This window comes from Hetaerina americana, unplaced genomic scaffold (assembly GCF_022747635.1).
Source record: "Hetaerina americana unplaced genomic scaffold, ioHetAmer1.1.p SCAF_4, whole genome shotgun sequence".
In the NCBI taxonomy this organism is placed as follows: Eukaryota; Metazoa; Arthropoda; class Insecta; order Odonata; family Calopterygidae; genus Hetaerina; species Hetaerina americana.
Genome location: NW_027286985.1, coordinates 43,924,141 through 44,432,711, shown reverse-complemented (window position 1 = coordinate 44,432,711; position 508,571 = coordinate 43,924,141). Strand labels below are relative to the sequence as shown.

The 508,571-nt window shown below is 38.5% G+C and overlaps 1 protein-coding gene and 1 long non-coding RNA gene across 3 annotated transcripts; one reads left to right on the top strand and one right to left on the bottom strand.

Moving 5' to 3' along the window:
* Positions 1-93,535: 93,535 nt before the first annotated feature.
* On the top strand, positions 93,536-333,083 carry LOC139691942 (uncharacterized). Its single transcript, XR_011701701.1, has 3 exons — positions 93,536-95,891; positions 274,764-277,330; positions 333,074-333,083. It is a non-coding gene; the product is annotated as an uncharacterized lncRNA (long non-coding RNA).
* Positions 333,084-334,366: 1,283 nt separating this feature from the next.
* Positions 334,367-375,286, bottom strand: LOC139691941 (troponin C-like). Of its 2 annotated transcripts, XM_071589896.1 has the most exons (7): positions 375,107-375,286; positions 365,695-365,727; positions 363,408-363,438; positions 361,167-361,310; positions 338,454-338,570; positions 336,463-336,594; positions 334,367-334,626 (listed from the first exon to the last, which is right to left on the bottom strand). In XM_071589896.1, the coding sequence occupies exons 1-7, from the start codon at positions 375,107-375,109 to the stop codon at positions 334,598-334,600; spliced, it is 489 nt and encodes a 162-aa protein (XP_071445997.1). In that variant the 5' UTR covers positions 375,110-375,286; the 3' UTR covers positions 334,367-334,597. The 2 variants fall into 2 exon arrangements, with proteins under 2 accessions (XP_071445997.1, XP_071445998.1); XM_071589897.1 differs by lacking the exon at positions 365,695-365,727.
* Positions 375,287-508,571: the final 133,285 nt, after the last annotated feature.

The following is a 508,571-nucleotide window of genomic DNA, read 5'->3' as shown; positions in this document are numbered from 1 at the left end:
TTTTTCATACTTAAAAGCGTCCATAAACGTGCCGTCTAATGTAGACCAAGGAAGTGATTTTTTTTATTTTCATATTCGATAAAGTCAACCTGCTAGTCAATGCATTTCCACTTATGAGGGATAGAGGGATATAGCAGAGATTAATTAAAAAGTGAATAACTACATTTTGTAAATAAACCAGTTAAGATATATGCGTATATATGCATATGTATAAATATATATATGTATATATATATACATATATATATATATATATATATATATATATATATATATATGTATATATATATATATATCAATGATATATATATATATATATATATAACATTTATTAAGACATTTAGACACAGAAACACAAAGAAAGGACACTCACATAAGTAGTTTTGACGTTTCAACGGCAATGCTTCCGCTCATCGTCAGAATGCTTTTCTTGGGAGAAGAGCGGAGAGAATGTGTGGAGGGATGAGGGGAGGAGAGGTGAACGACGAATTGGAAATGGGCAAGGGAATCTGTAGGTGGCTATTAGATGGATTCAATGCCGCATACCTAGGTGCTCCAATCATTTAAACCTCCCAGGCTGAATCAAGCCCAACGAATCCATCCAATAGCATCCTACGCATACCCTCCCACCCCCTATCTGTTTCCTAGTCATCGCTTACCTCTCCTCCTCTGACCCCCTCATACATCCTCTTCGCTCTTTTCCCGCGAATGAAATACTGATGATGACGGCCGTGCCATCGAAACGAACGTCAACACTACATATTTGAGGGTTCTTTGTTTGTGTTTTTGCGTTTAAATGTGATTATTTTTATATATTTGTGCATCGCTGCGGAGTGTTCTTTCGAAGATATATATATATATATATATATGCATATATATACACATACAGAAAAATATGAATATACTAGCTGACCTGGCGAACTTTGTACCGCCTAATAATCAGTGAACAGTTTGGGTTTGGGTACACCAGTTATAAATCAAGAACGGCTGTACCGATTTTAATCATATTTGTTGTAATAATAAAAGGATAATAATTTAATAAAATTAAAAAAATTAGTAATACAATTGCTTGCTAGAATGGCATTTTCTTTATTCAATTTATACATATATACATTCGGGTTTATTGTCTTATGGATGGTTTAGCCATACTTGAAGATGCCACATAAAATTGACCATAAGAAAAACATGGGTATTCTAGATTCAGACCACAAACACTCTTTGAATGGCCTTGTGATTTGTTGATCGTCATCGCGAATGCAACACGAATGGGAAATTTAATTCGTTTAAACTCAAAAGGCATGTCTGTTGGGATTATGGGAATCCTCGGAATGAGAACTTCCTCATCTTTGAATTTTCCCTTGAGTATAGTCGCTTGAATCACATTGTTCATCAGTTTTTTTCACCAAACGCGTTCCATTTCATACTTTTGGTTGGTTTAGTTTGCAAAGTATCATGACCACCGAGCCAACCTTCAGCTGTAAATTGTACGTTGGTAAGCCAGGCACATCCAAGGAGTTAAAAATTCAGCTGGATAGTTGGTAACTTCGTCTTCGTTTATTACAAAGTCAATAGATTTGAATGAATGCACAGTACCAACGATTTGATTCTGAATAACGAACTTAAAGTAATCCACATCTTTGTTTTTAGCCACCAAAATTGCTCGCTCACTAAACCATTTATCATATTTGTGGTTGTCAATGATATTCGGGAAACTTTATTGATAAGATCACCTTTCCATGAAACGAAATCGCAAAAATTCTGAGGAAATGAAATCAATCCACTTGATTCGCCGACAGGAACACGGCCATTACCGATAGTCAGCATCAGCAGATGCATCGTTCAGCAATAACAACTCTCATATTTGTTCTCAGTTGTAGTTTCTTCACATAGCGCCACAGTTTTGATGATTTGAGGTGAGCGTTTATTTCATCGCCAGCTTTCGATCTTGGAATGACTGGCAGTGTTTGGCGGAAATCGCCAGAGAGTAAAACTATTACACAACCAAAGCATCTCGAGTCACTGCGCAGATCTTTCTATGTCCGGTCAAGTGCTTCCAATGCGCGTTTGTGCGCCATCGTGCAGTCGTCCCATATGATTTTAGATGCTACTAAAATTTTGGCCATTGCGGACTGTTTCATAATGTTACATGCCTCATATTTTGAATTTTGTAGGTTAAACGGCAACTTTAACGCTGAATGAGCCGTACGGCATCCTTTCAACAATGTGGCCACTATGCCAGAAGAAGCAACTACTACCGCAATGTCCGATCTCGTAAGAACAGTGTTCCAAAGCAATGATTTGAGGAATATCTTCTCATTTTCTACCAGGGGTATCCAGGAAAAATAAGCCATCATTTCCATCATCAATTTTCTTCATTAATGCATCATATACTTCCTTCTGTTGCGGGTTCCGTGGGGGTACATTGGTTTGAACTGATTGGTTTAATTCATGTCGCTCGTATTCACGTTCCAATTCTTGATTAAACGAGTCGTTCATTTCCCGATCTTGCATTCCTAACTTCAAGAATAAACTGCCGCACGTGAGGTAACACATGTCCTCAATCAACAGCCAAGCCTGGTTATGCATCTCCTCATTTACCTCAATATAGAGATTTCTTGAACTTACACGAATTCAATGTAAAATGTCTTCTGGCTTGTTATCCTTGTATTTTTTCCACAGATCACGTGGATTGGATGGGAAGCATGTCGAAAGGATGATAGCAAATAATATGCGTATCTGACTTGGAGATGCAGAAATAGTTCCTTCAGCCATTGTCGTGACGCAATAATTATCATTTTCAAGAAAATTGAGCTTTTGACATGCAGCAGAAAATGTTGGGCACACTAAACCATTAACAGTTCTTCGTGATTCGAACGATATTGGCCCTTGAACATTCACCAGTAACAGCATTCCTCATTCTTAGGATGAACTGTATAAATACGGCCAAGAGCATCAGTAGAGGCCACATCCGGATGACCAGGAGCCTCCCTTGCTTCCGACGTTGAAATTTCTTCGATGAAGCGATATTATACGATATTTTATGACACTTTGCGATACGATATTTTACGATACGATACTTTTACGGTATGTTAATGGTTATTCTGCTATTCTGGGTTGAGTCATATCGAAAAAAACAAACATCATTAATATCGGCACAACCGTTCCTGAGTTATAAATGATATATATATATATATATATATATATATATATATATATATATATATATATGTGTGTATATATATATATGTATATATATATATATATATGTGTATATATATATATATGTATATATATATATATATATATTTTTTTTTTTTTAGTAATCTACCGGTTAAGGTAGGTTTTTGGACTGACACAACTACCAAACAAACACCTTATCACTCCCAACAAAACACAAAATCAATCATCCTACTCTATATCAGGTCCCTCTTCATCTCTGAGTACTTCCTTCCTCCCTTCATCCCGTCCAACAACCCTATCCTGTTCCTTCCCTTTCCTCTTTTGCCCAACATTCTACCCTCTATCACAGTCTTCAACATCCCACTGCCAGTCAACACCCCCTTCATCCACTTTTCCTGCCTGCATAGGATTGCTCCCAACAAACCCCTCTCTTCGCCCACCATACCAAGTACTTCCTCATTTGTTTTCTTCTCTGTCCATTTCACCTTCTCCATTCTTCTCCACACCCACATTTCAAAAGCCTCCAGTCTACGTCTATCCTCCTGCTTCAATGACCACGTTTCCGCGCCGTACATAGCTACGCTCCATATCAAAGTTTTTACGAGTCTTTTCTTAACATCCTTACTCAAAGTCCCCGTCATCAACTCCCTCCTCCTCGTGAAAGCCTCTTTGCCTAGCGCAATTCTTCTCCTTACGTCCCTACTACTTTGACCGTGTTGGTCCAAAACACTACCGAGATACGTAAACTGTTCTACCTGCTCTAGCTTTTGCCCTCCTATTTTAATGTTAAGCTTGGCCTTTTTCTTTCTAGAAAATCGCATAACCTTTGTTTTATTAATATTGATTCTCATCCCATACCTGTCGCACTGAATTTCCAATTCACTAAGCAATGCTTGCAGCCCCTTGGCTGACTGACAAACTAAAGCTTGGTCATCAGCAAACCTAACTGATTTTACGACTTCCCCGCCCACTTTCATTCCTACCTCGAGTTCTTCCCATGCCTCTTTGATCATTTCTTCTGCGTACAGGTTGAACAGCAACGGTGATAATGGGCAACCCTGCCTTACACCCCTTCCTAACACTGCCCATCCTGACTCCCCGTTTCCCACCCTCACCTGGGCAGTCTGAGACATGTACAGATTGCGGATTAGCCTCCTTTCCCTCCAATCTATTCCTATTTTCTGCAATATACTCATTAGTTTTTCCCAATTTACTCTATCAAACGCTTTTTCGAAATCTACGAAACAGGCAAATACCTCCTGGTTGTGTTCTATATTCCTCTCGATTAATAATCTCATTACTGCAATGGCATCACGCGTACCTCTCCCCTTCCTAAACCCAAACTGATCATCCCCTAAGTAATCATTTGCCCTACTCTCTATCCTTTTGTTTATGATCCTGAGAACAACCTTAGCTGCGTGGGATATCAAACTAATTGTCCTATAGTCCTCACATGACGTGGCCTTTACCTTTTTCGGAATAGGAACTAAAACTGATCTCACAAAGTCTTCCGGCCAGATTCCCTCCTCATAAATACTACGGATCAGCCCATATAGCCTCTTCCTCCCACATTTTCCCAAGCATTTCAAAAGTTCCACGGGAATGTTATCTACCCCCACGGCCTTATTTAGTTTCATCTCCCTTAATGCCCTTTCTATCTCATTGTCTAGTATGCCTGGACCTAAGCTATCTTCCTCTACGTCATGTTCCTTTTCAATGTCTAACTTTGTTGGTCTAAGCTCTTTACTATACAGGTCTTCTACATATTCCTTCCATCTCTCTTGGATCTTTCCTGCGTCAACTATTACCTTACCGGCCTTATCTCTAACTGCTATCGTTGATCTCCCTTTCTTACTTCCCGATAAAGATTTAACTATGCTGTAAAGCGCACCGATTTCCCCCTTCCTCTGCAGACTTTCCATATTCTCGCACTGCGTCTTCCACCATGCTTCCTTTGCTTTATTTGTTGCCCGCCTCAATTTATTGTTCAATTCTTTGTACTTCATTTTGCCTAATTCTGTATTTATATTCTTCCATTTTCGCCGCTCATCCATTTTTGTAATCATCTCATCCGTGATCCATGGTTTACGAGTCCTTTTAGCGTTAACGGTTCCAATAGTGTCTTTTGCCGCTTTAGACAACCCTTTTTTGATACATTCCCATTTTTCTTCAATAGTACTTAGCTCTTTACCGTCCTCCATGATTTTCTCTACCGCCTGTTTGTATTCCTTTCTTTTCAACCCATTTAATGCTTCTACATTCCATTTTCTAACTCGCCGCCCCTGCCTTATCTTTTTAAAACGTACGCAACATTTCATAACAACTAAATTGTGGTCTGAGTCCGCATCCGCTCCCGGGAAGCTGTGGGAATTTATCACACTGTTCCTAAACCTGTGTCTAACCAGGATATAATCTAGCTGATATCTTCCCGAGTCACCTGGCATTTTCCATGTATACCTGCGTCTTTTGTGGTGTCTGAACCAAGTGTTGGTGATAACTAACCCCTGTCTCCTGCAGAACTCAACTGCTTTCTCCCCGCGGTCATTCCTCGTGCCTAAACCGTAGTCCCCCACCTCATCACCATCTCTTCCTTCGCCTACTGTCGCATTCCAATCCCCCATCACTATCAAATGTTTCCCTGCAGGAACACATGCAATCATGTCCTCTAACTGATCGTATATCCTATCGACCTCTTCTTCCTTATGGTTGCTCGGTGGCATGTATACCTGGATAATAACTAAGTTCGTCGGTTCTGCTTTTATCTCCACTAGTAGTATTCTATCCGTTACCTGCTCTATGTTGACTACGCTTCTTCCTACCTCTTCATTTAATACTATGGCGACCCCTCGTTGGCTCTCGTCCCCACCGCTGTATATTATTCTATACTTATCACTCCAGTAATCCCCGCTATCTTTCCATCTCACCTCGCATAGACCTAAAATATCTATATTTCCCCTTTCCATCTCTCGCTTAACATTCTCCAATTTCCCCGTCCTCATCATTGTCCTAACATTCCACGTTCCTATTCTAACTAATTTGGTCTTCTTCTCCTGCGTCTTCTGTCCTGCTGCTGCTGGTTTTCCCTTGCAAGGGTTTCGTGGGATGACGACCGCGGAAGCCTTGCCTCCCCCGCTGCCGGGCACGACACACGGCCGATTGGGCCGAGCCCCGTGGTTGCCAGGACTCAAAATATCTCTATTGTCCATCACATTGTTCTTGGGAATGATAATTGAGGTGGTTTCCCGTTGCCTTCCTCAATAGTGTTTTTAACGTGACACCATCACTTACTGGCCGCCCCACTGGGGTCAGACGCCATTGCAGCCGCCTCACTGAGGAACAGACGCTGCGTGGACTACCTTTCGTCTGGCTCCTAACCTTCGACCTATCTGGCATGGGTGACCCTACCAGGAGCAATTTTTATTACTCCCGCCAGTACAGCTCTAGGGGTCATCGGAACGCACAAGCCCTTCCACCACGTCAAGGTTGTAGTCCGGGGAGGGATATATATATATATATATATATATGTGTATATATATATATATATATATATATATATGTATGTATATATATATGTATGTATATATATATATATATATATATATATATGTGTGTATATATATATATATATATATATATATATATGTATGTATATATATATGTATATATATATATATATATACAGGGCAGGTTTTTCAATGAAAAAATAATGATTATGCATTCTGTGAATATGGAAAGGAAACCAAGATATATAATCTGCCGCAGATGGCAGCAAAAATATTGGGGGATTGAAATATTGGTCATTGAAGCTCATTTTGATACTGCGTATTGCTCCTTTTAAACTATTTTAGTCATTCTTTTCAGCAATTCCTCTCTTTATTTCATTTAGAAACTTTTGGGTGTGGAACGAGAGCAAATATGTTAATTAATTTTCCACTCTAAACCTAACTAAAAAAACCTCCACAACTTCTATTTTTCGCACCGATGAATGATGTGGAATAATTGTGCATTCAAGATACCCAAAAGGTTACGTAATACATAGCGATGTCAGAAAGATCTACCGATCATGTACTTCCAATGGCAACGCACCAACTTCTATCCCCCCCCCATACATCCCAGGCAACCTTCGAAAGGGCGTTACGAAACTTTTTCTCGAACGAGGCCGAGCGATAAGGCTCTTAAAATATTTTCCGTCACCGTAGTGCAGTGCATTAAGCCCTCGAGTTGAGGGGTTTACGTACGCAGAATCGGAATTCTCTGCTTCCACTCGCGGCTCTATACCCCGGCATCCATGCGAGGAATCGTAGAACGGCCTGCGAAAGCATTTAGTCGGGAGGAACAGGGACGGAAATTTGTGCATGTGTGTGGAAGATCATTGCATCACATTCGGCCGCTTTCCTCCATAAAGGAATCCCTCCCGTCTGGATTTATGCCGTTTGCGTTTTGTTTTCCGCGGCGCGGTCCCCGTCGACCCCTGTCCAGACCGTGACCCAAAATATCTTTCCATTGTTAGAGCACTACATTGCCCCGTGAGTTCGGGGAAACCTTGATGGATTTTTCGTATGTTTATGACTATATTAGGATTCAGAGATCCAAACGTAATCCTTTATACTTTTATATCACTTTCTATAGTTCGTAGAACGCATGGTAATGCAATGGAGAGTGCATTGAGTGAAATCAGAATATTTATAATTGTAATAGAGAGGGGATTATGGGCAACTGAAGTAGAGATCGGACAAGAACAGTCATGTTGGAGAGGGAAGAATGAAGTATGTGGAGTTGAATAATGGTTTGCCGCATTCAGTTAGGCTTTAACTGTAGCAGTCTCTTTGCTCATCACAAAATTTCCTTAAACTGGTAGAGCACTGTTAATAATGATTGCTTTCTATTCATCTGTTGTCATGTTGTTACTTTAAGAAGAACATTCCGAGTTGTGAGAGTTGCGAAGTTGCTTTGTGTGGTACATACGTTTAATTTGCTACCGAAAAACAATCATCAAACGGTTGACAATGGAAGGCAATTTGACTGGGAATGGAGTGATAAAGGAAGGCTTTGATGCGGCGGGATAGCAATGGTTATTCATTCGGAGGAAAAGGGACATGGTGCACTCTCTAATTTAAATGCAGAGATGAAGTAACTGAATTGGTGTAAATTGCATTTTCGAGGAGCAGGCCGCTTGGTAATAACTGTTTGGGTGAGAAGAGGAGTCTGTTGAACGGAGCATAGGTAGCATTTGCATCTTGAGTAGTTAGTACAAGGACAAAAAAGGGATTGAACGGTATTGGGCGAAGAGGATATCTAGAGTGTGGAGGGTTGTCAGTGTTAGGACGTTTCTGAGTCTCCCACTATTTGATAACATTGTGTGTATTACATAGGTTTTTATATGTAGGAGACATTGCTGTAAATGAGGTGGCAACAGTTGGAGAGTGTAAAGGATATTAGGGTCTTAAATTATAGGGCCCGAAGTAGAACTTCGCATAGTTATATTTTTCAGTAATAAAACTTTTCAATTACTCCAAAATTACCTATTTCTCTTCATCAGAGGAAATCCAGGTAAATGGCTGCATTGGTTTTCGCCAGCATTAATTCATTAGCATTATTTCTTTCAAAATTTGATATCCCATGAGAAATCAATGAATTAACATAAAATTTCCGTAGCTAAAATGTTATTAAGTCTAGCAACATTGGCTAAACTCTTGACTTGATACTATGTTCGGTTTTCAATTAATTCCGAAAAACGAATTCCATTAAAACTTATCATTTTTTTAATGAGAATTCAGGCCTCATATTTTGCTTGGATGGTATTTTTTCTATAAAACATGTATCTAATGAATTATCAATCAACATGCTGAATTGGTACCTTAGTAGTTAAGCTCAGATTTGCATGGAATAATATGACATATTAGTTGCATAGTTTTCATTCCAGTGATTTCATTTGCACTTGTTTGAAACTGGAATGAAAATCGGTTCGAAGTTGAACTCTCATAGAATCTAACAGTTTTGAATTATTAGGCGGTAAGTAACATTTATAGAGTACCATTAATAGGTTTGATGCACAGTGACAGTTAATTCTAACTTAGGCGCAGCTCATAACAAATTTATTATTTTCACGTTTTAAGGACCCTTGCTTCAGACGATGACAAGGTTTATTTAAAGATTATTTTTATAATAGATTTAACAGTAAAGTAAGGGATTCTTTCCGTATTTAATTATGGGGAAACGTCACGATATTGTAGAGATGATTGAAAATCGGATAACCCATTTTGTTCACGCCATTTTTAATTTACTAGTAATGCGAGCTAATAAATTATTCAAATACATATCCGGGTGGATGTTACATCAATGCTTTTTTGTTACTTTGAGATTAAAATATCGATTTTCAAATTGTTATACGTGACACGAGAGTTTTTGTCGCAACATTTTTCAGCTGGGAGGGTTTTCTCCGTCGTTAATTGCTCATCTTTTCACTCCATCTAAGAATAACGTCAGTATGTCTTTTTTGAACCTCATCAGTCTTCGCGAAACTGGTGGAATGCAAAGGAGAAAAGTTAGCAAAAAAAAGATATTTAGGAGACTTGACTGTTGATTTATTTAAACCCTTGGTCATGCATAAATTGACATACTTCCTGCACACTACGTTGTCATCGCGGAAAGTTGGTTATATGTTTCCTATCTTTTTCTAATTTTTGTTAACGAAACGTTCAAAGGAAAATATTTAAAATTCAGAAGAGGTCCATCCTTGTGAGGCTCACGGTTCAAACAGAGCATCACTAACATTTTTAACATCCCTAAGATGACATATGCTGAACATTCAGAAGCTAAACTATCCGGCAGTTGGCAATGTAGTCAGTAGAATAATTTTTTCCTTGATGTTAGAAATAAGCTATGGTTGGTTTGATTAGTAGTGTAGAATTGGTGAATAATGGATATAATAGAGGTGGAATATTTTGTTTTCTTTTTAAAATCACCACGTTAGGCAGAATATACCGTACCTGGCTCATAATTTTTCTTTTACATTTAATAAACCTTACAATTTCGGGATAAAAACTGTATTTTTTGGACAAATATATTTTAAGTAGAAGCGTGTTTACCGACTTTGTGGGCGCATTTAAGGGGGGGGGAGGTAGCCGATTTCAAAATCTGGGTACTGGCCCCTCTACATTATAATTTAGGAATTTTACACTCCTTGCAACCTAGTACTAGAGGTTAGCTCTTTTCCCAAACTATAGAGACTAACTCCAGTTTGATTACTGTGGTTATTTTTGATTGCCGGGAAAGTTTGCCATTTCATTCATTTGCCTTTCACCATTCATGCGCTTATCGTTGGAACTTTCTGTCATGGATTTTCATATCTATAAGGGTGTTGTGAATATCGCAGTTTCTCAACTACGGGTCGGGTATATGAGAGTAATATTCAATCAAACGTTCAATGTCTTGGGACGTTTTGAATCCCTAATCAAAACCTTACTCTAGGAAATATAGATAATTTTGTCCCAAAATTATTTAAAATATGTTCGGGAAAATATGATTTGTAGATTTAAATGTATATTTAAGTATTACATTTTTAAAAAATAGTACCCTGTGCATCGACACAACGATAACACGGCCTCCGCCGGTCGCAGTACTGAATGAAACTTACCTTCTTTAAGACTGACCCGCATATTCTTTCGAACTGTGTACCCAATGAAAATTTGAATTTTAGTGCAACACCCAATCAAAAAAGCACAAGGAGTAAGAATCAAAGGAATTCACAATGATGGGGTTACATTTGCATTGCATTTCAAAATCTGCTTCATTTCGAACGCCTAATGCGTCTCGCCAGTCAATCCGGATCGACTCCCTTTGTTGTAGCAAGAGATATAATTTACTGTTGCTCCTGGGTCAAGGTTAAAATCAAAACATCTGAACCAACGACTTATTCAAGGAAAAGTGCATCATTCCTCAAATTCTCGAGACGGAATGCGAAATCGTGACCTCGATGCTGTCACGCCGTCGCTTCACACACCCTGGAAAACCCTTCGTTGTCCCCGGACGCGGTGACTCACTTGCAAAAAAAAAATACTGGCTCCTTAAAACTTTTCGTCGAGCATGATCTGAGTGCTTAAGCATGTCGAATTTTCTTCAAGAGTTTACGTGCCGGGGGTTGGAGGAAGGAAATCGTGCAACGACGGGTAGGGAGAGAAATGAAGATGAGACGTTCAAAAAGAGAGTTCCATGGCGAGTTAAAAATTATATACAAATATTTTTTTTATACGCATACACACATACATAAACGCCGGAGCTACAAAGAGGAGGAAAGGAAGGGAATGGAAGAAAATGCTGAAGTGCGCGCATACATTCAAACACAGGCACACACACACACACACACTCAGACATATCCCTCTTCCGAGTTCCACTTGATACACGGCGATGGGCGAACTCATCGCTATTCTTCGGGAGCAGCGGAGGGAATGGCCATTGGTCTGGTGCCAATTTACAGGGTCGTCGTTTGTAGGGATGTAGGGAGGGAGGGAAAATGAAGCAGGAAGTAAGGGGAGACCTTAGGGATGTGTGTGGGAGGGGCTGGTACGGAGACCGTCACGTGAATTGAGGCCACGGTGAATGGTCCCGAGCAGTTTATAGGGCAGTTATCTTTCCGGGACCCCTGCCCTATCTCCCGCTCATCGAACGCATCGGCAATCTCTGGCAATAAATGCTCCCACCCATTATTTTATCTGGATGAATGCCCGAAATTAAAATCTTATATCTGACCAGAACTATTTCTCCCTTAAGAGAATTTTCTTAATGGCCTGGTTGAGGGTTGAACTGGAGGTAAGAAGGGATCCAATGTGACGGTCATGAAGACCATGGTCCACCAATAGGGGAATACATATTCCTTGCTTTCTCAAGTCTTACAAAAATGAGTGACTTTTTCATTCTATAAGATTTTAAACTTTCTTTGAAGGAGAAAAGGGTAATACAATTAATTTTTTTGCACATAAAATAAACCCTTCATTAAACTTTCTAGATCCATCATTGATGGAATTGTGTCTATCTAAAGGGGTGCTTCAAACTCTTCCCTGGGTAACCCCTGAAGTGAGTTCCAATGCATTAGAGCTAACACCATCTATGACTACAATTTGTATGCAACTATTCAAAAATTCTTTAATCCAGCCCCGGATATTTTATCTTCTATATGTTTCCAGTTTTGTGAATAGTTTACTATGAGGTACTTCTTCGGAAGTTTTTTTATAATCCGGAAAATCCTCGTCAACTGGAACATGGCACCCACCCGAACCTAAGACAGTAGTAGTAGTAGTATTTAGGGGTGGCGACCGAGAGCTGAAGTCATTTGCGCCATAGGGGATGGACAGGAAAGGATGAAGTGTGGAGAGAAACCCGGAGTTGGCACTAGCCTACTCTTAACGAAAGGCGCCAAGGGGTCCGCAGCTTAACGTCCAATCAGTGGAAGGCGTACTCACTCTAGGTGCCTTCCACAAAGCACCTCGAGTAGGGATCGAGATACCTATGAAAAATATTCAACACCGCCGGGATTGGAACCCGGGCCTTCTGGGTGGGATAAAGAGAATTTTGATAGGCAATGGGATGTTGAAGACTGTGATAGAGGGGAGAATTTTCGACAAGCGAGGAAGGAGCAGGATAGAGATTTTGGATGGAATGAAGGGGGAAGGAAGTATGCAGATTAGGAGAGGAGCCTAGTGTGAGGTAGTGGTGTTTTGTCAAGAAACAGGGGTATTGTCGCTGTACCGTTTGGTAGCTCATGTCCATCACAAACCTGTCTTAACTGGTAGATTACCCGTGGCGTTAATAATAAATATATTCCTTTGCTTATATAAACCACAAGCATTATAATCTACGCCAATGACGGCGAGGGGGGTGCCGTTAGGGTTCTCCCAATCCTAAGCCGAATGTCGTCAGAAATCAATTCATCGGAGTACAAGGCCTAGATCCTTTCCTTGTGCCCCCAATGGTCTGCGAGGAAATTTTCGCTGCCCAAAAAATACTAAACCTATGTGAAGCAAATGTTGCCCAAAGAGGCGTTACCGGGAATCGAACATGGGCCCTCTGGTAGTACAACGTTACCCCTCGAATCACGATTACCCCTACCCCTAACGCTCTACCCCTGGACTACCAAGTGCAGCTGTAGGAAAAAATATGCACACACACGCACGCACAAACATAATCACAAATATATGCATATATATATATATATATATATAAACCATAAACGCAGTAATCAACCCTAAGGTCGGTTTGAAAGGTGATAATAGAGTTTACCCTGTATTAAGCCCGACGGCGTGTGAAATTCACATATCAGGGTAGGGGGGCCAGCTCCTTTCCCTGTGCCCTGGGTTATGATTTCCCAGTAAGATCTGATACCCGAAAAATCACATAGCTTGGGTGGAGCTGCAGGTGCCCAGAGTGCCTTGCCTAGGAATCGAACCCGGGACCCTCCGGTCAGTAGTCCAACCCCCTGGATTGCCGCGACCCGCATATACACTTGTATATACTATATATCGTATATCCCGCCATATGGTGAACAAATATTAGTTCTTATGGAAATAGATACTCGTATAAGGAAAAGGGATAGGAACACATATTTCCCTCCCATGGTGGGTGAAACCGCCTCCTGACGCCTGCCTCTCTTGGTCAAAGAATTGGGGCGCTGGGTTAATATGAAAGACCCGCAAAGCTTAGTGTAAATTATGTTTTCTCCATAGCTGAAGGTTAGACAATCTGACCGGCAAGTGAAAAGATCCGGTTTTAAATTCCCGGTCAAGGAAAATTTTTGCGAAAGTGATTTCATCGATTCCGCCCTCCCCATCTCTCCCGTGTTCGTCTTTAAAATGTGTTCCTATCCCTTTTCCTTGCATCTTTTTTTATGTGAATGAATATATTTACATATATATATATAAATAATATAAAAATATATAATATATTATGTATATATGTATATATACATATATATATACATATATATATATATATATATATATATATATATATACATATATATATATACATATATATATATATACATATATATATATATATATATATATATATATATATATATATATATATTCATATATATAATATATTATATATATGACTTCGTTGAAGTAACACGGAAGTGTAGAATAAAAACCTTGGACAGCAGCAAACAATATTATATTGCATAAAAAGAACACAGACGTTATTTCTTCATAATTTTAACAAAATTTGGCTCCGTCTTCCTCAGAAGAAACAGTAGTACTGGCTGCGGGTAAAGGGGAATTGAGGAATGCGAGAGAAAGGGGAGGGGGGCGGGGGAAGGGGAGAACGGGAGGCAGGGGAGGGGTGAGAGAAAGGGTTGGGGCAGAGGAAAGGGAGAGGAGAGGCCAGAGGGGAGTGCTGTTAGGAAAGGAGTTTGAGGGAGGAGGTAGATTTAATGCATGATCGGGAAAGAAAACAATCTGCTCATCCACGCAGGCTGCAACATCCAAGACCCTGGTTTCAACTTACAAATTCGTAATCAAAACCCTGCAAGTCGAAACACAGGCCACGTACAACAAAATTCTTGCGGAAGAACAAAGCATTTTCCTTTCCGATATGAATCGCTTCGTGACAATTCAGACCATTCTCATTAGTGGATGACGAAGAGACCCGGATGATGCAGATAGGCCATGCAAAGCCATATGAATGCCATTTCTAGAGTTTTTAATGTATATATGTATATATATATATATATATATATATATATATATATATATATATATAACAATAATGGGCTGGCACAATATAACACAAATAGAATAGAATAGCAACATTTAAAAGGACACTCACTCAGATAATTATTCGAGCTTTCGGCCCTCTCAGAGGTCTTCTTCAAGAGAAACTGAATCTTCAAGAGAGTCTTTCTTGAAGAAGGCCTCTGAGAGGGCCGAAAGCTCGAACAATTATCCGTGTGAGTGTCCTTTTAAATGTTGCTATGCTATTCTATTTGTGTTATATTGTGTCAGCCCATTATTATATGTATATATATATATATATATATATATATATATATATATATATATATATATATATATATATATATATATATATATATACACAGTATGTACGATATACGATGTACGATGAGAGAGAGATTTATGTAGTGCCAATCTTGCCGAAAACACAAAAGGCGACATATTCATTAGAGCTGGTACGTTTTGCCATAACCTGAGTTCCTGATGATACGTTCTATAGGTAATAAGAGGAAATAAATCTCTCACCTTTTGATTCGACTGCTATAACATGACGTTTACTTCGTTAAAAAATATTGGCGCTAAATTTTTGATCGCGAAAGAAGTGGAAACTTTATTTGTGAGTCGACCTGTCATCTTTAATCTCATATGAATATTTATTTTCACACTAATCACCTTAATTGGAGGATGGGCGTCCATACAACTTTTTGAAAAAAGGAAATAAAATGCTCAAAATAACCTGGCCATCGTTCAGAGAGAGAGAGAATAGAGAGCACTGCGAGACATCATCTTGTTTGTTGTAGGTTACTCAGTTGAAATGATCTATAGGAGAAAAATTGAAAATTAGCTGTGCGGCAATTCCACCCCGTCGATCGTGATAAATTGCCAGCGTGAGCCTCCCAAAATAGCGAAATGTTTAACCTCTGTCAATTTTTATAGATTTACCATGTGAAGACTTAAAATAGCTTCGTACTAAATGTAATTTTAAGGATGCGTAATTATTTCGTCGACATTTGCTAGGTATTTACGTTTCTACAAAAGTATTAAGTGAACAATAGTGTTACCATTCCTTATGTAAAGAGGATTTTTGCTTATCGGTAACCGCATAGAGAAAAACTGATTTGAGGAATGTCGTGATAAAAAAGCAAATTTATGGAGTAATAAGCGCCCGGTTTTTTAAAATGTAGAATTTGAATCAAATCCTAGTCTTCTGGCTCCGCTCAAAATGACTCTGGCGAAGAATAAACTGGGAAAGGAAATAACAGAGTAATTTTTCATCATCTTGGCTCTTAGTTTAGACTCAAGAACATGTTAGGGAGTGGAGATGTGCGGTGTGAAGAAAGGGTTGATGGATGGTAGGATGTGCAGGAGAGGAAGGGATGACTTGGCGGAGGATGGAATGAGGTGCCAGAAGCAATGTGACAGCACATAGGAGGATGGAGACGAGGGAACCAGCTACCCAGTTCACCATAGTTATCAGGGGGGAGGAAAACCAGGCATGATGACATTATCTTACATTTATAGTTACTGAGGTGATTGAGTGAACTTTCGAATTAAAATCATTAATAACAAAGCCGAGCCTAAACTTTGGCAAGAGATGGACCATGAAAGGGGTTAAAATAATGTGTTAGCAAAGTACCATTATCGCTTTGCTGAAGTTTCAGTTTCCCGTAACCTGTATTGGGTCACCTACTATGGAGGCCTAAGCTTGTTGAAAACCGAATCGTATTACGGTGACATCATGCCCAAAAGTGTGTATGCTGTCATAGGAGCGAAAATGATTAAGGAGAGTTGTAAACGATAAGTCGTATTCTCATTTAATGACTAGAAGACACTTTGACAGCGATAGTTTTCTCGTCACTCCGAGTGGCCGGAATGAATGCCAGCTATTGAATACAAAGCATAAAAAAACATCTTCACCTTTCCGACACGGAGGATCACTACGGTAAGACTATTGGAAATTATGTTAACTACATGTAGATTGTGTGACACGGGAAATGGAAATGACTGGGTAAGACACACTATCCACTGCTTATCGTGCCAGAAATAAAGAAAGAGTTAACGGTCCCGTCGCTGTCGGAGTTACGAAGAATGTCAGACATTGCACTCCTTCCTCGTAAATGGGCGACATCCGGACTGAGGAAATAACGAGCAAGTCGTCGGTTGGATATTTCACTTAAAGTTTGTCATTTAAAGAGGGGCATACGTTCCCTGGCCACGGAGTTCTTTTCTGTCATCCTGGATGCGCCCCTGTATTTTTTCCCCCGTGCGTGTGTGTATGTATGTGCGCGCCTGCGCCCTTATGTGCATATTCTGTCTCACGTGAGCTGGTTTTGTGCACCGGAGAGATGGTGCGGGGGAAATAGATGAAATTTTTTTGTAGGACGTAGTGAAGAGGGACGGGTTTGGGGTTGGAGCTCTGAGGAGAAAGATGGAGAGGAAGCAAAGACATGGGTTTTGAGATCCGTGGTCTCTCGTGCCGGAGAAGCGGGTTTTGCTCAAGATTAATAGTCGTCGGGAAATTTCTTTTTGGGCGAGTGTGGAAGTAAGAGAACAAGAGGGGGAGGGAGAGAGGAGGAGGAGGATTTCCCGGGGAGGGGAGATGACGGGGAGGTGGATATGCGATGGAATGCTTAGGGTAAGGAGGTCAGCACCTTAAGCAACTTCGAAGCCTTGGGAAGTTATGGGTTCGCTGCTTTCCAGTTTTCAAACTTCCTTTAAGAGGAGTTGCATTTCATCTTCGTGGAGCTCATACTTTCGAGGATTCCATTAAAAATCTTCAACATTTCCGAAGTTTGAAAAGTATTTAATTTGAGATAAATATTAACTTCTCTGGAGATTAGGGTATTTCTTCATTTTTTCATTCCCTCCATTGTGGAAATTAAATAATATATTTAATGCTAGTGCATTAAGAATGAAGTTACAAAAGATTTATTTAAAGTTTTTAATCAAGGTTTTTTTAATATTTCTAACTGGTCGTTAATTTTGTCTGTAAAATTTATATAATAAGTGTAAAATATACCTCTGCATTTCATTTTTCTATTCTGTAACGTTGGTTAATTTTTTTTATTAAGCACAGTGGATATTTAATGGAGGTAGTTGTTCCTGTTTGAATTTATCTTTTAAGTGTTTTTTTCAATATATTTACCCTTTTAAATGAAAATGCAAAATCAAGGATTTACATAATTATTCTTCCGTAACCGAAATACGGTTGCGATGGTCTTCAATTATTTTCTGCTTCAATTCAAATTACTGTCCGGTCGAAGGCTCTCACGCCTCTCTTAAAGCATGTTAATGTTTCATGACGAGTCAAACCCATCCGTTTTCCTCTTACATTGAGTGTTCTCAAAGCTATCCATTGTCCTTAATTACAAGTTTCCATTCTTCACTTAGGCAAATCCTCAGAAATTCTCATCTCAAATTCTCAAAAATTCTCTTCGAAAATTCTCTTTTTCATTTAGGCTTTTAATAGACTTTCTCAACTGCCATTTTTCTGATATATGTCTTGTCATACTCTACATTGCTCTAATACTAGTTTCTTTTTGGAAGAGAAAAATTATCAGTTTTTGGGTTTCTTTTTAACTAAACTTACATTCCAATGATATCCTATTTCCTATTTTCATGTCCGTTAATATTTATTTCATCTCTATGGTGCCTTTTCTATAATTTGTTATTCTACTTCCCATTAAATATTTTTAATATTTCAAACGCTTTGCTCATTCTTCGTCATTATACCTGTGAAGATATGTTCTTGCTTTTATCAAAAAAAATACGCGCTAATGTTATTTTATATGCTCTCGTAAATATATCGTCTCAATATAATTATGGCTTAGCCAATATGAAAAAAGTATATTTTCCTATTGTTTTCATTCAGCAAAATATTATAAATTAATTATTGGTTCCCATAATGAGCACTTCTATTCAGATCAGATATTTTTACTTACAATTATTACCTGCTAGTATTGACTCGCGCCTGACCTATTGACTCGCGCAAAGATGAATTCCATAATTTTGAATAAATGAACTTTTTATACACAACGATAAAGTTGAACTAAATAATAAAAAGGTATTCATGTCTCTCATTAATTCTTTAACCACTATTGAATTCATTATTCTTTTCTATTTTGACTTTTCCATTTAGATTCCTTCGCCAAATTAAAGCACTGAATAAGTATCCTGAAAATCTCCAAATGGTTTCCTGACATCACAACAATGCCAAAAGAGTTCATGAAGTGGCTTTTCAGGTCGAGTATTTCGTATTCCATCTGTTCGGAGGCAGAATTTGGAGCCCAAACTACTTATTCTATCCGATCCGTCGTCCCTCATCCGCGTGTAACGAAGGTTCAAAATGCTCCAGGATGTAAAGCGAAATTATCGTAAGACGCCAGAATCATTGTTTACGAAGCCCGAATAAAGGATCTTTTTATAATATTTCTCCTCGTATTGAAACCTCATATTTTAATTGTGCATTCTGCATATTACGACTTTTTACGGCAACTTTATTACTGAATGTGCTCATCCTTTAAAAATATTTTAAAATTAGAATCTGTTCCATTGATCAATGCACTCATCAAATATTGTGCTGGACTACGTACGTTATTTTTTTCGTCCTATAGACTGAGCAATATGGATGTTGTACTAAAATAAAATTTTGAAATCATTCCATAAAATGAAAAAGATGTAATTGTGTGTACTTACGTACATGAGCATGTGTAATTGTGTGTACGTATGTATGTATAATAGAGCATCGGTCCGGAAATTAAATAGTTCGTGGTTTAAGTCACGCTCAAGGGAACCTTTTTTCCTCTTGTGATCCTAACCCTTCCTCCTTCCCCCATAAACCTTTTGTTTCTATTTTACTTGTGTTTCTATCCTTTCTCCTTTTGTCTATTTTCGTGTGCATATGTATGTGTTCGTTCAATATTTGGTAGATTTTCATGTTTGAATGTGTGTGCCTATGTATATATATATATATATATATATATATATATATATATATATATATATATATATATATATATATAATACACAGTAACACACAATATAGAAACACAAAAAAAGAAGAACACTCACACGTTATTTCTTGATATTTCGACGGAAACAATCCGTCTTCCTCTGAAGATATAGAAGTAATACTTCTATATCTTCAGTCGACAATATCAGTGAATGAGCAGCTTTCTGTCCCAATAATTATATATGCGCCAGTGCTTTGAATAAGGTGATGATATTATGCGACATTGTTTTTTGAACTTCAGCAATTTACTACCAATGCAGATAATTTTCCCTTGACATTACGGTTTTTTGAATTTTTAACGAGGATCGTCTTCTTAATAATATTGAATCCCTTATAAAATTTTCCATTCGATGCTATCTCATTGATGTTAAATGAACTTTTGCTAGCACTGAACCTGATCTCATCAAAAGCTACATCATTTGGCAAAGGAGAATTTAAGAGACCCACTAATTGACCTACACGCTGACCTAAGCGTAAATCTAAAGAAGCCCTACAGTGCGCGAATACCCTACCCGCTACAAACCCGGCGGCCTCAGACGTGTAGTGAACACCACACTCCTTCAGGGGGTTGACAAGTGAACATAAGATTTCTCTTTGTTAGTTTTTTTGGGAGTTAATAAAAACTAACGGTAAAGGTTTGTCGGTCTCTCGTACAAATATCTAGAAGAGTCTAACCATGGAGTATTAAAGATAATTTTCTATAATTTCTAAAAAACTTGGACTAAATTCGGTCACACTTTCTTGAAATTATAATTACAGCGATACGAGTTGTTAAACTAACGACGCAGCTCAATCAAATAACGGAATACATTAACGATTCCATTTCTACTGTTCGACGAATTAGTTTTGCTTCAATTATGTTTTTAGTAGCATTGTTAACTCAACGCCAAAGGAAGCTCATTTTCTGTTATTTAATTATTCCTAATCTCAACTGGAACACTTTTACCATCTCTTAATTTTCCCAAAGATCAGACATTAACTTTTTCTGTCAACATAATACCACCGCATATGGTGATGATTCGTAAAGGGAAGGAAAACACTTGGGTTAATAATATGCTGTTTTTTTCCAAAGCTTCGTTGCTCAAAAATACAGGGATTTAATATGATTTCCTCACTGCTCACTGCATTTACTATTTAAGTCTTATCTTAAAAACATATGTCTATGGTTTTCATTTGATCAATGGTGGCATTGTACAAAACAATGTCCTCTTATTCAAAATTTTATTTTTGTAATCATATTTATTACAGAAGATTTTTTGTGCAAAATGTCATATGCAGTCGCTGGTACCCTTAGGTTTCTGAAAGGCTAGATTGTATAATATCGTTGTTAAGCTTTTTGTGGCAAAACTGGCGGACAGAACTAGTCTAGAAGTGTGGTTATTCATAACTATAAACAAGGATATTTTATAAGTAATTTTGCATAGCCACTACAACCATTATTAATATTGAATTGCGTTTTATTCCTCTTACTTTCAATTGCTTATTTTCTTCCTCATTTTAGAGGAATGTACTGGAGGTCGTGTATTAGTCCATATATCTATGAAGTGTTTTAAAGAAGGTAGATAAATTATTAAAGGCATTTCATGAATAAGTGCGTTCGACAAGGAAGCTTTTACCAAGAGTTTGAACGGTTTGATGATGGGGAATCTGATTGAAAATTTACAGAAAAGACCAATGAAGCTGTGATATGGAGCGTGGTATGGTGCGGCTCATATCTTGGTTGTTGAGGTTACAGGATGGGTTGGAGGCTTATGAGATTTAGTTGTGAAATGAATGGAAAAATTGGATTGGGCGGAAAGAAAAACAAAAGAGGGAGTACTAGGGTTGGTAGGGGAGGACAGATGTTCGTAGAAGAAATTTAAAAAAGGACAGGATGGATACAGGGCGTATTGAGAGGAAATGGGATGTTGAAGCCAGGGGGATTGTCGGGTAAGCGAGATATGTTGAGGAAAAGAATGGATATTTGGGTTGGAATGAAAGGAAGTAGTTGGAAATATGCCGAGTTTACTGGTTTACTGTGAGTATTAAATGATTTATTTCCTCTTAGAATATTTATACCTTCGAGTACTCTTCTACGCATTTATCTTCGTACTCGTTAATCAGTATATCTTTTCAGGTTTTTAATGTAAGTGTCATACCTCCCTGTACGTACATGGAAACAAAAATATGTTGTGAAACGATGATATTTCTAAGTGTGAGAGAATATTTCGGAAACGTGAAATAATAAATTACGGTTTTTTCTGAGACCAGAATCCTCCAGCTCGAACTAAAGCGGCGAAAATACACTGCAAAAGGGGTGTCATTTATATTTTTTAACGAAAAAATCCCGGTGAAAATTCCTTTTCCCTACATATCATCATAAGTTAACTTAAGTTATGCCTCTTAATATCCAAATTATTTTATATGTTAGGATATCTTCAAACATTCATTAATATCTCTCTATAAGTTTTGAGTATTTAAAGATTTTATTCACATATACTTGCCACCAGATGTTTATTGTATAAATGTAGTGCACTCCTTCAAATAAAAATTTTTTGAAGACTTTTTTGTAAGGATTTCTTGAATCTGCAATGAACCACTTGTACTTTCTGAATGATATTTAAAAAGCAGGACATATACTACCTTGATCAAAAAGTTCCCGGAATAACCACCGTGTGGCGCTCCCATCGTTCCGATTTGAGTTCTGTTTTTTTTGTTAAATTGGTACATCTGTTGTTGATATTCCCTTTAAATCTTAGTGTCATAACTTGACATTTGCTAAAGTTACGGTCGGTTTTCGGTATGTCCATCAGTGCTTCCTGCGATTTTTCCGTTACTTCCTCTCGGCTGCTAAAACGCGTTCCCCGTAATGGTTTTTTAACTCGATTGAACAGAAAGAAGTCACAGGGAGCCAAATCAGGTGAATTCGGTGGCTGTTGGATGGTATTTGTTGCATTTTTCGTCAAAAAATTACGAATAATGATAGCACTGTGCGACGGTGCGTTATCATGGTGCAAAATCCACGAGTTTTCTGCCCACATTTCTGGTCTCTTTCGGCGAATTGCTTCACGCAAACGTCTCATAACGCCCAAATAATACTCTTTGTTTACTGTCTGGCCTTCTGGCAAAAATTCATGATGCACTACACCGTTGTAATCCATGAAAACCGTCAGCATTGCCTTCTTTTTTGACTGAAAACGACGTGGTTTTTTTGGTCTCGGCTCATTTGGTGAACGCCATTCACTTGCCTGATGTCTGGACTGCGTGTCGTACTCATAAACCCACGTCTCGTCTCCAGTAATGATCCTTTTGATGAATGTGGGATCGGATTCAGCCTCGCAAATCATGTCTTTTGCGACGTCAACACGGTCTCTTTTTTGCATGAAATTGAGGTATTTTGGCACCAACTTTGCTGCTACACGACGGAAACCCAAATCATTAACCACAATGTCTTGGGCGGATCCATAGGCAATGTTCAAGTCCTCCGCTATTTCTCTGATGGTTAATTTGCGGTTATTGACCAACATTTCTTTCACTTTATCAATTTTTTCACCGACTTTCGATGTCGATGGTCTGCCACTGCGTTCATCATCTTCGATTGACTCACGACCACTTCTGAACCGCTCGTGCCACTGGTAAACGACCGTTTTTTTTAGAGAATCGTTGCCGAAACACTTTTCCAACATTTCCAACGTCCGTGCGCCACTAAATCCGTTTTTTACGCAAAATTTAATACAAGTTCGTTGTTGCAAATTTAAATCCATTTCTGAAATTGTAAAAAATCGCCAACACACACAGAGATAGATGTACTCTTGGCTACGTAACTTTTGCAAATGTCAAGTTATGACACTAAGATTTAAAGGGAATATCAACAACAGATGTACCAATTTAACAAAAAAAACAGAACTCAAATCGGAACGATGGGAGCGCCACACGGTGGTTATTCCGGGAACTTTTATATCAAGGTAGTATATTTTCCTGAGAAATAGGGATTCGACACGTATTTATCAAAATGCATGGCTATTGCGAATAAATTAAATATTAATAAGCTTAAAATAAAGTTCAACTATGGAGGAAATAGGTTGGATAATTTAATTTTTCATTTGAATTCTACATCTCTCATAGATGTACAATACGTATACTATCATATTGAAATTTGTATTTTTATTTTTTACGTAAGAGCTTGGTATGAAACTGCGTGGTCTCGCTATTTTTACGTAGTATATCAAAACATTAAGTCTTATAGAATATATGCTAAGAAATTTTAGCGAAACTGTCCATGCAGAATAAGACAGGGAAACGTGGAAAACTGCTCTAAATGCATTGAATGGTGGAGCTTACACCAGACACGAGAAAACGGAGAAGTTCATTCTCTAAACAAGTATGGCAGGAAATGTTTTCATTGTCGAGTTGCGGTGTACATACATTTGCTTCGTGATCCATACGCTTTCATTAAAAAGGCAGTTTCATCGAGAAATGTGGTCCCCTTGACCCTTGAGCGACGATAGGTGCTTACAGTGGAAATGCGGCAACAGTAGTCTTTACACCCGATGCTTTATTGTACGAAGAGTTTTCACATCATATGCCCAAGGCTCATTGTCGTGACTAGCAGTACTCGAAACCCAATATAAATTTTCCATCCTTTAAAATGGAAGCAATACGAAACATGACCACCCAAAATGCGGCAAAGCGCTCTTTTTCTCAAGGTCCCGTGGGAACGGCTCCCCTTAAGAGCCAAGTGGAAACCCGAGCAGGCGGGTGAGATCTTTCGAGTTCCCCTTGGACATTCTTTTGTTCAAAGAGCAAAAATAAAAGAACGCAAAAGATGGGAGCACAAGTGGAAGCAAGTCGGCTTGGGATTGAAAGCGGAGGGAGCTTACGTGACGGAGTGTATCAGCAGCCCGGGCGGAAACGCCGACGAGATAAAAGGGAAAGGCGTGCAGGGAATCAGAAATGTATCACATCACGGGACTATTGGAGTCGGGGAACGAATCGGACGGGTTGAAACCTGGGCCGGTAGGACCGCAAAGGACGTGAGATATGACCGAGGAGATGGAGCGGTGAAACCGAACGATGTTCGTGCATTTGACGAAGAAAATCCACCCATGAAACTCTGAGCATTTTAAGAGCCTATCTTCTTCTCTTACTTTTTTTGCCTTTGTCACCAGAAACCATTAAGCAACTTGGAATTATAGGGTCACGTCACACACCACGTAAGCGTGATCGCAACCCTTTCTCTTAACAATAAAATGTTGAGGTATGTCAACACTTCATCAATGTCATGCTCTTTTTTCTGTAATCGGGAGCATTGAAAGAAGATATTTTTTCTGAAATGAGCTATTGTCACGCCTTGTACACTTGATGGCTCGGAAATATGAGATGATAATTTGTTCGGTTATAATCTTTTAATCGCCATGACTTTGTGGTAATTTCATAGAGCAACAGGACTCCTAGATTTGTTAGTCTTTGAATTATTTGTGAAACTTACTTTGTAAATCAAAGAATGTGCAAAAAAGTGTAACCTCATAATTTACATCAGGGTAAGAACTGTTGTCGGAGAAAAAGACCAAAATTATCATTAAAGAAGGGACTGTTTTCTTCCGGGAGGCAATGATTGGAAATGTTCATAGAGACCATCTCATTTCGTAGATCAGACGCCAACAGGTTCCGTTTATTTTCTAGTCTCATTTTTCATACCTGAGCCATTGGAAAGAGTTCTTTCCATAACTGTTGCTCAGGAAGTTACTTAAAGAGGTATATGAAGTGAAGCATGAGTGGAGAGTTGATGATTAAAATGTCACCTTAAGGCAAAGATAAATCGAATTGAGAAATCTAATGAAAGAATGCATTTAGAAAAGCTTGATAACAAGGAAATGAAAAGCGTAGGCTTTTAAATTAAGCAATGTGTGGAAGGCTTAATAAAATTGGATTTTCTATAGAAGGACTGGTGAGACCTAAGCCAATTATTATTGAATAGGGAGGATTGGAGGGATGAAGAAGTGAGGGAAGTGATGAAACTTCGGATGGAAATACTAATGAGTTTCTAATAACATGCTGCTGAGGGTTAGATTTGGGTCAAGGTAATTCATTTTTGAAGAGGGCTCTATCATTAAAATCGCACATAGATGCCATGCCAAAATAATAATACTTATTTTTTTAAGTTGAAGAGTCAATTGATGCTTATAGTTTCCTTGAGGAGAAAACGTGAGCTCAATTTTCAAAGTTCAGAAGACAGCCCTTTGAACTGGCCATTCATCTCCAAATATTTGTTTGTTGATTTTGTTTGCCGTCAATCATTCTACTCAGAACATATTATCTATTAATTAGCAACTTAATCACTTAAGATTTAACAGCGACCATTGTAGACGATGAAAATATCTTTAATTAATTCAGGTCCTTGGTTTAAAATTTTCAAGGTAAATTTTCAGACGTTCCCAAAATTTCTGATATGTAAAAAGATTAAGAGCTAAAGAAAATATCCTACATATTTTTAATAAAATATACAGAAGTGCTGAAATTGGCATTGAAGGCTCCGGAATTGTTTGAGGAATACTCACACTGACATTTTTTCTTAAATGAATTGGTAATTGTAAATAGCTCTTTAATTACGTAAAAGAATAGATTCAGCATTCGCTCTATCAGAGAGAAAGACTGTGTAAGGGTTGACCGCATTGGTGAAGGGTGACCACGGTGATATGTGAAAAAGAAATCTCTAAACGACAAATAAACAACGTAAAACAATATTTTTATTCTCATGAAAATAAGACTTTAAGTCCTAATTAAATAAGTCAACTCTGTCATATTATGATGAGAAAAATTTTTTAGAATATAATAGTTCATTTTTACCCTTGTCAGTTAACTTAAGTATCAAATAAATCAGTCTTTGCCTATCAAATTGTAGAAAATGAATAAAATTTTCACTTCAGCTTTACTCTTCTTTATTTAAATATCCCAATGCTTATCATTCGTTGCAACTGATCCGGCAGAAACTAGACGTGAAAAAATAAAGGCAGGCATTACCTAACCCAGCAAGATTTTCAATCGGCACTTTTACCTAGAATTGAGTATACACGCTTCCATAATTTTACACCAGATGTTATAGTAATTTCACCCTATTTCGCCGACTGCCGTGTGATTACGTATAGAGTAGTAATAAAACGTCACGAGTCTTTGCCTGAGCCTGCACGTACACGTTATTCGACGAATATAGCACGCCCCCTTGTACCACCATCTTCCCTTCTCCCAATTCTACCCCCTCTCCCGTTCTCTTCCACCGTTAAAACCGGGCCCTCATTTCAGTCCTCCCACCCGCACGAGCACAACTCATAGCTAAACCACCAATTTTCGATATCTGGGCCGGAGGAACTTTTGCCGGAGCTCTTCCTCCGTCCCTCCCGACCTTACCCTCCCGCGTCTTCCCGGCTCTTTGACTCCCCTCCGAGCGTTCGCGCCCTACTCGTCACCGCAGCCCCTCGACACCGCTCGGCGAGGGTGTGAGTGAGAGTGGGGGAGCGAGCAGACAAATGATGACGCGCTTGAGATCATAAAAGGAGGAGTAGGATGGATTTGTCGGCAAAGAGCAGACAATGTCGTCCCACATTGCGTATGGGGAAGACGCGCCGGCAAGGGGAGCACCCAAAAATATGTGCACACGTACGCCATATAATCAGCGCATTCACATATTTCCTTTCGGCTGCGGAGAGAGGGAAGAAGAGGAAGAAAGGCTTTGAGCCGCGTGATATAAAAGGGAATATGACCCGTTTCCCGCATGTCGCCCTCGCTATTTTTTTATTGTTTCTTTTATGTGTGTCCCAAGCTCTCGTGTTTTCCTCAACTTTTTGGGCGGATGTTTCGAGAGTTTTCCTCGGCGTGGCATGATCCCTTGCCAGAAATCCTTCCTCCGCCTCTTTCCTATTCTCCTTTCCCCCTACTCTTCCATCTCTCTCTTTCTCTCTCTTTATATCTCTCGTGCCCTTCTCATTCCGCCCGCTAAACATACTCTTTGTTTCTCGGTTTCCCGAGGTTTTTGGGATTTCATCGTTCCATTTTTTTCTCCTTCCCACCCGACATACGCCGCTGGAGTCTCGGCAGACCGCAATTTCACGTAGATACGAATGCTTGCTTTGTAATTCCATTTTTTGGGGAGGATGATGCGGTTTTCTCTTTCACGACCTCCCTTCTACTCTCTTTTGTTTCATTGGAAGGATTTTATTTCGTCATAATACGCCAACTGCTTGTAGAATAAATATATATATTTTTAACCGATTTTCGTGGCATAGCCCAAGAAACCTTTAAGGTATAGGGCCTGTGGTGAGTTTATCGCCGTATACTAGTGAAGGAACATGGAATGAAAGCATTCGTCTCAGTATCTTTCTCTTTTGTTCCACTCGTGGCTTCAGATTTTCTCGTCCACATGCTAGAGTTGTATTTCTATTTGTATTGGTTTTGCTGTAACATCCTTGAAATACTAGTTACGTTGCATTCGAGGATGTCTCCATGTTAGTAGGATTACTGAGCAAAAATATTTCTTCTCCGACCGCGGCGGAGAGAAGAAATTTGATTTCATCCTGTTGTAAATGCTAGTCATAAATTAATCATTGTTGCAAGTTGGATCATCTGAAATTATCAAGCACGCTTTTATTTTAGCGGATGTATCGAGAATGGATGCAATTTTCCCTGGCCCTTAAGTGAATTAGTATCCCAAAACTTTCATGAATAAGTGCTGATTTGGGAGAGGAGGCACGCTTTATTAAAGACCGTTATTTAGTGTGATTTATCGAGTAATGACTGCGATATAACCTATAAGACGCATAAAATCAACGGTAATAAGCTTCAGTTCTCGCATTTCAGAGATTTTAAAATTTCCAATTAACCCTTTTGGGTATTTTCACAAGTTATTGGTGTAATTAAAATGATAGAATTGAGTTTGTAATAATATCAGGATTTTTTTGAATACCAAAATCAACGTTGCTATTACGAAGGAATCTTTTTTTCTTTTATCAAAATGATAGGGATGATATTGCTTTTTGATAGGGATTATTGCTTTGTTTATTTGGTATTCAGACACAATCTCAAATATTTCAACCCGGTACTAAACAGTCTCCATTCTATCTCCAACATTCATCTATGCATCCATACCTCCTACGCCCCCTTCCAACATTTTTCAGATACTTAACTGCATTCTTCACTGTTCCATTAAAACAACCAACACTGTCTCCCTTCTCTTGTATTTTGCTTCTTTTTTGAAAAAATTAATGTAGTGTTTTTTCATGCGTCACGCCACTGTGCCTTTAGTGGCGCCAAAAACTAAAACAGTGTGCAGATATCCAATTAACTATTTATAATCAAGTAAATTAATAATCTATTTATTGCTCTATGAAATTAATGTTAAAAAAATGTGCTGTTTGCATTGCTCACTGCTCTAATTCAAGCCATTCAGTCGACCTAAACGCATTCGTCAAAGCAGTCGCTACTCAAATTCACGCATAGAGTCCGGTTATAATCCATGGAAAACTCGAGGAAGAAATTGATTAGATACGCAAGAATTTCAGTCTTCCATTTTATTCCTAAAAAAAAACTCCTGAGCGTAAATGCCACCTTAAATGCCGTCAATAAAAACAGATTCCATTTGAAAACATGTGTTTAGAATTTTCTAGTGAAGAGATGATAAATTCACCCATAAATATTCCTCCTAATTACGTAGTTATGAAATGAGCTCAAATACTTTGAAATGGAGTTTGAAGATTAAAGAAATCAATGAAACATTAATAAACTCGACGGTTGCTTTAATGGATGAGGGTAAAGCTACTCTCACTTCTAATTTAGTGAGAATAAAATGTTTTCCGGAATTTGCGTTTTTGAAGTATTTTTCTCGCATATTATTTGCCCATTATATCCGTTTAAAGAAGTGTCAAAGTTGGTTTTGTAAAAAATATGTAAGGAAAAATTTTGATGAATACAGATTTGGTGATAAAGTGTCACCTTTGAGACCTAGAAGAATTTCTTGGTTACCGAGGTCCTCGTAAATGAATAAGTGAGAGAGGCCTCCCGAAGCACGTGACGATGAGCGCAGCAGGTCTAAGGAACTTTTACGGTATGCGAGAGAAACTGATTCCCACCCGCTTCACTACAGATTCGCCGCGGGTCATCTCCGAGCACTCTCATCCCGACACCGTCCCTGGCTATGTGCTTGCGGCTGTGTGCCGTTCCCAGTGAAAGGGATGCTCCTGCATAGGAGTCGAGGGTCGAAAAGGTGATGAGAAGGGGCTTGATGTGGAATCGTTGGCTTAAAGGATGATTTGGTAAATGAAAGGGGTTGAGATTTGCGAAAGATCTGCTTAGTTCATCCATTGCCTGGAAAATTATCTTTGCTCAGGCAACTGCCCAAATTCTCCTTTTGTAATAAAAATATATGCTTAAAATAGTGCTAAATATTTTTGTTGCCCCGTTGGCATTAAATGAGTCACAAAGGTAGCAATCATTTTTCGGCCACTCAAGAAGTAATAAGTAGTTTATTGGTACAAGACAAGAAAACTGAAAGATGAGAGATTTTCATGAAGGAGATGACTGTGCATTGGTTGGAGAAAAGTTGGAGAAAGTAGAAGTTGGAGAAAGTAGAAGTTGGAGAAGTAAGTTGGAGAAAATAAAAAAATCGTGTAGTGTCTTGAACGAATTAAATCACATGAAAAAATTGTGAGAAAAAATTAATAAGTAATTTTATAATTGCAATTACGAGCAGTTATTATAATTATAAATAATAATCATAATAACTGCTCGTAACTTCCTTAACTTAGCACATAATTCTGAGTTAATTTATCAGAAGAGTATTATATTTTACTCAAGGGTTCAAAGTCTTGGTTTTTGAAGAGCAAGAATTAGGGAAAGGGTGGAGAAAGTAGACTGAGTAAAGTGGAAGAGAAACCATTTGTAGGCTGAGATGAAGTTTTTGAGAAATATTGTGTTCAACAAAGACAAGGAGTAAATGGAGCTGAAATTTAGAGGCATTTTGGAGATTAAATCTGTGGTTGAAGGGAGACTGCGAAGGTGTAAGTTTGAGAGAGATCTGTGCAGGGGACATTTGAAGATTAGGGGTGGTAAGAGGGATGTGGGCGTTTGTGTACTATTAGGATAGGTAGACAGTATAAAGATCTGCGGAAGGAAATACTATAAACGAATTCATTTTACGCAGTTCTCCTTTCAAACCTCATAACAATTCGTAAGATTTTTTAGACACAATCCGGAAATGTATTTTTATTTGCTAAAAAAAGTCATGATGAGAGAATTCAAATCGTTTCGGGTTTTCGGTAAGCCAAGAGATTATAGCAAACGGTAGGAGACTGAGATGTTTGAAACAATTTTTCTGAAAGATTGTATCCTTTGGTTTAATTTCAAGAATTTATTTCCTTTTTGAACTTTCGGCAATTTTGAAAGTTATGAGCTCTCTGACGAAGCAAAATATAAAGAAATGAAGGACTTCTTGAAAATTAATTTCTCTCTTTATTTTTCTATTGTATTCAAATTAGGGAAAGGGATTGATTTAGTTCACGATAGGGAAACAAAGCAGCACAAAAACTCTAAAATATCTGCATTATGAGTTTCAGAACGCCGAGCGTAATTGCGCGATTAAAGTTTCATTTGCATGAGCTATTTCTGGATGATTATGATTTGAAAATAAAACGTTCAATCGTTCTTCATTGCTACGAGGAGCAATAATGGCCAAAAACAGATTCTTTCTTTGATATTTAAACACATGAATTTATCAAGCAAAACAATATTAATAATGCATCTTTAAAACCACATAATTAGCAGAAAAATTATTCATTTAGAATGGTGGACCCTCTTTTATCTGGTCAATTCAGGTGTGGATCTCTCATTCGTCAAACAAATTTTCAGTGTTTTTCAGTATTTAAGTTGTGGTTTATTTGATACATATTATTAAAATGGAAAAATAAATACATTTGTAATAAAAAATGGAAAAATATTTCAATATCTGCATATATTATTTACGAATGATAATTGTAATTAAATTATTTGAATTTTCCCGCTGGTGAAACGGTGGGCATTAAAGCGTCGGCCTATTCAAGCAAAACCAGAAAAAATGACTTTAGTTCACATATCACAGAGAGCCCCTCCCATGGACTACAACCTTCACGTGGTAGAAGGGCTTGTGCGTTCCGATGACCCCTAGAGCTGTGTTGGTGGGAGCAATGATAATTACCCCTGGTAGGGTCACCCATGCCAGATAGGTCGAAGATTATAAGCAAACGAAAGGTAGTCCACGCAGCGTCTGTTCCTCAGTGAGACGGCTGCAAAAGCGTCTGACCCCAGTGTGGCGGCCATTGAGTGATGGTTTAAAGTTAAAAACCTTATTGAGAAAGGCAACGGGAAACCACCTCAATCATCAGAATATAATGATGAACATTATATATAATATGAGTCCTAGCACCTACAGGACTCGGCCATATGTCGTGCCTGGCAGTGGGAGAGGGAAGGCTTCCACGGTCGTCATCTCACGAAACCTTTACAAAGGAAAAACAACAGCATCAGGACAGAAGACGCAGAAGAGGAAGACCAAATTAGTTAGAATAGGAACATGGAATGTTAAGATAATATTGAGGAGAAGAACATTAGAGAATATTAAGCGAGAGATGGAAAGAGGAAATATAGATTGGAGGCTTTAGAAATGTGGTTTTGAAGAAAATGGTGAAGGTGAAATGGACCAAAAGGAAAACCAATGAGGAAGTACTAGGTATTTTGGGTGGGGAGAGGAGTTTTTGTTGGGAGAAATCTTAAGGAGGCAGGAAAAATGGATGAAGGGCATATTGATCGGCAGTGGGTTGTTGAAGAGTGTAATAGAGGGGAGAATGATCGGCGAATGAGGAAAGGGCAGGAATAGGATAGGGATGAAGGAGGGGTACAGAGATGAGAAGGACTTAATGAGGAGTAGGTTACTTGATTGTGTTTTTTTTTTTTTTTTAGGAGTCACAAAATATTTATTTCGTAGTTGTATCCATACAAAAACCTAACTTAACCGGTAGATTACCTGATAATAATAATAATTTCATAGCGGTGGCATATGGTAGAGCTTCTGTAAGACGTTGATTGATATTTTGTGTTAATAAGTGTAACTCAAAACTATGTTTCTATTGCGCATCGACATTTTTATGTATTCATTTTATTTTATATTGTCCGAATGCGTACGAAAATGCCCGGAATCATAATGAATTTTACTATGATATAATGCTCTCCTTTTTTAATACCATCGATTTATTATTTTATTCACGGGAGAGGAAGGCGAAAAGGAGGTGTCAAAGTGAACGCCGAGCAAGTTTCAACCATCGCTCACTCGATTTGAAGCGGAAAAAGGACCGTCGGAGGGAGCGATATATAGATAGATAGAAAGATAGATAGATGGATAAACGATTCAGGTGAAACTGAGACCATAAAATCTCTTCTTCCATTTAACTCCTCGTCAAATATATAAAAACAATAATAATAAGAGGAAATATGAAGTAATAGGAAAAAAGTATGGTACATTCATATGTTTAATAAAAGAAATAAGCACAAAATGTAATTTTGTAGGAAAAATCCAGGGAGTTCAAACATGATGGGTTGGGCAGAATTTGATAGGGGTTGAGGGACTGGCTGTATTTTGGCGGTAAACATTGAGAGGAGAAGGAATGGAGAGAAAAAGAGAGAGAGAGAGAACTGCGGAGGATATAAATGTGATTTCCTCCTTTAATCGCGAACGACAAGGAGTTGATGAAAAATTACCGGCTTCAGTTGAAGGAGAGGCGTGGGAAAGAGACGTCCCTGGGGGGGTTTGGAATAGATTGTGGGTGGGGGTGAATGAAAATAACGCCCCGAGCATGGCTCCGAGGAAGGAAGAGAAGGGAGGGAGGAAATACGTTCTCACGCGTCCTTATGAGCTCTTAATTCCTTCCCTCACCTTCTCGAAATGGATCACTCCATGCTCCTGGACTCTCTTTTCCTAATATTTTGATAATTAAAGTCTATCTATCAGCCATTTCCGTTGATATGATTCACTCTCTGTTCATGACACGAAACTCTGGAAATAAAAATGCTTCAATCCCAAAAAAATGTTCACGTATGGTTACATTCTGGTGGAATTCTATTAAAACTTTCTTGAGACAAATGGCCTTCCTTGGGTGGGAACCCATCCACGTGGCTACAGTAGGTGTGTCAATGATGTAATGCATATATCTAGCGCCGTTCCCTTTTTGACTAGATAAAGTAAAATAGATTTCATTATGAGTCATATCAGAAAATAAATCCATTTCACTAATTTCTGTACTAATTTTTACTGAAATATTTCTTCCGCCTTCACCAAACTTCGTTTTGATTTTCTGCTCCTAAGATTCCTGGTATGCTTTCTTTTGAGAGTCACCTTGTTGACATTCAATCTTGGTTTTCTCGGTCTTCTCTATACTTTTTAATTATTTTATATTGTTTTGTTACTCAGAATATCCTTATGCCTTGATGAGAAATGATTGACAGTTTTTATAATCCCTGCAGGGGAATTTTGATCAAACCAAAGGAACAATAGTTGTGTTGGTTTTGATTAGAAAAATCCTTTATCATGACCAATGATGACGGAATTATTATAACTACACAAACGGGGAAGCGTTTACATGTATGGGAGACTTTTTTTCCAATAATGATGTAGATTTGGTAAATCAATAAATACGCTGCCAAAATGTTTTTTAATGTGATTACCCGGAAATATATACCTTAGTCTTAAGCGTAAAGCGATGGAAACCTCGGCCTTTTCATTTTTCTATTTCTTTCCTTCTTTGTGAAAAAACCCTCCCACTACAATCTGTCAACAGAAAGTACTTGCATGAAAATACCTTTACCACACTCGTTTGAACGAATTTAAGTATGTGATCATAGCCACTGCTGTCTGCCCGCAAATGAAATAAAAATGCACCGTATTACATAGATCTCGTGTTTTTCCCGTTGGTAAAAAGGAACTAAAATATTAATCGGTCCAAGATTGTCTTTTTATAATAGCTCTATGACAAACGGGTCAACTTTGTGCATTTTCCCGACTCTGGGCTGTTTTTTGCAACCCTCTTATTCAATAGAAATCGTGAAAATCCGCCAATTGTGTTGACACATTAAGAAAGTTACAGGCAATGTGGAGAGTCTTGCTTAGGGATATAATTTAAAGTAATAAATAAATATCCCTCCCCTCTCAAATACATTTAAAATGCCTGCCTCTTGTAGATTATGTCTCGAAGGTTGAAAATATGGATTATCTTTAGTTTTGTTGACAATAGTGACATTTTTTTTTTGAAAAATGATAACTTTCGTTCCAATTTGTGAGTCTCTCGCCTAGCTAAGTACAAATTTTCCCAAATATTGCGGCAAATCACCATAAATATTTAGACAAAAATTTAAACGTCAAATATGCTTCAGAAATGAAGGCATTTATGCAATTTCCAAAAAATTCTTCCAGATATATGAACCTTTAAAAATATTAATTGTCTGCTTAACGTCCTTCAAGTTTCGGCAAATTTGACCTCTCAAACTGGAATTAATGTGACCAATCTTCCAATTATCAGACTGCTGACCTATTATTTCGTAAGCGAAAGATATCATCACTTATAAGTTAGCATGGGATTAATTGTACTTGAAATAATGGGTAATTTTTCGCAGAACCATTTCTGAGTCATAAATTAGAAAAGTGTCATCATTTTATCTTCGGAAATTCATGCCAAGTAGTATATCCTTAAATACCAGGAAAATTTCAAGTCAAATTGTCAATTAATAAAGTCAACGAATCGGTAAATAGCTCTTATTCATAAATAGAGAATGATTCCTAACCGAACTACGTTAATGACGCTGCGCAGCAAACGACAATATTTGATCAGTATGAATATTGATGTGAAAAATGCTCTGCCGTCTGATATTTAGGCAGGCGTCACAAGCGGCGTGTTCCGTTTACATTTTTTCTTCGATCGATGACTGTTATTTAATATATAGTTGGCCAACAAACCACGCCGACGTTCACTTTTTCATTTGTTTCATCCACATAAGTGGGGGCGTATAGATATTGGAAAAACCTTTGAGAAATAATTATTACACGAGGCAATTTATTCCAGTTGACTGACAGTCAGTCCACTGCGATTTAATAAAATACATCGCAGACATTCGGTGGAAGTTTAAAGCGAAAAAAGATTTTTTGTCGACGGCGATGATTTTTCAATAATTTTTACCAGTGCGTTCAACTGCAGTCTCTCGTCGGCATGGCAGAGCATGAAGGCTGGCGCTGAGAATAGGGAGTACTCACCGAAACTGTTTTGTTCCACAACTGGTATTATGCGATAATCGGTCTATATTTAAAAGCAGTGATAATTCATGACAAATAAATGCTCAGAACCTTTTCTTGAGTTTTTGTACCATTTCCAAAAGTGACGTTTTATACGGTATCCTAAAAATATCATTTTAAAAAGGTTTCCTAAATATTTAAACCTGATAACTGGACGGTTATTGATAGATAGAGGTCTTTATTTGGGCGAAATTGAGACCGAATGGTCTCTTCCTCCATTTGACCCATTGTCGTTTACATATCATATTAGGCATTGAACTTGTAGTTACATTCATACGTACACATAAATACATACAGACAGACATAAATTCATTTAGCACAGATTTGCACATCAAAAAGAAAAAATATAAATATATACATATAAGGTGAGGGTTGTAGGAAAAGCTTGAGAGAGCGTGACATTGCTCACCTAGATGACATGTAAGGAATGAGTCTATTCTTACAATTCGTAGTATTACTTCAATTGCTCATCCAAATTGAAGAACTTATATCAGATGTAATTTTCTACAATTTGGATTCCTAGTTACCCATGAATTTGGAAGGACACATATTATTTACTTACTACCGTTATAGCGAAAGTACATCATGAGAGATACATGTAAGAGATTCAGGTATCATCGAACGTTTAGCTGACGGAGTGAAATCTGAATAGGGTTGCAAACGAGCTAATGTTTGCTGCAGGCCAACTTCATTAAGAATTCACTCAAATATAAAATATTTTTATGCATATGTCAGGGTATCTGTGGCCTCTAAAAAATCACATATATTTTAATTTTCACTGTAAATACGAATGAATACTTAGGGTGTCTAATAGGAAACGACGCATAATAGGTCGTCATTCAGGCATAGTTTGCGGAACAATAAGAGTATTAAAACGTGATTTACGGTATTTTTCCTAAATAATACGAGCGTCTCTCTCGTAGCGTCACAGTCGCGTAAATATTTAACCAGTAATGGAACAAGAAATACAAAACTTATCTACTGCTTTGACAAAGCCTAATATCACTTTCTCTTTTTAGACTATTACCTCGTTAGGCAATTACCTTTATGAGATGGGAGGAAAGGAACAGCTGCAAAACGTTAACTCTTGCCTCTGGCAACAGAGAAAAGAAATGAAAATTTTGGGTCTATAGAGCTAAAAATCGGCTGTGAACGAGATTGTGCGAGGAAAGACGAGGAGGAGATTAAAGGCAGAAATTCAATTTTCCACTCTTCCGACAACGGGTGGAGGTAGAGACGAAGATGGATTGTGAGGAACCTTAAGAAGGGAGAACGGAATGTGCAGGGAAAGAGGGCAGATGAGCTAAGGGCGATGGAAAGTGTAGGTAAATCTTAAGAGCTTGGTGGGAGAAGGGTTTAAAAGGGCTCTCCAAGTTGAGCGATCACTGCAGTTTGGATTAGTCTCTTAACGGAGGTCGGTGACCCCGTTCTCCGCTCCGAGTCCCCCCCCCCAAATCCCCGTCCGCTAAAGTTTTAGACAGTAACAACTCAAAAAAGACTTAGTTTAATGAATGGTCTCTATTCCTGATTTTGATGTTCGTGACTGCAGACCAAAAACTTCGAGTCTTCATCTGTAGAGAGGAGCGGAGTTTTCAAAAGCGTAAATTGCTTTTTATTGAGCAAACTTTCGTTAATATCTCTCTACTTATTGTATCACCGAATAAATCTTATTAAATGTGATTTCATTGCATAAAACTAATTTGTAAACGTTCACTCCCTATTAAGTGTATTAATAGAGTTTACTGCCATTTTTAGTTAAATTGATATCTGCCATCCGATAACCGTAGTAGTAGTATTAAGGGGATGCGACCGAAAGCTGAGGTAATTTGCGCCATTAGGGATGGACAGGAAAGGATGAAGGGTGGAGAGTATTCTCCAACGAAGTACTTTTCACTCAAAGTAAAATGGAGTTAGTAAGTTCTCAGTAGTGTAAGTACAACTGTAAAATCTTTATCGCCAGGCCCAATGTGTTTCGCGGGTTTGAGTAAATAGGTATAAAAGTTAGAAGTCAGAGGGTGCGCATTTGTTTTCGTATTGCCTTTTTTTCTAAAACGAAATCTACTTTGTCGACATTGCCTGAGTATGTGCATATATTTACTGTCCTTGGGGATATACTTATAACTTTCTCAGTATATTCTAGCGTGCAGGGTGAAAGTATTTTATGTAAATGATCAACCTTGAGACTTCAGAAGGAAATAAATGCTTTAAGGGTCTATGAACATGCTTGGAATATTTGCTTGGTTTTTTTACGGTTTATTTGAGTACGATTGTGTATGGCACTTAACTTTGTGGGTACTAAAACTAAAGTATATTACTCTGAGTAAAGTAAGTTTATAAATTTTGTGGTGTCATAAACACTTTAATAAAAAGTGAAATTAATGTTTTCAATCAACAAAATGAAACTTTCTCTAGGATTTAAAGGAATCGACTCATGAAGTGAACTTTTGGGTAGCTTATCAGTGAATTTAAAAATTCAGAATATTTGTAGAAAATAAAACTTATATTTACTGCCTCGGACATATTAATTCCTTTCTTTGAAGGATTTTTGAAACAGCAGAAATTAGTTGAGCAAAAAAACGCCATTCGATAGCACATTCTCTTAAAATATCATTGATTGAAACTTTTAAGGTAAAGTTTTATAATGCCTAGTTAACTCCAATCCTTAGTCAATGTGAAAATTAACCTAACAGGAAGTTTCCAACAAATCCAATTTTTAACGAAATTATTTTGCTCATTTGAAAAAAGGTTAAAATTGCAACCGTAGCACTACCGTCTGTCAGTTATTAACAAGTTTGTTGAGCAGTTTTGAACTTAAATAATCGTCATAAAACTGATTCTAGTGTTTAACCAGTAAAACATTATTAAGCCTGGCCTCAATCCCATTCAATAGTTATAAGAGAAAATATATACGCGGACTATCTTGTATCTTCTCAGATGTCAGAAGGGAAGACAAAACTGTAGAAATTATAATTTGAACTAAACAGCGAAGGCAATGATATGGTAATCGTATAATTGACTACATTAGCAGAATTTGCCAGGAGTTACTTGATACTTTCCGTCATCACTGTAGTCCTAAGCAGTGTGATGATAAGATCACCAAATGATTATTTATTAATATATACTATTCCATGATAAAATAGTTTTTGCATGAAGAGCATCGTTGTCGATGTCAACCTTGATTGAGTAAATAAGTTGGTTGGTTGGCGTGATAACTTTGGGGAGTAAAGCGTTTTTCCACTGGACGGAGTGTTATTTACCTTTAACACATCTTACTTGAATCGCAGGAGACACAAGAACGCACGTGATAAATTTTACAGCCCGTAAGCAGATACTAGTACCTCTCTCATCTAAGGAAAAAACTTAGGGTTGACTATAGTCTTTAAACAGTAAGTTTCAGGTGAATAATCGTTTCAGTCAGATCATTAGATACACAAGGTGTGATCAAGAAAAGGCAGGACTGATTTTATAACTTGATTTTTTCGACGGATAAAGCTTAATCGAACTTGTCGCCCTCAAAGTACATGCCTTGGCTGACGACACACCCTTGCCAACGCTTCTTCCAGCTCTCGAACTCTGCCTCGTAAGCCGCCTTAGGGATCCTCTTCAGGTCCGCTGTACCATTAGTTATTTTGTCCGCATTAGTGTAGAATTGGCGTCCCTTTCAATGTTGATTTTAACTTTGGAAACAAAAAGAGGTTTTAAGGAAATCTGGGTCAGTATTGGCTCGATTCAGGAGTTCCTGACAAATTTCCACACGTTTTTGTCTCTGTTTATCAGTCAGCACCCGCGGGACGAATTTTGATGCGAAGCAATTCATGCCCAAAATGTCTGTCAAAAGTGTCTGACAGGATGCAAAACTAATGCTCACTTCCTCGGCTATCTCCCTAACAGTTAAACGGCGATTTGTCTGCCCCAAATTGTTCAACAAATTGACATGTCTGGGGTCTCTCGAAGTGGAAGGTTGCCCCGTTCGCGAATCTTCATCTTTCGAAGTTCTGTCTTATTGAAAATGACTGTACCAATATAAAACAATGGCTTTGACTCATAGCTTCATTAGCAAAGGCTCGCTAAATCATTCCAAATGTCTCCGTAGCACTTTTGCCAAGTTTGAAACAAAATTTCACGCACAAACGCTGTTCCTCTGGCTCCTTCATTGCTGCTGTTGCACGCGGCGACGAACAGGTTAAGACACGTACCGCTGCTGCTGCGTAACGGTTCGATGTAAACAAATGCAACACCTCTCGTTTTAGTCTTCAGATGTGTCGCTAGATGGTACACTGTGTCGTGTTTCGATCCGTCAAACGATTGGCACAGATTAAAATCAGTCCGGATTTTTAATGATCACACGTTGTAATTAATCTCGGCTAAATTGACGCACAAAATTTGATTACTTTTAATTCCAAAATGATACCATAGGCGTAACTTTCTGGAATATCACTGGAAATAAATGCATGAACTTGGTTATGATAAACAAGTATTTTTTATTTCATCATTACCTTTTGATTAGATGATTATTATATATTCAGGTATTTGTCTTATGTCACGGCGTGTTGTGTGGAAACGCGGGCGATGGTCAAATAAAATAATGACGGGTAATCATTAAATATTTAAATCTGATTTTAAATATTTGTATCTGATTTCAGTGGAAAAAAAATCAGGAGTTATGATTTACTGTATATTAATTAAAAATTTTACATTAAAAGCATTGGCAACAATTTTTGCCTGACGTGACTGTGCGTTGCAACGCTCGTACCTCGCGGGCTGCGTGGTGGAAGGTCTTACCTTCAACAAGCACCGATCACCTGCAAGTGTTCGCTCAGACTCGATGGTGTATTATTGGGCCCCTGTCGAGTGATTAGGTGGAAGTGCAAAATGCAGCGAAAGATTGAACAGCGGTGCGCCATCAAATTCGGTGTTTGACTGGGGAAATCGGGTACATAAACGTCGGGTATGATATGCTAAGTTTTTAATGATAAAACAATGTCAAAAACTTGAGTTTTGAAGTGACACAAGATCTTTAAAGATGGATGAAAAAGTGCGGAGGACAAGCCCGGCACTGGAAGTCCCTCTACGCCAAGAATCGACGACCTGTGACGTGTGTGTTAAGTGCTGGATTCAGACCGTGGGTTGAGTGTGCGCATGATCGCTGATCGTATTGGCGTTGGAAGAATGGCAGTGTACACCATTATCACTGCACATTTTTTCGATGCAAAACATCTGAGCTAAAATCGTACCGAAGGTCTTGACGGATGACCAAAAGCAGAGTCGAGTGTCTCCTTGTAAAGACTTCCTGCAACGCAACGCGTCGATTACCCAACCCACTTACGGTCCTGACTTGGCTCCAACAGACTATTTCGAATCCGCAAGAGTTAAATCCTCCCTCCCTCAAAGAACACCACCATTGGACCATAAGTGCCGTCAAAGAAGCTTGCACACATACCCTTAAGGACCTTACGGAATCCACAAACCCAGGAGCCTTCGAGTCGTGGAAAAAGTACTGGAAAAAATGTGTTGACGCTCAAGGAATGTATTTGGAAGAAAATTGAGGCATTGCAGCAATATCTGAAATAAATACATTTTTCCTATCTGAAACTTTTACCAATACTTTTTATACATCCTTGTTCAGTGATATTGGATATGTACGAGTGTTTGAAATTAAGCTGCTGAGAGTGGAACCGCATTTTATATTTAGATCTTGTAAATATTTTTCCTCCTCTCGCAAATCCCACAGTATGAATCAAGACGATTTAAAACAGTATTTTTTTCCGCATAACCTTCCGTTTCGGACCCTGGACTTTTACCTCGCTGTAGGGGCATGTTTATCTTTCATATAATCCCATTCACAAATCAAAACTTACTTCTCACCGCGGTAATTTTTGAAATGTGGCCATCAAATGTGTCCACGTCTACGGCTAGCGATTATATTTCAGGAGATATTAACCCATTTCACGTATCTTTAATTACCGAGGAGGAATAAATACTTGCTTGCCTTTGGCGTAGGATCTGACTGCACAACGCACTCGCGGACTTCACCGTCCAGGGTGGCATTTTAATGCGAGAAAGCTATGCACTAAGACTTCGGCAATCGTTAGCGTTCCACTTGATGGGCCATGAAAACTTCTCCCTCTCCCAGGGTTCCTTTCAGGGTACAGGGACCTTGTTCTAGATCATGCCAGCATGGCGCTACTGCCGATCGTGTGCGGTGGCGATCGCGTGAACTACCTTTAATTACAAATAACCTTCCCGTTGGCTCTGAGGCGCCAGGGAAATAATTTCGAAAGAAGTGAGAGGAGAGCGTCTGGGATAAGTGGTGGACGCGCATTAATGTCTTTACGACGCCATCATAAAAGTCAATGGAACAGTAACCAATTCCGAAGTGGTCCTTATTACAAACTGCCGACATCACCAATCAATGCTAAGATTTATGACACTGTCGCCATGAAAACGGAGAATGCTGTAGCGCCTCCTCTCACGGAAAGCTTTCTCATAAGCATCTTTATGACCATGAGCAGCAGAGAATATTATCGCGAGGATATCCACAGATTTAAGAGTAGGAATACTGAGATTTTGATTTTATTTGAAAGGCTCAAGTCTTCATGACAAAATTACATCTTAAGGCACGAGATTTTTCTTCCGTGGAAGTTGGAGGGCGCCCTCGAAGCTATTGGAAATGCTCTAATTCTTATGTAAGATTGTCGGGCTGTTATACTGAATTTAATAATTTGCCCCAATTTGAAAGAATAAAATCATGTGGTTGCGTTCATTTGAGAAAGGCACAGTTTTGTTAACGAGTAAGAAATTTTGTATCTAAAATTAGAAAATAAATATTGAATAAACAGCGGTTATAAAAAATCTCAGCATTAATTATGGTGAATTTTAAAGGGAAGGTATTTAAAATTATAACTATTCTTTTTGTGCCAACTGCGAATCGCAAAGTTATACCAGCAGTTTATTATTAAATTACGAAGGTAATCATTATATGGTCCGATCATTCATTCACATTGCAGCCATTCTTTATCATGTTCCGTCCATGATGGGAAAATATGTCAGTAAGGCTTATTCTAAAATGTGCACATATTTTGCAAAAATAATTTCGAGAGTGATCGTAAAATTCCAAATTGGCGTATTTCAAAAATTTTTTTTTGGTCTTGCTCTTAAATTAATGCTGAAATTATCTGATTGCAAAGTGAAGATGAGTATTTCATTATTACGCAAATTATTTTCATTTATCATTGTTTATATTTTGCCGAAAATGGTCAATCTGTAATGAACCATCATTGCAAGGAATTGTCATCATTACATTCTTAGATGCTTATGTGGATTAGATGGATTAGCAAAGCTTGATAATTACTGAACTCAATAAAAATATCAATTTTGGCCTAGTATTTTGGCGTACGGCATTATATTTATTTAAGAAAAATGCAAAATAGTTTTGTTGGAATTGGAGTAATAGCTCTTTTCAAGCTATGGTTTTTACATAAAGAAATAAATTGGGAACTTCTTATTTTTGGTCATGTCTGTCTATGTTCCAACAGTTCGGAACGAAACATATTTTTATGGCCTCTAACTAAGTTAAGAAGTGGTTAGTTTTCCTCTAGCAACAAAAAGAACAAGCAATAAGTGGGAGAAAAATAGTTTTCATGATATTCAGTGCTCTTCAAACTATTATAATCTCTTTAATGAAGAAATGACAAGTTATTTGTCGCCTACTGTTTAACTGGCGCTCAAATTAGGAATGTCGATAGATCGAATAACTTAATGGTGTTTAACCGTACTCTAAACCTCAAACATTTTTTTTCAGTAGAGTGCATTACCCTTATGTACTGATTTAATTTTTCTTTGACCGGAAAAAAAGGTTACCAAACTGGTTCACTTTTTAAAACTTTTTCAATGTATGGAAACCATGTTCCGATCATCAATAATTGCCTCCATTCTCATTATGATAACATATACTGGCGTTGAGTTTTCCATGAAACGATGTGTACGTTTCGTGCAAAAAAAAATGACCAACAGCTTTTTTGGGAACGCTTTGGCTATATCCCTTGGGATTTGATGGTGTACAAGACCCTACGATCGAAGGATTACAAACTTCATGTTTGCAAGAAGGGTTCATGATTTTTTAGTCGGTTTTTTGCATTGCAAATGCGGATTACCTCTGCTGCCAGTTTTAAATTAATCGTAAGTTTGTGAATATCTGTATTTTAGTGACCGGTAGAAATTGGTGCAAAAATTTAATTCTGAATATCGACAAGGTTAAAATATTCTTCAAACATTTTATTCTATGACATAAAACTACGTTTCAAGTCAACGTATTTTATGCTTATAAAAATACAATCGCACATCAATGAAGAAACTTGTTTATCAAATTATCTGCTCCCTAAAAACAATTTTGGATGGTATTACCAGATCAGGATAGTACTATATTCTGAATATTAAAGGTTGATACATTGCAAGTACATTATTGTATTTAGTATTATATTCCAATGGCCTACTTTAATTTTTTTAAATTAAGTGAAATTGTGATACAAATCCATCTGATCTAAACTAATCGGGGGGTGAACAATGAAAGGATATAATAATTTTCAACATCTAAGCAGACCAGGCCAGATTGACCAGATTCTTTGGTTTCTATCTTTTTCAAAGTTACAAATCTGGATTTTTATTTTTAATGCGTATTTTTGGCATGAAGTTTTTCTGAATTTTCATGCTCTTTTGCAAAACGATTTCCCTTGGGATGTTCGGAACCAAAAAAACATTAGGAATTACAATTAATTATTTTTTATCCGTTTATTTAAACTTCAACATCTTTCTATTCCAGGTGAAAGTTAGTTGAACTTTTATTTGTGTCGGTATTCCAATAAAACTGCACTTTTCTCTTTAGGTTGGTGTTTTTATGAGTTGGAATAAAAAGTTCTAAGCCATTTATGCAATTAGTAAGATGCCTTTCAATGCGAAGGGAAATATTCCTAAGAACGGAAGCCACTCTATGTTCTCACTTGTAGTTAATTCGGGTACCTGTCGATTCGGTTCTATTTACATCTTTCGGGTCGATTAAATTTTCCAGGGTTCATTAAAACGACTCTTTTATTGTATTCCACTCGCTTCTCATTTCTCTCCATAACTCTTTATCAAAGGAATCATTCTTAATATGTGTAGCAGTCAATGGATGCTCCTTCGTCTCTGCGACATGTGATATATGTATATATGAGCTCTGAATACCTTTGTCAGCGGCTCAATATTTTCTAACGTTAAGTTCAATCACCATTGTACTATTATGAATATAATGAGTAAGAAAACCATGTAATTTCGTTTTGATGATGCGTAAACTAAATTATCCTCGTACAGTTAGTTTTACACTTTCAATTTGATCACTATACGTTTGTTAAATGTTAGATCGCATTACTCCTAATTTGAATATTAGCTCTAATTCTTTCAATTAATTCAGAATGAGGGAACTCATGTGTTTTTTTGTGATTGTCAAATAGTTGCTGTCTGTAAAATGAAACCTCCGAAATGAAATCGATAGATTGCCCCTCATTAGTTGTTTCTAAGTAGAAGCATGTTTTGGACGCTTCCTAGAAGTCGAAAATAACTCATTTTCTAGAAGCTTTCGTTGTTTTTTACATTATTTTCTTCCCTAATTTTGTTATTCACACTTTATAAAAAAATTGTACGCCATTTCAGTATGTTCACTCTTCCTTTCTCCGTTAAGCTTACCTAACATTCTCCCGTCATTAGGGGCAGCTTTACATTCCGCTAACTCTTAATTCATTTTATGTTCTCTAGCTTGACAAATTTAGTTATTCTCATCCCCCAACATTTTTAAAATTTTCTTTTTTGCCCACGTATTTTTGCCAGCTTAATTTTCTTTACTGTTCTTCTTACCAATATCTCTAAATCTTCTTCTAATTTCTTTTATTATCTTGTCTTAAATACTAAATGGGACCATTACAGAGCAACAGCCCATATTAAAGTGCTTTTCTGTATTTTATTTCGAATAAATTAATATTCAAGTGTCTTATTTTAAAACTGTGCACTTGTGAAACTCTCAGTAAAGAATTGTTTAGAAAAAACTGGTTTTGCAGTGATAAGTAAGAAGAGGTGATTGGCATTGATGAGATTTTTTTGGCTAATCAATTATGGAAATATAAGACTGGCATGGGAAGACCATCAGCCGGCAATAGACTTAAAAGTGAATAAGTCAGTTGATTGATAGATAATAAATTTGTAGACAGTTAATTTGTAAAAAGTCATTTAATATTTTACGAGCATTCCATTAGAATCAAGTTTTCATAGCGCTTTGCAGGAGCAATATCTTCTATGACGCGAAGATTAATCATTATCAATCTAAAGAAATGGGATTTTCAATAAAGATTTATTCAATCAGGAGAGATATTTGAACAAAAAACTAGTGAACTTCCATTTGTGATGAAATCCTAATTAGGATGGTAGATCAGGAGGAACGCTTGGCATATTGATTTATGAATATATTTAGAGAAAAAGGAAATTATGTTGGGAACATCAGAAGAATAATTTGATGACAAATTAAGCATTTACAGGAAGGCAACTGATGACGAGTCCGCTATCTAACGGTATCTAAAGTTGTAAAGGAAATGAGTCTAAATTAGATACTAGGAAATGGGTTGTAGAGCTCTTTGGTTCTGATATTTGGACAAGAGGATAAATGTACGTGAGAGACTTTTTCGATGAAGGTATGACAAAGAATTAAGAAAATAAGGAGGATGGAAAGGAAGACTAACGGTAAAGGTGTGAAAGATGGTGGACAAAAAAAGATAGTTACTTGGGGAAAATAAAAAAAGTGGATGGATCAAGGATTAAAAGGCAGAGAAGTATTTAATTTTGTGGTAGAAAGGAAAATTCTGTATAATTTTGGTAGAGGATGGAAGAGAGTAGACTTTTTAAATAACATAAAGGCAGGTCAAAGTTTTGGAGAATTTGAGGAAAAAAATCACGTAGGTCAAAGAAAAGAAGCTCTCATGAGACGTAGAAGAGAACACTTAGGCATTAGACACCATTTCAAAACCTACCTAAAAAACTAAACCTAAAGACCGCTGATTGATTAATGCATGCCAATAGATTTGGTTGTTAAAAAAATATATTTAATTCCCGACAGGAAACAAGATTTAACAGACTAAAAATCTGAATGGCTTTCCTAACCATGACTTTTTCTGTTAGATCAGCTATTTTTACGACATATTGTAAGCTACGTGCCTATATTCAAACACATGGCGTTTAATGGAGTACATATTTTAAATATAAGATGAGAAAACACATCCACAGTTTATCTTAGCGATCAGAGACTATTTTCAACTCCAAACACTACGGAACTGCTAAAAAAATCCCTCTCCATAGAAATATAAAGCTCACCTGCCCATGCAGGTGCAATCCTGAAATGTGGAGAGAAGGTGTGATATTCAGGTAAAGCTATTTGTAGAGCCTGATAAACAAAATGCAAAACCCTCCGCTTCTACGGATAAAATGCGTTAGAGAGTTGCTGTTATTATTCTGGTCGCTTCTTCCTTATTTCTTCATTCCACCTTGCTTTAACTGCCACGGTGCGCGTCATCACCTCTTCCCTTTTCATTACCTTTCTACCTCAAAATCCAATGCTATTGCTCTCCCTCTCCCCTTCTTCACTCTTCGAATCCGTTTGCCTTTTCTCAAGCGAAAGCCATTTGAGCTTCTTACCGGGCGATTTGCCCTTTATACAAAAGGGCTTCGCTATCGAGGGATTACCCTATCTCTCCCTCGTCGTCATGCTACAACTCCCTCGCGCCACCCTCCCTTCCCTCGCCTCCCCTTCCCCCTCTCCATACCCTAACAAAATCCTTTTCAGCCATCCTGCAGCCTGGGAAACCCTCCTCTCCCACCCTGCAGCTTATCTCTCCAACCTCCCCGAGCTCATAAAGAGGGCTGTGAGGCCCACTGCCCGTGACCCAAGCCGAGGTCATCATTACTTCTCGCTAAAAACCGCCATTTTGGTCATCTTCCCCTGTTACTGCGCCTCGCCATTTCCTCCGTTTTGCTTGCATAAAGTGGCGGTGCTGTCTCCTCATTCTCCGCCATGCTCATCAAATGAACCCATGCTCTCCTTCACCTTCAATCAGTGTATATTTAGGCGCAAGGAATATCTTTGGTTTGATTCTGAATAATGATGCAACACTGTGTCAAATTATAAATATTCTGAGGGATAATTATTCTATTATCAATATTTGGTGCTAAATTGTAATAATAGGATAATTCTTTAAAATGAAACTAAAGATTACGAGTAGTTACTGAATAGATAGTTAACGTTATGGCAAAAAAATGGGGATCGATATGGTGCGGGGGCTAACGTACTGGCTTCCCACCCAGAGGGCCCGGGTTCAAATCCCGGCGGTGTTGAATATTTATGAGAGGTATCTCGATCCCTACTTGAGGTGCTTTGTGGAGGGCACTTTGAGTGAGTACGCCGTCCGTCGGATGGGACGTTAAGCTGTTGACCCCTTGGCGCCTTTCGTAAAGAGTAGGCTAATGCCGACGCCGGGTTTCTCTCCACCCTTCATCCTTTCCTGTCCATCCCCTATGGCGCAAATGACCTCAGCTGTCGGTCGCCTCCCCTAAATACTACTACTACCATGGCAAAAAAAATAAGTCGCAAAAGGGGCAAAAAAGTTAAAAGTCGCAAGGGCTTCAGCATTTGATCAAATTAAAATTATCAGAATAAAAAATAGTTTTTTGAGTGAAACCATGTTCTCTTTGGTCAGTTATCAATCTTTTTTTACATCCTATTTCTATATCTTCGTTCTTTTCGTATTCTGTTCTACGCTGCCCGGATACTTATCGCTGAAAGAATTCTATGTCACTCATAACTTTTCATTATCTGAACATCGTAGCAAACTCGTAACATTAGCATTATAAAATAATAATATGGTTTATTATATTGAACGGTATAATTTCCAATTTTTTTGTTTCCGATAATTTTTCTGACTGCTTTTCAGAGGACCTGCTATTCCTTTGGTGAATTTGATCTTTATTTAGTACTATTTACTCCAAATATTAAGCATGTTTATCCCAATTCAATTTAGTACTCCATCCCTTTAAAGACTTATCTTGTTTGAAATTGAATTTAAGATAAACGACATTTCATACTAATGAGCCATTCTGCAAAATAATCATCTGCGAAATCTAATCTCCATCAACACCACTCCATCTAGAAGCTTTGCAAGTTTTAGTCTCCGCTACCATGTACAAGTATTCTTACTTTTCAGTTGACAGGATTTTCGTCCAACAAACCACAGGTTTTTCGATCACGATAATTTTTATTGAACATAACGGTCACATTTGGTGACGGTTCGATGATCTTTTGTGTACGCATTCCTGTATGGGTAAATCCACGCGTCTAATGGATGCCATCTTGAAGGTTTTGTCTATCGTCGCCTCTCTGACCGTTAAGTAAGCTTTTTTATGTCAGACCTCTTCAACTTCATGTGCACTTTACCCCGTCCTAATTTAAGATAAGGGACTTTTAAGGTAGAGGCTTTCTCCAATGGCCCCACTTCGAAAGCCTCTTAGTAGGGAAATCTGCGACTCACGCCAACAGTAAAACCCTCCCAACCTTCCCTTGGCCCAGGAATGGCTTAAGCACTCACTCTCCACGCGATATCGCAGCTAATGCACCCACCCCATACAATATGACGTGTGAGAAAGCGAAATGGAATTATGAATTTCTCTGTGAACGAGAAGCTTGTATTACGCGTCTGGTTTCATTACCTGCCCTGGCGTAGAAAACTATTGATTGATTCTAAACTTGTTTCTGAGAACATAACATCTCCTGAACTAATATTTTTAAACTTTCAGAAGAGATTTTCAATGCTGAAATGTTTTTTGGAATTCCAAGTCTAATCAAGAAGCGATTTATGTGAAATACTATATCTCTTTACTCGTACGTCAGCGTATTTTTTTCTTCTTCCGATCGATCCTATAAATCCTGAATGTTGCACTTTACCCTAGATAATTGAGGAGCTTATTTAATTTTCTTTTCCTATTGATACGCGAACATGCATTCTGCCAAAATAAGTTAACAATTATCAATTGGCACGCTGCATAAAAAAGTTGAAATTATTCCATAGGTTCTTCATTTTTATCTACCTCAATAGATATATTCGGGCAAAATGCAACAGCCCTAAAATACATTTTCTTAGATTTATTTTCTCTACTTAGCTCAATTCTCTTACACCTTGGCTCTCATATATTTTTGCAAGGCGATGTTTCATTTTGTGTATTTCCTAATCGTCCCTTTTATAATCTTACTGCGGACATTATTTGACATTTTACTTCGTGAAAATATTTTTACTTAAGAAATACTTAACACGCTATCCGTGTAGTTTATCAAAGCTTCATAATTTATGTGCTCTATTATTGTCATGATATAAAGAAAAGGAAAAGATAACTAAAAAGGCTAATTTTTTAACATTATTAGACAAAAATGTAAAGTTTTTTATTCGCTGAATTCAGTTACTTCACATACCTCTCTGTTGAATAAATTAATTTTCAAATTAATGAATTCATGAACTATTTAATCTTTTAATCAAATATTCCGATCTTGGAATGGAAATCCTTATTTAATATCATACTAGTGAAATTCTTCTATTATGCATATTTATGAATTTTAACGCAGACATACAAGGACCAATTTTCCATAAAATAATTTTCTCTATTTTAATGGAAAAAATTTTGAGTTGATATTTCTGTTGCTTAATATCTACTACTGAAAATCTGAGGTTTTATTAAAGGCTATGAGATTTTTTTGATGTAATTCAGTTATTTAATATCGGTCTTTGACGTTTTAGCTCATTTGTTTTGCAGACGGTAAAACACTCCCAAGAAGTCTTGGCGTGACCTAAGAATATTATCTTTAAAGTATAACGGTGACTTTTGGATTACCTCCCGACCTTTTCGTAGATGTGCTGGCATGTTTATTATTGCAGTAATTTACGCATTCGCTCATTTGTAATCTAGTTTCATTTATTGTATATTATTCAGTTTAACTTGAAGGCTGCTGAATTAGAAGGAACTTACATCGCATGAAGCCATCCAATTTAAAAAAAATGTATTCCATGGTAAAAATTTGACGTGGCGATATAGGTTCTTATATGCGGTCTTTTTATATTTCTGCAAAGTTTGTTTTCCAACCAATAAACACTATCTCGAAATATTAAAATCTGCACAGAAAAGGTAATTATGCCTCCTACGAAGAATAAACTCTTAAGTTAATAACTTATTTCGGGCTAAGATAAAGAACGAAGGAAATTTTTTCAGTTACGGAGTGTACGGTTCAGCCATCTGATATTGTTTTACTTTATAAGCGGTCATGATGCCTTGTACTAAAAAAAACCGAGATTCTGCAGAAGTTTGTTATTTTTTATGCGAGAAATTTAGTTATTAAAGTTCGTACTTTGACATTTTAGCTAATTTTTTATTAAAATGAAAAAATATTTCCACCATTTTTCTGTGATATTTAACTTTAAAACCATTCTCGTGCATACAATATTTACATTTCTTTAAATGCATTGCCTCAAAAGACTTAGTAAAACGCATAAATACTAAGAATGAATATGAAAACGGAAGACAGGAGTTAATGAAATACTATCAAAGAAATGAGCACCCCTATTTTGCAAGAGACATTTTTATGCACGCCTCTACCCTCGAGGCAAGAGTTTTTAATTTTGTCACTTCCTAAAATCGAAATCAACGTATCATGTTTAACGGGTACACCACTAATTAAGATCTCTTCAATAGCATTAGAGTCTCGTTATTATTAACAAAAGCTTTTACAAAATAAAGTTTTATGTTTTGTTTTTTATGCGCAATACATGTCTTAAATACAGAAAGAATTAAATTTTCCTAAAATTAATATTTTGTAAAAATTGCTACTGCGAAGAAATTCTTAAGTAAGTTTTAGGTATCATATTAAGATTATGACATCCTTAAGGTACAACAGTGTTCAATAATGTAGATGATAAATTAATACTAGTAAATATGAAGTCAACTAGTACTACACATCATTTCATCAAAAGTACCTTCATCTTAAAGAAACAGCCTTGTCAAATAAAACTTACACTCGCAAAGCTATGCAAGACTTATTTCTTTTATTCATTGGAAAGATGTATGATGGTAAGCAAGGATATTATGAACGACTAAATCTGCAGTTTAAAACTACTTACCCATGTAAGGCCGAATTACTCCTGAATGCTAAAATTATTTCTAATAAATAATATGTTATTACTCTACATGTTTTCAAACCCATATTTTTGCCCTTTATGATGCTTTTTTTTTCTTTTCCAGGTAAGTCCAGTATTGGAGTGGCGGACAAGGAACGCAAACCATGGTTGGTAATGGCTTCCCGGTTTGGCGAGCCAGTGTGAGAGAAATTTCACTCACCTCTCAAAAGTAGGTACTACTGTTTATTTTTCCCTAGGGTGGAGGAAACCGCTACGTCTAAAGAGAAAAATTGCCGAATAATAATTAGCATAATAAGAATATTCTTTTATGTTGAAATACAATAATTTAAACTATTTAATGTAGATCTGTTATGCGGTTAGACATGACTCAAGGTCGCGTTAATATATTAGTGCATCTTTTAATAGGATTTGAATATAAAACTACTCTGCTAGAGAAAAGTAACGATTCATTTTTCCTAGGTTGTGGGAACACATTGTAGATTCGAGTGATATTTGGTACATGTCATTCATTTTAAAAAGGTATTCGAGGTATTAGTATCTAATATATTTTATAAGAATGTAATAATTTGCACATTATTTCGTGTAGTTTATTAGTGATAGAGTCGCATAAACACTGTGGTACATCTTGTATTACTAGAATATAATTTTATGGCATCACAAAAAACTTAATGGTAATACTTTATCTCCTAAAAATGGTAATTTTGAATAGTCATAAAAATGAGTAATTTTCAAGAAACGAAAGCCCATCCTCGTTGAAGCAGTGGTGCTATTTTCCGGAGACTATTTCATTTGCTGCGAAATTATTTAAATTTCCTTAGGAAGTCATGAGTATATTATGCTGATTCACTTTGTAAGATTCCAGGAGAGATGGTGCATATAATATTTTTTCCGATGGAGGTATGTGTTTGTACCATGAAACTTTTGCATATTCCCCACTGAGTGCCCCTTTTAGATTGGGGTTATCCCAAAAGCCTAATGACATGAATTACTTTTACAGCTATGCAATACTACAGTTCTTTATAATTAATTGTTCCACCAATTTTCAATTTCATTTGAAACACCAAATATATATTACGTCTTATGTATCGATTTGGGGATAAATATCTTCGCGACTACATTTTTGTAATTTTTGTGAGAGCATATCCTTCTGATTTAGGATATATTAGACAATTTAGGATATATTTGAAAATTCAGGATATATTGGACAATTTAGGATATATTAGACAATTTAGGATATATTAGACAATTTATGATATATTAGGCAATTTACGATATATTAGACAACGATACGAGACAACTACACTTACTCGCTATCTTAAAAATGGCACTTTATGCCGAAATCAGGTTACGTTGATCAAATTTAGTGTGGAAGTTCACCAAATGATGTTCATTCTTCAGTGACACGTGATACCGTTTCTAAAAGTGGTAGGACTCATTATTTCCAGATCAGTGGCCTTTGACGGCAAAAAAAAAGTCTCTTAAAACGCGGAGGTTACAGTCATAGCTTTTGAAAAATTACCCTCAAGAATGGTTCGTGGAAAACGCCTGCGACCGGCATTCGTGACCCGCGGCCGGAGAGTACGTATTTTCCGCTTCGAGCCGAAGGGACTTCGGGGCGCATGCTCCGTCCCTGTACACCGGCGCACGCGCCCCTGGCAACCACCGCAACAAGGGGGCCCAAGGTTTTGTTTTTTTTATCCTCCTACCGCACCCACCCACCTTAACGATTCGACTTGGGCCGGGCTAGATCATCACTTCCATTCCGCACCAACGCGACACTCGGGCCTCTCACCGTGAGCATTCTCCTGATCGGATCCACTCTCTTTCCTCTCGGCGAGAAAATGTAAATAAAAAACGGTTCAGTTTACAAAAACCATCCTCCTACGTTGAACTAGCTTTAAAAAAAACGGTTTATTTATGAACGCTCGAAAATTATGTTAATGTTTGAGTGCTCACGAATAATGTTGTTCACATTTTCGGAAGAATGGACTAATGGAATCCATTAGTACCACCCATGTTCCGTCGGTGGACGCTTCTGAAATTTACAAATACGTCAGGAAATCTCGAACCAACCCATTTCATTCACATTATGAAATGTTTTTCCATATTTTGATCATTAAAATAAATGTTTATTTAAGTGTCCCATGGAGTCTTCATTGTAGATGTAAGTGTCGTCGTGGATATCTTTATATTTACGAGTATAAGTATTTGGTCTGTAATCTTCTCGTGGAACCAGGAGCTGCGTCAAGCGCGGGGAATTGCCTGGGCTCAACTTCGCAATCAAACCTCATGCTTTTAAGCTTAGGTTATAACGGCACCGCGTGAAACAGAATTTCAAGTACTTAGATTGGCGGTTGACTACGGTGTCTTTCATTAAGATTGGGCACAAATGACAAATTCTTTCTTAGTATTTTGATACTCGATCCAAAAGTCAATACTCGGTTTCTTATGGCCCTCTGTCAGCGATTCTCATTATTCATTATGAGTTTTTTATTTAGGCTACATTTTTCTCACGTCGACATAATTCATGGAATCACTGGTGAATTAGCAACCTTGGATCGTGTTTTTCATAAGTTGAGACAAACCGAAACCGCTGACCTTTGTTGGTTAAACTGGTTTTAGCATTATAATTTGAGTAACATTTTTGAGTATTCTGCTTTGAGATTTTATTTTGAGTAACATGGTTGGAGTAAATATCCGGAGAAAATTATTTTGTAGGAATTGCTTTAAAATTCATGTTTTCCTTTTCTCCCGAGAAATTATCTACTTGAAGTTCGGCATGAAATGAAAAGATTTTACAAGGGTGGGAACCGAGTCATAAAATTTCGAACTTCCGCGCCCAAATGCATAATCTCCTATTGCGATCGGTAAATGTGTCGCCGAAAAACAACATTGCAATGTGTCGTCAGTAACACGCATATTTGACCGCCCATTGGAATGTCCGAGGAATCAAACCGTACCTATGGTTGGGATAGGGTACCAACTGAATGTGGTTAATTTTCTGCAAATTTCTTTGTCTTTGAGGTGAGGAGCGTCAAATCCAATATATTGCAGATCAGTGTGAAAGATACCCAAGATCCTTAAATCCCAGCGCTACTACGGTCAGCTTGAATGTTGGTTTGATATTAATGAAGTGTGTTCAGCCCTTAACTACCTCAGGTACGTTAAATTCTCACATCCAGGATAGGAAATTCATTATCTTTTCTTTCCAGCAGTATGTGCTGTATAAAAATATTCGAGGTCGCTTCCAAAGATGGTCGATGCCCGTTCGGCGTGAATTTTTCCTTGGCTCTGTCTCATTAGGCTTCGGTCAACATGTTTACTAATATCAATGGGCGGTATCTTTCGAATTTAAAGCTTGCTGCCTATCATTATTTCCCAAGACATGACCGAGGTCTTGATGGCCTGATTGCTGGAACCCTCCGAGAGGACTGGGAGGGAAATAGATGTATCTTTGGGTAGCAGTTGAGGAGGGAATGGGGTGGAAGTGTTCTGGTCATGTGGAAGAAGTTATTTGGGGTGGTATGCTCCCGTGCGAATCCACGGAGAGAGGAGGGAGAGTGGGAAAGGCGGGAGGTAAAAAAAGGATAGACCAGGAGTTCCTTAACATTTGCTCCGTGCGGTTTCGCGTGTCTTGCATTCATTACTCCGCCGGGAACTTTTGCCTCCTCCACCCCAACCAAGGGGTTTGATTTTCTTCGAGGGGTCGGAGGACGGGAGAGGGAGGGGCTGTGGTTCGGTGCGCTTGGGGCCAGAAAAGGTGGGAGTTCGGGATGGAGGGGGGATGAAGTTTTTATTCCTACTGTATCCCGCCCACATTATAACGCATGCTCTCTCGCAAGATTTTTCTCAATTTCGTGTCAAATCCATTTTTTCACGTTCGGGTGAAGGGTAAAATACGACGGGAGGAGCCTTTGTGCGGTCCCGTCGTCCTCCCGCGGGCGAGGTGTGGGTTGTTTGGGAGGGAGGACGCAGGTGGTGTGTTATTAATCGATCTGAGATTTGCGTGTCTTCCTACAATCCCCCACACGGTCAACGCACCCCCCTCCCTCCTCCCTAGACCTTCCTCTCCGTCCTTTCCTTCACCTTTGGGGAATGCCTCTTGAAAACCGGACGGGTGGGAGATTCGTTTATTCCCCAATATCCCCTCTCCCATTATTTTTTTGTACCCTTTAATGCCTTCCTTCCCCTGGAAAGAGGCGACCGAGTGGGCGTGGCAGTTGAATTCTGCATCCTTGCCCCTCCCCACGTATTTTTTCATCAAAAAAATGTTCGCTTAATTTTTTTGCTTCGTGGGAGGAACGTTTTTCTTTTCTTCTTCTTCCACTTCTGGGAGGTGGATTCGAAGGTCATCAACAGGCCGCGTAGACGGGCAACACCTGCATTGCCCGCCCCTCCCTAAGGGGGCTAAACGCTGCGGAAGTAAGTTGCAAGCGCTCGACGTCGACTTTTGGGTAAACGATGTCGTTGCGATGTTAAGACTCTTGCCGTGGATGGGTGGAGTTTAACGACCCTGGGTCGGCACAGGGGAACCTGTAAAGTGTTGATCCAGCCAATTTAATGGCGAAACTGGGCCGTTCCATAAGACATGCACGGAACGTGAATTACGCGAATATTTTTCAGCAGTTTGAAAAATTACTTGGGCTGTATACAGTGAATGCTTCTCGAATGGCTTAAGTCGCAATAATATGCTTGGGGTTCAGAATGTGTCCGTATTCCCTCACGTAATTCAAATGAGAATTGGGAATTATATCATAAATGACGTCGTTTTAATTATTTAGTAATATTTAAAATTAATTGATCAGGTTCGATTAACCACATTTAATTCCTATCATTAAAGTCTAGATTATCTTTTATCAGAGTTTTTTTACCATGCATTAGGCTTTTAGAATTTGTGGTCACGAAGTTTTTCGTATTCATTTCCATTCTACGTAATTCAGTACAAGTATCCGAACAATCACTCCCTTGTTTCTTAAGTTTCAAGTTGAATTCGAAATCAACATTGTAAACATCTTTTGATACATATTTACTTCCTATGGTTAATTATCGCAATTAAATTTCCACTGGTTGTGTTAGGACAGAAAACTTTTGATTCGACAAACCCGTCGATAATACGAAATGTGCTCCGACTATCACTAGGCTAGCCTTATCTCCTGTTACGTTAAAATTGTTACTTTATTTCATTCATTTTTACGATCACACAATTCTATATCAAGTACAGACGGCGTCATAAATCGATGTTTTTGAGAACATGCATATCGTTCATTACTTATTGGTCAGTATTATTGTGGGAATATACCCGCCATACTATCCCGGGGCATTTTCCGATTCAGTTTCAGCAATGACGTTTGGAGTGGGCAGTTATTAAAGAATACGATATGATGTTTAAAATATTAATAATGCCATATTATTCTAGACAACGGAAATATTTCATTATACGAAAGATAACTCTACACAATTATCTTTGCTTTTTACGATCTAATATTGTACCGTACTTCGGCTCAATCTAGAGCTCCAAAATCTTAATCAATATTGATGGTATTCCTAAAATAATTATTTTATTATTAAAGTTAGTATATTGAGATATGACACTTTTGATTAATAATACGTTAAATTAATTTAAATGTTATGAAACTCAAAGTGTGTGTTCGTATATTTTCTGGTGTTGCCACGTCTTTCAGTCAAATATAATGAGTCAATTATAATTTCGTATATTATGATAGAAGGGATTAGATAAGACATATTCGTACACTCTTAGTTATTAGGGAGACTACTTTATTTGAAATGAAACCAACTAACGAACCACAGGCGGGCCCATAGAAACACTCGAGGTTGCGTTAGATAGGGATAACTTACCACGAATAAATAATTAATCTGATCTGGATTAGGGACAAAATAGTATTTTTAGTACCCTCCAAGCCACTGCTAGAGTGTATGGTACGGGAATACAGACACAACAGATAAATTTTGAACGGAATATTCTACCCCCACCGCCGTCGGACAAAATTATTCTGATCCCTCATCGTTCGTGGAAAAAATAGAATCTTAAATTTATTTGTGCTACACATAATCTCTCCAATTTTATAGGCATGATCTCGCCTACCGTTGTACGAAGGGGGTAATTAGTACATTTTTAACATCATGTATTCACTAAAAAATAGCAACATGAGGAAACCATTGGACACTTAAACCAATGCATTTCAAGAAAAATTCCCATTTAGGATCTTAGCAGGTACGCATGTTCCAGTTTACTGTCGATTAATTGCGTTGAAAAAATAAGAGGAATAGTGAATGTTTGTAGTTTTTCAGATTTTTTTTAAACCTGATTTTTACTTTGTTTGACATCCCATTTTGCTTAAAAATCGCAAAAAGAGGTTTGTTTCCAAATGCTGTTTGATTAGTTCAGATATTGCCCTTTGTTTATTTCGGTCTCTGGAAAACTTAAAAAGATGCCAGCAGGAGCGCACTCTCTTACGGGGAAAGAAATTAGTTGACAATTTCATGGATCACAGAAAAAACTAGTTAAAAACTGTTTTAAATGTTTTGTCAATTATAAAAAAATTTAAAAGCCGGACGACCGGATGACTTATGCATGATATGGATGAAGAAATATTTTGAAACGTAAATGAAGTAATGTCACCTTGCCCATAAAAATGTGACAAGTTACATCATTTTTTAAACTCTCATCTTATAGGCGCAGTCATAAATTACGTGGCAGGCAGGCATTATCTATTACTCACTACTACGCATCGTCACACTTTCTTAGAAGGACCTGAAACCCAACTACTGCCATAACTTTGTATCTTGTTTTTCGAATTCGATTGCCTGCCTAGTCCAACCCGAGTGTACGTTAAAGCTTTCTTAAAGTATCAACCAACATGCATCTGCTTAAGATCCCTCATATGCGTAAGCGACCGATCCTTGTTGGCCCCTAGCCAGGTTTTCCGAATATAACAGTAGACTTCCGAAATCTAGGGTGGTAATTAAATTAAGGTTTGGAAAATGCGAAATAATTATGTATTCTTTGTTTAAAACAAGAGGGTTTTCACATGACACATAATTAGATAATTCGCCATTCTGATAAAAACAGTTCCTTAATCAAAGAGAGTGCTTAAGTACCGGCATTCACTCACAGAGGCAAGGCATATGTCAAGTGAACCTTGAGACTTTGTATTTCTATTAAGTTCATTATATTGCCTTCATTATAAAAAAAACTGATTTTATTTTGAAGACTTGGTCACAAGTACACGAGTTTTTCGTTAATGATGCCTAATTTATTCCCATTTATAGTCGAATTGTATCAAATGAAGGGCTTACGGAATTTTTACCAAATTATCTAAAGTGAACTTTAATAATTTGTATTCCATTACGCGTTATTCCAGTTTTCCTACTGCTGACAGAGGTTGAACAACTTTGACTAGCTGTAAATACCAATATTTAAATATTTTGTACTTTTCCTTAGACCTCATAGTCTGTGGAAAAGTGCAAAATCATTTAATATGGATATCACACAGTTCCACGAAATGAAGCCTAAAACCGTATAGCTGTATATACGTTGTTTTCACACAGTTTTATACCGTTTAATATACAATTATAAAAACTTTTTTTCTATTTGATAAACTTTTGGCTAAATAATTTTGCATTAACTCAAATGACAGTGTAGGTTACCATTTCATTTTTCCAGTTGCCAGCCCCTTGACATTGGTTACAGGGTTCATCCGGAAAATAAGTGTACTGAGCTCAGGAAAAAATATTTATTACACTTTTACATATCTTAGGCTAATATTCCTCAAAATAGGACCCTTGTGAGTCGATACACTTGTTCCAGCAGCGTTCCCATTCCTGGAACGCTCCCGCGAAGGCATCATCGGGAACCTCTCGAAGACACGTCGTCACGGCCTCTTTGACGGCGTCCAAAGTCCCGTATCGCGTTCCTTTCAAACTCCTCTTTATCTTCGGGAACAGAAAGAAGTCCGGTGGTGCCAAGTCCGGGCTGTAGGGCGGGTGTGGCAGCGTTGCCACGCCGTGCTTGGCCAAGAAGTCCGACACGACAAGCGCGGTGTGAGACGGCGCATTGTCGTGATGCAGCCGCCAGATGTTTTTGATCGCTGGCCGGACGCGGATGACTCGTTTCCGAAGCCTGTCGAGCACTTGGACGTAAAATGCAGCATTTACAGTTTGTCGTTCAGGTACAAATTCGTAGTGGACGACTCCCCTTTTGTCAAAAAAGACAATGAGCATCGCCTTGATCCGAGATTTGCTCATGCGAGCTTTCTTTTGACGGGGTGATGATGGGGTGTGCCACTCCGCACTTTGTCTCTTCGACTCCGGGTCGTACTCAAAGATCCACGTCTCGTCACCCGAAACAACTTTCTCTAAAAAATGTGGATCATTTTTGCAGTTATCCGCAAGTTGTGTCGCGATTTCCAAACGATTGAGTCTTTGATCATCACTGAGCACTTTCGGCACCAACTTTACACAAATTTTTCGCATCTGTAATTGCTCCCTAACAATCTCGTGCACTATTGTTTTTGGCACATTACACTGCTCTGCTATCATCCGAACACTAAGACGACGATCAGAGTTCAGTACAACGCGAACTTTTCGCACATTTTCGTCGGTGAGTGTCGTTGATGGGCGTCCAGGCCGTGGTTCGTCGTCGACCTCATCTCTGCCCTCCACGAACATCTTGTGCCACCGAAAGATCATGTTTTGGACATGGCTGACTCCCCGTAAGCCTGGTTAATCATACCGACAGTTTCGGTAGACGATTTCCCAAGCTTTACCGCAAATTTGATGGAATAACGCTGCTTCGGCATCGCGTTCCGTGACGTGGGTCGAGCGTGGAGGTTCGCGTTAACAGAGCTCCTCACTACACCACAGCTCAGAGCCGACTGCCTTTTTCAGCGTCGCTTGCCAACATACCCCCCTCCAATCGCAGCCCGTCAGAGCTGTGCCGGGCGCGCCTGGAGCGGCGCGCCCAGCCCAGGAGTCAGTACACTTATTTTCCGGACGAACCCTGTATGTACCGTTGTAGTGGGCAGACAAATTAATTTCAGACCACACCTTTCACATTCTAGGGATTGTTCCTGCAACTGAAGAATGTACCATATTACATTGGTTAAACGAAATATGAGACCAAAATTCACCCTTGGGATAGAAAAACTTTAAAATACCCTCATTTGCAGGACCGATATCTCTCATGAGTTACTGTATAACATAAGCAAGTCCGCTAACAAGGTTCAATACTTTGATTTATGGTCACACTCGCTCATGATACCTTTTTATCCACCTCCCTGAAACTCTTTATTATCAATTCATGAATTGAACAAATAATACATATAGTACATCAATGCACTAAATTCATCATATCAGGAGCGATAGACGTGAATCGGCATTTGAAGGGATTTTCTTGGAAATAACACAAAAGTCGCCAGTAATATGTAAGAGATATGTGCTTTTAAAGAGAGAAACTTTGTTTTCTCACAGATCAGTCTATTTTCATTCTGTAAATATTGAAAAAAATTAATATTCCGCTGTTTTTTAATGATAAAACGTTTATTTATCAGACTAAACTGATTAAATTTGAGTGGTAGTTATAAGCTACTGGGTTAATGTAGGTTTTTGATGCACCCCAGGTCTACCAAATGCTGTACCTTGAAGCCCAAATTACATGCCAAGAATAATAATAAATTAATAAGATCAAGCTATGCTGTTCGAAATTGTATCACTTTTGGGAAATACATCGGTGATATTATTTTTTTAAGAAAAACTGCCATTCTATTCAAAGAACTACTGTTGAGAATTCGGAATCATTTTTGTTTTAGACAAAATAGTTTTCTCTTCCTCAGCTGACTTCACACTTGGGCCCATTGCCAAACAAAATGCCTAGCGCTGGCAAATTGAGTGAATATTTACACTTAATTATCATCTTTGAATGAGTATAAATAAATTTATTTTTTCTTTGAAGTTTATAACCAATTATATTTTACACTTTAGGACCTAATGTCGTTAAATTTGCCACTAGTTTACTCCCGGCTGAATTAACTTAAATAAACTGGGTTTGTTTTGGCAAATGCGTCCATTCCTTTGCATAATGACCTATCATTAAGCGTCTTAATGCTTCCGTATTATGGAACTGAAGAGAGTGAATGCGAAAAAGTTTATACTCCTTCAGGAATCCTGTTTGATGGTTATTTTGTTTACCGCCGACAAATAAAATGTGCTAGGGAATTTAAATCTTGCAGTTTTATGCGAGGAAATGTCTTGGGTCTATTCCGTGTATACTCTCCGTGGGAACGATGGAATTGCTCCCTATAAAGAAAGGAAAAGAGGGAGAGAGAGGGCAAGAAAGACAACGCAACTGTCAAGTATGTCTTTTTTCCGGAAAGTTAAGTCGTGACTGAAAAAAACGCTGCGTACGACTTTGGCGAAAAATCACCCATAATTCCCCATGGGAGGAGCGTTATTTGCTATCGTGCGTGCGAAATACCATCCTATCATTTAGATAGGAAGTCTCACAAGTAAAACAAATCCCCCCCCTTCTTTCCTCACATTTATTCTCTCCGTTACAGAGGAGGTTAGAATGCCTCTTCTCTCTCCGCATTCCTACCCGCGCAGTGATGGACGGGAAGGGAACGTGATTTACTGTACCTGAGGCTCATATCTCAACCGGGCCTAGATCACTGGAGCCTGATCCCGCAACCCCTTATTTCGAAAGCAGGTGGCTGTCTCACCGCACACGCGCAGCAAGGGAATTACACCGAAAAAACGCAACGCGCACGAAGCGGGCGCGCTTCCCAGTGATTCATGCCCGTCAGGCGTGTGTCATTGGCCCAGGAGCTCCACGTGACACCTGGCCATATTGTGACGTATCCAAATGTGCAGAACTCCGCAGGTGAGACCGATAAGATGTTTGATTTCAGTTGTACTTGCAGCCATTCATCTCAGCCCCTTGGTTTATTCCTAGCCCTACCTTTCTTTCTCACTCGTCCCTACACTCACTCGAGCCTATTTTTGAGCCCATGGCAGTTCATCATTGACTTCATTCCAGGACTATATTTGATTGGTTCAATCTCTGTGATAATGCATTCCATTCCCTGCCCCGTTCGATCTCTCTAGTACTCCGGCATTCAATCTTATTTCGAAAGTTTTATTTCATTTTTTGGAGTACAGCGCCAACTTGTATCTCATTTGTTATTTTTAAGGATTGGGAAATTTTCAATAATCCTCACCGAGGCGTTTATTTCCTGAATTATATATTAATTGTTAATAAAGAGTTTTGATAACGTGATTAGAAAACGTTATCAGGGCAGGAGAACAAGTAAATCCTATATTACCGCTCAAATAATACAAGCATTTCAAATGTACGAGCATAAATATCGTACAAAACCAATCTTTGATTGGCAAGCAGCTTTTAATAACTGTATTTTTTCTTCTGATTGTGCTTATTTTCCTTTAATACACCAGCAGGGTTATATATATATATAATGTTATGTAATGGGTAACAAATAAAAAATCACTATTATTAAATGTAAAATACAATGTATCTTTCCACTGTCCTTTATTCACGTATTGGACTGCGACTTGATTAATGTGTACCTAATGATGACACATGAGCGTTGAAACTAGTTGTACGTGAATAAAGGACAGTGGAAATAAACATTTTATTCTTCATTAAATAAACATGAACTTCCACAAAGTTGAACAGGGAACAATTGAAAACAATCACTACTTTAGGTGCGAGACATAATAAGACAAACTAGAGATAGTATTTGAGTACTAGTTTTACTCGTTGAGTTGAAAGCTCCTTGAACTGTGCGTTCCCTATGTAAGGAGATAACATTTCTTCGAATTATAATTAAAGATTAATATGTTAAAATTTCAAATGAATCATTCAAAGATCAATGCACAATCAATGATTGAGTACATTTTTTAGAACCCTGAGATTCTACTTCGTCGTGTGCTTTCATAGTTACGCACAACTTATGCCATTCCTACGTCAGAGTAGGGATTCGGCCCCCGACGGAATGTTGAAACGTGTATGTATTGTATTAGTAAAACATCATGATAATGGCATATTTTATTATCAAAGCTAGTGCTAATGTGTTCTTTGATATGAAGGCATTTAATTAGAACTTATATTGCTTGCTTCCCGTAGGGATTTTCATAAAAATAAATACATAAACGTTTAAAGCTCAAGTAAGTGTTTATTTCTGGAGCGCAATCATAATAATAATAATCAACAATTTATATTGCTCTAGGAGCGAAGTCCCTTGGAGCAGAATACATGTTACATGAGGTTTTGAAACCAATGTAGTGAAACAGGTTTACATAATGCATATAATAAGGTGATTAAACCAGTCACAAAACATAATTTAACATCAGGCCGAAACATATAGTACAATACATACATACAAATACAAAGAACAATAGTTAAATATTTAGCTTGATAGAACAGTAATAATGTCATTTGGGTAGTGTGGTAGACAGATATTCAAACATATTCCTGTTGATTGGGATGTGTTCCTGGATAATTTTACTTTATTAGGCAAAGAGTTCCATAGTTTACAGGATGAAATACTGAATGACTTTTCATATATAGCCGTGCGGTATTTGGGAAGATGGAATGTTTTAATGTTTCTTTGGGAAGATGGAGTGTTTTAATGTTTTTGGAATCATGGAAGGATGTGACTTAACACTAAAATTTAAAAAATGCTGTCTGTCTAAAATCTGTTTTTTGTAGTTTACCAATTGATTTCTCTTGAAATTAAATTTAAAATACTTCACCTTTCCACATAAACCACTTTTATTACTACCTAGGTTTCATTATGGTACAACATTGGATGATATTATACCTTAACGAAACCTAGGTAGTAATAAAAGTGGTTTATGTGGAAAGGCGAAGTATTTTAAATTTAATTTCAGTATGAAGAATTTCCACCAAGTGACGCCAGAAACTGTTTCATTTAATTGATTTCTCTCCTCTTTTTTTGATTTGTTCAGTTCATAATTAAAGTAAGATAATGCCAACATGACATCCATAACTAGAGTTTTGTGCAGTGTTTGTATATTTTTTTCGGTTTCAGCGCGATCTGTCAGTTCTATACTTTCACCGGTGTTCTGCGTATTAAAGTAAATTCAGATTGCTTCGCTTTATATACCATTTCATTCTCTTTCCTAAATTACTTAAATATTAACTCAGTAGCAATAGATATATTAAGAGAGAGACCGTGAGAAAGAGCATTCACCCAGGTCCCTTTAAGGAATATTAACGGCATTTCATGGCAACTAAATGTGTCCGGTTCTTAATTGTTTCCACGGCATTGCGTGCTACGACGCCAAATGGTTCCACATCACATCTGGTCTCACATGAGTCACATTGCGTCCGAGATTTTTCTTCTCACAGTAGGCTTTTTTTCGTTCGCTTGGAATCGAATTTTTTGTTTAAATTCGGGAAAAAATATTCTGCAAAAATATTTCATGGATTGGTTTTGGAAGCGGAACCCCAGGAGCGGAGAGCGGGCTCCCTGTCACGGGTAGGACGTGTGCGGCAATCCTTGCTACAATCAGGGCCGCAGAAGGCCTCGGGACTCCCGATCCGCCCGGGCAGGCGTCTGCAGCCCCTGCTCTGCCCCCACCCACTCATCCCATCCCCGAGGGTCCAATCCACCGGAAAACGGCATCGGGAGAACAAAAGCGATGCGAGAGAAGACGAAGCAGACAGCCGGTGCGTGCGCGCGCGGTCTCTCCTCGGGCCCTCTCGTGAATTATTCCGGGGAGGAGAGTGATGCCTCGTGGTGGGGAGGATGAGTGAGGGGGAGGTGGAGAGCGGGGGTGCGAAACACCACCTCCCCACGGGAGGGAGAAGGATTGGGGAGAGTTTTAGTCGGCGGAGACGGCGATATTTTATTTATTTACGTCGTACCCTCGTGATTAGGCGTGCGGTTGGGGGTGAGAACAGAGTAAAAGAGAAAACGTAGTCTGAGGTAGTGGTTACAAGGAAGACGAACGACAGGTGGGTAATTTCTGTGGAGTTAGTATATGTAAGGGAACAGAAGGAGGGCTGGAAATAAAAAAAAACAAGAGTTGGAATTAGTCTACTCTGAATGACGGTCGTTCAGCGATTCATCTTTTAAATTCCCATGTAACGGAAGGACACTCAGCTCTACCTCTACCAGTCAGCCAATCCCACGGAAAAATACGGAATCCACTGGATTATAGTGTAAGTAATAGTTATTAGGGGTAGCGAACGAGAGCTGAGGTCATTTGCGCCGTTTGGGATACATGGGCATTTTGGTTGAAGGCAGAATGTTCAAGGAATAGGAGAAAGATGGAGGGAATCCTGGCGTCGAAATTGGCCTTCTCTGGACGGCAGGTGACAAGGAACCTTACACAATTTAACGTCGGGAGGCGTGGTTCAATTTCAGTGCTCTCTAGATGTCAAAGGTTTGGGGATACCACAGGAACAATCCCGCTCAATTCATAACAGCAAACTCTCGAGTATTATAAAACGAATGACCTTCTCGGCTTTCGTAGCGGTCACTGGCCACAGAGATTTAACTTTACTTTCATTCCGTGGTCGTTCTATGTTGTATCTTTCATTACTTCTACGTTCCCTCGTTTTTAATATTTTTTGATGGTTCAGCATTTGATTCCTCAAATATTATGTTTTCTATTCTAAACTATCGTTTTCCAAAGTACCCGGACCCATATCCAGACTGTAGTGAATGTCTCTTGTTATTCACCAATTATTTACTTTATGCATAAAATGTCTGAAGCGTAGTATTTCTGCAGTCCCATGAGTCGTTAAACTCCGACCCTCGAGGCACCTAGAGTTCAGTAGAGTATATTTACGCCAATGATCGATTTCTTTACAGTCTTCGTTCCCATCGTGAAATCCTGTCCTCCCCAAGGTTGAAATGCGGAAAGTAACATCAGTATCACAAATCACACCCATTGTATCAAGTTTTTGGTTAAAGCTAATGGTACTTTTACGTTTTATAACTACACATTCCGTTTTTCATCGCGTTTTCTGGTTTGATAACATTTTTTTCCACCCATCGTTAACCTAACCAAATGATTTTTGCCTACTTTAATTTAGATGCTAAAATTATGAGGATGAAGATAATTATTCTCTAACTTTAGTTGCACCATTAGGTAGTTCAAAAAAATAATTGCTACATTTATTTTGAAACACATAGCGATTGGAAACAAATTTTTATTTATGGGAAGAGAGACTTCTTTGAGATGTTTTCCAGTAGTGGAAAGTAAAAAATAAACATATCCACTGAAAAATTTGAAATATATTGAGCACATAAATTTACTTCTGGCTCTCGAGAAATAATTGAGAACCCACGCTTGATTGGCAGACAAAACCACTCGGAGTAAAATATGAGAGAGAGACGCGGGTACTTTTAAATTTAATATACTCGCTTTTCCATCACATAATTCGTCGGTGGAGCACAAGGAAGGTCGAACAACATCTGTGCTAGGTGGCTACATAATTTTTTCCCTACCTTTTCCTTCCAAGAGAACTAACTCCATGAAATAATTTGGAAATCCTCTGCATCCACGAAATAATTGAAATTTGGTCCCTTTAGGCCTCCCATTTAAGACTCATGCAGTGTCTCCGTGACGTGTCATGTTGATGCGCATGATTTTGCGAGCTCGGCCGTTGCGTATGGTTTTCGGAACTACACGAAAGTATATTCAAAGGTGAGATTTCCCGTGAGGTTTGAATATTTAAGTCAAAGTGTATTTAGTGTGTAGGAGAGTGAAGAAATGAATCGGGGACATTGGGTGTATTAAAACCACGTCCATGACTCAGAGCCCTTTCTTTCTCGCCTGAGAGTAGATTAGTTGACGAGTCAGATGGTCAGCGCCCGGCCCGAGGGACGTGGCGTTCTACGTGCGGTCCCCTTACCCACCCACCCAACCCGCCCTACCACCCTCACCCGCGACCCACCCCCGACTATCCCCCTCCGACGCCACTCCGTCCGAGCAAGTTTTCTCTTTTGTTTTTCCTGAATCCGCAGAGACCGCAAAACAGTCGGAAAGGGGTTTTTTTTAGGAGGAAGCGTTTGTTTGAGGGAGTGCCGGTTGGAAATTCCCTTGGAAATGAGATTTCTCTGTCGCAAGAGGAATTCCGTGGCGTTTGTACGAGGCTGTCCCCGTTTTAATGACTTTGCATCAAGGCGAATGACAAATGCAAGGCATTAGTACGTACTTCTCGGGAATCCGTTTTTCAGGTTTCCTCGACCAGGAGCTCGCGTTACAGCTGCACGAAAAGATTTCCGGTGAGAACGCTCCCCCTGAAGTGAATTTTTCTCAACTTTGCGTGAAAAAAAATGTTTCGCGCCTTTAAGAGAAGTTATGGAAAAAAGGGATGTAAATTTGAGGTTTGTACGGAAAATTAAAAAAGCAGAAGCACCGCCAATGGGGTGGGGGTGGGACGGAGGAAGCAAAGTGTAAAACAAATTCCTTGTAATTATTTTACGCCATCCACCATCTTCAAACCTCGGCAATTCTAAGATTGATTTCGCTGAATCTCTCAATTTAATTTATCTCTCTCTTTCTCTCTGGAACGTTTTCAGTATTTCTCTATCTCTAAGTCCTCCCACAACCACGCAATGCCGTGCCTTAACTCCTCATAAATATGTATCCTTTATCATCTTTCTATATTTGTTCTTTTAAATATCTTTTTCTGGGACAGTCACAAGCAGGCTGTCATGTCTCCAGCGTCCGCGGTACGTTCTTTGCTTTAACCTCGCTTCCTGTTCTTTTTCTCCTCGCTTCTAGTCGCCACCTCTCCGCCTTTCTCGTCGCGGGGCTCCTCCATCATTCATTAAAGTAGTCCATTTGTTCTCCATCGCTCTTCCTTCGGCAACGCATTTCCCATTCTTCCCATCTGTTCTCCATCATCTCCATCTCCATTTATGTCTTCAATTAGCCAAGTGTTCTTCCCACAAGCATGTATTTATGAACCTATCCTTCGGATTGGTCAATGTTTTTTGTTTTCTACGTAAGAAAAAGTGCACTGAAAAATATCGGTAAAACATTATCTTCCACAGTTCGCCAATGGAGGTACGTAAATGATTTCAAGATGAAAATATTGCTTTTACCTTGGTTATTGGTTTTTACGGAGGGATGTCACTTACATTTTATTTTCACCTACGGGCTTTAGAAAGATTGTTCATTACTGCCGGCATTACATGAAAAAAAATATATATGTATGTATGCTAATAAACATAATATTATAGAAGGCATATATGTGTGTATGTATATATATATATATATATATATATATATATATATATATATATATCAAATAAATATTTTGTGACTCCTTACAACACAGAATCCAGCATCCTACTCTGCATCAGGTCCCTCTTCATCTCTGAGTACTTTCTTCATCCCGTCCAATACCCCTATCCTGTTCCTTCCCTTTCCTCGTTTGCCTAGCATTCCCCCTCTATTGCCGTCTATGACATCCCAGTCTTCAACTTCCCGCTGCCGGTCAAAACCCCCTTAATCCACTTTTCCTGCCTCCATAGGATTTCTCCCAACAAACCCCTCTCTTCGCCCACCATACCAAGTGTTTCCTCATTTTTTGTCTTCTCTGTCCATTTCACCTTCTCCATTCTTCTCCACACCCACATTTCAAAAGCCACCAGCCTACGTCTATACTCCTGCTTCAATGACCACGTTTCCGAGCCTTACATAGCCACGCTCCATATCAAAGTTTTTAGGAGTCTTTTCTTAATATCCTTACCCAACGTCCCTGTCATCCTGTCATTAACTCCCTCCTTCTTGTGAAAACCTCTTTGTCTAGCGCAATTCTTCTCCTTTCGTCCCTACTCTTTTGACCGTATTGGTCCGAAACATTTCCGAGGAACGTAAACTGTTCTACCTGCTCTAGTTTTTGCCCTCCTATTTTAATGTTTAGCTTAGCCTTTTTCTTTCTAGAAAATCTCATAACCTTTGTTTTATTAATATTGATTCTCATCCCATAGCTGTCGCACTGAACTTCGCACAGAATTACCAATTCACTCAGCAATGCTTGCAACCCTTTGGCTGACTGACAAACTAAAGCTTGGTCATCAGCAATCCTATGATTTTACGAATTCCCCGCCAACATTCATTCCTACTTCCAGTTCTTCCAATCCCCGTTTAATCATTTCCTCCAAATATACGTTAAACAACAATGGTGATAATTGGCAACCCTGCCTTAAACCTCTTCCTAACACTTCCCATCCTGACTTCCCGTTCCCCACTCGCACCTGGCCAGTCTGAGACACATCAAGAGAGACACATCATTCATTATTCACATTTTCCATTTGATAATGGACTAAAGAGAGATGAGTTGAGTTATCGGGCACTCACCGGAGATCTGCGAAAGTTTTGCATCTTCTTATGGTTTTAGGTAAATGTCAGGTCCGCTAATATGAAAAAATTTGCTAATACGAGCACTGAGAGCGTTAATTAATCACTAAAACCCTAAGTTCCTCTCCGATGAGGAAAACCGTTCTACATGTGTAGCGTGGTCTCAATGATCTTTGTAGGTTATATTTTTCCTATGCATTATTATAATGCGGGCATGGAAAGCAAACATTATGAATTTGAGCTAAGCTGTTGACTTAACGGGTTCGAGCATCGTAGCTATGGCGGGGAACTGGGCATGTTGGTTGACCCAAAGGAACTCACCCACCCCGGAGGCTAATTTTTTACCTTCTGCAGGTTTGAATGGTTTCTCACACTTTGCTGTTTTTGTCACTCCGTGGATTGAACTCCAAGGAATTGCGATGGCAGAAAAATTATCCTTAGGATTCCTGTAAGTCAACGCGCCGCCATCTGCACCCGTACGACAATGATCGTGAGCTTTGGTCATAGTAGAAGGCGAATACTTGCTGTTAATTCCTTTTCCTGGAAGTATATCTTCTGAAATAAATTCAATAACTTATAAAATAAAGGAAATAATGAGAAAAAACAAAATGTGCACTTTTCTACAGATTTATTTGTAATGTACAACACGTTACTTCATCGAACCATGTTCAGGTACCTGAAGATGGTTTGATGAACTGAAACGCGTTGTACGTTACAAATAAATATGTGGAAAATTGCAAATTTCGTTTTCCTCCTAATGACGAACTTCCTCTGCATCTCACCTGAATATGTTAAATATGAAGGAAATAACGTTTCAAATACTCTTTGTCCATATTTGAATATTTTCTTCAGTGTCTCAACCTCCATCAATGCCATTTCAATTTTTTGCTAGTCATTACTATACTGTGGACCGTAAAAAGTTGTCTTATTGCCTATTTTATTTGAAACTTAGAATGAACCCCGAAAATTTTGAAGCCTAGACTCAACCTATGCTAAAAAAAACACCTTTGAGAATAACCAAATTTAATTGCAAAACGGTTGATATTATTTTCTTTGCAAAATATAAGGTACGTAATTTTCTTTATAGTACAGCATTTGACACATAAGCTGATGCATAGTGTGCGTCTCCGTCTTATTCAGCCTTTTTTAAATTGGTGCCTCTGTGAGGTGAGCTTACCACAGTCGACAAATACCATACCCTTGTGGAGGATGCATGTCATATGTGTTTGCAATTTATAAATAAAAAGAAACTCGCTTGGTGCAAGAGATATCAAAATCTACTGTTTTGATATCTCCAGTACGTAGCCTCAAAAATCCAAATAAGAGAAAAAATAATGGGGTTTCTGAGGCAGGGAAAAACATTTCATAATGGAACATATCAGCCATTTCTCGTATCTTAGGCAGCCTTTGTTAGCGGTTGTTTGGAGAAAAAAGTTAATAGTTCTTCTTTGACGCTTTTGATGGAAGCATTATTGCCATGATTTATTCACCTGGCATATATCGCAGAATTAAATATCTTTTGAATAACTACTTTAACTATGTAGTTCCACTAATATTGGGACGCATGTTTTAAATAAACCATAAAGTTTACAAGAATTTCTGAATGACAAATTCTGTTTAGATTAATACAAACATCAATGAAAATTTTCTGGAAGAAAATTAACCATCATGCAGACATCCAGGTTATGAATCTTTTAGGAATGCAAAGCGTTTCATGACGATTAATATTAAGAATCTTCTTAAAGGACTCTCCTGCTCTTAAACAAAATACAGTTTCTCAAAATGTAATTAAGGAAAATATATTTCGTAAACTACTAAATTGGACAGTAAAGAGAAATACATGTATACTGGAATCCCATTCTTTTCATCGAGATTTCATTTGCATAAAAACTCATTATTTTATGCTGTTCGCCCTTTGCTGTAAATGGCTACTTAATTTGCATACCAACGGTACCCTTTGGTTCAGCGACAAAGATGAGGAAAGGTCTAAAAATGACAATAGGCAGGGATAAATGCTACCGAAGAAATAAAGAGAAATACTTTTAAGCCTTTGTTGGTTATCTTATTCATTATGGAGTTTAATTTTTATTTAATTTAAGATTTTCCGGTGGCAAACAAAATTTTCCCTTCCGAAGGACTTGCTTACATTTATTGCAGTTTGGAATTACCTCCGACGTTCAAAGTGCGAGCTATTTTCCCATTCTCTTTGGGATGTTTGAGTTAGTTGAAGGCCTTTTCCCACCAGGAAACAGGATTGAAGTACTTTGCTTAGGATCTCTGAAGGTCAGGATAACTTTCTATGTAGACGTCTCACAAAAAGACTTAAAATTTATTCTTTTTGCTTTGAGAAAAATGTATTTTATTTTCTCTCCTAAGCACTGGCTATTTTCATGATACATAGTGATTGCTACGACAATTTGAGATTCAATGTGCATCAATCTTGGAGGACAAAGTCCAAAGTTTCAATTAAAAGTATTTACTCTCACTCTTCTATAGGCTTCTTTATCAAATTATGAAAGAAACTAATTAAATTATAGGATTATTAGCGTCTACTTTATGAATTTTAAGTGATTGATTAAGCCATATTAGAGATACATAGAAACCTTTGACATAGTTTTTGCAAATTAATTTAGTTGATGAGTTATAGAAATTCGTTTCGTCAAGAGGTGAATGTTTTCGCCTTAATATCAGATTACCTAAGATTCATTAATAACGATGATTACCAAAAAAATTTGGAAATCGTCATTATTCGTACAAAAACAGCTTCTTTTATGAGCTGCATTTACTTAACTAAGTTTACAAACTTTTATTTTTGTGTTTTTATATATTATTCAGTGAAATGCAATTTGATACCCATGAAGTTTGCTCTTCACATTATCTCACATGAAGGTTGTTTTTATCGCAAGAATTTTTGACAGTGATAAACGTGAACGCATTGCCAGAAAAGACGTTTGTATGGGTCCCACAGGACTTCTGGAAGGGGAGGAAAAAACTCAGACAATTTTGGAAAATCATATTTTAGCATAGCCGCAGAGGAGATGGTACGTGAATGCTCAATGAAGGTTGATCTGTTTCCTGGTAAGCACGGGTTTCTGGCTTCGGTGGTGCAGGATCGGATGGTATTTTTGGTTTCTTGAAATAGTAGTGGAAAATTGTTGGGGGATAGGAGGATTCTGGAATCTTCTTCATTTTAGCTATTCTATTTTGAAGTGAGAAAAATCTGAAGCATCGTATTTCTGGTATTATTTGGACCGCAACGTTAAATATTCCAAAACTCCAGCTGTATGGAAATGGTAAGGTTCTGCGGTAGAAAATGTCGGGCGAAAATTCTAGAAAATGATAACATGTATTTTACACGTTCTAATAAAAATATGCAGTTTTCCAATGCATACTCTCTCACTTCTTGTGTGTGATTTTTGTGAATTTTCACTCTTTCCATATTTGCTGGATTCTTGAAACTTACTGAACGATGCTTAATGCAGTTTGATAATACGTTCGCTATTCCTAGGGCAAAGAAAATGTGGAGGCGTTGATTACAAAAAATATAAATTCTTGTGTAACCCATATTTTTGTTGGAACTTAGATTTAAGCTATGAGAAAATGAATATTTAACCAAATTATACTGAGATAATGTTTTTTTACCTGAATTATTTTATTTTTTCAATTTTTTACTGAACAACATAAACCGGCAGCTTGTTGACTTTTGTTTTTCATTTTTATCTTTTAAAAAACACGTGGGACCCTTTTCTCTAAGTGAACAGTCGATTTACAAGACCTCAGAAAGTGGTTTTAAATTTCAAATCAAACTTTCAAATTGACATATTGTGTACTGTTGGCTATAAATTAACACCTGCAACATTTATTTCAATCATGAAGTACCTTGTATTAAAATAACTAGGACTTTTACCATGGCAGGTAACATGAGAAACGGTAAATCGATGTTTTTTTTTGCTTTTGTTGATAAATTTCTATGCATATAAGTTTGTTGGCATAGAGAAAAAGCAGCTAGACCTTTTCATCCTTCCTTCACCTAATGAACCTAAAACCTGAAAAAAACATTCGAGGGATTTCTTTTTTCACCACTAATTGCACAGATACATAGGCAGAAGTTATTTATTTTTTGTTAAGACAAGCATGTCAAATTTAAGAATCAGAATGACCTTTCCTCGACCTTAATGTTTTAATTTCTCCTCAAAATTGATGTTATTTTATTTTCTGAGTTAAAAATCATCGTCATAGATCATCCACCAGTTTATAGAATATAGTTTAAGTGTAAGGTTTGTCGAAAAACCCAATTCCACCGACTAAGTGGTAAAACGGATAGTTCCCCAGAAATTCTACGTTCTCGTTGTTGTTTTGCGGAGCATTCCTCGCTTATTTCGATATTATGTGCTGTATATTATTTATTGTCTAATACCTTAGCCTATTATTTAAATTTATTTCTTTTTACCAGCCATCATGTTAAAATCCAGTAATTTCAACAAAAATTATCATAAAATAACCTTTACGTAATACTGTCAACCACACGACGCGGGTCTTTGTAGGTACGTATTTAAATGTTTATAATTCTGACAATATTCTCTTCAATGAGTTGATGAAGAACTTGATTTCAAATAAGGCATTCTAACTGTTATCTAAAGGTTTTCAAACGGTTCCTAAAGATAACCATTTTCAACGCTTCAGGAGAATTTCCTTTTGTTTGAATTGCAAGATTTCCGTCTTTTCTTTTAGTTTTAACCTATATTGGCACTGTCAATTAAACCCATTTTCCGCCTTCTTATACTCTCGTTACCTAATTTTCCAGCTGTGTTACGAAGCTTCTCGTTAGAAACACCATATTTTTTCAATGTTTTTCTATCAACCGCCAATAATTTCTCTCTAATACAGTATTAAATATTCAGCGACATTTTTCGTATACCCTGTACCGATTCTCCATTCATTTTCAAAATTTTCCACCAAGTTATATTAAAAATTATCCCCTTTTCTATATTCAGTTTCAATTATCATCTCGTAAATTATTGCCTAATTCGTTAACTCTTTTGGCATCAACAAGTTTCATGTCTCACTCAAAGGCAATCATTTTAATTCCCTCCTTTGTTAATCCCTTTTAAAGAATAAAGAACCCAATAATTTGTGCTTTATCTCCACGTAAAATCTTTAGTTTGTTTTAATTTTACTGAAGTGTTTTTATGGGTTATTTATTAATTATATATTGATGTTTTATTGATGGTAATTGATTGAGCCATTATAAAAAGCCTATGTGCCATTTTATGTGGCCTTCGAATAAATAAAATTTAATTTTACCAGAACTGTTTGCTTTTCTATTGCTTTCTATAATTCCCAAATTTTTCTGAAACACTTATGTATCGCAAGAATTTTTCAGCTTTTCAAACTCAGTATGATTAGCTATAAAGTTTAAATGAATGTTCCCTCTTATTTAAAATCTTACACATGCAAGTGCAGAAAATCTCAAAATTGGAGAGTTGGCCATTATGCTGAAATTTTCTTACTTCGTCAAGTAGAGGCCAAATATATGATAATTAGATTAAATTTGCAGTCTGTGGTATCCATGTATAAATGGTTTAATTACCTTCAATAAACTTAAAAAATAATTAATTAAACACTGAATTCAATTGAAATACGTAAGTCATTTAAATTTCACATGTGATTTTCCCATTTTTACTTTTAGATATTTTGTCTATAAAAACAACAAACCGCATTCTTTTCATGCTCAAATGCTTTTCATCCATTTTTAACTGCATTATCAACAAATAAATTTGCGGAATTGAGGGGACCCATTTCATTTTTAAATCATGGGGTTGCCTTGAGCAATAAACTATATTTGCTATCATAATTTCCAATCACATTCCCTATTAATTGTTAATATACCGTATTTCAACGTTTTCTTTTCAATTTACGATCCGTTATCTATGTTTCTAGGAACACCGGATTTCGTTCCCGGGTGAACGTAATTTATACCTTCCCCTGGAAATAAACGCGAATAAAGGCTACGCCCATACCACTGCCATTCGTCGGGCAGACGCATGAGTTTCAGATTCGAGAGGACGGTGGGCATGACGCCTGTGCGCTCGGCAAAATAAATTCCACCTAAAGAGTTCACGAGAAAGTAAATAAATAGCCTAAAAGGGCTGTTAGTCAAAGTGATAGATGCGTAGGTGGGGACGCCGGCTGCGTAAAAGTGTTAATAGAGAGACCTTCCCCACCTTACACGAAGGTCGTTCAATATTGAATGACCAGTTGTCTGCTGTTCTCTCTCACTTCCACTTCTAGCTACCCCTCTCGCCACACCAATTTAACAGAACCGAAACCCTCAGAATTCCTCCCATCGCCCTAGCGTACAAGAAGGGAGTCGTATAAGGGTAAGGGGTGTGGTGAGTTTTATTGTTTAATTTCACCCTATTTTCCGTTGTCATCATTACAAATCCACGGGGCGTTTACGAATTCATTTCAACGCTCTTTCAATCTCTCTCTCTCTCCGGAGTGTGACGATAATAGGGAGGAATGAGGGCAAAGACTAAGCTCGGATGAGGAGGAAGGTTGGAGTAAGCTTTCAGGTGCATGAAGGCTGGAAAAGATTTAAAAGGTCTCGCACGCTCCAAATATCGCGCCAGATGTCACTGATGACATTAAGGCCCAATGACTGGGAGGATATTTCCTTTTTGTTCTTTGCAGGTGCTTACATTCACCTCGCTAGTGCAATCAATGTCAAGAATTGGATACGGGACCAAGGCAAACGGAATTTTCTTCATACTTGGAGTTCACTCTGTGACGTTGATTATTACAGTGCTGACAATGTTTTTACCATTTCAGCTTGGTGTGACGTGGGAGTAATATGGAAGGATATAAAAAGAAATTGTTCAGCGTGTTTGGAAATACTCGTAGTAACGCCGCATACCATTCCTACGGTTTACTTGAATGCATTATCTTATGAACTTCAAATATGGTATCAAGGTATGATAGGTGAATTTGAACAACCTAAAACTCGCACCTCGAGGGTGAAGCTGAGATGGTAAGAGGCATCACGGAATCGAAACTGGGCCCAACGTTTTACCTCTCGAATATCGCGCTCCCACGAAAATGTGTGTATGTGTGTATGTGTGTACACATGTGTATATATGTGTATATATATATATATATATATATATGTGTGTACACATATATATATATATATATATATGTATATATATACACATATATATACATATAGATATATATATGTATATATATATATATATATACACACATTCAAACACGAAATCCCGCCAAACGGCGAATAAATACTCATATATACAGATATATACAATACATATCTCTCAATATATATATATATATATATATATATATATATATATATAAATAGAGAGAGAGAGATACAGAGAGAGAGAGATGATTTCGTCGACGTAACAAGGAAGTGTTGAATAATAAATTGGACAGCAACAAACAATATAGAAAAACATAAAAAGATCACTCACACGTTAATCATTACTTCTATATCTTCCGGTGAAGACGGAGCAGAATTCCGTCGAAATGATCAAGAAATAACGTGTGAGTGATCTTTGTATGTGTTTCTATACTGTTTGTTGCTGTTCAATTTATTATATATATACATATAAATATAAATATAAATATATATATATATATATATATATATATATATATATATATACTATCAAATACATAGCATACTATCAAAGTGGAGGGGTAAAGTGTGGATTGATAACATTTGACAAGTAGATTTGATATTAGTCTCTATGTTAAATAGACCTAGGCACATAATATACGTATCTATATATATATATACACACACGAGGGTCATCCGGAAAGTAATATCCGTTCGTGCCGCATGAAGTGCTGACGACGCGAGTAGCCGCTGGACGAGGTCAGATAGCTTCAGTGGCTTGTCTGCCTTCTCTGAGCCAAGTTGCGTGACGCTAGCATTGCCTGTGTTGTTTCTGTGATTGTTTACAATGTTTAAAAAAATTGAGAACGACGCCAGTTGTGAAGTGAGGGCAGTGATTAAATTCCTCAATGCAAGAAACGTTCGCCCATGTGATATTCATCGCCAATTAAAGGAGGTGTATGGAGACAATGTAATGGACGAGTCGTCTGTTCGGCGGTGGTGTCGCAACTTCAACATGGGGAGGGGGAACACACACGACGATGAGCGTTCGGAGAGACCGTCTGTCATTACAGACCAACTGGTGAGCTCAGTTGACGAATTCGTGAGGAACGATCGGCGCGTCACAATTGATGACATCTGTGAGCATTTTCCCAATGTTTCTCGAACAATTGTTCATGAAATTGTTAAACACCATCTGCATTATGCAAAAATTTGTGCAAGATGGGTCCCTCGCGTATCTCAATGAGCTGGCGGCGAAGGACTATGCAGCAGGAATACAGAAACTTGTCACACGTTATGACAAATGCCTTAATTTGCTTGGAGATTATGTTGAGAAGTAGTTTAAAGTATCCTCTTTCAAATAAAATTTTTTATGTTTGTTAATATTTACTTGTCTCTCTTTATTTCACGAACGGGTACTACTTTCCGGATGACCCTCGTATGTATATATATATATAGATACGTATATTATGTGCCTAGGTCTATTTAACATAGAGACTAATATCAAATCTACTTGTCAAATGTTATCAATCCACACTTTACCCCTCCATTTTGATAGTATGCTTCCCATAAAACATGGGCTCTGAAATTTAAATGCTCTAAAACGAATTAAAATTGAATCATGTCTCTTATGATATATGTAAAAACCGATTTGACGGATATAGAGGTTTGGTTATGAAATGGAAGCAATTCTGGTTGCACTGAACCTTTAAATAGAAAATGGTTCTTACTTGTGCATTTCGGTGAACTTTCCCTGGCATGTTTAAATGTTATTTCATACACGGGTGAAACTAGATCCTCTTTTCATATTGATACTGAAAGCAAAATTAGTTAACTTGTAGCCACCCATGCGGGGGAAGAATTGAGCGGTGTTAGGGTACCTAAATATGCATTCAGGATTTTGAACAAATGGTATGCCAACGGATAATTACGCAATACCTCTTGCCGGAGAATAAAAATAAACAATGGTAGGTAAATCGTCGTGAAATGCCGCCTTTGAATTATTTGGGAAGCATACATTTTCCACATTCTTTTAGTTTCCCTCCACTTGGTTAACTCAGCTTTTAAAATCTTCAAATTATACATATCCGGTATAAACCAGTCAAATTTCAGTCTCAGTGTTCCAATTAGAGAGACGTTTTGGCTAATTATACGAGCAGAATGGAAAGAAAATAATATTATAAAATTTTACACGGCAATGGAGAGATGTTAATGCATGTAACAAACGGAGATGCAAGGAATGTTTTTTGTGTCGCGCGGGGGACCGGGTTGAGATGGGTGGGGAGGAGGGAGAGGAGGCGATGGAAAGGGGAGTGATGGGTGAAATGGGAGGGTGCAGTCGAAACGTGTCGGATTCCGAATACCCTTGGGTCCAATTAGTAATCCTTAACCCAGCAGGCACCAGCGACCTGGAAAATCCCTTCCGAGGTGGTGAGGGGAGCTGGCGAGGAGTGATATGGGAACAGCGTCGAAATATGGGGGAGCTTCGGGTGGAAAGTTTGGGTAAATTGATTCACTCCTTCTCAGATTCTTCTTTAAGTCCTCTAAGAATCAGTTTTAATCAGCGTTAAAAACCTCCTCTCCGTGGGAGCAAAATGAGTTGTTTCCCAAGAAGAAAGCTGACACGCGACAAAGGACCATGGATTTCGATGTTAAGAGGCGTGAAATCATGTTTCTAGCCTAATCCCATTCGATGAGTTCGGTCCAACCGAGGGAAATTTAATTCAAGCCATTGAAGAGATTCGACGATTTGGATCCCATTCGATTCGTTGGAATTTCTAATGATAAAATTAATAGTGCTGCCAGTGTGCTATCAGGGCCCTGGGAGATAAAGTGATTGAACACTTGGGTGAAAAACCAAGTTGATTCGCTCAAAAGATTCGCCTAATTATTCTCACCGTTCAGCAACTAAGTTTCATCTTAACTTAAAATAATTGAACTTATTCTGAATCAAAATAAATTGGTCACCATCATGAGCGATCATTGATTCGAGGATGGATTTGCAGCGAATCTCCAAACAGTCCTGTCACCAGCCTACCTCTTTATTAAATCACATCTCTTTGCACCGAAATATCCTAGCACCTGCTTCTCGCAATCCGTCCATGTCATCTATCCTCTTCTATTCGTTCCCTTCATTTTTTCGTATTTTCTGGGCTATTGTGCCTCAAGATGGGTCCAATCAAGTTTCCTCGTAAATTTCCTCCATAAACGTCTCTCTTCACACTCGCTTTGGAGTACTTTTTCATAAATTGCTGTCAATCCATTAGATTTCATAACTCTTCCTTAGAAACACAATTCCATCGCCTGCAATCTTCTTTTCTCCACTGCCAATATCATCCATGTCCCACATCCATAAAAAAATAGACTCTACAAAAATTTACTGCAATTTGTTTGCTAATGTCTAATCTAGTACTCTTTGCTAAATGAAATCCTTCTTCGCAATTCTTTTTTTGTTTACTATTCCTCAGAGATCTAACTTATTCCTTCGCAGCTGATTGGTTCGGTCTCCTTTTTCTGTGTGAAATGCGTGATAAAAACAACTCCTATGTCTACCATCTAGCTTTCGAATCCTAATCCGTTCCTTTAGTAATCTCTCCTTGTCATGCACCGTTAAGTAGATTGTTGTAAAGTATGCAACGTGCAGATGTAGATTTTTTCTCCAGGGGAATTTTCAATTTTTACCAAAACATTTTTCCCTTCCTCACGCAAATCCCCTGCGAACACCTTTTACTCTCTTAGCTCCCTCCCTATCTTTCCCTCGCCCGGCAATAAATTCCCGCCCTCCTCTCCGTCCACTTTCTTTCAACACCCCTTCCTTCGTGCGTATTATATCCCATTCCTGCGATATCGAGTTCTCCTAAACTCGAATCCGGGACTTTCATTTCACGGAAAGGCTTATTGTGCGACACTCGCATACCTTCTATGGCTGAGTTTATTCATTCCGGTTGCGTACCCCAATGCTCATAATGGTGGGTGTCGTTTTTTCACCAAAGAAAATGTTTCGTTTTGTTTTCGTGTACCCTTCCCATTCAAGCTCGTGAAAGAAGCCAACCGTGATGTTCTCTTTTCCCGAGTATCAAGGGTTGAAAGCAACTAATCCACTGCGGAATGAAGTTCGCAAAGCTCCTAGTAAAAACGTGAGAAGACACATTTTGAGATGAAATTTAAATTTAAGCAATCTCTCTGTAGGAAATCCCTCCTGTGTCGCTAACGGAAAAGTTACAATGGGAATAATTTTGAGCGCAAGTATAAAACCAGGTTTTGATATCAGTTTTTATTTATAGGGTAAACTACATGGTGCGTAAACTACCTGTACATATACCAGAAATTCCTAGTTCGTTGCAGTAATAAGATGTGTTGTACTGTGTACTTGGCTTTCATTTCGTAAAAAGTGCTGGGCATGAATTGTTGAGGTTCGTGCTCATTCATTTTTTTTAATTTGCCGTTCAGAGATTTGTTATTTTTCATTCAAAATGCACGATACTCTGTGGGCGTTCATCCCAAGTTCGACGATGTGCATCGTAAATCTACATGCGTTGTTGCTCGCGTGATTCACTCGCAACGACCTGCCCAACGGTTTAAAATTGAACCGAAATTTATGTTTTTCACCTTATAAAAAGTGTTTCGGGTAACCGGAGAACATTTTTTTTGTCTCTTGCACAGTCACTGCGTGCCTGAGCAAAAGTGTATTCTTCGTTTTTACCATAAATTTGAGGAGTGCGGAAAAGTAATGGAATAAGAAAAATCTCGCTCACGATAAAGGTTTTGCGATAAAACGTGGGAGTTTTCTTGGGCAAATTCAGCTGTGTCTCGGAAAATCAACGCCTCGTACTTCTGTCAGTTTTATTGCGGGAGAGTATTTCTCTCACATTTATCCTGGTTGTATAATTAGCCGACAAGCGGTACGGTTCAGTTTATTTAAAACCATTTGAGTGAAAGCGGGTGTCATACTACTCATCTCTAAAGCCCGTTTCGACTGATGCTAATCGATTCTTAGTCGCCGAAAATTCTTCATTTCATTCAACGCATTTTTTGATTGCGTGCAACGAACAGAAATGAAATTTAACCGGTGGTCAAACTTTCGAGTTAGGGATCAGTTCAACTTCAAACAAACGAAGAACCAGTCGAGGGAATTATAATGATCCTCAAATATCAGAAATGATTAATCATCACCAAAGAGATCCTATATTTTGAATCAATTGAAAGTTGGAGATAACGGGACTATTTATCTTTGCTTGTATCAAATTTGTATATTCACGAAGAAATTATGTTTTTTAAAATAATATATATATATATATATATATATATATATATATATATATATATATATATATATATATATATATATATATATATATATTACTTTCTCATTAAGTAATGATATGAAGTATTCAACTACGCGTACTTGGTACACAAAGAACAAACACGAAACAAATACCCAGATTCTTATTTATTTATTTTTGGCTGGTTACAACTTCATCATTCTGCTTCAGCATTTGGCTTTAGCCTTCTTACATCACTATGGGAATGCGGTTAACGAGAAAACGACAGAGGTCATGTCAGGAGTATTATGGAACATGAAGAAAGTATATGATACGTACAATGCAATTGGTTAGTAAGTTTGTGTAAGAGTGTGTAAGAAAAATTACTAAGTTTTAATTTTGAGGATCCTTTGTTATCCCAATTCTGTATACAAATGTATCCACGCTGAAAATACAGATAAAACCATCTACCTACTTGGTCAACTCGTATAAGGCGAAATAAATTAACGCGACAAGGTTGCGTCAAAACCACTAGTCTTCTCAATTTTAAAATTCAAAAGTTAACGTCAATTAATATTGTTTAAAATGTTAACTGGTTCTCCTGTTACTGTCTATGGAAAACCTATCTTTGCCAATCTTCTATTTTGACGTTTTTGTACATTTGAATTCCTTCCTAAACTTTAAATTATACATCCTCTTTAATTCTTTTAAACAAATCCTAATCAGTGACTATCGAAGTTCGCCTTTGACCTTCATCATCAAATTATTAATATGAGTCTACTAGGACCATCATAATTACTTATGTGAAAGGTGGAGAAAAACATTCCTGAAAATCGAACCCGTAAGTTCTGGGTTTAAAGTTTAGGACGTTAGCAACGCCAATTTAATACCAATGTCTTATTATGAGGGCACTTCACTATTACCTGTATCTCTGTGAATATCATTCGCTTGTGCAAAAATCACATTCAGCATGTACTGACAATCTTTTGTTATGCTGCGAATATTAATATTCCACGTGATAACAACAAGTATCCATACCAACGGATTCCAAGTCTCGTCTAAACTCCGAAACGCAGAAAGCCAGTGTCAGATTCCAACAATAGAGATTTGTGTTACTGATCCGGAGCCATTTATCCGTATTACACGTGATGTAACTCACATATTCTAGGAAGGAAGGAAACATTCAAAATTTGTAGTTGGAAATCGGAGATTAATTATTGGCAATTTATTCCGTGAGCCTCGTTTTCCGATCAGTGAACACTTAGACTATACGCCCACTATTCCACGAAGCGGGAAAATGAAGGGCAAAGGTCCTCGAAAATGATGCATGAAATTATATCCATTCCTGGAAATGGTCGCTTTGTCTTTCAAATCACCTTCTTCCCAAACGAGACTCCTAAGTTACCACATTTTTACGTAATCCGTAATCCTTTTTGATGCACTTTTTCACCTTCATTTTTCTTGCCCAGATAACTCGACTGCAATGGCTTGTTGCTTGTATAGAAAAGGTCATAGGAATTATATATTACTCCAACTTGAGTAATGTAATCATTTTACGGATCTTTTTGTCCCTGGAAAAGTGAATTCATTCCATTTCCAACGGCTTTCCTTTTCTGGTGTGTTTTCTGAGACCGCTCATTCAACTGCAAAAGACATTATCATTGTTTTTCATCTGCTTACCCAAGTAAATTTTTCTCTCCTTTTCGTTATGGCTATATTGATAACAAAAGGCAGCTTTCTGGTTGCTGTTCTAAGTAAACCTAGCCCATTACTTTAATTGGATTCGGTTTCTTATCAAGTAAAACACTGAAAGAACAAAAATCTCCAAGTCTACGACTTTTGAAAGCTTAAACCCGACCCAATGAGCATGGGAAAATCTTGGCGTTTCCACAGAATAGAAATTTTACTGTTGATTAGTTTCGCCACATTCAACTAGCCACCGTACCCCTTTTATCCTCTCCTATTCTGCTCTCCTGTCTCACATGAACACGCACCACAATCCTACCTCAATCCTCCGGCTAACCCCATCTCTTGGTGGTATGCATGTGTGTAACTTCTTGTGCAATCAGTCCAGATGATGCTCCAGTGCCGTGGAACGAGTCGGCAGTAAAAACCATTTCTTTGGAAAGAAAAAATTAATTTGATTCATTCTAGTTCATTACAATATAATTCCACAAATTATCGACCTCAACTATCTCTCAAAGCTAACCCGGTCCTTTGTTTAGTTTGAAGTTCAAATATTGCCAAAATATAATTGCATTATGTTCGGTGAACTCAAAAATGTGTAACAAAAATACGTACTTCTAATGTGACAATTTTTCCATTTCGGAATCATTTAAAAATATTTCCTCCTGGATCGTTCCTGAACCAGATTGATTGTGTCATTGACAATGATGGAGACGGCAAAAAGCCTAGAAATCCTATTAATCTCATAAGTCGTAGAATCTGCTAATACTTTTGGTTGACGATAGATAATTTTATTGCAGATTTCTTTTATCCCTGGCATATGCGTAATGTTTAGGAATACTAACGTGCCATTTCTTTTTTTAATTCCGATTCATTTATTGCGTAATGTTCATCGACAACCATTTCCTTGTACATTTACTCTGGTGAAAGAATATCATAACTTTGGCATGCATTTTGTACCTAAAGTTATTGCTGCGTCTAATATCTACTGCAATTTTATGCGGAAAAGTTGCGGACTCTTGAAATATTTAATGCTTGAGTCAATTGGCCTGGTAATTGTGATAGGACTCATCAGCTTAATGTACTTTAAATTATCGCCTCTGTTGGTATGATTCAAATAATAAATATTCTCCTCGAGTGAGCGGTCTTTTTGTAATCTTTGTTCATCAGGAGGTATTCAGTTCAAAGCTTTCATAACGATTGCGTGACGCACACAAACCGTCCGTAGTAATTTTTAACGGGTCGGACAGCTTTTCTTTGAAACCTGTATAATTCAAGCAATCATTCATTTCTTGGCGTGTCCCAAAAGCTATGAAACCGATGGCGATAATAACCGAATCATATGTGTAAGATGAAATGGGCTGCTGGGGCTAAGGGCGGTACCAATGGGTAAGAGGAAGAAAGGGACGCGAATAAGTGATGAGCAGTCTTGAATATTTTACAGGTGATACAAATGAGTGAGGTCAATTTCACGGGTCGAAATGCTCTTTAAACATAACTCATATCCTTAAAGTTACTCCAAGAGCGTTCGACAGGAAGCGTAAGGCAAAAGGTAGAGGCGTTCTTCCCTCTCACGATGTACGTAACAAAATGAGACTAACTCACTCAATCTTTCTGAATTCACAAAGACAAATTTGAAAACTTCTACCACAAATACATGATTTAATTTTGTGAATAGGCATGCTTATGCGTCGGTACTATTGTGCTTTTGTATTGTGCAAATATAATCACATCCCCGCCAAACGTCCTTGCAGTTGAATGCGAAGTATTTTGAAAATGTAGGTGAAAGAAATTAAACTTGAACCTTCATGTTGAACATCGGTTTGATAGCTTTGGGGCGCACATACAGTATTCTGTCCTACAAATATGAAATTTTTTACTTCAAAACCAGAGTATTCCTCATTTGTAAACATCAAAAAGGTAAGATATATATCAGCCAGGTTTTTAAGAGGTATTACTCGAAATCAAACTTGGACCTCTACCATAGGTAGCCGAACGCTCGAACGTAAGTTTAAACATCATTATTGCGGGAAGTCACGGAGTTAAATTCTCGTGTATTGCCAGCAAAAAGAAATGCCCTATCAATAAAAATCATTGCTCAATTTAATATTGTTTTTGTTGAGGATAAATTTTGTGAGGGGGAAATATTATGATTAATTATTTCATTCCTGGAGACTGTGTACCTCATTGTGTCGCACTTCTCAATTTCTTAGATATAGTATGATGTTTTATTTGGCCTCCTTTGATGCCGGTGGTAAACAAGTATCCTTTGTCTTCTAACAAACCTAAACCAGGCGGTAATTTTCTGAAGATGAAAGCAAAGCCAAATTATTCTGCCTTATCTTGTTTATACAACGAAGCAAAATTGTCTACGCAGAACTTCCCATCCTTGTTTCCCCAACATTCCTTTTAGTTTTACTTCTCGTACGATTCTTTGCAGGTTGTAACTCGTTTTTATACTGTATCTAATCCCTAAAACAACATTTATTCCGTTGGAACTCAAATGCATGCAGCGTATTTTAGAATGAACCCATATGAAATAAAAAACACGTATAAACAAGTTATTTCATGTATCCCGTCAAATATTTTGCATGCATATTTTAATCGAGAAATAAAATAATAATCGCTAATTTTTTTCACAATATTTAACTTCGTTGTTAACCATTGCCCTAAAAATCATCCCCATCGGGGTGAATCAGCCTTAATGGACATGCCTTCCGTGGGAAGTTTATAAATCCTCCAATGGGTGAAGGGCTTTAATAATTATCAATTCAATCGTAATTTTACACTAGTTGAATGATAACAATAGCCATGTTCTGATACTCTACCATAATTATATAACTAGTGGAAAATTGCACCAAAACACTCCTGAAACGACGCAATTCGTGGTGAAAAGATCTTCAAGGGTCATTTAAGGTTTTGTGTTCCTTTATTGATGATGTGTCATCATCCAGCATGTTTTGTGTGCTTGATCACTAAATTCCGGAAGTGGTAAAGCTGTATCGTTCAGCCCATTATCTCCGCAAGGAAGGTTTTTGCTATGAGCAATCAACGATTCATGACGCTCAATTTTTCGAATTATTTGTTCATTAGGCCCGGCTCATAAAATCCTGAATATTTAGGTACGAATTGCCGATGGAACGAACAGTTATAATAATGAAATTATGTGAAATTGAAAACTCATGCTTTTGTCACAACGTTTTTTAAAAGAAAAATCTTAAGTATCTATGTAAAATGAAAATACTCGACTGAAATGGTATTTCGATCGCTCAGTCATAACATGCCCCTCTTTCACGTTGATGTTCACCATGCCGACCGAAATATTGGTTTAGGAGTTCATTTCATTCAAAATAGATATTGAATGAGAATTTTTCTACTGAAACCTGAGCTTATACTAATGTCCGTCTTTAGCCCGCAGTTAGTTTCATTCAATTTAGATATTGAATTAGAATTTTTCTTCTGAAACCTGAGTTTACACCAATGTCCATCCTTAGCCCCCTTGAAAACATGTGAGTTTCTGATCGCTCTCATTTATTTGTAACCGACGCTACTGTGGATAAAGCAGGGGATTACATAATTTTCCCTTTGTAATTGACGGCCTAGGTGAAAGCAATATTATTTCTCAGTGTTTTTGTTACAAATATAGCTTCAACGTCGAATGATATGATTGATCCTTGTTTTGTTTTTTTCGGGCTCATTGCAGTCTTTTGCCGTCACTCCAAATGATGAAATCTGTCAAAGAACATATGAACAAAAAAATGAAAATCCAGTTCCGGTGCTTCCAAATTCTGTTATTGGCTTCACTCCTTTTCAAAATTACACTTGAAGATTCGTACTTAATGCATTACCTGTACTATAAATATTCAGAGAAAATGATTCCCGCATTGAGTATTTTACATACGTTTTCTACCAATGCAGAAAACAGCAACGTTAAACACTCTTTCGGTAACACAGCTTAAAATTTGTATTAACGAAATTTTTGAAATATTCATAGTAATTGGATAAAATATTTTTGATCGTTCACAAATCTGCATTTTCCTTTGCTTTATAGGATTTAGTCTAGTTCATTATCTACATCTCACGTTATTTATATTTTCCTAACTTACATCTTGCGCGATAAGTAGACGAGGACGTATACGTTTTGTAACGTATATTATATGGTATTAATTAACTTTGATGGTTTAAATAATTGCTCTTTGGTGTAGAAGCGTACATCATATAATTTAAATGCTCGAGTACGGGAACATCCAATTTACCATATACAATGGAGAGGCATTTAGGGCAGACATTAATACATGTATTTAGCTTTTACAAAAGAAGTCAGAAGTATACCTGGAATTACATACTCGATTTCACGAGTTACATATTTTTTCTAGCTTACAGCAGAATTTTTATGATGAAAAGTAATTATGTAGTTATTAAATGTTTTATTGGCTTTTCTACCAATGATATTACCTTTGTATTTAAAAATTTTAAAGCGCAGAAATGCTAGATAGCAACCTGAATTGTTATTCTAGTAATTTGGCTAAGATAAGAGTTACACACCTGGAATCATAACTTTCCAGAAGTGTTCCCTAGTGGTACTCGTAAGGAACATCGAACCAAATTCATCATTTATACATATCGTTCTCAATCAAATTTCCCTTCCGTCAAACGAGGATTCTGTGGGATCCCAGTACTGTTGGAGTACCTCTTTCAACACCTCTCCGTGTCGTTTGTGCGCGTTCTCTCATTTTCCCTGAACTTCCCTCTTTCCGTCCCCGTTGACCGAATTGTAATGCAAAGTCCCCGTCTCAGCACTGGGCTTCCTGCCAATCAATTCCATTTCCACCTCCTGTGCCCTTGATGCCAGTCTCCTAGTATATAGCATAGGCAACATGTTAGATATCCATAATTGTCTGGCAACATGAAACCAATTTAGGATGATGAGCTGAATAACTTTAGGGTGCGGTGATAATAGCTACAGATTTAAACCTTGATGGCCAGTAGGTGAATGAAAAATGGAGGGATTCAACTGAAACTTCCATTCACTATTTAGAGCAGGCTAAGTATTTACATTTTGAGGTACTTTAAGTCGAAACATTTTAGCAGAATAGTTTTTATAGAGGAATTGATGATCCCGATGGTAAATATTTTAGCCATGATGAATAATTCATTAGAAAGTTTACCTGTTCTAAGTACCTCTGCTTAAGTTTTCACCAATTTCCGAGAAGATAGCCTCAATAAGTTTGACATGAATTATGACTTCATCTGTATTTTAACGCTAATTTGTTTACTTGACATGAGTCCGAAAACAGCACATTTTAGCCTTTACATCGGATTACTATCAATGATAATAATGGTCACATTTACAAACACCCAAGCCCAAGGTGGAGGAAAACCCATCAAGTAGGAAATCAAACCAGCGACCCTTGGAATGGCAGACGAGGACGTTACCCCGCCGCCACTGGGGTCGGCAATACAATATAACTATCAATAACGTGAGCTCATTTAAATTGGTACTCGTCTCAATTGATTTAAAATAAATGTACTCTATCAATAAATATTTAGCGCTACATAGGTACGTAGTTACTTTCATTTTGAAACTACAATGTGTGATAATGATTCTCCCAGGCTAATTAAATACTCATTAAATGTAAAGGGAGTGATCTAAAAATTTAGGCAATGAAGAAGTACAGTGACACATTAAATCCTCATTTTTGCTGAACAGTGATCAAGGTCACTTTTAATTATTTTAAATTTCAACTTAAGAAAGGAAACCTTTAGAAAACTTATTGTATATAGTATAACTATAAGTAGGTTAAAAAGGCTTTTATATCAGAAATGTACCATTTCTACCCTTATTTTCACAGAATAATGTTGAGAACATGCTTTTTTGAATCAATTTTCTTCTTTTTAACTTCACTTCAACTTGGTAAAATATCTAGGAACTCACATTAAAAATTAATAATCCTGTAGTTAGAACAATAATCAAAAGTTATTTGTAATCACTTCTCAAATTCCTCTTATCCTGAATTTATTTCTAATTAATAGAAAAGAATGGACCATGTCACCATTAAACTATTTTATGACATAACAAAAAATAGGCAGTGATAATTTACTGGAAATCATACACCTATCAAAATAATATTCACCAGACCTAATTGCTCTGCTTAATGCTAAAAAGAATCTTTGTTTTTTTTATACTTTGGGCCAATTTAAAGGCTGTTTTTGCCATGTTATTACAAGAGTACCATGCTAATTTTAAACATTACGATGGCAAGAGCATTTGCATTGGATATTTTTAAATTTTCAAAGAGCGCATTGAAAAGAATAAGAAAATGTTTTTAACTTTCTCCTAATAATGGTGGCTAGACTATAATGAGCATAAAATTTGGGATTCGAAATCTCCATACGGATAAAAAAGTGTAATTAAAAGCAGTGTTAGATATAAGAAAATGAATCGTACGCCTAGTCTGGAATCATATGCGCGTTTTAACCTGAATAAAAGAAAAAAAATGTAAAGGCCTGCATGCGGAGACACTAGGTAATTGATAAGTGAATAAGCAAGAGATGCTAGCAGATGACAAACACTTCGGCAGCAACTCAGCTGTGGGAATCGGGGTGAGCATTAACTCATTGAAAGATAAGAAAACATTTTACAGAATAAAGGGAAATAGTGAGAACGTTGTAGACCTTAGAGAACAGATTGTGAGAATATATATTATACAAATATCGGCTGAGAATCAGGATGGAACTTGAATTATAGGAGAGTGAAAAAGTAAATTAGCTTTATACATAAATGGTGTTAATTAGAACTCAATATAGGAAGAAATAAGTAGATAAGATAAAGAGCCAGTGAGATTATATGGCTAATAGTATTATTCAATGGAAGAGAGAATTTTAGATAAGTGAATTTAGTTGAAGAGTATGCCAACGCGATTGGAAATTTGAGGCGGGGATTTTATGGTGTAAGGTTCCATCCATCAAAACCGTGTATTAATTTAATCAAAATTGTGCATAAAAAGCGAGAGTAACCATTTTAAGCGTTAAATTTGGCTATTATTTACATTAGATAAATTGCTACTTCAAATAGGCAATCATATAAAGATATAATATTTAATGAGATTGTAAATGAGGTTAGAGAAGTTACTATTGGAAAAACTGCGTAATACTCATATTTATATAAGTTCTAGGTGCATGGGATAGGGAGAAAAGGTCAATATGGGAAGGTATTGACTTTAAAAGAGAGAAGAGTTTTATTAGGTGAAGATAGAGCTCAGGGACTGATGGAATAAAGGAAAAAGGAAGTTTTCTTACTTAAAAAACATTTGCAAAAGTATGATATACATGTAGCATAAAAATTTCTCTGTTGATCTCGCACCCTTCACTTTCTCACATTCCAAAGCAATTAAAAAGTAGGAAAATGAAGTATGTTCCCCCTTTCTCAGTATGGAAATTCATATGCAACTGATTTAACTGCTGTAACAAGTGAATATTTTGCCTTGACTAACGCACAGTTGAAACAATCATTATGTGTTAAGTTATCGGTAGGTTTCTGAAGCAGACGTAAGTTCTTTTTAGTGCACACGTATGGGCTTAACATTTTATAGTATTTTAAGTTTTGTATTCACGGTTTATTTTCCGAAAGGAATCAAACTTTGACTTCCAAAAGACATATTTTAAATCTTATTGATAGCTGTAATATTTTTATATTAAGATGATTTATTCAAGGGGCAATAGTTTATTCTTGGATGACTTGACAGGTTCATGAAGATAGATAAATGGTTAATATCATTGCAATATTATTCTATATGGAAATTCAAAGGACAGCGTTTCCTCGCAAGCCAGAGAGAGAGAAGGAGTTCACATAGTTTCTGATTTAATCGAACGTAAGAGTCTTGATGAAACTCATGGAAAAGAGGTTTCAATTTAAAACCTACAAAACTCGTACGCATACACTGACTAACTAGGCATTGTGGCGTCTTAAACCCACTTTCGGCCACCAAAAGGCTTTAAAAACCGCCCGAAATATTTCTCCCCCCATTCCTCTCCGACAAGATTCCCACCTCACTCTTCCTCTTGCATATCTTCCCACTCTCCCCCCTAACCCTTACCCCAACCGTCTCCCTGGTCTTCTGAGAGGAAACCCCAACCCCTATTTTCCCAACCCCTCCGCACGACATTAATCCTCCCACCCACCCCCGACAGTAGTCCTGGACACTTTCCCACCGCTGCCTCCTCCACCATTCCCTCCCTCGCCTAGCGAACGGCGCCACCACACCCCCCGCTTTCCCTCCGGCGCAACTCCCCCCCACCAACCCCTCCATTTGCCGCGGCCACCACCACGCCCCTCTATCCCTTCCCGCCACGCCCCTCTCGCCGTTCCCCCACCCCACGCCAGCCTCATCCCTCTCTCCCTCCCACCCGTCGGCGGCCGGAGTGTGAGAGGGCGTGAGCGCCAGGGAAGGGGGGAGGGTGAGGGGGGAGAGAGACAGGCCGCGCGCGCCCCCTACGGGCGGAGAGCGGGGGAAACCGGGGCGGTAGTGCGGGTTGCAGCGGCCGAGGCGTCGCTACTCCTCCTGCGGTTCACACAGTCGGGACGACACCAGGCTGAAGGGAGGAAGAACGGAGAGAGAGGAGCGCGTGGCGTCCGGAGCGTGTCGAGAGTGTGTGTCATCCTTCCTGCCTGCCTGCCGCCTCAGCCGCGCCCCCCTGCCCGCCGCACACACACACCACTTCCAAATCCGTGTCTCTCTCTCTCTTTCTCTCTCTCACTTTGGTGGGGAGATACAAAATAGCGTTTTCACCGCCAAAACGTCGTGAGTCAAAGGGGGGAGGGTGCCGATCCCGGTGGATCCTCCTCCGCACGTTGTTTCCACCAGGGGGGGGAGGGACAACACACGCGTGTGCATTGAGTGTGTGATCGTGTGCTCTCTCCAGCGTTTCGGGGGGGGTGTCCTTGTGCTGTGGAGGAGATAAGGAACGAGGTGAGAGACAACAGCTCACCAAAAGAGGGGCACGATAAACTTTCCTACCTTTTCCTCCCTTTCTCCTTTTTCTCACTTACTTCTGCATAGAGGGACTCATCTCCGCCTTCGCCTGGGGGTCTCTCTTATCTCCCGTCCCCGCCCCCTCTTTCCTTCTCTTCTTCTTCTCCTCCCTCTCTCTCTCTCTCTTCTCCCCGTCTATTCTGTCGTCTGCCCATCTCTGTTCCTTCTTCCATCATCTCGACCATTCTCGGAGAATTCCTCTCTTATCTCTCGTCCTGTCGCTCCAGACTCCACCGTCTCTCACCCGAGTCGTTGCCCTCTTTGTCTCTCGCCTCCTCGGCTCTCCGCATTCCTTCGTCCGTCTAGTCGGCGCGATCTTCTCACTTTCGGAGAGTTATCTGTAGAGGGAGTGTGTGGAGGAAATTCGACCCGCGTTACATTGGCCGCCTGCTTTTCGAAGATTGCAACGACGCTGAAAGAGAGGAGGAACCCATTTAGATTCAAGAGTATTGCGGCTTGATCCGTAAATCCCGAGTCCAACGGTCTGGTCGATCTCCACCGAACCATCTGACGAGGAAGAAGTACACGCCCCCGAACAAATACGCATGTGCGCATGCCGAGTGACGGCAGATAATTGCATCGCGTGTAAACGGACAACTCAGCATAATCTTCTCCCCTGAAGAAAGACGTCCTCACTACTGCTGGAAAGGGAAGAGTATATTTACAGGGGATAAAATATATCCTCCCGTTCTCATCCACCCATTAAAGTTACCGGCGACACTTTTCACTCCGGATCAGCCCGTGCGTGCGGAGAGTTCTTTGCGGGATTATTCTCCACATTCACCACCTCATCTTTCAAGTCTTCTGGTCCCCGCAGACTATTGCGGAAGGATAAGACATATACAAATGTAAAGAGAGAAGCAAAGAAAACTACCATCAAGGGTCTCGTCTTCCGTCAAGAGCCTGGAGAGGTGAAGCACGCTTGCCGAAACGAGCTTTCGCGGGTGAAAGGGGAAGTAAGGAGTGGGACATCAAAAACGTTTCTCTCTTCCTCTCCCTCTCTCTCTCTCTCCAAATCTCTCTGTGTCACCCCGCCCCTGTATCCACTTCCGCTTCCAAATCTGCATCAACTTCTCTCTTCTTCCACTCCAACCACCCCTGATTCTCCTCGCGTTTCCTCAAATCCGTCGTCCCGCGAAAGAGGGGAAAAAAGGAAAAATAAAAAGGGATAGAGAAATATATCTAGAGAAAAATATACTAAATACAATACCTGTATGTTTAAATACATATAAATAAAGAAAGAGAGAGAGTGGAAGCGAATCGGGATCGTTCACGTCCGTAGCGCGAGTTGTGTGCAGTGGGCGCGCGCGTGCGTGCGTGTGTGTGTTCGTGCGCAAGTGTCTCAAGTTTTGCGTGAAGAGAGAGAGAGAGATATATATATATCGTTTCCACGTACATATCTGTTATCTCTTCATCCAGCCTATTTCTTTCTCTCTCCCATCTCCAACTCTCACGTCGTTTCGAGTCCAACGGCCATCGGCTGACTCGTTTACTTTCCCGCGTGACTGAATCCCTTTGCCCTCGCCGGCGCAGTTCTTTGTGTTCCCTCTCCCCTCAGTGATCGTGGGCCGTGTGCTTTCTATCCCTCCTACTCCTCAGACTTTTCTTCACTTGATGCAATTTGCCTGATTGGGGGATCGTCTCTCTATCTCCCTCTTTATCTCTGGAGAAAAAGGGATTCAAAAAGAAAAAAAAACACCAATCAGTTAACTTTGGTTTCATTTTTCCCTCCACCCCAACTAAGGAAAAAAAAGTTCAGAGAGACGTAACCTTTGCTTGGATATATGCACATGGACTGACTTGAAATACTTATTTGCACTGTGATTGTGTGTAATTTGAAGTTCAAAACTAATGTTTTCCCGAGACACTATTGTCTTAATATCTTAACCGGTGGGTATTTGAACGTTTTTCGTTTAAAAAAATTCGTTTGACGCACATAGAAAATGATTGCTTTTACAATAGTGGTCACAAGCCTAGTACAACCTTGCATTTACACTAATGAAATGCTTTGGTAGTTTTTTTTACGCTAAGTAGAACTTTTAATGTACTGCATATTGCCTTTATAGTTATTAATGCCTATGAATAGAAAGTTCAGCAAATATCATGCACGCATAGAAGAATAAAATCATTTTCAACTGAAGTGATTATTTAAATTTTTGAATGCCAATTTAGTATTAAATAGACCATTAATATATAGTTAGAGAATGAACGAAATAGGCCACCTAGATTGTAGATATAGTTCCTTTATTTTAGCAGTAACTCCTGTCATGAGTTTTGATTTGAATCATTTTCATAAATATCAAATTTGCTGTTATCCACCGTCGGACAAAGTTTCTATCGATAAATAGTTTCCATCGCAAATACGACAGGTGTAGTTGTAATTAGCTATTATCATTTATGGAAGATTTTCGAGTGATTGCCATCTTCAGCATTTTGTCTTATTGTACGAAATAATTATTCAGAAACTGGTAATTGACAAGACCTCCACAAGGTCTCGTAAGGTTGTCTTAGTTTTTTAAGCATCTTCTCGCTCAATCATCGCAACTGAAATATTACCTCCTTAAGAAGAATTGTGATTTAACCGTGGCCTAAATTTTCACAACTAGTTTTGTACATTAAAGTCCGACCTCCGTCGTGTTTTTGTTCAAAAGAGTGATTTCCAACCCTACTGAATGATGCAAATTTCATACGACGCAACCTAAATCTAATGAATTCACGCTTAGTCGGTTTGTGAAAAAAATTTGAGGAATTTTTTTGTCAATTTTAAATGGAGAAGACGCAATTTAATCTTCTAGCGACTGATTTCGTCATCAGCATCTTCTGGTCTTTCCAACTCCGAATCTAACTACATCTCTTCTGATAGCAGATAGGTTTAAATACTTCCTGGAATTCACAGGAAATCGATCGAACGAGATTAATGAGCATAATCACTTCCAGTTGATCGGAGAGGGAGGATGGAGGGAAAAGAGAGTTTTGGGGACGTTGGGACTAAGGGACAAGGGAGAACTAGGAGGAGGCCATTCTACGAGTTAAATAAAATCACGAGGATCTGTTGGCTGTGGAGGTAAGAGAGTGTTACGAACCTCAATAATGTTCCCCTGCTTGAGCAGTGGACGTACACTGCATACAAGAATAAACGTATCTCTGATAACTATTGGTGTATTAATAGGGAAATATGTATTTCCATATTAATATATATATATTATCGCCCGGATATTTGTCGGCGAACAACGAATTCCAACACACATCCCTGATTCGATATCTCGCACACGTATCAGGCGTATTTTTGAGCATTGATGTATTTGAGGCTTGCTTATCTCGATGAGATTGCCGTTTTGGTATTTGAATGGGTTAAACAGCGAGCGTTAATCAAAAAATTTACATTCGCCTTCCATACGGAGGTAGCAGCCATTCCAAAAGTATCACGACCTGCTTGAATTTCAAGTGCGGGGCATTGTAAAGGAGATATTGGGCAGTTTTAAAGCTCTTTGTGTTTGAAAATAGATAAACTCATCGAATGCATACTACACCCCTGCCTACCCATCCCTGCCCACTACTTTTTGTTGTTGATGTGTCTATTGCCCGAAAATAATCGCAACGAGCGTCTGAAATATTTTGTTCATGAGTAGATAATAACCCCTCCACCATTTTATTTCAAAAATAGTTGTTTCTGTAAAGTAATAACGAACGTTGCTGGCAATCAATACATTGAAAGTTTTCTTTTCGGCAATTATATGCGATTTTTTCGATTGATTGTGTTCGATTGAGGGATAATTGATGTTCATCAATCTTCTGGCAAGTTTCTTGATGCATAAATTAGAAGAGGCGATGGCGGATCAGCAAATTCACACTCGTGCCTTACATGTGTATTTGGAAATATGTTTAACAACTTACAATTTAAGGCACTCAAAATTAATCTGAAAATATATTAGACGCATTTTAAATTGAGAAAAAAGTAAAGTTTGAGGAAAAAATGCGTCAAATCACTGCGTGGTTTTGCGTGGCTATCATACTACTGTGATAAATATACTTGATTGAGAAAAAATGGGTCGTGGGAACTGAATGCGTTACTTTTTAAATAATTACATGAGTAATTGTTTAATCATAGTAATTAAACGGAATCCAGGATTTCTTCGCGCAGTAAAAATTATTATTTTCCCTGAAAAATGCAGTGTAGTTAGCCAAAAATATATCTTAGCATCACATGACAGCAAGATAATCAGCAAAACGAAAGTGCTAAAAAGTAATCTTATTTACAATTACCTTATACTTAGGAGTACTTAATGTTATTTATGTGGTGATTCTTAGGTTCATGATATAATTTTTCCGTAAATCGGTTAGGAAAGTTTTAACAAAACATAAATCAATATTGGTACATAATCTCTCGGTCATGCAAGGAAACTTTATAAAAACTTCAGATGATGGACGTATTAAACTGTCACTTCATTTTTTGGCAGTGGAGTGGTAGTTTTTGTAGAAAAGTGAATGTTATTTGCGAATATCAATATTTAACGTATTCAAAAGTGTCCTTGGAAATACAAACGCGTAACAATTGGAAAATAAATATATGCTATGAGTAATATATTTGCCATTCCATTAACTATGTGACTGGTTTTGATACAGAGTATCATCATCCTTTCCGTGAATGAAAGGATTCGCTATGACAAATTAAATCCTCTGGTCATTTTTCAATTTTGAGTACCAGAAGATACTCCGTATCGAAACCAGTCACAAAGAAATATTTGAAAATGTGACATAATATATTTTAGAAAAGTCAAGTGTTTCCTTTGCTACTTTGTTCCTTAAAGTAACGCCGTTTGCGCTTAAAAAAATGCGTGTACCAGTTTATGTTGTTTCTTCATTTCCTTCTTTTTATACTTATATTTTAGATTAATATTCCCTTAATGTGACGGCAGTAAATGTTTACATTCATTCACATGATTCAAATCATAATTACATCTAGTTTTTGGGATCTAATTTGTCGAAAATGTTTCTTTGTAGTTTGATTTTTGGTCTTGTCTTGTTGATTTAATGGGTATTTTACCCCTTGAACTTTTGCCCTCTATCGCCAAGTCCTTATTTCACTGCAGGCGTTCGTCAAAATTGCCTCTCATCCGGGGATTGGGACAAGGGTGATCAGCCGCGGTGGGGATCGTTCTCTTACGCCACCACACAAGTGGCCTTGTGAATAAGTCAATGAGACAGGATCGCTAGATCATGGGGTGACGTTACTGTGGAACGTCTCGGCGAGATTGTTCTTCGGTAGCTATAAAATGTGTCTCTTGAAAGTAGAGGAGCTGCGGAGGATGGAACCGATTGATATCCTCCAGTCACCCGAAGGTTCCACCGTCTTGAGGTTAGAGGGCAATAAATAGAGGGTGCGTGCCCAATTGAAGTAAGTGACCTGAGGGCAGACAGTAAAGGAAATCGGCTGACTGAATAAAAACGTGTTGAGACAATGGGAAGAGGTCCTCGTAAGGCACTGAAACAAGTTACTAATAAATCAGTGGGCCTCTCATTTGCTGCAATTGCGGAAGAAATCTGATTGAACCAGCAATTTATTGTCCCGGAATAGCCGGCATCCTTGATATACAGACTAACCTACAATAGGAATTGATTGATTCTCATTTTGAATGAACATAAAAATGGCATTTTTATTCCGTCTACAAAATTTTCCGTGATACAGATAAAGATATTTCTTTATCTATATATAGATATTTCTTTATCTAGGTATATAAGGTGAGTTGATTCTTGCGGAAATATTCTTATTAAGCTTTCTATTTGATGATGTCAGGGTATATAGAGGGATATTTGTGATTTAATTTCTAATTAAAAATTCTTTTTAACTTCTTTTTCAATCTTGATCGATTCATTTGGTAAGTTTACTTTCCTCTATTTCATATTATGCAATCCCCAACTTTTTTAATTGAAAAAATTCATTTGCTAGATAAGAAAAATTCAGGCATATTATTACTTCCAGCTATCTGCATTTTCTGTTTATTGCTGCAAGTTTTTAGTACATGTAATCTTCTGATTAAGCTAGGGTTTGAATTGACACAAGCACGAAACGGTACTTTTCTCTATAAGTATATGCTATTTTCTGTAGGTATTTTAATAAAGTATGGATATTTTGAACTATACAAAATTACTATCAATATGCATCCCTTATTATTGAGGCATCAGATATTTTAATAAAATATGTTTATAGATGGATCAAATCAAAGTATTTCTTAAGTTTTTGTAATAATAGTAATATGGGGAAAATGATGCACAGACATCATAGCAAATGGTCATATCGAGTAAATGTAACTTCAACCTCGTTCCAATTTTGAAATATTTATCTGAAAACTGATGAGATTACGAAATGAGCTTAGATATAACATCTTTTAATGCGGTGATTTTGTCAAAGATGCAATGATCTCTTCTATTAATTTATATATTTATAAATTAATTTATAAATTACCCAAATGTTAAAATACTCTATAAGTAATTACGCTGAGCACATTAAAAATGTATTTTAAAATACCTTGTTTGGGAGATCTCTATTTTTATTATGCACTTACCTCTCCATTCCTCTAAATTCCTCATAGGTATCGAACTGCCACATTTAAATTTCATCTCGTGTGAGAAGAAAATGCATTTACCATAATGATTTACTGCGTTTAACCAGGTAGTGAAGTAAATTCAGAAAAAAAACTGCAACTCTCTTTTGGAAAATTCATTGAAAATCAAATATCTCGGCTGCGAAAAATAAGTAATATTTTCCCATAAAAATGTATATTATTTTTATATAAAGATTTGAGATAAACGGTAAAAGAAAACATTATGTTCGCTAATGACAATGGTATGGTATAAGAGGCTCATCTGAGGTTTATAGAAGGCGGAAGAGAAATATCCCCCTTCATGTTTCCGCCAATTGATTGCAAGTGAGCGGATGCACGTGGTACCGGGAGGATGACCACCATCCATTCCACCCCCTCCCCGGCTTCCATACGGACTTTGCCGCGGCGCCTAGAGTTGTGTGCTCGCCAGGTGATCGGAGCGCATTCCGGATTATTCATGTGATTCGGTTAAGCGGGGCGAGACGCAACACGGGCGTTGATTTCGGTGGCGTGGTTGAATACCTCGGGATTTGAGCTAGTCTCAATCGACTGCGCCGCGGACGGGTTTCGCCATCTAACTCTTGGAGAATAATTTTTGAGGGAATCGAACGTATACTCGTCCAAACATATTAATATTTAACTTTTGCCTCCATTGCCGCAGTGCAACGCTTTCTGTAACTTTCATGAAGGGATAACATTTTCGAAAATCACCGAAAGTAGGAATATTATAATTTGATTATGCTGACCAATGTATCTTTGAAGCCCATCGCTGCAATTTGGAATGAAAAATTTGCTATCTTAAAATTAGAAAAACAGAGAAAGTTATTTTCAATGAATTATCAGTTATATGGTTTGAGTAAGAATAGCGTTAATTTTAAAATGATAACACATGAACTCGTCATAAAACGGAACTCTTTCACGTAATTCTCATCCGATTTTCATAGAACTTACGATTAATTTTGTGGTTCTTTCATGAAATGTAGTGATCGAATTGAAAGGTAATTTCTGAGACAAATAATATATAATATATAATGAAATCAATTTCAATTTTTTCGAAGCTGTTGACTTTATTTCTAACTCCCATCTTTGTTTGAGGCAGAAAATCCGTTATCGTAAGAAGGAAAGTGACTGAAAGATATATTTTGACCATTACCCATTTTTTACTCGCAACCCATTGTTAAATGGTGCCATTTAATCTCTTTTGCCTAAGCTATTAGATATTTTTCATCCTTTTCTTTGCCTAAGAGAATTGAATTTCATTTTACTCTTTTTCTCTAAATTTTAGCTCTAATTTCTGCCTCTCACGTAATAAAGACAATTCATCGCATTTGTTGAATTTCGAATTGCAAAACCTCTCTAGCTATTAGGTAGAGTATTAATAATGTTTGTCTGAATGTTTTCATGCCTTTAAGTATTTGAATTCATAGAAATATTGTCAAGTTTTGTTCCCTTATCATTAGTAGGTCATAAGCTTTGATTCGTATATATTGGAAAGAAGAACAGGATGTTGTAACGCCTTCTCGATAAAAATGCCGTTTTGCGTAAAACTATTTTCTTTTGCCCCATTTTGTTTAACTGTAGTTGATTTTCACGCAGCAAAGAAATTTATTTATACATTTTGGTCAATAATTATCGCAGCTGTGATTTAATTTAAGAAAGAATCATCTTTATTTGATATTTAATTGACCTTTACCTTATGAAGTTTTTATTGAAAGGGTTTGCTTAGGGTTAAATCAGATGATTCATGTAGAATGCTAAATGAGAATTTAAGTGTTGGAGTTGTATATTCTGATAATTATATTTATGTATTTTTAAGATTAAAATGTTGTTTTTCTGCAGTCATGTGATAATGATTGATCTTAACTTGAATTTTGTAATGAGAAGTTAGGTGCATTGATTTCAAAAGTGTTTGCTTGAAATAAATTCTGAATCTAAATTAAACTACATTCGTGGTTAGGAAATATTGCCATTGGAATATTGTAGAGATCGTACTTCTTAAGGTATTTGCAACTGGCGTGAACAAAGTTAATATTTTGGTTAAGTAATTAATATTATACCTTACAAGTGTGAGTAATATTATACCTTGCAAGTTTATATACTCTTTATTTTCATGTGGATTGTGTTAAACTTAATATGGTTATTGTCAGGTAAATATTAGTAAACTTATTGCATATATGATAACTTCTCCAATAGCCATGGTAGGCGTTACTTTATGCCGTATGCCTGATGCATTCAACATTTCACTTGCTGTAATTCCTACGTAAATACAAAATAGGGGTATTCATAATAGTTAACTCATTCCCAAAATCTGTACGTGCACAGGCAATAGTTATTAATTTATGAACTAATATAGTTCTGAAAAAGTAGAAGCTAAATATTTAGAATATCATGTCATATTAGAGGGTATAGCATGGTCGTATGAGATATCTTGCATCTTATTATTTGACAGAGTAATTCAGAAGTAGTTCAACGTATTTTTTAGTCTTGCATATAACATTTTACATTTTGTTTACGTTGCATATTGTATTTTCCTGTATATCTCTAATATTAATAGTTACTTATAGCTGTAGATTCCAAAACTCCATTTTATAATGGCGTAGTAGGTAACAATTACTAGTTTTCTTCTCTTTTTGAGATAATTGATTTCACGTATAAAAAAATGCGTTTGTAATGTACATATTTACAATAAAATAAATAAATAATGATTTCATAAAAATCAATTCTCATTTCATCATTGCTGAGAACTGTTTCCCAAAATTAGCCTTCCATTCCAGGCAACAGTACCTATTCGTTAAAAGATAAATTATTGAAATTATTTCAAGCAACCTTTATTTACTTTGCCTCATCATAAATATTTTGGACGTTATGATATAGATATATAGTTATAAGTTTGATTGATAATTATACAAATGATTGTCGCAATTTCTAGATTTTGCTTTGCAACCAATTAACCAAATAACTTAAAAGACTTTGTAGCCTCTCCGTCGCTTTATATGTAACTGGACGAAGTTCCTGAAAATGTTTTAAAATTATCTCTGACTTGGTAAGGGTTTCTCAATGTTCACTTGTCCAATGTCTTCTTAGCTTTATCCTCTGATTATAATGGGTATATATTAAGTAATTTGCATGTCAGTTTTGCGTGTTGGCGTTTTGAATAATGACTGCCAAGCCTTGAATATAGCTAGTCATCCTTCACGTAATCTATGCCTCACATCGGCTCACATAAATAATTAACAGTCAAAATCATCAAGGCATTTACAAGGAGATCAGAAAAGAGAAACTGAGAATATTTAAATGTTCAAATATGAATCTAGACCATTTAATTTCTGCTTTAGGTATTCATTTTGAGACTATTTCTATCTCTTCATAAGGGCTTTCGTTAATAGACAGAAAACAGGAATGACTACTTAGGGTACGGTAATAATTTTGGGAGAAAATAAAAGCCGGTGTGAGCCTACACTAGACATATTATGCGCTTGTAGGATGGTCTGTCAACCAATGATATATGTGTATCATAATATAGTGAAAAAATCTAACGTTCCTTTCGACAATCAGTTCACTACATGAAAACATCCTCTAAAATGTTTGTGATGGAGAGGGATCAAATTAGCTTTTAAAAATGCACTCACTAGACTCAATAGAGTCTTGAGATGTATTATCTTTCCTTCAATCCATTATCTTTCAATTTTAATAATTTGTTAAAATCGATTCCCATCACTGACATTTCTTGCCTTTAAAATTCGTTTTACAATCAATGGAAACACGAACTCATTGTAAGATAGGGAACCAAGATTTTCGGTGGGGAAACTTAATTATGTATATCCGTGCAGAAAACGCTGGAATTTCTTTTAAAGTGCTTGTAAATAATGTTGAATTTCAACACTAAATATACATTTTCATGATGTACTAATCCATATTATTCCTTGAGTAAACTTGTTTTTCTTCTGGAATTGCCATATAAATTATGGATAAATTGGCTTATCAGAGAGCATTTGAGATCAAAATCACATTTGTATCTCTGATTTTAAGAAAATTTAGTCACAGAGAAAGTGAAATAAATACTTATCATAAAGCCTGTTTATCATTGGGCATTTTTTCTGGTTCTTGAAATTCACAAACATACTGACAGAAGATATTTTTTCAACATAACACTCTGTAAAATCCTCAACTAAACACCATTATTAGATGTGCATGGGAATAACATTTAAAAAAACACATTCTGATAAACGGTACATCAAGTCTAGAAATGGACATTCATAATACATAATATTTTATTCGACTAAGAGTTTAAAATCCATAAAACCTGAAAACCCTTTTAAGTGCTGCAGGTATTGTACACGCTCAAGCCTTTTATCCACTTTTGTTCTCTGCTAGAAAATGTGTGTCGGTATTCAATCGGTTACTCATAACAGCTATTTTTCCTATAGCAGTATATTATTTATGAAGGGTAGGAATGTATATACTCGTATATATGTGTGCCTGTGTGTGATATCATATGGTGGTTGCCCTTCGCAACACGAAATTTGAGGCGACGGTCAGATTACAAAAGCTATTAATGCTGATAATTTTAATGTCGGTTAATATTGCAGAATGGTATGATATGATTCGAACCATTATTTTTATTTCCTGCTAAATTATCATATCAGTTCCTTCGCGTAATTTATCTTCTGGCTCTGGTCTTAAAATGTATGAAGTTATATTTCCTTTTAAAATTTCTCCTCAAATATGGACACTGTTGATATAGGTAATCATTATACTTACAAATTATTACAAAATGGAATAAATTCTGGTAAAAGGAAATATCACTTCATAAATTAAGATTATAAGGTAGTTATCGTAATAAAACAGCTTTGAATTCAATACATTGAAAGTAGAATCCACTTTTCCAGTCGAGTATATACTGTCCTCCTGCAACATGAGTACACCGTAAAAATATTAAACTTCAATATCTGCATTTTATCACCAATTTTCTTCCCTTTAAAGTGTACAACGTACTCAACGTAGGTGTGCGTTTGTGTGTACACACACACTTGATTACGGTACATACCCACACATATGTAATGGGTGTATGTACATATATGCGTGTATATATATATATATATATATATATATATATATATATATATATATATATATATATATATATACACGCACGCATATATGTACATGTATATATATATATACACACATATATGTACATACACACATAATATATATTATATATATTTATACATATGCATTCATACACACATATAGGTGTGTATGTGTTCGTCCTTTATATGTGCTCCTTTCCCTTTTCCTTATACCTATGTCATGTGAATGAGTATTTGTTCGCCGTTTGGCGGGAGTTCGAGCATGAATGTATGTATAAATAAATATATGTATTTATAAACATTGATTAAGATTTTTTAAACACAGAAACACAAAAAAAGGACACTCTTATATGCAGTTTTAATATTTCGACGGCACAGCCGTCATTACCAGATTCTGATGATGACAGCCGTGCCGTCGAAACATTAAAACTGTGAGAGTCTTTTTTTGTGTTTCTATGTTTTAAAAACTTCATCAATGTTTTCATATATTTGTGCGTCGCCGAAGAGCATCCTGTTTCACACATAGAACAGACTTGGATTTTATATAAATACACCTGCATATATATATAGGCGGATTCTGGAAGGCCCGTGGTTATGCGTACAAGTTCCTTTTACGGCACTTAGGGTTCCATGCTGGTGTTCTTTGAGGGAGGATTTCACTTATATGGATAGGAAATAGTCTCCTTGTGTCAATTTGGAACTGTAAGGGGGTTGTGCAATCGTCGCGATGCCGTTGTAGAATACCTTCCCATACAGACATGTGTCTCTGCTTTTGGTCGTCCGTCAACATCTTCGGGGCGAGTGTAGCGCAGATCTTTCGCATCGCCAAATTTTCAATAATAATGGTGTACACTTTCATCTTATCAATGTTAATACGATCGACAATCATGTACACACTTAACAGATGGTCTAAATTCAGAACTTCACGCATAAGTCAGGAAAACATTATCACCCAAACTTTTTATTAAAATCTTGTATGTGTCCATTCTAACTGTACGCGTATTCGTTTCATTACACAGTCGGAGTGCGCCTTTATCAGTTTTCAGATGATATTTTGCTGCCAGTGTTCAGGAAAGTGTGCGCCGCACATCGGTTTACCAAACCCCCAACCCTTGAAAATTCACGGAAAATGTTGCCATTCCCATGATACGGAAATGGTTTCCACGTCGCGCGCAGCCGTGTTTCGTGGAGCGGCGAGGCTATATTTTATTCCTCTCACTCCCTCCGATGATGCACTTCAACCGCATACCCGCGGAGGAACAAGCTGTCAGCAATCGCGACATGCTCAGCAAGCGTGCGACAATACGGGCTCCGGCAAGTTTCCGTCGGTAAGAACCCTCTTCGTTGGGTAGGAGGGAGGAATCAAGTTTAAAAACGCTTGACAAGCCGGAGTAACAAGCGAGTAGTCTCTCTCTCTCTTTATCTCTCATCGCCGGGTTCATATCACTGCTCGAATGGTATCCTTGTAAAGACGTTCGCGGGGAGTGAGGAGGAAACGTCCCAGGGAGAGGGACAGGGGAGCTCGATGGTGGTGGTGATGAGAGTGTGTGCGGACCTTCGGAATTTAATTTGCCACACGGGGTTTACGAGCACGAATCGGAATTGGATATGTTCGAATTCTTGGGATAGCAAGAGCGGCAGGACACACCCACCACGCCGGAGTAGAGCTGCACTCGTGAACGAAGAGTGGTGGTTTGGGGCGGGGGAGATAAGGACGAAATGGGACGGATGACTTTTGACGTCAGATCGGTGGTCATTTAATCTGGATGGAATGAGCATGCGTTCAGATCTTGCCACGTCACTCTAAAGTGGTCTAATTTACTACTTCATTTCAAAATACTTCATCGGATTATATGATGTTCCCGTTAGCAGTATCGTAGTCAGGTTTTCTAGGGAACCCTACAGAAAAAATTATCCCTCTACCTTCTTCTTCTTTGCTCAATTTGGTACTACCATAACACACAATTATCCGAATAAATTTTGAAAGAATTAGTTTATTTTCTGAAAGGTTGATTTTGAAAATGATACTGGGTTAAAAGACGAGTGGGCTGCTTCGTATACATTTTCGTATATATCACTTTTGATAAATACTTATATTTATTTTTTTTGGAATTGGAGAAGTCTTTCTTCTCGAGGCTCCTAAATACGCTGCTTCCCCCATTTTAACGGGTGTCAAACTCCCCAGTTATGCCGCCAGGACATAGTTTCGCCGTGGATGGAATGCTAGCATGTCGACGTAGGAATCCTGGGCTCATATATGAGTTTAGTGTATGGTCTGCTACGGATACGAAGGAGAGTCGGATGAAACATTTTTTGATCTCGTAATTTATAGAATATTACTCGTAGAGCTACACATAATTCCATGTAATTAAATAAACATTTCTCATGGCTTGTAATATAAATAATCTGGCTGTTCGAAAGAACGTGGATATCCCATACTTTTGCTGCAACTTCGGCGATGACGTGTGGTGTCATTACTCGGCAGGCGTGACTTGGTCAAGGAGATACTGTGACAGAATCATGGAAATCCCTTGCTCAAACGTAAGCATGATGGAATGACAGGCATTGATGCACATAATTTCACATACGATCTAGAATACCCTTGAAGAGACTGGAAGGAAATTTTTCAAATGGACAGGAATTTTTGCGAAATTATTTCCTTTAAAGTAGGTTAAAAATCGTGTTTTTTTCATTCAAAACTGATGTAAATACTTCAGAGACCTAAACGCAACCTTCAGCGTATAATGTATTTTTTTTATTATTTAACAATCCGGGGACAGCAGGAATTCAAAATTAGTTTAAGGCGCACAACTGATATTTATGTTCAACTTTATTGCAGCCAAAAATATTTATCGGGGGAGGGGAGATTTAATGTACCCCATGTCGCCTCCATCCTTGATCATGTCCCTTAAAAGAACGCTCTTCCTCTTTGGAGCACTTTGCAAGTGGAGCATTGAAGTTGCAATGTTACGCTATTATTGAGCTGAGTTGTTATGCATTCGTTCCGTCAAGTGTGCGCCTCACGTGTAACTATAAGTGTCCCTGTTTCTAACCAACAGCACATGTATTTTGAATTTTCAATGCACTTTTAAGATTTTCACTTGACTCTCCTCGGTAAAATCCATGCTGAATAAATTTTCCGGGAACTAGACCTTTCTAAGAATTCATCGTTGAAACTGGGATAGGAAACCAGTCAACTTGCCCCGAGTATGTAATTTTTTATGCAACACTTATTATAGCGTAAGTTTTGAGGCTTTAACATGAATGATCAAACCAAATTTCAGGGTCATCACTGCAGTTTCATTAAGTGAATGGTTTAACTCGACCCTCGAGGTACTGTAAAAGTTATTTGCGGCTAGTATTTTCCCACCGAGGTTTCTTTGATATTCAAACCGGGATCAAATTTTGAGGTGGACAAAAGGATGAAAGTCATGGCACTTGGAGAACATTTTGGTAGTTCAAGAAACATCACATAACTGTAAAACAATAGCAAATTTTCATTATGTCAGAACCGTTGACGTAATTACCAACATTAATTTGCATTTAAATAAACGGAATTATTTTAAATATCCCGTTTTGATAATGAGATTAAAACTTTGGTCTAAGGTATCTAAGACCAAAGGCATGCAATAAAACGTCAATTTCGTTAGAAGATCTATTATTTACAGCGTATTGCACAAGTGTGGCACTTATTGCGACCTACTAATTCCATTATTTAGACGTGTTGGCAACATAATAGTACATCCACTTGAAAATAATTTACTGCTTGAAGCATTACGATAGAGCATAGGGTACCTGTTTGGTTAGCAAACAATTTGTAGATTAAGTGATGGATGGAAAGTAAGTACGTACATAAGCATGCAACGAGGCCCACCGTAAAGTAAGAAAATCACATGCAAAGAAATGTTTCTGCGAGGTCATGGAATGAGTTCAAATAATGTGTATAAGACGGGGATACATTTGGAGGGACGGCAAGGGAAGGGTTAGGGGTAGACGTGCTGAAGGAAGTTGGAGGGAGGATTTAAGCCTCTTCCGGGTCTCCTGCTAACTCTTGAACACGACGCGTTATGCAATTAAATTTTGGATTTATACAATACCGGGCTTTGTCTCATATTCCCACCCCCTCTCTTTTTCCCTCTGTCTTCACTCCCGTTCCCCAGTCACACTTCAGGCCCCCTCCCCTCCACCCAGAGCCCTTCAGAGTCTTTAATTTTGCGCAGATGAGCGCAAGCTCCTGTTTTTCCCGTGGTGAACGGGCCCGATAATGACGCGAGTGGGTAAAAATCCGGAATGCGTCAATACTAATGAATGGGGATGAGTAAATTCGTTGGCGCGTTTCCCGGGCCACTTTGGGTCCAGTCCGGTGTGAGAAAAAAACCGAAGGCATAAGAATGGAGCGAAACCAATTAAAACGGCTCAGCTTTTAGTTGAACTTGTATCGGTTCTTGTAGTTTTTTTGCAAAAATTCTCTATATGTTTGACGCCATGGCGAGGGATTCATAAAAAAACATATTAGCATCCAATTCATAAAATACTGTAATGTCCTGTCTTTCAGCATTGGAATTGGTGTTACTATTGTTAAAGTCTGAAGTTGTTACCAAAATCCAATACAGCCTCACTTTCAATTAAAGTGAATTTAATTGTTGCCTACTAGTATTCGGTTAACAATGTCCCCCGCAGTTTTTTTTAAATTTTGATTAGTGTACGTACCTTACTGATTACTGCGTTTACGTGCGTTATATAGTCATACTTGCCGAGAAATGTATCTGTTATATGAGAAATAATCTTTTCATTTCTTTTTACATACTATCGTATCATTATTACTCAAATAACTAAAATTTACCTCAGTCAGACAGACAAGATGAGGCTAGAGACCGATGAATTATTATTTGGTCGTTTCATTGGGTTGAATAGACTAATTTTTATCCCCAATTGAGGATTGTCTGCGCAGTCCGTATAAAAATGGCGAAGCGATATCAATCAGTGAACCAATATTCTCCGTATTAAAAATTGCTTTCAGCTCCAAGAAAAAATATACATAAAATTCGTACTATTTTAACTCACGACAACCAGAATTGCTATTAAAGTAATACATAAATCAACTAATTAATATGCTATAACGACGAATACTAATTTGTTTTCGTCGTCGATGACGCGCAGAATGCGATTTCGTAATATATTTCCAGAAAACCACCTCTTAGCAATCATATTTTGTAAGGAAATTGAAACCTATTTATTTAATTACCACATATTTTGAGTGATTAAATAATCAAACATTTGGCTAATAGTATTGTAATTCGCCCATACCGTAGTTTTAACCATATGTTCTGATAGCTTTCCTCAATCTTGCCTTAGCTTAAATAAGGTATAATATGAATCAGTTATTAAAATCGTTCATAAAATAATATAGGGTCACAATGGTTTTGCAATATATACCCATCATTTGATAGCTTTCCAAAGTATAGAAATATAATTTAAAAGCAATAGTTCATTCTTTATTGACGATGGATGCAAATTTTCCAAGCCAGTATGTCGGTATATATTTACATATGAATATATATATATGAATATATATATATATATATATATACACATATATATATATATATATATATATATATATATATATATATATATATATATATATATATATATATATATATGCCCCTGATATGCTCGCCACTGATGGTGATTTTATTGGCGGAGTGTTGATGATGATCTTGGCACCGGGTAGGCGTTCGGAGGGGCCCTGCCGAATGAAACCATCCCGAATGGGGAAGGGCGGAGGAGGCCCCCAAGTTGAAACGAGGAGAAGTGGAGGAAGGTTGGTAAAGGGCGTCCAAGATGTTATCTGGTCGAGTGAAACAGTAAAGGGACGAGGGAAAATTCCGGGAGAGGGGAGCTCAGGGAGACGGGGCGCGACAACAGGACGGGGTCGCCCCGGGTTCCGCAGATTCGGTAGACAATGCGTGTGTTAGGGGAGAGTTGGGACGAAAGGGGGTGTGAATTGAATGTTGGGGGGACGGATGAAAAAGGGTTTCAAGGGGTTCGGAATGGTGTGGAAAGTTTGAAAACGTGAGTGGTTGCAGGTCGTCATCGTTTGGCGGATCCTTGGGGAGTGAGAAGTTGCTGCGTCGAAGGAACGGGGAGATTGGGCAGAGCGGGAGGGACAAGGACGGTGTGTGCAATGGATCCTCTGGGGGTGGGGAGGGAAGAGGCAAGGGAGAAATCGCGAAAGACGGCTAGGGAGAAATATGGCTTATCATGCTCTACCTGTGCACATAACATAAATAGAACATGCACAAACTGTAGTCATGTAGTGGAACCGTAAATAAACCATGAAGATACGTGTGGACGTAGTATAACATCTGCAAATGACAATGATGGAAGCATAATATTTGTATATTTATTGAAAGTACGTCAGATTTCGCGATAATATTTTTTCTTTCTATTCTATAGCGTGCATTAGACATTATTAAACCAACTTTATTCCTCTGGCAATTTTCCTACTTCCACCGATTTCACCTACTTAACCAAATTTTTTAATCTCAAGTTCTATGGATTACTAAGTTATCCACATGCCTTTTTGTTGCTATTATGAGGTTTTTTATACATTGTTTTAAAGAAGCCATTCCGTGAGAAATATTATGGCAATAGACATGGCGAGACGAGGATACTTAGTGTTCATTCAAAATAGCAGGGCGGGAAAGTGTAACAGACGAGCCGGGATAGTAGGCATAACTAATAAGCACGAAATGTAACACAAGGGGGAGGAAAGTGATGGAGAGAGAGAGTGAGGGACAGGTGTAGGAGTAAGAGGGGAGAAGCGATGGGTGCAGTCACGATTGCAGGGTGTTTTGCGGGGCAGTGGGTTTGATAAGGGTTGGGTGGGGTGGGTTGGTCGGCGGAGGGTGGTGGGGAGACCGGGGCGTAAAGGGAAGCAAGCGGCTCAAGCCTGGCGAAGAGCGAGGTAGTGGGGAATCAATACGGACGGGGTCCCATGGAGACGGAGAGAGAGAGGGCGGGAGGAGGTGAGGGTGGCTTAGCGGGGTGAGGAGAGGGCGTATGCGGGGGTGGATTTTGGGAGAATGGGCGGGGCGGGGCGCGTTGCGGGGGATCAGGGCGGGAGGGGTTGCGCGGGAGGGCGAGTGGACGGGAGGGAGGACGGAAAGGGTCGCGGGGTTGGACGAGGGGGGGAGGGATGAGAGGACTAACAGATAGTTTTTGAGGGAACCGAAGAAGAATGTTTCCGGGGAGGGGTGGTGGGGGGTTTGGAAGATTTTTTTTTTGGGGAATGGAGCAGTTTCCTAAAACTAAGAGTGCTGCGTGCGCATCAGCAAACCCCCTTTCCTCCCCCACCCCCTGGTGGAAAGTCTGATACGCCGGGAAATTCCTCAAGTTTCCAGATAGAGAAATACGCCATGCGGACTATCGGCGGTCGAGGGTTGCAGAGGGTTCCATTAGCAGAAGGACGCAGTGCATGGCCACACATTATTGTAGTCTAAAATTTTGAGCTAGACATTCCCTGAAATGCACTTGTACAAATTGATCAATGAAATAATTTCCTAGAAATGCTCTTGGAGACTTTATTTTTACTAGAATGAGAAAGAAATAATCATTCCAGCATGAGGCAAGTTCATCGCATGTACGCAACAAAGCACTATATGAAAAATGTTTAAAAAACTGTAATAGGTATGTGAAATGGCGTTTCAATTAGTATTTCTGTCAAGCACGTCGAGTTCGGAAGCAGTCATCAATGTCCTCTACTTGTTTCTTGTGGTCATTCCTTAATGGACGTAAAATGTCTGTCATTCCGAATCTAATTTTTAGGAAAGTGTAACCTCTTTTTTTTTAACAGAAATTTCATTTAAATTTCGGGGGAAATTTTTGCGTGTTGCCCTTCTCGTAATGCGGAATACGATTAAATGAAAGGTCAGTATAAACCCCGTTTGGAATAATTTATAATATTTCAATCATTCATTTATTTTTATTTTGTGTATTTCAATTATCTACTGATGTTTTCAGTTGCCATTGAAATAAAGCTTATTTTATCTTGAATATTCTCAGACTTCTCAGGCATTCTTTTTGCCAATTTATTCTCTTTGCTCATATATTCCGAAAAATGAAGCTTGAATTGGTTCATAATGTCATGTCAATTTCCCAAATGATCTCACATAATTAGCAAAGAAAAAAACAATGCTGAATTATTTCAGTTTTGACTTGACTCAGGGTTAAATTTAATTTTTAAACCGTTTCCCCAAAATTAAAATGAGTTAATTGTTTTCCGTCGGTAAAAATCACATTTGATCCAACCATAACGAGAGATATGCGCATGAATATAATTGCTCTTAAATTTTAAAACTGCCATTTAATGTACAATAATGGAAGCTGGAGTTGCATTTTTACTGTCTATATTTCACTTTTTTGTGATATTCCTTGCATTCACTTATGCGGATGACTCATTTCAAATTATAAGAATGTATAAAATCTTTTATGATTATCCGATATTTCACATTTGTTTTTCATAATTTTATCAAAATGCTCAATCTAGGCATTGATAATATTCAAAATATTTACTTTTTTTCAAAGATATACGTTTAGGTTATTGGCGAAATATTTTTTTAACTCGTTAATAGATTTTATAGTATCTAAACTCCTCGAAATCATCATTTAAAAATTAAAATACCTCCAATGTTGCGTAATTGTCGATAGATAATCTTTGGTCCTCGAAAATTAGCTACAGGACCATAATAATTGTCAATCGATGGGCAAAGGCATGCCACCGTTTGAATCTACAATCCTTACTTTTGTAACTAAGTGTACAATGATATCCTATAGTTGAGTCGAAATCAGTGGAAAAGAAATGGAAATTCATGGGAGAGCAAGAAAACGATGGAATCAATAGTGTTTACGAAGTACCACTACGCCACTTGATTAGAATAGATTGGGCGTCCGCATTCCTTATAAAGGGTAAAAAAAGGTTATATTCTTATTAAGATAAAATTAATTATATATCTTTAAAGGATAATTCCTTTTCCATTATTTTATAGTTTGAGATTTTTGATTTCTTCTTTATGACTCTCTTAGCTCAAGTATATATTTGTATTTAGTTCCAATGGGATGATTTGCAGCTGTTGAAATTACGACATATTTTCATGTAGCATTAATGAGCAGCCTTTCATACTAGACATCTACGCACTAGTCCATTAAAATTCCCTTATTTTTTTGGTAAAAATCCCTGTTTTTACCAATAAGCAGATATTTAATGGGTTTGCACGTTTTAATTAGCTTTCCAGGACGTAAAAGCAATTCTACTTCCTATAGTTTCCCTCTTCCGTAGGATTGAAGTGGAAGCAGGTGTCATATGCATGCTACTGATAACAGAAGGGAGATATGTATTTGCAGCATCAGGACAAAGTTTGGAGGGGTTTAACTGGGGTAAAGGGATGAGTGGTGTCACTTTTTTTGCTTTTTTGCGTTTTGATGCAAATGTTGAAAACAATATCAAACATGAATAGTTTTGAATATTTAAAAAATTATGTTAGACTGGGTAGTCAAATAGCAATTGTAGTTTAAATCGAAGAAAGAAGCCTGCAGTAGTAGCAATAGGTGGATATTTTAGAGGTCGACTCATGCAAAGGATTCAGGGAATGGAGGTGAAAAAACCATCGACGGTATTAGTCCAACATAAGGCTCCAGTCGGTGCGCACAACAGGCATGTTAGCAAATAGATGAATCCGCAGACACGGAGACAATACTACAATGTGGGTAAATTCAAATTCGTGCTTCACTTGCGACATTACCGCGATAATCTCAATCCACAATGTAAAACACTACATCGGCCAATTAAAAAAAATAGGTTCGATAGATCTCCTTAAAGGTGAATGAGTGCATATTTCACGTTTAGTAAAAGTAAGGTAGTTCTTGATTAGCCTTTTTCCTTATCCATGCAGAATAATTTACCTCCTTCCTTTCTCTTGCTTCAACATATCGTGTGACTTACGGGGAAGTGCGCACGAAGACTTTGATGTAGAAGGAGTATTGACCGTGAATAAGGTTGAGCCAACATCTTGGGGTACAGTCGAACGGCGTTCATTTTGTAAGCTCAGCTCCTCTTTTGAGTCACGTCTCCACCAGAGCTGGACAATCTTTTTTGAATCAGTTCTTCCCAGCAGAAGGGGTGAAACACATCGCGGAGAGGCGGAATAATGGGGACTGCTCTAAGGGAAGGGGTAAGATTGAGAGTCGCGAAGACTTATGGAAGAGGAGGTCGCGAAATTCTTTCTCGCCCCGCTCTCTTCCCCCTCCCTTGCCGTCTTGAGTCTCTTTCCCTCGAACCTACCCCCAAAAGCTTTTAAAAACTTCAAACGGAATAACGCTTCAATTATTTTCCATTTCCCGAATATAAATGATGGAGAGGGAGGATGAGTAAGTGAGGAGAAGGGTTTTGGGGCAAAATTTCTTATTCAGGGAGGTGAATTTCCGTTCCAAAGTTTTGTATTGCTCCCATTCTCACGCACGTTCGAAATCGGATGTTTTTATTTACGGATCCAAGTCTTAGAATGACTTTATTCCTTTGTTACATCAATTTCGGTCTCATATTCAATTTGGAGGTAAGAGAATTTTTCAGTAGTAACTCAACGGAAGTCCTTTTCGAATCATGCACTGTCATGTAACATTATTGATCCTGGAAATGTCGATAGTGCTGAAGGCTATTACGTATAAAAATTATTAGTTATTAAAAATTGCGGATAAATCCCATGAAATTCATTCCAATAATTTAGAGTAACTCTCTGTGCTAATGAAATGTATAGCTGACTTTTCATCGTATAAATATTTTTCCATACTTTACTAATGTAATTTACTTATTCTACGCGTCTCTATCCCAACCTTTTCATGTGCCACATGTTTGTGACTCGATTAAGTTTGATTTGAATGATATAAATGAAGCTGTATAGGAAGTTAGACTGGTTTTTAAAGGATATTAACATATATATTAAAACAACGTTTCAGTAGCATTTTATTGAAAATTAATATTTTCTACAGTTTGTTTGCACATCGGATTCGTTTTGTCACGCCTCCATCAATTTGTTTAGAATTACTATAAAATTGCTTACGATTTTTTGCAAGTTGCATGTGCTACTTCGAATTTTTTATTAAATTTTGGTGGATAACGGTTTTTCTATAGGTAATATTGAACTCGTTATGTATTTTTCTCTGTCCATGAAATTATTAAACCGTTACTGCATTTTGCTTTAAAAAAGCTCAATCAATATACTGTACGAAAATTTGAGTGGCATTATTCTAAGCGAGTACTAGTACGATGCACTAGCATCTACTACATACTATATACTACATATTATCTAGTACATACTATCTAGTACATATTATCTAGTACATACTATCTACTACATACTATCTAGTACATATTATCTAGTACATACTATCTACTACATACTATCTACTACATACCATCTACTACATACTATCTACTACATACTATCTACTACATACTATCGTACTAGTATGATACGAATTTTTAATACATTTTTGATGCATCCTAGCTTAGGACTTTAGCTGTACATTCTCCGAAGGCCAATCACTTTTGCAGCGTAAGAAATAAAGAAAGGACCCAATATTATGTCCGGGGGCATTGCAACTCGTAACCTTTGGGTTTCTTGTTCTACGCGTGACCCTTGAAGCTTTTATAACGTGCTAGCAATAAGTATTTTCCAAGTAAACTGCAACGTCTTAGATAGAAACGTCTCATTTCCGGAAGGAGCTAAACCCAGTTAATGCCTTGATCTCCATCTTTCTTTGCGCATCGTAGAGCTCTTGGACGAATACATTACTCAGCTACACCTAAACGATATCCTCCAAGTAGCCGTGAAGGCATGTGGCGGGGGGTTCTAGGATACCAACTGTAAATATGAACTCATGGGAGCCTTGTTAGAAAATTTTCAATTACAATCTACATTAAAAATATCACAGTGAATAAATCAATGAAAAGTATTTGGCTTCTGGGTTTAGCTAGTGATTTACGCATCCTTATTTCGGGATAAGAAATAAAATGCGAGGCTGTAAAATACGACTTTCACCAGGTCCCCCCCCCCCTTACACACAATTGTCTTTTTATTTGGATTCTTTTGCGGTTCGAGGTCACCGGGTGATGTAAGATCCAAACCTTGGAGCCGTAGCCACACCAAATAAAACCTCGAAGTGAAAAGCCCAGTGAAAGTCTCATTACGGAGCGATCCACCACCAAGTGATACCCGTCCGCCCATTAAACCTCGTGACGGCGATCAAGGCGGTGGTAGCGTTGTCCGCAAAATTTTAGCTTCTCCCCGTTAAAGATTCCCCAGGATCCACGAGTCCGCAGCCAGAGAATGCGAACCAGAAAGATTAATCCGGAAGCAGCGGGCTCCACGTGTGGGAGGTCGCCGGGGGACTCACGAAAAACCCCGCATTGCGGGCGAGTGAGTATCGTGAGGCCCCCACCCATTCATTGAAACTAGAGGAGCCAGCTCCTCATTATTTTATCGGTGTATTTCCTCCCACCCGCTCGGTATCAGGGATGTTCCTTCGTCCGCGGGGAACTCTGACTTGCGCGAGGTTGAAGGGTGGGTGTAAATTTGATTCCGCCTAAAAATAAAAGGCTCGTAAAGGGTAAGAAAAACTGTCATAATTGGTGTTTTGACGCATCTATAATCGCTCGATCTCTTCGGAGTGGCATTCATTGATCTTCTGTTGTGCGTGATCATTATCATAATCCAAAACGTGAAGTTCCTTCATAGATCAGTAGGTGGTCTCGCGACCCAACTCCAACGATTCTTGGTCGCACCAGGAGTCGGAATGTATGGAATTTGGAATGCTAAATTTTTTAAGAAGGTGCCCTCCTTACTCCACCGGGCCAATCCAGGTTTATTATTCAGAACGCTAGGGCAATAAAGAAAGAGCATAGTAAATTCAGCAACCTCTTGTTCATTTAACGTTAAATGTGAGAAACTACAAATAAATATAAAAATCGTGTGCAGCTGGCAAAAATATATCATTTATGGCTGTCTATCAGTCAAAAGGGAAATGCGTTTCTGTAAATCGATAATCTGATATCTTAAACAGGAATATCCGAAGTCTAGTTCCCGCCTCATATCACGTATACGACTGTTTTCTCGATTTATCATTGTAACTCCTTGATTTTGACAAATGTTTTAGGGATTACTGAATGAAAACTACGAGTCCAAATTCCTCAAACAAAGGATCAAACTGCGTAAAGGATTTTAGGATATCAGAAATCTAAGCATGAAGGTGCTATCTCATTGGATTATCCATCATTTTACATAGTATTCCTATCTCTTTCATGAATACAATTTTACCTCCGGAAGTGGCAAGATGAGTGGATTCTATTCTATTATCTATTGCTCTTCATACATGCTCTCTTAAACTGCTCTAAAAAGAAACGACGGGTGGATTAGTCAAAACTTTTCGACCACTCCTCCATCGCATTGCTCTTTCGATATCTTACGTAAAGAGATATCATCATATTCGTAACTTTTGAAGAATGTTAGAGGAATGAGCTTATTTAAATACAAATCAAGAGAAATCCTTTTTAATCTAGTGGCTTTTCTCCGAGAAGGTTCCCATTAATTTGATGTATAAGAATGTATATTTAATTCATTGGTTGTCACTTATTTAAGCATTTTTAAAATGCAATTGGTTACGTAATGACAATTCGTCAAAGTTACGCAATGGTCATTCAACGCTCGATTGTTACCTCTGAAATAAACATTGAAATATTCTTGGAATCACCATTTTTTTGTGCTGTATCAGGATGATTTTTGGGTAATAAAGTGACAGAGAAAATCGATATTAACGATGGCTAATTTTCTTCTTAATGTCACGCTCCAACTCCGAATGCACAGGCTCTCCGGGCGCTCATTCATCCCCGCCCGCTCCATCTTTCCCCCAGCCTCCGCACCGAGCCTACCGCCTATCACGTCCCGAATGACGAAAAAGACCAACAACTGTTCAATAAGAAGTGTTTATTAACTTTTAACTTTCATCATTTATAGTGGAGAAATTAAATTTGATTTTCTATCGTCAGTCTAATTTTTATTGCATTTGTGGTTCATTGATTTTCTATTGATTTGACTCCCGTGTTGCGACTAGAAGAAAAATGACGAGGGCGGGGACGACGCACTAACACGACTCACGTGAACTGTTTCTGTTATCAACGTAATGTGTGGGTGTTAATTAGATTTTCAACATTTCTGGTCGCGCCTTTAACATGACTCGTACCCTGAACTGCTGTCACAAAGGTATTAAAGGTGTTCTTTACTTCCGTAAAAGCAATGACTGGAGCTCCGGGGTAATCGTTTAAATTGATGATTTCCTTTCCGTAAACATTTTACCATCTTCAACATCTACACAAAACCCTCCAAGCCACCAGGAAGGCGCGTGGAAGGGGGTGCAACCAAGGAAGGCATTGAATGTACATGAACAGATTAAGTCACGTACCATTCATTAGACATAACTATAGAAACCAATTCTGACATAGACGTCAATTTTCAAACAATTATCGGATTTAAAGGGGAATTCAAGATATAGAATTCAAGATGGATTCACCATTTCTAGGAAAAATCATGAAAACAGAGTGAAAATTTAATTGTTAAATTTAGCTCTAATATTTTAGTGGTAGTAGCAGTTCTAGTTGTACTTCAAGTAAGAACAGGCTCTCCATAAGACTTATGTATCTTTTAATAGACCTCGCCCGACGATTGTTTTCGCGCGAAAACAAAATCCAATCGACGCGTGTGTAGCATTCATCGTTACCGTGGGCGAACTGAACATGTTCCAACATTTAACAGCTGCCGCTGACGTAACAGTGGGCTCCAATGGAACTTGTATCACATGTACACTACAGACCTCGTAAATCACTCTCAGCGATCACACGCGACTGGGAAAAGAAATATTAGTCCTTTCTTAGCCATCCTGGACCAATTTTAAAATCATTCCTCCTTCTCTTTTATAATTGACGTAAATTTGTTAAAGTTGTTTGAAATTTTTTTAGGTACGCGCGGCTTAGAGTTTTACTGAGCCTTTGTGACTGGTTGGGGGAGAATAGATACTAAGATACAATTACGTTGAAATACTGTTGAGGTCGCGATAGGATCAATAGTTCAGCGTTAAGCACCGCAACTAGAAAAATAGGCCTTTCGGATGGAAAGAAATATATTGGCGTTGGAACTATTGGCGGCCCAGGACTGAACAAGTGTACGACAATTCCTTCCACACTCAGCACAATATATATATGTGTAGATATCCATGCAAATAGTTTTCCTGGTAACTTCGAGACATGTTTTCAACAATATTCACAGCTTTCGAAAAATGCAGTGGGTATTCTTCAATATGATTGACATATATTCGAGACTTCAGTTGTATATGAAAATTTAAAGGACATACCCTGGATGCTTATTCAAAAAATTTCTGTAAGTATTTTAAATAACGATGGTCAAAGTCATAGCTTGTACTGGAAAGAAGGTATTGTTGACGAGATTGAGAAAATTCTATTGAAAACTTTGGTACGGAGCGTGCTGTTCTTAAACGGCGAGGAAACATTAATGTTGGAGAAAGAGATTACGTAGATATGTATCTTTTTTTAAATGATTGTGGATAAGAATGGGAAAGGTGGAACATATGGAAACGAAAACAAATACAGGGGGAAGAGGGGAGGCCGATCGTCGGGAGAAACCTAAAGTAAACAGTAAAGATGGATGCAAAGCATTTTAATAGGCAATGGGATTGACATCTACATCTAAATAATACCCCGCAAGCCGCCGCAAGGGTGTGAGGTTGGGTTGTTAGGTCACCACCCGTAAATAGGAACAATGCCTGATGCGAAATAAACAAAATGAAAAACTACACCCACAGCAGCGTACACTTCCCTTCATCCAACACTCATGCAAACACATATGCCATAACCCAACAAACAACTGCACTCCAGGATGCAGCACGAAAGTCATCCAACAACGCGCAAGCCAGGACATAACAAGCAGGAAGGCAAAACTCCACCACCACATGAACATGCAACACAGAACGCAAAATTAAAAATGTGATAGGAGAGAAAACGCTAGGAAAGCGAGTTCTGGAATGGATGGGTGTTAGGATGTTAAACGTAGTAAAGATGAGTTGAAGGCATGAGTAATTTAGGAAGATATTATTGTAGTGTAGAGTGTCATGTTGTGTCGTGTAGGAGAGGCTTATAACTGCCCCGGTTGGTTGTCTGTGTGCTCATCTAAAACCAACCTTAAATGATACTCTATCATAATAATTCCAAACTTGGCCTGACCTACTTGAAATAATACTTCACCTCTACGGTTTTCCTCTTGGCGATCACTTTGATATTTTTATACTCATAAAATGAAGTGCAGGTTCATGGAATCGGAAGAATTTACTAAAGCTGATAACAAATGTTAAATAATTTTCCACCATTATGCATTAAATACTTAACTGATTTTGATAACCTCAGATAACATTTTGTTATTTTAATAAATGCACGAAAGTTTTTCAATCTGTTAAATATTTAAAATATAAATAAGTGTTGAAAATCACTGTGTTTTAAATAATCATAGGTGAGTACGTTTACATAACTACCAGACAACCGGGTGGTGTAAGAGGTGAACAGAACAAATATAGACCAGAGGCACCCATCTCACGCGAAAGCCCAAATGGAAAGAGGTAGATATGGAAGATAGAAAGATCACAGGAAAAGAGAATCCGCCTCTCGCCGAGGTAGAAATAAAAAGCAAAACGGGGAGCGAGGGAGAAGATTGCGCTGGATGTCCTACGGTTTTGCTAGAGTCTGGAACAAAGGGTTACCGGTTCTGCGTCGGGGTTAAAAACAACAAATGATCCCCCTTGGTCCTTGCGCTCCCTCACTTGGGAGGTGTGGAGGGTCCTCCGAGATAAGCGAAAATGAAAGGAGTCAACCGTCCCTGAGCCTTTATCTAACCCATCCCTCTGTCAAACCCATTCTTTTGAATAAACCACATCCCCTACACAAACCATGTTCCTTTTTAAATCCCTCCGAATCATCTACTTGCCAAATCCGCCCTTAGCTTAGAAGTCGTTTGGGAACTGACCCCACTGCACCATCGGAAGCGCCCCGGAATCGGGTCGACGATAGTCTGCAGAGATTGGATCAGGTTCTTTCAAGTGCCTCCGTTTCCACAAACGGAACATTGTAGCTTTGATCACCAAATCGATGATTGGATTGATTTTCGAGAAAATATACCAATTTTTTTCTTTTTTTAAAGAAAAGCATATTTTTTTGCTAAATTTAGCCCGAGTTTTTAAAATTTTGTAACGGTTGCATATATTCTTTAGGCTCTGGTTGAGATTCCTTTTGATGGCAGTTCCTTTTATTCTTTTATATCAGGTTAAAAAAACACATTGGAAGCTATGTATTCCTCATAAAGTGGGTTTGGAAATGAAATTTTTCTTAAACATTTACGTCATGAAATTTATAATCTCATCAGATTTATAAGAATTCATTATTTTTAATAGATAATATAGGATTTTATCCAGTGCACGGAATTGGCGATGAATATTAAATTTTTTTTGTACCTTAATTAAATTGCCATTACAGATGTAAACTAAGACATTTTATTTTATCATTTTGCGTAGTTTACACAATATTAAGATGGTTTTAGCTCATTTTGAGAACCGCTAGAAGAAACTGTAGGTAATAGTTAGAGAGAAAGTTATCGCGAAAGTCAGTTTGACGACATGCCATGAGAATGAGCTTTAAGGCACTCCAGCATTTATGTTGGATTCTATGCTAGCGTAAGTGTGTGTGCGTAAGCATTATTCCTGGATTTATTTCATTACATTGTTTTCTCAAGTTTCCCACTAATTTATGAGCGAGTTGGCATTGCGATGGAGTTGCATGATCTTCAGGTGTTTCTAAATTAAAATTTTTCCTCCTACTTATGTTACTTTGTATAAGGGAAGGGTTCGGAAAGGAGAAGGGTTTTTGGGAATTTGTGTATATTTCGCCTTGAATGGAGGAAAATTGCAACAGAATTTTCGATGATATCCGTCCCTTCAAGGGGACTCATTTTTTCGTAAATCCCGGTTTACCGGTGACATAAGCTTAACTATGATTTTATGCACGTGAGACAATAAGCTTTGAATGACTTCAAACCATGTTTTTCTATAAGGTAATGGCAAAGCATCGAAGTCTGAGTCGTGTTCTTGGAAATCGTTCTGAGGTTTAACAAAACACTTTTAGAAGAACTAATAATATGAATCTTAAGCACGTCTAAGTTTTTGTTGCGAAACTTCGTTGTCCGCTTGAGCGAGAATCATAAATGTGCCGTCAAGGAAATGCGTCTTAAACTACATGATATTCATAACCAAGCTGGTCGGTTTGGAAAATCACGAGTATTTTGATATTCGGCGAGTGTACTATTCAATAATGTAACAATAGAATATCCATTAATTAGAATAGCACATTATCATAATTTCGGAAAATATACACGTAGTTACTTTCATTAATTAACACAAGCGTCATATAAACGAGTTCAAATGGAAAGTTAATGAGATATATTACAAGAAGAGAACAAATAAATGAGACGCAGCGAGGCAACAGCTTTGTTAATTTCGTTTGAGGGAAGTCGCAGGAGGAAATCCGTCTACAGATATCCTCTCGCGAGTCTATTCTTCCTGCAGAAAGCGCAAATACTTAGACCAAAAAGTGAGGAAGTGACAATAGGTGTTTGGATGTAAAATAATAATTAGGTTTTAAAGACACAGTGGACTTTATTAACCAGCCGTCTCACTGAAGTAATGTTGAATGATAAATGAATACAAATGAAAGGTGAAATTAGTGCAGTTTTAGGTACTCTACTTAAAGTTTTCAATTCTAGAAGCATAAATACGAGTAAATTGCGTCGTGAAATATGGAGCGCATTGGCCGCCGACGTTTACTAGAATGGTTACTCTAGAGGCGGTTGCCGAGGCCTTTTCGTATTTCTGTACTCTGCCCACTTCTCTTTAGACAGCTGTCGTATTTCCACCGTAAATGAACCGCGATCTCAGTCGAACCTCTAGTGCAAACCTTCGAAGTTTCATCAGCTCAGGATGTGGTAATTACTTCCTCTTTGCTCTTACACCTTTCCGTCACCAATCACATCATTATCTTTTGCCCCAAAACCCACGAATGCGAACCACCACCGCATCCATCACAAATACACAAACGGACGGAAAATGGGGTGAGAAAATGAAAAAAAAAGTCGTCTTCAGAATCCTCCTTTTGCTTATATCCTATCTCGTAGTATCTGTAGGTATCTCTCTTTCATTTTCACTTGGCTCTTTTCCCTCTTCACCTTTACGTTTTCACTATCTCTCCCTCTCTTTCCTTCTTCACTCTTCCTCTATCTCTCTCTCTCCATCCCTAGGTCAAAGCTCTCGATGTTAATTAGCGGAGGCAAACTCCGGACAAGGAATGCAGACTTTCTCCTCGCTCTCTCCCTTAACGGCAGTAAACCCCTTTTCATCCTTTTCACTCACTTCCCTTTTCACCACCCCGTCATTCCCAATCTCTACCTCCTTCCTTTTTGTTCCCCCGTCCCCCTAAATTGCCCCTCCCCACCACATCTTAGTCCTCTCTCTTTGCTTATCCTTTCTCACGCACTCCTTCTCCAATGCCATAACGGTCGAAAATATTTCTTCCGTCGGCTCGAAGGGGGTGTGGGTTCTAAACGGGACCTCTATAAAACCCCACTACGCATGCCTCTCTCCCACCACGAGTAAATTTCGCTCGAAAGAGGATTTCGACAATTTTTCAACGGATTTTTATTCCCCGGTGAGGCGAGAGGCTTCATCAGATTTCTTCAGCCGAATCAACTAGCGTTTTTTGCATAAATTGTCGCAAGTTTCGTGTGCATACATTTGTGTGCATTCATTCGTAGACGCATATGATTCATATAAAGCTGCAGAATTTGCCGCAAGATGGCCTTTAAGATTACTTTTTGGAACGGATCCGGAGTTTTTCAGCTAACAAGCATAAATTTCCCAAGTGGTTTCAAAAATGTTCAACAGCCCATGGCAATATTACTTCAAAATGTCTAAGTAAACTGTTGCTTTTTTAATAAAAGAATAATAAATTCTATTTTCAGACCTAAATTAACACACCAACGATGGTTTCCTCATAGTGTGTCAGGACGTATTTCGTAGTTTCTGACGTCGTATGGTAGAATTGGAATATATCGTTGCCCACATGATAGCATTTTTTCACTAGCCGGGTAGCAAGTGGAAAGTGTAATTGATTGAATATAAAGTGTGTCATTTCCAAGGTAATGACAAACTGTGTTGAAACTATATCTACATCAACATAATAAACCGCAAGGCCACCGCAAGGGCGTGCGGTGGGGGATGTTAGGTCGCAACCCGTAAGGGGAAAAAACCAACACATACATACAAACCCATGCCAACAGTGGCACATACATTCGTGCAAAAATCTTTTCATTTTACACGCATGCAAATACATATACTAATCATCTAATTATTAATTGCACCTTAGGATACGGTATGAACTTAATCCAATAACATCCAAACTATGGTCGGTGTATACCGCTGAATGTTAAAATCGACCTCTAACAACTTTCTGTTGCAATGTAAGTCATATTGTTTCATCATTCGATGCTCTAAACACTATCCTATGTAACTGTAACTGTCACTCATTTCCCTTACCAATGACATTTCCGCGATGAGATGTCAAATTGTTTGAAAAGTATTAATTGCTTAAAATATTTACTAGTCTTATGGTTATTAATCACCATTCTCCATATCTAATCGATTATACTTGGTAAAATATCGTACCATACTACCTTCCAGTTCTCGAGTGCGCAAGTCATTTGGGTTTGCAATCTTTAGTAGAACATGGGGTAGCAGTTTGCATAAATTAGACTTGAAATATTTTGCAAGAGAAATGAATTGCTCGTTTGACGCAATGAACCTTATTGACTAGCTATGAAATGTGGTGTTAGAAAGCACTCTGGTTAGAATCTCGTATGCTGTGCGAAATACCTAAAGTCTCGGAAGACATAAGGAGCTTAGTCATTTATTTGAATATGATATTTAATTCCCTGAGGCGCTAAGTAAAGGAAGTTTTTCATAATAATTTGAAGACGTATATTATTTAATGGGAGGTCATTTTCGGGACAATATTTCTGAAATAGTATTTTTTGAGTCCACAAATATTGAATCACTCTGATTAGAGAAGAATATTAGTTATTCTATCCCACTGATGGATATTCGAAACACTTCAATTTTATTTGAATTATTCTTTTTTTCTCCGCGTATATGCTACCATTTTATTGGAAAGGATATTGAAAGACCATAAAATTCTAGGAATGAATTAAATAAATTTATTTGCCTTTAGAATTTCGTAATTCTGGTTTATTTTACTCAATTTTTAATACATTATACTCGATCGAGAAGTATTGATCCAACTATACAAAATGAATAGTTTTTAAAGAAGACGCAAATGTAAGATGCCATTACATAGATAATACTCTAGAAATATACATATACATATTCATATATATATATATATATATATATATATATATACAAATATATAAAAACACAGATGTAGATTTTTAGAATATAGAGACACAAAGAAAGGACACTCACAATTTGTTATTTGTGTGTCGCCGAAGAGCGTTCCATTTCGAAGATATTTTATATATATATATATATATATATATATATATATATATATATATATATATATATATATATATATATATATATATATATATATATATATATATATATATATATATATATATATGCCACCCTTGGCGCGACAGGAGAAAGGAAAAATAGAAAATGTGGCTCTGATTAAGTGGCGATAACTATATGTACATATATATATATATATATATATATATATAAATATATATATATATATATATATATATATATATATATATATATATATATTCAAACACGAAATCCCCCCAAACGGCGAACAAATTCTAATTTATATAGAAATATATATAAGGAAAAGGGATAGGAACACACATAAAGGACGAACACAGGAGAGGTGGGGAAGGCGGAATCAAGCAGATCACGAGAGTAAAAACATTTCCTAATATATATATATATATATATATATATATATATATATATATATATATATATATATATATATATATATATATATATGTGTGTGTGTGTGTGTGTGTGTGTGTGTGTGTGTGTGTGTGTGTGTGTGTGTTTGTGTATACGTATATGTGTATTTATATATAAAATTTATATTTTTATAATATATATTTTTCAGTCCATCTTGTAAATAATAGCCGTAGGCACAAATTAACTTGTAGTTCACCTTTTTCTGCATCAAGTTACCATGCCAAGTATTACTATGACCCATAATAGCATAAGAACTTCAAGAGATATGCAAGCGTCCGTATCAAGCGTCCAATTGAAACTATGTCAATGGGTCACGCCAATGAAAATTTTAAACTATTATTTAGCTACTGAGGAGTTACGTGGAGGGTCAAGGAAAAATAACTGCCAAGCGTGGCATGGATTTAGACAGGCGGGAACAAAACGGTGTTTTGTAATTTTGGAGGCCACCACCTTGTTGCAAATAATTAAAGCTATGTTTAACGGGATAATTTCGAGCTTGATTGAGCCCTTGGGACGAGTCATAATTCAATGACCAAAGACTATGAAGCCACATGGGAATATTTCACTTTTATCCAGCGATGGAAGTTCATTACCATGCTTGTTTGTTGGTCCATAATTGGGTAAATTGAGACACCGTTAAAATTGATCGCCGGCGGAAGCGATAGTAATTTTGCACATGCGTCCCCGTTTATGGAACTCAATAAAGCTAAGCTACCTTTATCAATGCGCCATGTTCTGACAAAATCTCAAAATTTATAATATCCAAATTTATCCAGAACGTTGATACACACACTATGTAACATACTTTATAAAATCACTGCCGTTGTTGACTTGTTGCCAAAGACTTGTTTGCGAGAGTACTCCAGTGAATATCGATATTTTCACTGAATAAATGACAGAACCTCGACGGTACTCACTAGTTTTGACCTTTATTCATGTACATAGTGTCTTGGCATCAATTTTAATTGTAAAAGTCAATAATAATTAAGAGATGCACAAAACACCATCGTTCTTGTTTGTAAATAACTGGCGGCAAAGCCACTTTTTAACCGGTTGACCAGCGAAGGCTTATCGGAATCCCAGTTGAATTCAGGGGGCAACCAACGACGGACGTCATTATATTTACAGGTAAATATTATCTAATTAAAAGCCGGCATATTTAAAACGAATCAGATTTTATTGAATGTGGGGATATATGTGAGGATAGATTTAGATTTTTTCATCCATCGCCGTACCCTCTTTGCTGCCCCGGGTGTCATGTTTGAAGCATCAACACTTACCCTAATTGTGACTGTGATCTTTAAGCGATTACTTGACTTTTAGCATTCTCTCAGAGACCTCATCCTGAGCCTCGCGCACAGATCCAACGCCCGCTCATAAGATACAGGTACAGCTGCTTGCTCTCCTCGTCATGACACTTTATTATTTTATGCACTCAACGTAATTGCCTCAACTTTTCATGAAAACATTCCCAAACGTTTCTCTCGGTTAAGCATTCCTTCTTTATTTTTATTTTCCGTCAAATGAGTGAATATCGCTATTGAAAAACTCGCAAAAACTCTTTCCTTTTTTTTGCAATTGTAAAAATGTTACCATGGAATTTGGATGCTCGTGTCTGTTTATTTGAAAATATGTGTCGTAAATTGTGTGATGAAAAAATCCAGAAACATTATTTTATTTTACTCTTGAATATTTTATGCATATATTACATAAATGTTTTATGAAGGGTTACCCTCGGATTTAAATTGATATAACTTTCTCTACCAAACTATTAATTAAAATGTACCTACACCTCATTCCGTGAAATGTTGCCTGCATTCGTAAACCTCCTCAAGAAAACTTGTATTATGTTTTCAAACCTGCAAATAATGATGGATTTATTGCAAGTGTACAACGAATATTATGTGTACGTTCGTGTTAATTTAAAGAGCTTGAAATCCTTTATGCATTGACCGTGACTTGTGACAATATTTTGAAATTCCATCATTTTTATACTCAAGAAAGTTAAAAATACCTTGTTCGTCGTGATCAAACTTTTTGAAGAAACGGATTTGGTTAGCTTTTTTTCAGTATTGATATTGGCACATGAGAATCGTAAGCAAGTATGTCTAAAATTATTCTGAAAACCTACTAAAAATTTCTTTGAACGTGATATTTTGGTCATTTTGTGATTGTTACGAGCGAAAAAAAATGCTGATAGTTAATAAAAACGGCTTAAACTCCGAGAAAAAGTTCATGCCTGAGAAACCCAAGCCTAACGCAGGGAACTGCAGTGGACTGGGTGGAAGGGTATTGGAATGAGTTCAATCAGGTTGGGAAGCAATAAAGGAAGATGGAGGAGGAGAGACTGCGTGATAATATACTTAATCACGCGGTTAGTTTGTTGTGAAATCGTTAAATCTGCGAATAAATTGGGTTTTCCTTTTTAATCTTCTTTCCAATCTCAAGAGGTTCATGTAGTTAATTATTTTCTTTGTAATGTTATGTCTAATTTATATTCATTCATTCTTATCGAAACAAGAGCTATTTGTTATGATCATTCAAGACATGGTAGGTGCATAAGGTTACAAGAAATACATGTGTATTTTTTTTGGAAAATTCTTTCAAATATTTAGAAATAAATATCGTAGATTCATATTGCTTTCGGAAAATAAAAACGTATGAAATACTTTCGGAGCCTTTTTTGTTTCATATCAAGATTCCGTGACAAAGCCCTCAAGTTGACTATTTTATGGAGATGCGAAAATGGTAAAGGGCTTTGATAAATACCGTATATTACGTTGGTAGGTTTCTGCGAAAACATTCTTAAAGAAGTTTTTATTTGCAATAAATTTCATTCCTAAAAAAATTGATGATTGTTTCAAATTCAGTGTTATAGCTAGAGCTTTTCCGCCTCCAGCAACTTTGTTTATCTTGCCTATGGAGCACAAAGGGAAAGTTAATGAGAAGAAAATGGATCTCTGTCCTTTTCTCACGCCACTGTAATTTGAGTACAAAAAACACCCGAGGTATAATGTCAAATTATCATAATTGAAACTATTCCAAGCTAATTTCCAACAAGAAATTCCCACTCTTTTGCACGGAAAATTGCTATTGCTAGGTGCTTATTCACCCAGTGCGGAGCAGGCCCTGGTTCCCACGCCAGGATATAATTCAATTTCCTCTATATTTGGTGGTGATGCTACTCGACTAACACTTTATCCAGCCATTTTAATATAATATGTAGGCGCCGCAGGAAACATAACCGCGCTCCAAGTGGAAATATAAACTCGCTTGCTTAATTCTCGAAATACTTGCGTAAGCTTTTCTAAAGAAGTGTTATCATTTTGCACAATGTTTTTCCGCTGGGTAACTTTCCACGTCTGCCATCATAAAGCGCATACTCTCAATGGATCCAGCGTCGGAGAAATGACACAATAGAGTTTATGGGTGTAGCAATATGGAATTTAACGACGGACAGGAAGAATAAAGTACGAAGATTATTACATGGCGTAAGAATCGAGTCTCCGAGGCCCTATTTTGCTGCCACATTCGAGAGAAATGAACATTGGTTAGTATTCCGTGGAAAAAAATAATTTGCATGGCTCTTCATTTACTCGCAAAAGGGAAAATTATTAGTGATGTCTCTGAATGTTGACTTTAGAGCAGTTTTATCTGCCTAAATACATGGTTATTATAAATTTTTTTGAGAGATTTATACCGGTAACAACTTAGACGTTAATAGAAACTCCGACCTATCAAGCGTATCCATAGCATTGTAGGCCTATCAATAAAAGTGTCCATAGCGTTGTAGTTCCGTTGGGGTTAGCATTGTATTCGAATTAGGATGATTGTACTCTTTTGCTTTAATAATAGTTACGGAATAATTACGAAAGATTCTGGAATATAATTTAAAGCTTATAAATTACCTCTTGATTTTCGGTAGTATTTTAGCATCCTGGCGTTGCGTAGGGTCTATATAACCACTGCAAACACTATGAATTTAATAATAAAACCTATCTCGCAAAGTATGTATTTTATTCTTCACAGGCATTAATAACAGGAAAAGTGCCTGAGATTCATGTAAGATAAATTTAAGCTACTTGAGGGCCCCGAAGTTATATAGCCCCTCATTTCACCTTACTAGTTATTCGAGGTGATAGCTATTTAATAATGGGATAGGAACACAAATCCCCAGCCTGAAAGTTTAAGGGGTATTTAAAATTAAAAAACTCAGAAGTATAAATACATACCTTTATGATCTTTATGTCAATATCTCTAAAATTTTACTGTTTTCATTGTTTAATTCAACGAATGGATAATGGATCGTGACCGTTGAGAATGTTCAGGTGAAAGTTTGGAAATCATCCAGGCTAAAATGTATATATTTTTTGAAATTGTGTGAAGATTAATATCGAAATCTGTTTTGTTCTTTTAGATGCGAAATATTAATTAGCTAGTTTCCACAGCTATTTCCGAAATACAAGTTACAGTACTGTAATGTTATTGACAAATGCTTACATCTTGTATCACTGAACTATTAAAGAATTTTCGGCGTTAGTAGTATTTAAAAAACCAATTGAAGTAAGATAAATCACTCTCCGGGACAACCAAGTGACTACAAGTATTTCTCCTCCAGACGGAAAACACTCGGCATAGTGTCATAGTGACTAGCTCGGACTTTTGACTGACACTATCGAGCCGCTGTGCTCCCCCGGTGTCTAAGGCTAACTCGCCAATATGGCGGGCGCCTACATACCAGAGGGCACGGCCCGAGAGGGCGCGTTTGCCGGGTTAGCCGTAGTGGGGATCCACAACCAGGTCACTGATTGTGACTGTTGTTCTTTAATAAAGATTTCCATATACATTTTGATCAAACAAGGATTTAGATAGAATACAACTCCCTGGCCTTTGGACAAAGAATATACCGCCGAGGAGTTGTCACAGTATATTTTGACATTTACATTGGCTAGTTTAACAGTATTAAGCAGTTCTGATACTAATTTTGCTCCGTGCAGCGCTGCATAGGTCTCTGCTGCATTAATGGATGATAGTTCTGGTATCTGGAAACTCACGCAACTCCATATCAATCAATCTTTTATAAGCAGTTGATCACTTGCTGCATTGATCGTTAAATAATCATTTCAGAAAAAACTTCACGAGCATATGTCTACTAGTGGTTTTGACGTAAAAAACGTACTTTACATTGTGGTAAAAAGAGATAATTTTCAGTGCTCGAATTACAGGTATATCATATTTTCAATCAGTGAGAAACACCATATGCAGTTCATTTAGGATATTTGTCCTTGTATGCGTATTTTCAATGACTACAACAATTCGAATTGAAATAATGAATTTATCGGTGCACTTGTTACTTACCTCCTTTCCTGAAATATTTTTTATGACGATAATCTCCTTTGAGGACATAAAAAATGTCGCAAAGTTTTTTAATCATAAAATATAACGTATTTTCGAAACACTTAATGAAATGGGAGGGCTAGAAGTCGTTTTCTTTTCCTTAGCCCTGCTCAGTACGTAACGGAGACAGAGTCAACATTGCTCTCGGCGTCATAAAGCGCTTCCAATGAAGATTCAAACTGTGAAATACCCGGGGCCCCTTAGGTCGTGGCCCATATCGGGAGTTATTCATGAAGAAAGCAAACAGTTATAACCTGAGGATATGCTCACCTTAGCTCTCGCCTGCGTCATGTTCCTGCTTGCGCCTTTTAATTTTAACCGAGGAACTTCCCCCAGGCATCAGCGGGGTGTAAAGGAGGGGGTCGGCGTATATATCCTCCCGTCATCAATCCCTTGTAAACACGCGAGCATGGTCTGCGGCCGTCATGAAATCTCGTGGATCGAAAGGCAAGTTGGAGACGGAGGGCATTGGAGCGTGTGCGAAGTCGAAGCTCCCAGGCATGCATCCCTCCTTCTCCCCCTAATCGGAAACCGACAGCGAAATCCACGACCGCACTCAATAACGCAACTGATCGTAACGCTTCTCCGCAGGGCAGTGTACTGAAGGACCGAGATGCCAGAGTGGGCGTGTGACGTGCAAGTTCCACGGAGATTCTTGGAGGGGAGAAATTTTTACGAGTATTTTAAACGTTCCACGAAATTTAAAATTCATGTTAACTTTAAAAACGTGTTTAAAATTACCTACGATAGAGAATCATGAGGTTCACCCAGAAAATATTTTATAATTTATATTTAATAATTCAATTTAAAAATATTTGGTAATTATATGATAACTCTCCTCATCTTTCTATGACGGCATACACTTACAGAATTCCAAAATTTTAGTTTACTATTAGATTTAACAATTACTATCGGTCATTATTTTTGTATGCCCTTCTCCTCAGCCGTCGAGGATTGGTGTAAATGTACCTGTAGTTAAATGCGAAACGATTGCATCACAGAGAGGTTATCCATTTGGAAAGAAAATATGATTTACAATATTTCTGGAAAAGAAGTTATTTCTGCGTTCTACTTCCTTATAACATCGTCATCATCAGTATTTAAATCCTAATACGTATTGGTTTCCTGTAGCCCTCAATTCTTTCCTGTTCCGTGTTGATTCCCTCACAACCTGACAGCTTTTTGGATGAATTTGCTGGCTTCATGGTGTTCCTCAAGGGATCTTCCCTTCAATTTTTCCGTCTATTATATTTTTAACTAACCCGTTGTGCAACAAGGTTTGTTCAATCCAGAGTATTTATTTGCCGTGCAGTTAGTTCTTTTGCTAGCCTTTTCGTCTTCTACTCATTTTTAAATTTCCACGTTCCTCATTCAGCCCTTTTGATTTTCAACATTACCCTCATGCGTCACGTCTTAAATGCTTCTATTCCTCTCTAGTCAACTTTTCCAGTGTTTTATTTATCTGACCCATAGCGCTTCCAAGCGCGTCTGGTAAATTTTAAGTAAGCCTCTTCACTCTCTTTGTAGCTGGGAAAAAATAGTACTTCTCAGGATCTTCTCAATGAATTTTTTAAATTCATTATGTTTATTTCCATTATTCAATTCCCACAATTATTTTTAGGGGTTTAAATTTTGTTAATGCATGCATTTTTTTTAATTTTGTCATTACAATTATTAATTCTAGGTCTAAAATCCCCTTTAAAATAATATTAAAAATTTCGAAATGATTTATTTAGACATACACACTTCATTTCAGTATACTATTGTACATTTTTGCGTGTAACAATTAGTAGATATCGCATGTGACAATAGTTCGTATTCTATTTTCACTGTAAGACTGATAAACTCAGGAAGTAGTAGGTATTCGAGCAGTAATTTTATAGAGTGAGTATAGTATAATTTAAAAATATCCTTTTTTATAATTCAAAAGGGTTTTTCCTCTTAGTAGCTCTCCAGTGGAAAACATCTTTACATAGTAATTAAAGGAACGAATGCCATGTTATTTGTGAGAATGCATAATATTTCGAGCAATACTGCACTATATTAATTTCTCTGCAAGTATGTGGGATTGGGAACTTATTCATTCGATAGGTAATGGGCAGAGGGCCAGCAGCGGATCTTAAAATCAATGAAAATCGATTTATTTTAATGAAAAACGTTCATTTATAAATTTTGAATGTATGCAACTTAAATATACCTTATTTAGTAATAAAATCACATTGATGAGAAAGCATTCCCTAACTATTTCTAAACAAAAATATATAAAATGAAAATTATCCCTGTTTTATTAATTATGTCAAATCAACATACAATGACCTTGATGAGTTATTATTTTAAGGTGATTATATGTGATAATTGAATTGATTATCCGCCAAATATTGTCTCAGAGGCTTTTCTTAATTTTATCTCTTTGACACTACATCATTAAGATATTTATATAGGAAAAAAGAACATGGACGGCATCTGATAACGCATTTTTAAATTTATACTAAATTTGTTTTACCTTCTCCAGAATTTAGAAATTTTTTACTAGATTGAACCAAATTTTATATGGACTTTGGAACGTTTGAATTTCAGTTATTACTTAAAAATATATTGAAAAAATTCAACCTTGCGTTGCAAATCTCAGGTACGGATGAATTTCGCAAGTTTATCCCAATCCTCCGTGCTCAGACTTAATTAGCTCGGGCTTAACTCTCCTATGACTTACCCTTACCCTTAGTAGTAACTCAAACGAAAACTATTTCCTTCGACGGAAACATTATCTCCTACTCCTCCCCACGCAAACAGTACTGCTAATTATGAAGTTATTAAATTCGGCAAATAAAACTTTTCACCCGAGCAGCGCAAGTTTGATATTTCATAATTAGGACAGTTCTGACTCACCCCTTCCGCGCAATTAAAGGGTTTTAACCAGCCAGTCAGCTTTTCAACGGTGCACACCCGTCCCGATCTCCCGGCCCGCCCTGCAAAACTTCTTGGCTTCCCTCATTTCAGTCTGCAAATCCGTTATGTGCGCCATTAAGTCCTCGTATCTCCATCTCCGCCGCAGTCCCTTATCTTGCCCACTAGGCCCGGTGCAAACACGCTCACACCCTCCCGACGAGAAGCCCCACGTAAAAAAAAAGAAGCCGTCGAAAGCTAACATTCGTGCTGTTCGCAAATCGAGTGTGTTCGAATGCGGGTTTGGCCTGAAATACATCTAACCTCCCGCGATCGTGGGCAGAAAGTTCACCCAGGGGATGGGAGTGGAAAAGGGTTAAGGGAATGGTTATTGCGTTCCGTCCCACACCGAGGAGTCGTTTTCAAGTATGTACCCCGTCCAATATATCTGTGATATCACGGTCTCAGCTTTTATTCATACTTCTAATCTCCCCTAGGGATCTTCACCGACCCATCCGTAGAGATCCATAGATAGACGTGGGAAATTCTATGGAAAAGAACGGTTATCATAGTAACTGAGATAGATTTCTGTGGACTTCTAGAAGGAGCGTGTAAGCCTCGTGGGCTGGGACTTAAATACTTAAATCTTAGGACCCTTGGACATCTTTCGGCATACGTCGACGGAAAAGAACGTCAGGTTTCTCTCCCTTTACTATCCACCTCAAAAAGTCTACCATCGCAGAATTGCTCATTCATTCCATGTGGCGCAAAATACCAGAATTGACGCTTCTTTTTCTCTTCTATGGGATCTAAAGCCACAAGTGAGTTTCATGACGAGTTCGGCCTGTAAGTCCAAGCAGTTACGCTTAGGATTTAAGGTTGCCTCAAACATTAATACTTACACTCTCAGTCGGTTAAAAATCATGTCTTTGCTCAAAATGAATGATTTCAAAATTGGTGCATACTTTTAACTTAAAATTAAAAAATATAAAAGCAGAAGTAAGTTCTTCTTTGATAAAATCTGAAATATCGTCGATAATGTTTTTTTTTCAACAATTTTCCTCAACAGTAACACTGTGAAATTAAATTTGCATGAAGTATTGCCACAGTTAATCAATCCTCTCTTTACTTCCTTGAATTAAGGTTTTAAACTTCAAAGAAATTTCTGAAGCTCGATCGTGGTTCCGTTACGTTTAAGAAAATGCATAGTAATTTTCATTTTCAACATAAAATTGGTCCTGTTTAATTCGCCGGCAGGTATAAATATCAGTTGACGAAACTTAACTTAAAAGTAATAGTTTCTATTGCTTTGTGCTGTGATAGTAGTAATCTCGGCAGAATATAGGGAATAATAAAATCATATTTCACGTCTCTCATTCTTGCGATGATTCATATATTTATAAGGTGTTAGAAATAGATTTTCTGACCCATTTCCATCCATCTTAACTAAGCCAGTCGTTACTAAGTAAATTTCGCCTTTAGGTAAATTTTTGTCATTACGTCCCAATAACTTTCGCAGAATTTGTGAAAGTTTATACGATTAAATTGATCACATCTTAACTAGAAGTCATACTTGTCACATCATTGGTTAGCTTTATATTATTTTATAGTATTGTATTATCACCAAGTTTATTGCATGGAATTGTGGAAGCGCCATTTCAGATTCTTAAAATTTAAGCTTAGCAAATATAGCCATCTACCGTGAACTTCCAGAGACACTCTCAGCGCACAATATTGAGTCATGATGGCATAGGGTACCCATTACTTTTCTATGTGCCACACCTTATTGCCCGAAATGGTCTTTCTAATGAAATGTTACACACCTTACGTTTTCTTGGGTATGTCTCGAGGTCACACTCTTCAGTTAAACCGTACAGGGCCCTTATTTGAGTTGCTAAACCCTCTACTTATCTTATTCTCAGGCAGCTGTAGTTAGCAATGGTGTCCTGGTTTAGGGTTGGTTTTACAAAGGACTTTAGCTCCGCACACTATCGTAATTCTAAGTCCAAAATAATAAGACTCTAAATATCATCAAGCACTATGTTACGTACTACACTAGCTCATTCTTCATCTGTGCACCCTTTCTACCTAGCATTATTTGTATCCATAATTCCTATTCTTTCCCTCCGTCTAACTTGCTTTTCAAACACTCTTTCCTCTATTTACCAAATTCTACAGCCCATTCTCTCTTAGTGTCTCATGTCCTGCATATTTCAAAATTCTCTCAACAAGTCGTCTATCTTCCCTTAACATTGCTAGAACTTTATTGCCTGACATTTTTTCCATTAATTTTTTTTTCTTTGTTCTCCTCAGCATTGATTTCTCAAAGTCCTCCAATAAACGCTTATTCTCCTTCCTTAACGATCAAGGTTGAAGTAAAGATTTATCCCTAATTTACTCAGATTATTCGAACGCTTACATGACATGAAAGAATTCCATTTATGTTGTTTTGTTCGTGCATTTCCCCCACTAGACCTTTACATGTATAATACAATCCTCAACGATAAGTTGTTTCACCATACGAGCACCCTCTTAGTTCAATGATTTATGGATATCCATTACGTACTGTTTGTAACGCGGTCAAGGCGAATGATTTTTACAATCCCTAATTGTTGCATTACTGTATGTAGTTCAGAATGAGTTTCCCCTTGCAGAAAATGTATACGGGGCAGATAATTTCAATACATATGAGCTGAAAAATAATAATGACGTCAATTTGAAAACACAAGTATGATCTGTAATTAAATGCCAACATGGAAAAAGCCAATTTTCTGCAAAAGGGATCCATTAATAAAATGAAAGTGCTGAGCCTGAATTGTAAAATCAAATATGAAGTCAGGCATAATATAAAATTTCTATGGCGTTGTCGCGCCGTTGTCTAGACAAAAAAACCTTTTATTTTTAATTTAAATTACCGAATTTAGGAGAAAATGTTATGAATTAAAATTTAAAGAATAATTCAACATAATTAAAAACTTAATAATTTAATATGATTATTGTTTTGTGACAGCAATCATATTAAATTACTACATTATTTAATGTTTAATAATGATACAAATACTTTTCATGATAAAATGAATTATTAAAATATATTTAGTGTTGTAAGCGAAAATTTGTAACCGTTTTACATCTACTTTTATCGGAATTACCAAGTACATAATGCTGAAAAAGTCTGTTTCCCTTACTACTTAGGCCCTTTAATATTATTTTATAGTTAATTATATAAGAGAAAATTTTATGCGTGGGATAAAGATTCCTACTTTCCTAGATATTGAAATTAATATTAACAATATTATTCAATTAAAAGATAACACGTATATTAATTGCATTTCGATTAATATACCGGATAATATATTAGACCTCTGAATTAATTTTATAATGGTTCATTTATTTCCTGGAATTAGTTAAAGATATTAAACCCCTAAAAATTTAAGGCTCTACCTAGCAATCTTCTGTTTAATACATGTTTCCGGGTTATTTTAATTTTTCTTATAATAGGTACAAATTTAATAAGTTCACCACCAGTAGAATTGTCATTATAATTCCCTTTTTTGGAGAATAGCAAAATCCTTAGTAAGAAGCTTCGTTAGGTAAACGCCGAGACGCTATGGGAAACGGAAATTACGTCAGGTGGGATGTCAGAAATAAAATTAAAGGAAAAATTAAAAATAGAAATAGATCGGAATATCTCATACAATAAAGCAAAATTTCAATTCACATGACTCTTGGTAAGATTGATTGGTGCTGCGTGACTACTTTTCACTGACGAATTTAATTAAGCAATAAATCTAAATTAAAGTCCTGTGCCTTTATAATAATTTTGGCCCTTAAAAGTAATTATTTACATATAGTATACGTAAATTTTGAATTCCAAAATTTGAATTCAAAATTTAATTCCATTTTCATAACGGTCCGTCTGTTACGGCGATTAATTGCAATGTATATTAAAAGCATATTCCTGAAGAGTTTTTTAACTAGCGTGAAAAAAAAGAATAAATTTAATACAGCAATCTTTAAATATATTTATTTAATAATGACACGTCTTATAATTAAAATGAGAAGAAAATGAGGCAAAAAATTGAGAATCGGAAAAGTGCCGCACCCAAAGAGTTTTGATTTATTAAGAAAAAACAGGCGTGCTCCTCGAGGAAGTAGGAATTGACGCAGGGAGAAAACTTAGTGATGTGTTATGATGGAGTGATAGGGATCAAAATCAACGAAGTGGACGAGATGAAAGAGGTGTGCGAGGGTGCGGGGATGGTCCGGTGAAATGGTCTCCCACGTACCCCTTGAAGGGAAGAAAATGATTGATATCGAGCCTACCCCACCCCGTGTTCTCGCATTTAAAACGAAGGAAGGGGGCTGTATTATGCAAGTAAAAGATCGACATTAAATGACATATTTAGGACCCAGAGATGATAGATTTATATTTGTCATAAAAGAAGGTGGGGCGATGGAAAATGTTTGGTCGTGCGAGGAAAATAGGGTTGAGAGGCATTGGGTGGAGACACGTGGCCAAGAGGAGGCTAAGAGAAGGATTGACACATATTTGTGGAGGAAACTTATCCCTTTGTCTATGGATGTTGATCCAAACCGCGAAGATATTTCCACTCTCCCACACTTTCACTCACCAAGGGCCTGGCCATTCACATTCCTTTCTCATTATCGACCATTGACATATAAGGAATATTGCGGTGGCGACGATTTGCCGACAGGGCTTAATAATTATTGCTACATCGAGCAATTACGAGGGCATCGAACATTATTTTTTCTCATATTAAATCGACTAAATCTTTCATTTTGGCAACAACAATATATATTCCTCCCATGGACAATATCGTCCGTATCTTTATATTTTTATTATATTTAATATTATTTTTTGGCCTCAATATTAAGCGCTACATCATATTTACCCCTAGTAACCTGGTCAATATTTAATATACAACCTTCAAATTCTATGCGATCATCTAGCATAAGTCCTATATCCATTCAGTCTTCTCACATATGAATTTACGATTTAATTATTTCATTCAGGGAAAATCTTCTCAATTTCTACTCCCTCCAAGCCTTTTCAATCAGTTTCCCTCATATCTGGGATTTTTTTTATTTTTTTGGGGTTATAATTATTACATTATTGGTCATCTTCAACTTTGTTTGGTCTTCGGTTTGACTTAATTAACCGAGAAACGACTACAAAAGAGAGAGTTAAACGCTGACTTCAATGGTAATAGACAATTTTTTTTAGCTTTGAGTTTTAGTTCGATTGTTCATGAACATTTGTCATAGGTGACTGAAATGTATGTCGCATATAGAAAAATCTTGCAATTCCAATGGATGTCGAATCAATATTCAAAATTCCGTTTTATTTTTCGTGCGTTCATGTGGATGTGTTATGCGTAAAGGTCGGGGTCAATTTTTTGCGTTCTTGTGACGATTAACAGCTATCCCTTTAAATGCTGATGAATGAACTTTGACAAAATGGACTGTAATTTTAAAGAGAACGGAATACTTACACACACACATATACACACACACACACATATACACACACACACACATATACACACACACACACATATACACACACACACACACATATATATATATATATATATATATATATATATATATATATATATATATATATATATATATATATATATATACACATATATATATTTATTTATTTATTTATTTATTTATTTATTTATTTATTTATTTATTTATTTATTTATTTATTTATTTATTTATTTATTTATTTATTTATTTATTTATTTATTTATTTATTTATTTATTTATTTATTTATTTATTTATTTATATTTATATATATATTCATATAAACACAGATTTAGATTTCTAAAACATAGAGACACAATGAAAGGACACTCACATACATCAATCATCAGAATCATCATCGGAATCAATCATTCTTAATACGACGGCCGTGCCGTCAAAACGTCAAAACAGCATATGTGAGCGTCCTTTTTTTGTGTTTCTATGTTTTAAAAATCTAAATCTGTGTTTTTATATAATTGTGCGTCGCCGAAGAGCGTTCCATTTCGTATATATATATATGTATATATACACATCTATACATATACACATAGAAACCAAGACAAAACCTTAATGGCGTTCACTAATCCTTGTTGCGAACGCATTTAATTAAAATCAGAAGACAGGTACACTGCTATAAAACCTAGATAATAATTGATATCGATTAAATGTTTGCATAGGGCTTGGCATTTCGAAAATTACTTGTTGTTCAAGGGTTTAAAACTTCGTTTGAAAGTAAACATCATGACTTTTTCGGGCTCTTTCTATTTCAAAGGGTATTTTAATTGGTATTTCGCTATTAACGCACGACATAATCCGATTCCATGATAAAATCCTGGTCCTTGTCGGACTGTATTTAGGGCTCCCCGAATACCATAGAAAAAGGTACTACCGTTGCCAAATCTACTTGGAAATAGGCACGCGTAGTCAATTTTTCACCCTGTAATGTATGACAACTGCAAACTACACGATTACCTGGTATTTTAAATGTAATTTATTTTGTAATATATTCTCTTTATATATTTTTTAACCACGTCTATCTAGTATACAAGAATAAGGGTATTGATTAATGAAATTAATTATGTTGAGTAATGTTAGACATGTATGATTAGTACTAATGATTATAAATTATTGAAATATAACGATAGCAAAATTGGCGAAATGTGCGCTCTCTTTCTAAATCAACCTATATCCGTTATATATTCAGCCTATATCCGTTATTTAACCTAAAAAACACCTCTGGTACGTGCGGCCAAGGGTGTAAGGACGCGTCATAGTTGTTGAATTTTGATTAATATTAACCTTGTTCCATATATAACCAGGAAAAAGTCATATTATAGTTCAATTGGCAAGAACAGTTAAGTCTAGTTTTTAATGTTTTGACACCAAATTATGCGATTCAAAAATGATTCCGTATAAGGGCTAATTTTACAGTAGGTTTCCCTTCTCATTGTAATGTCATTAATTAATATTATGAATAGTATAGGTTGTTTCAATAATGTCCGTATATTAATAACCACCCTAACTAATACGAGGGTCATCCGGAAAGTAGTACCCGTTCGTGCCGCATGAAGTGCTGACGACGCGAGTAGCCGCTGGACGAGGTCAGATAGCTTCAGTGGCTTATCTGCCTTCTCTGAGCCAAGTTGCGTGACGCTAGCATTGCCTGTGTTGTTTCTGTGATTGTTTACAATGTTTAAAAAAATTGAGAACGCCGCCAGTTGTGAAGTGAGGGCAGTGATTAAATTCCTCAATGCAAGAAACGTTCGCCCATGTGATATTCATCGCCAATTAAAGGAGGTGTATGGAGACAATGTAATGGACGAGTCGTCTGTTCGGCGGTGGTGTCGCAACTTCAACATGGGGAGGGGGAACACACACGACGATGAGCGTTCGGAGAGACCGTCTGTCATTACAGACCAACTGGTGAGCTCAGTTGACGAATTCGTGAGGAACGATCGGCGCGTCACAATTGATGACATCTGTGAGCATTTTCCCAATGTTTCTCGAACAATTGTTCATGAAATTGTTAAACACCATCTGCATTATGCAAAAATTTGTGCAAGATGGGTCCCTCGCGTATCTCAATGAGCTGGCGGCGAAGGACTATGCAGCAGGAATACAGAAACTTGTCACACGTTATGACAAATGCCTTAATTTGCTTGGAGATTATGTTGAGAAGTAGTTTAAAGTATCCTCTTTCAAATAAAATTTTTTATGTTTGTTAATATTTACTTTTGTGTCTTTATTTCACGAACGGGTACTACTTTCCGGATGACCCTCGTATATTTCATTACGGAATGCAGCTTGTGTGCGTGACATTTGGGATTTTATAATCGTATGACCCCTTTCATTTTTTTTAAGTCTTGAAGTATAAAAGATGGCTTTTCTGGTGATTTTTTATAGTTGAAAAATCAAATCAATTTACCATATGATTGGTGAAAGTTCGGAGTTTTACCCTGCTCGACGGTATATTCATTTTAAATTATTTTTTTTCATTTTCAACGATCATTCTAAATCCCTAAAAAAACTTCACTGTATCGTTACCGTAATAGCCTACTTCTTCAGATAAAGGAGAAAATATTCCGCAGAGAGTGAATGCCTTACTCATACATGGGTACATAGTCAAAATGTAGCCATTTACGTTCAATTCTTTAGATTTAGCTCATTTTATTTTTTAATGTTTACGTTCCCTCAATTGAAAGGTTTATGACCATTTATAAGATACCATTCTAACGGAAAGTAATGGAAACAGAAGAAAGGAAAAAAACTACAAGCACACACGAAAGATTTGTCGATTAAAAAAACTTCCAGGATTTCTCGCATGATATTTGCTCGTTTATTATATTTCATACTACTGTTTCAAACGGGTATCGATTCCTTGGTCACTCTTTCAGCGCTTAAAGTGTATATCCTGGACAGCATGTAGGTTTCAACAGGAAGATAGAAATAACTTTTCACCGTCATCATTTATTGCTATTTGTTATTTAACCTATTTAATTGCGGTTTTGCCATTGCTTCTATTTTGTAGTAACAATAGAATTTTTCACAATCATCTGAGGTTTTTCTCCACCTCATAAAATGATTTATTTGCGGATTTATTCTTTGTTTATTTTCTGTTTTATAGATCGTGCCTACTTTTTACTGCAACACTGCGGTTGGTGGACGAAGGCAATATTTGTTTTTAATCAAGGAAGGGGTCATTATGAAGTTCATAAAAACAAACTTTTGAGAACGCTCAATAGAAATCATTTCATTATTGGAGTGATATTTCACGGAATATATAGGTTAAAGTCATGCGTTAAAGCTGACGACCTGATCATAAATTCGTGTTTAATTGGGAAAAAGGGAAAATTTATGATAAAGTCAACCTTCCTTACACCTTTTATAAATTAAAAATAATTTATTTTTTCCTCGTTGGCCGAAAGTGAGAACATGAACAACGAATAGATTAAATTTTTTGTGGATGGTTTACGTATTTCCTTTTGGAATATCCTAGATAGCTCTGTCTCTTGAAAGGATTTATCGGAGAAAACGCCCCTCAAATTAATGGGAAAAAACGTGATTGCTTCAAATTTTTTAAAGTTGGTCGTAAATTATGATTCGATAAACTTGCTTATATTGTCCCACATTTTCAGATTTAGTGTGTGTGATTCATTTCGATGAAATATGAAGGGAGTGCGCGGAAAATAATTATGGTAAATTACTACATGGCTGAGAGATTATTTTTTAGTAGAAGTGAAAGTTTCTAACCTGTAAAATGTGGTGAGGAAAAGTCTCAACGGATTACATAATCAAAGCCATTGGCGAACTCTGTCCGAGTAAAATGGTCGATAAAAGGTTTTTAATACGCCGGCGTTCAAGGGTAACTTTTGATTGGCATGGTAAATTTTCTAAGTCGTAATTTTTAAAACTCAGGCATATATTCCTCTTGCATAATAACCGGAAGTGACAGAGATATGCGGCATTTCCGTTGCACTTTGATGTGTTCAATCGTATATTGATATGAACTGAATTGAGACACTTCAGCATACAAAGAAAACCTCTGAAGGAATTCATTTGCTTTGATTGCTGCGATTTTTGGACGTTGATTTTGTCAAATTTTTCGAAGAATTTTTTTATTTAAATTATTTCCTGTTAAGAAATCAACACTCGGAACTACTCCGACAGCAATTAAATTCGGCTCATTGCTTTCTAGCGTTATTACCAATTATAGTATTTACAATTCATATTTCATGCCTGAAATCTATTAAAAAACAATCCTTTGTACGATTACGGAGTATATGAAAATGCATTGGCAAATTTATTGAATAATATCTTTGGAATGCTAAAAAAACGTTGTTTTTCGCAGCATAGGAGTGGGATACCTCCAGCATTGAGGGCTCTGAAAAATGTAATTTTCACTAATTTTACCAAAATATCTTGTGACATGTAGCGCACAGTGTTAATTTTACCTCCACTGGAGAGAAATAGGAAGCAAATAAACTTATCAATATCCGAAAGGAATTAAAAATATATATTAAACGTTCCCATAAGCTGACCTAAATTGATGAAACCTTAGTGCCCGAAAGAGATATCGTATTTTCTAGATCCTTCGTCTTTTCTATCTTTTCTGAAAATGGCATCCTACATACGAGGGTCATCCGGAAAGTAGTACCCGTTCGTGAAATAAAGACACAAAAGTAAATATTAACAAACATAAAAAATTTTATTTGAAAGAGGATACTTTAAACTACTTCTCAACATAATCTCCAAGCAAATTAAGGCATTTGTCATAACGTGTGACAAGTTTCTGTATTCCTGCTGCATAGTCCTTCGCCGCCAGCTCATTGAGATACGCGAGGGACCCATCTTGCACAAATTTTTGCATAATGCAGATGGTGTTTAACAATTTCATGAACAATTGTTCGAGAAACATTGGGAAAATGCTCACAGATGTCATCAATTGTGACGCGCCGATCGTTCCTCACGAATTCGTCAACTGAGCTCACCAGTTGGTCTGTAATGACAGACGGTCTCCTCGAACGCTCATCGTCGTGTGTGTTCCCCCTCCCCATGTTGAAGTTGCGACACCACCGCCGAACAGACGACTCGTCCATTACATTGTCTCCATACACCTCCTTTAATTGGCGATGAATATCACATGGGCGAACGTTTCTTGCATTGAGGAATTTAATCACTGCCCTCACTTCACAACTGGCGGCGTTCTCAATTTTTTTAAACATTGTAAACAATCACAGAAACAACACAGGCAATGCTAGCGTCACGCAACTTGGCTCAGAGAAGGCAGATAAGCCACTGAAGCTATCTGACCTCGTCCAGCGGCTACTCGCGTCGTCAGCACTTCATGCGGCACGAACGGGTACTACTTTCCGGATGACCCTCGTAGTTACGTGGTATTTATACCTTCAAGATATGCAACTTTAACTTGATAATTCGTTCTGTAATCAAAGCTTCCTCCATACGCCTCTGGCTCATAGCAATACATAAATATCATTTCTTGTGTCTTTTTTGCCTCGAAGTGTAGAAACTCCATTTTTATCGGCCAATCGTAATTTCGCTAACTTTCTTCCTCGATTCCACAGTCATCCAAAGATAAAGTATTCACATCTTAATATTCTTCATTAAATAATGTTTAAAATTTATTGTCAAGTATATGGCAAGAATATGATATGCATTATTATGTCCTACAGGCGTTCCTTTTCCCGGGATATCGTTCTTATTTGAACCGATTCATAAAAGATAAGCATGAAACTTTCTCAATGTTTTACGTTGCAATTGAGAATGTCGACAGAATAATTGTTAGAAGCAAGCTAATTGTTAGAGTTGTTTCCCTTATTGTATCAGGCTCATTTTGCTTGTTTGTCTTTGGGTTAAGTTTTCATTGTCCATGCTACTCCACATAGGATTGAATGTTAATTTCGAGTATATACCGAAACCAAAAACTCTAAGTTAAATGTAAAATTTGATTATTTATTTCTTTGCCCTTGCACCAAGAGCATCAACAAAGTAATTCATATATTACACATAAATACTCAAAAACATACATATACATAAAATTCACAAAACCTCCTAAATATCATACAACCAAGTTTTTTTATTATCTCCAGACGTGCTTCACATTCATCACGTCACTTCACAACTGTTAATATCATCAGCCATTCTCATTCGAAAGGACATTTTCATCTGATGGAAGGGGTAACTCACAGCATCTCCCACTACGTAACAGTTTGCCTTCGATTGAGCCGCGCAAGAAAAGTTCAGTGAAGTTGGATAGACTTATCTCTGTAGCTACAGAATAGATACCTTCACATTAAGTATAGGCTGGCGATTAGGAAGAGAACGGATAGTCTACATAGAAAGGGGTTGGATGCTTGCGTGTAGGAAAAGCGAACTTACTTGACTTATTGAAATGGGAACGGGTAGAGACGGGTGAAACCGGAGAGAGCAGCGTCCCATCACCATGCCCCCAGGAATAGATATCGAATTTTTTGCCTATTTGATAAAAGAAGAGTTAAGAGGGGATATATAACCCCCTCCCTCTCATCTAGGGTGGATGCAATTTTTTTTAAGAAAGAGGGACACGATGCACATAATAATAAATAATAAACAATTTTTATTGCTCTGGGAGCAAAGTCCCTTGGAGCGGAATACATATTGCATGAGGTTTTGAAACCTATGGAGTGAAACAGGCTTACATAATGCATAGAATAAGGTAATTAAACCAGTCACAAAACACAATTTAACATCATTTGAACGAAACATATAGTACAATACATACATACAAATACAAAGAACAATAGTTAAATATTTAGCCTGATAGAGCAGTAATAGGTCATTTTGGTAGTGTGGTAGACAGATATTCAAACATGTTCTTGTTGAATTGGGATGTGTTCCTGGATAATTTTACTTTATTAGGTAAGCGGTTCCATAGTTTACAGGATGAAATGCTGAATGACTTTTCATACATAGCCGTGCGGTTTTTGGGAAGATGGAATGTTTTTGTAATGCGGGTTGATCTCTTTGTCGTAAGTGAATTGAATACGTATAATACAATAATAATTGAATACGGGGATAAAATATTTTGGAACAAAGTTAACTCATATTTGACGATCAATTTGCGTTTATAATAAAAAGATAAACAGATCCCAGGATACAGGGATTTCATTCAGACTGATCTCTCCTGTGCTCAACGCATGAACCTGAGATGTAGCAGGTGTCTGATTGAATACTTTAAGTCCATTCCCCCGTTCACCATCCTTCCTCATCAATTCATTTTTGCACACCCTGCCTATCACCGAGGAGTGGCTTCAGGGTATGCATCCAGATGTAGAGATAAAGGGAATAGAGACATTGAGAGGGGCGTTGGAGAGGTGAAACTTTGTTAAGGCCAGTGTATGAGATGACATTTTCAAATGAGAGTCGTTTCGAAACGCTGCATGGAACAAATTCCCTCAAATTTGCATTTTCCCTACATTGTATTAAGAATCGAAAAGAAGCGCATAAGATGTTCGATCAAAACAGATATCCACATCTAGATAAATCGAAGAATACCGATTGATACAAGATGGGCCCTTCAATTTCCAATATTGCTGTTATAAATTATAAATCTGGTGATTTCGTACCTCAAAGCTGTACAAAATGCTATAAATGTTTTACGTTACACTTGCAAGCATAGGCATGATGATTATTATCGTCCTATATTTTATAGTATTGCATCGGCAAGCAGTCAATATGACCTTTGCCTCTATCAATACTCCTTATTAGCGGGTCCCATTCAACATTATGCACTTTCTTAACCTTTTCCATTCTGATCTTTGCTTCTGTTAAGAAAATTCGACCATTAAAATACCATAAATAACATTCAACGGACTTATGCCGTCCGTTCTCCGAATACATTTCCGACGTTCTACGCGTCATATCTTCCATGGATTTTTATATTACCCTCTTTTCCATTGGTACCAACCACCGGAAAAAATTGAAGCGCCCATCACGTAAATATGAATCGAATGGAATAGCCAAAGCTTTGCATTCAAACGTGTGTTCGAGCCAGACTGAGAGAAATCGAAGAGGGGTCAGGGGGGATGAATCGAAATCGTCGATTCAAAAACGTACCTAGCCATATTGAGATAATCAGTTTCAAGCGAATGGAATTGGGAAAACCTCTGTGTATAAGAAATTCCGATTCGATATCAAATGATTCTGGATAAATCTGCATTCACGTAGTTATCTCCGGAAACCCCGAACGAGCGCGTGGGGGAAGAGGAGAGGGCCGAACTTTATTGAACTGTAGAATCGGTCGTAAATGATGGTTGTCCCAATCAGGAGATGAAGGGGAAAAGAAGGATAATCTTGCCATAAAGTGAAGTGACGAGGTCGAGAACTCAAAATTTCGTGGCCTGGGAGGATGAATATTTGGAGTCTGAAGACATCAATTCGAAATGCATCCCGCGAATAGTTTTGTTTAAAAATATAACGTTTGCTAAAAATACTATTTCTGAAGAATCCAATCGAATGGAATTACGATCAAAGTTGATCGCTTACAGAAGTCGAGGGCGATCCCGTAAAATCACCCTCAGTTATCTGATCCTTGCTCAAACTCGATGAGTAAGAAATTGTAAATGCAGTCTAGCTGTACGCATACTGGATAGAATTGTGAAACATTCCTGTAGTCAGAACCCGAACGTGAACCAAATCTTTGTCCATATAATCCAATGTTCAACCACTGTCATCAACGAGAACGTTAACTCTGTGAGGTCATAGTTGACTTCGTCATTAAAGGTTTCATTTTGAGTCTTATTACTGGTAAAATTCATGCATTCAAGGAATTTGGAGGCGGTTCCATTGCCTCTACCACAATTTCTTTTCCCAAAAAGTTTCGGGTAACCAGAAAATTGCACCGCTAGGATTATGCATGCGCTGCAAATTTATCACCCAGGATTTTAACCCGCAACACTCCGGCTACCAAATCCAATATACCTAATCATCTACGACTGCAGTCGAATCGAACATGATTCATTGTAACACACAATCGAAACTGAGTTAATTGAATCGCGATCGCAGTCATCGAGATAAAAAATCATCGATACAAGAAAAATTCTAATAGTTGGTAAATGATCGAAGTTCGAGTGAATAATTTTCAGAGGTATCTCGATCCCTACTTGAGGTGCTTTGTGGAGGGCACTTTGAGTGAGTACGCCGTCCGTCGGATGGGACGTTAAGCCGCGGACCCCTTGGCGCCTTTCGTAAAGAGTAGGCTAATGCCGACGCCGGGTTTCTCTCCACCCTTCATCCTTTCCTGTCCTTCCCCTATGGCGCAAATGACCTTAGCTGTCGGTCGCCTCCCCTCAAAACTACTACTACTACTCGAGTGAATAAAATCAAGGTTTTGCCTCATTATGCGCTCACTGTAAAATCTCAATTTAACACTGCCATTATCCGCGACCTATTCCTAAGTATGTGATATTTAAAAGTTATTTAACTTATGCTCTAAATAAACGGATATTGCTATTACCACTTCGATGTGCATGCGCAGTGTGGCCTGCTTTCCGATTTTCTACTATTGCATCGTCGACGAACGTCATCATCCGCCATTTTCCAAACGCTCTTCAGTACGTGTGACCCATAAGTTGATCATATACCTATGTGTCGGAAGAAATGAATGGAAACAACAGACTGTGTTCACCTGCATGGTTTTGTATAAGTTGGGAGCCGTGGTTGACTCCCATTAATTTCCTCGTGAAGAGGCCGTAGTGCATTAGGTGGTGCTTAGGGTTAGTGGGGTAAGGTTTAGGAGATTCGTGAACGACGCGCGCGCCGAAAGAGTAGGGGAGGACACGAAAAACGTCGCGAGCCGTGACGGAAATGAGGGATGGGAAGTTATGGTTGATTGAATCCGTTGATTAGCCCGTAACCAGTCATGTGTTTACAGTGCTGGGACAAATTGATGTCAGTGTCGGAAGTTAGCGTGGGTTTGAGGCTAGCGTGACGTCGATGGGGGTATTTCACTATTAAGACCAGGCCTTGTAGGGAGTTGCAAATCTAGCTCTCCTCTTCAACATCATGCTCAGGTCCCGCAGTCTTTGCCTTAGATATTTTTTTTTCATTTTGGAAGCCACGGGGAAAAGGATTTTGGAAGTATCGGATGCCTACCTGCCGGGGTAAGATTTCTTCAGATCTCAATCTAGGGGGAACCTCGGACCGCTTTCACACTCCAAGCGAGCAAGTAAGGATAGACCCATTTGGACCTATTCTTGCTCTACAGCCTATCCTATATCCTTATTGAATTCTTCCTCTTCTTTGCCTTTGCATTTACTAAAGAGTTACTTTATTTCATTTGCAGTCAACGCCGAAACGTCCTTTTGACAGGTAATCATGAGAAAGTGAAAAAACATAAAATTAGAGAAAAAGGTTCGACTTTCAAAGTCCAATTTTCCGGAGAGGTAGCTTACCAATTAAGCTATCAAGGAAACAATCATAACTCTACTACACCGGGTTTTATGCAATCAGATTCCCCAATTTGTTCGCCAAGTGATGGCGATCGGGAGTTATTTCACCCACTACCGGAGGGGAGAAGGGGAAAGGGTAGCACGGAATGCAGTCATACAAAGTTATAAAGAGTACGTACGATACATGTGAAGGCACACGTAGCCAGGAAAAGGAAATTAGTCATTTTGGCAAAACTTATGTCAAATACCAAAATCACTTCCACCTTCCTCAATTTGCGTTCGCCCAGTGTGTTGTTACCCCTTTTCTCAATAGTGTATCCCTATGAACGTTTATTTTCGTAATTTGGCGAGTTTTATGTAACTACGCTTTTATTTTTATGGATATACTCGCATATATTTCCCTCACGGTGCATGGATATTGATATTTAATTAGCAAAAATATCTCCCAAAGCACACGTCACATTTAAAGAGAATGAGATTATCGCTTCTCCTCTGGGTAAAATGAATTTAAAAATGAAGGAAGTAGAAAATTAGCGCATCTAACTTTGATCTGAAAACAGTATTGACCCATCTTAAGCAAGATACTGGAAGATATGAATCGTTGCACTACACTGCAGTCATTCTTCACGTTTGAAATCATCAACATTCCTGAAATTAGTGTAGCTGAAAAGGAAACTGCGGTCATCTCCTTCCCCATAGGCTGGAGAAGGAAAGATTAATCTTGGTCAATAGGGATTCTGCATCTTTCGTTATATTGAGGTTTTCTTTCCCTAGCTGGTACCTTGCTCAAGTTGTGTTCAGTGGAGCAGGTAATTAGATGCTGAATTTATATCGGTTTGGTGAAGTGGGTCCTGCCTTGCATGATCCATAGGGGCTCGCAAGGTGACTACTTTCCGTGACTTGCAGATTTTTCAAAAAAACATATTTATTCCATTGAGTTCTTTAATTATTAGGAAAAATAGAGCAAAGGTCACTTAACTTTTACATTCTGAAAATTTTATTTCTCTCATTTGTGCAAAGCCAAAAATACAGATGATAAAAATAATTCATGATCATTTTTTGTTTCCAACTCCTTTTCAGCTGAGCAATTTAACAAAAATTAACTGCTATCTTTGACTAAATATGAATTTCTCTTTCCTGGTGGACATATTTTTCAATGTTTTCATACCCTCTACTCATCCAAGAAAAGCCCAAACCTTAATTTAGCATGCATGGGAATGGGATTAGATGTCGTTTTCAAATTTGTATATTTTTACATCCATTCCTTGACGCAAGTAAAATTAATAACAAAAATCTGCTTTCTATCTGTCATGTATGGTTTGGAATATCAGTGCCATTATATGCATAAAAAGTATAAATAAACTATAAGGGAAATGTGTAAGCATAACACAGAATGGAAGGTGTTAGTTAATGAGATTAGTTTTCTTACGAAACCAAAAACTACAGTTTTCTTCTTAGTTCCTAATTACTAAGGTTATTATGGATAACCCATACTTCATACTAGTGGTGATTGATAAGAGAGACTCCGTCAAGGGATACCTGCATGTGTCTGACATATATTCTCTCCTTCGTAAGGTGTCTGTACGAACAGAGGTGAAAGCTAAACTCTTGGTGAAGACTAAATGATTCAGATAAGAATACTATGACACTAAAAATGGAGAAAACATAAGTCATACTACTCTTTCCAATAGATACGCGAACTGAGGCCACGCGAAGTCAAAAGTATAGTGAGTATCAAATTAAAGAAGCCAGAATAATTTTATCATTTAGGAAATATTTTGAACGTTTTGTCAATTTTTTGAAAATCTGCCTGGAGAGATTCTGCTTTATCAATGTCATTTGATAGGATTAAGACTGAAAGTTCAGAAACTTTGATCAAGTTGACATATCCTTGACATATCGACTTAATCCTCTTAAAAATTTCAACTAAAACATTCCTTTGACATATTACGCTCATCGTTTTTGGGCTGACGTCTGAAACCTATTCTTCCGTTAAAGTTTTTAATTTTCATCTGTCATCACAGGCGGAAGAGGTATACAATTCACACCCACAAATACTCATTTTTGCGTAAATAACAGTTTTAAATTAGATCACATCCACTCTAAGTTGTGCAGTATCCATCATACACGATTAATGACATGAATTCCCAGCAATATGCCTTCAGGCGGTCTGGGAATTTGCAAATCGATGTCACATTTCCATTCACACAAACGCGGCAACTTCTTCGTTGGTAATTCTAGAGCTATCGGAAGATTCCTCTGGTGGCGTTTTCTTGCTATTAAAACAGGGTAATCCTTTGGTCTCTTATCTCTCTAAGCCCGTACTTTACTTTCAGCTCACCATTCAATTTCCTAGCGGGACCCGCTTCGCGCCCTCATGTCGAATATCACGGGCTCCTTTCGGTTCAAGGACGCGTGATCTCGTCAATGCTCGCGCTTGCTTCCCCACTCCACCTCCCTCTCGACCCTTTCCCCCTACCTCCCTTCCCACCCAAGAAATATCATAAATGCGCACGTATTCCATTTCCTATCCTCTTTTATTTCTTTATTTTATTTTCGCTCCTTCAGAACTTAACCGAATTCTCTCCTCCCGGGACTCATAAAATCCGCATAACATGCGCGATTGGCTTCAATTTTCTTACCCGACGCTGCGTGGGAAAGACGAAGGGGCATTTCAAAGCTCCGTAGGGAATGAAAAGGGAGTTTTGGTCGATGGATGGTGTAGGAGGTATGAGAAAGGCGGGCCGAGAGGTTGCAACAAACACTCGCGAGGCGTAATGCGTTTTCTCTCCCCTTCCTTTCTTTATTTTCCTGTCATATCAATGATGAAGTGAAACCATCGGGAAGTGGCGGCTTAGATATTAACACCATTGGGGTCCTCCGGCAGTTAACGCGGGGATGTATTCCATGAGTGCCTTGCGGCCATGAGCTCCGGGGAAGGCATGATGTGGGTTAACGCCGAGATAACATTCACGCACGCAATGTCTTATGTTAGCAACCAGGCGGCAATAATACTATGCACTGCGCTGAATTTCAAAGTACTCTCATTTTCAAACATTGCAATGGGGAAGGGATGAATGAGTGGACCACGAAGTGAAAAATGAGAGACTCTTTAAGATGTGTGTAAGGAGGAAAATTATACGGTATGAGTTGTGAGAGGAAGACCGATGAGGGAATATTAGAAAGGGGACATGGAAGATATAAAGCGTAGCTCATATATATGGAGATGGAGAGATTATCTGAAGATAAAAACCGTTATAAAAATACAATTTATGGGTATCCATAAACATACTGTTGACCAAAGAATAAGAATCATTTCCAAAAGTCTAAAAGCGCAGCGAGATTTGGGTATAAGTTGAGAAGATTGTGGTTTTTAGATTCCATGGCTGGAAGACACCTGAACGACTGCAGTTGTGCGTCGCTCTGAGATATGAAAGTGACTCTCTAGTCACTCCAGCCACCTTCGACTTTCCTCAATTCTCAGCCCGCCGGTGTTATCACAGAATTTTGGAAATGCCTGAACGTGAAACATACATTTTTATCTGTCTGGAAGCAGGCACGCGCTCTTAGTATAATTCTCCCTATTGATAGCATTACTTTTTTAGGTAATCGTATTTTTGAATAAAATAAATTGTTACTTTTCCCATCATTAATTGACCTTTGGAGAATGAGCCTTGCCTTTGAATCCCAGAGCTTTACATTGGCGGTAGGGATTTTATCGCATAGAATGACATCACAGAAAACGATTATGATCAGGCAATCCACAAAGAACTGAGAAGTTTGGCACGCCCCGAGTAAACTAATGAATTTCTCTTAAGAAATGGAATAATATTATTATCCAACTTTTCTTATTTTCGGAATGAAACTGGAAAATAACGAAAAAGTGTAAAAGCCATGGTAATAAAAATTATCTCGGACAACATGAGGAAATAAATTTAATGCAGTGTCGATGTTTTCTTGAAAAATGTTGAAATTTGACCCCCCCCCCCCCCGATCTTTGCTATTTAGTGGATAATGATGTGGTTAAAATATTTAAAAAGTTATCCTGACAGAGCCAATTTATTCCTGCTTCTGAATACTCCAACATTTTGTTTTTATTTGACCACTCAGTGCCAGTGATGACGGCATCTACGAGCCCTTTCGGGATCTAATCAACTTTTGACTAACTTAATCCCCCAAATTAGTGGGACGATTCCGGGAGACTTACTCGAGTGTACCACAGCATCAAGGGTAATGCATATCCCGTCTGATTAACGTCCGTTCATAAATGACCCTCCAGTGATTTTTTTTAATTCCTGATAAGTCAGCTGGCATCAAGATTTGTTAAGCACCTAACTAGGTGATTTCGTCCGTAGCTGAAAATTTCGTTAAAAGATCAGTAGGCACTACATTTAATCATATGAATGATGATTCCTATCGAATTTCGTGACGTTGATGCACAAATCAATACTCCACCAACAAAACAACATTAAATTCTGCATCAAAATGCGTGTCACAAGTCTAAAAGCGACCTTATGAAAAAGAGTCCTTATAAAACCGAGTGAACATTTTTAATAGAACGGCCCCAAAGTGACCCAACAACCTCATATATTTCTTACGTGGAAACATCCTGGCCTAACTCTTTCCTATTTCCATCAAGGTGGTTACGCCATTTTCGGCAGTACCCATTAGATATTTTTATTAGGTTGCGGCAACATAACTTCCTTTTTGAAGGGGTTTTGCTTTTGAAAATATGATATCTGATGGCTTGCAAAATGCCTCGCCGTTTGTTTTCTCTTTCAGCATTGTATGAACGGAGGACATAAAATTTGGACGGAAAGCGCTCTATAGCACTTGGAGATATCAGTTGGCGTAGAAGCAAACCCGTGACTGAACGACTCCTATACCGAACAATTCACCTCAATCGCCACACCATTAAGCGATTTACTGAAAGTCAAATCGGTTTCCCTCAAAATTCTGTCAATGTGGTGGAGAGGCTCATTTTCACCTCGTGGTCTACATCAGAATTCATGAGATTCTCTCCCTCTCTGTCACATTCAGGAATTTATTTTTATAGGTCGGAACAAAATTGTCTACATTATGCTCAGAAAGAGGTATCTTATCCGTCCGTAAAAGAACTCTTTGCCTATGATTTTCCTGCCTCCCACGGGATGTTATTTGAATTTCTTTACCTGAAAGATGCGATGTGATATACTTATAGGTGACGTGAGCCAAGATATATTGAAGCGATTACCTTGCTAGCCTAGAGAGTAACGAATTTCCTCACTAACTGTAGTTCATAGACTGGAATCCCGTAATCATGACGTTTTTCTGTCATCTGGCCGTTTTTTTGCGATAGGTATGTTGCTGAGGTTACGGATTAGCCTGCATACAACCTAAAAAGAATATGGCTCTCATTACAAAACAACAATTGTCGTTCGACTACATTAATTAAATGTCTCCGCATTGATGTTTTACGATGGAGAAAGTTAAAGAGGTTGGCCAGGGTTACTGAATTCGTTCATCATGCACGCCTTGTTGATTATTTCACTTAGTATGCCTGCCGAAAGTGGCTCCCTTTTCTTTTTCATTTTCAATGAAGGGAAAAAAATATGCATTCGATTTTTAATTTAAGGTGTCTTTTTGCTTGTTTGAGATAGTTACCTTAAACCTTAGGTCATTTTGGGTGACGGGCATGAATATAAAATGGCTTCGAATATATAAATTCCAATTAAACTGGCAGGCTAAAAATTATGTCAAGATGAATTTCTTTCTTGGCGGCAATCTAAGTAGAGCAAATGCCTCTTCCCTCTAAAATGGAAGTGTATCCAATCCTTGCTGCATCTGACTGCTGTTATAAACCAAGCAATGAGCTTTCAATGTATATTAATCATCGTCAAACTCAGGGGTTCCTCTTTTGACAACAGTTTCTTTGGGTCCACCGAGTGCTTCACGTGACTATCCCGTTAATTTATGAATTATTTTATTATTCTATATTTGAAAATGAATTATTTTATTTTTCTTCGTATCTTGTTTACTTGTAATCATCATTCAGAAATGCCTTTTGGCCTGGCTAAATGATTTTTCTATCAAAATTAATGCGTTGAAATATGGAGCCCATTGTTAGTTCTTTTCTCATATCACTCATGGTCTCATTTGAGCTAGCATAACCTGACTTTTTCATGCATTTTTAGTGAATAATTATTTAAAAGAGTCCCAGACTTTTTATTCTATTGAATGGGAACTCTATGCACGAGTATACATTTGGATTGGGCTATTGAATACACGTTTTCATAGAAAATAACTTTTAAAAGTTTAAGACCTAATTTTAAGAAACATATTTTCTTTTCGCTCGTTTCATGGCTGGATACAAGAAGTGATCTCTATATCCTGCATAAATTTGCAAAAATATATACAATTATTATGAATAATTTCTTGGGGTTAACCTTACATACTATATATCTTAAAGCATTGTACTATTGTGCAATATCTGGATTTATTTTTTGGAATTGATTTATTTTATCTTAAACATATATGCGTTGCTAAAATAATTTAAATTCGAATTCAATCAATTTTTTAAAGTTGCATGAGTTCATGATAAAGCAATGACAAATCGTTGCATCACTTGTATCATAAATTCTGGATCGTTGCGTACGAATATGTAAAAAAAACTAGACTACAGCCGATGTAAAACAAATGATAGCATCAAAAGAAAAATGATTAAATCTGCTTGAGATCAATTTTAGGAGCCATATTCTCTACCCTATTACACTTTTGCATGTCCCCCGTCCATTTTCGATTAGATTAACAATTATAATTCGATAAACTTAGCTTGAGTAATTATGCATAGAATTTCACATTTTCCTAATAAGAAATTATTAGCTACAAGAATTAACCAGAAAAAGTGGAGGATATAATCCTTATTTCCTCTGCAGAGGCCCTTTGGTAGAGAGAGAATGAACAGCTGCTCCGACGGAAAGTGATTGCAAAAAAAATTCCTTCCGAAAAGACTCTTCATCAAAGAGCGCGATTGGTATTCATAGCCAATTTAACGAATATCGCGTCGTTCCCCTTCCCTCGAGTTCAATTTCCGCGTACGAAAGTCGATGCTTTTCATCATCAAACTCTCCATCTTTCATTTTCTCTCTCTCTCTCTGCCTTGTGAACCGCCCCCTTTCTCCTTCCCACTCCTCTCACGCTATCAATTGCATATTATTCGTCATCCCATTGAGCACTGTCAACAGACAGTCGGTCCGTCTGGGGTATGGGTGGACAAACAGTTCTTCGTCCCCCGCCCCTCCTTCTTCCCATTCCCCTCTCCCGAAGTTCTTCTTCCCATTCTTCCCATTCTCCCAGTCTTCCCATTCCCCTCTCTCAACTTCCGCTTCCGGCGTTGCGGTGGTTTTTGGATGCTGCATTGCCCTCAATCCTCGCGCTCGTAAACAAATATAGATAGACACAAGCCCATTCGGAAGCAAGGCTTGCAGGACGAGTGGAGAGACACAACAATACATGCGTGCCCATGTACACATAAAAACCCTGGGGTGTATGTACACATATGATTCCTTATTGAAATACACATATACATATATGTGTCTGTGCCCACAAACATGCACATGCTTGTATAATGAGCACTTTGCCCATAAGGCCACTCAAAGTAGTTCATTTAAAGAAGCAGGAAAAATTGAAACGTACGCACTACCGAAAAAAAGCACAGAAACCAAAAAAAGAAAATAAACTCGCACTAGATTTTGTGTGTTTCTGTGTTTTTGATTTGGTACGTTAGTGCCAACTTCAACACACACACACACACACACACACACACACATATATATATATATATATATATATATATATATATATATATATATATATATATATATATATATATATATATAATATATATGTATATATATATAATATATATATATGTATATATATATATATATATAATTTTTGCAATATTAGTATTGCCAAAGGGGTAAATGCTGAATTCTTTTGCGAAAAATGACACTACTGATATCCGAAAGTGATGACCGCTCCGGCTGGAATAATATTTTTTCAGACAAGAAAATGACACAAATAACAGAAAAATATTCTCAGAATCCTGTTTCGTTTTTTTAATTTTTCGGAGACACATATATATATATGTATATATATATATATATATATATATATATATATATACATGCACACACGCTATATTATTCAATCCAGAGCGGGCATCACTTTTGGACGCCAGTGTCATTTCCGCAGTAGAATTCAGTATTCACCTCTGTGACAATACTTATATTGCAAGTATCATGCATTTTTTACCCCCACCAACGCACACTTTGAGGAGATTGGCGGTGATGATCGCCACTGCGGACGCTGGGAACAGTAAATCTGCCATTCAGTGGTGCCCGTAGGACACTAGTCGTAAAAACCAACGGGGTGACCTCCCTTCCTTCCTGCCTAACCCCTTTTCCTCTCCACCCCGCCAGCTCTTACGGGCCTCCCGTTGGTGACTTGCAAAGGGGTCCCTAGACGCATCCTCCTTTTAGCCTCTCTCCCCCGTGTCCTTTCTCTCCTATGCTCCTGTTCCCGCCCCTTATAAATCCTCCCCCTACACATTCCACAGTCTCCTTACCCCCACCGCCTTCCTACTCACTCCCCTATGCGCTCCAACGTCTCACCCATCCCTCTCACCGCAACCTCCCCTTCTTCCCTCTCTTTCTCTCCCGAGGAATCTCCAGTCCAAACTTCTCCTTGACCCTTTTCAAATCCACCCGCTCGAACCGTTCCCCAGTGTTCCAGTCTATGGGGAAAATCTTTGTTTTCTTTTTTTCCGGAGGAAATCGGAGACGGGGGTGGGGAAGAAATAGGGAAGAATCGGAAATTTACTAGTGCCCATTTGTGGTTTCTCAAGAGCAAGGGATTGCTTATAGAGAGCTTCATGGGCTTCATACCTTTCATACCTCCTAAACGTACCGAATTCTGAGAATGAGGACGAAAAGTTGTAAGATGGCTTCTTTATGTTCCTTTAATGCCTCGAATTACTGAAATAATAGAAAATTTCATCACAGTACTGCTCAATTATTACTTCTTGAGAGGAATACAATTTATTGGCCTGGATAATTTATTGCGTCAAATATATTGGCCAAATAGATTAATTTAGAAAAGTCTGTCCGCATCTGCAAATGATGTATTGAGCACTTTTTTCAAGTCATCAATTATTAGTATTGCTTTTTTTGCTAAATTATTATCGTTGTATATTTTATTCATCAAAAATGTATGTGCTGTCATGTGATTTAAAAATTGCATTTACTTAATATTGAGATCACCATATTGTACAGAATACATGAAAAATGTATCCACAAAAAGTAATGGCTGTTAAAAAAGAAAAAATAAAAGCCTTTGGCGGTTATATTCTAGGTAAAAGTTACAATATTCTAACTGCTTTTTGTTAGACATCCGTACATTATATAGCAAGAATTTAAGTTTAAATATTCACTTGATCAAAAGAATTTAATCATAATGATATAAAGAAATAGATTCATTTTTGCACTCGGTTTACAACTTTCTCACAAAAATTAATATTGAATAGCAGTGCGTTGAAGAAATTTTGAGTAGGGGTATTCGTTCGAATTTAGCTAAGTGCATCTTTTAGTTTAGAACGTTGGCATATGCTGCAATGACGGTTTCAAAAACTTATATATGTGCTTTAATTCACGAGCTTGCGACTTTCCTTACTGGGCATAAACATTTTAATGCTAGGTTCTACGTATTTTAGTCGCCCAATAGAACGAGAGATGCCAGTAGCCTAATGAAGAGGCTGTAGGAATTTCTGCACTCACTTCCCAGCCAAAGTAGTCTAATTCCAAGGTTTTGATTTCGGCTGAAAGCCCCTCAAGAGTTTAAGGTCCCCGGTTGCTCATTGTCCCTTGCAATGAAAACCCATGTCCTAATCGGTCATCGAAGCTCCGTCCCTCAGGTGCCGTCTCCTCCCCCATTCAGGGCGCACGCTACCCATTCGCAATAATTCTCCCTCCTCTCTCCATCCCCCACTCTCAACCGACCATTCCCCCATCCTATCTACGGTAGTGGGCGTTTTCGCGGGTAGGAGAGATGGTGTGGGTTGAAGGTGGTCGAGGAGTGAGAGGGCCAAGAAGGGCGCGAGTGGGAATGGTTAGGGGGGCGAGAGAACAGGCCCAAACCCCCCGAACACTCAATCCTCACCCCCGAACCTACCTCCGACACTGAGAACCCTTCCTCTCCCTTCTCCGGGGGAATACCCCCTTTATTCCCCACAGACGAACCAGTCTGTGTTTTCGGTGGAGCCGGCCCCGCCCCAATTTCGCATGATCGATCGAAACCCGTGCTGCCCTCTAGTGTGTGCGGCGACGACCAATTCCCCTTCGCGTGTGGCACCCCCTCTCCCCCCCCCGCCCACCATCTCCACTCAACCAAAACCCCGACCAACCTCGGCAACCCCCCCCTCTTATCGCCGCCCCCTTCCCCCACAGGTATTTTTTAAGGGTTCCCTTTTCACCTTCAACCACTCATCCGAGACCATTATTCTCGCTGCCTTTCCTTCCCTCCCTCCATCCTTCACTCTCTCTCTCATAGAATACAGATACCCACTGGTATGAGAATGCAAGCATGCATGCATGTATATGTATGTATATATATATATATATATATATATATATATATATATATATATATATATATATATATATATATATATATATAGATGATTTCGTCGACGTAACACGGAAGTGTTGAATAATAAATTGGACGGCAATAAACAATATAGTCACACATAGTGATCTTTTTATGTGTATATATTGTTCGTTGCTGTCCAATTTATTATATATATATATTTATATGTAAGTGTGGTAAATAAAATTCCAATGCAATAACGAAATCAGGGTAGGAAAGCACAAGATCGGCACAATGGGTAAGTATTTTCACATAAATTTACAAAAAGGTCGTACAACCTAGCTCCGAACCAGTGACGAATCGATTTCTTCGGTTGAGAGATCTTTCTACTGAGCTATTTCACTACGTGCGAATTTTCGCGTAAATACTTTATTGTTATAAGCATGCACGTATGTATTATTATATATACACACACACACACACACACATATATATATATATATATATATATATATATATATATATATATATATATATATATATATATATATGTCCATATAGGCACAAACACAAAACTTTTACCTCCTTGAATATTTTAATGTATATATATTTATTTAATTGACCTGACCTGATTACCATTTCCTCTCTTCCCCTGCTATTTCTTTCCCGGCTCTCTCTTCTCATCTCCTTTCCCCTCTTCCTCTCTTTGTCTCCGTCCACATGTACCCCACCGTTTCCCTTCATTTCCACAAAACCCTCTCCTTCTTTCTCTCTTCCGGGTCCGCCTTCTCCTCCCCGTACATCGCCCCGCGCCGACGACCGATCCCACCGCCCACGCCCCCTTACGATCTCTGCATTGTCCGCCCAATCCCCCACCCAATCCCCCCTTCTCCTACACACTCCAGTAAGTCTCGTTCCCGTCCCAGAGTGTGCCATACAACGTCTTCATTGTTGAAGTCTCTTTCGCTCCCATAAACTATGGCTAAAATCCTCCTGCATCTGCATAGGAAGAACTCTGTTAAGCGCACGTGCAGGGATATAACGTATGGCAGCAAAGAATTAGTCGACGTGAGGTTATTTGGGGAGGTTAGGGGTCGAACGATATGGCGGGGGATTGGTGTGGAAACTTGCGTTTTGTGTACCCATAAAATTTTATTCCACGTTATTAATAGTTCTTTTCTAAGGTCTTTAATTAGTAAAAGTAATATTATCCATAAAAAAATATGTATAGATGATTTCGTTGACATAACACGAAAGTGTTGAATAATAAATTGGATAGCAACAAACAATATAGAAACACTTAAAAATATCACTCACACGTTATTTCATGATCATTTCGATGGAATTCTGCTCCGTCTTCATCGGAAGATATAGAAGTCACGTAATAATAGCATGTAGTCTCTAATGAGGTAATTATACTTGTGCGTTTTTATGATTTCAAGTGGCCTTCTTTGTAAAATATTTGGCAAGATGAAACCATGTCTTCTCTAATACGTGATTTATAAATTTTCTGAATATATCATATACAACACCTCCATTAAGATTATGCGTATAGGACGTTTAGGCCTATATTTTTAAGGAGCTCGTGTGTTTGACTGCGGGAATGCCATGGAATTTGGAGTGATTATTTTTCTTAAAATAATTATAGATCCCTTTAATTTTTCTTAATTTAAATACCGATGGAATATTTTTTTAAATATAGAAATCAATTTTTGCACACCGGCCATTGAAAGCATCTCTTATTTCACCTCTGCGGTTTAGCAGTAGATTCTCATTGCACTCCCATCATTTGGAAGGATCGGCTATCATTTCTATTGTTTTTTTAATAGCGCCCATGAACAGGTGCAGATCGGAACGTCGGTAGATGTGTGCATACTCCTTCAAAGTATACCTCTGCCGCTTATGACCCATTTGCATTGAATATGAATTTTATTTCATCGGCTTCAATCCAAACAGAGTTTTACGGGATTCCCGGATCACCAGTCCGCACCCTCTGTTTTGACGGTCTCTCCGGTGGGAATTTTTTCCCCGAAAATCCATTGATGGACCTATCTATTCCTCCCGAGCATGTCCTTTATCTCTAGGAGGAGCGCTCCTTTCAGAGCCTGCACCCGTACTCTCTCCCGTAAAATTCTGTTCCTGCGGTTTCATGAATGAACTTTCCTATTCTTTCTCATTTCCTCCTCAACTGAATATTTTATTTGGGCGACGTCACTTTCTTGAGTCCCAATAGTTGTGCCCTTTAGAGTTCCATCTTTCGAATTTTCAATCTTCTCCCGGGATATGAATAAAGTCTTCCAGAAATGTAGAATGTTCACCTCGAGCTGTCATTATATGGTTATATTTTTTTCGTTGTATCAGTAAAAAATTCTTTATTATACTCAAAGTTGCTAATAATACTGTATTACGTCTAATTTACACAATGTTCCTAATGGAATATGATGCATTTATTTCATTTATAGCTACCATGTCCCTTGGAGGACAAAGTCATTTTCCCCTTCATGAGAAATATGGTTTGAAATGTAATATCTTTTTGAGTGCTCTGAAATCATGTGGTAAAGTAGTTAACCCCATTTGAACCCGACTTCCCATTTTGTCTCGTTTGCTGCCTTATACTGCCAATCCCATTTTTTGGGAGCCCAAATCGAAAAAGAAGATGTTTCCTAAACGAGCGAAAGGCTATTCCGTTATTAACGACTTCGATTAATCCTGAGAATTTGAAGTTTCAGTGGATATCGCTACTTTGGCTTGGCCCTCCTTCCAACCCTCGTTAACCGCATCCGGAACAGCTAATGCGTCTGCGCTGGGTCTCAAGTCTCGTAAGCCAACCAAGAGAGGGTCATTAAGGTCTTAAGATATATCGGTTATCTCAAAGTATATCTGCTAGACTGATGCATGGATTATTATTATCAGAAATTTTGCATGATGGATCCCTACTGAATCGTTAAAGCTCCTAGATTGAACTCATTGCCTTGAGCTGAGCCTTAGGTCTTCATTTTCTACATCTATCAATGCATTGTCTAGTTAGACATTAGTGATGATAAAATCAAAATAGACTGCAGATCTATAGGGGTTCTTTCTTTTGTTGATAATTTCAGCAACCCGTATTCAGGGGTTCACATGATGTAAACTGCACCATTTAAATATTTGGAGCGTTCAAAGAAGAAAACGTTCCAAACCTTTTAAGGTAAACAAAAATTCGACAAAAAATAACGTATGAAGTACTTGAAGGTTGAATATATTTTGCTGCATAATTATAGTAAATATTTTAATTGTTTTTAGATTTTCTAATGAGTTTACCCTGCGAAACATTAATATTTCTTTGAAAATATTACTTCATGCCCTTGAAAATCTTCTGTCGTCTCTTCCTCTTCGCTTTGCCCTCTTTACCCTTCTTGGTCACTGTTAAAATCCCCGGCCCTTCAACCATACGGTTGATTAAGTGCTAATTAGGGCTCTAATTTTCCTAATCCTTTTTAGCTAGTATTCATTTTTTACCCTTACCACCCATTTAGATCTCTCCAATAAACATATCGAAGCTCTCTATACAGTCCTCTTCATCAACCACTGGTTAATTTTTTCGCAAAAGTAAGTGTATTAATTATTTGCATTGTCAAAGGGATTCTGTGAAGCCACCATTATTTTTCTTGCAATTATTAGACTCGGCTTGAGGCTATGCCAGTCAATACCAGTATTAGAATATTTAATTTTAAGACATTATGACTAATTCCAAGAAACTGCGGAAGATAGCGTGACAGTAATTCTGTCGGAGTCATCCGATAATATGCATTACAATGCAACAATTTCAGAGCGTTATAATCATTCGCCTTGACCGAGAATCGAATCCGGATCCCTCAATGTCCGGCCAAATGCTTTAGCCAGTTTCCTTATCGAGGCATTCTCTTAAGGCTAAAGCATTCGGCTGGACATCGTGGGATCTGGTTCCGAATCCTGGTCAAGATGAATGGTTTTTCGCTCTGAAATGGTTGCATTTAAATACATTATGACTAGTAGGTAAACTGAACGGTAAATGAAAACAAAGTAATTTTGTCGATTTGTTATGTCATTTGATTGAAGTTTTGTGACGGCCTTAATTTGTGTGATGGAAGAAGATTGATTCTGTCTTCTGAAAATTCTGAATATCAATTTGATATTAACTAGACTGCCAAACCAAAAGACAAAAAAGTAGGCCTAAATAATAAATGGGAGTCTGAAGTGAATCTAACGCTCTTTAGCGTCCTGAATGTCTTAGCCTGATATTCTGTATTGCTTGAAAATAAAGGCTCAAACCTATTTTGTGCAATTACAGGAAAAAGGTTACTCTATTCAATTTTTTTCAAGAATCTATCGGCTCCTCTGAGAACTATTACCTACATTTTAATTTTTTCAGACCCAATGACATCTACGATTTTTGCGTTGTATATACCGGAGACCTGGTAAAGAATTTAAAGTTTCTCTAATGTTTCAATGCATGTTCAATATGGTATACTGAAGAAGAGCTACTCAAAGTACTATTTTATATAAATTTTATTATATTATTAGGTCCCGCCAAATTAATCAAGTGCTGTGACGTATACCATTCCTTTCCCACACTAGACGGTTCATTGCTTGTCAGTCCATATTCTTCAAACGATTTTATATCGAGATGTATTCCTGATCTATCTTTTGTGAGTCTCTTTGTCTCAAAGGCTCAGGAAAAAAAATTGTCACCGATTTCCATGACACGCGGTACTTACGATAATTTCAGAGAATTGGCTCCCGAGTCTCGCTAAAACGGAGCGTGTAGTCAAATCAATTACGAGACGGCTCCCAGCAGGTCAGAAATCCTGTGAATGAGATTCCGACTTCATTTTTTTCCCTTTACCCGAAGCGTCCTCCGCTGAGCTAGACACAGTCATCTATCGATTAGGACCCACGTGACAAGAGTTTGGCAACTCTCTCATGGTGGGGATGGTAGTGTTCGGGTGGTTCTCGCGGCGGAGTCCGTGCTCTCCGAGAAATCCGCAAGCGATGCGGCCATGTCCCCTCATCCCCTTTATTCCCTCTCCCCACACCTCCGTTGCCTTTCACCCTCTCACCCCTCTCCTCCCGTCCACTCGCGGTGCTAATACCCAGCTCCCTTCCATACATCCCCCCTCAGCCTCCCCACCTCAGTCCCCCACGAATCCATTCCCGCTCCCCCGTCTCCTCATCCATTCTTCCCCTCCCCAGACCGCCGAACGGGATAAAATAAAACGGGCGAATAAAAATGAGAGCTGGAAGAGGGAAAGAATTCCCATGAGAACCACATAAATCCCCGACTCAGATGGCCGAGCACAAGGCCCAGGCGAGCGAAGGAAAAAATGTAGAAAAATTAAATAAAAGATAAAACGCGCCTTTCTTTTGTTCCTCATCTTCCTTCTCGTACGCCTTCGCCCCGCACACCCCACTCCCCACCCGACGAAACATCCATCCTCCCCTCGATCTCTTCCCTCCAACGCTTCTCCTTCCTCCGTGGCTAATAACTACCCACCCCGGCCCACGAGAGACCCGAAATCCTGTACCCTCCAAGGTCCATTCCCCGCGTCCTTTCCCTCATTTTAGGGTGGAAGTTCAGGTAGCACGTATATACTTTCGCCGTATCCCTCACCGTCCCAAAGCTTCTCTCCCGGCCGCATCCTCTGGACTCCTCTCACCCCTTCAGTCGACCTCACCCCTCTTCCCTCTCTCGTATTCCCTTCCTCCTTTTCGTTCAAAAGTTCTTCCGTTCTTAGAGAATGAAGAAGAAAATTTGAATGCTTCACGTCAATAAATTACGAATGGGTGTGAGGCTAGGGCAATAGAACGGGATAGCAATTTCGGATTTTCATAACGCACATGTGTTATCGCTATCTTCATCTACGCGATGAGTGACAGAACTGCTGTCAGCCCTCATTCTTTGCATGTCCTTTCCATCCCAGCTTGATACATTTTTTGACGTTTCCACGAATAATTAAAACTGATTAGAGAGGTCAACGGTTACAAATGTGTCACAGAGGACAATTAAGTAATGGCAAAGGAAACACTTTTGCACAATCCCCCTACCCTTTGACCAACCCCCACAAAAACTACCAGTATGTATAAACGTTTTACTTTGATATGCTATTATATTCTGGGTGTACTATAAACTGCATTGAATGAGTGAATATGTATAAGTTTTATCTATCAATAACAAGCAATGAGTGAAAGCGATAATAGAAATATACACTATTGCTGTTTTACTGAGGTAAAATGATAATTATTAATATTCGAAAATTTTGCCTAAAAATAATCTATTTTTAAACGATAAGTTTCCATATCTCAAAACTTTTCACTTGAAGCTACTCATTGACCTCCAAAAATTACAATAGCATTATGTGGTCCATTAGCCCATCGTGGGCTGCATTGTACGGTTTTCATGAATGGTTCTTGACGCGTGGCGTTATGGATTTCTTAAAATCTCAAAATGAGATCCCTGATTTTACAAGATAAGACCTGATGGAGTTACTTAATAATGATAATAAATGCGCAGGGCGTATCTAAACTTTAGTTCTTTGGTTGTTTTTAGACAAGGATTTCGAAGTATTTCATTATTTCCCAGAACCTAAGATATAAATGACGAGAGAGGAATCGTAATTGATTTTAATGAAAACTTATCTGATGTAAATTGTTATTGCTCAATTAAGAATGTGTTCACAGTCACAGGAATCATTCTGAGTGCAGGTCATCGAGCCCGAGGCATAGGTTTCCTAGTCCTTTGTCCCCATAAGTTCCCTAGATGGGCGTACTTTCCTCCATCCAGGCACATGCACATTCAAGAATAAAGTTTGTTTATACGAATTAGTTATCGAGTCCACCATTGCTCGGCAGAGGGATTACGTTTGGTATAAGCTGAGTGTAGAGAGGATTTCGAAGACCTCTACGTACTATCAACGTTCATGCTTTTTTTAGCTGTCGCTTGATGGGTGTGGAAAGGATTCAATGCTCGCCACGTCTTTTTATCATTTAGCTCCCGGGTTGCTTCGCTCGAGGTTTTTTATTTTTTACGCATATTCAATGAGGACCAATGAATCAGTAATGTAACATAATGCAACAAATCCAATTCTTGAAAGAAATTTTGTTCTAATTTATAGGTCTTAGGTTCATGATTACACTAAGTGCCCTCCCCAGTGAATTGATCTCGGTATCAATTCCGTCGCAACTAAAGATGATATATCTCAATCTTAACTTAAATGACACACGCTCCAGCTCCAAATTTTCGATTGCTAATATTTTGCTCATCAGTATTAACTAGGTCAATAAAGGTCATATCCTAGGATGGATAAATTATTGGGGCGACTTTCATTTTTGTTTAATTCGAAGAGTAATGATAAATTTTATCCATTCTTTAAAATATTTTTATTTTCTAATTTCTTCAACCTATCGTTAAATTTATTACAAGAGTTAATATAAAGGAGGAACTAATATTGATATAAGACATGAATAAATAAAATTCACGAAGTAAGATGTGAATCTAGAAGTCACCTCTTGTCAAAAGAATACAAACAGCGAATGCTGTATAACCATCACTCCTCTTACTCACTGAGGCGCTGCCTTCGCTTCCTTCAAAATGTCATCTCTTTTTGCACGACTTGAAGTGGTGTCAAGCGTGAGATGGAGTGGGATTTTTAAGAATTCCTATGAGAAAAAATAAAATTGTGAACTCTCAAGTGGATACGCTGTAAAAATGTAGGATGTGAGACTGCTGGTGGAACAAGCATGTATGTAGCTACAATGGCTTCCAAGAAGTTGAGAATCCAGGACAAAATTCAGTTTAATTAGTTTCTATTGCGTGCAACGTTAACGCTAATAATGAGACAGCGGTACTTCACATTCTACTCTAATAATGCAATTATGGAGAGGGTATATAATTATATAGACGTAATACAGCGTACTGATTTGATTTCGCTGTAGTCATTTCGTTGTTCCGTAAAAAAATGAATATTTTTAGATATCCTTAAACCAAAATTTTTTACATTAAAGCTTCAAAATATTTATTGCATGAAATATTTAGATTTATCTTCATGAGGCTTTACGATTTTGAAAATCAAAACTACCCGGTATTCTGACAACTTGCATGAAAGATAATGTACTTGGTGGCCTTGGACGTGTGTACAGATACCACCACAATGGACTAACGTAACGTAACGTAACCGAATCGTTTAACATAACCAAAATTTGATAAAAATCATCTCTAAGTTGCTGTAACTGCTGGAAGGTTACTAAGGTCAGAGCCTACATGTAAGCAAACATTCTGGCTTGCGAAATTGAAAATATAATGGGGCGATGCTTAGGCCCAAATCCATCTACCGAGTAGGCAACAGGAATTGGTGCGCTTTGGTTTTATATTGGATCAGAAGTCATCGGTTCGGTACGAATTCTTTGTTCTCCGTTCAGTAGTGCAAGCAATTTATGATACCACATCACAGGACAATATACTGGTACTGGTCGTTAGGTATTCCCATCCATTAACTATTTCAAAACCTCAATCTGGATTATTTATGGTTGAATGTGAAGGTTGTTTTTCATCTGGACGAGATTAAGTGATACTACTCCATCGTTCATGCTATTTTATTCTGAGCAAGAATATTTTTTCTGCTTGATTTAAAATCAAGTATATCTTCTTTCAAAGAGCCGTAGATCTTTTGGCGCCGTATGGGGGATATAAACTCCCCTTCCAATCTTTGTGGAAAAGGAGCTTAGCGTCGTATACCATAATGGATCCTCGCTGTCATTTTGTGCTGACTTGCGAACGCTCAATCGAGATATTTTTCCACTGATACGTTGCCATGCGATACACTAAAAATAAGGACTCTGCCTTATTTCACCCAGAGGTATATGGGTGTGCGTACACTAATGTGAATGTTTATATATATATATATATATATATATATATATATATATATATATATATATATATATGCTTTCGTAGACATAACACGGAAGTGCCGAATAGTAAAATATACAGTAACACACAATATAGAAACACAAAAAAAAGAACACTCACACGTATTTTCTTGATATTTCGACGGAAACAATCCGTCTTCCTCTGAAGATATAGAATATATATATACATATATATATACATATATATATATATATATATATATATATATATATATATACATACATATATATTCTGAGGAAATATCTGTTACTTGACGCTTATGGCCGCACTGTGACGGATATAGAGAAAATTGTCTTTTGAAAGCATTACTGCGGTCCCTCAATGTAGAATACATTTGAATTTTCATAATAAGCGTCCAACGGAAACTTGTTTACCTACGTCAACATCTGCTTCATGCTCCAGTAAGGTAGTTACGATGCACTTCGTTTTATTCCATATAACTTTCTCGAAGGGACATAATATTTTATGGAACTGTTTATTTAGCCGACTTTCGAAATGGAAATGTCATTCCTTATCAAAGAATAGTCGCAAGAGCACCTGGCAGGCGGGTATTAACTTCAGCGCTGCCATTCAGGTAGACAGCTATTGCTTTGAACCTGGGAGTATTAAAATTACTCCTTTTAAGATTACTTCATAGAAGCAAGTAGTACATTTCATATAATAAGTTAAATCGTGAAAATATGATGCTTATAAATCATATTCAACTTAAACAAATCTTTTATCTGCCATATATGTGTTATTTTAAAATCCGTTTAAAGAAAGTTTAGATTATTTTAGATAGAGAATGTTATTTATATATTTATTTATTATGATAAGCGGCTGCAAGGGATGGAATTATTTGTGAGAATATGACTTTGAAGGGAGGAATATGTCAAATTGTGAATCCTTTCAATCCCAAACTAAACATATAATGGAAAATTGATATTAAATATTTCTCTTGAGAGAAAAAGTTTCAAAGAAAAGTCACGTTAGATAGTTTCTCCTTATGACACCCAAGTGTCCTATGATGGGCCACTTGCCGAATAGTTCTGTTAGTCAGGAAGCTATCCCAGCAGCTCCTTAAACGTTCGTCTTGTTTTGCGGAGGGAGTCGAGCGTCGTGGGATGAACGAAACGAGATTATCCCTTCGTTATTATTTTATGTTTTTCCGTAAAGGAGAGTTTGCCAGGCGGGCGTGACTCTTGCATCCTTTTTGCCGTCATGGGTGTGTGGTGGGGTGAGAGGGAAAAGGGAGGAAGGATGAGGAGGGTGGTGGAAGGGGTGGGGATTTGATAGGATTAAGTGGGTCAAGGAGGTGAGGAAGGGGCAGGTGTCATCCGTCGCGAGGCTCGCCCCCAGTGTCTCGAGGAAGACAGAGGTCGGAGTGTGCATTTGTGTGTGTCTGTGTGCGGGAGAGAGAGAGAGATGAGATCTCACCGTAAGTGGGAGATGGGCACGGAGGGTTGGCGGAGAGGGCGACATCAGAAAAAGAGGAATCGAGGCCGCGTCGTTGGATTGCACTGGCTCCGTGCGGTTTCCCTTTGCTCGACAGCGGATGTTCATTAAATATTTCTCCCTGGAGGACAGCAAAAAAAACAGCATTTACCTATCTTGAGTATTGAGGACAGAAGACGGCGAGTGAAAAAAAATGCTCATCCCAAACGACATCCTTCGCAATACTTCGACCGTTTCTCCCGCGATCATCCCAACGTGCTAAGTGAACGCGAAGGTCGATGGAATCGTCGAGGTTAATGACAAAACTTGCAGGAATTTAATTAATAAACGTAGCACATTTGTTTGGTTATAGTTTATTATTTAGGTTTTTTCCAATTTCCATAGTTCTTGAAAAATCTTAAACGCCTGCGAAAGAAATGGTCACGTTAATTAAGAAACGTAAGGGAAGGCATCGAAAGGAAGTAGGTCACAGCAAATTCGACAGTAAAGTTAATCAGTTACGGATTTGAGACGCTTATTAAAACCATGCTTTGTTGAGTTACACTCATTATATGCATTGAATGATCCTTTAATTGTCGTTATCGCACAATGACGGCTCCATTGATCCGGGAATAATGGCTCCCTGTAAATTTAATAATACCCATGTAGGTAGGTCATAAAGCTAGAAATATTTTTTTCTGACCTTAATGAACCGTAAAGAAGGATCTACATCTTTTGAAATAATCATTGTGCCTTGTAAAAAAAAGGTTTATTTCACAATGGACTCAGCAGTGACCTTGAGAGTCGGCCTAGGTAGCCAAGTTAGTAAAATATCGCAGTATCATCCCATAAATCGTTGTATCCCTGGTTTCAACTTGGGCATGAATTCGGTGTTTTCATTAGGTTTGGCATTTTTAGGTTAGTTGGTACAATGCAACGTTAACCAACGGGGCATATGCAAATCGTTTTCTACGCCTAAATTTTTACCACCAAATTACTGGAGGAATAAATTCGGAATATGAAATATAAAATGGATCACTTAGATTTAACGGATCATTCCCCCTAAAACGTTACCTCAGATAAATTTCCCAACAAATGCCACATTTTACATGCTCCAAATTATTCTAGCAAAGAAGGGAATCTCTCAAATACCGTAAATGCGATCTTCTAATATTTGAGTCACTACCGGTGCAGTTATTACAGCTCCTTTGTCATTGAACAAGATTAATTCCTGAAAGGTTTTGCGAAGGGTCACCGATGCATTGATTAACGAATGCTGTCACTTGAGGATCGAGCGATATATTAATATGACCTACATGATTATGACTATGACCATGTCACAAAATAGAACGAAGGTCATGTGAAAGAAGTTAGCTATTAAGTGACACTCTTATCAAACACTTGGGTGAATAATGAGTTATTCGCATTATAATTTCTGTCATGTGAAATTTACCCGCGGTCATTGAGAGTCATAATTTGATGCATGAATCATTATTATAATATGACCACCAAGCAAAAGAAGGCCAAACTGTCAATGTGCTTCGTGGATTGAACTGAATTAATGGGCTCTAAATATTCACGTGCCAATCATGCTCCTTTCCGTCAATGTGTCACTCGTCAAATGTGCCAAAGAATACACATAAGGTCTACAATATTCATGTCCTTATCGGTGTAATATCAACGGGTGGGAAATTACGATTTTGCGGATGCTATTCAATGTCTGCTAAAAGTTCCAGTTGGTGATTTCCTTATTCCTTGTGTCTTACTGTAGAGCGTTTTTAAATTTATCGAGCATAATTTGGTTAAGCCACTCCAAATCTAAATTAGGAACATATTTCGCAAAACTTGGATTGAAAATCCATCAGATTCGTTCGAGTAGCAGCAGGTTTTGTGGGAGGTGACCGACAGCAGAGGTAATTTGCGCCATTAGGGAGGCCATCATTTTCTTATCCTCTTCTTATGATGACCCAAAAATATTGCCCTACTACGACTCATGACACACGGTTCGTTAGCAATTGAGTAAAATATTATTCCTACATATACTTGTTAGGCTCATATGCATGTATGTATGTATGCACGTGGATGATTTTGAAGCAGAATTATTGGTAGTTGCCAATTGACGATTAGTTTAAAATCTAATTTTTTTTTGTTTGAATGAAGGTCATGTTCAAGTACGAAGTTATGACCACTCCTTTTTTATAAAATAATCGAGTAAATGGAAGGATTTTAATTCCGCTGCCTCTTTTTTTTCCAAATTTAAGTCAATAGCATAAATATTAAGGAGGATATTGACAAAAACAATTAATGAAAAAAATAAAATGACCAATCCAGAAATGCTACAGTAATAAAAATAACTACTGGGATAGCTCATCACCCATTATAGCCAGTTTTTCGTTATTACTTCGTTGTCACGTCTTTCCTTTATCTTTTTCATTGACTTTATGTGAGATATTTCTATGCATTTTTGTTTTTGTGTGTCATTTCTTGGGAAGTAGTCTTTAGTAACCTGTGGTATCTCACAATGCGGATAATGAACGTATTGGTTCTATCTATTCCACGGATTTCCCTCTTTGTAGAACTTTGTCAACCACCTCTCTTCGTCCAGATAGCACAAATTAGTTCGCAAAACATCCGAATCAACCTTTCTTAGAAAATAATTGAGTTGACGTGGAACCCACGAAGAATCAGAGAAGATAGCTTACGGTGAAGGCCGCGGGCTTACAAGGGGGATGTCTCACTCTCAATCTCACTCCACCCCTAAGGATCATCGTGAATCCTCCGTACTCACGGAAACACTCGGCACGCGCGGTGTATAGTGACCGTGGCGTACTCGGACCCACCGAGGGTACATTCCCTAGCCCCCTGGGAGGTGATCGTCTAGGGTCTCTTCAGTCCGGATTGGGAGAGGAGGAATAAAAAGGAGGAGAGGAAGAGCTTCAAGTTGCTCCGCTAGGCAACCGTCACCATTCTACTTCCTAATCCTCCCGACTCAGGTCGCCCGATCCGTCTCACCTCCAGACTCACAGGGAGGAGAAAGAGAGAGAGAAAAGTTCTTCCGGGACAAACGTCTCTCCCGCAGGCTCAACTGAGATCTCCGGATCCGCACCCCCCTTGCCCCTATTCCCCACTCAACCCTCCCCCTCGAGTTCCCTCCAACCTTAACAGCCAGCAAACCGCAAGCTTTTGCAACTCGGAGAAATGGACTTCCGAACCCTGTGCTACCCTTGCCGTTCGTCTCATTCTCTCGCCTCTTCCTCCTCTCCCCTTCCCTGATTTACGTGCCTCTCTCTCACTTTCCTCTGATACTGTCGATGCCGTCGGGGCCAAAGGCTTTTCAATGCCTCCGATGTGATGTGGTGGAAGAAGTTCGTGTCGGGGATTACGTGAAATGAGAGCTTTTTTACTTGATAGGTAAAGACTGAATTAAGACCATTGTCCTCCAGTTTATGCATATAATTTGGCAAGAAAATGATACCCGAGTTAGTTTTACTTTATTTTATGATGACTTAGTCAGTTAAAATTATCGCAATGGTGAATTTTTAAACCCTCAATGTAAAGTTGTATGTTTTCTTTTATTTAAAATTCATTTAGCACTTCGTGTTCCATCCAAATGGATATCAATGTACTCAACATTTACGGACAATGAATTAAGAAATTAGGCCTCTCTTTATGGAATGTATTAATCATTCCAAAATTAAATTATATTTACAATTACCAATAGCGAACTGTATGTATGTATCGTCATTTAGAACATTTTATAGCATTCCTAATGATTGTTTGTAAGTGACACGCAAATATGATATTTTCTGGTGACCTCATTGTTCAAATTATAGTTATGCCTATTAAAATATTGACTTGCTTAGTTAAGAATTCGTTGTATAGATATCATATTCTCGGCTAACCGAGGAAATTTAGAGCAGCATGGAAAAAAATATTTTTTAACAATTTAATTAGCCATTAATAGGGTTGCGCGAATGTGTTATAATATTAATCGTAATTCCTGTTTAAGCTCTTCATTGAGAAAAAACTGGAACGCTGGATACCGAAAATCCATAATCACTCTTAGCCATCCGGTTCTCAGGCTTTTCTAAATGTAGACGACACATACTTGGGCCCATTTTCTGCCAATCAAAAGAAGATATTCTACCCGCGCAGCTACGTTATCGTTATCATACTACGAAAATAGTTTCACGCTTATCAATAGATTGAAAATTTTCCTGTCTAAGGGAATAAAACATTTTTTTAACTAAACCAATTACATGGATGGAAATTGAGTTCTGAAGACATTTTTGTTCTTACGTAAAAGGAAGTTGATTTTTTCTAACTATGTCGAAGACTTCGCGAGGGCGAAGAAATTTTTTGTCTTCGCCGTTGTGATATGAAAAGACGAGTGAGTGTTACAGCAACAAAAATTGATAACATTAATTTTTTTTATTTTTTAATGTCAGGAATATTACCTTTCGAATGTTACCTTTTATTTTCCTAAAAATAAAAACATGCGATGCTTCTGCAAAATAATGCTTCAATTTTGTGACATGAGACCCTGTTGTTTTATCAATGCTGTTAGGGTGCATACTACAAACAATTTGCGATTACGAATGTTAAAATCTATGGAATCAAACTTTGAAAACTTCTTAGAGGCCCAAAACGCTTGCTTTACCAATGGGTGAATGTAATTAGTGACTTCCGGGAACAGAACTCATCAGGATGACGTGATCAAAAGACAATCACAATAATCATTCAAATGATACTCTTTTTTTTTGTTATATGCAGTCGATGATAAGAGAGGAAATTAATAAATTGATCCGAAAGTTCATACTGTTCGGTTTTCCCTGCAGTTTTTTTTTTCCTTTTTCTCGTCAAAAAGTCAATTCCAAAAGAGAGAGATTTTTAGCTTTGGTAAATATATCTAAAAACATTTGACGATTTTAAACCTCTCTACTGACAAACCAATCTCATAATAAAGCATCTTGGTATACGTATGTCACACTGGTCCATCGCTATTAATCTCTAAAACTCTAGTTGTAAAACATAATAGAATATTTAGCATGAAATTACTTACTCCATTGGCGACTAACATATCTGTGGACTCCTATTCCAGTATTAAAATATAAACCTGGCCATATCCCATTTAATTTTCGGTCAGAAAATTTGGACATTAATAAAATATTCTCTGTAAAACATGAAATTTCATGAAAAGATTTTTTCAAAATGCTTTTCTCGTGGTATCTCAAAAGTATATTAATGCAATAATAGTGTGTTTAAAAAAATGTCAAGCGTTAGTCTTATTTTGATCCATTCAACCTTTTGGTACTTCTTTATTCAGAAGTGAAATAAAAGAAAGAAAGGATTTTTATGCGTACGAGATTGATTTCCACGAAGAGATGTAATGAAATATGTGAAAGGAATTTGAGATAGTTAAAAGTCTTCATCGTGAGGAAATGTGCATTCAACGTATACCAATCTATCTCAAAAAATAAACTGTTTCCCTCTAGTCCAATAACATTTCCTTCTGCCTAAGTGTTTCAGGTGGGAAATTTGCTTGCTTCCCAAGCAGGCTTTTTCTTAGCATCCGTCAATCCCTCTCCGCCAGTTTATCTACTCGAGTAGCCCTCGTCTCCCTCCGCTGGGTTCTTTCGCGTTGCTTCGCCTCCTCTGTAGTTGTCAAGGCGTTATTTACTTTGTTCTTCCTTTGTTTTCCCAACTACATCCCTCTCGCATCGTCCCCTACTTTTCTCCTACCTTCTCTCTCGCACCTCTCCACCCCCCCCCCACACGACCCGTTTCTCTACTCCCCACACCTCGTCCTCTGCTCTCGTCCAACTTGCTATCACACCCCCCTCACCCCTTCCGTCACTCAAAATCTCCATCCTTCCATTTTCCCTCGCTGTCTTTTTCCCCTTTGGGTTCATCCGATGCGTTCGCTCCCTTCTTAACCAATCCGAGTCCTGCTCCGTGTTTTTGCCTCTATCGAGGGAAAAGAGGAGAGTCTCCCGCCGAATCCGCGTGTGTGTTCTCTTCCCCCTAGTTGCGTGTTTGTCGAAATCGAGAAAACGAGAGTGAATTTCCAGCTGGCCGGAAGGAACGGCCGAGCTTGCTCCTTATGTGCTTCACTTCTCCCTGAAGGCGTAGAGGGAAGTGGTCGAGGAATTATAGCGCTAGCCTGGCTGTGTGTAGTTACATAGGTTTCGGAGACTTACCATTCGCTTAAAGATCTTACATTGTTTTTAATCAATCTTTCCGTGGTCAAATGAAGTGGATTGATTTCCATACTATAATTTATATAATTAATTATCAAATTAATTATTTTCAATTGAAGGACGGAGGAAGGAGTTTATGACAGTCATCTTGTGTGAGAATGCTAAGAAAAGATTAGATAATTTTGAGAGTATTGATTTTGTACGATGCGTGAACTTCATTTTTGAGGTCACATGGAAAGTGTAGATTGAAACCTTTTGAGATGTAGATGCGTAGGAGGATATGAAATGTGAAATGGATGGAAACGAAAACAGAATAAATAAGTACTAGGCAGAGTGGGAGAGGAAAGAGAACTTTTGGGAAAAATCGAAAGGAAGAAAAACTTGAGGTACAGCGATTTCACTGGAAATGGGATGTTGTAAGATGTGATCGAGAGGAAAATGTTGGGCAGGTAATGTAGGGGGATGAAATGAGTAATTATATTGGACGAAACGAAGGGAGGTAGAGATTGTGCGCCATTGAAAAAGGGTGTACAGGAGTGTAGGGTGTTATTTAGTCTGTATCAAATTCAAACCTAACTTAGTCAGTTTGACACCTTTTTTTTAATAATTGAATTACTGAATAAGGTCGTAAAAGGAGGAAAAGTATTCATTGCCAAGAAAATGCTTTTTAACGTAATGAGCGATGCATATAGTACATCTCGATTTCCGAAAAGCTTGAACCCATAAGAGTAAACACCGAGTACCAGTAACCAAGTCTTAGTGCCCGTAATTCAGAGAGCCAACGGACTTTTCGAATGCTTCAGTTAATAATAACACATCTCCAACCACGAAAAATGGCATAGTCAGCAACGCCAACCAAGCAAACACTCTCGAGTTGGATTAAATGGGTAAGCATTAACAAAAGAGCTCTGATGAGCCTTCTTGGTATGAAAACAAAGATGTGACCCATAGCCAAGCAGTGCGTGTTATAACCAAAAATATAAATGAATCCCACATTAAATATCGTACAAGTCAAAGAGAAGCCATGATATATCAGTCTAGCTGTAGTGCGATGAGAGTTCTATCCTCAACCGTCATCGTAGTCAATCTTTGATTACTGTAACTGCATGGAAGAATAAAATTTTATTATATCTAAGAAATGCGTTTGTTTATTTAAAATATATCATTCAAATATGGAAAGGCTTTTGGTGTAATGCGTGAACAGAGTCTGTAATGCGATAATGAAAGTATTTTTTTCGTTTATGGATTTTCAACTATGAGCAATTTCCCTGGTTCAAGCAATTGCATTTGCAATTCTCTTCTCGCACTTGCAATTGCACTTATTCTCTTTCATCTTTCTCTATTCGAGAGATCTTCTAAATTAATCCAATCCCCCTTTAATTGCTTGGATCAGATTTCGTCAGATTATGCCAGATACGTTTTCTTCTAGGCATATGGAATGAAACCGAATTAAAAACTTCCCAAAATGGTTTAGACTTGGAAAATTCACGCCACTGCTCCAAACTTAGGAATTTTTTGAACATTGAGTCAAAATAATTTTTCGATTTTTCCTGTCCAATATGTTAGCAAATATTTTGTCTATTTCCATTTTTTCTTCTGCCCAGAAAATGTTACGTAATGGGTGTGATGTGTCATAGACTCCTTGGGTGACCCCAATCACTCGAAGCTCTAAGTATCCAACGTGAAGGGAAGGGAGGTATGATGATCAGACCCGTCTCATCTCATGGATACGCCGATAGTAACAAGTGTTAAACATTGCCCATGAAGCAAGCCCTTTCTTCGACAACCGCTACATGGCTGTAGCTTGTCGCTTGCCGTTGGGCATGTTCCGACGCAGCGGCTTGACCACTCGTCACCGTCGCAGATGCGCCCTGTTTTCCCAATTTTTGCCCCCTCCTCCTACTTCCAACCCTCTCATCCCCGTCCTCCTCTAGCGCCCCCGGCATCGTTACGACGCCGTCCAAAGGACTGCAATCACGGGCGGAAAGGGCCTCAGCGCGCGAATAAAACCTCACATTTACCCTCTCTCTTCCTTTCTCTCTCATACGCTGGCGAATAACATTTACATGCGCTCTCAAAAGATATAAAGAGTATTACTCAGCGCCTTTTGAGCCTCCATGTGCTCTACAACGGAAATTCCATCTAAGTGTTTGTAGGTGTCGTGGGGCGTACATGAATTTAGGCTGTGCGCGATGCGCTGTTCTTCCATTAGTTTCGAGGCTACTCTTGAAATTGCACTAGGTACTACTATTTTCCCATGATATTAATTGTTAAAAAATTCAGTCCTTTGTCCATGGTAAATTATAATAGATCCACTCGAATGCAAAAATTCCCTTTTTTGGTGGCTTTCAACAACCCACTAACATTCAGAATTGTATTTATCATTACTATCGGCCTTTGTTGAATTCCCTCCGTGACCTTTTTACTCGACCCGATTTAAAACTTAAGCGCTTTTTTTCCCCTTTCCAATCAGTTTTCCATTTTCGGCTGCAGTCACATCTGAAAGACATATAAAGTGTGCAATAAACTTATTCTTTACGAAATCCATTATACCGTCTGGTCTCAAAGACCAGATTTCACGACCACAAGGCACTATGTTTCAATTAAAAATTTTATGAATCATTATTGGAATAGAAATATTTCGCATTAAAAATTGTGTTTTAGAAGATGAAAAGTTGTAGATATAATGTGAAGCATACGCTGGAGCCAGATATTTTTAATGCCTTCTTGCTTAACTCGACTACATCCAGCTCACTGCAATTATGCACACATATTAATGAGGCACATGTCTGTCCATCAATGCTTCCTTCAATGAATAATTGCAAATTGACGTTTCCCACAATCATGCTACATATTTCGGGGTAAGTTACTGGAAGGGTATATTTATGTTAATTTTTTTTTTATTGGTACATACGAAAAGAGTGATGTTTTATTAGCTCCTTGAGGAATCTTGCAGAGTATTTTGTAGATTTGGATGTAAAAATATCCCTCCTCGATATGAAAATGGGTACATGGTAGTCCAGTGAGTAAAACGCTCGGCTACTAACCGGAGTACCCGCGTTAGTTCCCAGGTGACACCTCTGGTTACCTTGAGGTTTACCCAAGTTTTGTGATTTTTAGAACAATAGACCATCGTGGGAAGTCACAGGGGAGGAACTCTCCCCCAACGTGATTTGTGATGTGGCTCAAAGTTGTCCTTAGCATTAAATGAACTCTTATTTCGCTCATTAAACCATAATTAGGGTTCATTACTGAGGTGGATATGAAAATAGCTCATCACATCAGTCGTATGATTACGAACCAATGTCATGAATTCCATATCGTATAAACTGACTCCAGATGACAGGTGATAAAAGTAATTGTAGCGATTCAGATGCATATCAAATTGCATAGACTCATCGCCGTTTCAATCAATGTCCGTTGTGAATAGGTGCTGTAATGTGGATGCAGTGTCAACCTCTGTATAAATCTACGCATTTTTTAAATTATAAATCTACGCGTTCAAAATGTAAAGGGAGATTCAAATAGCTAATTTCATTGCAGATTTTGACACCAAATCTGGGTATATTCATTCAATTCCAACCTAGCATTAAATATTTACTTCTCTATCCAATCAGAAAGCATTCAAATAGCAGTTTTAAATTTTAACTAGAGTTTTAGGCAGTATCTCAGTTTCATGATCCACCCACCAAATAGAGTTTGCTTTAATCTTATTGCCAGGTGTGAAAATATCCTCGGCAGAACACCTTACACTGGGATTTCTAACTTAGGTAAACAATCACAGGCTAAAACTTACGGAAACATTCCTTATGATTAGGTAAAGAAAGAAAACACTTGTAAGCTTGGTTTCTTAACTCTACTTCTTACGTAAATCATATGATGACACAAAGTGTTAAAAACTGGGCCGAGGGAATCAAAACATTTAGCAGAATTTTGAATTTTCTTTCTTTCCCAATCCAACCGTTATTCCTGATTACACTTCGGACAATACTGATAAAAACATGACAGGACAGTGCAACGTTCTCTATACATCGCTTCAATCAGATGTAAGTTTTCAAGTGCCTTATTTTTTTTAAATTTAACCACGCCGTAGTAAGCAGTTCTTTCCTGCTGCTGGCCAATCAAATCGATACTTTACCGTTATTACATTTTCAGCACACCACCGCATTCAGAAATTTCGATGTCAAAATGTCTACTTTGCTCCTGGACCGTCGCTCTTTGTTTCTCTCTCACTCATATTCCCTCCATCTCGCCCTCCCTTTATCTCTCTTCATTTATCGGTGTTCCTCCTCCCGTACATAAAATTATTCGGAGTACTTTCTTTCCTTTCGACGCCACCTACCCTCGCGTAATCATCGAACAGTCTTACAAACTCATGTATACACGAGCACTCGTCATTTCGGCCGCAAAATCCTTTAGACCCGTCCTAAAGGTTTCCTCCCGGGGACGGGGGATGAAGAGGGAGACCCTTTCCTAATCCCTTGAGTAATGCTGCCGCTGTCGATGGCGCAAGGACTACGCTTTTAGGACTGAGGAGACGCCAATGAGGGAGGGGTTCGATTGCCGGGAGCGGTGCTGGAGGGGGGTCGGTGGGACTGCAGACGGCCGGGCCTCAGCGGAGGACTCCGGGGGCCTCAGCGAAGTGGGGGAAGTGAGTGGTCGGTGCGATGGGGCGTATTTGTGCTTGATTCCTTCGGCCACCAGGCCGTCCCATAGTTGTTGTAGCGCCGCCGGCTCTATCATCGGTCCAACCCTGAGGGCGCTTCAACGCAAAGCCCCAGATGCACACAGAAGTTACCTCTAAATCGATCGATTTCTATCGAATTGAACTCTGGGCCGATTAGACCATGCAAGCCGCCACGGGGTTGCGTGTGGCGGAATGCGCTAGGTCAACAGTCATTTGGTTAATTTCTGATTGATGGAATGGCGTATTGTTTCACTTCAGCGGTAAACGGGGTAAAAGAAGGGAGGGAATTGGCTCCTTTTATACTTCATGTAGAAGTGTCGCAGCAGGCATAATTGTCAAAGGGCCGAATAAATAAATCATAGAGGTAAACAAAGGGGAATTTTTCTCAGTACCGAGATAATAGTTTTTATGGAAGGTTTAAAATCTACCTTATCTTGTAAAATATTCTAAATTGAATTGAATATGTATACTTGTGTTGATATGTGAGGAAAAAAATGTCGTTTTGTGGTAGGGTAGTCATTTCCCCTTTCTGTCTCTCTGTGCCTTCCATTCAATGGCGCGCGGCGATAAAATTATTAGCTCCATATAATAATCTGTATCAGTTTAAAATTTAATAATTTTTAAATATTTATTTGTTTCAGTCGCACTAGTAATTTTTGTGTTTCCTGTGATTCCCAGCACAAATAATTAATAATCCAATAACAATACCATGTTGTTGGCAAGTTCATGGCGATTCTTACAAAACGGTTAATTGTTCTCTGTATTATTTTTATATTCCGAGATTAGGCCCTTCCACGGAAGTTCCAGCATACTGGACTCGGTTTAAAGTGAGTCCTGGACAAAGCAGTGTAGCACGTGAGCATTGTCGCACTAGGAGCGACCCCCAAAACAGTGTAGGCAATAAATATTTTAAAGTGCGCTATTTCGATCCGCTTTGTCCAAATCCATTTTATTTGGTCGAATTAGGAGAAATTATTAGGATGGTGGCTGGGAATCATTAATTTATTAATGTTCATGATTTTTTGTGGTCATATCGTTTATCATTCTCATAAATTAAGCCATTTTAATTTGAACTTGCCCTTCCTTAAAATCATTAATAATAAGCGGTAATAATAAAAATTATAACTTATAAATAGCATAAGTGGACTTCGGCATTAGCAGTTAACATTATGTTGGAAGCAATTCAGTGGGTCTAATACAGGTAATACCTGTAAAGAGTTTACATCATGAAATTCTATTGAGTCGTTTCCTAGCGCACCGAATCGTTGTGATTATACCGGAAAAGAAATAAGATCATAGTAAATATATAAATACTATAACTGACCTGTTTGCTGTTCACATCATGAGAAAATTGCTTGCTGGGTATAATGAAAGTAAACGCGTAGAGCAACTTATAATGACTCAGGCTGTGATTAGAGGTATTTGCGCATGTGAAGGTGAAAATGTAGCTAGTTATGAAAGGCTTGGTCAGCTGTGAAATCGAGACATGAAACCGACGTCAAAGCGTACTCGAACATCGAAGACTGCTCATGATGATTAGGCAAGGGAGGAGGCGATCACTCTCATTTAATTACAAAGTTTGGAGGCATGGAATTATACTGTCTTAATATTTAGTATATTTTCTTCTGGTTCCCGTCAGTTTCACCGTTTGACTCTCGACATTTACCCTTTGCAGATTCAATCTACTAATGCGTGCATATTAAAGTTAGTCTTATCCATTATGCTCACTCGTAATTGAGGGCCTAGTGCTTCATCGATTCGATTTTCCACGTAGCGGTACCATATGCAAAGATCCATCGCTTCCCCACTCCAGCTCACCACAGTTGACATTCCTCATTGGCAAATAGCGTGGACGAAAAATCAATCAGGCTCTCCTTAATATTTAAAAGAAGTAAACCTTTTAAAGAAAAATCATAAGAAGAATAGGATAGACGCGCCGCTCGCGCTCGTCCTAAAAGCCGATTTACTAGCTTCATTTCCATTCAGTAAATTCGGAACTCGGAGATCATTATTTAAATTTCATCATTTATTGACAGTACGGTTGACTATTGAATTAATATTAGTCAATGGAGTGTTTTAATTTCATCTTGCACTCTTAAAATGCTTTGAAATAATAGCGAAGTAGTTGTTTGAATTCCAAAGTCCTAAATATTCTAAAATAAATTTCATTACTGTTGTCACTTTATTTATTCAGTGGCAGGACGGCTTAATCAATCAGTCAAGCATTAATATCCTTCCAAGCATGTATTTTCATTAGCAGCTGCTTCTTGATACCCTCAATAGAATAAAAATTTTATTCCTTAAACATTATCGCAGTCGAAAATATGAAAAGGTGTCGTGAGAAAATTAGTTCCCTCGTGATTGATGCTATCAAAACCGACGCCTGTATGTAGAGAACAAGGGGACATGAGTAAACAGATGGCGGGAATTCTGCACGACCGTTACAACAGTCTTATTGACATGAACAGAAACGCAGGTGCTGAATGCATATGTACGTGTAATTTCGGTCCAGTTCCGTGGCTGGTTAGCGTTATGACTGAAGGATAATTTGAATCATTCTCGCAATAGTCTAAAGAAAAGAACGTCACAGTACGTAAATAAACACTTAAGAAAAAATTATTTCGACTGAAAAATTCACGTTGCTCTTTCTATTAAAAATCGATGTTGAAACAATAAAAATTGCGTAAATTCCTCTCGCGTCCTCCACCGGGTTATATCGTCCATATTGGCCGACGTTTCGATGTCCGACTCGGTCATCATCTTCAGGGCTTCTGAATGTCGTTTGCCTCTTTTTTCCCGAATATATATATGGTTTTCCCCCAATCAGGTGTCATTTGATTGGTCCGTATCAGGGCGCCTTCCCATTGGCCGCCGGTCGTTCCTGGTTTCACCCATTACTCTAAGGATCGGTTTCCACGTGTTGCTTAGGTAAAAGCCCGAGTCCCTGTTAAAATTATGTTTTTGGAGGCGGATCTCGATGGCCTCCTTAGTGAGCCGATCCCAGTGTTCGTTGGATCGGCATTAAATTTTAGTCCCCTCCCACCTTATCTTATGGTCCTTGGTAAAGCAATGGTCCGCCACTGCTGATTTCTCCAGTTGCCCCAGTCTGAGATGTCTCTGATTTTCGTTCAGCCTTTTTTCTATCGTGCGGCTCGTCTCACCCACGTGGACTTCACGGCACTCACAGGGAATCTGGTACACTCCTGGGGTCTTCAGCCCAATGGGATACTTAGCTTTAACCAGCTGTGCTCTTAACTTATTTGGTGGTTTGTAGATTGTCCCGATTTCAAATCTCCTTAATATTCGGGAGATTTTTCCGGAGATTGTGGAGACTTATGGCAGAAGGGCCTTGGTGGTGGGTTTTCGTCGGGTGTTTGGTTTACACGATTTTCCAAGGACCTTTTAAGGGCCACGGATATTTCACGGTCTTTGTAGCCATTCTGCAGGAAAGTCTTCTTTATCTTTTAAGTTTCCCGTTCTGATTTTTCACTAGTGTCATTTTGGAATAACCTCAAACATTTATTTTCTCGGTTCATCCCGCGGATGTTTTATTTTTTGGAAACTGTCGGTTTTTTTTTGTTGCCGGGCAAAAGATTCACGCCCTACGACTTCATAAATTGGAATTACCTCCTGATCCAATGTAGTGACTGTTGTGATAAAGTCCAATGGGTTTCGTCTAAAACGCATTAAGTGAGGTGCAGGGATTTTACCTTATAATAGCTATGTTGAAGAATTACCTCTTATTCTTGACTGCATAAGAATCGCCGTATCAGAAACACGTTATTTTCTCATTCAAGTCGGTGTATTTATGTTGATAAACTGATAAATGGCCGTATCAAACTTAGACTTTGGTTAAATTTAAATACATCATAACTTAGGTTTCCTTAAAGCGGCCGTTAATTTTTTTCATTTTTTCTGTATATTTTGACACTCATTTACTCAAGACACATTATGAACCCTGGAAACGTCATTTAGATTGACAACTAGTTGCCTGATAAACCCGAAGGTTTTTTTCTTTAATCTTTTTCCAAAGGTGGTGGTTATGATAACATTTCATGAAGTTGCCAGTTAAAGTAGCACCTGCTGCATTTTCAGAGCTGGATAACGATTGTAGCTTTCGGGCTGCCCGAAATCGAACGTAAATCACTTGTAGCTACACACTATCTGATAACCCTGATTTGTCGTTAGTTTCCATTTTTTCTGCAATGCCAAGGAATATACTATGCGAGATGAATTGGCCCCATGGACCTTTTCAGGTTGTCAATGTCAATTGTTTTGAACTTTTATTTTGGAGAGATGCAAAGAGACTAATGTTCAATAGGAGACATGCGGAATACAGTGAATTTAGTTCCCTCTCAACGAGAGGGAGGTGTACCGTGGCCTACCGATTCGCGAAGTCTTGAATCAATTCCCTTACTTGATTGAATAATAGCTTGTCATTAGGATGACGTGCTTCGGATCGATTCATACATTATCTTAAAAGCGTGAGCCTTCAAAGCATTCCTTGCAAAAAAACCATTCCAACTTCTTCCAATACGACTCCAAAAAAAGGATATTTATTCCTCTTTCACATTCCAAGAAGTAATATGCATTCAACTTATTCCTATCGAATATTATTATTATCTTATTCTTGAAAAACAGAAATGACCAATGTATTGGGACTTCGTTTCCCTGTGTAAGCAGCTTAGAAATAGAGAGGTGAAAGGACGGAGAGTGGGAGAAATAAAACTAACACATATTTTACTTCTAAGCCTTTGTCTCGGTGATGGTAATAATTGCCAGTTTTATTAGTCACAGAATTATGGCCATAAGTCTCTAGAGGAAAACATAAACTGAAAAATTATGTGCGAAGGTTGAATTGTTTGAAGTAAACATTATGTATTTTAAAAGGAAAAACAACAATGATAAAATGTGTTTGGAAGAAGTCGATGGTGAATTAGCTCACTGTACTAATATTAGCACTTAAACGACAAACTTCTATGGAAAACGTATTCCAATATTCGTTAGTTTCAATCTGAATATTAAGCATAATTAAAAATAGCACTGCAACAAGCTTAAAAGAATGTATGCGTTAAATGAATAAAATGAATATGCTTGTTGAGAAAACGTGAGAATTTTAGATACATATCTACCTGGACGCAAAAACCCACAGTAGGAAAAAATACCGTGATAGAAACTTAATGCAATGCTACCGTCACTTCTCAGTCTTCCGTATTCAAGTTCCATAATTTTCCGAGGCACCTTTTCTCTGTAGCAAATGCATTTCATTGGAAGTTTCTTCCTTCGTTGCTCCTCCCATCTATTTTTCGTAATTACAGGCTCAAGAAGGCATAAAAGGAATATTTCGTGAACATTTTTTCTCTGCTTGGAACTGCTATTTCTTTTATCCAGACAATGGATTTAAAGTCATTAAAGAGAGATCAAGGCTAAATTTGGCACATTTAATCTTTTAATTTACGTTTATGTATCGTTTAAATTCGAATTAATGATGATTTATTCAATTGATTCTATCTCTGGATGCTATGTTAGAATAAGTCATTTATCTTGAAATGCAATTATATAATTCATTGAAAATCATCTTAAGCGATAAGTCAGGAAAGAATGTTTGAAATGCGTTCAGAGAAAAGGAATTAGATATGCATTGTGAGGTAATATGCGGTGATCTGCAAAGGAATACAGTCGTAAAGAAACAGGGAATGGTGAAAGCATACGGTATTGGCTTGACGTGTGAGGGACGAAGAAGTGCGCCCGACTATCGAATTTTGGAATTCCAAGGCGAACAACGGATATGCGAGGAGGTTCGGTCGGGAGATTCTTCCGGGCAGGCCACGTTACGTTCTTCCACATTCCGAAGGGGTGGTTGGATGACTCGAGGGATAATGGAACAAATTCCAGCAAGGGCGAATGAGAGACATTTAACATCTATCGTGACCCGTGAGGCTTGGCGAGGTCGACGACCTACTGGGTGGACCAAATTTTCATACGTATGTGCTGACGGCGAAATTGAGGGCAAAATTGAATCCACTGAAAATAAGCTGATGAACAGAGTCCCAGCGCCGCACTCATGGAATTCATCAGAGGAATTTGAAATGCTATCTTGATTTTGCCTCTCATCCCTTCTCTGGTTTGGCTGTAACCAACTTCCCACACTGCCATCTCTTTTCTTTATAATCTTTACTCTCTACTCTATCCTTCCAATTGTATCATTATTTTTGAACACGATGTTTATTTCATTTTCATAGTTTATCTTACAGATTTTTTCTCCACTAACCATTTTATAGATACTTATGTCCTAATTTTGTCACATTTTTTGCGGTCTCCTTTGAGAAAATTTCAATTTACTTCTCCTCTAATAATTCTTAGCAGTCCCTGTAAGTACGTAATGCCAATCAGAATGTAAGAAAAGATTCTAGGTTAGGAGCAATTGTTTGCTGCATTTGAGGAGAGTGATCGAAACAGCTGATTGTACAACTAAGTATAGAAATCCATTGCGTGTTCCTTCGGAGAAAATCGATTTAGATTCTAAAAGCAAATGCTAGAACTCATTAAATTTATATTTAGTGAGATTTCAAAAATGTAAAGTATACGCACGATTATTTTCATTCGCCATGGCTGTTTATATAAAATAATTTCTTTTCTTTTCAGTGAGCGTACATTTGTAAAACATATTTATTTCGATCCAATGGTGGAGAGAGTCGCGTTAGAAAAGTGAATAACTTTCTGTGACCGTAAGAAGATGTTTTTTTACCAGTCTAAGTAACAAAATATTTCACTAAGTTGAACACCGATAAGTCTACGGCAGCTTTAGCCGGATTGATTTGGTCGGAAATCGGTTTCATTTTCTCCTTCATTCGAAATCATTCCTTCATAAAATTTTCCGAAAGAATCCATCCCACCCTCACTCCAGACGTGTTCTCAGTGGTAACCTACCCGTGGAAAACAACACGAAGGGTCTTGTTTCGCCTCCTACTTCACCGTCCGCCCTAGTCGTCATTTTCTTTTAGTCGCTTAACCGCTCTCTTTGTTTTATTTCTCCTTCCTGCTCTCTGGTCATATATTACAGCCCCATCTCCGCACACACTGCGTGTGTCCTTCGGCCTTTCTCTCTCCTCTCCATCGCTGCCTCGCACACAGTAGTATTTTTTTAATTTCACTTGCCCCCGTCCAACGGTATTCCTGGTTGATATGACGGATATAACTACCAACTTTCTTCCAATTTTCTGATTTACGGTGATCACCAGCGGTAAAAAATTATTGATATTTTATATCATAGATTGGATTATTAAAAGGCACAATATTTACTATTATGCTATAGGTTTTCTTGATATGATAATTACTCATAACTCCCATCAAGTTAAAATTTCGAAAATATTTTTAGTCTCCTCCCATAAAATTTATGTTTGCAAGTTTTTCGAGGAACAGATCATGATCTTTGACTTCTTTATGAAAATATTAATAAATTACATAACGAGAGGAAATAATCTTTTAGAGAGGCCGGACAAAATGAAATCTGGACATGTTAGCATGGTAATGATTCAGAGAAACTCACATTTATGTATATATGTATATATATATATATATATATATATATATATATATATATATATATATATATATATGGTAGGGGGGCCAGTTTCTTTCCCTGTGCCGGTTATGGTTTCCCAGGAAGACCTGGTACCCGAAAAGTCACTTTAGCTTGGGTGGAGCTGTAGGTGCCCAGAGTGCCTTGCCCGGGAATCGAACCCGGGACCCGGTCAACAGTCCAACGCTCTACCCAATGGACTACCGCGACCCATATATATATATATATATATATATATATATATATATATATATATATATATATATATATATACATTAATAGTAAACAAAATGTAATAAAATGTAGTATTGTCTGTGGAACTCAAGATGAGAAACATTGAGATGCATTAGATATTATCGGGGATAAAATGTAACAATATGCTCAAGCAAACACAAGAGGGAAAATGCAGTGTATATGATATTGACAAGCTTGTAATATAAATTAAATCTTAGTTTAAATCAGCTTCATTTCAGTTCAAGTGCCTAAAAGCGTATATTCTTGTGATTGTCAACTAGGCAAAGTGTCCGTCATTTCAATTTCTCTCTCTGGCCGAAACATTTCCTCCCCACGCCATGCGTGCGGCCCATCATAAATACAATGGAGGCAGAGGGAGGATGATTCAACTGAGTGAATTTAACCTTCTGAACGGTCTTCCTACCTTGCTTCCAAAACGAATGCTCAGTTTGGAGAATTGAATTCCATGCGTAAGAGAGGCGGTTATGTCCTCTCCGCCCTGTAGGTGTTCTTTGTATTTATATTTCCATAAGCTCCCTTCGCATTTCCTGCACTTTAGTCTATCCTCAATCTTCTCTCTCCACTCCTTTCACCGAACACAACTTAAAATCCTCTTTGCTTGTAGTTGCTTCAATTCCTACGCCTCGGTGAGGAGGAGAGAGCCGCGAGATGAGGAGAAAGACTGAGATCGCGTCCGGAGCGTGGGTAAAAAATATGAAATTAGTCGCCACCGGGGTAAAAAACGGAAATCTCATTATCACACAGTTCTTTTCCCTTCAATTTCTCTCCCTTTTATCCCTCCCAATCCCACCCCCCCGCCACTCCGTTTCATAATTGCGAGCTTCGCATGTTTTTTTCCGCTCCGGCCTCGGTGAAATCCCGTTCCAATTACCACCAGCCCTTTTCGGTGTGAGAATATAAGTTTTTGGAACCGCCGTTGATAACGATTTTAAGCGTCTCCCGTGGACCATGTCACGGTTCTTGTTGACGTTTGCGTGCAGACGTACATGGGTGGTAAGTTAATCTGTATTCGTATCCGTTAATCTGGTTATCAGTTGTAAAGAAATGTTCATTTCAATTATTGAAAAATGATAATGGCAACATCAATTAAGAGGAATTAATCTCGATCAGGCCATAATTTTAGCTAAAGAATATCCTGTTTAGTAGTCGATTTTGATAAAGTCTCCCAATTAACATCCGCCTGATTTGGTTTAATATACATTATTGGTTCATCCACTCTACTGAACTCGTACATTTATAAAAGCAACACGAGTTTAAATTAAGTTTACATAGCTTGTTTTCAGCCATAATGAATTTACGGTAGAACGCAATTATTACTATTTCATTTGAGGAGTTGATTGTAAATGTGAATAATCACCGGAATGAAATTATTTCAAGTAATTGGAGTTCTCTTAAACACGTGACATATATACCTTAAAATTAATTGTAGAGAAGAGGTTGACACGCGATGTATTCAAACGCGCATGCGTCTACCTTTCTTATGTGCACATTAAAGTAGGGATTACTGTATTTAGTAGAGACCGTATTTGTGCCCCGACCTCATCACCTACTCATTAAAACTTGATTTAATTTTTTATTCAATAGCCAAGTTTGGCCTTATCAGTTCCCTGACTCTGTTCTACGCTCATCCCGAATGGAAAAAGTTTTCTAAATTAGTCCAGAGGATATTGCGTCCTTGACTTCTCCCGGCATGCAGAAGAAACGCAGAGGACCCTGCAAGCATGATCTCTACTTACTTACTTCCCGCGTTACGATTTTGTACCTCAGGGGTTAGATGGTAGAAGAGACTCTATAGTCTCAATATTGTCCCAAAATAAAGACGACTATCTATCCATCTCCCTATTCGTTTGGTCCCTCAGAGGAGAGAACAGCAGTAAACTGCACATGATGGCTTCCAAGGGATTAAATAAGCGTTTATCCACTTTTGCTTCCTCCGGCTCAATCTCAGAATGTACGTGGAAGAAAAACTCAGCCTTATCTGTGCGAACAGTTCAGCTCTATCGACCATTGGGGGAGAATACCCTCTCCACCCAGACACTGTGCTAGTTCAGTGTGAAACATTTAATTTTCAGATTTCCATCTAAATTACCATGCTCTTGTCCCCAAGTTTTTCCACCGTATGCTCCATTTTCACCTTTAGGAGTATCTTTCAAAGTTCAAGAAGATAAATTATATGCTATGGTTGAAATGCATTGAGTATTATCGAAAATGAGTGTAAAAAGAATATTCCTCCTCAAAGTTTCATCAAAATGTAGAATTTTTAATGGGCAGATATATGTCTCTTGTGCTGAATGATTTTGCGTCATCACTTAAATAGATTTGTTTTCCAAATATCGAGATATTGTGACAATAACTCTTTATTTTATTCATTAAAAAAACGATATGATATTTTTGAATTAACTGCAAATACCGTACGTCATTTACATACACTTAGGGTACATGATTGCTGACTTTCGTAAAAATTTTATTGTTAAATTGGTACCGTTCAATTTATGCTTTTTTTAATTAAACCTGTATCAATAAGTGCTTTAATACAAAGTTATTGGGCGTACATTGTACGAATAATCTTGGATGCAATATCCTAGGCCAAGCTAATAGATATTAATTAAAGTCACCTAGTTCAACTCTCTTCAATTTAGCTAAACTATCTCAAGCTCGATAGCTTGCTGTATTTTCAAGAATATTTGAAGTCACTATCAATGTTTTGATAAGAAACAACTAGAAATTTGGAAGTTTTTAGCAATTAAGTTGAAAAAAATCAGGAGTTTGGCCGTCATGTTTTGAAAGTTGCTCGCACTTGGGAAACTTGGCAAAAGGCGTTATGCGCCCTGGTCTGCGAATTGCATGTTTATTCCGAAAAAACTTGGTTCCAAAAAAACTAGTGATTTTACCCTGAAATTAATAAGGCCTTATGTTGATAACATTCCACCGAGTTGGTTTTTAGGTTTTCTTCCTTCGCTGACGATGTGGTGTCTTTCATGACACCACCATATTAGTTTAATGACCCCGATTCTGTTTACCGTATTATTTATAAATGACTAACTTCAACATGAAGTTCATCTCACTTCCATTATTGTTATTTTACCCCCTTAATGCTTATTGCTTGTCGCGACAAACTTCCAGTCATGGTCTGTTCGTAGTTTAGGAGGACATCGCCGTCCATTGCAAGCCAAACTTTATTCTTCCCTGGCACGGTAGATGACTTTGCAGTGACGATGATTGTAATGAAAAAGGAGATTGAGATATGTTTGTTTGTGTTTAGAGGCATACATCCTGAAGGCAACTCCCACAAGTTGTCTTGGAGAGATAACAATCAAACAGTCGAGGCGTATCAACTGAGTGGGATCGCGCCATATTTCAATTCCTTTAGAGGTACAACCAAAATGTTAGTTTGTAACGGGACTGAGAGGTTGAGATGAGTAAGGAAACAATGAGCCAAGCTAATAAGACTAGCTTTATGTAGCATAAAAGCCACATTCATTTTTGACACGCCTTGCCGCAGATTCGTGGAATCAGTGCCATTTTGTACCGCAACGAACTTCCCCTTTGTTATGAACCGATGCCACCAGTTGTGCGGACTTTATGACTGCTGAAATTGTTTGGCAGTCCAAAAATTGTATTATTATGTTGTGACTTGAATATCTGTGACCATAAGGCTAAAATTTTGTGCCTTCAGTATTTCCCTCCAGTCTATTTCATAATTTTGTGAAATATTTCTTCCTGTTATGGTTAATATGATGAAGATAATAATTTTAATTTACATATAAATTAACCTTAAGTCTTAAATATTTTTATTTCAATTTGATTGCCAAAGCATTTTGGTATCCAGCTTCTGGTAATCAATCATTTAAAGGAATGCATAAGGCAGTCAACAGATCACTTGCATAAGTAAGGGGAGAGGATCTATCATTTGAACACTAATGTTGTTGAACACTCTCACATTCTGAAAGATAAAGTCAGAGGTCATACATTTATGTAATTTCGCGTAACTGGACAGCATTTATTTGACCATTATATTCGCAAGCGATCTAACAAATAAAAATTAATGCTTGTAACAATCGACGGTAGGAGTAAAGAGAGAAAAATTATTAGGAATAACTTTATGACTGTTTAATTGTTTAGTTCCGTGAAAAAAAATAGGAGGAAGAGGACCTAAGCGTAGATGTGAACTGTAGAAATGTGGGTTTGTGAAAAATAAGAAGAATAATCTGATATAGAGGGAGAAAATAGTACTATCGGATATTTTTGGGAAATATGAAGTTTTTGGGTGAAGTTTGATGGCAGCAAAAAAGTGGGCGGAAGTATTATTGATAAGTTTTTGGATGGTGAACGATTTGAGAAAGGAGCAAACGTTGGGTAAGAGTAGGAAAGTGTTATGAGAAGAATTGACATTTTAGATAGCTTTATGGAAGTGAAAGTCATGGGAATTATTTTTCATAAAAAAACCATTTTAGGTTGCACAGATATAACATTACAATTATATAAGTATTTTTTCCATTCTTTACAGTCCTAGAAGAATGTAACATTACCAGGGTAAAATTAATCATCCATTATAGCAATTCTTATCGGTGGCTATTTACTTTTTCAAGCGGATATCACTATCGTAATCATTTGAATGTCACAGAATATAATGAATATATCAACTTCAATCGGGAAGTGCAAGTGGGTAGCTGAAGTGATTACAAATAAAAGTCTAAATAAATTTCATGACATCTAACAGTTGTACGCGTGTGAACCTTTTCTCTAGAATTATTATCAAGTGCGAAAGAAATGAGCCATTCTTTTTAAAGAATACTTTCTTGAGTGTGTACATCATCGTTACCTTGTATTATCAATTCTCATACTTATTTTTAAAAAAAATTATACTATTAACCACTAATTCCTTCCAAATAACCATTTGGTTTGTTATATATTTTGATTTCCCTCAGTAGCTGACTCATGTACTCAAATCATAGTATATGCTCTAGCATGTTTGGATGCTTAGGCGCTAGATTTTGTGACTCAGTCCCAATATTGATTTATGATTTGTATTTGAATGGGGAAGGTATAATATTATGACCAGATGCATGCTTTGGAGAGAGGAAATGGACATGGCAAACACTTTGAGTAAAGATAGAAAAAAAAGAACGTGAATGTACTTTGATAGAAAGGATAAAATGCGCCTTGAGATTTGACTTTTAGGGCAAAAAAATAATTATATATATCAAAGGATTTTGTGATTTTGTTGTGGAAAGATATGACAAAAATAAAACGAGGGGAAAGGAAAAAAGTCCAAGTAAAATCTAGGTATGACAGGAAATAAGAGAAAGGAATTGGAAGAAATACAAAGAAGGCATGAAGAGATGTATCAGGGGTTATTTAATCACAGAAGAAATTAAGAAAACTGACAGGGGAAAAATATTGTCTAAGCGAGTGAGACTAAAACGAGGAAATTTTGGAAATAATTGAAACTAAGTACAAATCGCAGTGTAATGAACGAAGTATTCATTGTAATTCAAGGTTTTAGAGCATTCATTAGGTATTTAGTGTGGTTTTTTTATCCGGTGAAGCGTAAAATTGCGGCAGATCTTAGCCTCCTTGTCTATTCTAACAACATATTTTTCTCGGTAGCATACTGCTTTTGAAGTCCGCGGCTATATATGACAGTCTTCTTTATGGACAATACAGATCCGTTAATAAATGTCAAGCGCTTAGGGCAAAAATAGGTGAGAAACGCAATCAGTGAATAGTGGGGGTTTCAGAGATAATTCCAGCGGCGTTCATCATTCTGGAGCCTCCCGGTTTCGGGGAGACCTCGAAAGGAACTCCATCCGCGCCCCTCTCCGCCCGGGGCAGGAGAGGGTGAGTGAAATGCGGGGCTGTCCGCATTAGTGCCTGGTGGCAACGGGGACGAGTCGAGTGGTTATCGCCGTTTCTCCCTTTCCAGTCCGGGGGGCAAAAAGAAGGGGTGGGCGCAGTGGTGCGTTTGGATAGTGCGCGGGAGAGATGGAGTGGCCCATCCGAGGAAATCCGCATCGCCATGGGCTTGAGGGCGTTTGGTAAAACTTCTTTTTTGCGTGTGGATGGAAACTACTTTGAGAAAGATAGGGTTCGTGTAGCCGGCTTTCTCTCTCTGCGCTATGCAGGCATAGGATATCCGGCCATTTACATGCGTGCGAAATTTCACAGCGGGTGAAATCGACCGTGCAAGGCTATATGCACACAAGCAAACATATAAATAGGTAAACATACGCAGACGAAAAAAGAAAATGGCAGAAATTTGAGATATTGCGGTGGTACTAGGCTTCATTAGTGTGTGTAAAGATTTACTCCCTAGCAGTCAGCATTTACCCCTTGCACACTGATTAAGGTGGTCGCAGCTATATCTCACAACTGAATTGTTTCATCGTGTAAGGTATTTTTCGGTGTTTTTCCCATAAACTTTCTACAGCGCCGGTGAATTTTCTATGAATATTACTATGAATAACATTGTATTAATTATTATAATATTTATATGAAGCACAAAAAACCGCAATATGGCGAAAATGTATACATACAGGTATATATATCGATAACTGAGAGGTAAGTAATCTCGTATGCATATGAGAAGGGTAGAAACCCATATAAAAGACGGACTGAAGGACTTTCGCATTGATGCATAAAAAGTATCTCAGTAAATACCAATGCAAAATATTCTCCATTATATTCCTCATTCTCCTTTGGTCGTCACCTATATGTGATTCTATCACTTTTATTTATATATGCGGGGTCCGTCCCAAAAATAAGTGGAATAAATCTGAGAAATATATTTACTGTAGATCAAAGTACATAAATGATTGAAAATGGCCCTCTTGTGCATCGACACACTTATGCCAATCGCGATGCACTGCCTGGTAGGCTTCGATGGGTAAATCGTTTAGGCACCTCATCGCGGACTGTTTGACAATATCAAGCGTTCCAAAATGTTTAATGTCCTTTTTATTCTTGGGAACAGAAAGAAGTTAGACAGTGCAACATCGGGGCCGTAAGTCACTTTCAAAGCGGTCCAAGAGATCACAAGAGATTGTGACACGCAGGCTTCAGATCTTCCGACCGCTTCTTAGGGACGAACTTGGCGCAGCTTTTTCATGGCTAAATCATCCGCAAGATGATTGCATCACTGCACTCTTTTACTAACACTCAGTTGTAGATTCTTACACTCAGGCATCGATCAGTCATTCTTGTTTGAGTTTTTCTCACTTTTTCCACATTTTCGTCGTATTAGGTCATTAATGGACGTTCCTCGCCGTCAACTTTTTCTCTACACATCTAGAACATCATCTGCCAGCGGAATATCATGTGCTTCATTCTCGGACCCGATTTTCTTGAACTATTAATTTTATCGCGTATCGTTTCTCCGATGAGCCAGGCATTGTTAATTCGTGACGCGAACCTCGAAAATCGGTCCAGTTTAGCAGTGTTCCTCATGATGTAACGGCTCGTAGAAAACTAAAGCGGGTCGCGTTGTTTTTCCAAGACCTTTTCCTGGTATTACCGCCACAAATAGCCCCCACTCCAGCTGGTCACATTGGTGGAAAAACATCATTCTACTTATATTTATATACTAATGTTATATATATATATGCATGTATATTTATATATATATACATATATATAATTATATAACTCAGAGAGTTCTGTCCCTCTCTTCCTTGATAAAGGTGGCCACGACCACCGAAAATTCGAGAAATAGTGAGTCTCTTTTTTGTGTGTTTTTGTCTATGTCCACTAGTGCTAAGTGTTATACATTTTATATATATATATATGGGTATATATATATATATATATATATATATATATATATATATATATAAAATAAAGTTATGATTTTTTTCAGAGAGAGAAAGGGCAGGTTAAGCATTAACATAGGAGGGAAACTACTAGAGCTAGTTAAACAGTTTATGTATCTCGGAGGTGTCTGTGACCGAAATGGTCAAAAGAGTCGAGAAAAATTGCGTTAGACAAAGACGATTTCACAATGAGGGAAGAATAGATGACAGGAACCGTGAGTAAGGGAGTAAGGATGTTTTGAAAAAGCTATTTATGTTCTTAAGAAGGTATATATGTTTTCATATGCAAGCTTACTACATACTTTATTTCACGTTTTTGGTGTGAAATTTTGAAATTTTCCGCGTATTTGATCAAGTATGGTTCAACGTTAAAACACACTGGCAGGGTGATTTTTAGGTAAGGTTAAATCTAGTAGTTTATTCAGCAGTGGGATATGGATTAAATCTTCAAGGATCTAAATAACGTGGCCACTGATGTTGCAAGCACTACATTTTTCCTCGTTTGTAGTAAAAAAATTGTACCAGCTTTGACTCCTTCCAGTTCCATCCCCTTTCTTTTTCTTATCCCTTTCCCTCCTCCCAGCCCTGTCTTTTTTTCCTATACCCACTCCATTTTCACTCCTTATCCCTCTCTCTTTGTTTCCGTCGCCTACTTTTCTCCGTCACATTTTAGGCTCCTTCATCCCAACGCTCAAAGTCGTATAGATTTAGAAAAAAACAGTCAACTGACCGATCCTCTCTTTCTTCACGATGGAGACTTGTTTTTACGCCCGACCCCTTCTATCCGTTCTCTTCACTCTTTCTTCTTCTCATCCTTCCGTTCTTTTTTCCCGAGCATCCAAGGGACGAATCCAAAGGGGAGGACAACATCTTTACCAGTTAAGAAACTGAAATTTAATGTTACTTCCTCAATATTAATTACAATAATTCTGGTCCCCCGCGCAAAAATTATCTGTTGTTAGGTTAATTGTGTTCTCTACATTATTAGTTTAAAATTGAAAATAAATCATAAATTGATTTTCAAAAAACAATACTTGTTCATTCAAAAATTCCAACCACTCCTTAGAGGATTTCTACTTTCATTGCTCCTCTCCTCTCAAATCTATGTCCTCTAAGGCGGCACTAATTCCTTCATATGTATCAATTTTGATATAAATACTGTTTTATTTGGCACGTTAGTGCAAGTATTAACCGTCGATGGATCAAATAAAATAGTGAGTCGATGATAGTGTTAAATAGAAGTTAAATTAGCTCATACGAATTAACTTAATTGATTTAGCTAATCCGTATGAGCTATGGGTTAGTATAAAGTAGTCCACAGAGCCATTACTTTCTGTAACCAAGTCAAAAGTATAATTTAATATTCTCTTGCAACCAGAAAAAAATAAATACTTAGGGTTTAATTCAATGCTACTCAGGATATATCCATCACCGTGTGAATCAGACCTAACTAAAAAGTCGTCTATCATATTTTTAACATCAATGGTCTTACAATTTATTATAAAGCGATTTATTTTTACGAATTTTTAAAGGAAGCACAGAACTTTCCAACTACGCACGGTATCGTTTTGCCTTAGAAAATGTGATCTGAGTACCACAGCTCCTCTGTCAATGCAATCTAAAACTGATGGTAATGTGTTTGTTTTAATGTAACGATTCAGAGTGACGCTGAAAAGTCTTGGTTTTCCTGCGCATATTTTTAGAAAAGCAACCTGGGTTTCAAAGCTCAACGTTATTAAATAAACACTACAGAAGGCTCTGTTTATGCAATAATGGTGCACTTGTACAATGGCATACAGTGCGCAAAGTTCACTTAGCTTATAAATATTTATGCCATGAGCTAATATGCCATACACCTATCAATCCTGTAGATGTATAAAGCCTTCTATTATATTTATTTGTCAATGAACTTCAAACTTTGCGTCTTTTTAAGGAAAATACGAGGAGCACAACTGATTATTATGGATTATTTTTATGCTAAATGCCACATTACGATTTCGGTTTAAAATTCGACCCAGTTCATTTTGATCCCCAACTCAATACGTAAACCTGTTTGCGATATTTCAACATTTCATTTCTCAACAGCCTTTGTCGCTCATTTGCTCTCCTCTTCCTCTCACAGCCCCCCCCCCCCGCCTCCCCCTTCCCATTTTCTCTACGGTCCTCCTTTTCATTTAAATTATTACGAGTTCAGAATCAGCGAAATTAAACGCGAGAGATGGGAAGAATAAAACCCTACCCACCCCACCAACCGAGTCCCACCCGCAGCAACTCCCTCCTGCGCTCGTCTGCCCTGAGTCCCTCATAAATATATCTCCCCTTCCCATCAAACCCCACCCACCCACTCTTTATGTCCCGGCGTGCTTAGGAAAAGGCACCAATGCCGCTTCATGAATGTTGTATGCCGTTTACGGAAGTCGGCGGCGGAATTACTATAATAATCTTGTTTGCAAGAGAGACAAAGGTCGCAAACGGAGAATGCCTCGTCCGGGAAAAGACACGAGGTTTGTTTTTTTCTCTGCGTGTTTCCAAGAATTTCCGTAATGAGCAAAAGCTCCGGGAGCGCGTAGATTAGCACTTCCCCTATGAACCTTGACTGTTACTGGTGACTCATTAAAATTTCCCGGAGAAGATTGTCAACTCGCAAAATTATACGCCTTGTGAGCGCTATAAAGAAAAGGAGATGGTGGTGGAGGTATTGTTTAAGAGCGCAGACAATCTGGCGCTTATATTTTCATACTTTCAGCTGCAGTTTTTCTATTTGTTAAGTGAGTTTAATTGGTGCATACGTACTGGAAACGCTAAGGAAATCAACATTGTTAGTATTTTGGGTAGCATTCACTTAATGAGAATACGTGAAAGATCTTGATTTGAATTAGTCTTTTTGATTTTCACATCATATTGCAATGTGTCTAAAAGGAGGTCTTACTCTGTCGACTGCGATTAACTTGAAAAGTTTTAATTGGAAACCTGGATCGTCTTTTTTTCATTTTATGATACTCAGCAACATATTTGATGATACTCAGTCTAAGAATTAATATTCTTATGGACTTGTCGTATCACAGAAAGCTATGGAAATAGTTTTGTAAGAAACTCGTTCGACTTAGACCCCGCGATTTTCGGTTTTCGATTCAAAACAATCATAATTTACGATTTTTTTTATTTTATACGTGTAATGTATACACAATTTCAACTTTGGCGGAATTAAAACTATCATGCTTTTCAAATACAATATCTTTAGATAATTTAAGGAGCTTCTAAATAATTAGCAAAACATAATTTTTCAGCAAAAAATATATGCTCAGGGTAAAACCATTAGTGGATTATAAAAAAGGACTTCAATGGGATATGAAATTATAAAAATATAAATATAAAAAATATATATGCACAAGTAATATATATATATATATATATATATATATATATATACATATATTGTACAACGGTTTGGTAGGTGATTGTAGAGTTCACCCAGTGCTAGGCCCGATGGCGTGTGAAATTTACACATCAGGATTGGAGGCCCAGTTCCTTTTCCTGTTAAGGTTTCCCAAGATGATATGGTAGCTTGGACGGAAGTGTCTAGAGAGGGTTTCTTGGGAATCGAACCCGGGCCCTCTGGGCTGTAGTCGACCGCTCTACCTCTGAACTACCGCGACCCACACACACACAAACACACATACGCATATATATATATATATATATATATATATATATATATATATATATATATATATATATATATATATATATATATATATATATATATATAATTATGGATATATGTAGCTTGCTACAGACTTTGACGTGGATTGTTACTACTTAGTAAGATTAAATAGCTATTAGATGAGGCCTAACCGCTACCGTGAGCGATTAATGACAGCATTAGAACCGACAGAGATAGCTGGTTAGTCAGGGAATTAGGGTTCCCGGGAAGAATAGAGAGAAGCGTTCTGTCCTCCGTATCACTGTAATCTCCAAAAAAATGTCTACCGTTCAACGCCCGATTCTAGCAGGGATTTCCTCGAGCACTGCCTCCTTTCCTCCTTTTGTATGGCATATGTAATGCATATGTCAATAATATTTCATATACACTTAGTTATCCTAATATTCATGCCACTAGCACTAAATGTCTCCATTACATTTAAAATCAAATGAATAAGTTTTTATGTTGCTCCTAATTTTGTAGTGAGGACTTGTTTAGCTTTATAATTCAGAAATAAACTCCTCTATTTAGAATGATTTTCAGTAGTTTCGCGTATTAAATGGAATTTTATGCATATTCGGTAGTGATTTTAGAGCTCAGCTGGTTTCATCGGGAGATAGTCTGCCATATTGAAGGATTCCAGTATACGTTAGAACGAGTGTTTTTAGTTGAATTGAAATTAATCTTTCTTCTTTCTTAATGAATCCTTCAGGCTTGCTTAAATAATCACTTCAAAAATCATTACACGAAATTTCATTCATTGAGTGTTTTTTTTCTCCCAGTCCTTAATCCAAATAAAATCCATGTATTAAATAATGAGATTTATCAAAGAAAAAGAGCATCCAAAAAGGAATTTTTAGATGCATAAACCAAGTGCAAGTATATAAACCCTAAAGTCTCACGCGTATTATGGCACTTTATTGAAAAATCTTTGGAGATGTTGGAAAACAGTTTGATTCCCCTGTCATTGATTTTTACAAGGATTTAAATGTTTACACTGACAGACAGAGGATTGATTTATCCCGTCCTATAAATTTTCGTCGTATTTTGCTTTATTTGCATAGCTATTGAATACCTCTCACGTCCACCACCACTTTTGTAAGCGTAGACTGGAATTATTTGAAATGTTTTTTTAGGACCGCACGGGGACTTAGTCATAAAAAAATAACAGGTCACAGGAATCACACGGCTCGGTTGGCGACCACGAATTAATATCCAACCGAAGCTTTCTAAAATTCCTTATTTGAAACATCGAGATAAATCATTCTCTTGTGATGTATGTTTTCGGCATTAATTGCTATACTGAGGTATCGGTTGGACAGAGGCGCGTAATTTTGCCGGTTCTATCTCCCACAGTCCCCATTCCCCTCTGGATATCTCGAAATGGTGAGCATTGGAACGTGCACACATTTGAATCTCACATCGATCACCCGTAGGAAATATCGCCAGGACCCTATTCCTGTGCTATTGGTTGATAATCGGCATCTATATTGCCAGGTTTCAAAAGTAATCGGACTACATCTATCTCTCGAACATCCACGAAGCCTCCAGGTTTTGCATTGAACTAATAACACTGACTATTTTGATCCATGGAGCACTGGCTAATTTTTTTTCATTAGAATTTAAAACTACATGTACATGGAGTGATATTCTACTTTGAAGGACTTGATGATAGTATACCTTTATGTCAAAAGAATGGTATACGACAAAATTAAATGAAATCCATTCAAACAAGCTAAAAATAAAGACGAAGAGACAGTATGAGTTAGCATGCCAACTACATTTTTATAAAGTTCTCATGTGTCATAAGATTACGCTGTACTTAATAACTCACTCGTTATATTAAATTAATTGTCTATTTTTAAAATTTTCAAACTAAAGAGTTATCATTTTCACTGTCTTATGTTCGAATGCTAAATACTCGCTATTTCTACTACCTTAATTCTTGCAACTTCTGTTCATCGTGTTTCAAAATGCACTTTCTTGTGTGTGTGTGTAAATACATCAAATGATACACCTACTTCCTTCTTAAATTATAGACCGAATGGTTAAGAAATAACACCCCGGCATAGTGATGCAAACACGTGATCCATATGAAGTAGGCCGACCGACGTATTCCATACCCTTTAAGAATGACTTCCTTTGGGAAGGATTTCATGCGCCTATCAAATTTGCTGAAAGGTTTTCAAGATGACTGAATTATTAGTGAAGGGGCGGGTTTTGGAGCCGTGCACTGGATCGGTTAATGGACGGCCTGAAGTTAGCAATCTACCGAATTGCACCTGAGACCCATGTCGTCAAAATTTCCGAGACAATTAAGGCCTGGACTCACTTTGACGCTGAGAGTTTTCTCTGAATTAATTATTCAGAAAACTTGCATATCCTTTGGTATCGCGGGAATGCTCCTTCTTTCCAAGAATTTACTGACGAAAAATTAATGAGGAAAAATTACCTTTTAACTACTGTGCAAGGGATTCTACAAAGAAATAGTCTGGCTCGATTAAAAAAAACTGAATTCAAAACTAATCAATCAAAGAAATTTGACGAAAGTGACATTAATCAATATGCTTTCAACCCCTTCACTTTGGAATGATATTCACTCAAAATGCTTTATAATTATTGTATCATTACATAAAGGAGCAATATTGCGTCATTGAGTGTAATATAAAATGAGTAAACCTACCATCTTAATACATTAAAAAATTATTCTATTTATTTATCAGAATATAAAATACATCACTCGCGCTAATACCATTAAACTAAGCTTAAGTACTTCTGCCAAACGTAATTGGAGCTGGTAGAACTATTTTCCGAGTTAAAAGCACACTCAAGGTAAATTGTGTCTAATAGACACTGCTCAAGGCTATAGCTGATCATTTTAGAAAATACGCATGCAAAATTATTTTTGATAATTTTAATAACCCTGCTTTTGCATTACTTGTAAACGTTGAGCTACTCTGATATATGAACAAGGTGTGATTGAGTTTAAGAATTTTATTCTAATACAGGTTCCTTTAATGCGCACATTAATTAATGAATATTCCATCCCTTATTGACAGATTTTTAGTTATTTCCATCAAGGTTTCCAGTTAATTTTTCAACCTGTAATGTAGTTCTATATAAGAGTTTTAGTTCAAAGTACTTAGAAGATTATTTTCCGCCTTAATTTCATGTTCTGAGGAGATTTGTCCCAGGATTTCGTGGGTTATTCTATAGTATAGTAAGGACATAAATAGGAGGGCTTATCCACAATGACAGCAACTTTAAGCCCATGGCTAGCCTCACACCATCTACGGGTCAAATTTCATCCCATGTGAGCGCGCAGTGTTATCGGTTCAAATCTTTCTCAGCCCGATCCACTGCCAATATTAAATTCCATCAGTACTACGAATACGATGAAACACGTTTATTTAAAGAAAGTTAACATGCATATAATGAGTAAAAATGAAAGGCCAATTTTATTTAAAACCGTTTCGCAGATAATTTAAGGATATTTTATGAAAAATACATGAAGAATAGAGAAAATTTGTTTTTCCAAGAACTGATTCCTTACTGACGCTTAAGTATTTTTCCACCCCAGAAAATGTTTTAGAGAACTTGGAAAATTTAACTTTGCCCGGGATCAGAGATCCCTCAATGTACCGTGAGTACTAGCATAAGGGAAAACAGCAGTCTGTTTTAAATAGGTTTCTACGTGACCGATAAACGCTACATCCTTGCCTCCATTGCTACACCATTGCTAGAATTATCCCCTCAGATGTCCGTCCGTCGTACTTCCCGAACGAACTTCCTCTCAAGAATTCCGACACCGCTCACATCGAATTATATGTGTAAATGTTTATGCATATATATGTGTATATATATATATATATATATATATATATATATTATATATATATATATACATAAACACTTATGTGGTACAGTAGAACACTAAAATATACATGTGAATGTCCTTTTGCGTGTTTGCTATGTATATTTTTGGTATCCACATCATTGATGCGTGCATTTTTTATTAAAAAGGCACGTATATAACCATAAAACCACAAGTAGAATATTCAACCAGAAGGTCGATTTATTTGGCAATGTTAGCTTTCACCCAATGCCCAACGGCGTGTGAAATTCACACGTCAGGGCAAGGTGGGGCAGATACTTCCCCTATACCGGCTATGGTTTCACAGGAAGCTCTGGTAAATTCACAGCTTGAGCGAAGCTTAGGGTGCCCAGGCCCAGGCCCTTGGGTCAGTAGTCCAAATCTCTCCCACGTTCTTCTTTGTATATACTCACACATTACACATCATGCCATTGCGCAGAAGGGTCTGGTGACGCGGTGTGGTAATTGGGACGAAGACCAGGGTTGTTCTGTGCGGGCGGATAGGGTATTGAATGAACTCCACACCCAGTCCCCAAAACACAATAGACGAGTGTGTGATCCAAAAAAGGCAGGTCCTCGATTCCCTTCCTTCACTCCCCTTCCCCGATTCCTCCTTCTTCACCCCTCCCCAACGAAACCACCCCTACTCAATTCTAATCCAGGCGCCAATACCGTCTCGTCCGCTCCCACGCCCTCCACGTCCCCTTACCCCCTTCCCTAAGGAGCCAGCATTCATGCAGCAGCGCCAAAATGTGAAAACACTCCCGATTTCGTCGATTCCCGAAGCAGAATCCACACGGTGCGGGGGTTCGGGGTTGGTCATGAGGGAGGGATTTGCTTTCCTCCGCTCCTTCCTCTCATCTTATCCACAGTTTCCGTCCTACTTACTTCCTTATAGATCGCTCCACCCTTCCTCTCCTAATTTCCTTCCCCCAGCCTCTCCCTCCCCAATCTGTCCTTCCTTCCTTCTTCGGCGGCGCTGAGAAAACCCCCTGCTGAATTACCCCTTAGTGACTGACCTCATTTCTTTTTGTTCCGTTTGCCATTTACGGAGTTGCTGGTTCCTTTGTCGAAATCCATCCCACTGGATTGAATGGGACCATTTTCTTGTACCGTGAAATATGCATTCTTTTGCCCGGGAGGGAAAAAGAATTAAGGGCTTCTCTCTCTCCTTCCGGGTGATATTTTTCCCTCAGAAATTTCAACCCATTAAGTTAGCTCGAACTCTGCGTGGCGCTAAAGTTCTGGATAGCGTTTTATGCTACCGGTATTTGTCAGATGGACGCCTAATTGAGGCCAAAAAGTATACAACAGGTAACTAGAATTTCAATGAACAGGTAATCGTAATGATTATTACTTTTGTAGGTGATGGTGCTAACGCAACTTGGTCCGGTAAACCACAACGGTCACACGTTCGTTGCTGAGACTTGGGCTCGTTCCTTTTCGAAAAAGTGCCTTTAAGATCGTTTTCTTGGTAAAGATATGAAACAAGTGGGAGAATATAATTGGAAACATGACCGGGTATTTTATAAAATTTGAAAGTATTTCTAAATATCGCATTACCATATCGCGCAGTTTAGATCAGAGTTTTTGCATCTTGTCGCGATGGATTAGTGTTAAAATCTTAATTTTTGGATAATAGGCGGTTGAGGAAAACTTGGCCGATATATTCTCACAAAGCAGCCTCATTGACATCAAACGAAAATTTTTTTTCCAAAATTCAGTGGTAAATTCAAGCATACACCATCAACAAAAACAAATAAGCATTTGAAACTTTGATTCTTATATCTTCAGAGAATTTCACTATGTTTTTATGATGTGAAAGTAGTTTATACAAGCTTATTTTTGTTTCAACCAATTTGTTTAATTCTCTGTCAGTCCTCACAGTTCTTTTATTCTAAAAACTGTAGGTATATTTGAGGAGCATATACGAGCAGCAGATTGGCCATGCAGATTCTTACAGTTATAGGAAATGAATGATTATCTGCAGATTGGAGTCATTTACCATTCAGCTATTTAGCATATTTTCAGGTGGTTTATTAAGAAGGCATAAACTTAGCCTGCACTGAAAGGGCCTCATTTATTCGACTCTCGTAGGACAGAAACTACATGGTAGTTTTTTCTGTAAGACACGACTGGTGAGATCAATGCCTGGGGGCTTACATTTAGGCGGCTGTTTGGACAGGGGGAAGTGAATCAATACTGTGTGATAAATATGTGCACCCAGGGTTGAGTACACAAAAGTCATTTTATCGCCCATTTAACACGGTAAGTGCGTTTATACATCTACATCTACTTAATACCCCGCAAGCCGCCGCAAGGGCGTGTGGCGGGGGAAGTTACGGCACCAACCGTAATTAAGAACAAATACCGTATGGAAAACCCACAAATTTATAGTCTACCAACAAAACATGTAATGCATTCATGGAAACACCCTTACATCCCACACGCATGCAAACACACAAACTACCAAGTAACATACTAACTACCAACTAACAACCAACATGCACATGTACCGTTTATCGTGGTGCGGAAATCATATAATCGACTGTAGAGTAAAAATTGTCCGGAATAAGGTTTTGCCCTACAGTATATAAATAGTCGTCTAAAGAAAGGTAAATTGTCCAATTAGTGCGGTGGGCGTTAGGAAGCTCATTTATTTCACCCAACTACGATCCATAGGCACATGAATGCTTTGAGCTGCTTAAAACCAATAGTTTGGCACTCCATGCAAACAGAATTTTCTCAAATCCACTTCGTAACTCATTTACACTAAACTTTTGACACATCCAGCATAATTTCAATATTCCTTAAATATCTTAAAAGTATGCAGTCATTACATTTCGGACTAACATCAATAGCGTATTGCTCTTACCTCTCGTCGTCTTAGAACTATAGGGCATTGCGCACCTGCGCAAATAGGGTGACTATGATATTTTTCCCAAGGATGCACCCTGGAAATGCTACAAAAGCTCAAACAGTGATTATTTACTGCGCGGCAGCATCCTAATGTCAAAACCATTCTCGACCGTCCAACACTGCGATAGAGCTAGCTCCAATTATGCATAGAAATATATTCCTCCGTTCCCTTATTTTGCTTTGTTATCCTTGTCCCTACTATTGGTGCCGCGCGAAGAGGATTCAGGCACTGCGGCCACGCCACCGTAATTGGAATACCGTTGGTCTCAGCCTCCCCATCTAATACTCCCCTGCGCCCGCCCCCTGGCCTCTCCTCACTATTTTCAACCGCAGCAACGAACTTCCACACACGCCCGCACACCGGCACGCCTTCATTTTGTCTTTCCCCGCGTCTGGGAACTCCCCCAATCCCATCCTCTCACTCCACTCGACCGCTCGAAATTTGGTCCCCAAAGGCCCCGTCAAATGGGGACAGGTTTCCTTGCGATGAAATGTCGCCCTATTGGAATGTTATACAACTCATCTCGTGGCATTGCTGTACACCGCACAATTCTTGCCGAAGATGGTGTATACGTTGACACGGAATTCATGGCAGACTTAGCCTGTCGTGGTAGTTCTTATCATTGCCGTGGGAGATTTTAGGAAATTTCTCCCATTCCGGGATCAAAATTCCGTTGCGTCTCTATTTATATTTATGTTGTATCCCCGCCGGCACCACGCTGTCGTTAAGCTCTGCGTCGATCTTTCATCATAAACCATCGCGCATTCGCGTCACGTTCGTGTTTGATTGGCAGTAACCCGCGAGTTGAAGGAGGAAAATGGTTGGCTCAAACCTCTTTCTCAAGCTTCTCGTAGCGTTTTCAATGATGTCAGTGTAATTCCGCAAGCAAGTCATTTTCAGATATGAGTTGTGGGAATGCTTGGCCCTTGTAGAGCGGCTTTCAGAGGTGTCGTCGAGGTGAGGAAGCTGATGTGTGAAAGATAAATCTCCACCTCGTGATTTTATACTTTTTACTTCCTACATTTCTTGAAATTGTGGAAATATTTCAGAAAAAAAGGCGAATTTGGAATTTTAATATGATGAAACCTTTTAAGATAACCTAAAGACGGTTGATTCATCCTGATAGTGATTCTTTTGTACCTGAATTTGAAATCAAGAAATTTCATTTGCTGTGGAAACTTATGTTGGCATTGGCAGCATCAATTTTAATTAAATCATAAATACATTGATTACACTTACACTTATGCCATAAAAGATGATCAACCTTTCACTTCTTATTTTTTTATACTTCGGTATTCAATTTAAAGTTTTAATGCTGGTGCAACTTGTTAAACTCTTGATAGAATTATTTTTCTGCGAAATTTTAACTAATACCTCCTTTGTGGATGATTCCTTTGAGTATTAGCTGCGTGATTATTATTAAACTAATTTTATTTTCGAATGATTTTTCTATTATCAGCAGTCCCAAAAAATTTCATTTCCTCCTAATTTACTTGTCAGATGCACACAACCTAGTTACTATTTGTCAAAAAATACGTTACGAATTTTGGGAGAATGTTCCTGATTTCGACGTTTTAGCGTTCAAGGGGAATGTATTTCGATTGATCTTCTTAAATTGATCACATACAATTGAGTGCAAACCTTACACATAACGGTACTACCATTGGGTAGTTAGTGTAAACTCGCATACGTTTACATACATGGGAGAAGTTTGAAAACTAGAAACCATTGGTATTACGGTATTAATATTAATATGTTTATCCTCCCCTATATATTTTCTTTGGATTTGATGATAGTTCTTACAGACCAGGGTGCCACATTATTTTTCAAGTTAAATATACACTTTGGTGGAATTTTAGGGAAATACTAAAAATGATATTTGTGACATTGATTATGTTCTTTCCAAGTTGAACAATTTCGGCTTAAAAATCCTCACAAAAAAATGATATTAATATTGTCCCTTTTGCAGCCACAAATTATGTCCGGGTCACAATTATCACAACACGTACCCACTCAATGATGCGTGAAAGTGGCATTTAAGCGGCTGGACCGTTCAGTCACTGGCCGAGAGACGTGGATTCAAATCTAGAAACCCCCAGCACACCTACTATTCCATCTTAGGGGAAACAAATCTTCATGGAGAAACCACAGGCGCGACCGGGAAAAGATTCGACCCCAACTATAGCAACGAGGGAATTTCACACACCGCAGGGCTCGGCATGAGATGGAGGCTCTACGCTCACCTGTCACGCCAACAACCTTCGGGGTGATTCCTGTGGGATCCGCCATTGCGCAACATCTGTTGGTGTTTACTCACGAGGAACGGATAATCCCGAAACACTGACGTCGCCGTCTACCAGGAAACCAAGGGAGGCAAAATGCCTTAAACCCCAACACCCACCCTCTGTCCCCTCCCTCCCTCCCCCTTTACGATGCTCCCATATGCCGCCTCCACGCCCCTCTCCTAGAAAGCCGACAAACAGCCGCGCGTTCTATTTTTTTGCAGCACCTCATCTCCTCCTCCCCCCCGCCCCCAAACGCTCTCTACTTTCGCCTTCCCCCTTGTGCCTCCCTCCCTCTATTAACGCGCCCGTCTCCGTATCCACGCAGACTCCATCACTTCCCCCCACTCCTCCCTCCCTATTTTTTCCAATCTCTGGCGCCGAACGGCGTTCTATGTCCTTGGTGTTTTTTTCTTTCCCTTTCTTTCGGTCTCGCTCCGTTCCCCATCTTCCGCCAAACTCTCTTCCGCTCTCCCTCTCCTTCAAAATCTCTCAGGACCCCGCCACTCCGTCCCCAGGAGGAGTGAGAGGAGATCATGCGGAGGCAGGCGAGGGAGGAGACCTTGCGGCACTAGCACCCTTCCATTCCCTCCCTCCTCAGCGGGCCACACCGACGCCCCGTCGCCGTACTCTCTCCCGCCTTCTTTCTCCATTCCCTTCCCTTCCGTATCCGCAAACTCCCTCGCCTCCCGCGATCATTCCCCGTCCCTCGGGGTCGCATCGCAACCGCCGCCGCCGCCGCATCATCCTCTCACCGCGTGTCGGGATGACTTTCATCCCGGCCCTATCACGGTGTGGGATCGCAACCGTTTTACGCAGGCAGTCACCTTCTCCCGCCGACCCATCCGCCTGCCCATTAACCTTTCCCACTTCCCCACCCCCATTCGACCCAGAGATCTCCTCATGGGAGCTACAACCGATCCATGTTAAGCAAGCGTCGTTGGCATATAGTTGTTCGCTTGCAGGATAATGAGCATTGTATCACAGCTCATTAAGTGTCGTGATTGGAGGTTCAATATACTTCAAATGAATGCCCGTCATTCAATTTTAACTAGCTGCAGTCCGCCGGTTGAGGTAATTTTTTTGAAGGGTTAAATCAATGTACAATACAGCGCTCCTAGGGCTGACTGGCATCACCCATAATATAATTAAACTCATATTATATATTACCGTAACTCGTCTTTCATCTCTGCAGTTTTCTACTCTCCATTTCTAATTATTCAAATTACTTTCAAATCATCCAAATAGTCCATAAGGAGATATGCGTTCCGCAGCGTCGAAGGTGATAGTCTAGGCAAACGCTAACAAAGAACGGTGTTCGTGTATCAGGATCGGCGCAACATCGGCCGCAGGTAAGCTTAGCGATTATTACGGTCTCCTCGTACGTTGATGGCAATTTTAATAAAGGAAATGCGTGGTGCGCGGGTAAGCGTATACCAAGCCTGAAGCGGTATTAATTTAAGAAATTTATTCATAACATTACACTTGTTTAAATTACGAATGATTTAAAGATAATATGGTTGTCCTGATTTCAAATATATAACTTTCAGAAAATATAAATGTAGATACTATCAGCGCTATCTTATATTTCATCATCTAATCATTTATCACTACCTTATTTTTGGGAGTAAGTATTTCAATCAGAAATACTGTCCCCTAAGCTTTCTATAATACCTTGTTTATTTCCTCTTCTTTTGATTAGTATTGAACTGTGAGTCTCTTTCTATACATCTCTCAGAGTAAATCAATGGTAACTTTCATTTCTACTTTTCTCTAGGCTTAAAATCACTGTCCATTCCTCTCCCTTTCTTTCTCTCTTTCTGGGGGTTAAATACATTCTATATTTCTGCTTAATTTATTCTCATCTCATTCCAAATCTGAAAATCCAAATAAAAATTTCGCTACTATCGGTAATTCAGATGCTTTAAGATTCATAGCAGGCTACTCTGTCATTGTACTCCTAAGAACTGGTTTTCCATTTTGCATTTCCGAAAATTTCACAATATATTTGTTATGAGAGAGTGTTTTTGCTCAAGATTAAATTTGATTTATTTAGAGAAATTTAGAAATGAATTAAATTAAAAAGTAATACAAAGTGGAGTTTGTGGTATTGGCTACGTAGTACATGACCGAAGGCTAGAAGTGGATGAAGTCTGTTGTGCAACGTATCATTCATTTTTCATCCAAATAATGTTGAATACAATTCATCGTAAAAGTTTCCATTGCAAAAAGGCGTGTTCAAACTGCTTCGATCGTACTGCAGTATAATTCTGCGGTTTTACAATGCAAAATATTCTTCTTAAGTTGCTAAAGCAATTAGAATATATACATACTTAAGAGCGCACTTATTACATTACTGTGGTGGAAAATCCTTTATTTCGAAATAATTGATTAAAGAAACATTCAGATGAGCATGATTTAGATGCTTCTTTGGGTGAAAAACTGCATTTATTTGAGACAAGCCTGTTGACTGTTAGTGATTATTGACCCCCAAACATCATTCAAAGTCTACCTAAAGACGGTAGTCTTTGGGTAAAATAATTATTTCAGTAGTTATTTATTTGTAAGAGCATCATTAGTTATTATTGGCATATATGTTATCTAGTTGATAAACAATGTTACCAAAATGGTGATGAAATAATATGGCGATTCAAGTATTTTTAGGAGCAAAATTTGGCAAATTTCTGTCTAATTTTTTCTGTTCATTATTCCTTGATATTTGACAACACGTCACCCCGACTAATAACTGCCCGACATCATCGGTGTCTACTCTATTTACACTTTTGAACACCTAAATTTTTATGACCGGTAGTACAAATTTTTGCCTATACCCATTACGAGTTCTAAGCATTTTCTTTATAATTGGTATTTTATTCGAAGGTTGGTGAAATTTGACAAATAAAACTTTGTAAACTCCACTGAATTTTATTTAAGACGATTGGTTTCGCAGAGCAGTGTAAATTATCACCTAATCGCCAATCAGTCGACATTTTGAGGCGATGATGTCCACAGTTCGACGAAAGCGGTCTTTTAAATAAAACTCAGGGATCTTACACAGTTTTCAAAGTTTCACAATTTATCATGACGTTCTATGAAGGTGAATCTAGTATCATAAAATTGAAAACCTGATTTTTAGATGGCGTCTGGTCACTAACCATATACTTAAACTGTCTTTCATAATTGTAGCCTGTCAGGATTATTTTCTTTTCACGTATTATCTATTTTCTTTCAAAGGTCTGTGTTCACTGTAAAAAAAACTGGAATCCGTCTTACTCGAACAAACATTGACTGACGATATCCCCTTTTTTTCTCCTCACATTTAGCTTCGCACTTCACATTTAGGATTCTCAGGAATGATCATTTGGTGTTCGGGGCTTTGGGAAAGATAATCACTCAGTATATTCTCATGGCGAGCACAATATCCAGCGCCGTGTATTCTAAATTATTCTTGGAATTCATGAGTTGAATGTATATTCACGCACACATATAGTGGTCTCAATATCAGGAACCCTCGATTCCTCGGTTTATCTCCCCCGACGGTGGCGACTCAGCTTAATGAGTGTCATTGTCTGCTTGGCTCGCATGCTAAATAATCATTTGTATCCACGTCTCAAGAGTAATTCTTGCCCAAACTACATTCCCTTGGGTATCTTATCGGGTAATGCATAACATCCTACGTATGCAGATGCCTTGGAAGTGATGTTCAATACGGGTGTGCCTTTGAATAGCCGAGTAGAATAGCATTTAATGGGGAAGATTAACAATTCATGGGCTGAATAATTGTTATCAAAATTCGGAATTGGAAGTATCACAGCGAGAGGTGTATGATGCTATGGCCTGGTGTTAGAGAAAATGACTTTCTTAAAGGGTGAGTTTAACGCCTTTACTATTGCGTGCAATGGTCATTCGGTATTTATAGAATTTTGAGGCATTTAATTGGTTATCTGCAAGCGGAGGTGAACGTAGTTCGTAAAGAGATATTTCTCTCGTGTAATATACCTCATGATTTGGAGGAGACTGTCAGATATCATTTATTAATACTGTTCTATCGTCATTCCATAAAAATTGACCCTTGCACCGTATTTTTAAAATACGTGGTACAACGAAAATAATTAGACCAGTGCCGGATGTCTCTAGGACAACACATCCCTTTTCAATGACATTGCTTTATGTGATAAAATATTGAAAAGCAAATTGATTTTGCAATTTTTTATCTGAAGGGTGCATTTAATATTTTCCCATCTATTTGCTCTCCTTGCTTGTTTGCTAATGGAAAATATTCATCTTTTTCCTCTCTTTTAAGGGTAAGGTGGTAGAAGAGACTCCATAGTCTCGATCTCGCCCCAAAATAAAGAAGCCTATCTTTATTTTCACATGCTTTTTGAATTTCGTCTCCATTCTTAAAATCTCCTGTAATCTCCTCACAGTCTTTCATTCATAGAATTGGTCGTTAATAAATTTACAACCAAATTTTTTTTAAGTTTTAGACAGTTAATTTTTTTAATTGGTGACCAGATTTCAGTGTACTAAAGAATTTTCAATACCTGAAGAAGGTCTAGTACATGTATTGAAATTTGGCAGGCAATAAAATCTATTTTAACTGGTGGAGAAATGCTATTATTTGGTCACCAGTACTATATGTCCCAATTCCACCATAGCACATCATATCACACCTTATCACCGTATTAACAATTAGATACTAAGTAACAGGTTATCTAAAGGTAAATTGTTTTGTATTTTAGAATAAATTATTGATTTTCCCGGTCCTTTTTTTAGTTCATCCGTTAGGCAGATGCAATTTCCATAAACATGTTTTCCGTTTACGCTTGCCCAAAGGTTTGCGTTAGGTTCCTCTGTCTGGAGTTGTAACTGAAAGTTTCTTTGAGGATTTTTCCGGGTTATCCATTTCTACTTTGATTCCTGTTAATATTTTTCAGTGGAAATGTCAAATCCTTTTCTCCCTAATTCTTGATATTTTAAGACTATATCATTTCTAGTGGTATCATGTTTTCATTGGGTATAAATATTGTAAATATCGGGTATACTGTTACATAGATATCATAATTGCAGTTTTGATAAAACATAAGCTTTGTTTCCTCCAAATATGATAGTAAATTACTTAACAGTCATAAATTGTTGATATTTCTATTTTCTTTTTTAATATCGAAGTTTCTTTACGAAGGCCTTCCTAGATATAATTAGCCGTTACAAACATATATTGCTCAATTATGCTACATTATGAGTAACAAATCTAATCTATTGGTGGAATTACTAAACAGACTTCAAGGTTATTGTTCTTACAATTCATTAACAACTGACTATTTCTTCATCGAAATTTTTAATATTCCTGGAATTTATATTCACTGGTTGTTATCTTATAATTTTGGCACTTTCTCATACTTTAATTTAATCTAATATTTCTGTATGAATTGGTGATGAATTCCGGTTTTCGCTCAATAAATTAAGTTTAAAGTAGTAAAATGTGTATTGTAAGTAATAATTTTATATTAAATTATTACTATTTTAGGTGAATAAAATTTTAAGAATCAATTAGATATGCAATGAAATTTTCAATTACTGGACGCTTATGTCATGATTATCGATTGCACTATCCAAAATCCTGCAAACTAGAATCGTGCCTTTAGAGACTCTTTATTTGAACAGCAATAACTAGTCGTGAAAGCTCAATGCATTGTCTTTTTTTACAGTAGCAATGTTCCGTCGAACAAATTGCTCCACTAATTGAGTTTCTGGGGAAATGTGTCTTTTAACTTCCACATATGTGTCTAGACAACACACTGTGTCGAAATTCGTTCCCAAAATCAATAAAATGAGTTAAAAAATAAGTATCGGCGAGCCCTTTAAACGACAATGGACTTTTTTTGGGCATTATACTGCCAGAACTTCTTCGAAACTCATTCCGATTTTGAGGATAAAAGTTTTCCTTTCCAATAGTTTCCTCTATTTTGGTCTTAATAATTCTCCAGTCTTTCCCATTCTTTGTGACAGGGTAATTGGTCGGAAATGTTTTTCACCCTAAGGGTCCATTTCTGTCACGTTCAGAAAAGTATGAATCTTTACCCCCTTTTATCCAGCATTTAAAACGTTGCCGTAGAAACGAGCAATATTGGAATAATTTCTTGTGCCCTATGTGCAGTTTAGATGCATGAATTATAGCAACACTGTTCTAATATCCTGCGCGAAACCCTTCCATTTCTCTTTCTGTCATTGAAACAGTATTTTTATTTATTTTTTTGACCTTACCTCCTTCGAAATCACTCTCATCCTTGGTGTCATCTTGCATATTTAAACTTGATGTGAGAGGTATTTTAAGGATTTATGCTTACTTAATAAATGTTTACTGTGTAACCAATATCGCAAATAGGTTTTTTCAATTTTTTTATGAAAAACTGAAGTCTCATAAAGAGGTTAAATAGCGTTGCTAGTTTAACAGTAGGCATATAGTCCGTTGGGGAAAAATTAGTCTTCTTGCGAATTAGACTAGCAGATTTAGTTAAAAATTAAAATGACCGTATAAGTTCTTGGGGGAGATGTATGAGTGCCGAAGAGTGAAGCACCACGTTTTTAGCCCCCTCCTAATTGGCGTTGTAAAAGTCTTTGTACCTGTCAGAAAGAGCCTAATGAAAATGCATCGTGCTCCCTCTACCTGACGAATTAGGCCTAGAAAATGTTTCTATTACTCTTCACTTCGATCTGCATTGAAATGTGGGCCCTCCACCTTCTTCTATAATGGGAATCTGGAAGTATTCACGGAAATTCAAACTTAGACTGATGTTCAAGACGAAAATATTTCAAGTTGCTTTGCCCCAAAAGAACTTAACGTTTTAACCTCTACGTATTTCCTGACATTCCATGAATGTTCAAATTCAACCTGTAATCCGCTTGAATCTTGAAGGTGAATATTCGTCAGACAAAAAACTAAGAAAGAATGCAAAATATTCTAATTAAAAGTCATGGTGCAACACTTTAACACTAAGCTGGAGTAAGTAGAAGGCTAAGTACGACTTGATTTTGTCGAAAAAAAGATATCTGAGCGTGATTTTTTCGTATTGAATCCGTTGGGATTCCTGCCATCGTCAAAAAATGGGCCCATCTCAGTGGGTAGCTGAACCCCTATCGCTTTGTGGTCATAACTCGATTATTACATGCACTTCCCGTCGACAACCCAAGAAAGGGGATTGCAAAGTGCGCTGTGGTCTCCAGCACCGCAGAGGGTAGAGTGGACTACTCGATTACTCCTAGAGTGGTGCCATTTGCGTTTTAAGTCCCTCCTCGCGCTTGAAGCAAACTGCAGCGGCAGATGGAAAGGAAACGCTCATCACTACCACCACTCCCCTCCCATCGACCCCCTCCCAGACCTTTAGGGGCAACGCCCTCTTCCTCATGCGATGAGGAGAGTACCCCGTTAGTGCACCGTAAACGCTCCTATCTCGTTTATATTTCTTCTAAGCCCGGGGGTGGAGGGGTCTGAATCGTCCTGAATACTGCAGTAGCAGAAGGTCGTTATCTGTAAAGACTTCATGGGCCCTTCCTCTTAGCTCACTACTAAAAACGCTGACGAAGGAGGTTTGTCTTCTTGAGGTTTTTATTTGTAGATATCCCAATTTCTATTGAATTTTAGCTCCACCTGGATTGATTGCACCTCAAAATCATAGCAAAAAGGTGTTTATGTAACTTTGGAGTAGCATTCACTCATTTTGGCGGCAACAAATTTCGCCTACAGCCTTCATTTGAAGCTTATAATTTGATTAAATTTCAGAGTTAACAAAATGTTTTACTCCTGTTAAAAAGTATCTTCATTTTAATGTTGATAGAGTTATTCCATACATTTCTCATTCTTCTTTAAGAAAAACATTTTATCACAGAAATGTATTATCGCCATTTTTAAGGGTAACCGTTAGCCATACATTTTTTGTGATTGACGACCCTTTGAGATATGTTACGGATAAATTATAACCAAAATTTTCCTTCCAACGGTTTTTTTGTGAAGAAAATGCAACTATATTATGCATATTGCAAAACGTCAAGCAGTGTTCACACTAAATCACAATGTGTGCATATTTTATACGCAATTAAAAATGATACTAAGAGAACTCATATCCAAATTTTAGGGAAAATTGGGAAAAAGCTTTCAAATTAGAAAAATAATATCCTGGTTATAAATATATTTTCGATAAAAAATATCCGATCATACGAACGCCTTTATGAATTTAGGGATGAAACTTGATGGCAGAAAAAGTCATCGCGATGTAAATACGACACATTTATTACCAACATCTGGCCGATAATGCAATTATATTGAAAAGTTTTTCTATTAAAGAAATATTTCTGGAACATTTCATGCATAATTCTTTGTTACTGCATATTTGGTATGATCTAAAATCAATATTCTAAAGTGGTAGAATTTTCGGGGCAGAACGCTGAGTGGATAGAGGTCAATGCTAAGTAACTTGTGCAAATTGAAACTTTGAGAATTTCATATTTATTTCAAAGTTTATTTGTTTATATTATCACCTCCACTTTATATGTGTACCATATCTTGGTCCTCCCCATTCCTTCTCCAGTTATCCATTCCACATATTTTGATAACTACACCGATGAAAGAACAGCCAAATTTTGCAATAACTATTCAAATGTTCTCCGCAAACAAATAGTTGAATTAAATTGATAGCAACTGAGAACCTAATGCGAAAATTGATTGTGAAGGGCCAAAATTTATATGCAACCGTCCTCCTGATTTACTTCATGAGCAAACCATATGGGCCAGTCCATGCATAGAACATTAATGGCCGAAAAATTAAATTTTGAAGAAATTCTATAAAGGAACATATAATTATGCATCATTGGAAAGTATACTTTTAAAATATGATTCTGAATTAATAAACTGGAATGTATAAAATTTAAATAAAATAAATTCGAACAAATTTTACAATCACAAATATTACATAGAGAAAAGTACACTAGAGAAACGTTATTATTGTGAATCATAACTTTGCAACACATGTTTCTACGAAAGCGTTTTGATTACATGAAAGCGTTTATATCCGGGTTTAAGGCTAGATTTTTCAGTAATTAAAAGGTTTATCGTAAAAATAATAATAATGGGAACAGATTTTCACACTGGATTTGCGGGAAACTAAATAACATTGTGAAAATGCGGGCACTTTTAAAAATGCCTCACTTAACTTATTTGTTATCTCTGACAGAATATATCACCTTTTCTTTCGTCAGTCTGCATTCCGCTTTCATTTCATTCAACATTTACACCCACATTTGTCAAGCGTCTTCACGCGTTATTGGACGAGAAATCTTTGATCCTAACGCGATTGCTCCGTACGCCCAGCGCCCTCCAGCGCCCGGCGTTTTGCGTGAATGAAGGAATGAATGTTTAAGCCACTCCTCGCGTCCATTTCCAGGGGCTCCACCGAATATTTAAGCGAATACAACACCGGCCCTGCGTGCCTCTTAACAGCTGAAGGCTTTCAAAAATTGAAGGGGTGGGGAAGTGTGTCGTTCATCCCGTCCCTCCCCGTTGGCGAGGTGAGGAACGGTGTGCGAGTGGGAAAACGGAATGGGCCAGATGTGATTTCCCGGGAGTTAAAAGACGTTCATTTTATATTTCTGTGATTCAGGTGGAGGAAGGAATTTTCAGTAACTTTTCTAGAGGATAGCTATAGCTTAGGAGTACAAAAGATGATCTGGAGTATCGTTTTACTTTAAAAATAAGAGATTTATAACGTGCATACTTTTGCATTACAGGTACAATTTCCATTCCGTTATCCAAACAATCCTCTGATTAGAACCGTACCATTTCAGAAATTTAAGAATGCTGTTAACCTTAAAAAATGGATTAGGAGACAAGAAACTGAGTTTTAAAACATCCAATGAAAATTGTGAGTAAAGTGTCCCTATACTTGTACCACTCAGCATAACTGTACATACAAAATAGAAAAGACAAAAGAATTTAAACGAATGAACAAAGGAATATGCTTAGTTTACCAGTAAATCTATCATTGTTTTGATGAATAAATCAGTGGAAATAGTTTTCAATAAAAAATTCTTTTCACAGTACTTTTTTGTCACTCACAAGGCACTTTTAATTTGAATTTTTCTCAGCCATCCCAAGTCTAAGGATGCGTTGTAACTATAATGTATTACTTTATTTTGCAGCGTAATATTCTTACCAATAGTTAGTCTAGTTAAGGGTGATAAAGATATTAAACTATAAAATATGTTCCTTCATTTAATTACATTTTAATTACATCTTTTGTAAGTATATGCAGTTGCGACAAACGCAGGATCAAGTAGATCTAATAATTTTAATTCTAGGGGTTTTAAGAATTTCAATATTTATATTTTTCAATATAATCTTGCCAACATAGACTTAAAAAGTGAATAAAACTGGAGTAATATAGCAAGGTATTGCTCATTTTCTGACAATAATGGAAGAGTGGATCCAGTGTTAGGTACACATTATGGACAAAAATCACTTGGCGGTTTTTTTCTTTTTTTTGGCCTTTTGACTCTATATAATATCTGACGGTATTTGTGAGGAGTTCATAAATAACTTAACTTAAATTATAAAGTACTCAGGAATAGAGTAGATGATATTTTGTGACCCAGTAGTTTAAAATTGCTTAGATATTAAGTTTTATGGCTCAAATATTTCTTGTTGCTTAACTTCTTTGGAAAGGATTTCATTCAAATAAAATTTGGATGTATAAATTATTGGAAAATGCGTTTGACAAATAAATGTCATGAGCGTCGCTGATCAACGTATGCAAGTACATTTCACTTCCTTGGAACAAACACGATTATTACCAACTACCGACTGCACTTCTGGCAAAGTGAGGCAAGCGGCGCAAGGAAGTTGGAGGAGGGCAAGAACCGAATTAAGCGGAATGGACATTCATTTTAGGCCGTGAGGGAAGGAGAGGCATCTCCACTGTCCAAATGAGTAGGCGGAAGGGAGAGGACTTGGTAGGGAGATTATGCTCAAGTTCTGGACTGGAAGTAATTTTTTGGGGTTCCTGAGAGGAGCCCCAAGGCCCCTGGAGGCATTGAGCTGGGGAGGAAGGAAGGAGATGGATGGAGAAAGTAGGAGAGTGGGTACGTAATGGATATTTCATCTCGTGCAAAGGGAAGCGGAATTTGAATGAGATTTTGGGAAGAGGATAAGTGGAGGAGAACAAAGTTTACCGAGGGCCAAGCCAGAGAAGATTGAAGCCCACGGAAAAGAGGAGGAGGTGGGTGGGAAGAGGGAAAAAGGAGGAGGAAAAGGAGAGGGATAAAGTGAGAAAGGTATCTCCTTCAGGTAACATGACGACCTAAGTTACTGCATCTGCATAATACGCTGTGAGGCGTCACTGGGAGAGTTGGTAGAGGGAGGTCAAATAATTACCTATGTGCATGCACCTATTAGACCACCCCCTAGATTTCATGAAGAAGCTCAGAGATAACATGATACAACAGGGTTATATTTTTTAGTGCTCTGTAATCACGAATCGTGTGGTGCAAGATACTGCATATACGCAGGAGAGCAGAATATGTAGGAGAGTAGAAAGTGCAGGAGAGCAGAATACGCAGGAGAGTAAATTTAACCTAAATTTTGTCATATTGGTTTTGGCCATTTATTTAATGAGGAGCTTGACTCATTTTTTTGCATCAGTGTAAATTTGATATAATTCGTTGTCTCAGGCGTGACTTCATGGAATCGACTTAACATAATGAAAGGAGAAACTTTGTAATTCCACATAGATTATTTATTCGACGGACGACCTAGGTTTCGACGTGGCACGTCATCATCAGGTGATGATGACGTGCCACGTCGAAACCTAGGTCGTCCGTCGAATAAATCTATGTGGAATTACAAAGTTTCTCCTTTCATTATAGTGTAAATTTGATTGAATTTTATTTATCAATCAGGTCATGTTTTTGGGGAACATCTTCGTATTCCTATCATCTACGATTCGCGGAACGCTTTCTATTTTCTCTTTTTTGTAGGGATATTTATATGTGGGAGTAAGGTGTTCATCATTCATTTTTATATCCTCGTGTCACAAATTCTAGCTTTAGCTTGATCTAAAAGAACCAAGGTTCAACTCTGAGGGCTTGCAATACATATCTTACGCACTAATTTTATTGTTTACAGTTTGTGGCTTATAATTTAAGAGCCGCAACACTAATTTCATGAATATTTATTGCTCATTTTTTATTTCATCTATTTTCTGCTTCTTTTATTTAGCAGATTCCTTAAAAAGGATTTTCGATCTACTGATTTCCTCATATTTCCTCCTTTACACGGCATTTTTCATTGAGAAGACTATTATTATAACTCCAATTGTCTTGTGTTTGACAGTGGAGTGCAAATATTAAAGAGAATATCTTTGAAATCGCTTTAATTTATCAAATGACAAGGAATGGAGGTTTTGCATGGAATTGAATAAGACATTTAATAAGTTTAACCGTGGCTTGTGCTTCATCATTGTGGCATATTTTTTGGAATTTTTTCCTTCTTTTAAAATTTTAAGCATGTTTTCTAGTAGAAGGATAATAAACCCTTCAATTTAGTAATTTTCTGAGCATAAAACGCTCATACAATGAAGCCATGGTTCGTCATATCTCATTGAAGCATACCCAGTACAGTATGGTATTTAATTTGAATTTATTTACCTTCTAGAGAATCATACCCTTATTTATTTTCTTGAAAACAATTCAGACGGAAATTTGAAACTGTTTTTAAAATTTTGTCGATATTTATTATGATTATAATGGTTATATTTTACCAAAGATCATCATGAGATACCCGAGTGCTGGAGGAAACTGAATTTAAGGAGAAAGTCAGGCCAAGATGAGGGTGACTAGATTAGAATATTTAATCCCCGAGTCTTCTTACCAAGAAAGCCAAAACCTTTGCCAGTGAATTTTTATTACTCTTGAATCCCTCCCTCATATATAATATCATTTGAATACCATAACTTTAAGGTATAGAGTTTATATTAGCTCAGTGATCGCGTTACAATATTCATTATAAAAGAAAATAGGTCACCAATATTTTTGGGGATTTTAGGGATACTCAAGGATATTTAGGGATATATCAATAACGTTGACTTAATTAAATATCTTCATCAACATTAATTGGTTCATGCAATTGATGTGCTTTTTGTTAAGAAGTGGCCTTGGAAAAAGTGGCTTGATAAAAATCTTAGGTGCTCTGTTAGGTTTCATTTCATTTAAATTCGTTCTATTTAATCTACTTAATTGCAAATTGGAAACATAGGTGCAGACTACGAAGGAATCCAATAATGTTCCGTGTTTCAACATTAAAAATAGGTTGACTACTTTTGCCACTGCAGCTAATGCAGCAACTTTATAAGAAAATCCAGTATTGCCATGAAATATTGTGAAAAAGTAACCAAATATAAGTACGGTCTGGTAAAAGGTTTACAGATATAAACTGTCGCTCTGTATGTATTATGTTCGTTATTTAGGAAGTTTTAAACTTTTTTATAGTAATTTAATAAAGGAAAGAGTGTACATATTATGGTCACAGGATAATTTCCAAAGAAATAACGCACAGTATCCTATTGGAATAATTAGTTGAACCAACGCTTTAGCCAAAAACTATAGATACTCCAAATTGAGTATTTTCCAGTTGGGTCCATACAGAGATTTAAAGTAAATGTGTTAAATATGATTTGATTCAAGCATAATCGGCAAGTTTTACATTTGGTACTGTATTAATGGCTGCTATGTACTTAAAACTGGGTTGTATCGACACTTAAGGAGATATCTAACATTACATTTAATGTATTAGAGCTTAGTTAAAATATTTTGTCAACGAATTTTCTTACGTGCACGGATTTGCAATTGATAATCAGAGCACTCATGTGAAATTAAAGATGTAAGCATAGATAATTGACAAAAGATTTTGGATAGCCTTTTTTTTCGTGAAAAACCTTCTTCCAAAAAAAAGCAATTTCCAGGCGAAATCAATGACGCATGTAATGATATTCACATCTATATATCTCACGATCCATCACAAAGGTTTGTGGCAGGAGGTGAAAGTACCGGATGGGAATGGTATAATATTATAAAGTGAATGGGGGTTTAAAGGGCTAGAAAAACGGAAAAAAACCGGTAAAAACCCTGAAAACATGGGCAAACCAGTATACATGCTAGCGGAAAACTTATTTCCAACTGTCAAGTTCACCCAATATAGAAGTTCTCGGATGTGCTAAAAGGGAAAGAATATATGATATGGTTTTCTACTTTTATAATCAACATTAACAATACGATGACACCGGGAAGACCCGAGAAGAATTCACCCAACTAATACGCCGGGAAAGCACCAGATCTTTCAATACGATGACATTTTTAAAACCAAGCGGACTGTCTATAGGTTATATCACATACGCATATTAACATATATGGTTAATAATTTTAGAGTAAAATAAGGTATGTCCTCAACAAATTCTTCGCAATATTAGGCCTGTTTTACCATGGAGTTAGCCATAGGTCGAATAAGGCGCCGCGCAACCTATTGAAAGTAGGCCGAATATGGCACCTTGGACTCAGATGTTCATAGCTCGAATGAGTGTTTAGTTGACCCTGGCCCGAACGAACCCGGTTATCGGTCCAACCTTTAATATCTAATAAATTAAGTACGTATTAATATATAGTTTTGTGATAGGAAGACGTTTAACAGCACCTAACCCCAAATTCAAATCCTTAAAAATGCCTTTCCCTCTGCTCAGTTTTACCCCGTTGGGACTTGGCGCTCTTTAGCCAAGCACGTTGGTAGATGGCTTGCCAGAGCTATTCACTGCGATGCTCACTCGGCATTTTCCCCGCTCTCCCGCGTGGTATTCCCCCCTGGCCTCGCTCCACGTCCCCCATGGGTCCATACTCCTCCCCTATCTCCCCCCTCTCCCGCATCCCGGTGATGGCTCAGACCCGACTCATTCAATTGCAATCCTGCCCCACATTTTGTGCGCCTCCACCCATCTCCTCGACAGTCCTCGTCCCCCCCCCCACCCCCCGCTGTCGTACCTCCCCAGCCGTTCACCCACGCTATACCACCCTCCGACCCCTCCCCCGCCCACGCTTCCCGCAAACTTTGTCGACGTCATCCTTTATGACAAACGGACGGCGCTGTGCGCTCCCGATCTCCCATCCTTCCTCAAAATCCCCTCTTCAGACCCACTCGTCATTATTCTCGCCCATATTTCTCTCTCTCTTTCTCTCTCCGGCTCTCACTCTCGGGTTCCCTTCCCCTTAGGGGTGCCAACACTACCGGTTTTTCTGGAGACTCCTTGATATTTTGGAAATAATCCTAGATTTTTTTACTTACACCCAAAATGTGATCCTTTTTCGGGACTCGCATATTCATGCTTGTCAATGGATTTTTCAATTTTTCTCAGCTGATATAATAGGTCAAGGCGTAGCAATTGGGTTTTTTAAATTTCTTGTGGTAATGCTCTTCAATGACAAGTCGGGCAATTCTCACGTAGAGTAACATTCGTGACACTCATTTACCTGAAATTAATCATTTTTTATTAAGTTCGGTTCTCCTTCCCGTAATTCAAAAGTAAAGACACATTTTATATTAATTTCACATTTTTAATGGAAGGAAAAGTTTTGTGATAAGAAATATTATGGAAACTATTTCCGTACCAATGGCAAAGCTTTTAAACTCTGTTTAACATTAAATTAAGCTTTTAAAATCCCATTTAGCAACACATCAACTAACTCCGGTATCACCACTCCCGTTCCTATTGTTTAAAACGAAGCTCATATACGAGCTCGTACGTAGAGTTTAATTATCAATGAGTTTAAAAACTTGTCTCTCATAGATATTACAGTGGAAAATGATAATTTTTCTCCGGTTAATGTTAAAGTATATTTTTACGTGTAAGCAATGTTTTCCAAAATTCATGTGGGCTACTTAAAGAGTGATATGATACATTTCGGAAAACAAAAGGGTACTTATTACAAACAATTTAGACTATGCACACAATGAAAGCATGTGTGGAAATTTTACATAGTAGTGTTGTTAGAACGGAAGTAAAAAGAGTTTAATATCTTTAGGATGCATCAAAAAAGTTTATCCCAGCAATTTGTTTATTTTAATATTTTCGCTGCCTCTCAATAACGTTGAAGGCCCGAAGACAAGAAATATGTGTTTAAATGAAATGTAAACGTCCAGTCAAAATGCTTTGACCGCAGTAAGTAATATAAAAAGCCCGCAAACTCCCCGACCACCGCCTATACGCCATCCACAACAACTCCTTTGTAGCTGGCAATTTTAATTCCCGTTCGATTCATTCCCTTTTCTTCAATCTCCAGCCCACACCCCCACCCCTAAAAAAATCCCAAACGTACCATCTCGGTCTTTGCTTTTTGCTGCTGCTTGGGTTCACCCCTTCTTTCCCTTTACTCTGCTTTCCCCCCGCCCACCCACCCACCCCTCCTGACTCCCCATTTTCTCCCCGTTCCCATCGCAACCATCCACCCCTTCCCCTCTCCCCATCGAAACAAAGTTATTTTTTTATCCGCCCTCATCCCACTCCCTTGTTTACAATCCCCCCGCTATCCCGCCTGGATGAGGAAATAATCGATGTGTTTGGTGGTGGGGGTGTTATTTTGCGAGCAGGTTTTATTTATTTTCCCCCTTGTCTTCTGTGCTCCTATACATCCCCATACGATTTCTATCGATGTACACTTACACATTAGTCTTCGCCTTATTTTAGTCTATTCTGTAGCAATCCATTTGTGTATTTTTCTTTCCCTTCGCTCCCATCGATTTCATTTTCTTAAATGTTGGCGTCGTTGCTTGTACCGTATCTGACTGTTGAGCTGTAAAATGTTCACTTCTAATTTCAAATCTGTAATATATTTTGGTATCGGCGAAATCAAGAGGCTATTCTCGTGAATATCTCTCTGCAGCTTGGATAAGTTGAAAGAGAATCCATACTGAAAGCCAAGATATTTTCTAAATATTTCAATCCACGGCCTGGTGTCATGTTTAAGAGTCGAATAAGGTTAATTTATCTCTTCACCAGGTAAATCTCAAGATTTGCGCAGTAAAATGCGTCCTGTTATTTTCGAATTAACTTACTTTGAACCGCGTGATAACCTATTAGGTAGCGTGTTCGGCAAGAGGGCGTAGGATACCGGGTAGAAACCCGGTAGATGCCTATGGACAATCGCGTTTAAAATCCGCGGTTTTGGGGATGCAAGCTTGAAACCAGATAGCTCACATCAATGCAGCTTTCCGCGCCATTGACCAGAATACGCGGTGAAGTGTACCCTCACCTATGAAAACCACTATGAGAACTTAGATATAATATTACGAAACTAATGTATGTTTTTAATGTTGGATTAGGGAATTTTCTCATTCAACTCAACTTCATTGTATAAAATATTTGGCCCAAAATTAAGGCTTATATTACTGACTAAATTTGAACCGGGAGAATAAAGAATTAAATTTCTCCATATTCTTTTTTCCCCAGAAAAATATAGAGAAAATCTTCCATTGACTTATGCAACATTTCTCTGCTTATACTATCCCTGATTTCCCAAAAGGGCTACAATCTTATTACGAATTCACCATGGCAACTTATCTCATGTCACCTAATCTCCATCCTCCCTTTCGCGGAGAGACTGCACCCTTACCGCTCCTATTCCACCCGGAGGGAACAAATTCCTACTGGAGAAGAACCTTTCTGAGCCTTGTAAATTTTTATGGTGGAGAGAGAATGGATGGGAAGAAGTAGTGTCTCACTTTTACTCTTGAAAAATTGTATTATTAGTCTGTTGTGGAAAAAGCTCAGGATTAATTTTAAGTTTTCTGAAATCAAGTTTAATGGGGACATAATGGACAGGTTTACTGCAGCATCATGCGTTGTTCTTCCTTGAAATGAATCAGAGTGTTTAAGGGTTAATTGAAAAAGTAGTGGTATCTGAATAGTTGGCGATAGCTGTTTCGTAATTTAGTGCTAATATGGAAAGATTTTATGAGCTCTTTATTGTAGAATAATACCGTAGAGTGCATAATATCCTGGTCAACTTCCCTATTTCCCAAGACTAGGTATTTTTCAGTCATTAAAGATGTTTTTCATTCTAAAATGAACGTTGAGGGCATTACGTTGATAAGCAAACGCTTATGTTTGTCTCACATCCATATTCGAAGTAAAATTATGGATCTGATATTTTTGTGTGTTAACATCTATGTGTATTGTTTGTGCCTTTGTATATTTCATGAAGCTTTCCTTTTCCTTTATTTTTCATTTGATTCATAAATCTTTTATGATGCTACATGTGCTCTTATCTTTGGAATATTATTTACCTTGCAATTTTCCCCGGTTAACTTGCCTTTTTTCACTCTAATATTGTGGCTCCGTTCTCACATTATTCGTGTACTTTAAATTCTACATAAGCCTTCAGTACCAAATCTCGAAGGCTCCATGCATTCTTTAGTGTTATTTTCAAATGTTCCATGCCACTGATACATGCAGTGGAGAATTGGGGCTCTTGTAATAAGGAAGCGTAAATAATAATACCGCACGTTTTTTCCAAAAGAAAGGTTTTTTCCAACCGAATTCTACCACATCCTTAAATTGTAAAACATGGAATATATCTGATTTCACCTTGTAATTTAAAATCGAATTTGTATTAAATAAGAATCACTTTTAAATTTTTCCTTGCGCATGCAATCACTTTTGTGACAGCTAACTTGCAGTTTCACTTTTTAAAATTAAAAAAGAGTAATTACGCATTGGTAAAGAATATATATGAAAATATTATGGATATGGGATTAATGAATCAAATACATGGAGAAATGAAACTCCTGGTGATAACATTTGTAAATGTTCATTCATTTGTGAATATCATTTTAATAAACGGTCAGAATTATTTATATAATATTTTTATTGTTAACAGTTTAATTTATTTTTCAAATATATTCCTTCACGTGAATCCATTTAAATTTGTTTAATTTGGCGCTGGAAAAAGTCTCATGTCAAAATATGGATTTCCCACATGTAATCCGTTAAAATTAATAAAGGGGATCCGAGGTATCTGTTTATTTTACATTAATTTTATGATATTTAATTATGCTAATTTATAATAATATTTTGATCGGTTCACCGCCTATTCATCAAATTAATTGGAACATTTATTGCTTACATAATCGAACTGTTTCTTTGAGAGGACTACAAATTCTACCATGCGCACCAATGTCGAGGATTAAAAACCATTTTCCCAAGAAAATAATAGCTAAGTAATATATTTAAATAACATATCTATATTTATGCATGGAATAATTATATTTTACATTATTAACGCTGTCATGTAACGTTTTTATTCAATTTGTCTTGAGAAAGTTTAAACGACAAAATTTGTCATTGTACAAGTTTCTTAACTAGGATATGGGGGTCGTGTTTTTTTTAAATTAATGCGTGGCATAATGATTGTGAGTCAGAACCGTGAAGAAGGTCATGCCGAATGAGACAAGGAAATACTGCTCGTTTATTGTTGTTAAATCATACGTAAAAGAGACAGAAAGGACATTGTAGAATATTTATCACAGCAGAAAAATTAATGCTGATTATTTCCACAAATTTTCCAAATTCACTATTTATAGTCAAGGAAAATTAAATCATCACCATCGGCGTTTTTATCAGTGATAATGAAAAAAATTGTCGGAACCAATGTCGGTGAAGTGGAAAATACATAGTGTAAATTTATAGTCGTCTGTTCCATTATGTTAAATCTTACAAATGTTCGCCGAGTGACTCCTTACGTAGTATCTTACTCTCAAATATCCAACAATGGATTCGTACATTATTACTTTCGCGTGGCGTGTTTCCACGTTTGAGATTGGTCTTTGGTCGTAGTGTCATTCTTTCTGGCCAAATTTCAAAACTTCTCATTCCCTTTTCTAACTTCCGACCCAGTATTAATGGTTAACTCGAAATTGTTTTCTTTTGCAAGGGCACGGTTTCCGATTGCTGGCGCGGCAACACTCCTATCCACACAATCCCTTTTGTTGGCCCTTGCGGGGGTGACAAGTGGGCCTATTCATTCCGTTCCTTTGCTCACCATCCCTTCCATTCAGAATGACCCCAAGCGTCGCTTTGGCACTTCCTCCTCCGATTCCTTTCACTTTCACTTCCTCCTTCTCTCTTTCCTCGTCTCACATCCTCCACTCGCGCCTCCCCTCGTCATTCTCTCTTGTCTTTCGATCCGCGCGACTATTCGTTCCGCCTGGCGGAATTTCCATTTGGCAATCGCAATTTCCCCCGTCTTAAAGATGACTCGTGACTTCCGATATTCAAGGAGAGAAAGAAACGGTAGTCGTCTAGTTTCTTGCTTCACACAAATTTTCTGTCCATTTCGATTGCGAATCAACTTATTCTCCCCCCCCCCCCCCTCTCTTTCTCTCTCTAGGGATGTTGGACGAGATGAAGGGAGAAAGAAGATAATCAAAGATGAAGAAGGACCTGATGTAGAGTAGGATGTTGTGTTTTTGTAGGAGTCACAAAATATTTATTTAGGAGCTTTGTCCATCCAAAAACCTACTTTAACCGGTAGCTTACCAAATATATATATATATATATATATATATATATATATATATATATATATATATATATATATATATATATAAACCATAAACAAACACAGTAATCAACCCGAAGGTCGGTTTGGTTGGTGATGGTAGAGTTAACCCAGTACTAAGCCCGACGGCGTGTGAAATTCACATATCAGGGTAGGGGTCCAGTTCCTTTTCCCATGGTTCCCCAGGAAGATCTGGTACCCCGAAAAATCACATAGCTTGGGTGGAGCTGCTGGCACCCAGAGACTTTCCCGGAAATGGAACCCGGGACCTTCCGGTCATTAGTCCAACGCTCCACCCCCTGGACTACCGCAGCCTACTGCATTTGTTATATATATATATATATATATATATATATATATATATATATATATATATATATATTTATTTATTTATTTATTTATATATTTATATATTTGACTTTGATATTTATGTATATTAATATTTATATTTGTATCAAAGTCTTGCAGCTTTCTAAAAATCTTATTCTTATCTGCTCCGTTATGAATCAATAGGCTCTTAGCTTACTTCATCCTTTTAGGTAAAGGCGATTTAAAAAAGTAATATTTTCACTCAACTCTTTCCAAAGCTTCAACTGTTATCTAGCACCGTACGCAGCACCAACATACATTTGAAATTGCATTAAATGGACAGAATGAATGATATCACGACTACGGTGACCGAGGCAGAAATCTAAACCCAACCCCTCACTTTTAACTGCATTGTTAATTTTTTTTCTGCAGTGTTTTGATGAAAACTGTGGCAAGGAGAATTAAGCCTGCGGCGTTGAGTTGGGACAACCATTCTTTCCGTGGGATTGTAGAGGCTCGTTAGGTTGCGAGGAGAGGAATATTACGGAATTGGTTAAGCTGTGGATTCCGACGCAACGCATTTAAAATCCCCTTTTAGCTAGGCAACCAAGCCAGAGGGGAAATACTGGGCGTTCCCCCCGGGAAAATTTCTGGCCATCCCGTAGCTAGAGTCGTAAAATACCCAGTCACGCGATTTAAGAGGCAGCTTGCAGGATATATCCTCCTACAAGGACTTACTTAGGGCAAGTTTTTACATTTTTCCTATTCCCATTCCTTTTACCGCTCGTCAAACTCTGGAGCTTGCGGGGGAAATGCGGAGATTTTAACGAGATTCGTTGAAAATGGGGAGGCATACCTTAATTCAGGTTGATATGGGAGAGGGGAATCCCCACGAAAGCAGCTTAGTTCTCCTAATATGTAAATAAAAGTGTGCTATTAATATGAAAATGCTCATCCCTCCCAGGGCTGTAAATATACTAGGATTTTCTTTAAAATTGACACATTTTACCCATTTTTTACCAGTCGTTTTTTCTTTGGTGAATCAAATCATTTTAAAAAATGTTAGCAGTGTACGTGTGAAGGATAATTAGTTTTTAGTTATACCGGGAGACTGATTTCCATTATATTTAAACTATGGTATTCTTGATTATAATAACTGATGGTTTTTTTCGGTGAGGGTCCCATAAAGTAATTAATGCTTTACAGCATGAGTAATCGTATGTGTGATTCCTTGCATGCGGTCGGCTCTAAATTTACAGAGTCATTTATCCTCTAAAATCATACCTTAATTCAAGAATTGATCCGGACTAGAGGATTAAATTACCATCTTAGTGCCCACTATGATATGTGCTGGATATTCAACGGATATCCTATACATTCAGCTTTATTTGACGTTTTCACATATTGAGTAAATATATGAAATTGCATTTAGCCAGAGTATTTCACTGTTACGCCATTTTATATAAAATCATAAAGTGGCAAAAACCGATAAATATCACATACAGGTTTTAATTCGATGACCGTTATTTGTTTAAACTTAGGATATAAATTAAGGAAAATTTGTAGTCGCCGTTTACTTTAAGCAATTTTAATCAACTTGCAACGTTAAAATTAGTAAAACTATCAAGTAATTGAATTTATTGTTTCTGTTTAATATTTCTACTGTAGCAAAGAACGGATTTTAACCGTCATTACGGAGCCACATCAATTACTAATTAACATATCTTCATTTATCCATCGTAGTAGTTCAGAAATTTCTAAGAAAAATTTCATCAATTATTATTTTTAGTGTACACATATTAGTCCAGGCTATAGTTTACATAGACGTTATTTTAATTCATTGATTAAAAAAATAAAGAGAAATCCTGTGGGTTAAATTATATTTTGATCAAATGATCTCTCAAAAATGACTTCCCTTGAGTTAAATTTCTCCTTTTTATCCTTCACTCATTCTTCTTGCTGCTTTACAATCTATACATCTCTTATGTTGGTACCGTTAATTTAATTGTCATAAAATATTGTGGTTCAAACGACAGCGGATGATATGGAAACATTTTGTAATTAATCGGAGTAATACTTAATGAAATTTGGGTGGTAAACATTCAGGGGCAACATGACAGTCGTCGATTTTAGTATTGTAAGTCTTAACAGTTGATATTTTGTTACCATTTATACAGAACCGCCCAAGAAGTTTTGGATTCGAATCAAAAACCTCGTTAGAAATATACGGTGGAACGAAGCGTTAACAGAGTATTTCTGGAGCACGTAGGAGTTTATCGACGGCCCTGAAAAGAGGGTGAAATTTGGACGGCACCCAGGTCACCCACGATTTTACGAGAAAAATATATATCCGCCACATCCCCGAGTGTTGACCATCCATTCTTCTCCATGGAGATCTCCTTCTCACTCCCTGCACGTCATCCCTCATTTCCGTTAATCCCTACCTCTCAACCTCGCCACGGTTTATGCCTTCCCACCCCTCCCCAGAGGGTTACGAGTCGACGCCACCACGAGAATGGCCCAGTTGAAGAAAATAAAGAATTCCTATCCCCTAAGAGCCACTCAGAATTGTGGAAGCTCTTTCTTTTCGGTGACCCAGGATTCTAAGGTTGCGACCGGTGATTATTTACCTGCAAGAAAATATTGTTCGCGAAGGTGACTAAAATGTGTACGGGATAAACAGGAATTTATTTTTTTTTTTAATCTTTTTATCTTTTTTTTCTCTTTAGCTTTTTCGGTGCGATATCGAGACTGCATCAGTCCCTTCTTCCATCTAATCCATCGCCAAATACATTAAATGAAAATATAATTACATCTGAGAGGTAAATAATACGAATCATATAACAAAAAACTAGGCACTAAAAATCGATTTACAATGAATATGCATGAGTACAAAGAATGTAGAAAGAAAATATATTGTGATGTGCGAAGTTATAATGGCACATATGTAGGGGTTTCTAGAAAAAAATGGCTGTAACGAAATCAATGTGCATATGTAGTTGTTATGAACGTTTGGAAAATGCCTAATTAACTAAAATATTATTTTCATCATGAATCGCTTCAAAATGTCTGATTATGCAATTTAGCCTGCATACTTGATATATTTTCTTTCACTTCATAAACACTAAAAAAGTTTTGTATATTATTTACATGTTTAATCTGAGTATGTATAAATGTTATTTTACTACCAATACGGTAGATCACAGTGGGTATTCATTTATTATGGTATTGATAGAAATGCCTATATAAAATAAATACTGTTCTTCAATTACTATCGTGGGTAATTGTTAACTTAGAAAAAACTTGGATAAACATCAAAATGGGTATTAGCTTTGGCAATATTTACTATTTTTAAATGATTTCACACGTAATTACGGGAACATTTTGCCTCAATTAATTGTAAATTTTTCAAATTCTGTTCACAGTAAAAGTTATTTGTGAAATGTTGCTCCATTTTCAACTGACGGGAAAATATTCCAAAAGTGCAATTCTTCAAACTAAAATGCCTACCAAAAATAAACTCCAATTGAAAAATTGTCGTATCATTGACATGATCAAGAATAATCAAATGACCTAATATTTAATTTTAACAGAGTGGCTCATAAGTACCCTTGTTTTAAGACCCAAAGTATAAGGAATAATTATTCAAAAACTATTCCTAGAAACTCATTTTGGATCCCAATCGATAAATTATACTTCGAAGAGGCTATGCCTTTGAAAATTTTTGAATGCCAGGAATAAGTGACATTAAGGCTATAGAGGCCTAAATCGATGACAATCCGGTGAGCGTGAGGATATACATGCATACGAATTCAACTATTCATTGAAATTTTCATGATATCCGTTGTTGTTTGGTTCCGTTTTTCCCTTGCCTTTCGGGAAAATAGGGGTCAGTGAATGGGGGTCTACATTACGGCTTATCCGGCATTGCGAATTCTCCGTTTTCTTTCCTCTGCTTGGCCGATGTATTAATGTTTTTGTAGGGAAGAAAGGAGATTTGGGGTTTTACTCGCTCTTCGTCGTGTAAAGGCGCTTACTGCGGTGAATTCGACTTAGGCTGGTTTAACATAGTAAGGCGTCTTGGCATAGCAATAAATGTCACCCTCTCTTAGGGGTTTTATTTACGCTAAATCAGTCCGAAGAAATAGTTTCAATGAGCCCGATGGGGGCGGAGTCGGGTTATTCGTCGACGAAGCACGTTGTTATCTTGCTTAAGTTTGACCCTTTTTTGGAATACTTGTTCAGTTAAAAGAGCCAGCCTGGGAATAAAGTGTTCTTCGGACAGGCTCATGTACTGCGTATAATCTAAATACTTGGCCCTAAACTCAGGACTTTTGTTTTGTTCCAAAACATAGTCTTCAGACTGCGTATTATGCAGGGCAGATTGCAAATTATAAAGAAAAGCTTTTTCTATACCAAAGGGCTTTGCCGAAAATACTTATTTTTGGCAAAAATCTTTTTCACTGTCGAAGAGGAATTAATGGAAATCCCTTGGGTCCCAACTCACATAATATATCACAGAAGTCGTGCCCAAACCATGGCCGACGGGATCGGAGCGTGAAATATCAATCCGTCCGGTGAAATATCGAGAAATTTTATTGGCAGTATTTTACCACCAACTCGTACGATATTTTAATAAAACGATATTAATGGCTTCATTGTCATAAAGTGAGTATTGTGTGCAATTTATAATCATATTTTATGCCGTATATATTCCCAGAAAAGTATCTCGAAGAAAAGAAGTATCGAATAAAATCCGAATGTCTATGTGTGTTTCGTTGATTTTGAGAAGGTTAAGGAACAAAGTTGATGGAGATATTGTTGAACGCAGGAGTAAATACGACGATTAGGCAACTTATTCAAAATTACCAAAGAAACAAATAGACACAGATAAGGGTAGCTGAGGGAGTAGGAAATGACCTATTTTTGGCAGAGGAGTGAGGAAGAGTCACCCCTGTCGCTGCTACGTGTAAGCAGCATAAATGCTGAGTAAATGTCTCAGGTTGCATGGGAAGGGGTTGAGCTGTGAATGTAAGTGGATGGCGAGAAAATTATGCGGCAGATGGTCAAGCAATAGTGAATGAGAGAGCCATGAGATAGCAGCCCTTGTTGAGAGCTTTAACAGCACAATACGAGAGGTACGCTCGTATATTGATTAACCACAAAAAAAACAAATATAATGAGACTCTTAAGAAGTAGGAGAGATAAGTTAAGCATTGATATTGGAAGGAATAAAGTAGCGCAGATGGCGCAATTCATGTACTAGAGTAGATATTTAGAGGAAACCGAGGGTAGTGGTTACTAGAAGAGAGATTGGAAAAATTGCGTTAGTGGAAGAGACTTTGCAAGAGGAAAATTTGCGACCAGTACCCTGGGTAAAAATGTAAGTAAAACATAGGTAAAATCTTTATCGAAGAGCTTCAAGCCTAATGGCGAAGAATAATTTTGAAACGGAAAAATACGATGGCTATTAACAAGGGTGGAAGTAATTTGGGGACTCCTAAAAAGGTAAAAAAATAGAACAAAGGTAGTGGGATGCATAAGGCCGAGGTAGAAAGTAGAGCGTTGGGAAAGCGTGCTAAGGTAAGGAAGAGAATGGCCCTTTTAGACAGTAAAAAGACAGGCAAAAATTACGAAGAAATGACAAAAGAATTATTTAGGGCAAAGGAAGAGGAAGTGTTTGTAATATTTAGAAGTGAATAGCTGTTGGAGACAATCATTTGATGGATAAGATACCTTGAATGAAGTGAATATTTCCCCAGAGAAAGAAACGTTGAAATATTTCTCAAAGAAGGCAACGTATTCAGTAGCACTGGAAATTTCGGGTATCAAGATGTTACATGATAACTACAAAACTTAAGAAGATTGCGTTTACTCTGTTGAAGATGCTCTTGAGCCTAGTTGTAGCATTTAGTGTATCACGTATAGATCTGCGAGAGACGGTAATTAGTCTCTATATTTTAAAAATCGAGAGTAAGCAATATGAGGTGGAAAAATCTACGGTTAAATACTATTAACCTTACATTTGTGAAAGAATCTAGAGAGGTAAAAGTAACGTTGAAAGATGCAATTTCTTATTGATGGGAAGGGGAACTATGATATCACTTACGCCCTCTATGCCAAATACTGCTCTTTCATCCTGCCACTCACTATTAAGTCTATTAGTATGTCCTGAACTATTTCGCTAAGTCTTCGAAAGATCAAATTAAAGTGCAAAATTGGATAAGAACCAATATGGACCGGAAATTATGAAACTCTTTAAAGAATGCAATGAATAATTGTTTTAAAATTACAACGTAAAAGAAAAAAATTCCATGAGGAATAAGATGAATACATTCACCGAGTGGTAGATAAAGTTGACATAGTGGTGGTCCTTTGAAATCGCAGTGACAATTAATCAAAATATCCATTTGCTAATTAGGTCAATGCTGATTCTATGTTTATCCCACAAATAATGTTCCCAGCACGACCAATCAGTTTCATTGAAGTATTCCTTGGTAATAGTGTGGAATTGGCAAAATCAACTATTGAAATTACTTTGCGCCCGTGAAATATGAACGGAAAAACCATGAACTCTCCGCAAGGCGTAGGAAAGAAATTAATGGACTATTAATTAAAGAGAGGCAGCTGTGGCACACATCAGAGCACACGTGATTCGATTCCTCGAAATCCCTCCCACCGCCGCTTGCAGAGTTGGGGGTAAAAAATGAGTGACATATTTTCTATGCGAGGGAGCCCTGCTAATGGATTGCTAGTCGGGAGAATGAATGTATTTATATAGAAAGCTGTGTATAAAGTTATATGGCTGGGTGGCTATGTATTTTTTTACCTTAGCAGGTGGCCCCACGTGTAAAAAACGCTCGCTATCTGTTGAGCTTGACAGTTATCCTTCCGAAAAAGGAAATAATTTATTTCCTACGGAGTGGAAGTTTTCAGTCTACGAAAGACCACGAGTAATACGATTTTGGTAGTCTTAACCAAAATTTTGGAATAAATAGGTACCGAATTGAGAGCTTTCCAGTGCAATGACAGTGTATGGATGGAGAAACAATATTTTTAAGGACGATTGCTGTATTCATACCAAAAATCTACGTAGATGAACAGAAAATGCTCTGCTCAGAGTGCAAATTAGTTGGTTCCATCGAAACAAAATCATTTCTCTGTGCTTCTTTGGCCCTAAAGTCAGTGTCTGCACGTCTCAAAAAAATTAACCTAAAAATATTTTCTATAAACTTAATGGATCGTTTAAACATATTACATTTATGGAAGTAGTATTTGATAATTTTTATTCTATTTGTTGTTATAGCTACCCGTGAAAGCCAACCTTTGTTTTTGTACTATTTCATAAATGATAATAGCCATGTGCAGAAGTTTCAAATAAATACAAGTAATAAGCGCAAAAATGCTAAAATATTCAATCTTCAGCAAAAATTCAGGGGAAGTAATGGCATAGTAATAGATGATCCTTGGGATAATACAAAAAACTCTCAAATATTATGTAGTCTTTCAGTCCGAGAATATCATGATTTCAGCCTTCTATTCTGCATTTTATAATACAATTCCCTTGACCATCCCCTTCAGTCTAACATCTTTCTTTCCTTTGGCTACTTGAGATCTCTGTCTTCCGATTTGGGTAAGGAGAGACCTTTGCTTCTATCTAGACTTTGCATGGCAAAAGATATTTTTTTAATGAATTCCTTGTTATTCCATTGGTAACTGTTTTCTCTTTCAAAAACCCCTTGAAATCTTGTAAAATGGTAAAATTAATTTTGGAAATAGTTTTGAATCGTTAATAGGACGTTTTAACTTGAATGCGATCTAACTGTTTTGTTTTCGAAGCGTCAATGTCACATGAAAGCACTACTGTTTCTTTATGGATCTGCACATCAGTTAATGTGTACAATTTTTTTAAATTCCCTCTCTTTTTAACGTTAAATAATGCTGAAAGAAACGTATTTGGAATACCATTTAATCCATTCCTTTAAAAACTCTTTTTGGTACTGTATAAGGACCTTTAGGTATTTTACCTTTCAGAGAGATTTTATCGATTGGTTGGTAAAAAATTTGCATAATTTAAAAAAACAGCATAAAGTATTCTGATGATTCGATATTTTGATACTTAATAGTATATACGCAAAACCAAATTCTCTTAGTTTTGTAATACAATCCACCCGGGGTCAATTTTAATCACTACATAGCTAAAGAGCTACAATGTATGAAATAATGTTGCCTATCTCTGTATTCTGAAAGGGTAATAGGAAGTACTCCTGTCATGATTGTAGCGATAAGTGGATGACTTCTTATTTGTACAAGTGAACGGGTAAAATCGAAGGCCTATTGATATTCTCCGATATTTTTTCTCCTCCATATTAATATCTTTAATTTTTTAAAGTACTCCATAGCAATTTTGGGAAAAATAGTATAACTATTTAAAATTTGGTTTAAAGTGGCCTTTTCTTGGAATATATTTCTGAGAGAATCTAATATTTCACATACAGACCGCTGAGTATTATACTTCATTCCTAGAAGTGGTCTACAAATATTTCTGAGAACTCAAATATTGGCCTTCTTCCTGCGAAGCGCACACCTTTATTGAAATTTATATTTCTGGGATATTTCACAAGAGGGTGCTTCCGCTTTCAAACATAACCGTAGTGAATTAATATATAGAGATTTACTTGGAATGAGAATTAATGTATTTCTGGAATTTATTCTACAAAAATATCATTTCAACTTAGCATTATTTTTAAATTCCGCTTTATTCATACTCTAAAATATTTCAATGATTATGTGCTGCCAATCGTGATATCCAAAGGTGACTTAATAGTATACGTCATGTCATTTATATTTTGACAAATCCTTATCATCCTAGTGGAAGCTATGGTATTATTGTATTTTATTATCAATCGAGAGCATCAATTATACCTAGATTCATGTTAAAGTTATATTTAGATGTCTTACACGGCTAACTTAAACGCAAAAATCTGATCACATGATTGCAGAAATGACATTAATTAATTCATCCCTTATTTTAGTTTGATAGCACTTTTGTCTCGACATTCCGGTCTCCAAAAGTTAATAAAAAATCAAATATCTTTAAAATTTGAATAAGATCGCGATTCTATGGTTGTAATAGATATACTGTACTCAAAGCACAGTCATCTCTTCAATTTAAATTATAAATAAAAATTCTCCCAAATAAATATAAATTAAACAAGTACGGTTCTGAAACGCTTCTTAGGTCTGTTTCTTTACTACTACTACACCTGTTTTTTTTTAATTCACCCTTTTTCAGAAATGTGGTTCGTCACCCCTCCATGATCCTGAAAATTCTGGTCGAGTTCCCGATGGTTATATTAATGCCCAAAGATCCCTATATTACTAAGGTTTCAACGGTTTGAACGTATTTGTTATCACATTAAACTGCATAATATCGTTGAGTTCTAGTCGAAGAATTGTAAGTCGAATTTTAGTCATTTACTGATATTATAATGAAGAGAAGATATTCTAAAATTAACATCTCAGTACTTATCTCATATTTTTAATATGACCATCTAATGCCATTATCGATGGGAAAGTTATGGTGCCAAAGAACGATGCAACTCCTTGTTTGACAGTGACGAAGAAATTTTGATTTGTCTGAGACTCACTAATGGGTTGACGGCTATTAAGGAAGTCAAAACATATCTTAGCACAATTCCCTTCTTAAAGACACGTTTATGCTTCGTCTAAATATTATTTTTTTTAAATACTTATTTAAATGTCCATTGATTCATGATTGCCGTAGATAAGTACTTCAATTAGGGCAATATATACTATAAGCGAAGGAAAGGTTGCGCAATTTGACATTCATTCACTTGTGAGTACTTGTAGTCCACAATAAGTGGATCGATTTTCTCAGATTTAAGGACCAATCAATATTTGAACCGGTGTGATTCTCACGTACATGACAAACTCTCCCACGTACCAATGTTCCCAGCATATTGGAGTTTATTCCGAGATCCTTTCCTAAAGCGTTTCCCGTTTCTCTGTTCCCTCAACATCGAGCATTTCCCCACAGGATGTCCAACGATTTTCTCCCCCTCTCACCAGTCCCTTTATCCTCCTCCATATGCAATTCCCTTGGTTATCGAAGTCACCTCCATGCACGACCGCATGCGTTCTCCCGCACACTAATGGAATCGCTCGTTTCGCCTAATAAATCCCCCATCGCCACCCTTCTAACCCATTCTCCTCCTCCGCCAGGACTCACCCGACACACACACAAGACCGACCTCAGCAAACCCCACTGGCAACCGCCGGCATGGCCGATTCTAACACCGAAGAGTGACTCCTCGGTTCCCTTGGAAACACGCCCCCCCCCCCCAACTCAGTAATGCCGCAATCTTTCCGGAGAGTCAGAGTTCCTTGGTCCAAACAGCGGTCTGGGTCGACCAGCACCTGGCTGGATTCACATATATGCCAACGCACTCATACACGTATGTGCATAAGCACATAATTTACTTCCCACGCACAAGAACTCCACCTAGCGGGTTAGTGAGAGAAACTTACACACACATAAACGTATATGGAGTGATTTCGGTGGTCACATTAGCCCAACCTCCCTGCTTCATCGCGTCCGAGGTTTAAGGGTGGCCAGGAGAGGAGAAAATGGCGACAAATTTTGCGCAGATGTTAAATCGCTTTCCCTTTCTCCCTTCCTACTCTACCTCTGTTCCTTCTGGGGAGGGAAACATGATCTCACAGCCCTCGCAGCGTTTCGGGCGAATTAAACGTCAAATGCGTCCCGCTGTTTGGGAATGAAATGACAAACGATCATCGTCGCCAAAGGAACGTTTTACTGTATATCCGCTCCCAGAGTCCGTCACGTGATATTTTATTGCAGAACACCTGGCAGAAGGATTTGCGTAGTTGAGCTGGTATGGGTGCATATTGCCTTCTGGATTCAGGTGGGCAGCGATGCGAGCACTAGTCCATACGCTTCAACCCAGGGGGTGTTGGTGAAATTAACAGGTTTGAAAAGAATAGTTTGCACCAATGGTTTTCAATTTCGGTTTGGCGTACGGCCTGGGAAGAAGTATTTCCCTTGTAATTCCACCAATGAAATTTAATTGAATGGACCTAGCAACTTATTATTGGTTAATGAGCCGAAATACAGTTTCCATCACCAAAATCGAGACTAAATACTAGTCCTGGAGTTTTTTGTCGAAAGGTTTGAGATGTCTTATATTGTATGCCAGGAATCACGATCTGGGTGCCCGATTTGACATATTCATTTAAATCATTAGAAATAGGAAATATTTTGCCCAGTTTCTTTCGAACACCTCAGCTAGGGTGGCCATTAGACATTTTCGTGATTTGAAATTTTTCTTTCATTTGTTTTTAATGTTATATGGTGCAATTTAGCCATATTCGTGAAAATTTTGATGTTACGATAAGGAGTAGTTTTATTGCGCCACGATTAATTCAATTTAACTATTTAATTGATCTCAAACTTTTCTCCTGTTCAACACTTTGGCGTGGAAAGAAGCCTGGCTTCCCCGAAAACCTTTTACTCCTTAATTTCCTTTCATTTGGATCTCGTTGAAGTTTATGTTAGAACTGTAATAAACTTTGGTCAGAGTACCTTAGCACACCATTCTTCCTGATCTGTATTTTATCTTGAATGTTGCTTTGAAAGTGATAAGATTACAGTAGCCACGGCATTAGAGAGATGAACAAACCTTGTTTTTTTTATTTGCACCGTATTTAAATGAAGATCTAAGTTTTGTTCTTTTGATCTTTTTCAAAATAATTGAAATTGTATCAAAATATATTAGCTTAATGTACACATATACTGACATATTATTAATACAAATATTTAAATGTGAATCATACAAATATAAAGTGTACATGCACACAATGTATTATTCTGTTACATACCACCGAAATCAATCCTTCTAAACCCTTTCTTTCATCACCCCTATATTTATTTTTCTTTCCCTCAAAGTTTTCTTTTATTTATAAAAACTTTTTTGCCAGTTAAAAGATGTGGTGATAACGGCTGATAACTTTCAGAATTGGTCAAAGAGAAAGAGTTGCTGGTTCTCCTCGTAGTCATAATGGTACCAGTGATGCTACCAACATTTGGTCTTATCTTTCTTTTACTGTTATATTTTTCTTATTTCCGAATGTTTACGAAATTATACTTTAGCTTTGATCTCTTCCAGCTTCCAAGTTTTAAATGGATCATATCACTCTAGTATTGCTTATGCCCCCATCCTATATGCTTGGAATGAGTTATGATAGATGGTACACGAATATTTGGTTTCCATTTCTTTGCGAGGCAAACCGAAAAGGGCTTTGTTTGGTCCCCATAAACTTTCAAGTCAGCCTATAAGCAGTCAAATATTGCTATCGGGTCGTTTTTGCCAGTGTCGCTGAGAGAAAAAACATTTTTGGAGTGGACATTTCGTGATTTTCTTTACGCTTTTCCTCGTCCTTTTTTTGGAAACGTTTGATATCCCTTCCCATAAATCGCCATTAAACAAAATCTCGGGAGATTTTCTTTACGCTTTAGTGTTTCGTAGCATTTATTTCCACTCCGCTTGCCATTCCTTCTCCAAGGGTTTAGTAAATCGTGTTCTCCCCCACGGAGTTTCCCGTTGTTGTGCCACCGGAGCACTTCCGTTAACCCCCACGCTCCCGGCAGAAATCCTTGTCCTCGTGCTCCGGTGGATAGATATTTCACATCACCGCCACACCCCCCTCAAAAACTTTCTTTTTTTTCTCGTTTGTGATATAGGAGGCGAACTGAAGGTTGAGGCGGCCCCCATTTTTTTCTCCGGATAATAAAGCCACTTATCCGTCTAACTCCTCCGAAAGATGTTTTTCTAAGGTAAATCCTCGCCGTCTGCTATGATCCTCCTCTTCCTCCCACCTTCCTTCCTCTGAGAAAATTTCCCGAGGCCCAAAGAAGGATTCAGAATCGATATCTCAATCTTTCCCTACTAACCCTCTTCACTTCCTTCACCCATTCCGCTAATTCTGCCAAAATCCCTGCCCATATATATCCCCTGCGTCGCCCCCCGTCATCCTACTGTGTACAGCAAGGGTAGGCACCAAAATCCTCGACCAAAAGAGGATAAACAAAGCCTCTCTCCTTCCACCTTCTGGTTTCCCTTTGGTGCAATTTGTGCAGAGAAGGATATCAGAATTTGGAATTACGTTTGGTAATATGTTACTTCCCGAATTACGCGAAAGGACGACTTTGGGAGTACTCAATTGCTAAAACGAGTAGCCAACAACTTAAGTTCCGGTAATAAATTGGTTTTGTTTATCAGGAAGCAACAGACTGATGTGAAAAAAATGGCAAGAAATGGTGAAGGCCGTCCTACCTTACACGCTCACAGCAGTTAACGCGTCTTATATTCACAATTACGCAATCTCTGCTTTTGTACACGAAGAGTGGGCATGAGGAGTGATTGGCTTATGAAATACTTTTGAGTTCTTCATAGCAAGTCTAGGACATAAAGTTATACCTTCCTCATCATTCTATGTCTACATAATCTTGATCCGTAGTAAATGCATCGTCAATAATAATCTGTGGTGAAGGTGATAATAAACAATTACCATTAGATTGCCGGAAAAAATTCTCGCGTAATCATACAAAAATATTTCAAAATTGTCAATTTTTTAAAAATATTTTGTGTGTTCTAAATATCTTTTAGAATTTGATAAATACCAAATATGGGCTATTTGGGCAATAAATACGAAGAAAAATATACTTCAGACGAGTAAGATTAACCTGTAATTCAATTTTTTTACAAACGAAGCTAACATTGGTACCCTGCCTCTCTATTATTGACGCCTTTCCAATGATTCAAATAGGCTTTGCTATGTTTCTTCGACTTAGATAATTCTTCTTCCAAACTAATCGGGTTCTTTTCCAAATATTTTCCATTGAATTTTTATCTTGGAGAAATGAATTAGCCAATTTATTCAAATAAGACAATCTCTGAAATTGTAGGTATGTTCTGGTTGTTTAAAAATAAACCTAGGCGTTCTAATTCTGTGGGAATTATTGAAAACTACCGCTGTGATTTACGAAAACCAGTATAGGTCAGGGGAAAAAATCACGGATACTAAATGAGGATTCGAATAATGAACTAAAGATTTGTTCTCCCGTAAAAAAGAACTGCCATTTACCACACACAACTACCTTTTTAGTTGCAATAATCTATGCACTGATATTGTCAAATATTGTATTAAGGCATTTTTACGAGTGTGTGATAAAAAAACTAGCTAGATGCGTTGTTTTCTCAAAATGTAACTAATTTTTTCACATTTTCCAGTCCGGATGAAAATAACGAAACTTGAAACAGTTAAAAAAGATAGAATTAATTAATTATTTCTGAAATGGTAAAATTTTGGTGGATCAAGACACGTATATTTTTGTATTTTGTATCATTATAAGTTGAAGGTCACTCTATGAAGCTAATAAATGTTGGAAATCGGCTGGTAAACGTTGACACAAACGATATGAATTTTATTTCCATAAAGAGCGTCAAATTATAACACCATAAAAAAGACACTGCCATAAAACAATACTCATCATTAATTCAAATGAAATATGGAAGCGTTTTTTTTTTGTGAAAACTAGCATATCGCCACTACGTTGGATTACAAATAAATTAATAGACCCCAAGAGCGCTGCGGACTTATTTCTGTTTGAATGTACTCAAAAAAGAGATACAAAAGGCTGGTTGGAGCTGTCTCTTTGTTTCAATTTATTGGTTTAATTTTTACGAACGTAAGACCGAATACCTCTCGTTTCGATAGGCAATTAACACGATGGAAACTTCAATTAGAGTAGTTCAATGAGAAAAATTTGGTTGCACCGCAGCAGCCTACGTAATCATCTGACTGTTATTGGTATGAAGACCTATGGGACACATTTCGTTTAAGGCTTTTTTTCCGTAGTTATTGCCATTTTACATCATTTCCCACAAAAGGCTCTTGTCCTCAATAAACATATTCTTCCTCCCGGCGTTTTCAACAAGCTAACTTCATCACGATTCTTCTGTGTACTTCAATTCCAATTCCCTCAATCCAGTTAACCAATTGAATAAACGCTTTAGTTCTTCAGCTACATTACAATTTTATTCATTTCTAGAGAGATAGATTGTAAAACAAATACGTTAAACACACGTTGTTTATCACGAGGACGATAGGGGAAAGAAGTATTTGCGGCCCTGGTCCACTAGGAAATAAATAGCAAAATTAGATAAAATAGACTTAATAGGTTTACTTATAGGCTATTGGTTTGTTTATTTCATATGACTACGTTTATAAACTAAATTACCAACTATTACCGGTTTGAGAAGGTGTCAACATTTCTCTTTTCCCTTGCCTACTTGATATTGGTTCTATTCTTACTTAATGTGATAGAATATTCTTTTTGAGATAGTAACTTCACTTTGTTTGTGTGTTTTCTCCACTAATTATTTACGGTTCTTTCACAACAAATATGACGCACCTAATTATTTTATTATGTCATGTTAGTTAGAAGTTTTTTTCGAGAGCGTAACCGAGACCGAAACTCTTCGTGCGCTACGCATGCGTAGTGTGGATGCACACACCATTCCGGTAGGTTGCTGGTTGTAATGTACGTGTAGGAGTCAACCTGTAGGTTACATACATTGCCTAGGGTCAGGGTAAAGCTAATCTTGAGTTAAGTCCCTCAAGCGTGTGAAAATTTCGCACCATTTGGTCTCCCAACACAAAGTTCTAGAATCAAAAATTAGAGTTATCGGGTATCTGTACTTCTTGAAACTTGCCATTGAAGAGTATATGTTTATCTGGAATCTGAAGATGCTGGCATTGTTGCCATTGATACACTGGGGAAAATTTAGTTTAATGGAAAATGTTCTTATTCAGTTGAAACAGATCTAATAAAATCACCTCTCATGGAAACGCTGAAAACGAATGGTGAACAGATACTGTAATAAAATTGCTGTTTTTGTGGCATTAGTTATGAAGAAAAACAACTCAGAAGCAGGCAAAAACAAGAAAGCAGAGTTCATTTTTGCCATTGTCGATAGATATAGTTGATTTGGTCGAGGTGAGATATTTCCACGAATTGGAGGAAGGAAGGGTTAAGATTAACCCAGCGTCGGCTGAATTAACCTAATATTTAAGGCGCCCTAACGTTACACAATATGACGTCCCATCCGACGGAAGGCTTACTCCCATCAGAGAACTCTCTACACGACACAAAAATAGAAATCGAGGTACTAGTAAAAATTCTGCCACCCAGGGGTTCGAATATGGAACCTCGGAGTTGAAGACCAGTTTACTAGCCATCATATGAACCCGTTCCCTCACGGTTTTTAGTCACCTTCAGTAGAACTCATTAAAAGTTTTCTTCTCGTAAAAAGACTGCATTCGACTTCTGTTTGGAACATGATCACATCACTCAGGGGTTCAGATGGCTCGGTTTAAAGGTTTCACTTCGGAATTCGCACCCGGGAATCTTCAGTCAGTAGCCGGGTGTTTTTCTCACTAGGCTACCACGCCATCATCTCTGGCCTATATTTTCCCCGAGAAAAGAAACGTCGGTTTGCGCTGCTCAACCTCATACCCTAGCTCCCCTTTCCCCAAACCTCCTACATCTCAATAGCCGCTTACCAACGTCCCTTCTCTTTCTCACTTAAATAATTCGCAGGCCCCACCCCCCTTAATCTCCCCTCCCATTCCCGACTCAAGTGGTCTGGGAGTGCAGGTTGCGCCGACCGTTTTAACCGTCAAGGGCCTTTCCACCTGTTCTTTTTTTCTATTTCTCCCTTTCACCCTCTCCACCCCTCCCCCTCTCAGCGTCTCCGTCGCAACTCCGTTTGGTTGCTGTGTGTGTGTAGATATACATATATATATATATACGTGTGTATGCATGTGTTTCGCTGCGGAGAAAATCTCGGCCGTGGCGCCGACGTGAATTTATTCAAACGTGGACTTTGGAGACTGTGGTGATGGAGCCGTTGGAGATTGCGTAAGGGGAAGGGAGGGAGGGGTGCGAGGCGGAGGCAGGAAGGTGCTGGTGCCATGCGTTTGGCGGTTGAGCCAAAGTTGTAAGCAGTTGTGCAGTGCAGTTGTAAGCTATCGCGCCCGATATATCTCCGATATATCCGAGACTGGAGTGGGGGAAATTTTGGCATATATATTTGAAATTAATGCTATTTTCATGATATTTTTATTGATAAAGAGGACTTATACATACTGTATGCATGAGTTCTATGCTGTTCATGCATTTTCAACATAAATAGCCAATGTTTTTTTATATCTTAATCCCTGAACGTTCTTTGGCGCGATAACTTTTCCATGGATGGTTATAAAATAAATATAGTTTTATGGGGAGCAAAGATAAATTTCCCTACTGTCCTGTTTATCACACTTTCGAACGTACCCTGACTTTTGGTACCTCATGAGTGGTGCAAGTGTAAAGGAGGAAGATACGATAAAGGGTTCACAGATACAACTTGCTACATACAGGATCTCGAAACAACTATAAATATTTTTCTGTTTTCGAATGTCATTGAATTTCTGGATCCGATTAAATAAAAAAACTAGAGAAGTATATGAGTTTTGGCTCTTCTAACTTCCGATTGTATCATTGTCACCTAGTTTCAGTTTTGAGAAGTTGAAATGAGGATAGAATAAGGAGAGAGGGTAAAAGGGTATAGACATTGTTTTGGCTCAAACGATGGGTGTACTAGGGCACGCCCCCTTGAGCACTTGCGTTTCCCCGAAGGGGGCGGAGGAAGTGTTGGGGCGGCAGAGAGTGCCATATTTGGCAGCGGCGGCACGTGAGCTGGAGGGAAAAGGGCCTCCGAGCATCCGCCTCCCCTTGTCAGCCGTGAGAAGCTGGGGAGAGGGCGACGACACAAGTAATATTAATTTCAGTGGCGGCCGAGCCGGTCGCCTCGTCAAAGTAATGTCGCGATTGTTTGCAATTGACCCTGTGTTAAGCAGGGTGGGAGAAGGAAGGAAGTTGGTGACGAAATCTGAGGAAGGTAGAAAAATTTGATTGGGACAATATCGAAAGGTAGTGGAGTGCAGATGGCTTTGATAGAACGGGGAATTCTGGTGCCAATGGAATAGAGGAAGGAAGAGAGAGTAAACCTTTTAGGCAGCGAAAAGATAAGAAAGAAATACAAATTGAGCAAAATTGTGGTAGCACGCAGGATTAAATAGTGTTTAGGGACTGTTCAAAACATATTTTTAATACGAAGAATACCTTAAATGAATTATTCCATTATTTGTCCCACTGGTGCGATCCCGCAGCTCCATTTTCAGCGACAAAAAGCGCTGATTTTCCTTATTTTACCTGGAAAATTTTTCACATTTTTCATCGAATCAGAAAACGAAGCGTGATGCAGGATTTTTAAGAAAAAAACGCTTATTTATGCCAAGAGTGAAGGATGAGTTCGTGGTCTGATAGTTTTATGTATATTTAAAAGGATAATAAACAAGCAAGATCTCATGGCAATTAACCGAAGAAAATATTTCAAGCTTCATTATGTGGAAGTTATCTATCACGGAGGAAACGAAAAATAACTACGTAAAATTCTTTTTATGATTTTTATTACTAAGATCTAGGATTATTAGATAGAATGTCTTCTCTAGGTCAAATTGTAGATATTTCAAATAATAAATTATATTTAAGGCTAACCTTAAGGTGACATTCGAAACATGACTCGTATTGTTAAAAATTAATAAGTGGATTACATTTTTTTTCAATGGACAATCGTGATTTTTACTCGTTTTATTCTTAATTTTTTGTATACGATTTCATAACCTAGTCATGTCAACCATTATCTTATATCCTTAGGAACATATTCTGAACCACTGTCTACTCATCTTAATTATCAAGTAATCTGCATACACGCTTTTTTTATATCCGAAAGGCTCCATTCATCGGACAGGTCGCAGCGTGGAAAAGCCTCTCCATGTATTTCTGCTCACTAATTTCTTCTCTTACTCAATCTCACCTCGAGCCTTTCCTCTTGCTTTGATGCCATTCTTTAAATGCATCTTTCCATCTCATTCTTGATCTTCCCATTGGCCCAATTCCCTGTTCTCTCATCTCTAACTCGTTTTATTCCGTAGCGTTTTCTGATTTCCTCTTTATATGTCCGCTCCATTTCAACCTCAACCTCTTAAACTTTCTCTTGCAGGTTCTTCATTCTACTCTCCATATATAGATCTCTTATTTCTTGTCGATGATTTTGCCGATTATTTAGGGAGCCATATTTAAAAAAAATAATACGATGCAAATTTTAAAACAGCATAGCATCAATGCCTCTGACTTTAGTGATTCGTTAACGGATAGCTTAAGAATTTAAACATATTGAAGCTAAGAAATACTTATGGGAAGATGTGGATAAAGTTTTTCTATGAATTTATATGTTATCTTCATTTTTTATAACAGGGGAGATGTTTGTGGTATAGCGGTATAGTGGTGTAACTAGAGATCGGTGTAGAAAGAGTGGTTTCAAATGGCTACAATCAGCTAAAACTCAGAAAATGAATCTCGTTTAATAAGTTTAAAGTCTCAATTTTCTGCAGGAACAGTTACCGAGTCTTCGAGAAACTTTGTTGAATAAACTATGAGTTCACTTTTCAACCTAAATAAAGAAAGAGTGATCTCGATTCTAAGGTTTGGAGACCGAAATACATATAAATGTGATTATGACTGAATCGATATATGTCGACTTAAAGTGATATATTACGCTCCTTAGTAGGGGAGTTTCATCTTTTCAGGAGAATTTTCCCTCTTTTTGGCACGAAGGATTACTTGCGGCCATGTAAAAGAGATGGGGATGGATGAGAGTGTATCAGGGAAGCAGCGGACACAGCTTTTTCGTCAAGTTACCCCGGGCTCATCCCATTCCTTATTCTTAACTTCTTCGAGGATGCGATCAATCTCTTCCCGCTTCTAATTGGAATTCCGCCCCATTTGAATGCGCATCTTAATTCCCCCACGGTGGCCTTAGGCATTGATGTGCGAGAGCCATGAATTAGCAGGGCATTTCGCTTACTTCCTCCATTGTGACAACCTGTTTTAATTATGAGTTGAGATGCAGCTGAGCATTCCACAGAAAATGCAAAAGCAGCGGAACTTCCAAGAGGTGGGCTTAATTGCTCCTGACCATGCAATGCAAAATTACAACATCGTTGACGGTAACTTCGTGACTCTATATCCCGGTCGTAAAATGTCTCTTTCATTAAAATTAGAGTTAGCAAGTGTGTCTCAACGTCTTCAGGAAATATATTTCAAGTTCCTGTGCTTGTATCATGCTATGTTTGCATTATAGTCCAATATTATGAAACACCATGGAACTGACGGAAAGCGACTACGAGGGTTTGAACACTGTGGTTTCTATCGGATCTGCACGGCGTGGCATTTTAATGGCTTTACAGTAGAGAACAAGTAATTATTCAAACTGACTAGTCCAGTTAAAAATTTTAAAAAATATATCATCTGGCGCCAAAGAGTGATTTTAATATTAATAGCCCTTTATTTAAGCCTCTACTGACCACATGTTTTAGCGTCTCCTACTATTATAGGACTGACTTATCGATCTCACCCCAGGCTCAATAATAAGTATGCTCTTTAAAGTTCAATCGACGAAGTATGCCTTATTTAGTTTTTCAAATCTCATTTCAGAGGATAAAGATATGAAAGTTAGTAAAAAATATCCACCACAATGGGTTTCACTGCCGATGAGGGGACGAGTTTTTCATATTCAGTAGTCGAGGATGCTATTAAAGGAGATTTGAAAGTGAATGCTTAGAGAATGAAATTAACAACAAAGTAATTTCACTTCACTATTCAGTGTTATATTTTCAGATAGTAATGAATATATCACAGTAATATGTATGTACATAGCGTCCGTTTTTAATTAAATAGATCCCATTGACTTGATAGATCTCGCAAATATGCACCGTCTTCTTCGATAGTGACCTAGAAAAATTACCGAAGCGATGAATCATGCTATTAAAATTCTTGACTCTCTGATCATTTGCATTTTTGGCCATCGGTTTTTGCATTCATGTCTCCAGTTAAATCATATTTGGCTTAATAAATTGGCTTGCATGTGAATAATTTATTTTAAACCACATTAATTCGAAGCTGTAGCTGAAATTGTTCGCCAAATTTTGTTCAGTAAATATTTTTCATGAAAATTAAATGTCCCTCACGTAATTAATTGGGTGGCTTTTAACTTGTGTCGGCTTTAACGTCTCAACTAGTATCAAAAATTTCATTCGGTAACTTTTTCGAAAGTTTCTTGGATGCATAATGATTTTAAATTAAATTAACCAGCCTGAATACACTGTGAACATTCACTGCCTGTGTACAAAAACTTATCAGTACAATAAAGTCTTTAGATACCTTTTGTTATACAAATAACCTTTTCCTCTTGGAGATGACAGCTGTTAGATTGATATGAATATGTACATCTATTCTTGTCCTTCTTTGGCCCATCCATCCTTTTCTTTAGTTTTCTTTATTATGATCTATTCATATTGACGGCATAATTTAGGTTCCATGCTCATTACCGTAGGATGTATTTGTCCGCAAAGTCTTTGAATAAACTAATTGGTAATCGGTTCTGAATTACATTCTTTTGGTAGTAAATTAGTGGTGAACTTTGGTAGTAAATTAAGATTTAAACTAATCAAGCCGGATAAATCTTGTCTATAAAATCCATGATCTTGTTTAGGTATTCGTCAAATCTTTATTTCTTCTTTCCGATATGGTTTCTATCAAATCTCAAAACGCCTCTCTCAGGTAAATATTCCGAATGTTCACGGTTTGTTGCCAGCTTGTCTTTGTTTCACTTTTGAGAGGGGAAACAATTGGAGGCCTATTCATTTTAGTATTGAAGCCTCAAACAGTAAAACCTCTATAACTCCTTCGCGGGACGAGGATGACCGAGTATCTCGTATTCCACGCGGTGGTGAATCACGGCAAAGCACTCTCGGTGCAAACCCGTCGTAATCGCCTCTACTACACTGTATTGAGCATTTCATCCCAAGGAAATGGCAATCACTTCTCCACTTGCGGCCTGTGAATTAACTCATCCGCTTGACTAACCCCACAGTCAAATTTGACGAATCGAGCTAAAATATCAGGCATCTCAGCTCGCGTCCAAAGGTGGTGTTGTGTGAGTTGTCTTGCGTTTTCAATATTTGCAATAATGCAATGAATTATTCGCGGTCTCCTCGTCATTAAAAATTCCCAATGGCATTACTCCGAATTCCAAATACCGCGGGGCTGAACACCCGGCCAGATGTATTATGTAGCTTGGAATTTAGTTAGAGCTTCCCAATGTATAAACAGTTTTAACCATTCAAAATTTCCGCTCGGTTAAATATTCTTTAACATTCAATTTTCTCCTTTACTTTCCTAATGTAGTATAATTACCTCACTCATTCATATTTATGAAAAAACGCCTGTCAATTTTGACATTATTATCAATCATTGATAGAAAAATAGAAAAACGAAGTGTTAGTAAGTACTGGGAAAGCAGATGAAGGGAAAGATATTTTAGTACACTGGCTCTGTACCTTTTTCTCTGAGAGCAGTAACCTTCCTCATTAAAGAAGGGAGGTGGGGTCCATTCTAATGAGGGCATACTTTCTTTTGAGTGTCTATGCTCGGTCAAATATTCGTTAACATTCATTTTTCTCCTTTTCTTTCCTAAGAGAGTGTAATTTTTCTCAGATCACTTGAAATTACATTCATAACTCAGGTACTTCCACTACCATTGTACCTCGGAATAGCAAACACTTTTTTTCCTCGCTTATCCATGATCCATCGTTAATAATTGGGTAAACTCTATTTACTATCTTAAATAATTTGAATTCTCTACAGTACAAAAAACATAATTTTTGAGGCCAGTAAATTATTTTGTTCACAATAAATCTTCGTGGTAATGCAAAGGTCCCGGGCAAATGATTGTTTCAGTGTAACATTCACCCATCATTCCAAAGTTTTCAAGAGATTCTCATACCCGGGCATTCCTATTGGGATCTTGTATTGCGAGCCAGTGCGGAACAGTTTAGATGCATGCCTCTTTCGAGCTAGAGTCCTGGATTTCGGGCCGTAATCCTCGCCAAACGTTGGAGACACCCATTGAACTAAGGGCACTATAATCAGACGCGGCCACGCGCCACTCTACCCCCCTTTCTTTCGAGAGGAGCTGGGGCGTTCGTTTCCCTTCGCCCCATTAACCTCGGATACTTGGCAGTTGAAGTTCCTCCGTTGTAATCTGCTGAGTTTACAGCCGTACAGTGTGGGCAAAGGGTATTTAAAGAGAGAGCTTCACTATTTTTCCCATCGCTGACATCCATAGAAAAAAACTCCCAAGCATATTCATGTACTATTTTCTTATGCAAGCGAGAGAGTTATCAGGGTCAAATATCGTTCACTTGATCCCCTTGGGCGTATCAAAAACTTGGCCGTCTGAATTCATTCTCCTTAATTCGTGGCTAAATGCTCTGTGCATGGGATACTTGAAGAGTGATTCTGTTGAAAATGGAGAGGTGAGGTGAATGTCTTCGAGGTGCTTTGTTACAGGTGTATTTTAAAATGTGCTAAGAATACCTAATATAATAACTAATCTCTCGGTACCCGGTGATCAGCCACTGAAGGAAAAAAGATTGTCAGTCATATTTCTTGTCAGTCATATTTCCCTAGTGACGATGGTCACGAGGTGGCAGAAATAGTTGTGATTACATATTTGAATAGAAGTATTAACTTTCCATAACAGTAATTCCCCTGCATAATTTTTCCATTACTATTAAAGAAATAAATTTTTACGTTCCCACATAAAAACACTTGAATTTGCCAATATAAATTTTATTTTTAAAAAATTTAGCTATTGACATAATGTATTTGACATTGACAAAGTGTGTGTGTATAACCATTACTAATGCTCGAAAAATGTATGCGAAATTTGTTGTTAAAACGGCCGAAGAAATCCAAGGCTTGATTTCAGGGATCTCTTTTAAGATCATAGCCTTTCCACTAAAAAGAAATCTAAGCACTTAAGTTATACCTGATTCAGGTGAAATATTTTATTTAACATTTTTTCGAGCTTTTGTATTTGTAGTCCTCATGAACGATTATTTATGTTGAAATACGGTACTGTATTAGAATTATTCGTTTTGGCCATTAAATCTATATATATTTATATGGTATTAATCAAGATATATCCTCTGCGGAATACATTTTCCGATTGTATGCACTGAAGATATATCATCGTTTCGCCCCAGGAGGTATTTATTGGACTTATTAATGTGCAAGGGTGGTAAATACTTTTTGATTGGCCCTATTTACAAATATTAGTTTGGGTTTTTAAGAACGTCAGTAATTATTGCATTTGGCCCACACAAATCCCTAAGCAGGAAATTACAATAGCAGGTGTATATTATAAACCCTTCATTCCATCCATTACCTCAATAAATATTGATGTTAATTTGCTGTATCAAGATACAATTTTGTTGGGTAAATTTTCCTGTGCATATGCTATCATCAAATAGTCGTATGAACTATAGGTTAATTTAGAAACTATTTACCTACAATCAACAAGTCCGCAAAAGTAAAACAGTTTATAATTCTTCATGACCACGCGAGTAAATTGACAAACAGGATAGGTTCTAAGTGAATAGGTGTATCTACGGTAAAAAAACCCGTAGAACACCAATTTCTACTTCATTCATACCGTGCTTCATCCAACTAATTTTTTACATTTTTACATTGTCATTTAAAATTGTAGGACCAGCGGGTAAAATTGTAGAGTCAGCCATATTTTTGTAGATCTCTCTGTATTTTCCAAGAACTGAGACACCGTCTGAAATGATAACGCATTCCAAAATATATATGCAAGAACTATGGGATACAGAAACTATTTTCTTGTTTTCTATTCATATGAGACCGCTCTACTGCTCTAACTCGGTTTTAGCATACAACCTTTCTGGACTTCGGACGCCTTTGCTTGAAATACATCATCGCCGTTTGAAGTGCATACTTATGTTTATAAGAAAACGCTCCATGCCCTACTGAAAGACATTCCAGGCCCGAGCGTCATTATAAAAAGGAAAAGGGAATCATAATAGATCCGACCAAAGCCCTTTGTGCGACCAGATTAGACGTCAGCAAACGCAGCAAAAGGATCGCAACACTCTGGAGAGCGCACGTCTCTCTTCCCACACACTTTCCTCCATTCATAATCCTTTGATCTTCTACTTTTAGGTTTCTCCTCCCAACTTTAAACACCCCCTCAAACATATCTCCATATTCACCCAAAGCTTTTGCCGCTCTCATCGTCTTTCCTTCCGACATCATCCTCTTCTCTCCCTTCGCAACCCTCACTCCCATGTGCCCACGACATTTTTTGACACACAATGAAGCTCTTCGGCGAGATAATGATGATGCACCCCTCACAGTCTCCGCCCGATCTCCTAGAAAGAAACTTCCTCAGGCATCCTATCTAAATGCTCCTATTTCTCCCTCGACCATCCCCCCCGTCCGGTCCATCCACACATCACACGCGACGGCCTACTCGTTCACGCACATGCGACCAATCGCCTTGCTCTTTCCCTAAGCCTTTATTCCGACCCGTGCGGGCTACAACAAGGTGGTTGAGGAATTTTATTCGGAACGAAGGAAACGTATTCGCAATATCCCGGCCAGGAGACGATCATATCCAGGGTGGTGATGCCCAAATTCCTTAATTTCACTCTATCCCAGTTATTTCTACCATTACGTAAAGGTATGCTTTCGGGTGTTCTCCAATGACAATTACATTTTACGTATCATGAAAATATCATTTAGAATGCTCTTCATTTCTATTTTGTTCGTAAATTCTGTCTGCTTTCATGCCATCCGTATAGCGTTGTCCTTCTACCTCGCTAATTCAACAGTCTTCCTTCTATCACGATCTTCGTCATCCCATTACATTTCAAAATAACTCCCAGCCGCTTTCCCTATATTTTTAGAGTTCCCCCATTGCAGTTTACTTGTTCCACCCACCATTTAAAAAATTTAGCGTTCATAGGAGGGTAGGATGAACAGTAATGCACACATGCTTGTAGAGCGCGAACAGAAACTAATAGCAAGATAGGGCAAATAGTACATTAAAGTGCAATTTTTGAGTTTCAAAGTCATACAAAAATTTTTCAACATAGTCACACATTTCTCCCAACGTGTAACATGTTTTTTCATTCCGTCCCTAAAAAACTCTTCCGACTTTTCTCGAATCCAAGACTTGACAGCTGCCTTCACCTCATCGACCGAGATGTAATGATTACCCTTGATGTGTCTTTTGAGCTGAGGAAAAATATCGGGGGAATAAGGAGGGTGTGGAATCGGTCCAAATATCAGGTTTCGCAGAGCCTCTCCAGTTGCGCGCGGGGTGTGTAGACGAGCGTTTTCATGTTGCAAGATTATTGGCGTCAGGCTGCCTTTAACACGACAAACTTCTTTCTTGACTATTCCAATATGGTTTGCGATTCCCTTTTGAGTGGCTTGCCGGTCATTTTGAATCAAATGTTCGACAAGTTTGCGATTTTTATCGTCTTTGGCAGTAATCGGACGTCCGCTGCGTTTTTATCAAGAGTTGTGACTTTTCCAGGCTCGCAACCACGAAATGTTACTGCCCATCGATTTACAGTAAGCCCATCAATAGCATCCTCATCATGCAGCTAAAAGCCTTTAAACAACGATTAATCTCAGTAGAAGTCACTTTTTTAGCAGTTTAAATTTGATTACAGCACGCTGTTTGACTGACGTTGACATAGCACTAGAACACGTCTCCATACTTCCGCTTACAACCTACGTATGCGTGTTGAAGGGGAATGTTACTTCCACATAATACCAGGAGTGCTTCTGAAAATCATTTTATTTATGGTCTACAAGCATATGTGGATTAGCTTTCTGCCTACTCTCGAATTTCTCTCTGTTCAAATGTAAGGACATTGTAATGCGCGAGACAAGGTGCCCAGAGCAAGAAAGTTAGTTCTTTTATCATTGAATTTCAAAAATTAAATTGTTCAAAACAACAACACCGTATTTTCAGTCTGTAAAATATGCCGCTAAAAGTATTGTCATGCATGAGTTACTGTAAACATGAATTTAAAGAAACTGTTAACGTATAATTGCTGGGTTGTGAGTATGATCACTCATGGAACGAAAACTGCAGGGTTATTTCTCAAAGTTCAGGATTTGTATCTCGATAAAGTCGAATGATTTTTTCATGATAAAATCGTTAATTCTGTTTTGGCAGTTCTTGCTCATGGAAGTGTTTTTAGAAAGTATATTTCTCAGGGGAGCTGACGTCATGCTATTGTGGAAAAGTGTATTCTACGAATGACTATTTTAAATTTTATGAGACATAGTTACAATAAGGGTCATATTATCGAAGTTTTACGGAAGTGCCATCAGCAAAATTGAAAACATGTAGACACGGTGGCTTAAAAAATATTCTCCATTATGATTTCTTGGACCCCACAGAAGCAATTTTTGGAGATCCATTAATAAATAGAGCATTTCTCAATATTTAAACGGCAACATAGCACAAATTACTTGATGATGTTTCTCGCTACTCCCGGGAAACATTACCTGAATTTATAATAAATTTGAAACTCCAATAGCCGTAAACAGTTTACCTTTCTAAACAAAGTGAAAATGAAATTAATTGGCTAGCGCCACAAGTCAAAAAGGGGTAAAGGTAAAAAAGGATAATGAGGTAGGTAAAAGGTAAAAAAGGACAGGATAAGAAAGGTGAATACGAATACGCGTATTTCGGCCACAAAGTAGCCCTCTTCAGCGTACTGAAGGGTAATCGTCACTACAACACAAGTCGAAGTGAGAAAGGGTAAGGGCAATCCGAAGAATATATAGTGTTACATATGTGGGGGAGGGGGGGGGGGTTGGTGAAAAAGACAAGAGCCAATGGACGAGGCTGATAGTGGAGGAGTTTGAAACGATAGGTTATGTAGTGCGGGGGAGGGGGAATTACACGGTCAAAGAAATGACCGTTGCAAAGAGGGGGAAAAGAGGGGTTTCCCCCTCTTTGCAACGGTCATTTCTTTGACCGTGTAATTCCCCCTCCCCCGCACTACATAACCTATCGTTTCAAACTCCTCCACTATCAGCCTCGTCCATTGGCTCTTGTCTTTTTCACCAACCCCCCCCCCCCCTCCCCCACATATGTAACACTATATATTCTTCGGATTGCCCTTACCCTTTCTCACTTCGACTTGTGTTGTAGTGACGATTACCCTTCAGTACGCTGAAGAGGGCTACTTTGTGGCCGAAATACGCGTATTCGTATTCACCTTTCTTATCCTGTCCTTTTTTACCTTTTACCTACCTCATTATCCTTTTTTACCTTTACCCCTTTTTGACTTGTGGCGCTAGCCAATTAATTTCATTTTCACTTTGTTTAGAAAGGTAAACTGTTTACGGCTATTGGAGTTTCAAATTTATTATATATTACTAGCCGTAAGAGCTCATTTCTATCAATATTACCTGAATTGTTACTTGTGATTTTCATTCACTAAGTTCAGCACATGATATTACTGGGATCAAAATTTCTATGAAAAATACTGCTCTACCATGCAAATACGTGTCTTCTGCATAACACCTCGGTATAATTGCCATCGTAAAATTTTTATAAAACGGCCTATCAGAATGAACTGAATTAATTTATTTTTTTTAATTAAAACATTTGCATCTTAGGGGTTTTGGTTTGGTCATTTTCCAAATTGGAATTTTGCTTCTATTTTTGCTCCGGGCATATTTATGTCAGCATGAAGATAATCTCTATATCCCCACCCCCTCTCCCATATTTCTCTGCACCCGACACCCACCTCTCTCATTCTCTACTTGCGGCCGACTTGCTGGAGTGTGCTTCCCCGGACCTCTTTTTCCCACAAGCGCGCGCGCCGCGAGCCAATGATGGTTGGCGCTCGGAAACGATATCCCTCATCAACGGTGCCATTGAGCAAATGTAATCCTGCGGGACCCGACCTGAGTGACCTGCTGATCCATTTCTTAGTTAAACAATGGATAGTGCATCCGGGCTAGGCCATATTTAAACAAATCGGAGCGCACAAAACTGCTCCAAAATCCCAAGTAACGGATAAAAACATTGCTTCTGTATATGTGCAGCACCGTTGAGGGGTATGGTGGGAGGTGATTACAAAACGGGCATGCACTGTTAACATCGCGTATTGCGCAATGGGTTTTGAGCAGTAGCGCTTTAATTGATTATGGAAATTAACAATGCATATTTGATTTTATGTGGTTAAATTATTGGAAAATGTATTCATTTGCCAGAAATTTCATTCTATTTGATTATTCAGAGATTAGAATTTTATCCATTAATGACGAAATTTACTTTTACTTTCAATATTGACGCCTCAGCATTATTTTAGCATATACTTCTTACATATATTGTTTAGAAAAAAATTCAAACCACGGCACCATTGTCTAAACTCTAAAAATTTGCAAGGAGTTAATTATAAGACCAGAGTAATCGTAATGTGATGTCACATTCATCAGTGGCTTCACCTATCTCTCCTCGTATCACAGTCACTCCAATTCATCGGACACCCAGGAAACTTTCCGTTTGTCCCTACCTAAAATTCCTCGGAGGGCTCTTTCCCTTCCCCATAACCCTTTCCCTTTTGATCCGCCCACCAATCTTCTCCCTCCCCTCTAATTATCCTTCTTGCCAGGTGGATGAAATGAACGGACGAGGACGGATTGCCTAAGAGCCCAGAATGTGGTGGCCAACTCCTTCCCATCCCTCGCCCGCGCGGTTCCAAGCTCCCTGACGGAACGACTTTTCTTGCCTCTGCAGCAGATGTCTCTCATTTGATATGTCTCCGTTCGAAAATTCTATTCCTTTGCCGTCTTCATTTTCTTTCTCATTCATTTTACTTCTCTTTGCAATCTCTCTCCAAAACTCTCACCCCCAAACTGACAAATACCGGAGGGTTTTCAGAATCATGTTTCCTGCAAATATGGAGACAATTTCACAAATTGAGACTTGTAATTAGTGCGTCGCAAACTGAGGCATTTTAGAATTGCATGCTTTTCCTGGCGCTGATGTTTTTATCCAATTTCTACTTGAGCCCACGTGTTGCCCTACAATCTGCCACTTTTCCAGTATCGAAAGGCCTAATTATGAATTAAGGCACTATTTCTTGAAAATATATTGGAATGATTTCAGTCAATACATTTCAATTGATATATTTATACAATAATAATAAGTTTCCTAAGTTTCTAAGCATCCTGTTTACCCGCTTATTTTCCAAGAGAACTTAAACATGACGAAAATAGAAAAACCCTTTTACCTCCTAATCATATTTATCTCGTATTTTGTGCAACTTTCTTCATTCTTGTCAAGTTCATGACGGAGGATGGTCCTCATAACGCCCTCAGACTATTCATTGTTTCTATTTGTGTTGCCACGAACCAAAAAAAAATATATATATATATATATATATATATATATATATATATATATATATATATAACAATTTAATAACTATCTGCTAATTTTAATTAATTGTTTAAAGTAAATGAATATCGCCATCAATTTGCAACATGATACATAATTCGGATCAATACGCTTAGATTCGGTCGGTCAAGACGAATGATTTTTACTTCATGAAATTCCTGCATTTTAATGCATACTAGCGGATGACTCCATTAAAAGTTACTGTCCCGACATTGTCATTATGTGAACCAATTATTGAGTCCAAAAATTCAAGTAACTCCAAGGAGAGCGTGAGGATATAAAAAAGTCATATTAAAGTCTAAACAAGGTATCTTTACAAAGATTCATTATAATATTGATTTAGATCGTCGATACCTCGATAGGAGTCTCGGGTACTGTACATGCCTTTTTCTCCATTGTGGCGACCAACGTGCTACCCGCTTACCACATATAGTATATAACGGGAAGCGATGTTTCAACAAGGTTTTGTCGTATGGTATTTACTTAACAATAAATTAATCACAAATGGGTAGCAACCTTGTGGGTTGAGCATTCGGTATTATGTGATTCGATTCCACGGTTTTGGACTCTTTCAATCACATACCTTCACGTAAGCTATGCAACTAGTCGGATATCAGATCTACCTGGGAAAAAATACGGAAAATAATTAGGAATTAGACTACCCTATCTTGTTGTTGTGTTACTCTCTTAGTAGTGTAAGGTTTTGATTTCAGTTCATGCATAATTGAGTTCACCTACCAAAAATAACTTCGGGTTGATTGCAATGGATATTTTTAAAAGTCTGTAAGTAAATGGAAAATGATAATAATTCCTTAAAATACAGTCCAACTGAGATATATTTTCGCATCCTTTTAGTATTCAAACGCTATGGAAAACTCGTAGGTGGACGTAAAATTATTTAAACAGCCTAGAATAAAACGAGCCCATCCATAAGAGGAGAGCAGGATTTAGATTGCATACCAATACTTCATTTTTATTATGCTGTCCATTGATAGCAATGCCTCTTCAAGATGCACAAGAAACCGATTTTGGGGTCGGTCATTTGTGGCAAGATGGATTTTTGAACGCGCCGTATGAAAAATCAAAGCCAATCTCACGTCCAAGTGCTAGGCTATTGGTCAGTAAAGGTTATCCTTGAATAAAGTTGCCAAGTATCAATTCGTTCATAGGCCAAAGATCACTCAAATGCAATGCAAGTGCGACTTCTTGCCAATATCGCTTTAATAGCATGTAGTGAAATGTGATTTGGGTTCCATTATCTAAGCACATTACCTACTGTGAATTTAATTACTCCTCGTTCAAGGAACGTGCAGTTTCCATTTACGTATAGTATATTGAATTCAGATTCTCATTACATTATCTATTATTGAGTGATACAATCTTCTTTACGTGAATTCTAGGGATATTTGCATGTTACAATCAACGAATGATTAACTGTTACCAAGTATCTGATTTTGGTAAATCTATTTACTTGAGTAAACAAAACCACGCTAAATATCATTTAGACATGCATTCTACCTAGATTGAATTCATTATTGGATTGCGGAGTTTATTTCCCATACAATGCGCTATTTTTCGTTTTGATAAATTGAACTACGGTATGGGGAGAGAGGAAGTATTGGTCAACCAGCAATAGTGAATATTCATTCTATCCAATATAACGTATGGAAGAATAAATCGGTGTGGATTAAAAAGATTTCACATGGCTTTCAACGCCAAAATATTCTAATTAGACTCGCTTTTGGTTCGAATTTCATTGTTTTCCATAACCCTATTTCAATGGTAGTTGCACTAAATTGAACAGATTTAATCTAAATATTAATGATCCGTTAATACTACAAAATCCTTTCCAGTCAAATATGCCCATTATCCGGTATTCGTGTTTGTGAAGTGTGGGTGGAAGGTTAGAGCAATAAGGTTTACATATAGTCTCAGTTCAGATTACCAGTAACACCAACAGAGTAAGGTTGTTTATTCTTGTGAAACTCTTATTTGATCTTATAAACAAATAAAACTTACTACAATGAGGATTTACTATTAAAAAAGACACCGAAAATTTGACTCTTGTATTCGTTGTTACTGGTACTAAATGGGGATTAGTTATTGCGGATAATCTCTATTTATGTCCTAAATCGATGATAGTTTTTCCGAGCCACATTGGAGTTTTCAAAATATTTTCTGCAAGTAACGCTAATAGGGACGTTAAATTTAAAAAAGTTTTAGTTTTGGCTAGAGAGGTTTTGTAAATTGAAAATCGTACACAACTCAGTAGTGCTTAGCCTCGTGAGTTTGCTACCGATGATTAATTTTTTTTAAATTCTGCGTGGAATTAAAAACTAATCTGACACAAAATGATGAATGAAAAATTTGCATTTGCCATTTAATTGAAGCGTTGGTACCTGCCTTGAAATCGTACAACGAAATCTTTTAGGCTTATGAATGTTCCAGTATACTCAATATCATGAGTGGAAAAAAATGTGGGGATTAGATTGACACGCTGTTAGGTTTACCGACCTTTGTTTCTGAAGGACCGTGTTCGAACACCTGGGGTGGAGACATTTTCAGCGGTATTCCACGAGTAAAAGGGTTACATGGTCAACACTAGAATTCAGATCCAGAGTAACCCGTCCGTAGAATATTTTGCCACATCAAAGGCCGCTTATTGCTGCGTTTTACTCCACATGTCCAACTCTCCTTAAAGTTCTACGAACACATGTGTTTTCCACTTATCGTCAATTGCAACGAATGAACTCTGTTGCCCTTTCCTACCAGAAATAAATATAGCTTCCGAATCAGTTTTGAATGGAAAAATACGGGAATAATTAAATAGTGTACCCAAGATAAATTGTAAAACGTAATTATTTACAGTCATGCGACAAGCTGCGTTGCCTAAAACTGTGGTCGGATTCGAATGAGGTTCAAAGAGCAAAAGTAGTAAACAACTATTCAAAGGAAAAATATAAGAGTTGTATGATAAAATTTCCTTGGGTCCATTGACCTAAAAATTTGAAAATACTCGGAAACATTTCCAATTTAATACTTCTAACCTTCATTAATATTTCAATAAGGGGAGTGTTATATATATATATATATATATATATATATATATATATATATATATACACATATATATATAGTATATATATATATATATATATATATATATATATATATATACATACACACACATATACAGGTATGTATATGTGTATATATATATATATATATATATATATATATATATATATATATATATATATATATATATATATATATATATATATGTATACAAAAATATATATCTGGCATTCCCTTTTGGTCCACCTCTGTAGTAAGCCTTCGACTAAAACGCTCTTCCTTTCCAGCCTCTCCATTACCTCACTATTTCTCCTTTTCCAATTAACCACACCTCCGTTTTTCACATCAATTACATCCAACATCTCTTCCACGATAACGCTTTACACTCGCATCTCTCCTTTTCCTTTTCTCCACCTTCTTGTCCCTCCTCTTCCCCCCGTCCTCTTTTCTTCACCCACGACTCTCACCGTCTCCCATCCCGAGCGTATGATCCCTCGTGCCCCTCCCTCCTGTGCACCCACCGTTCTCGCGCCCTTGTGCTGCTCCACCTCCTCCGAAAATGCGGTCTTCCCTACCCCACTCCTCCACGTCCGCGCCTCACTCCCACCCCCATCGGTGCCCCTCCCTTTCTCCTCCACACTACTAATACTCCTTCCTACCCCCGACTGTGCGCCCGCCTGCACCCGAAAGAGAAAAAAAATTAAAAAAAAAGAAATGAGAAGGAACACACTCCGGGCTTTAGCGCCACCGTCATTCCCTTGCCTTTCCCCACCGACATCGACCCGTCGTATACGCGGGGGCCTTCCGCACCCACGCCGCCCCACCCGATACCCCTCCACCCGCACCCCCCTCCCTCCTCTGCTCCCCTTTCCCTCCCCTTCACCCCTTGCCTGCAGCCACCTCCCTCGCGCGCCGCACTTCCTCTCCTATCCCGTGGGGCCGTGGGAGCCGAATCGGTGAGAATCGAGGTGCGAGGGGTGGTCGTCGGTCGGTACGACTTCACATAAAAGTTTTGATGATTCCGAAACGCATCCCACAGCTCTCGCAGCACGTAGTTTTATTTATTTCGATTCGCCACTCGATTCGAGATTTCGATTAGCTTGCCGAAACCGAAAGGATGACTCGGTTAGACGATATCTTGGGTCACAGTCTACCTTTGTGGCGAAATTTGCCGTCCCAGAGATGGATACTACATCAGTCCCGGTGATTGTTTCCCCTTAGGTGATATTGTCATATTGACCATGAGACTAGTTGACGAATTTTTTGCGCACTTCCTCAAGTCTTTAAATCTTCGTCGTTTTCCGATGTTACTTTTATTTCTGATTCTGATGCGGATATTCTTGTGCGCGTCCCAATTTTTACTGATCGCACGATAATTACCTTCGCGGTTTGACGCCTCGATGCGATACTGAGATTTTTCGAATTTATGTCTCAACCCCCGGGTCCGATATCGTATCCGATGCATCATCGCGCGGTAACTCCCCGCAGCCCCACCCTTTTCTACCTCTCCAAGAGTTTCCCTCCACCCCCTCGTTCCCTCCCCGCCCACGTCCTCTCTCCACTGCATCCTCTGTCTCCAATTCCCCTCCCTCACCGTCTCCTTCCCTCCCCCTGCCCTCACAACCACCCACCCTCCCTCTCACTACCCCGCGGACTCCCGGTTTTGTCTTCCGCCCTTCCCTCATTCCTTTCACCCGCCCACACCCTCGCCTGCCTCAGATCCTACGGAACGGTGCGGTTTTGCAGCAGGGACATTGTACTCGGGGAGTGGTTTAACGGGCGTGTGTATCCGTGTGGGAGTGGGGAAATTGGGGGGAGGGGGAGATAGGCATGGGACTGAGGAGGGTAGCCTGAGAGCACGAGAGAGGGCGGGGAGATGACGGTGGCACACATCCCCGTGGTCGGCTGTGGGTGGGCTTCGGTCAGAGCTGCAATGTCGCGGGAAAATTCCCTCATACATGCTCCTCATCATACGAACCCTTCTCCTGATCCCTTTGGGGATAGGAAAGTTGAAACCAAAAGAGCCGGATTATACATGTAGATTACGACGGGTCGTGTGACTTGACTCTCTATATTACGAAATACTCCATGCAATCTTTAACCCTTGCAGGCAACTTTTACCTCTGTTTCCTTCATTCATTGTTCTACGTACATGTACGCTCACCTATCCCTGAGACTTGCAGCATTCTTAAGTTTGGGAGGCACTTCGGTCTTATGCAAGTTCCACCCCTTACTCTCAAAACATTCGATCTTCTTTCATTTCTCTCTTTTGTGGTTTGCCTCTCATCCATTCTCTCAGCGTAGCCGAAAGAGCCTGGTGGTACATTGCCACATTTCCTTCATGTATGGTAATAAGCCACACCACTTCAAGATTTAATCATTCCTTCTACCTATCACTCCCATTTTTGCCACGAACACTCCCCCTAACTATCCTGGATTCATTGTTTTTTCTTGGAAACCTTGAAAAATGTATGATTAAGAAAATTGGCGATTTTTTCGAATTAACTGTTCAAATTTTCGGCTGTTTTCTGAATCGGAAACTGGATTGTGTATGTTATAAACCTTTGCTTTTAACTGTGAAATGTTATCTTGGAGACGGCAGGTATAATTAAATGTTCAATAGTTGACATTAGAACTACTTGAGCGCATGATCAGCTTGGACATCCATGCACGATACGTGAAAATAATATATTTTCTATTCGATTTATTTTCTTAATTCTCGTTTATGATTTATATTCTCTTCGATCATATGCCTATTTGTATATTACATCATATGAGATACATGTGTTTTGAAATATATATATATATATATATATATATATATATATACATACATATACATGAACTCCAATGAAGGAGGAATAAATGGACGGAATAGGAGACGAACGAGGGCCATCTACGAAGTGGAGGAAGGAATTAGGTTTTTGGAGAATTTTTTGAAAATAAGAAATGGCGCAGTGAAAGACAATGTGATGTTGAAGATTGAGTCCGAGGGTAACAATTGCAATAGGAAATAGAATTATTGGAATTTTGGACGAAATGAAGAATTCCTAGTGTGTAAAGTAAAAATGTTTTATTTTAATGCAGTACGACGGCTGTAGGTGCATATCAGTTCTTAACTTTTTTGAGACTACTAGAGACTGCGTGGTCATTTTCCAATGCTCATCAAAATCCTACGGTTTCATATTACTATTCATTTAAAGCTAATTTTAACACCTATTGCAATAGCCAATCGAAAATGCCAAAGGTAGGCCAAATTATTTTTTAAGCCCGGAAAAAACTGTCGACTCCACTCAAATGGAAACCACGAGGCAATTTATTGGATAACAATAAAAATGTAGTAGTTTCTAAGGAAAATTATGATTCAATGAAAACTGCGGCGGCTTTTAGTGGATTTCCTTGAAAATTCCAATGGAATATTTTCTGAGAGTACAGACATCTCATTTAATCTTGAATATTTATCCCCTAGATGTGATATCCCCCTCACCTGGGAGCACAATTTCATAGGAAGCACTTAAATGTCATGTGAGAAATGAATGTTAGCAGGGAAATTCCCACTGGCTTGTCACAGAAACTGTAGGCAAGTAACTCTTTTTATTTACTTGTGGAGGGAAAATGCCGCATTGCAAAAGTGGCGTTTGTAGGCTTCATCTTGTCTTTCAATTCACATAAATCAAAGTGTAGGAGATTTCGATCGTAAATGGGAAATTTGGCAGCGTCGAAAGGGAAAGAGAATCTCTCAATCGAGCATCGCAACACTGGGTTTGGTACGCAGGAGAAGGGAGTGGAGAAGGGCGGGAACCCATCGACGGTCCTCCGCAGTCCCTCCCGAACCAACCGGGCGGCGGCGGACCAACGCAGGCGCGTAATTATTTAATCAATCCGCACAACTCTCAAAAGATTCGGGTCGAGTGCCGTTCGTTCTCTGCTTAGTGGAATCTCAAGTGATCAAATTATGTTCGCGATTCTTACAGCGTCGGCTTTACGTTTATATGGCCGGCACCGGTGGCGGCGGGGTAACGTCCTTGTCTGCCAACTCAGAGGTTGCGGGTTTGATTCCCGACTAGGTGGTTTTTCCTACACCTAGTGCTAGGGTGTATGTAAATGTCGAATTGTTATATCAATTTTCAATTCTGATATAAAGATCGAAGTGCTGTTTTCGGACTACTGCAAAATATATAAATTAAATAGATATTGCTTGCTATACAGGACATCAATCTTGTCATCTATGATGTTTGGCAAGTAACACAATATAGAGACTATTTCGTCCCATACCAAAATTATATATATTCTTCATATTGTTTTACAGTAAGGGCTTTTCTATAAGAAAGACAATGATAAGGATTAGGCACATTGAATATTGCAAAATTTAGTAAATACCATGATGATCTGGATGTCAAGATAGTTTCGGCAAAGAGATGGTTATTTTTATTTAAGAAAAGGAAATGGTTTTATATAATTACCGACAATTCCTCTTTAAAAAGTAGGCCACATAGTTTTGGGTATCGGTGAGCTCTTATCGTAGGGTTAATATTAACCAAACCCCAAATAATTTGGGAAAACAACAAGTTTTTCATGTAATTTGAGTAATATATATTTTTTATGAAATCTATTTCATTAAACGTTCCCGTGACTCATTTTTGGATACTTAAAAAAACAAAACGATCTTTTAATATATAACTCAAACTTGATTTTATAATACTCCATATATTTGAAGTTTTGGGAGTTAGAAAGTAAAATTTCCAAAAGTCTAATTTAATTCTTTCGATCAGCTGTAGGAATTCGGATCGTTCGGGAGCGTATGTGAAATGAAGTTTCCAAATTAGCCTCCATTGGCTAATGATTAGTCAGACAGGAATTTTTCAAGTGATTTTCCTAATTTATTTCTTCTACAAGTAATACAAATTTCATTAAAAATTGAAACGAGAGTAAAGGGGCTTCTTAGATTTTTCTCTGGACGGAGAATTGTCATATGCAAATATGAGTCATGAGGTATTAACACAATAGCAAATTCATATCTATAAAGTTATTGAATTACTGTTGAAAACAATCAAAATTAATGCTAGGAAATTTTGAAATCACGCCTACATTTAACTACAACATACATGCAAATATACTTGTATATAATACTTGTATAAGTACTTCTAATATATATATATATATATATATATATATATATATATATATATATATATATATATATATATATATATATAATATTTACTTTTAAACCTTGGCCGGATAATATACAAATGTTTAGACATTTGGCGTGTAATTATTAAACGAGTGGGCTTTATTCAACGTTTTCTATCCCCTTCGAACGTGGTTACGTTAAATTATTCCTTACCTTTCAAAGTGAATAGATTTTATCGATTTTCTGTGACGGGTTTACCACATTGACAGGCATCAAACTAATCCCTAATGTGTCCTTTTGATAGACATTTCTCCGTTAAAATATTGCTGAACTCGTCACAAAATTTCAAACCCTTACCAAGCGGAATGAATCCTGTCTAAATTGCACACCATCATATGATCAACACGCAATTAATTAGCAGGTAATCATACTCTAATGAATTCTGTGAATATTTATCGTAGACTGATGGCTGTTGACAATTTAAATTTAAATGACATTTGTATAATATAGGAATATGGAATAATTAGCAGTTGTATCAAATCTGAGTCACATTCAAAATTCGGTGATTTACCGTATTACATAAGTACTTAATTCAAATGCTATTTTCACTGTGGGAAAGAAATCACAACGATGAACGCCAAACTGATTTTCTTAATAAAAATTAAGATGAAAATTAAATAATTATGACCACCAATATTTTTTCATTTCAATTTTAAATAAATACTAGAATATATGGAGAAATTTTTGTACTCCTTTGTGCGAGGTTCTTTCTCAAAATATTAGGTAGCAAAGCCCAAAAACCCGTTCTCAAACACATTGATATCCCCCCATGTTAATGAGAAGTTTGTTTGGCAAGTATCTGTCAGGAATTATCTTTCTTTCGGCTTTCCATATATTTTATCTGTGCAATACATTGCAAGTAGAAGGTTTGGGAAAAAATATGAGAGGCTTTACCATAGCCGAAGGTTAGGTGGTATTTGATTAAGTCCTCGCGGATGAAGCCTTAATAAAACTTGATCCTCCATGGCAAAAAAATGAACAAGCCCTCTTATGCCTTTGCTATGACTCCCCTCGAGTTAGACTTTCTTTCGTGGGTTGCGTGTGTTAGTTTATCTGTTATACCAAGCGTGCTACGAAATGGCTTCTGGGCATGAGTGAAGATTTAAAGTGTGTTTTTCCTCGATCACCGTAGTTTTTTGACCTCACAGCTTGTGTTTGATATCGTGATCTCTCTTAATGCTCACGTTTAAATGCGAAAATAAGCAGATCTACTTCCAAGGGAATTGCACGATGAAAGAATAGTAATTCGCTCATTTCCGTACTTTGAGTTATTATCTAAATTATAGTAAGTACCTACATTTCCTAGTACCAACATAATTCATACGATGATTCTTCAAAGACGGCTTTCATAATAGTTAAGTGAATGCAGCAAATGCAGTAAGCTGTATAGAAAGCTATAAAGCAATGAAAGAAGCGTTTTTTCGTAGTAGCGTTGTGCTGACTTCTCGTTACAACTCCTGAGTGAGTTTACATTCACTTCATCCGCCCTATATATATTTTTTAATGATACATTTCTATTTTTAGAACATTTGTCACTCACGGTGATAACGGGGAATCCGAGAAATGAGATTTCATCCCTTTATTTTCCGTCATAGGCAATTTTATCATGAACATTCTGTTTCCAATGAAAAGATGAATCTAGCACCCAGTATCTTTCACTTACTCTCTTCTTTGCCCTCTAATTTTATACATTTTAAATATTCTTCTAGCATCAAGTCCTGAAAAAACCAATAACTAACATCGATACACAAAGAGACAGTGGAATTTCCTGGAGGTGAAATGTGAAGAAATGAAAAGATCAACCGATACTCTTACCAAAACTCAAAAATGATATTTTTGAAACCATATTTATAATGCTTCAAAACATTTTATGTAAAATTGATATACTTCATTTTCTCACTATATATTTTTCAATCTTTTTGGAAAACCATTCTCTTACATGCATTAATTGATATACATCTTGTAAAATGAAATCAACCCATTCTCTTCTAAATATCTTCCACGTTTAAACAGCGTTTGTAATTCCTTTTATTTGTTCCCTTAAAAGGATTATTTTCAATTAATATTATTCCAAGACGATAATATTTATGTAGTTGTTTAATAATGCGTGTCCCTCCTTTTCCCTTACTTTCTATTACGCCTAATTAATTTTTAAGCAGACCGCTTAAGCAAACAATAGGTGCTTAAAATATGTTAACCAGCTACTGGACTTTATGGAGCATGGAATGTCAACATTTGCTTATGTTTTTTGCTAACATTACGCATACTATTTTAAATGACTTGATCCTTGACACAATAACCTCCAACCTGATGACACCTAATAGAAAGCATGCAACCTTAACACCTGGCCATGAAGCTGCTAGTGAGTGCCGGAGAGACTAAGGCAACATAAGTAATTAGTCACTCTTTTGGAATGCTACCTAGCTCAGAAAATATTTCTCCAAACTTTCATTTGGCTCGCAAATGGTCATCGGATACGGTCTGTTCTCCTACAGTTGTACCAGTGACAAGCTGAACCATCGGCAACATCCGGGGAATCCAAAGGGCGCAGTCCATTGCTAATTATACGGCGACTTCCGGCGTTAGAAGGAGTGTGGAGATACTCAGCTGCAGTGCAGAAGAAGTGGCGGCGAAAGCTGCCTAGTCAACGGCCAGATCCCTCCATTGTATTCCATTCCAAGGAATTCCCTTCCGAAAAAAAATTCCCCGGAGTTATCTCGAGAGAAACATTGGAATCATCAGATATCACCCAAGCAAATTTTTCGAAGGTGTTGTTACCTGTGATTCGTGACCGGTGGAAATAGTTTATTTTGGTAATCCAAGTATTAGACTCAACACGAGGCTTTAGCAGTATTTAGGTAGAAGTTGTCCGCAATTGTTTATTGATCTTGAGTGGCCTTAAGCCCAAGTGCCGAAATCAGTTTGAATGAAATCCTGACGCTACTCCGGGTCAGTGAAATCCCAATTAAATAAATTTTCTCAATTCAACAGCAATAATCACTTCCCGATACCTTAACTAGATATTGCCTTAAGTCCATTGAATTATTTCAGTGCAAAGAACAGATCGGGAGATTTCGATAGTTTTTGACCAATTTCGGTCATGTGGTACGCATATTAGACGAGGGATTGGATAATATTTGCCGAAAGAAAGGAAGTGGAAAGCTCTTCGTCCCCACTGGGTTATATCTCAATATTATATGCCTCTCAGATTCACATTGTGATACAGGAAAACGAACCGTATTGTTTCTCATTTGCTCGTTTGATCCCTTTTCCCGTGAGTCCTTAAGCGCTGTAGCATATTGCGTCTCGATCCGAGAAAAAAAAATACCTGAAAACGCGTAAGAAAGAGTGCAAAGCGTTACTGTTATTTCATTGCAAGATTAGGGCAGTTTTGAGTCGAATCTTAGCTATTAGCGTTTTGATTCTCATCATAGAACGAGGAAGGACTTTGATTCACTCAGGTTTCTCAGTGCAGAAATTCTTCGGATAGATTACCAACACTATTAACTTTCAGTTCTCTCCGCGAAGGGTCAAAAAATAGTCGAGAACGGAAGTTGTCGTCAAAAGGATCTCAGGAATTCTAGCTGCGCTAAGTGTTTTCCTTGCGCTTCGTGTTGTGAATAGCGCGGAGCTGGAAAGGGAAAGCAAAATTCGAATAGTCGATGTAAAGAGATAATTGTATTTGTATTTTGAATACATTTTTATTATTTTTGAAAAAGGAACAAGTGTACAAAAAAACCCAGTCCTTGTTGTTACTCAAAAGAGTTGTTATTTATTCCATGAATCGCTCTTTGATTCATCATTGACCTGTTTTGACGTCGGAGTTTGAACTGTGCTGGCCACAGGATCAGAGATTATTTTCCGATTCCGTTGTTGTTGACCAAGTTAGTCAATATTGTTCTCCCCCGGATAAACTGAGAGGCAGTTTTGCAGACGGAGCCGTGTGAACCGGTGGCATAAATCGCCTTTGGAAATATTGGGTCAGTCGTCCATGGGAACAGGTTTGCCGAGCGACACCGAGCCTTTATCTTTTCCCTTTTCACTCCCATACATCCTTCCTCCTCATCCGCCGGTCCCACCTCCCTTGTATCGAGGAAAGTAGCAGCCGGTCAAATCATCCTACTGAAACGTCCGGTCTCCGTGCCAGCAACCCACGCTCCTCTCGAGGCAAACTCCTCTTAGTTGAGACATCAGAGCTCGGACTCCGCGAGAGTACTGTCGAAACGATTGCGTCGAGGAAGGAGAAGGCTCAATAAGAAAAGAAAATTCCGTCCTTAATCAAAACGAGCACAAAGAAAAATAAATAAATAAGTATACGTGGCAAAGTCAAAGGCGATAAGCGATATCAATCTTACCCCCCTCCCCCACGTGCATAAGCTCAATTTGAAACTTGGCCCGGTTGATAGCTTGAAGTCAGGGCTTAGGAAGGATATCGGTCGAACATCGGGAGGAACCAGTAAAGAATCAGTCGGATCCCCGTCCCGTCCCGCGCGCGCGAAAATCACAGGAGCCCTCGTGCGTGAAAGCACCTCGCGACCGGTCGGAGGAATCGGAAAGAGAAGGGGTTGACGCCGGTGACATCTTGAAGAATATCACCGCGGGGCATCTCCTTTAACACAAATCTCGCAAAGAAAAGGGGGCAAGGAGGAAAGGAAAACTCTCACACTACACGACCAAACACACGCGCGCCCACGCGCAAACACACTTCTCCGTCGACCGATCTCCGTGCAAGGTAGAACCAGCGAAAGAAAAAGAGGTTGAAAGAGAAGAACAGAGAGAAGAGCAGAGTTACAACATCCACTGGGATATTCCTCTCCCAGCAAGTCGGGAGGGAAGCAGTCCGTCTTTCTTCTGAGCACGACCGGGCCACCGCCTCAGAAGGAGGAGCCCACAGCTCAAGAACACCGCTCCCGAAACAGACGAACGCCCATTTTCGGTCTCCCCCTGTTCGAGTAGTTGCGGCAAAATCCACAAGATGGCGTTCGCGGCTGCCAGAATGATCCTGAAGGATAAGAGACGGAAGACTTCGAAAGAAGATTTTCAACCGAGAAACAGAAGCAAGGTGACGTATCAATGAGCATGAAATAATTTTTTACTAATTATCTACCCACATCCCCCGGTGATCTGAACCACCATGCCCGGTAAACCTTTCTTTGTTTTTTGGAAACGGAATACGTTTAAAGAATTCGATAACTTCATACATACTCGACAGTTATTGGTTATTCATCGCGGAAAATATTTCGTTGGAGTTGTAAGACAGTAATATAATAACAATAGCAGATAATACTACCTATTTGTCGCTGAAAAAGTACTATCCGATTATCTTGTACCAAATTTGTGATATGTTTCATACTTGCTCAATTTAATGTATTAAAATGGAAGTAGTATATCGATTACATCATTCATTTCCATGGATAATTGTTTCATTCAATTAAACTTTTGGTTATTTTTTCCATTTTTTCTTCCTTCCCTAAAAGGGGTGAAATAATAAATCTCTCTTAATAATAATTCACCTAAAACTCGTTTTTAAGAAAAAATCATGCATCCTTATACTTTAACCTTTGTGTTTTCAAGCACCATGATGTTCTTTAAGAAAATTGTCAATTTTTATTTGGGAATCTTGAATTCACACGATGATTTTTTTAAACTGGTTCGCATTCACGAGGGAAACCATCATACGCCTAAATACTGGCATTGAGTTCGCTGGTCGAAGAGTGGGGTATTGTTTATTTAGAGCCTGAAAGAGGTAAAATTATTGCATTTTAATAACGTTATATTTACTATATAATTATTTTAGTAAATTTTACGGAATTATTACGCATTATTTTTACTATATGTGTTATAAAACAATGTCTGATAATTTTCTTTTAAATGGAACAATTATGAAATAATAATTACAAATTTAATTGTGAAAACATCTATATTTCTAACTTTAAAGCTTCTTTTAGTTAATTACATATTTAGAGTATAATCTCTGGATTGTATGTTTAAAAACCGAAGAATGTACATTTTACGTGCTTTATGTTGTTTTTTGATGAATATTTAGATTTTTTTAAATTCTTAAAGCCTTAGTCATAAATATTTGGAGTGGCTGAGGATCGCCTAACGTGGTTTTTGAACGAGAATGTGGAGGTTTAAACATTAGGTTGAGTATTTTTCAAACTTTATCTCTGAGAAAATAGTTAATGTATGCTTCCATCCACTTTATACTGCATCATTCTAATCTAGAAAATGATATTTCTTTGAATGAATGAAAATTTTTGTCATATACTGTAGCCAATCACAGATAATATTTAATGGAATTTTCGATATCAATTCTAAAAATTTTGGAGGCCCGTGAATAATAATTGAGCTTCGTGCCAGAGATTTACAAAAAATATTGGGCTCAAGTATTTATAAAGAAAACTTTATTCCTACTGATGGCATGATGTGCACCAAACTGAGAGTTATTCTTGAATTCCATATTGCTGCACTTCGAATTTAAATGTTATGTATCCACTGAAAGTATTTGCCAAAAAAATTACAGTCAACAAAAAACCACGAAATAAAAAATTTCAAATTTGAAGCAATAAATTTCTTGAAATGGTTTAGAAAGTCTCTTTGAGCACATTTAACAAAACAATTAGGATCTCTGAAATGGATTTCTTAGTATTCAAATCATGAATGGTAGAACAAAAGAATTTCCAAAATCCATCTCTCGAAGCTCATCACCAATATTCGCGACCCTTTGATTCTTCCTCCTAAATAAAATTCCTCGGAATAATTGTGAAAGAAAAATATCCATCGCCAATATCTGATTCATATGTATAAGCCGAAAACATTATCTCTAACCCCAAAATTTTAAAAAACAAATTCTAGGAATGAGAAATTTCTGGTGGTTAAGGGGATTTACTTTTATTCCATGCATTGGAGAAAATACTAATCACAATTTTGCTAGCATTCGAGGCCGTCTAACGTGCTAACTTTCAGTTGCCCTTTCCCTCCAAGTCCGAATTTTGTGTTTTCCTAGTGATTCCCCCTCCCTGATTAGATGTGTTCTCAGGTATAGGAGAAGAGGGAGAGGGTAATTTCGACACACGTTCCCTACACGTAAGTGTTCATCCCGTAACTCACGTTCGCCCCCTTCTCCCCCCTCCCCCCTGTTCCCGAGTCCGTGACCGTTCGTCTCCCGCCCTGCAATTAGATTCGCGCACATATCAGATTAACTCAGACGGCGGGAGGAAAAAAATCATTTAGCTAAAAAATATGTATAGAAAGTTGAACCAAAGTCCTAATCAACACCGCGCGGATGTGTTTTACTCACCGATAGGCATCGTTCCCGTCCGTTTCGGTGAGCGTTAACACGCAAACCAAACCTCGGGCGGGACCCGCTTTAGAATTCTCCATCGAAAGGGCGATTCATTAGCACCCGACCCCTCCAACTCCCCAGGGTCGGATCGCGTGTGTTTTTATGTGTGTTTTTTCCTGTTGTTTTTTCGCTCCATCCGCTTCCACTTTTCTCGGAAATTTTCTCCTTTTCTCCATTCCCCTCTGAAACACCATTGAAACGACCTCGCTAGACCCGAGGGCATGTTCTCACCTGGAAATGACTGTGGTCCGACTACGACATAAGAGATGTGTGTGTGGGTCATCTACCCCGGTTTTAATTTGCCTCAAGGTGAATTTATTTATTTGGAGATACCTCAATGCTGCCTGGCATTTCAAAGTAGTCTTCCTGAGCAAGTTAGGCGAACCCAAGTTCATAAATGTCTTTCGGTCCGCCCGTGGCTCTAAGAATATGATCCGGTATCTGGCATTATTTTGGTAGATCGCTACTCCTGATAATAACATCATAACGTCGGTCATTGTTAATCAGCCATCTGCCGGTTTAGGCTAGGAAGGACCCTGGTAATACTCAATATTGTACTTCTAAGATCTGACTGGAGTGATACAACATATCGTTACACTCCAATACTATCTATTACTGTAACTCTTTATTTAGCTCTTCATACTTTCTGCCTCCCTTTATTCTATCCAAAATGCCTATTTTTTACCTAATAATAAAATTATTACAAGTTGGTATTATGCTTTATTTTCTTAATGCCTTATTTATAGAGTAATTCTTAATTTAAGCCATACAAAAGCCTCAGTAAGTTAGTAACTGTTTTGAGTGAATCTTTGTGGAGTGCGTAATATTTGCCTCTTCAAAATTTCTCCAAACTGTCGCTATCTCATTCCTAAAGATTCAAATGCTCTATCCTGGACTTAAACATAGTCTTTTTCCACTGAAGGGAAATTTTTAATAGACCCCTGCTCATTAATTCCTCTTTTACAGAATCATCAATTTCGTAGGTGGGAAAAACAAAAAATCTTCAAGTGTACCGTATTTTTATGTTGCTATTGTAAGAAATATTTACCTGTTCAAAACTTAAGACTGCAACTAAAGAAGACAAATAAAACACCAACGAAAATATGCGTAAATTTAAATAATGACAAACGTTTTTCTAAATTTAATAATCAAAATTTAGAGTTCTCCTCTCATTGGTATCCAATACTCTCTTCCATAAGACAAACTAGTACTTATTGTATAAACCCAGACGCAGGTTCACGAAAGAAGATGAAAGTTTTAAGGGTGCTCGCAGTCTATTCTAAGTCTGACTGATGAGATATTTCATTTAATTAGTAATGTGGTAATATATTTGGATCACTAAACTTTTCCAGACATGTTTGCATGCACCTACTATGTGTATATATATATATATATATATATATATATATATATATAGTCTCTCTTGAAGAAGGCCCCTGAGAGGGCCGAAAGCTCGAACAATTTACCGTGTAAGTGTTCTTTTATATGTGTCTATTCTTTTCTATTTGTGTTATGTTGTGTCAGCCCATTATTGTGCCGCTCGTATGAGTTTTTCCGGACAATCGTTATATATATATATATATATATATATATATATATATATATATATATATATATATATATATACATACATAAACCATAAAAACAGTAATCAACCCGAAGTTCGGTTTGGTAGATGATGGTAGAGTTCACCCAGTACTAAGCCCGACGGCGTGTGGAATTCATGCATCAGGGTAGGGGAACCAGTTCCTTTCCCTTTGCCAGTTATAGTTTCCCAGGAAGATCTGGTACCCGAAAACATAGCTTCGGTGGAGCTGCAGGTGCCCAGATACTTGCCCGGGAATCGAACCTAGGACCCTCCGGTCAGCAGTCCAAAGCTCCCTGGAATACCGCGACCCACTATATTTTTTATATATACATACATATATATATATATATATATATATGTATATATAAGTGTATGTATATATATATGTATATATATATATATATATATATATATAAGACGGATTTTTTCCGTCGATATCAAGAAATAACGTGTGAGTGTTCTTGTTTTTTTGTGTTTCTATATTGTGTGTTACTGTGTATTGTACTATATATATATATATATATATATTTATTTATTTATATTTATATCATGTATCTAGCACACACACACACACACACATATATATATATATATATATATATATATATATATATATATGCATGTGTGTGCTGTGCCTGTGTGTGTGGTTCGGATTTAAATTCACCAGTGCCTTATCCCTTGGCCGTCCATTTCTCGGCGTCTCCCGACTCGCGCTCCCCTCAATCCGTTTTACCTTCACCCCAGCATTCGCCGGTGAGACCACTTGAGCGACAAAGTCCCCTCTCCCCGTGGGCGGAACTAAATCGAGGCGGAGGCTCACGCCAGAACCGACGCCCGCGTGATCTCCCAACCACTCAAATCGCGGGATGAAGGAGAAATTCAATCACTCCGACACATTCAGGCAGGACTTTTCCGCGAGTTGCAGGGATCGATTTTCCCATCTCCCCTCCGTCCTCCACAAACCCTTTTCCCTAGTGCTGCCTTTCTTAACTAGCTCTGACAGGAAATGGGGCGGTGACTGTTTGTGGGAGCTTTAGGAATTTCTCTTTTCCGGGTCATCAATTTCAGGGGCGGAGTGACTCTCTTTTTTATTCTTCTCCGCGCGTCCCTCATCTCATTTAGAGCAGCCACCCGCCGCATTGAATCCGGTGAGTCGTTTCATTTCGCCGCCCATATGTGCCACGTATTGGGAAATATTCTTCCGACCTCCTTTATACTTTCTCTCTCTCCCCGCGGATTTATTGGGAGTGGTCACAAAGCGTCTTTTTTATATTTTATATGCAAAGCGTCCTTTTTATATCTTCATTTTTATGAAACATTTCCGTTCGCATTTGGAGTTTCTGGTGTCTTTATTCTCTCTTTTAGGCATTCATGGAAACAGTTAAGTATTCCCATTCTATGCTCTCCCCTTTTTCTCGAGCGGACGTACACGATCAACTTCTCTCCTTTTAGAGCGGCGGCTGGCTGATGGGAGGAGAGCTGGATGGGTAGGGACGCCACTGCGTGCGTAATACCTTGCCTTTCAAGTGCTTCCAGTTGCTCAAAAACTCATTCACAACATTCAAATTTAGTGCCATATTTCATATGCCATACGAATGGAGGTTTTGAATGGCCTTACTGACTATCCATGCCTTACTCAAATGTCTAAGCCTCATCTAACACGTCACAACGTGCCACCCCGCGTTGGTATTAACCTTTGTTCAAATCCAAATTTTCTTTCTCCTTTTACTCCATACAGCATGCGTATTTTTTCTCCCCTTCCTTGATTGCCTAACATAAATCGCTCAACCATAGTCTTCAAAGTTCTATTACCAATCAAAATCCTCTATATCCATCTTTCCCAACACCTTTGGATTGCTCCCAAAACCTCTCTTTCATCCCACACAATTTCAACTTGTTCGTTTGCATTCTTTTCTATCTATTATACTTTTTCCGTCCGTCCTTATAATTACATCCTAAAAGCTGATAGTAGCAGCTTAATGTAGCATCTCCCTAAATTTACTCTTATTTTCTTGCCTCAACAACTAATTCTGTTCACGTGAAATGAAACGCTTCAGATCATAACTTTTTGTTAAATCCTTACTACAGGCCTTTGCCACTAAATCCGTCCCTCTTGTGAAAGCTCCTTTCTCTTGTGTAATTTTTCTTTATATGTTAATTAAGCCCGTTAACCTCAAAAGTTTCATTTTTTCGCGCACAAATGGCATCCTGATATAAAATCGATCGAAATAATTCCTACACACTCAGGAATAACGTAGCATCCGTTGAGTAGCATTAATCCAGGAGAGCTTTTGGTCTTAATAGTTTATGTTTTTCAAAAATTGACGTTTCAAATACTGACGTTTTTGAATTGCTTGATATATTTCAATAATTGATTATATGTAATTAATTACTATGATTGCATGTTTATATATCCATCTTCACTGTGCATCTTCGGCGTGAGGGAAGTGTTAAACGATGAGCACGCGATCTATATTTAAGGTTAACTCACACATTTGAAATTATGAGTTGATTATAAATATTAATAGTCCTGTAGGTTAGGGAAGATTCCCAATGAGCAAATGTGCAATGCACTCCTGCACGTTTCAGACCTGTCTTACATGACATTAAATATTCTTAAAACTCACAATACCAAAGGCAATAACTCGTTCTTTAGCTTTGTGTTTTCTACCTCCCTTATTTCTATCCAAAATGCCTATTATTTTCCTCCCCCTACTTTGCTTTTTCATCACAATCCCCTCTATTGCTATCTTCAACATCCCATTGCTTCTTATTGTCTTCTGCATTCACCTGTCCTACCTTTCTCGCATTCATCCCAACAACCCCTTGCCCCCTAGTTCTAGTGCTAGTCTAACATGGCTAGTACCCTTTTAGCTGATTTACGTCCATTTTCCATTCGTCTTCATATTTTCTTGTCAAAATGAATTTACGCTTATCCTTTTGACTCAACTACCAAGGGCAACTAATCAGTATCTGTCTCAACTACCAAGGACAACTAATCAGTATCGCCGTTAGTGCACCGACTTCCCACTATAAGTTCTTAGTTCGGATTTCGGTAGTGACCGAATTTATCAGAGTTTTCTCGATCCCTACGTGGGTGCCATGGGGAGAGCTTCTCAATATTAGCACGCCGTTTTGGACGTTAATTTTATAGCTCCATGATGCATTTTCCAAAATGTGGATTAATGCCGACCCCGGGTTCCTCTTCAACCTTTTCCATTCCTCCGAAATCATACTTCAATCAAGTTACCCGGCTTTCTCCATTTGCGCGAATAGCTTCACCTGTCGGTCATCTCCCCGAATAATAACTTAACTTCTGAGTTTCCGAGACATTGTAAATTGTAAATGAGGTGTTATAGCTTCCTTATATCGTATTCCTGAGAGCACAAAATCGTGGTTACTTGTCTGAAGAGGTATTCCTAATATAATAACGCGAATCTCTTTCTCCTGCCCAAATATGTTCGCCGGTTCTTCAGTGGCATCATTTTTTACATAATTTATTCATAGGTAAGTAATCGGAGTACCGTTGAGGATCCGAATAAGAAGTGGAGCATCACTTCTACGAAATCATCCCGCCCCTGGCCCAACGCGCCATTTCCCGGATCCCCTTCTAACCCCCTATTAACCTCTATATCCTCACTTCATTCTCCCTCCCCTCTATTATGCGTCTGCAACAAAGATTGCCGCGTAACCCACTTCCCCCCCCTCACAGCCGCCAAACCATGTCGTCTCATGTTTGACTTCTCCTGAATGGATCGACACTAAGTCGCTACGTGTGTTTCTCCGTTATGTACGAGTACATACTCTGCAGTGGTTGGGATTGTGTGAATATGTCTAGTTGTATGGGCACCTTTCGCATTCCGTATCCTTCCAACTCCTTGCCTCCTTGGCGAATTTTTTTAATTTGTTTTTTTTTTTGCTTGAGGCCGTCGATATCTTCTCGACTCCGTCCTCAAGTTCCGTCTCGCCTCCACCCACCCTTCCGCCGTCGTGTCCCTCACAGCCTGTCATACGTAGCCATTCGCGATCCCGAGAGAGCAAACTTCTCCGCTGGGCTTTTAACCTCTCGTATCAATCTCCTCTACTCCCGGGGAGGGAAAATGTTTTGTTGTCTTTCCCCCACCCCCCCCCCCCCCGCACTCAAACCTCCTCTGCGCAGTTGACGTCTGTGAATCGCAACAACGCGTCCTAACATAGATGTCAAGGGATTGATTGAATTTGTCCCGTCCAAGGTCTTCAAATCCGAGAGGCTTGTGACAGGTTTTTAAACCGTTCTGCTTTGTTGGGGTGGTAGGAGGGGGATAGGTTACGACGAGTTCAAATAAGAAATGTGCACGAGACGATTTCCAACGGGAATGTTTCCACTTTCAGGAAAGCATCCTTTCGAGAAGTATTTTCATGTGTCGGTGAAGGGTATGAGACAGATTAAGTAAGAGTGAGCAAGACGTTTCTCGCTTTACGAGTATTTTTACCCACTTTACTTTGGCTCATATGAGCAATTTTTGTTGATGGCTGTCCACCGCATAGGGTAGATAATGGATGGAGAGACAGGCCAACCTCCGCTGCATTTCTGTTTCATCTATCGGGGCACTGCGGGACACAACGCCACGATAAACCTTTCTTCTCGTCTCCATACTCTCAGCTTCCTCTTAACTCCTTTTGGGATGCCTATTCTCTTCCTGGGCCTAACATTCTCCCCTCCATCTCAGTCTTCAACAAGCTACTACCGGTAGAAATTCTTTCCATTCCTCTTTTCAGCTGCCTTTGTATTTCTTCCAGTAACCCTCTCTCCTTCCCTTAGATACCTACAACTACGATTGTTTTCCTTCACTTTACTTTGTCCTTTCCACTATTAAACTGTTTTATTGTGTCCCACTACCAGGGAACGTCCTGGAAAAATGTCATTTTTATTTATCCAAGTATATTTTCATTTTAAAATGGTTATGGTGCCACTAAACTGAGATTTTTAAGAACGGAAACTATTTTTCTTTGTAGTAAACTGAAAGTTTACCATTACAAAACTTATAATTATGTGTATGAAAAGTGTACTGTTTTTCTTCATAATGCCTCTTCTAGTCTTTAAAATATTCCATGAACATGTAGAGTAAATCAAATTAAGAAATACCACGAGGGAAATCGACCCCCAAAAGTACCCCAGTGAAAATACGAGTATGTTTTCTCTCGTTTATAAATAGGATAAATTTTCGCATTTTTGCGTGCATTAAATTCATGCGGAGTCATGCTTTGAATTAATTGGAATTGACAAATGAAAAAAGAGCACCGTGGGGCCACAAATTATTTTATCCGTTCATATTTCTTATGAGTACTCTGAATTGTTTTTATAATGAAACCGTACAGGGGAAACCAATCTCTAAAACACAGCAGTGTGGAAATATCCTATTTATACTGTTATATTTTTCGCATTTTTTGTTTGTCCCTCCAAATAACGTGAGAGACCTTGCGCTCTTTCAGAAAAATAATTTTTATAAACCGAACAAAGTAACAGTTTTCTCTGCGGTAAATTCATTTGGCGACTGTCATTTTAAATTCACGAGAAAATTCTTGAAGAGGGAAATGTCAAAAGAAAGTTTTTGCGCGCCTCTGGGTTAAGTGCAGGCGGCGGAGCGCTCCTCAGGGCACACGATTTAAGCTCAAATGTAAGCAAATGTGATATGAATTCTCGTTTCAGCACATAAAGCACTTTCAAAACCGACAAAATTCTTTTATATTCTTATTCCATTTCAGCCGCGCAAGTATTCCCAAATGAATCCCCGAGTCATACAATTCTAGTACAAGGACGTCACAACTGAGGTTTAATTTTTTCCGTCAGAGATCATTTCGTGGGTGGATTTGCTAAGAAGGTGTGGGGATTGCATTCCTAGATTTCCCTTGTGAACCGAGGAATTTTTGCAAAACGAGTTCTGCGGTCGTTAGAAGGTGGCTTTAAATGAGCACAAATTAAATTTTAACCATCCAGGTTTGTAAAAATAAAAGAGGAAGAGAGATTGTTTCAGGATATTATTCGGGGTGGATTTTATCATGAAATCATCAAGTTCAAGTTAAAAATTTGTATGGGAGCCCCTGTCACCTTTCTACTTACTCGCAACCTCGTGTCGCAAATTTAATATCCATTCCATCATTAGAAAACGTAATTATCTTGCTAAATTCAAAGAATTTCATACAATTATTCTTATCACGCCCGGATTTTGTTGAAAAATTTCCATTTTCTTCCACCTCGCCTTTGAGACTTTACGAACTGTTCCGCATTTGACGAATGGCTACCTTCTTATTCAAAATGAATACTTTATACTCGAGGGAAATTTTATTTATAGGTTTACCATAGATTTATATTTTATTCAATAATGAATTGCTCGCGTAAGTAATGTTTATGCTTTCTTTACCTTTTAGAATCATAAACCCAGTTGTATCTTCTATATAAAGTACCCAGATGTGTTTCACTATGGCCTACCGTTAACTGTGTGCCTGTGTCAACATGTGTAAACAGATTTATTTGTTTACCTATTCTCTTTCAGTTGTGAAAGAACATTAAATATATATGAATTGCGAATTATCCCACGGAAAAGTGTTTTCCTGCCTAAGTTTACGTCGCTTTCTACGAATTAGTTGCCCCCCTCGTTAAAATTTTGTATATTCATTATTCTTTATCTATCAATTTCTCAAATTTTTCTCAAGCTGATCCGAATTTCTTAGCCAATTTTATGCTGGTATTTTTCCGCCAAAAGCAGGTCAAGAATAGTGTAAAATCTAATTCCTCAGGAGTGACGTGAAGAATAGCTCTTAAGATTAAAATTTCGTTGTCCACTTGAAATCCCGTACATATTTAAAAATTTTTTTGAAGGAATCAGTGAACACCTACGGTCGACATCGGTCTTTTGATCTGCTTCTTTTCCTTGTTCGGCAGCTTTCATGAATTTAAATATCCAATTCAAATTGTTTAAATCAGAGAATGCAAAGAGGCTTGCTTTGAGGTAGACATGGCGTAGGAGTATTTAACTCTGACTTTTTGCGTTCAGTTGTGTGTATTTTAGAATCCCTTAGCCCGTTTTCCTTATGCACATTTGTTGTTATCGTTTCTCTGGGGTGATTACCCTCGGCCTTCAATTAAAATTAATAATTTACTAAGTCTGTAATATTTGATTTTTTTCGGGTTTCCAGCGGTTTTGTTTTAGGATGTGCGTTTAATGACATCACTGACTCAGCCTTCCTACTTTCAGGTGCCATGACATGTCACCTCGCTATTTTATCTAAGGCCCTAAAGGCAGAAGTGGGTTCTTCGAAGAACGAGGGACGAACGTGACAGCATGGCCTATTTCTGCTTAATATCCGTTCGTTGACAGGTTCCATTTCCGGAGAAGAATGCGCTTTTCGCCATCTTTTTTTTGCCAGGCTTCCTTCGTCTTCTAGACCTCTTATCACTGCCTTTCCTTCTTGCGCGCGTTATCTTCATTCTTTTCCTTCATCCCATGCTTTCTCATCATGGTTGATCTCCGGTTTCTAAGAATTCTGCGTTTGAAACTTCTTCCCTCCTTCCTTTTCGTTTTTAAAATTAATGACCGTAGGCGAGTTTTAATGCAACGAGGCCGTTTCAATCTTAAGAGTTCGTCGAAAAACGCCCCTCGGTCGAGTACTGCAAGGATTCATAATATCCCGTTATTTATATATGTTCCGGCTCCGCTCTAATTGGATTCTGGTGATTCGGGATAAAATACAGTTTAATTTTGAATGATTTGTTGGGACTGATTCCACGGATACCTAATAATTAATAATGTGGATGATGCCCACGATGACAATTACGAGCGAAGAATACCTAGTCGCTAAGCTGTTTGGTTCCTGTGGAATGCGGATAAATTAAAAAGCATGCTAAAGAGTGGTGGACTCATATTTTTTGTAAATAGAAATTCAATTCGACGGTAAACTGGAAGACTAACATACTTGATAGGTAATTGTACATTTATAATCGGTAATCTGCCGATGGAGTGGTGTATTCAAAATCTAACCTCTGCAATATTTCTGAGCTCCAACTTGGACAATACTAAATAAACACCTAAAACATGTAATGAGATAGGCTATTTAATTCCACACACTTGCTGTATCCCTTCCCAAAATGCCTGTTCTTTTCTTCCCCCGATCCCGTCTACCCAAGTTTCTAACTCCTACGAGTCTTTCACTGTCCGTTTCCAGACTGTTTCCTTTACTTCAGATATTCGTGTCTTCTTTGAATTTCTTGCAACAACCCTATTTCCTCCTACGCCATGCCTATACAATTTTTGTTTTAATTTCCGTCAATTCCACTTTTTTCTTCGCACGCGCTTTTCAAATGCCTTCTTGTATCAATGACCAAGTTTTTGTTCTTCACACGCTTCTGCGTACACTTCATAATAATTAGTTTCTACTTATCTTTTCCGTACAACTTTACTTATAGTTCCCGTCTTCAACTTTCTTTTCTCTATTCTGAAATTCTGTTCACCTTGCGGTAATCCTCTTTTGATTCCTTTGCTACGTTTCCCCCATCTTGTAATATACTTCCTACCCCTTACGGAAGCGATTCAGGAGAAGGGAGACAAAATCGTAAAAATATTATAGGAATAAACTTCAAAACACAAACGCAAAATGGTGTCGGTCGGAGGAACTATTTTTGCCCCCACCTTCAGGCGGCAGAGACTTCAGAAGCCTACTTTGCCTCTCCATTCATGGATGATGATAGGCATTTCCGCCCCTCTGGAAAACTTCTCTCCTGGCGCCACTACACCCCATGCCCCTCCCAAGGATGAGCTCATTTTCAATTTTGGCGCCTCCTCCAGCTATGTGTGACTTACGCATTCTCCCAGCAAGGAACGACTCTGATTGCAGCTCGTAAAACGGCACGGCACGGGGCTAGAATGCCGCCTAACGCAATTCGTGCTTACGGTAGAACCGACCCCCAAGGGCTTGAGCTACTTTACATTAATTAATTACTTCGGAAAATATTACGCTAAGAAAACAATCAATCAAGTTTTTCGATTCTTTCCAAACCTGACTACAGACTTAGTTCTGTAGGTCATATTATAACTCTTACTTCGTAAGTAACGCATCGGCTAATATTTTGTGAATGTGGTGGTTTTTGTCGCAAGTTTTAGTGCCAAATGCATCAAAAACTTGAGACATATTTTTCAGGTGGAATCAAAAAAATGATGGACGTATAAGGAGATAATACTAATAATTTATGTTCTTAAACGCTCTACAGAGCACAGCCAAACTTAAACGAGTCTTCGATTAATCATTTTAAAAAGTTTCTCATCATCTTAAGCCTCTCGGATCCATAACTAACTCAAATATTACTTGGTAATATTTCCCCTCCAGTGGTATACCTTTTCCATTTCCGTCACTCCTTCCACGTTAGTAAGAGATGTCGGTCTTCCTGCAAAATTCCATTGGAGGTGGACCAAAATTTAGTCAGGAATTACGACGGATGTTGCTCGCCTGCGTCCAGCAGCGTCTTCCACTTCAAGTATTCTAGCCATAGACTACCCATTCCCCCATTGGGGGAGTGCCGTATTCCCGCAAACACTTCGGCCCCACTTTTTCCCATCCGGTGGGGGAAACTGGATAAAACAACACAGGGAATCATTCTTGAAAACGAGGGCCCAGTCCCTCATATTAATTTCTACGAGTACGGCGAGGACAATGGATTTTAACGGTCCGCCTCCACTTGTCTTACCCTCGCAGATTGCAGGCAGGAGAAAATTCATGTTCTCGTCACTGGGCCCATTGCTCCCGTAGGTCATCACTCCCGCAGGCGAAACACGCAAGAACGGGAGGTCCGAAAATGTGTTTGAAATGCGCGTGGCGTCGGTAGCAGTGCCAAGTCGAAGCCATGGCACTCCGACTCGGTGGGGAATATATTTTTGAATGCCGTAATCAGTCGTGAGGTGGATTTTAGTCTCATCACGTAGGAGCCTTTCGCTGGGTCTTCCATTTTCCCTCTTCCCTGGCCCATTCCTTTAAAATAATTTCATCCTTGAGTGAAGGGTTTGAGGATTTTGGTGACTCTAATCAAGCCATGATGGATTTGCATATCGTTTCACCGCTGCAAGGAAATCTCGACGCCGAAGAAAACTGAGATTTTATATGATCCCCAACCCAATTAAATAATACTTGTAACTTTCTCTTGTCTTACCCAACGTTTATAAAGATAAAATTATGTGTTACCCCTGTTTTATATTTTCAAGAGGTGCATTCAATCCTGCAAGGAGAATAGCAAAAATAATGATTAGTTTATTGCAAAAAAATTATTTTTTATCGAAACAATAATTTATAATTTTCCTATGTTTATGTATATATATATATATATATATATATATATATATATATATATATATATATATATATATATATATATATATACACATTCAAACACGAAATCCCGCCAAACGGCGAATAAATACTCATATATACAGAAACAGATATAAGGAAAAGGGATAGGAACACATATAAAGGACGAACACAATAGAGGTGGGGAAGGCGGAATCGAACGGATCACAAGAGTAAAAATATTTCCTCAACCGGGACTCGAACACCGGATCTTTCCACTTGCCGGGCGGATGCTCTTAACCACTTGAGCTATGGTTCAATTTAGTTTTATTCGGTCTAGTATGTTACACTGCTAGTGTTTACATTGTACACATTGTCAGCTTACAGATTATGGTTACAGAGTATTTTTTTTCCTACTATGGTTACACACTTACATAGACATAAATTCATATACATTGCATTAAACAATTGTGACCATGAACAATACTGTTGAAGGAAATAATAAAGGCAGGGTTCACAAAATATAGAAGGAAATATTTGGATTAGCAACGGAACATTAGATTTGGTTGGGATTATTGATAGCTTTGAAGCACAGTTATTCAGAAAAACAACTTTTTAACCACGGACGAAGTGTGTCCGGTACCGGGGGCAGCCACATCCGTTCCACCAATGCTTGCATGCCTTTAGCGGAGTGTTTATTCGCGGTTCTCATCTGTGTGAATTCCACGATTAGGGTGGTCATTATGAAGGATTTAAAGCTCGGAAAGAGCCGAAAGTTCAAGGTGATCAGATTCATGTCGGTAATGGCACCACCACCGAACACGTCCCAGGTTTTATAGATCTTTTTTAGAGCTTCCCATTCTCTGATTTTATCGTTGCATCCAAGGATGAGATGCGCGACGTTGTCTATTCGACCGCATGACGGACAAAGGGGCGAATCGGCTAGCCGAAGGTGGTGCCTCACTTCCCTCGTCATGACTGTGTTCGCGATTAGGTTAAACATTCCACTGCGTGCCTCATCGTTCGCCCTGCTGGTCGCCCAGTTTTTCCAAGAAATCGTTCTTTTCGATGTATTTTGTTGCTGCTCGGTAAGCGCTCTGACATACAGGGTCTTCACTCGAATTGCTTCTCCATCTCGCAGGAGAGAAGCGACTTTTTTCGTTTCATCAAATGCCCTCCGGTGGCATACGTCGCGCGCGAGTTCCTGCCACGCGTCCTTGAGGAGTGCCTTGCGCCACGCGTCGTCACCGCCGAGGATGCGCAGGCTAAGCTTCGCATAGACAACCTTCGCCTTTAGAGCTGTATCGGTTAAATTGAGACCACCCTGCTCGAACGGGCCATAGAGCTGGTTTCGGGACACTTTCTTTACGTAGCCATTCCAGATCATTTGGTTGGACACTCTAATAAAGTATGCGTTGTATTTAGTGGGTAAGGGCCATAGATGGGCCACATACCATATCCTTGGGAAGACAATCTGGTTGAGGAGGCGGACGCGGGTCACGATCGGGAGGGAAGGGAGTGAAAGCTTTCCAACACTCCATTTTACATGATGGTCAATAATTCCCCAGTTTCGCTCAATCGTGGGAGCCAACTCCCTCTCCCACCAGAACCCCAAGATTTTGAGCGAGGGCGCTTCTGACCAACCGATGGAGGTCGAGGGCCGGTCGCCCTTCAGCAGCAAAAACCCGGATTTCCGGTTATTGAGGAAGATACCACCCTGCTCGTATGACGTTAATATGTCGTGGGCTAGGGCCATGTGGGACGGGTCGTCTACGAAGAGCGTTATGTCGTCAGCGTATGCGACGCCCAGGCAGACGGCGCCGTGACGACGTACCCCGATTCCACTGCTCTGTAGTCGTCTGAGTATGGGGTCTAAGGCAAGGGCGAACAGCAGCATTGACAGTGGGCAGCCCTGCCGAACGGAGTTACTGACGGGGATGGGCGGCGATGTGGCATTGTTTATCCTAATTATAGAGTATGTTCCGTTATACATCGTTGATACGGCACGAATGAAGTACTCGGGGAAGGCCATCTTCTTGAGCACGGTGAGAATCCATTCGATCCGGACCAGGTCAAATGCTTTCTCAAGATCGATAGCCACCAGTGATAAAAAACGATCGCCATACAAGGGGGCGGAAAAAATGATGTCGCGAATTAAAAGTGCTGCATCGAAAATGTTTCGCGTTTTCGACACGGCGTACTGGGATGGAGAGAGGACGATGTCGGCTAGAGCCGTCATTCTACATCGTAGGACGTGCGCCAATATTTTATAGTCTGCGTTTAAAAGGGCGATTGGCCTGAAGTCGTTGAACGACTTTGGCCGCGTCTTCTTTGGTATAAGCGTTATCACGGCGGTCCTCTGACTTGCAGTCAGAGAGCCGCTAGCTAAAATGCAGTTAAAAAGGTGGGTTAAAATAGGTTTTAAAACATCCCAGTACGCTAGATAAAATTCAAAGGGTAGGCCGTCCAAGCCGGGTGCTTTGCCCTTCGGGAACATGGAGGAGACGCAGTCCAGTTCGTCTGAACTTATGTCTCGACAAAAATCGTCTTTTTGATCTGTGGGAAGCGTAGGGAGAGGGGGGAGAGGGGGTGCGTCTCCCTCCTTCCATGGAGGATACCTGTTAAAGGTGTTTTGAAAGTGCCGGCCCGCTTCCTTAAGGAGGTTGGTGTCACCGGCGGCAGATTCTCTGACAGGGATTCTGTCTATATCGGAGCCAGAGTTGGATTTCATCCAGCGCCGAAGCTCAGATAGCGTTAGGGGGCCCCCTTTATCCGTGTCCAGTTCTTTTTGCCACTGTTGGGGAGCGTATTTTTGGAGCTCGTGGCCAAGGATAATTTTTTTTAGGGACGACACTTGGGCGTGGAAACCCTCCGGCGCCACATCCTTACGCAGGAGCTCTTCCAGCGCTCGGCGGTAGAAGGAGATGGTGTAGTTCTTTTCCCTACGCCACTCGAAAGTTTGCCTTTTGATGTGGGTGACAATGCGGGGTTTGAAAACCTCGTCCCACCATAGAGCGAGGTTTGCACCGGGGCGGAGTGCCGCGATCAGTGCACACACCCGGGTGCGGATAGAATCACGACGAGTCGCGTCCTCCAACACGCGGAGGTCCATGCGCCACACGGAGCCGCAGCGGTGGACGTGCGCGCCCGGGGTTGTGTCCGGGCACGTAACTCTCATGATCACTGCGCAGTGATCAGAGAAGGACACCGGGAGGGTGTCCACTGTCTGGACATCATTCTTTAGGGATGTCGAGACGAAGAGGTAGTCAATCCGCGTCCGAGAGTTAGGCCCTGATCGCGTGAAAGGGGCGGGACCGGCGCAATAAGAACGCACTGCGTCAATCGCTCCAATGGAGTCGAGCATCAGTGAGAGCGCCCGGCTTGGATAGTATGTCACGTTATCCCTGTTCGAGGCACTATCCTCTCGGCGGTAGATAGTGTTAAAATCTCCGCCCAATATGGCCTTCCCCGAGAAGGAATACAGGTAGGGGAGGAGAAGTTCATTGAAATATGTTTCGCGCTCTGCCCTCGCGCGCTCACCGGAGGGAGCGTAAAGGTTTGTGATATGGATACCATTCACGATAACGGACGTTATTCGGCCCGAGGGGTGGCGGCGAACATGAGAGAACGGAATGCCATTTCGGACTAGGGTGGTGGTGCCAGAATGACTTTCGGCGAAATTGCCGATAGCCTGAAAGATGTTCGCATCCCAGACTATGTCCTCCTTTACCTCTTGAAGGAGGATTACATCAGCCCTAAGGTCGCGGAAAAAACGTTGGAGGACTGCAATTTTTAAAGCGCTATAAACGCCAGCAATATTAAGCGAAATAATATTCATTGGTGGAATGAGAGGACAGCTATGGGCACCGGACATCACTTACCAGAGTCCTGGTCATGGCTTACGTCGCTTCGGTCGCGGCTCGAACCCGGGCGACGAGTGCTTCGCCGCTTCCCGGGACGCTTCGTCCGACGGGTCGACGATCGAGGTCTCGAGTTGTCACCGCATACCTCCCTTCCGACCTCGTCCGAAGAGGAAGACCCAGCCGTGGTCTCTACGAAGAGCTGGTTACTCGGCGGCATTCCACGGGGGGCCCTGTTCGAGCGAGCAGAGCTGTGGGCCGTCCCAGCCCAGGAGGTGGCCTCAGGGGGGGGCGGGGTGGCGGACTGGTGGTCTTCTGCCGAAGGGGCCCCATCGGGAGAAATTAGAGGAGATCGGTCGAATTGGTCCGCCTCTAGAGGAGCCCTGGGAAGATCGTCGACACCTTGGCTGTCCTCAAAGGAGAATGAGGATGGAATGTCTGGGATTGTTGACGTCGACAAGGTTTTGCTGGTACATGTGTCAACTTCCGCGGCCGGTGATACTTTCTTGATTTTCCGTGACACCGTAATCGAGGGGCCCGCCGTTGAGGAAGGGGGACAGTCGTAATCGGATACATCCTCCCCCGCTGTCACCCGTGATTCTCGGGGAGTTGGAAGCCCGTGAAGCAAGGATTGCGGGAAGAACGCATCGTTGGCGTGGCCAGAGAAAGGAAGGACGCAGGATGATCTGTCCTCTTTTGACGGGGTCACGGAGATAGGGGCTGGTGGTCGTGAGTGTGTATCCGAGCTGGTAGGGACCGCAGCTTGATCAATGCTCGAAATCAGCAGTGCAATGTCGTCCGTCCTCTTCTTCTTCGGATCCCTTTCTTCCGTTGACGACTTTCGTTCCCTCTGAAATTTCCCTCCGAGTGGAGGGGGATGCGGGGGTTCGGCGGGAACAGCTGGGGGCGCACCCTCGATAAGTATCAGGGACCGCGCCCTCTCCTCCACAGCCATCTCGGGCTCATCTATCTCTTCGGCGGTGTTCGGATTAGAGGCCAAAAACATTGCCTCCGCATAGCTCTTCCCTCCCTGGTTCCGAGGGCAGGTCTTGCGCTCGTGGCCTTCTTGGTTGCAACGGGCGCAGGTGCGGCGCTGACCCTCGTAGATGATGATGGCCCGGTTGCCGCCGATGTGGAGGTACGAGGGGATATTTCTTTCGACCGTCATCCGCACCACTCTCGTACCTGTCAACACGCGTGCCAATTTGTCGCCCTCCCACCTGTTCTCCCACGAGCGATGGATTTTTCCAAAACGTTGAAGCTCGCCTGTTATATCTTCCAATGGGGTCTCCACGGGGAGACATAGAACCCTGACATTACAAGGGCTACCGGAGGTCTCGTCAATGGTAATCGTCGTCCTCGGATCAATTTTGGATGGAAACGGTAGTTTTCGTGGGATATTATCCAGAATCCTCTTCATAGTAGCTTCAGTTGCCAACTTCAGGAATACCAAATGGCGGTTATATCCAAATTGGATCGCCACAATCTCTTCGGGTGTGAGGCCCAGCGACTCTAGTGTAAAGAGGTGGACCTCCAACGGAGTAGGGGGCTTCGCCTTTTCATCAACTTGCAAGGCGAGCGTGTTTACGCGACGTACGACCATTTTGAAAGAAATCAAATGGAGCACGCCAGCGCCAAGAAAAGAAGAAGAGCGCACTGAAAGCACTCCAAGAAGGAGAGAAAGAAAAAAAAAACACTCACGAACGCTCCCTCCCCGCCACACGCACCCGGCGGTAGCAAATAAAAAGGAGCCTAAGCTCTACACCAGGAGTCAAGGTCAGTCTTGATCCAGTAAACAAAACAAAAGTACGGCCTTTCCGGCGGAAGAAGTCGAGAGTCAAACTGCACGCTTCTTGATGAACTAGGCGGTCAACCGCCGCTCGAAACAAAACACGATCGGAACCTCGATTTCCGAGAGACTCCGGCAGTGCCGCTCTCCAAACCCCGGCGGCCGAAGCCTCGGACGCCGGCGAATTTTAGACACTCGGTGAACACAGGCACGTCCTGCTATCGAGGCAGCTATCGAGGATAGTCAATTTACCCTGAGATCCGTGGGTCTAATATGTCGCCAAGCGCCCCGATTCTTTCAGCCAAGAGATGGCGTCAGGGGGCAGTTTCACCCACCAAAGGAGAAATAGACCATACACAAGGAAAGGAAAAGACAGTGGGTTAGAATTCATACAACATCATACAGGAAAGGAACAGTGCGTTTCGTGGCACGCATAGCCAGAAGAAAGAGATGAGCCACATTGGCCAAATACACATTCAAACACGAAATCCCGCCAAACGGCGAATAAATACTCATATATACAGAAACAGATATAAGGAAAAGGGATAGGAACACATATAAAGGACGAACACAATAGAGGTGGGGAAGGCGGAATCGAACGGATCACAAGAGTAAAAATACTTCCTCAACCGGGACTCGAACACCGGATCTTTCCACTTGCCGGGCGGATGCTCTTAACCACTTGAGCTATCGAGGATAGTCAATTTACCCTGAGATCCGTGGGTCTAATATGTCGCCAAGCGCCCCGATTCTTTCAGCCAAGAGATGGCGTCAGGGGGCAGTTTCACCCACCAAAGGAGAAATAGACCATACACAAGGAAAGGAAAAGACAGTGGGTTAGAATTCATACAACATCATACAGGAAAGGAACAGTGCGTTTCGTGGCACGCATAGCCAGAAGAAAGAGATGAGCCACATTGGCCAAATACACATTCAAACACGAAATCCCGCCAAACGGCGAATAAATACTCATATATACAGAAACAGATATAAGGAAAAGGGATAGGAACACATATAAAGGACGAACACAATAGAGGTGGGGAAGGCGGAATCGAACGGATCACAAGAGTAAAAATACTTCCTCAACCGGGACTCGAACACCGGATCTTTCCACTTGCCGGGCGGATGCTCTTAACCACTTGAGCTATCGAGGATAGTCAATTTACCCTGAGATCCGTGGGTCTAATATGTCGCCAAGCGCCCCGATTCTTTCAGCCAAGAGATGGCGTCAGGGGGCAGTTTCACCCACCAAAGGAGAAATAGACCATACACAAGGAAAGGAAAAGACAGTGGGTTAGAATTCATACAACATCATACAGGAAAGGAACGGAAAGTGCGATCTGTGATTAGGTTTTCCCTTGCAAAAACCAGAAGCCAATTGAAATTCATAATCAACTGTGTGAAGCGTACGGAGATGAAATAATGAGAGAAGACGGAGTGAGGCATTGGTGCAATCAATGGCCGCCCCATCGTTCACGATGAGGACTGCATTAGTTGGCCTAGCTTTGTAACTGATGAACTGACGGATGTCCAGTTCTTGGAAATTATGAGCATTTGTCTATTCAATCTTAAACTAACAAAATCTATGACGTACAACACTGTCACTCCTCACTTAATCGGGGCACAGCATAAATTTTCCGATGAATGTCTGCAGCATTGAAATATATTGAAAGTAAAAACCTTATCACTCAAAGGGATTTATATTTGGCGGGATTTCCCATTGTATAGTTCATTTTTACTTAATACTGTAAACTAACAACACGCAGCGAGGCCTTCCATACCCTGCAGCTTGAGGCGAACTGCCCTATTGTGTGTTTTAAAACAGCAAACATTCGGTTCCCTCCCCTACTTCGCTCGCTACACACAAACGTAAGTTACTTTCTGGACAGAATTCGTACATAACAAACACGCACTTGGCATTCTGTATTACGCAAGAACGGGCGTGTTCAAGTGAAGCTTCAAATTCAGGATTTTGCCTTATCTGTCTTGACTTTCCTACGATTATGAGTACATGTCGCCAAATCTTTGGATTGGAATTGAAATGAACATTACAGAGGTACTCGAGCTTGAATAGAAAATAAAAACAACGAAAAGTGTATCCCGACGGGCGGAATGTCCTTTTGCTATCTCAATTCTTGGGTTTGAGTCTCTCTTGAGAGTATTGCTGATGTGCATACTCTGAGGAGTGCGCCATTATTGCTTTAGTTTTGTTATGAATTAAAATCAACTGAGAACGATAATATAGCGATATAAGAGTTACTATCCTTACAATCACTATAATCGTGTTGTTGACCTTTTGCAATGATGCAATGCAGCGATAATCCTTCCTATGCATACGAAATTAACTGTTCCTCGCAAGGGCTTTATTGTTGTCGCATGGATCAATAATAATGTATATTGCCGAAACTGGACACTGTGCTTTCATTATGTAACTCAATTACTTTCCTTGGAATGAGGGTTAATTTCTTTAGAATAAATTTAAGAAGAGAACGAATTATTAGCTGAAATAAAATATTCACAATTTTATTTGCGAAATAAGACATTTTCCGTGATAATACGTTAACATTTTCGTACTTCAACACTTCCATTCATTCTTATGAAAATATTTCTTTCTTCAACCCGAAGGATATAACGCACCCCATGTGGGGTGATGTAATCTTTATTTCGTATTTGATATAAAATTTACGGGAGTCATATTTCTAACTCCTGGATCTTCTTTAAGTAAGATAAACGTATTTGAATTAACATGAATGCCCACAATCTCCTTTATCTGAAGAGATACACATATGTTATTTAAATCGATGAATGTTTGTAGCTAACACGGGGATTAGACGAATGTTTACTCTGCTGCAAGAAAGAAGAATTTTATTGCATATCACACCTAATATTTTTTGAGTGCACTGCCCGTAACTGGGAGGTTCGATATTCCGACGCTAGAGAAGAAATGGAGGAACACCTGGTTGCGGATCAGAGGGACAAAAAACGGCAGAAAAATAAAACAATAGAAAATGTGCATACTACCGTACAATGGAGCGACTTAGGCTGGTTCCTACGCATTTCTTCCCGTGTATTTTTGAATTATTTGATAGCACATGGAGAATTAATATTTTAACTCGACATACAGGGTTCGTCCGGAAAATAAGTGTACTGAGCTCAGGAAAAAAAATGTATTACACTTTTACATATCTTAAGCTAATATTCCTCAAAAGAGGACCCTTATGAGTCGATACACTTGTTCCAGCGGCGTTCCCATTCCTGGAACGCTCCCGCGAAGGCATCATCGGGAACCTCTCGAAGACACGTCGTCACGGCCTCTTTGACGGCGTCCAAAGTCCCGTATCGCGTTCCTTTCAAACTCCTCTTTATCTTCGGGAACAGAAAGAAGTCCGGTGGTGCCAAGTCCGGGCTGTAGGGCGGGTGCGGCAGCGTTGCCACGCCGTGCTTGGCCAAGAAGTCCGACACGACAAGCGCGGTGTGAGACGGCGCATTGTCGTGATGCAGCCGCCAGATGTTTTTGATCGCTGGCCGGACGCGGGCGACTCGTTTTCGAAGCCTGTCGAGCACTTGGACGTAAAATGCAGCATTTACAGTTTGTCGTTCAGGTACAAATTCGTAGTGGACGACTCCCCTTTTGTCAAAAAAGACAATGAGCATCGCCTTGATCCGAGATTTGCTCATGCGAGCTTTCTTTTGACGGGGTGATGATGAGGTGCGCCACTCCGCACTTTGTCTCTTCGACTCCGGGTCGTACTCAAAGATCCACGTCTCGTCACCCAAAACAACGTTCTCTAAAAAATTTGGATCATTTTTGCAGTGATCCGCAAGTTGTGTCGCGATTTCCAAACGATTGAGTCTTTGATCATCACTGAGCACTTTCGGCACCAACTTTGTACAAATTTTTCGCATCTGTAATTGCTCCCTAATAATCTCGTGCACTATTGTTTTAGGCACATTACACTGCTCTGCTATCATCCGAACACTAAGACGACGATCAGAGTTCAGTACATCGCGAACTTTTCGCACATTTTCGTCGGTGAGTGTCGTTGATGGGCGTCCAGGCCGTGGTTCGTCGTCGACCTCTTCTCTGCCCTCCACGAACATCTTGTGCCACCGAAAGATCATGTTTCTGGACATGGCTGACTCCCCGTAAGCCTGGTTAATCATACCGACAGTTTCGGTAGACGATTTCCCAAGCTTTACCGCAAATTTGATGGAATAACGCTGCTTCGGCATCGCGTTCCGTGACGTGGGTCGAGCGTGGAGGTTCGCGTTAACAGAGCTCCTCACTACACCACAGCTCAGAGCCGACTGCCTTTTTCAGCGTCGCTTGCCAACATACCCCCCTCCAATCGCAGCCCGTCAGAGCGGTGCTGGGCGCACCTGGAGCGGCGGGAAAAAATCAGTACACTTATTTTCCGGACGAACCCTGTATATCCCCTCCCCGAACTACAACCTTGACGTGGTGGATGGGCTTGTGCGTTCCGATGACCCCTAGAGCTGTGCTCGCGGGAGTAATAAAAATTGCTCCTGGTAGGGTCACCCATGCCAGATAGGTCGAAGGTTAGGAGACAGACGAAAGGTAGTCCACGCAGTGTCTGTTCCTCAGTGAGGCGGCTGCAATGGCGTCTGACCTCAGTGGGGTGGCCAGTAAGTGATGGTGTCACGTTAAAAACACTATTGACTAATGAGGAAGGCAACGGGAAACCACCTCAATTATCATTCCCAAGAAAAATATGATTGACAATAGAGATATTTTGAGTCCTGGCAACCACGGGGCTCGGCCCAATCGGCCGTGTGTCGTCCCCGGCAGCGGGGGAGGCAAGGCTTCCGCGGTCGTCATCCCACGAGACCCTTGCAAGGGAAAACCAGCAGCAGCCGGACAGAAGACGCAGGAGAAGAAGACCAAATTAGTTAGAATAGGAACGTGGAATGTTAGGACAATGGTGAGGACAGGGAAATTGGAGAATGTCAAGCAGAGCATGTAACGCAAAGAATACTACTATTGGAGATAAAAGCAGAACCGACGAACTTAGTTATATTCAGGTATACATGCCACCAAGGAACCATAAGGAAGAAGAGGTCGATAGGATATACGATCAGTTAGAGGACATGATCGCGTGTGTTCCTGCAGGGAAACATTTGATAGTGATGGGGGATTGGAATGCGACGGTAGGCGAAGGAAGAGATGGTGATGAGGTGGAGGACTACGGTTTAGGCACGAGGAATGACCGCGGGGAGAAAGCAGTTGAGTTCTGCAGGAGACAGTGGTTAGTCATCACCAACACTTGGTTTACACACCACAAAAGACGCAGGTATACATGGAAAATGCCAGGTGACTCAGGAAGATATCAGCTAGATTATATCCTGGTTAGACACAGGTTTAGGAACAGTGTGATAAATTCCCACAGCTTCCCGGGAGCGGATGCGGACTCAGACCACAATTTAGTTGTTATGAAATGTAGCGTACGTTTCAAAAAGATAAGGCAGGGGCGGCGAGTTAGAAAATGGAATGTAGTTACTCAATGTCCCTGTCATCAACTCCCTCCTCCTTGTGAAAGCCTCTTTGCCTAGCGCAATCTTCTCCTTACGTCCCTACTACTTTGACCGTGTTGGTCCAAAACACTACCGAGATACGTGAACTGTTCTACCTGCTCTAGTTTTTGCCCTCCTATTTTAATGTTAAGCTTGGCCTTTTTCTTTCTAGAAAATCGCATAACCTTTGTTTTATTAATATTGATTCTCATCCCATACCTGTCACACTGAATTTCCAATTCACTCAGCAATGCTTGCAGCCCCTTGGCTAACTGACAAACTAAAGCTTGGTCATCAGCAAACCTAACTGATTTTACGAATTCCCCGCCCACTTTCATTCCTACCTCGAGTTCTTCCCATGCCTCTTTGATCATTTCCTCTGCATGCAGGTGAACAGCAACGGTCATAATGGGCAACCCTGCCTTACACCCCTTCCTAACACTGCCCATCCTGACTCCCCGTTTCCCACCCGCACCTGAGCAGTCTGAGACATGTACAGGTTGCGGATCAGCCTCCTTTCCCTCCAATCTATTCCTATTTTCTGCAATATACTCATTAGTTTTTCCCAATTCACTCTATCAAACACTTTTTCGAAATCTACGAAATAGGCAAATACCTCCTGGTTGTATTCTATATTCCTCTCGATTAATAATCTCATTACTGCAATGGCATCACGCGTACATCTCCCCTTCCTAAACCCAAACTGATCATCCCCTAAGTAATCATTTGCCCTACTCTCTATCCTTTTGTTTATGATCCTGAGAACAACTTTAGCTGCGTTGAATATAAAACTAATTGTCCTATAGTCCTCACATGACGTGGCCTTTACCTTTTTCGGAATAGGAACTAGAACTGATCTCACGAAGTCTTCCGGCCAGATTCCCTCCTCATAAATACTACGGAGATGAAATCCCTTACAGCCAACCCTACCTAATGAGCTCTTTTCACAGCTTTAACCGATTGGTGAATTCCCAAATGAAAATAAAATTTGAGATAGAATATATATAATTATACAAAACGTAATTATCAGGGCTCATTTGACTATTGGATGGGTTGTGGTTAAATTAAATCAATTATTTTTGAAGTACTTAATTTGATTTTTAATTTCCACCCGTGGCTATGAAGGTTTTACTCCAAAACTATGGTGATTCACCATTTGTCATCATAAAATAACCTCACGATCGAAAAATACCTTCAGAAGGGGTATAGTGATATATTTGTAAATCAACCAACAGGGAAGGAAAATATTATATCAACTTATTATTCCTGTTTACGCAAATTTTACGCATATACATGCGTGCATTGCTTGATCTTATCCCTTAGGCACAGCAGAATTCAGTGTTTGAAGCAATTTGTCGTCTGAACGCTTATATATGTAGAAAATGGAAATATATTTCGTTTAGGTTATCACAATTCATCTGTTAGCTCCGTACAATTTGATAATGACGAGGTGTTTTCAATGAATAACTGATATTTGAGTTATTTGGATACAATTTATTTATTCGCCAATAGCCATGATATCCCCTTCGAAGTATATTGATAATATATATGCCATATATATATATTGTTTGTATCAAGTTCCCATTTGATATTATAAACTGATGCCAGGACTTTCCCAATCCTCGAGACACTTCTGGAGCTCGACCTTTGGTAAAACCTTTGGTAAAAACTCTCAGCGATACGATTTTCATATAATCTACATACATGCTTATAAAACGACCGTCCGTTAAGGCTCTTTTTATTTGTTAAAACAGAAAAAAGTCACACGGGGCCAGGTCTGACAAGAACGGAGGTTATGTACAGTGCTGTTTTTTGCCAAATATTTACGAACAAGCAGATAGTGGTGCGAGAAGATACATAATCGCTGTGTTACAAAAGCCATGAGTTGTTTTGCCACAAATATGGAAATTGTTTTCTAATTGCTTCACGAAAACGGCGTTGAACTTGTATGTAGTACTCTCAATTGATCGTTTGACCTTGTGGCAGGAAGTCATGGAGCAATCTGCAAAGTTTTGGAATTCCCGTTACGTATTCCCACCTCGTAGATCCTGTAGAACTCTTTTCCACTTTTTTTTGCGGTTATTCATTTTCTTGACGGTGCGTGTGATGATAATAAATAATACTGTAATTAAAGAATTACGCATGCTACGCGTTTAGCATACGCAAAATTCTACCCCATATTTCCTAATAATACCCGTTAGTTACTCGCCGAATTATTCGAGTGATTTTGCACCAGTACAAAATGAATAAGAGTAAAACACGGGGAAATGAGTCCAAGGTGAAAAATTGTCGAGCTCGAGAATTTCAAATGAATACTGCGGTAAATTTTTCTTTTGTTCAGACCATCCGCTCCTGCCTTCTACTCATTTATTATTTTTTCAGAACGTATCTCTCTCATTTTTCTCTTATATTTTCCTCCTTCCCTTATCTCAAGTCACCCTCTCGTCCAATCTCCCTTGCTTCCTGCCTCTCTTACTCGTCACTCTCTTGAAAACTCACTTCTCTTCCCCTCTCCTGTATAGCCCTTCTCACCCACACCTATTCTTCTGCCCCCACCTCTCTCTCAGCCCTCTAGTTTGCTCCACGTGTCGTCACTCTCAGTCGAGGACCCATCAGGGTAGAATTCTGTACCCCACCCCTATGTCAACTCATCTCTCTCTCGCACTCAAATCCTATATCTCCCGCCCCCTCTCTCTATCTCTCTCTCTCGAGAGAGAAAAGGAGCGAGAAATATGCATCTATTTGAAGAGTACGAAATAACAGTTTTCCAGATTGTTTATGTAAAATAAGAGTGAGGGAAGAATGCACCGATTTAGTGAATTAAATTTCTCGGAGGACGAAATAATATCCTCCTTCGTCCTGGAGTGTAGAGAGGCAGCAGGAGAAGGAGACATGATGGGGTTGCAGAATGGAGGCGAGTGAACGCGTTTCTGTTGAAACGGGCTCACTCGCCGTTTTTTCATTTATATCGATCACTTTAGCCCCCCCCATTCTACGTTTTCATCATCACTCCTCGGCAAGAATTTTGCGTGCTGTAGGATTGAGTGTTTTTGTGCGTATATACATTTGTGTTTACTCATACTTACGTTCACATACACTCATAATGAATGTAGGAGTATGAATGCATGCTGGGCGTTTGGCCTCGCTACTCAAAGGGTTATTCGGAACTTGTTGTAGGACGGATGAAAAGGTTTCCCCACAATTTTTCCCTCGTTTTCCCTTCGCATTCCGCGTGAAAGCCTGAGCGTAAGATTTGATAGCTTTATATTCTCAAATGAAAATTGCTCGGGAAATGAAATTAATGACGCTAGGGTACGTACTAACCATTGATGTTTGTTGTCAGTACAATATTCAATCTTAAACGAAAGACGCTGGTTAATGTGGGCATGTAGCAACAATCTTCGTTTTTTAGAAAAAATGGAGTAAAGGAGAAATTTTCGCACGATGGTCCAATATCATCCTTATCATTAAATTTGTTTTTAATTGATGATTCGTATTCACGCAATAAAAACAAAATAAATTCCATCAGAATGCTTTGTTCTTATACATTTTGTGGACAAAATTTCACCTCCAATATATTAAAAAGAAATAAGTTACAAATAATTCGAAAAAAGGGCATTGTATTTAGATCGATCTGTAAATTATTGAAATAAAAAAATCCCGGAGGTCATACATTTGTTCAACTTTTATGATGTAAAAATGTGAAAAAATAATAAAAGTAATTATCTTAAAAATAGCAATCATGTTATTTCATAGTTTTTCGTTTAATTAGTCAAATATTCAAATATATTACTTGGATATACATTTCTTCCATACCAAATCAAAGAGGTGAGAGAGATTGTGGTCGTAATAACGACCACACTCTCTTTAACATCTTTATAATAATTACGAAGTATTTATCTCTTGTACACACACACACACACATACACACACACACACATACATATATATACATATATATATATATATATATATATATATATATATATATATATTTATATTTATATATATATTTATATATATATGTATATATATATATATATATATATAATGGATATTATCACATAAGCAGTCTTCCGACAGCACCTAGAGTACCATCTTGGCACATTTTTCTCGTGGCTAAATCTTCTGTAAGAATGCAATTAAGTAGAAGCATAATTTCACAATCCAATATGGTGACGTTATGCTTCTACTTATCGAAAAGAGCGGACGAGGGAATTCCAGACCAACGTAAGATTTTAAACATGCCACTACTGCACTGCTATCTCGCAAAATTAATAACGCCTCGCATTTGATTTGTCTGAGAGAATCCCTTGTGAAAAACAAACCGTTGGAGCCATACCACACTAACTAGCTGAAATCATGACGCGGACCCCGAGGGTAATGAATACGTTTGCGCTCCCGAGTACCTTGTTATTTTGCCTCCGTAACTGTTCCCTTCGCAATCGAACGAGCAACCCATGGAAACCAGTAAGCAGATATGCATCGCGGCACATCTGTGGCGACTGGGTGTCTTCTTTCCTCTGCTCCCCTATCCATATAAATTCAGAAAATACCGCGATGAATTTCTTCCAAAAAAAATTCGCTATTTTTTTGTTGGGACGTCGTTTTCGGACGTATAAGGTCCTTTTTGAACCTGGACTCAAATCCTCTCCTCTTTTTCCTCCGTGCAATTGAATTCTTACTCTCTTTTATGTCCATGTGGATTATTAAAAAACAAAATGGGGAAAAAAATCCCGGGTGCCTTTCGCTAGCAAACAAAAATCCACCTTCTGAGAGGGCTTTGAACTTGAGGGGAGGTTGGAACGGTGGCAAAAGCCTTTCGCTTAATTACTTTTCGCACTCCTCAATCCTGTCGTTATACGCAATGCGCTCGTTATTTAACTTTTCCTCCAACCCATCCCCCCTCCCCCTCACCTCCGCCTACGCGGCTATCCGCCCCCTTCCGACCCATCCCTGGCCCTCTTCTTATCTCTCCCGCGCCCAACCCTCCCCAACCCCCTCTCTCAGGATGTCCTCCACTCGCAAACTTCCACCTCCGGTCTCCCCCTCCGCCCCTCCCGCGTGCTTTAAATTCCCTAATCTCCGAGCCTTAAACATCCCCCAGCCCTTTCCATTCTCCACCGCCCATTTCCCACGTCCCTTCCGCTCTTTTCTCCGATCCCCTCTCATTTCCCCCCTCCCTTTTCCCTCAATCCACCCCTCACCCCACGCCCTGCTTCTCCCGTGCAATTACCCGCGACTTCCATTTCGCATTTTTCCCCTTCGAGCGCGTGTGTACCCAGAACGCTCTCCCGTCTCGCCCTTGTTCTTCCCTTCTCCATCTCCCACCCTCCCTCTCCCTCACGTTCGCTGTGACCGTCATGATACATAACTACGTGTTTGTCCTTACATTCCGTTCCTAATGCTCTCGTGAGTCGGCCGGGGAGGCTTACAACGGTACCCAAAGATGGGGGTCCATGTCATTCCGGGTTTCCCTCGCGCTCGCTTGATTCTTTCTGCACCCTTTCTAATTTTGGAACTGAAGAAGCTAACTAAATATGAGATCGAAATTGCCATCTATCGAGTGGTATTGGATATAATTGGAAGGAGACTGACGGCTGAGGTAATTCGGGTCATTAGGTATAGGTAGGAAATTTGGTGGTGGTGGGATAATAATATCTTGAATGCAAGGCTACATCACTGAGAAAGCCCTTTATTAGAAGTCGCGGATCTAAGTCATACGAGAGTGCAAGAAGGCTAAGGAAGAGTGGATAGGAAGCTACTGCGAGGAAATCAATGGCAACATCTGGAAGGGAAACGGTGAAACTGCTTACAAACTGGTGAACACACAATTCGGAGTAGGAAGACAAAATCCCACAACGTCCGAGATCCTACTGGAAAGATACTGACAGAAGATGAAGACATAGGGAAGAGATGAAGGTATACATTGAAGGTCTCTATCAAGGGTCCAAACCACTTAAAGGTGACTTAATTAAAGAGAATTAAGAAAGCGTGATAAAAGACGACGAATGGGGCCCAGAGATATTGAGAAGTGAATTCGACTGAGCCGTGAAAAACCTGAAGAGCAAGACACCGTGAGTGTATAAAATAAATGGAGAAATTATCAAAGTACTCGAGGCCAATGCAAAGGATACCCTATTTGCAAAAATGAAAGATATTCACGACAGTGGAAGACTACCTGAGGACTTCGAGAAGAGTGTAATGATTGAAATACCGAATAAACCTGGAACAGATAAATGCGAAGAGCACAAAACATTGAGCCTGATTTATCACGCATCGAAAATACTTGCTCGGATATCCAGACGACGAATAGAAGGAGAGGTAGAAGGACTGGAAAACCAATTCGGATTCAGAAAAAAACCGAGGAGTATGAGAGGCAATACTCAGCTTGAGGGTACTGGCCGAAAAATCGATCAATGTAAACAAGCCATTATATGTGGCATTCGTGGACTTGGAGAAGGCCTTTGACCATGTCGAATGGAACAAAATGTTCAAGAAGCTATATGCGCTTGGACTGGACTACAATGATGGAAGAATAATCCATCACCTCTACAAGAATTAGGTAACAAACATGCAAATGAAAAACGGAAGGAAAATAGAAGTAAAAATAAACAAAGGAGTTCGACAATGATGCAACCTCTCGCCAGCACTATTCAACGTATATGTAGAAGAGGTAATAGAGGAAGCACAAGAATTTAGTGTCAAAGGAGTCAAGGTGAATAGCGTAGAAATTAGCATTCTGCGGTTAACAGACGACATCGCAGTACGAGTAGCAGAGACGCGAGAGGATCTGCAAGAAAACCTGAATACTCTGGACCAAGCATTTCGGGAATATAATATGAGCATCAACAAGAAGAAAACTAAAATTTCTGTGTGTGGAAGAGAGAAGCTGAATGCAGCTATCACAATTCGAGGGATGAAAGAAGAGCAAGTGGAATCTTTCATCTACCTGGGCAGCAATATAATTTGGGATGGAAGAAGCTGGACCGATATCAAGCGAAGAATAGACCAAGCAAAGAAAGCGTTCATTGAGAGGAGGCAACTACTGTGTTCGAAGAACATAAGATTGCAAACAAGGAAGCAGTTCGTCAAAACGTTCGTGTGGAGCATGGCACTCTACGAATTGGAGACATGGAATATTGGAAAATTGGACCAACGAAGAATATATGGAAAAATTGAAGGAAAGATCCCGCGAGGAAGGCCAAGAGACATAGGACACAAGTACATAGGGCAAATTAAGAAGGATGTAAAACACGAAACCTATCATAGGGTGAGGGAATTTACACTAAGTAGGGAAGAATGGAAGGCTGCAGTAAACCAATGTTAGAATTGAAATAGTGATGATGGTAATGGGATAATCAGGGGTTAGGTGAAAGGATTGGCGGCTTTCTTCTTGTTATTAATATTTCTTATTCTTGCCTGCAAAAAAATAGATTCAGCTCCAAAGCTGGTTTTCGGAGTAGAGATTGGCTCAAGGTAAGCATTAATGGTTTGTAGCACAGGATGGATTATAGGTAATTTTAATATTACTGGGTGAAATCCAAAGAAAGTAGAAGAAATGAGTCAAAGGGTCATAGATGTACTGATTTTTTTATGGCTATGATAGAAGGTAAAATGCTATGTAAACAGTAGAGAGGAAGGAATATAATAAGAATACAAAGCCGCGTAGGAAGTAGAAAGAATTACAGAGGGAAATAATGCAGGGAAAACAAGAAAATTTGCGCGCAATGCTTAGTAATGGTCCGTCCAAAGCCTGTCTTTAATTGATGAATTACCTCGAATTTATGAACTGTTTCAGCGAATCTAAGAAAAATGATTTTAATTAAGGATTACATCTGAAAGGTGGTGTATTTTAGTTTGTAAAAAAAGCATATTCTGTCCCAGAGCGGATTCCATTCTCACGAAATATTCAGTGATGTAATTTAATTTAATGTAATGTTGCAATAATTTTTATCCCCAGGCAGATGGATTCATTCACTCTCTCTCTCTCTCTCTCTCGCCGATAACCCTTCACCCTCGTTTTTCCAAGGACATGAGTGAAAAAATGGAAAATGGCGAAAAATAATATCGTTAACCTCGGGGGAGTGATCTCTTAATGCATCGTATGTTTCTCAGGAACTCTACGCCGCGGGTTCATCAGGCGGGGAAAACACTCGTCCAGAATCTCGGAATCAGTTTAACTCCCCTTTAATTCCACGGAATACTGCCAATCACCTCTTTTCTTTTTGTGCTTTTCTTTTTGCCCAACTTAGTCGATCCGTCCAAATGGCCACATTATCCGATTAAGGTCGCGCACTTTAAGGTTTCCTAGACCCTTCTCCTCTTAGCCGATGCCACCTCGTGCCAGTTGTCATAAAATATAATTACCTACTGCGAAGTTTATTTCTTTTATTTTCTCTCTCATTCAACTGTCTCATCCACAAAAATACGTTTTACGAATAGGCATTGTATTTATCTACGCTTGGAAATACTTTACAGTTGATAAAATTCGAATCGATTCATTTTGAAATACGTTAAGGAGAGTTTCTTACTCAGTTTTAGTCAACTTTCTAAATATGGGCTACCACTACAGCATATTCGATTGGAATTAAGGCACATTTAAGACTAACTTAGTCAAATGGCGAATATCTCTGTACAAATATAATCACAGTTCCCGATGCACGAGGAAATTTCAGTATAGTGTAACAATCTCAGAGTGTAAAAATCATTCACCTTGACCAAGGTGGGATGGGACCTGGGATCCTGATGAAGGCGACTGATGTTTACAATTTCAAATTGTTGTAAAAAATGCGCAGCAGTGGATGACTCCGTTAAAAGTATCTCCGGCGTTATCTTTGAAGTTTTACCATGATCGGGAGTATGTTCGAAAACGTGTATCGTTTAATACATATAATTTCATATATATCGTCCACAAATGGCGTCCTCAAGTTCCGAGTTGCATAATTCAAGTTCCATTACGTCGATTCAAGTTCCATGAGAAGGGAAACTGAGGGGGTTTGGGGTGGAGTAATCGCGTGTGATATGGTTCGAGCAAAGGAGACGGTGTTGGGGGAGAGTTGGCTGGCATGGAGTGCGTTTGACGCTGGAAGTTTAGGAGATTGAATCGTGTCTGCACGAGTGAGCCAGTCAATTGTCACCTCAGTTCATACATTAATGAAAACAGATGAAAAATAATTGAACACCCATTCGTGCTCACTTCGTGAACGGATATGATGTTTATATACAGTCATCCAAGGGGTTGCAGGCATTTCTGAGTGACCTGGAAACTCAGGGCAACAAATATGGGATGAGAATCAATATTAATGAAACAAAGTTTACGCAATTTTCTGCAAAAAAAGGCTAAGCTAAACATTAAAATAGGAGGGCAAAAACTAGACGAGGTAGAACAGTTTACGTATCTCGGGAGGGTTTTGGACCAACACAGGTCAAAGTTGTCAGGACGTAAGGAGAAGAATTGCGCTAGGCAAAGAGGCTTTCACAAGGAAGAGGGAGTTGATGACGGGGACGTTGAGTAAGGATGTTAAGAAAAGACTCGTAAAAACTTCCATATGGAGCGTAGCTATGTACGGTGCGGAAACGTGGTCATTGAAGCAGGAGGATAGACTGGACGTAGATGGTGGAATGGACAGAGATGAAAACAAATGACGAAGTACTGGGTATGGTGGGCGAAGAAAGGGGTTTGTTGGGAGAAATCCTATGGAGGCAGGAAAAGTGGATGAAGGGGGTATTGACCGACAGCGGGATGTTGAAGACTGAAATATAGGGGAGAATGTTGGGCAAAAGAGGAAAGGGAAGGAACAGGATTGGGATGCTGGATGGGATGAAGGGAGGAAGAAAGTACTCGGAGATGAAGAGGGACCTAATGTAGAGTAGGATGCTGGATTTTGTGTTTTGTTAGGAGTCACAAAATATTTACTAACTAGCTGTGTCCATCCAAAAACCTACCTTAGCCGGTAGATTACCTAATAATAATAATATACAGTTTTTTAGCACTTTAAGAAGGTTATTATTGGTGAAACGTACTCGAAAATTTATTTTGTACTATATTTGAGACGCTAATTTTTGAGACTATGAGATTTCGATTATTTCTTTCCGTACATCGAATTATATCAATGAAATAATCATTATGTTTACATTATCAGAATCATTATAAAATGAAGCACTTTATATCAGTTTTTCCTGAGAACGTCATTTCATTCTACACCATTTATCTATAATTCTTCCGGTTTTTTTGTCCATTGTCGTAAGAGAATTCATTAAATCTAGGATTTTTTATGCCAAATTCCTTAAAAATTACCAAGTTGAGTTGTTATCATTGTTAATAATGCAGTGAAATTAGCGCTTCAAATGCAAGATCATTGATCAAAACGGTATAAACCCGATATTTCGATGCAACCTCCTGAAGGATCACACGCGTCTCGCAGCAATGTTACATAAAATACCAAAAATATCATTATAAAATAAGTGAAATCCCGCCGCAGTTACAATCTTGCCCGTCATTCTTTCCGTTCCTATTAAGCCCGACTTCTATCTGAAAATTGAGCGGAACAACACTCGAATATACCAATTAATTTCATGATTACAATTGAACTGAAACTGGAATCACGAGTATGATATGAGGCGCATCAGCCGTGAGAATGATACACGTTTTATATCCCCCATCTCCCCTCCCGGATTCTGGAGCAATCTGGTTGAATCCATGTCCTCTCCGCTAAAGTTGCAATATTTCATATCCCATTCAGGGAGTTGAATGATTTTTTTTTAAACTCTAATACGTCTTTTATTTTATTTGAATATCCCTTTGGGCGTGAGCAGTGGATCCATCTAATGTATATGCGTCAGAGTTGTCCTTGGTTTTCAAAAGCTGAATTCCTTTAGGGAACCTCCCTTAATTTATTTCATATGGTTAGAAAGTAATTATCGGTAGACATTATCATATTTGGACTGCGGAAAGTTGAACGAAAAAGAAAGTTCTAATTGTCGATATTGTTTTAGTTTTTCTCTATTTTAACTACTCTTTAGACTTCGGCCGTAATGTGTTCTTAATTTGTTTCATATGGTTAGAAAGTAATTATCGTTCGACATTATTATAATTGAATTGCGAGCGAAAGACGAGCGAAAGAGAAAGTTCGATCTTTCGATTCGTATTTTTCAGGTTTTTTCTGCCTTAACCAATCTTTAGATATGGACCGTGATGTGCTTTTAGTATTCAAAGAATGTTACGGAAAATCACTACGATGCGACTCGGAAGTAAGTTGTGGGTGGTGGCGTGTTGCTGTGAAATTGGTAGAATTCATTTTCTTTTCTCTGCAGCTCATTAAATATAGCATCATTACCTTCCTAAATTATTGATTATTGTTGCATTCTTATATCTCTTTAAGAATATCCAATAAAATGTACATGAGGACATATATTTTAAATTAAATATGGCAATCTAATAAGTAATGAGTAATATTTGCTAACATATGAGCTAAACCGTTCCTCAAATCTGGAAAAATAATTTAAAGGACATTTATAACTTGGGAAATTTTTAATTGCATTTTTTTATTTCATTGTATTTAAAGTATTTGGTAAAATATAAATTTTAAATAGGTGGCAGTGTGCACACGTTTACTTTGCGTAAAAAGATTGTTATTTTTAATTCTTCATAGTATTTCTTATGTAGTTACTCAACCGATTAAATTGTAAATTGTCTCTCAGATAGAGGTGATTTAGCGCATGTAAATTCAAATAAAATCAATTCACGTCTCTCAAACTTCTTTTACCGGCGTTGAATTGCGCGCATTGCACATGCAATACGAGTATGGTTCTCTAAAAAGAAGCAGGGAGTTAATGATATTAACTCCCTTTGTAGAGTTTACAGTCCGGTTGATCCGTTTGAGGTAATGGGATTTAACTCATGCGAGAGATTTAACTCGGAGCGAACTAGTTGTCAGTAAAGTGTGCAAAACTGAAGCGGATTAGTAGGCAACAATAAAACTGACGAAATCCCGCATCTCGCAGAACGCATTCGAGCTATCCGGAGCCTGAGCCCGTGAAAAGGAATTAAATGGCTCTGTAAAGATTTCCCTCCTTTTTTTTTACCTCTCACTCAGGTTATCTTTGTACGCTTGCCTCTCCATGATGGACTCTCCAGGACCCCTCCCCCCCCCCATGAGTGCAAAGGAGGTTCAGAGGCTGAGCACTGCCTTGCTAACATTCGTTTCGGTGTTAGGTTGTTTTCTATTTTTCGCCCTTGGAATAACAGCAAAACCGTGTTAAAATCGTCAAGTTTATAGTCAATAAAACGCTCATAAGAACAAGAGTAAACGTGCGCGTTAAAACTTTAATGGCTGATTTTAAATGGGTAATAATTAGCGCATCAAAAGATATAATTGGTGAGAAAGTGATGAGGAATCAAAGGAGATTGCTAGAACGGGGTCCAATAGTCATTACCGAAGTCATCAACACAACGCACTAGTTCGTCTTAGTAATTCGCACGACCTCTGCTTTGATTTTGGCTGTCTAGACGCACCACGCACCATTTAAATCAAAAATCGAAACACTCTGTCTTGCAAGCCAAAGCTTTGGCCACCAAGTCAAGGATACGAAGAAATCAGATTTGGAGTGAAATTGCGTAAAGGTGGAGGGAATCGACGAATGAGACGCCGAGTAAGGATGTTGAGCAAATATTAACGATAATTATGATATGGTGCCTGGTTTTTAACGGCGCATGAACATCGTCATTGAAGCAAGGTGATAGACGTAGACTGGAGACTTTGAAAACGTGGGTAAAGGGATAGGATGGAAAAGGTTAAATGGAAAGAAAGGAAAACAACTGTGATGGTGTTAGGTATGGTGTGGGAGAGGAGAGGTTTTATTTATAAAGAGCCAAAAGGGGACACGAAAGATAGATGCAGAACGCTTAAATTTGATGGGACGTTGAGGGATAATACAGGGGATTACGTTAGGCATAAGAACTAGGGGGAGAGAAAGGATAGGCATGTTGGAATGAATGAAGGGAGAGAGGAAGTATACGGAATTGAAGAAGGGTCTGTTATGGTGGATGTCAGGTTACGATATGTTAGGAGGGGAAAAAGGAGTGTTGTTATTCAATCTGTGCCAATGCAAAGTCTACATAAAACGGCAGACTACCTAATCTTATCCCTGAGGGGATGAAAAGTCTCTATGTTTTAAGACTCAGGCTGAGACCCTGGAGCTGTAATGGCCTGGCGTCCGTTTCCCACGGACGCCTGGCCATTACAGCTCCAGCGTCAGGTTAAAAAGCTTCTATAAATAACCGTGAATAGAGCGTAAGAATTAATGAACCACAAATTTATGCTGGTGTACGTTTTCAAACAAATATATTTTCTTTAAAAGGACTCTTGAGTGTGTAGAATGCAACTACTAAATGAATATATTCAACTGATTCAGGCGGGATGTTGTGGAAGAGCGTCATTATGAGGAAACTGGTTTGCACTAAACCACAAAGTTGTGGAAAATTGCAAATTTGTTTTCTCATGATAATAATTGAATTTTATCTCTAAGGAAACAGCCCCAGGAGTTAACACCATCCAGAGACGTAACCAGTAGTGTTAAATCTATTTGATTAGATCTTATTTTTCCGAATAAATGATCATACTGTAATACAGAATCCATATCTCTCATACTGGTTAAAATGAATATTTGTAAATCTAAATAATAAAAAATTGAATATATAACTTTGTCATGTTTGTAAAAGCGAATGAAATATGCAATTACAATGATGAATTTCAAATTATAAATTTTCATTGTGTATTTTTGAAAGGGTGTTTGGTTAAAAAGGCAATTATCAACAAAAAATTTCAAGATGTGGTTGAAATCCTCAGCGTTACCACCTAACATAAGCTAAATCTGCCTAGATGTTAAGAGACATCACAAATAATAAATAACGTGGAAACTCAGATTTTACTACGACAAACTATTTATTTTTCTCCTTAATGATTCAGAATTAACCCAGATTTGTATAAAAAACGTACATCTACGAAAGCGTTTCCATTTGTTGAAGGATGGCTTCGATATTCGTCATTGGCATTTAAGTCGGTTATGGTTCACTTGCAAAGAAAATATTTAGCCGCGTGATTTATCATAATATACCAAGTGTCTGATTATGCATTCAGAATCTGTTCTAAAATAGCTCATTATCTTCAGAGTTGTTCCTGATTTTTTGTTAGTATGTCCTCGTTTATTGTCGTCGTGCGTCTAATTGTATGCCTCAGGCTGCTGAACTTCACCTCCATCAGCTCCAAGAACTTTGAAATTATTTTAATATTTGTTATTGCTACTATTTTAAGTTATGAGACCCTCCTGACAATTATTTACGAATTAAAATAAAGACCTTTATGCTATTTTGGTCCAATTTCTTTCGCGAGAATTCGAATGTCTCAATTACTTCTATTCAGTTGCGTGCGGCCTCTATTTCCATTTTTTTTCAGGCTCACAGTTTTTTGACCCATGAAATCGCTCGCTCCACGCAAAGATTTTAAATGCTATTGCCTATATTTAGAACATTTTTTATGTCTCGTAACTCAATAAAGGCGACATAAATCTTCCATTAAAAGTGGAAATTTGATGATCTTAAGGTTGATAAACTTGAGGAGTGAATGTGAATTTTCTTTGCTAGAATGTGAAGAGGGAAGAACGACATTCTTTATTGCCGTCATTATTTGTATTCCCATAGCGTGCTCAGATCGCATTAAATCTCTTTTGACGAATTAAATCGCCATCCCGAAGAGGATAATGGCTAATAAATTATCTGGGACATTATCCGTTTCATTTACATTGTCTTTCAATTAAGCGCAAGATTTCTAGAATGGGTTGTAAACCAGTTAATTACATCAAATTAAGATAATACTTTAATGTATCTTTCCTTTCCTCTTGTCATTTATATTTCAGTGTTTATGTCTTTTAAAAATTGTAAAACTCCCCTCAGAAACAATTAACTAATACATATGCATTGCTGTGTGGAGTCCTTTCAATATATATCCCATTACCGCGTGAACTGCGTAGGATCACATCCATCACTCAAGTTCAAGAAGCAGCATAGACCTTGGTTGTTTCACTGGATGCTTGACACTTTAAGTTTGTATTTTGTGTTAATAAACCCTCAACATGGTCTAAATATTTAATATACGTTACATTAATCCACAATTATATAATCTTATTCATACCTGTTGATGTCGTGGCACAGTGGAACGTGGTTTACCAATTAGTAAAATTCTTTGCAAACATACGTTATTCCTCCTGTTATAATAGATATGTGTAACTTGCCACGGAGTGAAGCCTGAATCAATTAAGTCTATGTCGCATAAATACCTAAAGAAACAAGCCATTATTAAAATAATAATATTATTTTCTTTAATGAAACGGACATAAAATCTAAAGCGACGATTAGGCAGACTTGACTCCAGCACTGATTTATTTGATAATTCAATTTTGTTACACACCGAAGTGGCTCCTAATGGCATTGCACATTGTACATGTAAGATCATGTTTACATGTGTCATATCCAACCCTTCATGGGCACTCTGTTGACCACGACCAGAATCGATGCTTGGATGGAATATTGATGACGTCTTAGTCACCGTTCACATGGGTTTCTTTTCTACGAAATATATTTTATTGATCTAGAAAAGTGAAAGCACCAACATTTTATTCGTTATCTGCATAGAGGGATGATTTATTTCTTTTTTTCACCAATTAATGAGCAATATATTATTTTGCTGCAAGTTGTATGCATTTTTAGCATCGTCAAAGCATGGATTATGTTGAAAATTGTTTGGAGCTAATATCTCCAATTTGAGTATATTTCTCAATCAGTTTGATGAAAATTCAATAAAATCGACTCAATACGAATAGGTCTATTGGGATTTAAGGTCTTCTTATCATAATTGAATTATTTTTTACCTGCTGAGTCGGGTATCATAAACATTGAGCTTAGTATCAAGTTATAAATTAATTTTTGAGACATCATTAAATGATTCTACATTAACGAAAGGAAGCCAAGTTACTTGTACTTTGTAGGACTTTTGAGTTACTCAAAACCCTTAATGATTAATTTATTGCGTTGAAGTCTGATAAAAACGTTGCACTTAATCTAATGAACATTACCCATGACAATATCGTGTTTGCTTTACGCTTCTTATTTGTTGCTTAATGGCTTCACGTCTGTTATTCGATGACGTTACAATTAATTCCCATTAAAATTGCGGCCATCGTGAAGATTTATGGCTTTACTAACATTATGCACACTTGCATTTTTTTCAAGAGATAAATATAAAGTGTAGAAGGTATTAAGCTAGGGGTGCCTTTTCAACAGATAAGCAACAAATATATCAGATATTACTCTACGCATCCCTTCGCGTGAACCTCTTTTTTGAGCTCATCAGAATACTTGGCTTGCTACCGAGCCTGAGTCTTGGTGTTTACCGATGGAAATGTATCACACACATTTACTAAGAACAGAGCAATGAAGAATGGCAGTAGTTCAATTTCCTCTGGCAATATCATTTCCGTGCTCATTATTGTGTTCTACTGATGTTTTAACCAAGATCAATGGATCAACACGTGTTATCTCTCACTTCAGATTCAAGCTTCGGCCGAGTGAAGCTTGACATGAAAATCAACCCTGCGCCCTTTTAATAGAATGCCTTAGTCATGTTCCGTTTCTCTTTATCTCGGTTAATATGACTCCATACGGTGCTTCAGGTGGTTTGGTTCACGGGTCTCCTCTTGCAATGGATCACCAAGTTCTTAACAGCCGATGGTTTCTCAAGAAACGTGACTGTTCCAGCCCTTCTACGACACGCCGCCAAGTTAGCATGCACCGAGTTTTAATACGCGACTCGGGGCTTGTCCAATCCTCTCTAATATCTTCTGCACCGACTACTTTCGTGGCACGAAACGGGACGAGGGGTGTTATCTCGGAGGTCGGTGTTACCTCCCTCTTCCCCCGCGAAACTATTCGGGGCGTCCCACACCCTTTCAGAAAGCCTCCCTCGCACCGGTGGATTAAAAAGGGAAGCAAAGCTACTCCCCTTTACCAGACCTCACCTTTCACCACGTCGCCCATATCCCTCCTTTCATGATATCGAAGAAACAGAAAGTCTAAAGGTTGGCGTGCGAGGGGGCGGTTTGACGGAGGACCCCTTCGGCGTTAATTGCCGCTACAGAAGGAGCCAAGGGCAGGCTATCCCCGGGAATAGCCCCTGCTATGTGTGCCGAGGTAGTTTGCCGACGAGTTGGCATGCATAGACAATGAAGGCTACGTCCTTGACTGATAGGTTTGGGAAGGGTTAGTCCAGGGTCATATTTACGCATAGCACAACCGTGGTATTGAACGAGAAGCTAATCAGCTCTGCCTCCATTTACGCAACAATAAATTTCAGAAATAATTAGACTTTCCGAGAGTTCAAAGCTGTCTATTTTCCTTGGTAAGTGAAATATTGCCTCCTTCAATGGTGCGGCAGTGAAAGTCGAAGCCATTACAAATTTCTATTTCGATCTCTTAAATGGTGTCTTCTTGCTCAACTTACACTAGATTGTGCACAATATCTGAGTTAAGTCTTTGGTAAATGGCTTTAAAAGTTAATTTTCCTTGTATAACGTGAATTTATCTTAAATTTTAAGCATTTTAATATTAGGGGGCACAAATCCTTCCAGTTAAAAAACCCTGAAGGATAAATTACCCCTCTTACCGCCACGGTTTCATTTTAACTGTTTCTAAGGGTGGAAAATTAATTTCAGGGGAATACCATTCACTCCATCAAATCATTAACCATTCACGACTTCTTAGAGAATGGATCTCATGGTAGGCAGTCAGGTTTGAGTTAAGTTTTTAAAGAATCTCTGAAAATTTACCGAGTGTAAACTTTTAAACATAGCTTCCAAATATAAACATACATTGCCCTTTCAATGCAACAATTTCAGAGCGTAAAAATCATTCGCCTTGACTGGGACTCGAACCCAGATCCCTCAATATCCGGTCGAGTGCTTTAGCCACTTAAGCTACCAAGGCGTCCTCTTAAACTCTGAAATTTTGGGGCTATTAAAGGAACTAGATGTTATGACGAAATACCGTACATACAATGTCACATGCATTCGTAGTCGTGCGCGAGGCGCCACTGTCCACGAGGTTAAAGCCAACTTTAAACACTTATGGTGTTTTCCTTTTGACAAATTCCAAAGAAACTGCGGGAGATGCCGCAACAGTAACTTTTAACGGAGTCATCCGCTAATGTGCATTTCAATGCAACAATTTCAGAGCGTAAAAATCATTCGCCTTGACTGGGACTCGAAACCAGATCCCTCAATATCCGGTCGAGTGCTTTAGCCACTTAAGCTACCGAGGCGTCCTCTTAAACTCCATAAAGTGAAAACACCATAAGTGTTTAAAGTTGGCTTTAACCTCGTGGACAGTGGCGCCTCGCGCACGACTACGAATTCATGTGACATTGTATGTACGGTATTTCGTCATAACATCTAGTTCCTTTAAAAGCCCCAAAATTTCAGAGTTTAAGAGGACGCCTCGGTAGCTTAAGTGGCTAAAGCACTCGACCGGATATTGAGGGATCTGGGTTCGAGTCCCAGTCAAGGCGAATGATTTTTACGCTCTGAAATTGTTGCATTGAAATGCACATTAGCGGATGACTCCGTTAAAAGTTACTGTTGCGGCATCTCCCGCAGTTTCTTTGGAATACATTGCCCTCTTCCGTTCTTCGGCTTCTCCTAATGACTACACTTTGTTAATTCTCTTTGTATCAATTCATTCGATTGCCTAATATTATCCCTTCTATAACATGCGTACAACTGCGTAGATTAGTAAGATGGGCGTGCGAAACAGCGAATGCATTCTTCAAATATGTCTGTGCCGAAGTATTCGTAAAATATCCACAAGATCTTTTATTTTCCGTCTTCTTCCTCTTTGTTCCCATGCTCTTTCATCCTCGTCCATTTAATGATATTTCTCAGTAAATCATAAAATCAGCATTATCCTCTCGTTGATCACGGCCCTTTCTATCAAATATGTGTTGACCTTCCGTCGTAGGAACCTATATATTACTTATACTGAGTGCTTGAACTGAAAAAGTGAAAGAATTTCTCTACATATCTCATTATTTTGCGTCAGTCTATGTTCCAAGCAAACTCCATGGCAATTGGTATGTGTGCTTGGTGTATTCAACATATTCATTTCCATCTACACAATATCCCATAAGCCGCCACAAGGGCGTACGGTGGGGGGTGTTAGGTCACCAGCCATGCATGCAACAGTCATTACACCTCTACAGTTATAAGTCCAATCATACATTTGAACAAATTTATTTACTTTAAAGAATCTAATTGCGGGCAAGAATATTCAATAAATGAATTATTCAGTAACAGGATAAATTCAACTCATGCGGGAACAACGTTATAAAAATAGGTCTGTTTAAAATGTATGTAGGATATCGGTAAAATGCATACATTACCAATAATAGTTTTCCTCTTCGCGTCTATGACTCGCGTCTATTTATTATGATCTATCATCATACGAGAAAAAAATGGCATTTTAAACCTATCTGATCTACTATCTATCTTCCTGATTTTACGCACAAAATCTGATCTACCACAGCTAATCAGGTTTGTAATGTCTTTAACATCCTCAGAAAAGTGAACTACCTCAAATTTACAGTATAAATTTAACCTGTATTCCAACTTACGATCAAATATTGGTTTCCATCCTAATTTCTTCAGTATTTTCGCGATAGTGCTACGTTTTTCATGAAACGTTTCCGCAAACCTAGTTGCTCTACATTGCACTCGATCTAGTTATAAAACTAAGCCTTCATCGTCTGGATATCATACACTCGCACTGAGGCCTTACTAATGTAATTGGGGCTATAATAACGTATATTTGCAGTAAAAAGGGGAGATAATGAGTGAGGAATGACCGAACCTTGAAGAAATGTGGTTTAGCTACACCAATAAAAGACAAATATGAAAGAAATGGGCTAGAGTTGTTTGAAAATATTAACAAAATGGATGAGATTCAAATCACCAAAGAGGTACACGAGAGAAGAGATAGTTATTTGAGAGTAGAAGATAGTTGTTGACCTAGGAACGCCTGAGGAAATGAGGCCGAGGTGACTCTCAAGATGACTACCAGAAGTCTCCGGGACAAAGTAATGTAAGGAACGGTGTAAGAAATTGAAAGAGGAGTAAGATGTTCGCAAATATAAGTCTGAGTGGGGAATTTTAGCAAAAGTTAGTTTCAACGTTCACGATGTTATAGCTCAAGAATGGGCTTTTTTTGAATGTCAATCCCAAAAGTGAATTGCTTGAAGGATTTTAATGTGTTTACGTATCACTGTCAGCAGTTTTGTTTGCTACGATTAGTTTCTTCGGTGCAACACTCTCTTTTCCCACCAGCTAGTCTCGATCTCATCAGATCCACGTCTTTCATAATCTACCTGACGCATCAATTGTTAATGGTTTTACTATAGCATTATTGCCACTGTTAATGGAAAAATGAAGTTTCCACTTCTTCTTTGCTCTCTTTAACAGGCTTTACACTTTTCTCTACCATTCCCAAGGTTTCTTCAGTGATGAGTATCCCTAATCATTTTATCTTCTTCATTATTCTGCACTGCTGCATATTTTCCTTGCTTTCAATCGTCTTTTGCCTAATCCTGTTAATCACATTTCTTCACATTCACAGAGTGTGATGAGGTTTAAGTTTTTTTCCCTAGATTTTCCTTAGCGAGGGTGGATTCACTTGAACATGTATGAGCAGATTTATCCCTCAGTATTCCTCGTTTTCCTGGACATTCTCCTCGCTAAATCTTCCACATTCTTTCTCGAGCTTATTTTACGTATCATGCTGCCGAGGTAGCAAAAGTCTTCACCCTCTTCCCGTTTTGACTGCGCAAGACTTTGCAGTGCACTCCATATGTATTTCCGGCTTTTGCTTATTCTTTGACCGGAAGATGACGCTGAGCATAGAAATGCGTCACTGGTTACCAATGATTTGTTGAATGGATTCAGGTCTTCTTAATGAAGATTTACCAAAGTATTTTTTGGCTCTTGAGTACTATTTTACAATGATCTACGTGATAAAAAAATATATTTTACCTTTTAAAAACCTTTTGATGGTGTCTCTATCACAGTAAGACTTGAGAGAAGTCAAAATAGAACAAATTAAATACCCGTATCCCGGTGAATCGGGATAAATCCCATTATCCCCTTATCGCGGATCAGTAGAAGAAAAGAGGATTTGGCTTGAAAACACCCCCTCCCCCCTCCAATTGCTTAGTTCTACTTCAGGACTGGAAAGAGACGGAATAGAGGGGATCAAATCCGTCAACTGTGGCTCACTTCGCTAAGTCACTCAGTTAGTGCCTCCACGAATTTTTGAACGGAGGGATGACTAGTCACACTTGGGGGGGGGGGGGGATCCCATTATTCCCAGTGAAAATTGGTCAATTAATAACATTTTGCCAACCCTCCCAGTCCATTTTTCTTTTCCGGAAAACAATGAATATTTAGACTGCAAACTGGAGCGTAAAGGTTGCCGGGTGGATATGATTTGGAGAAATTTATGAATATAATCATCTTTCCCTGAATCCTGCTTTCAAATATCCGATTAGCTCAATTTATAGCAATTAAACTCGCTTATCTTATAATTGTTATCAGGGACTCCCCGTGAAAACGTGAGGGATTTTATCCTTAATTATTAGAGGCCCATCCTCTGTACTCTGCAAAATTTCACAATAAGTGTGGAAAATAACAAATAAATAATCACATATTAATTCCATGCACCGATGATTGCTAACTAATTATTCTCACTAAATTTATGATGATTAATAATTAATCTTCTTATATTAAATTAATCGTGACTCTAATGTTTGTTAATTGTTTATGTGTAGCGAAAAAAATATCATTCAACCATAGCTTGTCTGATTAAATAGTCGCTGAAAATAGCGATATACGAGGGGCATTGCCACGTATCATCACTGGAAAAATGTGAAAATTGAATAAAGTATTGGCTCTGTCAACAGCAGGAAAGCCTTCCTTAGGTTTATAATAACAAATAAAGGTATTTCTAGACATTTTAATTAAAACAATTAATATTCATTCAGTGATCTTTCCAAAGTAATGCGGAGGTTGTATACCAAAATCAGGTATATGTTGAAATGTAATGAAATAATTGACTTTGTAATTCCACACACTTTATTTAAAAACACACGACCCAGGTTTCGACGTTGAACGTCATCATCAGGTGGTCCTCATAGAAGCACGCTGGCTATATATACCTTCTGATCATAGGAGGGGGGGGTTGGTCAGAGAGGGAGGTATATGTCCCTAGTCTCTGTTCGGTAAAGATCAACAAGAAGCATCCAAGCCTGCAAAGCACTCAAAGATGCAAAAATATGATTTTATCGATTTCCATATTAAATGGTTTAATTAGATCAGCAATGTAAATATTGTGTTTTGATGTAATGTGCATATAAGCCACGTGTATTCATTTTAAAATGTTTTCTGAAACCTTTCAGTTTTTAGTTCAAAACCTTAAGACAAAATCTAATTTTTTTTCTATAATATTGTGATATTAGTAGCTTGCTGAAGTCCTCACTATTAAAAATGCTCCCTATGGATCAATTGATTTTAAATTAATGTATGTTTGCAGTTTTTATTTTTATCATATATTTGTTGCAACTTGTTAAAACTTTGAAATAGTGCGTCTTTTCAAGGCGTGAAAACGTGCTAGTTGAGATAGCATGATAAGTGTAGGTTTGACGAGTCTGGAACGTCGGGGTGGAATAGTATGCAAATGGTGTAATTGACTGAAAGAAAAACCAATAAGGATGTGCCTGACTTAGTGGGGGATGAAGGAGATTGTTTGTTGAGGTCGAAAGGAGAACACAGAGTATTTTGATTGGAAATAGAATGCTAAAGATTGAGATAAAGAGGAAGAACTTCGGCTGTCAAGGTAAAAGGAAAAGAATAGCCTTTTTGGATGAATGAAATGGAGCAAGGAAGCATAAAGAATATGAGAATTAGTCTACTGTATTTTAGGGTGCCAGGTTGTGCTTTGTATGAAGGGGCAAAGAGTTTGTGTCGCAGTTCAGTTTGTGTCCATCCAAAGACAAAGTTAAACAGATAATAATAATACGTGTGGGAGGTTCTTTGTGTATTTTTCACACAAATATTAAGGCAAACTTTCCCTTTTCATCAGGACTAAAAAATAAAAAATGAAGTAGTTAATTTCAATTGAAAGAACATTGAGATTGAGTTATTCTATTAAGTTTTACGTAATGGCATATATATATATATATATATATATATATATATATATATATATATATATATATAACTACTTTTCCGTCAACATCGTAGAAATGAACCTGATTGTTGGTTTTAAACATTGAAGATAGAGATGAGTTATTAGTAAACTTTAAAACTATGGAAATAAACCTATTAACGGTAAAGAAATGTGCTAGTTTCTTTCCTTGGGCAACCATTCAATTTTCCTCAAAGCTTTTGGGACCAGAAAATCTTAATACTTGTATATTCGATCTGCATGCCCGAAGTTATCACCCGGGTTTTCAAAACGGGACGATTTAGGCAGAAACCAAGCTCTACTTACAAGCCTACCACAAAAAGGTTGCGTTAAAGTTCTCAATTGATTTCAGGTTTTTAATACTTGAGCGTCGATAGTATCCACCAAATAAAGAAATGTGGTGTATTCATCTGTTATTAATCGACTTTTTGTTTTGTGATAGATACTTGGGGTATTGGCAGGCTCACCAAAACTTCACGACCATGTGCTGCCCCGTAATCACAATACAATTAACGTTCATGTACGATTACATTGTTGAATTTCGCAATTTTTCACGAGCTTGGTGAAAATAATAGTCTAAATGCTAATGATTTAATCGAATTTCTTTATCACAACCTTCGTGACACCGTAATATCTTCAGGACTTGAAGATGTTTCGCTGCAATGAAACCTAGGCCGTCTTAAAAAAATTCTATGAAAAAAGCGAATTATCTTCTTTCATCATGAAATATTTCCACCATGTTACGCCTGAAACTGTGTCACTTAATGCTAATGTTTTCCCTAGGGCATGTATAACAGGGATATGGATAGTGAGAGAGAATCCGAGATGGAAAGACGATTCTAGGAAACCTTGTATATTCTTTTTATTTTTTTGTAGTATTTAATTTTATTTTTTTCTCAATCTGACCCTCCCATTCCTCTGAAGTGTGTGTTGGAAATTCCATGAAGATACGTAGTAAGAAAAATGAAACGATCTCGTAGAGCAAAAAAAAGTACTAAAAATGTTTTACAAACCCAAAGCGTATGGATGAATTGATCAATGGTGATTTTTGGTCAAGCTTGAGACTGGAGTCTCTTCGGTCACCCTGGATGTATGGAAGCGTGCTAGGCCCGAGACTTGAGCCATAGATATTACTGTTTCCGGAAGGATGCTTAAAGAACGAAAGAACCACCCTGGTGAGAACGAAACGGATATCATTGCTAAACTCCCGCGATGCGCGTCAATCAATGATGGCCCCTTTTCGTCCCTTCCCGATGTACTTAATTCTGCGTGATGATGAGTTCCCCAAAAACATATGCATACGAGCATGATCAATGTCATCTCAGCAGAGAAATAACAAGTTTTGGGATCCCCTTTTTTTATTTTTTTCACAAACATGGGACTCCTCTCGTAAACTGCCCACGGGCGCCAACCCAATTCCACCGAATCTTTTTTCCTGGGTCACCTCCGCGCGGGTGATACGTTTTTGCGTACCTTAAGGAAATTTGATGCGAGGATTCGATAGTTTCACGGTGTAAAAAATCATTCGCCTTGTCCGAGAGTCGAACACTGATCCTTGTGTATCCAACCGTGTAAATTGGCTAATTAATTTGTCTGAGCATCCTCTTGGACCCAGAAGTACTTTCCACGATTCTTTAAATTTGTGGTTAGGGCAATACTGGGTTGGCGAGTGGAGGGGCCTTCGGAATACTCCTCCCCCGGAATGCTTCGAAAAATGTTCATCTTCTAGTCCTCCGAGGGTGAGGGGTTGACGGACGAGAAATAAAGCCGGGGTTGAGGGATGGGATGGAGGTGAGACGGAAACGAGGGGGATAGGAAGGATTGGTGCGGGGAGAAAGGATTGAGTTGACGGAGGATTGGGGAGGAAGGAGGGCGTCTCCTCCTCCTGTCAAGTGGAGTACAAAGGCGAGACTGCGGGAGGAAAAAGACGCCGAGGAGAGGTGGCAAAGAAGAGGTCTGTGTGTGTGTGTGTGGGGAAGGGTGGGGAGGGAAACGAGGTACACATGGAGGGTACATGAATTATTCAGCGCGAGGAAGGAGAGCTGTTGTTATTTGAGGGAGCGAGTGGATGACCAGAGAGGTTAGCAAACGAGAGTGGTGGAGGGGCGACCCGAAGAGGGTTGGTGATGGGGAAAGGTGAGAGGAGAGGTTTGGCAAAAAACAAACGAGCCCGCGCTCGAGTAAACGAGACTGGTGCGAAGTGGGGAAGAACTAGATGTTCCCGTTCGAACCCTTCAACCTCGGGAAAAAAAACAACCGATAGGTATCCGTGATTGGAAAATTCCGGGCCGGCCTCCGATGGAATGAATTCAATGAGTGTATCCCACAATCGAATCCCCTGAAAGCGAATGGCTATCCCGATGGGTGGGTTATTGATACATGACAGCGGGTGAACCTTAAGGGGAATGCATAATTTTTTAGAAAGCCGATATTTCGTTCCCAGGGAATAGACCTAGGAACCACGACAACCTCGGGAAGAATATATGAGGACGCCCGTCAGTGGGGTTGGATTAAGAAGATGCCTGTATCAGAGAGGGAAAAATGCGAACATGTGTCTTGATTCCTTCCCCTTATTAAGTACAAGGTAATATTTTGGTGAACGAACTCTACCAGGCCTTTCTTAATTTAACGAATTTAATGGTAAGTTAACCGATTGTATCGACTTGAGCTCAAGACACGTTTAGAAAGGCCTGCATTTCAACTGAGATAGCACCGCCAAAAAGGTCCACCTGACCTGAGAATTGAACCATGTACCCTTTTTTGCTTCTTACGAGAATGTGCAAACCATCGGACGCGACCCGAAATCTGAATACAAAAGCGATCAAAGAATGCTTTTATAGAACACTTATGTCCTGGTCCCAGCAATTTATCAGGTGCAGATTATGGACTTAGAAGTTTCGGACTGTATTGGAAACACAAGGCTAAATCATGTTCACCACTAGTTATCGAAAAGGTTAGGGATTAGATATATTTAGTAGTGGTGGTAATTACCATCCATAGAAAACTTACCTTTGCTCACTACTGATAGTCTATGGAGTAAAATGGCATCCTTATTCAAATACAAGGCTAGTTAAATAATAAATCGTTGCCATTTATTTAAAAATTCCCTTATTCTAAACACTTCCTGTGTGTGTGTTTGTGTGTGTGTGTGTGTGTGTGTGTGTGTGCGTGTGCGTGCGCGTGTGCGTGCGCGTGCGCGTGTGCGTGTGTGTGTGCGTGTGTGTGTGTGTTTGTGTGTGTGTGTGTGTGTGTGTGTGTGTGAAGTTGGCGCTAGCGAAAAAAACGAAGAAACTCACACGTTTTCCAATTTTTGGTGGTACAAGCCGCCTTTCTCAAGGAAGAGAGGGAAGGAACTGGTAGAAGTAGAGGTGGGGAAATATTTGCGTGGGGAAGAGTTGGGGATGGGGATTTTTTTTATTAAAAAAAATATATTCTGGGAATAATATGGAAGGTGTTGAGAGCGGAGGAGGGATGAAAATATGTAAATTTTGGGGTAATTAATGTCTAGTATTAACATCTGGGTAATTTCAAGAATCCAGGAGCGAGATAAATGCTTGCTCCATTCTTTTGAGTTTGATTGGAGGGTCAGAGGGTGGGAGGGATGCTAAAATGATACCCTATAGCATTTATAAAAGGGAGCGCTGTGTGATGAGGCGTGCTTTGGGATTGGGAGCATCCCAATTAGGGAAGAATTCTTTTTGCATGAGGCCCGGTGGTTATTGATTCTAATATTGTGGGGTGTGGTACACTGCCCAATATAAAAGCAGGGCAAAGTTGGCACTTCAGAAGGTAAACGACATTGCTGTATGTACATGAGGAGTAGCGAAACGGTGGGAGAGAGTTAAAAGGCTCAAAAGGTTCACTTGACCTGAGAATCAAACCATGTACATTTTTTGCTATTTACGTGACCTACCCTCGGTTAATTTCCACTTTTCACCCCTTCTTCCTAAGACTTCTATTAATCCTTGTTTCTTGACATTCTCTTCAACTACATTCACATATAGAATTCTCGATACATCCCTTACCTACTAATTATGCTCTCTTCTTTTCACAACTGTGATATAGTTGTGAATCTGTTCTCACCCGTTCTCTCAGCACAACTAACTCTTCCAAATAAATTTTACAGCATGTGATAGGAACTCCTTACGTACCATAAATGCCTTATGCGGTTAGAACTTCCTGCCACACACCATCCTGGTGGCTTGCAGAGTATCATCTAGACAAACCAAAGCCGCATAGCACAATTTTCTGTATCTCATCCTTAAATGGATCTTAGATCCAATTCATTAGGCACTAATAGCACTAGTCGCGTTATGGTTTCCAGCGTACCTATATGGAATCGATTCATATTGGATATTAAAAATAGTAACTTTGTCATTCCACAAACAATTTATTACGAAACGACCATGGTTTCGACGTGCAACGTCATCTTCAGATCGCTTATTAAAAAAATAGCTTCATTTCCTCCTTACACATCCCTTAGATTCTCTCATTACACTCATCGTATAAGTGTGACCGGATAATCAAATACGTGAGACTTAATAGCCGCGTATTTTTTTTATCTCTTGCAATTCCCTCATCTACTCCAAGATGCCGCAACTTCCAACCCCTACTCTAGCCCACTCATTACCCGCATCCGCGGCCGAATCCTCGCAAAAATTCGTGCGGGAGCCCAGGTGAACGCAATCCCGGAAATTAAACTGGGCCCGTTTCACAGTATTCTTTTCTTTGCCGTCCTAGCCGACCCCCCACATTTGTGCGCCAGCCTAAATTTCCTCTTTAAGTGTCAAGACCCTCTACGCTTCGCCTAGTATAACATAAAACTGTTATTAGTCCCTTCTTGCGTAAGGAAGGGACGACTTTTCCATAGCGGCAAGCCGTTCCTTTGAAATTAGTTCGGTGTGTGTGCCCATTGGAATTTCCTTTCCATGAAACCCTCATTCTTGTGATAATCCGCCCACTTATTTATGTCTTTTAGTTTCCGTTCCCAGATATTTTCTCTTATTAATTTTTGGGGTAAGCTCATTTCTCTTATGGAAATTTTCTTCGAAGGCATAGCTAATGGGTTGATGAAATCTCCATATCATGCTGTTTTTCACTTCTTTCGTGACCCGTTTTCGTGGCAGGTTATGCTGAAATTGTCCAAAAATATGTATAACGAATGTGGTAGGGGTTGAAAGTGAATTAACACCAAATTCAATACTTCTACTAATGCTTTTTTTCAAGTTATGATGGATATTTTAAGAAGTTTTTTCACTGGAAGAGCTTCTGGTTATTAAGAATTACTAGTCGAAGTGAGACAAGCTGTGGTTTTCGAAACAATTTTAATGCAGTATCAATCACTGAAAGTTTATTCCAGAAATTTATTTCATTTTATTTTATTTATTTATTTTATTTTATTTATTCAGTATAAGTCCGAAAACAGCATATTCTGGCCTTTACATCGAACTATTAACAACGATAACAATGATCACATTTACAAACACCCAAGCCCTAGGTGAAGGAAAACTCACCCAGGCGGGAATCGAACCCGCGACCCTTGGAATAGCAGACGAGGACGTTACCCCGCCGCCACCGGGGTCGGCATCTAATCAAATCCACTCTCTCAGCTGATAGTTTGTCAGGGTTTATGGTGCATTATTCAAATGAAATGCATTAGCTGCATCTTGATGGAGGAAAATGGTAGCCAATCATGCTAAAGGAGATGGGATTTCGGAATTTCGGCAAAACTTGATGTAAATTTATAAAATAGATTAAAAATATAGTTTAACTACCTCTTTTCAGTTTGAGACACTGAAATACCGCCTTGACCGTTTGCAAATAATTTTCAGTAGGCAATAATTTATACAAATAAAATCGCTCGTAACGCTTTTATTAATTATAATAGCCTCAGTATTTAGTAAGCATATAATAGATACTTACCAAAAGGTTTCCATCATAGGATTTTCTTTTGATACAGTTTTATATATTCTTTACCTGTCGACTTCACTTTGACTACCATTGGAATCCGAGGATGTAGTGAGCTAGCATAAATTTTCTGAATGAGATACAGTTTCATATATCTCAATTGTGCACTCATGCCGTGCACAATATTTCCTCCTACCTAGAAGGCCTTAGAAGATTTTATATTTAACCTTGCATTCTGTGAAATATTTTTCAAGCTAATTAAAATGAAAATTAAATTGAACTTATTGAATTTCTCTCATCAAATATTATATTCTGTCATTTTTCAAAATTGGTAATAATATGTTAAATTGGCTATTAAGGGTCAATCATGGTACACACAGTATCATTCAAAATGATATTTACATAAAATAATTGCACTGATAATATCTAAATATTAAAGCTATTTGTGTCAGCTTAAGAGCCACTCAATTCTTTTGTTCATTATGGCGCTTTTAAATGACCAGAGCTCTTTTAATATTACTAATCACTCCAATCCTAAATTACAAAACTAAATGGTAGACAATGTATTTTTAATCCGAAACTTTTGCAATTACAGCTAGTTTGCTCTGAAAATGGTAAGAACTGAATCCTTAACAAAATAATATTAAAAAGACACACACACTTATATACATAAATAATTTATCTGTTTATTAAATGTTTCCATAATTATGCTGAAATAATTTATTATTGACCATATTGAAAAGATAATATTCTTACTTTTCAATGAAGTGCGTATATAAATTCAACTTTTTATTTAGTGAAGTGTTTACTAGTTTCATTTGCAAAGAAAATGGAAGAGTTTCGCTATGTTTTTTTAATTTTGAATGAAAGTGAAAATATTTTTTCTCTAAAGGTAAATAATCATTTTAATACGATGTTGGGGCTTAAGTATAAAATAATTAATAATCCAGCCAGCTCTATTTTGAGTGTGATGGTTTCCCTCAAAACATACATGTGTCTACATTTCTGAATCTCTCAGTCTTTGTCTGTCCACTTTTCCTCACTCTCTTGTTTTCTTTTGCTCTTCTCTCTCCCTCTCTCTTTCTCTTCCTATCTCTCTCTTCCCCCCCTCTCTCTCTCTCTTTTATTGCAGACGAGGAGTAGTGCAAGCACAAGTAGCATTAGAAGCCAGAGTCAGGTACAGTGAACGAACGACTCGGTAGTCACAGTTCCTTCTCTCATATTTATATTCATATGATTAATTTTATCCATTTATTTATTTTACTCTTCGTCTGCATCGTCCACAGCGTAAATTTTTAAGTATTTTCTTTGGCATTCAACACTCGTCTCCACAACGTCAAGTTTCATGCGTGAAAAAGATAAATAATTACTTTTCGCAACTGTTTTCCTTTGGAAGGTTTTTATTGATGTATTATGCCATCATGCCGACGATTTTCATGTAAAATTTTATTAAAATCAAATGTTTCCATTTAAATCGAATGCAATCAATGTAATCAAAGAGAATATGAGGAATTGGAGTAATGTTTGGACTTGATTGTGGTGAATAGTGTTGGGTGTGTCTCAATTTTTCACTCTATTTCTCTATTTAATTTTTACGTAAATTTCCTTAGATTGCAGTGCATTTGTTTACAATTACCTAGGATAGAAGAATGATAGAGATAGACGACTTAGATAGTTACAAATATCATTCAGCGAAGAACTCAACGAAGACGACGCGGGCTTAGTTGACTTGAGCTTAGACAGTATAGAACAAATAGATGGCTAGAAGTGAATGATTTTTCTTTAATTGAAGGGATGACATTGGAATGTTGAGAATGAATGATTTTGCACTTCTTTTTTCATTACCGTCTTTTATCATTACCATTTAATGGGCTGGGAAAATTTTGCAAATTTTATTGTCGATTTTTATTATTCAAATTCCTTTGAAATCGCTCCAATTTCTGCACCCTGAATATCAAGAACAGAGTGAAGAAAGCGATTTATTACGTTTAAACGTCTCTCACAAGCTCGGATGGATTCATGCGGGCTTCACGTCCGAGTGTTGAAGTTATTCGCGTCATACGGCATCTTATTTTCCCAGGTTCCATTTTCAGAATTAATATTTGAGTTTGCATTTCTCTAATTTTGAGTTCCACATCTTGAATACGTCAGATTGAAATTCTTAAAAAACCATTTGCTTACTCGACACATTCCATTATTTTTTTTTACGAATTTTGCACTTCAGCTGTTCACTTTAGTGTGTTGCTGCGAAGATCACCTGATGTATTGTTTGCTCGATACTATTTTTAGTATTGTAAATAGCTTGAAATGCAGCTTATTTTTATCCCTCACTCCATTTGCGACCATTTCCATGACCCAGTCTTAGATTAAGGGTTATTTTGAAGCATTCAGAGCTTTGAGGTTTGAGCATGCAAAATTTTAGAAAGAAGCAGAGAAAGAATTTTATTTAAGGTTCACCAAAACTATATATATTTATATTTTTTTCAGCCAATAATTTGTACCTCTTTGAGTTGTATGAATAGGTAATATCAAAGTCTTACGTTAATACAGTCCGACCAATCTTCCGTAGAGTTGGTAATGATTTTAACAGTTTTATTTATAAATATTATCCAAAAAATATACATTTTTTTAAAGAGTTAACCGGAAACGTAGCTATTTAATCTCCGGTCATCATTTCCATGAATTCTGAAATAGAGAGAAAAAAATAATTGAATCCATGCAAAAAAACTGTTTTCAATAAGTTTTTAAAAGTTACAGAACAAGAAGCTGTGGTAAAATTTTCAAAGATACCACTTCAAAAGGTATATGCTAATTTTTCTCCAGAAAATTAATCTGCCCTTTCATTGGGATTTCCATAAAATTGACCTCTAAAGTCTCTTTAAGCTTCGGTTTTAATTTATTAAATGAATTAAATCACAAATTTCTATACTATGACTATACCCTGTACTAAGTATGAATTTAGGAAGCATATGCATTTGTCAGAAATATTTTTAAAGCTTTAAAAAAATGTCCAAAGGAATACTTTTCCACCGAAGAATATTTTTAATATCTAGCTCTCAAACTTGATTTGAATCTACTTTAAACTCGAGAGAGCACTTGATCTACCTCGGTCAACTGGTAACGCCCAGAAGCAGTCCATATGGATTTCTTTCAATAGTATACCTGATAAATCCATATTTCGAGTAAATTGCAGATAAACGAACGGAGATATGGGCCAAGTAATGCCCGCTGTCATTTTTAATCGGGCAGTACATTTGTTAACGCTGAATCAGACCTACCTGATATTTGCCAGTTAAGATGCGTGCATGAATAATATTTTCAATTACACTAAAGTGGTAAAGTCAACGCGCTTATTATATTTCGATATCTTTAAAATTATCCTCATAGAATGCATATTAAGGAGTTCTTTTTACTTTAGTTTTTCTTTTAGTTGATAATTTTAGCAAAGAAATTGAAGCTTGGAAAACATTTCGATAGTTTTAGTAAGTTGTGATTTTTTCTTAATTTTAATAAATGCACGTATTTGTTCCCATGGGTTGCTCTAATTTCTTAAAACTTTATCTGTGTCAAATTTACAGGATAATTCGAAAATACCATTTTATCTTATCATTTTATTCCAAATCTGATAACTGAATGCAAAATTATATTTTTTATTCTCATGGTTAATTTCAGTGAATATTTTGTCACTCTTGATGTTTACATTCCAAATGATTTACGTTTAGTGTGCTATTTGTTGCAATATTTTATGCAATTATATGAGCTATATGGATGGAATATCTTCTGATTGTATGAATAATAGCAGTTAACAGCCGAACGCTTTTAGGCAGTGTTATGACACTGAATTGTATGACTTCTACAGATAAATAAATTAAGAAAAAGGAGGAAAGAGTTTTCATTAATTATCACTTCAATCAATCCACCACACTTTGTTGAATAGTACTTTGATGAATGTGTTTTTGTGCATTAAATATCAATGTTTCACTTGGAAAAATTCCGTTACCGAATAAAGGCGTCTTTTGCAATCAGATGACAACAAAACGATCTGCTTATTCGTTCGATACCATCACAGAATTTTTCTAGTGAGTATCCTTAATTTTTTTTAATTTTTTCCCATCTCCTCACCCATCCCTAAGCCTGATCACGACTTCTTCCTTTTTTTGCTGGACGTTTTTCAGTTAAACGGTTCAGTAAAGGGCGATTCGTCTGATTAATTAAAAGCCCACACAAAAAGAAACGAACAAAATCCTTTGAATTGGTAGCCCTTATCTGGCATAGAAACCGGATTTGTGACTTTAAAATTTATTTATATTTCGGATATTTTACTAAGCATTTTTACTTTGAAATCTTTTCGTGTGAATTTACTACCATATCGTGCCGAAGAAGAGTTTCTATATGTTGACAATTGTTCAGTTTCTGACATGAGTATTTTTACTGATAGCATTAACCATTAGGGGAAAAATTGAACGCACAAAAAATAGCCTAACTTTTTGTGCTTAATTATAGCTTTAAATCCTGGCTTACCATCAAAGTCGACCGTTCCGGATCCGTCCGTGTCAATTTCAGCGATCATTTCATCCAGCTGGTCAGGTGTCAGTTGGTCGTCGAGGGCCGCAAGTATTTCCCTGAGACTTGACGTTGGGATGTAGCCATTTCCTATGTAATAAATTACGAGAGCGGAATGAATTTCATTAACTCGGAGGAGTTATCTAGTATTTTTTATTACTTTTACAAAAGTTGGCCTTAAATAGATAATAGCAGGCAGACATCATAAAAAGTCTCTTAATTTGATCTATTTTTACCAGGATTACTTAATAAGTCGTCACATGTATATACCAGTAATAGAATATGCTACCTATAATGTACAAATATTATATATTTTTACCCATTAGCTAGAGTGAATTTTCTCTTCAAAGAAGAAAAATATTTTGTGAACATGGCAACCGAATTACTTCGAGAGACTGTTTAATGAATTATAAAGGAAACTCTGGCGTGTTAGTGTGGCTTAGAATATATATTTTCAATATAAACAAGGAATTCTCTAACTTTGCAGCTTAAAGGAGAATGACTCTCGCTACTCGGAATAATAATAATACATAAAGTCCTAACATATATATTATGCAAGATCCTACGAATTAGGGATAGTCCATTTCCTGCCAAGCCCTTAAAAGGTAATACTTCGTTTAATTCAATGGTTCACACATATTTATCAGTTTGTTCATGAATCTTCCTAGACGCCAAACTAGGCTTTATTCTTTTTCATGATGAAATATATAATAACAGTAAACACTAGTCATAAAGAATGAACTACACGATCACTACTGTCTGAAAGGTTGCCTGGTTTAAAGCAATTACAAAAATATCAGTGTACTCCACTTAATTAGCGTGTTTTGAAAGAAACTTCTCGAGTACCTGGAGGAAAAATAAAATCTAGGATGGAGAAAGCTGCCATAGAGTCTTATCCATTATATAAGTACGAAGGCAAATAAATCATATTCTATCTATCAACCTTATCAGCTAATATGCCAATGTAATGGAAGTATAAAAGTAATGGAATATGCTATCCCATCTGCTCAGGTTATCAACCAAACAGCTCAGATTTGTCACCAGGCAGCAAAATTCATAGAAAATAATTTGGTCATATTCCAGCAAAATGATATTTCTGTGATTTTAAAGTAATTTTACAATTACATGATAATTTCAAATGCCTCTTAAATTAAGGCTGGAACCTCGTAATAAATTAATCAAATTATGTGTACAAGGAAGGCAATACTTCCAATGAAATGTTTCTGCCAAAATTAATTTACAAAATCGCGAGCCTTAGCGGAAATGAAACTCTTACAAATCATCTACAATTCATGGAAAGGATTTCATTGCCGAGAGTACAGGAAAAGCCTATGAAAGTGGTCAGATTTTCCTCTCATGGGCGGAGCATTATCGTAAATGTGAGGAGATTGTATGTCCAAATCTTTCGTTCAGAGTTTTCTAATAAAATGGAGTCGGGGATTGATAAAATTCTCGGGGACTATATTTTTGTATGAATGATTAACCGTATTTTTGACATGGTTTCTTAGTTAACCTTTAAATCGTGATAAGATAAAGCGTCCTTTGTTGAATAACGTTTCAAAGAGTTGCTTTTAGGTAATCGTCTCCGTCCCAGAAAAAATATTCACCGAAATAATATTGCATACGACAATTTTTTTAAAATTTCCTCTATTTTATTTCTGAAGAGTAATTTTTAAGACGAACTCTTTTTAAGGCTTATAAAGTTGATATTTTCATTTCACTGTCTGTGATTGTTTGTAGTGAGGGCGAAGTAGCAGTATTTGAGCGGGTTGAAATATATCCACGCGAGGATAATTCATGGTTTGAATTTCTCTTTGAATATCATGGAGCAGCAGATTGAAGAGAAGCGTGCCACGATGGAGTAACAGGGTTCCATTCGAACCACACCTTCTCCTGCGACCAAAGTACTCAACTAGTACAGCACGTTAAGGCTACAGCGGGTGACTCACCTTCCTTGTCATACAGACGAAAAGCCTCCTTGAGTTCCTTCTGCATCACCTCGTTGTCCTCTTCCAAGAAATGGATCGCTACACGGCAGAATCCGTCGAAGTTTAGCTTGCCCACACCTAGAAAAATATAAATAGATGACCACGCTGTTATATTTCGATTAAAAAAGACAAATAGCTCGACTTTAATTCAGAAAATTGTTCACGGTTCATGTTATCCCTTTAATAGTCAATTATGGCTGCGTATTGCTAAAAGGAATGCGTATTCCCATAATTTCGTGAAAGTCGGTGAAAGGAATGATAAAATTTGTGGGAATGAAACAGAAGCATTTGCGAGAGATGGAAAGCAGATGGGCGGCAGAGACGTGCGTTTTGTGAGAGGATCTTTCGTGGAAGGCGCTGCGACAGTTTCGACGGTGTACAAGGCTTCGGATAAGTGTCGCACGGGTGAAAGTTCCATTAAAATTATGGTTTGTTTCCATTTTAATTGACGGCGAGAGAACGCAAACAGAAAAATTTGAAAGCCTCATCTCTATGTCCCTCATGTGTGCACGTCTTTTACGTGAGTGTACCGGTGAAAATGGCCAAGTAGGAAAATTAAAACTCAGTTATTATTATGATCATTCATCGTAGTGGAGGGTGGAGAGGAGAGGTTGGGTGGATTATTTTTTCTAAGTGCGTGTACCAAATACTCTGCCATCTTCCATATGGCTGGCTATATGGCAGGATTTATTATGGCCCGAGGCTTAAGTGATACTGACGAAATAGTCGGCAAAAAATCAAGCGGAGATAAAGCTAACGACGTCTGCATTCGCACTAGCATTTCACATTGATGAATAGTTTGAGAAGTGATGGAGAAGCCAACGTTGCAGTGTAAACAAGAGACTGAACCCGCCTTCATGCCTCAGAGTTCCTGTTTTTCTCCAAAATACTAGTACTGTCGTAATTTTGGTGTACAACTTCGGTATTTATCTCATTAATGAATTAAAACGTACGTGACATTCTACATCTAAAAAAATCGCGATTTACCCTTAATTCAAGCAAAGATAGTGACATTTTTGGATGTAAATTTGGAGAAAAATGGAAAAATATTAAAAGACCGGAAAGTATTTCAAAGGTTGAAATTCCTGGGATGATAATGGAAGAGAGGCAGCTTTTGAGAGAAATTTGTGGGCAGTACAAGTGGATGTAGGAGATATCAGGAGGCAATGGGTTGCTGAATATAATGATAGAGAGTAGAATCCTGGGAAAGCGAGGGCGAGGGAGGAATAGAATTACATTGGACGGAATTTAGGGACGTAGACAGTACGAATAGCTGTATAACTCGCTATTGTACTATCTAGCGTCGAATCATAGAATATTTTGCGCCTTGTTATTCAGAATATAGGAAAAGAGTGGTGTGTAGTTCCAGGATCTTTTAGGGTAAAATTTACCTTAACTCACTAGACCACTGATTAAATTATTAATATGACCAACACTGTCATTTTTCCAACATGGCCAGACAAATGCCCTCTACTTAATCAAAAGTCAATCTGTAAATTCATTATTCCAGAATAGAGTGGAAAAGAGAAGATAGACGTCTATAATGGTTTCGGAAAAATGTTAGAACTAATGTTATTCTATTGAAATCATCAGAGATTTTAATCCTGGATCATTCCTTCCACGAATCTTAACATAAGGTAACAGGACTTACAAATCAATCTGTACAGTATGCCCCTTAAAACCCTTCCTCCTCATTTCATTTGGGAAATTTAATCTACGGATACCGTGTATAAGGCAGTCCTTATATTACGCAAGACTATGGGGGTGTGCCCGTTCATCGCGTTTCCCTTGGAAAAATGGAGAGAAATTTGGGGTAAATATTACGTGTAGTTGATTCTTGCGCTATTTTAGTGTCTGTTTACGAAGAAATCATTTTGATTTTCCTTGATAACCAATCGAAACCGTTGACTAGTTTAAACCTTCCATAAAGCCCACTAATATAACTGTCGCTTAAGAATTATTTAAGAATCGCAAAATAGGAATATTTGTTTTACTTCAAAAATCAATTCTATAGCAAATAAAATAAATATATTAACTATCATGTATATAATTTTACTATAAATACGTAATCGAAATTATTAGTAGGTAATCGCAGTGCAGAACATTTTTGCCGAACCTAGATAGTATTTTTTTCTATAGAAAAGGTGGATCTTTGATATACATACTAATGAGATTATCGATCATTTCGTTACAATTTTTACTATTTTGTACATTAAAAATGAGGTAAGAAATAAAAAAGCAGAATGGCCGGAGATGGATGGCCTTAATGTAATGATAGGTGTGTTAATAATTCCATCTGGCCTCCGAAGTAATTCTCAGTATATTCACATTCTAATACATATCATTCTGCCTTTCACTGTTCTTGTCTGAATGTTCTTCCATCTAAGTTTTTGGCGAAAGCCTCGCGAGTTATAAACACTTTATGCAGCAAGGGGTAATCAGGGTGATTGCAGGAGAAGAGTAGATTGGAAGAGTACGATAGACTTTGAATCTTCTCTATTCGATCTAAATGGACCGTTTCCTCCTCAGATGGAATTCAAAAGGACTGTGAAAAAGTCTATCGTAGTTTTTGAAAAAGCTAAATTTTTTAAGACTAAAATACGGTGAGAGGAAGTTTTTCCACCGGAAGTTCAAACCACATACGCTGTAGGTAAGTGCATTCAGAGAAGCCAAAAGGAGCTAACATACTTGGTTCGCATTCTTTGTTAGCTTACTCTGAAATGACACCCTCAGAGTCTATTTTTGACATGGTGAGAAAAAACATTTCAGAACTGATTCGACGGCTGCCATGCGATGCAAATCGTTTCAGTAGTGTAAACCTACAAGGGGTATGTTGTAGACAAAGTTCGCACTCAATGTAATTCATATGAATACCGCTGAGAAAAAAATGGCAATGGGAACCATTTCATCCAACACTCCTAAGTGCGAAAAATACCTTTAAACAGTACCTATATTTAGATCTAATCCTTGGAAATCTGTTCTTGAGGTAAAAGAAAAATAATTTTGACCCAAACAGGTACGCGCGACTCAGAGACGGGACCAGGAGTGCGTTAAATCTACAACCGACGAAAAAGTCGTCATATTTCTCAAGTCCGTCAACCGGATACGAGAGTACAAAAAGTAATTGAGTTTAAAAGAACTCGCAAAAACTTCAAACAAATTAATACGTTTAACGTCTTGCCGCGTCGCAGTCCTCGAATCGAGCATTAATGAATGCTATCGACCGTTTTCATAGCTATGAAAACATAGAGAAAATGTTTCAACGCTGAATTCACTTTGGCTCCGTGGCATTTGTTCCGTTTACATCAGGAGTAGTCATCCGTTTTCGCTCTTTAATGTCTCTTCTCGTGTCGTTTCATTCCATTCCGTTCTGAAGTTTCTTTCCTCCCTCGAATGAAACAATCAGGAGTTTTACCCATTTTTGACTTTCGCTTCATCTAAGCTGCCATCCCGGACTTGCGGTGAAGCCTCCTCCTTCTCTCCCTGTCCGTGCATTCCTCGGAGAGATCTCATTCCCCCCTCCCCATTCTCTCTATTCTCCTCTATGCCTCTTTTCTTCTCTCTCAAGATGTCAAGCTGTCTTTCCACCAGGCGAGTCAGGGAGGGAGATTGTGGGGAGGTATCTCGCGAAGACTTGAGGAGTTCAAGGCTGCAAATAAGGAAAAGTTAACTCCGTGGGAAATTAAAAAGACGGAGGGGTCCGGAGTGGTATAGGAGTGTGGTGGGGTTGAGGTCTCGGTTGCGTGGTGTTGGTGGGGGAGTGAAGGGAAGGTGGTGGGGGAGGGGGTGGGTGTAAGAGAGGAAAGGGCATTCATAATGGGACTCAGAAAAGTAGGGCACGGTGTAACAGTTCGAGCCACTGGAAAACTTTAATTCGGTCCGTCCGTTGGTCAATTAATTCGCCATTTGGTCGTGCCTAGCTTTTCCCTGGGAATTTCGCCCTGATGTCGTGCTAGGCGACGATTTTTTTTTTCTAAATGGAAATTAAATAAAGAAAGTGAGACTGCGCCTCGCAGTATTCTCCTCCTGGCCATTAACGAAGTTTTTCGGATTGGATAACTGTGGCTCTTTTGGAAATCTAAATCAATGAAAATGATCTTTAATACTAATTGGTCCCCAACTGACGGTGGAATGTTACTCTTTGTGATTCCCTCCCTATCTTGAGATTTAAGGATGGAATTAGTAAGCACTATGGAAACATTTCTTTGCCACGTGCATCAATAACTTTTAGAATCGCTTAAGGATTCGTGGAGTTTTTCCCTAAATTCTTCAAAATTATAGGTAATATATCTACACACAAAAATTATAGTTTAATTATTTTATTAGTGACGCACACCATGTTATTTACATGTTACTGCTTTTCTCATTTTCTTTATCATTATATTTTGTGATAAATATTCTACCATCTTCTGCGGAATTTTATTTTTACATATATAATGGATTAATGAACATCTGTAGTTTTAAGTTGCTACATATGGGTTTAAGTTATAATTGTCATTTCGCAAAGTTAAATATTGTTTGCAATTTAGCGTAACATGGACAAGGACCTTTATTTGACTGATTTTCATTTTTTTTCTTACATTCCTTACTTTCAGGTGAGTGTCCCATTCCACAGTCCAAAGTCTGTTAGGTAGTTGTGCCGCTGCTTTTGTAAGTATTACATTTTTTTATCTGAATATTCTTTTTGCGATAAGAGCAGTAGTACTTCATAATTTCCTTTTCGTCTATCATAAATTAAAGACAGACCGATTGAACAAATATTTTTCATTATAACCATCTGTCACATCGTAATGGTAATCAGAGTAGATTTTCTCAAAAAATTGACAGCAGTATGCTCTGTAAACCCCTAATTAACATAAATATGCTCATGCTTTTGGCACTATCTTTCAAATCTAACGGAAAGTGAAATATTTTGCTCACCACTCTGCATATTACTTGGAAGCTTGCTGACTGAGTAGGCGCTACTTTCACCATGTCACTTTCATTAATATTTTAGATTCTGTAGTAACTAATAAATTTATCTCCATGATAATTCATTTCATCTGTTTACTTTAAAAAAAAACATTAGCCGTGTGGGAAGCGTTCGCTGTTATTTTTTTCCCTTCAATGGTTTGCTTCAAATTCCTCTTTTGTTGCAATAAATAGCAAACCTCCGTTTTCATTCTCTTTGATGCGAGGAGACAATTTACGCAAAAAAGAGTGTTTTAGTGAAACTTCAAACTTTCCTCCCTGATTTGATATCTCCTTTTTTATTTGAATAAATATATTAACTAATTTGTATTTTTGAAAGAAAAAACTTTGAAAGTGGATAAATACTCAGAACAATGCGCCCAAAGAGCATTTCCCTTGGGAGAATGATTACCTTAGCATATATACTGTAAAATCTTACATAAATAGCATACCTCAAACTTCATTGATATTATACTGCACTGGGTAAGAATCTAAGACAAAAAATGACGTTAACATAAGAGGACAGAATGATTGACGAAAATACAAAAGAGTATTCTAGTCTTAAATTTTGAGATTATTTTCTGAAGGCATTTCAAATACGGTGCAGCCATGCTATTTCAACGCCTTTCCCCTTGGCTGTAATGTTGAAGGATCTAAACCGCACCTCCCCGTGAATTTTTTAAAGCAGAAGGAGGTAGATCCACCTCCATTAAATCGTGCCACCACCGTTGAGTTTAAAGACCTATTAACAGGCATAATTGTTTTTACGAGTCTGCGATTCCCAATTTCGAGCAATATAAATCGAGAATGATCTGGAATGTCCGTCATTCAGGATTTTCGTTGGAATACAACAAAAAATAACTTGGAAACGTTTTCATCGAAGCTACAAGGGTCAGGTTTTCTTTTACCGTCACCTGCTGCGACATGGAGAGGGAGTGGGAAAGAGAGAGAGAGAGAGCGGGTATAGAGAGAGATAGTGAAAATAGGAGTAAAACATCAGGCCTACTTTATTGGATCGCGGATCTTACTACAATGATTACGCTTGGCCGCATTCCATGCTGTAAAACTTTTTTCGCCATCCAGATGTTTCACATTGTGGAAAGAGCTCGCTGTACATATACATCGAGGGGAAATTCGGAAGAAATAGTTGAGAGATTGGCAAACTATTTCTCCAGAGTTTTTATAATTGAATAAATTCACCCTTAAAGTCTTTTTCTCATATTCAGTCTTGAATTTTTAAAATTAGATATTTCATTGATTAAAAATATTGACCTGATTACCGATTGTTCCTCAGAGCACCCACGTATTCTCGCGCACACAAAAATAAATGTGTTTAGGTATAAATAAATCAATAAATTTACATATATATATATATATATATATATATATATATATATATATATATATATATATATATATATATATATATAACACTTTTTGATAGTCTCACGGACGTGAATAATAATGTATAACACTTAGCACTAGTGGACACAGACAAAAACACACAAAATAGTGAGTCTCTTTTTTGTTTGTTTCTGTGTGTTTTTGTCTGTGTCCACTAGTGCTAAGTGTTATACATTATATATATATATATATATATATATATATATATATATGTTGATCGCGGTAGTCCAGGGGGTAGAGCGTTGGACTCCTTACCGGAGGGGCCCGGGTCGATTCCCGGGCAAGGCACTTGCAGCTCCACCCAAGCTATGTTATTTTTCAGGTACCAGATCTTCCTGGGAAACCATAATCGGCACAGGGAAAGGAACTGGGCCCCCTACCCTGATGTGTGTATATATATATATATATATAGGAATATCAGGCAGGAAGATCTGATTTCCTACTGGTGCGTTTACATATACTTTCACAACGGATACTGTGCGAAAAAGCCTGGCATCCCTATCCGAGTGTGAAATCATTCCTTGACCTGTTGAGATCAAACAACCGTGGAACAATCGCTCCAACGGAGATGGAAGGGGAGAATAACGGCCTTCGGTGAACTCAGGGTAGGTGACGGGGCTGGGTGAAAAGGTAGGCCCATAATATACGTTTACCCGGCGACTGACGGTTCCCTCTCCCCTCTTGTAGGTGGGGCCGATCCCGTATTCGCGACGTGAAGGCAGTGCCTAGACGGCTCACCTGCCCCTTGATCTGCATTTTAAAACATTCAATCCACCACTTTCTGGGGGACGAAAAATCCTTTGTCAGCTCCGTGGGAGAAAAATTCTTGAATGGAGGGCGAGGCAGGGTGTGTGGGAGATATGGAGAGAGAGAGAGAGCGTTGGATCTTGACCTAAATTTCCTTGCCTCGGTGTAGATTGGTCCTTTTGAGAGAGAGATTTCTCCCCTCTCTCCACTGCAACTTTTCCTAATCCTCCCCGCTCTTCAACCCCTCAGTCGCGTCCTAGCCCATGAGCCTGCGACCAACCAAAGATATTCTACTCCATGGTAGGGCGCGCGAATGAGGCGAGGGAGGGAGGGGAGAATGGGGAAGGAATTAGGGAGGCTAAGGGAGGGGAAACTTTAACGTGGCTCTCTTTACTTTTTGACCCCATTTATGTCCCTTGAAGTTCCCGCGATGGTGGTGGTCGCGCCCGTCTGATGTGAGGAGGAGTTCTATTATTGCTGATATGTTTAATGCACTGCCACGGCATTCCCGCGATCACAGATATCTTGAGACTTTTTTGAAGATGAAGGAGAAGGAAGGTAGTAGGGAACAAGGAACGGAGTGATCAGTTGAGAGAACAGCAAGACGTAGGGTCAGTTGTCAGGTGATAAGTCTGGCATGCGTTACGTTCTTCCTGAAATATTCGAAGCTAAGACTATCTTAAGTTTTGCCCTGTGTAACATTCCGCAGAGTTGTGTGCTTTTGAAGGTTCCTTATAATATAATACGCCATACACATGCTGGACCTCTCCATTGGAATATGAACGTATACGTCTCAATTTCCATGTCTTTTCATCATATATCTCTTTATCCCTTTTTCATCTCGCGGAAAACGTATCCAATCAATCGTTCATGATTTTTAAATTGCTTCACGGAATGAGATTCTTTGTCGCATCATTTGGTGGCCACAACTCAGAAAGCTGGCTGGCAATTCTTCAGCTTTGGACTCCTTACTAATGGACCGCTCGCCAATTTGTCTTCATTTCAGTCCACATGGTTTTGCACAAGTCATATAATATTGGGGGTATCATCAACTTTGCACTCCCAAGAAAATACGGGACAATATTATAATAAATAAATCTCTCTCAACCCTTCAAATCCCAAGGAAACCGGGTATGTGCAGGAGGAATTTTAAAAATAAATGTCAAAGCGAAGATATCGGAAAAGGGACCTCGATAAATAATTTCGGATAATGGGAGAAAAGGAAAAGTTGTAATATTATTGAGTGTAACTAAAGTGGCTTAAAGCTAATTTTGATTCATAACAAGTGATACCCTTCCTGAAAAAATTTGGAAATACTTGAATTTGGAAGAAGAAACTCACGTCTAGTCCGTTCCTTTTATCTAGGAATGAGTTAGGTAATTGGAACTTTCTTCGTGAAGAATTTAAAGGCAAGTAGTTCCTGTTCATTTCTCTGCATAGCCTTCCGTTTAGAGATACGTTTTGAAAGTACTCTAAAAGTATTACACGTTGTAGGGAAACGCTTTAAACGTCTTTCTCTTATAGCACTATCTAAACCCCATCCCTCATGTGAATCCCGAACCCATCCACGGACAAAAGATATCTCCTTGGAGGTTATTCAAGTTTGAAAATCATGGGATAAGGAAAAAAATATTGAGTACGGCCCGCGAATCCTGTGCCTGCTTATTCTCCGTCATACACCGGGGGGAATACCTTGCCCTTGAAGAAGGTGGGTCCTTGGTGTTACCCCTTTGGTCTTTACTCCCTCCTTCTCCCCTTGGCGGCTGCTCCCTTCAATAACTCTTAAGTGCTCCGGGTCACGCAAAGCCTTTGTCTTCTTATGTACTAATAGTTTCTTCATAAGGGGGATATGCTTTATCTTGGCTCGCAAATTTAGTCGTCCATCCAAATGAATTGAGTTTTCATCATATGAGAAGTGTTCACATTGCAAGAAAAACAACTCTGATTTTTATCCTCTTGAAATAAAATACTTTACGCTTTTCTTGATCCTGACTGCAAGGTTTGTGTTTTAAAATTCGGTATCATTCAAGTTCCCAGAAATGAATGAAGAGCTGCTTAAGAATAGGGTGGAGAGTTAAATGTCATGTGTACATTGAATAATTCAGAGGATATTTCAAACGCTGCTTAAAGAGTGATTTTTTTTATTTGATACGCTTGTTTTCCGGGTTTAACTCGCACATTACTGAATTCATGCTGTTGTATTTAATACACGAGATAAATCATGACAATGGTGATAGATTTTAACTTGGTGACAAATAATCCTCGGATTATTTGTATTGATGGTTCAATTAATTTATTCAACCAATTTATTCATTTTGCCAAATTTCTTAAAATTATACGATAAGTAAAATAGTAGGCATTGGAATTCTGTATACGGGGGTGATCTGAAAAGTTTCCGATCTCAGAAATTTCAGAAAATTTCAGAAAAAATGTCTTGTATCTTTTTTACTCTGTCGCTTAAAACAAATATGAAGAAAGTCCCTACTTGATAGTGAAATGATTTTTATTAAATTGTACTGTTGTTTAAGTACTAGAACAAATTAAACTCCTCATTTTACTCAACCTGTCTTAAATTTCGGTGGCTTTACTTAAAATAATTTTTGTGCTTCACTTTATTGTTTCAAACAGAAATAGACTTAGATTGGTTTTTCCAAAATACCAATTTAACTATTCGATAGGCCTGCAAAGGCAATGCGTCAAGCTATTCTTTTGGATTTATTAATAAAATTTTCGGCTATTGTCCTAAATCAATTCTAACGCTAAATAACTTATGAGGTCAAAATTCATATAAAAAGAATCTCAATATCTATCTTTAGATACACGCAACCCGTCAGTATCTTAATTGCGATTCGAAGATTTTTTCAATTCTTATTTGAATGTGTCCTTCATTTAGGCTAATTGCTTTGAATATCTCGGGCTATTCAACAAAATATGTCATAGTTCACCACGTAATCGGGGGGGGGGGGGGGTGCATATTATTTCATTCTGCGTGAAGCTAGCTTTTCCATTATTCTCACTTCATCGTTGATATAAACATGGACTTATCGTGTAATAACTGTTTCGCGGAAGTTTTGGATTCTATATAAGTCATTAAATATTGAATTGAACTACCTCATGGATTCCTCAGTCCAAGAGGACTTTCCTGGAAGAAAAATAAAACCTACCGCGAGGAATTATTAAGTCTACTCCCATCCGTTTCTCCTTCTTAACGTTAATTCCGTATTGTATTGCTCAAAATTGGCTAAAACGTTCCGCCACTTCTTCCCGTTCCCACTCATAGATGTCTCCCCTGCTCATACAGTTCCACTCCTTACGCCGCTTCCCACCTTTTCATGCTTGTCTCCCTCCCAACAATTTTGTCCACTGCCAAAAGAACGGCTCTACTTTCCAAAATCGGCACCAACCGTGTAGTTATTACTTTTTTAATTAATTACCTCTTGGAACGAAGGAAGACAGTTTTTAATGACCAAAAAGGGTTAAAAACTTCTGAAGATTGAACATGAGTCCGAGTGAATTAAGTTTTCTCCGTAGTTCTTCTACGAGATCAGATATCACCTGCAAACGTTTCGATAGTAGAGTCATCCAAGTAATTACGAACTGTTCCCATTTAATTCAGAGGGCATTTCTACAAATAACGGCCTTTCTCCAAAATTTTGCATACGCATATCGTAAATATCAGAACGTAACCTGGGATGAACATGATTAAAAAAAATCCACTCCACCGACCAAAACTTGAGGTTTACAAATGCAACCCCCTTGGAACAAGTAATTTGATGTCTGCAAGTTGATGCCTCTTTCCACTTGCCCCTTTGGTGGAAGCTATATTACTAGAAAATATAGGTCCTTAGCCATCCATGGCCTAGGGAACATGCAAGTATTTTATGATGACAATTTTCTCAACTAAAAAATTAAATATTCTAAAAATGGGTACTGTCTCCATCTTACCCCCGTCCTTTGTGGCTGAACCTTAAGATGTTGTGTCGAGTTATAATGTTGAGTCGTGTTGTAATGTTGTGTCGAGTTGTAATGTTGAGTCGTGTTGTAATGTTGAGTCGTGTTGTAATGTTGAGTCGTGTTGTAATGTAGAGTCGTGTTGTAATGTTGAGTCGTGTTGGAATGTTGAATCGAGTTGCAATGTTGAGTCGTGTCGGAATGTTGAGTTGTGTTGTAATGTTGTGTCGAGTTGTAATGTTGAGTCGTGTTGTAATGTTGGGCCGTGTTGTAATGTTGAGTCGTGTTGTAATGTTGAGTCGTGTTGTGATGTTGAGTCGTGTTGGAATGTTGAGTCGTGTGGTGATGTTGAGTCGTGTTGTGATGTTGAGTCATGTTGTGATGTTGAGTCGTTTTGTGATGTTGAGTCGTGTTGTAATGTTGAGTCGTGTTGTAATGTTGAGTCGTGTTGTAATGTTGAGTCGTGTTGTAATGTTGAGTCGTGTTGTAATGTTGAGTCATGTTGTAATGTTAAATTGTGTTGTAATTTAATTTCTTGAAATCAAACATTTGAAGGATACTCAGAGCGTTAGTATTTTACTAATTTAAACCCCGTGTTACCTTTTACTCAGTTATATGCAATTTTCCTGGCATGCAGTTTCTTTCAAAAGATATCCTTACTCTCACGCACTAAGTTTTGCTCATCTTCCTAATATCTTCTCGTACCATTTAGAATGATAACCTTGCAGTATAACTTTACATGAACAAATACGGCAACCATATATTTATTGGTTTTAATTCAAAAGGCGGCTGACGTGGTAGCTCGAGCATTTCTTAGCCGCCAACTCCGTCTCGAGGCGGTATATCTTCAGCGCGGCGGTCACGCCATCTAGTTAATCGCCGCCGAGTGAGGAAGTAGGAAAAATGGAAATAGACGTCCATACTCGCGTAATCCCTCGTTACTCGCGAGGGTTTGATTTAATGAAGTCGGTAATGACCCACTCGTGAATGTTTTTACGTCTCTCACCCAGAGTTTGCATCTACTAAAACCGTACCTTGCGGATTAAAATTTGGAGTGCCCACGTGATTAAACCAACTCGAGGCCAAAGGATTCGATATGTTGGAGTGTAAGGCGAGGGCTGCAGTTCCAACAAAAAGTTCCAAAGTTACGAGAAAGAGAGAGCTTGCTCACGTTTATTTTCTTGTTCACAACCGATCATTCCTTAATGGCTTGTGCAAATATTTTCGTATTTCCCGCCATAAATAGGCATTGATAGTTAAATATAAGACGGAAATTGCATGTTTTACATGCTTAATTAAAGTTAGGCCACGGCTACGTTTTTACCGCTTAAAAGCAGCAAGTACAAGCTCAATAGGTAGGAAGAAAGGTAGACCAATGGTCAATATTTTTTGGAGAAGGGAGGCAATCAGTTGTGGAACTTCGAAGGAGGTAATACATTATGCGGAGGAATTATTCCGAAGAGGAAAAATTTGCAAAATTTGTTCCATTTGGAAATACGTGGCAGGCAGTTTAAATTATGAAAGAGTACAAGGCTTAACGACCGCAAAAAGGGGGATGGAAACTATAAGGAGTTTAGGACGAAGGCTGGCATTGAATTCAATTTTGAAAGTAATTTCATATATATGGGTAATCATTTCCAAAGATTCAGGATATACTGTACAATATGCCATAAAATATTTATGTATATTTATGTATAAGAAAGCTTATTTAATTATATTGGAAAAATGTTAATTTTGATTTGACTTGGCCAAATATTAAATGCATCATAAATACATAAAGAAGTATGATATGGCGTTAGACTCAGCTAATTTTTTGTATTATCCAGTGTTCGTGATTAATTCAGAACAGTTAAAACGTCCATTGATAACTTATTCATATCCGTATTACATGCTATTCTGTGAGTTTATTCACGACATACACGTACTAATTCGGCTGTATACAATAATCGGTCGTTGTCTGAAATGCGAAAATCATCATTCGACAAGTTTACTAATATTAATATTCACACTTTGCATGCTATTTACTCGTATACTCGTATTTAAGCCTTTATCTTTCTCACATCTTGAGTTAAAAGGAAAAATCATTATTCAAAATAATAATTTTTATAACATTCACTAAATTAATTTTTATTAAACGCCTTTTTCAAATTCATGGAAGCTCTGCGTTGAGAAAAACGCGAGAAGTGAGCTAAAAAGATTTTTTTCATTGTTTAAAACCAATTTTAAAGCTCAATAGATGATGTAGCAAACGTGTCATACATACGTTAACTAATGGAAGATATCATATCCTATCACGCAAAAATCTGATTGTATCGATTGGCTAACCTATTGTAGTAATTATTTGCGGGAATACATACGGGGAGGGGAGTTGAAGGTCATTGAATGATAGAAGGAGTCGAATGTCACTGAAAGTGGGTTTTCTAATACCGTCGTAATTGTAGCATAACATAAAAATTCAGAATTTGTGCAGGATTTAATAAAATATTAAATACGGATACATTTAATATTACCCCAAGGGAAAATATATGCACATTTTCAAATATAAAATTAGTGTCCATCGGTATTTTTATCGATATCAGCCGTCATTATCACAAATAAAATCTCTCTCCTCCCTCTGCTTCCAACTACTTGTACCCAGTTCTACCTTCACCACCCTCACCCTCTCCTGGCAGACTCTTTCTTGGAATCTGGTGACGTCAAGAGATCTTTCTTTCCCATTCCGAGACCATGGTTTCATTCATCTTCAAGTTTTATTTTTTACTATATGCTGACTTCTCCGTTTGTTCTCTTCCATTACGTCTCTCCTCTCTGTCTCCCCCCCCCCCCATCATCGCGGCATTGCGTCTGTGTTTGTGTGTTTGTGAGGCCCCTTTGATGCAAATGACGACGGCGTTTGATGAATCGATGACCATCAAATCGCTTTGCTCTTTAATTAAATGGCTTTTCGACGTGGCGAACGTTCGAACGACTTAACTCCCCGTCATCCACAATGAGTCTCCCTCTCCGCAGGGCCCGTAAATGGAATTCTCTGGCGTTGCGCCCGTCAGGGGCTTCGAGTGCCCGAAAATGCGATTTCAGGGCAATTGCCGCGGTGGAAGGGGAGGAGGATGGAGGAGGAGAGGGCGTGTTCGTTTGATAATGTTAACTCGGGTGGCGCAAGAGACCATTTAAGTTCCAAGATGCCTTTCTCACGTTCCACTCTCTACGTTACACTGGTTATCATAGGGCATTCTTTCACATATACCTTTCCTTCCCTCCTATTTGGCCGTTGTAACCTACTTAAGGGTATAAAATAAAAGACTGCGGGGAAAAGGAATAAATATGGGAAGTCAACTCGAGTGAAAGCTACCAAACTAATTAAAATCCGCAGTTTGTTGCGATCAAAAATATAGATATCCTGCTTCAAGTGTGTAAGCTCATTTAAGATTAAAGTAAATCACGAATTGTGCTTACGTCTTTCATTTAAAAGCGTAATAGCATCTCTATATCTGTATCGCAAAATACTGCAGATTACTACTAAAGGAAGATTCAACCTTCGTCTTGAGGAGAGCTTAAAACTTTTTATCACAATTAACATTATGGCAAAAATCATTGTAAATTGCAAGTTTTTAAATTCCAAGACTTTAAAAACTCTTTGCAAAATGTTATTTCGAATTCAATATAAATGAATTGCTGCTGAAATTTCTTGTATCTTAATAATAATTAGAAAATCAATCCCTCTTTTTTTTTCTGATTCCCTCTATTTTGAATAATCCATTAATGCATTCAGTACTTTGAAAAAAATGTCTGTGTTGGCGGAATTCCTTCTATTTTGTTTCGGAAAAGGTTTCTCTGGAGGTTTGAACGCTGTGAAATAAACGGCGAAAGTTTGAGAAAATAGAAATTTCAACCATTGTGTAGAGCCGAAAATAAACTGACGAGATCGATGGGAAATGCGGGAGAAATGGAATCACGAATGAGAGATGATAACAAATCTGAAAGTCGGCAATCCACAAAGGATAAAGGGAAAACCCTCGGCAAAAAGATTTGATGAACGGGAATTTTGATTATATTTTATAAATAAGTCGTTGATATATCTACTGAAATGTAAACATTGTTTGAATTAGATGTCTTTTGAGAAGTTTCTGCCTCCATTATAGTGCTGGCATGCGTTGCGTCATTAAGAAATACTCCAACGCAATTCTTCAGAAGGAATATGAACGGAGTCTAAGCAATATAATTCCACTCTCCATCACAGCAATAAGCAGTTATCTCTTGGAATTTATTTTTTCTTACCATTTATTTCATACAAGACACAAGCTGGTGCGGCCACATATACCCAATATTACTTGCAGACTGACCAGGAAATGTACCAAATATGTTACTCTTACATATATTTAAATGCAAAAAAAGGTTTGACCATGGAGGTAAATGCACGGTATTTTTGAAAAATTAATTTTATTCTCGATCATGAAAAATATATCAGTTTAATGGGGAGTGTTTGGTGGACTTGAACCAAGACATTAATTATCATCGCGGAATAGCATAGTGAGCTTAAGAGCTGTCCCTTTTCGCAATATAGCAATTTCCTACCCACCAAAAAACATTTTTTAAATCCATAAATTATAATAATTAAAGTTAAAATTTTATAATGGATTTCTTTGTTCACGAAAAAGATTTTTATGGCCAAATTCGAACGCAGTTCGTTTTGACAAATAACGAGCACATTTTTGGGATTGCATAAGTGAAATAATGTAGTAAGGATAATCATAATAAGGTGCCTAACTTTGGTATCAAACTTTGGTATCAGCTATTACCATTCTTTTCATCTGTTTTTCTCAATCAAATGTAACATTTTCACAAATGAAAGAGTAACAACTCTTTCCATGTAGGCTTCCGCGGAGATTATTGATGTAGGAAGTGGTTCTTTCGGGTTTTCTTCCGCGTGTATCCATTTTTCGGACGATATTTCGCCAACGTTCCAGTTGGCTTCCTCAGGTCCACTGAAGTGCCGATGCAGGTTTTGGTCCAATATATATACCCTCCGTTTGGCGCCTATTTTTAGGAGGTGTGCTCTGATTCGTTGAAATCCTTGAGGACACGTTTCCACGCGCTGGCAAGGGGGTAGCCGTCCTCGCGGTTGAAATTTGAGAGGACCGACGAGACTAGCCCTAAGAAAAAGGCGACGGCACACGCTATCCTGCCGTACGTCGCCGGAACAACGGAAAAAATTGCGAGGGCCCTCCGGAAACACAACGTCTCAGCCAGGTTCAAATGCGTAACCAAAGTGGCCAATATCCTCGTCAACGCGAAAGACCGCCTCCCAAAAGACATCTCTGGAGGAATCTACCAAATCAAATGCAGCTGCGGCAACTCCTACATCGGCCAAACATCAAGAGCGCTGAAATGCCGAGTCCAAGAACACAGAAGGGCCGTAAAAAATAGACAGTTCCAGCAGTCAGCGGTGGCTGAACATCATTGGAGTGGACCGACACATAATATTGAGTTTGACAACGCCACTTTATTGAATAAAGAAGGCCGCTACTACCCAAGGATCATCAGAGAGGCAATTGAAATTGCAAAAACGCCCAGAAATTTCAACCGCGAGGACGGCTACCCCCTTGCCAGCGCGTGGAAACGTGTCCTCAAGGATTTCAACGAATCAGAGCACACCTCCTAAAAATAGGCGCCAAACGGAGGGTATATATATTGGACCAAAACCTGCATCGGCACTTCAGTGGACCTGAGGAAGCCAACTGGAACGTTGGCGAAATATCGTCCGAAAAATGGATACACGCGGAAGAAAACCCGAAAGAACCACTTCCTACAGTAACAACTCTGTCTATCTTAATGCTATGGTTCCACAATGGAGTCAGCTGATGGCCGTTCTCTTTATTGTATTTCTACTCGCAAAATAAAAATATCGTTGGTTCATTTTATCTTTTCTTATGTATTCATCGTAAACATTTAATGTTGGGAATTAAAATAACAGATACTCGGCCATGCGGAGAAACGTTGAACCGTTGGCGGTATATGCCTGACGGTTAGGGATGAAATTCCCATCAGTCAACATGATTTGTTTTTTTTTAAAATCTCCTTTGTAGGAGGAACAGAAAAATATCAATGAACTCGCAAACACCTTACTGCCTTGACTGCTGTTGGGCCTTACGACAGACTGGCTATTGAATTTTGCTACAATGGCCATAGGCTCTGGCACTTTATCAAAGTCCTAATCCATGCTCTTTCTTTTCTTCTCTTTCTCTCACTCACCCTCTTTCTCTCCTAGTGGAAACAATCGAGATATATCTGAGCGGGGTCCACCGACAGACTGCCCTGAAATTAGACGTGGGACTCCAGGCTCGTCCCAATAACGAATCCTCGTTTCTCTCTCAGTCTTTCTCTTCTCTCTTAATTCCGCCGAACGAAAATTACGGCCACCACTCTGAAGGGATGTGTTGTCCGCATGGAGGGGCACAGGGGCGGAGGGAAAGAATCCTCGCCGGCTAAAAAGGGCCTTCGGTGTGCTCGAAAATGAGAGACGTGGGAGGAGTAGGTATAAGAAGAGGGCTGGAGAAGAGAAACGATTCAACGCGAACCGATCCTCGGAGTAGCGCGTTGACTTGCATTGCTATGTTTAATCGAGCTTTAAACGTGGTCTGCATGATAATTCATTTGGAAAATCGACGCTCTTTATATATAAAACAATTAGGCGATGATTACGGCTCGTGTACGGGTTCGCTTATGGTACCGCCGAGTTTTGACGTTTGGTTGTAATAATTATAGATACAGTCTAAGTTTCAGAATATTACGGTATAATCGTTCTGATAGAACATATAAATCGCTTCTATTTCAATAATTTTTTGGCTTATCCTATGATTGATTATTTTTATTTGATTTTCAATTATATTTTAATAGTCTAAGAACTCTATGTGATTTAAGCTTTGCCGTTGCTGCAATGGTGTTGAACGCAGGTGCTGGCAAAATTATTCTCATTATCTGTGGTCTGTTTGATATTACATTCGATAAAAATCGAACATTTTCGTGCCAATTCACGTGTTAATCTATGAATTTAGAGGTGATGAGGAATAAAGCTAGTATATGTATATAAATCAGTCTATCTACAGCAATCAACCAGAAAGTTGATTTTGATTTTTGAGGGTAGAGCTCACCTCAAATGCACAATTGACCGAATGGCAGTGAAATTTTCAAATTAAACGTATGGGTGTGACCTTTTCCTCTGCTACCTTTTGTTTTCCTTGAATAATTTCGATAAAAAGTCATCTGATAAATAATATGCGTACTGTTATCGGTACCTTCATCATGAAAGAAGAAAATGTTTGATGAGCAGCAAAGCAAATTAGAAAATTTTATTCTTTCATTTAATAGATGAAAGTTCACTTAAGTCCTCTCTCATTCAGTTTAATGAAGACACATATAACAAAAACACATATTCAGGAGGGTAAGGCCTGTTTTTTCTTCGTTTAACAGAAAAATGTTGAATCGCATATGATTCGTATCGGCTGTGTAGAGTCATCCGTGAGTTAATTTAGACACTCAATATGAGTAAGGTGTCCTTCACATAGATGATAATGTGTACGTATCGACACTTTGGTCATGTTCAATGTACACCGCACTGGGATTTTATAAATCGGACATAGCGAGGGTGGGGAACCAAATATGTTCGGTGGTGTGGGGGCGAGGTGAATATTCTATTCCCGGATCGAACGCTCCGTTCCTCGCCCACTTTTTCCCTCCGCACCCACCTCATAACCCCTTCCACACCCGGAGGCAGTGCGGTCCCCGGTCCCCCGGGCACCTCCATTTCTACATGTTTTCACTAAATATCCTATCCCCACTCCCTCTCCCCTCGCTATCCTCACCCCATTTGCTCCCCCTTCCTGTGGGCGCACTCCCTCCCCTCTTTCCCGCCCTTCCCTTAGTCTATTCTTCTTCCGCCGGACCCCTTAATTGAGCCTCCGCCGGAGCGAATTCCGGAATGAGATGGGTATGGGGCAAGGTACAGGTCGGACCCCAGGAGATTCCCTGGAGAAATAGAGGATGGAGGTTTACTTTCTCTCTCTCTCTCTCACACGTTTTATCTCCCTTGTCTTCCTTTCATTTCCTTCTCTGAGTGAATATTTGCCGAGCTTCCCCGATTGCATCCGTCTTGGTCGAAATTTAAAAGGTTGGAAAATTTTTTTTTTCTTGGGAGGACGGTGTTAACATTGGCATTGATCATGAGATTTTGCGTCGGAGGTTTGTTGCCGGGGGGGGGAGGTAGTTTTCGAAGGGTTTTTTTGGAGCCTGCGAAAAATTTTGTGTCTGCAAGTTTTTCACGCATGTGCGCCCACGGGAGCGAAGTTATTGTCACTGCTTTTCCCACGTTCTCATAATACATCCCCTTTCTGTATTTTCTCTAAATCGACCATTCTTCGCTCCAGTCAGCGCATTGGAAAAAATAAAAACAGCAAGAACCGGATCCAATGGTCAAAATAAAAGGAAGAAAGGGGAATAATAATGGTTAGAATAAAATCACTTTTGCCCCATTGCCAAACCACCTACAGTGCGAGAAAGACATTAGTTTCACATAACTCGACATGCAGAAAATCTCTGCAGATCGCATCAAAAATGAGGTAATAGGTATTTTTATTCCTTGTCATTAATTTCATCAAACGCCAGGTGTGAACTATCTCCTTATGACTGAGTAAGCAGGTGTAAAAACGCGTTACTATTTCGGCAAACATTTGAAAAAACATACCTACCATGATATTATTATTTCAGCTGAATCGCTCGCATGTAGGAAATTCGGAGTTCTTGCCCTGCTCTCCTTTTCTTCATTCTTCAATTATTTATCTGTATTTGGTATAGGTACATATTATGAGCTCTTTTGAATACTCTATCTTACAGGAAAATCTTTTACGTTGAATATTATTGTAATATTGTTATTAGATTTTTTATTTTTTATAACCTTTGAACTTCTTTTTGAGACATTATCCCAATAGTGTAACGAATATTGTTAAATACTTTGAATTCAGCCAAAAGTTAGCATTTTTTTCCGGGATTTTTCAAGCCTTTCCAACGATAAAATAGGAGTCAGCATATATTTCAATGACTTAAATCATTGCCTACTTTTGTTGGTAGATTAGCTACTAAACCAACATTTAATCGTATGTGATGATGGAACTGTAATGAAAACGTTGGTGTAATAGTATCGTTCTCCAGATTCTTCAGTTCTCGTCATACATACGAGGTTCATCTTTCTGAGTCAAACGAGGTAATTGTAGTTAAGCGTAAGTCTATAGGATTTTCCAACGTCTTATGTACGTACCTTTATTATTCTGAGATTTTATCGACCGTCTAAACAGCATGCCTCCGTGATAAGAAATACGTACGTGTATTTTTTTAGGTAAATTGAGAGGAGGGGTAATTTTCTGAAATACATCGGCCTTCCTCTCCTTATATGCATCCATGTAACGTTTAATCCACGTGAAAAGTGTTTTGTTCTTTGCATTTCATAGCTAACTGCATTCCACTTCTCTTTTTGTCCGAAATATGATTCCTTAATTCAAGGCAAGGAAGCGTGTGGAGAGAAGAGAATTTCTCCGACCGCGAATCCCTCGTGGAAGGGGTATTGCGGTAGGCGCATTAACGGTTATCTCGCCGTCACTCCCAGGAAGGAAAGAGCATGAATACCCTCCTCGGGCGATATATTACACAGCGCTCTCGACAAGTTTTGGGCATGAAAATTAGTTTATAAAATGAAATTATTTTATAATGCAAAGACAAGAAAGTTCTCTCGCGCCTTAACGCCTTCCCCGGCCAATATTTATGACTGATAGCTCCGTGGTTCGGAAATTTGTTTGCTAATGTGATAGCATTAGATGATTAAATAATTCTTAGTTATAAAACATGGCATCTCCATTTTTCAGTGCGCAGTATAAAATAAGAAGACCACATTTATTGTATGAATGGAGTGTTCATTACGACGATGACCTCACCGTTACTGATTCCTTATGCTTGAGTTAAAAAAATTCTGCATATCGTCTTGGTGTTTCGAAGCAATATCGCCGCGACTGACTTTGTTTGACAAGTAGTAAATGACGGGAAAAATATCCTTCTACTACACTCCAGCTATTGATTCGAAGATTTTTTATTCTAGGATACAACAAGGATCAGGATACAACTCGAATAGTAGTCGTTTTATCGCTTCGGACGAGAGAGATGCCATTCAATACGTTAGCATGAAATACTGAAGTAAAGGAATCTGTGAAATAGAATGGAAAACACCTATTTCTGCAGATAATAAACTGTCCACGAACATTTTGAAATATCATGCTATAAACAAATAGTGTTAAAGTTAAATTGTTTACGAACATGAACCCAAAATTACGAGAAAATACGAGTAACAATGTAATTAGTTCTGTGTTTTAAATTCGTAAATACGTTTTAGGAAATCATTGAATGCCCTTGTAATTTGCAATTGTATTCCACTGAGCCCTTTAGTTCTGAGTTCCTTCGGGCAGAAAAACTTTAAATTGATATTATTTAGAAAACTGTGTTTAGATGCTTGTTAAATAAGTAATGAAAAATCTTTGCTTTCCCAACTATCTCAATTATCTCCCTGATTACTATAATTTTCTTTCATTTCCATAATATTTTTCATTTAAATGTCTTATATTTTTCCAATGAAATTTTCATTCCTTAATGCCGGATCATAAAAGACAATTTTATTGTTAGAGAAGGTGGTAGAGCCCATTTTTAGTAGCCATTTACCTTTCCTTCGCACTTATCACTAGTTATATTCATGATAAAAATGTGAGTAACCAATTCCAAAATTGAGAATATATATTTTGAAGTTTAAAATGAACTTCTATGCCTAGTTTAATTAATTTCCTCTCAGGTTTTTATAATAAATTTCAATTCAGTTTGGATGAGTAAATTAACTATGCGAAAAAATACCCCGTTACTCGATGATAATAATCACTGTAGGTAATTAGGAAATTAAAGTAACCAATGTCACTTCATCGTTGAACATTGAGAAATCTTCGAGATACGCTCATAATGTAAAGGTGAATCAGAGAGAGTAATAATTTTCAGTGGAATATTAAGGTAGTAACTTAATAGCGCAGCAAATACTCGTAAAATTCTATGAAGTTTATCATTGGTGAGATAATAGATCTAGAATGTAATTCAATTTCCCAACACACAGAGAATTAGAAAAAGGCGTCATTGCATAAATGCATTCTAAATTTTACGCGCTCAATGAAACACCTTCTATAGAGAAATTTTCCTCGCGAGCCAAGTTTCTATTTGAGGCCAATTGATGAAACATTGAAAGACTTTATTCACTCCACCGTTTCTGTACCCCGCCTTTTTTAATTTATGCATAGTTATCAATCTCTTTTGGATAACACCATCTAGAAGAAATTATATCGCAAACTTTTGACGTTAGAAACCAATAAAAAAATTGAGAAGGATATAAAATTGCACCTCAATTATGGTATTTTATTCGGTTAATAAATATCTGCTTTCAATTAGAGAATTTTCAGTGGAGCATCGTTTTAATTCCCATTTTCTGTAATTATTTCACTTTATTTAAGGAAATTCTTTGCTCGTTGGATGTGTCTTGCAAAGTCTACTCACCTTCCTTGTCCTCCTCTTCCAAGAGTGCTTCGAGTTCCAGGTCATCAAAGGTGTGTCCAAGAGTGTTGAGAATTGTCCTGACTTTCTCGTTCTCTATCTTGCCGGATTTACCCGAGTCGAACATTTGAAACGCTCTTCGGAGCACTATCGTCGAATTGAAATGGAAAAGGAAAAAAACACATTGATATTAGCCATAGAATTTATAGACATGTGAATTCATTTACATGTATTTGAATAGAACAGATGCTTCTATCTCAAATCCGTCCGGCGATTTTCGTTCAAAGCGCAGGAACGTCAGGGCATATTTCCATCGCCTTTATTTACTTAACTAATGGGATTACAGGGTCTTAGTCAGTCTTAAAATTCATTAAACAAAGTTATCAAAACTTTGTTCATTAAAAAAATCTTGTTTCAGAAGTATTTCTCTCGCAGAATTCCATAGTTTGAAGTTCTGATCATTCTGAAACATTATGCTGCCATGGTGAATGATTTCAATTTGGTTTTCAAATAAATGAGAGGAATTTTAAATTGAATTAGTTTTATGATATCAATTTTCGGGCGTTCGAGCAAAATATTTCCTGTTACAGGCATTTGGTTACCGAATTCTATCGAAATTCCTTTTTTTCACCACGATGGTACAACTGTTATATTATGTGCGGTCTATCCCGCTACGAATCCAAATATTGTAGCAAAAGATTGGATCCTAAAACTTTTAGAGAATACTTATCAACTAGGAACGGTGAAATGAATCCCTTGATTTCCCCATAGCTAATTTATATTTTGATTTAAAGGAATGGGTATCCTGAAAAGGTAGTTTTATATAGGATAGGTGTACTTTTCCTTAGCACATAGGCACATCAACAGACCCAACCCGAAAATGTTCATCAACCGCTCATGCACTAAAGAAGTCCCATTTTTGTCTTTTCTTGTTTCAAAAGTTTTTATATCGATAATTGGGGTGGATAAAGGTAATTGAATACTCTATGGACGCAAGGAGCGTTAGGAGCTATCAAGATCTTCATGGAAATAGGGTGTACATATTATGCGAGAGTTAACGTTTGCCCTGACGAGCATCGCCTTAAGGAATGATGTGGTAGTTCCATTCTCAAAGCAATAAATTATGCATGGTTGATATTATTGATTTTAAAATATTATTTATTACCGCTCTTACAGCTAGCCAATCGATGTTTGTTAAATATGATACGCTTAGAGTAATATCTTATCGCGTTACATGTTGCAACAATGCGTTAAATGTGAAGGGTAAAACTAATAGTCGAAGACAATCTATGACGTCATTTTTGTCCCGCGTCTCCTAACTTTTAATGATTATTTCTGTGTTATCTCTTAGACAATAGATAATGATAATGTGTTGAAAATTTGCACTCATTTAAAAATTTAAATAGGCGTTGGGACCTGGTGAAAATGCGTTTCTCATCTAGCTCTCAATTGATCCGAAACTTAATACCAATGCAGGCTTGGTTGTTCCGCTTGAGCAAAATGGGTTATCTTAAATTCACAATGTAACTCGTAGCCCCGATTATTCTTCAAAAGTAGGTGTGTCGGGTTATATTTGATACTGAAAGTGGTTTTCTCCAATTATGGCTTTGAATTATCAACAAATGATAACTTTTCCAATAATATTTGAATAAATGAAACCATGACTTTCATCTAATTACTTTAATCATCTATTCTATTAAAAAATATTCAGAGCACCATTTCTTTCTGAAAAAATAATATCCCGTCATTATTATTTATGGATGTTGTTTATTCTGGCAGATAACATTATTGGAAGCTTTATTTGAATACATTTTCAAAAGCTTAAGGGATTATAGAAGAAACTTAATCATTTTTATGCTAAAATTGACCATATTCTGAAGTAAGATTGGCAGTTTTAACCAGATTATTCGTCATTTCATCCAATAAAACCTGCCGCCCCGGAAATCGTGTTGAATTGTTTCTTCAATTCTTCTGAACAATTCAAAACTACTCCCGAGTTTCCCCTTTTTGTTGATCGTTTCAAAATAAAATATCCATTTCGCTAATTTACCTCATTTTCTTTCTCTTTAGTGCCATCGTAGCACAAAATAGATTTTCTTAGGCATTGTGCTCTACCTACAATTCTTAGGAACACAATTTATTGATAAATATCATTTAATGCAAAAGAGAAGACATAAACTTCTGGTCAATATTTGCGAGTTATATGTAGAGTAGTTATAAAACACACGGAGGCCACATACTCACTTGCAACTTGCTCTTCGTCCAGCACCTCACACTGTTTGTGGTGACGAGGTTTTATAAAAATTTCAATGAACGTGTCAGTAGGCGGGAACATTGAGAGCAGGAACGAAAAAAAATACAGGAATAAGTAAGTGAAAAAAATTGATATCCGATATAAAACACACGCATATTAGCCAGCTTTATGAATGATAGCAAATGACTGATTGAGGAAACATTGAAATAGATTGAATATTTTAAATCAAATATTGTTCAATCAATTTATCCATAATTAATTCTAGTTAATATCGGAATATTATTCATGAATATTAGCATTTAGTCAGAAAAAATCTATTCATTATCTATATGCACACTTCTGGTAAATGAAAAATGGTGGATTGGAGATACGTTTGAAAATTAATCCTTTTCATTTCACGATTTTTATAAAATATAAAATAAAGTTTATACAACAAGGGCACCATTTCAATTTCAGTGAACCTGTATTCAAAATTAAATCAGTCATTTTGATACAGTGGCAAAATTAGAAATATTTTCCATAAACTCTCATTATTTAGAGGTTACAAAAACTCTCATTATTTAATTCATCAAGAATGTTCAAGATATTCAACAACAATTTGGCACCAAATTGATGAATTGAAGAATTAAGATAAATAATGCTGGTTTTTTATATTTAAACTCTCGTTTGACTCTTTAAAGAATGATACTTGTTTGGTAATATTTTTTTTGTAAATTTTCATCATTTAATATTTGAAATTTTTTTTCTGATTATAAGGATACATTTTCTAATGGAAACTTAAAGTACCCTATTAATTGGGACATATACCTCATTCATATTCGCCAATTGAATGTTTCAAAGGAAACCACCCTCCGAGTCAAAAATAATTCAGATTACGGAGCATGTAAACAATAAATTTTACAAATATGTTTTTTCTCCAATCTGTGATATTCGTATGGATGTGTAATGGTCTTTTGGCAGAAAATAATTTATAATGAAATATTTTGAACAGAGGTGTTTCATGGTATTTAAAATGAATATTTAAGGATAGCGATAACATTTTTAGCAATGTTTGAGACTTTGCGGGACTTGGAGGCATTTCTTCTGAACTTTCAGGAAATAACGGTATGGCTGTGTTTGATGAAGCCAAAAGAAATTATAAATTGGCTATTTATAAGTTCAGGAACTCACTCCCAAATGCATTCTTCCTCTCCCCGTCATTGCTACAGGGTTAGTCACCACTACCTAAACAGGGGTCGCTCGATGTAATGCATAGCAAAAATTCAAGCTCGAGGTCTTTCAACCGTCTCCCTCCAAGAACACCGCTTGGGTCTTAATGTGCGTCTTTCTGATCGGAGGAAGAGTCTCAACTTATAGACCCTGAGCGCCGTCCCCATGTAGTCTGCGGTCGAAAAGCGCCGCCAGCGTCTTGGTCCACACTGCAGACTCCACATTCCGGGCTGATATAGGGCCGCCCCAGATTTCGTGGCATTGTTCCGGCCTTGAATGCTCCTGCACTACGCTGAACGCTGCTCATCCCGCATAATCGTTTGGGTAGTTCGACTCGTGGCGACCTAAGCCATGCATTTTATGAAACCTGACGTAAAATCAGATGATGGGAAATAAAAAGACATGGGGTTCCCTCCAATACTATTGGAGATTCCCTTTGGTCACTCATTTGAAAGAGGCACATATTGTTTTCCTACCTCTATCATTTTTTTGCTTATTTTTCTTACATTTTGCTGTCATCTGAAGAGTTCTACGGGTTATGTCGCAAGAACCTTGGACTTTTAAAGTAATGGAAAATTTGCGCCAGTTCCATGCAAGTAGGTTATGAAAGTAGAATTTTTCATAAATTATGGAGTGAAATACGGGAGACATGAAGTGTACAATTTTTTGACTCATGAGCGTCTAAGCCATATTCTCAAGGGGAGGGTGTAGCATTTTCGTGATAATATATAAATCGTAAATTTTATAGCCTTTTACACTTCACTTATTTTGAATTTAATTCTTTCCTCACTGTATACTGCGATACAATTTTTTCCTTCAAGGTTCGACGCTCTAACAAAATAAATGTGCTCGCATCAAAGAAGAAAAATGATCACCTCTGCAAATGTCAGATGTGGAAGTTCCCTTAAACCAATATATGAAACAGCCCAAGTTTCTGCCAATGTACTCACCGCCAATTTTGTTTCGTTTTCAGTCAAATATAACATTTACATCCACACCTAAGCTGATGAGGAAAAAACTGAGGGGGGTGGACCAATAACTTTATCATTCTCTTTAATAATGACTTGCCTTAACACCCTGATCGTCTGTTCCTCTTGTTGTCTGTGGAAAGCAAAAGTTGTTGACGAGTTACAAAGACAGTTGACAAAAAATTGAAATGTTTTGTGAGTCAAGAAAAAACGGAAAAAATGGTGAAAATGCTCTGCGTCAATTTGCCAAGTCGAAAACAAAAATAAATAGCCCCCTAAAGCCCCTAAATAAAATGCAAGACGTGCGAAAAATGTGATGTTAATATAAAATTTTATTAACTACTTAAATATCAAAAACGCTCTTACTGTATGGTATGTTAGTGCAAATCTATTGGCACAGAAATAGTGAGAGAGCCCTTTGCATTTAAAAAAAACAAAACGAGCAACAAAAAGATCAATTGGATCTTTTGTCAAAGATAAAATTTCAAAATAGTCAAAGCTCTTTCGATTAAAAGCTTGAAGGAAGAGCAAGGAAAATATTCGAGCCGCTGAATATTACGAGGAAACGGAATGTGAGGTTATTGGAAGCGGGTGTACATAAGCCATTTAGAGCAAATACACTACTGAAGTACATTATCCTCCTGATATTATAATAGTAAAATTAAATTTCCCTACTTGAACTCCCTAGAGCATCGGTTGTTAAATTAATTGGCTAAAATTTAGGTTTTCCAAAGCATATATAGTGAAAGTAGCTACACAATACAAAATTGATTATACCATAACCTTGTAAAATTAATTTTGTAATAAACTCATTACGTGTAACATAAAATTTATTACCATATGTATTATTTTTCAGTCCAGTTGATTTTCAATGGGGCTTAGGATATTCCTGAAATTAATATTTCCCCGTCACTTTGTATGACTTCGGCACGGACGTAAACTAGGTTGCCGGATTTTAAACGTGTCATAAGGGTTCTAAATGGATGATGTTTGCTGGAATTTATTAGTTGAATTAGACATAATAGTATTTGTGGAATTTCTCAGAGCCTCTTTTTATGATCTTACCTGAGGAAACTTTGTCGGAGGATTCCCATGCTCTTAAAGGCTATTATAAACTATAAAATAGGGATATTGGAATACTGGATATAGCCGCATCGATAGAATTTAATTATCTAGGACCACAAACATTTTCTTTACTGTAATAGTCTGCTTAGTCTTGAAAACCTGTATTACTTATAATATAAAACATCCTAAAAGGAAAAAAGAGGATTTTTTTTCTTTTCATTTGGATGGATTTTTCTATCAATCGTGTTGGCATTGACATTTATTTCTGTAGCTTCTGTGCCAATATATTTGCTCTAAAACACTTGAGATACGATTTAAATGAACAGTTTTATGCTTGTAAATACAGCTAAGCGGCCTGGAGACATATTTTTCATAAAACCGACTTCTTAGCGTGCGTGCTGGCACTCTAGGGCATGAAGTGAACATTTTTCGTTAAAATTGGCCATCAGAGTGACTAATAACAATGCAAAACGCTTAATCTAAAATTTAAAATTTAAAAAAATGCATAGATGCTAGTAACTTTGTCCCAAAATTATCGCTTATTCGTGAATAAGTGAACATATGAAACCACCAAATAATATTCTGGGCAAAATAAATGATCAAAATCTCTTTTCGTAAAGAGGTGAACAAATAAGCAAGTGTTTTAGTCTATACTGCGAGTTTTCATTATTGTTTCGATAAGGAGTCCATGAGATCTTTAATACGATGTAGCCAAAAACGCAAATCTAATTTCAGTACCCGAAATAATTTATATACATCGAAATATTTCATATGGATTTATAATGAAAATGTGTTTAACAATAATGTACATTTTTAAGGAAAAATACTTGACCGTTTGTAAATGGGAATGTCAATAATAAGTGAATGCGCATTATACTATTATGAGTGCAATCACCTTGTACATCCTTCAGATCAATTGTACGAATTTATTTATTAATACCTTATGCATTATAGAGATCTATTCATATTAATTACGACGACATGCCTTGCCGTTTTTTAAGCGGCTTTATTTTTCAGAGGTCGCCTAGTTGGGCTTATGCTCTGTGTCACAATATTTAGTTAATTTATCTTCCTGGAGTACCACCAGCGTCGTTGTTTTGCCCTCTTTTTATTTATTTAATTATTTTTTCGTATTGTTTAGGAGTGTAACATTATTTGGTCTCTTATATTTGTCATAGGGGCCCATTTAATTCATGTTAATTATCTATTGAGAATAATATTTATTGGACACAATAACTGCAATTTTTACTTGTAGTTTTCGTCGTCCATTACTTCTCAAAATTGAAAATGTTTCTTCTGAATCAATTTGATATAATGTCCTACTTTATATATTAAAAATTTCACTGCCCTCTACTCCACCTTTTCCTGATATTTCGAAATTAATATGGAAAGTAAAATTATCCAGGAAATGATTTCCACATTTTCAAGGGACAACGAGAGTATAATCATTTTACCAGCTGACAAAGGCAACGCAACAGTCCTGATAAATAGAGAGGATTACGAAGGGAAAATATCGCTCATCCTCAGCAGTCCGACTTATAGGAAATTGAAAAGCGATCCGACTGCCAAGACGGAGAGAAGCACAAGGGCTATCATTAAACGATCGCTTATTCCAAAAGAAGAGCAACGACGCCTGCTTCCGACTGCACCGAAACCACCAAGACTGTACGGCCTGCCCAAAATTCACAAGAAGGATGTACCTCTCCGACCGATTGTGAGCCAGATTGAGGCTCCGACGTACCAACTCGCCAAGTACTTGGCGCGGTCTCTGCAGGACCACGTCGGACAGACACCCAGCTTCGTAAAAAACTCGACGCATTTCATTGACGTAATAAGAAACATCACCATCCACGACAACGATCTCATGGTCAGCTTCGATGTTGAATCGCTTTTCACCAGCGTCCCTATTGAGGAATCGCTGAATATCATCAAGGAACTCACCTCCCGCGGAATCCCTAAGGACTTTCCAGGATTGGTGGAGCATTGCCTCCGCAATTCCTTCTTCCTGTGGAATGGTGACCATTACGAGCAGATGGAAGGAGCTGCGATGGGCTCACCCCTCTCCCCGGTTGTGGCCAACCTCTACATGGAGAGCTTCGAAAAGAAAGCACTGGAATCCTGCGACAAGCGGCCCTCACTGTGGCTAAGATATGTCGACGACACTTTTGTCATTTGGTCACACGGAGAGGAAGAATTAAAAAAGTTCCTGAAACATCTGAACTCACAGCATCAAGCCATCCACTTCACTATGGAGGTGGAAAAGGATCATCAACTGCCCTTCTTGGACGTCATGGTGAAAGGAAATACAGGGAATGGGAGGCTTGGACACAGAGTATACAGGAAGCCTACTCACACCGACCGCTACCTTAATGCTGCATCGCACCACCATCCCAGTCAGAAGACCTCACTGGTAGACACACTTGTCAACCGAGCATATAAAATATGTGACTCCGATTCTATTGCCAACGAGAAGAAACACTTGACAAATGCCCTGCAAAGGAATGGATACAGCGCTCATATGATCCAAAAAAGGGCCGAGAAGGAAGAAAAGAAGAGACAAACCACCGCTGTTCCTGACAGAGAGGAAGACTCCAGACCACGTCCGAAGGCTTACGTCACCATCCCCTTCATCGCAGGGACTTCGGAAAGAATCGCGAGGGCTTTAAGGAAACATGATGTGGTGACCAGATTCAACTGCGTCACCAAGATAGCTGACACCCTACCCGGACCCAAGGATGGAATTTCACCGTTAATATCAGAAGGCGTGTACCAAGTGCCATGCTCCTGTGGCAAATGGTACATCGGTGAAACGTGCAGAGCGCTGAAAACACGCATGAGTGAACACCAGAGGGCAACCAAGGCCAAACAGTTTAGAGCATCGGCCATCGCTGAGCACGCCTGGAGTGAACCTGGACACTCTATTCTCTTCGACGACGCTAAAATAATAGCGAAAGAAGGAAAATACTTCCAGAGAATAATCAGAGAGGCCATTGAAATCGTTAAAAGGCCAAAAAATTTTAACAGAGAGGATGGATATCCACTCCACAGTGCGTGGAAACGAATAATTCCGCGCAAATATGAGGACGTTCCCTGATTGGCCAAGAAATTTCCCGGTATTGGCGCCGGATTTTTCCTATATAAGACGGGACAACAAGCTTCTTTTCATCCTTGACCTGAGGACGCCAGCAGGATAGCTGGCGAAACTGTTGTACATTTAAACGACATACGCGGACGCAGCCCGAAAAATGTGGAAATCACCTACTCATCGCCGCGGAAACCTTCGAACGAACATTATCCAGGAAATGCAAGAATATTTCTGTGTTCGCCATCTAAGAACCTGCTAAACAACTTGGGGTCGATGAGTTTTTGTATGTCGAGAGCAGTAACTTTACGAGTAAGCTTTTAGGTAGGGTATGTTATGCATTGAAATAAAGTACTCATTCACAAGCTAAAGGTTTAGTGCGTAACACTCTCCGGCATAAGGTATAATAAAAATAAAGCCAATCATAATACTACTAGGACCAACATAACTATCCCATTATATGATTTGGAACTTCATTCAACACTTTCAAGTCCTCAGAAGTAATTTTTTTCACATAAATCTTTAGCCATTAAGACCTTATAGAACATATTATTCTCGTTATTTAAGATCTTATTGAAGAACTAAAAATTCTTATTATTCAAAGAAATTTGTAGTTATTTTCTTTTTCTATCATGGAATCAAGAACTTCAAGTTCAGAGCACTTGAAATACAATCGGCGAAACCTGGATTCTATGGGGCTGGCTGGTAATTGACCTTTTCGAAACCCCAATTCCTGAAGATAAGTCCATTGTGCATGACCATAAAATTGCCGTAAAAACGAAATTTTCTGTGATAGGACCACTAATCAAAAACCAAAATTGTCAAATTCGAAGGCTTAAATATCATTCTGAATTTCTTTACGGAAAATAAGGTGTTAAAATGTTGCTCGTTCGGCCTACCTGTAAAAGCATCTCGTAAAAAATAGGATAGGGGTAATCGAAAGGAATATTCTTACGAGTTAAATGTTATCGTGGATCATATTTTTTTGCGACCCGCATAAAAAGTTAATCCTCGTCCGCTCTAAATACCCTTCGGGAATAGCCCTTTTAAGTTTCGTCACCTTTATGCTATGAGAGAAATACGCAGTTTGGCGAATCCGCAGACACTTTTTTTTCTACCAAACAAGGTTTCGACAGCCTCCGCGGTCATTCACAAGGACGAACGACGTAAATGATTCCATAAGCTTTCGAAATCTCGGCCGGTTGATTAAAAACCAACTACTCTGGATTCTACCGAAATGTATCTTTCCTGACGAATCTCGTTTCTCTCATAGTTTCACGTCAGCCTCCGCATTTCTTCCTGGATCCAGTGGTTGACTCTGCAGATTCCATCCCTTTTACTGCCGAGACCCTTACCCTCTTCTTAATGTCGATTCACCCTGCACGCATTATCGGCCTTTTTTGTAACTGGACGCCTGCCACCCCGGGCGCAAGACCCCTTTTCCCGCCGCCTGCCCTCAGAGGAGAGACACCTTTCCTTCCGCAATGAACAGGGTAGGGCTAGTCCCATTTTCTTCGAAGGACTCGGGGTCACCCGAGCGCCGTCCACTTCCTCTCCGTGCCCTCACTGGCAAATTCTTTTACGCCCAAGGGAGGTTTCCTCGAACTTCCGCCCGGGGCGGGGGGAGGACCTCGGAAGCGCACTCCTAAGAGTCAGTCCCGCAGATTTATCCTTCAACCGCGACCTCTCCGACCGCCTGCGCAAAAGAACTTCTCCCTCCTCTCCTACCTTCTTGCTCACAATCCCACTTGCCTTCCTCCGTTCACTTCCCGTCGGACCAGTCTTCAAAGTTTCTTATTTTCCGATCAAACGCACTGTTCTCGCGGGACAAGCATGGGACAATGAATGACGTTAACTGTATCCGGTGTCAATCAATCAAGGATAACTACCGATTTAATAGTAGATACTAACGACTCTTTATCTCAAGGTACTACTTCTCTTTCTTTATCCGACACTATTGTTTTCTTCTTTTTTCAAAATATCTACCTACATTCATGCTCTCTAAAACGCCCACTCTCTTACACCATCAAAACTCCGCGCCTAACATTTTCCCTTCTATCACTGCATTCAACATGCCACTACCAATCAATATTTCCTCCTTTCATTTCCTCTGCGTTTTTTGGTTTTTTCCCAGTGACCCCTTCACTTCACTCACCCTATTTGAAACCTCAAAGCTTGACTTCTGTTCCGTACAGCTAATTTTCTCCATTCTTTGCCACACCCGCATCGCAAAAGCCACCTATCTACGCTCCCTCTCTTCCTTCAAAGATCAGGACGTGCAACTATGTGAAGTTGCTTTATGTTGAAAAAAAAAGGTTTAATATATTTGCCTTCGGATAAAATATTTTTAACGCAACACGACTTCGGTTTCGTAAAATTTCTACATTAGTTTTGTCCAACATCCCGTTCAGGTGTTGCATGCGGCCCAAGAAGAAATGTCAAAATAAATGACCTGATAGAAAAATTTACAAATTTTTTACTAGGTATCAAAAACTCTTTTGGAGAATAAAGAACAATAAGGGTTAAATTACAATGAAAATTAGCACTTGAAATCTCAAAGAAAATAGATACTGCTTCCTTCAAACCGAATGTCGATGCAATTAGATTTTCTCAGATGAGACGTCACTTGTTTTATAGAATTAGTTTTTCTTAACTTTTTATAGTAAAATGTAGTAACAATGATATTTAATTCTTTAGGCGATTATATTTTCTTTAATCGCTATTTCAAATCATTATTATGATATTATAAAACCTACTTCAAAAAAATCAACTTTTTACGAGTTTACCAATGTAACAGCGGATACTAAGGATGTTATCCACGAGCATTAATTTTCTCACCAGCTTTCGTTAGTTTTTGTATTTCTGTGTGTGACGCAAGCCAATTTTTCTTCCGTCAAAGTGGAAAATGTCACGCATATGTTCAAAGCCTCTACCTGAAACGTAAATTTAATTTTTTTCCTGCCACCAAGTAACCATTATTAGGTTACTTTTTTAACAAGCGTTTTTAAAGAGTAACTTTTTTCATCTGATTGATGCATATTGTCAATGAATTCTATTATGTTATGCAGTTATTTGTAAGATTTCACTTGCCAAAATAAAAATAAAAATATTGTATTAAATACTCGTTTTCATTTAATTAATATCTACTCATGCTAAACAATTTTAAAAATCTTCTTAGTTACTTAAGCTTATATCAGCATATGCCATTAAAAAATTTTAAGAGGTCATTTCAACAAGCTGAAAATTATTAATTAATACTTTTATCGCCGTCCAAATATACTTTGCATCGCTACCATTAATTGCAAGTCAAAACGCTAGAAATTGTTAGGGCAGATAATAAAAATAATCCCTGGGTTCTTAATTTAGCATTCTATTTCGTCAAAACAGCTATTTAATGCATCTTCAGTGTGAATTTCGTTAAAATGTAAAGAAAAAAGAGGACAAAAATTGTAGTTTATCAAGTTTCAAAAACATACGTTTTTCTTATTGCATTTTACCAAGCAGAATAGAATGTAAGAAAGAAACATGCTCATAAAGCTGAGAAAAACTCAAATAAAAAAATTATATATAGTTTCAAAAAATATATTGAACTTAGATATTCTAATCTACCAAAAAATGATAATTTTGAGATCAAATTTCAAAATCAAAAAGTTTTCTTTTATTTTAACATAGAGAACTTTATTCCTCATCATGAGATTTCAAACAGTTAAACTTAGGTTACACATGATTTTAAGATTTTACATTGTTGTATATGAATGCTTTCAATAACTATTACACTTCATGAGGAATAAATATGATGTTAGAAACAAATTAACTTTAATCAAATTTGATGACTCCTTAAAATTATTTAGTGTATGAGTTAATTCCCTTAAAAGTTGGAAGAGAATTTTATTTGAAATGTACTGTCTTAAGCTGAGGTTTTTATCTGGTTTATTTATTTTTTTAACAATCGCAAATATAAGTGAATTAAATTTATGTTCGCAATGAAATGTCTGCTTCACCAAAGAAACATCGAATTGATTACTTTCCTAGATTGGTGCTTCTCTCGGTGTGAATATTGTATCAATAAACCAATTTCTTTAAGAGATACACTGCTGTACGCCAGCCGCAGTAAATTCACGTTAGAATTTCTCAGAACATATGTTACTTACAAATTTATGCCTAACATTGAGATGTTTTTTTGATGGTTTCATTTCATAATGTTTGCTACAGTTGTATATCGCTTGGATTTAATAATAAACGCCTATATTTTCATGTTTAACAAAAATGTAGTCTTTTTACTCCCTAGAGATGGTTAATATCAATTTCCAAAACGACTTGATACCCCTTAAATCGGTTCTCTATCATAAATCATCTCTGCTATAGTTTTGAAAATTTCTACTATGATTTTTACTTTTATTTTTTCTCCCCTCGTTCATTTATTGATGATTTTTTTTCACTTAACTACAAATCATTAGACTTGAGTGTTTTATTTAAATATATTATGTGCGAGAACTCCTTTAACTAGAACGTATAGTTATTTTTTAAATGTGAATGGGCAAGCTAATGAAACCCACTGAAAGATCGCCGTGTAACATTACACTATGAATTGTACTCAGCATTTGGTTTCTAGCGGGGATCGAGATGGTGCGGGGGCTAACGTACTGGCTTCCCACCCTGAGGGCGCGGGTTCGAATCCCGGAGGAAAATAATTTTTAGTGGTATCCCGACCTCTATTTGAGGTGCTTTGTGGAGAGCACTTTGAGTGAGTACGCCGTCCGTCGGACCCCTTGGCGCCTTTCGTAAAGAGTAGGCTAATGCCGACGCCGGGTTTCTCTCCACCCTTCATCCTTTCCTGTCCATCCCCTATGGCGCAAATGACCTTAGCTGTCGGTCGCCTCCCCTAAAAACTACTACTACTTGGTTTCTAGCATTGGGAATATGGTCTTAAGGAGACTATGCTTAATCACACTTACTTGCCTTATGGACCGGATAAAAAAATATGCATTATTCTTCCATAAAGTGGAACTAATTGTCTTATCAGCAATTTCAAAAACAAGATCGTGAGGCCGGCAGCTGCCAAACGAGGCTAATTTGTCAGGGTGGAAATAAGTTGAAAGAATCTTTTGGACGTTGTCACACGCGGACGTGACCTTGGTGCTAAGCCATATTGCCTACACCCAGGATAAACGCGCAAACCGGTCTGAACGTACATCTCCCCTCCTTTAGCACTACTCCCGCGAAAATAGTATTTCTAAAAAAACGATGAAAACAAAAACAGAGATCATTACGAAGGTTAGAACGCCATGAATCTTTGTCGCCGAGTGTACCGGTTTGGACAGCTGCGTACTTTCCAGTGAGAGCGATAGCACAGCGTTGGGCTTACCATTTTGAATAGATAGTTTTAGCGGTCGGCTTCGCGGTGATGTTCTTGAAGGAAACGTGTCCCCGGACTGGATAGGTGCGCTGCGGAGCCTTCAAATGTGCGAGAGACAGTCCCTGGGGTGTGAATCCTTTGGCGTAGCGCCCCCTAATAGCACCGGCCTCCTTTCACCGCCTTGAAGACTGCGACAGAAACCGCAGTAGCTGACTTAGGCATTGCCGCTCTCCCTTCCTCCCCCCATCGCAATCCATCCCCCTCCCCCATCTCATGTCCCCACCCTCGAAAGAAAAAAGTCGCGTCCGAGGGCGTAGTCTTTCCTCTTTCTCAAACCTTCCCTCTCTCCCTCTTCTTCCGAGGAAAGCACGGGGAAGCTACGCTCCGTGCGTCTTCAATTTTTTTTCTTTTTTCCTCGTTCTCCCTTCTTCTTTCCCTCCCCCCCCGCATTTTCTCCTCCCTACCCAATAGCCTACCCCCCTCTTCCGCCAAAAACGCCCCCGACCGCCCACGCATTTTTACCGAACCGAATCCCCAACCCCCACGCACTCCCCTCACCCCTACCTCCTTACCGGAGAGACCTCCTCCTCCTCCTCCCTTTCCCCGCCCTCTCGCACACTTTGCTCACCCTCTTCCCGACGTGAGAACAGCTATCTTATAGCAGGTTTTCACGCCCCGGTCCATCCCACCCACCTTCGGTCGGCCAAGCGACCCATCGGCGAACTTTAAAAAAAAAATCCATAAAATAAATAAACGTATAAATAAATGAGTGAAAGAGGACGAAATACATCTCGAGACTTCCGTCCTCACAACCGATCTCCCGTTCCCGACCGGTTTAGTCTCTCGTATTTCCTCCTCACACGACATCCAATTTGTTACTCTATTCTGCAGCGTGGAGTGAAAGAAATCACCAAGTGACACTCGCTTGCCGTCCTGAGGACCCGGAATGGGTCCTCCCCGGCACCAGTGGGCATCTCAGTGTGAAGCCCAAACTTCACATAAACTTGAAAGACCACCTCTCTATCGAAAGTCAAATCATCCTGCAATCACGGAGATTGCCATTGCTGCCGTTGGATTGGCTCAGGTGTAACCTGCACCAAAAAATTACGGAAGCTGTTTTTTATTCGAGTAGTTTACTTCACAAAAAATTTGAGTTTATAACATATTATTATTTCAAGTGGTATTGAATATGTGTTAAAGATTTTATTGATTTGATTCCATCACTGCGTCGGTGGCAGTCCTTGTAATTTGAAATATATTCAGTCTCCTTCTACGCCAGTTTTTAATGATGAAAAATGTCCTCTGCGGAGGTGTTCCTTCGTATTTAGTCACTTAGAGCTAGGTTTTGACAACGGACAGTACAGGCACATTTCGCATTGATTTTCGCGAGGTAAACAACGTATGATTCAACTTTTTAAATGATACTTTCAATATTTTTTATAACAGTGGTAAAGTTATCCGAATATCATCTCTCAGAATTAAAACAGCGGTGTTAACATTACCTTTATAAAAGCAGCGACTGGAACTCCGCGCCCACCTTCCATCGAAAACGATTTTCCTCCCCTCTTTCAAAATTTTTAATAATTTTTTAGCCATACTTCTAGGGACTCTTCATAAGCCCCTTGCATATTGTGAGACATAGGCCATGCAATTTGATTGAAGCGTCTCGTCTTGACTTTGTCGCTTGTGTAGAAGACCTGTGGGTGTGCAATATGCAAAAACTTTGACTGACGCAGTACCGTAGGCAAATAGCTGAAATATTTGCAATGTATGCAGTAAATATTAAGCTAACCATAAAAAACAGTTAAATTTTTGCGCAATAAATTATGTGAATATCAATGTACGATCATTTTATATTGAAGTCTTTTCAAAGTTACCCGCCAGGTTAGTCATTTTAGCGTGCGTCGGTGGGTAACCCGTAGATTGAGGATCTCGTAGGATTGGAGTTCCGCCTCGCGAACGAGTATAGTGAGCTATGGTGGTTCAGCCCTTGAGACAGGTGATGACAAGCCAGGGGTGGCTTATCAGGATCCCATAGGAATATGAGCCACCAGATAGGTACATCCGGAGGGAAAAATGGAAAAAAAAAACTGTCATAAGAGTTACGGGCCCATTAGAAAAACTGAAGATAGAAAATTGTTGGTTTTGGCACCCAGTACTTAGCCCGACGGCGTGTGAAATTCACACATCAGGGTAGGCCAGTTCCTTTCCCTGTGCCGGTTATTATTTCCCAGGAAGGCCTGGTACACAAAAAATCACATAAACTGGGTGGAGCTGCAGGTGCCCAGAGCACCTTGCCCGGGAATCGAACCCGGGACCCTCTGGTCGGCAGTCCAACACTCTACCCACTGGACTACCGCTGACTATAGACGTAGACTGGAGGCTTTTGAAATGTGGGTGTGGAGAAGAATGGAGAAGGTGAAATGGACAGAAGAAAACAAACAAGGAAGTACTTTTTATGGTGGGCGAAGAGAGGGGTTTGTTGGGAGAAATCAAATGGAGGCAGGAAAAATGGATGAAGGGCGTATTAATCGGCATTGGGATGTTGAAGACTGTTATAGAGGGGAGAATGTTAGGTAAATGAGGGAAGGGAAGGAGCAGGATAGGGATTTTGGACGGGATGAAGGGAGGAAGAAAGTACTCATAGATAAAGAAGGACCTGATGTAGAGTAGGATACTGGATTTTGTGTTTTGTTAGGAATCACAAAATATTTATTTAGTAGCTGTGTCCATCCAAAAACCTACCTTAACCAGTAGATTACCTAATAATAATATTTATAGGGTGCTCTATAAAAGTAATGCGTATTCTCCGGGAAAAATTGATTTATTCATCGCACTTGTTCAAATGCTTAAAATTCTCCAAAATATTCTCCCCCTGCATCAATAAACTCGCGGATACTTGTCTACCTCGTCTGAATTTTCGCACTTAAAATCCTCGACGGAAAGTATAAATTGTGCTATCGATAAAAAAGGAACTTGGTTTATGCAGGAATACTACTAACTTTATCAACGTCAACATTATAAGTGATATTTATCTGTCTCACGTCATGAAATATTGCTTGAAAATCCTCATAAAGCGCACTTAGCACTTATTCATCAACTCATGCTGTTGTCAGTCGTTTCGCAAAATGTATTTATCAAATGAGCGGTAGCTTAAGGAATAGCTCTCGTCACATCTACGGGCAGCGTTCGACATTTCATCAAGGCCGTAGTATGTGCGCCTCTGAATGTGAGAGATTGCTGGTCAAGTCTTCATCAGCGCGCTGAGATTTCCTCCGCGGTGGAAATAATAATCTCAGTCAGGAGTAATGCAGTCATCGACGGATGTATAAATAGACAAGACCTCCCTACTCTCGACTCACGTGTTTCCTTCTCCACCCAGTCACACTGAAGCCATTCATCTCCATTCTCTTCATGTTTGACAACATTTTGAGTAATCGACGATCTTCTCGTAACAATATACACTTGAAGTCTATCTGGTGATTCATTTCTTTGTGCTATTCCGAAAATATTTCCTTCTCCTCGTGTTTTGAGAGAGACTTTTGATCAGCCTCGTTCGGATTTTCTTTGGTTTATTCTTTCCCACCGCGTGATTTGTTATTTCCAGAATATTAATTCCATACACGAGGCACACGCATCCCAATGACGTTATTTCCTTCTCCCTTTCGTCCTACCTCCCTCCATTTCTTATCTCATTTCCCGCCACCCAGTCTTTTGACTAGCTTGAGTTAGAAACCGCACTCTCATCCGTATTGCATATTTTTTCCCTCCACTCTCCATTCACTCACTCCTACGAGGTACGTTCAAGTTCTGAGTTTTTCAAAATTAGTTCAAGTAAACTACGTTCACCTGAAATTTGAAACCTCTCTTACTTCACGACATGCTTCCCCTCATAGACGAGCAAATATTTCACAACAATTTGAGACCATGATTCCATGGCCGCCGAGGATGCTTCTTGAAGCGGTGCCTTTTGTCCATAGAGGTCCGATGAGAACAGATTGGATCGGCTATGTCCAGCGGTCAAACCCGCGAACGAACATTTTTACATGCATAATACTACGACACCACCACGGGTTTCGCTCGTTTTACGATGAATTTAGATGGGTTTAAAACACGCAGGTGGAGAATATGGATGTTTGCACTGTTAAACTACCATAAATCAAGTACTGAAACTGAAACGCCTCTCATCGCCTCTTAAACAGCGTGCATGTTTAGTAAATCCATCTATCTGTCTTTTACTTTTGAAGAATGCCTGCGTATTCAAGATCAATCACATGATTTCATATTACTCCAAATTTGAGAAAAATTGGGATTACGTTAGAATTTGATAGCACCTCACATATAGTGTCTGCCATTCCAGCTCTGACCCCGTGAAAACTGCTTTCCCGTAAGTCGAAACAAACATGTGTAAAGCAAAGTTGTTTTTAATTTTACCAAGTGTATTTCACTAACACAAAGAAGCACTGTATAATGAGACACGAGAACATTATTCGCTTAAGGCATATTATGGTAGATTTTGGTTGGTCCATAACGAATATTGACTTTTACCTACCACGAGGATTTCCTCGTGATTATTCCTCATCATTTCACTCTTTTATTCTTCATAATTACAGTCTGCCTTCATGCTTTCTAGAGAGTCTACTTTCTTCATTCCTTTACCCTACTTTGTCTAAAGTTATCCCTCATACCACGGCCTTCAACTACTCACCTTTTAAAATTTCCTCCATTCGCTTTATTTTCCCAATTTTGAACTTCCCCAGCAACTTCCTCTCTTCGATCATCCAATTTAAAAACTTGCTGTATGTCTTTGTCTCTGTTCAACTAATTTTCTCTATTATTCATCACACCCACATATCAGAAGTATCTGATCTACGCTCATAATTTTTATTCAAAAGAATGAGCGTAGACTATATTCTTTTAACATATTAGTAAGTTTACTCTTTCCTGACAATGAATATGATTGAGATCCCGTTCAATAGTAAATTAATTATTTCATAAAGATTCTTTCAGTGGATTTGAAGAGCTTATCAGTTTCATGAAGTTATCTCTTTCAAACTTTTAATTTGGACCATAACCGCATAGTAAAATGGTCCTAATATTACGAGGAGTGTCTCCGAGGGAGGTTCTTGAAGAGGGCTGTATAACCTGAATATAACCACACTGGGCGTGTAGCGGTGACTGTAAGGACATCATTTTTGTAAATTATTGTATGGATTAATTTTGAGGGATAATAAATTGGTTTTAACAATTATTCGCAAAAAACATATGTCAGCATTACAAATTTCAATATTTGAAATCTAGATTCTAAGTACACTAAAGTACTTCCGAAATCACTTCGTGGAAATCTTCTTCATGTACCTGATGACACTATGTTCTTATGCATCGTACGAAAATATCGGTACGATTGCACCAGTCTGTAAATATAAATAATTTATATTCTGTTTTGGTCGTGGATTTCCGTTGGTGAATATAATTATGTCCAATTTAAAAAAATTCTAGAATGCGTAATTTTCATCATATTATTCCAACATCCCGTTGTGTAACTTTGGTTTTCAACAGTTCTGTCTATATCAGAAATACACTCAAGAGTATTTTACCATTCTAAATCTTTGCCCCGATTGTATTATTAGTGAAAGGAACGTACCCCTCCAACATCCCTCTTGAGTTCTAACTCCGTAGATTAATACAGTTTGTAGGATCCAGTGAATATTCCAGGAAATCCTTTTAATTCCTCGATGAAAACCCGGTGGTCTTCAGACGTATGCCACGAATTTTGAATTCGGACCACCCTCCTCCAATGTGATATTACACCCTCCTTAACTTTTTCTCTACGCTTGCCCAGTAGACCATCTAACGAAGCAAACTTTGAGGGCTAACCCACAAATTCGAAGAATTTGCGTTTCCTGGGAAGGGGTCCGAGTCGAACGGACCCCTTTAACAGTTTACGAGTTGCCTAATTCGAACCTTCGTGGAAGTGACGTCGACGAAGAGTTATAATTTAGGGAATTCCTCGGCACGAGTGGGCATCAGTGCCACCGGCCCCTCGTCGTTTAATCCTCGTCTTGCAAGGTGCGTGAATGCTAATAATTCATTCCCTAGCCTCCTTGCGCAATTCTTTCTCTCCCACGCCCGAAAGAGACGTTCCCAAGGAAGGATACCTACACGACAGAGATGCATCACCGCTCGTTCATTTAACAACAACCAACGTTTGCGTTTGCTGCTGCGTTCAGGAAATTCAAGCGTGATCTAAAATGCGCGAGCACTCATTCATTTTTCAATAAACATTAAAGCGATTGCCCTTTACCCAAAAATGCATTCCAAAGTTTGATATTAGTTCGTGTCAGAGTTAATAATTATCTTTTTCATTTCCCCAGGGCCGGTTTTTAGTGGTCGATTAGTCGCTTGGAAAGTAAATGTTTCCATTTATACTGATCAGTAACCAACTGCTGATGAAAAATAAGTTTTGAGGACGTTGAAACTCTTTTCAGAGGGCGGTGGAAAGATAATAATGTGCTTTCTTCGTAAGGAAAATTTATGAATTGACTAAATCACTTGGAATTTGGCATGGTTGTGGTTAGCTCCGCGCGAATCGGAGCATTCATCCATGAATATGTTAGCGTGAACTCATCTTACATATTTAGCCTATGGAATTTTAATAGTGAATTGATAAAATATGTATGAACTACACAAAATATGTAAGGAACCTCAAGTCACTACACTTCTATGTTAATTATAAAAACAAATTTCAATTTCAATAACTTATTGTCTATTGAAAACACATATAGTATTTTGAAGTAAGGAAATGTTTTTCTTAATGCAAAGTGTAGGAATATTGGTGTCTATGTGTGTGTGTACATACGTATACTTATGAGTGTGAATGCATAAAAATTAGTTTAAATTAGTTGAAAGGTATAAAAATTAGAAATTTCACCTTCAAATTCAAAGACCGAAATGCACTCTGCCATGCGTTGGGCACATGCATACTGTCCGTTTTAAAATTCATTAAGAACTAAAAGCATTATTCCTTTGATCCGCGTCTGTTCCAAACAAATAGCAGATCACTGAGATTGAACTTTCCCAGGAATTTTTGATGTCACTAATTCATAATGTGTGGATAAAATACTTTAGGAAAACGAAATAGTTTGAATTTCGTCCACTCATAGGGAGAAGCAGTCAGTCTCTACACAAGTAAGTTGTTAATTCCCCAATTAAATAAATTCCAATTTTTTACTCGGCAACCCATGCGTCAAGTGTTTTGACAGTCCTTAATTCATGTGAATGGCGTTGATTTACGGAAGCTGATGAGGTCAATAGGCTATTGTAGAGTGGTGGCTACGTGGCTACCTCATTAATTTCACAAAGCTTCACTTCGTAAAAGGGCCGTCCCGAACTGTCTCAGAATAGGACGCACTTCGTGATACATCACGGAACACTTTTACGAGATGACCTCGGTCGACCATCTATCACTCTAAATGCCCCCTTGATATTAATACAAAAATAATGGACGCGTAAAATGTGTTTTCCAATGTCCATGCATTGAGCTGAAAGCAAAAACCGCCAAATTTTCTAGTTATATATAATAAAATACGTCTCCGGCTATTTTTTCGTGAATAGTAAATAGCTCGAATGATTCCATTTACCAGAAGAAGTTCAGCAGAATATCAGCTATGTCCATTTATTAAATAAATAAATAAATAAATAATATATATATATATATATATATATATATATATATATATATATAGTAACACTGACTGTCTTTCAGATCCGGTGAAAAAGGTGGTTGTGCTACCAAAATACCTAAAAAAGAAAAATCTCGGGTGTCTATTTTATGATATTTTTCCACCGTTATGCCTGTAACCACATATTTTATGCAAATATGAGGTCAAAGGTGAATATTTTTCGCTATATTATGCCGTTTCAGGCAGATTTTAGATTGACGCATTGAAAACGTAGCAATCCGTCGCCTCTCCCACAGAACACAACCAGACAACCGATACTAAAATGAATCCTTCAACTTCGAATACTTCCTTCCTCTTTTCAATCCGTTCAACAAATCTACCCTTTTCCAACCCATTACTCGCTTGCCTAACGTTATCTCCTCTGTCACATCATTTATCATGAACGTGAATATATAAACGAATAGGTAGTGAATTAAAACTAAAACGAAAATAAAAGAAAACGGAACGCTGACAGAAGATTTTGTACACATGTAAATAGTCGTATTATAAAAGAACATTGGTGTTTGTGAGCATGTATGTATATTTTTTCAGCGCTCATATTTGTCAATGTGAGCGTATGAGTTACAACTCCATGAGTAAAGAAAAATCTGGAAAAAATCATGAATGAATCGCATTTTAAGTTTTCAAGAATCCACCCACCCGTCGCACCCTACCATAGATTATTTCCCCGTGGCGATGAAAAAGAGTGCATCCCTCAGCTCGAGTGATTCTCGGTGCCCTTACTTGGCACGGCCGGAGCCACGGCTCAAGCCGGAGACGACAAAAACCTGCTTCTGTTCGATATCCACACATTGCTTCACTCTCAGCAAAACAGTCTGGAATGCTTTGAAATCGATTGGCTAATATTTTTACCAGAGTAACTAAAACAGTTTATCTATTTATAATACATTTTGGACTAAAATTTTGAAATTACTAGAGATACCGGAAGGTGAATTGCGTTAGACAAAGAAGCTTTCACAAGGAGGAGGTAATTGCTGACATGGACGTTCAGTAAGGATGTTGAGAAAAGTTAAGATATTTGGATGTTGAACATGGTTTTGTGCTGAGCAGAAACTTGGTCGTTGAAGAAAGTTGGTATGTAGAATATAAACCACAAACTCAGGAGTGTTGTGGTGGAATCATTCCATCATAAAAGAAATGACAAATTTCAAATAGAAAATCGAAATAGTTTTTGTCTCTGTTGTTGTGACACGTAGCTCAGATTGGAGGCTTTTTAAATTTGGAACTGGAGAAGGATAAAATAGGCTAAACGGACAGAAAAGTAAACCGAAGAGGGAGGGATAGGTCTTTTGGGAAAGACAGGGGAATTGCTTATAGGAATCCAAAGAAGGCGGATAATAGCATTTTGATTAGCATATTAGACGGAATGAAGGAGGAAGGAAGTATGGTATATGGAATTGAACCACAGTTGAATATATTGTGAGGTTTCCGGTTGTTTTTGTTGGACGAGGCCAAGAACTGTAGCGATGTTAAATCAGTGACCATCGAACACCTACCTTAAAAGGTTGACTACGAAGCAATATATACACACATACACACACGTACATGTATATATATAGTGGCTATCAGTGATCCGTCAAACCCTGATGAAGGTGGCCGGGAACATTGAAATATTGAACAGAATTGTTCTCGCTTTGGTTAATCTTTAAAAAAGAACAATTTTTTCTATGCCACGATGAATGCGATGCGTTGAAATTTTGAAATATTGCTCTTTCTCTTACTTCATAATGTAAAATTTATAGACAATAAAAATTAATACATATTGGGTCCAGATTTACTCAGTTCTGTTTTAAGTATTTATAACGATCACCTAGTCAGTAATAAATCATTAATTGGCATCAATTTGTAATTATAATTTCATTGCACACTTGTATTATCGTGATGTTTTATTCTCGCATAAATCACGTTCTGAATTGATCGAGGACTCACTATACTAACGAGACGTTCAAGAAACTGCTGTCGTGAAAAAGTTTTGTCTTGGCCACTCCGCTCTGTGGAATCGTTTTAGTGATACAATTTCTTGGGAGTCGTGAACGATAATTGATACCTCGCCTCCCCGTATGCTCTCTTAAAAATCTTAAGTGCGCCCGAAAATACCCCGGAGTTGTGTTTTCCAAAGTGTTTCGGAAGTGTGCGTCTATAAATAGCCATCCCACACCACTTTCCACGACGTATGCGAATGGGAGTTTTAAGGGAGAGTTTATGAGGTTTTTTAGTTAGTCGCCTTGCCTTTAACTAACTGGCCCCGTGATCAGTTGCAGCCGCGTGCTTTGAGTTAGGCAGGCACTCGACGTCGAACAGCCCCGTGACGAATTGGCGCAATCCGCGGATAGCTCACTCGTCCCACGTGTCCCGGAGGGTTTGTAAATCCGAACTAAGTGAAAGATTATAGATCCCCGAAGACGACAACCTGGTGCCACTCGCAAATCCCTCTTGTGCTTTACCGTCCACAAGTTTGATGCATCTAGGAAAATATTTGTAGCGGCCATTGCGGGAATGGAATTGACAGCTGAGGTCATGTGCACCATTACGTATAGGTGAGTTATATGATTCAAGTCAGTTAGATTGATAGCACAAAATTCAGTATAAATGTGCCATAGAAAGAAGAATGCTGGGAGAGCGAGGTAGAGGAAGAAAAATAAAAGGCATTTTGGATGAAATGGAGTGAGGCAGAAAGTATACAGGGCTAAATAAATAGTTATTGTATCGAAACAGGTATTTCTTCTCATATCAATCAATATATCCCGGTCTAAAAATCTAGAGAGTTATGAAAGTAAATAGGCCACAGGGATTGTCGTAACCAATTTTGTCACCATCACATGACATTTTTACCTTTTGATTAGTTATTTTAAAGTTTTATTTCCTTAGTTTATTGCTTTATCTGAAAGAAATTACTTTTTAGGATCCACCAGCTAATGTTAAATTTGTGTATTTTGTAGGAGAATTACGTATTTCAAATACTTCAAAGACAGTGGGGTTCCTCTGTCGTCTGGTATCGTCCAGAATACTCGTATCACATTCAATTTCATTTGTTTCCTAGTGGGCATGTTGAATTGCTCATTTACTCGGGTGTCGTCATCCTCGAAGCTGGAAAAGATAGCAGTACGTCCCTCAAGGGTGATGATTTTTTTCATATGCTGTGCGTTAACTATGTATCGTAGGATAGGAAGAGGAAGATGTTTAAGGAATGGGCTATCGATGGAGAAAAATCCGTAGCTGGTATTAGTTAACTCTTATAGCGATAGTCGTCAGGGGGTCAAACAATTTAACGTCTCATCCGCAGGACGGAGGACTCCCATTTAGGTTTGCTCCACAAGGGACCCAAGAAGGGATCATATGTCTCTAAAACATACTACCACCGCAACTGGAATTCAAACCCAAAGCCTCGGGATTGAAAGATAACGACTAAACCGTTCAACGCTGGGAAAGAAAAGTAACCGGCAGGAGGGAATTACAGAAAGGATTTTACTGTTTTCAGTTTAGATAGCCAATTGCGGTCTCCCAGATAGTTCTGGAGCTAAGTCTATGGCATTATTGCGGTGGATATTGGCTTAAAATAGATTTTAATCCGGCAACTTCCCACCAAAATTTGAACGCTCTAATTTATATAACTCATTAAACTAGGACAATTTTGAGGACAGGAAAATTAGAGATCATAAAGCGAGAGATGGAAAGAGAAAATACAGATGTTTTAGGTCTATGCGAGGTGTGATGGAAGGATAGCGGGGGTTACTGGAGGCGAGGGATTGAGGTAGGAGATCATGCTTTAGGTACGAGGAGTGACCACGGGGAGAAAGCATTTGAGTTCTTCAGGAGACTGGGGCTAATCATCACGAACACTTGGTTTAACACTTAAAAGGCGTAGGTATACATTGAAAATGCCAGATGACTCATAAAGGTGTCAGTTAGGTTATATTATTCTTAGGCACACATTTAGAAACAGTGTGATCAATTCGCACAGTTTCTCAGGATCGGAGGTTTACACTCTTCCCATTCCCAGCTTTTGACTTGAAACAATGACCTTCAACAAAAATTTACCCTTATGAAATGCAGGTGGGCTTGACAGGTACCTAGCAAAAAATAACTATTCACCCTTAAAATTCGTATATCGTTCGTAAAGTTAATCAAGCCTACACTCCGCACTCAATGAACAGTTTGACATCAATACATCAGACGTGTCAATGTCATAAGATTTGTTCCTGTGCAGCTAACGTAATAGTAGGAAAACCATTTCTAACACCTGCGTGAAAATGAGACGACTCGTCTAAGCTACCATCTGCTCTCGGATATCTTATCGGCCGAAAAAAATTGATCAAAAGAATAAAATTATTTAGTAATTACTCGCCCCGTCTGTAATTCAAGACCGTTTAATTGCACGCCTGTTTGGGAAGTTGAGTCTATAAAGAGAGACATTTACGGGTCTAAACTCGGGATTTATCTCCGGCTAACATGATCCAATCAGCGTACTTCACACCTCTTCCCCTTTCCACCTCCCCTCTCCCAACCCTTCCTCTCAAGCCCCCGCTCACCCCCCGCCTCTTCCGGCTCCACTCCCCTTCTTCTCCTCCACCCTCGGGCCGCCCCCGCCCCCTCTACAGAGTCTCCCCCTCCCCTCGACCCCCGATTTCACCCCACTTCGCCTTTCGTGGGCTGGCGGCCAAAAGGGAGAGTATATTTAACTATGTGCACTTTTTTTGGGGCCCGGCGCGTATTTTTAAAAACCTCTCAATTTAAAAGAGGCGGCAGTTCATTTTGACCGAGTAATCAGCACCATCAACAAAGGACAGGGTATTAACTCACCGCGAAATTTTGCGGGTGAATCATGGATTCCTTTCGGGTAGCGTCGCTTTAGTGCTAATAAGGGCCGCCACGTGGTCGCACCTGATAATTTGGGTGTAATAAGAGACAAATAATCTGATTTGGCAAAATTTTCCAGCGGCATATCCTTTACAGCGTAGAGCATTCAGTTGAATGGCACATCATTTACGCCGTCTGTTCACGAATTTCCGTTTCTTTCCTCCTTAATATTTTGACGGCATAAAGGGTATGGTTATAATTTCCTTAAAGTTTGAAAAATTACTTTGGATTTTTTTTTATTGCTTTCCTTTTTTTATATTATTTGGAGAATAATTTTAGGGCGAATCGACTGAAATAATCCGTGGGAATGGAGTAACACTACCGTGCAAGGAACCGGACGAAAAATTTTACAGAAGAGCTTGTATTTGTGGAAATAAATCCGTAAAAAATCTAATTTATTGGTAACAATTAGACATTTTAGGGAGTTCCTTATTATAATTAATGATTAATCTTTCTTTTTTTAACTAAATCAATTCATTCAGCATCATAACGAGATAATTGATTTGGTCGATTAAGAACAAATTAGTATTTATGATTTTCTAATGCATTAGTTCTTTGATTCGATTTTTGACTTAATTTTTTCGAAAAGCATAGCATTTTGTGCAAGAACGAGTAACTCCCGGGGAAAAAAGTTTTAAATCTCAATGGTATAAGCAAACAAGTATTCAGACACATTGTGTTACCAGTGAGGTTATATTAGTTAGCAGTATATATATATATGTATGTGTATATATATATATATACACATACATATATATATATATATATATATATATATATATATATATATATGTGTATATGTATGTATATATATATTCAAACACGAAATCCCGCCAAACGGCGACTAAATATATATACAGGAACAGATATAAGGAAAAGGGATAGGAACACACATAAAGGACGAACACAATAGAGGTGGGGAAGGCGGAATCGAACGGGTCACAAGAGTAAAAATATTTCCTTGACCGGGACTCGAACCTCGGATCTTTCCACTTGCCGGGCGGATGCTCTTAACCACTGGAGCTATCGAGGAAACGTAATTTACCCTGAGATCCGTGGGTCTAATATGTCGCCAAGCGCCCCGATTCTTTAGCCAAGAGATGGCGTCAGGGGGCTGTTTCACCCACCAAAGGAGAAATACACCACACACAAGAGGAAAAGACAGTGGGTTATAATTCATACAACATCATACAGGAAAGGAACAGTGCTTTTCGTGGCACGCATAGCCAGAAGAAAGAGATGAGCCACATTGGCCAAATACACATTCAAACACGAAATCCCGCCAAACGGCGAATAAATACTCATATATACAGGAACAGATATAAGGAAAATTACTTCATCATTACTAAAAGTACTTCATCATGTGTTTTTTATGCTGCGGTACTATAGATGTAATTACAGGTATATGATTCAAAAGTAACAATTTTAAATAAATTCCATGGGAAATAAATAAATATGAAAAAGTTGCAGAGAATTTTACTCAGTAAGAAATTTATATGTCTGGGTGAATATGAATGACAAAATATTTTATGAAATAGATTCTAATTGAGTATTTAAAATTCCGATTTATTTGCGTCGGTTTATGTAAGGTATTGCAAGAATCACTCGATTCTCCGTGTGTGGAAGGCTAGATTTCGAAATAGTTTTTCTCCGTTAGACTAGCTGGAAATAGACATCACTCCTGCTATATTATTCTCGATATGGAGATTGAATTCAAATGGTTCTCTTTCACGGAACCTTTAGGCGAGGAAGCACCACGCTGCACCGCCAAATTTGCCGCATCCCCTCTCAAAAACACGTATATTGGAGTGATAAACGATTTCACTGAATTCTCGGAAGGTACTGTCGCCGTCACGGCTAGCATTTTAATTAATCCAATCTTTTATGTCCTTATCACAAACTCCTTTCCCCTCTGGGAAAATACGAATTGTGTTACTTATATTCCAAAGAAACTGCGGGAGATGCCGCAACAGTAACTTTTACGGAGTCATATTCTAATTTGCATTTCAATGCAACAATTTCAGAGTGTAAAAATCATTCGCCTTGACTGGGATTCGAACCCAGATCCCTCAATATCCGGTCGAGTGCTTTAGCCACTTAAGCTACCGAGGCGTCCTCTTAAACTCTGAAATTTTGGGGCTTTAAAGGAACAAGATGTTGTGACGAAATACCGTACATACAATGTCACAGGCATTCGTAGTCGTGCGCAAGGCGCCACAGTCCACGAGGTTAAAGCCAACTTTAAACACTTATGGTGTTTTCACTTTGACAAATTCCAAAGAAACTGCGGGAGATGCCGCAACAGTAACTTTTACGGAGTCATCCGCTAATGTGCATTTCAATTCAAAAATTTCAGAGTGTAAAAATCATTCGCCTTGACTGGGATTCGAACCCAGATCCCTCAATATCCGGTCGAGTGCTTTAGCCACTTAAGCTACCGAGGCGTCCTCTTACATTGTTACTTACATTGTTAAAAGGTAGTTCCATGAAAAGGAAATGTTATTCATGGCAACTTGACTCAGCCTTCAAATCTACTTCAGAAAGATGACGTATAATAAGCGTGTAATTTATGAATTCCCACTTTTTCTCGAGTCTTGATTGTAATTAGAGTTTTCATGGCCCGCCCTAATGTTTAGCTAGAGCCCTCTCCTAAAATATTTACCTTCATTTTTATTGTATTTTCAGTCAAAGGAAAATATCATGATTTAAGAAATCCCTACTCCCCTCGAATAAGTGCGAAAACGACCGCCAGGTTAAATAATTGCGTATTGCACTCGCCTGCTAGCGGCAAGGTCGCCGGGTCGACTAAAGCGGACCCAACCGGCGGCATGCTAATTTTTTCCTGCTGTTGACGGGAGGGTTATAGTGAGTAATGCCCAGTTCCTCAGTTCACAGGCGATACTTTTTTCATGTGAATTAAGATTGACGTTTTTGGCATGCACTCCGACGCCAGAGTAGCTACAGTTGAAATAGCATGAAAATCATTGGTAATCACCATGAACCTTTGCAATAATGAAAATGAATGCAAAAACAAATGTAATTGAATCACTGAATAAACCTCAGGGAGAATTATTAGTGCGGTAAATGGTGCCGGCAAAAATGTCATCGTCCTAAATAGCTCATTTACTAATAATAGCACAGTAAATATGTCCAGTTCAGCGTCACCGATTTCGGTTACCAGGCTCGTCAAGTAGCCAAAACTAACAAGCACGTAATATCTCCACATTCTTTCCACTTTTGGCTATGTCAACAGCGACCGAAAGTCAATGATTTATCGGTGGCAAAAATAAATTACTTTTACAGAAAAATAATTTCTCGCTTAAAGGGTGGTAATTTTTGTGGGATAGATGTCTGATGAGGTAATGTCACCTTGACCCCATAAACTCATTAATGTTCAATGGCCGTAGAGGTGAGCCAAGCGTGCCAACTCTCACCGGATTGCCATATTCGGTAAGAAATCGAGATTCAATTAACTGCCGAGTCGATCTCGACGATCTTGAGTCGACCAGAATAAGAATGTTTCCCCGGCCATCTCCCATGGGTTTTCAATGCGACTGTCAAAGTTGCTCCACCACCCTGTTCTTCTTCAGAAGATATCTGAAGTTTGCCTGTCCTTACTCCCACGAAAATCCCTCACCACCTTTAAAAACACCAGTCACTAGTGGTATATGTAGTAAATACCACCCCAGAAACTCGAAATCTCTAAGTTTATTTCTCTGGAAGTTATAAAAAGTTGCTGTTGTTGCCGTGGATACAACAGAGAGAAATTATCGCCAATCGAATAATGTTTGCGTTCAAGAGAAACAGTTTTCTTATCTGGTCAACATCGAAGAAAAATCAATTGTTATGGAAACTAAAATTAAAAAAAATACTTTTGAAAACAGTTCTCACAGCCATTTTTCTTCTCCAGATTTTCAAGAATGTTTCCATTACGGTATATATATATGTGCGTGAAGTATTATAGAAGGGAATGTGACAAAAAATAATTAAACTCGGCTTCGGGAAAAAACCGACCTAAGGGAAAAGATGCCGTTCCTCTTATGTATATTGCGTGTGCGTAAATACATTTACATGTATATTACATATTTTATATAGATGTAGATTTATTATATACATGCACACACACACACACACACACACACATATATATATATATATATATATATATATATATATATATATATGTGTGTGTGTGTGTGTGTGTGTGTGTATATATATATATATATATATATATATATGTATATATATATATATATACATATAGGTTTTTAACGATACCCTTTCCACCAAAATTGGTTCTGCCATTCGGCTGCTACGATATAACTAAGACACTCACATATGTACATGCACCCTTAGAACAGCACATTCCTTTTGGATCAGTCTTTTAAAAAAGTGCTTGTGCGTGAAGTGGGAATATGATTGAAACAAGGAATATATGTGGAACTGTAAAATTCATGTTCCGTAAAAATAATATTTTAATTACGGATACCTATTCCATAGTGTTTGGTATGGTTTTATTGAAGGGAGGTGTTGGTTCCTGATGAAGACCCCCTTTATTTCCACATTTGCGGTATGGCTCGCTATACACCCCCTGAGTATTCTCCAGTGGAATCAATTTTCCTTCACCATTCCGTACATTCACCACCCTTCCGTCTTTCTATTTCTCTCACCCAAGGAGGAGATGGATATCCGTGAAGTTGACGCGCGTCCAACACCTAACCTTCAAAGGCGTCGGCGCCTCTCCTTCCTGCCCACTGACCTTGACCCGAAGCCCTATAGCGAAACATTTGAATCCCTCATGATATTGATATTGACTGAAATCTAGAAGAAACGTCCGTCAGTAATGGTAGTTGGTGTTCGGTGAATTAGCTTCTTCATACTTAAGTAAAATGCAAAACTGGTAACATATATATATATATATATATATATATATATATATATATATTATATATATATAATATATAAATATATATTATATATATATATTTATATATTAGAATAGCACGACAGTATTCAGTGCTACGCCTAAAGTTAATGTTTCCACAAAAATATGGATACTTATACCTACTAAATTGAAACTAATTCAAGCCTTATTCCATAATATTTCCGGAGCGTTCCTTTCAACAACTCAATGAGTAAAAACCAACAATATAGATGTATTCTATTTCATTTTTTATAAAAACTTTGAATTACACCATTTTTCTTTATCGAATTCATCATTTCAATCAATATCTTTATTTTTCTTCAGTAAATTAATGGCATAATATTACATCCGCAGGTATCTTGTAAGGGAAGATTTTTTTTCTCAATTGCATTGTTAATGTTAAATATTTATGCAGCAAGAAAATTTTGCAAAATATTTCTTTAACTCTTTTTCTTTTATAATATAAAATACGTTTCTATTCATTTACTTTAATTTCCCATGAAAAATGCATTGGTTTCCTGGTTACATCGTCCAGTTTTAAAATGCCTATACATGTATATGAGTATTTTAGAATTCAGCGATATATTAATTCAAATTGATATTAAAGGAAAATATTTCTTAATTACTTCTTTCAATTAATTTGTGCGAAAAAATCAACTTAATTGTAAATCATTGTTTCATCTAGTTGCCGGTGAAAGTTGAATGCATAAGTGTGCACGAACAGACCAAATTAATATCGCGCCGGAGGAACTCAATTACGCATAGGTTCAACTTCTATAAGACAAGATTTTAGATATGAAGTATAGTAGAAGGATAGTATCCTAGGTTCTTAATTAATTCTTAATACTTCATAAGCCATACCTCACGCGAACAGTCACCCTTTCGAAAAACCATTGCTCTCTTAGAAAGGTGCCTTCTAATATAAAAACTGGGAGAAGGGAGACTTTTTGAAAAGGATTTTAAAAAATTTGATGTAAAAAGGAAAAATTACGAATATTTTTTATAATTTAACACGATAAGGTTACTCTGGTATTTCTGTTGAATAATGCGTCCATAAAAGGGTGTAAATAAGTTTGCTTAAAAGTGAAGAGAATCATGTTATTAAACGCCTCTATATTCGTGAAACCTCTTTGTGCCATAATACGGCAGTCAGAGAGCTCCCTTTTTTGTAGGGAAGACGGATGCGGAGCATTTTGTTTGACGACGAGATGTGAAAGACTGTGATAGAGGGAAGAAAGTTAGGCAAGCAAGGAAGGGGATGTTGGAAATAGGAATGAGAATGTTGGTCGGAATGAAGAGAGGAAGGAAGTATGCGGATTGAAAAAGGGTTTGTTGTTGGGTCAAATGTGTTTTATTAGGAGAGGCAAAGAAGCGTATCGTTTTATAATGTGTCTATTCAAAACCTTGCTTGAACGGCAGAATATTGAAAATAATTTTAATATGTGAAATGCTTCATGGCGTTCTGAAGCATTGGCCTAGGAGGTGATTTTGAAATGAAATATTATGAAGCAAGTCACTTTTTCGCACCTTTTTTTCTCTTTGATATTTATTGTTGCCCATATTTGTTTACTAGAAAACAATCAACGCCTCTCAGTAGATTCGGAAAGAAAAACAGTCAGCTACATCACACAAATGTAAATTTACTGTGACCGGTTTTGATACAGCGTTTCTTTATCCATCAAATAGCTGAGTGTTTTCCTTTCCTACGTATCATGAAATAGTCCCATAAATTTACGCCATCCACCAACGCATATCAAATATCACAGCGCCATATAATTTTATTTCTTCAATGATAAATAGTTATTTTAAACTAATACATTCATACCATATTTTGACAGTTTAAAGATACATTTCACCAATAGATCCCTAGCCCACGGGGTGCAAAATTTTTACGTAAGAGTAAGAGGGCAGGATCCTCATCTGTGCTCATTTTCCCAGGTTGCCAATGAGATCCAGTACCTGAAACATGTGGGTCGCGGTAGTCCAGTGGGTAGAGCGTTGGACTGCCGACCAGAGGGTCCCGGGTTCGATTCCTGGGCAAGGCACTCTGGGCACCTTCAGTTCCACCCAAGCTAAAGTGATATTTCGGGTACCAGGTGTTCCTGGGAAACCATAACCGGCACAGCGAAAGGAACTGGCCCCCCTAACCTGATGTGTGAATTTTCACACGCCATATAGGGCTTAGCACTGGGTGATCTCTACCATCACCTACTAAACCGACCTTCGGGTTGATTACTGTGTGTTTACCTGAAACATAACATTTCTTGGATTTATCTGGAATTGAACCATTGCCTTCTTGCGGGTTTTAGCTTGCAGTCGGTGGCCCAGCGCTCTACTCATTGGACTACCAAGCCAAACTAACGGATTCTACAGGAAAAATTCAATCTTGTTCTCTTAATAACCAATCTGGTAAAATTAGCAACCACCCCTTTCCAACTCTGCCTTTTAACGGCGCAGTAACATCTGTCGCTCCGTGGCTGTACAGGTATATATGCATACCAGCCACGTGATACCGTGGAGGAAATAGGGTCACGCATTCGTGCATCATCCATTAATTGAAAAATCTATGCCTGATTTATTTTATCCTCAACCTTCCTCCAATTGAATGACGATTCAGTCGTCCTCGATCAGGGTCGTAAGAAAAGCACTCCAAGTAATCTTTTCCCTGAGCGACCCTACTAATTAGCTAATGAAAGCGGTTGGAAACTCGATTCTTTCCACACAATCGGAAATTGCTTCAAATGAGAAGAGGGGCGATCTTAGTTTAGCTTCAATCCTTCCACAGTCACTGTAAATTTTATGAAAAAAACTTGGAAAAAATAATGAAACATATCCTCGAGTTTGAGTATTCCCTATGACAACTCCTCATGCCTTATAAAAACACATCATCGCTGTCGCAATAAAAATTGCCTTTATTTTTAGTGTCTAAGTTATCATTAAAATTGAAATTTTTTAACTATGAATTTTTGTTAAATTCGGACTTGGGTGCTGTTTTTAGTTATCAATGTTGTTAATACATCAAGGTTAATTTAGTTCGTCTGAATATTATGGAGCGATTTTAACTTGATGGAAGGGATTAAGATTTTTTCTGCGTACATTCCAGGTAAATTAAGGCGCATTCTTACTACACATTCTTTATTCTTTTTTGTCTAGCGAAAAATACGACAGGAGCATTAGTTTTTCCCTAGTCAACCGAATTATATTAGGCACTACACATTACTCAACTCCTATGCCCAGACTAACGTGTAATAAAATATCATTAAACCTCATTCTGCATAATATGAACAGTAACTTGTTCTTCTATACACATGTCAAAGGGGTCTAAACTACGCTTACCCTTTTGCCTTCACAACGACTAAGTTTTCGTGGCATACCGCACGTACTATGTTTCATATTGAAGTTTTCAATAGTCTTTTCTTCACATGTTTACTTAAGGATGATGATATCAACTCCAAATTCATTGTAAAATACCTTTAACCAGCGTATTGCTTCATTTCATGCCTTGTGATTTTTACAGGAATGTATTTTTTAACACAATCATTTCCATAAGTCTCAAACCGTCAGTTCAGAAATAAGTTCGGATATATCATTCATTCCGTTTGTATTACATATTTAAAAGATCATCGTGTCGTACAGTTTTTTATACGAAACATTTCCGAGGTTTGCCCAGACATGCGCCTTCCCGTTTTCTCCAAAGGGGGATTCATTTTGAAATAGCAACGAAGTAAAGCACCACTCTTCTGAGAACCTCCACCCCTTCCTCCCTCCTCGAATTCTGTTCCCCGCATTCTCATTTCGTCTCCGACCCATTCACAGTTCGCCGACTCTCCAGCCTCTCCAAACTCCTTTTCTCTTCCATTTCCTCCAAGCGGACGCCATGTGGTTCACCGCACGCATCCTCTGAGAATAGCACAAAAGATGGAAGGACGCGAAGCACTTGAGCATCGGCTTCCTCCTTGCTGCATTCAACCTTCCTATACTCAACCCACTCTTCCTCCTCTACCACCAAAAACATCCAGGTTTCCCCCCCATCCCCTCTGGGTTCCAGTTTTCTTCCCCTTTAGTTTTCAGCGTTGTTTGAAAGGGGAAGAAGAATTCTTTTTTTTTTAATCCTCTCCCTGAAGTGCGTGCATGTGTATATAAATAAATAAATAAGTGTATATATATATATATATGTATGTATGTATGTATATATATATATATATATATATATATATATATATATATATATATGTATAAATGTATACATAAATAAATATATATATGTATAAATGTATACATAAATAAATATATAGGCATTCCTGGGAAACCATAACTGGTACAGGGAAAAGAAATTGACCCCCCCTACCCTAATATGTGAGTTTCACATGTGCCGTCGGGCTTAGTACTGGGTAAACTCAACCATCGCCTACCAAATCGAACTTCACGTTGATTACTATGTCTAGGGTTTTTGGTACATACACATTTAGTCAAGCACAGGTGCGAGATGGTGTTGCCCAACCCAACGATAAAGTAGAACACTCACACGTATTCCGGAATTGTCGGTGGAACAACCACCTTCTGCGGATAGATGGGAATTGTCCTAGAGAACTCATTCTAAGAAACTCTTCCTTCATATAGTTCCTTCTTTCCGCAGAATGTGGCTGGGCCACCGATAATTTCAGTTTACGATTAGAAGTCCTGTGTTATGCTCCTATTTATATTTATGTTGGTCAATACTATATTGCCCCATCGCTTGATTTGATATTCACATCCGTGAGAGTGTCATCGACTATATATATTGAAGGAAAATCTCACGGATGTGAATATTAATCTAAATGGACAAGAGGGATAGCGCTAACGAACAAAAACACATGGAAATACATACAAATGAAACTTACACTTATTTTTTGGTGGCCTTAGGACCTTACCCTGAGGAAAGAAGGAACTCTAAGAAGCCTTTCCTCAGAAGGGGTCCTGTTTCTCTCCAGAGGAAGGTGGTTTGGTGACCAAAAAATCGGAATACGTGTGAGTTACATTTGTAGGCTCTGTCTTTCTACGCAGACACACACACACATAAATAATTTTTATGCATATATATATATATATATATATATATATATATATATATATATATATATATAATAATGTATAAAAGTTACCACTAGTGGACACAGACAGAAACACAAAAAAATGGAACTCACTAGGTTTCGAATTTTCGGTGGTCCACGCCACTTTTCTCAAGAAAAAGACGGGCAGAACAGAGTTCGGTCCCTCAAAATACATTTTAAAGAAATAGTCAATGCCATTTCGTTGATACTTTTTATAATAAATCTGGGCAACAATAATGACAATATGATTGTCTGTCCAATATGCTATCGAGCGAATACGTTTATATGTGTAGTAGGAGTAACGTATAAAAATCAATTATTAACCCTAAAGTAATTGTTAGTTCTCATTTTGAAGATTGGATCTTCTGAGATTTTTATATGTACTGCCAAGTAAGCCGTCACTTTCCAGTCCCTTAGCACTTGATGCACGAAATTCATTGTTGCCCTTCCCCTGTGCATCCTCTCTTCATTATCTCCTGCGATAATGTGCTCCAATAAGTTATCTTAAATTCAGAACATGAAAATTAATAACTCAATATACCGCAATCTTTTCAGGATAACGCATAAAAACTATTTTCAGAAAATAACACATTTCTACACCGCACTTTTTTTATGTGAACTCGGAAGTTGAATTTGGCGATAATGGTTACTAACGAGGTTGTAGATAATCATAATTTCTCCAATCAATTTCTACAGTCGGTTCCGCGAATTAGATTTCAAATCGGAAAAGAGGCCAAGGAGACTATATTTCGTAGAATATTTGTTTATTACTCTCACTGCAATTGAGTATAAGAGCGGCGTGGAGAATGCGGCTGACTTCAAACCGAGGGTTCGTAAAATGTGAGAGTATCCTTGATTGGCCTTCCCTAAATTCAATTTATTTATCAAAATATTTGGAAGGAGCAAGTCAATTAAAAATTTATCATGAAACTTTGTCGTGATACCGTGAGTTACAACGTGGCACTCTTCTTCGGAAGGAACATTGAAAAACTAATTCTCCCTAGAGAAATGGAGGATGTTTCATTCTGTTTTTCTTAACAGGCTAATTTTTCTTGCCGTTGTCGAAGTCACTAGTGATGTCCCTTTCCAAACCAGCGTTATGGTTTGACATTCTTAAATAAACATATAATAGCCAAAGCTTGGAATTAGCCAAGACACTCAGGAAGTCGGATTGCAAGGGTATTTGGTTTCATCCATTCATTCATGAATGGAATTCCTTCCAGAAACTTTCTTTTTGTTTGGATCCTGAAATTTTGTTTTCTAGCGTGAGTGGAATTGGGTATACATGTCATAAAGGTATTTCTTTTATAATTAATGGTCGGGACCTTAATTAAATCACGGCAAATCATCCATAAGTTCTAGCATTACAAATTAACTTAGAAATTATCCTGCTCTTTCTGCGTACTCGCCGTAATTCGTTTATATTATATAATACAATACTCTTAATTTTATTGCCCATTTAAATGTTTTGCCATTAAACTAAAGGCAGCAAGGAATTATAATTATTTATGTTACGAATTTCTCCAATTGTGTATTGTACTGCTACTTTAAATTCATATATTTACATGCTGTCATTTATTTTTTCTTATAAGGGATCCCCTTGGACAATAAATTCTAAATAAAAAATGGGTGTACGTAAGGTATGGGGAAAATTCACATGCATATAACCTTAACAAATGGATCATTTATCGATGAAATTAAACTGCAGCAAAATCTATGGATGGAATTTCATTAATTACAGTTATAAGCGAGTATAAGTACTTAGTAAATAGCAGAAATATGTAGCCTTGCGCAGCTCTGAAGATGCGGAAGGTTATCTCTCCTACCCCTGGAAAACACTTAGGTCCTTCAAAAAGAAATTAAGTCTCAAGTCTTTCTAGTGTTCTAGAGGGTTCCTCCTGCGGTACCTAACCGAGAGTCGGAGGTAGTGCCGTCCGACGATGCCGGCGATGTCCGCGTGTCTGCCGCAGCTATTTGCACGGGACCACAGGAAAAATAATGAGTTTGATTAAGTCCCATGAAGAAAGGATCTCTTAATGCGGCTCGCTTACCTTTGTCGTGCGAATTAATCCGAGCATGCCCTCACAAACAAACAAAAAAAGAAAATAAGATGGAAGGAATAAAACACTTCCCGTTGAGCGCAGGCCTCGCTCTTTCCCCCCTCGTGTCGGGCAGTTTTTCACACCATCGTTGAGTAACTCGAGAGAGTAGCGGATTGTTGCCAAATCCCTCTTGGTCAAACCCTCTTAAAAACCATTGCGTGGAAGAAAAATAATCGTCCCCTTCTGTCTTGGGAGGTATTCCATTCACACGATGGGTTGCCAAGGAGAGGGAATAAGAGTGTGACTTTGCCGAGAAATCCGAAGGGAGGGTTTAGAGAGGGGGGGGGTTAAAATGGAGTGACGGGGAGAGGAAGGACGGTGTGAGAAGAAACGGGAGGGGCGGCGAGGGGGGGAGGTGTGCGGGCGCTCTATCTTGGCTTTCACCCTACCCCAAGTCATTTCTCTCCCCCCTCGACCTGTCTCATTTTCCTCGTAAACTGGCAAAAGTGAGGTTTTCCACGCGTGTACCTGTCAAATGTTCCCGTGGAGTCGCATGTGTGTTTGTTTCCTCTGAAGCACACGAGGAGTGGGGGAGGGAAGGGTGGCGCTTGATTTCGGCCTTCTCCGAATTTCACACCCATCCTCCAAACGGACTAAATGTTGAAAACAAACTCTCTTTCCCGCCGCGAGACGGCTATTTTTCCCTCATTTCTCCTCCTCTACTTTATTCCTCAAAGGCCGCGCGTCGCTTTTCTTTCATTCAGACGTTATTCTGCCATCCTCTGGCACTTCTCCAATCGAAGGGAACGAGAGGAGAAAAATAAAATAAGAAAAGATTTTATTCCGGTATTTTTCCGCCTCTATCTTGGAGGGACGCATTTCCCTCGCCCGCACGACGAATGGAAAATTTTGAACCTTCGAGATGTTTCCTCCTCGCGAACAAATAGGGTCATTAGCCACTGTCGCACAGTTGAATCTCACGTGTCTCATTAATTTCTCTGATTAATTTATGAGAAATTTTGATTGTTCACCAAAAGGAGGACATTAGAAGGACAACATGGCCAACGGAAAGCACGAGAATGATGTCCTACAAAAGATACATGCGCCTTCCAAATTTACGTATTGCTAAGAAGTAATTATCCATCAAGGTTAGTTTTTGCAATGAGTGTAAAAACTCAACTTAGTCGTAACGTACACAAAAACCGGTGTCACGTTTATATTTTATGCATGTAAGAACTTCAGTTATTCGGGAAATGGGTTTATCTTTTTCGAGGTCGCGAATTTGGACCATCCATTAATGTCGCTCATGCGAGGTAAGCTGTTGAAAAAACTTTCCAGTTGTACTTCTGCCTTCCACGAAATTTACATCCCCACACTCTGAAACAAATGGTTGAAAAGAAAATCCGATATTCCACCTAAAACATATGAACACAAACTTGTGCTATTACATGGCTAGACATATTTTTTCAAAAATTGAATCAACATTAATTTGACATTCTAAATTAGGACACTTTCGTACGGATAAATGAAATGGTATTAATAGCTGTTAAATAAGTGGACTAATGCTTTGTCTGTAATATCACAAAATTTGATAACAGCGGTCATCTCCATGCTCCTTTTGTGACTATCAGCCACGGTTATCACCTTCGCAAACGTTAATTCCAGTACCGGGTGGATATTATTATCCACAACCAAACCTCTCAATCTCAGTCAAAATCCAATCTCGCTCATGAGTCTAATTTTCAGAGCCTAACGTTATGAATTTGTTTCGTCGAAGGTGGGAGGATAAACCAAAATTTCTTCGCGTGCCTGCACTCCCGACCTTCGTCGTCTTGGGGATCCTTGGATAATATCGGAGTCCTTTGTGAATTCGTTAGTCGGCGTACACTCAAGAAATGCACTGGCCCGTTAAGGACACACAAGAGGATCACGTTAGACCCTCCGACCCCGCGTCATTCGGCGCCCGCCGTTACAATCTTGTACACAAAAATGTAATAGGATGCGAGGGAAACGCAAATGAGAAATAATAAAGGCGGAGGCTGACGCGATGCACACGGCGTACGTGCCATTGGAACGGTGTTTTGATATGCAGTGTTTACAGCCCCTGAGCTTCCATGAGGCTCAGATTAATTCCCTCGGAACTAATCTTCTCTGCAATGTCGTTTCAATGGCATCCCTTCCATAACAGTTCAAAAAATCAGTTGACATAATACTAATTTTAAATTTTACTTTAATTTAGAATGCAGATGTTGTTTCTCTTGATGTTGTCTGATTATGCCCCGTACGATGATGGTACGAATAGGTACTTGAATAGCTAGCATGTAATATTATTCTTGTACTTGTGGTCCAATCTGGTCATGCAATGTGGGTCATAATTATTCCCACAGTGACACTAATTAATTCAATTTTTTTGTACCGTACAAATATTCATAGTCTTACCTGCTCTATTCGTGAATCAAAAGGTCTTCATCCTAATTCTTTCAGCATGCCCGTCACGCTAAGTGACTTGGTTTGCAATGCAACAATGTTAGAGGGTAAAAATCATTCCCCTTGACCTAAATGATTATTTACTATATGATGGAGGAATGATTTTTACACACTGAAACTGTTGCATTGCAATGCGCATATTGAGAATGACTCCGTCAAAAGTTACTTTCGCTGGCATCTACTGCAGTTTCTGGTAATTGGAATTGGTTTATGTAAGCTCTGCTACCCCCACCTACCGGAACATTCCAACTTATAGTACGATACTATGCGAGGGGATTGAACGATGCGTTGGTTCGTTTAACTATATATATATATATATATATATATATATACACACACACACACATATATATATATATATATTTATACCAAGTGTGTGTGTGTGTATATATATATATATATATATATATATATATATATATATATTTATACCAAGTGTGTGTGTGTGTATGCATGTATGTGTGTGTGTTATATACATATATACACACATAATGTATACATGCGGTATTTTCATGGAATATATATATACTTTATGAAGCTGAGAAAATCCGTTATTTTATAATGCTTCGCCGTTTCCCTACACGCTTCAGCTCTACATCGAGACATATTTACGTTATGTCAATTCACCTCTGATTTTGCGGAAATAACTGAATTCTACCCCTACTTTTTAACAATTACTTAATTAACTACATTAAGTAATGCGCCGCAAACTATGCGCAACAAAATAGAATTGGAAAAATTCAGTCTTAAAATTGTTTTCGGATATTTTACATGGTACGAAGTCGTAAATTTAGAATTTTCACGCGTCCACTATAGCTAGAATTTGTTTAGTTTTCTACGGCATCGTGGATTTTTCGAGATATGTTCAGTCTCTCGTTCTTGGGTATTTCCTGCGACACCTCTAGAAACTACTTGTTTATTACGTGTTCTGTTTGATAAGGTGCCAAAAACTGACGCGCAAGATAAACTCAACGTCTCCGACCTGGAAGCCTATGCAGCCGGAGGGAATAGGATGCCATTTATCACTCTTATTCTATGCGTTTCCTACAGGTAATCAATTCATTTAGAAAATCCATGAGTACGACCTAAAGAAGCACAGAAAAATTCCGTTTTCATGAAAAGCATCCCGGGCTGTTTTATTTTTATTCGAGCTTTATAGTTTTGCTAGAATGTTTGGGAACTATTTAGCCAAATGAAAAATTCAGGTAATATATTCCGAAAATATAATATATATATCATTATTATATATTAATGTTTAATATATTCCAAGTATAGAAATTTGATCGGATCCGGATGGGAGACATTTTTCCATTTTTTAAACCTAATACGGTTCCAAAAATCTCATTTTCCTCGAGGATTACTTTCTCCTTTTTATGGATCGCAATATGTTTTTTTTAATATTTTGTTTTAATGAAAACAATTCAATTTTTTCACCCATTCATTTCCAACGAGCTTTTACGTCCAACGACCGTAATTACGAACCCCATAAGACGAAAATCCTCCTCATCCCGGTATCACAAGCACTTACCTTATAATTCCACTCTTGACAGGTCTCACTCTATTTATCTTGAATTTTAGGAAAGGGAAAAATGTTCCCAAATTCCATCGTCGGATGTGGCCCCCATGGATCAGACTCGGTTGCACTGGGTTTTCCCAAATAAAACCAGTTCCACCTCTTCGACTTACACACACGAATTCGATGGTTAGGCACCGACCTCGTTAGTTGGAACTCTATTAGCGTGGAAATCCGCCTAGGGTGAGTATGAGTCACGTCCTCGCCTGGAAGCATTGTCTACGCTCTCACGACACTTCATTTGGATAACATGAGCCACGGACAGATTTTGGTGCGTTGAATAGGGACACACCGATGTTTCATAGTTGAATGGATGGACGCTGCAGTGCACAAATTCAATTACGTGCAGTAATTTGATTTAAATTTTGGGTAAATAGAGAGAACAATGTAAGAGGATAAGATTTACAACACGCTTCCTTTTCCAAATTCACGAGCGTATATTTTTCATAAAAAAATTAAGTATAGCATTTTATTCACACTTTCGTCTGTTACAGTCGGCGTTTGAAAGTAGGTGATACCATCGATGAATGAAATATCTTCTCATTTAGTCTTTTTACGATTTATTTATTGCGCAGTAATGCATATAGCTTCAGCCAGTATAAATCGTATAAACGTACCATACGGAATTCAATTAAGTTCACTCCATGCCTGTTTACTCCCGGAATTTATCCTGCAGTTTTGGTTTTTTTTAGTTAAAACTGATGTAAAATTCCCCAGAAAAAATATCTTTTGTAAGGGATACAGAAAAAAAATGAACGTACATTTCGTACATGATACGATATCCTAGCTAGCCACTTCAAAAGAATGCGAGTAAGGAATTCATAGCACGAGGATAGTTGATCTCACGTGCTGCGCATGAAAAACTGGTAGCTACAAAAATCCTCCGTTACTTTAGGGGTTGGATAATTGCGTTTCAAATTATGGTAAAAGATTATCAGCACCAGAAGAGATATCATGGAAACTTGAAGTAAACACCAAATAAAAAACTGACACCTTCCTAAACAGAAATATCATACATTAGTACCGAACAGTAAGAAAAACAAAAAAGCAAGGATAGAAACCTATCTAGTTCACACCCTCTATTGTTTCTATTTATTCTCTACTTAATGTAATTAACAGCTCTTTCTTTCTCTTATTACTCCAATTAAAATATGAAATTTCTCTTGCGATACGTCTTCCTGAACGTTAAGGTGCGGTCTTGTTTTCCATAATATGCACTTGCTCTTAAAATGTGTCTTGAAAATACTTTTAAATTTACTTGACAATTTTTACCAACAAAATAATCTTAAATTTTTTTAACGTTTCCCATCTCAAATTATTCATTATTTTAGTCACGCCTATTTTAACAAATATCCCAGTACACGATCTGACCATACGCACTGCACGATCTAATTCTTCTAATAGACCCACGTCTAGTGAATCCCAAATATTAGCCTTATACTTAAAGCGAGGTGTGAAAAGTGAAAAGTTTAACGGTTGTTCAAATGTTTCATTGATTTTTCCCATTAGCCTTTTAAAAACCTTTATGCATGGTTTGTTTCGCCGCAAATTGCCGAATATTTACGTATTTCTACCTATTAATATATCTCTAAGAGAACAACGAGTACGGCGCATGGGTAAGAAGAACATCTAGGTGTTTCATTAATATTTTATATTTGTATTACCGATTTGATTAACGATATGTCAATGAGATCACTTTAAAAAGTTCTAAATCATGCTGAAAAGGTTTAAAAATTTTACTCTTACTTTCATATAATCACCATTTATGCATTCTTGCATCTAAGTTCTTAGGTAATGCATGCTTAATAGTCTGACTGAAAATGTCTCTATATAACGTTGATGGCAATTGGCTGGAATCTATACCAAAATAATCAAGTGTTCAATGGAGGGTTTCTTTACATGACCGCCAGAATGAGGGAGTCAGTGTACGTGAAGGGAAGAGAATAATGCGTCCGCCATGAAAGCTCTAAGAGCTGAAAGAGTGTGGAAGCCAGTTCACTAGCCGCCGATCCAATCTTTCTCCATCTGATCAATGCGGCGAGCTCTCCAAGGTCCAGTGGTCTCCATCACCATTGGAAGCCATGGATCGCTTGGATTAATTTTTCCCGTAACCTGGACCAAATGGCGTGCGTATTTCACCATCCAGCATAAAGTGCACGAGGGTGCGGTTTCCAGTTTCTTTTTTCCCATAGGGTTCGATGAATCATGGTGTTGTCCCAATTATACCTTCAAACGAAAATAGTAATCCGGAGGAAATATTACCATCTTGAGATTTTTGCTACTGAAGAAGGCGCTAAAACCTTTATGTTCCAAACTAGGTACAAATATCCAGGGATCCCCCTGCACGGAAATAATATACATTCTCACGTATTTCCCTATGGCAGTGGTAGTGTGGGATTTTTATTTGGAAAATTAGGCTCTTACATTAACGGTAAAGGTTGATAACATTTTTTTCCCCCCATGAAAACTGGGAAAACAGTAGATTTCTCTAGTTTATTTTTATTTACTTCAAGCAAAAATCATATTTTTATTTCAAATCATTCTCATATCCAAAAATCATTTATCGTAGCTAGGAATTGACTCATTTACATAGTTACTCGTCGTTGAAAAAAATTATAAATTTTATTTCGCTAGAGCTTTTATGGACTAAAGATAACCCGTGCTCCTTCTTATGCCCCTACAACTATTACTCGAGTAATGTCTATAAATTTCAAGTCGTTTCATTTACGTGCGCAAATTTCTTACAGGTAGGTGGATTTACTTTCGGCGAATAATTGCCCATCTTTCAATCCATTATCGTACTCGGAGTGGATGTGACAGTGTCCGTAGGTACCCGATGAAACCTTTTCCAACCCTAAATTTCTACGATGAAGTCTGTGAATTTCAAGCGTGAAATCAGCCGAGGGTCCGACCATAATCCAGCTCTTTCTGCTTCGAATCTTAATTGGACTCATTCATTCCCACAGCCGTCCGAGAAATGGAACCCTGGAACTGAAGCATGGATATTACTTCTGCCGTATGTAGTTACGCGATAATATCTCCACGGATACCACTCCCTGAACAATTTCATCTAAGATTTCTCCCCAAGTAGAGGGCATTCCAACTTCAGACATTGTAGCTAGCTGTCACGTACATACGAGTATTTACCTGATCTTTCTTTTGTTCTTTTTTGCCGCGTCGGAAGAGATTTTTCTCTACAATCCCAAGTTTTTGCTCTGGTACTGTCAATCGCAAGTTTCCCTCTTTGAAGCTTTACACGTTCAGTTTTCCTTTTCGCCTTTATTTTCCTTCATGTATGCATTAAGAAAATCCTTCAGGATTTTGTTTTTTCTTTTCTTATCAGTAGTTTCCACAGGTTTTTATTGCCCCATTCCTGCGTGGGTATTCCATTGGAATTGTTTAAATAAGGGATTAAGGCTTGAACCCAGGATATATTCTCTCAAATTTATGTATCTTTTTGCAATCTGGGTGTAGTAAACTATTATTTTAATGCATGGTAGTGAGGTAATATTTTAACCAAATTTTATGTAGCTAGTATAATTAATTAATTAATACTTTTCCTAGCTATTCAGATCCTCCATAATACATCATCTCAAAAGTATGAATATTTAATTACGGGGTAGAAGGAAAAATGAAGTTTTTATCTCGCACCACGGCTAAAACCCATTATCTATTATATCAGTTCTGTGCAAAGCACGGCTCACGGGTCGCAAGACGCCCGCCATTTTTATCGGACCGATAAAGTTTTTTAAAATTAAGAAATGTGTGATTTTGCATTATTATTTCTCTTATGCAATGAAATGACAAAATAGGTGTATTTGCAATTGAAATATCCAGTTCTTAGTTACCTATTTCATATGCATACTCCTGCATTAAAATATCTCTAATGTAAGAATTAAAATATGTATTTACTGCAAAATTTTTAATGCGGTTTGCAAGTTTGGATGATGACTATTGCTCGACCCGTTAATGTGCAATGACTGTGCATCAATAATAGCCCCCACGGCGACAAGTGCGAAGAAATTTTAGGTCACCCGCTTTTATTTTAATTTAGCTTTCATTGCGTACATTGGAATGAGTTCTATGTGGCCGAAAAAGGAATAATCTTACATAGCAATTGAATTTTTTGGACGAAACTGTTGGGGTGTGAGTTTTTTTTTGGAAAGGGAATTAAAGTTCTTTGAATTTGTGAGTGGTGTAGTTTATATCTCTTATTTTCTCTATAATCTACCACAGAGGTAAGATAAGGTGGTGCAACTAGTGTTTCATATGGGCAATGGTTTTCTCGTTCCGATTATATTTTTCCTCGCCTTCATTCGACCCATACCGTTCCAATTTGATTTCCTCTCCTTTTCAAAAAATTTAATTTTTTATCTCTTTAATATCGCCCATGATTATTTTTATCAAGGCTTCAGTTTCGAAGTTTCCTTTGCTGTATATAATCGAACTTGATTATATTTTGAAAGAGCATCATCAATTCTTCGTACCTGCTCATTTCCTTATCTTTTTATTTCCTTTTATTAGCATTCAGTGGTCTCTTCGTTTAATACTGTCTTCAGGTTCCTTGTGTGATTCAAAACGTATTTATGGATTCTATAACACCACCGCCGTTCTTTAAACTCATATTTTTCCCCCCTACACGTTAGAGTAGCACCGCTACACCGATACCTTACTCAACCTTTGTCATCTTCTTGTTATACCACGATGAGATTGATATTTGAAAGATACCTTCATTAACCCTTCGTCCCAAAGTTCTATCACCCGAACATACGAAATTCCTCCATTCTTCCCTATCTAATGCTAATTTCCTTGCACCTTGATAGGTCTCCAACTCTACATCCTTCTTTATTTGATCTCCAAAATTGTAATTTGGCCTTCTCTACAGGAACTTTCCCTCCATTTTTATGCGTTACGTAATGAAATTCAATTTCAATGAAAATCACCGGATGAGTTTTCCCTTCCCTAGGGAGTTCAGCGAACCCTCCCCTTCCATGTTCCCTCGCGCTCTACCGCAGTGCTGCTCGTGCCCTTGGAGTGGCCCTTAAGGACCTTTCTCCCGTCCTTTCTCCCCTCCCGACAACGCACGACCCCCTCTCACGCGTCCCTTGGTTATCCCGCGCGGGTTCCTCTCACCCCAAGGAGAAGAAAAGTACGTTCCGGCCCAAATCCCTCCCCCGCTACCCCCCAGGAGGAAGAAGAAAAATATAATACTCTCCTCTCATCCCCTAGCCTAAGTCACCGGAGGGCGATAATCCCAGCTCTCCTTCCCATTTTCGGTTCAATGTTATCGGCGTCCTGGGGTTGGAGGGAGTGGTCGTGGGAGTGACCTGGATATATACATTTGGGGGATTTTGGGGGTGGCGGTAGGTTCCTGGAGGGTGTGTTTGTGTCTGGATGGGTGAGAGGGTTGCGGGGGAGGACCTCCCTCGCGGTTTCCACTCTCTCGCGCATGCGCGAGCTCTGGGTAGCAGAACGGAAACGGCCTCCCTCACCACGACCCGGATCCGCATCACCCCCATTCCCCCGGATCCGCATCCCCCCCGTCCCACCCTCGCCCTTCCCTCCCTTTCCTAATCCCTTTGCTCCTTCTCCTCGTGCACACACGGGGGAGACAACCCCCGCACGCGACGGACCCGCACGGGCGAGGACGCGCGTGAACCCGTGTACCCCTACCCTTGAAACACGTGCCGGGGAACGACCAACTTCCCGGGCAGGAATTGGAAGGAGAGATCGGAGACGGAAATCCCGACAACTCCCACTCCTCCTCATCACACTGCCCCCCATTTTAGTCGTGGTGGGAGTCCATTCGGTCACTCTCCCGCATCGTTCTTTTATCCTCCGCCTCGTTTCCCTACAATTACCACCTAAACGTCCAACTCCAAACGGTTTTTACCGTTCTTACAAGACGTCTTGTTATTAGGTTTTGTGGCGCCGATGCCTTTGCACCTCTTTCAACCGAATCAATTGAAAAATACAGTTCCTAACGTTGCTAATATTGCTATCACTGAATATTTAATATTCAAAAGAATGCATGAAAATTGGGCAGGAAAGAAAAAAGAAGGTTAGAGGATGACTGATTGTTGATTATATTCCAGGAAATTGCGGGAGATGTCGCGACAGTAACTTTGAACAGCGTCATCTGCTATATGTGCATTTCAAGTCAAGGTGAATGATTTTTACACTCTAAAATTGTTGTGTTAATTGTTGGTTGTTGGAAGAAATACGATTGAGGATAGGAAAGTAGACGCTGAGTATTTTAATTGCCGATAGAAGGCTGAATACTGTAAGAATAGGCATCTTTTACGGAATTAAGGAATATACAGGCCTGTAAGAATTATTCCTGTAGGAATTAAAGAAATTTTTATTAGGTTATTATATTCGGTGAGGTTTGAACGCGTAGGGTTACTTTATCAGTGTCCTTACGAAGCCTATATTAAACAATAATTTACTTTTTAATTTAAAAAAAAACTTTAAAACTGAAAATAAACTGTGTAAATTACGTACCAAAGTATAGCCCAGTTTCTTACAAAAATACATAGTTCGACGATTAGGATTCTTTGTATCCACTGATTTACTGCCACCTTTGTACATCCTGGTATCTTAGTACCCAACGTAAAACACTTATCGTGCAGGCTCACAGCTCACAACTTGGTGGTGTTTTCTCTTCACTGAAGAGGTATGAGTGGGTCAAGGCGGTGTACCCTATTCTAAGCCGTGTGTCGACGACCTCATCCTTCCCACTGCTCCTGATGGAAGACGCCCAAGCATACATCACGGGCTTAAGGACACGGCTCCAAGGCCTCCCACCCAGCACTACATTTACAGCCTCACTACATTTACGCCGTCTTTTGCCATTCACCCTACACACTACGCGGTCAACCTTACCCAATCCTCCCTCCACCCTAGTTCCACCGTATCCCCTCCATACTCACCGTGTACTGAATCCTCTCCACTCGAAGCGCCCCCCTTACCCCTACTTCTTTAGCCTTAAAATCTGCAAACCACGGCCTCAATCCCAAATCATCTATTCCATGCCATCTAAAATACACATTATACCCTACCCTCTCCACATTACTACTCCCTACAGCCTCCGTTTCATATTCATCTCACCATATGTTTTCAAACCTGGTGATTTAGCAATAACCATGGTCTCCTTTCCTCCGCATAGTTCACACGTGTAATTTTTTTTTCCTACTATGAAAGAATTTTTTTATTGAAACTACCAATCTTTCGCACACAGCACGTGGCCGCAACTCTTTTATGTGCTGTGCAAGTCAGGTGTGAATAAAAATACTGCCTTTTCGTTGGATGGCGTGGTATAAATGTGGACGGTAATCCTAGAATGACTTTCTCCATTCCTCCTTTATCTAGCCCTCTCCACTCTAATCTCTGCCTAAGGTGACATCCGTCCTAAAGCCTCCACCCCACGCCCTCAACCCAGGGTCCTTCGCCTTACGCCCAACTTTCTACACGCTCCGCGCTACTCCACTCGTCTTCTACGCTACTCCCTCCACGCCAGCCCTACACACCTCGTTACGCTCCCCTCTTCTCCCGCCCTCCTTCCTCCTACTTCCCACTCAACCATCTCTCCCCCTGTTCCACCCCCCTTTTATCCAGCCACACACCCCCCACCCATCCCTCCACCTCGTCTCTGCTTTAAATTCCTTCCCCTGCGCACTCTTCCTTTGTCTCCCTCGCCTTCCTTACCCATCCTCAATCCCATTTCCGACTCAGCTTTGAGAGCAGAAGTGTCTCTTTACTACAAAGACCCTCCACCTTGTAGCTCATGCCTTGGTGACACGCATTTCTTGTCCCACGTGCGAAAATATAAAATACCCTAGAATGTTCGGGTGTGAAAAGATCCGGATGTAGTCCATGGCGTTCCTTGGTTAGAAAGTTAATGCCTCGTTATTTGGGTCTAAAACTCGTATTTTGAATGACTATATCTCTCATTTACCACTAGGAGAGGCTGATTGTTTTTCGTTTAATGCTAAACCGAGTTTGTTTGCCCTTTTAAATATCCTCGATTCGCGTGCTGCTGTTCTTGTAAGCTGTACCGGTCTACCCGTCGCCTCCACCTTCATCTGCGTGTGAGTGGTACCTTACGCCAAAATTAGGCTACGTAGTAGGACATATATTACCCACATGAAATGAGCCATCACCTTTGTAGAAGTAGTATTTAGGGGAAGCGACCGACAGCCAAGGTCATTTGCGTCATTAGGGATGGACAGGAAAGGATGAAGGGTGGAGAGAAACCCGAAGTCGGTATTAGCCTACTCTTAACGAAAGGCGCCAATGGGTCCGAAGCTTAACGTCCCATCCGATGGACGGCGTATTCACTCAAAGTGCCCTCCACAAAGCACCTCGAGTAGGGATCGGGATAGCACTGAAAAATATCTTCCTCTGGGATTCGAACCTGGGCCATCTGGGTGGGAAGCCAGTACCGCAGCCACCACACCATCTTAATGGCTGTCTGTCCGGCTTAAAGGCTGTCACCTTTTTATATTATGAAAGTTAAAGAGCTAAAGGGATATTTTCAAAACAAACGCTGTCCCAAACATCTAGGAACCACAAAATTACTAGGAATTACGCTATCGCCAGACGATACATCGGAAAATGGCGTTAGAATCATCCCCGGAGCAGCATTAAGAAATCTAGGAATCATTAAACAAATAGTTAGGTGATATTGGGATGAAATATTCAAGGAGAGGTGTTAATTTGCATTGACTAAACTGAAACTTGAATACGTGACGAATGCTTCAAACCCTTCCAGGAGGGACTTAAATTAAATACTGAGCTAAACGGGAGACAAGGAAAAGTTGCCCTTCAGCGTGAAGAATTGTTGAGAACGAGCAGCAATCGTTGCATTGCTATTGCAAGTTCTTGATTGGGAGGCACTGAATAAGCGAACATTACAGGCGCGATTTAAAATTTTCAGAAATGTAAAAATCATTCCAGTTTAACGCTGGCATGGAGGTAATCACCCTTACTATGATTGTTAGAGAAAGGCCGCGGTAATAAGTTGAGGGAAAAAATGTCTGCAAAACAAATCGGTTGGAAGAATCATTTTTTCACCACTGGATAACAGAAGAGTAAGGAGCATTATCTTAAGCCAATGAATCAACGATTACTCTGTTGGCTGGTAGCCTTGTACCCCCATGCCACAGGAACTCAAAGCCGTCTGTAGGGTAACATGCAGATGTAAAAACGTGAAAATAATTTAGGAAAATGGTAGCTTTACAGAGTCTTCATAGTATCCTTATACAAACCTATCTCCCTTCCATTTTGCTGGATCCATATCCTTATTCCCTAATATCCCCATCCCCCTTTCGGAATATCACTCCCGGCATGGCTAAATATTATTCGATATCATAGGAATCCTCCCTCCATGACTTTCTTCTTTCCACTTTCCGTTGTGGTCATCAGATCTTTCTTTTAGGTTCCGAGATCTAGCTCCTGTCCGGTTTTTTTCGGTCAAGGATCCAGCTTGGTAGGTTGATAGATATCATTTCAGCGGCCTTTTTCCAATGTCTCGGGGTACCTCTTTTGATCCCGTTCCCACTAACAGTAGGTAGATACGTGACGGTTAAAGTTTCTGACTGATTGACCGTCGACCCGGTCGGTGCCTCAAACAGAGTGTCCCCCATGTTGCGCGCCCGTTTCCACGAAAGAATTCTGATTTCTAAGTCTCCTTCCTCTTGTCCCCTTTCTTCCTCTCTCTGAAGGCCCCTTTTTTGTCATCCCACTTCCCTCTGTTCTTCCCAACCAACTACATTTTCCGCCGATCTTTTGGATTTTTTGCGGCATCTTGTTCCAGGTTGGTATCGGTTCGTTCTGCGACTAAGGAAATGTTTTGCCCTTATCCAGTGTGGGTTGTGTCTGGTGTAACAAATCAAGGGTTAACTTGACGCTAATGCGTGATGAGGAGCTTAAAAGGCGATAGATAGGTGCCAACATTAATATATTTCGTGTTTTAAATGAAGGTTAACTTTGTTTCAAGGAATATTTTTCTAAAAAATCTTTCTCTCCCGGTTATGCCCCCCCGCCACACGCCCTTGCGGCGGCTTGCGGGGTATTATGTAGCTGTAAAAATTTCGTCAATTACCAGTAAGAGTGCAACTAATGTTACGATTCATAGGAAGAGGATCTAGTTTAAAGGTGAAACCATTAATTATCTGCGATAAAAATTATTAATCGCCCACTGAAACGCATTTTAATGTATTTACAGATTTTATGAACAGATATTCTACATATTTCAGACATGTATTTCTCTAATTAAATTATTATGTTTTATTCTTTATCTTCTAAGCTACATTATAGACCTCGATATAATTTTTATTGATTTTCTCCTATTTTTAATACACTTCTTTCATATGAAATTTCCATTGTAATAAATTGTTCTGAGGCTACCACAGGGAAAATTAGTTTTATATCCAAGTTATGGGATGTTGAATACTACAGGTAGACCTTCCAAATAATAGATTGCATTTTACATGAAGCGTAATTGTTCCGAGTTCAGATATTGATCGCAAGAAGCTTACTCACTATTAATGCATTAACTAGACTTTTTCAGAGACAGATATTCATTAATTCTATCGATAATATTCTACCTCCTATAACAAACTGCACATTGAGTTCACATTGAATTTCATCGACTCATTTGATGGTTCTGATAAACCTTTCGGCTAGTAAAATCATGAGAGAACTGACAGAGTAAGAAAGCCAGTTCCACCGATGTCAATTCATTTACGCCTGATGACGTGAAAATCCCAACTCCTGAGCTTCAAGAGTTTGAAAACAAAGAGTTTGAAATTGGCTTTAAACCGATTGGTGGTCGTCGTAGGTGTTTGGAAGAAAAAGGTTTCACTCCGTTTTGTTTTTAAAATATAATATTGATGCATATGTTTACATCAAATCTCCTTACGATTTGACTGGATCTTACAGCCTAACCGAAAGGAAAAAGAGATTACACTCTATGAAACTCTATGATTATCAATGGAGATTCTTTGTTCAGAATTTGTTTTTATCTCTGGTTTTCTGAAATAAAATAGTAAAAAATAAAACTTTTATCTTTGATTTAATGGAAAATACGGCAGACAGGAAAAATACGCAGGTAGAGAAATAATATCGGTTACTGTAGCGTTTCTGTGACCTTTGATACGCTTCCATTGGGAAGCCTTCCGATTTTAGGATGGTCCCCGCAGCAACTCTACGTATTTTATTGGGCTTTCCCGTCTCCGTTCGACCAACCATTGCACCGGAGACGTCGTATTTCGCCAGGCTTTTTCATGAAAGGTCAACATCAGGAGAGGGGACTCCTTTTGACTCTCATGCCGGCTTTGGCGCAGAAAGTGTTCCGCTCCTTATTGAATGCACTTGGTTGCTCCGTCGAGATGAAGCTGCTCCTCCTGACATTTACGAATGACTTCCTTGCTTTTGTACTCGATCCACTCGTCTTGGGAACACGAATTCTCCCGTTATGATTTCAGCACCGTTTCAAGTCTTGGAAATTTGTACATTTTTTTAACTCATTCTCTCCAACATACATTTAAAGGCCGACTGACACTCACGCAAAGAGAAAAATGTTTTGTTCCCATGTCGACCACGTCATCTCTGAAAGTACACGATTAATTTGCTAAGTCGCTAAAAGAGATAAAGTGGCTGAAGTTACTCTGTCAATTTACTATCAGCATCAAAAGTGACTGGCTGTGGGTGTCCTGGTAATTTGATGTGACCACTGATTTCCCAATATAGAATTATCGGGAATATTTTTTCAAACCCTTGAGGATTTGTTGAAATGAAAAGTAAAGGAACCAAAGGTAATTTAAAACAAAAACCTATTTCGAAGTTTCCTAAAATTCATTGCCTTTGTTTTGAGATGAATCCACAAAGAACTTGTTAATTTCCTTTTATTTTAAATTTAATAACATTACCGAATGCTGGTTGAGCTGTATAATACGTTGATTTCAAGGTGCGAAGGTACTTTTACCAGAAATCCCAAGTATAAAAATATCCGTATTCCATATAAAAATGTTTCTAATAATGTGAACGACTTGGCCACGTATTTAATTCTGGTATCCGTTTCGCGTCGGTACTTAAGGTAAGGAATAAAAGAGATTAAATGTGATAATAGTTTTAAATTAGAAAACCACATGCATATTGCAGAAACACGAGGGTAAGAAGAAAAGGGTAGCCCTTTGAAAGAAAACACTTAATTTTTCTGGTAAGTTCAATATTTTCTATGCATCAGGGATGTCTGTTTATGAAATTTAATAATGCATTCACTCAATTTTTTAGTTCACTCTGGAAGATCATTACTATCCAATTTTTCTCCTTTCACCCATAATATGTCTAAGGAGCTCCATAGAAAGAATTTGGCGGAAATTGTTGATATTGAAGAACGGAATACCAGTTTACAATATGCACACCAACTGGACCAGGATTTCAAAATAATTCTTTTAAGTAGATTTAAGTTTATGTAATAGTGAATTACTCACTTGAATGTTTTAGAATACCTTATTATAAAAGATATTATTTTTCCATTGATTAGATGGTTTTACGATGGTACCCTGAAAGTTTACTACAGGAATACACAGCGATTTCCTTCAGCTAGATTGTACACCTATCAAAATCAGTTTAAGCTTGAATGTGAGCTGTTGACAGGATAATATGTTGCTTAGTGAGAATACCTATCGTCAAACACCAGACTCATAATTACTCCCGAACGTTCTCGCTGATGTTGACTAATGGCTCTGCTTTAGTGCTCACAAGGTAATAGGAAGTTCTCTCCCCGATCAAGTAACAATCATTGGCAGTAAAACTTGGTTAGTAAAGGATAGAAATGCATGCGATGATCTATTGCAGGTGATGGCTCTTTACCTAATGAAAATTAATCAGCACAGAATGTTCCTAAATGCCCCACACGTGTATGCTATTCGATTATAGCCTGCAACAGTTCGTTAATTCTTGCCTACCCTTTGTTATCAGAGAAAATCGCCCTTGTAAAAAAGGATTCTGGCTAATAATGGGATAAAAAATATATGCTTTACATTTAAACACTAATCATGACTCTAATGATAGAATAGATTGATCCATAATGGAGAGCCAAAAGAGGGAGCTTTCGCCTGTCAGGCAGCTATGACTCTATGAATAAACTGCGACCTTCATTGTAAAATTTGAGAATCTCAATACTTTGACAGTAGGATTTAAAGATAAATCAAGCTGAAATCGTATTATATATAAAATTGAAGCTTAAAATAATATCCTCAACGTACACATAAATATGCTTGTGTGCCTGGATCGTATATTTTGGCATTCACACACTCCTTCCCACTATGTCTCTCCTCGGCCCAAGGCTTCTCGCTTTCGTTGAAAACCCTTGTATCTCGGATTTATGAATTTCCCCTCTTCAAAAATAAAAATAAGGTTTGATTATTTATATTTTTCGTGGTGATATTATTATTTTGGTCACAAGCGTCGCGCTGCCAATTACACCACCCTGCCAATCGGGACATTTGAAAATAAACTTTATTGCCACGAAATTCTTTCTGAGAGGTTTAAACGGATGTTTCTCCAGTCTTTCACTAGCTTCCTTGATATTCACATTAACCCTTTAATACTTAGAATATCGCAGGATTCTGCTAAGTCTCATCATTTTCTGTTCCATATTTAAAATATACGTAAATCTCATTGATACTGAGGTTTCAAAATGCAATCATTCGGGCTTCTAGGTTAATTCGCCGTATTTTTCTATGCCAACTCATAGAAAGTTTGGAACACACCCACTACTATTGTGGTAACTACTATTTTTTTTATCTGAACGCACATAGCTATGCCAAAGGACAAGATTCTATAACTCAAAGTTACAAATCGCTTTACAAGACCTTTGAAAACGATCCTAGATGTAATGTGAAACATTCCAAACTGTACACTGTGTAATATAGGTATGTAAGAAGTACTGCACCATTTATTGCTATTACTTACTTTAGATGCTAATTGGCTGGGCTTTCAAACTAACTCTTAGTTTCTACGACAGGAGACAGCTTCCGAGCCCATGGTAACTGCGTCAACTGCAATGAGCTAGCTGCAGCTATGCCTACCAAACATTTCCCAGCTCTGGGGAGTGGGGATAGAAGTAAATTATAAATGGAAAATCCAAGAAAATGCTCTCTAAACAGTACTCTTGTTTAGTAGAAAATACTAATTAGATTAGCATTTTGGGTGCCATAGTAAAGAAAAAGTTCATTGAAGCTGTAGCTTCCAATACCTTACTATAGTAACATATAACATAAAAAATACACCATAGGTATTGTAATGCCCTTGGGCAAGTGACTTTGAGTTGTCTTGGAAAAAGTCATTTTGAGTTATCATATAAGTTGGTGACAACGGAACATTTCGCCCATGAACATTCCAAATCCATATATGCAAAAAATGGCAGAGATTATTTATAATTTTCCTTTAGTCCTAGGTTTTAAAACGAACAAAATCTTAATGCACGATATTCATCACAGTACGTGCTCTATTTGTTTAAAAATCAATTTAAATGATTATATACATAACAGCAAATAATGTACATAAAATGAACTCATAATCTTGTTTGATTTATCAATGGAGTCAGTAGTATACTATAAATATATGCGATAGAATAAATAAGTTCTTCCCAACAAACTAGTAGCTGCAACCAAATCCTCGTTATTTTTATTCCACATGAATTTCAAAATTGAGAATTTCGGCCTAGCTCTCAAGTGGTAATATCATTTTTGACAAAGTTGACATCTAAAATACAAGTGCCCGTTTTAGCTACCTTTTTTTCAGTAAACTCTATGCAAATACATTGCAATGCAACAATTCAACAATTTCAGAGTGTAAAAACCATTCGCCTTGTCTTTCTTTTGACCCGGGGAGCGAACATTTTGCGTCAAATAATAATGTTACCTCAAATCTATTCGAATTTCCTCTCAACTGTCTCTATCTTCATTATTGTAAAATCTGGTACCCGAAAAGTGACAAAGCTTGGGTCAAACAGTCCCAGAGGTGACCCGGGAATCAAACCTTAGCCTCCTGTCCAATATCCAAGAGCTCTACCTACTACGTGGGTAATACCACGTCCCCAGATATTATATATATATGTATATATATATATATATATATATATATATATATATATATATATAGCCTAACTGCTGTGAGTACATAGTGTATATAATGTAGGCAGTAGTTTTTCCAAATGAAATACTTAATTCGCTCCAGAGCGTGAGCCGAGTATTTTTGAGCCCTCAAGTAATAAGGCACCCCACGAAAGGAGAGAGGCTGAGCGGTTCATATTTTCGTGAATTTCGTGAAACTATTTTTTTCTCCTTTCGGATTGAGAGCACACACGACTCAACTCAGCTGCTCGCATAATAAATACACCTTTATTACGCATTTCCGGCCGTGTTCTGTTAGTAATTCCTGAGTCGTTTTCCTCCGCTGGCGCTCTTTCGGGGAGGGTGAGGGGAAGAGGATTCCAGAGTCTTCCATTCGCCTCCCACCTCCGCAAATACCCCTCCCCCCCGTCCCTTCTCCGTTGCTCCTGTTTTTAACCGCTATAATGCTTCACCCACTTCCATGGCTGAGGTTCTTTAACGTTGGGTTTCTGCGAAGCTCCGCCTGCCTCTCCGTCCATTAAAATCTCTTAACCCAGACCACGCGCATCCCCTCCGAACCCCTGGGGGACTTAATGCCACTCCTTCTCCTTCACCCACTTCCACATCTTCCCTCTCTCCTTGATTGGGGTAAAATGCTTCTAAGGAACGGGCTCGAAAAACTTTGATGATGATGATGATGAAGATGAAGGGGTTACCGTGAGTGGTTACGTTCGTAGTGCCACCATGGCTCTTGTAGCTTCTTGTCGGCTACGTTCACATCGTGATGTTTTAAACGTGAAGAAAAGGCTGCGTGAATGCTCATCAGCCGTGTCCTTGCTCTATTCCAAGGTTCCGAAAATCCAAAAAATAAGTTCTTAAAATTTGGGTCAGGAAGATGAAATATGGAGACATCTTCGTAGTTGAGCTGAGGGGATACTGATCGGTGGCCGCGTGCTGAAAGGAATGAGGATTGGGAGGAGAGCGTAGAGCGTAAGATAGGTGAGGAAGGGTGGGAGATTGGGTACATTAACCTGCGGAAAAAAGTAAAGAATAGAAATTAAAAAGGGAAAATAAAAGATGTATTACGGGAAGTTTAATTGTTGCTCGTTTTGCTTTGGGAAGGTTTATAAAAACGGTGTATCTAAAGACTCGCCATGATTGTTTGATCGCAGGAGTAGAAATCTCACTATTTATTTCAGGAATATCCTTTCCTAATTAAAAGTATAAGTTTCAATTGATTACAGATGAATAAGAGTATACGGTGAATATATTCATCTTTCACGCATAAGCATCTTTGTTAATTGAACCACATAATATCCTCAGAATTTTTTGATTGTAGAATGTTTGTTCAATGTTTTTTGTCCATTAGTGGCAGAGAAGGACACCAATTTTTTGACGTAACTTGATAATTTTCTCATTAAGGCGCAGTAAACTCGTAAAATTTAGGAACTGGTTCAGTATTTCTTATCCATTTATATTTCTTATATACATCCACTCTGAAAAACCATGCATCGAGTGTAAGTAATTTTTTTCTAAAAATTAAAATATTTTTTTTGGAGTCTTTGTCCCTCGTGATCCCTTCGATGTGATCGCAATGGAACGTAATCGGGTCTCATTAAACGTTTTTCCCTTCAACATTTAGGTTAAAGACGTTCCAGTGCCCCATTTGAAATTTTTGCATTGGAATTCAATGACGATAACAAGCATCCCTCATCGTGTGCAGCAAAATTCGTACATTAAAATTCCTTTGGGCAGACGGCGTTTTTTTTCTTTTCCCCTCAGTTCGTGAGTCAGTAGATCCCCGGCTCTTTTACCCCGTCCATTCACGGCGCATGTAGGCCACTGTAGATAAGGACTAAGGCTTATCTTATCCCCTCACCGAAACGCATCTACCTACCTTACCTTTTATTGGCTTCGTATTTTTTCCGAGGCTTTCCATGCCTCCACCTCGGGACGATCCATTATACAAAACTTTCTTCAATCAGCCCTCTTCCCATCCCCTTTCTTCAATTCGAATACGACTAAGTAGACCAGCCTTCCCTCCCGACCCAATTTTGGGCAGTATTCCTCCCACATCATTCCATCTTCCTAGTCCTCCCCTTCCTTCCGCCAAATTACCCTCCCACGCAATCCCTCCCCCTTCTTTGTTGTTTTTTTTATTATTTTCCTTCCCTCGTCAAATTGACCACGCCCTCTTTCCATTTTATCCCTCGTCCTCTCCTCCCTCCTCTCGTCCCTACCTCGGGATTGGAATCATCATTCCCCCCCCACCACGACCTCCACCCTCATCTCATCCTTGATCGACTCTCATACGCTCATTCCCCCGTTAACCGCGGCATTTTTTTTCCACCGCGCGGAAGAAACGTAAACGATTTCAATTTTTTTCTTTTCGTTTTTCTCTCGTCGATGCCCATTAGGTGGAAGAGAATAGTGGTCCAAACGAAAATAAAAACTGATCGCGATGAAACCTTTTAAAAAAAATCGAAACTGTGGGCGAAAAAAACTTTTAGTCCGGTGGGGTTTTTGGGGTTTTCGTGCGCGCATCCGCGTCACTAGAAATGAGATAGGGATATTATGGAGTTCCTCGTCTATTGCCAGAAGCAAAACCCACAAGCCACTTGGCGCATGGAGTTATAGTGAGGGGTATACATTTTGTTTTCTTTTTGTGGTCTGTTTGGTGGTCTCACAAAACTTTATTGCATTCAAACAAATCCGTCTTGCTTAAATAAGTGAGAACTAGGATAAATCTGAAGACGTCTTTGAGGCTTCCTTTGGAGTTACTACTGCGTACCGGGTTCTGTAGTCCGAGGTGAAAATCGAATCCTTTGTTTAGTGCTTCGTAGTTAGTAGTAGTTTTTAGGGTAGGTGACCGACAGCTGAGGCCATGTGAGCCATTAGAGATGGACAGGAAAAGATGAAGGGTTGAGAGAACCCCGAAGTCGGTATTAGCCTACTCTTTTCAAAAGGCGCCAAGGGATTCGCGGCTTAACGTCCCATCCGACGGATGATACTCACTCCAAGTGCTCTCCACAAAGCACCTCAAATAGGGATCGAGATACCACTAAAAATTATTTTCCTCCGGGATTCGAACCCGGGCCCTCTAGGTGGGAAGCTAGTACTTAAGCCACCACACCATCCCAATACTCAGCGTGCTTCGTGCGTGTGTTTTGTTCTGTGCAAATCCATGGGATGGGCGTCATTTGCAATAAGTGACAAAGATTTATTAACCTTTAAACAATAATGAGCCTTCATAGCAAAAAGACATTGGGCACATTTTTACACATGGAATATTAAAGAATACTATGAAAGGGTAACAAACTATTTTTCCGAATCCTTCGAGAAAAGATCTTCGTATTTTCGGTTTCCCCGAGACAAGATGGTGTTGAGCCAGGAAAAAGTTTGGGATTTAATCCTTATTAACTCCAAGTATATATATTAAAAAACACTCGGCTGCCATTCCTTTATAATTTTCCTTTCAATCCGATTGTATTTTTTTATGATAGCATTTCATTATATTCCCGATTCAATATTCATAAATTTGTGCTTTATTGGCCTTTCTTTTATTTATCTATCTTTTATATGTATTTGCGATGAAACCGACCTTTGTAACTGAAAGCGATGATTTACTATTTATGGTATTACCGGGTTTGAAGGCATTGACTACATCATAAGTTACGCGAAGGGGCTAGAGATGAGATTTTTATAAAAAGAGGCCAAGAAATCTTTCAGTAAATTCTAGAAATTTTGCACAGATAAGTTATTCTTATGAGTTAAAACCATTATTTCCGGTGGGAATAACTTTCCCGTTAACGTTACTGAATTTCAACTGTCGCAGTATGACTACCGGTTCCAATGAATCAACTTGTTTTTTCTGTACATCTACATGGACCCTCTTCGAACCTGTAATAATTCTGTAATGTTTTGTAGATAGCCCATTGATATTGGGTCGAAGCAGTCTGGTTCTCTTAACACTACCCTTAATGATTCTATGTTTCAATTTTTTACTTCTATCTTTCCCTTCTCATTTTCACTGCATCCATCCATTTTTTCTCCCGTTTTGCACCAGGGTTCGAAGGTCCTGGAAATTTTTCTGAGGATTGCTTTTCCATTGTGTTATGTCAGTAATTCATTGATTGTCTCACTCCGCAGAAAGATTTTCCCACATATTTTTTGCCTGTAGTCATGCCTTATTAATTTATGCAAATTGTGTTTCCATCAGGTACGGTGAGATCTGTGGAAGGTTCTCACTTGGAGCTAGCATGTCAATGGTCCAAATTGATCCTAAAATCTTTCAAATATCTCTACGCATTTCGTAAATTGCTATCAACTTTAACTGTTAAGGAAATGAAAGTTTCCACTGGCAAAAATCATAAGGAAATGATACAAAATTAATAAAAAACATGAGACGGAAGGTAAACGATAAAGAATATGGATGAAAGACTAGGACAACTGGAAAATTAAAATGCATGTGGATGTAAATCTGCTGAAAAAATTCTCAACTTACATTACTCTATACGAAGCTGGTGTGAAAAGTTCACTGAATTTTCTCTCTGGGTGATGTATCCTGTTTAAAAATAGCCGCACAAATTTCCACCATGAGGACCGCAGTGGTTTCCCTCGTTTCATTTTTATGAAATTGTACGAAGTCTACAGCATGAAATTTTAGTGGGGAAGATTGGCTTTCAGAAGTTTTGTGCCCGATGGGTGCCGAAAATGTTGACTGTACACCGCAAAACATAGCGCCTTCCCACATCGCAGGCTTTCCTCAAAGCCTATAACAGAGTTGATAATGCACTCTTAAATCGTGTCATAACTTCTACACTCCTTATATATATATATATATATATATATATATATATATATATATATATATAATTTATTTATATATTTATATATACGGCACAAGGAAAGGAACTGATCCCCCTACTCTGATGTGTGAATTTCACACGCCGTCGGGCTTAGTACCGGGTGAACTCTATCATCACCTACCAAACCAACCTTAGGGTTGATTACTGTATTTATGGTTTTTTTATATATGTAGAGGTGAATCGTATGGCATGAAACTTGTTTTAATGGGTTTAGACCATCTCATGCATGGGATGCATTTGATGCATAGGGTAGATACAAATAAAAACGATTGCGGAAACACCAAACCTTGACAGGCCTACTCCAATTAGCACTCTTCTCCCTCCAGTCGGGCACAAACGAAAGTAAATATTAAAAATAAGTTACGCTCCACACGAATCATCCGCATTCATTTTTTTAGGGCAAATGTCGCCTCTGATAGATGAACTTGTATACGTTTTCGTTTTATCGCGGAGACAAGTTTGCCAAATATGAGTTCTAATTATTGCGGGAGTGCTCTTTTACCGCTACCGTTTTCGCACCAAGATTTAAAAAACTCAATCCTGAAGCAAACAACATATCTTACCATCAAAAGTACCAAAAGCGCTGGTCGAAGGGCTGCTATGTGGGTGGAGAAACGGAATAGAGATTTTGATTTCCTGGCGCTCCAATTCTCAAGAATTTGGAACCGAAATGCATCGTAGGTTTGTCATGCAGAGTTTCCCGGCCGCATGCCAACTCGACCGTTACTATTACAAAATGTAGCCGGGTGGAACTTGTCGATTTATATCTTTTATAAAATTGATCCGTTTGATTTTGACGCCATTCCATCACGAATTATGGGCCCTCTGAAAGGAAAATGTTACGCTGAGTCTCGTAATCTGGCATCGGTGCAAGCAGCTGGAAGACGATTAAAAATATATAAAGCAGCCGAGCTGGGTGAAGGCAGAGGGTTGACGTCCATGACTACTGATCTCATTACACGCATCAAAAATGTTGCTTCAGGTTAACCGCGAGGGGAAAATTTTGGAAATTCTCAGCCAAAGGTGAGCCATTCTTTAAATTTCCGGAACAATTGACCGACGTTGGTTTTCATTTGCACGATTAGCAATATCTCGCAATAAAAACTGCCACGTGGGATCTTTTTCACAAATTTAGTGAAGAATGGGCTGTAATTCCACTTACTACCCGATATTAACAAATTTCCGCATTGAAGGAACTGGGTTTTGGAAGAAAGTACTTTGCAAATGAGTCAAAAATGGAGAATGTTTTAAAACCTTCAGTCTAATTGCAGCTGATTATTTTTCTCTCTACATGGAGAAATTTCAAACAGTATAATGTTTACAAAATAGTGTACACCATGTTGAAAAATACTGCAAGGACTACTACTACCACTTCATATTACAGAGAAAAATACCCTCGTTTGAATTTTTATGCCAACTGAAGCATTGTATCATTTTTTTAAAGAAATCTTAGACCAAAGCGGTGAATTTAGCATAATTTATATCAAACAAAATCTCTGGTATATTTTCCCTCACAAATATGAATGAAGCTTTTACCATGAACAAAGAGCAAATTTCAAAGAATTCCCAAGTTAGAGAGTAAATTAGACCGTTGAGAATTGTAATCCCTGTATTAAGGAGAAAGGCGAATGCTAACTATTTTTAATTATGCATCAAGCAATCGCGCAGAGTTTACTATGACGTCAACTTAACGTCACAAAAACTCGCATCGCATTGGAGAAAGGTTGCTTGCTCTTAAGGTTGCCATATTTGTGTCTGGTCTTGAAAAAGTAGCGATAAAATTAGACATCGAAAGGGGGAATCGGCTGAGTAATAAGCGAATGTCATCTTCTGCGAGAAAAGAACTTCATCTTTATAATGTCATATGAAAAATAAGTAGTCCAGTCAGTTGAACATGCATATTATTTCAAAGTTTGATCAAGGATAAATTGATTAAAATGACGTTGTTACGGAATTATCCAGTTAAACTAGTAGAAAAAAATCATTTTCATGTTTGTATCGCTAAATTGAAAACAATAAGTTTTTGGTTTGATTTTGATTGAGCAAAAGAATCAAAAGAGATACATTGATTGTAAAACACCATAATGATATATTTAACTAGCTAGTTATTACCTATGAGAGCCAAGGCATTGAAGAAAAACTCTTACAGAGTGAGAAATTGATAAATAATAATTTATTAGCGTTAGCGTTCGCTTAATTTCGAATTTATGCATCTCTCCTCTCAGAAATCCATTTATTTCTACAGCATAAGGATACATGTAAAGCGCTCGATAAGCTAAAAGACCCCTAAAATCTTGTGTAATTTCGCTAAGCCTTTCTATTAAGTTTTCCTTTCCCCTGTGAGTGCGCTCATTAGGGTTTTAATGGGTTTAACCCTTCCATAACCGTCGCTTACTCTCCTTCAACCCTCCATCATTTCTGATTACACATTTAATTTTCTAGATTGCAGACATCAGGGGAGTTCATGGTAATTCCGTTTGTGCACCCTTACCCTTGCCGAAGCATTTTTACATGCTCAACGTATTAAAATGAATACTTGAGGTTCATTCTATGGTTCTGAGATTCTTTAAGGTTCATTCTTTGGCTTTATGTTTTGTTACATTAAAAAAGTATTATCGAACAAAATATCATTTCTGAGTGGAGAATATTTCATGAAATATTCTGATATGTCAATTAGTGAAACGTATTACAAATTTAGTCGTCAAAATTTAAGTGAACCAGCATATATTGTAGAGATTTGACGAACGTGCTTTCTGTAGGATTGGCGTGGCAATCATTTTGATTTCTCTTGTGGCGATGAAATGTATACACAGGAAGAGTGTAAAGTTAAATTTTGACGAATCACGCCACGTAAGTCCCCTGTGATATAATACGAGTATGTACTCGTATGTGAACTTATAATGAACTCTCGTATGTGAACTTATAATGTGAATATTATATACCTTAGTGTCCTGTTATTTGCAGGTTATGAAGTAAAATAATTGTAAAAGAAACTTTTTTATTACATTTGTTATATTACTTTACTCGCTCAGCTGCGGTTACATTTTTGTTAATGCAAAATAAATTATGGAACTCTTTAACTGAAAAATCTTAGCCAGAAGAGCATAATCAACACCAACGAAACATACCACCTTTTATTTTTGAAATACTAGGTCTTAATAACTATTATTACACTATTCCTTGATTAAACATTTAATCGTAAAAATATCCTTTCTTGCAACTCCCTTTAAAATGTTTTGCATTGAACCTCAAAGGAATGTCATTTTATTTGCCGTCTTAATGGGAAGGGTCTTTTCACTAGTCATAATTTAGGTTTCTTAGTATTATTTTAGATCTTTCATTATGTGAGCCGGGGTCAGGAGGCATTACTGATTAACTACGTATGGAAAAACGTTTGGGCCTACGCTCGCTCCGTAGTAATACCCCGTATTATTCTGAACAGATTAGTAGACGGAATTTTTCTTGCGATTAACTTTTTTGTATTTATCTTCTGAACGCTTAATTAATTAATGCTGCCAGATCCGACGGCTAGGAGAATGTATTAAAAAGCGTTGTTGAAAATGTTCTTATTTTTCCCGAGTGTGTATTAACACTTTTTCACAAACGGTGGAGATAATTACAGCTCATGCTCAACGAATTGCATTTCAGTGAATATTATCCGTTGTGGTGACACGAGGGCAGTTTTTCTCCTCCAGTTAGATTTACTATAGGAAAACCTGCACAAAATGGAAACCCTTCCTTTTTTTGTGTAAACGGTAAGATTATCACCAAATGGAAAAATAATCCAAATTTATTTTTCATTTTTTTGCCTTGATACACGTCATCGTTCACCGGAATGGTTGAATATTTACAAAATGCGTTGAAAATGGCCGCTGTATCTACGCAATTCCCGAAGACCGTCACAAGGATGGGCCTCTATCCATATCAAAATGAGTTTATGCGTGCATAAGAACACATATTTACTCATTTACAAAGAAAATTATAAACATACACACATCCATGACTATGGACACCATGACCTAGTTGGTCTGTTTAGCTAAATATATTTGGTTTTTGTTTTTAAATGCGAATATTTGGGAGCTTTGGTTCGATTTTATTGATTGTGTTACGTGATCAAGGAAAAGAGAGCACTTGAATCTCTCTTGTATTATCCTAGTGGTCGAATCCACGAGTGTAATTCGGGGCCATAATATTTCCCTCGGTGTCGCAGTCAATCTACAGTGTCTTGTACGTTTCTGAAAGGCTAAGTCTAGCCAGCTGTCTTTGATAAACAAGGGACTTCCAATCTAATTCCTCCAAAGTATCCGTCACGCTTGCCATCGTCTCGTATTATTTTTGAACAAACCTAGCGGAACATATTCCTGTTCCCTAACCAGCGTTTTCTTTCACAAGCCTCAAATATTTGTCTCATATTCCAAATGTAGCCTAACCAAAGCTGAGTAAAACCTCTCACTAATCTTTTCATTATATTTTCTTACTAACCATCTGGTGAAATCTAATTTCCTTAAGGGCGAAGCGCATATTCTTCTATTGTGCTCACTACATGAAAGACATAATCAAAATTGCTAGAGTAGCCAGCAATCTGTTGATGCCCTATAACTTCACTGTGTTGTTTGCAATCTATCCTAAAGCTACTACTAAACGCTAAATTATCTATCCGTTAAAAAAGTTACATTTACTTTTGCAAACGTTTTACCAGTTCTCCGCGTAACGGATTAGGATTTTGTGTTTGTAAATACTCGGTGATGTAAGAAAATTAAGTTGATTGCCCCAGATAAATGCACATACATGATACTTATATTTCATTCTGAGCTAACGCCCTTGCCACGCACGTATTTAGGCCTTCATTGTCTTGTGGGTGATCGTATTGTCATTTCTTAACATGGGACGGTTTCAGGCGTCTCTTTCCCGTCTGAAACTTGCGCTCATCCCTTAACAAAAGTTTGTGGAGCGCTTCCTCGGAGAAATAGCACTCCCCAAGCGTCACTCAAGCTTCTGGAATATCGTCGCGTAGACTCCCGTCATCCACAACGTCGAGATGCCGCGAGGATTTGCGCAGTCATCTATCGACTGTTCCGCGAAAAATGTTCACCCCAAACGTATTCACCTTTTCACTCCCTTCCATTCCCTCACGACCTGCGTGAAGCCCGCGTAATATGTCATTTGGAGAAATTACACTGCTGGCGTTTCACGCACAGGAAATGTGGGAATGATTGATGAGTCCTATGTCCAAATAGGTGCCACGTTTCTTTGCGTAATTCACCCTCTTTTCCTTCAAACGCTGTCCCCTACCTCCCAGCCCCAAATCTCTCTCTCTCTCTTTCTAACAACCCCCCACTTTCCTCTTCTTACACAAGCCGAACCCAGCTTAATCAACCCACTCCTTTCCCTTTCCACCCTTCCCTCTTCTTCATAGCTCAAAGGCGGATCTTCCTCCCTTAAGATTTGACACATTGAGACCGATCATCGAGTGCGTCCAATTCAGAGGAGTGCCCTCCTCACGCCAGTTCTTCCAGCACTTTCTCTAAGACTGGTTCTGCAGCTCCGGGCTGTTTTTATTTATATATTGTATATACTTTTTCTCTCCTTCGGAAGGCAGGATCGGAGTTCCCGGACAAAAGAGTCCAGTGCCCTGGGGCATATAGTTTGGTGGGGTGGAGTGGGGCAGGGGTGAGAAAAGTTTCCCCTCTGCCTCACCCCGCCTCCCTACCATCACTTTTGGGGGATATCTACGGAAGGGGGCATTGCCGAGGACTTCGGCGGTGGCCGATAAGGAGGCCTCCCTTCCCCGAGGCGGGACGTCCGAGAAATCGGTGGTGGGGAGAGGGGATATGTATGTTCACACCCATACCATTCTCCTCCGCACCCCTCAACTCCCCTCCCCGCGCCGCGGTCAGGTTTTTCAATAGTTCCGAGTTCTGTATCTCCACCATTCCTTTCACTGACTCACTATCTTCCTCTTTCTCTCTCCCTCCGAAAGAAGTGCAAGTATTGACTGCCCATACAATAGATTCTCGCGCACTCTCTTTTGTAAAGATAGCACGAAATCATTCGCCGGAGAAACGGGTGCAAGGTAAAAGTTTTTGGCGAAGAGAATGGGCGGAGATTAATAAGGCTTTCCGATTGCCTGTAAGAGCAATGTTTCACGTCGGAGTTGTCTCACATGAGCTTTACGAGGATTTTGTAAGCAAACTTTTCCATGAGCGCAAAGTAGGTGGACACCGAGTGACGAGGAGTAGGCTCCACCATGTTGGGCAGGTGGTGGGTGATACGTGGTGGATAATGAGGGATAGTCGCCTGAACTACAAATAGGATGGCCTTTATTATAGGAGCGTCAAAAAACCAGTCTTACAATGTGGCAATCACAACTCCAAAGCAGAAATTTCAGCATGTTTAGAAAAGCTTCCAGCTGGTTCTATAGGCTTTGTAAGTAAAAGAAAAGATTTTCACATTGCTAATTGAAAATTGCAAAGGCAAATTGGAATCATTTATTAAATGATAAACATAATTATAATTAAGTCTACTCATCTGACTTAGTAAGGTTTCTACTAAATCTTGATACCTAGATAATAATTTATGTTTTGACTAAAAATTTTATCCTTTCATATATTTGGAAAATGATGAGATCTAAAATCTATTTCCCATAGAAAGGCTTAAAGGACGATTTTAACAATGGAAACTTTTTTAGAAAGCGTTTCATTTTCGCAATTGGGAGGGAACTTCTTCTAAATGTTTGTAATTTATGATATGGCAACCAAAACTATGCACCACACAAATTCAATTTAAAATCAGCTAATTTCTTCGTCAACTGTAAAATATTTACCGACTCTTCACGCTTTTTTTTCAGCATCAAAATGCTTCAATGTTCGTTTGCGCTTTTATTTCATTTAGTTGATGGGGCTTTAGCCCAAATTCATTAATTCTCCTATGGCTTATGCGTCGGTCTATTTAGCCAGCCGTTCGAATTCGACACAGTTGGCTCAATAAATTGTTTTCCGGAAATGGTCCGATTTCAAGCACCCGGGTGATGATTGTCCTTCATACCTCACTGTGAGAGCTTTTTGTACATTAAATATTCTCTTCCGACCGTGTTTTCTATGAAAATCCACCATTGAAGTTATTCTGATTACTGCAATCCCTGAAGTTTCATTACTCTCAATAATGAGTTATTTGAAATAACCACTGAAGGTTTGTAGAATTTGTTAACTTTATTTTATTTCACGGCATAAAATCCATTTTTGTGTCACCCCTAGAGGGACTACTAAGAAAGGAACCATGTATTTTGTTACTTTTATCTCGCGAATTCCTCAAAAAATCATTTCAATATAATTACATTGCCTATTTTACCTTTCCTTAGAATTTTTAAATAGTATCGCTCAACAAATAAGTGATAATGCAATAAATACGTATGGGAAAAAACCGTCTCCTATGCAATAAAATTTCCTTAAAATACATCCCGCGTACTTTTCCTGATCCAAATTGCTTTCGAAGCACTAAATATAATTTCAATTCAAACAGGAATGCCTGTTTTGAGAAAAAGGAGTGGAAAAAAAGGATGAAACAAAGCTTTCTATTCCCCTGTGATTAAAAATCTCATTCATTCTTGTCTCGTCTCGACGGGCCTGGCAGAGATGGAGGGAGAGACCGGCGTGACACCTGATTTCTTAGCTCCTAAGTTCTCTGTCGAACTAAAAATGCTTCCTCCCTCCTCCTTCCCCTCGCCCCGCCTCAAACCCTCCCGTTTCCTCGCTTCTTCACCCGCGGGATTGAAGTGTAAACGAACAAAACAACTCATTTCGCCTCAATGCCGTAGCAGTTCAACAAAACGGTTGAGAGTGAGAGAGATGGATATACCTTCATTTTCTCCATCCCCCGTTCTTGTCTATCAAGTCAAATCCTTTCGGTGACGCCATCCCTCATTTCACCCCGCCGTCAACCCCATCCGCTTGCGAAGACCCCTTCCATTCCTCCTCCTCAATATCACCGAGCTATCTCACTCTCTCGATCTTCTACTCCCCAGGCTTTCTACTTTTTTGAGTCTATCTCGCATCGATCTCTCGCTTCCATATCTCTTCCCCATTCCTCCCCTGCTTCTCTTTGCCTTTCGTTTTCTTTTTGAACAATCAAAGATCATTTCCTCCTCGAGAATCTCAGGAGCTATGTCTTTCTTGTCGGCAATCTAGGTTTGAGAAATGGTCTCCCTCTTTGAATTGTTATCGACGCAAAGTAATGAGGACTAGAAGTGCATGCGTGGAATGCTTCACGTCCTCCTTGAAAGATATCAGCTACTGTGCCTCGGACACACACATATGAGCGCGCATGTGAACCTGTGCATAAAAAATATGTGTGTGTGTGTTTACATGTATATGTGTAATATATATATATATATATATATATATATATATATATATATATATATATATATATATATATATTTATATTTATATTGATATATATATATATATATTTATATTGATATATATATATATATATATATATATATATATATATATATATATATTTATATATATATATACACACACACGCACACACAAAGCTCCTTTCCCTATGCTGGCCATGGTTTCCCAGGAAGATTCGGTACCCTTATCTACAGGTATGCATGTGCAACAACTAAAATAACATTATATATACGTACGTTATACATATTGCTAGTCTGCGTATTTTATGTTACCTAATCAATGTCCTTATAGTACGTATATATACTTATGTAATTGTGCGATAGAGGAAAGAAACGTGAGACCACCATGCATCTAGTACATTCTACCGTATTCGATTGCCTGCCCTTCATTTTCATCCTTATTACCCAGGAATACAAATATGAACTATGACCGGGGTAATGATGTCTTCGGTCACCTTATCAGGGAGCCTGAATTACAGCGTGGAGACATTTTCGTTTTATGCATCCTCCCAACTGTAAAATATATCTATGTGCTCACTTTAAAATATGTTTGCATACACGTTATTTGTGTCCTTTCGATTTTTTCAATTTTCCAAAGACCATGGGGATGGTATGTAAAAATTGGCGCTCAAATGCCAACTGGAACGGATCGTTCCGTTGGGAAAATAAACGTCGAAATTCACAATTCCCATACAGTTATCTCCTGCACACTCATTTGAAAATCCCTCTCATTCCGGGTTTTATGCGAAAATACGCGGACGAACGTTTTAACGAAAGTAGATTCCGGCACTCGGCGTTCATTATGAATGGGCCCCGGTACTTATTCTGGTGTAAATCCGCGATCTTGCCCTTCCTTCGCACACCTCTCCCACTTAAAAAGCAGTCCTAAGCGATTATTTCAACTTCGATGAAGGATTCCGCCCTTTCTCTTTCCTCTCCTCTTCCTTCCCTTCTCCTCGCTCCTCCTATGACCCTTTATCTCCTCACCTCCCCCACATCTTCGTCCCGCGGGAACTTCGAACCGGGGGTGAGAGAATGTTGGAATTTCGGAGATGGAAGGGAAGGATGAAGACGGGAGGCGTGGAGAGGTCGAAGGAAGAGCAAAGGGGGTGTCGGCAGGTGGAGCCCTTTGGAAAGGGAAGATGAGGGCAAAGGGTTCAGTGGACGGGGGAAGTAGGGAAGGGTGTCGACCGACGAGAGGGTGGAGGTGGGACTTCCAATGAGATGGGTTTGACGTGGAAGTGGGACGGGGAGGAGGGAGAGCTAGAGGCGTCATTGGGGTGAGATCGTAAGGGTGGGTAATGGGAACGGAGTGGGGGGTGGGATGGTGGGTAGCTTCCGAGGAGTTGAGATCCGAGAGAGAGAGAGGAGGGAGAGATGAATTGCACGGAGAGCGGTGAGAGACCGGGAGGGTGTCATCCTTCATCCTTCGCTGTAGCCTCCCCGTCTTCACCCACCCCTCGCATTACGTGCCGAAAGTGAGAGTGCTGGAGCTGGGGGGGACGGGATGGCAGAGTGGAGAGATAGGCACTCCGAAGTACGAGGGTCGGCGGGATGAGGGGATGGGTGAGGCCCGGATGGTGGGTGACTGGAATGCTCGGGTGTGAAGCGCGGGGCGGTGAAAGGAAGGAGGAGATGCGCTTTGATGAATGCGGCAGAAGTCCCGCTGAACAATAATGTACACGCTGGTATATAATTCAAATGATATCAAATTCATGCAGGCGAAAGCTGGTGACTTGAGGGAGAGAAAAAGGTCGGAGTGGATCCTTCGGAGGTTTAGTAAGAAGTAGTTTTTCCAACGGGGAAGCGAAGTGAAAATTCAACACGACTCTGCTAAGTACTCACAATGGCCTAGTTTATTGGAATGCGCGTTTGGAGTTGAATTTGGCCTGCCTATTTTTGAATGTGTTTGTGAAATCTACGAATCTTTTGCCTAGTATGGCTGGATAAATACTTAGTATTTACTGTGTTTAGATATAAGGTGGACGTATCGGTGTACATAATCGTCTCTCTTGTGGAATAATTAAATCAAATTGTCAATATTTTATGAAATTTTAGTTTTTTTAGCATTCTTAAACATATGTTTATTGTTCTCCTAATTTTCATATGCCGATGAATGACCGCATATCTCAACGTACCAACTATGTCACAGCGTAGATTCAATTTAATATGACTATATGTGCGAAATTTTCCCTATATTTTTACCTAAACTTGATGAATAAATTATTAAATAAATTTGTAATACTTATTTTATAACGATTAGGTATTTTTTAGAAATAAATTGCGAACGAGCATCGAACTGTTATGAATGAGGACAACGATGCTAGCAGATAAAAGTTAGTTGCGTTCAAATGGTAATTTTTTGTTTATTGTGACCATTGCGCATAGCAGCTAGAGTAATAGAACGATTACTATTCATAAATGAGTGGAGTAAGCACTTTAATGAGTACTTTGGGGGAAAATTGATGGCATACTGTTATTTAATGAGTTTAAATTGTGAAATTCATCATTTGCATAAATTTTAGGACATCTGTGCCTGAACCTCTGAGAGATATGACCTCTAACTAGGGAACAGCCTGAGGTGGGTCTAAGGGGTTGCTCTGAGGTACATGCCTCTCCTTCCTCTTAGAAAATAGTTTTGGCTTTGATAAAGTTAAAAAGTAATATTACCCGTCCTTACTTTTCAATAGCTGTGGTTTACGAACATAATACTATCCATAGAAGATTGTTTTGCAAATTAATTCTCTAAATTAATGCAATTAATATCCAATTTAAAATTAATTTCTAATTTAAAATTAATTTCTAATTTAGTTTTGGGCAAATATTATTACAATTTGGCCCATGTAAATATCTTAATTTAAAGTTTTCTAGAATCGCTGCTCAGAGCAACTAGCGAGTAATATACAGCATTGTAAATATGGAACTATCACTATTTTAAACGTAGTGATTGAGTTCAGTGTACATCGGCCTGGTATTTATAGTTTAATAAATCTCCATGTCAGGAGGAAGACATTTTTCTTCCCTGCAATTCTGCAGCTGTTTCATTTTGTGGAAAATCTTGACAGAAGTTTCGGGTGGAACTTCTGTTACCTAGCTTAGGAATTGCAAATGGATGGTAAAGAATATGGATTTCTCCAAACGATTTTTGTCCTCGATCGATTCAGCATCGACGCCTCGCATTGGTAGGGAGTTATTTCAGCTTCAACCATTAACCTATCCTTAGGATTTCGCAAGCCAATTCATCTCCTGAGTGATTGGTTGAGATTATTTGGACGTTTCTCTGGTCTTAATGAAAGGAATTTATGGAGGTTATCACTCAGAAATGCAATTATTTTGAAAGGTTGGACCGAAGGAAAAGCAGAGTGAACTGTAAATCTAAGTAATACCTGTCATTCCCTAGAAAATAGTAGAAGTGTAGAAGTTAGTATCAGAACAAGCAGGACCTAATTTTCCTTTAGCTCATCTTTGTATGGGAAAATCTTAGTAAAGTACTTGCCTCTTCCGTAATTTGAATTGGTTTTCCTTGTAAACAATATTCGTTGCTCCAAATCGTCCCCGTTTATATTCGCGAATAATTATTTTATTTTTACTGTCGCCAATCTTTGTAAATAAGTTCGTTTATACTTTCATTTATGGCCCCTGGGGAGCCATCAAAATGCGATTGAAACATGATTCGAGGCATTTAGTTTCTTTTATGAATATACGAGATTACTCGTTGCTATTTATAATGTTATTAAACCCGTACACATCTAGAGAGAAAGTTCGGTAATTTGGTTATAACTGGGGAGTTACGGGCATTTTTCACCGTGAGAAAAAGTCCATAATAATTCGAAATCTACCACCCCTCATAGTACTTTTCTAATACTTGGTAAAGGTCCTCTTCTCATTTCATTTCACTTCATTAAAATTAAATACTTAATTTCTGTCTAAAGTTGATGTAATAGGTTTAGCTTATCATTTGCGTGTGCAATTTTATTTGCCAATCGCTCCTTTCTTAACTACAGTTATACATATACTAGGATCATACCAACCAAAGCAGAATTAAATGTATTGAAAAACTGTTTTACAAATATAATAAAGATATTTTTAATTTATAATTTATTTTTAATTTCCTGAAAGTTACATCGTATTCAATGACTTCTGATTTGCCAAGAAAATTTGAAAACGAATTTTCAAACAATACCAATAGCTATGTAAACACCATGTCCAACACTCAATTTTGTAACTACAAGTTATAGATAAATCAAATTGCTTCTGAACATGCTAGCCTTGACTTTTAGGAGACCTCAATGCGCGTGGTCAACTCAGAGAGAATGCCTGAATAACTCTGGAAACGTATTATATTTATTATTTCGTGTTGAAGGGCTATATTTTGAGCTTTAAACAATAAAAATAAACTAACTATTGAAATTTTCAAAACAATTAGACTGATGTGCACTCGATGGTATTAGGCGTGTTTACGTGGAAATTCATTTTCAAATGAAAGAAGAATAATTGGCATTTTCCATAAAACCTTCTATTTTCAACAATTAGTTTCAACGCATAAACGTCATTCTCAGGTAAGTTGGTCTACCTGAGGATAATTTCTATGTACTGAAACTAGTTGTACTAAATAAAAAGTTCAGTGGAAAATACCTAGTATTATTCTTTCGTTCATCAGTAGAAGGGTTGACTCTCATATTCAAATGTTCCGAAACACTAGTTTAGCATTGGAAATTCTACAATCCTACTACTCATGAAGCCAGTATTTTGCAGTGGTCGAGAGCTCTAGTTATTAATTTAATTTCTTTTGAACTGGTTAGGTATTAAAATGTAATAATAAAGTGTTAATTCATTCGCCTTGACTGGGATCAAGGGCCGAGAACCGGTATCCTGGGCCCCAAGAAACGGGATCCCACTCAAGGTGAATGATTTTTGCATTTTGAAATTGTTTCTTTTCAATGGTTATTAGCGTAAGATTCCGTTAAAAGTTTATATCGCGGCATCTCCCGCAGGTCTTTGAATTTGGTGAGATATTGTTCCGCAGAGTTCCGCTGAATGCAGCGCATTTAAATGTTATGTATTTAATTTCTGCTATACCATTGTGTCCTTCTTGATACTTTGATCTCATTCCTAATATTGGGCTACAAAATACGTGACTTTGCTTCACATGCTTTAGATCATCAGCCAATTTGTCTTATTTGAACAAGATTATTGAATCTAAGGCTTCAATGAAGTATTTTTTTACTCCAGAGGGAGATATCATCATTTATTTATTAATAAAAGCAAAAAACCTTGAAGTAGCAATTATATTAATTAAATTTTAATTATAGTGCTGCTTTGAGAATAGTTTGTTATCATATTTTGACTGCGTACCGTTTTCCAAAACAATCATTTTTCTTGACGAATTAATATGTTTGTTGATCAAGTATTTTAGTCTAATTTTGAAAATCAACATGAAAAATTGTTATAAATGTAGTTATTGTTAGTACTACACCATTCATTTTTTAATAATTCTTCAACTGCTTAGAGAAATATTTCGCATAGCTGCTTGCTGTTGTTCGAAGTCCGTACTTCGTGAAACCAATGAAAATTTCCCTACGGTTATGGAAGGTGTCATCTAACGAGGGTCAGATAAAAAGTTATGGTGTTCTAAAATTAATATATTTTTCTAAAATTTTAAAATAAATAGGCCATGATGAACGACTCGAGGTGTATAAACAATGGTGCACTTTGAATGGCCATTTTCAAGAAACTATCTTTTTTCCATTATTTCCCTCTTGGTAAAAACATTCAAGTGTCAAGCTTACAGCCTGTTAAAGAAGTGTTTTATTCCTCCATACCAGGCAAACGGTTTTATCACAGAACATATAACTCATCTGGCTAATGCATATACCGATGTAATTGAAAATTTAACACCACCATTAAAATGTTCTCTTATGGTTGTAGATCGAGGTCGCTTACTTCATCAAGGCGTAGGTGTGCTTCCCTAAATGCTCGAATCAAACCCAATCTCAATCTAGTGGATGGAGTGAATAGACGATCGCATTAAGTGACATTAAACTTTGCCCTTCAAGTCACGCCTGCTCACCCAATCAGGTTCGCTTTAATCTCGAAACATATATGATTTTTGACCCAGCCTGCAGCAAGAACTTCTCATAGTGGTGCTAGAAGCATTGATCTGTGCTCCAGAAACCCTCACTTACTCCCTCTCTCATTGAATACCCATTGATAGCTCACAATCTCTATCTCATCTCCTTCTCTCTCTCTTCCATTCTCTCCCACTCTCGACGTCATAAAAAATATCAGCAGAATCCATCGCCACCTCAAGGCCTCTTTCCAAGTCAACCCCCTCGCTTTTCTATATACTCCCCTCCTCATCCCCCAGCCGCCCAAGCTATTCTTTGACCCGCATCTAAAGCCTCTTTCTTTGCAGTTATCAATATTTTTTTTACTTTCAAAAAGGTTGTTTAAGAGTCTACCCGCTGGGGTTCCTTAAGGTCTGGTTGGTATCGTCATCTTGAAAAAAAAACTTTCTTCTCTCTACCGTTATCATTAAAAAACCCTCTTCCAAACCCTTAACCCCCTCTCCCTAGCCACCTCGTTCTCACCTTACTGAAAACACCCTCCACCGACTCCCCTCCCGGGGGTGATTATCTTACGACTTCCACCCCATTCACCGCGTTATTTTCCTTTAAGTGCGTCCCACCCACACCAACTGCTTCGTCCCGCCTCCATATTCTCAACCCCCCTTCAACCTATCCCCGCCTTTCTCACTTTCCTATCTTTCATTATTTACCCTCTTGTTTTCTTATTTTCTTCCCTCTTTATTTAAGTAGGCGCCGAAGAGCTGCTTCGACCCCACCCCGGTTTAAGGGCCGAGGCGGTATATCCACTCCCCCTCAAACCCCCCGCCACCCTCCTCGGGCAGAAGGTTAAGGCTTAATCCAATTGTCCGAGGGCGAAGAATTTTATCGATGGCTCGAGCGGTGGGGACATATCTCAGGGCCGCGCGTCGAGAAGTCCCTTGGAGAGGCGTCCCTCTGCGACGGTAAATCGCGTTACGCTCGCACTTTTCTTCCCTTTGCCCGCCGCTTCCCCGTTAGGAGGTTTAAAGGACTTGTGCTCTCAGAAAATTCCATTTAATCACCGTCGCGTGTTTCACTTCAGCCCCACCGCCGAGAGGACCTCTTTCCCTACTCCTCTAACCGTGTGCCACTGAGAATTTTAATATTTCCGCACCCAAAGCACATCCGTGACAAAAAAAGAGCAATTTCGCTAATATGTTTCGGCGAGCACGGGGTGAAAAGAATAACAGTCAAAGTTTTCAGCTCAAACCAAGAATTATTTTACCTATTAGGTGAAAAAGAACTCTGTTGGTAGCGTTACAAGTAACCATTAGTTTTTAGTTAGGCTTTTTTTTCCTCTCACTAGTTTACTTGACATTTGATGTGGATGATTCCACTCCGTAAATATGCAGCAGAAAATTAAGTTACCATGTATTACATTACTATTTGGCCGAAAGTCACTTCGATGTGAATTTCTTACAATAGACTATAATTCTTAATACCAGTAAGCGTATAAATTAAGCAATAAATTAATTAGTTAAATAAAAAATATTAACCTCTTTGTACTAAGTGTTGCAAAAGAGAGATTTCCTTTCTATTTCAATTCAGGTTTTATCATATTTTCAATCAAATTCAATAAATAAAGGTATGCGCCATAACGCAATCGGGTTCCCTCGAGCGGTCTTTGTATATTTTAAATGATGTTTCGACATACACGTTGAAAATAAAGCAATAATAATAAGGAAACTATCGTTTATCCTAGAACCATATTCTTAGCCACGCGTTATATTCCTGTTAAATCCCTGTTGGTTTTTATCATAAATCCATTTCTCATTGCCAAATTCGTAGATTATGCACGTCAACCATAAAAATACTGATAGCTGCAATTTATAAAGAATGTCGAGTATGGTTCTAAGATAGAACCACAGGAAAAGAATGAGGTAAACGTGGTATGTTGAGAAGCTGCACTCAGCTTCCGCTGTTATGATGTCCGGGAAAGCCAGTAGTGCCCTAAGGTGATTACGTTCGGAACGCGAGGAGCAATTGCCCCTTGCGGCGTCAGTTAAGTCTCACGTCCTAAGTGGGTAGTCCGGAGGAGCTGTGTCTGAAAATTAAAGAGGGGCGCAAGTCATTAACTCTCCCTTCCTGGAGGTGGCTTCTCGCAGCGGAATGTGCTTACTCGGAAGAAAGAAGACGAAAATCCGTTTGAAATCCTTTCCCTTGACGAAATTTTCTTTTTTTCTGAAACAATATTTAATATCAGCCTTGCCAGTCCGATTTCACGCTCAATTTCTCCTATTTGAATAAATCGGCAATCTTCTGGGTGTTTTTTGGGGCCAGTTTGAATAGACGTCGTGACTTCTCTTTATTTTAATGATTGCTCCTCTAGTTTTGTTGATTATTTCCATGCATAGTAGTGTAGGAGAAAGATATGTATCATTTTGATGCGTTTTCGTTTGTTGCTTCAGAAATGGAAGCGCCAATTTCAGGTAATCAGTAGTTACGTTTTCCCAAAAATGTTTATATTCCACGTATTATTATTCACACATGAAAGGCGTGAGAAGCGGCCGGTTAGTAAAGTGATTACGTTCAGCGTTCGGATCCTGAGCGAATAGTAACGGGTTCTACCCCGTTTGACTCCTCACCTTCTCCAACCTGTGTGCTTTTATTCGTATAATAATATTCATGGTATGCAGAGATAAGGGCAACGACTCACCCTGCGCTGAATGTGTGATGTTCAACCTATTTTATATCTATCCTGGCTAATGAAACCAAACGTTATAAATGACTGCTGAGGCTTTAAATAATAATTTAAATAGTTCTCGATTGACAAATACTTAATATTGATGCTTGCCAAAATAGGCGTTTAAATTGTAAATGCATTGATTTCATTATACAATATGTAACAATATGTATTTAGTAATGTGCCATTAACCTGGTGATCTCTCCAGTCTCCAGAGTTTGCATTGGACTGTACCTTACGATTGCTTTTTTATTCGCAAACAATAAGTCATCGGTAATGAATTTGTTTGACGGTCGCTCTTGTTCAATTTTGCCCAAAATGTTTTTCATCACAACGTTTTGATAATAATGAAGTCTCTCACAGTGCTTTTTCATTGGACACTGAATTTCCTCGGTAACAGGATCATTCTTGACTTACTTGAGGATGTACCAAAAATTACCAGAGGAGTCGACAAGGCGGTTGGTTTGACAGGCGACGGGAGAGCTCTCCATTAGAGTAAGCCACGTAACGGCGTACGATGTTTGCCCCTCATCTCGTGTTAGGGGAGCTTGTTCCTTTCCCTTTGCCACCTGTGGTTTCTCAGAGTTAATAATGTTTTTATTTATTCAGAGATGTTGTACAACAGGATAAATTTGGGAAAATTGTTCACCTTTATTATAATACAGGGTTCGTCCGGAAAATAAGTGTACTGAGCTCAGGAAAAAAAATTTATTACACTTTTACAAATCTTAAGCTAATATTCCTCAAAATAGGACCCTTGTGAGTCGATACACTTGTTCCAGCGGCGTTCCCATTCCTGGAACGCTCCCGCGAAGTCATCATCGGGAACCTCTCGAAGACTCGTCGTCGACCTCTTCTCTGCCCTCCACGAACATCTTGTGCCACCGAAAGATCATGTTTCTGGACATGGCTGACTCCCCGTAAGCCTGGTTAATCATACCGACAGTTTCGGTAGACGATTTCCCAAGCTTTACCGCAAATTTGATGGAATAACGCTGCTTCGGCATCGCGTTCCGTGACGTGGGTCGAGCGTGGAGGTTCGCGTTAACAGAGCTCCTCACTACATTACAGCTCAGAGCCGACTGCCTTTTTCAACGTCGCTTGCCAACATACCCCCCTCCAATCGCAGCCCGTCAGAGCGGTGCTGGGCGCGCCGCTCCAGGCGCGCCCAGCCCAGGAGTCAGTACACTTATTTTCCGGGCGAACTGGACCTGTATGAAATGAATGAGTGATTATTGTATCCCATCAAACAAATATATGAAACCATTAATGTTACAAAAAAATGGAGGAGCTTTGGGGATTCTTACCGTACGTTAAAATACTCCACCTACATTCCATTAGCTTTTTGCAGATTACCCAAATCATATCTTTTGAGATGTAAACAATAGCTGAGTATTATACACAATTTGGGTGTATTTTCTTTTCATTTGCATCCATTTACATAAATAGCATAGTAGTCGCAATATATAAATTCATCCACACTTGATCAATACGTGTAATTTCTCTCTTTCTTGTCATAATAACAGCATTTATGGGATGATTTTTATCATGTGGTCAATTATTATTTTGAGGTTCTGCCCTCATTATCTTTCTCATGGCAGCCATTAAGACAGTAAGAAAGAAATCACTAAGAAACTTTCCATCCTAAACTCTGGTACCGTAGATATGAAGTGGACTCACGGTAGCCATAATAACCCTAGCACTGCTAGGGTTATACGTGTGCGTATAGGGTTGGGTTTAGTACATGGATACAACCCTCTTAAAAAAGAAAGGTATACCTGTACACTACTTATTTAACTCGATCCAACCACTTCATATTTTATTCATCATAATTCCGAGATATATTTCAATACCCATTTCACGAATAACCTAACTTATTTTTTTTATGAATTACAAATTTCCTTTTCATTGATGCGAGTTTCATATAATTGCGGGCGTCTATTCGTTCTTGAGCCCAGTCAGTATTATTTCGCAGATGCATTATAATAATCTTCGATTATTTTCCTCTTGGCCTTCTCCGCTTCTCTCTCGTCGCCATCTGACCTTACTCTAGGAGTGCTCGCCTAATATCCCATTACAGCCGCCCGAGAACGCCCACGCCTCGCTCCCCTCCCTGCCCAACCCCTCTCCCTCTCTCCCTCTTGTTACCTCCGAGCGGAACGGTTACTCATTCCACAACTTCCCACCATCCATTCCCAGGATCCCCCGTCTCAACCCCCGCGATCATCTCACGCCCTCGCCGCCATCTCCCGCCCGTCCGTTCCTCGAATCGGGAATTCAGGGCGATTAACCGTGGTGGAGGACGTGGGTGGCGGAGGCGGGGGACCGCTGTCTGAAGCGGCGCTTGTCCCTCCTGAGTTGGCGAACTGGTGCCTAGTTCATGTGTTTAATGAAGAAAATGAGATTATAAATAAATAAGATAAGTCGGATCCACGGAGGCTGAATGAGGAGGATTTCGATAGAGGCGTTGGCTGAGGCTTGAAGAATTTCATCAGAGTCATATTTTTTCTCCAGAGCCTATGATTGGCGAAATTTTTTCCGACTATTGATAAAAATTCAGGCTAATTATTGACCCGCTCGAAGTTGTGCGAGCATGTACACTCTTTGTGGTGTTTTATTGAAATATTTAAATATTTTGGTCGAAGTCCGTTCATAAACAAGTTAATCTGAAGTTTCATTTTCAACTTGCGAAAATAATGTGGACCGTAGCCCATTTATAATTAAATAGAAGATTTTTTGGCTGTTTTATCCTCAGCCTTATGATGCCCCTCCTCCTGGCTATTATCAAATCAGGGATTAAATAAATACCAACGTTGCGTTTGCCTTTCCCCCGTCAATTCATTTCATGTGATAAATTTAATTTGCTCTCGGGTAGCTTAGTGGTATTCGATGTCAATAATTTTTTAGGTTAAACTTTTTATCTTTTGGATATGCTGTAAAAGTTCATACCAATGAATTATTCATTTTGTTTAATCAGGAATCTCCTGTAGTAATGCATATAACTCGTTAATTAACCCACGACCAGAAACATCGACTCTCGAATATTCCGCATTTTTTCCAAGCACTTCATTTTTTAAATTTATTATGCGGTACTAATAAATGTTGGCCATATTTAAACCCCTCGTGTACTAACCTTTTTTATCTGCAAACTTTTAGCGGAGACATCGCGTTAAGTTTCATTATGATTACATAGAGAGGCCTAAACGCACTCTTGACTCTTTCCGCCAGGGCCACTTTCTCGAAAGGGTCGGCTCGCATGAGGAAGAACGCGCTCAACCCTTAAAGTTTTCGAGCATTTATTCCGTTCCCCCATTGCTCGCAGTTGGCTGTACGCGACCGAGCTCTTTGGAAGTCCTTGCGTCAGCAAAAGAGCAGCTAAAAGAAGTCTCAGGCCTCCCTGCTCCCTCAAACGGGCTGTAAAGGAATTAGACTGAAGGCGGCGAGCAAACCGGATCCATTCATTAAAATGTCTTGTGAGCAGTATAAGTATGATTCACGGCTTCTTTCACGTTAAGACGATATTTGCCGTAAGTACCTTTCTCTTTTAAGGGCGAAAATGCCGACGTATTTGCGTTTAAGTAGTGGGTTTCCAACCTTTAGAAGAATTGTTTATGGAATGATTTATCATTAAAGAGAAAAGAATTATGCAAAATCTTCCTTGCTGGCAGGTTAAGCAGTTGAATACATATTTTTCATTGTTGTGATCATATATTGGGTATGGGTGAAGGGTTTTTAAGTGAATTTGAGAACGTTCAGTTTCCATTTGTCCCCACTTCAAGAGAACTCCACATACACCACTTACGCTAAAATAATAAGGAAAACTCGGAACGAAGTTGATAAAACATATTGGAAACATGAAATTCGACCTTAACACTAGTTTGTTTTCAATTTATAACAAGGTATTTGCGTTTCAATCGGTACGAATTGCCATTTTTAACGTCGAAGACACGTCTTAATGTATATCTCTGTGGATTAATCCCTCTCAAATCCGAATTCCATGATAGATGGGAGAACTTTGGGTTAGAGAGGTTGAAAAAGATTGGGTGAATTGAAGTTGAACTATATTTCATTAAATGATTGGGTGATACGATATTTTTTTTGTTTTATTTGGTTGAATTTGGAAAGATCGCATCAGTAAGTACATGCACCCGACTTAAAAGTCGTAGTTACAAAATACGCCTGTTTTATTAGTGTTACTTTCACCTGTACTAAGTCTTGAGAAATTAAAAAGGCCGAAATGCTCCCTCGGGCCGGTCGAATTTGTCCAAATTTAATCACTTCATTTATGTTCACATTAAATGGTAAATATGAATATTTTGGTACGCTAATTAATAGTTATTCACTACCAAATATGCCGATCCCACATGTGACAGAGACACACTGGCAGGTATCATATGGAAATCGGTACTTATTTAAATGTATTTAACGTAATCGTGTTTCCGTTGAAATCCCAAAGATGAATTTTATCATTAAAGCAATGCTTTCCCTTACACCGTTCAAGGTGCTCTGCCAATTTTTAGAACGGCTCCTAACGACTCTTATCTGAACGTATCACGATAACTTCCTTCGATTTTCCCTGCATTCATACCCCTTTTATTTCTTCGTAAATTTCACCAGCTATTATACCAAAATAACGCAATGATCAAAACCTCAGGAAATGTGAGCGATAAAGTACTATAAATTACAAGATACTGGAGAAGGAGGTAAAGTTAAACGAGGAAATAAGTATGATCCATCTCACCGTTGTGGAGTTAAGAAAAAGGAAAAAGGGGAAAACCGCAGGGGAGTTAACTCGATGGGTATAAGGGGAGTTTCAGGCGGCTGGCTTTTTACCCTCCCTCAGGGCGTTGGCTTTGAGAGAGAAGGCCGGCCTCTTTTTTTCCCCCTGGGTTTGGAGGGTGGACAAGGAGGAGGGAAATTAGTCGACGGCCCACGGAAGACGATTTGGGAAATTGGAATCGGTGAGTGGCGGGAGGGTGGAGAGAGAGAGAGAAGATGATGAGATGTTGTCGAGGGAATAAAAAGGGATCGGGACCCGGCTCTTTGAGATCGAGAGACCGTTAATTCGTTCTCTCTCTCGTTTTGTTTTCAGATATTTCTCGTGATTCCCCGGAACCTTTGTCCAATCCCTCCACCCTCGTCCGAGAGCTCTAAACATCGGACCGTCTCGCATTTTTGACATGGGTAATATCATCATGCCGCGTGAGTTGAGCTCCGCTCTCGGATTATGTTGACGATTTGGCGTTTCACGAGCTAGGTTGAGGGAGAGAGCTGTAATGGCCTCCGATTAAATTTCCCTCGATCGATCACCGGTGCACGAAGTTGAAAAAAAAAGTGTGCTCCCATTGCCCGAATATGATTGTGAAGTTCGATCTCGTTTGCATGGCATCACGTGTTGTCGTTGCTGATATCGTAACTGCTCGCGCTAACCGCGAATGACTTCAATGACGTCCCTATAGTCCAAGCACGTCCAAACGAGAAGTCCTTATGTGTCTCTCATTTTGATGTTCTAATTGTCATTGGACCGACTTGAAATTAAAATCGAACTTAAACCTATAAGGAATGATTGATCACTAAAGATGACTTTTACCTATTCTAGTAAACTTGGACCTTTACATGTATAAATCGTACTCATTCCCTATCAAACTTTTTATGGATCATGTACGATTCCACTACCTGGATGAAGTAGAAGCCGTCCTAGTCGCCAGTCAACTGAGTTCGATTATCTCTATCAAATCGCTCGAATCGAATTGGTAAACGGTTCAAGCAGAGCACTTATTTATCGATCTCCAACGTGTATTTAATAAGCTATCAATTAATTTGTACTATCTCACATATATTTCCCAAATAAATGCATCTTCCTTTTTTTTGCGCAAGTGTATCCTACTAAGTTGTGTTTTTGGAAGTTCCGTAGTTTCAAAATAAAATGCATCCATGGCTTCAAATATTGGTTAGTATCACTAAGGATAAAAAATTTAGTGTACAAAATTAACAAATATCTTGATCAATACATGAAAACTTAGACATGTTGGATACAAAATAAGGTAAAATAAAAATTAGGCATTATGCATTCTTAATTGCATTATTTGTTCTGATAATTTATTCATTACTCGAAGATTTTTTAAGCTCGTTTTAGCTTTTTTATTATGTCAACAACAATTAGAATATTTTTCAACTTGTAAACATCGTTGACTAAATTTACATCGACGAAGCATTCCATTCGATGAATGTACATTAACGATGAATCAAATCCTGAATATATATTTGGTTTCAGTAAAGCCAATCATCCAATGATAAAAGAACAGCGGTTGCTTGAATTTATGGTAATACAGGGGCAAATAGTCGTAATTTAACCATTAATATCGATTTGGAATTTTGCATTGCAATAAATATGCAATCACTGATACGTAATTTGAAACCTTAGCCCGTAATTGATCCTTAATATGATGCCCAGTTGATACATGACAGCCTATTAGGTAGATAAAGTGGTCCATTTCATTGTCAGCCATTCAGAGGAAGCTTATGGGTATATTCTTGTCCTCCTAGATGTTGAGATCATGTGACAAAGTGACTTGTTCATCACGCTTATAAATAATTCCGTGTTATGTGTGGCGCAAAGAAACCCCATTCCTTCGTTTCCGAAGGTGGGTGCACATGATAATGGAACTACTCAGGCATCGTGTGGATCAACTATTACAGTTCTAAAAACGGTTTTAAATTTAATAAAAAGCTTCATAAATAGCTTATTGTTATATATACATATATACACACACACACACATACATATATATATATATATATATATATATATATATATATATATATATATATATATATAACGATTGTGCGGAAAAACTCACTCGAGCGGCACAATAATGGGCTGACACAATATAGTATAAAACAAATAGGAAAGAATAGCAACATTTAAAAGGACACTCACACGGTAAACCGGGTGAGTGTCCTTTTAAATGTTGCTATTCTATTTTATTTGTGTTATATTGTGTCAGCCCATTATATATATATATATATATATATATATATATATATATATATATATATATATATACTCTACAGATTTATTGCTCCTTGACGTTTTGATGGCACCCTACTTCAGGGACTTGAGAATTAAATTTCATCTTTGCACAAAGGGAATAAATAGCTCGTGAATATCACCGAAAATTCAAAGAGTTGAGATTTTCAAATCTTAAATAACAGATAGGAGACAAAATATTCTTACATACAATGACACTTCCACATCACATGCAAACAAACTTCCACATCTAATACAAAATCTCGTCCACATCACCTACAAACAATATTTTAATGACTGCAATGAATGAATAACTGATTGAAGCACTTGTCCACTTGATATCAAGTGGAAAAGTGCTTCAATCAGTTATTCATTATGTTCGACTTCCACCACATCACGCCTGAAGCTACTCAATTTGTTCTTGACTGCAATGAAGTTTATCACCCAGTGGCTGCTTTACATTTATTCTTAAAACTCCTAAAATAGGATGGAAAGGGTTCAAACAAACCTCCAGGCAACTTGTTCCAACCAACAATAGTTCTTTCTAAAAAAGATTATTTTTTCTTATTTGTTTTTGTGTTCTTATTTTTATTTTGAAACTATGGTCGTTTTTTCCCTAAAAGTTAGGCTTTTCCATCTCTTCCCATAAATCTTCCCAAGCTTCGTCATTTTTAACAATTCTATTCATCGCGCCTAACCTACTCCTTTTTCTTCTATTTTTCAAACACTCCCGAGTTGATCTTGAGCATGCAAAAAGGAATGACTGGAAAAAAATAATCCCCAAACGGTAGCGATACATTTACTTGTCCAAGTTTAACATTTCTTTGTGTTAGCATGCATGTACACGCTATATACATACATACATATATATATATATATATATATATATATATATATATATGTATATATATATATATATATCGTTTGTACGATCTAATACAGTCTCTCAATAAATGGCCCTTTAAATTTAATTAACGATTCTTCCCTCTGCTAACTCTTACCATACCAATACCGATGGTAATCAGATAATCATTAAGAAAATCATGGTATTTTTCAAGACTATTACTCAAGGGGGGTTCAAAACATTGCTGATAGGCTATTGATGCTAATCAGACAAATTTATTTTTAAGGGAGATCAAAGTGTTTTTAGTTAACTGCCATCGATTAAACACAAATCTTAACCTTTTTCTCAGTATCAGGTTAACGGCGAAGCGAAACTGTATGGATAATACGGCCGGTCTAAATCGGCGACCCACTATCCACTCGATTAGGGTAACGCCCTTTCGTGATAATATCAGACCGATGAGCCCCCACAAATTATCATATCGCTCCTCTAAGGCATCACCACATCGTCTTTCGTCGAGAACCAGTGTTACACGAATATCTTTAGAGTTCCCATACGATCCCAAGTAATGCATTTACTTTTTAATCGGCGAATATTATGCTATCATTTACATGGACATATTATATTATTGCACAATTTATTTATCTTTAAATTCCGGGAATGATACGATTCTATAATTCTCACTTCCGAGATCCGTATGCTCGTTTGTCGTCATATTCACCATCCATTATCTCACGGTTGAGAAATTATCGCTTAGCTTTTCAACAACACGCCTTGCTTCTTGTGTAGCCTACTGCCTTTTCCATCGCCGACGAATGACAGCCGAAGGATATTTAGGCAACCCTTGTGTCACGGATCTCAGAACGAAAATTGGAAAAGGTAGCTGCAAGGTTGTATTCTGTCACTCAGTCATCTCGGGGTATTTTAAAATGGGCAAGGGAGAGAAAAAGAATGATTTTTTCCCTTTGGACGAGAAAGAGAAAGAGTTGAGAATGCGATATTATGGTGTTTTGTTAGTGTACCCGTTAGGGAATGATTCAGCAAATGAAAATAATATTAGCGATGATCTCTTACAGCAGCAAATACATTAAGTGTCACTACTTTGTTCCCATATTTTAATGATTCAGAAAATTCATTCAATTTCGCATTAAGGCTACGGATAGACATGCATTGCAGTATAGTGCCCGTCTCAGATTCTTCGGGAACCTTTTGCAAGGGTAGTGTCATGATGAAAACTGATTAATTTCAAGTAGCCTAATAATTAAAAATGCACTTCAATGAAACAATAAATGAACGGCATTGTAACCCTGCAATTTATTCTTTTTAGCTGAAAACTTAAAAATATTTTGAAAAATTAAAAGTATTTAAACATTTGTTATTATTTCGAAAATTATAACTTTTGGCATTTGATAATATGAGAATTTAAAAATAGTAATAACCTTTTTTTTTATTAATATTGATTATCATCCCATACCTGTCGCACTGAATTTCCAATTCACCCAACAATACTTGCAACCCCTAAACTGACTGACAAACTAAAGTTTGGTCATCAGCAAACCTAACTGATTTTACGAATTCCCCGCCCACTTTCATTCCTACCTCGAGTTCTTCCCACACCTCTTTGATCATTTCCTCTGCATGCAGGTTGAACAGCAACGGTGATAATGGGCAACCCTGCCTTACACCCCTTACTAACACTGCCCATCCTGACTCCCCGTTTCCCACCCGCACCTGAGCAGTCTGAGACATGTACAGGTTGCGGATTAGCCTTCTTTCCCTCCAATCTATTCCTATTTTCTGCAGAATACTCATACGTTTTCCCCAATTCACTCTATCATACGCTTCTTCGAAATCTACGAAACAGGCAAATACCTCCTGGTTGTGTTCCATATTCCTCTCGATTAATAATCTCATTACTGCAATGGCATCACGCGTACCTCTCCCCTTCCTAAACCCAAACTGATCATCCCCTAATTAATCATTTGCCCTACTCTCTATCCTTTTGTTTATTATTCTGAGAAGAACTTTAGCTGCGTGAGATATCAAACTTATCGTCCTGTAGTCCTCACATGATTTAGCCTTTACCTTTTTCGGAATGGGAACTAAAACTGATCTCACAAGGTCTTCCGGCCAGACTCCTTCCTCATAAATACTACGAATCAGCCCATATAGCCTCTTCCTCCCACATTTTCCTAAACATTTCAATAGTTCCGCGGGAATGTTATCCACCCCCACGGCCTTATTTAGTTTCATCTCCCTTAATGCCCTTTCTATCTCCTTGCCTAGTATGCCTGGACCTAAGCTGTCTTCCTCTACGTCATTTTCTTTCTCAATGTCTAACTTTGTTGGTCTGAGTTCTTTACTATACAGTTCTTCTATATACTCCTTCCATCTCTCTTGGATCTTTCCTGCGTCAACTATTACCTTACCCGCCTTATCTCTAACTGTTAGCATAGCTCTTCCTTTCTTACTTCCCGATAACGATTTAACTTTGCTGTACAGCGCACCGATTTCACCCTTCCTCTGCAGACTTTCCATATCCTCGCACTGCGTCTTCCACCATGCTTCTTTTGCTTTATTTGTTGCCCGCCTCAATTTATTGTTCAATTCTTTGTACTTCATTTTGCCTTTTTCTGTATTCATATTCTTCCATTTTCGCCGCTCATCCATCTTTGTAGTCATCTCGTCCATGATCCATGGTTTCCTAGTCCTTTTAGCGTTAACGGTTCCAATAGTGTCTTTTGCGGCTTTAGACAACCGTATCTTGATACTTTCCCATTTTTCTTCGACAGTACTTAGGTCTTTACCATCCTCCATGATTTTCTCTACCACCTGTTTGTATTCCTTCCTTTTCAACCCATTTAATGCTTCTACATTCCATTTTCTAACTCGCCGCCCCTGCCTTATCTTTTTTAAATGGACGCTACATTTCATAACAACTAAATTGTGGTCTGAGTCCGCATCCGCTCCCGGAAAGCTGTGGGAATTTATCACACTGTTCCTAAACCTGTATCTAACCAGGATATAATCTAGCTGATATCTTCCTGAGTCACCTGGCATTTTCCATGTATACCTGCGTCTTTTGTGGTGTCTAAACCAAGTGTTGGTGATGACTAACCCCTGTCTTCTGCAGAACTCAACTGCTTTCTCCCCGCGGTCATTCCTCGTGCCTAAACCGTAGTCCCCCACCTCATCACCACCTCTTCCTTCGCCTACCGTCGCATTCCAATCCCCCATCACAATCAAATGCTTCCCTGCAGGAACACACGCGATCATGTCCTCTAACTGATCGTATATCCTATCGACCTCTTCTTCCTTATGGTTTCTCGGTGGCATGTATACCTGAATAATAACTAAGTTCGTCGGTTCTGCTTTTATCTCCACTAGTAGTATTCTATCCGTTTCCTGCTCTATGTTGACTACGCTTCTTCCTACCTCTTCATTTAATACTATGGCAACCCCTCGTTGGCTCTCGTCCCCACCGCTGTATATTATTCTATACTCATCACTCCAGTAATCCCCGCTATCTTTCCATCTCACCTCGCATAGACCTAAAATATCTATATTTCCCCTTTCCATCTCTCGCTTAACATTCTCCAATTTCCCTGTCCTCATCATTGTCCTAACATTCCACGTTCCTATTCTAACTAATTTGGTCTTCTTCTCCTGCGTCTTCTGTCCTGCTGCTGCTGGTTTTCCCTTGCAAGGGTTTCGTGGGATGACGACCGCGGAAGCCTTGCCTCCCCCGCTGCCGGGCACAACACACGGCCGATTGGGCCGAGCCCCGTGGTTGCCAGGACTCAAAATATCTCTATTGTCCATCATATTTTTCTTGGGAATGATAATTGAGGTGGTTTCTCGTTGCCTTCCTCAATAGTGTTTTTAACGTGACACCATCACTTACTGGCCGCCCCACTGGGGTCAGACGCCAAGGTTGTAGTCCGGGGAGGGATTCATATATATATATACATATATATATATATATATATATCTATATATATATATATATATATATATATATATATATGTATATACATATGCATAAATATATACCCACAATTAAAAATAAATGACTCAATGAGTTATCATGAATGCAGGTTTATGCAGTTTGAATATTATTAATTAACAAACTGTTATACCTAGATTTAACAAAATGTGACGAGCAAAAACAAAACAAGAAAACAGTATTCTAATGGTTTCAATATGGAATAGGCAAGGTCATGCCTTTAAACCTTATGAGGTTGATTATCAGATGAAAAAATATGAGCAGGCATCCGGACGAAAAGCAAATACCATGAAAGATGTATTAAGCGAACGGTAACTACGGCCGTATAAATATTATGGGAAGAGTCAACCTATATGGGTTGACGTTTCCCATAATAGCATGAAAGATATTTATTACTGAGCAAAATATTAATTTAAACCTTGAGAAGTTCATCCCGCAGCTGTCTTTATAAATCCCTCACAAAAATTTCCACATTCATTTATGCCTTTCCGTGGCCTAGCACAAAGTTTTATTCTCTTTTAATTCATCAGAGAAGCCCCTTACAACTCACCCCTTGCTGCAACCCTTCCTGCTCTTCCATATATTCTTGGAAGGTAATTAATAAAATACATTCAAGCTTAAAGCGTCTTAAGAAACTTGACACAACCTCTACAAATAGGCTTTTGCTCTTTAGAAAGGAAAAAATATACCATACTATTAAAAATCAATGCCAAATTATGACTTAATTATTGCATATAGGTAAGTTAAAATTCATCCGTAAAAACTTTATATTTTAAAATAATTAACCATTGAGTCCTACGTAATCAGTAGTAGAGAGATTGCGTTTACTTTTAGCTGAGAGATACGTCAGCATTTTTACCAACCTTTTGGAGTCAAGGAGCCATTTCCAAACCCACGTTCCACACCCCCGTACCCTCTCCGCACGAAAAATCCCACTTCTGCCATCCTCATGCTCACTTTGAGGCGTGCAACTTGAAAAATCTCCCCCGGTTCTCTCTAATATTAGCCGACAGTCTCCTCCAACATGCCGCCTTCACACACTTCCATCCCCTACCCTTCCTTCCCTCACTCCCCTCGCAGTTCTCCTCCTCCTTCCACCCACACCCTTCCCGCCACCTCCCCTGCTCGTCTCTTACCTCCTCATCCCCAGATCTCTCTCCCGCGAATTCCTCTCTTCGAGAACCGTCGACCTTTTCAACGTTCCCTCTCACCCCTTCTCACCTCCTATTCCCCCCTAAAACAGCCCTCTAGACCTATTTCACGTACTGCAATCGAACGTTAATGAGACTCCATGCCTGAAGTGTCCGATCCGCGATCAACGATTGGAACCTGAAACTTTTACTTGGTCGTAAAGTGAAAGTAAGGGTCAGTATCAATAGTCGTCAATATCAAATTGGTTTGGCGTGACTCTCCGCTCGACTCTTCTGTCAAGTAATATCATTTACTCGTCATATTTCTTCACCTTTATATTTTCGATTGACTGCTCCATGTTACAATCTTAGTCTTTGATCGGTCTTCCTCTGTACTTCACCTTGTTAATTTTATATCAAACGAAGGTTTTTAGGAACTTGTAGTACCAAAAACCCTTTCCAATGAGTTTTGCCTTCTATTTTATACTGTTTCCCGCAGGTATGTTGCCTCGTTCACCGTTTTCAGAGAGTTGTCGCGAAAACAGCAATGTAATAATATTCATACTTCATAAAGTTCAGAATTTTTTGACTGGAAATAATTTTCTTGCAGGAAAAAATATTAATACATACGTACAAAAATTAATCGTTTTCTGCTTATCTTAAGACGTGTAAAAATTTATCCAACCGCTGTAGATTTATATCTTAAAACTCACATTTATTTCCTTTCTCTCTCAAAGTTCGTTAAAAACTGACTATCAAACACACATATTAATAAAATTAAAGTTTTCGAGGGTTATGCGTCAAATAGTGTAAGGTTCCAAAAACATATATGTTATGGTTGGCATACGTGTTGGTTATTTATAAATATGCCTCGCACGTATTGATATGTTCTTATCATTTGACGAAAAAAATTCTTTTTTGGGCTTGCCTGCCGAATGAAAGATTTTCACCCCGAAAGAACTCACATTAATAGTATACGTTTGTGGAAATTTAATTTTCCCATGGCATTAATTATTTAAGATGATCAAAGAGAGAAGAAGAAATTTAATATATGATAACTTTTTTTGCGAATGCTACGACCTTATATGTTGCTAGATAAATGTTACTTGAATAATTCCATTGCATTCGAGACATGCACGTAAATGAATAATCGCCGGAAACATTTGAATTTTAATCGGAAAGTGAAGGAGACCTTGACGTAATTCGCACACACACTTTACGTGCGTGGATCGCTATTAATCCAAAAAAATCTTCTCATTAACTTATCCGGATAAACTGGACGTCTACATTTTTGAGAGAAGTCCAAGTTTTTCTTTCATTACGTGGATTTGGAGTTCCTGTTTTAAGAGCTGAGACGGAGCCAATGTTTTGAGACGTTATTTAACCCAAGTGTCTTGTAAGAATTCTGGGGTGATATAAATTTCCTAAGCGCCCCAAAAGGTGAACTAACAACATAAAATATATTTGAGGCTCTAAACACTTCCTCGCATTGGTTGTTCATTCCGTCCCCACTGTGGCATCCAATTTACTCGGCAACATAAATTGCGCTGAATCATTTTTTTGTTTCAACAGAGTTTAATCTTACGCCATGGGCACTGGGAACTTGTCATCTGTGCTTTTGTCGATCAGAATCAACCATGAAATGATTTCACACGGGCCAAGGATATACTGGTTTCCTTCAAGTAGCATTTTTGAGATAGACTTTACCTCGTTTGCTTCGTCATCAATCTTTCTTAGTTACCTCCTAGCTCTTCCAATTATGAAGAAATCTTGATGTTTGTTTTCCAAGCACGGCAAACACCCATCGCGATCCGGCCTTCTCATCATCCCTCCTCCTATCGTTTTATCTTTTAGTTTCTTCCCTCGCTCAGCCTTCGTCTTCCCCCTCACTATGCTTTTATCATGCCCACGTCCTTCCCATTAACTCCGGCAGGCTAACGCAACTTCTTATTTTGTAATCCTTTCCTGGCCCATTTTTCGTTAGAAACCGACAACGGAGCCAACTCCCGTCATTCATCCGTCCTTGTACACATCATTCACCCTCCGGGCTGGCCCCGTTGCTCGAAAGAACTCTTCATGGATTTTCAGATGCGATATATTCTCTGAAGCGCGTCTCGTAGTAATTCATGCCTAAAGGAATGGAAGAAATGGTGTGTATTACGGTAAACAATGTCGCAAGAAAATCAACGAATATTTTGCACACAAAACGAGTTCAATTCTAATAAAATGGTTTGTCTGCCTTGTGCCAGGGTTTAAACTGTTCAATTTTCTCTTCACGATGAATAATAATACGCCTATTTTTAATTTTAATCGAATTCAAATTTCAGTTGTGACAATATATGTACCTTTAAGGATGGTGTTGTAATTTTTTGACAAATTATTCTGCTGTGGGAAGGAAGAGTCAAAAATGAACAAACAGCACATGGCTTTAGTTGAGAGCAGAGGTAGTTTTGTAGTTTTTTAAAAATATTTGAAGCTTGCACTGATATAACTCGATAGTAACTGATAGCTTGAGAGAGAAAATAGAATCTCGGTAATTCGTGGAATGAAATAATTTGATGCATCCATTTACTCAGTTAAAAGACTTTATCTCAGAATTTTTTTTGCTCATCACCTGTGATGAACAAATTCTAGCAAAGATAAAAATGTATATTCAGCATATAATTTCGACAGGGTAATGAAATTCAATAGATGAAATTGGGGACCCAGTGACTGATGCGTCTTAATTTTTTTGTTTTGGTGTAACATTTCTTACATGCCAGACCAAAACTATATTATTAATGGAAGGAGTATTACTGAAAGCACTTTAGGCAATTGTTTTTATTTTTGTGGAAAATTTACATTTTCCGAACATGGAATTCTGTATAAACCACGATGGACCCATACCATTCCTGGCGCCTTGATATTTTACTCAATTTAATACCCGCGTTTTCTTTTCCAATCCTCAGATCATAAATCCCACAGTCGTTCTAATCTTCGGAAATTTATTGGTTTCAGACTCAACTTTGCCAAAATTTATCCTCACCGAATGAGTAAAATCTTTGTATGTTTTTACAATACATATATTACGGTAATAACGGTTTTGACGCATTGGCGAAATAATTAGGTTTTCGTTTACGGATAATTTTGTCGCAAATGTTTTGCTCATCCAGTGGTGCTATTCTTCTTTTTTTAAAGCGATCACATTTCATTGCATTCTCCAGCCAATCCCTCTTCCCCTCCCCCGTTCTCCCTCTGTCCCTTAAGCCATAGAGGAGGTGTTGTTGGTTTCGCAGTCGCCACAAGTAAAAATAGCTAAATGTTCGCGTTTTCTCACTCATAACGTTTTCCTTTTCATCGCAAATTTTTGACGTCAAATCCAACCCTCACCCTAACTTAAGTGTCACCTTTCGAAGTGGGGGTAGTCCCTATAAAGCCATTGAGGTTGCTTATGATGTAACACTGGAATGCTTTTTTTGAGCCTTCTGTCAACAGTGAAAGAATCTCGAACTCCTCTCCCAGGACTTTGCTTGGCAAAGTCCCGCGGCTCCGTTTCAGCTGAAGGCCCAGGAACAAGTCATCACTGTAGTATTCTCGGGAGAGGAGAGTGAGGGAGGAGGATGGGACTCTGGCGCACGATGACGTTCCGAACTTTTTCCCTAACTTTTAACTTGTGACGAGGAGCGCCTATTTTTCTAAACACATCCATAATCTATCCTTTTGGTGCTTTTGAGGATAAGAATTGAAGGGGGAATGGGCAAAGTGTTTATTTAGGTATTCCTTTCTTTTCAGTTCAAGTTTTCTTCACCAAGTTGACATCGTAATGCAGCGTAAAATTAGAATTGAGCATCATTTAAAGACTTAAATAAGTAAAATACAAGGCCTTATGGTGACATTTATCAAATATCTATTTATAAGTTTTGTGGGTCGTAGTTTTTCGTGAAAAACATTTACACTACTTTGTACATTATTACTTAAAGTATTTTCCCGGTGTAGTCAGGTTTTTGATAAACCCAGGGACTAAAAATAAGAAACTATTTCACTTCTAAGTCTCACCTAGAATGTAACTGTCCACCGTAACATGCGTCACGACATGCCATGTTTTAACTGCACAATAAATATTCCTGACTCCATTTCGTTCAACACGCCAATTCTCCCACTCCCTCTATCTTGCTTATCTATAATTCTTTCCTTCATTCATGTAAAAGCTAGAAGAGACAGACAATCGATTGGATTAATTATGGTGAAAGATTTTCCCTTTAATTAAATATTACTATTAGTAAAAATAATTAATATAAATATATCATTTTTTCTCGATAGGCGCGACGTGCACGTATAAGCATCCATTTTAGGTATTCTGCCGAAGGTCGGGTGTTGGACGGTTTCTAACGGATTCATAATCCTCTACTTACTGTGGAAATTCCTATTTGTTTTCCCTACATTATTTTCTTTTTCGTTTCTTCTTAACTTAGTGACATTAGGATAGTTGTGACTATCTGTGGATTTTTGTATATGGGAACTCAAAAAATGTGGTAGTCCAAGAGGGAAAAAATGTTTAAAAAGAATCCGCTTGATTTCCTTTGCACGCGAAAAAAACCGAGACAAAGGCTTTTAATCGGAAACGAGGCAAAACAAATAAACGCAAAGATTAATTTAATAATTTTCAGTTTTCATAGTCACCAGTGAGCATGAAATTGTTATTACTATTGTGACTATTCATGGCCTTCAGGGATTCCTTCCGTGCCAATCCAATCCATCGCTGAAAAACAATGTTTCTGGTGTTTGTTGTCGAATACTGCGAAAGTCTTGATTTTTACCCGACTTTTATAAACCCTCGTCTATTCTGGTACACTCTGAATGCTTGGATCATTTGCACTGCTCAAAAAACCGCTGCATCGTTCTTGTGAAAGAATAACTGTCCGCTCCGTGTATACGTAATCTTGGTCGTTTTGCATATTTAGCTCGCTTTTCAGCATAGTCTTAGGAAGAACGGATACGAAACGGAGATGGGAACTGTACGTTGGTTCTGCCCCTAATTATCACGGGTCCAGTTTGTACAGTGTAAAAGACTAACGTATCTCAGTTGCTATGGTAATCAACCGAATAGCTGGTGTGATAGGCGATTGAAATCCACGCAGACAGGATGTAGTGGCAGCTTGCGTCCCTGTGCCACCTATGATTTCCCAGGTAGATTTTGTATCCATAAAGGTACTTCGCATGAATTTTTATTCAGAAGGAGTTAAATCCGGAATTTTTCTGTCAGTAACAGCATGGTGGGGTCATGAAACTCCCATAACTCGATCTCAAAGAAAGGTGGCTCAATTATATCACCAGGATTACGTTCTTTTGAGTTGTAGTATAGGCCACGTAGTGGTATTAATAAGGTAAGATTGAGTCAAGATTAAGATATTTTGAAATAATTGTGAATCGTTGGTGCTATGAATTGAATATGCTTTCAGGGAGCGGAAGGAAAAGATGAATAAAAGTACTGCGGTGTCGGCATTTGCCTACTGCTAAGGAGGGGGGGAGGCAAGTGTTCTTAGAAAACGGTAAAGGACATCCTCCTCCCGAAACCCCAAAAACCCAGATACTTCCCTTCAAGATACTTCCCTTCAAACCCAGATACAGGCCCATCAACCTGTAGAATGAGGGCCACTATACCCTCGGAAAGCAGTTTAAATCCGTCATTCACTACCGACTCTTAACCGTTTTATTCTGAACATTCCCTCGTCCGGTCGGAGCAGACAGAATTGAGGGCGATAACCTCGACGACACCTCTAATTCTTCATCTGAAGGAATCAATCACGGATATTTTCGACTCCGGCCTGATAACGCACGCTGTGATCCTGGACCTCGAAGCAGCTTTTGGTCGCGTTTGGACCCTGGGTTTAATTCACAAACTCCATCAATTACCCATCCTTATTTACCTCACAAAAGTTATCCACTCCTTTTCCAGAGACCGCTACTTTTATCTCCACCTGCACTCTTCAACCTCCGACCTTTGTCCAATTTCCACCGGCGTCCCCCAAGGCACAATTCTCTCTCCCACACTATTAAACCTCCACGTAAATGTTTCCTACTCACCCAAAACATACATTCTACTATGTGCAGCCGACACAACAATTGGGGCGTATGATTCAAACTCGAACAGAACTGCGGACAATCTCCGCGAACAAATTGACACTTACCAGGACGGGGCCGAAGAATGGATGCTAAAAGTTAACCATAAGAGATACAATCATATGGTATTTAAAAGTGGCAAAAACTCAATGGTGGCCTTCCAGTCTCCCATGAGACTACTTTAATCACAAAACTCAAACCGTGCAATTCCTCGGGATGACCTTCGATAAAACGCTGATATGGGTCCAGATCCGTTCTGTCCTCGGTAAAGTAACAGCTGCCACAGCCTTAAATCCTATGCTCCAGTCAAGGTCCCCAGTAGCGTGAATAACAAAGATTCTATTATACAACGCAATGATCTGTTCTCTTCTCTCGTATGCCTTACCTGCCTAGGCGCATTCAGTCATTTGTAAAAGATCCAGAAAACTGAAAAAATAGTAAGAAAAATTATTGGTGCTCCGCGGTTCTTGTGAAACAGAGATACATGAAGAGACAAGGCAAACCCCAATGCTACTCGGCATAAAATCCTCACTTCAGAATTTCAAAGGAAAACTTCCTATCCTGAAAATCCCCTCATACGAAGCCCCTAAAATTTCCTTTCTAATAATTCAAACCACACCTTTACCCCTAGCGAAGAAACCCTACCTTTAAGAAACTAAGCTAACTTAGGACCACTCCAGACCCCATTTAGTTCACAATTTCGGTCGAAGAAAATGCAGACCACCGCACGAACTGAAATCAGCTGATCGCCACGCCTCTTTTTCCTTCGAAAGATCTGCAACTGATGCCAATTTGTCGAAAAATAAAGAAAGTTTTCCTCTCCTCCGAGTCCGAAAATCTCACTTTTGATGCTTTCCACAGATCCTCTTATTACTCAACTCGGCCGAAAAAGTACCGTGCGCTAAAAAGCGAAACCGCATCTTCTTCCATTCCTTCTTGACTTTTCTTTTGCCATCACTACCGTCGCATCCCTCCCTAATCATGTGACGCCATGTTCCCACGAGAGCCTATCTATGCAAACGTGCATGTTCGTGGTGGTGGAGCGGAGGGAAGGAGAAGGGAAACTTCCTGTTCCCGACGCCGGGGACACCAGTTCTGGGGACAACAGAGTGAACGATGTGAGGCGGGGTGAGGGAACCAAGACGCACCCCCGTGACCGCACGCAACAAATCCGTCATCGCACTACTTCCCCCAACCCCACCCTCCAAATGCGAACGCGGGAAATCAAATATTGATTCCCCGCGTCGATTCCCACGTACCACTACCGATCATCAATCAGTACGAAAGTGAAATCTGGGCGAGTGAAGGGAAGAAAGGTTAAGATATAAATGTTAGCAATGATAAAAAAATAAACAGGAGGTCAAGCACGGGACATTAATCCATTCCCTTCTTCCCCTCCCTTGAAATATGTTTTTTCATCTATTTTTACTCGTTTATTTTTTTATGAAAAAAACTATATGGCAAACTGGGCGGGGGATATTTATCCCTTCCATTCGTTCCCTTATCCGAAAACTTTTTTTTTCACCTTCGCATGGTCCCAATCCTTCGATTCGGGAAACGGAGGCGTCGGAAGTCCTAGGATTCAAAGAGAGCATCACCACACTAACGCACGAACGTATACCAAGTTGGGCGTCGGACGGGGTCGAGTTTTTATTTCTTTTATATGTTTTTTTTAATCCCTGCTAAGGTTTTTGGATTCGGACCGGCAGATTGCGTCGTCCCGCACCCATATGGGTCGCGGATGGGAGATGGGGAGGTTGGATGGAAGGAGAACGGAGGATTGATCGGCCTGGATTGATTGATTGGACCCGTGGATGTCGATCCCTTGGGCGATGCCGGTGGGCAGTGGAAGTGGCGTGGTGGTCGCGTCCGGGAGATGTCACCGTCTTCTCAGAGAGATGTCATTCGGTGTGGAAATATGGCCACTCATTCGTTTGCCTGTTCGCTCTTTTCGCGTAGAAGAATTTTTAAATCCAATCTTAATTCGAGGAGATCTTTTTTTTCCACTGTTTCTCGCTGCCACTCGTATTTCATCCACCTGCCAAGTTCTTGGATTAGGATTGCTCACAGGCAATCTATTCCAGCCCATTTTATGCCCATTCGAGCCCACGCTAGGGTTCAACCAACTACGACGGGTGTCTTAGAGATAGCACCAAAAATCATTGCTCCTGCTTTAAATGGCAGGAATTTTTTATGTTTGTATCGAATATGTTTGTAAAGAATACAATTATCTCCATTGCTGTGACAAACTATATACCTCAATTAAATTATGTCAAAGGTTGAAAATTATCGCGCATGAAATTGGATGGCTAGCGAAATCAAAGGTATATACTCATCTCCTACTATTTTTGGAATCATGGGGAAAACTTATAATTAAATACGGGTGGTATTCCATAGTATTCGTCAAATTATTACCCAGTTGAAATTGCACGTGTGACTGGCCAATCAATCATATTGACATCTCAGTTAAATATATAATGCTTAGTTCTTTGTTCATTTTTAAGTGGAAAGTATAGCTTATCTGATGAAATATTATATTTGTTGTAAGGATTTAACACAAAACATAAGTTGAATTTAATTCACCACTGCCTTGTATTTCCACCACGCAAAGCTGGCATTAATATTGGATATAAATACAGATATTTTTTTGATTTCTCATAGGTGACATGAGTCGATTATATGCTTAGGTTGAGGGTATCTATTACGGTATTCCCTGTTTATTATATTATGTATACTGTTTAAAAGATAATTTTGTGCTATAATTAAATGATTTTCTCCCCCTCTTAATCCAAGTACTGTACCCTTTTTCTCTCTCTTTCTCATCGAAATAATTGACAGCAACTTTTGACGCGCAATAAAAGTTGTCAGCGTAACACCAGAGAATACTTTTTTCCAAAACGCTTTGAGCCGTATTGTTTTATATATCCACTCACAATTTTTCTCTATGCTTGGGTCATTATTTATATCTCGACCATTTCTTATCTTCTGGAGAAAAAAATCCACAAATTTCGTCTTCGGTCAGTTGTGGTCACAAATTCTTTCGATAAGATCGGTCAAGTCCTCTCCAATCCAATACATTTATTCTCTCTCGGACTTTATTTACACTTTTATGTACCCTTCTGCTCTGGTCCGTTTCTTCCGAGTGCATTTCGTCCGAACATCATCATTTCCTGGATTCATGAATAACCCGCAATAAATATAAAGTAATGACAGCCTTTTCGGAAAAATAAGATATTTCAAGACCTCGGAAACAGAAACGTTTTTCCCTTCATCACTCATACTATATGGCACTATGTTGTGAACACTCTTTGTCATCCGGCACCATTAGGGCTGAAAATATTTACCATGGAAGTTCTTTATTGTGCTAAACGTTCTGTCAGTAGCTCTGTGGCAGATCTTGTTTAGAGTAGAATAAATATATTTACTCCATGATACTAGGGTAAGGTTTATATTGTATGAGTAAGTAAAAATGTATTCGGGTTATCCTTGTAATTATCGGATCTTTCCTAAATTTGCTAACTCTGTGAGTTACAGACATAAAGAGTTAATTTTTATTATATCTGGTCCAGATTAAAGTTGGATAATTACATCACATTTTCTATGCCTCGGATGCTGCTTTAAAACGAATTGGTATTTACATTTATCATCCGCTATAAAACTTGTTTTATCTTTATCTGCCATGATATATTTTTCTAAATTTTTCTTCTACTTGTAGTTTTCCCTAAAGTCTTATTATCAGAATTTTTATTTCCGTATGGAATATTTGGCCTGCAAACGAGTTACAATGTTGGTAGAGATGAAAGGCGCGGTGTCTTGTCCAGATTTTGATCTCTCATTATATGACCTTGCCCGAAAAGATTTTCATGTGTCCCCTAGTACTATCACATATATGTCAGGCCTGCGAATATTATGGTTTACCTGAACGGGGATGATAATTCAACGTGCTGAAATGTAAAGTTTTTCAAAGTTTTAGGAGTCCTTAGCTCTATAGAAAATCACAACATTATGCATCATTTTTCAGGGTCCTTCATTGGCCTGACCTTTAAAAATAATAGTTGCATTAGCGCGAAAGCTTCTTGCACCTGAAGTCTCCTTCGTATTTTACCGTGCATATTATATGTACATTATCAATATATGTACAGTGTACATATGTACATTATCAATATATGTATTCTCTCTTGGATATTCTATTCGAAGATAAATGATCAGTTGGTAAGATTAACGATGATAAGCAGTAACAAAAATCGGCGGGCGCGAATGATTTAGATTTAGAATACTGTGATGATTGCTTGATGAATACTACAAATTCAATCAGGCTTATCAGCTTTGGATAATTTTTCTCTGAAGAAAACATTAAGATCCCACCATGTCTTTAGGAAGTAGAGATAAAGGAAAAGCACGTTCAAAACAATTCCCGATTACAATATCGCGCCGATTTTTTATGGTGAGCGTGGATTTCTCTTGGTTATCCGGTGGTCAGGATCTAAAAGCTTGTTGTCTGGAGTCTTAAGGCTTTGAAGACAAGCCCTCGCATTAGGGAGGTTTGGGTCGAAGACCAGGCTTTCAATTATCAAGAACGGGAAATAAGGGATCCGAATTCATCTTTAGAATGGATTTCGGAGGGATTTGTCGACTGATGAATGAGTTCTTCCTGTTGAGAGTTCCCAATCTGAGTTTGGCAGTAGGTACTTCTGCAGGGAGCACACCCTTTTAAGGGCGGATGTATACTAAGATCTTTGGTGAGGTTGATTTACTAATGGATTCAAATCGATACACCCATCTGGAGATTGACCGTAAATACTTGCTTTGCTGATACAAAATCAGGAACGCAAACCATAAGAGCAGCGAAAGGCAGCGTTTACACTCACAGTTTGTGCGCGGTCGAAAGGATGATGATAGCATCAACTTATTGCTCAAAGGTTTAACTGCGTCGTATCCACGTAATTTTACCTGCTGAAAAAGTTACTTCTGCTCTTGGTTCATTATTTTCGAATATTTTAACCCGTATACAAGGACTTGATCCTTGTTTGTCCCTGGATCTCTCATTCAAGACCCCATGAGTCAGTAGTAACGGCACGTTAGGTTAATAAACAAATAAAAAGTTTGAAATCTGAATACTCCTTTATACCGGAATAACTTATGGAAACATTATCATCAGAAAAAAACAAAGGCACATTACGCGACCCAATATCAAAAGACATATAAAATAATGAATAAATAAGTTTTTCATTTTTTACCACAGCTCATTTCGTGTATTTTTTATGTAATGTCCTGCTTTGCCCTCAAGGCAAGTGTTGGAAATAAATAATGGAATAAATCAAATGATGTTCCCTTACCTTCTGTCGCAATTAGTTCAACGGGACGCGATACCATGAAACAAAAAGCAGTTTGTAACATACTGCTCTATTTGACAAAAACAATCTGATGTGTTAAGATAGTTGAGTACCGCCATCAAGAAGTTATGCAGAAAAATTACTTATTAATAGATTAAAGTTGCTCGTCATTTTCTACGGCATACGATCCCACAAATTTACCGCGCATGGCATCACTCCTAGAGATGATACTAAATAATTATCCGGGACACGAAGCCATTCCCGGGTATCTATTCGGATTTTCTTTGTCTTCTCTCACTTCTGCCGTCTTCACACCTTGTGTAGTCCGCTGCAGCAACGAGCAGCGAATTTGAACTCCCACAGCATCGCTCTCCCCGAAGGGTCGTAAAAAGGGGTCGGAGGAAGCCACTTGGGGGATGATGCGAGGGGCTCCAATCGCCTCGGAATGGGCGCCACCCACTGTCACAGTGACTTTTTCCCCCGCCAGCCCGGCTACCTCCATCCCGGTCCCTTCGTTCGCATTCTTCCCCTCCTCAAATCCCGGGAGGCGCCTCTCCCAATCCTCCTTTTCTCCGAACACATTCCCTCTCCTTCCGCCGCTCTCGATTACCCCCCGTGCAACGTCGGCCCATTTGTTTCGGTTCATCAGTTTGTTTGCGTGGTCGTGTATGTGATGTCCAAAATCTCGAAAAACGGAAGGGATGGTAAAACGTGAGGATGAAATTTTCTCGATGAGTTTTGCCTCCCTCTTCATCCTCTACAACTTTGTTTTGGGTGTTTCTGGAATCCTGTAAGTTCTCAGATCTTTAGTGAATCAAATAGAACGCGAATCTCGGGAGTTATGTTTCTCAGCGCGTAATCGATACTGCTGAAGCTGCGTGATTTCATTAATCATCCTCGTGAAAATCGACAAATTAATAGGATCATAAAACATCCAGTTCTAATTGCGATGATACGAATAATAAAACACATTTATATATAAAGAAATATAGTTGAAAAAGAAGATATAGGTCATTCGTAAGAGACAATGCAGTGTAATTAAGTTTTTATAACAATATTAGCTGGTTTAATTAAAACAAAGGCAAATAAAGAGACCTGATTAAGATAAAAACCCCTAACAAACTTTTTTGTGTTTTCAATTACCTTCTATTACAATTAGTAGAATTCGCTTCGAAGTTAAATGATGCTCTCTAGGCTGCTACATAGATTTTATTTTTTCATTTGAATCGTATTGGCTCGAAAGTACCCGTAATCGAAATGAAATTTCTTTCTACCCGGCATTTTATCCACCGTAATAGCAGAGCCAGCCACGCCCGCTCACATCCAATACATGAAGTGCAAAAATTGACCATTTCCTTTCCAATCAAAATATCTATCAAAGTATTAAAATACCAGCAAAATAAACCATTTGCATTAATTTTTTTACATTAAATTCTAGTAAAATTTAAGGGCGATAAGAAAAGAATAAAAATAGGCTTGGACACCCCCTTAAACGCTTTCGATCACTTTGCATTTAATACAGCTTTTGGTAAGTTCGTTCCTATTTACGTCTTACTGGAAATTTCTATGTATACTGTAAAAATAGTTACATCAATTTTCACTATTATATCTATTAATCACTAAGAATACAGATCAATAATGTGCTAAATACAAAACCTTTTATACGAGGTATTGTACGTTACACTGTATTTTTACATAACTTTTTTCATACACTGTGTCGCCCAGCAATATAAATACGCTGCTCATATCCGAAGTTTTGACACGAATTTACATTTCTATCGCAGAAAAAAAAGAAATTCCACGCTGTATAATGTTAAGAAACATTTTTAAAATTTATATTTCCTAGTCTAGTTTCGAAATTCAGAATATTTTGTACACCGTTCATTGCCAATGAGCAGTTCGTAATCGACAATTACCTCGCATTCATGTTTTAAAGAGAAACTTGAAAAAATGGCAATGGTACCATGGCCATATGGTGAAGCATTTAAAAGGTAGTTTTACTACACAAAAATCGTAGGCATTTATGCGTAGGCAAAAGTTATCGCATGTTATGGCATTATTCAGCACCCATTGTCGGCTCGAAATGGCCACTCTGTGGGTAATAGCCGGAGTAAAAACGCTTGGTGTGTCAATCGAGTTGGCGGAGACAGCAGCATTTTAGGGTATAAGTATCCCAAATCGAATCCTAGCAACGACATACGTAGTTCAGCTGGCCATAAATATTCCAAATTTCCTCAAGTGGAGCTCTCCGTATTGGTAAGCGTGTGCGTGGGCACATCCCAGGAATAGGAGGGTCAATAACAGGCCTTTAACATTGGGTGCTGTTGACCTTCCCTTTTGGCAGTACTAATGTCGATCCCACTTCCATTCCGCATCAAACTTCTTCCCTCTCTCCCTTCGAAACTCTCTCCCCTTTCACGCGTGAGAAACTTGGTTCGACTTCGATCTCTCAACCATAGAAACGCTGAGTATCGTTCTTGGGTGTGTGTATATGTATGTATAAAATTTATATAGTATGTATATACGTATATATGGACCTTCTAATTCAGAGGTGATTTTAGATTTAAGTGATAATTACGTTTCCTGATGGCTTAATAAAGCATAGGCCAGGCAAACCCTATACAATTAAAAACACTTGAAATGGCATTCATTTACATCTGTATGGCCTATCAGCATCCGGGCGTCAATGTCGTTCACTGATGGGAGTGGCCTAAAATTGTTACTTTGTGGAAGCCCACCCTCACCCCTCCTTCGCCTCCCGTTCTCCCCTTCTCCTGGCCCCCTTCCCTTTCTCTCGCACCCCTCACCTCAACAACTCCAGCAGTCATTACTTCTATATCTTCAGAGGAAGACGGATTGTTTCCGTCGAAATATCAAGAAATAACGTGTGAGTGTTCTTCTTTTTTTGTGTTTCTATATTGTGTGTTACTGTGTATTGTACTATATATATATATATATATATATATATATATATATATATATATATATATATATATATATAACGATTGTACGGAAAAACTCATACGAGCGGCACAATAATGGGCTGACACAACATAACACAAATAGAACAGAATAGACACATATAAAAGAACACTTACACGGTAAATTGTTCGAGCTTTCGGCCCTCTCAGGGGCCTTCTTCAAGAGAGACTGAAAATATGCTATGGATCAGGAGAGGGGAAAGAGTTATGGGCGTGGAGGGGAGGTGTGGAGGGAATGCTGGGAGGGAAATTAAATATGGCGGTTAAGGGTGGGAATTTTAAAGGAACGGAAGGATAGTATGTAGGCGGATTCACGAGTTCTCACCTCTATGTTGGTAGCTGAATCAGGTAGGGATTCTAGGATGCTGAGGGAAAAACACTGGTCGAATGAAAGGTTGTGGGAATTGGCGTGTGAAGGGATAGGAAGAGAAGAGAGTGAGGCAGAATTACAGGAGTACCGGTGATTATTCATTCGGATGGATAAGGGGGTAATGCATTCACCTATGTAGAAGGAAGTGCAATGTTTGCATGATAAAAGATAAATAATATTTTTTGAGAGGCAATTAGCGTGGGAACGAGGTGGGGGGCTATGAGGGGATGTAGGGAGAGGGGAGTAGGCATAATAAGAGGACAGGTTTTACATCGGGGGCGGTTGCAAGTTGGGGAAATATTGGGAAATTTGTCACGGGGGGGCGCCAAAGGGTTGGTGGATCTCAGAAGGTTTTTGAGATTGGCGGGTCGTCTGTATGCGATAGATGGGCATTGGGGTAGTAAGGATGAGGTCGCGTCATTGTCATGTAAAATTGGAAACAGTTCTTTAAGGAGGGTTTTCAGTCTGTGTGATCCGGGGTAATAGGTGGTGCAAAGGTTGAGTCCTGCGTCAGATGTGGGCTTGTTATTGTGTGGTGTGTGTGGTCGGGTGGAACGGTGGATTTTATTTCGTAGCAACATTTCTGGGTAACCGCGTTTGAGGAGTGCAAGGTGTAGATTGGTAAGGTATTTGTTGAGAGTGGCTGTGGTGTTACAAATTCGGTGTCCGCGGATAGAGAGAGAGTTAGGAATCGAGCGTTTCGTGTGTTGAGGATGACAGCTTGTGTGGTGTAGGTATTGCTGATGGTTAGTGGCTTTGATGTGTACTGAAGTAGTGAATTTGTTGTTTTGAAGTGAGATGTTTGTGTCAAGAAAGGTGATGGTGGAGTCTGAAATGGATGAGGTGAATTTAACCGTGAAAGATGAATTTAAGGCGGATAAGAAGTTGTTGAGAGAGTCAGAGCCATGTGTCCAGAGAATAAAAATATCGTCTATGTAGCGGACCCAGAAAAGAGGTTGAAGGGGTTGCTGTGACAGGAAGGTCTCTTCGAGATGGCCCATGAAGAGTTTGGCGTATGATGGTGCCATCCTCGTTCCCATCGCTGTGCCTTTTGTCTGTAGGTAAAAACAATTTTGGAAAGTGAATGCATTTTTTGTTAGGACGAAAGTGGCAAGATTGAGGAGAAATTCCGTTGAGGGGCGCTGGGGTAGGGGGCGCAGAGAAAGATAATGCCGGAGGGAGGGGAAACCTTCTGCATGGGGAATAGAAGTGTAAAGTGAGGTAACGTCGATGGTGGCCATAAGTAGGTTGGGTGTGGAGGGAATAGAGACGGAATTTAGACGGTCGAGGAAGTGGTACGTGTCTTTCGTGAAGGAGGGCAAGGAGAGTACAAGTGGTTGTAGGTGGTGGTCAAGGAATGCGGAGATTCTTTCGGTGGGAGAATTGTAACTGGAAACTATAGGACGACAGGGGATGTTGGGTTTGTGTATTTTTGGGAGGGGATAAAACTGGGGTGTTCTGGGGTTTGGGGGTGAAAGTAGGGATATGTCTTGGGAGGTGAGGCCTTCTTCTGGTCCGGAGTGGAGGAGAAAAGACCGAATTTCGGTTTGGAAAGTTTGTGTTGGGTTTTTGGTTAGAGTGGTATCGAGTTTCTTAATTCAATGCCGTCTGGTTCTGTGTGAAATTTTGTGTTTTCCAACTTTTCCTTAGACTTTTAATTCATTCCTCATAGCCTCCATTTCTTTTCGTGACATCCATTATGATTACGCGCTCGCTTCCTCTTCGTCACTTGATTAAAATTCTTCTTTCTCTCCCAATCCCTTTCTGCATATCCATATGCAACCTTCCATCATTCATTTAATCTTCTTCGAATGCATTCTTCCTACATTTAATCCTAACCTACCCACTGTATCTAGAGTTTCAAATGCTAAAAACATACATTTTTGCATATCATATGAAACTCATTCTAGAATTATTCAAATTTTCGCTGAAGTTTATATTTTTAATGGCTCTTTTATTTATTTGCTGAATGATTGCGCTATTAACTTGCCGTGGATGCACAAACAAAATAGAGCTAAACTCATTTTTTATCGGTTCATCGCAGTTCCTATATGATTTCATCTCAAGGAAAAAATTATAAGCCTAATTGTCTCAAGCCCACTTTATCTATTAAAACTTTCTCATAATGTAGGTACTCCACTGATCCTTTTTCAGCTTGAAAATGACAATAAAATTGAATTATATCCATTGTCACATCACCCACGAAAAAATAAAACCGAAATCTTGACATCGGAACACGGAAAAATCGCCACTCTCCTTGTTCAAGAGCTCTGTGCCTTCAGATCCAGGTTGTAATTCGACTTTTCAACATATCGCAATATTACATTTCTCATAACGTTAAAATATGCAATAAAACGCATCGTATCTGACGACAATATCGATCCACATTTCATGCCACTACTAACTCCCGCATAAATGTAAATGACTGATGTATTGTTCTCTGTGAGGAGTCTCTCAAACAAGAATTCAGCCAACTGAACTGAAAATTTACTGAACTTAGTCGCAAAAGTAATTTGTGAGCCATTAAAAATCCATCAATATAAGTAGAAACTAGTCGTTATTCCGATATGTTTGCCATGAACTCAAAGGGTGATTGTATGCTCTTAGATTTTCCAATTGTTTTCTGGCAAACTACGTCTACTGTGACGAAATAAAAAATCATGACACTTGTACAACTTCTCAGCATTAACTCAATATAGACGGACAAATTTTTCACAGTGTTGACACCTGGCTTCCATCGCCTCCGAAAACAGTTTTGTAAGGATTTCTTGTGCCCACAGGGAAAACCGGCTGACTCGTCGTCCAGGCTTCTTGGGTTCGTAGTTACAAAACTTTTGGTCTTTATTGAGCTTTTGCGCCCACAAACGAGCACATTTAGCATCCATAATTCCATCAGCACACGTCTCGCTTGATTGACGATGAATTTTGATGGATATTTAACCACGCAAGTGTAGAAAATGGAATCACTTTGTTTTTGTTTTCTAAACGACGCCATGTAAACTATTGAGAACGCTGATCACTTCAGTGGCACCAATACAAACCCTGTACACTATGAAGTCCAGCCACCATTTAAAAAATATTGTTTATGTTACTTTTTTTAAACTCAATCGCATCTTTCTTTTTACTCCCAGTTGGAAAAAAAACTATGAGTACAGTTACATGCTCGTGTATATTTACTGGAATAATATAACGTTATAACCCATAATTTCGGCATTTAATTATTTAATTGCAACAATAATTGATTATAATTCGCTATTAAAAAATAGAAGGCCTTATTTATCGCTGAATATTCCTTAACCGATAGTAGGTTGGGTTCCATTTTAGTATACACGTATGACCCTTACTTGAATTGCCCTCGATTTTGACGACATAGATCTGTTTATCTTCAGCTCGGCCATTTGCCGAAGAGTCGAAAATATCCGTCCTTAAACATATACATTAGTGCGTAGTTCATGTTTGCACATTTTTTTATGTATCTAAAAAACGTTTTCGCGATCGGGATATTCCTGCTCACCCCGCTCAAAATGGAGAATTCACGATAAGACCTAGATAGGGGAGGAGTGAGATTTAAAAATATTATATCGTAGAATTAATTAAGGCTACAATTAAAAAAAAGAATGCATACAATAACGGCAAACAGAGTCAGTAGTATTTATCAATTAAGGTGCTGGAATGTTCATAAAATTGGTGTGAGTGTCCACGAAAGTATCAATTTGGTAATCTAGCAATTGGTATTATAGACCAATTATCGTCTGGAATGCCAAAAGATTTTCCTCTTCACAAAAAATTTCGAAATATAATTTTGGTGGGTGAAGGTAATCGGTATTAAGTTCTGTTGACGGATTGTGTTTTGGCCTTCGAGGTTTCTATTCACTCCGGATATCGTTTGAATGTTCAAAACTCGCTGCCAAATTTATCTCTTTTTTGACCACCTTGAATCCGTCCACATGTTGAAAACTAGCATTTTCATGGTCAATACTTAAGCTTCTTCTGTGACACACCCATTCTAGGTTTATTTTGACCTCCCCTACTACATGCTTACATTCGATCCAATCTCGCAGCCTCTCCTCTTACTTATTAATCTTCATTACTTTGAGATCACCCGACACATCATCCATCTTTCCTTTAGTTGTTTCTTCTTTCCACGTTGGTTTCTCTTCCATATAACCCATGTTGCTCTTTCGATGTCCATTCCTTCCAAACGTCCCAACCATCTTTATCATTGCGATATTTTGAATTTCACATTACATTTTCAATTTATCAAACCATATTTGCGCAATTTCTCTGTCAGCACTGATTGAAGTTTGCTTGTATTTGTATAATCTGAAAGGGGAAAACGTATTGCATGAGTTGTGCTCAATTTTCAGTCCTCGAAACCAGAAAATTTACGGTACATATTTTCTATCTATTTCTTGAATCTATCTGCCAATCACACATGAGAAGGGAAATTTCAAGAGACCGCTGCTATTTGCGTCGGAATCAATATTGTCTTATGATCAACATTGATGTCGACAAAACAAAAGAGAAGCGTATTCACATACGCAAAAATTGGAAGTCGAAAGGAGAGAAGAGATCACCATGTTTCGTATTCACAATTGAAAATTATTATTTCAGGATACTGAAATAGACATCGTGTGAAACAGCCTCGAGTTTGAGGATTTCAAGACCATTATGATATTCAGAAGGTTGCTTTCCTTTACCGGACCGAAATGTTTTAAGTTTGAACTATTGTTATCCGTAATTAAAGCTCGGCTAAGGTTTTGCTTCGGGCAGTCGTTTATGCAATCGTGCGTTCTCTCCCGTATCACGTTTGTGGTCATAAGGAGGGATTTAGGATTCATCGTCACCTGTCTAGGTCCAGTCGGTCCATCGCGGTTCCCAGAGAAAGGGTCTTTGTGGAAGTTCGAGTAATTTTGAGGGGGTGGAGGTGGGAGAGGGCGTTCGCGCCTAGCAGGAGAGAGCTGTGGTTTAATTATCCCCAAATTCAGATGTCGCATTCCTCCTTCTCTTCCAAAGGGTGGGTGCCCCGAAAGAGGGAGGGGATGAAGGGAATTTTTTTGTAGAGGGAAGGGGGTTGAAGGAGAATGGGGAGGGGGAAATCGCGTGTCACCCTAATCTTGGTGCCGGAAAGGGGAACACTCAAATGTGGCTTTTTTTCGAGATGGGACTTTTTTTTTCCTCCTGCTCTTTTTGTCCCCTTTTTTATGTTTACTCATATTTCGGTCTTATCTTTTACATCGTTCATCAATGTCGTCCTCCCCCTTATCGCGGAACGATAAGCCGCGTCGTGAGGGGGGAACCGCCGCCGACGTAATCCCTCCGCCGCTGCAAGCGGAGGAACTAGCGGGTATGCCTCCCGTCGTCCCCTCCTCGGTGAGATCGTCCTTCACATTTTCTGTATTCCATTCCTCCGTTCCCCCTCTCATGGATTTTTCTCTACCGTTTGTCATATTTTACCCCGATACGCGGGCGACGGTGCATCACGGACCCCCCCCCCCTCGGGAGTGGGTGGATGGGCGTGGCGGCAATTGTAACCGTTTCCCTCGAGCAAAAAAAAAGTGGAGCAGCAGCTGAGATCATTTCCGAGATGAAAAAAAATATATAAATGCAAAAGGGAAACAACACTTTGGATGGGACGAAACCAACAGATTCGTCGTAATTCATCAGGCCTCTCACTTTTATGGCTTTGCGTATTTATTTCTCCAGATTCTCTGCGTCTGCTGAGAAACTCGTATTTTTTTTATACTCTGGACATTTGATACGCGAGCACTTTCGATACAATTAACTGGTTTCATTGCAATTTATTTTCACCAAAAATATGGTACACTTACAACCGAATGAAACAAACTCGGCTTGAAATTTTAACATGAACAAGAAAAAAAAAATGTTTGCATGAAAACATACGAATGCTTTCTCTTCGGTCCTGTATTGGTCGTTTTCAACTTGAACAGAATTTTAGTTATTTTTTTTTCACGCGCGCGATCAAATTCGCATTCTCGTACTCATATATTTCGAATCTCATTTCGAATTGCTCCCCGTTTTTGGCGCTATCCCTCGATCGGTGAATCAGTATGAAGCAACGGACAGATACATCTGAAATTGTATCTGCCCGTTGTCATAAACTCATTGTTGGCGACCCAAGTTTTTTTTAAAATAGATATGGAGACAGTCGCGCGTAGATTTACTATGCAATTGTAATTTGGCTTCGTGCAATATGTTTTTGGGAGTTGAAGCTCAGCAAATAATTTTGTTCAACCTCGCAGTTTTGTTTTATAAAAATATTTTAATCGCATATAATCATAAAGTTGCTCAATTGAAGTGAATGATAAAGTAACGGGTTCCATAAATTAAATTGGGCACTATATGTTCGAGAAATGAGGGGTGACCTGTAACTTTACATTGACAAATCATCTGCTCGGGGAAAATGAATAAGAGTAGTTTCCAGTATGACTTCGTGTACTTCATTTATCATAAATAATAATGGTGATTCAAAATTATACTCTTTTTTCCACCACCGTGTTTTTGTCGTGGTGCTAATTCACCTGGCCTGGTGTCGCACCTCGACATGTAGCCAATGTGCTGCTGTAAACAACGAAAATTTATTTCAATGCAACAATTTCAGAGTGTAAAAATAATTCGCCTTGACCTTTACACTCTGAAATTATTGCATTGAAATGCATATTAGCGGACGACTCCATTTAAAGTTACTGTTGCGGCATCTCCCGCAGTTTCTTTGGAACGAAAATGTAACTACGATATCTTGATTCCTTCCATGAATTTGTTTAATAAACTATCCCTTCGAACATAATGAATTACATAATCATGTATGGGGGAGTACATGATACTCAAGGACGTCCGCATTCGCCTTCATTTAAAAATACTCTATTTTAAAGTGACCTTAGCGCAATTTTTGCTTCGCCGCCACACATGGTCCAGTACAACCCCAGTAGTTTAAGTCAAAAGCTATTAAGCCTTATCTATAGGTTGCACATTTTTATTTTTACGCTAGAATGTGCAATTTCTACGCTATGAGGAATCCTATAATTATTAATTATCATGTGTCACACCACACTGTCAAAAAAACATCAGTAATTATTATTGTTCAACCTACGTATACCCGTCATCCCGAATCAACCGTTCGCGGTAACATTCGGCATTCCTGGCGTCGTTGTGGATGAGGATTTTTCTGAAAACTGTACATTTAAGCCTTGGCATGTACATTATTATTATCAAATTACGCTCACCACTAGGATTAATGTCAAAATCAAGAAATTGGTATTATGGAAAGTAATAACTCAAGAGTTAGTGCATGCGACATAATAATTAGTATAAATATTACGATAACTGTCACGTCACGCTGTGAATAGTATTGATGGTCACCAAATAAAGCCCCAAAATGCAAATATACCAACACTTTATCCCTCTTCAAAGCGTTTTACGAGTCAATAATGCACAAAAGGTTTGAATAGTGTTAAATTCGACTGCGAATTCAAACGGAGCCGTAGAAAGGGGATTGACTAACTCGCCTTAAGGGAGCACAAGAATTATTTGCATAATCAAATATTTAAATATATCGACATATTTCTTAAAAATACTTTATTATTTCAACGGGACATTATAATCTGCTGTAATCGGTACGTCCTAATTGGAACGGATCATAAAAAACTTACATACAGTGAAAATTGTCACTTTTTCCTTAAGCTTTAGTGCTGGGCCTAGTATTGGGTCAGTGACCTCTGAGAGGAAACCTTTCTTTTTTCAGGCCAAAGCAATCCTTCTTGGGCGAAGGGCCCATCCATCTTCCTTGTTTTCGACAAGTCTTATAAAGGCAGGGGCTTTGATCGCCTCGTTCGGCTCAACCTACAGACTTCTGGACTCCAACCGCGCGCTCCATCTACATCGTGGAGGGGGAACTATTTCGCGCTCACCATGGCTGACAATGAAAGAAACGGTTTCCCCCTCTTTAACTCGCCTGAATTAAAATGCCATCAAAGCATTCGATTTCATTATAGCCATACTGTCACATAATCGATCAGGTGTCTACGCCATTCCCTTCTTTCGATAAGAAAGTTAAGAAAAATAAAGAAAATATATAGTTTCCCTTAATGCACCTTTTTTCCTAATTAACGCTGGCATTCTTTCTTCGGGAAAGGAGTTATCGTGTAATCGAATCACTAAGTCGAGAGAAAAAAATGGAAAGAATATCACTGAATTGATCTCAATTGGAAATCGACCTCCTCTCAAGTATAGAAAATCTCAAAGCGTTTTTATTACATAGCCTTCATTTTATTCTCTTTGAGAGCATCAATTTACCGCGAATGTATTAGTTTTTTTACCGCTTCCATTTGTATGTTTCCCCTAGCAGGATAACAATGTACCCTAATCTATTCACAGATATGATATGTAATATAATCGTGGTACTTAAATGCCAGGTAACGTAGATATAATTTGGGGTTAATGAAGTCCGGTTTTCTGTTTTATTTTATTCATATTTTGATGATAAGTACCCAAACAGGAGATTTTCAAGTCTGGGAAGAAATTATTCACCGTATTTGTGCAGAAAGTTGAAAACATTTGTAATGAGTGTTGGAAAAATTATCTTTTAGCATATAATATAAATTTTAACTACTATTCAGAAATTATTTACCTTATTAAAACTGCATTATTCTAACATTAAATAATGCACTGTTAATACAGTTGATTTTTGCCACAATAAAAGTAAGCAATAGATAAGTATTTATACTCATTTTATATAATTAGGGCTTGGATCATGTCACTTTTCATGTCATGTTTATATTATGTGGAATATTTTGACGACGAATAACCTGCATATATGAGAATAATGGTTGTCTGTATTTTAATGAGAATAATGGTGTTTCCATTTTAACTCCATTGGTAAAAGTAATTCGGCCTATATATTTTATCATTAATCATAATTGAATCAGTCGAATGTTAACCATGTGGTCAAGAAGGAAACTTTTTCAAACACGTAAAAATAATGTTTTTCAAACTATATTGTATTTTGACGAATGCAATTTACTTATTAAGAGTGGGATAAAGATACGCATTTTTTGTTATTTTTAAGACCTTAAACGTGCATTTTTATCTCTATTTTACAAAACAAAAATTGAATTTAACATATCCGAGTTTAAAAGCTTCTTCATTACGATTTGCATAAATTGTATATCGTATTTAGGGAATGATGGCTAAGGATAAAATGATTCTTCTTATTTCTATTACGTAGACTCCACATCTGAATTTGCGAGATTTCGCTCTACCTAAATGTACCAATGAAATACCATTTAAATTAAACTAGCATCCTTGAATCGCAGAAATTATTTTAATGATTGAATGATTTTTTAAAAATCACAAAGATCTATTACCTCCTTCTTCAGTGATTGTCTATTAGAGAAACGTTTTTCCAATCTTCTACGGGGAAAAATAATGCATTGGATGAGAAATCTCGAAAGGGGACGAATAGTCAAAGAATATTAACCTATTATTTTAAATTTGGGCATCGAGTAGATCACAACGGAAGAGGAGTACTTTTACATTCCGAATCACATTGTGTCACGTCTCACGAGTATATATGTAGAGTTGTCTAGCTTGCGCTCCCAAAATCGTCGGAATATCTAATGAAGATTAAATATTTATCAGTATTCTCTCGTTGTTGTAACACCTGAGTATTGAAAATTAATTATCAATGCTGGGCAAAGAGGTTGGTTTGGAGGATGGTGGGTGAGAAGAGGTCTGGGTTTTGGTGCGTGCGCTTACGTGACGTGAAAAGGGGTTAACCCGGAGTAACGATCGTAAATCACGAGAAATTGAATTTATTTTTTTCTCCTCCGGGAACGAATCTAATAAATAAAAAAAAACCCGTGCCGCTCGGGTAATTCTTATCGACGACCGTTCCCGCGCCAATCAGATACGCAAATCTACGAGCGGAGGGAGGGAAGGAGTGTCCTCGCCCTGCAGTGCAAACTCTTAACCTTTTCGTTCCTTTTTTTTCAATGCGAGTTTCATGCTAATCCGGGAAGGAAAAAAATGAAAGGGCGCTCTTAAAGGCAGGTTCTTCTCGCCGTGTCGCAATCTCACCATCTTCGTCTTTTTCTTTCGTTCGCTGGGAGCCCTTTCCCTTTCTTTCGCCTTCTTCATCCTCAGACCTTTCATGCGACGTGCGAATAAGAGGCCACTAATACCCTTCCATCTGCAACCTCACCCAATGAGTACGGCACAGACCCCGCGCGGATACTTAGATATTGATATCTTCTAATGAAATCCGGAGCTTAGATTGGGAATTTCAGCTCAAATTCAAATTCCCTTCACACATTATAATATATTATAGGTGGTTAAAATCCATTCAAGGATGGATCTCTGCATTTGCTTAGGTTCAATGGCCAAAAATACTCGGCTGCACTGCTATAAGGTGAGAAATATCATATAACGACGCATGGTACGACGTTCATGAATAAGTAATATACATGACATTACTGCTACAAGGAAAACATCAATCAAAATGCTCTGCAGTCATCTTTTCTGTCTTCTTAGGATTCTCCCAACGATTTTCTCTCCTCCTCCACCATGCATGATACTTTTTTGTTTATTTTTCCTTAAAATTCATTATACCTTTTCCATCCCTCTCCACGACCACCCCTCAAAAGTCTCCAATCTGCTCCTCTCATTTTGCCTCAACGACCATATTACAGCACAGTACAAAACCAGACTTAACATAAAATTTTTAACTAATATTTTCTTAGCCTCCTTATTTAACGTCCCCGTCATCTATTTCCTCATCCCTGATAAAGATTACCTACCTACTATTTTGATCGTCTCGGTCCAAGATACTTCCAAGATACGTGAAGTGTTTCACCTACTCTAGTTTTTACCCCTCTCTTTTAACGTTTGAATTAACCTTCTTCCATCACGAAAACCCCTTAATATTTCTTCTGTTAACTTTTATTTTCATTCTATACATATCACGCTGATTTACTAATGCGCTCAGCAATGACATCAACTCTTCGGTGGAGTAGCTAACTAAAGTTTGATCCTAAATAATTTTATTAATTTCCCTACGACTTTCATTCCTATCTCCTGTTCCTTCTATGCGCAGATTTCCATTCTCTCCACATATATACTGAAAAACACGGGTGTTGACGGGCACATTTCTCTTATTTCCTTCCTAGTACATCCCAACATTCCTCTCCATCCAACAAACTCAGCTGAGAAGCTTGACTCTAGTTCAGGTTGTTAATAAGCCCCATATCCCTCCAATATACTCCTATAATCTATGATAAAAATATTCTGCCTGATATTCCCTATGAAACGCTTTATTGAAATTCACGTAGCAAATAAAAATATTCTGATTGTGATTTATGTTCCTCTCTATTAGTGACTTCATTACAGATATGGCAACACACAAATCCCCACCCTTTCATTGACAATGCTTAGGACCGCTTTTTCTTCTTGGGAAATTGAGTTTATTTGTCTATATTTCTAACATATGGCTGACTTATCATTTTTTGATGCAAACTTTAAACGATCTAATGACATATCGGACATATGACCTCGGAGAAATACCAAAATTTAGTGATGAATCCAATAGCCCCCAGGTTTTATGGCTTACCGAAAATCCACAAAACATCCGTCCCGGTCCGCCCTGTGATATCATGCATCTCATCTCCAGTACACAAACTGGCTAGGACTATCAAGTGCAAATTCTTGGAATACTCGAAATTTCAAGCCACCCATAGTGTTAAAAACTGCATAGAATTAGCCAACACCTTATCCAAAGTGCAACCACCCAAAAAAGGCCTCTTAGTGTCCTTCGATATAGTGAGTCTCTTCACAAATGTGCCCGAAGTGGAGGCAGTGCAACGAGCAAAGGAGATACTGGAAGAAGCCAAAGCCCCCCCAATCATCATAGAGGAAATAATCTCACTCATGAAAGTTTGTGTCAACCAGAACTATTTTTTATTCAATGGTAATTTCTACGAACAACCGGATGGTCTGGCTATGGGTTCCCCTCTGTCCCCACTCCTTGCAGAAATATTTATAGATTACCTAGAAAAGAAACTGTTTAACTGTAAACACCCCCTGTTGAACAAAGTGGAATACTGGTTTCGCTACGTAGACGATATACTGTGCCTATGGACGGGAACCACAAGACAACTTAATAACTTCTTACACCTCCTCAATTCCCTAAACGATAACATTATATTCACACTGGAAGTGCAAGAAAATCAGAAAATTAGTTTCCTCGACCTAACCGTGTCCATTGAAAACGGAAAACATGCCTTTACCATCTTCCGTAAGCCAACCTGCACAGAACAAGTCATACACGCCTCATCTAAACACGCAATAAACCAAAAATTGGCAGCATTTCATAGCATGCTACACAGAGCACTCAGCATACCACTGTCTAACGAAGAACTCACTAAAGAAATATCCTTCATCAAACAAATAGCTATCAATAACGGCTACACTGAGACATTAATTGATACATTATTAGACAAAAAACGAAAAAAGTTAGCCATAAAACAGTTTTACACTCCCCCTCCACCCACCGAAAAAGAAAAATGGCGACGTATTAGATATTTAGGTCCTACCTCCGGAAAAATAGGCAAGCTCCTTAAAGACCTTAACATAAGACCGGCATATTACAGTGAAAACAATATGAAGAGCTTGCTCCCCAAAGTGAAGGACTCCACTAACAAGTTGGACCAAAGTGGAGTCTACAGCTTGGAGTGCGCGGACTGCGCGGCATCCTACATAGGACAAACGGGAAGGAGCCTCCGCGTCCGGGCAGCGGAACATCAGCGGGACTTCAGTACCAAAAAAGGGAATTCCCAATTTGCAGCTCACCTCATCAGCGCAGGCCACAACGCAGACTTCATACCAAAGCTACTACACAAAGAGGAGAAAGGAAAGAGGTTGGACATCAAGGAACAATTGGAGATCTTAACCGCCTTAAGGGAGAAGAAAACATTAACAAACGACCACCTCTTTCCTTCCATTCCCCTCTCCTGGACATTCCACAACTCATCCCTAATGACGCCTACGGCCAATCCACCCCCCTGCGAATAACCGTCCCTCCATAATCCTTCCCTAGCCCCCGCTACTCACAGTCAACCACTCTCACCCACTCTGACCGCCCCCACCCAGGCCGCGCGTCAGTTTCCCCCCCCCCCCACCCACCCAACCCACACCAACTTGGACTAGTATATATATGTGTGAAAAAAGAATATTTTCTTTGTACGTTCCTGAAGATGCTACAGTGTAGCGAAACTAGTAGAAAATAAATAAGTTGTTTTATGTGGAAGCTGCAAAGTCATTTCTGAAACTCCTGTTCCTAATGACATATCGGCCAAAGGTCTCCTTCGTATATGGTAGCTACGAGTTTCCATGGAAATTCTTCCTCGCACTTTGCGGGAATCTTATTTATCCCTACGGTCTTATTTAACTTAAATTTCATTCATTCCCTTTCTATAAGGAAATATTTTTGCGCTTGTGATCCGCTCGATATCGCCTCTCCCACCTCTTCTACGTTCGTCCTTTATATGTGTTCCTATCCCTTTTCCTTATATCTATTTCCATGTGAATATATATATATATATTTATTTATTTATTTATTTAATTATTTATTTATGTACATGAGAGGATATTATCACTTCATAAGAAGGTAAATTAAATTTTACAAATATTTTTACGCGATGTTTCCATTGAAGTGAATTCTTTAACTACCATTTGATTACTTCCGGTCGATTATGTGAAACGGCAATGTTCTCAGTGTTGCCGCCTCAACCTCAAAAGGGTTTATGCGTCTGAAGATCCTTTCAGATGGCGCCTAATGCCTTGAAGGCGAAACCTTTTTCCCATTACGTGGGGTTAACCTCCTCAAATTTGAAGAAAATGTGTGGTCATTCCTATGTCCTTGTTGCTTTCAGTTGTGGGATGGCTAAGGAGGAGGAATAGAGGATTTGCCGTGGCTTATTCGGGCCACACTTCATTGTATACGAAATCCTCCTCCGCTCCCAACACCCTCTTTTCGTTAAGAAGAGCAGAACGTTCGGGAGTAAATTTATCTCTTCAGTCACCAAATGAATGATACCGTCATTCAATGGAGGCGAAAATCTGGGATCTACATTTTTGAATAATTTCTCAATATAATTATCAATAAATAACTAAATTTTATCAATCACATCCCGGCTATTTTTTATGCAGATCTAATGTGATTTTAAGTTTTCAGCTGAAATAAATCCTTATAGGAATAGGCAATGGTTCATGGTAATATTAGTTCTAAATTATTAGTATGGGAACGAAAATTTTTGGAACGACGTTCTATGAATGACTGAATATTTTCTCAGTTGGACAATCTTGTGATTGATTTGATAGTCTGGTTATTTGAATACATTCAAAACTTCTAATCTAGGTAAATGCATGTCGATGGGTAACTGTAAAAATGTTAATTTTATCCAAAAATATCCTGGAGGGATGCCCTCAGTTATTTCCTAATCCATGAGTTATTCCCTCTATATTTGCTTGAAGAATCCTCTTTCGACATGAAAACCCTTTCAGCCTTTCACCATAGTCAAAATGAATGGAAATTTTTGTCCATAACATTTTTTCCAGACTTTATTTCAAACAAAACATTATTTTCGATCAAGGGTAATTCACGTCCGTGGTGAAAAATGGGAGGTTTGACCAAGGAGTGGCAGTAAATTTTTCGAATAAATCCATGACGTTATAATAAAAATAGGAAATTTGAAGTTTTTTTTTAAACTTTTATTCAGGAGATAATCACTCTCGGTGTTTGTCCAGTGTTCTCGCAAAAGTCAGCAAAAATTCCCGCATGCCTTGGAGTTATATAAAAATAATTTTCTTTTGTCAGCTTAACACAGAAGTGGCATAATTTACGAGTTTTCGCGACGAGTGGCTGGCTATTCAGCATCAAAATCCATCGCTACGTTGAGTCAAATCTCCATTTAAATTCTTTTTGGTGGACACATTCCGAAATCCCACATTTCAATTAAGCATTAATTGATGCGTGGAGAAATGGCATTATTGTGAACCTGCGACTAATTTTTAACTGCATTTCATCTTCCCCAGCAGGATTGGCCTGGTTGCGTCTTCCCTTAGAAGTTTCTGTCACGTTGAACTGAATAAATAAAAGTAATTTTCCCTTAAATGATCATTAAAATTTATATTTATTGAAATTCACCCTCAATATATCGTTCACTCTAAGATAAGCATTATTTTGAAAACATAACTCATCTCTCTTACAGCCTTATCGAGATATATTAACAATCTATTCATTGATAAACGATTTCAATACAACTCTAGGTAGCCTGTAATCATTTACTATCTCTAAATGATTTCCATGAACGTGGAAGTTTTGTCAGTATTTGGTTCTAATACGTAACTTCAGGCATACATCCTCAACTGAGATTGTGAGTTCCCAGGATAATTTTATTTTGTTAAATGCATCTATTCAATAGGGTTCATTCAACCAAATTATATAGGAAGGTTTATATCGCAATGGATTTTTCTTACTAATGCCAGGCTATGGCAAAAAATAATGTTGACAAAAATATTCCTAAATCAACGTGAATGAAGTATTTTCAGTATTGATTATTCTCGCACCTAAATTGGCTAAGAATCATCTTCAATTAACGTGTAGTTGGTTGTTAACATGTTGATTGGCCGTTAACTTGGTGAACTTTATAACTCACAGTTTTATTAGCAATTAAAAATAAAATTATGAATTAGTAATACAATCAGTAGCATTGTGAATACTTTCAAGGGAAAACTATTACGAAATAGGTTTCTCAAATGTTAAACTTATCTATGAGGCATAGAACTGTGACTTAAGCGCATAGTAATAAAACAAAACTTTCCTAAAACAATATCCATAGCATGTCAGGTCATTTCGAATGTAGAGGACATTCAGTTTAGAGCATAGCTAATGGACATGTTGCTTCTAATTATTTCCTTGAATGTTCGTTATGTTCTATATTGGAATACTCTTAAGTACAGCTTAGTATTATGGTTTACTTACGAGAGGTTTTTACTTTCTTTTAATGATAGCGTCATCGTTAGGAAAATAATAAAACAGAATTTTCAAGCGTCCTCGCTTAAAGAGTGCATTATCATATTTCCCGTGATATGCAATCAAATACGCTAGACTATGTTACGTCCTAGAAGTAAAATTGATGCTAATAAAAAATGAATAGTACAAGGACCGAATTACGCAGTTTTATTCCAGGAGGCAGGAACTGCAGTTGGGTCGTCCATTGAACAAACAAACCAAAATTTTCCTTCAAAGCGCGTGGGAGCATAGAAGCATAGAGCATGTTTTGCACTGGATATTAATTCCTGCTGGCTGTGGGCGTTTTTGTGGGATTCGCACGAGATGAAATGGTAGGGTTTCGCTCCATGAGTTCTCATTTTTCCCCCTCCCGTTTAACGCGCGACGACTTTTAGATACACCTAGAGCTTCTTTATTTCGCCACGCAAAAATGCAAACTCTAGCAATTTCTGTCACGAAACTCTGAGTTTGCGCTGGCTTAGGATCCCATTGTCATGTCTGTTTTGTTAGCCTTTTGTGCGAATAAAAGGATTCCAAGTGAGACTCACACCGTCGGCCTCTCGGGGGCTGCGGAAGCTTCGGGGAGACTGTTAGGGGGTAAACAAAAGCCCGGCGATGCTGGTAAACAAATGAGTGGGACAGCAGAGCAACGGGCGGAAATCAACGTGCGGAAAAGGGACGAGGGGAGGCGTTCGTTTCCCTCATTCACCCCTTCCTACCTCCACCTTCCCCCACCCTCATCGCGGGTTAGGATCTCCGAACGCCTCTTCATCGCCCTCGGAGATATGCCTTTCGTTTTTACGTATCTACCCTCCCACGTAACGAAAAATGTTTTTGGGGCGAAATCCGTCAACTTTTTTTCACCAATTTCGATCAGATTTCCAATTTCCCAGGAGGGAGCATATTTCTTTCCTTGGCGAATTTTTCTTTATTTTCTTTATTATTCTCATCAACTCTCACCTAGGATTAGTTGAACGCGTCTCTACACATAATTGTCATCTCGCCCAGCCTCTGTTGCGATTTCACATTTATTCTTTTTTCATTCCTGTCATCATATTTGTTTTTGAATTTCATCCAGGAATATCTCTCTGCCACTTTTCCCGTTCACGTGTTCCACGGCCTTTGTCTTCAGCCCACCACCCTTCCCTCACATCGTTGACACCCGTTAGAAATTGAAAATTATTTATAATGTCTTAAATGTTTTACATTTTTTTAATATCGGACCACCCATATTTTAATAAATGTAACCATGTCAACTTTTTATCTTGTGATGAAATAAAAATAAATCTACTGAACTATGATCGTAAATATTAAGCAACTTAAGTAAACAGCAATAGGTGTCAATAACCTGGTCAATTAACGCCGCTAGCATATAACTATTGTGGGCGTACCTATAAGCCCGCAGTCATCATCATCATATAATTGTTAATGAGACATGTTTCATCCTCACTAGGAGCATCGTTGCTACTTTGCATAGACATGACTCAAATTTGACTGATTGATAATATAGATATTGGAATGCTAGTTTCAAATTCGCTCCGTTCATGTTTATGCGACGGTGATTTTCTTCTCAGTAAAATTTATCGTAATTGATATAAAGGAAAAAAGATATTGTTTAATGCATGTCAGGGTAAAAGTGAAGTTTGTTGGAAGAAATCCACAGAAAAGAATACAGGACAAGTGGATGCAGAAGATATTGTGTGATAGTGGGATTTCAGATGTGGCAATAGAATGTGAGGACATTGAAGTAGTGGGAGGGAAACAATGGACATTTTGGATGAAATTAAGGGAGGTATAAGGTATGCCGAGTTCTATTACGAGTTATTGTAATAAATAGGGTGGGATATGATGATATTTTGTGATACGTTAAGCTGGGCTTACAACCATTTTAGTGTGGAGTGCTTGGGACCATCAAAAACCGCACCTAATCCGGTAGAAAGTTGCTAATAATGTATATAAATATGGATATTTAAGAGTCAAATATTTTATCGTATAAATTTGAATTCATATTCATTCAGGATTTATAATGCCGCAATGCGTCAAATGTGCAAAACAATCATATCCCGTTTGTAGTCCTTTCGTTCTAGCCTAAAGTTTATTCTCATTCATAAACTCATATCATAAAACCACGCACTCTGAGTTCTATGAGTAAGCTACATGTGTCTCAAGTCAGGAGCCAAAATCAAATGGGTGCAAATATCAAAGATGGCAACATTGATTGAAAGGAGGAAACATTGTAAATATTGGATAGGTTCATATCATATTTTTTCCTTAAAAAATTCAATTTCATAAGTATAGGTTTCATCATGTTCTGTGGCTAAAAATCACGTCATTAACTGCTCATTTTCAAAAACTTTCAACAAATAAATAATATTTATCTCTTAAATTAAAAGTATTATTCGTGGAGAAAATGCAAAATATTTAGTTTGAATATTTATCATTCAGTTAGATACACTTGTTGGTATATGCGCATTTTATGTTCATTTTTATAATAATCAAAGCTCAACTCCTCAAAAATAATCAAGAAAAAGAATGAAATAATAATAATACTTGTCCTTCTATCATACTTGGTAACAAATATTCAACCACTGTACATTTTTACTGAGGTTTCATCGTTCCATTCACCTAAACTTCGCATGAACATTCGTTCTCAAGTACAAATCTCAAATTTGGAGAAAAATTAGTTTAATTTATGAATATTCCTCTAATGAAGATCTTAATAATGGTTATAGATAGAGTTTGAGTATATGCCCAATATTTTTAGCTCGTTTGAGTTTCTTCAAGGAAACATCTTATAGTATAAATCAAGGTGTATGTTTAACGATAAATATTTTGCAAAAATAAACACCTAACACTAAGTGAAAAAAGTAACACTTTTATTAGGACAACTTGTGCATAAATTCGACAAATTGATATCAGGGGAAAATGATGTAGTGATACGGGCCAAAAACCCTTCAAAACATTTGATTTTTTTTAACTATTTACTTAAGAATTTAAATTTTCAGGTAAAAATTCAATTTTATTAATGCCTTTGCTCCAGAAGTACAAGTTTTAATCAAATCGATCTGATAATATCTTCGCAAACAGAATACTTTGGCAAAAGACTTTTTTCTCAGGGTTTATTTTTATTGTTTAATTCATCACTTGCGATCTTTTCAGAGAAATTTACCACAAATTTGAATTCATCAGGTAAATAATGAAAAAAGAATATGCTAGGTTATAATTATATATCATTTTAGGTTAAAAATTGACTTTGGTGATAAATTAAATCAGTCAAAATTCTTCCGTTAACCATCTTCGGTTTGCAGGTAGACAGGTTTTTTTCACCCGGATTGTTGCGGTCATAACCTTGGAACTCTACGGCGACTATTACGCTCAGTTCACATGACTATTATGTAACCCAAGACCTGTTTCTCAAAGACAAAATCTTGAATGTAACTGAAAACTGTCAAAATCTCATGTATTCCCTTGCATGTGTGCAGCACATACTATATGCAAGCATCGTGCACTGCATCCTTTATCATCAAGAGAAGACTTCGTGTATGCAAAGTACCAGGGCTTACAAATTGACTTGTGACTTCAAGAAATGGGATCCCATGTGTTTCCATTTTTAATTGAATAAAATAAATAAAATATTTCTAGTACGTAGAAACATCCAAGTTTGTGAAAACTCTAAATAATTAAATCATACCAGATATTTCGGAAAGTATTCCAATCTTCAATGGAAACTCATGGTTATCAACCATAAGGTTATTTGTATAGGAGAGGGTACATTTCACTCAATACCAAACCCAACGGTAAGTGAAATTCGCACACTGAGATAATGGAAACAAGCATATCCAAGGGTTTTAAAGTTCCACATCCAGGTAGTAGTTAAAAATAAGTCCCTTTCCTTGTACCGCAAGCGGAACCCGAGGAGGATCTCATTACAGAGGAACCAATTAGCTGGGATGAAGCCGAAGGTTTCCAGGGACTTCACCAGAAATCGAACCATTGGTCAGTCGGCTCTTTGCACTGGACTACCATGCCTCTCCCTACCAGGAAAAGAGTGATAGATTCGAAAATTCAATTCGTTAGACGCCGCGCATCTCGGCCACCGGTTACGTCCCACGGACGAGTTTTCAACGAACAAGTGGACGCGGTGGACGATGAGACCTCCTCCGACCACCCTTGCATCCGTTTGCTCTCCTTCAGGACAACAGCATTTGAGTAAACACCTGCGAGAGTAATTTTCTGACCCGTTTTCCCACCTCCCACATCACCCCACACACACCGTCTCTCCTAACAAGCTTTGGCTAAAATAAACATTCATCCAGAAGTTTTCCCCCGCGCGCGTGGGATTCGGTCGTGTCATGGGTGAGGGGAACAGAGGGTTGGAGGGTAGGAAGGAGAGTATTTTGTAACGTGGGGATTTAAGAGGGTGAAAAACTGCTCTCCCCCTTGCGGGAGAGAGAGAGAGGGAGGGAAGCAGAGAAGGGTAGGAGAGAGAGAGAAAGCCAGGCGACCGAGGGTGAGGAAGTCATATAAAAAGTAGACGAGACAGCAAAGTAGAAAAAGTTGCAATAAAAAAATCGCAAGGAAGGAAAAGAGACAACTGAATAGAGTGGTGGGGGGAGTTAGGAAGAGAGAGAGAGAGGAAGACAGATGGGCTGAGAGGAGATAATGGGGGGGAGCAAAGGCACATACGTTACGTGTGGCTGCGGTCTAAGCGTAATGGGAAATGGGATAGCGGACTGGCGGTGACGTTGGAACTCGATGGCCGAGTGGACGGTGGGTGGAGAGTGTTGTAGGGGGTTGAAGTAGGAGGAGGAGGAAGGGGAGAGTGAAGAAGTAACCTTAATAGTCCACGTCTTTCCCTCCTATTTGCATCGGGATCTCCCCCCCCCTGCCCCATTGTTCGCTCGCCGCAACCCAGAATACCTACCTCCTGCGGTCGCGTTCGTAAGGTGCTTCCCTCCCTCCTTCTCCCCCTCGCGCTCATTCCGGACCGTCGGGGTCCCACTTGTACTCGGAGGGTGCGGAGGGGGAGTAGGCTAGGGTGACAATCGGGCACCGTTTCGGCGGCGAGGTTGGTTGTCGGAGGGGGGCACAAAGGACGCGGGCGACACATCCCCCCTTTGATTCACCCCGACTCTCTCAACCAGCCCCCCCCCCTCTCTCTCTCTTTGATTATACCCGCCTTGGTCATCACCTGGAAGAGAGATATTCCCGCGGGATTCCAGAGGGAAGGGATCTTCTCCCCTCTCTCTCTTTTTCTCTTTCACTCGGTCGGCCTCTCTCGCATCGCCCCGAAGGGTCTTTCTTTCCCCCGCCGGGGTCCTCTGCTTCTTGTTCCTCCTGCGCTCTCGGCGCCCTCATCGCCCCGCCGCCGCCGGGCCCTTCCTCCTCAGTCGCCGGGCCCGCCCAAAGGCGGCGCCGGCGGCGACCCACCCATCGAAGACGTATTCCGCATCGTTTGCCGTCCGGCGAGTTCCGCGGAGAGACCGGAGCCACTCCGTCGTCTCCGCTCCTACCGTGCCCAGGTCAAGAAGCGCAGGTCACGTTGAGGCGTCGACCCCGAAACCGACTAGTTTCTCCAGCGAGGGGGTCGCGGGCGAGGCAGCATGTAGGAAGAGACAGGTACACCACCCCTCTATGACCCCACGCTCCTATCACCCCTGTGCCTCCCTCCACCTTTCGGAGAGGAGTAGGCTTGAGAACCCGGCTCGAGTATTTTCCCATTTTCCCCAGAAGGAAAAATGTCCACCTCCGCTATCATTTTCGTCTATTTGCAACCGTCGAGCAGTAAATCTTGAGCTGAGCACCAAAATTTGTTGAATACTGAATTTTTCACTATCTTTAGTGTTTTTGAATTGTCATGGAATAAATCCGAAATTCGACTGGAGTAAGCTCGACCGTAATATGTGATGAACAGCATACTATTATGTAGAAAAAGAAACATTTATTTCTTCTCACCTACTTTATTCCATTTAATGCGTTTCAACACTATGATTTCACTTGATTATGACGCCTAGGAGTTAGAACTCGTCGTATGAAATGAAGTAATTAGTCAGTACAACTTGTGGTTTTCATCTTTACTGGCACTGGTAGTAGTAGTTATTAGGGGAAGCGAGCGACGTCTAATTTCGTTGGCGTAATTAGGAATACATGTGGGTAATTTTTAGGAGATAGTTATTTTTAGGGAATAGAAGAAGAGTGAAGAGAAACTCAGCGTCGACTTTAGCCTGCTCTTAGCAAAGGGTGCCGATGAATCCACAGTTTAATGCCCCATCCGATGGACGGCATACTTCAATTGAAATGCTTTAACATGGTAGCTCAAAGTTTTGGTATGTCTCTGAAAAACCACCACCACCGTAATCCGAGCCGGAAATGTGTTTTTTAGAGGTGAGAGCAGACTTGATCTCGGATTAAGGTTAAAAAGGTGCTCTCCAAGCCTAGAGATTAACGAATTTCCCCTGTGATTTCCCAGCAATGGTAGTTCCTAAGGAATCTACTACGTCGAGATAACTTGCTTGGGATATTCTGACGAAAGAAACTCCTTGTAATCTCCCTGAATTAGTAGATGACTAGTAATGCGAGCATGTTTCTTGTAGCTTATGAAATTCACACCTTCAGTGAGTAGATGGGGGATGTTCAGTTTTTCCTTTCCTTTCTTCCCCAGTGCCAGCCAACTCGGGTTTTTTAACCACAGATGGCACTGGGAAAGCAAGTTCTGGTAATTAGTAAATCACTCCCTTAGGAGTTTCTCTATCGGGTCGTTCAATCCATCATCCTGGATTTAAACTCGAAACCATCTGGTCATTAACCGAACGCTATACCTACTAGGTTGTCACAATTCCCTGTGCATTGGTACTACGCTAAGGCCGTAAGACTCTTTCCACGTTTTCCCACGGAGCCTTCATCTACATCTACTTAAATCTTCGCAAGCCACTGGAGAACGTGTGGCGGGGGGTGTTAGGGCACCACGAGTAAATAAGAAAAGAAAACCGAATGCAAAAGTCACGAATTTATGCAATCCACAGACAAAACATGGTGTACATACATGCAAAAACCCTTACAACCCAAACACACCAACTAACAACTGCCATGCGCCTACGAATATATCTCATGTCTTTGTAACGTTTAATTTTGTTCCGACTTCTAAAATTAATGTTTTTAATATTTATAAAGTGGCTTCGGTTTCTTACTATTATGTTTCCTGATTGCTCGGGGAAAGAATGAGTATTTGTATCTATCTGTACTGGAGTCTATCTCATTTATTATATCATTGTGGTCTGATCTACTTAAGTTGAGTACAGCCATTATAATTCCTTTAGTGTCATCGTTAAACTCGTTTATTCTAAACCTTTCTAAAAGTCTAAGCCTCGCTTGTTCTCTTCGTATCTCAAGTGGCTCCTAGCCTAAATCCCCTGAAAGACCTGTCACATTTGTGTTCTTGTTATAACAATTTTTGACGAATCTGGCGGATTTTTTCTGGACTTTATCTAACTCTTTTTGCCAAATTTTCTCCTCAGAATCTCAAATACTTGCGGCATATTCCAAATGAGGTCTAACTAGAGCAAAATAACACCTCTCTTTAACTTTTTCATTGCAATTCCCCACCAACCATTAAATGATGCCGAGTTTCGTTAAATCGGATCCGCGTATTGTCCTGATGTGTACTCCCTATGAAAGGCGTGCTGATAGAACTACCCACAAATATTTAAATTGATTGCCCATAGTCAGCACTGATCCCTCAATTTCATAGTTTTTGCCCTATTCGCCACTTCCTTTGTTCCCAAATTCAAAACTGCGCATTTTTCTATATTAAACATTAGTCCCCATTCCTTGCACTAATCCGAGATTGTGTCAAAATCTCTAGACAGTAGCTCGCGATTCAGTTGGCTCCTATATTCAGCAATTATGCGGATGAGTGCTAAATATGCGATGTTATAATACATTTATTATGAAGTATCCCATTTTACAACTGCCTGCCTAAAACTATATGTATGTCACTTTTAGTTTATACTGAAGGTCTGCGAATTATAGGCTGAAAATTTCAGAAGTTTACCCCAAATTACGTATATTGGTCAGAGATTACAATATTTTACCCTATCATGCAATATTGTTTAGATTGCTTATATATTTGAGATATCTAGCGATTCACGCCAAAATAATAGTTACATTTCCGTAGACCTATTTCCATGCTATTATTACCTACGCTATATGGCAAAAAACTGAAAATCTTCAAAATTTAGTGATGAGAGAAACATAAATAAATTTGGTTTCGATCAGAATCCCACTTTTCATCCTGAATTTTGGAAATTTATTCTCTGCAAGAGTCTCTTTTCGCAACTCAGTAACGTAGTAACTGGCCAATCATATCAAGTCAGCGTTGATCTTTTTTACTTTCTTGTCAATTCCTCATCCATTTCCGAACTAAATCAAGCGTAGATGAAATATAATGTTAATGGCGATGATACATCAATACAATGTTGGGTAATACAATTACATCACAGAGTTCTACTGAATGTAGCTATAAGAAATCATGAATTGATTGTAAACTCAAATGGGTTGAGGAAGGGGAACCGGTTCTCATTTAGGTTCTATTAAAGTATCTTTTTGATGAAAATTATCGTATTTCTGCTTTGCTTTCTAATCTCTTAAAAAATAAATGGAAAACAAATTAATATTTCTGGTCTTCACACGCCAAACTTTACTTCCTTCCGTGATACGTTCATCCTGAAACTCGTTTAACGTATAATTATGCAAATATTGAGCCTAAGGCACCGCCCTGGAAAAAAAGTCGACTTCATTACACTCCTCCGCTATAGGAGTCAGGTTAAGCTATTTCTATTTCATCATATTTGAAAATAAAACTATTCAGAGACCTTCCTTTCTAGCGAAATCATAATGCCAACAGTTTTGTTTAACTTTCAATACAAATATTATGAAGTATCCATGCTTCAAACACAAACGCTTATGTGGCCAATGTTAAAAAGCATCAATTCCTTTCCAACGGAAATCTGGATATAATTTGTAAAAGGTTACTTTAAAAAGTGTGACTGCCGAAATTCATAATATCGACCATCAACTAGGTGGGCTTTGTTCACGATTAATATAAACAGTATTCACTTAGTTTTACACGGTACTTTTAACCCATTTTGTATAGCATGTAGTGTTAAAAGATAAACCCAACAATATGAGCATATGGTAGGTGCCTTGTCTTGAAGAAATAGCAAGCTTCATAATGAGCTCACACGATTTTTAGTGTCCATTGTGATATACTATCATCAGTATTTAAATCCTAGAATTGGTTTACAGTAGCCCTCCATTCTACTCTATTTAATGTCAATTCCCTCAACCCTTGATACCTTCTCTGTTTTACGTCCTGCTTCATTTGCCCTCTGTTCTCGTACATTTCTTTTGGTCTTCCTCGTGGAATTTTCCCCTCTATTTTCCCTTCTATTATATTCCTAATCAATCCATTGTGCCTCAACGTGTGTCCAATCCATTTATTTCTTATTCGCCGTAGAGTTATCCATATAATTATATCCTATTCTGCTCTTCTATATGCTTCCTCGTTTCTTATTTTGTCTGTCAATTTAATCCTCAGCATTCTCCTCTAGCATCATGTTTCAAAGGCTTCTATAATGCCTTCGCTATAATCAAAGCCGAGTAATTTTTCATTCTGATGGCTTTATGGAAATGTGATAAATATATGAATATAAGTATTAATAGTTTTATTGATGGTTTGGAGAAGTCGCAACTGTTCCACAAAATGTCGCTAGCTAATTTGAATACAGAGATAAATGTTTGTTCAATTTAATGGTACGCTTAATCTAACGATATAAATATAGCAACGTATAGATCCTCTGGACTGTTGATATCTTTGTTACTTATTGCTGTTTGTTGTCTTCAAGACTTAAGCAGAACTATTCGTCCACTTTTCATATAAAAATACTCTCCTCCTTAACATTGAATGCACATTTTGTTTTTTTATTCCTATTCTTAATAAAACTACATAATTTCTAAGGTAAAATAATTCACACTTCAAATAAAAGTTCAATTTAAGAAGATAAAACTAAAGAATATAATAATATCTCCTTGATTTCAAGTCTACAATAATTCGTCATATCGTTTCGGCTAGTTACGTATGTTTTTCGCCAAGTAAATCCTTTTTGTAAAGAGATGAGAAAGTGTCGGTGAGGGTGAATTGCAATTTGTTGATATAAGGATTTAGGATTATGGCTTCATGGGCGTAGGATTTTGTTGCTGTTTACAGAGCAGAGGAGAAAATGCATGAGTTGTAAAAGAAAATATTGCGTTTTAGCAACGTGTAACCTTCCAATAGAAAGCCTTTTGAGTAAGACAAAACTGTTTATCTCAATAATCATTTGGTTACTCCAAAAATTAGCTGAAAATATCTAAATTTTACAGCCACATTTTATTTTGTGGGTAGCATGGATAGGACAACCACACTGACTAATGCAACTTCGTCAGGAAAAAATTTTCATTTGACATAATTCGAATTGTAATTACACTCCTCATTTCCGTACAATGATGTTAAATTTTTTCAACTTCCCTTGATGAACAGTAATATATCTTACTACGGTAAATAGTTTCCAAGTTCCAAAATAATTTATGTATCACCAAGGAAATTGTATATAAAAATTGAAAAAGTTGATTATTATAAAGTATAATCAATTTGTTGTATCTGTTTCAATAAAATTGTTCTATGCACTGCTATATTTCATCACTTCAGTTGATGAAATGTATATTTCATGAGTGCAATAGACTGTAATAAGTGTACATTTAATATAGTAAGTGAAATTTTAAAAGTTGCCAACGGTAAATGGTATTTTTGCATTAAACTGTCGACATTGAAAAATAATTAATAGAAAGTTTAGTAGTAACTTATGGTAATGCAAGGATCTGGATGAAATGTTCTGCCTTGCCAGTTTCCATTGGTTGAATTCCAATCACATAAAGGATTATATAGGGTGTATGAAAATGGTGAAGTCAGAAACTTTGCCGACCCAGGTGGCGGCGGGGTAACGTCCTCGTCTGACATTCCAAGGGTTGCGGGTTCGATTCCCGCCTGGGTGAGTTTTCCTCCACCCAGGGCTTGGGTGTTTGTAAATGTGACCATTGTTATCGTTGTTAATAGTTCGATGTAAAGGCCAAAATGTGCTGTTTTCGAACTAATACTGAAAAAATAAATAAATAAAATAAATAAATAAAACTTTCGGTATACTATTATAACTCAAGTTTTGGAGTCCAATGAAGCGGAGAGCAATAATGATAATTACTTCCCCCAAAATTTGATTAACATAATATGTCATAGGTAAAAAAACACGTGAATCTGTTGATATGCAGTTTTTGTATGCGTGATACTCATTGTTGGCAATTATTTCTTTTTAGCGCCATTCATTCATTTTTTCATCAAATTTTTTTTTCCCCGGAGGGTCTTTTATATCCACATTCTTGAATGAGAATTAATTTCCCTACACTGCACGAGTGTTAGCCTAGTCGGTATGGTTGCTCACCTGGTTCAAAACCTAGTTGGTTTTCAAATTTCCTCTGGAGGATCCAATCATCAAAAAATAAAGCGCAGAGATTTTCTGAATCCAGAACCCCATGGGAAGCTTAATGAAAGGAAGAGCATGAGTATAATTTTAATGAAAAATCCCTTATCCTGAATGTGTGAATTTCAACCGCCCAATCACATGGCTATTTGTATATTTCAGGTGAGCCGTATTCACTTCCCTACCGTAATGGAATATCCTAGTCAATTATTTTTTTTCCTTTTATTTCGTTGCAAAAATTAGAGAATTTGGATAAATATTTTATCGAAGTGGCTTGAATGCAGTCGGAAATACTCTCCACTGTGCGCTCATTCCCGTGAGTAATTCTTTCTTTTCTCTTTTCCTTTCAAATCCTTCTTGTTGATTTGATTGCTAATGGCTACAGTTCCCGATTCACCACCTTGCAGTTCATTCCATGGGAGCTCATACATTTCCAATATTTTTTTCTTATTTTTTTCTCGCTATATTTCTCGCGCCTTTCTTTTTCTTTCCCGTCGTTTATCCGTGACACCCCGGATCCATTAGGATTAATGCTCCCTCCGCGTAGGAAGAGCCGATAACAATGGAATGTTTCACTTCCTATATAATGCCGCCGAGAAGCAATGGAAGCCATCACAATGCGTGACATGCATTGTTCCCCTGTGATGACGTTAAGGAAAGCTCGCCCGTTTCGCCCCAGTTCCTGCCATATCCCATTCTCACGTTTTCCCTTATCCCTTTGCCGATTGTAGTTATTCCACTAATGGAGAGACAATATCTTCTACTCCAAGGATATTTTATGCTTTCATGCTAAATTTCCATCAGAAATTAATCAGCAGAAAAATTTAGATCTCCCATGGACGACGTTTCGATAACTCGTCCATCGTCCTCAAGGCGCTGAGTACCAATTTACCCTTTCAAACGGTACTCAATGCCCTGAGAACGATAGCCGTGTTGTTAATAGAAACATCGGCCATGGATGATTTGAACCGATGGAGGGCCCCGAGAAACCTAAAACCTTCGCATAAACTGAATTTTTCCTGGAAAAGCGCCAGATCCTTATTATCTTTATATATGAAGTTTTATCTGTAATATGCATTTTTCTCGATCCATCTTTTTGCCACCATCCACCATGGCCTCTAAATTTTTTTCTTAATATTAGCATCATATTGTTATTTTGGTCAACTTAAACAAAACTTTGCATCACAGCAGGGGGCTTTAGGAATTATTTGTGATCTCAAAGGTCTCAATTCGTCTTGCAGTACTTCTTTTTTCCTTCTTCCAGAAAGTAGTGTCACTATCTCACATTCCCTTACTCCCTGCTCCCTTACCTTGGTGCCTTTGGTGATATAATACGTAATGTAAAACAGCCGATGAGAACATTTTTCTTTTTAGCATGATAAACTAAAACGCGTTGGAATTTTTGCCACCATCTTTGATTTTGAAGTGGTTTATTAATTTTTTTGCGAAGTGCAAAATGTTGTATCGCCTCTAAATTCAATCGTGTGAGGTATGATGCGGCGCAAACTTTGAAACACGACTTGCGATTTCATGGAATAAGTAGGTATTGTTTCTATTATTTTCAAGGATAATCAGGAAGGGAAAATTCTGAAGATATTATTCACATTTATGTGTGCATCCTTAAAGTTGATAAGTTCGTGAGATCCTTCCTTTTTATCACCACTGGCGCAGTACTAACTAAATCATTTAAATAAATAGCATCTGTTTATGTTCTTTCACTCATCCCACAACGATTTTACCTTCCCACTAGCAAAGATAAGCTGTGATTTTATGCAGTCTGTACACATCTGAAAGACCTCCAAACCGAATTTCGTAAAAGGCTCAAACGCAGTGCTTTCAGTGCTGGAGACTGTTCTATGGAATCAGGCAATGAATAGTCATATCGTCATATTTGGCTTTTTGTAGCAGTTGTTTTGATGGAATCCGTCCCTTGCACACTACTCCTGGCTAATAGGACGCAAAATATCCCTAAAACCCACAATTTATGCCGTAATTACTTGATCGATAGCTTTGCATACATTCTACATCCCCTAATGCTATTCAAAATGTATTCTTTTTCTTTCTTTGCCTTGTTTTCACAATATTATATCCTCAATTACCTTCTACTGGATCACATTTCCTCTCAGTTTCTACGCTTACTTATCGAGCCTTTTACAAATTTCTCACAGAAGCTCTTTCCGAACCATTGCGAGTATGCCTTCGTTGATTTTCCTTTCCGTCCATCTCATATAATTCATTTTACTCCAATCTCATATCTCTAAATTCTCCTATCTATGTTTATCCTCTTGGCATTATGGCCATATTTCTGAACCTTGCAAAACTACGCTCCAAATTGAAATGTTCAGTTGTCTTTTCTTTATATTCTTTATGGTTCTTTTCATCAACTCTAACTTCTTTGCAAAAGCTTATTTACCTAACACAAAGTTTTTTTTTTAAGTCCTCTCTATTTTGATATATTAAATGACTAGAAGGTAAAAGCCGGCCACACATGTATACTTCCGCGTCCAATTTGTGGTTCAGACCCTTCTTTGGGGAATGAATTTCTATTCCTTAGCCTTATTCTTATCATTTTTTACCGTAATAAAATATCTCGATGGTAAATTCATAACATTTTATGGTCTTAAAATATTTTTGATGTACTTCTTGCTTATTCCTCTATTTTTCTCTATTCTTACACTTTTCATGGCCCTCGATGCCGAAAGCTCCAATTCGAAACGATTTCAGTAAAACGCTTTAAGCATGTGGATAAAATGTGTACCCCCAGGTGGTTTCAAAATCGAAATCGCGATGATTTGATGCCGATACATCCGTTTCGAGTGGACGATATACACGACCACCGATGGGTTGAGAGCGTCAAGGGCTCCTCCGCAGTTGGAATCCAGCCGCAATAAAACACCTGCATGCTCGGTTACCCGGCGTTGGACTGAATCGAATTGCTCGCAACCGGATTTTATACGAACGCTCGCAATTCCCCGTGTCGACCTAACGTCAGTATTGCACAAAAGCTTTGGACTCGGGGAAATTAATTTTAGCGGCTGTGCTCTAACCTCAAAGAGTACTTAATTTCCATTTGACCCCTTAGGAAAATATTAATTTCCTCAATGTCACGTTTCATGGGGTAGGGATGTGTTTTTCACTTTGAATTCTTTTCGTGAAAAGGAAATGTTTCGGTCAATATTTTCTAAATTGAACATTCGGTGGAAATGATTCAAATGTAATGTGGTATGGAAAGATTATTTTATTTTATAAATCCATTCCGAGACCGAGGACATTATTAAAATAATTGTTTTTGATTGATATGAAATTTTCGAAATGGAACCGAAGTAGGTTTTATAGATGAGGGCAGTGCTTATCTATGACCGATTTATACCGCGTGTAAATTTTACGTATCAGGGACGGGAAAGACAATTTATTTTACCTGCACTGTCTGTGCTTTCTCACCAAGGTCTGGGACCCGAAAAATCACACCAAAGGTTGAACTCGGGCAACGTCCAAAGTCAGCGGAAATGGAGCCCAGATCTTCCAATCAGTAACTGAACAATCTATCTATCCCCTTCCACTCCAAAATATTTTTAATACACACATGTAAAGCATAGAATTCCAGGCTTATTCTTTGTGAGGAATTTAATCCTTTGATGAAAAAAGTCAAGAATGCTAAATTTAACTCACATGGCGATTGATAAGTGATAGAACTTACTGAAAATAGTGAATTTTAGAAAAAAATATTTCTCAAAGTTCTCCTTACTATCCACTAAAAGAAGGCCAATAATGTATCAAAAAAATAAAAAAATGCAATGACTCTGATTGAAGTAGAGTCGCCTCAAGGAAGAGACAGCAACGTTCAAGGATTTTTCGGAGCTATTTCAATTGCCTTTTTGCCTGTCTTGCTTCCAGTCCAGATGGCTCGTCATTATGTTTAGAGAAACATTGTTTCCATTACTTTAAAATATTTTAACCATACATATCTCTTAGTGGGTCGCGGTAGTCATGTGGGTAGAGCGTTGGACTGCTGGCCGCAGGGTCCCGGGCTCGATTCCCGGGCTAGGCACTCTGGGCACCTGCAGCTCCACCCAAGCTATGTGATTTTTCGGGTACCAGGTCTTCCTGGGAAACCATAACCGGCACAGGGAAATGCCCCCCTACCCTGATGTGTGAATTTTCACTCGCTTAGTACTGGGTGATCTCTACCATCACCTACTAAACCGACCTTAGGGTTCATAACTGGGTTTATGGTTTATGGTTACATCGCTGAAGGGGTCAATCCGAAGGTTGGTCGGCAGTAGCTTTGTTGATAAACGTTCTCCATTCTTTAGGTTTTTCCGCATTCCTTATCGGCCCTCCATTATACCTGCATCCCATATTTTTCATAATATGTTCTCTAAATTGCCTTTTAATTTTTAGCATACGTTCATAGAGCTGTATTTCAAACCATTTTTAGTTTTTTCTCCTCTTCTTTCCCTATGGTTTATGTTTCATATTAAAAAAAAGGCCACAATCAAAACATTTGCTGTAGGAAACCTTTTTTATAATTTCAAATCTGTTATTTATGAAGGTTTAGGTTTGCTTCTTTATGTCAAGAGCACCTTTTACCTGGTCATATATATATTTCTTACCTCTATTTTGATTCTTCTGTCTAGTAGTCCCCTGCTCCAGATATTGAAGGTGGTCATTTGTTGAACTTGCTAGTCGCCAACTTTAATTTGAACTATCATTTTCTCTTCTGTGTCACCAACCGATTCAGCTTAAACACCTTTAATCCCTCAATGTGGTGAGATTTCTCGTTAATTTCCCAGGGCAATAGGAAACACATTCATTTACCATAGAATTATGCCTTTTCCTGTTGTTTCCAACTTCGTTCCATCATCTTAACTAGCGTAAATATAGTGCTTGAACTAAGAGCAGTATTCAAATAAAGGTTAAATTTTACAAAAAAGCAAAAGAACCAATTTCTATTATCAAAAAATTTTTATTAGTTCCTTACCAATATTTGTCGAAAATACCTGATTCCGTCTATTTATATTAAGTTATTCTCGGTTAAATGCTAACATAGGAGGGGGGAAATATATAAGGTATACAGTTAACATATCTTGGATGTGCGTTGGACTAGGATGGTAAAATAGTAGGGTAATAAGAAGAAGAATTTCAAAAGGTAAAGAAGCTTTCACAAATATGAAGAAATCGATTGAAGGGACGTTGAGTAAGGATTTTAAGAAAAGATTAGCGAAAACAATGGATCCTGCAAAAGCATGGTCATTAAAACAAGATGAATGGCTGATAGCTCTTGAGATGTGGGTGAAAAGAATGGAAAAAGTAAAATGGACAGAAAGTAAATGGTGAAAAGAAAGACTAGACATTGTGGGGGAGGATAGAGGATGGTTTAGAGATATCCTAAGGAGGTAAGATTGGTGGTTTAATAGAATTTTGCTTGGCGATAGAATGCTGAAGACTATGGTTGAGAGGAGGACGGTAGGCAAGCAATGAAGGAGTAGTATAAACATTGACTTGTAGGACGGTATGAAGGTAGGGTAGAATATACTCGTATGCACACAAAGAACATTTTATGGTAGTGTTGGAATATTATTTTTGTTGGACAAGAGTAAGAAGTGTAAGTATTTCGTCTGTATACATCCACAACCTACTTTGAACCGTATACTAATTAATAAATATACTCCGTTGCTTTATTAGAAATGATATTTATATATCAGAGCTGGAGATGAGGAAGTGGCGATTGTGAAATCCATTTGATGAGCACGGAGCACTTTTCCAGTGGTTTCAATTTGAACTATAAGTTGCGCAAAACCAAGTAACGAATGAATATTCCAATGGGCTGTATAGAAAATGATTTGGGCGCCCATGATAATATTTAATGTTCTTTCAAACTTTTCCTTAATCTCCACTATTTTTACATACAAATTGACCATTTTTTTATTTTAATAGTGGCCATGAGCTTTCCCTTTGGGTTCAATTCAGTGAAATATCCTCCAAAGACAAACTTTAAGTTTAAATGAAAGGTTGGGATAAAGAGCCATGTCGAGTCCGAAATACTAATCTTAGAGGAGAGGAAAAAATATTTCCTTTTCCCTGTGGCATAGTTGAAAGCAGCGTGCCTGATTTTTCCTTGTTAGTTATTACTGAGGAAGCGGGTTAACCTCATTCCTACTCCAAACGGACGACCGATTTTTTTCTCCGTGGCCTCGGGGTCAATAACCTGAAGGTTTGTTTTCTTGTTTTTTTGTTCTGTCTAGTAAATGCAGAGCATACCTCGATCTAGGCCCTAGTTTGTGCGAAATACAAACATTCAGATTACCGGGTGCCAGTTCCTTAAACCCTGCAGTTTCCCGCAAATTTATGTGACGCGAAAAATCCAACCTAATGGATTTTAGGGGGGACCATATCCAGAAGCACCGCACGGATTTGACTCCGAGACCCTTTGGTCCGATACCACCCCTTGGGCTACCTCATCGCTCTTTATTTGGGTAGGGCTAGGGACAAAAAGGCAACACTCTTGCCAGTATCTAACTTAGTTGCCACGTGCTTTTCAGTGTGTCTTCGCGTTTCAAAAACACAATGTATAAGTAACCGAAGATTCTATCGGATATGCAGCCAAGTGCCCCACTCATTATACTGTAACGCCATTCCTTCTTTTTAAAAAAACGATTTAATTCATACATATCCCTTACCTTTTACCTACCTGTATCTGTAGATCCCTTTTTCTTAAAATATTCTCTCTGTTAAAATGTTTTGGCAATTTGAATCTTATGCAACAATTTCAGAGGGTAAAAATCATTCCCCTTGACCGAGATTCGAAGGCCGGATCCCTCGATCTCCGGCCGAGTGCTTTAACCAGTTAAGCTATCAAAAAAAAAATTCTTAAAGTTTGAGGGTTTTGAAGGAACAAGATGTTGTGACGAAATACCGTGCATGCAATGTCACAGGCGTTCGTAGTCGTGTGCGACGCGCCGCTGTCCACGAGGTTAAAGCCAACTTTAAACACTTAGCCTGTTTTTGCCTATGACCAATTCCGCAACAGTAACTTTGAACGGAGTCATCCGCTGATATGCAATTCAATACAACAATTTCATATTGTAACAATCATTCGTTTTGACCGGGATTCGAATCAAGAGATCCGGGTTAGAATCCCGGTCAAGGTGAATGATTTTTACACTGAAATTTCTGCATTGAAACGCATATTAGCGGACGACTCCTTAAAAGTTACTGTTTCGGCATCTCCCGCAGTTTCTTGTAATTTGAATCTAATTTCTTATCTCGGTGTGCCTATCCCAGAAAACCACACTTCTTTCAAATATCCCTATTGCCGGATTAAATAATACACATCCTTGCATAATCCGCTCTTTGATGCCTGAACAAAAATAAAAATCCCCGCATTTAACGATATCTCGGGAGTTTGTCAAACCCCTCCCTCTGATTCACTTTTCTCTCATTTAACTGCTTCGTGAATCGTCTCCCTCAAACTATCTCGACATGAATAACGTTCCAAATTTATTGCATGGATATCAATAATGAATGCATCCAATCCTAATTGTTTCGAAATCTATTAATTTTTTACCCTATCTCCCATATTTTTACCTCGTTAACTCCTCAAGTGCCCTCAAATTTAGGCGATAAGTATCCTAGCACATAAAGTTTCGACACCACACAATAATTTGAGACCGAATTCTCTTTCATAAACCACTTGCATAAAGTTTAAAAGTAAAAAAAATACATTTTGTGAACAGTATTGCCAATCGATAATCCACGATCGACTTAATCGGATAGATCGGTGTCGATACGCAATCAATCCACTGGAAATCCGCTTCCCTACCAAACCACCGTCCCTCCCACACCATCATCCCACAAAGTGACGAGGATCAGGAGGGATGGGGAGAAGGAAAACGGCTACCCTTGTTCAACCTCTCCCCCCTCTCTCACTCTCCGAACCTCACACCTCGACTTTTTTAATGCCCAGCTGCCAATATCAAGTCCCTTTCCCCACCATCAGCGTGCCTTGTTTGCACAGCAGTCGGCCTCGGAAAGGGACAGAAGCAAAGTGCCTCCGCAACTCGCTGGGAGAAGGCTCCTACCTCTTCCCTTTATCACTCACCCTTTCAACCCGATTGCCCCCCCCCCTCCCACCCGACTGCCCCGGGCCGCTGGGCTGCGAGCAAACAAGCTCCGCCCGACCAGAGTGCGCGCGGTCGACCGCGGCGACGTCCACGCGCTCCCCGCCAAGGGCATCCCACACCCCCGTCTTCCCTTCCCCACCATCCTAGGAGACGATCTCATACGCTCTCTGTCAAATCATGGATGGGCAGTCGAAAAGCCTTTGGATTTCTATTTGGGAATTTTTTCGAGGCACCTTTCCGATTAACCACTGAGATAACCGCTGTACTCGCTTTCCTTGATCGCTGCGGGAATACATCCACGTTATGATCGTGCCGAGTTACACGACTCGATGCATGGGTCAATCGGCTGGAAAAGTGACACTGAGTATGCCATAGAAACACCGGTGCCGGAGATTATTGTGGACAGCAATGGGGTAGACAAAATAAAAATATGGTAAATAAGGAGATGAAAAAATACTGTCTGAACGCAAAACGGAAAAGAAGAAACAGATTATTGGGTACATTACGTGAAATCTAAGAAAATCTTAATCAAAAATTAATTATCAATAACAGAAACGGATAGGGTTGTTGCAAAGAGAGACAATGATGTCAATGGCAAAGAAGAAATTGAAAACAGTGTGAGAGATCCAACAATTGTCAATCCGAAGGTGGGTTGGATGGTTGAGGGTAGAACTGGCAAAAAACTACATCTATCTACATAATACCCCGCAAGCCGCCGCAAGGGCGTGTGGCGGGGGGTGTTAGGTCACCAACCGTGACCAACCGGTACCGTACTATACTAATCCCGTATAGAGCGTGTGACTTTCTCACTTTAAAGGGCAATAATATTGGGGCCAGCTCCTTTCCCTCTCCGACCGTTGATTTTTTAAGAAGATCTAGAACTTAAACTAATCTTGGATGAAGCACACGAGACCCAGAGGCGGCACCCGGAATCAAAAATGGGCCGTTCAGTCGATAGATTCCTGGGTCACGATGCGCAACCAGTGGATAAACCAAAGCCTTGTGGTTTTCTGAGCATAAAAACTTCCTGGATACCCTTAGGTGGCGGAGGAGCAGGAGGTAATCTGAATGTTTGAAGTTCTTGCATCGTAGGACTTATTAGTAGGTGAGTTCTATTCACGAACAAACTGACCTGAGCGTTTAAGAGAGTGAATCAGATTTGGTAGACTTAGGAGTGGCGTGTATGGGCTAAAGAGTGCCGAATAAGGGGCTGGATTGATCGGAAAAACGATGTTTTTTTTCAAAAATTGAGAAAAAAATGTGTGCACTGGTCAGCGTAGATGGCGTAATAGTAGGAGTCGTTTTTGTGGGAGACGTTTGACACTGCTTAGGTCATCTGCTCCAATAGGAAAGGTTTTTACCATCGGGATAAAAAACATAGTCCTCGGGTTGGGAATACAGTAGACTCGTCACCAACCACCTGGACTACCTGGAGATATTTAGCGTGCTCCCTATTTGTTTAGAAATCGAAAAAATCTGTCAACAAGTACGTGTTTTGGTGTTCCTACTATAATACAACTATGATATTTGTCATCCTGTTCTAACCGACCTGGTTTAATGCAAACCCGAGGGTGTGCTCCTTATCCGGGGAGTCTTCTTTTCTCCTTCGAGATACCCATATGAGGCTCAGGTTCCCCCTATTGTTACATTTCAGTGTTCTCCTTTTCGGCCCATTTTTTCACTCCTTTTCATGCCGCTGTGAAGCGTGTTGCAAGCGTTCACGTATTTTCTTCGTGCTCGCTAGTTCAATTATTTCGGTATCCTGGCGGCAATCGTGCAATGAACTCCCGGAAACTAGGTCGAACTGAACCACCGACGGCGGGTGGTTGGGCGGTCAAGTATGTGAGAGAAACGGGGTCATCAACTCTCCACCCACTGCTAGCAAATTCAATGTTTCAAACGCCTCAGTTGCGTCCCGTGGACATGATTTAAACATTCATGATTGGCGGAGATTGGACGCGCGGACAATCACCAAGCCATTAAAACATTATCCCACCGGGACAATGATACATGCGATCCGCCGCGGTAAGGGGAGTTACCGCGACGAGGTTTGAATGTCGTCTTCCCTTGCGTGAGACTGACTGTGGAAGAGGATTTTTATGCACCCCAGATGTCGGACGGCACATACGTCTCCGGAGCATACAGCATTTTACCGAGACGGCCAATTCCTATGTCTCTCAATGGTGAGATGGGAGCTCTCCAACTTGAATAGATAAGATAAATGGAACCCCAAGGGCCGGAACAATTTAAATACCAAGCACGCTTGAATTTAAAAATAATCTTAAGGCCATAAAACGAGATTTGTGAAGAGTTTCTTCTAAAGCCAATGATCCCGCCATAAATAATTCATGTACTCGAAACATACGCTCAGAATTTCACATGTACCATCTCAGTGGTGATATCTCAATGAACTAACCCACGTCATAACGGTATATGCTAATCCCTGGATGATATCTATATCTACAATATTACGATGAGCTTTGCGGGTTCCAATTGTTTTGTGTGTCAGTTTGAGTGTACGTTTCTTATATCAGTAATCCTGGAGTGGGATGAAAATCTCCGCAAATCTCAATGTAATGCCCTAGATATAGATTTAATTTTAGCACGCATAATTTTTAAATTGTTACGGCTATTGGAGTTTAATTTATCTCATTTAATACCTTATTCGTAGGAAACGATAAAGGTTCATTCTCAATTCATACTTTGTTTTATTTTGGGCTATGGATTGCATAAACCCAAAGATATCGGGTTTCGTATCCGGTTAACAGTAAGATGTAATGTTAATCGTAGAAAGACCGTTGAAACCTGGACTAAAGATTTGGTTTAATTCCCACAGACAGTTTTTGGTCACCTTGGAAAGTTTTTGTTACATGGTTCTATTTTCCAAGTTTTTAGCGTCCTAGGTTGATTTTTTTCGTTCCGCATCCTTGCCTAATTATTTCATGTGTCATCTTTTCTTTGACAGAATCTGCTCTCGAGAATCTATTTAACCAAATTAATCCATCAATTTTTCGTTATTTTTTTCAAATATTTGCCTGATTATTCCACTCTTAGCGCTAACAAACAGTATTAGAAAATTTCTTTCACGTTAAATTCTTTAGTACAGTCAACGCTGATCCATTCGTGAGTAGCTCAATGCACATTATTGCAGTCCTCGCCACATTTTTCTTGTTGCTACCACAAATACTGCTCAGGTTATCTGTACTTACCGCTCCTAGTCAATATTAATTCTTATCATGTTTTACCAAAGTTTCAGTCGCACGTACGGACATCGTATTCATAGTACGAGGAGTGGACTCTTATGCAATTCCTTTTTTATAGTCTTTGACATATTTTATTTTATTTTTATTTGCTCCAGCTTAAAAGGATTAACATTTTATTACCATTTTTGCTGTAAAATAGGCAAGCAATTTTATTTTATTTTCTTGCTATTATATTTCAATTTCACACAATATCGATCAAATATTTGGATCCTGTTCTTTTTGTGACCATCTATTTTCGAACTTTCTCCTCACTGAAAATGGTATAGCCTCTGACAATTTTTTAAGCTTATGCATTGATGACTCTTTTATCCTTCGATACCGATGTCAGGCGTACCACCTTTGGATTTGACCACTTAGCAAGCGCGCTTGATAAATCCAGTAAAGTTAACTTTCCTTTTATTTTGAAAGAAGTCAAACGCATTCTCTTAGATTAAGACGCAATAAAATGGCTATGTAATAAGCAAAAAATGGTGAACTTTTTACTATGTCTAGAAAACTCTAACGCACGATCGATAATAATCCAAACAGCAAGTTCCAAAATCTTAAGACTTTTAAAACAACAAAGATAGTCTTTGATAATAAGAATGAAAACGACATCTTCAATGTATCCGACTGAAACAGAAAAACGAAAGCGTAGACCAGTTCATTGGATATATGAGCATTGGAATTGCAATTTTCACGCATAGGGGCGTAGATATCCCGTGCCTGAGTTTATTTAAAAGATTTT

Coding starts and splice junctions, on each gene's coding strand:
- LOC139691941 (XM_071589896.1), bottom strand. Junction 363,439..365,694: donor CAGACGATCAGGGTGTTAAG/GCAAGTCATTAT, acceptor CACCACAAACAG/TGTGAGGTGCTGGACGAAGA. Junction 334,627..336,462: donor CGGAACGGTCGACTTTGATG/GTAAGCCAGGAT, acceptor TCTCTATTTCAG/AATTCATGGAAATGATGACC.